This window comes from Pseudorca crassidens, chromosome 3, assembly GCF_039906515.1.
Source record: "Pseudorca crassidens isolate mPseCra1 chromosome 3, mPseCra1.hap1, whole genome shotgun sequence".
NCBI classification, from domain to species: domain Eukaryota; kingdom Metazoa; phylum Chordata; class Mammalia; order Artiodactyla; family Delphinidae; genus Pseudorca; species Pseudorca crassidens.
Window position 1 is genome coordinate 107074322 of NC_090298.1, and position 576716 is coordinate 107651037.

The 576716-nt window shown below is 36.7% G+C and overlaps 2 protein-coding genes across 2 annotated transcripts; both read left to right on the forward strand.

Moving 5' to 3' along the window:
* Nucleotides 1–137842: 137842 nt before the first annotated feature.
* ADAMTS19 (ADAM metallopeptidase with thrombospondin type 1 motif 19) lies at nt 137843–415899 on the forward strand. Its single transcript, XM_067730099.1, has 23 exons — nt 137843–137927; nt 138556–139199; nt 197504–197669; nt 204470–204642; nt 206254–206337; nt 207012–207169; nt 234451–234494; nt 263511–263616; nt 288130–288270; nt 289689–289839; nt 303038–303139; nt 308865–308995; nt 309932–310104; nt 321020–321147; nt 325227–325347; nt 332052–332132; nt 360905–361062; nt 364786–364939; nt 375421–375556; nt 382808–383012; nt 385920–386072; nt 412067–412244; nt 414647–415899. The coding sequence occupies exons 1-23, from the start codon at nt 137843–137845 to the stop codon at nt 414796–414798; spliced, it is 3624 nt and encodes a 1207-aa protein (XP_067586200.1). The 3' UTR covers nt 414799–415899.
* A 6781-nt stretch (nt 415900–422680) lies between these two features.
* On the forward strand, nt 422681–439122 carry MINAR2 (membrane integral NOTCH2 associated receptor 2). The gene is made up of 3 exons (XM_067730100.1): nt 422681–422845; nt 435262–435489; nt 438890–439122. Exons 1-3 carry the CDS (start codon nt 422681–422683, stop codon nt 439067–439069), a joined length of 573 nt encoding a protein of 190 aa, XP_067586201.1. The 3' UTR covers nt 439070–439122.
* Nucleotides 439123–576716: the final 137594 nt, after the last annotated feature.

A 576716-nucleotide genomic window follows, 5' to 3' on the forward strand; every position in this document is an offset into this window, starting at 1 on the left:
AAAAACTCTTGAAGTTCCTTTTCACGTTGAGTGTCTTTTGAATTGTGTCTCTCCATACTTGCCTGTGAGGTCATGTTGTCTTGGAGTCTCTCCTTAAATTTACATATGTAAGATCACACCTATAGAGATCCATTTGTAATCTACAAGTAAAATTTGCAACTTAATCTATTTGCATGATTGACATTATTTTTTCATGTACATTTTATGTACAGTGTTTTTCCTGTTCAGTTGGAGAATGTATTTTGTATATAGTACATACATATATGTAAGATAAATGTTTTAATTCGGATAGTGAACAGCACAGTGCAACTGTGGAACATATAATTAAAGACTTTTTAAAAGGATTTTCAGCCATCCATCCATTCATTCAAAACAGTGAGAACTTGCACTTCTTGAGATGATGGAGTAGTTTACTGGAGACCAACACACATACATCCATATGTGTATATGTAGTCTGTTTGCATTTTAAACAGTCAGAACTGCCTGGTGACTAGAACTTGAGGGGCCTATCTCCCCCAAAGTTGCTAACCACAGAGAGTTACTTTACCGCCAGATACTTTTGTGCATTATATTTACTCAAAGCAAGAGGCTGAGAATAAAACCCTGGCTGAGAGGCAGAGGAGACAGAAAAGCTTCAGGCAGTTCCTGGTGTTGAAAAGCTGAGACACAACGTTTGGATCTGTCAAACAAATTCCCCAAGGCCAGAGGGCCAAATATCATGGAAAGAAGTGTAGAACAGAAAATTGTACACTTCAATCTTGACTGTCCCCTTAGGGAATTGGCCAAATTCTTAAACCATACAGGATAAGAGGCTTAGATATTAAACAGAAAACCTCTGAAAAGCAGAGTGGGCGTGTTCAATATTCTTATATAGTACTGAGGAGAGAAAATTGAAGTTTAGGATTAGCCAAGGGAGAGAGGTACTATTAAATACTGTGTTCTCTTAGTCTGGAGCCCTGAAGAACAACATTCCTAGAAGCAAGTAGACAGAAATTTACAGTAGTAAGATCTAGCCCAAATCAGCCTGGTCTCTGATTGGATTAAGGTGATCTGCCCTCACAGGATAAAATTGCCCATAATACTTCAAACGAAAGCAGACCAAGAGGGGGAAAAAGGTAGGAGAAAACAGTCAGTTGAGCTAATTTAAGATTACATCTGTCATAGGCTGAGGAGGTTCCTATCACACCAACCACCCACGCATCAGGTCTGTCCATTGGAAACACAACACCATCCATGTGCACATACACATTCTCTTTGAGTGCCACCAGTGAGTGGGACTGTATTGTAGCTCTAACGCGTGTTTGAACAGCACCAACATATAGAGTTGACCCACCTTTCATTCAACTCTGTGTTTTCTCCTCCTGTGTTTAACTAGTCATTAGGGACCTCCTAATGCCAGCCCTCTTGAAATCATTGGTAGAAGACAGTAGAGAGTCATTCGTAAAACAGAGGTAGATGACATGGTAAAAGGAGGTCTGTGATAACTCTTCCTGTAATTTACTTGTGTCTTCAGGACAATCTAAGGCCTAATCCCAAATGTACTATTCCTATCATCCAATGGATAGCTGCTTTGCCTGCCTAAGATTATAAACTTTGTAGATTTGACAGCTCACAGCTCACAATTGGTGCTATGTGCATAGGCATTTGGTGTCTCAGGAACAAACGCTCAGTCTCTATGGGGGCCAGGTAGCATGCCAGGAACTGTTTTCTGAAGGCATAACCTTGCTTATAAATCCTAGAGGTCTGTGTAAAAGTCCCATGGTAGCATGTCAGAGACTCCATATTGCACTTTTTTCATCTGTCCCACATATGTCCAGCATCATGGGAACTGCTAGCTTATATGACCCTAAGAAGACTCATACTTGTGCGGCATAGCCTTCCATTGCTCTGTGCCCTTCTCAAAACTTATAGTAAAAATAGATAGGAGTAGTATTTTCAGAAAGTACATACTACCTTCAAACCTGAACCAGACTGCCAAACTCTGTGCCTCTCTCTTAGCAATAGGCAGTATGAGGTGCTCTTGACCTTGAAGGGGACATCACAGTATAACCAAGACCTTGAAGTCATGGAGTGTGCAACTATCTCTGTTTTACCCAGACTACTGTGTTGTTACGATTAACTGTCTATATCAGTGGTGATTTTTTTGAGGCTTCCACTTGGAACATCCTACCACGACAGCTCTTACTCTGCAGGACAAGGAGCCAATGTAGGGGTTTGGCCAGCTCCTAAGTACATCCATTCTGATTATGCATTCAAATGATGACAAACAGGTGGATTTTTGGATCCAGTGGCCTCACTATGAGATGTATATGAGCCAGAACTTTATTACCTGACCTCCATATGTCCTTAAACAACAGAAGGCTCTAACAGTGTTTGGGGCCCTTTAGTATCAATGATAGCTCAGATCCTGCATACACAAGTGTTGGAAAGATCTAGACGTTTTTCCAGTGTTCAGTTACTTGGTAAATGGCCATAGATGCCCTTTTACAACTGTGTACACTTTCTTTGGTATTACAGAGTCTGTCCTTAAGCTTGAATCCTCTCCTTCAATCAGTGGGCACTGACTCTGAGAACTCACTCAAGAATGGAAACTGAGCAAATAAAGAATTGTAATTATTTCTATTGGGAGAATATCAGTGTATATAAAGCAAGGACCTGCTTAGTTTCCCATCGTGCTTGCCTCTGTGTTTATTAGCCATTAAGGTCCCTTGGTTAACAATCTAGCCTTGTTGACAGCTATACCAATTTCATCAAACTTGAATCCTGTGATTAAGCACTACTACATCACCTCTCCAGTTCCAGAATCCTATTGTGTCAATTGTCAGTAGAGATCCCAGTTCTGTAACGTCATCCCTACCATCAGTCCTATCCAGCAAAGGGCAGCCATCATGGAGCTTCTCAATGTTGCTGTGACCTCTTCAGTAGCACATTTGTTTATGTATTAATGAAGGGCATGTTCTACTTGTCCTCCTGGTGATCACAGGCATGTGATATGTTCTTGTGTCTATGTAATAGATCCGTTCCAGCACGTTGCATCTGTGAGCCTTTCATTCCCTTTGCCAACACCACCAAGGTAGTTCTAGCACCTTCATCTCATTAGGACTCCTCCCTTTAGGAGTTATTGTAAGTGCATTGTTTGTAAGTCAGGGGAGAATATCCCCAATCAGAAAACCCTCCATTTTTCAGCTATATATTCTACTCTGGTTTAGTCCCCTCAGGTCCCATTACCAGGCACATTCTCTCAGTTCCCACTGGAACTGATTTGCCAGGTCCTACAGATCCTTATGTGAATAATACTTTTGTTTTTTGGTAGAGTCAGTGCTTTTCCAGTTGGGCTATGCTGAGTTTTTGATCCTAGTTACTGGTATATTAGTCAGGACGAGAGGTGGGGTGGATTTTGGAGAGGGTAAGTGTTTTCTTGAAAGGCATGTGCTTGAACTGAGGCTTATGTATGCACTCTAGGTTTTGTGTGTGTGTGTGTGTGTGTGTGTGTGTGTGTGTATGTATGTGTAGGAGGAGAGCTGCTCTCCTCCAGCTTGTTAATTTCATTTGTCAGTCCACATTTTCTCCTTAGTTAAAATTCTTGAAAAATAATATCTGCTTGGACCAACCTAACTCATAGAACACTCTAAGTGAGGTGTGATCAGGAAGGCACTAACCTGACACATGGGCTTATCAGGTCACCAGAGAATGTATGAAAGCTCAATTCTACAGAATTGGGTTCGGGCTTGCCTAATGCCCTGAAACACGTCTATGGCAACAATAAAGACTGAGACCATTTCCCAGTGCAGAGACATGTAGAAGCTCCTTTATTTTAACTGTAAATTTAAATTTATTTAAGGTAAAAGGTACAAAGTAGGTGATGTTTGACATTTGTTCTCTTCCCAAGATACAAGCACTTGGGAACTGTGTAGGTTCTGAGGTTTGTTTCGAATTCTAAATCTTGCCTGCTATTTCTATTCTGTATTAACACTAACAAAATGAAAAGCCAGTGAAAAAGGCTTTGAAGTAACTTCCAACTAGGTTTTATAATGCTTGAATGATCATAAAACAAAGCTGATTTTAAAAATATATATTTTAAATAGAAATTAGGGGTCAAATATTTTTTCTTAATTCCTAAGTCTTTTTATATTGACCCATTATTTTTAGTTGTGACCCACTTTTAGCAGCTTCTCAGTACATCTGGTACCAGGAAGTAACTTTTAAAGTGGTAAAGAGTCTAAATAAGAAGCTGGGTTTTATAAGTTCTTGATCTGTGCTTAGCCTCTGAGGATCTAGGATAAAATAATGGGTAGGTCTTATAGTCAAGGAGAGTAAGTAAATAACAGAAAACCTTTCAGTACACATAGAAGCCTATGGAATAGAAATACCAGAAATCAGCTTTACAGATGAATTTTAGTTTATTAATACACAGCTACAGCACTTTTTCCTTCCTGCTGTTTTTAAGGTGGCTAGAATATAGGGAATCCAAAAGAAATTTAAAACTAAAACGCTAATTTTTTTCACTGACTATTAAACTATAATTGGACAGTCAGTACTGACTGGTTGTTTGCTCTCAAACTTCATAGCAAGTGACAGCCTCATAGTTTCTCGGTAGTTGCCTATTTTAGCTCATTCTGGATAGAAAACAAATATCTTCAAAAATTAGACTTTTTTGGTTTATGTTTTCATTTTCTTCTCTCTTAAATTGGTCCTTAGGCCAACTATCATTTGTAAAGTATGTTTATTATAGAGATCATGTAATATATATCCATAGAAATTCCTCAAATCTTATATAGTGTACTATAAGAATGGTTAGTTTAAAAATAAAGCTATGTACAATATATAGATACATAGATATCTCCTAGGGAAAGAAAATCTCAACTTTGGAGACAGGTGAGAATAAAAATCCAAACTCTAGGCTAAAGGGAAACTACACTGCTAATCTTCTCCTTAGAAAGATTTGTGTGGTTTTGCTATCAGGGTGATGGAGGCCTCACAGAATGAGTTCAGAAGTGTTCCTTCCTCTGCAGTTTTTTGAACACCTATCTTTTTCACCCTTTTTTAGAAGGGTAGGTTTAACATTCTCTAAATATTTGGTAGAGTTCACCTCTGAAACCATCTGGTCCTCAACTTTTGTTTGTTGGGAAGTTTCAAATCACAGCTTCAGTTTCAGTACTTGTAATTGATTTGTTCATATTTTCTATTTCTTCCTGGTTCAGTCTTGTGAGATTGTACCTCTCTAAGAATTTGTCCATTTCCTCTAGGTTGCTGATTTTATTGTCATAGAGCTGCTTATAGTAGTCTCTTATGGTCCTTTGTATTTCTGTGGTGTCCATTGTAACTTTTCCTTTTCCATTTCTAATTTAATTTATTTGAGCCCTCTCCCTTTTTTTCTTGATGAGTCTGGCTAAGAGTTTATCAGTTTTGTTTATCTTTTTGAAGAACCAGCTTTTAGTTTCATTGATCTTTTCTACTGTTTTCTCAGTCTCTATTACATTTATTTCTGCTCTGATCCTTATGATTTCTTTCTGTCTACTAACTTTCGGTTTTGTTTGTTCTTCTTTCTCTGGTTGCTTTAGGTGTTCAAGTGGCTGTCCATTGTTTTGGTCTCAGGACCTCTTTACACTCTTAAAAATTAATAAAGACAGCAAAGAGCTTTATAAAGTTTTAGAAGACACAAGGATCCATAAGCACGTACTCCATTAGCTGTGAGAAGGATGATTGCAATAGATGTTACATAGCCTCTGAAAATTTTCACTATACACTTAGAATGAAAGTAGAAAAGGCAAATAACATCTCAGTTGTTATTTTAAAATACTTTTGACCTTCTGGATCTCTAGGGGTTCCCAAACTACTCTCTGGGAACCACTGCTTTGAAAAACACTGCTTAGTTCCTTGTCTGGAAAATGAAGTTTGAACAAAATGAAATTGACTTTGCTGAATTTAACAATATGGTTTATCATCTTCATTGTGAAAATACTATGTTTCATTTATGGAAAAACATGTTACATTCACATGAGAAGTTTGTGTGTGTGTATAGCAAAACAACAACAACAACACAGCAAACCTCTTTGGAGAAGACGAAGAAAGCATACCTTTACTTCACAGAAGTGGGTACTCTTGAGCAGACCAGACTTTGGGTCCCCTGAGGATAGGGTGCTCTGCCCTAACTGTAGTCTCCTGCTGATACACCCTGAGGTATTATTATTTTATACTCAGGAATTCAGTTTGGGGGAATGGATAAAGTACAGGGCTTGAGGAAAGGACCAGGTTCCCAGGCCAGAAGTTCCTCTGAAGGTAAAAAAAACTAGAACCTCTTGAAGAGAGGTAGAGATTTTCACAGGGAAGAAAGCAGAATTTACTTATGTCAGAGTGGAGGGTAGACCCTCAGACAAAAAGGTAAAAGCTAGAAGAGGGGAGTTCGCCATAAGGAGTTCCTCTGTGAAAAGCTAACTCTCTTTTCTTGGACTCCCCAAAGAATCATATTTAGCATACACTTGTGAAGGTATCTCATCCCTCCTACATGCGTCTTTGTTATAATATTTTCTAGATATTCCCAGTCTTTCATTAGAGTGGAGGTTTCGATATGTGGAGAATGAAGTTCAGAGGTTGTGAGAGAAATGGCGCCAGGTTCCCATCCCCTTACACTGAGGTCGGCGTAGCAGAAGCAGCGTGGTGTCAAGGAGAGCCACATGGGAGTTGACCGTGAAGTCTGTCATCAAAGTGTGCAGTGATCATGGGCCACAGAGATGGGAGCAGTGGGGGTCAGTGGAGAGCTCTAATGGGAATAACTGAAGAGTGTCTGTGAGACAAACCCTTCTCTACAAATACTGCACCAAACAGGATGACCCCTGACAGCAGGAAAGGGGAGCAGCAAAGAAAATATTCTGGCTGGTGCTTAAAAGTTTTTTTAGTCATTCCCATTAAAAAATGACTTCCTTAGTTGCATCTTGGTACTTGCAAATCATTGTCATCTTTTGACCTTTAATTTATGCAGATATACAACCTACAGTCTTTTAATTAACAATATGAAAATCTAGCATGCTAGTTTTGAATGGATTTCTTCTGTATCTAACTTCGAATTGATTGTCCTTTTTCACCTGTCTGTAGAAACACTCTCATCTCTCTGTTGTAGACTTATGTAAATGGCAGATTAATTGGTTTAATATCTGTGCTGATAAAAGAAATAGCAGGGCTACAGATCAAAGAACATTAAAAATTCTCTAATCTGTGAGCTGTTTCTCTTTATCCTTTCCTAGGAATTGTCCTCTATCTCTGGCTAGTGGCAGTGTGATAGAAATCAAATATTACAGTAAAAAATCATATATATATATATATATATATATATATACCTATCTCCTTTTTATATAAGGACAGATATCCTAACATTTAATTATATTTATTTTATCTTAATATAGAGCTCTACCTTTAATTTATAAAACAGATAATAAAATGCATTATATATTGAATATATTTATATATTATTTTTAATTAAAAGAGAGATAAGTAGCATTGACTGTCAGGAAATAATACATACCACATTCAGTGCAGCCATTCAGGTCTGCAGTCTCTCCAAAAATGTAATTACAAATCCAGCTGGCATTTGGAGCAGGTATTGTAGCCGCATCTGTCTAATGCATTTTGTTGCATCGATTAATCTTTTATGCAGGTTGCTTAAACATTTGCTAAAAATAAAGCATTCTTTACATGTAACTAGAGTATAATTCATTTATTTTGATACTTCTGGGGGCATAAAATTTAAATTCTCCTGTATAGAGAGTTCCAGTGTTAATTAAAAAATACTTTTTCAGGTTACTCTTAGAACTATTTTCTTTTCACAGCCTCACTTTAATGGTGCAGTCCTATATTTCTGCTACAATATGGCATATGAATAAGTGGGAATAAGTCTCTTTTTTTCTTCTTTCTAGTGTTGCATATCAGGAGTTAATCATAAAACAATGGACTCAATACTGCAAAATACTTTAATGAGTCCAGACCATTCAAAATCTCAAATCCTTTTTGAATTGAAGTATAGTTAAAACTGCTCAGAATATATTAGGTGGTAGTATCATGAAACATAATGAAACCATTATTATATGATAGTATCATATTCATCACCCATTATTAAAATTCTTCATCAATTCGCAATGCTTAGTGATGACATTCAGTACTTCCCTGTTTTCACCATATTATGTACAAAGCTTTCCCTGTGAGGTTTTAATTAAGTGATTAGGAGACTAAGCTAAAAGCTGTTTACTTTCCCCTAGAAGGGGAAATATTGTTATTAATAAAGTCTTAAATTGTCAAAGATGAAAAACTTAACTCTTCACGGAATCCTCTGAAGTGGTTTAAATAAATTTTCCTCCTATAGAGACTAAAATATCACAGAATATTTAAAGTTCTTTCACTGTTCTTTGAGAGAGAAGTGGAAAGCAGAAAGGAAAAGAAAAATATTAGCAGAGCAACTAGAAATTGTATTAATACCAATGTGTTAATGCTTTATTAAGATATTATTGTAATTGGAAACAAATCCTGCATTTGTTGTTCTTCTTTTACTTTTTAAAAATATGGGTATTATTTGCTGATAAGAGAAAATGTCTTTCCATAATCTTCCAGCCTATTATATTATGTCATGTTCACCTTGGAGAGGGTACAAGTAGGTAATGTTTCTCCTTTCTCGTTATTTTGACAAGCATTGCACGCACACTTACTGGCTGCTAAGCACTCTGTAGGTCCTCTTTCTAGGCTCTCATATGGTAGATTGATTGCATTACTGCCCTCAATTCTTCACATTTCCCTGAAGCCACTCTCTTTGGCATATGCATTCCTAGCTCCTCTACATAAAGAGGTGCAATCTAATTCCCTATCCCTTGAATCTGGGTTTTCCTTTGGCTGGCTTTGGCCTATAGTATGAGCTGGAAATGACAGTGTGTCAGTTCCAAGCCTAGCTCAAGAGGCATTGCATGTTTTCCTCTGACTCACATACTCTGCCATTACCATGAGAACATGCCTGGGTTAGCTGCCTGGATAACGAAATAGCAAAACCAAGTCAGCTCAGTTATCCCAAAGGGGGCCAACCTAGACTAGCCAACAAGACACCGATCCCTATACATGTGAGTAAGCTTATCTTCTTGTGGACTGATGTTATTCCATTTTGTTACATAAATGCCTCCTATATGTATCAACTTTTTAGGATTTTATATTTACTTTGTTGTAGCTTATTACTGGGTAAATTTTTTATCAATATCCAATACGTGTTTTAAATGAGAGTGTATTCCCTATTGCATGCAGAACTATCTTTATATCAGATAAATCTTAAGTATATTATTTTAATTTTCTTTATACTTGCTTAATTTGGATCTATCTGATTTATAATTTCTTGATATGATTTATATAACATTTTCTCAATATAATTTCTTAATTTCTTCCAGTAGACCCTCAGTTTTAGCTTTATGTATTTCAAATCTTTGATGTTAAGTGCATAAAGTTGTATGACTGATAATTTTCCCAATTAAATAATAGTTTTCTGATGATCATTTTCATGGTTTTCATTTTGTAGTCTTTTTATGTTATTAATATTGTTTTACTGTTTTAGTTAAGCATATGCTGGAGATTTACCTATCTTAATCATTTCAACCAACGTTTTGTTTTATAAAAATACTGGAGGATTTACAATAAAAGATTTGAAAAACATTAATTTTGTCTCCTTTACGAAGGAAACTGTTGGTAATTTTTAAAAGATTAATACAAATAGACAAACTTTCTCTATTGAGAAAAGGTTGAGGTTGAGAAAGAAATAAGATAAAATTCAAAATGAAAAGGAATAGCTACAAAGATAGCAGAAATTACAAATTATAAAAGAATAGTATAAGCAACCATACAATAATAATTAAAATCCTGGGTGAAACATTTTAAGGGAGGAAAATATGAAATGCCGGACTGGCACAAGAAGAAAACACAAATAGAGCAAGAGTTCTTGAAAATCTTGGATTAGTAATAGAAAGACTTTCCAAGACAGAACCAGGCAGACAGATTACAGCTGAGTTTTAGCAGATGTTAAATTTACAGGTAACACTTATAAAAGTTTTTCTGGATACAGGATATCTAATATTTCTATGATACTAGTGAATATTTGAAAACTAAACTGAATTACAAGAACTAAAATCATAATCTATTTCATAAATAACCATAGTAAAAAATTCTACACAAATTACAGTGTATTTTCAAAAACTAGTATACCAAGGGTTTAATCCCGGTAATGTCAGGATATTACAAAATCATAAAATTGTATCAGTATAACTCACCATACCAACAGAGTAGTTAGCACTTTTGAGTGTTCTCTTTTTATGTATAATCTGTCATTTATATGAGTTTGGAATCCGTTAACCTTATTAAAGCATCTTCTTACTATATCACTTAAAAAGAAGTATTAATCAATTTTCTAATGTTGAATAATCCCTGCCTTCCTGGGAAAAAATTTGGCCATTATCATTTTTTAAATATATTGTAGGATTTAGTGTGATGTTTTATATAGAATTTTTCTATTTCTGTTCTTTAAAAAGATTTACTTATAATTTTGTACTTCCTTATTACCTTGTCCAGTTTGGATATCAAAGGAAATTATATCTCTAAAAGCTGTTAGACTTCAAATTTAATGGTATTTCCACTTAGATTCTATGGAAGATGAAAAAAAAGATATATTAGCCTCATTAATTCTGTGTTCCTTAATTTTATGTTCTGTAGAAGAGCTTATATTTTAGGATTATTTATTCCTTGAATAAATGTAGAAACTCACCTCTAAAATTATTTGGGCTCACATTTTCTTTTGGGAAGGAGGAGAAATAGTGCACGTTTTGGACTATTTTCCTTAATATTTATGGGATACTCTTTTTTGCTATATCGTTTTGAGCCAGTTTTAATAGATTGTATCATTCTAAGATAATTTTAGATTTCAAATTTATTTGTACTCATTTTAATGTTTATTACCTATGTTTATTATTCCATTAATTTAAAAAATATCCATGTATCTTTAGTAAAGTATTTTTTATTCGTAATATTATTTGCCTTCTCTTCTTTGTTTATTTCTTACTGAATCATGCCAAAGATTCGTCTCTTATATCAGTTTTTCCTAGGATGATATTAAAAAAATATTTAAAATTCACATATCATAGACACCAATTAATTTTTAAAAAATGCACTTCTTTGACTGACATGTTATTTAGAACTGTATTTTAAAATTTCCTCAAAATGGAATATTTTGAGTTTGCTTTTATATTGATATCTAATGTAATTTTGCTGTGGGTAGAGTTTAACAATTGTTGAGACTTGCTTGAGTTATAGTACGTGGGAAATATTTACCAGTGTTCCATTTGTGCTTGGAAAAAATATACTCTCCCCAGTTATTAGGTTTGGTGTTGTATTTACGGCCTTTAAGATCAAACTTATTGACTGGTGTATATGTCCACGTTCTAGTAATTACTGGGTATTATATTAAAATATGTGTTTGTCAGTGTTTCCCTGTATTTCTGTCAACTTTTATATATTTGAGGCCGTGTTATTAAGTATATACAATTTTAGGAGTTTTTTAATCTTCCAAATGATTTGAATTGCTTTTATTATGTATTAACCCTCTTTATCTGCCAGAATGCTTTTGCTTTAAAGTTGGATTTTACATTAATAATCATATCAGTCTTCATTTTGTTAATATTTGCTTATTTTTTTTTCTATTATTTGATATTCACCCTTCCTGTTGCCTTTATGATTTATCTTTGTCTACTGTGAGCAGCATATAGCTAGATACAAAGGTTATCAGATATGGGGGAAATGTTTAGTAGATGGTCATGCTAACCCATATTGACTGAATGTCAACCTTAATATTCCAAATAACATTTCTTATATAGGGTTCAATATATAAGAGTTTTATGTCTCTTGCATTATATTTCATTTTCTGAATGAAAATACAGACTTTTCCATGATATATCACTTTTTAAATAGAAAAGAATTAATAGAATTTAATAGAACTAAAGCTAGTTAAGCTTTGAGGTACTAGAAAAAATTAGCAAAAATTAATGTTAATTTCCCCTTCTCCTCTGGATATTTTAGATTAGTATTCAAACATGCTGTTAAATGTATCGCCTTATTAAAAACTCTTTGCCATCTCCTACACCACACTCCCCAGTATCTGCTCTATTTCTCTGCCTTGCTTTACAGTAAAACCCCTTGAAAAAGTTTCCATAATAGTTATTTCCAGTTCCCTCTTTCATTTTCTCTTGAACCTTTTCACATCCACTATCCCACCAAAATTATTCTTTCCAAGATCATCATGGTTCATTTTCCATCTTCGTCTTACTGACTTAACAGACTTTTACATAATCGATCATTTTGTTTTCCTTGAAGCACTTTTTCACTAAGCTTCTGGGATACCCCACTGATTTTCTTTCTACTGCCTGCTACTTCTTAGTCTCATTTGTTGATTTTTCTTTTTCATCCTAAATTGTAAGCATCAGAATACCATAAGACCTAATTTCTAAAATTCTTTACTCTTGTATATATACTCCCTCTGTGAGCTTATCCATTTTACAAGCTTGAATTCCCAAATTTACATCTCTATTCCAAAACTCTTCTGACCTAGTGAACATCTTTACTTGACTGTCAAATAAACATCTTAAACTTAATATGCTCACAAGTGAACTCCTCATATCCCTCCTCCTCCCCCCCTCCACTTTTGACAAACAAGGTCCACCAGTAATATTTCCCAGTAAGGTTAATGGAACATGATCCTTCTAGTTAATCTGACCAAGAAGCTTTGGAGACACTGTTTGCAGAGACAGCTAACTATCCTCCATTTTCAATTCTTTCATTTACTTGTAGACTCGTCTCTACCCAAATTTTGTTGAGTTGTATATATTCCCAGCTAGAGACTACATTTCAGACTTTTTTGTAGCTGTGTGTAGCCATATGGTTAGGTTTCCACCAATGAGATATGAATGAAAGTGAAGCATGCAATTTCTACTTCATGTTATTAAAATTATTGTTGTTTGATCTCCATATTTTTCCCTCTTTCTACAGGTTGAAAATTGCTTTAGTTCTTATGAGCTACCTAGTAGATTAGAGATATTTAGGATGGCAGAGCCCCCCTCCAAGCTGGTCTCTTGGTGACCCTGTTGAACAATGCTCACCAACACACTCTGGATTATTTGTTTTATTTGTGCAACTCTATTTTTTATCTCATGGTAACAAAAGTTAACTATCCTTCAGTTAACACATCATACTTGACTCAACTCTTTCCTGTCTTTTTGGCTTTGCTTATGAAATACATCTAGAATATATGTTCTAAACCAGGATCAACTTCCCACCCCTGGAAATGTTGGGAGACATTTTTGGTTGTCACAAATCAGGTGACAGTTTGTTACTGGCATCTCATTTGTAGAGATCAGAGATGTCGCTAACCACCCTACAATGCACAGGGCAATCCTCACAAAATAAAATTATCTGGCCCCAAATACCAGTAGTACCAAGGTTGAGAAACCTTGCTGTAGAATGGGATCACTTCTCATCACCTCTTTTACTACTTCCTGCTGCCATCTTTTCTCACCCCAATTGTTGCTGTGTTGCTACTGAGAGTCCCTATTTCCACTCTCACTCCTTATAATCTGTTCATCACACAGTAGCCAGAGTGGTCTTCTAAAAATTATCATGTCACTTACATATTTATAATCTTCCAATGGTCATCCATCTTATTCAGAGTAAAAGACAGAGTCTTTTTTTCTTTTTGGCCACACCATGTGGCTTGAGGGATGTTAGTTCCCCAACCAGGGATTGAACCCATGCCCTCGGCAGTGAAAGCGCGAGTCCTAACCACTGGACCGCCAGGGAATTCCCAAAAGACAAAGTAGCCTACAAGGCTCTGTATCACTTGAACCCCACTCTCTCACCTACTTTTTACTCCATTCCAGCCACATTGGTTTCCTTGTTCTTCCTCAAACAAGCTACACAATTCTTGGATCAGGATTTCACCCCTGCTATTCTCTCTGTCTGGACCACTCTTCCCACAGAAGTCTACATTGGCTACTTACCCCCATTAGGTCAATGAAAACTTTCTTGATCCTACCCCCTTTTCATAACACTTCTTATCAGCCTTAACTTGCTTTGTTTCTTCCATTGCACTTACCATCATCTAACACACTGTATAATTTACTTTTTGTTGTCTATTTTCTATCCCCCACCACTAAAATATAATTGCATGAAGACAATGATCTTTGTTATTTTTCATCACTGATATATCCTCAGGGTCTAGAATAGTACCAGGCACATAGTAGGCACTCATCAAGTAAATATTTGCTGAGAGAATGAATGGGCAAAATTATCTTAGCTCTTAGTACCATACATGAAATAGTGTGATATTTGTTCAAGAATGTTTACGTAATATAGCCTTATATATATAAGGGTATATAATATACCTACAGTCTCTAGCTGTAGGTGATTTGCATTTTGTTGCTTAGACTTTATTTCTAGCTTGCAAGGTTTGGGTTTTGTTTCAATAACAGCTTTTTCAAAGATAATTCAGAAGTTAAGTGTTTTAGAATAGACTTTCCTTCTAACTTTATTATGGGCTCAAATTGGTTTTATGATGTGGCTCTTCAGCTCCCAGAGGCAGTTTGAGTTAAGGCTTTCCTTGCATATCTTGCCATCATGTCCCTTTCTCTCTAGGACCACCCAGGTCTTGCTGTTGTGTTTTTGTGCTTGCATGCCACGGCCACATGAGCATCGTCAGTTTTATGCATTTATTGCTTAAGCACTTCAATAGGCGAGTGAAGTTACTTAAGAAGTTCTCCTAAACATTGAACCATTTATACTTTTTGCTTTCATTTGTCTTCCCAATTAGGACCCCCTGGTCTGCCCCAGTTTTATGTGAAAAGAAAAAAGGAGGACATGACAGGATGTATTATCTCACAGTGTTTGAACAAGGTTGCTTTGGTGTTGTACACAGCTATTTCATCTACAGATGGTCTTAAAGGCACAGCCAGAACAATTGGACACAATTGATGTTAATTTCTATTTTTTCCCTAAATTGTCTACACTAGCCCATGAAAATCAGTTTACCTAAATGCCCCCATGAAAATCTAATGTTGCCTGTTATAAATTGTCTTAAAAATGCTAAATGTAGGAAGATTCTGTTTGACTGCCCTGAACCCCATCCAGGAATAATTGCTTTGTAATGAAGTCCTCTGTGCCCCTAGTATACCAGTGCCCTTATCTTATTTCCATTTAAGGTAACGCAAGTATATCTTTTATAGATATGCCTTCAAAAGTTATCAGGAGAAGATAATAAAAATAGGAACCTTAGTTGCTTTTTCAGGCTTGGGACATAATATCAATGAAATCCAATTAAATTTCTTCAAATTTCAGACTGTACTGAAACAAAATTTTATGTTTGATGCACGTAGTTCATGCAAGATTTGATTTAGAAAGATAAAATAGAATCTATATGTATAATTTGAGAAACATCTGGCTTAAATTACAGAGGGGTAACATAAAGTAGTAGCTTTTATTCTGGAATATAGGCATTTGGATTTTATAAAGTAATTTTATAGTTTTGATGTAACAAGAAAGTAAAGGCCTTTTTTTTAGATGACATGATTAAAAGGACTCTGTGATCTGTTATTCATCAGTGCATGACTGCTGGCTTTTTATTTGTTTTCAACATTATGAGAAACATGATACTCTTCTATTGTTTAATGAAAAGAACCATTCATCTTGAGTTACTGTGCTTTGAGGTGAAATTCAAAATCCATGAGGGCTTAAATGAATATGAGATAGAAATTCATATCAAACTGTATGTCTTCATATAATGAATATAAAAAAGCATTCTTTGGTCTCTCTATTTCTTGTCTGTTTGAGGAGCAGGGTTAACTAGGAATAGGAAGGCTAAAAACCTAGTTTGGCAAGGGAAATGAATTATTTCCTAGAGGGATGGTACAATTTTGTTTCATGTGATCACACTGCATAAGTTCGTAAGAAATGTATTTACTGAGTAACCCTGTAAGTTATTTTAGGTTTTCATATGGCCCTCATATTTAATATCTTGCCCTTTTAAAAATTTTTAGTGAATAGTCGTTGCAATTTGTTCTAAATTTTCTTAACAGTTGGATGTGTTATTAACAATAAAGTAAATCTCTCAATTTTGCAATTTCACCTTTCCAAATCACATCACTGACCAAAACTAATAGTCCCTCTTGTAACCAACCACTACTTACTAAAGATTAGGACAAAATCATAGTTGCTATTTTTTCTTATAAAATTTCTGTAGTAGATTCTCTTTGGTAGGTGGGTTGCTTTTAGTAATTAATGGAAAAGACAAACCCTGCTCTTCTACTGAAGTGCTTGATAACCTAAAGGAAGGCCCACCATTGCATTTGTAACTTTTGAAAGTAGGGTTTGATCAGTTATTATCAACTGACAAGGAAAAGAACAGTTGGAACAACTGAAAGATTTTCAGAAACACTACTTCATCCCGCAGTTACCAACCTTCAAAATCCAGTAGGGCTATGAAAGTGTCAATCTTTTTGCCATATTTTGTCAAAATAATATAGGCAATATTTTGTTTTTGTTGTAATAAAGCAAAAATAGACTATGCTCAAGTTTTGATTTCCTGAATGACCTTTGACTCATTTACATTTTAAACAATAACCCTTGAGTGATATAAGTACAGTGTTTAACACTAACTCAAAGTGTAGTATAAACAAAGGATATTTCAAAGGAATTTCTCCTTAGAGAAGAACAGTACAAGAGAGATGTTAGGAAAAATTAGATGGGCAGATGGTAAATAGCAAGAGAGAAATCCTGGAGGAGTTGAGGAAAACTCTAAGAACATTTAATTGATGCTACACTTCACTGTCTTGTCTAACACAACATGGGAGTGGAAGAGACAGGGCAGATGGCAGTGTCTAATAAATATGGGCTTGAGATACAGCCCTAATGTCCACAGCCTACCAATAGTGTGCCAGGTCCAGGAATTCCCATGTGTCTATTGTGGAGACATGGCAGTGCTAAGAAAATCAGTGGAACAATTGAAGTTTGTATCCAGTATAAGAAAACCATCAGAGATAAAAATTTTGTGTGCTACAAACTTCGTCATGAGTGCTGGTATGACAATCCAAAAGACCAGATGGATGAGCCACATACTGGTAGATCTCACTCATGATACCCAGGAATTGTACGTGTCTTAGAGCACTGGAGATCACCAAGAAAGTGCAACACGTATACCAGGGTTCCTTCCCCAACCACACACAAGCTTCCCAACATTCAATCTTGGGTGGAAGGAGGGGGAAAGTGGGCCCTTTGAGAGGACAGAGGATCAAAAGGCAAAGTAGTGCATCGTTAATAGTAGATATTTAATTAGAAATAAAATAGGCAGTAAAATGCCATCTTTGTGGAACGGGAACTCTCCTAATGGCCCCAAAGATTACCTCTTGCTAACCCTAAATTAAAAGATAACCTATTAATTTTCTTTGTATCACTAACTGATTTACAAGTGACCGCACTCAGGTTCTTCAGTGCCAACAAACTTGTGAAGGTGAGTGTTGGAAGCACGGAGTTTCCTTGTTGCAGCGAAGGCTGACCTAGAAACATTTTTGGAGACCAGCCTGGCCTCCTAAGGGAGGGTGTGAGTAACAGCCACAAACACTCACACGGACAGCATTTTGGGCCCTTCTATTCAAGTAGTTCCTCTGCAGTTGCTGCCTCTGAACTTAGTTGAATCAACTGTTTTCCATTACTTACAGAGACAAAATTCAGTAATACAAGCCACCAAAGTATTTGGCCACCTGGTACTCCACAGTTCAATATTACATCTAATTTGTTTATTCGATAAAGTACATTCTTAATAAAAGTGTGTTTAGTGTGGTTTTCAAACTCTTTTCTCAACATGAAATAATCAAAATAATGTTCTTCTAAAAAACTCTCCATGTACCCAGTCACATAGTTAACATAATCACACAGGTAACTCATGAAAACATGTTTATACACATGTATGCTCATCAATAATTAGATAAAAGTCCCAGTTACTATTAACATACGAAATATGCTTCTTTACTAAATAAACATATTTTTTTAACTCATAAGTAATTATTTGAAATAGTCAAAATTTAAATCCCACAAGCCTGTATTAGTGCACACACACACAAATAACTCCAGATTTCATGGACATTACTACTGAATAATTCCAGGATTGTCAATTCTTTTTTTTGGTCTCAAAACAGGCATAATGAGTAAAATGTTTCCTAGTTATGCTTTGTATATATGTGATTTAGTTAAATAAATGATTCTGTTTTTGTGATGAAATGCCCTGTGTCTTAAGTTAGAGTCTCTGCAGGACTGACACTCCACAAAAGCTGACCCGAGGCAGGGATGACGGCACATGAAGTTTATGTGGGAGGTGTACCCGTAGGAGATTGGAGACATAAAACAAAAGAAAAAATCTTTTAAAGATTTGTTATTAAACAGGTTAGCACTTGGGCAACTAGGGCTGAATCTTTCTAGGAATGCTGAGAGATGGTGTGCAATACTCCTTATTCCAACTGAGGGTGGAGGATGTTGGGGTGAGTTGTCCAACTCCCATCAGCCGCTGGTTGAAGGCTGTTCCTGGAATGAAGAGAGAAAGCATTCGTTTCTCAGGACGAAATGCCCAAGACTTGTGACCTGTCTCTTGCATGGGCTTTGATGGCCAGAGAATATCTTCAAGCAAGAATTACTAGTCAAAAAATAGTAAAAAGTCTCAGGACATATGGCAGGATGTGGTATTTTAAGTCAGTCTGATAAAGATGTTGAAAAAGAGTGTGCCACGCAGAAGGAAACGTATGAAATAAGGACAATAGGGGGAAAGTGTTGGGTACTTAAGAACTGAAAGAAGATCAGCTTGGTGGATTCTGGCAGGCTACTGGGAGCATATTATAAAATGAGGATGAAAAGATTATTAAGGACAGATTCTGTAAGACTTTGTTGACCATGTGGAGGATCTGGATCATAACCTAAGTGCAACAGGAGAATATAAAAGAATTTCCAGCAGGGAAGATAATTAAGTTTTGAGAAGGTCACCCTTGCTATTATGTGGAAATGGGCTGGAGGGGGGCAAGAGTACTTAGAAGAGGAAAGATGGCAAAGGAGACTATTGCACAGTCCATGATGTAGGTGACAGAGATTTGAAGTAGAGTGGAGATTGGGAAAAGTGAATGATTTTGAAGTACATCTTGGAAGTAAAATTGAAAATTTTTATGATTGTGATGGTAAGGAGAGAGTACAATTTTCTAACTGTGCTAGTGGATCAATGGAGATGCCATTTAATTAGATGGAGAAGTCTAAAAAGAGAAAAGGTTTGGGGGTAAAAGTCTAGAGATCAGATTTGGAAAACTTAAATCTGAAATGTCCCAGAGACATATAAGAGAGAATGTGAAATAAGTAGTGAGGTGCATGAATGCTCTGGGTTGAGAATGTAATTCTAGAAACTAGGGAGTACTTTTCAGTAAATCATGAGGGGTGTCAGAAATTACTATTCTAAATTACTGTTCATTCTCTGGTGTAGAAAATTCAACAAAAGAAAGGGAGTCAAATATTTTAAACAGGAAACCAAAAGAAAAAAGAAAAGTTTACATTTATGTATGTTATTTATACATATTTATCTATGTGAATATAATGTGTGTGTGTGTGTGTGTGTGTTATTAGTAGGTAGAAAGCTCACTGTGTTGAAATATATTCCCCAAACTCGATGCCTTAAAATTTGTCTTGGCTTTGTAGTGACAATAACTACCAAATTCTCTCCACAAGCTTTGATTTAACATGTATTGCTTTATAGCACATGGTATAGCAGTAAAAGATGGTGGGTTGAATTTTTCTGTAATTGAGTAGAATCTTGTTCTTCAGGAATTATCTTGTTGTAATGTACAAGAGTAACTCCTCAACTATACACACATCCCCCTAACCCCTGGCCCTTCGCCTAGCAGGCTGATTTAGAGAATCCCTGGGGCTATCAGAGTGGGTGGGAGAAATTATAATCTAAGACAATAATCCCTTGGATCTGGCACTGAACAAATAGTGGACGGTTAATACCTAAACCCACAAACCAGAAAAATAGCCTCAGGTCAGAAACCTAGAGAGTCAGGAACAAGTATGGATGTAAGGCAAGCAGTTGAGAAATAAAACACAAACAGAGCTGGCTTGTCAGAAACTGGCTTGTGCTTGTTGGTCTTGTGTGAGACGGAGGAAGGCCTGATGACTCCCAGGGGCAGTAGCTGACCTGCTGGACACACCGGAGTGGAGTTTCTGGGCTTAATGCATTGTGACCTTTTGGTAATAGTATGTTTCACAATCTTCTCATCTTTTAAATACCTCATGGTAGCCCTTAGCTCCATGAGGTTCAATCTTTGAAGTGGTGTAAGAAATGTATCCAGATCCAGGAGTTTTGAAAACACAGACCTGTATTTTGGGGTCCTTTCCGAGGGGTAGCTAGAGTAGTTTATGTGCGTGTCACATGGAAAGCTCCTTTAAGAACCTTATTTGGATACCTCTTCCTTTCCAACACAGTAGCTGCTCAAACCTTTACTCCATTTCTCCCCTCATTCTGATCTCTGCTCACTTTCTTGTGTGGTTAGGCCCTATACCTGCATACTTTACAACAAAGGGATTCCAGAAATAAAACCAATACACAAAAACACATATTCACTGTGGAGAGAAAAGACAGGGAAAACTCATACAATGGGGGTAATTTTTTTTTTTTTTTTTTGCGGTATGCAGGCCTCTCACTGTTGTGGCCTCTCCCGTTGCGGAGCACAGGCTCCGGACGCGCAGGCTCAGCGGCCATGGATCACGGGCCCAGCGGCTCTGCAGCATGTGGGATCTTCCCGGACGGGGTCATGAACCCGTGTCCCCTGCATCGGCAGGTGGACTCTCAACCACTGCGCCACCAGGGAAGCCCATGGGGGTAATTTTTGATCCCATTATTTTTCATTAATTTTACACATTACAAATATTTACCTTACTTTAACCCACATTTCTGATGGCTCTCCCACCCAAATGTAATACACACTGTTATGAACATCAGAAATTCTGTGTTCCCATCTTATTTCTTAACATTCAGCAAGTCACTCTATATTTTTGAGGCTTTGTTTCCTAATTCAGCATTTTAGGAATACTTCCCCATCCTGAATAAAAACTTTTTTAAAACAGTTTTCAAAAGTGTTATATCTTACTGTTTTTTAAAAAAATAATAGTGTATGGAATTATATGAATCCATACTAGGAGAGTATATTTAGTTTATGTATAGCATTCAGTATAAAATCTGGTACAGAACTGGCCTGTACTAAATGTTTATGAATGACTAGAAATCCTAAAATAAAAAGCAAGAAGTTAATAATTTTATGCCCTTATAAAAATACCATTAACTCATTTCCAGTTAATACTAATGGAATGTTTTGTTTTATTTTTAAGATAAGGCATCACACTTGAAGCTCAAGATATCAAGCTGAATAATATATACATACACATACACATATATGTGTATGTACATATATGTACACAGATGTGTATATACACACACACACATGCTGTCTTTGGAGAAGCCCCAGTAGGCAAATGGAGGAACAATAATACCACAAATAAGTGATTTAATTGCTTTTAAAAGTTTCATTGTCATTAGAGACTTTTAAGAGAAGTCTCTGTTTCTCCTCTTACCTCTATTTCTTAGCAGCTGACAGTCAATTACAAAGATCCTGTTCACTCTCAGAATATCTATCTTCCAGGAGCCTCTCTGTAAATTTAGACTGTAAATGAAATTATGTCTGCCTTTGTTATGTTTCTTTTTCTGTCGGTATGATTGCGCAGTACCCCCAAGTGGCTTGTTTAACTTAGAATTCAAACGTAAGAGTTTACTTACAATGCTTCAGTAAAGACGAAGTTGAACTCAAATTAAAAAGAAAAAGACCCTAGACCAGGAAAAACTTCAAAGCACACTCTATAAACAAGATTCCAGCACAGTAACTGTCTCAGAGATGGGGAATGACTCTTTTGGTTAAACAGGAAAGTAGAAGGCACCACAAGTCAGTTTTTTTTTTTTTTTTTTAATCTCTTCTCAATGGTCTGTGGGTTTTGGCTCCTGTGTATCTGTTAAGTGGTAATTCTAATCTTTGAAAGTCCATTTTCTTCCCCCTCTAAGAACGCTTGCTGTGATCTGAAGCCAAGAAGGGCTGGACAGAACTCAAGGTTGTTATCACATTTATTGTATAGCACATAGAGCTGCAGGACAGATTATAGACTGATTTAAATGTTATGGGGATGGAAAGGGGTTGGACGGGATGGGGCTGAGAGAGGAACTGAGAAAGAAAAAAGAGATACTGCAGTGAGGCTGTTTTCTGCCCAGGAAACAAAAAAGCCTTTTACCTCATATTAAATGTAATCACAGAATACCACTGCTCAAGTAAATGAAGTAACATCCAGTTCAACCCTCTTTGGATTTAGCAATATCACACAACCAGTACTACTATCCTAATGAATTCTCAGCCAAGTCTCAGAAAACTGTTATCTGTGTCAGCCTGTGAGCAAATTTAAAGGAGGTAGTTACAGGAGACCTGGGCAGAAACAGAACTGAGGAACTAAAAAACTTAGGCAGCCAGTCACTTAAAGATGTTACATATGTACTTATATACATAGTCAGCTAAGTGTACAGCTAGAATTTTGTATCAAAGGCCTTTGATGTCTTCTGATTCAATTACTGAATTATAATGCCAACTAAAATAGTGATTAGGCACTTGCTAAAACAAAACACTGATTCACATAATTCTAATCGGAGGTTTATGCAAAAGCTCATCTCTTGTGTTAATACTGGTTTGAAAGATGCACAATCAAAGGGGAATGGGTACCAGCAGCAACGCAGATGGTGGCATGCCATTGGAATAATATTTATTGTCTAATCATAAACTTGCATGTTTGTAAATTTTTGAAGTATAGATTTAAAATAAACTGTTTTCTTCAGAGTGATTTGTTTACTCCAGAACACTTGAAATTTTAAAGAGTTTTCAAATAAGGGTCAGGTTCACTAACACTCTAATAGCCACAGTTGCATGAAATTGCACGTGAGGCCAAAGCTTGTGTGGCTTTCTGAAGCTCCCACAGTATAGAAGATATCTAATATCATGTGTTAGTAAGAATGCTCTAAGTTTCAAATAACAGAAATCAGATTACACAAGTAGAAACAAAGAAGAACTTTTTAATTTTGCCTTTTGTAAATAAAATACCCACAGATAGAGCTGGTTGCAGATGAAGCTAATTAAGCGGTACCAGGTACTCAGGTACTTGCTATCTAAGACCTGGTTTATTTCCATCTCTGTGCTCCAACTTCCATGAGTTAGCGATATACTTTGGCTGACTACTTCCGGGGATCCGAGATGGCTTTCAGCAGCTCTGTGTGCTGTTTGACTGTGCACATTAACTAAAGAGTCAATAATAGCTTTCCCAGCATTCACAGCAAATCATTGGTGTTCTTTCAATTTGGACTGCCTTAAGTCACGTGCTCAACTTTCATTCAGTTACTGTGATATGAGATTTGCTGATTGGTTTAAATTAGGTAATGAACTACATGGAGTCAACCTTACCAGAAATTACCTGAAGAGTCTCCAAAGAGGAATTAAACATTGTTGCAAAGGAAGAAGAGGTGAAGGAGAAAATGAATGCTGAGAAAGTAACAAAAAGGCCTGTTACAAGAGTCTTAACTTTGGCAACAATTATTGATATTTAGGGTTCTTATTGTCAAACAATGCTGTGATTACATTTTAAAACAAGGAAGACTCCTTTATCAATCAGAAGATGGAGGAACTTTGTATTAGGCCTGTACAATTTGTATAAACTATTGTTTTAGGAAACTGAATGCTATAGATGATAAAATGATACTATGTTGAAAGTGACATTTTTAGTGATGACTTTTAGTTGTGCATATTTATATAAATGTCACTAAATAAATGAATGCAAAAAAAAAAGTTGAAGGTTATTGATAAAGAACCATCAATTACATTTCCTGTGAGATTATCTGGATTTAGTTTGCTTGAATTGTGGTAAAGTTCAAACAGAAACCATGTACTTATTTTTGTAGAATGAGCTAAACTAATTTTTTCTTCTGAGTTTGTTTGATGTTATTGTTAAGCTCTATCAGTTATAATTCTGAATCCTTACTCAGAGACCATTAGCCAGTGTTCATACTATCATTTGAAGAGATTTCATACTCAGCTTAATCACCAACTCCTTTATCTTCAAAACTATGTATAAATTACCTGTCTGGTTCAGAATTTTCTTTCTCATTAGGGGTAAAGAGCTTTATTTATCCAAGTTTTATATCTAAGTGATAGATTATTATTTTAAAAAACTGTAGGAAAAATTACCAAATCTTACAACCAGCAGAATGTAAGAAGCACCAACTTTCATAATTCTTACAAAATTAAAAAAAAATAACATCCTCATAGCCATTCATAGCTACATATCTTCTTACTATTTTAACTTTGGCATTTAAAGGTCTCTAGATTAGTTTCCAAAAGGACTCCAGATAATACAAACAGAAATATATGGGCTCTACTGACAATCACATACTGAGAATAATTTGGGAATGCTGAATAATAACAAGATATATTTGTAGCCACTAAGCGCTGGACTCTTCATAAAGTAGTTACTAGTATAATTACCATTTTACATATGAGGAAATGAAGCCCATAAATGTAAGATAACATTTCTCAAGAAAGTACATGGTAGAGAAGGATTCAAGCTCGGAGAGTGTGACTTTAGGGATAGAATCCTTTTTTTTTTTGCTCATTTTTTGTGAAAAATTTCATGCATAAAACTGAAAACATTGTATAATAAATGACTGTTTACTCACCACCTGTTATATTTTACAATATTTGCTTTATTTATATGTCCATATATCTATGCATTTAAAACTAAGCATTTGAAATTATGGACAACATGACATTTCATTCCTACATACTTCAGCATGCATTTCCTAAGAATGGCATTCTTTTACACATCCAAAATAAAATTACCCACCTAAGAAAATTAATAGTTCCTTATTATTATGTCCAGCCCATGCTCAAATTTCCACCCTTTTCCTCTAAGTGTATTTCACATCTGGTTTGTTGGAATCAGGATTTCATTACAGTTAATACCCTGTGTGTGGCTATGATGGGAAACTGTACTCTACACCACTACATAAAACAGTCTTGTGGGTTTCTCACATTGTTAGTAGGAGAATTCACAGAGCTGCATGTCTAGCATATCTCTACAACTACAGAACTCTGCTTGAATAAAACAGATTTGGTTATTAATCACAATTAACCAGTTACTACTAGATTCATGACCTTGGGCTAGTTGTTTGATCTCTCAAAGCCATATATATATAATTTTTCATTTCATCTGGTAGTTGTGAGGATTAAAGAAGATATTGTAGGCTCTGTGCTTAGTATGTAATGGTTCAGTATGTGTAGATTCAGATTGGGGGGCATAACCTTGATTAAAAATACAAGTACGTGGGAGGAAATTTTTAGTCAGCATTTGGTAACCTTAATCATCATAGATTAGCCATGAAGATGGTACTAGTAGACAATCAGTTCAAGTACAGGAAGGAATTAGGAGGAAAACAGTCCTTTAAATTCACAACTGTGACACAGATAGAGTCACGATGGGTGGAAAATTGTTTCCAGTGCTGCCAGGCTGGGCTTATGTTTTTAATATACATGAATTCTAATTACAAAAGATTTCATCATTAGAGTAGTTTCACCACCTGGTGAGTCAAGGAAGTAGGCAGCTCCTTGAATTAGAGTGAGGAAAGGATCTTGTTTGGCATTTCATTAAGCAATAACATTTTTTCCTCTGTCGAAGTAGCAATCAAAAGACAAATTTCTTTAATCTTTAGAAAAATATAGTAAATAGATCACAATAGCATGAGAAAGAGAAGCCTATCAAAGTAATGAATTAGGTAGTCACATAGAAAATAGGTTTAATTTTTTTCTTTTGTATTGTTGAGTATTTCAACAGTGTTGTTCATCTTTCTAGCCTGTGTGTGGTACCGTGTTGCACAATAGCTGTGGGCAGTAAACATATGAGAATCACACGGATATTCTGCATCCACTTAAAACATGTATACTGATGGCTTAATATGCCAATGAAAATACAGTTTTTATTTGGCTGGCAGGCAGGGAATAAATTGTTTATTAAAAACTCATGGTAGAAGCAGAATTTTAGGCTACCATAAAATAAGGTCAACTTATTCTATAAGCCAGTTGTACCTGATATTTCAGCATGGCCCCACATTCAAAAGTTAGTTCCTATAGAGATTAAAGATGAAATATGTTAATTTCAAAGCCAGGCAAATATAATCTGCATAATTGTACTGCCTCCATTAGATGAAATGAATCACCCTGTGATATAAGCTTCTAAAATTCTTCCACCTAAAACAATGTAAAACATAAGACACCAACTATTTAAAATGTGTAGTTTGTGCAAATAAAGCATTAAAATAAAAACTCATCTGGTTTCACTGGAACACTATTCAAGGACTGTAGTTGCTCATTTTTCGGAGACCCCCACTATGTCATCAAACTGTTAAATCTGGCCTTGTCATAGACACTATCAAGCTGTTTCCCCAGACTGTTGGACACAATTCCAAAATTCTTATTCTCCTACTAGCTGTTCCTGCCAAGTCAGGGGAATATTTCACAATCAAGGCAGTGCAAAACACCTTTTTCTACTTTGGGGGAAAAAAGTCAATATAGCTCTTACGGTGATGGAGGAGAGATGCTGCAAATTCCAGAGGGGGCTGAATGGATATGGTTATTCCACTGGCTCACTTACACCTTTGTCTTGAAATGTTGTCTTTTAGAACTTTGTTATGCAGACACTGTTGTTTTTTTATGTATTTCTTCTTGAAAAGGCTGTACAAGCCCAAAGAGTGGTGTAGTCGGGTTTTTTGAGTGTTTGTTTTGCTTTTTATTAATTAGGTGAATGCTGGTCAAAATGTTTAGTTAGGCTCCATTAGTTTTATCACTGTTATTTTTTCTATGTTTAACTTAAATTAGCCACTTAATTCTGGTGTAACTCTGAAAAGGAAAATCAATTATACAATTGGGAATGAATTCCTGACAAATAAAACATAGAGTAGCACAAAAATCTGAAGATGTCTTAAAATCTTTCAGGTTTTAATGAATAATTTAAAGAGAGGAGTAATAATAATAAAAACAATAAAAATTATAAACAGAGAAAATATGAAACAATAACAGACAAATCATTAGAAATCATCAGAATGAATATATCCACATGGACACATATTTATGGTTTTTGAAAATAAAAATCAGTACATGGAAGGAACCCTATACTGGTCACAAAGATTTATGATTTTGAAGATAGTACTGAAGAATTCACAAGAAACACAGTAGAAAGATTCATAGGAAATACAGTAGAAGGACCTTAAGAGATGAAACGTATAAAAGAACAAGTTAACAAACAGGAAAGCTAGATTGAAAGATCCCAAATGTTCATATATGAGGTAGAGTATATGCAGAAAGGCAGAGAATATATTTTTAGAGATTGAAATTATTAGAAGAAAATACAAGATCTTCTCTGTATGACCTTGATATAGGGAAGAATTTCTAATAGGATCAAAATCTAGAAACCAGTAATAAGACAACCCCCCAAAATGGATTTTTAAATGTTTTTGCTGCTTATGATATTTTCATTGGCACTGTTCACTTTTAGTTAATATAGGTCATTGAAATTTTATTAAACTTGTTTTGTTTTTCTCTTCAAGACTTACCAGCATTGTATTTTTATATGGAATTTTGATGAGCCTTAATGGAACTTTTGACACTGTGGTTTTTATTCATAGGTTATGATACATTGATATATGCTTTCATTTTCTTTTAGTTAAACATATTTTATCGTTTCCTTAGTGATATTTTGACCCATGGATTATTTAGAAACACATTCTTTAGTTTCCAGTCTAATCCCATTTGTGCCAGTATACATACTTTGTATGATTTAAGTCCTCTTAAAGTCACTGAAAGTTGTTTTATGGACCATAAAGTTGTTTGCTTCTGAACTTATTGTGTGTACTTCAAATGATTATGTGTTCCATTATTGGGTGTAGGATTTTATGTGTCAATTAGGAAAAGTTGGTAGATTGTATTATTCAGATCTTCTATAGCCTTACTAATCTTCAGTCTTCTTATACTGTCTGTTACTGAGAGTTGTGTACAGGAAGCCAAGGTATAATTGTAGATTCATCACTTTTTAAATTCTGTCAGTATTTTGAGTTCCTGTTAGTAAGTGCATACCCTTTCAGGATCTTTATTTCTTCTTACCCATATATCATTATGAAATGTTCCTTTCTATTCCTGGCTATATTCTTGTCCTAAAGTCTACTTTGCCTAATTAATAAAGTCATTTCACCTTTGATTTTACAGTATGTATGTTATTTTAATACACAGATGAGATTCTGAGGTGGCTTATTAGAGGGTATGTATGTTTGTAAAACCAAATTGTGTGAGGCCAATAATAAAGTATCAGTAACAAGTTTACAAAATACAATGGTGAGTTCCTATAAGAAAATGAAAAAGTAGAAAGATACACAGAGTAAGTAAGATTAGCAATATATTAACAGTTGTTGAAACTGGGTGACAGGTATATAGGAGTTTATTATGCTATTCTTTCTACAAGGTTACTTTTTCCATTAAAAACTTAAGAAGTTAAGGAACATATGTAAGGAAAGGGTATATAACAGAAGATGAAAGATGCAAATTGTACTGTAGTGAGAAGAAAAATGCTAAGTAATATAATTCAGAAAGGGGAAAATGGCTTTTGCATTGAAGAAGGCAGATGTAACAAAATTAGTCACAAAAGAAAGAGAATATAAAGTAAGAAAAAGAAAAGGAGTAGGACTGTAAGAATAAATCCAAACTAGTTCTTTTTAATGAGGAGTTAAAAATCAATTAAAATACAGAGAAACATGAGGAAACACTGGTCAGTAAAATAATGGGGGGTCAAACCGATCGGAATGTGTGAGAGGAAAAAGTACAGGCTCTTAGTAAGAACAGAACTTAAAGCACAAGAAAAGTAAAAATTTGTAAACAAACATCCTGATTCCTAGAAAATATATCTTCAAATATAATGAAATTGATATCATAAATTGTTAATGATCATTAACTACAACAACTTTTCTATATACCTAAAACTTTGCACATTATGTCTGTAATCCTCACAAACTCCCTGCAAAGGCTGGTGGTAGATAGCTTACTACGAACAGAAAGATCCCTTCTCCATTTCAGGCCAGAGGACTTCTCCAAAGCTCATCCAGTTAAATATAAAGTCAGGTCAGAAATATGTATTTTTTTCCCTTTTTTTGCAAAACATGTACTTGCAGAAATTCAGCTGCTGAGTTAGTCAGACAGAAAAGTTCCCTTGTATTAATATAAACACAGAAATATTCTATTTCAAAAATAGTTGAAGCATTCCATTAATCTAAAGGTTTTTTTACATTTTCATTGTTTTTTGGGGGGGGCTTTGTCTAATAGTGTATCAAAATCAGAGGCGTGATTGCAGGATTGGCACAACTGCCTCTCCTTAGTTATATCACAGTCGTAAAGAATTTGCTTACAAACAAATCAGCATCGTAGACAGGATGTGCATGCCCTCCACCAACCTCTTCAAGGACACCATTAATAAGTACTTCTACTTATTATTACTTCTCCATAGCTCAAGCCTATTAGCTGCAAAGGATTTATTTGTTTGCCTTTTTTCAATTTTTTATATCTTTATTGGAGTATAATTGCTTTACAATGGTGTATTAGGTTCTGCTGTACAACAAAGTGAATCAGCCATATGCATACATATGTCCCCATATCCCCTCCCTCTTGAGCCACCCTCCCATAGGATTTATTTTTGACATCTTCTTGTTTTAAGTGTTTGGCTTGCCCTTCTGTATTATATTTTCATAGAGTCTAGAATGGAGCATGTACTAATTACTCAGAGTTATTCTAATCCTACTTTTCTGATTACTTGAAATTAATGGTAAAATGATCCTCTTCTTGTAAAGAGACATTAAATCATACAACTGCTAAGAATATACTTTTCCAAATTAAGCAGCTATGAGTTTGGAAAGTGGACTCTTCTGATATGAAGCTATAACTTACCAGAAGAAAACTGCTGAATTAAAGTATCGTAACTATACCTGGAAATTTAGTACTAACTACAACCTAATTGTAGTTTAATTTTGTTGGTTCATTTTTACCAAGCAAATTTCTTCTCTCAACGTAAAACAAAGTACCTGTGTGGAACAACTATTTTCCACTAGAACTTCTCTAGATCTTAATTTTTTTCTTTTAACCACACTCTCGCTCTCTTGCATGCCCATATCCCCCATGTGTATATTTTCAAAAGATTTGAAAAAGGATCCACCATGGCCTTTACATTTAATGCTATCTATCTTTCTATCTAAACTTTATTTATTCATTAAATGTGCTGTTTGTATAAAAGGCTAAGGTGGATTTTTTTCAGAGCTTTTATTTTAAAACCTATTACTACACTACAGCATTAGAATACCATACTGTTAATTTCCTAAGCGTGTTATGGGTTAGGTTTCATCCTTTACAAATATTATATTTGTAAGACATTTTAATTCCTGTTGTATCTGCAAGTAGTGATCTGAGTCATTCTGAGACTTTGCTAAAACTAGATGAATTTGTTGTTTGTTCCAAAACTAGTATTAAGATACCTGGTTTAGATGAATCCTGCTTAATGCCATAATGGCTCTGATATTACATATATATCCTTTTTATTTTGCTAGTTGTTAGATACGGTGTATATTAAATGGCTATTCAGAAGTAGAAAAAAGACATAGAATGATTTTGTTAATTGTATTATATCAACTAAAATTTATACCGACAAGAAACTTATGCTACAAAAAAGAGAATAGTTCAAAGCATCATATGATAAGAGAAAGAGTCAGTAAGGGGGTTGGGGTGGGGGGAGAGAGAAGAGGAAGAAACTGAAAACAGGGGTGAATTCCAGCCTGAAATATTGCAGAAAATTTAGAGAAACATGCTCTAGTAAATCAGAAAAATAAAAGTTTTTCAAGGGGAGGAAGATAAACAGAACATTTTCAAAATACAAAAATAGGCATAAAGTTTTGACTAGCTGATTTACAATCTTAAAATGGATTCACGTAAAATCTTCCAAAATTGTGTGTTGATTATATCCCCTGGATCCTGCAGATCTATGTCAAAGTCACCCTGACCTGGGAGAGTTGCATTATTTTTTTGTGTATATCAGCTATATTTTGACAGTATTATGCTTATTTTTTGCCACTTCTTCTTCCTCATTATCTCCTTTTCCTGCTGTTATTGCCACTCCATTTACATCCTTGCAGTTCCTTCTTCAAAAGAAACACACAAATGCAAACATTTTAGTTCAAAATGTACAAAAAAGTGTATGTACATTCCACCCATTCAAGTTTTTATACTTTTACTAAAAAGGTGCATGTCCATAAACACCACCTAATATTTTTTTGGTATATTTGAATGTTTATTTGTTTTCTAAAAGAAAAAAAATCACACTTTGTATTTCCTTTGCAACAACTTTTCCACTCTGCTTTTTAGATTTATCTATGTCTATGTGTACATTCATTTCATTTATTTTAACTGTACAGCCATAAATATGAGTCAAATGTTGGCAAATTTATATCGTTCAATCTAACATGTTGTCTGACCATGTCACCATGTATGTGTGAGTAGGAGTTTTCTAGGTTATATACCTAGATGGAGAACTGCCAGATCAGAGGTTACATCCATTCTCAACATACTTAAATCAGCCACATTGTTCCTGAATTTGATATTGACAAGGGTTGGGAAGAAACCAAACTTACAGGCATTCGGGACTCAGAATGCATATATCATAGTTCCTGTTGGTCCAGTGGTTCACATAGACCTCCAGAAACATAATGATTTTCAGTCTATACATTGCAGTGTCTTCTTGCTTGAATCTTCTTTTAGCAATAGTGGTCTTGCATTTGGATTGACAGTCACACTCATAAAACACATATTCATGCAGCACAGGGTTCTCTCAGCTCTAAGAAAGACTATAGAACAAAATACAGCAACAACACAGCTGAGGTCTCATGACTCCTGGGCATAGTGTCTCATGCCCTTTCATACTTGGGGTACCTGCGGTTAAAATATGAGGCTGAGTGGAGATGGACAGTCTCTGTGGAGGAAAGCCATCAGCTCTAGGGCTGCTTCAGCTTTTGTATAATGCTAGTCATATGCCATCCTCGAGTGAACATGACTCCTGCCTGCCCAGTCTCTAATTGTAGCTGAATCTTATCAATACTGATTATTCATTACTTGAAAAACAATGTCAGTTATGAGGCACTGATGCTTAGTTTGGTACATTATCCTCAATCAGATTCTGATTTATCTGGGATTAAATATAGGTATACGCCTATTAATTCTATAAGCTAGTGTTACAAGGAAGATTCAGCCAATGGTTAAGTACTCAGGTTTCCCTGAAGCTAGAAGAAAGGCCACAGAATCACCTGTTAACCCTTACTTCCAGTTTTTTCCCAACCCTTCTCAATATTTTTGTTACATTTCCTCCATCTTTATCTTATAATTCTTTTTTTTTTTTTTTTTGTGGTACGCCGGCCTCTCACTGTTGTGGCCTCTCCCCTTGTGGAGCACAGGCTCCGGACGCGCAGGCTCAGCGGCCATGGCTCACGGGCCCAGCCGCTGCGCGGCATGTGGGATCTTCCCAGACGGGGTCACGAACCCATGTTTGTGTGCCACCAGGGAAGCTCCTATCTTATAATTCTTAATACAGCACTTCTACAGTATTTGTTGCATAAAAATAAACATACTTACATATCAAAACAGCAACAACTACTGGGACCTCTATTATCTAACGAACAGTTGGGGAAAAAAAGCACATTGACTGATTATACAAATTTCTGATATTTCTCTACCAACTGGACTATACTTTTCCTCCATTTAGCCATAATTATTTGTAGCTTTTTAAAGGTTTGGACAGAGGTGTTCACCTGCATGTGTAACTTTTTCAAAGCTAGATTTCTGTCTTCATTCAGTCCCATGATTTAATACACTGGTTCCCCAAACCCCAACTTCCTCTTGGTATGTTGGGACCAGTGTTGAGGGAAATGCCAAAAAGTGTTTGCTTCTGAGGACTTATGGCCCGGGTGCAACTCAAGTGTATTGTGGAGGACTTCTAGTTTCTGATCCAGCATGTAAGGAGTTTATAAGCTCCAACCTAACAATAGTAAAATGGCAAGCAAGCTGGAAAATCAACAATTCTTCTCATATATGTTAGAGAGGTGAGGTCACTGTTGTGACAGTTGCAGAGACAGACAGGCAGATATGGAGAATCACAACTTCCCAGGGTAGAAATCCATAAGTAGAAACCTCTGTGGAAACCAGTAGTACCAGAGTAGGAAAGCCTGAAATGTAATTGATGAATTGCTGGAGGCTCAATGTAGACATCTCAGACTTTCAAACTCCAAGGGAACTCCCATACTTGTGAGTTTTACCTTGTAGAGCTCTACCAGGTTCTCACAGTGAATATCAGAGAAAAATCTCCTGTGTTTTCAGCCAGGAAAGGGCAAAAATATTCACTTTGGACTATGTCAGGATAGTCTGTTCTTAACAAGGCCTGCCCTCAGGAGAAACTGTCTTGCTTGAGCCTAACCAATTAGAGTTTTATCACAGTGTAACCAACCTGGGGGAAGGGAAATATCCAACTCTAGCTCCTGGACAGAGAAGCACTTGAGAAATTCACAGCTTGGGGGCATAGGCCCACTAAAAAACTGAGACATAATCATAGGACTACAGAACACTCCCCTAACCCCACAGCCCACCATTACATCACTGAATGTCTACTTACCAGAGTTTCTTTCACCCAATATATTACGCCCAGCTTTCAATGAAAAATTACAAGGCATCGTAATAGGCAATAAACACAGTCTGAAGAGGGCAAACATCAGAACAAGAGTCAGACATGGCAGAGATGTTGGAATTATCAGACCATGAATTTAGAGGAAGTATGCTTAATGGCTCTAATGGAAAAGTAGAAAACATGCAAGAACAGATGGGAATGTAAGCAAATAAAGGGAAATTCTAAGAAAGTACCAAGTGTATTGTGTGTCCCTCAAAATATTAAGCACCCCATGAGATTATCAGTAAAGCTTATTCTACTTCTAGTTACTGTAAAGTTTGAGAGTGTCATAAGGCTTCCAAAATTGCCTATTACATGAACTAGGGCAAATCACCAGTGATGCATGACTGCTATATCATGGCGATAGTCACCATTTTGCATATCTACTTCTTTAAACTCCCTTTTGGGTAGCATCCCATATACATTCACACATAGTAAAACTTTTTTCAAAAAGTGTACAGAGCAGGTGCTGACACATGCTGCCCTTCAGATTCTAGGTAGTTACCTTAACAAGCAACATCCTGATTCACAACAACACAGGACATCAGCTACCAGCTGCCAGGAGCAATATGCCTATTTTAGTGCAAAGATAGGAAAACCAAACACAGCACAACACAAACACAAAACAACAATCCAAATGGTAATTCAAAACTACTATTACTCAGGTTGGTCTTCAGCTAGCATCATCAGGGGATGCTGATTGGTATCTTTCCTCTAAACCACCCAAAGAGACTTCTTGGGTAAATCTTATAGTCATCTTCATTCAAATACCCTTCCCAGCAGAAAACAAACCCAGTGATTTCTTCCAGCAGTGGGCGTGAAATGGCACTACATCTGAAAGAAACAACTAAGAAAATTATTCTTCTGACCTGAGATGTTCTCTTTAAGACATCATCACCAATTTAAATGGTGACTCTCTTCTGCCAGGATTAACTTTTGTTTTGTTTTGCCTTTTAAAATTTCATTTGTTACCTATCTTAATCCAGGCTCAGCCACCTTGGGTAAGATCTCTGAATCAGTCACCCACTGACCAACAGGACAGATAAAGCTTCCTTAGAGGTTCCTTTTTGTCCAGACACAGGTTAAAGGAATGGAATGGGGCAGTTTTAATAACTAGACAATGGGGATGCACTTATAGTCAATCCCCATTCAAACACACAAAATGAGGACACTATCCAGCCATTGTTCCGTTAAGAATTTACACAATTTCAGAGGAATTAAATTACTTTAGCAAATGCAGTCACAGGCACAGTATACCTGACCCTGACAAGACAAGGAAAAGAATATGCAAGGTGAGAAAGATAGTTTGTGGTTGCATTAACCCCCTGTCATTCCCACTTCCACACCACAGAAAGCTTGACAAAGCTGCTGCCTTTGCTACTACTGTCTTCAGCTGTCCTGTACCTTTATCCAATCAAGTCACCCAGCCCTTCACATCTCTACTACCCCCATTTTTTATTAATCTTATTTTTAATTACCCATTCTAGTTCTCAATCAAACCTTTATTTTCAGTATGAGAAGGGGCATAAGTCTATGTGATGTTATGCTTTTTAGTGAAACGTATACCTCGGTTGAATGAAATGTAGCCTGGGACAAAACTGATAAATATTCTTTTTGAAAAATTTTAGGGGCATCTCAGCTACTGCTTCCTTTACAGGATAAGTGAAGCCCCCAAAAGGATTCATGTCTATTCCAGTCAGATCCATTTGAAGCCACTACATCTAAGATTCAAATAAAGGCATCAGCTTTTGCACTCCAGTCTTTTCTGAACTAGTAGTTGAATTTTTCTGTTGGGTAACTACATGGTCTCAATGTAATTCTTTCTTGGAATTCCTTTATTTATTCCTATATTTCCATAAGTGCATTCCCCATACAGATATATTCTTAATTATACAATCACCTAGGATGTACTTGCCTGACCACACAGCAAGGCAATTGAACATTACTCACAAGTCCATACAAATAAAAATTTTTCGTAGGTAAGAGCTCAATTATTTTTGAACTGCCAGACACACTGCCCTCAATTCTGCCCAATGTATAGTATTACACTTGCCCCCATCAACTAAGGTTTTTATCAATGCAAGGAAAATATTGGCAGATTTCCAAACTGTATTCCTAAATTCATGAATGTCCATCACACACCAGAAAGTTTGGTATACTTTCACAGGAGAAAAATCTTAGGGTTTACGAGCTGACAATTCTGGGGATTCTGTCATTAGTCCCCAAAGAAAGGCTGCAACCTGGTAATGGATACTATGATCTCCCTAACCAACCCTCCTCCCGTCCCACACACACACACCAGAGCCCCAGTCAGGAGCATGTTCCTATATATACCACTTCCATTTTATCTATAAACTCTGCTGAATGGCCCCAGTCTTATGGGAATATCTTTCCGACATTATCTATAACATAATAGTTATTTCAGTTCTCAGAATAATTTGTTGTCCCTCCGTGGTGGGGATGTATCACCACCAAAGCCCAGAAATGGGCCATCAGTTATCCTCAAAGGGACATACCTAGCTGTAGTGTCAGGTACTTTCTGGATCTTTTATTCCAGTGGTCACTGCTGGGGGACAGTTGTGAGACTTTTCTAGAGACATCAGTCTCCATGCGTTCACAAAGCAGAGACTGACTCACCTTCACAAATTACCATGATAGAAACTTAAGACTGTTAACACCAGTGATGGAAGGACCATATTGAATATAGGTAGTTGGGGAAAGCCATATTTTTAGATTATACTTGAAAAGGGTGAGAAATATTGGGGAAATTTATGGTGATGTAGTATGAAAATAATGACATTGTAGACTGGCAAAACATTTTAATGCAAGTTAGTCATTCCTATACAGCTTTCTATATGTATCTAACCTATAAAACAACAAATTTATGCTTCCATTCAATATGAAGCAACTAAAAACCACCCCTCTTACAAAGATCTACTCAAAAAGGAGAGAGACAAAAATCTCAATAGTTCTTGTATCCATCTTCTAATAGCTGTCCTGACACCTATCCCCAGCATTAATTCCTCCTCAGTTTAGTCAAAATCTTACCTCAGTGCTCTCTAATGCAAACACCAAATTATGATGTTAATTACCACCACTTTGTTACATAAAATAATAAGAGGAAAGGGAGAATTAATTAGTTACAATATTTTATATATGAGTACGTATAATATTCAGGTTGCGTGTTAGGCAGTTTTCCCCAGAGACTTTTAATTAGGGAAAATCCATAGCTTCTTTTTCCTTTCCACTTTTCTTTTTATTTCACAAAAAAGATTTCACAAGTCCTGGCCATCTTTATGCTTATGTCACATCCACCAGAAGTTTAATGACCTACAGGTTCTGTTCTTTCCTCTCCTATTAGGGAAAAGATATTGGCTTTATTTCCTATACATGATGTAGTTTATCATTTCTAAAATAGTTTTTCCATTCCTACATATTTGAGTGATAATAACTTTATCATTAAATGATAATAATGATTGTCACCAGCAACAAAACTAGACTTCTAAAGACAAGGCATGGGAAAAAATACTTGCAAGCATGTGAATTGTGTGCAGTTGGCTGTCCTGTGAAAGAGAATGATGGGTTATTAAACTGTTTTTTAAATTTCTCTTAATGATCTATCAAAGATTTTCTTTCAAAATGAACTCTTGGTGATGTTGTTGATAGCTGCCGCAGGCTGGGAAGGAGACTATTTCAAAAATATTTGTGTTCTGACCACAGATTTTGGAGGAACTCCACAATTTCCTTTTAAAACTTTAAGAATGCCTGCATGTGAATAAAAGAGAATATGGTCATCTGGGAAAAATCAGAGCTGGCCAAACCCAGGAGAGGGATGCCTGAAAGTAGGTCACTTGACTAATAGCTTGAGGGGCAACCTGTATTATTTTCTCTTCTTTTAAAGTGAGAAGGAATGAGGAATCACAATCAAAAATGTCTCTCTAGCTCTTAAATTCATCTGACGTTTATCATGTGGGAAAATACACTTACTGATACTGTTGCCATCCTTTTCCCATCTTGATCTAAGTGCACAGTGTATAATTGAAGGAGATAGAAGCAGGATTCGTTTGTTAAATCAGTTGGGCTACCACAATATCCTAGGTACTATATATAAGAAATTATTTAGGGGTTTCTTTAGGTGGATTATACAGAACCATTAACAGATCAAGAGACTAACTGTAATTTTCTAAGTTCCAAAACCCAATATGAAAACATACAAATCTCAAGAATAATTTTTATGCTAATATTATTTAAATATTTTATTTTCTTCGTACTTTTGTGTGGTAAGATCATATCATCTGTATAGGGGCTGATTGGTTCTTTAAAAGGAAAACATTTGCTTGATTAAAACCATCATTCTACTCAGTGCGTCCTTAGGGAAATCGTTTGCCAACAGAATTCTAGAAAACGCACTAGGAAATCAGTTCAAAGTTTACATTCAAGTTAATTTACCTAAAAAAAAAAAATGCATATGATTACCAGCTTGTGAGTTCTTTTCAAAGAACAGAATGAGATTTAGGACTTATTATTTCTCAACTCCAAAAGACTGCTTCATATTTAAGATCAAAATAGTCTCTTAAGTTAGATCATTGATTTATTAAAAGCAATCTCTTTTCCCTCTTTCCTTTTTTTTCTTAAGACTCAAACTTAGCCCACCTTGGAGAGAATAAAAGTCACATGTTAGCAAAAAAAGAAACTCTGGCAAGATGATTCCTGGGTACTTAAACTGGTCAACTTACTTCAAAACATCCACAGCTGCTGTTTCAGTTATAATTGAGGGCTTTGATTTCTGAAATCTGGACAGAGAATCAAATATTGTCTTTGATTGTAATTTTATTTCACTACAGCTCAGCCATGCCTTACTATAATGATTAATATTGCTTTTAATTTAATGAAAATCAAGTAGTGAGTAGATAAAAAAAAGACAATAATGCATGACATATTTAATACTCTTATTTATTGTTATTTCTTATACTGTACCATTAATGGATAAAAAGGCTGATTTTAAATCATTTATTATTTTAATATTGTTTTACATGGCAAATATAAGCTCCATATATGAGCAAGAGCTATATTTTTTAGTACTTTTGTAAAGAGTTGATTGTGGAGAGAACTTTAGATGTATTTAAATTTTTTTTAATATCAGACAGGATTTCAGATTTAGTAGTAACTGATTCACAGTAATGTTTTTAATAATTAATTTTGAAACACTTCTTGAGCATGAAGTGTCTATTACATGATGTGCTGGGATTGGAGATACAAAGGTGAATAAGACATTGTCCGAACACCCAAGGAGTCAAATTCACTACTTTCTATAATAAAAATATGAAGGGAAGTACACTGTAAATAAAGGCACTCATCTTGTACCAAATGCCCCAAACCTGCCACCCACCACCTATTCCCTACCTATTATATATTCCACTCACACCTTGTAATGTTTTTTTCCCATCTAATCTCCTGTTACTTAATCTTTAAGACTTACAACTTATAGATGTGTTTGTATACTGTATGTTTCTGTGCATTTTTATCCATGTGTTTAAATATGTGTACATAAGAGCAGGGGATTATAGATATGCATGTAGTTTAAGATTTTTAAAATACCAATATGTTTTAGGATAATTAAAATTACAAAAATTATGATATTCATCAGTGTTATAATCAAAACTGATAGAAATTGGATAGAGTTAGATAAAGGAAAGGCAGGATAGCATCTCTGTCCTACGTCTTACATGTACTCTTCATCTTACATACGTATAGCAATGCACAAGAGCACACACACAATAACCTTTTAAATGTCTTTACATATACTACAGCTTTCTTCATCAACCCCTGGAATTAACTGAATGAATTAACTGAAAATTAACTGAATTTTATAATTCTATTATAAAATATCAAAATTAAAGTTTTCTTTTTGTAAAGTTTTTACACCGTTTTAGATTGTAAAGTCATTACGTAAGACAGAAAGTTACCTTAGAGTCAAAAGTAGTTTCATAAATAATACTAAACTTGGTTGGATATACATAACTTTGAGTATAAATGTGTATTGCATACTTATATAGCAGAGAGTAAAGGTTATATTTGTACAATATTATAGTGTTTTTAATTACACAAAATGAAGCTTATACTTTAATTCATGTTAAGACATACATTGTGACTATACTGAACAATTTTCATAAAAACTATGTTTATGTTGTCTCTCTTTGTTCTAAATGTCAATTCTTTATCCTTCTGTTCAAAGGCTCTCTACCATTCTTATTCACAACAACTTAAATGCGTGCCTTATAAGCAAGATAACTTATATGTGCCATTTCTATAAAGAGACCTGTATTTAAATGTTGGAAGTATAACCTTTTGAAAGGATGTATGTACATTCTGTGCTCCAAGTGGGGGTAGTAGCCATTTTCAGAAACACTCACTGAAACCATGGTCAATATGTCTGTCTGTAAGGGCTGAAGCCAGAGAATGGATATTCTTCCAGTTATAGAAGTCTCAAGTCAATGTTACCCACTTACTGAGTTTTGATGGTACATTTAAAACGTGATTTCTAGCTTAATCAAAGAAATTCCAATTTGTTACCTTATTTATAAACAAAAATAATTGTATGTTTTTTGTACCTGGGTTAGAATTTGATAAAGTTTCACATTTGATGAGAGTTGAGTTTTAAAATATGTTATTAGGCGTGTTACATTGATACTTTTATATATTGTAATATGATTCCCATGTAGCAATATTTATCACATTACATAGTTAAAATACAGTATTATTGTCTATATTCATTATATTGTGCATTCAATCTCTATGGCTTAATTTACTACTCATTTTTAACTCACTTCTCACAGACTCCTTCTCCCTCTTAGAGGTGAACCTGCTCATAGGGAACAAGGGTTCTCCATTGCCTGTTCATGTATAAGTTGTTCAGGGATCTACTCCATTAATAGAAGCTGACCCTGATCTAATAATAAATGTGAACAGGTGAATCCATTTGCCTAATGCTAAGAACCAACATGAGGAAGACCACTTGACTAATAGATCTTGGACTTTGTCAGTAATAAGTATGGTATTTTAGTTGCTAAACAATGTAACACTGTTTTTATAACCCAGCTTGTGAAGAGGAATGTTATTTGTTAGGACTCCTCAGAGATTCTCAACAGTTTATTTTGGTACGGCACAAACAGTGTGGGAGATTTTAGTGGAAAAGGTGTTGGGGTGATTCTACAGATAGGTAAAAAGGATTTCAATAGGAGATGGCAGTGAATGATATACCAGAAGAGAGCTTCTTAGAATTTTGGGAAGTTTGCCAAAAGCTGAAGTGCTTATGGATCACTTAAATTTTATCAGTGGATCTTCCTGAAGAAAGATATAGGTATAGGAATGAAGAGAAGGAAAACACAAACCATGTTTGGATGACAATGAGTAAATAAATGAGTGAGAAAGAGAGTTAGTTATGAGTAGGGAATAAGGGGGAGAGTAGGATATAGATTGAAAATGAGGGGACTTGATGCCAAATGAATGTTTTGGGGTTTATTCTTTACAACATAAGAAATCATTCAAAGTTTTCAAACAAGTACAAAACATGGTCAAAGTAGATGATTTCATGCAACTGAAAAAAATATTAAAATCCACGTATACTTGAGAAGTATAAACTTCCCTAGAGCAAGAAATGGTTCTTTTAAGTAATGTAATCTTGAAAACTTTCTTCTGCATGGAGACAATAATTAAGCAGCACAGTGGAGAGAGAAGAACAGTGAAGCAGATATATAGAAGCCTAAACATTTGCTCCATTTTTGAAAGTAACTAATGAGGTCATCTTGGATAAGTCACTCCAATCCTGGAAGCTTTTCTTCAGCTTTAATAATTCTATGATTCTGTTTTTCACCATTGAGTTTGTAATATTAATTGAGAATTTGTCATATAAGGTCTTTAATATGTTGAGGTGTTTTCCTTCTCTACCCAATTTGTTGAGAGTTGTTATCATGAGAGAATGTTGTATTTTGTCAAATGCTTTTTCTGCATCTGTTGAGATCATCATGTACTTTGAATATTTCATTCTATTATTGTGGTGTATCATATTTATTGATTTGCGTATGTTAAACCATCTTTGCAATCTAGGGATAAATTCCACTTGGTCCTGGTGTACAGTCCCTCTAATGTGTTCTTGAATTTAGTTTGCTAATATTTTGTTGAGAATTTTCTCATCTATTTTCATCAGAGATATTGGTTTATAGCTCTCTTTTTTCATAGTTTCCTTATCTGGCTTTGGTATCAGGATAATGCTGGCCTCATAGAATGAGTTTGAAACTGTTGTCTACTCTGCAGTCTTCTGGGGGAGTTTGAGAGGGTTGGTATCAATTCTTTAAATGTTTGGTAGAATTTGCCATTGAAGCCATCTACTGCTAGGGGTTTCTGTGTCAGGAGGTTTTTGATTATACATTAAATCTCTATTCATTATTGGTCTGTTCAGATTTTCTATTTTTTTTTATCTGATTCAGCCTTAGTAGGTTGTGTTTCTAGGAATTTATTCATTTCTTCTAGGTTATCTAATTTCTTGGTAGGTATTGGTTCATAGTAGTCTCTTATAATCTTATGTATTTCTGTAGTATAATTTGTAATGTCTCTTTAATTTCTAACTTTATTTGATTTTTCTCTTTTTTCTTAGTCTAGCTTAAGTTTTGTCAATTTTATCTTTTCAAAAAATCAGTTCTTGGGCTTCCCTGGTGGCACAGTGGTTGAGAGTCCACCTGCCGATGCAGGGGACACAGGTTCGTGCCCCGGTCCGGGAAGATCCCACACGCCACGGAGTGGCTGGGCCTGTGAGCCATGGCCGCTGAGCCTGCGCGTCCAGAGCCTGTGCTCCGCAACGGGAGAGGCCACAACTGTGAGAGGCCCGTATACCGCAAAAAAAAAATCAGTTCTTAGTTTCATTGATTCTTTCTATTATTCCCTAGTCTCTATTGCATTTATTTTTGCTCTGATCTTTATTATTTCCTACTTTCTGCTAACTTTGGGCTTAATTTGTCCTTTGTTTTCTAGTTCATTGAGATATATGATCAGGTTGTTTGGGATCTTTCTAATTTCTTAATATTTGCATCTGTTGCTATAAACTTTCCTCTCAGAACTACTTTACAGTGTCCCATGGGTTTTTGGTATACTGTATTTCCATTTTCATTTATTTTGAATTTTTTAACTTCCCTTTTGATTTCTTCTTTCACTCATTGGTTGTCCAAAAGTATGTTGTTCAGTTTCCACATATTCATAGATTGTCCATCTTTCCTTTTTTTGTTGATTTCTGTTTTCATACCACTGTGGTCAGAAAAGACATTTGGTATGATTTCAATCATCTTAAATTGTCTAAGACTTGTTTTTTGTCCTGTCATATGATCTATCCTGGAAAATGCTCTGTGTACACTTGAGCAGAATGTGTATTCTGCTGGTGTTAGATGGAATGTTGTATATATGTCTGTTAAGTCCGTTTGGTCTAAAGTATGGTTCAATTCCAATATTTCCTTGTTGACTTTTCTGCCTCTAAGATCAGGAACAAGACAAGGATGCTCACTCTCACCACTCTTACTCAATATAGTGCTGGAAGTCCTAGCTAGAGGAATTAGGCAAGGCATTCAAATCAGAAAGGAAGAAGTAAAATTGTCATTATTTGCAGATGTTATGATTTTGATTTGTTTGTGCAATTAGGTAAATAAGGACCCAATTTTTTTATAGCTTTCTGGTCTGCCTATCTTTGTGTATTAGCGATGATCACATTCTTGCATGTTAGCATCTCAATCAGGAAGGAGAGAACTTAGATGTTCTCTTGACTTCACTCTGACCTTTTATCTTTCCCAGAAATCCTTCTCCAGAAGACTTCCCCTTATATTTCACTAGCAAGGAATGGGTTTAAGTTCTATCCTACTGCTAGTGATGCCACCAAAATTGTCCTGGACACTGGGGCTAGGCACATTGTTGTTCTGTTGTCTGGAAAGAAAAGAGAATGGCTGCAGAGAAGACAAAAAGAATATTTGGCAATTTTGACAATCAATAAATCTAATTTTATTCAGATCAACAATAATATATTAAATCTCCTTTGTTCCAGAGGCTTGGATATTAAAATGAGACAAACCACTGTCCCTGTTCTTAAGAAGCTCACAATATTTTACTAAACTTCTCCTCTTTGCCAGCTTTATGAATATATATTGAATAAATTAGTTGAGTGGAAAATAATTATCATATAGATATGCCATCTGGAGAGCTGATATAATTAATAAATCTTGGTTTAGAACTCATGACTCTAGACCCAGAGCCAGTATACCTTTCATCAGGTATTAATTTATATGCTTGAAAAATCACATTGTAAAATTTTGTTTAATCGCCTAACCATAAACCCATCCTCCTTTTTAAAAAGTGTGGACATTCTGCTTTACATATAAACATTTTTGACAGAATTAATCTTTTGGGTCAGATCAGATTGGAGCTCATCTAATTGGCTTTTGGTCACATCCAGTAAATCCACCAACCAAATATAACACTACTGCTCTTAATTTCCCATTGGGATAATTAAAGGATGCTGGGCTTTTACAGGGATGGGACTTCATTCAATTCATATAAAGGAAGAAAGACACATAGTCATAAAATAAAATGATCTTGAAGTTTTCTGCAGTTTATTTCAAAAATATCCTGTTGAAGGGCTACTTTAAAAATGAAGAAAATGTTATGTTAATTGGAAGAGCTATTTTGAAATGCCAGTTACATCAACACAGTGTGTTTATTCTTAGTGTATAATATTCACCAGACCTTCTAAATCCCACAGAAAAGTTCTGAAACAGGAGAAAAGGTCCAATCCTAATTAGAAGCGGGTTGATCAGAGGAATTTATTTAAGGGGGATTAACTCTCCATTCAGAAACAAAGGGCCAAATTCTTATTCCTTCTTAGCTTTAAAAGGAGCTCCAAGCAAGTAAGACAAGTGGCGTGAAGAGAAGGGAAATGGAACTTGGCTCCATTTCTCATCTTTCTGAAGGTGAAGAGGGATAAGTGATGGCCTCAGGCTAGATAATTAGAAGCCTGAGTTGCAAACATGAAGCAGTAACATTGGATATTACACTTTTAGCTTATCTTAAAAGTTTAAATTAAAATGTTGCTTGGGGGCAAAACCTTCAAAACAGCAAACACCTTTAACACTTTTTCCAAGTCATTGACTTAACATATGTATTCTTTGTCCTGTTCTGGAATTCCCAGAATATATTTGATATTACAGTATAATATTATATTTTGCTGCTGTGTACTAACTTGGAAGATGGTGCCTACTAATCATTATACGTTTGACATTCTAGTGTAGGTGTTTCAAACTACTAAAAAACGTATCGCTGTTGTTAAATTAACATATTTGAAATGTGTTTTCACTTGTAAAATTAAACTTTTTCTGCAGTAGGAAAGCTACGAAGTTACTAAGCAAAAATAGTAAAAAGGTTTTAGAAGTATTGATTTCAAGTGTTAGGTTGAATTAATTAATGTTCTTTTCACAGAAGAAATAATAACTATGGCTATTTTTGATCAAAATATAGATAATTATTTTTAAAGCTGCTATGATTATTTGTGTCTATTACACAAAGAAAAATCAATAAAGTTCTGAATAAATTGTCAACTCAAGACCAGGTGAAAACATTCTATTAAGCTCTTTCCTGTGCTTTCAGAAGATCTCAGATCTTCCTTTGAAGAGAGGGAATACTAAATTTCAGATTTCTGACCGGTGAAAGAGAATGTATTTCAAATTAGTTTTTCACTTAAGAAGAATTATTCCCGTTGAAGAAATTCTTACATAGAATGTCATAAATAATTGTTACTGTAAACCCCTTCACTACTTTCTCGCTACTGTGTGAATACAGAATAGTAAATTTACTTTCAAAATTGCATTGTCTTGAGATTAAACCCGTTAAACTTGCTGTGGCTGAAAAGAGGTAAAGAAGTTTTACTTCAAAATTACAAAAGAAAATTACATTCTTTAAAAAATAAGGTACCATTTTCCCATTTAATATGAAAGATGGTTTTCATTCTTTTAAAAAATACTTAGAAGTAATAACTGTCTTTTGTGAAAAAAAACGTTAACACTACAAGTACGTATTACATAAGTATTACAAATCCTCTCTCCCAATCTCAAACTGCTCACCCAGGAGTATGTTTTCTTCTGCATCCCTCCAGAACTGTCAATAGAACCACACTATAAATAATGTTTAGGAAGTCTCTCTTTTTACCTGACATAACTTATAAATCTTTTCATAGCTAAGACATTTATTTTAATGAGTATACTAAGTATAAAATGGTGTAGAGATAATATGATTTATCTAACTAATCCTGTTTCCAGGCTACGTCCTTTCCAGAGGTGCTGCAAATAACTTCTATGAATTGTTAGGCTATTTGTGTGGAAAATTCGTAGAAACGAAATTCCTTGGGAGCTGAAACAACAATAATAAAAGCTCCTTTGCTTATATTATAGAAAAAAATTTTCCCAGTTGGTCCTCTGTCTTTTTCAATTTATTTCTGATAGATTTTTCTAAATGAGTTAGTATTAAAATTTTAATTTTTATGTAATGAAATGCACTTTGTGTATAACTTCTAAGTTTCTATCACGCTTGTTAAGGATATACTTTGCTTTTAGATTAAAATGACATTCCCTCTTCTTTTATTTTTTTAAAAGAACCTATACAGTTCATTGTTTTTATAAATTAATATTAAGAAAGGCAATAGTTTAGAACCTCAGAAAATTAGTATTGAGAAATCTCAGGGTTCACTGAGCTTGGAGTACAGACATCCTTGAATTCAGCTTTCTTTAATTAGCCCAGTAATATTCTTCGGAAAGGAGTGTCATAGATTAAAATTGCTTTAAGATTTCTTTTGAGGCTCTTCTTGTTTAATTTGCCTTCAACACTGACTTAATAATGCCCTATAAAAGAAATCAGTAACTACATTCCTAAATATATGAAATCTATCAAAAATTTTATTCACACATGTAGTTTCTGTCTTTTTGCCTTTTCATGAAATAAAATAGTCAGTCTAATAACAAATATTTATTGAGTGCTTACAAAGGGCCAGTTACTGTGGGAAGCAATGAGAAGAGGTATACTTAGCAAAACAAGCACAAGAACTGCGTTTCTAGGGCTTGCAGCTCTTGGTTCTTATCCATGGAACTATGTCTTTCAATTCATTTAAAAATATTATCTTTCCCTTGACATTCCCCCTTGGAAAAACTGTCTATGCTTTCAAATGGAAAACTAAATTATCACTTCAAAAGTGATAAAATATTAACAACCCTTTAACTATTTACTGATATGTGCAAGTGCCTGTACTTTGCATATCACTTTTGATACTGTACACAACCTGATATGGTCAGAACTGGGTTCCTATTTTAGAGATGTTACACTTAGACTAAATATTTTACCCAAAGATACAAAACTAAACGAAGATGAGATGTTAAGTCCAAGCCAGTACAATTAATTCCTGCATGTTGTCAACAACAGACAGACCACAATTCTTCTTTTTTTTTTTTTTTTGGAGTTGTGCAATTTTAATGCTGACTTTTAAAAATTGGTTTAGGATCTATTTCCATCTCAGTTTTGTTTAACTGGGCATCCTTGGACAAAATAATCTCTTTTGGTTGACCTTCTATAAAATAAGAACAACAGTTCCTCTTTCACAGGCTTGTTAGCAACATTATGCCGTTTCATGACTTTAACTGACCTGACATATGATGTCAACCTAAAAACTAGACAAAAGTTTTGTATATTTTAAATCTTTATGATAGTTGAGAAAATATAAGACATCAAGGATGTTTATAAATATATCTATATTTCTGGGAATGGGTGTATATTTCACTTATTATTTCTGTAATGCATATATTTGTTATGTTGTAGTAAACTTTACATAAAAGCTTGAAACGTGGTTTCATAACCCACTAATTTTCAGTAGATTGCTGATATTGGAAATTTTTTACCAGTTTTGGTGATGCTTTCTGAGTTGGATGGCTGTAATAGTGGTTTACTTTCTTTGGGGAAAATATGAGGAAAAATACTCTTTTCATTTGAAATAAACATTTTTATTCAGGTAATATATAATTCTAAAGCTTTAATATTTCCAAATGTATACTGTTAAATGCTTCACTTATTTTTTGGTCAGTTTTTTTAGTTCCCTGAAACTCAATTTCTTTTCTGTAAAAAGAATAGCACCTATCACATAGCTGCCATAAAACTGAAATAAAATATCTACTTAAATATATGCAATGCCTTATATTTACATACTCAATGAATGGAAGTGGCCATTCTCCTTCACAAGGACAAGTCATATATACTAAATGTAAAATAGAAAAACGATGGAGAAAAAAAATGTCATTAACTGTTTATTCTGGACAGAGAGTCAATGGACTAGGTTTCAATATTACAATTCCTTAGATTCGTAAAGTAAAATTACAAATTTTTTTTTTACCAAATTTTTCCTCTGAAGTACTGTTGACGATAGAGAAAAATTGATAAAAATTCCTGACATTTGGATGAATACATTAAAATTATCAAGTGTTGATTTTAAAATTGATGCTAATTTTATATTTAATGCCATAATAAGAAAGGGATGCGATAAAAGGTGATAATTAAACCATAGGCTTTGGAGCAGAGCAGATAAGAATTTAAATCTAGGATATGACCCATCTAGTAAAACTGACAGATATATCACATTTATCTTGGCAAGCTGCGAATGGACAATGACAGTATTTTCATAAAAATTTTAATATCTTGATGTTATGATTTTAGATTTTCTCCGTATGCACTGGAAATGAGAAGATTTGGTATGGAGCTGGATGATTCCACAAATGTTACCAATACACGTAAAAATATTTGTTTTTGTAGATTATTTTAGTCTGCGACCCACAGAACTGATTTTACTGCTGTAACAGATTGAGTAAACAAGAACTTAAGAAGTAGACATTTCTTTCTCTCTTGTATAAAATTACAGGAGTTGGTCCAGGACTGTAGGGAGGTATCACAGTTATTAGAAACCCAGAATGTTTCCACTGTGTAGCTCTGCCATGTATAATAAGAGTCTTCCATCTAACAGTCAGTAAAAGTTGCCCAAGTTCTTGCTATTACGTTTCATTCTAGGTAGTGAAATGCGGCAAATAGAGGGGAGGGCTTGATCCTTTTAGGACATACTGTCAAAGTTGCACACCTCCCTTTGGGTCACTTTTCCCTGGCCCCTCCTTTCTACTATGGCAGGTGGAAATTATAGTCTTTAATTTAGTAGCTATACACACAGATAGCAAGTGAGAGTCCTATAATTAATGGAAGAAGGGGAGCATAGATAATACAGGAACTCTCCAGTGTCAGTTACAGTCCCATTTATGTTCCTGCCAGGCAAGACGAATCCAGAAGCAAGGGGTCAACATTAGTCTGGATTACACTCTGCTTTCATTTCTACTGCCTGTTCCCACCAGTTTCCTGGATCTCTCAGGGACAAACAAACAGATGGGCACTGCTGCTTTGACACGTGGCTCTTCTCCATAACCGACATTTTCAAAACAGCATGGACCTAAGTCTTAACCTTAACAAATTGGAATATACTCTAAAGAGCTAATTGAAGAAGGAATTTCAGTAAAACCAAGCAAAACAATGAAAGCATTTAGAGGGTTGAAAATGAAGTGTATCAAGTAACAACAAGCAAAGGAAAGGTTGATTGGATAAATATTCCTTAATTGGCCTTGATGTTTAGATAAAGACATAAACCCGAGTTCAGAGTACACAGTGTTCAAGTCTACTAAAACATCATTCCATTTGAGAAACTGAATTTTCTTAGTTAAATCTTGTACAAATCCACCATCTTTCTGTCCTTACATTTCTGGGACCTCTGGCCACATCTTCACTCTTTTGCTGATCTTTTAATCTTATGAAGCCTGTCCTTGTCTCTGGGTCCCCTGAAAATATTTTTCTATACATTAGTTTAACCTGTACCTTTGTTAACCTGAATTCCTTCTTTTTTGGTTCTTGGAGATCTTCTGGTCTTTGTCTTCTGAAAACTTACCCTGAACCCTTACCTATGACACTTGGTTATATTATGGCCTCTGAAATCGCCGATTATCCAGTTTTGAGGGCTGGTTCTCCTGTCGGTGAAATGATGGTCTTTAACTCTCCTTCACAGCAGCAGGACTACTTAGTTCTCCTTGATAGACATCATCATTTTCTAGAGCTGACCAATGTGGTCTGAATGTTTGTGGCCCCTCCAAATTCATATCTTAAAATCCTAACCCCCATAGATGTCAGTATCAGGAAATGGGGCCGTTGGGCGGTGCCTAGATCATGCAGGCAGAGCCCTTATGAATGGGATTAGTGACTTAGAAAGAGGTTCCAGAGGGATCCTGGTCCCTCCCACCATGGGAAGACACAGGAAGAAGGTACCATCTGTGAACTAGGAAGAGGGGGCCTCACCAGAACACAATCATGGTGGCACTTTGATCTTTAAATTCCCAGCCTCCAGGACTATGATCAGTAAATTTCTGTTTTTTATAAAGCTACCTAGTCAGTGGTATTTTGTTATAGCAGCCAGAACGGACTAAGATGCTGACCATTCTGAATTAGGTCTACCAGGAAACCAGAGACTGACTCTCATCTCTTCCAATTTCAAAGCCTATGGTATCTTTTTAGAATGTCAATTATCTTTATCTCTGAGATGCTTCAAACTCTAAAATAATTTGGAAGGATTTAACTTCAGATTACCAGACTTGCTCAATCACCCATCATTTGAATATTCTCTTAAGAAAAGGAGAAAGTTTTCTAAGATTGCACAATTGTCAATAATTCATTTATTTCCTGCTACTAGATTATGAATAAAATGTTTTATTAATTTCTGTAATTGATCTTCATCTTGTGCTGTCCTCTGGATCATTATTGGTCTCTGTGGCAGTTTCCTCTCTGCTACATCACTGGATACCCTAATGACACTTCCTGTTGATGTGTACTGCTGATAAACTCAAGACCAGTTCACTTGCTTTGGTTGGGTTTCACTGGTCCTTCATGAACACCTTGCCCCAGCTTTGTTCTTTCTCTTAAAACAGACCACCCCTAAGGATTACCCATAATTTTCAGGGGCAACTGAAATAGAATGCCCTTATCCCTCATCCTGGCAGGCTTATGACAGAACTGCTGGCCCAGTCCTCAGCTGTCTTTTACCTTCCTACTGAAAACACATGAAAACTTCTGAGAAATTGGTAGGCAACCCCTCTCTCAGCCACTTGTAGCTCACTATCTGGTAGCACATGTTGTATACAGACTTCATTAAAAAGATTTAAAATTTTTCCATTCTGTACTTAAGCAAGCCAAAAATAAGACTCACTGCTTGGGACTGTCTTAAGTTTATTTGTTTTTTCCCAACCATTACCCACTCTGAAACCAGATTTTCAGTCTGGAGTAATAAAAGTCCAGTTGACCATTCGCTCCTCACATTTCTCTCTCTGGACAGCTCTCTTTTATTGCCCTTGGAAATATCTCCATCTACTCCCTTCTTAGGTGGGAACTTCCTGCTTGATATAGTGAGTTTTCTTTGCCCGTGACTGGAGTTAAACACAATATTTTCAAATTATATTTATTACCTCTGTATTTTCTGCTAATATAGATATTTCATAATTCACAGAAAATTTTAAAAATATTAAATATAATAGATGTAATTCTCTCTTCTTTATACAAAACATAATTCTCTGTTCCTAGACAGTTGCAATAGCCATTTAATAATTCTCCTTTCCTGCTTTTTCCTCTCTTCAAGTTGTTTTACAGCCAACAGCATAAGTGATCATTTCAAAACATGAAACAGACTGTGTCATTTACCTAAGGTTAAGTTTTCTACTTGGCCCTCCAATGGTCCAAAGATGATATTTGTCTCTTTAACCGGAATTTATAGATCTATGAATCAATGTCTTGAAGATTTACCTCTGCATTTGTTGTTCAGAGTACCTAATAAATTTCTTTCAAAAGTGTTCAAAGGCTGTTTTCATCTTGATGTCTATTCCAAAACACCAAGTCTCCAGGTTTTGGATCATGCAAGAGTTGATTAGTTGGACATTGAGGAAAAGTCGCCCATATCTTTTGATAAGACCGTGTGTACTGTATGAGTTCCCTGCACTATATGACCATGTCATCTTGCAACAAAGTAGAGCCAGAGATCATAAGTGATATCATTGGATTTATGAGTTAGCCTTTTCTAACTTCTAGAGAGCCAACTAACTGCCAAGTAAGTTGATGTCTTTGGAACTATAGCTATGGACATTACATTGGGCCGAGGAAGTTCAACTGTTTTGGAAAGTTTGGCTCAGTTTAACATAAGAATTCCTTCCATTTGCCTGCAGATGGAGAATGGTACAGATTTGGGATCAACAAACATTTTTCATAAAGTGTCAGATAATAAATAATTTAGGTTTGTGGCCCCTTTGGTAACTAGGGTAACTACTCAACTCTGCTGCTTATCATATAAGTGGTAATAGACAATATGAAATGAATTTGTATTCTAATAAAACTTTATTTTTAAAAACAGAAGACTGGATTTTTCCCATGAGCCATTGTTTGCCAACACGTGGCAAAGACAATGGTGTATTTGATTAAGTGGTAGTGCTTTGTAGAATTTATTAATGACAGTAATTCTAAAGGTAGTTTAGGGTTTCCCAAGCAAGAAACATGAAACTGAGTTGTGTTTTTGGTGTTCTCAGAATTGTAGCTCTTCAAGACAGAAAGGACTCATCCCATCCTGAAAATAAGCAGACAACAGTGAGAGCAGATTCATATTCCATTGCAGTGGGTACTAGTATGGAGTCCATTTTAAGGTATTTACATGGGTCCTGAAGTTTGACTTCTGTCCATGTCCCACCTTGACAATTTTGCTAGAATTGTACTGTTGGCAGGTAAGGCATGGACAAAAGACATACTCCATGATTTTTTTAAAAAATTTGCCTACGCTGTTGCTTTAGAACAGTGGCCAATTTATTCCTGCTGTGGTGGAAAGAGCTCATGGTAAGATCTGAGCAAGGTTTCACATGACCTCCTCTGCCTCAACCAGGTTACCATCCTAAGAATGTCAGGTAGTCTTTTAATGTAGTTTATATCCCAGTCATTTACAGTATTTTTTATCTGATGTTGAGGCTGAATTGTGGCATTCTATAATGGTATGTTTGAACTCAACTGAAGACTTGGTTTGGAGATATGTCACAAGTCTCTTTGCAAGGATGGCCTGGACAGTATAACAGTGAGCCAGGGCAGTCCCTTAACGCTTAAATCAGCCAGTTTTTAATGAGTCTTTTAAGTGCCTTTATAATGGAAACTTCCTTTGCACCTTTAGGGTGTCTATAAAAGTTCCTTGGCTTGTCCACTGTTTTAGGGTTCTTTCTGAGATTAGGAAGACTCACTATTTTCAAGACATTTCAATGTCATGGACACCCAGAGATATATCTACAGTGTGTTTATAAATCAACTTTTTTTTCTCTAGCTAGTTGGAAACTTCTAGTGAAGGCAGTCAGTTTTGTCATTTGAACTGATTTACCTCTCATTGTGGGATTATATTCTGAGGATGAAGTCAAATCTATAACAGAATAGCCAGACTAATAATTTCTCATTTCTGTACGTGATCCATCAGTAAAGAGTCAAGTCTAGATTTTCCTAAGGAGTTTCTTATAAGTGTACTTGGGGCATGGACAATTCTGAGACAGATACTAAACACTTGTTTCTCTTTCTTTTGATAAAAGAAGCAGAGAGTTTGACGTTTACGTGTTACTATGATGAGTAGTAATATATAAAGGAGAATATAATAATATTCATGAAATGTAAGCCAACTTGTGATGAAATAAGTATTTTTCAGTAAGTTTCAAAGTTTATTCAGTCAGAGGAACATTAGACTCATGAAAGATCTCAAAAATTATGTCAACAGAAGCCTTCCTGTGTTGTACAGCAGCTTCTACAGCTTGAGGAAAGATGGGATAGCCTTTGTTAATGGATCAAGAGAAATACTGTAATTGGCTATAAACCTGACCAGATGGTGTATGAATGCATAGAGAGAACTGTTTGTGAAGTTAGGCAAACCTGAAGTAGGGAGTTGTTAGAGCTAACTTCAGTTTGCAAAATGCAGTCTCTTGTTGGGAACCTAACGGGAGAAAATGATTTCAGAGAAAGTGGGAACCCAGTGTCTGAAAAAGCTCGTGAGAACTAAAATTCTCCTGAGTGGTGTCTTCATTACCTGCCTAGGGGTGCTTTCAATGACTTAAGGTCAATTAGAGTAAGAGGATTACCTCCTGAGGCATATTATGCCTCAGGTGGCAAATTATAGTTTTTTTTTTCTTGATACTTCGTGTTCTTTTTGTGGAAGATGAGTTTTGGATTTTTTTTTTTTTTTTTTTTTTTTGCGGTACGCGGGCCTCTCACTGTTGTGGCCTCTCCCGTTGCGGAGCACAGGCTCTGGACGCGCAGGCTCAGCGGCCATAGCTCACAGGCCCAGCCGCCCCGCGGCACACGGGATCCTCCCGGACCGGGGCACAAACCCGTGTCCCCTGCATCGGCAGGCAGACTCCCAACCACTGCGCCACCAGGGAAGCCCTGGAATTTTTTTTATCTTAAGTTTTGCCAAAGATAATCCACATTTTTGGATGAGGGTGGAATTATTGGTGAATTCGAGATCTTGCAGAGCCTGTGAAAAGACAAAGCTCATTAAATCTTGGTGGCATGACAGTACATGTATACTAGTTGATTCTCCCAAGTAAAAGTGAACAAGTGTTAACTACCTAAATGTAAATGGATTTGAAAGGAAGCAGAACTTCAATCCATAACTAAAATATGTTTCAGGTGGAGTTGAAGGAAAAATAATACTTACAAGGGCTACTGCAGGGATGAGTCCTTTGTCTGTTAGTCCTTCAAGAAAGGTCTTATTCCTTCTTTTTCTTCTGGTTTCAAATGGTGTTGTACAAGTTTGGGGAAATGTTTGGATGTGTCAATATGTACTTGGTGGGTTTAGCTTCAATAATCTTATCAATACAGGTAGAATTCTTGGCCCATAAGGAGTCTGGTATCTTGTAGAGATCTTAAGGCTATGTCTAAGTGCAAAGTAAGTCTGTGTCCAAATTAACTGTGACTGTACTGGCAGTAGGGAAGACCTCCTAAATTTAAAACATACTTTCTGAGGATCTCACAATTCGGCATTTCTACTTACATAATAAATCTCTTCAGATTAAATTGTTTGATATGGTATTATAGAGGAGAAAAACATTTTTTAAGGCAAAGGACAGCAGATATTCAACCAAAAATTAATAAATGTTTCAGTATTTTAAACCACTAGATTCCAGCTGAATAGTCCTGTATATACTTTGTGTATCCCTAAAAATCATAGACTCAGAGAATTTAAAGCTATAAGAGATCTTTAAAGTACATCTATTTTAACACTTTTTACTTACAATGAGGACCCTAAGAATGTTGAAGCAAGAATAACAGTTTACTTCTCTTTATATCTCTTTCCAACATTTTTTTTTTTAATTTTTGGCTGTGCTGTGTCTTTGCTGCTGCGCACGGGCTTCCTCTAGTTGCGGCGAGTGGGGGCTACCCTTTGTTGCAGTGCGCGGGCTTCTCATTGCGGTGGCTTCTCTTGTTTTGGAGCACGGGCTCTAGGCACGTGGGCTTCAGTAGTTGTGGCTCGCAGGCTCCATAGTTGTGGCTCGCGGGCTTTAGAGTTCAGTATCAGTAGTTGTGGCGCACGGGCTTAGTTGCTCCATGGCACGTGGGATCTTCCTGGACCAGGGCTCGAACCCATGTCCCCTGCATTGGCAGGTGGATTCTTAACTACTGTGCCACCAGGGAAGCCCATCTTTCCAACATTTTTATAGACAGTTTTTGACTCTGGTAAAGTGTCTTATATAGAGTTTAAACACTCAGCAATTATTATAAATATAATGAAACCTAGATCTTACAGGATGATCAAGTTTCTGCTGAAGTTACTCTCCTAGAATAAAGCTAATTGTGTCATTCTCTAGTTTAAAATTATCTTCTACTTTTTGCTTTGCTTCCAGAATAATTTTCAAACCACATAGTCTGGGTTACATGTCGTTTACAGTATGGCACCCAACTACTTCTTGAGTCACTACACTCCAAGTGTCCTACACTACTACTATTATCACAGTGCAAATCTCATCATTCATCCAACAAGCCCTACTATGTTGAATATATATTCATAAGGTAAGTTAAGGAAGGAAATTTTCTAAATTCTCTTAACAGTTGTTCTTGTTAACAGCATCTATACTTAAGAATTTTCTACATATTTATATTTTAAAGGTATCTCGTTATATTATACCTATTTTGTTCTCTTCACTGAATATTAACATATATGGTCCAAACCTACAATTTTATAATGTACTTGACAGTATGCAATTAGGTAGTCTTGGAACTTTTCTTCTTAAAAATAAATATTTCAATCTTCTATCATCTATCTACCTTTTTTAGCCCTTTGAGTTACTATTGTAGTTTCCTCTATACTCTTTCCAAGTTCCTTTCGCATAGAAAATGTGATGTATCACATAAAATAGTTTATAGTATTTGTCAAGCATTCATTATAAGACTTAGTCTAACAAAGTGATGATGCAATCTACCCTCCTGCTTATGCATGAATATGTATTATGTTTGCATATTAACAGTGGCAGTTCATGACTGAGTCATAGCCACCGATGAGTCATTTTCTTGATTAATTATGTTAGGCCTGTTTTGAGCTGTACAGCAAAACTATGGAATATGCATAACTGGATTCTGTAGTTTAAGACAGGAGCAGATATTCAGAGCTTGTATTCAACCTATTAAAAGAGGGAACCAAATAATAAGTCATCTATGATGTCTTTTTAGAGTAGTTTAGCAACAAGTATTGCCTTATAAAAGTTGAACTTCAGCTTCACTGAAGAATGTTGCTGTTTCACCTACATTCACATTGGAAAATGAATGACAACAGCTGTCTTTTATAATCAGTTTAGTTAAATTCCAATCATGTTTTCCAACAAATGAAATTTTGACTCTAAAAAGCTCTCTTTCCAGAGACTTCCATTTTACATAATGAAAGTGTGATCCAGGTCATAATATTGTCCTGGTTACTTCCTGCTTGAGTAGCTGTTACCCCCTCTGCCAATGATACCCCATATCTATACTCCCCACATATGTATTCCAAATGATCATTGACAGTAAAAGAGTCATATGACTCAAATAGGTGTAACCTGCCTCTTCCACAGCTCCAGGCCTGTCAGCACAGTGGGCTCAATGATCCCTTAATTAAAGAGCCTTAGCTTTTATTATGTTGTTGTGGTTCCTTAGTGCCCATGAATTCAGATACTTGACTGCCTTGAGTTTCCTTTTCTGAGAGAGAATGACCTAGGTTTTTTTCTGCCTCTTGTAAGAATTGTGGAGTTGGAAGATGATCTATATTGGAGAGACATCTAGACTATGAATGTTTTTGATGGTGTTATGCAAGTTGTATGATCATTCTAGGGTGAATTGTTTTCCTTATCAGTGGCAGTGATAAGAATACCTATCCATCTCACAGAATTGTTGTAATATGTTCTTTTAAAATAATATGCATGAGAAGTTTTTCTTTGTTTTTAGTTTAAAATCTTATGTAAATGTAAAATGGCATTGTGATTTCACTTCCTCTTCAATCAGTACCCTCTACTGGTTGTTCTTTTCCAGAAACCACGTGCAGAGATCTACATCAAGGTCTGGAAGAATGGTAGGCTGAAAAGCAGTTGAGCTGTTAGCAATTACATAGCCTCACTCATGTTGAGCTGCTAGGGCTTCTTCACGTATTAAGAACCTACATACATCAGATTAAAATAAAACAATCCTGAGACCTCACTCTTATGTATAACAGATTAAATGTTTGCCATTATAATATTTATACAATTTACAATTAGCCTCAATGCTTGAGTAGACAGAGTTTTATGTGAGTTCATGACCATCAAGAATCTATTATTGATGATGACACTTAAAGAATATTAGCACTCACCATTTCTAACCCTTGACTAGTTGGTATAAAGTCAAATTTTCCCTCATATAGCCTATATGTTGACTGAATATCTACTCTTCTTGATTATTTTCAGAATCTCTCTATTGTTGGGAGCAGCTATGTGCCTATTCAAAAAATTTATTTTCTGGCCTCCCTTGTTTATGGGGGTGGCTACTAACATGTGAGCAGAACCTACTGAGTGAGCTTGGGGAAAATTCTTTAAGAGCTCTGGAACTAGCAGGGGATCTTTTGCTTTTCTCTTTTCCTTTATCTTCCTATCTGCAATGCAGTCATGATTATGGGTGCACAGTAAACCATCTTGTGTGCATATAATGAATTTGAGGATAGAAGATACACATTAAGGATCGTGGAGCAAAAGCATATGAAGAACCTGGGCCCTGACAAGTTTATGAAGTCAGGGACTTTTCTGGCGGTCCAGTGGTCAAGACTCGGCACTTCCACTGCAGGGGGTGCTGGTTCGATCACTGGTTGGGGAAATAAGATCCCGCATGCCTCATGGGGGTGCAAAAAGTTTATGAAGTCAGCATCCTAGCTCACGTTACGTGAGAGCAAAAGACATTCTGAAATTAAGTATAAGCCACTGTTACATTTCAAGTCTCTGCTATAGGCAGCTCAGTATAATTCCTAGCGTTTATTGCCCTTCATAAAATAGGCATATTTATTTTTCTTTCTTTTCACATAATCACAAAACAAAACAAACAACAGTAACAAAAAAGACATACCACTATATGTATGTAAGCAAATGGATCCATGATAGAATATGAAGAAGTTGGACAATCTGTATATTCATATTTTCACTATGACTCATATTCAGGCATTCACAGGTGTTGATTACAACAGTTGCTATAAAATGTTTGTTTCAAATTTGAAATGGATTCACTTTAAATGCAAAGAAAAAAATGAATCTTTAAACAAAACTTTCTCCTCTGGAGACTGATGCTGGGAAATGTCAAAACAATGGGCAAAGTATGACTGAAGGGCCTCCAGTGACTGCCAGGTCCTAAGTGTTCCAGAAGATTAGCACTGTCATAAGCTTAATTATGGTGGATGGTGATTAGGCATTATCTTTGGCTGTTTTCTCTGGCTTTCTTTTTCTGACAGGTCTCTCATAATTAAACCCAAATTGGAATGAAAAAATAAGAAAATGTGCCATTTTAACCTACTTCTTAAAAAAGAAGTCAGCCAAAATCACACATCAGTTCATATTTATTCAGCTTGAACAAGGAAAGCAATGCCATTGGAAATTGATCAAGTTTCAAAAAACAGAAACAAAAAGAAACTGTGTACCTTTCAGATTTATGTTTAAGCAGAAGCCATTGTTCTCTTTCAGGGACTAAGAAAGATTTAGACGTGAAAATATGCAAAACCATAAGCCTTTGGGAAGAAACAGAGGTATGGGGTAGGCGAGGGAGGCTTGTCAGCATACATATATGCATATAAAATATGTAATATAAAAACATTTGGAAGAAAAGGTAGCATAATGGAAAAATACAGAGCGGTTATTTGCTGTTATCAAAATAAGAGCATATATCACTTTCCTATTCATATTTTCCTATACTTTCTAATATAATGAACATGAATCTTTTATATTAATAAAACTATTGAAGAAATATATTGACTAGAAATGGTGTTATCTGCCACTTTTTGATATATAATTCTTACTCTGTAATAACCATATCCTCATTTTTACTCTCAGCAAAAAGCAGTATCAAGTCCTCATTCTTTATCATAGTCCTTCATATACATTGTGGTGCTTTTAAAACTCTACCCATAAATGCTTTAATGCTCCTTTATTCAAGACGTAATGTTTCATTCTTCTACCTGTGAGCATGTGCTAGACTTAGCAACTTGCCTCTAACAAAAAGAATATGCCAGAAATATGTTGCTTCTGTGTTCAGATTAAAAAGATAGTGCCTCTTTTTTTCTCTGTTCACTCCCCATGGGGGAAACCATCTGTCATATTGTTAGCAGCCCTAGGAAGAGACCCATATGACAAGGAATTAAGGCCCTCAGTGCAACAACCCATGAGCCACTGAGGCCTGGCAACAAGCAGGGGATAAGCTTGGAAGTAGATCCTTTAACCCCATACAAGTCTTGAGATGATACTGCCCTGGCCAACATCGTGACAACAACCTGATGAGACACTCTGAACCAGAACCACTCAGCTAAGCTGTAGCCTGATCCCTGACCTCAGATATTGTGAGATTAATGTTTGCTGTCTTGAGCTTCTAAATCTTGGGATTATTTGTTACACAGCAATAGATAACTAATACACACATACATGAGGGTTATCCAAAAACATTCTTGGAATTCTTGGATAAAATGAAATTCCCCAATCTTTAGCATCTCCAAAAACTAAAAATACGTATTATCCAAAATATGGGTAAATACCAGAAAACTAAGCCAAACAAAGCAGCTATAAAATGGAGGAAGGGGTTCAACAACAATCCATATTGGCCATCAGAAATAGATAGAATTCAGAAATCGCACACAATATTTACTCCTGGTTTTCTGTTCTTCTCAAATCAACAGGTGGAAGTATAGGGAGAAAGTGACTGGACATGATTCTGAGAAAAATTCTCTAACACCCGCCCTTTGAATATGAACCATAGGTTTCATCCCAGACTAGGAGGAACGAGAAACAGTGAGTGGCTTTCAAGAGAATTTTTTGAAGGCCTATGGCCTATACTCTTATATTTGAATTTATATTGTCTATCATGTTTTCTGCTTTCTAGTTGTTTTGCCTCATCTACATTTTTCTCTCACTTCTTACATTTTTAAAAATTATTTTCTCTTCATTTTCTTCCCTCTTCTAGTTTGGAAATTGCAAAATATATTCCTATTCTTCAATTGGCTTGGTTACATTAATAATTTCTGCAAGTATGCTTTACTTGAAATCTACAGTTATCTCTACGGTTAAATCTACAATATCTCTACTCTCTTGCAGACTTCAGTGACTCTTGAATTTAAGGTCCATATGAGATACTCCAGGACCTTGTTAAAATGCAGCTTCTAATTGAGTAGGTCTAGGGTGGGCCTGAGAGCCCACACTCTCATCAGCTCCTGGGTGAGTGAGATGCTCCTGCTCCATGAGACACACTGTAAGAAGCTAGGCCTTAGGCCCACATAACTCCTGCATTCCTCTTTAGAATATATAGTCGCAACTTATTATTATTATTATATTTAAGCCTATGTGATTTTTCCTTTTTTTAAAGTATTATAGATATTACTCATTATTTTATGTGAAGGCTTATTTATAGTTTTCCATTTTCTCTGGTCTTCACTCCTTGTGTCTTATACCTGTCCTTTGGAGTCATATTTTTCATGTTTGATATAATTACCTACTAATAACAACTTTTCAATTTAAATGTGTCAGAAAACATCTTTATTTTGCCTTTATTTTTATTTATTTATTTTATAATTTTATTTATTTTATTTATTCATTTTTGGCCGCGTTGGGTCTTCATTGCAGCGTGTGGGCTTTATCTAGTAGCTGAGAGCAGGGACTACTCTTCGTTGCGGTGCGCAGGCTTCGCATTGTGGTGGCTTCTCTTGTTGCAGAGCACGGGCTCTAGATGTGCGGGCTTCAGTAGTTGTGACACGCGGGCTCAGTAGTTGTGGTGCACGGGCTTAGTTGCTCTGCGGCATGTGGGATCTTGCCAGACCAGGGCTCGAACCCGTGTCCCATGCATTGGCAGGCGGATTCTTAACCACTGTGCCACCAGGGAAGCCCTTGCCTTTATTTTTAAACTTTGGTATGCATCTTAAAAAATAACAGTATTTTCCTTCATAGCCAGAATATTATCTCATTGAAAGTAATACTTCCTTATTTATAAGAAATCTTATTTATAAGATAATATAGAGGCTATATTGTTATTTCTTATTCAAACTTTCCCAATTGTCCCAAAATGTCTGAAACAAGAGAAACCCAATACCATGGATTTAATTTGCTTCTGTGTCTTTTCAGTAAGGACCATTGTACAGTTGGATTTTTCCCCATGCAAGCAAGAAGTAATCTCTAGTTTATGACTTTTGTGCCATACAGATAGATGTCCAGTTTCCCTTCATCCATTCATCTTATGGTTTCAACGCCAATTGATAATTGTTGCTGGATTTTTATTGCCATCAAGATCTGCAATAATCAAACATTCCTCCTAATTCTTTCACAGAATTTTCTAGCTTTCCCTTATTAAATGGGGCTATTTAGTACCCTAAACTCCAGTTGCTATCTAAATGAGGAATAAATTTTTAATTATTTCTCTTTAGTAGCCAGATTTCAAAGAAAAGAGTCTATTAGTAGTTTCTTTGAATAGATACTTGAGTTTTTTTTAATTAAGTATCATCATAGGCCCAAGCATTTTCATAGATTGTGTTGTAATCATTTACAATAATTATTCTTTATTGAAGCCCAACCCAAACCGTCACAAATTTGACTAGCGGGAGGCCCTTTAACTTTGCAGCTCTCCCAGCCCAAAGTGAATTTAATTCCATGTCTATCCTCAAGGAATAGATGAAGCACAAACCAAATTATACCTGGCACTCAAAGTGAATCTCTTAGAGGAAGATAACAGGTCTGAAATAAGCTGCAAGAGAATTTAAAGATACATCTAAAATGTGTAATAAAGAGAAAAGTATGAGGTTCTGAATACTATTATTCAGGTCCTCTGACTTTTGTTGAGAGGATTTTTATTTATTTTTCATTCCTTCATTTAATGAGAATTTATTAAGTTCTCGCTGTATTCCAGCGATTCTGCAACTTGTTGAGGTTAAACTGAAGTCACAACATGTATACTCTCTGTCCTTTTTGAGATTTGCTGCAGTGGTGAAGGGTCATTAATCAAAATACTTTATTAATAAATTTTAAATGATCACTCTGACGAGTGCTGTGAAGGAAAGAGTAACAGTTTGGGGAACCAACTGACTTGGTCTGAGACTGCAGCAAAAGTTTCCTTGAGAATGTGATACTCCATCTTAGAATAGATAAGTAGGACTTGCATAGGTGGAGTTAAAAAGACTAACTCTAGGTAATGGAAGATGTGAATATTCAAATAAATAAATTTCAACAATCAACGTCATTGAGAAATCAAGTGAACTGATACTGAAACCTTGTGAAAGCTATTTGGATGCAGGGTAAATGCACTTATTTGTATACAAATTAAAATATCTGAAAGCATATCTCATAATTATTAATAGAAGTTTACAGTGGAAAGTTATGCTGGGAATTGATAAAGAGCAAAAGGGAATTGTTTGTTTTTAATCTTAAAATTTTCCTGTGTTGGAATTATTTTCATGCACCAGTATTATTTTTCAAATTCAGAAAAAGGAATTTGCATACAACTCATAGGATTAAATTCTCAAATCCATTTTTGTTAGTTAAAAAAAACTGTAAGAGAAAGTAAATGTATAGTCTGACATTTTCATAATGCCATGATGGTATCCATGTATACAGAAAGATATAGATGATCACTGTGCAGGCAAACTAAGATAACTCAATATAAATAATTTTTTTAAATGAAGACTCCTCTATACACCTAGAATAGGTACTCTGTACTGCTGGGTCTTGGAATTTTGTTTTTGTCACTGGAATTTTCCTTCTTAAAAGGCATTATGGGGCTTCCCTGGTGGCGCAGTGGTTGAGAGTCCGCCTGCCGATGCAGGGGACACGGGTTCGTGCCCCGGTCCGGGAAGATCCCACATGCCGTGGAGCGGCTGGGCCCGTGAGCCACGGCCGCTGAGCCTGCGTGTCTGGAGCCTGTGCTCCGCAACGAGAGAGGCCACAACAGTGAGAGGCCCGCGTACCGCAAAAAAAAAAAAAAAAAGGGCATTATGGCAGGTATTAGACTATTACACTTTTATTGCACCCAGTCTTTATTTTGTTGTGTCGAAGTGGCCTGTAATTCAACTGAGAAGCTCTGATTCTCTATCTGCAATTTTTTAGAAAGAGAACTAAACACTGGATTCTCAAATGAAAGTTTTAAGCATAAAGAATTTAGTCTTTTCTCCTAAATGTGTTCACTTTATTAGTTTTTGGAAGAAAGTACCCTTAATAGAGAAAGAGGAGAGAGACTTGAAAACCTCAGAGTTCTTCAGAAAGACTTCCTTTGCATAGAATCGTTCATTAATTTCAACCGTAACAGAAAGTAATGGAAACGTGATCTGAATGGGTACCTGAAAATTGAGTAATAACTTAAAACTCCGTTGAAGTTGTCCATCAGATATAGATAGGGTCCAGCTTGTTCCTTGTATTGTAAATGTTTAAATGTTGTGGATATTTCTGCCAAAATTAAAACTTTTTTCCCAAAGGAATAGTGGTGATATAATGTGAGTATGTTAAAAGCACTTCACCTTCTAATGGGTGGCATAAGTTTTTATAAATCATTTAAAATAAGACCAAGTGTATTCACAAATATGCATCTTTATTTAGAATATATGGAAACCTATTCCATCTGAAAGTTTATTCTTATTAAAAGTATTTTTTCAGGGAATAAAATAACATTAAAGCTGGAAGTCTCTGGCACAGACGGCAGATTTTCTTTTAGGTGTTCCCAATTGTGTACTGTCTGTCCACCCTCAATCTCAGTAAATTTTGTTTTCAGATTTTCTTACTTTTGTACATATACCATTTACTCCTAGTTTATATGCTTGTATTTATAGCATTTTATAACTACTGAAATAAGTTCTGTGCCTGTCCAACTTCTTTTTTAAAAAGCTTAAAAATTAAGTCTAGAAATATGTTTTAATTGAAAAGCAACAGACTAAGAATTAACTTACGATCCTAAGAAAAAGAAAGAAGTAAAATCCTATAAAATTCTCAAGGTATTTCCCCTGTAAATATTTGAAAATTAATCTCTTGGCCTTTTTAGTGATTGGTGTATTGATATTTAGTAAGGAATTATTATTCCAAAAATATATTTTGTGATTTTGTAAGAAAAAAACCTCTCTCTCAATGGCTTCGGAAGAGCTTTGTTACTCGAAAGAAAAGAGAGAGGGAGAGAGAAGGAAATAAAAGAACTGATGTTACGTAATGTCTTCGAGACAAGATGAGGTTACTGTCATGTTTTCAGATAAATAAATTATGTACAGTTTAATCCATGAAATAAGTTGAAGACCAAAAAGGTCACAAAGATCCTGAGTTCTGCACTCTGAAACAGCTGTTCCCAAACTGATTTTTAACATGGAAACAATTTAAAATCCATTGTTTTTAGCACTTTCCTGGTCTTCTTTGAGAATACTTACATGGCTATATTTTTCTAATGTGACATATTTTAAATATATATCATTAAAATTCTAATTCATCTTAAGCATGAGAATAAAGTTTAAAAGCTATAATTAATCATTTTTATCTAAAATATTTAGAAGAAAAATATATCAACGTTTCAGTCAATATCATTTAAAGTATATAGGTATGATATTACATATATATGCATATTTGTGTGTGAGATATAGATACATATGTGTGTATATATAAGCACGTATACTGTTCTAAATTTATAGTACATGGAAGAAAAATAAGATTTATGTTCATGCCTTTTTATGAGCTTACTGTAGTGAATTCTTCTTCAATTGTCTAGAATTCTGCCTTCTTCCTGAAGGCCAAAGAATCATCACCTTCCTTTGTCCACATTTTTTAAAAAGTAAAGTGATAAAAATCAACTTAAGTTTCTATCCCTAAACAAATATTAAATTGATGCCTTATTAGAGTTGAATCTATTACAGATAAATTAATCCTAGAGGGCTGAAAGAAGTAAATACAAGAGCAAAGATGTGTGTGTATGTTAAGAAACCGCTTCCCTAATTAATTTTTCTGTATTTTGAATTGACTCCTTAAAGTGCTTAGCAGAGTATGTGCCCCATATATAAACCCACTGTAGTCACCATCAGTAGCTCCAACCCAATGCCATGACCCAGGATCAAACAAGTGTCTCAGTGTCCAATATGATCATCTTACATATCCAGGGCACTCCAGAGTGTTCTTTGAGTCAGCTCACTTTTTAATCAGCATTTTAAGATTTCCCAAGCATTGTCCTGGCTCAAGATTTTACTGTAGGTCTTTCTATCTTAATTTTTAAATATATCCTCACCACCCCTATCACTCCTAAGGTCTAACGTTTCCCCTCCCTTGGTGTGAAGGTGGTTGTTATCCCTCTACCACCACAAAATTAGAGTGTCCCATTTTAATTGCTATAACTTTAATTTTTACCCAAATATCCCTATCCATGCCCAGAACTTTTATCAAGAAGGGACAGGTACAAGACGGGAAAGGGTATTTTTCTGAAACATACAGAGACCCATTATAACCCACATTGGCACATGTAGCCCCTTGGTGAGCAGTGTACTTATCCAAGTGGCCATTACACTTATGGTCTAAGATCATGTCAGTCCAACAAAAAATCCAGATAGCCGAATCAGAATCAAGTTTGAATTCCTTGGAGCCCCCTTTGGCCAGGCTGTCATTTGGAGAATGTACCAGCCAGGCTGGCCTGAAGTTGCCATTACTAGAAAGAAAGGAACGTCATGTCCAGAAACGGTCCTGGCAGAATCCTGAATTTTCCAAATTAATGTATACATAACCCTCTACTCTTTTTGGTCTGATCATTACCCAGGAAGTGGCCAGAAGGAGATGATCCCTTGCTGGGGTCACCCACACAGTAAGTGACCAAACTGCTTTATGACATTTGAGGGCCAGTAAGCAATCAGGGAGGTAGAGTCAGAAAACTTTGGGGGTTGATTTTGAAAGACGCTGTTCCAACACTCAAAAATACCAGATGCCTGTGGGTGGTAGTGAGAATGGGAAATCCACTGAATAACTTGACTGTCAGTACATTGTTGAACAGCTTTTGCAATAAACTGTGAATCATTTTCAGACTGCAAATGATCAAGAAAGCCAAAAATATGACAGACTAGTTTCAAGTTCCACAGTGATATGTCCAGAGTTAGCTGATTAGACTAGAACAGCAACATTAACCTAAAATGGTGTCATCACTGGTTAAGACACCACGGAAAATCTCAACCCAACCAGGATTCTAAAGATTTATCTGGTTTCAGACCGTGGTGGTTGTGAATTTACTTCCTTTCTCACTCAGCATAGCCATGCATTTTTGTAACTGTTGTCTCCTGATTCTTATCCATGTCAGTAACAAGGGAAGACAATATTTATTTATTTATTCTTTCTTCATGTTGTTATGACACTTTGACATAATTTGATGTTTTAAACAAAAGAATATTTATTAGAATTTTAAGTAGGGCAGAAATTCTCTATATTTGAGCTCCTATGGTACTGTCAAATCACAAATTTGCAACCATTACTACGTGAGGCTAATCACAATGGAGGATGTTGCTGTCTTTGCTGCTTTATCGGATGAGTACAAGCAATTATATAAGAGTTAGTCATAATAATAATAGATTTGCTGAGCTTTTGTACAATACTTCACATTTTATGAAACAACTTCCACATTATGATTTCATCTACTCAAACACCCTTAAGGAAGGTAAGAATCTCTTTTTAAAAATAATAAATATGTGACTTACCCATTATCATGCAATCTTGAAGCAATAAAACTAACACAGAAACTGGGGTCTTTGATATTGAAAATCTGGTGCTTGTCCAGAGCTGTCATTAAAGCTTTCCTCTGAGAAGGAAAGTATGACTGAGATCTTTTGTTTTGCATGTGTAGAGATCTTGCTATGTAACTTGTAAATGTTCGGAAAAGCTTGGGGATTTTTGATACTTAATTACGAGATTGGGTCAACTAATATAATGCCGTGGATTCTCAAGTTCTCATTAGATACTTTTGATGTTGGAGGTTATTGTGTGCACCAGTGGATGCAGAAGGTCGATTTGGCCCAGGCTGTCATTCTCCCTGCCCCCTCCCCCCAATTACCTGCATGATGTATTGGTAGGGTGGGCAGTGCTACTGAAGAGTTCTTTCATCTGAGAGTGAAGATGAAAACAAACCAGTGAGTTCTCCCTGCATTGTTCACTAGGTCTTTGTTTTATCTTCCAAAGGTTTGATGTTTGATAATGAATAAATTAGGATAAAATATGAATGCACCCTCTGTAAGGACCCAGCTGGAAACATTGGCTGTTGAGCCAGATCTCAATCAGTGAAAGAAAAGGGTTCATTTTGGCATCAAGACCAGGCCTGTGAAGTCTGCTTATTCAGAAGAAAACTCAAGATGAAAAAGGAAGTATGTGTGCATGGTGTCTATGTGTGTGCAAGACAGAAAATAAGTAGGCTTAGAAAAGTTTCCGTTTTATGGAAACACCACAAATTTTATATATAATTTAATTTCTTTTTCATATAATTTAGTCTTTAAAATATTTATTCAGTTACTAATTATTTCCCTATTATTTAAATTGGCATAAAAATTTTTACTAACGCCTCTTGGAAGCTGAACATCTTTTGAAGCTCATGCACATTTATAAAATATCTGTGTTACTCACACAAACTGTTGCTCACCCTCACAGAGACAGCTGGAGCCATTTGTAAAAAACCAGAAAAAAAATTGTATGGAAACTGGCTTTATGTGGAATTTTGTGAACAGTGTCATAGACTTGGTGTTAATACATCTCTTCCCTTATTGTCAAATTTAGATCTGGTCTAAATTTAGATCTGGTTTTCCTGGTCTCCTACACATACAATACTTCTTTTAAAGGTTGCTACATATTGTTATTCTGGGGACAGTGACATAAGTCAGGGGTCGCCAACCCCTGGGCCATGGACCAGTACTGGTCCGCAGCCTGTTACGAACCCGGCCACACAGCAGGAGGTGAGTGGCGGGCAAGCGAGCGAAGCTTCATCTGACACTCCCCATCGCTCCCCATCACTCACATTACCGCCTGAACCATCGCTTGCTTTACCGCCTGAACCATCCCTCAACACCCACCCCCCCACAACCCCGGCCCGTGGAAAAATTGTCTTGCATGAAACTGGTCCCTGGTGCCAAAAAGGTTGGGGACTGCTGCCATAAGTGACTCAATCTATTAATTTAAAGCCAGGATCTGGGGCTAAGAGCACACCTATCTAAGATGCCATGTGGTCCCATGCTGTTACTATTCTCCTCACATCTGCCCTACCACGAAAAGCTGTCCCAGGAAATTAGCAACTCCCAACTCTTTCTGTCACTCAGCTTATAGATAGAGGTTGGCTGTAGCCCTCCCTTCATCTAGGATCTGCCTGAAAGTAAGAGATGGAAGCTCTGGCGTGGGCTTCAGTTCTAAATTATGCAAGAGGGATGAAGTTCGCTCGAAAATGTCAAGTGGGCAAAATGTTTTTCTGGCATCTGCTTTTGTGCATTTTCCCCCTCTTTACTATATCCTTCTTTCAACCCAATTTCAGACTCCAGGAGGGCTATGAAATGAGACTTGAGGAGAGATTGTGGTGCAAGTGGAGAAGTATTCATTCCATTTCGTACATGAAAAAAATGAACCTACTTCTTCCAGACTCATTTACATTAGCCTCTCTTTTTTAACTGTATAGCTCAAAACTTAATTTTTTATTTGAAATACAGTTGACATACAATATTATGTTAGTTTCAGGTATACTATATAATGATTTGACATTTGCACATATTATGAAATGATCACCATGGAAAGTCTAATAATTATCCCAATACAAAGTTATTACAGTATTATTGAGCATATTTTTAATGCTGGATATTATATCCCTATGACTTATTTATTATATAACTGGAGATTTATACCTCTAAATTCCTTATATTTCACTCACTAATGAGCCCCCTCCCTTCTGGCAACTATGCCTTCATATCTGAGTCTCTGTGTTGTGGTTTGTTTGTTTGTTTTGCTTTTTAGATTCCATATATAAGTGAGATAATGTGTTACTTAACTTTCTCTGTCTGACTTATTTCACTTAGCATAGTACACTCTAGGTCCATACATGTTGTCCAAATGGAAAGTTTTTTATGGCTGAGTAATATTTCATTGTGTGTATGTATCTATATGTATGTATATATGTGTATGTGTGTGTATATGTACATGTATGTATATATATGTGTGTATATATATGTATATATATACTTATGATATTTTAAGTATTTAAAAAACTTTTAATACTGAAAATATTTTAAGTTTCCCTTATCCATTCTCCTATTGATGGACACTTAGGTTGCTTCCATATCTTGACTATTGTAAGTAATGCTGCAATGAACTTTGGGATGCCTATATCTTTTTGAATTAGATTTTTGTTTTCTTCAGGTAAATACCCTGAAGTGAAATTGCTGGATCATATGGCAGTTCTATTTTAGATATTTTGATGATCCTCCATATTGTTTTCCATGGTGGCTTCACCAATTTACATTTCCACCAACAGTGCATGAGTGTTTTGTTTTCTTCACATCCTCTCCAACACTTGTTATTTGTTGTCTTCTTGATGATAGTCATTTTGAAAGGTGTGAGGTGTCATCTTATTGTTGTTTTGGCTTGAATTTCCCTGATGATTAGTGATGCTGAGCATATTTTCATGTGTCTGTTGGCTATCTGTATGTCTTCTTTGGAAAAGTGTCTTTTCAGGTCCTCTGTCCTTGGTTTAATTGGGTTGTTTGAGTTTTCAATGTCGAGTTGTATGAGTTCTTTGCATGTTTTGTATGTTACCCCTTATCAGATATATCATTTACAAATATCTTCCCTGATTCAGGAGTCTGCCTTTTTGTTTTCCTGATCGTTTCTTTCACTGTGCAAAAGCTTTTTAGTTTTATTGGGTCCCATTTATTTTTGCTTTTGTTTCCCTTGCCTGAGGAGATATATCCCGAAAAAATACTGCTAAGACCAATGTCAAAGAACGTACATTTTCCTCTAGAAGTTTTATGGTTTCAGGTCTTACATTTAACTCTTTAATCCATTTTGGATTTATTTTTGTATGTGATGTGAGAAAGTAGTTCAGTTTGATTCTTTTGTAAGTAAATGTCCAGTTTTTCCAACACCATTTATTGAAGAGGCTGCCTTTTCCCCATTATATATCCTTGCCTCTTTTGTCATAGATTAAGCCCATATAGGTGTGGGTTTGATTCTGGTCCATTGATTTATATGTCTGTTTTTGTGCCAGTACCATACTGTTTTGATTACAATAGCTTTGTATTAGAGTTTGGAATCAGGAAGCATGATACCTCCAGCTTTGTTCTTTTTTCAAGATTGTTTTGGCTATTCAGGGTCTTGTGTGTTTCCATACAAATTTTATAATTATTTGCTCTAGTTATGTAAAAAATGCTATTGATATTTTGATAGGGATTGCATTGAACCTTTGGATTGGCTTGGGTAGTATAGTCATTTTAACAATATTCATTCTTGCAATCCATGGACACAATATGTCTTTCTATCTGTTTGGGTCATCTTCTGTTTCTTTCATCAGTGTCTTATAGTTTTCCAAGTACAAGTCTTTTACCTCCTTGGTTAGATTTATTCCTAGGTATTTTATTCTTTTTGATGCAACTGTAAATGGGATTGTTTCCTTAATTTCTCTTCCTGATAGTTCATTGTTAGTGTCCAAAATGCAACAGAGTTCCATAGATTAATTTTGTATCCTGCAACTTTACTGAATCTATTTCTTAGTTCTAATAGTTTTTTGGTAGCATCTTTAGGATTTTCTATATGTAGTATCATGTCATCTGCAAAGAGTGACAGTTTTACTTCTTCCTTTCCATTTTGGATTCCTTTTATTTCATGATTGATTGCTGTGGCTAAGACTTCCATACTATGTTGAATAAAAGTGGTGAGAGTGAGCATCCTTGTCTTGTTCCTAATTTTAGGGGAAAAGCTTTTAGTTTTTCACCATTAAATATAATGTTGACTGTAGTTTTCATATACAGCCTTTATTATGTTAAGATATGTTCCTGCTATACCTACTTTGTTGATAGTTTTCATAAATGAGTGTTTGAATTTTGTCACAAGCTTTTTCTGCCTCCGTTGAGATAATCATACGATTTTTTTTCAATTTATTAACATGTATCACATTGATTGATTTGTTGATATTGAACCATCTTTGCATCTCTGAGATAAATTCCACTCGATCAGTGTGAACAATCCTTTTAGTGTATTGTTGAAATTGGTTTGCTAATATTTTATTGAGGATTTTTATAACTATGTTCATCAGTAATTTTAGCCTGTAATTTCTTTTTTTGTGTGGTGTCTTTGTCTAGTTTTGATATCAAGGTGATGCTGGCCTCATAGAATGAGTTGGGAAGCATTATTTTCTCTTCAATATTTTGGAATACTTTGAGAAGGATAGGTGTTACCTCTTATTTTAATGTTTGGTAGAACTCATCTATGAAGATGTTTGGTCTTGGAATCAGATTTCTTGGGAGTTTTTAAAATTACTGGTTCAATTTCATTACTGGTAATAATCTATATATACTTTCTATATCTTCCTGTTTCAAACTTGGGAGATTGTACTTTTCTAGGAAGATGTCTATTTCTTCTGCTTTTATAGGAATTCATCTTTTTTATTTCATATACTTGTTCATAGTAATATCTTATGATATTTTGTGTTTTTGTGGTGTCAGTTGTAACTTCTCTTTCATTTCCAATTTTACCCATTCTTTGCCTTGAAGAGTGTGGCTAAAGGTTTATCAATTTTGTTTATCTTTTCAAAGAACCTGCTCTTAGTTTAATTAATTTTTTAAAGTCTCTATCATTTACTTCTGCTCTGTCCTTTATGTTTTCTTTCCTTATACTAACTTTGGGTTTTTTTCATTATTCATTTTTCTAGTTCTTTTAGATGTAAATTTGGGTTGTTTATTTGAGATTTTTCTTGTTTCCTGAGGAGGCTTGCATTGCTATAAAGTTCCCTCTTAGAACTACTTTTGCTGTATCCCATAGATTTTGAATCATTGTTTTTTCATTTTCATTTGTCTCCAGATATTTTTAAATTTCTTCTTTGATTTCTTCAGTGACCCATTGGTTGTTTAGTAGTATATTGTTTAGCTTCTATATGTTTGGTTTTCTTGCAGTTTTTTTTTCTTGCAGTTGGTATCTAGTTTCACAGCATTATAATTGGAAAAGATGTTGGAAATGCTTTCAATTTTTCATAAAGTCACTGAGACTTGTTTTGTGTCCTAGCATGTCATCTATCATGGAGAATGTTCGATGAGCACTTTAAAAGAATGTGTATTCTACTGCTTTTGGATAAAATATTAACTCCATCTGGTCTAATGTGTCATAAGGCCAGTGTTTCAATATTGATTTTCTGTCTGGATAATCTGTCCATTGATTTCAGTGGGGTGTTAATGTTGCCTACTATTACTGTGTTACTGTCAATTTTTCCCTTTGTGATAGTTAATATTTATGTATTTAGATGCTCCTGTGTTGCGTGCATATATTTGTATTGTTCTCTTTTCTTGCTGGATCAATCCATTTATCATTATGTACTATTTTTCCTTGTCTCTTGTTACAGTCTTTGTTTTCAAGTCAATTTTATAAGTATTGCTACCCTGGCTTTGTTTTCATTTCTACATGAATAGAATGCCTTTTTTCATCCCCTCACTTTCAATCTTTGTCTCCATACATCTGGAGTGTCTTGTAGGCAGCATATATATGATTTTTAAAATGCATTTAGCTACTCTATGTCTTTTGATTGGAGCATTTAGAGTGATTATCGATAGGCATGTACTTACTGCCATAAGTATATACCTATCTATTAACTGCTTTCTGGTTACTTTTCTAGTTCTTTTTTGTTCTCTCTCTCTCTCTCTTTTTTTTTTTCTCTCTTCCTATGTGATTTGATGGTTATCCTTAGTGTTATTTGCATTTCTTTCTCTTTTCTTTTTTTTCTGGAACTATAATAGTGTATTCAGAAAAGTATAGCATCTGTCCTTTTTCCCTCCAGTACCCTACAGATAACAATATTCTTTTTTTTTTAACATCTTTATTGGAATATAATTGCTTTACAATGGTGTGTTACTTTCTGCTTTATAACAAAGTGAATCAGCTATACATATACATATATCCCCATATCTCTTCTCTCTTGGTTCTGCCTCCCTCCCACCCTCCCTATACCACCTCTCTACGTGGTCACAAAGCACTGAGCTGATCTCCCTGTGCTTTGCAGCTGCTTCCCACTAGCTATCGGTTTTATATTTGTTAGTGTATATATGTCCATGCCACTCTATCACTTTCTCCCAGCTTACCCTTCCCCCTCCCCGTGTCCTCAAGTCCATTCTCTAGTAGGTCTGTGTCTTTGTACCCATCTTGCCCCTAGGTTCTTCATGAACTTTTTTTCCTCTTTCTGACTTACTTCACTCTGTGTGACAGACTCTACGTCCATCCACCTCACTGCAAATTACTCAGTTTTGTTTCTTTTTATGGCTGAGTAATTTTCCATTATATATATGTGCCACATCTTCTTTATCCATTCATCTGTTGATGGACACTTAGGTTGCTTCCATGTTCTGGTTATTGTAAATAGAGCTGCAATGAATATTGTGGTACATGACTCTTTTTGAATTATGGTTTTCTCAGGGTATATGCCCAGTAGTGGGATTGCTGGGTCATATGGTAGTTCTATTTGTAGTTTTTTAAGGAACCTCCATACTGTTCCCCATAGTGGCTGTACCAATTCACATTCCCACCAACAGTGTAAGAGTGTACCTTTTCTCCATACCCTCTCCAGCATTTATTGTTTCTAGATTTTTTGATGATGGCCATTCTGACCGGTGTGAGATGATATCTTATTGTAGTTTTGATTTGCATTTCTCTAATGATTAATGATGTTGAGCATTCTTTCATGTGTTTGTTGGCAATCTGTATATCTTTTTTGGAGAAATGTCTATTTAGGTCTTCTGCCCATTTTTGGATTGGGTTGTTTGTTTTTTTGTTATTGAGCTGCATGAGCTGCTTGTAAATTTTAGAGATTAATCCTTTGTCAGTTGCTTCATTTGCAAATATTTTCTATTTAAATTCATTTATTGTGCTGTTCTTCATTGTTTGCTCTTTAGTTCTTCTAGGTCCTCATTAAATGTTTCTTGTATTTTCTCTATTCTATTTCTAAGATTTTGGATCATCTTTACTATCATTTTTTTGAATTCTTTTACAGGTAGACTGCCTATTTCCTCTTCATTTGTTTGGTCTGGTGGGTTTTTACCCTGTTCCTTCATCTGCTGTTCATTTCTCTGTCTTCTCATTTTGCTTAACTTACTGTGTTTGAGGTCTCCTTTTCGCAGGTTGCAGGTTCGTAGTTCCTGTTGTTTTTGGTGTCTGCCCCCAGTGGGTAAGGTTGTTTCAGTGGGTTGCGTAGGCTTCCTGGTGGAAGGGACTAGTTCCTGTGTTCTGGTAGATGAGGCTGGATCTTGTCTTTGTGGTGGGTAGGTCTGCCTCTGGTGGTGTGTTTTGGGGGTGTCTGTGACCTTATTATGATTTTAGGCAGCCTCTCTGCTAATGGGTGGGGTTGTGTTCCTCTCTTGCTAGTTATTTTGCATAGGGTGTCAAGCACTGCAGATTTCTGGTTGTTGAGTGGAGCTGGGTTTTGGCGTTGAGACGGAGATCTCTGGGAGATTTTCGCCATTTGATGTTATGTGGAGCCGGGAGGTCTCTGGTGGACCAATGTTCTGAACTCGGCTCTCCCACCTCGGAGGCACAGGCCTGATGCCTGGCCAGAACACCAAGACCCTGTCTGTCAGCTACATGGCTCAGAAGAAAAGGGAGAATAAAAGAAATAAAAATAAATAATAAAATAAAATAACGTTATTAAAATAAAAAATTATTAAAAATTTAAGTAATAAAAAAGGAAAGAAAGAAGAGAGCAACCGAACCAAAAAACAATCCCCCAATGATAACAAGCGCTAAAAACTATACTAAAAAAAAAAAAAACAGGTCTTCCCTGGTGGCACAGTGGTTGAGAGTCTGCCTGCTGATGCAGGGGACATGGGTTCGTGCCCCAGTCCGGGAAGATCCCACATGCCGCGGAGAGGCTGGGCCCGTGAGCCATGGCCACTGAGCCTGCACGTCTAGAGCCTATGCTCCACAACGGGAGAGGCCACAACAGTGAGAGGCCCGCGTACAGCAAAAAACAATCAAACAAACAAAAACAAAAGCAAAAAACAAAAACGGACAGAACCCTAGGACAAATGGTAAAAGCAAAGCTATACAGACAAAATCACGCACAAAAGCATACACATACACACTTACAAAAGGAGAAAAAGGAAAAAAATATATATATATATCGCTGCTCCCAAAGCCCACCTCCTCAATTTGGGACGATTCATTGTCTATTCAGGTATTCCACAGATGCAGGGTACATCAAGTTGATTGTGGAGACTTAATCTGCTTCTCCTGAGGCTGTTGGGAGAGATTTCCCTTTCTCTTCTTTGTTCACACAGCTCCCGGGGTCCAGCTCTGGATTTGGACCTGCTTCTGCATGTAGGTCACCTGATTGCGTTTGTTTTTAGCTCACAGAGGACGGGGTTAAAGGAGCAGCTGATTAGGGGGCTCTGGCTCACTCAGGCCAAGGGGAGGGATGGGTATGGAATGCGGGGCAAGCCTGTGGTGGCAGAGGCCAGCGTAACATTGCACCAGCCTGAGGTGCGCCGTGCGTTCTTCCAGGGATGTTGTCACTGGATCCCAGGACCCTGGCAGTGGCGGGTTGCACAGGCTCCTGGGAGGGGAGGTGTGGATAGTGACCTGTGCTCGCACACAGGCTTCTTGGTGGCTGCAGCAGCAGACTTAGTGTCTCATGCCCGTCTCTGGGGTCCGCACTGATAGCTGGGCTTGTGCCCGTCTTTGGAGCTCATTTAGGCGATGCTCTTAATCCCCTCTCCTCTGCACCATGAAACAAGGAGGCAAGAAAAAGTCCCTTGTCTCTTAGGCAGTTCCAGACTTTTTCCTGGACTCCCTCCCAGCTAGCTGTGGTGCACTAGGCCCCTTCAGGCTGTGTTCACGCAGCCAACCCCAGTCCTCTCCTTGGGATCCAACCTCCGAAGCCCGAGCCTCAACTCCCAGTCCCTGCCCACCCCAGCAGGTGAGCAGACAATCTTCTTGGGCTGGTGAGTGCTGGTCGGCACCGATCCTCTGTGCGGGAATCTCTCTGCTTTGCCCTCCGCACCCCTGTTGCCGCGCTCTCCTCCATGGCTCTGAAGCTTCTTCCCCGCTCTGCCACCCACAGCCTCCGCCCGTGAAGGGGCTTCCTAGTGTGTGGCAACCTTTCCTCCTTCACAGCTCCCTCCCTGAGGTGCAGGTCCCATCCCTATTCTTTTGTCTCTGTTTTTTCTTTTGCACTACCCAGGTACTTGGGGATTTTCTTGCCTTTTGGGAGGTCTGAGGTCTTCTGCCAGCATTCAGTAGCTGTTCTGTCAGAACTGTTCCACATGTAGATATATTTCTGATATATTTGTGGGGAGGAAGGTGATCTCCACTTCTTACTCTTCCGCCATCTTGAAGGTCTCTCTCTTTCTCTTTTTTGTGTGTGTACTTATTATAGGTTTTTGGTTTGTGGTTACCATGAGGTTCATATATAATAACCTGTATATTTAGTCATTATTTTTAAGTTGATGATCTCTTAAGTTTGGACACATTTTAGCAAAACTGCATTTTAATGTTTTTGACATCATATTGCTTTGCATATCCCTTTACTACTTATTGTGAATATAGATGATTTTACTACTTTTGTCTTGTAACTTTCCTACAAGTTTTACAAATGCTTGATATATTACCTTTACCAATGAGATTTTTCCTCTCCTAATTTTCATTTTTCTCATTGTGGTCTTTTCCTTTCTGCTTACAGAAGTCACTTCAACAATTCTTGTAAAGTATATTTAGTGGTGCTGTACTCTTAGCCTTTGCTTGTCTAGAAAACTCTTTATCTCTCGCTCAAATATGAATGATTGTTTTACCAAGTGGAGTATTCATGGTTGTAGGGTTCTTTTCCTTTCATTACCTTAAATATATCATACCATTCTCTTCTGGCCTGGAAATTCCTGCTGGAAAGTCAGCTGAGAGTCCTATGGGAATACATAGCTAATTTCTCTTGCTACTTTTAAGATTCTCTCTTTAGGTTTAATTTTTCCCATTTTAATTATACTGTCTTAGTGTGAGCCTCTTTTGGTATCTCTGTTCGTCCTGGACTTATTCATCTCTTTCCTTTCCTTTGTTAGGGCAGTTTTCAGCTACTATTACTTCAAATAATTTCTCTGCCCCTATTTTTCTCTCTTCTCCTTTTGGGACCTCTATAATGTAAATGTTAGTGTGTATGATGTTTTTCCAGAGGTTTCTTAAACTTTCCTAATTTTGTGGAATCCTTTTTTCTTTTTTCTGTTCAGCTTGGGTGATTTTCCACTACTCTGTCTTCCAGATCACTGATCCATTCCTCTGTATCATCTACCAAATGTTGATGTCTTCTAGTGTATTTTTTATTTCATTTATTGTATTCTTTAGCTCTGTTTGGTTCTTCTTTATATTTTCTAACTCTTTGTTAAAGCTCTCACTGTATTCATCCATTCTTCTCCTGAGTTCATTGAGCATCTTTATGATCACTACCTTGAACTCTTTATTGGGTCGATTGCTTATCTCTACTTCATTAGTTCTACTTCTGAGGTCTTGTCTTGTTCCTTCATTTGGAACATATTCCTCTGTCTCCTCATTTTGCCTAACTTTCTGTGTTTATTTCTATGTACTACGTAGGTTGGTTATGTTTCCCAATCTTGAAGAAGTGGCCTTATGTAGGAGATGTCCTATGGGGCCAAGTAGCACACTCCTCTCTAGTCACCAGAGCTATGTGCTCTAGTGGTGCCCCTATGTGGACTATGTGGGTCCTACTCTTGTGGCATGGCCAACCCCTATGTGTGTGCTGGTAGCGGGGGCTTGCCCTTGGCCTGGTTGGTTGCCAAGCCCTGCCTTGTGTGGTGGCTGGGAGGCCCAGGGCCAGTGCCAGCCCACTAGTGGGTTGGGCTGAATCCTGGGGCAGCTGGCTGTGGGGCTGGTTGGGCCCAGAGCTGGCACCAGCCTGCTGATGGGTGGGGCTGAGTCCCTACATGGCTGGCTGTGTAACCTGGAGGTTCCCAGGACTAGTGTCAACCATCTGGTCGGCAGGTAAGCCCTAGTCCTAATAGGCTAGAGGAAGGACCCCAAAATGTGTCTGGCACTTGCCAGCACTACTGTCCTCATCATAGAATGTGCTCCCCAAATGGCTGTCATGAGTGTCTGTGTCCCTATGGGGAGCCCCAATTGCCTCCTGCCTGTCTGAGAGGCTCTCCAAGACAGTAAGTGAATCTGGCCAGGAAATTTTCAAGTTATTGCCTCTGCTCTGGAACTTGCAGCAGGTGAGATTTTGCACATGCCCTTAACAGTGGAGTCTCTGCATCCTATTGCCCTCTGGCTCTCTCATGTGCAAGCCTGACTGATCTTCAAAGCCAGATGTTCTGGGGCCTTATCTCCCCAGTGCAGGACCGCTGGGCTGGGGAGTTTGATGTAAAGTGCAGAGCCCTCACTCCTTGGGGAGAACCTCTGCAACTGTGATTACCCTCCCATTTGTGGGTCACCTACCCAGGGGTATGGGTCTTAACTATACCTCATCTGAACCCCTCCTACTTACCTCACTGTGGTTCCTTCTTTATGGCTTTAGCTGTGGAAAATCTTATCTGCTAGTCTGCAGGTCATTCTCATTGATAGTTGCTCTGTAAATAGTTGTCATTTTGGTGTGCCTGTGGGAAGAGGTGAGGTCAGGATCTTCCTGCTCTGCCATCTGGGCTGCACTTCTCCCAAAATTTAATTTCTAAATTAAAAAATCTGGAAGTCTAGCTAGCATGTTGTAGAGATATTTTGGGTACTTCCCCAAATAACCTGTCACTGGTAGCTTCTAATGTTACATTTATGTGTAACATGCCATGAAGACAGTGCTCTTTTAGAAAGCACTTCAGTAACGATGCAGACAAGAGAACGGACTTGAGGACACAGGGAGGGGGAAGGGTAAGCTGGGACGAAGTGAGAGAGTGGCATGGACATATATACACTACCAAATGTAAAATCGATAGCTAGTGGGAAGCAGCCGCCCAGCACAGGGAGATCAGCTCGGTGCTCTCTGACCACCTAGAGGGGTGGGATAGGGAGGGTGGGCAGGAGACACAAGAGGGAGAAGATATATGTATATGCATAGCTGATCCACTTTGTTATACAGCAGAAACTAACACATCATTGTAAAGCAATTATATTCCAATAAAGATGTAAAAAATGATAATAAAAAATAAAGTAATCAAATTCATAGAAACAGAAAGTAGAATGGTGGTTACCAGGGTCTGGAAGGCTGAGGAAAGGGAAGCTATTGTTCAATGGATATAGTGTTTTGGATTTGCAAGATGAAGAAATTCCGGAGCTCTGTTTCATAGCATATTAAGTTATGTTAATTTTGTTAACATAATAAAACATATTTATTAAATTGAAAAAAAAGAAAGCACGTCAAGATTCTGTGCCCTGTGGTTACTAGCATAGTCAGTTCAATCACTGAGCACACAACAGTAATTCTTGTCCTTACTTATTTTGTATAATATGATAATGACATGGCTCAGTGTAAAATAAACTTATTTTTGAGTAGAGTCAACATGGAATATGTGAAAAAATATGTAGCAGGTCCATTACTTTATTTCATGGACATTGCAATTACAGCATTTTTTTCCTCTCAATCTGTAATCAGATATACTGTTTTTTTTGAAATTAAGAGATAGGAAAATATAGATAAGACAGCTAATTTCTGAAACTGTGGCTGAATTACATTAAAAAAAATAAATTAAGGCCTTTCTATTCCTTGGAGAGAAATTTTAGACTTAAGAATGTTTTCATAATTAGCATTTCTTGAAGGTACAGGAAGATAACACAAGATGTATAACTATATGTTGTTATACATACAGTAAGATTAAAATACGTTAATTTAAAAGTGATTTCCTTTTGTATTTTATCTAACTAATTGGTGTTCAATATATTTACTTAAATATTTCCCTTGATCTTTTTTTCTTCTCACTTCCTTTTTTCTTTGTATAACTATGAAAGCAGAGATTTTTATCTATTAATTAGTAGCACAAACTATGTTGGAGTTGCCTGAAGCAAACATGCATCAGTGGTTATGTACTGCATTGCTACCTTATAATTAACTGCCTTTCAAAGTGTAAGAAAGAGGGGAAGGAAAGGAAGAGGGAGATGAGGGGGGACAGGGGGAGAGAGAGAGAGAGAGAGATGAAAAAGAAAAGCAGAAAGTTGTTGAAGGAAAAAGGTCCACTGTAAGAAAATGTATTATATTAATAAATAATAACTTGCAGTTCTTTATGATATCACTAGGTGGCATGTGACCGACTTGAATGAAAATGAGATTAGAGAGGAGCCAGGAAAGTTATGATTTTAAACAGCTATGTCTGGAAATTTTCTGTATTTATTGTCTTACCTATTTCCACAGTTCACAATTAAGATAGCTCAAATTTATATTGGGGATCAAATGATAGTAACACATGTAAAAGTGCTGTTGGTCCCTGGTGTACAATTAGCCCTCAATATATGTAAAGTTATTTTCATGAGATTAGTCAAAGAAGACAGTATTTTTTTTGCTGCTTATGTTGCTACAAATATACATCCTTATTAATGAGGGAGATCAGGAATTTCTACAACTAGTAATATGTTCCCAAATTGTTCATTGAATTGTTGAAAATACAAAAATATAAATTGACAGAAAGTAAATATATACATTTTGTTGAAATTCTTCTAATTACTTCTAAACTTTAGGTAAATATTTTTTTTGCAAAGACTTACTACCATCCGACCTCCACAAAGGATTCTTAAATGTGATGAACATGATTCCCCACCATGTTCTGAGTTCAAATTCCTAAAATGTACAAACATATGTATCACTCACATGCTTTTGTGACCTGTAGTTTATTTCCCCATATTTGTTTAAAAAATGATGAATTACCAAACTCTATTCTCCCCTTTCTTCTATGAAAAATACACTTCAGTACAATAATAGAGACCCTACAAAGTTGGCTTTCATATATAGTTTATATGTAGTAGATCAGAAGAGAGAACAGTGGGAAATAGTAACAGCACTTTATGGTGTTGCTGATATTGGTAAACCCTGAGAAGAGGAAACACAGCTAGTGAATAAATGTCCACATCATTTGTTTTCACTTTTCAAAGTCTAAAAATAATGAGAGCATTAGCTTGACACCAGGTCCCAAAATGTCCCTGTAAATTTTCTCCTGTAATGGGTTATTTAGATAGATGACAAGTTGAATATTTGAGATGACTCCTCAAATAAAAGTTTGAGTCACTTCCTTTGATAATGAAAAATATGGACAAGTACTTAAAAAGTGAAAAAATAGCCATTTTCCCTTCTTAGATAAAGAAGAGAGAAACATTAATTTACTGAGTATTTACTTTGTGACAAACACTGTAAGTATATCATTTAAATCTTAACAATAACCCATTAAAAGAAGTTACATTATCACATGTTATATATGAGGAAAATGAAATATATATAAGTAAAATCTTGCCTGAAGTCACTCATCTTGTGAGTGGGAAAACTTGGATAAAAGTTAATGGACATTCACATCAGGTTGCTTCTGATGAACTCTTCTAATTAACAAATTTTCTGGGTAGTCAATTAGAAATCCAACCAATTTTCATAAAAATGCACTCACTATTTATTGATCACAGCTTTACAAATGAAGACATTTTATGGGTTGTATGTGATAATGCCTCTCACTGGCATTGAAATTTTTGTTTTATAATACAAATTTAAAGTGGATCAAAGTTCAGATGTTCGAAGTAGGGAGATTACAAACGATATTTAAGTAATAGAAGAATAATTTAAAATATTATTGGAAGTGCGTCTTAGTCTAGGAGATTAGATAATTTGGACCAAAATCATCATGAGAATAACTAGAAAACCTGTGGGACAAATCACATGATAAGAAAATACTGGAGAGTGGAAAAGAGAGTTAAAATTGATCCCACCAAAATTTGGGAAAGATTAGAGCCCCACTGAGGTAAGTCTAGGATTTGGGGGGGTCTTTCCTCTCCAATTATTTACCACTCAGGTCAAGAGATCCAAAATACGCAGAGGTGAAGTAGCCACTTTGACACTCTGGAGTAGAGAAGGAGATGGGAATTAGAGTCCAGGAACCTCCAAAAGAGGAGAAGTTGGAGGACCTCTCTCACATTACGTTGGGACTGCAAAGGGCCCCACCCTAAGGTGAGAGTGACCTCTATGTGGAAAAGCCCCTCCAGAGACTACAGTGCAGGTTCAACTACCCTCAGTACCTCATACTGGACTGAGGTAATCCCAAATTTCTCGTGACCCCATGCAGCAAGCAGAGGCAAAATGAAAAGACTGTGGAACAAGGTAACAGGTTAGGTCTCAAATTATTTCTCCAATTGACTTTTCAAACAGATATCCAAATTATCCAAACAAACATGACCAGGCAAATGAAGAGGTAAGACAGCATGACTAAAAGCCACCAGCAAAAACAAAACACAGTGCTGTTGTCTAAGTGTTCGTGTCCTCCTGAAAATCATATGTTGAAACAGAATCCCCAATGGTGATGGTATCAGTAGGTGGGGATTTTGGGAGGTGATTAGGCCATGAGGGTGGAGCCCTCATGAATGGAATTAGTGACCTTATATAAGGGACTCCACAGAGCTCCCTTACCTCTTCCACCATGTGAAGGTACAAGGAGAAATCTGCAGCCTGGAAGATGGCCCTTGCCCAACCATGCGGGCACTCTGGTTTTGGACTTCCAGTCTCCTAAACTGTGAGAAATAAATTTCTGTTGTTTCTAAGCCACCCAGTCTGTGGTATTTTATTACAGCAGGCTGAACAGAATAAGATATATAGAAGCAGAACTATAGCAGCTGCAAATACCAAAAAAATTTTGAAATAATTATGCTATTTTACGGTGATAATAGCCAGAATTGAAACTTTCAGGAGAAAATTGCAAATAATATATTTTTAAAAATAGAAATTCTAGAAGTGAAAAATAAAATAGCTAATGAGAAACTCAATGAATGGTTTAAGAACAATTTAAAAGCAGCTGAGAAATAATTTTTTTAGTGGAAGAGCTAAGAGAAGATATCTTGAATAATGCACAAAGAGACAAAAATAAGGGGAAAATAAAACATAAGAGACATGGAAGGTAGCATAAGAATGCTTAATATAATTGTAGTTGGAATCCTAAAGGACAGAAGAAAAATGGAGCAGAAACAATTTGAAGAGATAATGGATACAATCTTGTAAAACTGACAAAAGACAGAAAACCGTTTTTCAAAAAGACTATGAACAACAAGCAAGGTAAATACAAAAGAAAATCCACACCTAATCATGTCAATAACTACTGAAGACTAAAAACAAAGAGAAAATTTTCAAGCAATCGGACGAAGAAAACTTGAAGGATTATATTCTAATGTGTGACAGTTAAAACCTAACTTCTTCTCTACAACTCCAACGGAAAATAGGAGATAGCTGAATAATATTTTCAAAATGCCAAAGAAAATAACTGCCAACCAGAATTCCATACACAGCAAAAATGCCTTTAGAAAATTAAAGTGAAAACATTATATTTTCAGGCAAACCGATGCTGAAATAATTATTACAAGTAGAGCTTAATATTGGGAAGAAAAACATCTCTTTAAAAGGAATATACAGGGGCTTCCCTGGTGGCGCAGTGGTTGAGAGTCCGCCTGCCGGTGCAGGGGACACAGGTTCGTGCTATGGTCTGGGAAGATCCCACATGCCGTGGAGCGACTGGGCCCGTGAGTCATGGCCGCTGAGCCTGCGCGTCCGGAACCTGTGCTCCACAACGGAAGAGGCCACAGCAGTGAGAAGCCCGCGTACCGACAAAAAAAAAAAAAAAAAAAAGGGATATGCAGGATTTCAAATGGAAGATCTGCAATGCCAGATGGCAGGAAGAGAAACAAAAGTGATTAAAATGAGAGTAAACCTAAGTAAATTTGGATAGTATAAAATGATAATAATGTATTAATGGTTTATGTTTCATATATTTACTTATGTATGATTTAATATATGATTATAATGTATTTTTTATATATTTATTTACAATGGTTAAGAAAAAGAAATCACATAAATTGGAAGGTGGGTGTATTGTGTTATAAGGAACTATCTGATGGGGGGGAGAGAGAGAGAAAGAAAGAAAGAGAATCTATGTACAGAAACTGTTAAAATTAGTAAGACATTTTCTCCCTTCCCCTGCCCTCCTCTTTATTTCCCATTACTGTTTTAAACAATTTAGTTTAAAGCCATCCAATGGAGATAAGCAAATCTCTGGCATGGCCCAGAGTACGTATCAGAGTTATAAGAAAAGGCGATCATACTGTAAGAAAAAGGGACTTACTAAAATATGTATTTCTGTTTGGAATTCTGTGGGGAATTATTCCAAAAGTATACAGAAGCTGATGAGCAGTAAAAATACCCAGCTCCTCACAATATAAACCCAATGTCTCCTAGTTACCAGAATTACAATTATAGGAAACTTAGAGACCATTATGGCAAAGCCTCTATGGGATTTGGCATGGATATGATTAATACACTGACTGAAATGTGCACACATTTTATTAACATGGTCTGTAAGTCTTAAGGTAACAAAAGTCTTAAGTTTAGTATATTTACACATAAGGAAGAAGGCAGCGTCCTTCAGGTATGAAAATCATGCCATCTTTCATGACCCAGGATATAAATGGGCACAGTAATCAATTTTTTAAGTGCACACTCAGGAATACCTTTCTACTAGGAAGTAACTTCAAAAGAACTCTTATTTTAGAAACACATGCCACAGAATAGAATATGCTTTTAATGACAGCTTACAGGAATCTTTTGTCAAAGCAGCCAACCACATGTGGCTTAATGAGGGATGTCTGTTTTGTGGCACTAGTCAGAAAACCTTCACAGATCTTTATGACACTATGATTCATCTTCATGAATGGCATGGAGATGAAGATGAATTCTCAATGTTTTCTTCTCTGAGGATGGGTATATTTAATAGATATTTAAAATCAAGTTATGTATGGTTATGCTTTTTGTTTTTTAAATATTATTCTAAATTATTAAACATGTTCTAGGAATAAAATTCATTATAGTTTTCTCAGTATGCTGACAGACACGCATTTCAAAGCAGGAAATTCAAAAGAAAAATCATATAATCACATAATACTGCTCAGCAAAGGGGACAGATTTGGGCTGCGGTATAGCAGGAACTCTGCTTCCAGGTTGTGTCCTGCTGTGGATTTTTTCTAATCCACACAACGTCGCTATACAGATGAGTCTTGGCTCTGAATTGTCCCCCAAGTATGTGTTTGTACCTGACCTACCTTGCATTACTGTGGGTGGTCCACTGACATCTGAGCATTTCTTATTCTAATCACTCCTAGGAACTGTCCAGTCCATCTCCTTCTGGTGTGCATCTCCATGGAAGGGAGATACTATGCAGATCCACTCGTTCAAACTTTCTGCCCATTTGGGACACAGAGCACTTTTTAAATGCCCTCAAATTCCACTGTAGGTATATGAGAAACTTAGGGTGTTTTCTCCAGAACTGTTTTGCCTGGGCTCACCTTGCCTCTCTAAATAACTTTCTCTCTCCATTTTAGCGGAATCCCCCAAAGGTCAAAAACAAAACAAAATTTAGCAACTATCTGCACACTTCAAAACCAAGTACCACACTCCTTATTTCAGGCTCATAGAAGAAGTAAACAAATTGCCACTTTTGTAATGATATCCAGAATGAACGTATGAAAGAACTGAGATTGAAGAAGCTTAGAGAGAGAGATAATGTCTTAGCAGGGGTGTGTTGGAGTGCTACGGGATTTCTACTCCCGGCTCCATCAGAGAAGGATGTACACACTTCCCTCTTACCTCAAACCCCATGATAGAGGCTTCAAGGAGACCATTCAGAGAATACTTCCTTGAAATCTGGGGGTTTGGCATCTTTTCAGATCCCATGTGACTGACCATCCCTCATCACCACATGGATGATACACCCAGGTATCATCATTGAAATAAAGGTGACCCCTAGAAGAGAAAAAAGTAGCATGATAGTTGACCTTGGCAATAAGAGCACCCGTTGTGATAAATATACTAATAAAGGCTCAAATTTTAAGGGAGTTAAAGAGAAAGAAATGATGAGTCCTGCCTAGAGGAATCTATGAAAACTGTTGAGAAGCATGAAGGTTGGGAAGGGATGACAGAAGGTGAATTGAAATTATCCAGCAAACTGGAGAAAATCGCACAGAAACAAGAGGGGGTGCACCTTCTGATGAAAAGGAGAGTAGGCTTGCTTGGTTGGTGGCAGGAAGGTGAATGTTGCTGAGGTATGGGGAGCAAGGATGCCGAAGAACACAATCCAGGTCGGGCTGGAGAAGCAGATAGGGGAGAATTTGATGGCTCCTTAAGTTGTCCAAATATCCCAGAAAATTCTGAACTGAGACTGTGTGAGTGGAGTTGTTTTTTCTGTGTGATTCAGAGGTGAGATGGTTACTAAATCTGATGATGACAATGTTTGACAATTAACAGTAAAATGTATGTTGTAATTTAAACACTCTGTGACTTAGCAACAAGCTCTTGTTAGAAAAGTCAGTAGGAATACTGCTCTGCATCTGAAATAACCCCTGGGCGAACCACTAAGTTTTGTTTTTTTCTCAATACCAGAAATTTCCACTGAAGGACCAGTGGGTCTGCTCTAGGTGTGAGATTGAGCCATATCTTTTTTTTTTTTTTTTTTTTTTTTTTTTTTTTTTTTGCGGTACGCAGGCCTCTCACTGTTGTGGCCTCTCCCGTTGCGGAGCACAGGCTCCAGATGTGCAGGCTCAGTGGCCATAGCTCACGGGCCCAGCAGCTCTGCGGCATGTGGGATCTTCCCGGACCGGGGCACGAACCGGTGTCCCCTGCATCGACAGGCGGACTCCCAACCACTGCACCACCAGGGAAGCCCTGAGCCATATCTTTTATACTTTTATTGAAAGGCATTTTTACCTAATATCTCTGGGGAAATGTATTGGAGAAATACAGAAATGTTTGATTTCCTCTTGAGCTGATTGTCTTTATAGTATTAAAATGCCATAAAATGAAGAGTTTTCCCCCCTAATACTTTAATTCACTAGACACTAGGTCAGAGCTTTCAGGTATGAGATTTTTTAAATTTGCGCTACACTTAGAGATTGTACCGCTTCATACGAGAGGAAATTGAAGATGGAATATATGATGTTTCCCACTGTATTTCCTTACAATTATAAAAAAATAATCAAACTTCCCTAAAGTTACAGGAAAATGCTTTAAATTCTTTCTAGAGATCCAAATTCATGGTCACTTAACTTCGTTTAAATAATCTTTCCCTCTAATTTTAAGTGTTAGAGTTGGCTTTGTTGGAATTTGCCCTTGAGGCTACTCTCTAAAATAACCACTTCCACAAACATTCTTTTCAAATTGTCACATCTAAAGACCCTTCAGCCCTTTCATTTATAATCAGGTGCCTCCCTTCTCAGTGTGAGCTTAAGTGAGAGCATAGGGCACACCAGGAAAGCTTCTAGCTGAGCTGAATACTGATGGAGTGATAACTTCAAAGACAATGTCGTTGGTTCACCACAGCAGGTTGGCAGCTGCAAGACAGGAAACTCAAGTGGTATGTCCTCAGTGATTCATATCCTTTGTGATTGTGGAATAGACTTACACGGTGATTTCTCAGTTATGCCATCTGTCTCCAGGTACCGCTACTAATCTGAGAGTTAGTAGAGATGTGTAAGGAATGGTGGCATCTTATATCAGGACACAACTGACTTATATAACTCTGTCGACATTTTACAACTTTTGTGATGTTAAGACTTGTCACTTTGTTTTTCAGGCGTCCTTTTATTAAGCTACACATAATGTCTTTCACTAATGCAGAGTCTGAGTGATGGATATGTTGTCACTTGCCTTTGGTAAAACTCCTGAGTCAGAAAAAAATGGGAGGGCTGGTTTCCCAAGATCTTTCCCACTCACCTTTCTTGGCCCTACTGTTTCTCCCAATAAATATAATTCCCAGTCTTCTCACTGTGCATCCAAGTTAGCAGGTAAATTCATGGCTCATGACACATGAGCGTATCTGTCACTCCTCTAAAACATGAATATACATCAAAACAATTAATTATAGTCATATTTTAGTAATTAAAGATTCATGTAATTCACAGTCAGTGACATAAACATATCACAGCAATGAAAGTGCATTATTTGGAACAAAATAATCTGACACAAAAGCAGTAACTCAAAGCATACATTCTGCAGAAAGTACATCAGAAGATAAGCTACAAGCAGAAGAGAGATATATTTCAGTAAAACCCTAAAATCTTTCAATATATTCTTGCTGTGATTTTGTATAAGAGTTGGTAATGCGTATTTAATATAAACATATATAATACATAGTTTGAATCTGCATTATATTCATTCATTCATAAAATTTTAGTGACAGCCAAGGCTGCTTTCTAACACTGCTTATTAACATTACATTTTCAGATTTCTAAGAAAGCCATCTCATTCACTTTCATGAAAGCAAATTTGGTTGAACAATTTTTCAAAGTGATATTGGTAGTTAATGGGGATTAGTGCTTCTCTTTTCAACTCATATTCCTATAAGCTAAGTCAAAATACACAGACTAAGGTGTTATTCCTAGAAAGCCAAGTCTATAAATCCAGCACAATGAATACTACTTAACATTTAGCCTCAACGAGAACATTATCACATGCTAAGTGTAATAAGCTGAAAAATTAGTTCACATACAAATCTATGAAAAGTCTTATCTTATCTACGCTTCCCTCCCCAGTATTATGACTCTACGAAATATTTACTTAGTATTTGGTCTCCTTAATAGATAAACTCAAACAAATGAAATATTTTCTCTAGAGTCCTAACCAGAAAGTTCTCTAAAAGACTCAAGTGTCATACTCCCTTATTTCCTCAGCTTACTTCCGTTGGGGTAAAGGGTCAAATTTAATTAGCATGTTATTAAATGCCTACTATGTACCAGGCACTTGTTTACACACTTTCACGCATGTAATCTCATTCAATTTTTAACTGACTTAAAACAAAAAAACAACATTCAGTGGCATCAATAAAAGGGGAATTTGTTGGGATTTTGAAACCACTAAAGCCCTGGTTTGGGTTACACAAAATGTAAGTAAATATACTTTCATAGACTGTGTTCTTGGAAAGATTTTGGCTTGATTATTTGAGTAGGTATAGTTGTCATGCTTCCTGAAACAAAGTGAATTTGTGTCACATGTGCTCTCTGTCCACAGTACTTTACATTATCTTGATATAATGGGCAGTTGTTTTGCTCACGCTCTGCCTGTAGCCTTTAAGTCTGCTTAGTATTGCTTCACATTTATTCTAGATGCTTCTGTGATTCTCCATGAACATTAAAAAAAAAAAAAAAAGGTATGCACATTATTAGCAGTACTGTTTCTACTTTGATCTTTATCACTACACTTCTGCTGAGCCTTAGACACGTTCACATTCTCACGACTGGAAGTTGTAGACATCGCCTCAACTATGAGCATTGAGGAAGCTTCCCTAATTCTTACATGAAGGACTTTAGGGAGAAGCTATGGAGGAATTAGCAAATTTCCAGAGTTGAAAATCCTGTCCTACTCCTATTTCTACACAGCAGAGCTTTTTGGAGTATGTCCTAACAACAGTTGAACTCCTTCTGCTTTAGAACTTTGCTCATTGCTGTCACCTGTAATTCATAATTCATTGCTCCCTCCTGCACTAAACACTGCTGGAGAAAAATTACCTCTTTCAACACATATCTTACAAAAACAAAAGTCCCCTTCACCTACTTCCCCTTCCATTAGAGTTTCATTTTTTCCTTTCCTTTTCGTAAATAAATTGAATGGAAACTGCATGACTGTGTCCTGCCTCTATTTCCTCACTACCTATCCAAGCCTCAGTTCTTTCCAGTGTGGCTTCTGCCTGTAGCTCAACTGCAAAACGGTTCTAATCAGTGACCTGCACTTTTCCAAATCCCATTACATTGTTTTTGAAGTATGGTAGATTTAAAATGTGTTAGTGTCTGGTGCACAGCAGAGTGATATATGTATATATACACACATATATATATGTGCTTTTTCATATTCTTTTCCATTATAGGTTATTACAAGATATTAAATATACTTCCCTGTGCTATACAGTAGATCCTTGTTGGTTATCTATTTTATATATAGTATTGTGTATCTCTTAATCCCGAACTCCTAATTTATCTCTCCCTACTTTTCCCCTTTGGTAACCATCAGTTTGTTTTCAAAGTCTGTGAGTCTGTTTCTGTTTTGTAAATAAGTTCATTGTATCATATTTTAGATTCCACATATAAGTGATATCGTGCGGTATTTGTCTTTCTCTATCTGACTTACATCACTTAGTATGATAATCTCTAGGTCCATCCACGTTGCTGCAAATGGCAGTATTTCATTCCTTTTTAAGGATGGGTAGTATTCCATTGTTTATATACATCACATCTTCTTTATCCATTCATCTGTTGATGTTTCTCAGCAGCATTTGATATAGTTACACTATCAGTTTTCCTCAAAATATCCTTCTCTACTAGCTTCCATGAGTCTTTCTTCCTTGGCACCTCTTCCTTTGATGCATTTCTTGCTTTTCCTTATTTATCTGCCCTGTAAAATTTGGAAGTTCCAAGGCCCAGATCCTAGACTTTCTCTTACATCTGTACATTCTCACTGTGGTTATTTTTCCTGTTCTGCTGGCTTTAAATATCTGTATAGTTAAGGCCACTCTCACATCCAAAAGAGAAGTATTACTTCTTGCTTAGTAGAAAGCTAGAATTGGAAAGTATCATTCAGGAACTTTTCCCTCCATCTCATTTTGCACTGCCCAAAAATTCAACAGAGAAATTTTATTCTATTTTGTTTTACTGTTAAGTGGTTGAAATTTCCTATTATTAATTCCCTCTTCTCTTCCTGTGTTGTTGTTCTCTAACTTCTATCAGTGTTCAGTAAGTTACTCTAATACTACAGCATGCAGTATGAACACTACACACAGCACAGCTCTGTGTTTGGTGATGCATAATTACTTACCTACCAGAGATATAAGAAACACACATAGAATACTTACATGTCAGGACAGACGAAATACTCTATATGTTTATAAATATACATGTAACAATTGATATGACATTCAGTGGGGAAAAAACAGAAATATCAGCTGGAGTAATCTAAGAAACTAGACCTAGAAGGTACCTTCCATCCCAAAATTGTTATTTTAATAATTCAAAGGAACTTCTGAATTATCCTGTCCTAGATTAACAATAGCCTTAAATATGATCAACTCTTTGTCCCAACAATTCCAATTAGGAGAAATTTCCTAAAGAAGTAATCAAAGTTAGGCCTATAATTTAATCTATAAAAATGCTTTTCAGAATGTTGTTCATAATAAGATATTAGCTGTATACATCCACTATTGAATAATCAGGTATATTAGGTTTGCTAAACTGTTAGGATACTAAGCACATTGAAGAACAGTATATATACCAATTCTGTAAAATAAGACTATTTGTAAAAATAAGAGCTGGAAATATATACTATGTGGAATAAAATATTAAGAGCATTAATCTCTGGATAGTTGACTTTTTTTGGTAATGATTGTATGTGATCTATACTAAATATTTAAAAATAATTATGTATTATATTAGTGATTAGAAAATTTAAGTACATAGTGAAAGTCTTGTCTAATCCCTCCAAGAAGATTTCCTTTGCTAAAGAAAATGGTAGTGGTGATTCCTCCCATGAAGATGCTTCTATTAACAGTACCTTCACTCACACTAGTCCTTCTTGCTTGCCTATAGAATAGAACCTTGACTTATTGGTGTAGCATATGTGCCAAATATTTGTAATTATTTATCTATTATTTCCTAGAAAGTAGAATTTAAGCCTGATATCTTTGCATAATTTCACATCCACAGGCAAACATGTCATTAGTAATGATTTTTATTTTAATTTTGTTTTTTTCTTGAATATTTTTATGATATGTAGTCAAGATAAAATTGAGTAAAATGAATCATCTCATTTAAAAAATAATAAAATTAAACTATATGTATTAATTGCTTACACTACAAAATATTTCTTTTGAATTCAAGTGGGTAGCTTTCCTGAGAACCCTAATGAATAACCATCAATGTGCATGCATGTTCATCTTTATTGGAATTGCCAAGAAAAAAAAAAAGAAACCATGTGACGGTATCAGTTACATTCCCACTAGTGGTAGAATGAAACTTCTAGTTATTTCATACCCTTATACATTTAGTATTGGTAGATTTTAATTTAATTTTAGTTATTAAATTGCTGAATATAAAATTTTATATTATTATGGATTTAAAGTTATTTTCTCTGATATTCATGCATTGAGCTTCTTTACATAGGTTTAGACTTATTTGCATTTATTCTTCTGTAATGACATTTTTCAAACACTTATCTGTTTGGTAACTGTTTTTATTGATCAATAGAAGTTGTTTATATATTCTGAATAAAAATCCTGTGTTGGTTATAGGCATTATTCTGGCAGTTTTGTGGCCTATATTTTTGCTCTATGATCTAGCAAACCCACTTCTGGGTGTTTATCCAAAAGAATTCAAATGAGGATGCAAAAGAAATACCAGCACTCCCATACACATTGCAGCACTATTCCAAATAGCCAGGATGTGGAACCAACCTAAATGTCCATTGCCACATGAATGGATAAAGAATGTGTGGTATATATATAAAATGGAATACTACTCAGCTTAAAAAAGAAGGAAATCTTGCCATATGTAAAAACATGGATGAAACTTGAGGACATTATGCCAAGTGAAATAAGCCAGACAGAGAAAGACAGATACTGCATGATTCACTTACATGAGGTATCTAAAATTTGACTATGTTAAATAAAAATGCATAGAATTAAAGAGTAGAACTGTGGTTACCAGGGTTTGGGGGGAAAGGGCAATGGGGAGTTATCGATTAAAGGACACAAAGTGTCAGCCAAGCAAGATAAATAAGCTCTAGTGATTTGTTGTACACCATTGTACCCATAATTAACAATAATGTATTGTATATTTAAAAATTTGTTAAGAGGGTATATCCCATGTTAAGTGCTCCTGCCACAAAAAAATAAAGTAATACAAAGTAAAAGTAATGATTTTTATGATAAGTGTACAAATATATTATTAGCTTACATGATATTTTATATTTGGCTTTTTAATGAAAGATCCATTGGATCCTGACTTTGATGATGATGGTAATAATAAATATTTGAGCATGTCCTATGCATCAAGCTCAGTGCTAGGCTCCTGCAATGTACTTTCCCACTAATATGATACTGTGATATGGCTGCTAATATTATTCCAAGAAGAAATTGAGGTTTAGAATTATAAGGTAATTCTCCCAACGGCATGAAGGTAGTAAAGTGGTTTAGCTGGAATTCAAACCCAGATCTGTGTGATTCCAAAGTCCATCAATGCTATTAGTCTCCAGACTACCTTAAACAGATTGGTTCAGATTTGGAGGCTCTCCAACAGAAGGCCTCCTCCTTTCCATGGCCAGTTCTTTGCTTTCTTTTGTCAGTCTCTGAACACACCTTTTTGTTCTACAGACTCATTCAAAAAATTATGTTGATAGTGGTCACAAAATGGTGAAAGCCATCAGCATCAATGAGAATAAAAATAAATCTTTGCAAAAAATGAAAACGAAGCTAAGCTTAGAGAGCAACACTGCACTTTTAAATTTACAACAATTTGGCTTTGTAAGAAGCTGAAGTGTGACTGTGATGGAAACATTGCCTCTGGAAACTCCTTATTTCTCATCCTTTCCACTTAAAAGGTTGGATAGTTAGTTTACCATTTAATATTCCTAGGTGAAAAACTGAGATGTCTCATAGTAACAAGGGAAGATTCATTAGGACTTAGTTCCAATCTTCTTTTTTTTTTTTTTGGAGGATAATTGCTTTACAATGTTGTGTTAGTTTCTGCTGTATAACAAAGTGAATCAGCTATACATATACATATATTCCCATATCCCCTTCCTCTTGTGTCTCTCTCCCACCCTCTCTATCCCACCCCTCTAGGTGGTCACAAAGCACCGAGCTGTTCTCCCTGTTCTATGAAGCTGCTTCCCACTAGCTATCTATTTTATATCTGGTAGCGTATATATTGTCAATGCTACTCTCTCACTTCATCCCAGCTTACCCTGCTCCCTCCCTGTGTCCTCAAGTCCATTCTCTACATCTGCATCTTTATTCCTGTCCTGCCCCTAGGTTCATCAGAACCATTTTTTTTTTAGATTCCATATACATGTGTTAGCATACGGTATTTATTTTTCTCTTTCTGACTTACTTCACTCTGTATGACAGATTCTAGGTCCATCACATCCCTACAAACAGTTTAATTTCATTTCTTTTTATGGCTGAGTAATATTTCATTGTATATATGTGCTACATCTTCTTTATCCATTCATCTGTTGATGGACACTTAGGTAGCTTCCATGTCCTGGCTGATGCAATGAACATTGAAGTACATGTTTCTTTTTGAATTATGATTTTCTCAGGGTATGTGCCCAGTAGTGGGATTGCTGGGTCAATGGTAGTTCTATCTTTAGTTTTTTAAGGAACCTCCATACTGTTCTCCATAGTGGCTGTTCAATTTACATTCCCACCAACAGTGCAAGAGGGTTCCCTTTTCTCCACACCCTCTCCAGCATTTACTGTTTGTAGATTTTTTTTTTAACATCTTTATTGGAGTATAATTGCTTTACAGTGGTGTGTTAGTTTCTGCTTTATAACAAGGTGAATCAGCTATACACATACATATATCCCCACATTTCCAGCATTTATTATTTGTAGATTTTTGATGATGGCCATTCTGACCAATGTGAGGTGATACCTCATTGTAGTTTTGATTTGCATTTCTCTAATGGTTACTGATGCTGAGCATCCTTTCATGTATTTGTTGGCAGTCTGTATATCTTCTTTGGAGAAATGTCTATTTAGGTCTTCTGCCCATTTTTGGATTGGGTTGTTTGTTTTTTTTGATATTGACCTACATGAGCTTCTTGTATATTTTGGAGATTAATCCTTTGTCAGTTGCTTCATTTGCAAATATTTTCTCCCATTCTGAGGGTTGTTTTTTTGTCTTGTTTATGGTTTCTTTGCTGTGCAAAAGCATTTAAGTTTCATTAGGTCCCATTTTTTATTTTTGTTTTTATTTCCATTTCTCTAGGAGGTGGGTCAAAAAGGATCTTGTTGTGATTTATGTAATGGAGTGTTCTGCCTATGTTTTCCTCTAAAAGTTTTATAGTGTCTGGCCTTACATTTAGGTCTTTAATCCATTATGAGTTTATTTTTGTGTATGGTGTTAGGGAGTGTTTTAATTTCATTCTTTTAAATGTAGCTGTTCACTTTTCCCAGCACCACTTATTGAAGAGGCTGTCTTTTCTCCATTGTGTATTTTTGCCTCCTTTATCAAAAATAAGGTGACCATATGTGCATGGGTTTATCTCCAGGCTTTCTACCCTGTTCCATTGATCTATATTTCTGTTTTTGTGCCAATACCATACTATCTTGATTACTGTAGCTTTGTAGTATAGTCTGAAGTTAGGGAGCCTGATTCTTCCAGCTCCATTTTTCTTTCTGAAGATTGCTTTCCCTATTCAGGGTCTCTTGTGTTTCCATACAAATTGTGAAATTTTTTGTTCTAGCTCTGTGAAAAATGCCATTGGCAGTTTGATAGGGATTGCATTGAATCTGTAGATTGCTTTGGGTAGTATAGTCATTTTCACAATGTTGATTCTTCCAATCCAAGAGCATGGTATATCTCTCCATCTGTTTGTATCATCTTTAATTTCTTTCATTAGGGTCTTATAGTTTTCTAGCTTGCAGAGTTTCTGCTGATCAGCTGTTAACCTTTTGGGGATTCCCTTATATGTTTGTTGCCTTTCCCTTGCTGCTTTTAATATTTTTTCTTTGTATTTAATTTTTGATAGTTTAATTAATATGTGTCTTTGTCTTGGCGTGTTTCTCCTTGGATTTTCCTGTATGGGAGTCTCTGTGCTTCCTGGGCTTTATTGACTATTTCCTTTCCCATGTTAGTGAAGTTTTCAACTATAATCTCTTCAAATATTTTCTCAGTCCATTTCTTTTTCTCTTCTTCTTCTGAGACCTTTATAATTTGAATATTGGTACATTTACTGTTGTCCCAGAAGTCTCTGAGACCGTCCTCAATTCTTCTCATTCTTTTATCTTTATCTGCTCTGCGGTAGTTATTTCCACTATTTTATCTGCCAGGTCACTTATCCGTTCTTCTGCCTCAGTTATTGTGCTATTGATTCCTTCTAGAGTATTTTTAATTTCATTTATTGTGTTGTTCATCATTGTTTGTTTGCTCTTTAGTTCTTCTAGGTCCTTGTTAAATGTTTCTTGTATTTTCTCCATTCTAGTTCCAAAATTTGGAATCATCTTTACTATCATTACTCTGAATTCTTTTTCAGGTAGACTGCCTATTTCCTCTTCATTTGTTTGGTCTGGTGGGTTTTTACCTTGCTCCTTCATCTGCTGCATATTTCTCTGTCTTCTCATTTTGCTTAACTTACTGTGTTTGGGGTCTCCTTTTTGCAGACTGCAGGTTCGTAGCCCCGGTTGTTTTTGGTGTTTGCCCCCAGTGGGTGAGGTGGTTTCAGTGACTTGTGGAGGGGACTGGTGCCTGTGTTCTGGTGGGTGGGGCTGGATCTTGTCTTTTTGGTAGGCAGGGCCACATCCAGTGGTGTGTTTTGGGGCATCTGTGAACTTACTGTGATTTTAGGCAGCCTCTCTGATAATGGGTGGGGTTGTGTTCCTGTCTTGCTAGTTGTTTGGTGTGGGGCATCCAGCACTGGAGCTTGCTGGCTGTTGGGTGGAGCTGGGTCTTAGCATTGAGACAGAGATCTCTGGGAAAGCTCGTACCAATTGGTATTACATGGGACTGGGAGGTCTCTGGTGGTCCAGTGTCCTGAACTTGGCTCTCCCACCTTGGGGGCTCAGGCCTGACACCAGGCCCGAGCACCAAGACCCTGTCGGCTACACAGCCAGGTATGTGGGGATTTTCTTGCCTTTTGGGATGTCTGAGGTCTTCTGCCAGCGTTCAGTAGGTATTCTGTAGGAGTTGTTCCACATGTAGATGTATTTTTGATGTGTTTGTGGGGAGGAAGGTGATCTCTACATCTTACTCCTCCGCCGTCTTGAAGGTCCCCCTGCAGTAGGAGACTCCACTGAAGACCCAACCTCTGCAAGAACTAGAGGTACAGAGGCATTTTTCTCAGAGGGTTTGCAGCTTGCTTTTTCTTTTTCTTTTCCTTTGCGCTTCATCTAGTTTCAGTTGTTCACAGGGTGACTCATGCAGAGGCCTCGCACCCGACAGTTCAGATCTGAGTGCCTAGTGAGAAATGGCTGCGCTGACACCTCAGCTCAGTGGGTCAGGCCGTGTGTGGAAGTGCTACCCCTGACACTGCAACTCAAGATCTAGATTCCAATCTTCTAATGCTGATATTTTGACTCTCTGAGGCCTATGAAATGATTTAGCTGCATAAATTGTAGAATTGTACTAGTTTTTGTTGGTAACTTCTAACTCATTTTCAGAATGAAAGGGTGAAAGAGTTTTTAAGCTCCAGATGGACCATTGGAATAATCTAGTTCTATTCCCTTGTTTCAACAATGGAAAATTATAATAATGAATTCCAAAGCAGTAAAATTACATGTTCAGGCTTTCACTTCTAACTAGACTAGATTAGACCAGAAGCCAGTGTAGTTCTCTTTTCAGTAAAATTGAGTTACGAATAGAAACATTGATATTGATTTGTTAGTATAATGTATAAATAGTGCTTTTGTGAAAACTTTTATTAGTCCTAGAAAATAATCCTAAAATTACTGGCTCAAAATTTCACAGCTAACTAGACTGTATTAAACATTTTATCATGAATTTCAATCTGTTTGCATTCATACATTATGTAGTACTTACACAAAAAAATCGTTTGTATTGTGGGCTTGTTTTATTGTTATGGAAATTAGTAGTCCTCGGACATAATTCTAAAATAATAAAATCAGCTTATGTATGTATATTTGAAAGAAAAAAAATTGAAAATAAGACGGTGCTTCAATTATCTAACTAGAGAATCAGAGCTTACTTTACTTTAGAAATGCATGAAGAATAATACAAAAGTCTGGCCATCTGTGTATGTGATGTCAGCAAGAAGACTCAGCTACTCAAACTAGGCTATGTGATGTGCCATAGAGATGTGTCAGGAGGCCAGCATATTTCCTGAAAACGTATCTTGCAAAATGTTGCCCTGTTTACAGTATTTCTCTGCATTCTAAGATATTGCTCTGGCACAGTCAATGTGAACAAAGAGTCTGTTGTTAATACATAAAGTCCCCCCTCCCCTTTTCATGATATTTGATACTTCATGGCCACAAGAGATCTAAAGACGTCTGGGTGCTGAAGGAAAGAAGTGGAATGAAGCTGTTAGGACTTTTGTACTCAGATTCTTGGGTGGGAAAGTTAGTAAGCTCTGTTTGGTTTTTTGCAGCTTTATATAGATAACAATCTGTGGTGTGTTCATTTTACCTTGGCCCCATTCCCACATCCTAATCCAAATCTTGCCATTAGGTATAGGTATGCTTTTCCTTCTCTCCTGATATTTGCACTTGGGTGGGAGCTCATTTGTGGATCTTAAATACAGAGTCTTTGTTTTTGTTTTATGTCAGTGGGAGCTGTGGAGCATCATGTTAATCCTGGAGCTTCTTGGACTAAATTAAGAAAGGGATACTTAAAGATACTCACGTGGCACAAAGGAAGAACACATGGAGTAATTTTCTACAGAGAGTCCCGAAAAATTTTTCTTATCCCTGTTCACACATGCTGCTCCTTCCATCAAGCAGTGAGGTGTATGTCTCACCCTTTAAACCTAGACTAGCCTAGTGATTTGCTTTGATCAGTAGTATGAGGATGAAGGGAGATTCTGGGATTTCTGAGCCCAGACTTTGAGAGACCTTGTAGGCTTCCCTTTTGCTATCTCAAAAACTGGCTGCCATTTAGAGAAGTATGACTGTTCCTGGAAGATGAGAGATTCCAAAGGGAGAGAAAGAGGTCCAGATGGCCCCCAGCCATTTCAGCCAGCTCCGTTGAGGCAATAGACATGTGAGTGAGGTCATCTTGGGCTTTCCAGCAGATTCCATGTAGAGCAAAAGAACTGCCCGATTGAACTCAGTCACTCCTCAGAATCATGAAAAATCGTGAATTGTGGTTGTTTTAAGCTCCTAATTGGAGGTTAATTTGTTATGCAGCAATTAATAACCAAAACAGGATCCTTCTACAGTTGGCACAGCAGATACTCTCACTTCAGCCCATTACCCTCAATAAATCTGTTTTGATTTTCTTGTGTGTGTGTGTGTGTGTGACTCTCCAGTGCATTTGATTCTTCTGATAGTGCCTTTTCCAAACTTTGGTTTCTGAGTCACCACTCTCTCCTGATTCTCTTCTAATCTTAATTCTTTTTCATCTCCATTATCAAGGGCCTTCCTTATCTCACCATTAAATATGGTTGGTTCCAAAGTTTGAATCTTGTCTCCCTTCCCACTTTGTGTTTGTGGTATATATTCTCTTTTATGCCTCCCTCTATAACTCATGACTTCCTTAACCATCTATTTTCTAAGTCTCCAAAATTTCTAACTCAAACCAGATTCCTTTTCTGTCGTTTAGATTCTCACCTTCAACTATGTGCTAGAAAACTCTGCCTAAATATCTAAGAATTTCAAACTTGGTCCTAAACTAAGCTCCTAAATCCTTACCCTAACATTATGTGGATGTGGTTTTTTCAATTATTACTTAATCTACTTATTTGCTTTAGTCTCTAGCTATTCTTCTGAGTCATACATCTGAGCTGATCTTCCTATTGCCCCTCTCTCATAGCTAATCAGCCGCTATGTTTTTTTTACAACTGTAACTGGAATGTGTCTCTCAGATCTATCCCTTCCTTTTTTCTGGTTTAAACTAGGCTGTCAATATTTATTACCTGAACTAAATCAATTATCTCCTAAATTGTTTCCTTGTCTTTATTCCTTTAGTTAAGTGGATTTTTCCAAAATGCAGATGTAATCATGTAACTTCCTGCCTTAAGTCATTAAAAGGCTCCCTTCGGTGTAGCAGAACTTTCTGTCTGGTGTCTGGGCACAATTATATGTGTGCACAGTAGTGAGTCTGTAAATGTTTGACAGCCTGCTCTCCATGAGGAAAAAAAGTATGCATGTGAATAATGTACACACAGACGTATACATACGTGTGTGCATGTATACATATATACATAAATTTATTATATTTTACTGAGGCACAGCATACAGTCTACAAATAATTTTTTAAATGCAATACTGTACCTTGTAAATTCAGTATAGCCGACTGATTCTCATAGCCTGCTTCTGTTGATTTTTGCTGAACTGCTGTGTCTGGATCCATGCTATGGTGGCAGTTGATAAACAACTATAGCTCTGATGTGAATGTTAATGATATTTTCATTTACCTTAATGATTAAGATGAACACAAACAGTAATGTCATGTTGGAACTTCACTTGTTAGTCAACAACAGCAACTTCTTTGCTGAATCATGTAAGTTTTCCAATACTGGAAGTATATGACCTCAATTTTGGGGTGCTAGTCACAGTGAAACAGCTAGAACTATGACATACTTTAAGTATAATCTGCACTATTAACATTTTATCCATCTCCAACTTTCTTAAGCTCAATCAACAAAACAGTAAATAAAAACGTGATCTGTAGCATTTGCTGATTTTTCCTGGCATCACTTCTCCCACCATGGCCAATTTCAAGCTACCAACATGATGTCACTACATGAGGATTTGGAAAGAAATGCACAGGAGCACATAATTATTTAGTATTTCTACTTTTCAGGTACAGTAGACATTACCTCAAAAGCACACCTAAGAGTAAGGTGTAGTAAAATAATTGGGAAGTAATAAGGTTTGAATATTATGTTTGTTTTTAGTATAATTTCTTTGATTGTAAGTTTATATAATGTGCTATTTAGTAATGGCTATGTTTATCAATCAGCTTGCAAAATTCTTCAGATTTGAACAGTTGGCTCTCTTTAACCTGTAATGTTAGGTGTATCCAGCACACAACTTGGTGTACCCAAGGTCTTCATCTTCTCCTAGAGGAAGCTTTTGGGGTGTGGACCTGAGTGATGCCTGAGTTCTTGGCCCTCATCCAAGAGCTCCTGCTAATTTTTCACATCCTGTATGAAGCTTTGGTGAAACTACCCCTTGCCCAGGCAAATGGAGATGACTTCTTCCGTTATGCCCCGTGCTTACCGCTTACCTCCCTCTACCTCCTGTGACATTTATCACCTCTATTGTGATTCCTTCTCATTTTCCTACTATGCTAATAGTCTTAAGAATCTATAACAAAGAACTGTGATGCTATTATTGGGTACTTAATTTATTGTCTAGGAATAAATGTATGAAAGGTGAATGGGCTGTTAGGACTGACAGGGAATAGGAAATTGAAAATTGTCCCAGAATGCAGGGTTCTCTCTACCATCCTGGCCAACCGACTTTCAGTGACATCATCTAGCAGATAAAAACCAAAGGTGACTCACTTTGATCGGGGTTAGTGAGATAGCACTGAAGAATAACGGAGGGGTGTCTGTCTCCACTCTCCTTAGTAAAGGATCAGCAAGCTCCTTAGAAGAGCAAAAAGACTTCAAAAGATTATATTTCAGAGAATCTGGCAAGATACTACGTTATAAACTTTGTCAGAAAATTTTAAGTAATAAGAGCTGTCAGAAATAACAAAATTCTTAGCCTTACAGGAGCCTTACCTTGTATGCTTCTGATTAGTATTTTCTTACCATATGCAGCATCTGAAGATCAACTAGCAATATCACCGCTTCCAAAAAAGAAAGTAAAACACCTATAGGAAACAACTGCAGAGCATTTGTGACACCCCAGTCACTACTCATAATGTACTTTGAGTTTAAAAGCAAAGCAATAAGGCTGAATCCTGTCTGTATTGCACTTTTCCAATTTACTGTGCGGCTTGTGTTTGAACATGTTCTGGGGCACACACTACCTCTCTCACTTCTTATGCTGTATTTGGCAAAACATGAAAACCAGTGAGGCTGATAATAGAGGTCTGAAACCAAGCCAGTCTCTTATCATCATGGCTGCATTACCTTCAAACCCACTCTGCTGGGCTCGACGAAGGTTGGCAAAAGATAATAGCACCGCCAAGGTCCTCCATGTCCACGGGGAGTCCTTGCCAACAGAGCAGAAGAAACTCCATAAAGACTAATTTAAATACCTGAATGCAGGGCTCTCTGAAGCCATATGATCACAGAATGACCAGCTTGGCATGATCACTTTTCATTCATAGAATGTGAATCTTTTAGGTTGCCACAGATCAGTAATAAGAAAAATAAAGACTTTTGTCAAATACCAACTGTATTCAATGCTGAGTATCACTAACTTTGTAACACTGTTAAAGCTAACTGCCGGCAGTAAATGAAGAGATTAACCAACAGACTGTATAGTTTCATATTGTATCAGGAACTTAGAGAAAATCTTATACCTTATATCTATATTTGATATAAGGTATAAAATCCAGATATAAAGTTGGTAAAATACAGACTACTGGAGGTGCATTTACTCACCCAAGATCACAAAGTTTGAAAGTGGCAAAGGCAAATTTGAACACAGGCCTGTGTAACTCCAAAGTTATATTCTTTGCACTATACAAGTAAATAAAGATACGTTTCATACATTAGACATTAAAGTTCTACTAGTTATCACTGTCAGTAACCTTAGTCATAATGTGACAGCACCATATTTAAGTACAGAGGTTAGTGTTATGAATGTACCTCATTTCACTGTGGGCTAAAATATAAACATCTGAAACATTTGGATGTGTATTCATGTCTACAAATATTCAGACTGTAGCTGAAATGCAGAAATTTATGGACTTCCTCTCTTCTTGCCATGCACACTCTTTACTGATATAATGTCATTTTCTTCATTCAGCAAACACCATTGACCAAGGATCAGGAAATGTGTTAAGCATTGCTGGTACCCAATGAATAAGACAAGCAGGATTCCTGCCACCCAAAGAACTAACAGTTTAGTTGAAGAAGGCAGATTGTAAGCACACAAAAAAGTAAACACATAAATAACTATGACACAGACTGTGAAACTTGTTATGAAGGAAATATGCAATATGACATGGCAGAGAATAATTAGAAGGCAACTACTAAAAGTCAAATCATGTGTTATTGCTACTGAAGAAAATAGCAGTAGCATCAATAGGGAGCATATCCGAGGCTTTCTAGGAAGCAAAAAAAAACGCATTCGTAGATGTTGACATCAACCTCTCTGCACAATATGCATGGTTTGAAAAGGAATCAGTTCTTCCATTCAAAATTATGCATTGTCTGATATTGCAGGCGCTATGAAAAAAGGAAGAATTTAACTAGTGATAACCTTTACTTTAAACCTTAGTGTCTGTCAGTAATTTTTTGTTCTTTATAGGGAGTTAATGAATGATTTTTTGTTTCTGTTTTGGAAAAGTAAACCCTCTTTTCTGCCACAGAGACAGGATTGCAGCTACAGACAGTTTGCATCAGTGAGTTCCCAGGAATCATTAGGAAAAATGGCATGACAGAGTTGAAAGAGCCAAGCGCCCTGGCCAGTCTTGAATCCCCAGTCACTATGACGTGTTCTTCCACAGGTCATAACCGTTTCTTTACAATGTCTAAAATGAGAGTATTGCATCATTCATCAAATGATGACTGAGATTCATTCCAACTCTAACAATCTCTGATTTTGTGTTCGAATTCAAATAAACTATATATAAATATGTAAATTATCTTTCTATTGAGGCAGAGAGGAAATTTATTAGAGTGGCATAAAGAACTCTCTGTTTTGGGACTTCCATGGTGGCGCAATGGTTAAGAATCTGCCTGCCAATGCAGGGGACACAGGTTCGATCCCTGGTCCACAAAGATACCACATGCCGCAGAGGAACTAAGCCCATGCACCACAACTACTGAGCTTGTGTGCCACAACTACTGAAGCCCCAGCACCTTGCTCCGCAATGAGAAGCCACCGCCCCGCAACAAAGAGTAGCCCCTCCCCACGCCCCACTCACCGCAACTAGAGAAAGCCTGCACGCAGCAACGAAGACCCAATGCAGGCAAAAATAAACGTAAATCTTTTTTTTAAAAAAAGAACTCTCTGTTTAGATCTGTTAATATTCTGGATATTGGTTCAGAAAAACCTTACTCTAAAGTTTTTGATATGAACAGCACATGACTAGTTAACAATTTTCTAGTCCAGTGCCCTCATTTTGAAGAGGTAACTGCAGCCCAGAAGCATGAAGGACTTAGCCATTGTGCTAGTGGCAATGGCCAAACCGACACCAGGGCTCCAGACCTAATCCAGTCCTTGGTCTCTCAGATTAACTATGGCTTATATCCTGTCACATATTAATTTTTAAATCTGAATCTGCCATGTTCTGTTTCTGAACTTATTTCTGTTTTTCTTTATTGTTCATTATAAAGTTATTTATATTTTGGAGACAGAATTCAACCAATATCATGATAACCTTGTTTCTTACTCCAGGCCCTATTTCCAAGTCAGTGCCCATGAAAAAAGGGTAGGAGAATATATAATTTAATTTACCTGCTTTGTTCTTTCTTGTTCTTTTTGAACTCTGCTCTTTTAATGATAAAAACAAATCCCTGCACTATCATTGAGACACTGATGGTTTTTCGTCTACATAGATTCTCAGATTTTATATATGACATCTAAGTCTAGCCATGTACAAAAAGGAGTCACGTTTCACAGTGCTATTTTATGAAATTGTTATTTATACCATTGGCAACAAATAGAGAAGCAAAATAGGAGTTATAATCATGAACAGTCTCTTAAAATTCTCTGAAAAATCTAGCTACCCAAAAGACATAAAAACATATATCCGAACAAAAACTTGTACACTAATATTCATAGCAGCATTATTTATAATAGAGTGGACACAACAGATTGTCCATTAAAGGATGAATGGATAAACACATGAGGTATATCCAGACATGACATATTATTTGGCAATGAAATGGAATGAAGTATCGATATATGATGCAATATAGATGAATTTCGACAAATTACGCTAAGTGAACAAATGAGAATATAATTGTATGATTTCTTTATAAGAGAAGTCCAGAATGTGCAAATCTATAGAGACAGAAAGTAGATTAGCAGTTACCTGGGGCTGGGAGTGAAATGGAAGTGACTGCTATAGCGTATAGGGTTTCTTTCAGAGCTGATGAAAATGTTCTAATTTTAGATAGTGGTAATATTTGCATTATTCTGTGAATATACTAAAACCCCTAAGTTTTATACTTTACATGGGTGAATTTTATGGTATATAAATTATATCTCAGTAAAGTTGCTTTAAAAATCATCTGTCAAGGGCTTCCCTGGTGACACAGTGGTTGAGAGTCCGCCTGCCGATGCAGGGGACACGGGTTCCTGCCCCAGTCCGGGAAGATCCCACATGCCGCGGAGCGCCTGCGCCCGTGAGCCATGGCCGCTGAGCTTGCGCGTCCGGAGCCTGTGCTCCGCAACGGGAGAGGCCACAACAGTGAGAGGCCCGCGTACCGCAAAAAAAAAAAAAAAAAAAAAATCATCTGTCTACCAAGAAGTTGGGCTTACGTTTCTCATGCACCAACTTAATCTTTAGCAACTGTGAGAAACTGAAAGTATTTTCATAGATATGAATTAAAGTTTCATAGAGCTGGAAGGAATATTTGAATTCATAGTATAATAGTCAAAATTTTATGCTCTGATGCCAGACTGCTTAGGTGTGTGAATCTGGCTCTGTTAGTTACAAGTTGTGTTATCTTGGACAAAATGTATTTATTTTCTTTAATCCTCAGATTTCTAATTTATAGAAAAGGATAATAATAGTACCCAGCTCATAGATAAATTAATTGCCATTTTGTGCAGTTTTGGCTAACGATATAGTTCAAATAATTGAATCATTGTTAGTCATATGATGCAGTTCAATTCCCTCATTTTACAAATGTGGTACTACTGTTGGTATTAGGTTTTAAAGAAGTTATGTCAAGTTGCACAAAATCACATAGTAAAATAAAACAACTATAAGTTATCAAATGCCTTTGCATTGTTTTTAAGAAGTAAAATTTGGATTTTAATTTTTTTCCCCTTAAAGAACTACTTTGTTTCATTGTTGGGCTAAAATGTGTCTCATTTTGAAATAACTTAATGAATTTAGTCTTTATAGGTTTATTTGTTTCTTGTAAAAAGGGCAATTGGATGAAAGCTAAAGACTCTACACTGGGTTCATATAATGATTATCTGGACTGATGGAAACTAAAAATAAATTCTGTATTTAATTCAGTTTAAATTCTCTAGATCATCCTCAAAGGAATGTTCACAAACTTTGAAGACACATGACAGGTGACTTGCAGTTTTAAGGAAATTTATTAAATTAACCATTTTTATCCAGTTATCTTTAATGGGAATGATATTAAAGAATTGTAACATAGAGCTGAAATACTACATTTCCAAGTATAATATGATTTAGAAATATACCACCATAAATATAAAATAGTTCAGTAGTTAAATGAAATACTTTCTGCTAGGTTTTTTGTTTCATGCTTTTGATTCCTAGGTAAGGTTTAAATTGATTCAGGAAAGTAGTCACAAAATTGTGTTTACTTGCTGAACTGGGAGACAGAGAGCAAGAAGGTAAGAAACAAAGAATCAGGAGACAGAAAGAAAATGACAGAAACATAGCAATTACACTCATTAGCAGTTTTGAAAAGAGTAACATTATTTGATCTTGTTGTAACTCTATGCTTGTGTCATAAAGCAGATATATAAAAATGGTCTCTGGACTGGAATGCAAAGTTCTATAGCTTTAAAGCAATTTATTTAACTAGTCTTTAAAATTCTAAAGTCATTTAGAAATGTAAACTGAAAAGCTTTTTAAACAGCATTTTTCCTCTATGGAAATAAAAGGGATGAGAGCAAAATACAAACTTTGAGATTTGACTGCATTTATAATCCTGACACATTTGGTAAACATTTTGATAATGTTGAGTTCAAGTTTAAACAAATGACAGAGATATGTATAAAACTTAAGTTTCTTAACTTAAACTTTATCTGTATATCTGATTAGTTACATCCCTAACTTTTACATCACGTCCCAAAAAGAAAATATTTGATGAATGCTAGAGTCAATAGTTGCAATTACCAGAGTTCTAAAATTTGTAGCTTAAATAAAGAACAAGTAAGGGAGAATTAAACTAAGTAAATAATTGAAGTGTTTATTTATTCATCTTCGTCTTTTGTGTGTGCTTAATGTATTTTGAGGAACATTCTACCAGCTCTTCTTTTTGTTTTCCTAATGAAACCTTTACTAAAGCAAACAATTCTGGAGATGGAAGGGTAAGAGGATGTGGAGCTCACCTCCCCCCACGAACACATCACAAAGATATCTACAATGTGGAACAATTCTCACTGAAAACAAACTGGAATCTGACAGAAGGATTCCTGTACAACTAAGGGTATAAGAAAGATACACATGTAATCAGGTAGGAAGGGAAGAAAAGCAGTCAGGTTGAGACCTGTGCCCCCAGCAGGGAGAATATACAGACAGATACCAACCCTGGGCAGTGAAAGCTGAGAGCCACAGTTTGAGAGCCACAGTCCTGGGTCCTACACGTGGGAGACAAACCTCCTTGGCTGGTTGGAGGACCTCTGGCAATAACAAGAGGGCTGTGGTAAGACTGGACTCTGCTGGTGAGGAGTACACATGTGCTGACTTCCCCCAAGGCAGGCAGGAAAGAGCAGCTGCCAGGTTTCCTGTGACCCACCTGGCACATGCTCCTGCTCAAGCCTAGTGGATGTTTGGCCTTGCTCGCTCCACATCACAGCAAGGCATATGGAACATTCTCCAGAAGAGATCACATGCTAGGCCACAAAGCAAGTCTCACCAAATTTAAGAGGATAGAAATTATATCAAGCTTTTTTTTTCTGACCACAAGGGTATGAAATACGAAATCAATCATAGAAAGAAAAATGGGAAAAGAACAAACACATGGAGACTAAGCAACATGCTACTAAAATACCAATCAGCCAATAAAGAAATCAAAGAGGGAATCAGAAAATATCTTAAGACAAATGAAAATGAGAACACAATTTTCCAAAATCTATGAGAGGCAGCAAAATCAGTTCTAAGAGGGGAGTATATAGCAATACAGACCCTCAAGAAACAAGAAGAATCTCAAACAACCTAACCTACCACCTAAAGGAATTAGAAAAAGGAGAATAAACAAAGCCCAATGTCAGCAGAAGGAAGGAAACAATACAGATCAGATAGGAAATAAAATAGATATAAAAATAGATAAGATCAATGAAACTAAGAGCTGTCTTTTTGAAAAGATAAATGAAATTGATAAACCTTTAGCCAGGCTCACTAAGAAGAAAAGAGAGAAGACCTAAATAAAATAAGGAATGAAAGAGGAGAAAAAACAGCCAATAACCACAGAGATATAAAAAATCATGAGAATACTATGAACAGTTATACACAAACAAATTGGGCAATCTAGAAGAAACGGACAAATTTCTAGAAACATACAGCCTGCCGAGACTGAGTCAAGAAGAAACAGAAAATCTTAACAGATGATCACTAGTAGTGAAATTGAATTTGTAATTTAAAAATTACAGAAATCAAGAAATCTAGGACCAGATGACTTCACAAGGGACTTCTACCAAACATATAAAGAAGAGCTAATACCTATCCTTCTCAAACTATTCCAAAAAATTGAAGAGGACAGACACTCCCAAATTCACTCTGTGAGGCCATATTTACCCAGATACTAAAACTAGATAGGCACTACAAAAAATGAAAATGACAGGCTCAGGTCTTTTATGAATATAGGTGCAAATATCTTCAACAAAATGTTAGCAGTTAGAATCCTACAATATATAAAAGGATCATGTACCATGATCAAGTGAGATTTATTCCAGTGAACCAAGGATGGTTCAATATTGCCAAATTAATCAATGTAGTATACCACATTAACAAAGGAAGTATAAAAAATCACATGATCTTCTCAATAGATGCAGAAAAAGCATTTGACAAAATTCAACATCCATTCATGAAAAATTCTCATCAAATTTAGTATATAGGGAACATATCTCAACATAATAAAGGCCATTTATGACAGACCCACAGTTTAACATACTCAACGGTGAAAAGCCGAAAGACTTTTCTGTAAAGTCAGGAATAGAAAGGAATGCCCACTTTCACCAGTTCTATTTAACTCAGTAATAGAAATCCTAGCCACAGCGATCAGAAAAGAAATAAAAGGCATCCAGATTGGAAAGGAAGAAGTAGAACTGTCACTATTTGCAGATGACATGATACTTTATATAGAAACTCTAAAGTCTCCACCAAAAAACATTAGAATAAATGAATTCAACAGTCACAGGATACAAGATTTATATACAGAAATCTGTATATTAATCTGTTGCTTTTCTATACACACTAATAATGAACTATCAGAAAGAGTAAAAAAAAAATCACATCAAAAAGAATAAAATACCTAGAAATAAATTTAACCAAGGAGATGAAAGACCTATGCACTGAAAACTATAAAACACTGATGAAGGAAATTGAAGCTGATACAAAGAAATGGAAAGATATCCCATGCTCTTGGATTAGTAGAATCAGTATTGTCAGAATAGCCATACTAACCAAAACAATCTGCAGATTTAATGCAATCTCTATCAAAATACCTACAATATTTTTCACAGAAGTAGAACAAATAATATTAAAGTTCATATGAAACTACAAAAGACCCCAAATTGCCAAGGCATTCTGGAGAAAAAAGAGCGAAGCTGGACTTTCCCAGACTTCACACTATACTACAAAGCAACAAAGCTACAGTAATCAAAACAGCATGGTATGGGGGACAAAAAAAGACACATAGATTGATGGAACAGGATAGAGAGCCCAGAAATAAACCCACACATCTATGGTCAGTTAATATATGGCAAAGAAGGCAAGAATATACAACAGAGGAAAGATGGTCTCTTCAATAAATGGTGCTGAGAAACCTGGACAGCTACATGTAAAAGAATGAGATTAGAAAATTTCCTCACACTATATGCAAAAATAAACTTAAAAGGGATTAAAAACCTAAAAGTCAGACTGGAAACCATAAAACTCTCAGAAGAGAATATAGGCACTCTTTGACAAAAATTGTAGCAATATTTTTGAGGTTTCTGTTCCCTAAGGCAAAAGAATTAAAGGAAAAATAAACAAATGAGACCTAAATAAACTTAAATGCTTTTGCACAGCAAAGGAAACCATCAACAACACTAAAAGACAACCTATGGAATGAGAGAAAATATTTGCAAATGATATGACCAATAAGGAGTTAATATCCAAAATATACAAACAGTTCATACAGCTCAATATCCAAAAAAAAATCTAATAAAAAATGGGCAGAAGACCTGAATAGACATTTTTTCCAAAGAAACCATACAGATGGCAAACAGGGACATGAAATGATTATCAACATTGCTAATTATTAGAGAAAATGCAAATCAAAACCACGATGAGATATCACCTCACACCTGTCAGAATGGCTATCATCAATGAGTTTACAAACAACTAATGTTGGTGAGGATGTGGAGAAAAAGGGAACCTTTGTACACAGTTGGTGGGAATGTAGATTGGTGCAGCCACTATGGAAAGCAGTGTGGAGGTTACTCAAAAACTAAAAATAGAACTACCATTTGATCCAGCAACTCCACTCCTAGGTATACATAGGAAAAAACCAGAAACACTAATTCGAAAAGATGTGTGCACCCCACTGTTCATAGCAGCACTATTTACAATAGTCAAGGTATGGAAGCAACCCAAGTATCTATCAACAGATGAATGGATAAAAAAATATAGTACATATATGCGATGGAATATTGCTCAGCCAATAAAAAAGAATGAAATTCTGCCCTTTGCTGCAACACAGATGGACCTAGAGAATATTACGCTTAGTGAAATAAGTTAGAGAAAGACAAATACTTTATGATAGCACTTATATGTGGAATCTAAAAAATAAACAAACAAATGTAAATAGCAAACAGAAACAGACTCACAGATACAGAAAACAAGCTAGTGGTTACCAGAGGGAAGAGCGAAGAGTGGAGGGGCAAGATAGGGGCATGGGCTTAAGAGATACAAACTATTGTGTATAAAAAGATAAGCAACAAGGATGCATTGTACAGCACAGGGAATTACAGCCAGTATCTTGTAATAACTTTTAATGGAGTATAATCTCTAAAAGTACTGAATCACTATGCTGTACACCTGAAACTAATATATCGTAAATCAACTATACTTCCATAAAAAATAAAACAATTGTAACCTATTATTTCAGTTCCACCTGCATTACTATTTTTTTAATATATATATTTATTTATTTATTTATGGCTGCATTGGGTCTTCGTTGCTGCATGCAGGCTTTCTCTAGTTGTGGCGACCGGGGGTTACTCTTTGTTGCGGTGTGCGGGCTTCTCATTGCGGTGGCTTCTCTTGTTGTGCAGCATGGGCGCTTCAGTAGTTGTGGCACGTGGGCTCTAGAGCACAGGTTCAGTAGTTGTGGCACATGAGTTTCGTTGCTCCGCAGCATGTGGGATCTTCCCGGACCAGGACTTGAACCCATGTCCCCTGCATTGGCAGGTGGATTCTTAACCATTGCGCCAGCAGGGAAGCCCCCACCTGCATTATTAAAATGTATGGTAGATAAAAGAATTTTTAAAAATATGGTCACTACTGTGTAGTAGCCCAACTCAGGGGAATTTACGCACACTTAACGAGTAATGGATTTAAGCTCTCTATGACAAATGCCAAAACAAAGTTATCTGAAGAACACTATGAAAATATCTGGGAAGGAGAAGTAATTATTCCTCAGGGAATTGTGTCAGACTCCTTCTAGGCGTTAACAGCTAGTCTGGCTTTTAACAGAAGTGTAGGTAGGTTTAGACAAGTAACTGTGTGGCATTAAGAAAGACTGCAACAGGAAGTAATAACTTAAAGCAGGGCATATCCTGAGAACAAAAAGTAAATTGTTATGGGACTCTTTATTCTACAGTTCATTTTATCGTCCCCTTTTGGATATCATAATTCAGCAAACTGTGAAGCGGCCATACAACATTTTGACACAACACTTTCTGTGCTCATGGCTCACAGAAAGAGGTTATCTAGGGTTTGTATGAATCTGAAGCCCCTGGCATTTTGCCCATTTTTTCAGCAGGACTGTAAGGACCTGTGCTTTCATGGTCCATTGACATGTCACTCCTAGATGTTTTCAAATTTCTCTGGTACCGCAGTTTGGGTGCTGGATTGTTGGCCTCTAAAGAACAGCTTGAAGACATGGCTCATGTGTGTGACACAGCACATGTTCTCACAACTTATGTGGTCTTATAGAACCTGTTCTGCAAGCTTCCACATCTCCGTTTTATGAATAAATGCATTTGAAAAACATAAATCAATTTTATAACATTTGTTATTTTAAATCTGCCAAGAATAATGGAAACTTTCTCAGTTCTAGAGGAGAAACAGAGCAAAGAAGATATTCATCACACAATTTGAATGAAAGATGACTGGTAGGTTAATTTCCTTTCTCTGAGAAATTTGGTCTTTGTTGCTAGAATGTTCTATTTGGAGCACGAATCACACAAATCACTGAACCATTGATTTGACTATTAAAGCTGTTTTAAAATAAATTTTCATTTTTCATATTGTTGATTCAATATTTGTTAGGAACAGTAGTAAACTATATAATTCATCACTTGCACTGTGGAGATTGTGTAAAAAGAAAGAAGTACACATCAAAGGTACACATGTAATGTTTAAAAAAAACTCTACAAATTCTCTTCTATTCTGTGAAAAAAAATCAAATTAAAGGATTCCTTTCAGTCAAATCCACCTACAAGCATAAATTTTAAGTATTAATAGATATAAGGATCATGTTAAATTTGAGATAAATGCATATATTTATTGCGTGTCCACCTACATCTCTGGATCATGCTCAGTTTTTCCGTAAGCAACTTTAATAAATTAACAGAATGCATTAGTGAATAGAGTAGTTCATAGACAATAATTTTAGTTCTTCTGTCCCTGAAGAAATGCTAAAGTACCAGCTTCATTAACTTAATGAGTTTACATTAAACACTTGGAGAAAACAGCCAGCACTAAAGGCAACAGTCCAACGGAGGAAATAACACGCTGATGTCAAATAGGTTTAATTGTGAGCGCTGGCTTAGTTCTGTTGGTGGTGAGACCTAAAATACAATGCCATGAATATTTTAAAACATGAAGTTAGCTGGATTTAGGGAGAAACAAAACTCTGATTAAGCAATTGTATCAACAATACGATTGGGAGAAGGGACTGATGGTACAGTTGCCATTTGTTTGCTGATCCTTTCCAAAACTAATCCTTCACTAAGCTCTAATTTTATCATTTAAATCAGCTTCCTAAAATCACCACCATATGCTAGATGTATTGAAGAATGCAAGAAAGTATGGTGGTAGCTTTATTCACCTTGATGTATAAATTAACCTTGAAAAAAATAGAAAGTCTGTATGCTAAATATTATTGCTTGATTCCTTTTAAAACTTTATGCAGGAATTATTTTCCATATTGCAGTAATACTCTAAGCCAACCTAAAGTTGAGAGAATTCTTTGAGAAAATATTCAGCTCATTATATGGGTATCTGTTGAAAAAATTAAGTCCATTTTTATAGTGAATGAACAAAACTAGTCAACAGGAATGTTAATCACTGGGCTGTATCTCATGTGAATGTCAAAAAAGATTCCAAACAAGATATAATGAAAATGACCAGAGTCACATCGACTGAAAAAAAAAAAAAAAGCACAACCTAAAGTTGAGAGTTATGTTTTATTCAGTGGACAAAACTGAGGACTTAAGCCTGGGACACAGCATCTGAGATAACTCTGAGAGACTGCTCCGAAGAGGCAAGGGAGAGGAGCCAGGATATATAGGCGTTTTGGCAACAAGGACAAGGTATGAAGTACATGGTTGGGTGGTGGCAGGGGGTGGGGGGGGTTGGGGGGGGCGGCTACAGTGTCTGATGGTTTGAGGACAGGCATTGTTTCCATTCTGAGTTCCCTCAGGGCACACCATCAGGGCAGCTGTAGTGGCTGATGGCTGCAACATCCTTTGTTTACTGATACAGCAAGAGACATTCTTAGTTCACAGTCATAATAATCATACCTCAGAAAGTTTGGGGACTGCCCAGTTTTTTAAGATTCAGAGTCACCCTACCAGCTGTCTTCTCAGAATTAGAAGCCTACCAATCTCTATTCTGTTAATATTTATTAGCTACTTTCCTGTCTCTTCACCCTGTATGTCTTCATCTTAGGTTTATGTTCCCCCTACCAAACTAATAACTCACTCTTTCCTATGAAGGTCTTTTTGGCTTGTGATTACATATGGATTCTGTTTACTCCTGTCCACTACTACTTTTTGCTCTCTTTTTCCTCTCTTTCACTTTCTGTTCCACCAGGCAAATGACCTCTGACTATTTATTTCCAGTTCAGATTATCAACAGAAAGGAAGCCTCTAATTTCTGAGCAGCTTTTTCCAAGCTATTGATTGACACTCTTGAGTTGTAGGCCAATTATTATAATATAATCATGTTTAACCGGAAGGATGGCACCCTTGCAACACTGTCGTGTCAACTTACGCAAAAAGAAATTCTGGCTTTCAGTGTAAAGTACATTTATTTCTCAGAATATTGAATTCTATTCTGAAATGTGCATACATCTGCAGTTTATAAAACACAGATGAAAAAATGTTCACACGTTTAGAGTATAAATAAGTAACTAGTAAGCACAAACGTTGTTAGAGGTAAGCTGATTCATAGGATGTATTCAATAAAGATAAACACTTAGCATATTACTCTTAAACACAGTAAGGAGTGGACAGTATTCCGTTGTATGAATACATCACATTTTCTTTATCCATTCGTCTGTTGATGGACAGTTGGGTTGTTTCAATATCTTGGCTATTGTGAATAAAGTGACAGTGAATAATGGCAGTGTTAATCTTTCCTGGGGATCCTGATTTTAATTCCTTTGGATAAATACCCAGAAGTGGGATTACTTCTGGGTATTTTAACTTTTGAGGAAATTTTATACTATTTTTCACAGTGGCTACTCCATTTTACATTCCTACTAACAGTGGGCAAGGGGTCCAATTTCTCCATATCCTCACAAACACTTATTTATCCATTTGCAACAATATGGATGAACCTGAAGGAAATTATACTAAGTGAAATAAGTGAGACTCAGAAGGACAAATACTCCATGACTCTACCATGATGAGGTATCTAAAACAGTCAAACTCATATAAGAAGTCAAACTTGTAGAAACAGAGAACAGGATGGTAGTTGCCAGGGGCTGAGGGGAGCGGGAAATGGGGAGCTGTTGTTCAATGGGCATAAAATTTCAGTTATGCAGGATGAATAAGTTCTAGAGACCTGCTGTACCACATCGTGTCTATAGTTAAAAATACTGTATTGTACATTTACATAGTTAAGAAGGTGCATCTCATTTTGTGTTCTTATAACAGAAAAAGAAGTACAAGGAAACTTTTAGAGGTGATGGGTATGTCTATTACCTCAATTGTGGTGATCGTTTCACAGGTGTATGCATATGTAAAAATTCATCAAATTTCAAGCCCAACCCAACACTTGACTAGATTAACACAAATCCTTTCTGTACACTAAAGGTGCAGAAGAAGGAAAGGTATGCTCATCTCCAAGGCTAAGATAAACTTGCCTCAGAATCTGCTGTGCTTTAACATGTCTAGCTTCCAAAGAAAATTACAAGACATTGGAAAAGTCAAGAATAAATGAAGTCTGAAGATACAAAATAATTATCAGAACCAGCCTTGGAGATGACCGAGGTGCTAGAACTCACAAGGAATTTAAAATAACTATGAATAATATGCTAAAAAAAAGCTCTAATGAAAAAGTTAGACAGCATACAAGAATAGATTGGTAATTTAAGCATAGAGTTGGAAACCAGGAAAGAGTCAAATGGAAATACTAGAAATCAAAAACACAGCAACAGAGATGATGAAGTTTTCTATTTACTTCATTTTTCAGATTTCTGAAAATAAAACTTACTTGTTATTTAGCTCCTTACTTTACACTCCTACCAATACAAGTATTCAGATGGAATTGACCTATCAAGTGTTTTAAACTTACCTTTACTTCTGTTGGATTGCTTGAGTAAAAAAAAATGAATAAAAACAAGCAAATCCAATAGAAAGTTATTTTACTGGCTCAACTATGTTTAAGGGTGTGTGTGTAAATGTATCTTTAAACTGATTTTATCAAATTTAATCAAAACAGCTGAATTAATTTATGCATAAAGCCACTAATTTTAAATAGATGGATTTGAGGGTAAAGATGGGAAAGGGGCTTGTGTCTGAAATTAAGAACGCTAGTTATTCTAGAAATTTCTGCACATCAGACAAGCATGCAAACTTTCAGGCAGTAACAATTTTCTGTTTCAGGTTAGACTAAATTTCCCAGGGAATTCCATTAAATTGGATTGTTCTGTGGGAACACAACACTGTGTGATATAAAACAGCCCCCACCAATTTACTAAATTGCTTTTTCATCAAGCTGTATTTTTTTAAAGTATAAATGATCAGTTTAAGCATTTCTCCTCGGCATAATACACATAAGGCAAGATGAAGAAAATCTTGAGTGGCAATCCAATCAGTGTTCTGTTGAATAGTGCTATTTCAAAAATAATAATCATACAAATTCTACCCACAGGTACTACTGTGAATAATGATATTTATTATTTGTTCAGTGCTGACAGTGGGCAGACACAGCCCCTGACCTGGGGGTTTATAATATTGAAAAGAACCTAGACAGCCAAGGAAATCTGAATAAACTATGCCAGTGAGTGCGAGGCTTTGCGGCTTACACACATCTATAAATTTCTCTTCCTTTTCTCTTAATTTCTCCCCCTTTATTCTTGTAACACACTGTATATCAAGTAAATACATTACAGAAATTTTTTGCAGATTTCTTACTGATAGTTTACATTAAGCAAATCACATCTTAATTTGTAATATATAAAGTTCTTTAACATAATTTAAGCAGAGATCACTGACAGGTCTTCACAGGGAGTTTGAGATTAAATCTGTAAATATTTGTATTTTAATAAAAATATATTAAGTCCTACAATTTTTTCCCTCATTTTTGGAGAAAGGAGGCTATTTTGGTTGGATAACAAAAAGAATAAGGAAGCAAGATCCATTAATTACACACTACTTATTCATAGATACTTGGTGCATTGTTTTAGCTAACAGTTTTTCAGTACCATATTTGAGCCTTTACAAGTGGATTTTGTTCTAAAGCAAGGTTTACTTGAGAACTTTTTAAAAAAAGCTTTTGAAGTAATATATTATATTTGAAGTAATATACACACATAGATTTAAATAAATCTTTTATTTAAGTACATGTAGTATAGAATTACACATTGAACATTTGGAAATCATGAGTTTAATGTGATATAAATTAACTGTTTAGATCAACAGAAATATATTGTTGCCTTCATAAAGAGAACAGCACCATTTCTCACAAAGCACTTTAAAACAAAAATCAAGATCTAGCACATATATGTATGCTTCTGAGATGGAAAACCAGTTTATAATCTATCTTGAATTTTTATAAGAGTTTATTTATCCTGTGATAATATTTGAAAGGCTTTCCAGAAACAGGAAGACATAAGTTTCTGGTTCTAATTTAAATAGTCATATGATATGTGACCTTAATGTAGTAAGAGGTATTCTGGCCAGGGTAGTTTCTTCTATGGATCAAGTGTATTTTTGTTAAATTATAAAAATTTAAAACAAATGTCTCCCAAGCTGGAAAAAAAAACCTCAAGGGCATCATCAGTCATAGGTTTAAAACACATGCCCAAATAATTAACAGCTAAATCATAGAAGAAAAAAAAAATAAGAGCTTTTCCTGAACAATTTGTGGTATTATTTAAAGTCTTCTCTTAGAAGGCAATTGTTCTAGAATGACTGATTTTCTCTTTGCACTTTCACTCAATAAACATTAATGAGTCAATTATGTAAAAATAGAAATAAAGCAAGACAGAGAAGCATTGAGCACTTTGAATTGTGTTTTTTTCTTTTAAACAGTCTTTAGTGGAATTTTTAAAAGTTGCAGAGAATTAAATGACACAATAGAAAACATGAAGAGTTTCTCTCTCTGTAGCTCTCCCTATTACACCTAACATAAATTCTCACTCCTTTGAGGTATTTCAATATTTTGTTGTATACTCTGCCATTCCTTTCTGCATATTCATGCAACTATATACACCCAATATATATCAGAGGAAATGCATTACATTATGACTTTTAAAAAACGTTATAATATAGTGTATACCTTTTTCCATATCAGTAGAAAAGGTCAATGCTTTTTGAAAGATGAGCTGTAAATTGTTCCATCATTTGCCTAATGATGGACATGGAGACTATCTTCCAGTTTAGTGCCACTGTAAACGGTGGTGCCATAAACATCCTTATCCAATATCCTTAGGTTTTGGGGCTTCTCTCCCTCCAACATAGATTTCCTCAAGCGGGATTGCACGATCAATGGGATATGTCATTCTAAACTTTGCTGAAGATGGCCAGTTCCATTTCCAAAGAGGACTTAGCACCCACTCTCAGAAGCAAGGTAAGACTGTTCCCACCTCGCACACTTCACCTTCACTTTTATCACTCTCTTTTTTTAGGGCATTAAAAAAAAAAATCAAAACAGGATCTTTTATAATAATCTGCATTACTCTCCCTAGTGGTGAAATTAAGCAACTTTTCATACAATTGTTTTCCGTTTGTATTTCCTCTTTTCTCAATGATTTATTCTATCCTTTACCCATTTTTCTTTCTGACTGCTCGTCTTCTTCTCAGTTAATTTATAGGAATTCTTTTTGCATTAGGGATATTGACCTTTTGTCTATCCTGTGTGTTTTTTTATTTTTTCTAAATTATGTTTTTAATACATTTTTTAAAAAATGAAGTCAAATGTTTTTTTCTTTATGACTTTTTAGCCTTTCTATACTGTTTCAAAAGCCTCCCCCCAACCAAAGATTATTCAAATATTCCCCTACAATGTAATGATATTTTTCTGCTGGCATATTAGGGAATCAGCAGTAGTAGAGGCCAGATAAATTTTAGTGAGGGAAGTAGATGCTGTAAGTTAAGGATTGGCTTCCATACATGCCCGCAGTGCTTTTCAGATATTCTCTCCCTCATCAATGTTGGATATGCAGAAAGAGGCTGGCTGATGTCATCAGTGAGGGCTTTTTTGTATAATCCTGGAATAAGCCTCTCTTTCACAGAGCGGGGCTTTTGAGGAGCATTCACATGGGACAAAAATGTGTTCCACTCTGGGAAGTTCTTAAACTTCCACTTCAAGAAATTCATACACATAATTCTTATACAGGCTTTTTTCTCACTGATCCTTTAATCAGATTCCTTCCTAGTTTCTTGCAACCTTGGAAAACCATTAACCACCATTCATTAATCAGTATAAAAACTTACTTCATGCCATGCCTCTTTCCAGCTGGGTGGACAAAAAAGATGTGCTGCTTGAAATTCAGCCCACTGTCCTTCAGGACAACTCCAGAGTTGGGGTGCAACATTGCAATTGTCTACTTGCGGTTGATGCCAGCAAATTGCACAGAGAAACCTATGAACCAGGGCTGAATTTATTCCTCTTTAATTTTCAGCTGATCTTAGAGACCTTCCCATGGAACAATAGATAAGGTTTGTGGGAGAGACTTCAGTAAGATAAGCATGCTCATATGTTGAGAGAACAGTATGAGAAATGTGGCCGTCAGGACCTGCCCAGACTTAATCCTGTATATGCAAGTTCTGTTTGGTGAGAGAGTGTTTCTGGACAAGTTCAGCTAGATTCCTCCCTCCGGCCCTTCCTTCCTTCCTTCCTTCCTTCCTTCCTTCCTTCCGTCCTTCCTTTTTCCTTTCCACCATCTAACAGAAAATATTTACTAAGCAATTATCATATACCAGGTATCATTCCAGAATCTGGGAAATAATGGTGAGCAAGACAGGTCCGTCCCTTCCTTCATTAACCTTCATGTGTTAATACCCTAGTAGAACACAGTAGTACCTGATTCATGATGAGTGGCTCAGTTTACTTGGTCATCTGCTATTCCACAGTCAGGTATTATGTCTCAATCATGGCCTAGTAGAAAGCCAAAAGCTTTTTTAAAGAACGGAACAGTTATTTACAGAAGAGGACGTGGCGAGGTTTCAGCATTTTTAGGGCCTCTGTTTTGATTTTCTAATCGTGTCTCGCTGCTGCTCCAAACAGGGATGAGATTATACACACACATTCCTAATGCCCCTCTTAATTTCCTGGGTCTATAGGGTACATAGGCAGAGCTATTTGCACCCCCAACAAGACCAATAGGAGAAAATTTGGTTGCTCTGAACCATGCTCATAATGTACCATTCTTTGGATCAACTAGAAAATAGGTTGGAAAGGCTAACTCAAATAAGTATATATTTTCTCCAAAATCCAAAGAACCCACAAAATGTTTTTCTTACTGGTGGAGGTACAAGGTACGGCAAAATATTTCTTTACTTTGAAAGGGAGATCCTGACTTGGCCCAAATCACTAGACTCCCAGAAACTTCTCTGAAGTGGTAGGCCCTTAATCTCTCAATGTTCAATATATGGGCTTTCCATCAAGAATGGCTACATCATGCTCTCTGTCTCCTATCAGCATTATTATTAATCTAATGAAGAAGCATTATGTCCCTTGGGGGAATATAAACTTTAATGTCCCTGTGGACTAAGTTACAGAAAGCATTAGAGAGTAGTCATATTCTAGGAGAAATTTGTACTCTGATCTCTTTCAGGTAAAACAAATATCTTCCATTGCTTTATATTATAGAGATAAAGGCAATGATATTACCAAATCACTAACTGCCTGTTAACTGTTGGAGGCTATATGTAGTTGTCCAAATAAAAAGGCCATATCTAGAAAAGCAGCTAAAATTGATTAAATATACAGCAATCATTTATTATTCACCAGGACCTGTCATCTGCACAGGTGAGTTAAATAGGAATAGGGGAAAAAAAAAATCAGCACCTTTGCATTTTCTAAGTCTTTGATAGAGGCACCAATTTCCACAGTTTCACAGTAATTCAGGGTTACTTTGATTTATAATTTTGGTTTGGAGGGGGAGTTCTAGTGGTTTCCATTTGGTGTATTTTCCCTTTAGTCCCTTACCCTATGTGTTGGAAAACCCATGTGAGAGGTCTGCCAGTTCATAGTATTTTTATTCTTAGGACAGATTCAGCAAGTGGAGAAAAAGCACAGCATTGTGACAGAGATTGCTAGATTCTCCCTAAAATCTACTTCCTCTTTTCCCTCTGTAAAATGGTAGGCTATATTTCCTACCCTCCCTGTATATAGGGATGATCCCATAGTCAGAGTTTGCCAAAAGACTGTGAACAGGTGAGATGTATACCATTCTAAGGTTTTTTAGAAACACGTCTGCCTCTTCATGTGCCTTCCCCTTCCATAGACTGGGTGCAGCTAACAAGGTTATGGGACATGGAAGAGCCCTGAGAAGGAGGGAACCTGGGCCCTAAAGCATAAGGAGCACCTGCCTGGACTGTCACCTAAGTGAGAAATATATTTCTATTGTGGTTCAGCCATTATATATTTGGGAATATATATTTGTTACCATAGTCTTATGAATCGTGTGGATTCAGGATTTCATTGGGCCTATCATAAGCTGACTCAGATCAAAATTCATTTATGAAGTTTACATAATTCAGTTATGTAAACTGCAATGCATGTTGGGTCCTCAGGGATTCGTGTTTTCTCAGAGCTTATGTCCAACCATAAAACTCAAAAGATCTGGGCATATTCTATTTCCCCAAGCAAAATAATCTTAGTAAAGTGTTACAGGTTCTTTTCTGGCAGGCAAGAAGGAAGATTGGCTTAAACATGATGTTATCATCAGGTCTTCTCAGGGGTGTCCAGGCTTTCCTTCATTCAAGGGACTGAAGGCAATGTACTGAGTCAGGTCCAGGAATGTTCTATTTTTTTATATACTTTTAAATATAGGTCAAATAGGATTTGGTAAGCACCTATCCATTTCACTCCTAATAATCCTATGATATATTAGCAACCAGTAAAATCTCTGTGGGTCAGGCTATTTAGATTACATTGCCAGTAACCAGAGTGTTGCCCCTGAGGTTAAGTACCACTATGTCACCCAGGGTCCTAATCCCCCATTAGAGACAGGGAGACCATTTCAACTGCATCCCATAACAGCATTCACAGCTTCAAAGTACAGCCACTAATGTATTTTTAAAGATGACCCTAGGCCTCTCATTAATTTATTTTTCAAGGCCTTTGAGAAAGGAACTGTTTCTAGGCCTTCTAGGAGTCATACATGTCACTTGATCAATTCCCTCCAGGATTCCATTCTCCTGACTTTGGATATCTTCTTCCCAATAAACCAAGGAAGTTCTGGAAGTAACAGAAGGTAGGGATTGTTTTAGTCCACTCATAAAAATCCCAGGAATCTCAGTACATGGCTTAAACTGAGAATTTTGGAATTTGGGCCTCTCATTGGCCTTATGTAGGACCATTAGAAGCAGGTACCCCACCCTGTATGGAAAATTCTGCTCTCAGTACACATTTCATTTCACTAGACCAGAGAAAATATTTTAAAGAGAAATTTTGTCACTGTATGTCAGGGACTGACAGATTCCTTCTGATGAATACCAACAGAATGTTCATTGCCTTCAACGCCAAGTACGCAAAACTCCCTAGGTTTTTCTGAGTTCCTTTTAACTGCAACCTGCTTCCTGACAACAGTTTGTTTAAGCCATAAGTCTTGCTTATAGCAACGGAATTGGATTCTGGTTAGTTTTAATAGAAAATAATTTAATAAAATTATGTCATTGTGTGGCTTAAAGAATTGATGGGAAAGCTGGAAAACCAAGCTCTGAAAGCAGGCTGAAACCCCAGGAAGCCGGGCAGCTGTCGTTACAGCCAAGCCCCAACAACTGGAATAACTGGTTAGGATGCTTGTGCAGCTGGCTTAGGACACTGAACGAACTACTGGCATTATTGGCATCGCAGCTACTGGCCACTACTGTTGAAAGGAATTCTAAATTGCTCTTCTTTCCTTTGTGCTACTGGTTCCAGATCTGCAAGCTATGAACATTCAATTAGCTAAGCCTAGGTCGTGAGTCTGCACCCTGGTGGATAAGGGGAATGATAATCTGGACTTTTGGGCTACGTTGGTGGGAGTCAATGCCCCTCTGCCCCAGCATGTTTCTCAACTGGGAGATTCTCATAACATACAAAGGGAGGTCAAATGATGAGCAGTTAAAACCTCAACAGAGCAAAGGTCTGTAACACCCCACTAATATGAAATTCTACTTCCATTCCATGCTAGTGGTTAATTTACCATCAGTAGTCAACGTATAAAGGGAGTATTTTTCAAACTTTTTTTTTTTTGCCAGTGGTGTACTTTTTGTCTCAAAATTATTCTGAAAACATTTTTTAGTACTTCTGTCTTTGTCTCTCTCTGTCTCGCTGTCTCTCTCTCTCACACACACACACACACACATACACATATTTTGAGTACTTATAATAATCACAGAACTATAGACATAAAAGGCATCTCTTTATCTCATCTGAGTCCTTCTCCCACCTCTGGCAGGATCACATGTAGATGACACTATCTTATTTCATTCATTCAGTTATTCAATAAACATTTATTGAGTCTTTAGTAGGTTAGGGTATTTCTTCGAAGATGCATCACTTCAAATTCTGTTGGAATTAAGCATACTGCTAACTGGAAAAAAGATACTAAATTATATAACACAAGATGCTTAAGGCTTTGTGTTCGGTACAGTGGTTCTAGTCTTCAGATAATGATCATTACAATGATGATCATTGCTACTTAGTAGGATACCGCTCAAAGGGACACAATGGAAAAGTCCAAGAAGGGAGCTCTTGGCTCTAGATCAGTATTTCTTAATCTTGGAATTGGAGTCCCAACAGGTATATGTAAATAATGAGTAAACGTTCAGTGGCAAAGAAACATCATATATATAAGATAGAAGTGGTAAATAAAAAAGCCTGAATTATGGTCTTTTCTTGTTCATGAAGCTGAAGAACTTTATTATGACATACTTTACTGACTTGAGGATTGAAGACCCTCATTTTTAGATTTTAATCCTGGCTTCTTTTACTATTGAAAGACCTTAAAACACCTCTTTAGGTAGAACACAATTCCTTTACAGTAGTGATTATTATAGGTAATCCAAACAAAACTGAGACACTTCAGGCCCTGTGTTGCACACAAAAATAAAATGCAGGTTCCATGTTCACCACCCCTTCTTTTATTGATAAAAGAATAGCAATAAAATGTCTATACACTTTCAAATGCTGAATAGTTTATGTAACACATAACAAAACTTTGTAATCATCTTTTTTCTTTTATAAATCTTTTCAAAGTCCATTCATCACAGCATAGAAATTGCCACTGCAACATTTTGTCTCACTTTTTTCAAAAGTTTGATGAAACTCAGTTTTCACAGGGTCTTTTCTTTCTCATTACTTCTTCCTTCCTTCTCAGATATGCTTTTCCTTCTAACGGTTCTTTGCATGACTTGGATTTGAAAAAAAATAATAAGCTTCCATCTTATTAACCAACTGCTTGGCCCATGTGCTGAGCAGTGGGAATTTAGAACGTCTTAGATGGCAAGAGAGAAGGAAGGCTATGTATATTTATATATTTTAATTTTGTCTGTCATATAGTATTATGCTGACATTTGTCAACATGCTTTTGTTTTATGATAGTCTGGAAGGAAAAATCTAACAGTGATTATCCCGAGGGAGCAGAATTGTGGGATAGTTGGAAGGATTTGGGCAAAGACAGATATTGAACAGACAATTACAAATAACAGCTAGATCACAGAACACTCTGAGTAGAAAACCAGGTACAATTTTGGCATAGAGCAATGAGACCTAACCTGCTACTTAGTATGCCTGAGGAAGGGGAGAAGAGAGGCATGTATCAAGAATAAGTAGAAGTTACCTAAGCTAATGTGCAGAATGGGAGAGGACATGTTTCAGGCAGAGGGAACAGCATGTGTAGTCCTGAGGCTAAATAAATCACAATATGTTTTAAGAATTGAGAGAGATCCGAAAGGGAAGAGCAGAATGTGATGGGACTGAAGACATGAAACAACTCAGATTACACAGGGCCTTTAGGTTATGTTAAGGAGATCGAATTTTGTTCTTTGAACACTAGGAAGCCACTGAAGGATTTTAATCAGAAGATATTATTTTCATTTGAAATGACCACTCTGTCTACAGAGTGAAAATTGGATTGTAGTGGAGACAAAGTGAACATAAGAGACAGGTGACTTGGCGTTACAGTGTTTCCAATGAGAGACGATTGCAATACGTTATGGCTAGAAGTGTTGGGTAGAGTAAATGAATCTAGGAGCTATTTAGAAGGGGAAAAATGCTATGTCTTAAAGTCTGATTACATGTTGGTGATAAAAAAGATGAATGAGTCAAGGATGACTTCCTGGGCTCATGGTTTGAGCACCTGGGCAGACATAGCTCTTATTTACCTGGGGAATCCTGAAGGAGGATCCCTATTCCCTGTACATATACTCATTGATGCCTAAGATGGAAGCACTGGGGATGTCACATATTCATCTTAAGTCTTTCTTTAAATAGGTTTATTATTATATAATCTACATACAATAAATTTCACCAATGTTAAGTGTATAATTTGAATGAGTTTTGAAAAACACAGTCACATCACTGGTACCATAATCATGATACGGAACATTTCCATCACTCAGGAAAGTTCTCTCATGCCCCTTTGCCCTCTGTGCCTTCAGGCCAGCCCTGGCATCTGGCACTGATCTGCTTTCTATCACTTTACCTTTTCTAAGCTTTCATACACATGGAAGCTTCTCTCACCTAGAATAATGCTTTTGAGATTCATACTCATTGTTGCATGTATCAGCAACATATTTGTTGCTGCAAATGTTTGTTTCATTTTATTGCTGTCTGGAGTTCCACCATAAGGATAGAGTAAAATTTGTTTATCCATTGATCAGTTGATGGGCATATGGTTGTTTTTTTTTCCAGTTTGGGGCTATTATGGATAAAAAGCTGGTATTAAAATTCCAGTAGTCTTTTGTATATACATGTATCCATTTCTCTTGGTAAATATCTAGGAATTGGGTTACTGGGTTGTATGATAAATGTATATTTAAGAAACATCAGAAGCTGTCAACGTTTTTTCCAAAGTGGCTGTACCATTTAGCATTCACATCAGTAATGCATGAGAGTTCCAGCTGTTCCACACCCTAGCAAACATTATAGATATTTAAAATTTTTTCCATTCTAATGGGTATGTAGCATCAACTGTTTTAATTTGCATTAAATGTTTATTTCTCTAGTTGCTAATGATGTTGGATATCCATATATATAAATGTGAAACTTTACCTTACCTCTTCTCATCTACTGAAATTAGATCAAAATGGATCACAGACGTAAATGTAAGAGGAAAACCTTTAAAACTTCTAGAAGAAAATGTAAGAGAAAGGCATTTGATCTTGGGTTATGCAAAAATGTCTTAGGAAACCACAAGGACAAACTATAAAGGACAAATTAATAAATTAGACGTTATTAAAATTAAACATATTTGCTCCTCAAAAGACATTATTTAGTAAATGAAAAGGCAAGCCACCGACAAGGAGAAAGTGTTTACAAAATACATATCTGCTAAAGGAGACTCTCTCCCCCTTTCCCTCTTTTCCTCTTTCCCTCTTCTGGTTTACATGGATTGTGGATGAGAAATCTTCTGTCATTCTTATCTTTGTTTCTCTACATAATGTCTTTTTTCCTCTGACTGCTTTTGAAATTTTCTATTTCTGATTTGTCTATAGCAGTTTGATTAAGATATGTGTTGGCACAGTTTTCATTAGGTATGCTCTGCTTGCACATATATGTTTATAGTTTTCATCAAGTTTGGACAATTTTCAGCCTTCTTTCTTCAAATAATTTCTCCTCCCACTTCTACTTCTTCTCTCCTTCTATGACTCTAATTACTCATATGTTGGATCATTTGTTATTTCAATAGCTCACCAACGTTCAAGTCATTTCTTCTTTCTTTCTGTGCTTCACTTGGGACAGTTTCTATTGCTATGTCTTCAAATTCACTAATCTTTTTTTCTGAAGTGTCTAATCTCCTTTTAATGCCATCCAGTGTGTCTTTTCATTTGAAATATTGTAATTTTTATCTCTAGAATTTACAACTGGGTCTTTTTAATTTTCCTCCTCATCAGGTTTATGTTTTCCTCTGTCTTCTTGTAAAGTTATAGCATATCTATGATAGCTGTGTTAATGATTGTGTTGGCTCATTCTATTACTTCTGTCACATCTGAATCTGTTTTTACCAATTGATTTTCTTCCTTGTTATGGGAAACATTTTTCTGCTTTTTGCATGCCTGGAATTTTTTTATTGGCTGCAAGAGAATGAGAATTTTACATCCTTGCCGCTTACTACTATTATTCCTTTAAATACAATGAACTTGACTTGGAATCAGATGGGTCATTTTGAGGCTGACTTTTAAGCTATGTAGGAATGGGGTCAAATCAGTTTTAATTATAGAGCTAATTTAGCCCCACTGCTAAGCAGATAATATTCTGAGAGCACTATCAAATGTCCCTCGTATAATGAGGTTCTTCCACTCTAGCTGGTGGGAATACACAGAACTTGAAGTATTGTTTGGCCTGATGCTTTTTGCCTTCCCCCCGACCCCATACTGTGGGGTAGTTTCTTTACACACATGCACAAATCAGAACACAATAAATTATTTTAAAGTTCACTCAGCAAATACCCAGTGTCCTCTTCCTCTGTAGTAGTTGTAAGGATATGTCAACAAATTCTTTGATATTCCTCCCATCAATTGGTGGAATTTAGTTCTCTTCCCTTAGAGTATGAGTTGGACTTAGTGACCCATGTTGGACAATTAGATTATAGCAGAAGTGATGGGATATCACTTCTGTGGTTAGACTATCACAATATTGTGGCTTCCTTCTTGAGTGCACTCTCTTGCTCCCTCTTGGATAACTGCTTTAAGGGAAGCCAGAACCTTCAGGCCCAGTCAAATCATCAGTGACTGTAGCCTGTAGCTCTGGCCAATAGTTTAGTTGCAATTTTATGAGAAATCTTGAGCCAGAACTACGCAGTTAAGCCCTTCCTAGATTCTTAACACTAAGAGACTGTGTGAGATGATAAATGTTTATTTCTTTAAATGCTAAGTTTTGGGGCAATGTTATGTAGCAATAGATAGCTAATACATATTTTGGTACTTTGAAGTAGGTGTTGCTGTACCAACAGCTTAAATTTTAAGAATGGCCCTGGAGCTGGGCAGTGGACATTGAGGAAAGTATCAGTGAAAGCCTAAAATACTTTGAAGAAGCTTTACTTGAGGTTTTATTTTGAAGTAATTTTGTACTCAGAAAATTTGTAAATCTAATACAGATATCTTCTATGCATCCTTCTTCCATTTTCATCAATGATACTGTCTTATGTAACCATAGTATATTATCAAAACCAGAAAATTGACATAGGTACAATATTATTAAGTAAACTACGGACCTTACTTGGATCTCACCAGGTGCGTTGTGTGTGTGTGTGTGTGTGTGTGTGTGTGTGTGTGTGTGTGTGTGTGTAATTCTATGAAATACTATCATGTATAGATTTATGTAACCACAACCATGATTAAAATACAGAACTGTTCCACATGATAATAAAACACCCTTTTGCCATTTATTTATAGACACAAACTCCTCCAAAACATAATCCTTGGCAGCCACTGATATGTTCCCCTTAAGTATAATTTTGTCATTTCAAGAATAATATATAAAAAGAATCATATAGCATGCAACATTTTGAGATTGATTTTTCATTCACCATAATACCTTTGAGATCCATTCTGTAGTTCATTTAATGTATGAGAGTTCCAGTTGATTCCACATCCTTGTCAGTGCTTGGAATTTTCAGTATTTTATATTTTAGCCATTCTAATAGGCATATAATTATATTTAATTATGGTTTTAATATCTATTTCTCTACTGATTAATGATGTTTAATATCTTTTCATGTGCTTATTTGTCCTGTATATACTTGCTTTTCAAGTCTTTTGCCCATTTTCTAGTTGGATTGTTTGTTTTCTTAGTAATTATTTCAAAGATTTTTTTTTTTTTTTTTTTTAGTATTCTGAATATAAATCATTTGTCAGATACGTGGTTTTCAAATATCTTCTCCTCCCAGTCTATGGCCCATCTCTTATTAGGGTCTTTTTCAGAGAAAAAGTTTTTAATTTTGATGAATTCCAATCTGTCATTTTAAAATGATTTTATTTTAATTTTAAAAATTATTATTCTACAGATTCTGCTTTTGGTGTCATGTCTAAGAACTCCTTGTTTAAGTCATGAAGACTAAAGAGTTCGTTCCATGTTTCCTTCTAGAAGTTTTGTGTTTATGAGTTTTACATTTTATATTTAGATCTATGATCCTTTTTTTTTTTTTTTTTTTTTTTTTTTTACGGTATGTGGGCCTCTCACTGTTGTGGCCTCTCCCGTTGCGGAGCACAGGCTCAGCGGCCATGGCTTACGGGCCCAGCTGCTCCACGGCATGTGGGATCTTCCCGGACCGGGGCACGAACCCATGTCCCCTGCATCGGCAGGCGGACTCTCAACCATTGCACCACCAGGGAAGCCCTATGATCCATTTTGAGTTAATTTTTCTATAAGATATGAAATTCAGTTAAGAATTTTTAAACTATTTTTTTGTCTTCAGTGTCCAGTTGTTCCAAATCCATTTGTTAAAAAGATACCCTTTCTCCATTGAATTGCTTTTGTACCTTTTCCAAAAATTAGTTGCATACTTCTGTGAAAATATTTCTGGATTCTCTCTTCTGATCCATGGATCTATGGAATACAACAATCTATTGGTTACTGTACCTATAGAGTAAACCTTAATACTAGATGGTGTTGGGCCCTCAGACTTTATTCTCTTTTGCCAACTTTTTCACTATTTTAGTTTCTTTCTGTTTCCATATATATTTAAAAATCAATTTTATATCTTCAAAATAATCCAGCTGGGATGTTGATAGGAATTTCTATCAAAAATATATTTTGGACTGAATTGTCACCTTTAATATTACTGTTTATTCTTCCACACTGTGAACCCAGTATGCCTCTCCATTTATTTAGGTCTTTAATTTTTTAATGTTTTGTGGTCTTCAGCATACAGATCCTATACGTGTTTGATTCGACTTACACCTAAATATTTCATTATTTTGAAGCTAATGTAAATGTTAATACATTTTAGTTTCCAATTTTTCACTAGTATACAGAAATTTGGTTGACTTCTGGTGTTGACCTTGTATCCTGCGATCTTGCTTATTACTCTGGGAATTTTTTAATGTTTATTTTGAGGATTTTCTATGTAGACAAACATGTCATTGGTAAACAGGGACAGCTTTATTTATTTTTCCAATTACTTTTATTTCTTTTTCTTGCTTTATTGTACTAGTTAGAATTTCCAGTACTGTGCTGAATAGGAGTGGTGAGAGTGGACATCCATGCCTTGGTCTCAGGCATGGATAGCATTCAGTCCTTCACTCTTAGCTGCAGTTTTTAAAAATAAATAATCTGTATCCAGTTGAAGAATTTCCCTTCTACTCCTATTCCAGTTTGCTGAGGGTTTTAATCATGAATGGATATTGAATTTTGTAAAATGCCTCTTCTTCATCAATTGGTATAGTCATTTGGTTTTCTTCTGTAGCCTGTTGTTATGGTAGATTACATTGATTGATTTTGGACTATTGAACTAGCCTTGCATTTCTTAAATAAACCTCACTGGTCATGTTACATTATTCTTTTTATATACTGCTGGATTCAATTTGCTAATATTTTGTAGATTTTGCATCTATATTCATGAGATATATCGGTCTGTATTTTCCCTTTTTGTACTGACTTTGTCTGGTTTCGGTATGAGGGTAATGCCAGGCTCACAAAATTAGTTGCAAAGTGTGGTCTTCTATTTTCTGGAATAGATTATGTAGAATTGGTGTTACTTTAAAAACAAATGTTCAGTAGAATTAACCATTGAAACCATCTGGAACTAGAGATTTCTTTTCTGAAAGTTTTTTAACTACAAATTTAATTTGTTTAATACCTTAAAAAAGCTTTTAGTTGAAGCCATATGATGTTTGGTAAGGCTATAGGTAGGGGCTTGTAGCAAAGTGAGGTAAATATTATAGGAAACTAAAGAAAAAGGAATCCTTTTCATATAGTGGCATTAAATTTAGCAACACTGTTGTCTGCAGTGGAAAAATGGGCCTAATGAACTGGTTCATCAACCTAAGAAGATTTCCAAAAAAATTTTGAAGGTGCCACCTGGTTTATTCCTTCTTATAGAAAATGTGAAAGGAGAGAGAGAAATAAACTGAAGAAAAACTATTAATAAAAACCAGCCAGAACTTGATGACTCTGAAAAAATTTTTTTTCTGGAAAATAATGCTAAATAATTAAGAGCAAATACTTATTTTAATAATCAAAATAATTAAGGTCAAATTGCATCAGATCAAAGATGAGACGCAGGGCACTTTCAGGAAAGCATGGTCTAATGATAAAGCCAAAGGTGTGGCTGTAAAATCCTTTGTTATGAACTCATAAAGATCATAAAGATCACATGTGGCCACTCAGAGTGAAGGCCCTCTAAAGTGTTTAAATGTGTTTCTCCCAGATCCTTCCCGTCGAACAATAGGGCTCCTAAGAAGCCTAAGAACACTGTCTCTAACAGTTTCATCAGAAACTCAAAGTAGGGAAGGGTTTATCTTAAGAAGCTTTGAGGGTGTGGCTATGTCTAATGAAGTGGTGAACCCCATAAAGATTCACAGGTGACTCACAAAGTTTGAGAAATAGAATTACATATGTAGAGACATTTCTGGTCAGAAGGGGGCAGAGGTTATATAAAATGATAAGAAGTTATTGGAGCCATAAATTCTACTGTCAGGAAGTCCACTGAGAAAACTACTCAGTTGCAAATTCATACTACCTTTCATGAAAATGGAAGGATGACTCAGAGGGTAGATACAAGTTCCCAGAGGGCAGAGACCAGAGCTATGAAGAATTATTCTCAGACCTTGAGACCTCATCAAGGAACTTTACATTTTCCCAATGGGATTTCAGAATTGCTGTGGACCAGTGACTCCTTTGTGCCTTCTCCTTTCCTCCCTTTTGAGCAGAAATGTCTATAGCAATTATCCTCTGTTTGTTCTACCACAATATGTTGGGTGTATGAGAGGCAGATAAATTGTTCCTTTAGTTTCACAGGTGTATATAGAGAGAAAGACTAAATCTGAGGAGCTCTACTTAATGAACTACACTGAGGACATTCACATTCACATGGACATGATTTAGATGGTAAGATTCTGGACTTTGAGCTAATGCTTTAATAAGATGAGCCTTTTGATAGCCTTGGGAAAGAATTAGTGTATTTTACATATGAAGGAAGTGCAAATAACTTTTTTGCCAGAGGGTATAAGCACCCTCTGATGGATTTAAAAGCATGTCCATAAATTCTTTGCTACTTCTCCCTTTAAGTGTGAGCTGGACTTAATGATTTGCTTCTAACGAAGAGAATACGGTGGAAGTAACGGTAGGTCATCTTCCATATTAGGTTATAAAAGACCATAGCTTCCAGTTTGGGTGCAATCTCTCTCTTGCATCACTTGTTCTGAGGCAACACGTGAAATGAGAGGCCCTATGGAGAGGTCGATGTGACAAAGTTTCCTGTCAACAGTTATGTGACTTTGAAAATAGAACCTCTACCTTCATTAAGTCTTCAGAAACTTTAGTCTTGGTCAAGAGTTTGACTGAAATCTTGTGAGAAACCTTGAGCAGAAATATCCAGATTCCTGATCCTCAGAAACCATGTGAGATAGGAAATGTTTGTTGTTTTAAACTGCTAAGTTGGTTATGCAGCAATAGATAACCTCTACACTCTCTACGCAGCTCCCTCCTCTCTGGTACTGTATCCTGTAAATTCCAGTCATCTTGCTCTGTCTTCTCTTCTTAACTCAGCTAGTCTTCAGGGCTCTGTTTGGATTTCTCCTCCCTGAAGCTGAAGCTTGTAGACTGCCTCCAGATAGTAAGCTGGGGAAATTGTAATGATCACCTATTTGCTTCCTTTCTCTCATAGTCACAGTCCTAGGCTCCCGTTGTCCAATATCTGAAAACCATTGTTTTTTACATTTTGTCTCTTTTCCTAATTGCTTAAGATGAGAGTTAAATCTGGTTCCTGTTACTCTATCATGGCCAGAACTAGCTTAAGTCTTGATTTCGATTTAGATGTGAGTGCTACTGGGAGTTGATATCCTCATGCAACTCAGTGAAAGGGTTCTTTGTCTTTTCTTAAGATTTTAATGTTTTTTGGAGAGGAAAGGACTTGAGATTAGCTTTACGTTGTGAGAGGCTTAGGGCCAATGAGTGAAGAGAATGAGGAAGGGCTGAAGGCCTCAAAGCAAACTTTCTACACAGAGAAGCATGGGTTATAAAATGCAACATGTGAGCACCTGGGTATAAGAACAGTTGGTTCCACTTACTCTGATGCTTTGTCACTTACCTCCACCCCATAAAAGCAGTGCTTGGTTGATGCTAGCTACCATCTGGTGACATATGTAGTGACCTGTCTTAACCAACATGTTTTTCCCAGCTGCTCTTTTCCTCCTCTAAGGTTGGTAATGCACACACATGTCACAGTCTTGCCTTTCCTCCTCTATTTCACCACTTACATTTTACTTAATTCCAAATCAGGCTAGTTCTTTTTTTTACATATGTACATACTCAAACCCAATTTAACTGATGCTCTTATTTGCACCTCTAAGTCTCTTTTACATAAGCACAAAATCTTCACACAGTCATTTCTCTCAGGCTTATTCTCTGTGTAAGCCAGATAAATCATGCTGATAGTAACTGATCACCAACAGATCTAGACTTGTAATTCTGGGTCAAGGAATTGGAATAAAATACCATACAGAAATCAATATCTATCATCTTCTAAAGCATCTTAGAGAATTTCCACATGCATTTGGTATATAAATCATTGTATTAGGGTGATGTAAAAAAGGTATATAAAAGAAATCATTCCTACCTTTTCAAAAAATTGATAGTCTAGTAGAAGAAATATGTACATGAGTCATTACAACACAAATGATTTATAAAAGCCTTTGAAAATATACAAATAAATTATAACAGTATTTCAAATAGGAGAAAGAGTAGAGACAGTTGGGAATTAGGCAAACTTTTCTGTAACAATCAATAGTAACCTCTACTGTAAGGGATTGGAATGGGTTAATGGCTATATATAGCAGGGGAAAAAAGGGAACTTACATAGGCAACCTGTGCTTTTAAATATATTTAATTTAATCGTATGGCTCATCTAGTTTTAAGGAATCACAAATGTATTCCAATAAATACACACAATGTAATATGCATTCCTTCTACAGTTTTATATTTTTGTTGATATTCTTGTTAAAATTACATGAGAAACATTTTATTTAACACTCAAATCCTTGTGGAGGTGTTTCACTGAAACTAACCTTCTGTGTTAAAAATGTGCTTTATTTCTTAAAAATAAACTGCCTCTGATTTCTTGTCTAGTTTTAACTCTGTAGAGTCCCATCAAAAGGAGGGTGTAGGCTCCTAAGTAACCTAGATACTTCGTGAGTGTCTGGAAACCCACACCCACCCTAGTTACTCCAGCTTTAGAGATTTACAAGACAAGGTTTGAAGACAGACACACCTAGAGTGTCTTTATGTTTGTTTTTAATCTCTGGACAACTCAAAGGAAGTATTCTAGTACCCATCTTATTCAAACAATGGCTTTCCTTTGAAATAAGATCATCTGCCTCCCTCAAAGGCATACTAGTCACCTTTGACACTAGCAACAGAAGGGAAAACAACAAAGGATGTGGGGAACCAACCTCAGTGCTGGAATTTTTAAAAACTGATTTGCATTAACTCTTATTTCTAGGTGTCTGGCCTAGTTCAGAGGATGCAAATGGCAGGTTAGATCAATCACCCTTGAGTCTGATGTGAAAGGTTTGATGTGGCCGAGAAAGAGGTGCAGAGAGGGGAGTAGGTACTAGGAAGAGCTGTAAGAGAAAAAGAATATTTAAGGTTGAATTGCGCCCCAAAGAGGAAACATAGCATAAACACATTTTTTAACGGAAAAAAAAAAGGCGAAATAATCTCACTTGGCCTGAGATCTTTAGAATACAGTATTTAATGCCGGTCTCTTTAATCTCACCCTCATTAGGAGTGTGTGTGTGCATGAGTTAGAGAGAGAGAGAGAGAGAAACTGAGAGCACTGATGAATGGGAAGCCGGAAAGATAAGGTGGGATAAGGGGCTCTGAAATGTCAGGGTGTCTACTGTCCTGGGAACTTTTGAAGCACACTCCATGACGAATTACATTATCTCCAGGCTTAGAAAATTCCCAGAGACAAAGATGGGAAGAAAAATCAAAGGTCTTTGGTAAATGGGGCCGCTGCTTTGTGCTCAAGTCTGCACTAAGTTTGGCTTTTGTGTGATGTGTGGATGGGGGGAGAACTCCACTGAAGGAGGAACCCGAGTAAGGGGGTGAGCTGGGGAGGGGACGGCCCTTCTACCTGCACACACCTCAGCAGGGAGGAGGGGGTGCCGCGTAAGGATGCAAATCCGGCCTCCCAGAGTGGCCAATCAGGAGTCGGGTGAGGGAATTTGGTTCCCCACCCAACTCCAACCGGGCTTGTGAGCACGTGTGCGGTGTTCTGGGACCTTTGTCCCGCAAAGTCTCGCTTGGCGGGCGCCCCTTGGTCCCTTTTTCTTGTCGGATCCTCTTGAATCTTCTCCACACCTCACCTCACGAATCGTGTCTTCCCCTCATCCCCTTACAAATTCCCTCCCGCGCCGCTGCGGGTAGGAGCCTGGAGCCCTCCGGTCCCGAGGACGGTGCGAAGCGTGGCACGCCCGGCTGCTGGGACCGTGGCACCAGCCCCTGGCAGTTTCGCGTGGGTGCAGGCGGCTAGCCTCTGCTCGGACACCGCGGCGCTCCTGCCCGCGCGGGGCAGTCCTCCGCCTGTCCCGAAGCAGCGCTGCCTGTCTTGCGCCGGCCGGCTCTCGGCTGACTGTGGGGCTGTCCTGAGGGGCTCCGGAAACTCCTGCGACGTCCAGAACACAGAAAATAGACTCATCACCTAATTCGACAGGGAGCCGGAGCGCTGCGGGGCCGCGCACTGCCTGCCCCCGCTCCTCCCCACCCCCACCCCCACCCGTGCTCCAGCAGCCTCTCGGAGTCACACAGCAACCCCCCCCCCCCCCCCCCCCCGCGGCAGACAAAGGGCCTGGGCAAACTCGCCGCCCGGCCTCCTTGCGCTCCGGGAGGCGGCGGCGGCGACTGCGGCGCTGGCGGCGGCTGCTGCGACCGCGGTGGATCGCGCAAGGAGGCGCGCGCGGGGCCGGGAGCGCGGTATGGGGAAGAGCCGCGAGATGCGCCTGACTCACGTCTGCTGCCTTCTCTACCAGCTGGGGGTCCTGTCGAATGGGATAGTTTCAGGTAAGTTCTTCCGTGACTTTGGACTTGCTTTCCACCTTCCCCCAGCGGAGACCGGGCACGCACGGGTCGGCAGGGCTGGCGCAGCTGTGCGCCGTGAGCAGGGCTCCACGGGAAGCAATAAAAACCGGCGTGCGGTTGCGGGTGAGAGGGTCACGCTCCTGACCGAAGCGCACTTCTCGCGGCCTCATTTCAACAACGTGGAATGCTTAGTTTTTCTCTCACGAGAGTAATAAGATTTGCAAAGGTACGTTTACAGCACCTGGAGGAAAATTGGGACGTAAAGAAATTGATAGCTCTGCCTTGCTCTGGCAGATACTTAAGGAAATCATTTAATTGTGCTGGAGTCTTTGCACCGGTTTTCTTTTCTACAGCTAAGTGCTGTCACCAAACTTTGCAGCCCCACTCTTCCCCTCCCCCTGCCCCGATAATCATACTTTTATTTTGAAAGTGCTGGGGTCTGTAATCTGATCGCTAGGCTTCAGGGGTTGCGAGAGTTTCAGGGGCTAGACGGGTGGTCTCCAGCGCGTTACCCGTGAGCCCTGTGTGCGGAGTGTGTGCCCGGGGACGCTTGTGCTACTGGAATCGCGGCACCTTAAGCCTCGCACTTCTCTGTCTGCCCCGCCCGCAGGGCTGCAGTTCGCCCCCGACCGCGAGGAGTGGGAAGTCGTGTTTCCTGCGCTCTGGCGCCGGGAGCCGGTGGACGCGGCCGGCGGCAGCGGGGGCAGCGCGGACCCAGGCTGGGTGCGCGGCGCCACGGGCGGCGGAGGCGCCCGGGTTCAGGCGGCCGGCAGCTCCCGCGAGGTGCGCTCCGTGGCCCCGGTGCCGCCCCAGGAGCCCGCGGAAGGCCGGTCAGAGCCCCGGCCCCGACCCCCGCCGCCGGGGGGCGAAGAAGACGAGGAGCTCGAATCGCAGGAGGTGCCGCGGGGATCCAGCGGGGCTGCCGCCCTGTCCCCGGGTGCCCCGGCCTCGTGGCAGCCGCCGCCCCCATCTCCCCCCCCGGCGCAGCAAGCAGAGCCGGACGGCGACGATGTACTGCTGCGGATCCCGGCCTTCTCTCGGGACCTATACCTGCTGCTCCGGAGAGACGGCCGCTTCCTGGCGCCGCGCTTCGCGGTGGAACAGCGGCCGAGTCCGGGCCCGGGCCCGGGCCCCACGCGGGCAACAGCCGCCCCGCGCCCTCCGGCGCCACCCGACGCCTCCTGCTTCTACACCGGGGCTGTGCTGCGGCACCCTGGCTCGCTGGCCTCTTTCAGCACCTGCGGAGGTGGCCTGGTAAGCGCCTTTCCTTCCCCAGCTCTCCTCTTCCCCCTGCCACTCCTCCCTCTCCCCCTCGTAGACCAGGCTGATTTGCCTGCACCTCATCCCCTTACGAAGTGCGCCCTGACCTTGGCCCTAGTCTGCACGCCCTGCACGGAGTCTCTACCGTGTACTTCCCATACAACATTTCCAGGGCAGTGAATCTGAAGGCTAATTGTTTGGATTAATAGCCTTCTGCTAGATGGTCATAAGTTTCTTCATAACACTGGGTAAAACTGTCTCCTTGCAACTCTTCCCACTGGTTTTATTTCTGCTTTTCAAAATAAGCCCACCACGTGGTGTCTTTTAGGAGACTGGAAGACAACCAGTCTGCTCACTGCTGAATCTCCTCCTTGTTTGCCCCTCACCCCCAGTTTCTCATCTATTATCTCATAGTTTTTTTCATGTCCCACTTCAAAGCTGTCAGAACAGTCCTCTAGGGAGTTACGTTCTGACAGCTGTCTGGAATTTAAACACATTCACGCTCACACGGGACACCTGTTCACTGTTCCTGTGAGAAACGAGGGGAGAAGGAGTTAACTCAAAGGCTGCGAGCAGTTGACTAATGGATGACATGAGAATCCAGTCAGTACTTGAAGGGTTATGGTTCTATGATTTAACATTTCTTTTCTAAGGTTTACATTTTACTTGGCAAAAGTTTCTTTTCTTTTCTCCACTCCATGGAGGAAAATAGCAGGGATGAGAGCCTGGCTAAGAGGCCTGTTGGCGCTAGAAAGTAAAAGCCATTTGCCCTGTCTGAATAATACAGATCATCATTCCATTTCCCCCCCTGTCTTTTGACCCAGGGTTTGAGATAATTGTTGCCTCCTGTAAGTTGACCTTTGCTTTGTCGTAAAGTATACATAACATAAAACTTACAATTTTGACCATTTTTATATGTCCAGTCAGTGGTGTTAAGTACATTCACATTGTTGTGTAGCCATCATCACTGTGGACTTTACTGTTGGTTTAAGGCAAAACCCACAAAATATTGTAAACATGCACGTGATTTGTGGCTTCATTTTGATATTCCAAGTGAGCCATTGATGAAATCCACAAGGACTTCTCTGAAAGCAACCTGCTCATTTGGAGAAAAATCCAATAGTAATGGACAGCAGAAAATATCAGCACAATCAAAGGCACCCAAAGCCATGAAATGGAAAAAGATGGTTAAAAATCCAAACAAAATGAAACTGGAAATTTTTACCTATACCCTTCTGAGATACCACAGTCAAATGATGTAAAGTGCCACACAGAGCTGCATTTTACCAGATGCCCATAATGATGAATATTCAAATATGGTCATTTTTAACCATGAGTGAAAAAAAATGGCATGGAAAAATTACATGAAAAGCTTTTAAAAATGTTTTTTGTGGAGCTGATGTTTGAGCACTTCACTGGGGGAAACATTTTGTGGGGATTTCATTGTCCACCGGTTTTTGGCCGGGGATTAAATAATTACATATAGAAAGTTCCTGGTGCGGTAGAAGCAATAGGGGATAAAGCATTTCACTGTGTTGAAATGTGGGCTTTTGGTCAGATTTTCCAAATGAGCTCTGCCTTCTCTCCATACTTAAAGGAGCAAAGTTAGAATTATGAGTAGGTTTTTCATAGACTGAATAGGAGTTTGACATACCTCCCTGTTTATCATGTTGGACTTTTACTCACTTTTCCTATTAGCCACATATGTATGTGTTCTGAACTGGGAAGTCTTTGTTGTTGAAGAAAACTGACATTGCTAGCAATACAGTGTAGCAGTCAGACTTTGAGTAAAAAGTTAGGCAAATAGCCAAGAAGGTTGGGTTTGTTACTCCAGACTCTGTCATGCCAGCCCTTTCCCTTATGAGGGTGGATTAGGAAAGGGAAAGCATAATTTGTTATCTGAGCTCTGACATTGGCCTGTTCCCTACTGATTGACAAGTCCCTTTCCTCTCTGGGATCTAGTTTTCATAAGTAAAATGAGAGAATCTGATGACTTAATTAAAATTGGATGATAGAATGAAAATTTTGTTGCATGCTAAATATATTCTAGAGCCTGCACTAGGGGCTCACAGATTAGAAGCACATCATATACAAGTAGATACGACACAGGTGGTCATGAAACAGTGACTTAGCAGCATGTTAAATCAGATGTTATGCCCAAGGTTAAACCACGCTTGGGGAGTTGGGGAAGGCTTCCCAAGGCAGAGTTTCAGTGGATTTTGAAGCATGGGGAGCCTTTCTCCAGGCAGGAAAGGGCTGGGAGTGTTACAGATAGAAGGAAGAGACTGAGTGGAGATGAGAAAATGCAGAGCCTAACAAGCGAATGAAAAAAAAAGTTTCTTCCGACGAGGCCAGAAGGTGCAATAAGGGGAAGTGATCCTAAACTGTCTGGTGAGATCAGACCTCAAAAGCCTTGTCTGCCTGAGTACAGGCTTTTTCTGTTTAACTGTTGATTATCGAAGGATTGCATTCTTGTTTTTCTCTATTTAAATTCTGTGATCCAGTAATTCTAAGGTGAGGCATCATGATGTCTTTATATGAAGGTGCATTCTTTATAAATGCAACTCCTTTAGTTTGCAACAGTTTTTTCTTCTCAGTAAAAGCTTTCTGACTGTCAGTTGCACAGGAAAGAGTAGATTACAAAGTACACCTTCCCTTCCCCTCTCTCAGTAGCAAGTTTTACCCACTTGTGCCTGAACTCCTCAACACCTTTTGAATTATTACATATTTGAAAGGTTCTAAATGTCTCTACCAAAGGAAATAGATAACAGTTATCAAGTATTGCAAAGCGGTGAACATTTGTTAAGACTGGCCAATTCATTCTCCAGATATCAATCTAACTTGTGCTATAAAGGGAAAAGTGATTGAATGGAGATTTTGGTTACAGGTTCCAGTGTTGCCTCTTCAAAGTACTTAATCTTTCTGGATCTTATTTCCCTTATTTGTAAAATACACAAATTGTATTTGTATATCTAGCAATTAATGTATGAAGTGTTCTTACTATTTTCCCTTATTAGTCTCTAATACTGAAAAATAATTGAGATCTAATGGGCACATAAGTAATATTAAGTAATTAAGCATTTATTGAACGACTCCTTTGAGCAAGGCATTTTGTAGGTACAGAGAACACAGAAAGGAGATGAGAAAGCCTTGGTATGTTTCAAGGAGTTCCCAACCTGGCTTGCCAGTCACAGATATAAATAGGGAAATAAAGTAGGTTGTGTTGCGTACAGATGTAGGAATGTCCCAGGTGCTATGATGATACTCTCTTGTTCATCTCTTCATTTCCAGAACATGGTAAGATACCTAGTTTTTAGTAGGCACCCAGTAAAAATCACTGAATAGAATATTACACATATAGTACGTTATTCTGTTTTAAATAGTAATCTCTAAAAAATTAAAGTACAAAAAGCAACAAATTAAATTTCACGAAAGAGTGAAACAATCATGTTTGCTCAAAATTAACACTTTTTTAACAAAAGCACACCTAAGCACTGGGCCAAGATAAACTACATCAGTACATTCCTTGCCTGTGATTCTCTTTAGATTGATGATTACTGGCTATCAGTAATATTTAGATTACTTTTCCAGGATGATAAAGAGTAACTACTAAGACTTACTTAAACTTAGAGTTTTATAAATTTAGAGTTTTATATAGTAGTTATGCTGATTAGCTCTTCATGCAAAATCTGCAGCCTTGTGTAAATTCCGTTTTTTGTTTTTTTCAATTTACTCCCTTATGCGAATCAAAGTATTTGGTACCATGGGAAGTTTTGAATACTTAAGTATTTGGAGGCATCCCTTTTGGACAAGGAACTTTATCAAGTACCAGTATGGAAATAGGAGAGGAGGGTATGAAGACAGGGAAAAGGTAGTACATACCTAGGAGAACTGGAGTAGAAGTGGAGTCAACATCCAAATGAAAAAAAATTGCAGAATAACGTCACACATCCAGCTGCTTTGTTCAAGCCAAATCTTAGGAATGACAGAAAAGATATTCTAAATAAATCTAAAGCAGTATTCTAAAAGAATGCCATCAGTACATCCGACATTTTGAGTATCTTCTGAAAGACTGCAAACAGATTGGATTGGATTAATGGAAAACATATAGATATTAGAGAATATGTGTGAATGCAGGCAGCTATGGCAGAGGTGCTACTTGCACTTGCAAAGAAAGAGAGGGCCATGAGCACAAGGGGCCCTTGAATAACAGCACTATTGGTTTTGTCTGCTGTCCAGTTGTGCCAGGTAGCAGAGGCCAAATGTGTGTCCCTAGGCAAGAGCGGAGAGAATAGTAGTAGAGCTTTCCCGGACGTGTGGGTGACACCAGAGGATAGAGAGTCTCCACTCTCAAAAGTTGAGCCATTGGCTTCCTGCATGCAGTAGATGGCCCCACTTGTCCCTCCAAATAACTAGAGGAGAGCTGGTCACAACAGATAGGTGAGTAGGAAACCAACAAAAAGAGATGAGCTGACACCTAAGAATATCACACTGTTAAGAAAACAAACCATATAAAAGAGAGTCATCAAATTGGTTGATTAAAACCATGAAGCAAAAATCTTACTAGATTAAATAGAATACTTTAACTGAAAAATAAGAGTAGATATATATTCGTGGAAAAAACCAGGACAGCTGCTGTCTGTAAAGAAATGATTAGATACGGGCTTCCCTGGTGGCGCAGTGGTTGAGAGTCCACCTGCCGAAGCAGGGGACACGGGTTCGTGCCCCGGTCCGGGAAGATCCCACATGCCGCGGAGCGGCTGGTCCCGTGAGCCATGGCTGCTGAGCCTGCGCGTCTGGAGCCTGTGCTCCGCAATGGGAGAGGCCACAACAGTGAGAGGCCCGCATACGGCAAAAAAAAAACACAAAAACATTAGATACAATGGAACTCACATTATATGATTATTAGAATTAAAAACTCCATAGATGAACTGGTAAGTAAATTTGTGACCTAGAAGGCAAACCCAGAAATTGTCCCAGAATAGAACATAAAGGACAAATGGATGCAAAATACGAAAGAAAATTTGTGAGCCATGAATCATAGATTTAGATAGTCCAAATTTCTTTTTTTTTTTTTGCATCTTTATTGGAGTATAATTGCTTTACAATGGTGTGTTAGTTTCTGCTTTATAACAAAGTGAAACAGTTATACATATACATATGTTCCCATATCTCTTCCCTCTTGCATCTCCCTCCCTCCCACCCTCCCTATCCCACCCCTCTAGGCCAAATTTCTTTAATGGGAGTTAATTTAAAAAAATAAGTTAAAGGAGAGAGTTTTAAAAATGCATGCAAATGAACGCTAAACATTTGATTCTAATATACGTCACCAAAATATACATTCATTAGCCAAGCTTTGGATGTGAGGCCAGATACTACGCCTTTGAGTGTAGGTCAGATAACTGGTGCTCCAGGTGAGCCTTACTCACGATGCACCAAGACCAATTTCCAATATAGGTTTCTGTATTTGGAATAAAATTTAAAAGACAAATGCAAGGCAATTTATGTGTAGAATCCTGGACTTTTAAAACTTTCAAATCTTGTACAGTTTCATCCCAAATAAAATTGCAGCACTTTTTGTTTTTAGCAACTTAATCTTTCTCAGGGTTTTCCAAAGTTTTCATAGAAACAAAGACATCTTTTGCACTCATATTTCACTTGCATTAATATTTAGGTTTGATTAAATTATGTAATTACAAAATGTTGTGAACATATGTTCAAGCAAATACAGCTGATTCTTGGTGAACATACAGGCTGACTGGTGGAAGTAATTGTTTGCAACAAGACAAGAGAGGAATCTAAGCTCAGTGAGCGTTGGGCATACTGCATGCCTCAGTGATCATGTTTTCTGGACGGTGTGGAGAGTGTTATTTAATTCAGTAATTTGAGATGAATTGGTTGATGGAACTGGTGTTGGTTAGGTAGAGGTTAAAGAGAATTTTTTTGTATCAGAATCAAATTTGCCCCATAAATAAAGGAAGACACACGTCTTCAGACTGAAAGACCAACCACTAAACAGAGAGTAGCATAAGGAAAGAGAGACCCAAACCTAGACTCATTGTGGCAGAATCTTAGAAAATCAAAGATAAAGAGAAAATCCTACATGTTTAATAAAGGGAAGATGATCTACAATAAGATGAGTGTCAGATTGATGTTAGAGATTGAATCAGTAATACCAGATGCTAGGGGGTCATGAGTTGATAGCCTCAGATTTCTGATGAAATGTGATTTTGAATCCTAGATTCAGCCAAATTACCATTCAGACCTAAAGGCAGAATGAAATCATTTTCAAAATTACAAGGACTCAGACTTTACCACACAGAACCTCCAAAAAGTTATGCAATGAAAATCTTCCTTCAGCAGCCTTTCCCCAGTTATTGCTCAGTATCCCTTCCTAGAGGTGGCCAGGGTTATTAGTTTCTAGCGGGTGAGCTAGAGGTAATTGACACATAAACAAATAAAATACATTAAGAGCTTTTAAAAGCCACATTATTTACACACACACAAACACACACACAACACGCACACACTGATGTGTGAGATTATCACATAATGAGTGTCTAAAGAGAATCCCCTTTCTGTTTTGGTACTTCCATTTTATCTGATTGCAAAAATGTGGCATAATTTCCTTAATCAGTTTGGTGTGGATGTGCGTTTAATGGATTCCAGTATTTTCCTTTTATGAACAGTGCTAAATGAATAAGACTCTGTAGATATGTCGTTCTGCCTATGTCATGCCCTTGTCAAAGGGCAAATGTATTGGTAATTTGGGGGCAATATTGCCTGATTGTACCCCATGGAGGTATGCCACTTTACACTCTCAGGTCAGCAGAGAAACAGAGTACGTCTTTCAGCTATGCTGTCACCAATATAGGTATTAGTAAAAATTTTGATCTTTGTAAAATCTAATGGGCAAGAAATGTTATCTCAAAGTAGTTTTAATTTACATTTTTTTCATATTAATGGTGAGACTGACCATCTTTTCATATTTTTATTCTCATTTCCTTTCCTGTAAACTTTCTGTTCATTTCTTTTACTCATTTTTCTATTAGGTGTTTGGTCTTTTTCATTTCTAATTCCAGTGCTCTTTTTCTATGAGTATATTATTTATTTATTTTTAATTTAAATAAGTAAATTAATTTATTTTTTGGCTGCGTTGGGTCTTTGTTGCTGCGCGCAGGCTTTCTCTAGTTGCGGTGAACGGGGGCTACTCTTCGTTGCCGTGCGCAGGCTTCTCATTGTGGTGACTTTTCTTCTTGCGGAGCACAGGCTCTAGGTGCATGGGCTTCAGTAGTTGTGGCTCAAGAGCTCAAGAGTGCAGGCTCAGTAGTTGTGGTGCACGGGCTTAGTTGCTCCACGGCATGTGGGATCTTCTCGGACCAGGGCTTGAACCCGTGTCCCCTGCATTGGCAGACAGATTCTTAACCACCGCGCCACCAGGGAAGTCCCTTTCTATGAGTATTTTAAAAAGATAAATGTTAATAACAAAATAATACAAGCTGAGTATAGAGAGTTTAGAAAATACATAAAATAAGTCATCTGTAATCTTAACATCCATAGATAAGCACTGTTAACTTTCTTGTGGATATGCTGTAAAGGAAATATAAATACCGAATAAACATTCACAGTTTTTTCAAATGTATTAGGAAACTAGGGAAAAATTTTTCTCAATCATCACTTTTGGTTCATAGATTGGCACAGATTGCAGATTAATAGTATCTGGTGGGCACGCTTGGGGAACACTTAACCTTATACATTGTAGGGGAGTAAATTGGGTAGAGCCTCTTGTGTGGTATGTATTTAAATTTTAAACATGCTTAGTTTTCAGCAATTCTGCTTGTAGGTATCAGTATTAGAGGAATATTCACATAAGAGCAAAAGATTTATGTATAAGCCTATTCATCGCAGCATTGTTTTCAAGAGCAGAGCACTCTAAAAGTTCATCAGTAGTGAGCTAGTTACATCTATATACTGTGCCGAATACCCAGAGAACAAAACGGTAAATAGTTCTTGCTTCAAGGTCCTTACAGTTTTTAAGGAAACTTCTCTTTGCCTCAACTTGTCCTACCTGTCTTTTTCACAGTACTATTAAGTGTTCAGTGTTTCCTTATCAACTTTAAGTGCACATCTCCTTAAACCATCCATGGTTTTCCTGTTTAAAAGTTAGAACGGCATGAATGATTTTGTTCCCGCTGACAGTGACACATGGAAGATGTTTCTGTACTTAGAGTGGCCAATATGCAGACACTCCAGTCTTTTTCTAAGGGAGTGATATAGTGAATTCTAGTAAAAAGAATCATTGTGCTGATGGAAAAAGCGATATTATACATTAAAAGTTAATAACCCCTTTAATCATGTGTTAATCTGTGTCTTAGTGTCCTGAGAGGCTTCAGGCATGGACCAATTTTGTGAGAAGAAATTTTGTTTATTTAATAATATTTATTAGATAATATTTAATATTAATATATACTTATTTGAAGTTTATTAGGTGAATCATAAAAATAGTATACCTTTTTGAATTCAGGAAATTCTGTATAGCAGTCTTAAAACATTTTTTATGCAGTACTAAAACAGAGCACATTTTTATTGAGTTCATGTACAATTGAATGTTTCTGCTTAATTACAATTACATTTTTACCCAGATGGTTTTATGGCTTTGTGTTTGCAAAATAAAGAATAATCAGAGGAGTTCCAGGTTCCTGATAGATGGGAATTGTATTGAGTTAGGGAAGTAATTGACGTATTTTAAAGCACCGAGAGAACCAGTAGTCCCCCTTGGATTATGATTTGTTGGTGGGGGGTGAGGTGGGTGGATGGGGGGTGTTCCTGAAGGGAAATTTTAAGGTTCCCACAACCAAGTGAGGACCATAATTTGATGCAGAGTGCACTTAGGGTGCAGCCATAGTGAGCACATCATCTTGTCTCCATCTCATCTTTATTCTAATGCCAAGCCCTAGACTGAGAGAAGTGAGAAAATGGGAACTCAGCCATTTCAATGCTAACCAGATATTCGTACAGGATTTTTGCATGGTGGTGTTAAGAAGGCCCTTGGGGATTAGAAAGTTTAGTACTTGCCTTTTCCAGCTGATTTCATTTCATAATGAACATCCATATATTTTCAATACATTATTAACTGTTTAGGCTTTAACGCAGATGATCAGGGAATGGAGCTGATGAGCCAGTTTCAGCATTATTTAAACAGCTCCTGCCTTCGTATTGCTTTCCAATTAAACTTATCAGACCTAAACCTTTTTTTTTCCTTCACAAGCATATGAAGCTGTTTGGCCCCAGATTTTTCCTCTTCCCTCTGCCTGGCTTCACCTAAAATATATGACCACTTTCTGCAGTGAACCCACACCATCGGCTTTTAGATCATGCTTCTTGATGCCCTGTTTCTTAAAGTCTGGTGTGCAAGCACCTGTATCAAAATCACGGCAGTGGGGGTGAGGTAGTGGGAGCTGGGAATTCTCCATTTAAAATGAGAATCCCAGATTGAGCCTCAAAACTAAGAAGTGTATTTCAAAAGAATCCAAGGTAATTCCTGTGCAGGCTCAGATTTGAGGGCAGCCACTCTAGTGGCTCGGAAAACTCCAGAGCTCAGGATCTTTAAGGACTGGATTTGCATCCATCAAACTTCATATCCTATGTGTCTTGAATGAATTTTAATACTGTCTTTCAGCTCCAACTATACTAAACTTGGATACCTCCTGTCCTTACCTTTAACATCTTTCCAGGAACCCACTCAGATGCCATTGAGCTAGCAAGGATTTTATGAATTTCAATTATTCAACAGGCTATAAATGTGAACTAGTTGGGAGATGATATAATGGGACCTTAATGCCAGTATGAATGTTTTCCTACTCTTTAGGTGAAAAAGTATACAAAAGTCGAAACTTGCTTCCCATTCTAGAATTTGGAAGTAAATAGAGATGAATTATTTCAAATTGTCATCAACAGTTTTATGGGTAATATAGCAGGAGACTTACTCCAGCTGTTTCATGATAGTTACTGTAGTAAAATAAAATTTATCAGAAATAAAGGAAGAAACATACCTTCAGATTGTAAAGGGCCTACCATACCACCAAGTTTAGATGTGGCTAAGTGAAGACTGAGGCACATTGTAGAGGCATATTAGAAAATAAGTGAGAAAATTAGAAACTCTTTGTGAGAGATTATCTACACTGGAATGGCAGAGCAGTGTGGTCAGGTTAAGAGGACTTTGGAGATGCATGAGAATTAAATGGTGAGCTATCTCAAATGGCAGAAATAACCTAACAAGGCTTATCTGCTCATTCATACTGCAAGAATTTGGATGTTAAGAGTCCTGTAAAACTCATTAGGATTAACAGTCAAAAAACATTAACATGCTAAGAGGAGTGGCCAGGCAGATAATTATATCAGCTAATCTGATTAGTGCAAATTGTCTATCTCCATTATAATTTGGATTTGAATGCACGTAGTGGCAACTAAAATGTGATAGGTACATTTCCATTATAAAAGTATTATATTACCAGCAAATATTTTAGTGTGCCCAGTTCATAGATAAGCAGTTCATTTATTGACAGAGGAACTTATGTATAGATAGCATAGGGTCTTCACAGTGTTGACTGGTTGTGTGCTTACGGATAAATAGAACTTCAGCAGTTTATTACAACAAAATAGAAAGTCTGAGTAATTTATTGTGGAAATAACAATTATGTGTACACATACTTAGCAAAGTATGAGTAATTCATTGTGGAAATATCTGTCTTTTAAAATTTAATTATTTGGTGCTCCATTTTGTTTACTAACGTGGATAATTCCTGTGTCTCTGTAGATCTCCAGTTAGAATTTTGCCACTTCAAAATAGATGGTTCTAATTAGTAATGTTTTAAAAGGCATTGAACTGGTATTTTACGGTGAAAGTTCCTACGTAGAAATTTTTCTAAGTAGAACCTAATTATTTCTCATTAGTAAGATAGATTCAAGAATATGTCAAGCTGATTTTTCTAGGGTAAATCATTTAAATCATTTAAAATGTGACAAATTGAAAAGGATACTGTGAATGTTTTTCCCCCTAATGTCTTTTTTTCTGGTATGATTTACATACCATAAATTCACCCCTGTGTGCAATTCAATGATTTTTAGTACATTTACAGAACAGTGCAACCATCACCACAATTCAGTTTTAGAACATTTCCATCACCCCAAAGGGGTCCCTCACATCCATTTGCAATCATTCTGTTCCTATCCCCAGTCCCAGGCAACCATTCATCAACTTTCTCTTTTTATAGATTTACCTTTACATTTCATGTAAATGAAATCATATAAAATTTGGTCTTTTGTGTCTGGCGTCTTAAACTTAGCATAATGTTTTTGAGGTTTGTCCATGTGGTAGCATGTACCAATAGTGCATTCTTTTTCTTGCTGAATAATAAGTCATTGTTTATTCATCCATCAGTTGATGGGCATTTGGATTGTTTCCACTTTTTTGCTGTTATGAATAATGCTAATATAAACATTTGTGTATAAGTCGTTGTGTAGATATATATTTTTATTCCTCTTGGGTAGATACCTAGGAGTGGAATTGCTAGGTGATATGGTAAATTTATGTTTAATATTTTAAGAAACTGCCAAATTCTTTTACAAAGTACTGCCAATTTACGTTCCCACCAGCAATTTATTAGGGTTCCAGTTTCTCTACATCCTCATCAACGCTTGTTATTGTCTCTTTTTGATTTAAACTATTTTTGTGGCTGTGCAGCAGTATTTCATTGTGGTTTGAATTTGCATTTCTTAATGACTATGTTGAGCATCTTTTCATGTCCCTTTTTATAGCCATTCATATATCATCTTTGGTGACATGTCTATTCATATCTTTTGCCTATTTTGAATTAGGCTTTTTGTCTTTCTGCTATTTAGTTTTAAGAGTTCTTTGTATACTCTGGATGTAAATCCTTTGTCAGACATAGGATTTGCTAATGTTTTCTTCTAGTCCAGAGGTTTCTGTTCCTTTTCCTGATGGTATCTTTCAAAGACAGTTTTTATAGATTTTGAAAAAATCCAATTTATTTTTTCCTTTTACGGAATGTGCTTTTGATGTAACTAAGAAGAACTCTGTCTAACTCAAAGTCACATAGACTTCCTCTTATGTTTTCTTCCATAATTTTGGTTATTACATTTAGGTCTGTGATGTATTTTGAGTTAGGTTTTTGTGTATGGTGTGAGATAAGGATTTGAATTAATCTCTTTGCATATGTATATCCAATTTTCTCTCAGCCCCTTTGCTAAAAAGACCATCCTTTCCTAATGAAATGCCATGGAACTTTTGTCAAAAGTCAACCATAAATATGAGTTTACTTTTTTACTATTAATGCTGTTTTTTAAATTTATATGTTTATCCTTATGTCAGTACCATACTGTCTTGACTTAGGAGGCTTTATAATATATTTTTTAATTGGGGAAATTCAACTTTGATTTCCTTTTTCAAAGCTTTGTTGACTATTCTGGATCCTTTGCATTTCTGTATAAGTTTTAGGACCAGATTGTCAGTATCTGTGAAGAATCAGCTGGGACTTTGATAGGAATTGTGATTAAAGATAAATTTTGGGAGAGTTTCTATCTTATAAACAATACAGAAGATTTTTGTGCTATCTGGAAATTATTATTACTAAAGCATTCATTAGGGGATATTTTTGAATACACTGTTGACTAATTGACAAAATTAGCTACTGATACCCCATATTATAGTGGACACGATTTAAAATTCATAATCTATGAGAACAAGTATTCAAAGCCACTCATTTGGAGTTATACAAATAAAGTATACAAAATAGGAAGTTACAAAGATGTAGTGTCTTTGTAGGATTAGGGCATGAATCCACATATCAGACTCTAATTTTTTTAAATGTTGTATTTATGAGCTTCTTTTATTTAAAAAATATTTTTCTTTTCCATTATGGTTTATCACAGGATATTGAATATAGTTCCCTGTACTGTTACAGTAGGACTTGTTGTTTATCCATTCTATATGTAATACTTTACATCTATTAATCTCAAACTCCCAATTTACCCCCACCCCCGCTATTACCCTAGGCAACCACAACTCTGTTCTCTATGCCTGTGAGTCTGTTTCTGTTTCATTAATAAGTCCATTTGTGTCATATTATAGGTTCCACATATAAGTTATATCATACGATATTTGTCTTTCTCTGACTGACTTCACTTAGTGTGATAATTTCTAAGTCCATCTATGTTGCTGCAAATGGCATTATTCCATTCTTTTTTATGACTGAGTAGTATTCCATTGTAAATATACACCGCATCTTCTTTTTTAAAAATTTAATTTATTACTTTTTTATACAGCAGATTCTTATATCTATTTTATACATATTAGTGTATACATGTCAATCCCAATCTCCCAGTTCATCCCACCCCCCCCCCACCTCTTTCCCCCCTTGGTGTCCATACATTTGTTCACTACATCTGTGTCTCTATTTCTGCCTTGCAAAACGGTTCATCTGTACCATTTTTCTAGATTCCACATATATGCGTTAATATGTGATATTTGTTTTTCTCTTTCTGACTAACTTCACTCTGTATGACTGTCTCTAGGTCCATCCACATCTCTACAAGTGACCTGATTTCTTTCCTTTTTATGGCTGAGTAATATTCCACTGTGTATATGTGCCACATCTTCTTTATCCATTTATCTGTCGATGGGCATTTAGGTTGCTTCCATGACCTGGCTATTGTAAATAGTGCTGCAGTGAACATTGGGGTGCATGTGTCTTTTTGAATTATGTTTTTCTCTGGGTATATGCCCAGTAGTGATATTGCTGGGTCGCATGGTAATTCTATTTTTAGTTTTCTAAGGAACCTCCATACTGTTCTCCATAGTGGCTGTATCAATTTACATTCCCACCAACAGTGCAACAGGGTTCTCTTTTCTCCACACTCTCCAGCATTTGTTGTTTGTAGACTTTCTGATGATGCCCATTCTAACTGGTGTGAGGTGATACCTCATTGTAGTTTTGATTTGCATTTCTCTAATAATTAGTGATGTTGGGCAGCTTTTCATGTGCCTCTTGGCCATCTGTATGTCTTCTTTGGAGAAATGTCTATTTAGGTCTTCTGCCCATTTTGTGATTGGGTTGTATGGTTTTTTAATATTGAGCTTCATGAGCTCTTTATATATTTTAGAGATTAATCCTTTGTTGATTCGTCTGCAAATATTTTCTCCCATTTGGAGGGTTGTCTTTTCATCTTGTTTATAGCTTCCTTTGCTGTGCAAAGGCTTTTAAGTTTCATTAGGTCTCATTTGTTTATTTTTGTTTCTATTTCCATTACTCTAGGAGTTGGGTCAAAAAAGATCTTGCTGTGATTTATGTCAAATAATATTCTTCCTATGTTTTCCTGTAAGAGTTTTATAGTGTCCAGTCTTAGATTTAAGTCTTTAATCCATATTGAGGTTTTTTTTTGTGTATGGTGTTAGGAAGTGTTCTAATTTCATTCTTTTACATGTAGCTGTCCAGTTTTCTCAGCACCACTTATTAAAGAGGATATCTTTTCTCCATTGTATATCCTTGCCTCCTGTGTCATAGATTAGTTGATGCATGGGTTTATCTCTGGGCCTTCTGTCCTGTTCCATTGATCTATATTTCTGTTTTTGTGGCAGTACCATATTGTCTTGATTACTGTGGCTTTGTTGTGTAGTCTGAAGTCAGAGAGTCTGATTCCTCCAGCTCCATTTTTTTCCCCTCAAGACTGCTTTGGCTGCTCGAGGTCTTTTGTGTCTCCATGCAAATTTTAAGATTTTTTTGTTCTAGTTCTGTAAAAAATGCCATTGGTAGTTTGATAGGGATTGCATTAAATCTGTAGATTGTTTTGGGTAGTCTAGTCATTTTCACAATATTGATTCTTCCAATCCAAGAACATGGTATATCTCTCCATCTGTTTGTGTCATCTTTGATTTCTTTCATCAATGTCTTATAGTTTTCTGAGCACAGGTCTTTTACCTCCTTAGGTAGGTTTATTCCTAGGTATTTTATTCTTTTTGTTGCAGTGGTAAATGGGAGTGTTTCCTTAATTTCTCTTTCAGATTTTTCATCATTAGTGTTTAGGAATGCAAGAGATTTCTGTGCATTAATTTTGTATCCTGCAACTTTACCAAATTCATTGATTAGCTCTAGTAGTTTTCTGGTGGCATCTTTAGGATGCTCTATGTATAGCTGGTTTCATGTGATCTGCAAACAGTGACAGTTTTACTTCTTCTTTTCCAATTTGTATTCTTTTTATTTATTTTTCTTCTCTGATATCCGTGGCTAGGACTTCCAAAACTATGTTGAATAATAGTGGTGAGACTGGACATCCTTGTCTTGTTCCTGATCTCACAGGAAATGCTTTCAGTCTTTCACCATTGAGAATGATGTATGCTGTGGGTTTGTCCTATATGGCCTTTATTATATTGAGGTAGGTTCCCTCTATACCCACTTTCTGGAAAGTTTTTATCATAAATGGGTGTTGAATTTTGTCACAATCTTTATCTGCATCTGTTGAGGTGATCATATAGTTGTTTTTCTTCAATTTATTAATATGATGTATCACATTGATTGAATTGCATATATTGAAGAATCCTTGCATCCCTGCGATAAATCCCACTTAATCATGGTGTGTGATCCTTTTAATGTGTTGTTGGATTCTGTTTGCTAGTATTTTGTTGAGGATTTTTGCATCTATATTCATCTGTGATATTGGTTAGTAATTTTCCTTTTTTGTAGTATCTTTGATTTTGGTATCAGGATGATGGTGGCCTCATAAAATGAGTTTGGGAGTGTTCATTCCTCTGCAAATTTTTGGAAGAGTTTGAGAAGTATGGGTGTTAGCTCTTCTCTAAATGTTTGATAGAATTTGCCTGTGAAGCCGTCTGGTCCTGGACTTTTTTGTTTATTGGAAGATTTTTAATCACAGTTTCAGTATCAGTGCTTGTGATTGGTCTGTTCATATTTTCTGTTTCTTCCTGGTTCAGTCTTGGAAGGTTGTACTTTTCTAAGAATTTGTCCATTTCTTCCAGGTTGACCATATTATTGGCGTAGAGTTGCTTGTAGTAGTCTCTTAGGATGCTTTGTATTTCTGTGGTGTCTGTTGTAACTTCTCCTTTTTCATGTCTAATTTTATTGATTTGAGTCCTCACCCTTTTTCTTGATGAGTCTGGCTAATGGTTTATCAATTTTGTTTATCTTCTCAAAGAACCAGCTTTTAGTTCTGTTGATCTTTGCTACTGTTTTCTTCATTTCTATTTCATTTATTTATTCTCTGATCTTTATGATTTCTTTCCTTCTGCTAACTTTTGCTTTTGTTTGTTCTTCTTTCTCTAGTTCCTTTAGGTGTAAGGTTAGATTGTTTATTTGAGATTTTTCTTGTTTCTTGAGCTATTGCTATAAACTTCCCTCTAAGAGCTGCTTTTGCTGCATCCCATACGTTTTGGAACGTCGTGTTTTGTCATTTGTCTCTAAGTATTTTTTGATTTCCTCTTTGATTTCTTCAGTGATCTCTTGGTTATTTAGTATCATATTGTTTAGCCTCCATGTGTTTGTGTTTTTTACGTTTTTCCCCCTGTAATTTATTTCTAATCTCATAGTGTTGTGGTCAGAAAAGATGCTTGATATGATTTCAATTTTCTTAAATTTACCGAGGCTTGAGATGTGACCCAAGATGTAATCTATCCTGGAAAATGTTCTGTGTGCCTTTGAGAAGAAAGTGTAATCTGTTTTCGGATGGAATGTCCAATAAATATCGATTAAATCTATCTTGTCTGTTGTGTCATTTAAAACTTGTGTTTCCTTATTAATATTCTGTCTGGATGATCTGTCCATTGGTGTAAGTGAGGTGTTAAAGTCCCCCACTATTATTGTGTTACTGTCGATTTCTTCTTTTATAGCTGTTAGCATTTGCCTTATGTATTTAGGTGGTCCTATGTTGGGTCCATAAATATTTACAGTTGTTATATCTTCTTCTTGGATTGATCCCTTGACCATTATGTAGGGTCCTTCTTTGTCTCTTGTAATAGTATTTATTTTAAAGTCTATTTTGTCTGATATGAGAATTGCTACTCCAGCTTTCTTCTGATTTCCATTTGCATGGCATACCTTTTTCCATCCCCTCACTTTCAGTTTGTATGTGTCCCTACGTCTGAAATGAGTCTCTTGTATACAGCATATACATGGTTCTTATTTTTGTATCCATTAAGTGAACCTGTGTCATTTGGTAGGAGTATTTAATCCATTCACATTTAAGGTAATTATCAATATGTCTGTTCCTATTACCATTTTCTTAATTGTTTTGTTTTTGTTTTTGTAGGTCCTTTTTTTGTGTTTCCCACTTAGAGAAGTCCCTTTAGCATTTGTTGTAGAGCAGGTTTGGTGGTGCTGAATTCTCTTAGCTTTTGCTTGTTTGTAAAGCTTTTGATTTCTTCATCGAATCTGAGTGATATACTTGCCAGTTAGAGTAATCTTGGTTGTAGGTTTTTCCCTTTCATTACTTTGAATATATCGTGCCACTCCCACCTGGCTTTTAGAGTTTCTGCTGAGAAATCAGCTGTTAACCTTATGGGAATTCTCTTATATGTTATTTGTCATTTTTCCCTTGTTGCTTTTAATAATTTTTCTTTGTCTTTAATTTTTGTCAATTTGATTACTATGTGTCTTGGGTGTTTCTCCTTGGGTTTATCCTGCCTGGGACTTTCTGTGCTTCCTGGCCTTGATTGTCTATTTCCTTCCCATGTTAGGGATGTTTTCACTATAATCAAAATATTTTCTTGGGTCCTTTCTCTCTCTCTTCTCCTTCTGGGATCCCTATAATGCTAATGTTAGTACATTTAACGTTGTCTCAGAGGTCTCTTAGGCTGTCTTCATTTCTTTTCATTCTTTTTTCTTTATTCTGTTCTGCAGCACTGATTTCCACCATTCTGTCTTCCAGGTCACTTATCCGTTCTTTTGCCTCAGTTATTCTGCTATTGATTCCTTCTATTGTATTTTTCATTTCAGTTATTGTATTATTCATTTCTGTTTGTTTGTTCTTTAATTCTTCTAGGTCTTTGTTAAACATTTCTTGCATCTTCTCGATGTTTGCCTCCATTCTTTTGCCGAGGTCCTGAATCATCTTCTCTATCCTTATTCTGAATTCTTTTTCTGGAAGATTGCCTGTCTCCACTTCATTTAGTTGTTTTTCTGAGGTTTTATCTTGTTCCATCATCTGGTACGTAGTCCTCTGCCTTTCATTTTACCTGTCTTTCTGTGAGTGTGGTTTTCGTTCCACAGGTTGCAGGATTGTAGTTCTTGCTTCTGCTCTCTGCCTTCTGGTGGATGAGGTTATCTCTACACCACATCTTCTTTATCTATTCCTCTGTCAATAGACATTTAAGTTGCTGCCATGTCTTGGCTCTTGTAAATAGTGCTGCTGTGAACACTGGGGTGCGTGTATCTTTTTGAATTAATTTTTTGTCCAGATGTATGCCCAGGAGTGGGATTGCTGGATCATATGGTAACTCTATTTTTAGTTTTTTGAGGAGTGTCTATACCATTTTCCATGGTGGCTGCACCAATTTACATTCCTGCAAACAATGTAGGAGGATTCCCTTTCTCTCCACACCCTCTTCAGCATTTATTTGTAGACTTTTTAATGATGGCCAATCTGACCAGTGTGAGGTGCTACCTCATTGTAGTTTTGACTTGCATCTCTAATAATTAGCGATGTTGAGCATCTTTTCATTGTGTTTTGGCCATGTGTACATCTTTTTTGGAAGAATGTCTATTTAGGTCTTCTGCCCATTTTTCCATTGGGTTGCTTGTTTTTTTGGTATTGAGTTATATGAGCTGTTTGTATATTTTGGAAATTAAGCCCTTGTTAGTTATATTGTTTGCAAATATTTTCTCCCAGTCCATAAGTTGACTTTTCAGTTTGTTGATGTTTTCCTTTGCTGTGCCAAAGCTTAGAAGTTTGATTAGGTCCCATTTGTTTATTTTTGCTTTTATTTCTATTGCCTTTGGAGGCTAACCTAAGAAAACATTGGTACTATTTATGTCAGAGAATGTTTTGCCTGTGTTCTCTTCTAGGAGTTGTTGTTGTTGTTGTTGTTGTTGTTGCTGTATGTGGGCCTCTCACTGCTGTGGCCTCTCCCATTGCGGAGCACAGGCCCGGGACGCGCAGGCCCAGTGGCCATGGCTCACGGGCCCAGCTGCCCTGCGGCACGTGGGATCTTCCCAGACCGGAGTGTGAACTCGAGTCCCCCGCACCAGCAGGCGGACTCCCAACCACTGCGCCACCAGGGAAGCCCTGTTCTAGGAGTTTTATGGTGTCATGTCTTATATTTACATCTTTAAGTCATTTTGAGTTTATTTTTGTGTATGGTGTGAGGGTGTCAGACTCTAGTATTGTTTCATATATCCCGCTGCTGTGAAAAAGACCAAAGTTGTTAGGTTCAGGGTTCAAATCAAGTAAACAAATAAATACAAACAAAGAAAATCCAAATCAACCTTTTTAGGAAGTAGATTTTAGTCATGGACTTTCGGAGTTATTCTGTAAATGTAAACCTGTATACAAATTATTGTGAGTGTTTATTTAAACAGAGCCAAGAATTGTAAAATTGTACCTTTTATGCTTAATATCTCTATTTTTATTTTTATATTTTTTATTGAAGTATAGTTGATTTACAGTGCATTAGTTTCAGGTATACAGCAAAGTGATTCAGTGATTCTTTTCCATTATAGGTTATTACAAGATATCGAATATAGTTCCTTGTGCTATACAGTAGGTCTTACTGTATATAAAATAGATGAACAACAAAGATCATCTATTTTATATATCGTGGTTGTATCTTATTTTTTCTAAAATTGTACCTTTTATTAAAAACCAAAGCAATAAGTTTTCTCTGGTATTGTGAGTTTGGAGAGATGCCTGCTAGCTGTAGGAATCATGATTGGGAAAATGTTAGGGAAATAAAGGCCCTTAGACAGTTAATCTATTAGGTATTAATTTAATAGTAATATAAAGCAGCCTAGTAAAGGATAGAAATACTGTATTTATTTAATTCCAGTAGATACTTTTCCACATTTTTGCAACTCTTACATTAAAGGGTTTGTTATAACATTGACAGCATCTTAAGACTCTTGAAATTTGATATGAAAGCATATGTGAAATTGGTGTCACTTTAGGAAGTGAACGTTTATGAAGGCCTAGTTGCACTGTTGTCCCAGAACAACTTGGCTCAGAAAGTAAAAGGGAATGGTGTCCAAATAGTTATATTTAAATCTTTGGTTTTGAATAATAATGTATGGACATATTTACAGGAAAGCTTTATATATTTTTTAATGTGCTTAAATTTCTTCTGCTTAAATTGACTGTAGGTCAGGATTAAACCAAATTTTCATCCCTGTAAATGTTATATTAATTCTGAACTTTAGGGAATAAAATGATGGCCCAAAAATTCTATCAGGAGAGATGGTTTGGAGTGATCAAAGGAGAATGAACAAGACATACATAAAAATACCGCTTGAAAGTTATGTCCAAATCTTAACTGGTAAAATGGTAAATTAAAGAAATATAGTTTTTGATTACTAATTTAATTCCCATGATTGTTTATTTTGCATTTTCAGTTTCTATAGCTCATACGCCTTGTCAGGCCTCAAGAGTTTACATATCTCTGTGAGTTGACAGGACCTTCTTGTGAGGGGGGTAGAGTCATGAAGGGGGTCAATGGGTGGAAAGGTAAGAGAGGAGAAGTAAATTCATTGATTCATATTTAGAGTGTGGTTTAAGATTAAGAATAGGGAAGTGCCTTATTTCTATTTGAAATGCTTTTGGAACAACATACTAAAGCACCCTTGGGGATAGCCTAGCACTGTACATTAATATGGTCTCCAAACCTTTGCCTATAGTTAGCTCAGTTGTAGTATTTTTGTAAGTGTTCTAATAACTTGGCTGCTCTTGCCTTTGGCTGTGGAGTCTCCACAAGTGCATAGTGTCCAATTTTGGGGTGCTTGGTCACATGGTCTTACATGTTCTGAACCTATTAATAACTTACCGTAGGCTTGTAAGAGAAAGAATACATCAGACTCTAAATTGGAACTTCATAATCAACTGTCTACTTCATACTTCTGTCATTTCTTTCCATTACCTATTCCTCTAGAAGATACACATTCAGTCCTGTGTTCAGCACTTATATCTCCTCCTATTCCTGTAATTCTGAAATGGATTTCAATAAATAGTTTTGGAGAATTAAAAAATAATACAATATAAACAAAACATAATATAGATGGTTATAACTGTGATAATAACGTAGGTTTTAAAAGTACTTTAAAGCTTATAAATTACATTTACAAAATCTTTTGGTTGTAGTATTTCTAGACATTCTTAGAAAATAAGTGACCTGCTCAAATAAATACTTACATGTAAATCTAGTTTTTATAAACTGAATTATATTTTAAGGGCCCTATAGGATATAGCTATGTAAGGAAAACATATTGTGATTTTTTTTGTAAATAAAATAATAACCCCTAATTTAGTATCACTTTCTTAGAGCAAGTCTGGTTTGGAAATGCCTGATATTTTACCTTTAAATAATTATGAATACTCTTTATACATTTTGAAAGTGCTCATAAATTTTACGTATGAAAAATCAGAAGCGCTATCTATGCCATGGCAGTGGTAGATAGTAAATGACAAGAAACATACCTGCAAGAAATAGAAAAGGTACTAGAATCTTCCACTAACCATACCTACAAGGTCAGGAAGCAAGTGATACCTCCACCTTTTTTTCTATCAAATTAATAAAGAAAGATCAGTGAATAGAGATGCTTCTATTTCTGTTTGAATCAATTCAAAAAAAGATTTCATGCCCAAAATGTAATAGCTACTATTTTTTAAGCCCTATTATATGCCAGACTTGTACTGCCATAAGGTATGACTGATTTTCATAGAAACCCACTAAAATACATGCTTTCACTCAGTTTTATAGACTAGGATGCTGAAGCTCGTGGAGATTGAATGTCACCCACACCAGGCTGCTGGTAAGGCCTGAAGGTGAAATTCAAAGTCGTGTGTGTGTGTGTGTGTGTGTGTGTGTGTGTGTGTGTGTGTGTGATGAAAATATTTTTGTAGCTTTACTTTTATTTATCACTGGTGTATAACATTCACATAATTTTAATCCTTTGATCCAAGGTATGGGGTAGAAATTGACATGAATGAGATAGAGGAATAGAATTTGACATAGTAGAAATGACTGATTTTTAGTGTCATCTATCTTCCTTCTCCATCTAGTTTCTGTTTTGTGTTAGCATTCTTAAAGTTTTAAAGCAAGAGGTTAGCATACAATAGATGTTTTCTTTAAAATATGCCTGACAGTCCAATACCATTAACACTTCTAGAAGCAAATAATTTATTAATTTCACCTGCCATTTCACTGTTGGAAAATTTTGTTGTTGGAAAACCCTGGCATCTTGGAATTAATCTTGGTTTTGGTCATTTGGAGTACAAAGAATGCTGTATCACTTTTGTGATATACAGCAGTGACAGTGGCAATAAGTACAAACAACCATGATAGTTTATGAATCAGTTAAGTTTGGGGCACTATACCTGTGGTTCTTAATAGTTACATGATTAGTTTTTACAGTAACTGTGCTAGGAAGGTGTATTACCCCCATTTTGTTGATTAGGAAGTTGAGTAGTTTTCTTAAGTCACCAAGGAAGCAAGTTGGAAATCCAATCCAGCCTTCCTGATTTCAAAGCTAATACTCTTCATAGAAATGGTTTGAAGACTGAGTTCTGCAAAACTGCACAGTTCTGAAGTATTGTCTCGGGAATTGCCATGTTTCATGTTTTGGAGAAAAGTAAAGGGGAGTGTTAGGAGTAGAAGGTGAACTCCAGTCTCGTCACCCTAATTTTGGTGTGATCAGCTCTATTGTTTTCTGTTTAATATATTATCATTTTCATAAAACATTTGGTTTGAAAAAGTGTCCAAGTGCAATAAGTTTAAAACTACTGTAACTTCTACTTCCAGCCATGATGAAATAGGAACTAGAAAATGAGACAAAATATATGAATGAGTGGTTTTTCACGCATTGGAAAAAAGGTAGCACATGGCAGGAATCCCTGAGAGAAAAGAAACAAATGAATAATCTGTGTATATGTCCCAGTTTATAGTCTGAGAGAGGCTATAGGCTGCAGCACTGACAGGGAACAAAAGTAGAGCCCACCATTCTTGATGAAGAGAAAGGGTTTGGGTTTGAAAGAGGCCAAGGAAGCTAGAATTTGCAGAAAAAATACTAAAGCAGAAGGAGCAGTGCATAGAGAGCCCTCATAATCTACAGAGGGTTATTCTGTAGTATTTAGGTGAATACTGGTCTAATTGACATTTATAGAGCATTTCACCCTACCACCCCAGGATACACTTTATTTTTCCGGTGCATGAAGGATATAGTCCAATATAATACTTCATTCTGGGTCATAAAGGAAATCTCAATAAATTTAAGAGGAATGAAATGATACAAAGTAGGTTTTCTTTCTTTTATATTTTATTGAAGTATAGTTGATTTACAATGTTGTGTTAATTTCTGCTGTACAGCAAAGTGATTCAGTTATACATAGACATATGTGCTTTTTATTTTTTTTTGCGGTATGCGGGCCTCTCACTGTTGTGGCCTCTCCTGTTGCGGAGCACAGGCTCTGGACGCGCAGGCTCAGTGGCCATGGCTCATGGGCCTAGCCGCTCCGTGGCATGTGGGATCTTCCCGGACCGGGGCACAAACCCGTGTCCCCTGCATCGGCAGGCGAACTCTCAACCACTGCGCCACCAGGGAAGCCCAGACATATGTGCTTTTTCATATTCTTTTCCATTATGGTTTATCACAGGATATTGAATATAGTTCCCTGTGGTATACAGTAGGACCTTGTTGTTTATTCATCCTATTTATACTTACATATAACTTGCATCTGCTAATCCCAAACTCCCAATCCTTCCCTCCCCCACCCCCCTCCCCCTTGGCAACCACAAGTCTGTTCTTTATGTCTGTGAGTCTGTTTCTGTTTTGTAGATATGTTCATTTGTGTTATATTTTAGATTCCACATATAAGTGATACATGGTATTTGTCTTTCTCTTTCTGACTTACTTCGCTTAGCATGATAATCTCTAGGTCGATCCGTGTTGCTGCAAATGGCATTATTTCATTCTTTTTTATGCTGAATACTATTCTATTGTATATATGTACCAAATCTTCTTTATCCATTCATCTGTCAGTGGACATTTAGGTTGTTTCCATGTCTTGGCTATTGTAAATAGTGCTGCTCTGGACATAGGGGTGCATGTTATCTTTTTGAATTATAGTTTTGTCTGGGTATATCCCCAGGAGTGAGATTGCTGGATCATATGGTAACTCTATTTTTATTTTTTTTGAGGTACCTCCACACTATTTTCCATAGTGGCTGCACCAATTTAAATTCCCATCAACAGTGAAAGACGGTTCCCTTTTCTCCACACCCTCTCCAACATTTATTATTTGTAGACTTTTTTAATGATGACCATTCTGACCAGTGTGAGGTACTACCTCATTGTAGTTTTGATTTGCATTTCTTTAATAATTATCAATGATGAACATCTTTTCTTGTGCCTATTTCCCAACTGTATGTCTTCTTTGGAGAAATGTCTATTTAGGTCTTCTGCCCATTTTTCTATTGGGTTATTTGATTTTTTTGGTTGTTATTGAGTTATATGAGCTGTTTGTATATTTTGGAAATTAAGCTGTTGTTAGTTATATTGTTTGCAAATATATTCTCCCAGTCTGTAGGTTTGCTTTTCATTTTGTTGATGGTTTCCTTTGCTGTGCAAAAACTTATCAGTTTGGTTAGGCCGCATTTGTTTATTTTTGCTTTTATTTTTGATGCCTTGGGAGACTGACCTAAGAAAACATTGGTACTATTTATGTCAGAGAATGTTTTGCCTATGTTCTCTTCTAGGAGTTTTATGGTGTCACGCCTTATGTTTAAGTCTTTAAGCCATTTTGAGTTTACTTTTGTGTGTGTGGATATGTTCTAAACTTCATTGATTTTCATGAGGCTGTCCAGCTTTTCCAACACCACTTGCTGAAGTGCTATCTTTTCCCCATTTTATAGTCTTGCCTCCTTTGTCGAAGATTAATTTTCCATAGGTTTTGTGGGTTTATTTCTGGGCTTTCTATTCTGTTGCACTGATGCATATGTCTGTTTTTTGTGCCAGTACCATGCTGTTTTCATTACTGTAGCTTTGTAGTATTGTCTGAAGTCTGTGAGTGTTATACCGCCTGCTTTGTTCTTTTTCCTAAGTATTGCTTTGGCAATTCTGGGTCTTTTATGGTGCCATGTAAATTTTAGGATTATTTGTTCTAGTGCCGTGAAGAATATCTTGGGTAATTTGATAGGGATCACATTAAATCTGTAGATTGCTTTGGTTAGTATGGCCATTTTAACAACATTAATTTTTCCAATCCAGTAGCATGGGCTATCTTTTCATTTCTTTGAATCATCTTCAGTTTCCTTTATTAATGTTTTGTAGTTCTCAGCATATAAATCTTTCACGTCCTTGGTCAGGTTTATTCCTAAGTATTTTTTTCAATGCAATTTTAAAAGGGATGGTTTGTTTACATTCCCTTTCTACTGTTTCATTGTTAGTGTAAAGAAATGCAACCAATTTCTGTATGTTAGTATTGTATCCTGCTACATTGCTGAATTTGTTTATCTAGTTCTAGTTTTTGTGTGAAGTCTTTAGGGTTTTCTATATATAGTATCATGTCAACTGTGTATACTGACAATTTACCTCTTCTCTACCAATTTGAATATGTTTTATTTCTTTTTCTTGTCTAGTTGCTGTGGCTAGGACTTTTAATACTATGTTGAAGAGAAGTGGTGAGCATGGGCATCCTTGTCTTGTTCCAGATTTTAGTGGGAAGACTTTCAGCTTTTCACTGTTGAGTATTATATTGGCTGTGGGTTTGTCATAAATAGCTTTTATTATGTTGAGATATGTTCTTTCCATACCCACTTTGGTAAGAGTTTTTATCATGAATGGACGTTGAGTTTTATCAAATGCTTTTTCTGTATCTATTGAAATGATCATGTGGTTTTTGCCTTTTCTTTTGTTTATGTGGTGTATCACATTGATTGATTTGCATATATTGAACCATCCTTGTGACCCTAGGATAAATCCAACTTGATCATGGTGTATGGTCTTTTTTATGTGTTGTTGGATTGGGTTTGGTAATATTTTGTTGAGAATTTTTGCATCTATATTCATCAAAGATATTGCCCTGTAATTTTCTTTTTTGGTGGTGTCTTTGTCTGGTGTTGTTGGCTTCATAGAATATCTTTGGGAGTATTCCTTCATCTTCAGTCTTTTGGAAGAGTTTGAGAAGGATTGCTATAAGTTCTTCTTTGTATGTTTGGTATAATTTGCCTGTGAAGCCATCTGGCCCTGGACTTTTGTTTGTAGGGATTTTTTTTTTATTATTACAGATTCTATTTCATTTCTAGTGATCTGTGTGTTCAAGTTATCTATTTCTTCTTGACTCACTTTTGTTGGGCTGTATGTTTCTAGAAAGTTGTCCATTTCTTCTAGGTTGTTGAATTTGTTGGCATATCATTGTTCATAGTATTCTCTTATGGTTTTTTTTCTTGTATTTCTGTGGTATCAGTTGTGATTTCTCCTCTTTCATTTCTTATTTTGAGTCTTCTCTCGTTTCTTCTTGGTGAGCCTGGGCAGAAGTTTGTCAGTTTTGTTTACCCGTTCAAAAAGCCAGCTCTTGGTTTTATTTATAGTTTTTTATTGTTTTTTAAATCTCTATTTTATTTCCTCTCTGATCTTTATTATTTCCTTCCTTCTGCTGACTTTAGGTTTTGTTTGTTCTTTTTCTAAGTTTTTTATGTGGTGGGTTAGGTTGTTTATTTGAGATTTTTCTTGTTTCTTAAAGAAGGCCTGTATCACTGTGAACTTCCCTCCAAGAACTGCTTTTACTGCATCCCACAGATTTTGTATGGTTGTGTTTTCATTGTCATTTGCCTCAAGGTATTTTTTAAGTTCTTCTTTGATTTCGTCGTTGACCCACTGGTTTTTTCGTAGCATGTTGTGTCGTCTCCATATAATTGTTTTTTTTCTCTCATTTCTTTTTCTGTGGTTGATTTCTAGTTTCATGCCATTGAGGTCAGAAAAGATGCTTGAAGATTTGTGCCCTAGTATATGGTCACTCATAGGGAATGTTCCATGTGCACTTGAGAAGAATGTGTATTCAGCTTTTTTTGGATGTAATGTCCTGAAAATATCCATTAAGTCTAACTGTTTTATTGTATCATTTAGGATCTCTGTTGCCTTATTGATTTTCTGTCTTGAAGATCTGTCCATTGATGTGAGTGAGGTGTTAAAAGTCTCCTGCTATTACTGTATTCCCATCAGTTTCTCCCTTTATATCTGTTAATATTTGTTTTATATATTTGAGTGCTCCTATATTGGGCGTATATATGTTGACGAGTATACTATCCTCCCTTGTGTCGATCCTTTTATCATTATACAGTATCCTTCTTTATGTTTCTTTATAGCCTTTGTTTTAAAGTCTATTTTGTCTGATATGAGTATTGCGAATCCTGCTTTCTTGTCATTTCCATTTGCATGAAGTATCTTTTTCCATCCCCTTACTTTCAATCTATGTGTGTCCTTTTCCCTAAAGTGGGTCTCTTTTAGGCAGCTTATTGTAGGCTCTTGTTTTTTTTGATCCAGGGTGCCACTCTGTGTCTTTTGATTTGAGCATTTAGTCCATTGACATCTAAGGTAATTATTAATAGGTATGTATTTATTGCCATTTTAAACCTTGTTTTCTTGTTGATTTTATATTTCCATTGTGTCCCTTTCTTTTTCTTTTTCCTTTTGTGGTTTGATGATTTTCTCTTGCTTTATGCTTATGGTCTCTTCTTTTTGGATTTTGTGAGTCTATTTATGTTTTTGATTTGTGGTTGCCCTGTTTTCCAAGTATACTAACTCCTTCCTATATCTACTTGCTTTAGACTGGTAGTCATAAAGGCTCAAACACATTCTAGAAAAAAAATAATCTACATTTTCTTACTCTCCTCCCACACATTTTATGATTTTGATGTCATCTTTTGCATCTTTATGTTCATCCTTTTGCTGTTCATTGTGGTAATAATGGCTTTCACAGGGCTTTTTTGATTTCTTTTAAAATCTGTGTACTGGCTTATTTAAGTGATTTACTTTCCATTTATGATTTTTCTCTTTCCTTTAGATTCTTCTTTTCTATTTAAAGAAGACCTCTCAATATTTCCTTTAGGTTAGGTTTAGTATTGCTGTATTCTTTTAGTTTTTGCTTGTCTGGGAAATTCTTTCTCTCTCCTTCTATTCTGAATGAATGATAATCTTGCTGGATAGAGTATCCTAGGTTGCAAATTTTTCCCTTTCAGGACTTTGAACATATCTTGCCACTCCATTCTGGCCTGCAACATTTCTGTAGAGAAACCAGCTGATAGCCTTATGGGGGTTCCCTTGTAATTAACTGGTTTTCTCTTGCTGCCTTTAGAATCCTCTCTTTATCTTTAAGTTTTGCCATTTTTATTGTAATATGTCTTGGTGTAGGTCTGTTTGGGTTTATCTTGTTTGGGACCCTCTGTGCTTCCTGTACCTGGACATCTGTTTCCTTTTTTAGGTTTGAGAGGCTTTCAGCCATAATTTCTTCAAATACATGTTCAGTATCCCCTTTTTCTCATTCTTCTCCTTCTGAGTTCCCTATTATGCATAAATTGGCACACTTTATATTATTCCATAGTTCTCTTATATTGCCTTCATTTTTTTCTCATTTGGCTTTCTGTCTGCTGTTCTCATTGGGTGATTTCCATTATTCTGTCTTCCAGATCACTTACTTATTCTTCTGTGTTATTCATCCTGCTATTCATTGGCTTTAGCTCAGCTTTCATCTTGGTGAATGAGTTTTCTAATTTTTCTTGGTTCCTTTTTATAGTTTCTAGTTCCTTTTAATAGTAATCTATATTTCTATCAATAGTCCTTCTTAATTCCTTCAGTATTTTCATTATCTCCTTTTGAACTTGACATCTATTAGATTGAAGAGGCCTGTTTCATTGTTTGTTCTTTAGGGGAATTGTCTTGATCTTTTAATTGGGAGTGGTCCCTGTGCTTCTTCATTTTACTTCTCTTGCTCTCTGAGTTTAGGAGAAACAATTATCTACTGTGGTGTTGGAGGGCTATTTTTATGTGGGAGCATCCTTGTGTGGGTTTCATATTTTTTGGTGCAGGGGCTGTTTTTAGTGTGGATGCTTGCCACCTCTTTCCTCAGTGTATGGTGGCCCTTATCCCCTTGGTAGAATGTGTGACTTGTGGTGACCAGAGCCTGCCCTGCATATTGAGTGTGGCCTCCTCTTTTGCTCTGTGGTTGTCACTGCTCTTTCAGGGGCCAGGACTGTTCCTTAGTTATTGGAGTAGGAGCTCCCAGATCTGTTTCTTAGCTGCATTTCTGAGCTGCATTTCTGAGCTGTGTTTTGATGGTAGGTGGAGTTGGGATTGGAGTGCGCCCACTGGGAGAACAGCCACAGAGTATTCCTCTGCCAGAGTTGTTCACTCCTGAGTGTGCTCTGTTGTGTCACCTATCACCCGTTGTGCAGACTCACAAAGTAACTGCTGTTGGCACTGCCCTTGGCCCTGTCTCAACCTTGGAAATGCCGGCAGTCAGCCCTAGTGTCCCTTAGGCGTTGTTTTCACAAGGCCACCAATGCAGATCCACTGAAGCCAAGTCCCAGAACTGCAGTAGTTGTGCACCTGGACCCACTGTGGGAGCTATGGAGGCAGCTCAGACCCTGGCCTGACCCAGCCCCTATGTGTATGTGCCCACAAAGCCCACAGCTGCTCAAGCCAGACATATCCCAGCTACGGGAGCACCTGTTGTTCACTCAGATGTCTTGCCGGTGCTGCATGTACAAAGCTGGTGGCAGAGGTGTAAATCTGCAACTTGTGCAGCCGTGGGGAGAGATTTCAGCTTTGCTTTGTATGTCACGCGGCCCCTGGGGCTCAGCTCTTGTTTCAGCCCCACCTCTGCACGTGGGCAACCTGCTGACGTCTGCTCCCGGAGCCTGCTGGGGCAGCAGCTGGGGCACAGGAGCCTGCTGAGATGGCGGCTGGGGCGTGAGAGCCTTCTGAGGCAGGAGCCCCAAGGTGGCAGCTGGGGGCACTATCCCTGAGCCCTCAGAGGCTGGGCTAGCACATGGAGAATGAGGCTGCCATGGCAGCCCCACCCCTCCCTTTGCATGCCACTTAACAATAGTGCTTCACTTCTGTGGTGGGCCCAGGCTTCCTTGAACATCCCCGGTTAAAGGGGATGTACCATACTCCAGCCCCTTCAGGCTGTCTGTGCACAGCTTCTCCCTGGGTCTGTCCTTTAAACCCTGAATTTCAACACCCAGCTCCCGCCTGTACCAGCAGATGTACATCTTAAGGTGGGCCACACAGGGTGGTGGCATGACAGTCTGTGCAGGTCTCTCTCTGTTTTGCCTACCACAGACTGGTTTTTGTACCCTCCTCTGAGCCTCTGAAGCTCCCTTTCTGTCCTGGCTGATCTCCCTGCTGACGAGGGGGCTTCCCAGGGTGCAGGAACCTTTTCTCTTTTTTAGCTCCCTACCAGGGTTGCAGTCCTGTCCCTCTTCCTCTTTTTTTTTTTTTTTTTCCTTTCCTCCTACCTGGTTATGAGGAGATCTTTCTTGTCCTTTGAAGTGTTTGAGGTCTTCTGCTAGTGTTTAGTAGGTATTCTGTGAGAATTGTTGCATTTGTAGATGTATTTTTGATGTATTTTGGGGAGGAGGTGTGTTCCACATCCTTCTACTCTGCCATCTTGACTGGAGATTCACAAAGTAAGTTTTCTAATGCCAACAAAATTAACTTAGAACTAAGTAAGGGTTTCAAAACAATGTTGAAAAGAACAAAGTTAGAAGACAGACCATCTTACTGATGCAGTACTGTAAAGCTTCATTAATGAAGTTAATCTGGTATTAATACAAAGTCAGATTTTGGGAACATAATAGAGAGTCCAGAAATAGATTTGCCCATATATGGCTAATTGATTTTTAATAAAGTTACCAACATATTCAATGGAGAACTTTTAATCTTTGACAAATGGTGCTAGAAAAATTAAACATCCATATGAAAATCTTGACACCTACCTCACCTTAGCCACAAACATTAACTTGAATGGATCATAAACCATTAGGAAAAAAATTAGGAAAAAAATATTTAATACTTTGATATAGGTAACTGTAACTTGAAAGAAAGCTGTAACTTGAAAGAAAAAATTTTGATAATTTAGACATCTGCAATATCAAAACCTTCTTTTCAAGTGACATGAAAGTCCCAGAGTTAAAGGAAATGTTTGCAAAAGATATATCTGATAAAGCACTTTTTTCTAGACTATATAAAGAACTCTCTTCATTATAAGAAGCCAGACAACACAATTAAAAATGGCTGAAGTATCTGAGCAGATGGTTCACTAAAGAAGGTACTCAAATGGAGAATAAACTCATGAAAAGTATGCTTAATATTATTAGTTTTTAAGGAAATGCACATTAATCCACAGTGAAGTACCACCGTACACCCAATAGAATGACTAAAATTCAAATAATTGACAATATTAAAAGTTGGCAAACATGTGGAACTATGAAAACTCTCATAAGCCACTGAAGTGAATGCAAAATGGTAGAATCACTTTGGAAATCATTTTATCATTTTCATATGAAGTTTAATGTACTTACCATTTCAACTAGCAATTCTACATCCAAGAAATAAAAACAAATGTCTGCATACAGGCACTCAAATTGTTCATAGTGGCTTTATTCACAAGAGCCCCTACCTGGAAAACAAAGTGTGCTATACTCATGCAGAAGAATACTACTCAGCAAAAAAAAACTACTAGTACATTCCAGAAAATAGATAAATGATGGAAACGAAACACAAAAAAACCTACTTTTGTTTAATTCTAATTCCATTTATATGAAAGTCTAGGTAAGACAAACAGAAACAAAACCCAGAAAAACCCAAAACCAAAAGCAACAGACTCTACTTTCTCATCATGCAGTCGTTCATCTATGACAACCTAACCACCTTCTGATTACTACTCATGCTTCAGAGGTAAACATCACAGTTGTCTTTAACGATTCCCTACCTTTCTGAGGGTGGTGGTCCAGGTGTAGTCTGGTGGAAGTTAGAGTGAAACTGTTACCTTTCTGAACCTAGACAATGCGTTTCAGGTGTTACAGCCTCAGATTGTCTTAGCTTGTTTAGCTTACATTTCATATTGTCTTCTTTCACAGTTCTTTTAAGATTCAAAAATTAATGATTATTTATTGTAAAATATTAAAAATGCAGAATTAAGTGTATAAAGAGAGAAGCCTCAATCCCCAAGCCCCCCCAGTTCTCTAGAGGTTACTTCAGATACTGTTTGATGTTTTCATCAAGATCTTTCCTAAGGACTTATAAACACTATATATATAAATATGATGCTGGTGCTATTGAGGGCTTTCTGTCCCTTAGATGCTCAGGAAATTCCTTGAAGCCTCAGCCGGGGAGAGTCTAAGGCCCTGACTCAAGATTTCTGTTAGAGCTTGGGGTGAAGAGGAAAAAGAGTGGGCATTCTTTCTGAGCTCCCTCCCTGGATGCTTTGTCTGCTTGAGCTGCCTTTGTTTCTTCCACGTCAGCCTGCATAGAACACTCAACTGCTTCACTGTTTTCTCCAAAAATATATTCACACCAGTCATTTCAGGTTCTAGGGAATTCGGATAAGGGCTTAGGGCATTGTGGAGTAGAGATACCTTTGAGGACCGCAAGCCTTCTAGTCCCTTTTCTCCCCAATCCATCTCTGCTCTCCCTCCCTCTTTTCTTTCAGGATTGTTTCCAGATGTTCTGAACCCTTTACCCTTTGTTATATAGGACTGTTTAACTGTCCCTTTCACTCAAGAAACTTTCTGTATCAAATCTATCAAGGTACACAGAAAGAAACAAAGGGCCTTCAATCAACCAGACTCCTTTTTTAGGAGCCAACTTGAATTATCCCCTTGCCTTTTTTCTTTTGTTTCGTATTTCATATGCATAGAATAGAAGATATTTCATGTGGAATATTTTGGACGTATTTTTTTCAAAATTAAGGGAACTACCAGAAAATAGATTTCTCAGTTCCCAGTGAGCATGATGATCTAAAAAGACGTTCCATCATATCACAGATGTATTTGAAAACTTTCAGCTAAGTGCTTTAAACACTTATTTACATTGCAACAGCACTTATAACAACCAAGAACTGTTATAATTCTTGTGTTATCAGTGATGCTTCATGACATCCCTGTAACTGTCCGTTACTATCTACTCTGTCCCTTCTCAGTTACTGCCAACCTTTTATTCACATTTATGAAGGTCACACCATCACCATATGCTGTGTACCGTGGCACATTTTTCATCAATTATTTTTGTGTTGAGTTTTTCTAAATGAATGCTTATAAAAACATTATCCTTTTAGGAAAATTCCATTTTTATAATTTTTTTAGGTCTATAGATGAGGTCATAGATAAATAATATTTCTACTATTTTCATGTACTTAATTTTGCTTATATAATATAAATGGAATTACATATTACATGTCTTCTGTAACTATTTTTACTTGTTAATTGACTGGTAGGAGATATTTATTCATTTTGGGTACTAATATTTTATTAGCTATATTCATTACAAATATCTTCTCCAAATCTGTAACCTGGAGGTGATTGTATGTCATTTGTATAAATCTACCCTTTTAAACAGCTATATAATATTCGAGCATAATTTATTTAGACTGCTGATAAACTTCTTGGTTAAGGGCAAACAGCTCTGCCATCTGTTATCTTTGTTACTTAGGGTATGATATTTAATCTCTCTGACACTCTTTCTTCACATTTAAAACAAGGAAAATATTTCCTACTTTATGTTGTAGTTGAGATCAGAGAAGTAATGCGATAAGTTCCTCCAGAGCAGGATTTCTCAACCTCATAACTAACATCATTTGGGTAAGATATTTGTTTATTGTGGAGGGCTGTTTTGTGTAATGTAGTATGTTTAACAGCGTCTTTGGCCTCTACATACCAGATACCCAGTCGTGACAGCCAAAAACATATCCATACATTGCCAAATTCTGCACCCCCACTCTCTGGAGTGGGAGGCACAGTCACACCCAACTGAGAACCGCTGCTCTAGAGAAGAGCCTGGCACATAGTATCAAGTCAGCTACATGAAGCTGGACATGTGCACAGCAAAGTTCTCTGGGATTCTCTTTACATGGATTACATTATGAGTGGCTCTTGCTGCAGTTGTGCCTGGTGGTGGCCATTAAGAAACATTCCCATATCGCTAAGCTTTGGGGTTGGTTCCATTTTTACACTAACACAAGTAACAATAATTTCACAGTATACAATCAGTTCTGTAGATCTTTGCATGCTCATGTGAGTATATCTGCCAGAGATATTCCTGGTAATATCTTTGAGGTGAGAGGAAACACAGGAATTTCAGTATTGAAATTTTAATACATTCTGCAGATCACCTTCCAAAAATGCTACACGAGTTTTACACTCTCACCAACTGTAACTAAGACTACCCTTTTCCTCATATCCTTATCTATAGTGAATATTAATATTCTTTTTATATTCAAGCATATTTTATGAATTTTTGTTTCCATAATTTGCCTTTCTTTTATAAATTACACACTCATTATCTTTGCCTATTTTTCCATTAATCTTTTAGTCATTAAAAGCTACACCTAGATCCCCAATTACAAACTATTCAAGTATATAGAGAAGCACAGAGATTAATACGGCTAACACCCACATTTCACAAATGTTGATATTGTTACCATTTTTGCTAAGGATCTTTATTTTTAGATTTTGCTCATAATGTTGAAGCCCTCATGGTATTCTCCCATCAACCAATTTCTTTTCTGAGTCTCCAGATGTAACCACTATTCTCAAATTTGTATACATATTTTTCATCCATATTTTAATAATTTTATTAAGCAGGTATGCATCCATAAAAACATAGAATTGTTTTGTATTTTAAAAATTTGCATAACTGGAATCATACTGCACAAATCCTTCTAGGACTTGCTTTTCAAAAATTCCTATTGTATGAGATTTATCCAAGTTGACCCTTGCACTTCGAGTTCACCCTTTAAACTTCAGTATTTGTTTGAGTATAATAGTTTATTCCTGTTGATGGATGTTAATTTTTCTCCCTTTTAAAAAACTTTTGGAATTACAAGCAATATAATAATGATCATCCTTTTGTAACTCTCAGGTGTACTTGTGCAAGAGTTTCTCTTTGATAGTTACCTATCAGTAATATTCTGGCTTGTGGATATACACATCTTCATATTTATTATGTATTATCAAACTGTTCTTCATGGTGATTTTAATACTTCATCCTCTTGCCAGCTGTGTATTTTCCTATATCCATACCGACACTTTCTGGTATTGTCAGGCTATTATGTTTTCATCTAATCTTTACTTACCTCTCAGTAATTGGTAGAAAAAATAAACAGAGAAAAAATTTTTGTAATGAAAGACTGAACAATATCATCAACCTGCTAATTGACACTTCAGAAATTCTTGTATTTAATACACATAGAATAGTCATCAAGATAGGTCATAAGCAAAGGAAGATAGAGGGCATTTGTCAGTTTTTTTCTCCTTTTCCTGTAGCACCCTCCTCCTCATTCATCCCTGTCAGCAAATATGATTTAACTTACTACATGTGAAACTTGAATGAGATATGCTTTTTATATTATAATTACTAATAAAACAGAGTAAAGTATGAGGTAACCAAAACAGAATAACTTCTTTCTTAGATAACTATATATATTATCTAGTCATTTATTTTAATTCCTAAAGATTTTCAAGACTATTTTCTTCTCTTCAAAGGAATAGTTAGGCAGTGTTAAGGTGCAGAGAAAATTTTGAGTCAGGGCTTAAAAAGCAAGATGATAATTTTTCAGTGTATGATGCTATTTACTAAATAAATAGCAGTGCATTTCAACATTAAAATTCAACTCTTACCATTTCAAATTTCTATAAATTAATAAAGTTGTATAAAAACTTGCCCTGTTATAAATCAATAAAATAATTTCTATTTTATGGCCTTTAAGATCTGTTTTTAAATTTAATAAAAGTGTGTTTTATAATATGTAATGTATATTTATATGTTTTTAGAATAACATAGGGCAGATCCAGCTTACCATTTTGCAGTCTTTTCTTTTAGACTTTTTTTCTTGAAGTATAGTTGATGTACAATATCATGTAAGTTACAGGTGTACAATGTAGTGACTCAAAATTTTTAAAGGTTATACTCCATTTATAATTATAATAAAATATTGGCTATATTCCCCGTATTGTACAATGTATCCTTGTAGCTTATCTTATACATGGCAGTTTGTGTTTCTTAATCTCTTACCTCTACTTTTGCCCTCCTCCCACCTCTTTTCATTGGTAACCACTGGTTTGTTCTTCATATCTTTGAGTCTGCTTCTTTTTTATTATAGTCACTAGTTTGTTGTATTTTTAGGTTCCACATATAAGTGATATCATACGGTATTTGTCTTTCTCTGTCTGACTTATTTCACTGAACATAATGCCTTCCAAGTGCATCCATGTCACTACAAATTGCAAAATTTCATTCTTTTTTTTTTTTTTTTACTGCTGAGTAGTATTCCACTGTATATATATACACCTCATCTTCTTTATCCATTCATCTGTTGTTGGACGTTTAGGTTGCTTCCATATCTTGGCAATTGTAAATAATGCTGCTATGAACATTGGGTTGCATGTATCTTTTCAAATTAGTGTTTTCATCTTTCCAGATATATACCCAGGAGTGGAATTGCTGGGTCATATGGTAGTTCTATTTTTAGTTTTTTGAAAAGCCTCCATAATGTTTTGCACAGTGGCTGAACCAATTTACATTTCCACTAACAGTGTGCAAGAGTTCCCTTTTCTCCACATCCTCACCAACATTTGTTATTTTGAATGATGTCTTGATCCACTTGTAAATGGTCAGATTTCTATTCATGGATCATAATATATATATACTAGGTAATATAATTATATATAATGCTAACTAATATAATTGGATTTTAAAGTTTTATGCTTTTCTTTTTATATAAAATAATAAATACTTTTATACTTTTTCTTGGTAGTCTTAGTGAATTAGCATACCATTTTCTGGATGAAATTTTCTCAGTTTGAAATAATTAATCTCAGTTTGTTGAAATAATCAATTTCAGTTTATCTGTAGGAATGGTCTGTGTCCTTACTAATTAAGAGTCTAATTCAGTAAAACATGTGTCTTCAACTCTTTAAAGCAGTTTTTCCTGGCACATACTGAATTAGTGAAAACCATCATTGGTATGTATTCTTGTGGGTAGTGTTGAATTAAACCTGAAGGGATTCATACCGGTATATGGATTTGAAGTCTACATATTGGACAAGTTGAAATAATAATGTCACAGGCAAATTGTAAGACCAAAAGGAAGCATAAGGCAATGTTGTGTGGGTGGTAGGATTTTTAGCCTTTAGTTTTTGTAAGAGACCCTATTAACAGTCATAACAAAGGAAATATACCAGGCTTTTATGTTGAAATGAAAATCTTAATTATCTAGAGGTAAAGTACTTAGGACTTTGTAAGGTAGAGCATAGGAATAGTTTACTTTCTGTAGGGATTTACAGTTGTGTAAAGTGCTTTCACATATATCATTTCATTTAATGGATAGGAAATGTTATTTGTAAGATAAGAAAGGGTTGCTTTAATTTCATTCTTAATGTTGCCTTTGTCCAGACGAAGCTTTATGCAGCCACTTACATACATTTTGTCTGCCAACCATCAGCCCAGATCCTAAGGCTGAAAAGTGAACCAAATTTGGCACGAGTTTCTTTAAACTGATGAATGATGTTTAAGGAAATTAGTACAAAGTATAGAATATATTTTAAAATGTTAAAAAGCCTCAGTAGTCTGTGAAGGTCAGGCTTTAATGTTACAGCTGAGCCTGTTTAGCTTTATTGCGTGGTTTTGGTTTACTATCCAAGTCAGTAGATAACAATTTTGATGTCATTATCATTTAAGGCCAACACTTATTGACTGCCCATATGAAAAGTAAAGTGTGATTTATATACTTAATTAAACAATTTGTGGCTCTTCTCATTTTGAAGCTTATTATCATATGGAAAAAGAAACATGATATGGTAGAAATGAGAGAAAACAGTGCCTGTTGAAGGAAAGAGTTGCTCTGAAATGCTGTTTTTTTGTTTTTTCGTGGTATGCGGGCCTCTCACTGTCGTGGCCTCTCCCGCTGCGGAGCACAGGCTCTGGACACGCAGGCACAGCGGCCATGGCTCACGGGCCCAGCCGCTCCGCGGCATGTGGGATCTTCCCGGACTGGGGCACGAACCCATGTCCCCTGCATCGGCAGGCGAACTCTCAACCACTGCGCCACCAGGGAAGCCCTGAAATGGTGTTTTGTGTGCTGTTCCTTGTATTCCTATCCCTGATTTGGAACATGTTAGTCTATAAGATCCTTTGGGTAACTAAGGTGATCTCATCTCACAGCATGTGGTGGGATGCTCCATGAAGTGGTGATGAAGAAACCCATTTTGTTCAATATCCAATGGCCCGTGGCAGCTTCAGTTTTCAGACAAAACTACAGAGCACCTAACGTTTCATTTTTTAATTCAGTGATATCAGATCTTCCATTTTATCTTTTATGAGAACCTGATCAGGGCCATTGGCTCTTAGTTTTCTGGGTGGATGAATAATTCAGTTATAATTTCCTAAGATGGCTTATTTTTAGATTTTGTAGGAAGCATGTTTTGAGTTAGGCAAATGCTTTGGAAGTGTCCACCTTTTGTAATTAGGGCTTTGGCACTGTTCTTTAGAATAGTACATACTGTTTGTTTTGTACGTTATAGTTGATGAGAACATTTTACAGATTAAACTGTCAATTTGCAGTAGCCATGATTAACAGATCTTAGTATTCCCACACTACCAATGGGGAAAACAACGACCACTGAGGTTATATTACTTGCTTAAGCTCACACAGGTCCCACGTGATGGAGCAGATGTTGAGTTTGGTCTTCCAGTGCCATGTCCTTTGCCTTTTCCTTTATGCTTGAGGTTTCTTGTGGATAGGTTGAATTGTATGAAATTGTTAATATGAATATTTGACCTGCAATAAAAAGCAATTTCATATGCAACAACCTAACAACCCCCGCCCCCTCAAAAAAACCTCCATTTAGGAAAAGCTCATTTTACATGCAGCTAAAACTAAATAGTTTTTTTTTTTTTTTAAGAGTTCAGTAGTCAGTTTGAGGGGAAAACAAAAAAACTTAGTCATTAATGTTTGAAAATGCAATGCCAGAGGAAACAAGCTTACTTTTGGAGTACTCTTGGCTCCTTTAAATTAGGAGTGTGGACTCAGGAGCCAAAGTGTGTGGTTTTGAATCCACGCTCCCCTGTACTCCCTGCTAGCTGTGTTACCTTAGACAGTTTACTTAACCTCAGAGTGCTTCGATATCTTCCTTTTAAGTTACTTAGGATGTATCTGTGTCTGTCATCATTGTAAGGACTATAAATGTGTTTGTTAAATAAAATGGAGATGGTAAATAGAGATAGAAAATGTTTTGGTCAATTCAGTAAATAATTTTCTAGATCTTTCAAAATGCTACCTATTTTGAAATTAATTAAGTGAAGGCAGAATGTTAACTTAGGTTAAAATAAGTAATAGTGTACCCATGTGCAATTTCTACATTAATTTGTTTAAGTAAGTTTGAGAGAAAATGTATAAAACTAATTACCACTTGCATTCCAGGAAATGTCTGTTGGTTGATTGAGCAGTTAAATAAAATTTTCTCACCAACATTCTTTCCCCAAAATTTCTTTCAAATTTTTAGTACAAAAATGCCATCCAGGAACTGATCTCCAAGAGGACTCTAGCACTTCCCCATTCAAGTACATAGATAAGTGACAAGATAAGTGACATAGTGACTTCCCATGGCCAAGTGATCAAAGTAACTATAAAATGCACACCCACAGAGATGATGATTTGCTTGTTTTCCTATAGGCTTCAATTTCCTCCACGGCCTTCAAAAATTTCAGAAGACTGTAGGAAATAGGAGTGAGAAGAGAACATGCATGTTCACAGTCTAGGGAGTGGGCTAAGTACTTTTACAAGGGGAGAATAAATTCATAATATTTTATGAAAGGCAAATGAAGCACTCAAATTAATATGTTGACTCTACCAAATCAACCAAAACCTTAATTAACATAATTAATTTCAAGCATATGAATGATAAATGCTGGCCAAATGGAAATGAAGTCTCAGTAGGTAGTGAGATAAGAGAACCTCTAATTTTTCAAATAAATCCATGTATTCTAGTGCTGATGTGTCATTTCAGGTTAGAAATAGAGAATTTGCGGAGTAAATACTAAATAGCTATTACTTAGCTTTTAAAAATGTATATTTTATAACCATTTTATTCTTATAGATTAATCCATACTGAGGTCATTTAGGTTGTTTTCTTATTTTTTTTTTTAATGGTGAGAAACAATTTGCACTCCCAGTCTTGTACTTGCCCTTTCACTTATGCATGTGTGCAAGTATTTTCTTTTTTGTGAAACTGCTGAGGCATTAAATATGCACATTTTCATTTAAGAGATAGTACACAATTGCTCTCAAAAGGATTTATACCAATTTATACTGTCAAATAGCATTCTGTTATTGTTTCCATTTTAATTTCCTTGGTATTGGACAGGTTGATCATCTTTTTTTGTCATTGGCCACTAGGGTTTCTTCTACTAAGGATTTCCTGTCATGTAATTTGGGAATTCTTCTACTGGATTACCTTTCTATCTCAGAATTATGTGTTACTAAAGAAAATTCCTTTGTTATATATGTTACAAGTATTTTCTTCCAGTCTGCCAGGTTTGTTTATGTTTTGTCATACAATGTTTCTACTTTTTAATGTGGTCAAATTTGATAATATTGTCCAATATGATTGCTGCATTTTGGTGCTTCTTTAAGAAGGCCTCTTCTTCTCCGAAGACTTCTCCAAAGTCTCCGACTACAGAGCTGAATTTGAATAAAAAGCAAGTTGTAGAACGACGCATAAATTATGTTGCTATTTATGTTAAAAAGAACTCACTGTACTATGCATTTTCTGGTGGGTGTCTACATGTGTATGTATAAAGATATAAAAAAATCTAGAAGGAATTAGATCAAATTGATAATAGTGAATATTTTTGGAGATAAGTGAAGGGGTCTGTGATTGAGGATGATGATCAAAGAGATCTTTAAACTTATTTATAATTTTGAAAACCATTTTGGTGGAGACCTTGTGTATTGCTTGTGTAATTAAAGGTCAGTGTATGTGTGTACATATATATTTAATATACTTAAATACATATATATTTATGAGAATAGTGTAATCATAAAAATTTTAAAAAAGAGAGACATGTTCATATTTCCACTACTTCTAAACAGTTATAATTTTAGTATACTGTTTTTATTACCAGTTTGTTACCCTATGATTTTTTGAGTTGTTTTAAAAGTTCAAATTAAAGTGTACATACATCTTTAAAGAAACAACATATTACATGCATTTTACAGTATTGCCACATAGACTTCAGTGAAGTCAAATTTAAAGAGGCTATAACATGTGTTTTCCCTGAATATACCATAATTTTGCTTATTATTTCCTTAATGGTAGACTCAAAATAACTTCCATTTATTTTACAAATTTGAATCGTGAATATTATCCTATGTGGTTGCTACTTTGTGATCCTTCTTTCAGATTTTACCTACTCCAAAGTTATAATCATATCTCTTCCATATATTTTTCTTTAATATTTTTATATGGTTGATTTTAATAAAACCAAGCAAGAAGTTCTTATTTTGAGTATATCCAAAGAATAAATTACCAGAACTGCAATTGCTGAGTCCAAAGCTGTAAGTAACACAGTTCTACAAGGATTTCCCAGAGGGAACTAAGCTATGAGGCCACTAGCCAATTCTGAGCACACCAGGCTGACTATTTTAGCCAATATGAAGTATAATTTTATATGCTTATTTGTAAAACTATTATTTGAAACAGTGAAATTGTCCCTGATTGTGGCAATTTACGTTCCTTTAATTACTAGCCAGGAATGACCACCGTTCTATGCCTGTTTCTCTATTTGTTTTCTTTTTTTAAAAAATAAAATTATTTATTTGTTTATTTTTATTTTTGGTTGTGTTGGGTCTTCGTTGCTGTGCATGGGCTTTCTCTAGTTGCAGCAAGCCGGGGCTATTCTTCATTGCGGTGTGAGGGCTTCTCATTGTGGTGGTTTCGCTTGTTGCGGAGCACAGGCTCTAGGTGCGTGGGCTTCAGTAGTTGTGGCACACAGGCTCAGTAGTTGTGGTGTGTGGGCTCTAGAGCGCAGGCTCAGTAGTGGTGCACGGACTTAGTTGCTCCTTGGCATGTGGGATCTTCCCGGACCAGGGTTTGAACCTGTGTCCCCTGCATTGGCACACGGATTCTTAACCACTGCACCACCAGGGAAGCCCTGTTTTCTTCCTTTGTGAATTGTACAGATCATTTGCTCATTTGGCTGTTAGGGTCTTAGACATTGTCATTTACAGAATTGACGTGATCATATTTATTATATTTATTATAAATGTTTTCTCAATTCATTTTGCATTTTTAGTTTAAGTTCAGCTAAAGATCTCCTTTCAGAGTCTTGAATAACTTTTTTTTTCTTTTAAGTAAGATGCTTTGTAGTTATCTTTTAAAAGTAACTCTTTAATCATTTGGGATGAGAGTATTTAGGTAGATTTCTAACTATTTAAATGAAGTTATCTTAAGAGTACTAATATCAACCGGGAAAGAGGTTTCTAGGAAGCATCATGCTTCTGTATTTGACTCTGCCTATACAATAATTTTAATCAGTCTCTTAGATAACGGCATTAATATGCTTCTCATTCAATTTGGAAATTATAAGAATCTATAAGCATTTGCTAATTTGTTGGATCATGGAGTTAAAATCCCAGAGTATTTTTAATAGCTTGGCTGCATATGACAATATAAAACTTAAAAGAATAAACAAGTTCTGCCATTAGTTTAAATAAAAGTTTAGATGGAATAAAATGGCATAACTCTTACACTTTATTAGAACCGAGATAGATGACAGAAGTGAAAATTACCATGTATTATCTATTTCACAAGAATTACACCCCAGTTACTTCTCTTTTCATGGTGGAGTACTCTCAAATATTTTACTTTTTCTCATTTCAGTTTCCTTTCATGCCACAGAGATTCCATTCATCAGTGTTAAAGTTGCAAAATCCATAAGTATGTGTGATGAATTTTGAGATTGGACAGTTTTCCCATTAATGCTAAATTTATATTGCATTTAGCATTAATGAAATAAGGAATTGAATGGTAGTTGTATCTAAATTTTTATTCAAATTATAAACAAGTAAGTGTCTATATTTCAGAATAGTTAACTGTAAAGGACAACATATACGGAGCTGATAGAAATATTTACTTAGGGCTACTGATTTTCAGGCTTCATCTTCTCTATCAGCAGCAATGGAGAGAGCTAACTGTGCCCTTCCTCCTTCTTGATATGTATTTTTATCACTTGCCGTCCAGAATCCACATGCTTCCTCTCAGGCTGCTTCATTGAGTATTCCTATTCTCTGCACCTTCTTTACACTGGTATGCCCTAGGGCTCAGTCATGGGCCTTTTTTTGTCTTCTCTCTCTATACTTATTTGTCGATCTTATCCATTCTCAGGGTTTAAATGCCAACTATATGTCAGTGACTCCAAAATAAGTAACTCTAGTTCAGACCTCTCTGCTGAGCTCCCAGTTTGTATGTCTAGCTACCTATTTGACATTTCAACATGAGGTCTAATAGATAATATCAAACTTGGCATGTTCCAAACTGTTGATTCTCCCCCGACCCAAGCCTCCATCCTGCTCTCCCCACATTATTCTTTGTCTTATTGATGGTCAACTGTGTACTTCCATTTGGCAAAGGTCAAAATAATATTGTGGTCCTGAATTCCTCTCTTTCTTTCAAAATGCACATTCCAACACCGTATTATCTCTTTGCTCTGTCTTCAAAATTTATCCTGAATCTGATGAACTCCATTGCCATTAATACTACCCTAGCTCAAGCCACCAATCACTTCTTTTTTTTTAATGCATTTTTTTAAATTGAAGTATAGTTGATTTACAATGTTGTGTTAGTTTCAGGTGTACAGCAAAGTTAATCAGTTATACATATATCCACTCTTTTTTTTTTTAAAGGAATTTTGTTTTAGTTTTTGTTTTAAAATTTATTTTTTTGGGGGCTGCACTGGGTCTTTGTTGCTGAGCACAGGCTTTCTCTAGTTGCGGCGAGCAGGGGCTACTCTTCGTTGCAGTGCGCAGGCTTCTCATTGCAGCAGCTTCCCTTGTTGCGGAGCACGGGCTCTAGGCACGCGGGCTTCAGCAGTTGTGGCACATGGGATCAGTAGTTCTGGCTCGTGGGCTCTAGAGCACAGGTTCAGTAGTTGTGGTTCACGGGCTCAGTAGTTGTGGTGCCTGGGCTTAGTTGCTCTGCGGCATCTTCCCAGACCAGGTCTCGAACCTGTGTCCCCTGCACTGGCAGGTGGATTCTTAACAACTGCACCACCAGGGAAGCCCCTCCACTCTTTTTTATTTAGATTCTTTTCCCATATAGGCCATTACAGAGTATTGAGTAGAGTTTTTTGTGCTATACAGCAGGTTCTTATTAGTTATCATTTTATATACAGTAGTGTGTAAATGTCAGTCCCAATCTCCTAATTTATCCCCCCCTCACCCCCTTATCCCCTGGTAACCATGAGTTTGTCTTCTATATCTGTGACTCCACTTCCGTTTTGTAAATGAGTTCATTTGTCCCCTTTATTTTTTTTTAGATTTCACATATAAGTGATATCATATGATATTTATCTTTCTGTCTGACTTACTTCACTCAGTATGACAGTCTCCACCTCTGTAGTCTATCCTCAATTCAGCCACTGGAGTGAACCCTTTTAAATAGGTACAAGTATGTTCACTGCTATACTTGTAATAGTGAGTCAATATGTAGTATAAGTTTAAAACATGAGTGCAAAAGATAGGCACGTCTTCAGTGTAGCAGTTACCTCCGAGCAGTAAGAGAAGGGGATTTGTTTCGGGAAGGTATGCAGGTCTACTTCAACTGAATCAATGAATTGTTAGGTTTTTAAAAAAATAATCTACAGCAAATAAATGTTAACATATCTTAAATATTAGGAGTGGGTTACTGGGCACTCTATATCCCATATATGTCTGCAAATTTAAAATGTTTCCTAATAAAGAACGATAAAAAGTAATAAATGGAAACACTTTCCAGTTATTATCCTATACCAGTCTGTTCCAAGCTTTTAACATTACTTTTCTTGCAGTCTCTTTTTTCAACTCATCCTCTGTTCTAAGGACATTTTTCATTTAATATTCACTTCCGTATTTTAAAATCAAAGAAAATCAAACCTAAGAGTGACATGTATAAACTAGAGAATATCCAAATAAAATGAAAAGGATGAAGAAGGGTAGGGAACCTATTTCATATCAGGAATGGTTAGAGAAACTGGACACATACAGAGAGGCCATGAGAGTATTTGTTATATGAATGTGAAAAGGGACTTAGGATGCAGAATCAAGACTCCTGGTTTAAAGTAGTTTTGAAGAAAGCCTTTTGGACCTTTTATAATAATCTTTCTGAGAGTTACCTCTGTCCAGTAGAGGCCTACATTGCTTCAGAGTGGTGATTGTTCTATTCATGATTGAAATACATAAACAGAATATTAAATATTTATCAGGGTTGTTGACAAATGAATTTCTTCTCTGGGTGGAATTTGGAACAAACTGACCCCTAATTTCTTGTTTGGATATGCTTTTATTTATAATATGGTGCTCAGACATAATATTCCTGATGTGGTCAGGTATGTGCAGAAGGCAGTGGCTTCCTGGTTTATACCAGATTATTTTGGCTCTTCAGGTGTATGACCTCCAAAAGTAATCTCTAATAAATCAGCCTGATAGTACATGAGCTTCCTGAGCCTCTGTACTCACTGATGGGACATGTATGAAAGAGACAGTAAAGAAAAAAAGCAAAAGTGTGTTCTTTCTGCTCTCACTAGTCAGACGTTTGCATTTGAGCATCTTGTACTTAAGAAACAGGCCATGTGAGAAAGAACTTTGTTGGTCCAAGATTTATTGCTCCCTTTAAGGGAAAAAACCACCAAGGTAATTTCTTGAATATTACTTAATGCCATCAAAATAGGGCTAGGGGAAACTATTTGAATTATCCAAGGGTCCTATGTGGGGGAAAACCCCCCATGTTTTGCTGATGGGGTTGCAAATGGGAAAGAGGACTTAACATCTACTGTAAGTAAACTCCTTAATTATTAAAAAAGATACTTAAGCTTGTCTGTTTCAAAATGACCATTTTGTGCCCTGCTGTGTTTCCAGCATCTAGCACAAGAGCTGACACATAGTGTGTAAATACTGTTGAACTTATGAATTATTGTATTTATTTGACCTTTCTTGAATCTGGAAAATAAGTTGCAGCACATTTTCCATGTCTTTGAGTACCAGTGCTATGGCCCTTGAGTAGTTTGCTCCGCTAATCTTGTTTCCATGGTGAAATGAATTCGTATCTACTCTCTAGGGGTATGTAGGAGGTTGGCAACATCTCTGTTAATTGTGAGGTCACCAGTAAGACCTGGCAGTGATGAGTACTTCCCCAAATCACAGCTGTGCAGCTTTCTCAGTGGTCTCATTCAGTTCCACTTAAAGCACATAACTGGGCTGGAATTGCATGAGATAAGTGCTGTGAGTGCTCATCACCATGGTGAGGGGCTCTGAACAGTCGCCCAGAGACTAACCCTTTAAGAGCTAGGTGCACAGCCAAATGTGCACCAACTCATTAAGTGCTAGGGTGGGTGGCAAGTTGGAAGCCACCTTTTCCAAAAAATTACAGGTCAAGCAAAGTTAGTTAATACATTTAAATTCTCTGAATGACTCAACAAAATGGAACACATAGAATTCTCTCATTTGCAACAAAAGAAACTCACACTGTTACGACTTTTGAGAACCCTGATTGATACAGGCAAGAGAGTGTTCTTGGCTCAGTTTTTGTTGCTGAATTTAACAGCAGCATGAACACATGTGTTTGATTATCATGTGTAGGACTACTCATTTTTAACTTGGGCACTATGGGTTAGACAGGGTAAGAGCTTCTTCAGAGTGAACCGAATAAGAACTTATTCCTGTCTTTTCTTTAAAGCCATTTCTAGAAAGAGTTAATTCTGATTTTGAAAAGTCAGCTGTACAAGCTCCTACTTTTCCTTTAACCTCGCTAGCCCTTCCTCCTCAGTCTCCTTTGCTAATTGCTACTCTCCTCAGTGTTAGGGTCATCAGGTTTGGTCTTAAGCTCTCTTCTTTTCTCTCTCTATATTCTCTTTCTGGATAACGTCACTCATCACTGTGAACTGAAAAATTATCTTTATGTTGGCAGCTCCCAGATACATGTCTCTAGGTTAAGACTCTCCACAAAGCTCCACACCCCAACTGTCTACTTGATTTCTCTAATTAGAGGTTTCACAGATATATCAAACCTAAGCCAGCCCCATCCGATATTTTGATTATCTGCCCCGAAAATCTAAATTTCATCCTAAGTATTTGAAATTTTTATCTCAATTACAAACATTTATCTCCCTTTTTTGAGAACCTAAGCCAGAACTCTGGAGTCATCTTTCATTCTCTGTGTTATTGTCCCTCTGTGTACAAACATCTAAAACATTAACAAACTTGGGTGGTTGCTCTCTGGTTTGTATGAGAAGCCAAAATTAATCTCAAATGTGTTTACTTTTGTCCACATCCTTAGTTCAGCCACCATGTGTTGCTTTCTTGGTCTACCCATCATGATCTTGCACTTGAACTATTACTGACTTCAAACTGGTCTCCCTGATTCTACTCTTGTCACCCTATAGTCTGCTTTCCAAAAAAGAACAAGAATGACTTTCTTAAAAATTTATCAGATTACGCCATACACTGTCAGTTGCTTCCAGTTATACTTCAAATACAATCTAAATGTCTTATCATGGTCTTCAGAGCTCTACAAGAATCATGCCCTGCCAACCCCTCTGTTCTGTTTTTGCTGCAATAATTATTTCTCTGTGACTCCTGCTACCACTTCCGTCTCCACATCACTTCTTTAACTGTATTCTGGTTTATCTGTAGGTATTTCTCACTGATAGACTTTAAACTGATGTCACCATTATTTATTGCTTTGATCACTGCAGTAGCCTCCCAACAAGTCTTGTGTCCCTCTATTTCAACCTCTCTATTAAATTAAAATGTAATCTAAGTCATTCATATATATTGTTAGAAAAGTCAATACTTATTGCAAAAATTATAGTGTAAAAAATAAACTTTCTTGCCCCCTCCTTTCCATCTTTGATTTCTGTCCTTTAGGAGCAGCTGCATTTCTTTTAGTACTTACTTTGCCTCTGTATTGCTAAGTAATACGGTTCTGTTGTTTATTCTTTGTTTCTCCTTTAAAAAATAAGTTTTATTGTGACATAAACATATGAAACACAAACATATATTGTTATAAGTAATAGTTTTAAATTTTGCACTTTTATAAACTCAAAGTTGATACATGGAGTTCCTCCCATCTATCTTCCAGGGTCATAGCCTTGGTATATGGCCTCCTGCACCTAAAATACCACTCTTCTCTCACTTATATTCTGTTTCCTATGGCTGGCTCCTTCTTTAGGTCTTGCCTCTAAGGTTATCTCCTTAGATAGGTCTTATTGGGCCACCCTCTCTGGTATCCTAATGTGTGCTCTGTTTCTCTCAGATCCTTGTTTGTTTCTTTAATGATACTTTTCACACTTTATATCATCCTAGGTATATTTGTCTGAATACTTTATTTTTTTCCTGCCTTTCTCCCTAATATATAAGGTCCATGAAAATGCAGGTTAAATCTGCCTTCATCTTTGAATCCTCAGTGCCTTGCCTACTGCCACGTTGTGGGTATTCAGTAGGTACATTTGTAATGAACATTAATAAGCACCAGGAAGATACAGTGGAACGTAATAGCTTTTGGCTAGACTGATTGATAAACTTAGAAGTAGATTTAAAACTGAATTTACTACTTCTCAGCTTGTTTTTTTGCTTATTTAAAGAATGCATAGATATCAGGGGATTAATAAAAAAGTCATTATAACCAATAACAGATTATATTAAAGTGAATGGATATAAGAAAGTATATGAAAATCAATAGCTTTTCTTGATATGAGTAGAAATTGTACTATAAAATGAGAAAATAGATAACCGTTATATGAACGAAAAAATCAATTATTTTTGATAACTCAATATTAGGGTGGAGCATTCATTTTCCAGTTTACCAGTTTTTACCCCTTCCTTTTCACTTCTTTAACATACAACAGCTTCTATTTATTATCATACTTGGATGTTTATAATGGAGTTGAAAAGGAACATTTTTGAAATTTTTAAAAATCCTTATCTCTGTCAAATGTTGGGGAAAAGTTAGAAGAAGGCAATGGTTCTCAAGAAAACAGGAGAGAAAGCATATTTTTTTCAATTGTAGAAGTGAAATCTATCCCTGTGTAATTATTATGTAGATAAAATAAGACTCTGTTGAAAGAACATAACACAGAAGGCCATCATGAGGCATCCCAGGGTAAGATCTGTAACCAGTGTCTAAGAAAAGGTAGATGGGATAAAAATCAAAGTAGGATTTCATCAGGGTTTATTTCTAAATAACTAATCCCATAAGTTGACACTGCTATGAGTTAAGGCCCTGGGTTCCTTTCTAATTATCATTTCCCATATATCACACTGCTCCAGCTGCCCTAGCTTTGCTTTTCCTTAAATGTCCTAAGCTTGTTCCCATCTCAGGGTCTTGGTTTCTCTCTTTTCCTAGAATGTCCTCCCCGCTACATCTTGGCCTGGCCATCTCCCATACCGTACGTCCCTGCTCAGATGTCACCTCACCCAAAAGGCCATCCCCACATCACTCTCTCACCCCTTCATAGTATTTGGCAGCTGAGTTCATATTATATGTTTATAACTTTTCATTGAGTAAACAGGACTCAAAGATTATCATGATAAAACAAGTAGTTTGCATTTTGTTTGTTCATATTTGTTTCTCTGGTCTTCCTTCTGGTGTTGTTTACTTTCAGGTTTTGAGAAGTCCCCTGGTGAATTTAGTCACAAAAGTCTCTGTTTGGTCATCAGAATATTTATCCTATGATCATCAAAACATCCAAGTTCACGTAAATTTAACATTTCTCTCTGACGCACGCCCTCCACATTCAGGCTTTCTGAGAACTCATCACCTGCAGTGAGGAATGGGGACACGGAGTAAGGTCCTCGTTATTCCCCATCTAGAGCTGTCACCCTCCTGCTCAGCACCCTGGGGTTCCTCTGCATCCCCTAGGGTTAAAGCTCTAAGGGAAGCGAGAAGGAGAAGGGTGCTTAGGTGACTTGTGGGGTCACGAGTGGTGTGGCTGAGCTTTATGACAGGTGCCTACAGTGGACTCTCTCACTCTCATGGGCCACATTTATGGGTTCTTAGGAGGCTTTCGTCTTCAGAGCTGCTCCTGAGCCCCTGAGGTCTTTCACTTGCTTGTTCTTGGAGGAGAATTAGTTCATCTTCTCTGAATGTTCACATTCAGCTCCTGCCTTTTGCCTTAGATAGCTGCTGGGATACTTCCAAGCTATATTGTAACCTTGGTTTTTATTGTGACATAGAACACAGACATAAATAAGTGTACAAACCATCAATGTAAAGCTTATTAACAAATGTTGATGGAGAAATTTTATGTGTAACTTTGACCCAGTTGAACAGATAGCACATTGTCTTCCCTCCTGAGGTGTAAGTTGGTGACGGGGCTTTTCAGCCTTGTTCACTGCTACACCCTGAGCTCTGGATGTACAAAGTTCATACTCATAAGCATTTTGTTGAGTAGAGGGTTGCATGAATGAATAGCTAATAAGATTATGATATATTTAGAAGATAAGTTATTATCCAGCAATTAAAAACCAACTTATAAAGATTATTTGATACTATTAAGAAACAAAATCATTATTAAGCTTTTCTTAAGTGGGGAAATAAAGTAGAATATGAAACTTTAACGTGTATACATGTGTTATAGGTACACGCATGCACACATACAGATACATAGACACTTATGTGTATATGTTAGTAGACTAGAAAGAAATATGTATATACATACATATATAATTCTATATGATGGGATTTGGGATGACTATTTTCTTTTTTTTAACTATATTTTTAAAATATTCTGCTATTTAAAAGTTCTGATTTTATGATCAGAAAGCAGTTTTAAGAAAAAAAAAACAGAAGAGAGAATTGAAAGAAAGAAAGAAGGAAAGAAAAACGCAAACCTTGAACTGTTCTCCCAAATCTGCCATGGGAGAGTGATTGGGTTTCCACCATTGAAGGAGGCCTGGAGATGAAACCCTCGGCACACTCAGAAGGCCAGTGTGCCTTTGGCAGCTCACAGGTTGATCACATAAAACAGTCAGCTCAAGATAAAGTTCAGAGCCTAATGCGGTACTTTTGTCTTCTGCTTTGTGAGGGACGGGGCCTGGCCTTGCTCTTGATATCAAATTTTGGACATCTACCATCTGTGAGGTGTTGTGGTTGACGTCAGATCCTCAGTGCAGAAGTTTTTGAAGATGAGAGTTATTTGGAGCAGCAGCCCTGTGGCAGGCCTAGCCTTTTCAGATAGCCTCACAGAGGCAGCATGTGCTCCAAGCCAGACGGCCTTTGGTTTGAATCCTGTCCTCATCACACACTGATTTCTGACCTTAGGACACAATCAATCTTTTTGAAACTTGCTTTTTTTGCAACTATAAAACGTGTGACGTGAACATAGATATCCCAAGCTGGCTGTTTGATTAAATGAAATAAGGTATATACAGTGTCTGGCATACAGGCATGTTATTTTCTTCTATTCTTGTTTTCTTATAAATATTTTAAAATAAGTTTGAAAAGGGAAGAGGAAAGGACTATATAGCTTTTTAGCCTGGGTAACTAGAAAAGGGTCATGCATAGAGATACAGACTTAGAGAGGAGGTGCTAGTGTGGCGGGATGTCTATGCAATGGAAGCAGTGGCCTGGGTGTGGGGGGTTTGGGAATCATTTCCGTTGGGGGTTATAAATCCCTTGGGAGGGATAAATGCAGAGAAACTATTGTTGACTGGAGACCTGCTTTGGAGTGAGGAACAGGATCTGTTTAAGGAAATAGAAACAGTTGCTAGAGAACAAGAGACATAGAGTCATGGAATATTCGTGGAGGAGAAAAGTTGTCAAGGGTCAAATGCCCAAGGGAGAAGAATAAAGGAAAGGGCATGATGGGTGGCCTCAGAACAATTTCCCAGTTCAGTAGGGGAAACAAGAATGTGGGTGGAAATGTAAGGAGAAGGTAGGTAGCGAGCAGATTTATTAGAGTGATGTATTAAAACCAGATATCAATTTGGAAATTGGGAGGCTTAGCTTCTAGCCCTGACATTCCCATGAACTCTCTGTGTGATTTTAGGCAAGTCATGCAAGATTTCTAAGCCTTGGTTTTCTTGATTTTAAAACTCCAGATGGCCGGGTGATTCTAAGTTTCCTTCTACCATTGTCATTTCATGATTCTTTTTGAAGCCCCTTTGGCAGGGAAAGTAAATGGAATGATGTTAACAGTGTGGTCACTTGAAAACTTTTCCTAAAGATAAAACTTGGACACACCGGGAAAGCAACATTGGAAATGCCAGAGGAAGAAATCAAATTGTAATTTTCCCCCAGATGGAGTCACAGGTAGAATGTTGTTCAGAGCAGCAAATGGATACATTTTCTTTTATCTCAAAAGGGAAGAATACATTGAGTTAAAACAGCATTGCCTGAGCACCTGCTATGTACCAGTCCTTGCTCATTGAGGCCTGATGACGAGCACTACACCCCAAGCATTCCCTGAAATAGCTCATGGTCTAATCAGAGGGTCCTGCAAGCAACATTTACAGGGGGCCTAATAGTGAAAGAACAGAAAAGGTACAGAAGTGGATAGAGCAGGCGGTGGTTACTTTGGAGAGAGGATAGGGTTGGCTTGATTTTGAAGAAATAACTCGCCATACCAACAGTGACTTTCTGGAAAGAGAAAACAGCATGTGCAGCGTACCAAGATGTGACCGTGCAACTAAAAGTTATTCTGAAATTGTTAAAATATAAAGTTCACACAATAAAATTTGTCTGTGGTGGTTATATGTGAAGTTTAAGTGGAGAAGTAGGCAAGAGTTTATCATGATCTTATAACTTACATATCTTCATTTGGAGTTGATCCTCACGGTGTAAAGCAGAAACCTTGAAAGTATGATATGGTAATAGGATAGATACGGCGTCAGAAGTGTGTTTTCCTGCAGATTTATGTGTATGTATAGAATATGCAAAGGCATGAAAAATCACTCCCATTTACAGGAATACTGAAAATGATGTTTTATTTGAATAAAGCATAAAATAGATTTATACCATTATAATTTATGTCAATCCCTATATTATGCTTACGTTTTAAACTATATACTTTACTTAATGAGATGTATACTATAGCATTACCATGCAAGAGAATTTTTTCAAAAATAGTCAAACGTAACATGTGTGGGCTTCCCTGGTGGCGCACTGGTTGAGAGTCCGCCTGCCGATGCTGGGGACACGGGTTCGTGCCCTGGTCCGGGAGGATCCCACATGCCGTGGAGCAGCTGGGCCCGTGAGCCATGGCCGCTGAGCCTGCGCATCCGGAGCCTGTGCTCCTCAACGGGAGAGGCCACAACAGTGAGAGGCCCGCGTACCGCAAAAAAAAAAAAACAAACTTAACATGTGTGAAGTACACATCATGTAGAGTATGAGACATTTGTATAAAATATTTTTACAAGCAGTATACTGATGCCAGATCCTTTCAGCAACTTCTGTTACTGCTTTTTGGAAGTCAAACACTTATGCTTCTATCTCAGAGATTCTCAGACCCTCAGGACATTGATTTTCCTTTTCCTGTCAAGAACTTTGTCATTTAATGCTTTCAATTATATTGGTTCATCTTATTTTTTGGCTACATTTTCCTGTTTCTCTACTCAAGCCAGGCATCTTCTTAAACTGTTTCCTAGATTCCACGTCTTCTTTGCCCTTTACCCTCTCATAAGGAGCAACTTTCCCCTAGTTTTATCCAAATTCTGTTATCCCTCCAGTCTTCTTACAGCCTGAAATTATAATGATCTACCACACACTAATGGTATTTACTTCTTGTGATATGCTATATATTTTTAAAAATAGGATATTATTAAAAACCCTCACCATATGCAGTTTGAGCCTCAGATATATACCTTCAGCTAGTCCACACAAAGTTTACCTAGAAAACTGAGGTTCTGGAAAATAAAGAAAATTTCCAGAAAGGAACATAGAAGAATGAAAAGAAAACGAGGTAGTAGTTATAGTAGTGCTTCAGTTCCTTAAGTGAATAGGAAGTCAGGCAGGGGAACTGAAGTAGTTAACCTGGTAGGAATGGAAGCAAGACTGGAGAGTGCCAGGTTGCTTTCTAATTTTTTTAGTCATTTTTAATTTATGCTTGTGACATATGCATTAGGACTTTAGACTCTGTCCATCTCTTTAGTAGACATAGTTAATTTGAATTTGAACAAATGAAACGTTTGTATTTGGTGAATTGAAGCAACAGTATATAAAAATCTATGCACATTGGCCAAATCAAATTTCATATTTTAATTAGCAGTTGGTGGCAGTGTCAGTACACCTTCATGGAGATCAGTGTTAATGGCTGTTTTAAAAAGCACAGGGACGTCTAAATAGAGAAAGTAAAATATCAGAACCAGTAAGACAAGAAATGGCTGGTAGCGTATTTTCACATAAACAGTGGTAGATTTGCAAATACTGAAATGTTTGCTAAATTGTCAAATCAGAGAATAAGATTCAGTGACAATAGAACAGATGCCATTGTATGAGAAAATGTACATGATGACTGGAACAAGGCAGGGAACAACTTTTAATTTCATTTCCAAATGTTTGCATGAAAGATCTCAAAATTGTTAAAATCATTCTGAAAATCTAAAAAGGCAATCTGGGAGAAAATTCTTATATAGTTTGCATTTATTTTAGAGACTGTATTGTGCCATGTCAATACACAATTGATTTTCTTCCCTTCTAAAATTGAAAGGACAATATTTGCACTAAAGTGCATGCTGCCTAATTGTGGATTGTCAAACACAGGAGGACTTTTAAAGAGAGATTGATGTGAATTTGTGTTCTTCCGTGGCTTGTAAATTCATAGCGCAGATAAAACAATCCATTTTGTTAGTGGAATAGGTGAGCCCTTTGTGGGGACACAGAAATCTTCATAATTTCCTGCAATTCTGCTTGAAAGATACCAACCCAAGCTAGAGCACTTCCTCTGCTGTTAGATAGTATTCTGGTCTCAGAAAACCCTTCCCTGTAGAGAACCTGAACACTTGATGCTAAATATGCCCTAGAGTGAAATGAGTCTGGCACACTCTGGTCAGACAGTAAATATGTGTTGAATGAATGAGTCATCATTTATAATTATTCAAACATTTTTTTCTTTTTAAAAGTGACCTTATTTTAAAAAATGTGTATAGATAAAATCCTAACACAACAGAGAATGCTGTGTTATGAAGAGGTTTCCAAATTGTAACAAAAAAAAAAAGACCACATTTCTTTGAGACAGTATTTAATATGCTAGTGTGGGGATACAAAGACAAATAAATTTTAATTCTTTGGACTCTCTGAGCTCTTCAGTCCAATCTCAAATGTTTGGCTTCTTATATTTATTATGATTATCCTTATTAATAAAATAAAAATTATAATGAACATTTATTGAGCGGGTTACTCAGTATCAGATTCTATGACAGGAGCATGACATGTGCTTAAAAAATGCTTTTAAAAAATAATCCAAACAACGCTATGAAGCTGTTGTATAAAGATGCTGTAACTTTCTCATAGTTACATGCTAGTATTAGGTTATGAACCGAAATAATCTTAAATGCAGAATCTGTTCTTGAGGTCATTAAATTTTATATGATAGTATGCAGTTAAATTTTATAGGGTTTATGGTTATAAATCTTACCATGCTTATAACCTGTTGAAAGAATATATCAGATTGCAAATTCATGATTTAGGGAAACTGAGCATCCTAACAATTATTATCTTAGTCATCAGTCACACTGCCAGTTTTATTAGTGGCCTTGAATACTGACTGAACCTCAGAATCACATTTACGTATAAGACAAGAGAAACACTGTTCTGTATTTTCACAATCTGGATCAATGATAATATGGCACTGCTTATCAATCCATGTGTAGATGTACTACATCTTTAATAATTATTACTTAAATTTTAAAATATTTGATACTCTCTCTTATTCCCATCAAATTAGGCTCTAGGGAAAAATTTTGTGTTTCATATAATTACTTTAAAATTCAAGCTGATTTCATATTTGAGAGAATGAAAACTTGTATGGAAAATAAAAGAATTCATTGAAAGTCATATTAAAATTACACAAAAATGGTCCAAATATATACTTGCCTGATATTTTGAAAGAATCAATAGAGTAAATCTTTTTTTTGCATTATCCCCACCCACAAATGATATATGTGTGCACGTGTGTGTGTGAACAAGAGAGGGAGAGGGAGAAACTGGGAAAGAGACAGGAAAAGGCAGGAAGAGAGAGAGGGGAAGGGGACAAGTCTAGTGGTGGAGCTGTCATCCTAGTACTTGAGAATTTTATTAGTGATATAAAAACTTCAATAAAATGAAGTTGATGAGTATTTTTAGATTTATTCTTTAGTTATCTTATAATGAAGATATAAGATGCCTATTCTTCAGGTATCTTCTATCTTTATTCTGATATAAAGAGTAAAATGTACAGAATAAAATCAGCTTATTGGCAATCACCTGGTCTTTCCATATAGAAGATGCAATACACTTTAGTAATTAAAACAAAACAAAAAGACCTCTTCTAAGGAAAAGTTTTTTTTAGCCTAGTTTTAAAAATATATTCAGTTTGGAACAATTACTGTATCTGAAGACAGAATTATATTACTATGCTAATTATATGTGAATCAAATTAAAATGAACTGTATATGATTTTTATAAAGTTAATGCAAAACAGTATTTGATAACTTTCATATTAGCATATTGGGTGTGAATAATGCAGGTTCTAGGGAATTGTTTCTTAAAAAATGTTTGCTAAAGAGTTAACATTATAAATCAAATATACATTATATATATATTGCAGTTGAGTAAAACAATGAAAATTGGAAAGATCAAGTTATATATTCTTCCATGTAAAATATTTTCCTAATTATAATTCAGATTTATATTCTGAGAAAGGAAGGGAAGAAATGACTAGGCTTAGCTTCAATATAATAAAAGCATACCTACTTGTTATAAGTTCTTTTTGCTGATCATAATCACATTTTACAGTTTTTGGCCCTCTGTCCACAACTGGCTAACTTTAAAATATGGCATGGTATGAAATGAAACTTGTTTATGTAAGTGATGCTTCATTTTTTTCTGTAATTTATTGTTCAGGGGTTTTCAAAAATGTTTAGTAGAAGGCTTAAGAGTATTTTATATAATAACTTTAATGTTATGTGTCCTACATTTACCGTGGTATGTTACATGAATTATTTTATTAAATAATGATTGTCAAAATGTTGTACTATCCTGTGTATGCAATTAAAAACTATATTGCTCTTCTGTACATGCTGTACATATAAGTGACCCCATGGGTCTCCCAAAGTGAGCCTTTAACATTCCAGAATTTTTACTGTGCATCTGTTGCTGGCATCTAGCCTCCCACCCACACAGGCTAAGGCTAACTAAATGAAGTTTATGCTAGTGCAATAAAGTACCTAAAGATGAAGTAGTAAAATGGGAAGACAGTTACCTTATTAGTGGGGTTGCTAACATAGCTTCACTAGAAAAACGTATGCACATACGTGGAAGAAAACAGAGTGGATGTGAGTGGGAGAACCCAGAAAGTAACTTATTCGAATGATATTTCATACGTATCTTTCTATGTTATATATTCCAGATGGGAGTCATACAGCTCAATGAGGACTTCATATTTATTGAACCACTCAATGATACAATGGCCATAACGGGTCACCCACACCGTGTATATAGGCAGAAAAGGTCCATGGAGGAAAAAGCCACAGAGAAGTCAGCTCCTCACGGTCATTACTGTGGTGTCATTCCAGGTAATGCCTTCTCCTAAAAGGGTTTAACTAAATATGCAATGTGAGATGAATCCTTTAATAAATCCCCCCTCCCTCCCTCTCTTCCTTCCTCCCTTTCCCACCCCTCCCTCCCTCCCTCTCTGTCTTTCTGTCTATCCATCCATCCACCAGCTTTATCTTTTTTAATGTGGAATCTCTCTTGGTTAATGACAATTACTTGTCTTTTTTAGACTTATCTTTTAGTTTTTTATGAAATAGTACATTTTAATATCAAAAAATAGAAACTCAAAAGGACTTCAGATATTAATATATTACATGCTCTATATCCCTCAAGAGGGATACTCATGGGTTACTGTTTCCCTCACTGGAATAGAAATGACACCGAGAGAATTGCAGATTCCCTGAAACTGAATACTGTGAACTCATGGTCTTATTTCAGTCCACCTCCCTGAGAACATCATAGATATCTCTTTACTTTGACCAGAAGCAGCTTCTACTTTTTCTTTTTCTATTTGACTCGAGTAAAAATCATCTTGAAGGTTAAAATTAGAAGAGGAATAGGAAGAAGAGTCAGGATTTACTTCTTTGAATTTTATTCTCAGTATCAGAATACTTTAAATCTGGAAGTTTCAGTGGCTCATAAACATTCCCAACCATCAAATCCTGGTCTCTGTCTGCCAATTTTTCACAGAAGTAAAATGGGGTGACTGTTTTGTACACTTCCTTATTACTTCCTTTGGCAGAGATCTGTGGCATTAGCAAGAAGGATAAGGAAAATGAATGATTTCTATTACATAAGTAGGACCTGAAAGTCATAGTCAGCATTCAGTGGTTTCCCTAGGAAAAATATTTGGACATCTATTCCAGACATCTCAGTGAATATTCACTGATATGAGAAATATTTCCCTATAGTATCTGAGGAAATGTGAATTTATTGAAGAATTTTTGGTGTAAACACTTTAAAATTTGAATTGGAGATTTAAAATTAGGTGTTCGTGTAGTTAGTGCCAAGATAGCAATTCTAACATTGGTTATGGTATCTGAGGCTGATTTAGGTATATAAATTGTGATAATAAGTAACATTTGCAGAGGCCGTAGCATGTTCATATCATCAATTGTCTAGTATGTTCAAATTCAGAAAGAATTTCAATATGTTTCTCTTTAGATATATTATCTCAAATTAATTTATGATCTCTATTTTCTTTCACAAAAGCTCATGATATCAGTCTGTATTGGAATTATCTTCAGAAGTGGTTAAGTAAATCTATCTCTGTGTCACATTATTCAACGTACATGATCAAGTCAATTTAAATAAGACACATCCCTCTTCTCTATTCTAAGAACTGTAGACACAATGGAGATAAAAAACAGCTGAACAAAAGTCACAGTATGAACAAGCAAAAGAAAGGTTTTTATATCGTGAAATAACAGAAACAGCTTGGATTTAGTCCATTTAAGGAGATTGCCTTGTGTGAGTTATACTGAAAATCTGCACTATGCAACTTTTGAATCATAGTGAGTTCCAGCTATTCTAATTACTCATGTATACGGATGACATAAAACAGGCTTTGTGTGCCATTATGCACAGAGGAAACGTTTCTAGAAAATTCTTATTTTTGATAGGTTTATAAAGCATAAATACACAGTTCATATTTCACAGACATTGTTCATAAACTTTCTAATTTTTTTTAAGGCATGACTGTTGTATCTTAATTGACCTGTTTGGATCAAGCACTTGCATAGAAGGAGTGCTAAGCTATCATCAGTTGGATGCTTTACTGAACTTAACTATTTTCGATGCTTTATAAGGGTCTAGAAATTTTAAACTCATTTTAAAATTAGCAATCCATGAAATAAAATATTCATTTACTTATCAGCATAAGTCTAATTGCAGTTCTTCCCTTCTTACTTCAAGCTGATATATCAACATATTAAAAACATGATTCAGATGTGGATAATGTTGCAGTAATTGCCTTTTCACAATGGAATCATAAAGCGTATTTGTATTCAACTTGGTCTTTGCCCTATTCCCCTTCATCATGTTAATGTCTTAAGTGTATTGTGTTTGTAGGTATTGATTACGTAAATATTTTTTCTAAACAGGCACTTAATAGTTTAGTATGACTTTGTTGTGTTCTTTTATTAACAGATAACATAGAGGAAAGAAAGGCACATGAGGTTGAGAGTCAGAGGCCCTGGTTTCAAGGCCTAGCTTCAGTCTCACTCCAGCTAGGTACTCTTCTTCACTTCCCTTGAACTTTTGAACCTTAAATTCTTTTTTTTTTTTTTTTTCGCGTTACACGGGCCTCTCACTGTTGTGGCCTCTCCCGTTGTGGAGCACAGGCTCCGGACGCGCAGGCTCAGCGGCCATGGCTCACGGGCCCAGCCGCTCTGCAGCATGTGGGATCTTCCCGGACTGGGGCATGAACCCGTGTCCCCTGCATCGGCAGGCGGACTCTCAACCACTGCGCCACCAGGGAAGCCCAATCTTAAATTCTTTATTTGCAACATAAGTAGGACCAGTCACCTCACAGGGGTACAGAGCTAAATGACACAGCTCTTATTCTCAAGAGGTAACCAATGTATTATTTTAGACAAACTAATAAATGAGTAATTATACTATCTATAATAAGAACTATGACAGACTCAGTACCCAAGATTCTAAGCTTCTGTTATTTGGTTGGGGGGGGGGTGGTTGAGCCTCAAAGATCAAGTAAAACTTATCCAGACTATAGGGAGGAAAGGGAACAGAGTGTGCAGGTTAAGAAAATGGACTTTGGGGTCAGACTGCATGTGGTCACATCCTTATGCTGCTGCTCCCTACCTGTGTGACTTTGGAAAACTTCGTTGATCTCTCCAAAGCTCCATTTACAATATACAAAATGGGTGTAGTGGTACCCAAATTTCAGGGCAGTTGTCCAAATTAAATGAGATTATTTGTGAAAATGGAAAACATATGTGAAAATTTAGTGGACGTTGTTAGACAGGGAAAGAGCATTTCAGGCAGAAGGAACAATAAATACAAAAGTATAAAGGCAGGGGAAAGCATCCAATGTCTACAGTGTGGACATGAGGCACAAGCCTGGAAAAGTAGTCATGGATGAGATAATGAGGGGACTTGGGGGCTGTTGTAATAAGGAATTTATCTGGAAGGCAAAGTGTGGTCTTTGAAGACTGTAAGCAGGCAAGTGACATTATCAATCAATATATATTCCTTAACATTTAGTATAAGCTTGTGAGTATGTCTGCTACTCTATGTGAACAAGAACGAGATTTATAGAATTGAAGAAGACCGATCTATTTGAGCAGGATATAGAGATCATCTCTATTCTAAGAGCTAACTTAACCCAACCACTACTGAAATAGTTTCCATATGCCAACCATAATGGTTGTGGAGATGATTGTCAGTATGTGGAGGGTATTATGGGGAGCACATAGTGAGCACTGGTGAATACACATTTAAAGATCTTTTAACTGAAAGCGTGTGGTATCGACTCTATTGTTTTTATACATGCATCTGGGTAGAAAATGGTCTCAGGATTGAGATGAAGAATGAGCTCAACGTGGTAGATGTAGACAATGAAGACATCAAAGGAAGCAACTTAATAAAAAGATAACTCCAATATGCATGATATTCACACACAATGGCTACCTTATATAATGGAGTCATAGAATCATGGTATTGGGATTCTTAAGAAACCTAGAATGTTCCAAATAGCCTGTTTAAATATAACGTGCAAATAAGGATGTAGCACAGACAGTTTGGGGCCATCACAGCTATCATTAGCTGGGGCAATAAAGGTAACAAACTTTTCTGTCTCTCCCTTACATGGTCTCTTTATCACTCTTGATATGGTCGAAAAGCCCCGCATTTTATAATTATCCCCCCAGTTTCATATTATCTCTCCTTTTATTTTTCTTATGTTTCTGTCTCCTCCATGGGCATGTCTTCTTCCATATGTGTACCCCCTAAATGCAGGCATTTCCCAGGACTCCCTCCTTTTCCTTCTACTTCTCATGCCACATGCTTCCCTGTGTTGATAGAACCCAAATCCATGGGTTCAACTTCACTTACACATTGTTTAGTTCCAAACTCTATCTCCATTTTAACCTCTCTCCTGACTGTCAGGTGTTTAGTAACTTCTACTCAGATGTCTCTCAGGCATCTCAGACTTAATAAATCTATAGCTGAACCCATTATCTTTCCTCCCAAACTGCTCTGCTGATATTTCCCACTATCTACCTAGTCACTTGAAAATAAGCACTAAACACCCCCCCACACACGTAAACAACAGCAACAAGAAACAGTAACTCTAACCACCTCCGTTTTCCTCTTTTTAGTCTGATTAATTTTGCTGAGGGTGATGTCTGCTTTCTAATATGTTGCCTATCATCTCATCCTTTCTATTCTAACCACTGTGTGATTTTTACACAGAAGATCAGTGACGTAGCCATCTAGGAGAGCTGCGAAATCTGTGTGTCTGAGTGTCTCTGTATCTATCTATCTATCTATCTTTCCCCATAATCAGTTTATTAGGTGTTGACCCTGCCAAGATGAGCCTTTTCGTATACCTGTAGGAATGTCTCCTACTAAATATTATAAGTTTATATGACAGTATACAAATATATAACCATAAGTAGGATTGTGATTACAATTAGAAAAACTACAAAATTTATTCCTAACTGTTGTAGATCTTAAGATACTAATAAAACCAATTTCTTATTCTGTCCTTCATGAAGGTCTTTGGTATTAACTGCTGGTACTAAATATGGATTCATAAAATTTACTTTTAACTATAGTGATTCTGTTGCAGATGGCTACTGTTGCTTTTGTCCTTTTGCATTTTCTTGTTTCATAATATCAATATAATGCTTATTGTTGTTAAATAAGGAGTCTTTGCATTTATTTTCGTAACACTTTTGTTAACTTAGTTAACTGACTCTACTTGACATTTGGATAAAACTTTGTTTGTTAAATAGATTTTTAGTCTGTGTCCCTGTGACAAAAAATGAGAAACCGTAATTTATAGAGATATCTGAGAACAGTGAAGTTTCCAGCAATGTGCCAGGATCTACTTCATGTTAGAGCTCAGAGCTAACTCAGTTGGACCTAGAAGTTAGTAACAGAAGGGACCCAGTATTTCAAGAATAGAAGAGATAAACTAATGCTGGCATCATGAAAGGGTGTTAGAAGGCAAGTAAGGTGGAATAGGTAGTAGGATAGGATAGGATAGAATAGAATAGAATTGACATCAAAGTTAAAGTACCTGGAACAAGACTCAAAAAAGGGAATTTATCGGAAACCAAGATGATGGACTGGAACTATGAGCATACATACAAATTCAGAACAGAGACATGTTCATGGAAACGGGACTAACTGGACACACATTTTTATATCCATGGAATTCCACTAAACACACATGTTTACTTCTGGGGACTCCACTAAAATTAGAATACAAAAATATAAAAGATGTCGGCCAACAAATACAAGTTTGGGAAAGAAGATGACAGCTATTTAGTGACATCAACAGAATTTTGGTAAATGGTAAGGAGAGGAACAGGTGATAGCTAATATAACAATGGATTGTGGAGATCATTGCACAATTGTAAAAACTTGTCAAGGATAATTGAATTGTACATTTAAATGGCTCCATGTTATGGCATGTAAATTGCCCCTCAATAAAGCTGTTAAAATCATAAATTCGTTATTAAGGTACCACATGCATACAGGAAGTTGCACAAATGATGTGTCCAACTGCTGAATTTTCTCAAAATGAACATAACCATGTAGGTATGACTCAGATCAGAATATAGAAAATATCAGCACCATAGATGTCCCCCTTGTGCCCACTCCTAGGTACTAATCATCTCTAGCTTAGCCATTCTGGGGATTTTAATTTATTTAATTTACTGCAGTTAATTTGCATTTCTCTGAAGACTAATGCGATTGAGCACCTTCTTATATGCTAATTAGCCATTTGGATCTCCTGAAATGGCTCTTCAGATTTGTGGCCAATTTTTCAATTGGGTTATCTGTCATTGATTTAGAGTGGCTTTTTATTACTTTATTATGGAAAAGTACTGTAAATATCTTCTCCCACTTGGTTGCATGCTTTTCATTCTGATAGTGGCATATTTTCATAAACAGAAATTTTACATTTTTATGTAGTTAAATTTATAAGTATGTTTATTTGTGGTTACTGCTTTTATTTGGCCCTGTTTGAGGAATCTGGTACCCTGAGGTCATAACTTCTATATGATCCTGCTGGAAGGCAGAACCAATTCCTGTGTAACCCATGTATAGTTTGAGTAAATAGGGGCACCTGCCTGACATTAGGATGTATGGGTCAGTCACTTCAGGCACTTCTGGCAAGTAGACCTTTATTTTGTCACTGATTTCAAAATGAAAATCATGGTGTCTTTTATATATGGAATTATTTTATTTATATGAATCTCTGTGCTAAAAATTTTACAAATGTGATCTTATTATAAGCCACCCACAACTCTAGAAAGCAGGTGATATTGTTATTCATTTTACAGATGAGAAAACTAAGGCTGACTGAGTGATGTTAGTTTCCCAAGTGGCAGAGTTAATAAATGGTAGAAGTCCAGTCTGTCTGATTCCAAAGTCATGTTCCAAAACCAAATGCTCAGTTAGATTCCCTATATGCGGGGAACTTATTTGGTCTTGCTCACCATTATATCATCAGCACATGTTGGTATTCGATAAGCTTTCTTTTTAATTATTGAAGAAATGGAAGTTTTTTTATTCACTTTGCTAAGATAGAGGCACATTTGAAAAATTCATTTCTGTGTTGCAGATAAAGGAAGAACTAGATCTAAAAAAATAACAGAAAGTGGAAGAGGGAAACGATATTCATACAAATTACCTCAAGAATACAACATAGAGACTGTAGTGGTTGCAGACCCAGCAATGGTTTCCTATCATGGAGCAGATGCAGCCAGGAGATTCATTCTAACCATCTTAAATATGGTAGGCAAACTTTAAAGTGCGCTTGGAATTTTTTCAAGAAAACTCTAAGGAAGAAATGTGTGAGTATAATGAAGTTCTTTAAAAATTAACTCATTACTATTCCTTTCTTTTATTGACATCAGTAAAAAAATACTTTAGGTGTACCAAATTGATCCATCTCAAAAGAGATATCAAAATAATAATTCACGTCCTCTAGTAAAAAATCCTTATTGTTAATTTGATGTGGCAAAACTTTTTTTCTATTATTCTTTTATCTTTTTGTGCCCTTCTTTCTTTTTTATAAAAGGCCATTTGTTGAAATAGCAGAAATGTTATATTTGTTTATATGCATGGCCCCACCCAAAGTACTATAGATTATCAGGTGGAACAAAAATGGAGGTTGGTAATCCACTGAGCGCTTATATAGGTATGTAAAATTGCATGTCAGATACAAAACTAGTTGATGAGTAAGACCTAATAGCTAATAGTTACTAGCTGAATCACATGTAGCTAACTTTGGTTGATAGCTTCTGGACTGTAGAAATCTAACTTGTACCCAGGACCTTATGGATGCTTACTACCACATGAATCCTTTGACTTAATTGCATACCCTGTTGGATAAACTTCCTTCAAGGCAGAATTAGAAGGTTGTCGTGAAGAGTGGTTCTTAGGGGAGAATGAACATAAATGAAAGCCAAAGGCAAATGTCCATTTATAACTTCAGTTGCCATATTAAGCAAGGTGAGAACCACTAATTCAAGGATAAATTTGTTATATAAAAGTACTATTTTTTACTATTTTTTGCTATCATCTGGCATGGTTTTTTTTCAGTGAACATATTTTCCCACACTTCAGTCATTTCTGTCTGTGTTCAGCTAACTGCTGACCACTCAACCAGCATTCTGTAAAGGGCAGACAGGCATAGCCTACCAACCTCAGTCTCTTTTAAATAGTACTATCTCTGAAAGCGTGGGTTTGGTGTGCCAATTTTAATTTTCTATTATAAATTAAACACTCAATTTTGCCAAAAAAAAAAAATCAAGGTACCACATAAAAAATTTGCCTTCCTTTCCAGCATTGTTACATATACCATGTTTTGGGAAAATCAGTTATAATGATGACCTGAAACCGTTAAGCAACGATGGCCTTGTCTTCATGGACAGCCTTGAAGGGAAGAGCTTTGAAAATACTCTGTTCCTATTTGGCAGTTAGCCTTGGGGAGAAAAAAACTCTAAGGAATAAATTGGGAGGTGGCATAAAGCAGGCTGAATTTTCAGGACATTTTCTCAGAAGAAAGGACACTGGCATTTTGTGGTCTTAAGAAAATTTCTAGGGTTTAGTTACTAAAATTTTTCTCTTCAGTATCGTGAAAAGCCCAACGTTCCCTCTGCACCCCATTGAAATGCCTAGATTATCAAGGCAGCAGTGAGTATAGCAGAATGCTAGGTCTAAATTTCTTGGTATCTAAAATGAATTAATTATTGCTTATTAAGCTAATTTTAAAATAATTAAAAAAATTTTAATATGTAAAATTGCTCAACTGAATTGAGATTTCTCCCATGTCTGGGCTTTAAGAAAAATTAAGATGTTTTTCAGTTTTATTTTAGGATTTTTATTTTTATTTGTTTTTAGGTTTTTAACCTTTTCCAACACAAGAGTCTTGGTGTGCAGGTCAATCTTCGTGTGATAAAGCTTATTCTGCTCCATGAAACTCCAGTAAGAAAGTCTTGAGTTTTTCGTTCAATTAAGTGGGTGAGAAGTTGTGTTCAGGTACTTTTAAGTAAAGGGAATGTTAGGGATTTACTTTTTATTGACTTGAAATCCAGACATATCCAGTGAGTCACTTAAAGTATACATAAAACTGGCCGTTAGTCTTAGTTAATACCTCAGTTATATTCCAAAATTGGAATGTTCTTAGTTTCCAAGGATCCTGACAACAAACCTTAACTTTGCAAAATGCAATTTTAAAAAATCATTTTTAATGACAGTTTTATTTTCTTATTTAAACATGGGCTTTATCTGTAATTCAATTTAAACAGAGACTATTCTGTGGCATCTTTTTAGCATGCTGCTTATCTGGTACTTTGGAAAACCTTTGTTCTTAAATTGTAAAAATAATGAGTGATTTAAGTCTAAAAGTTCCACATTCTTAATATTTCATTGCACCTCTCTTCTTCTTCAGAATAACATTAAACAGATTTTGTAATTACTGTACCTTCACAAAGTTTTAAGATTTTTAGCTCAGGCAAAATTAATCCTGAATGTCTTCCAGGTTCTAATTAATGTTATGGTCAGCAGTCTGCTTTAGTAATTCAAGAAGTCCCCTCAGTTTTTAGTTTTCTGTATATCTGAGAATAATTTGCCTTGAAGTGAAATCTCTTCTTTTGCAGGCAGATCTATATATTGGGCATCATGGAGAGAAAATGCTAGAGAGCTTTTGTAAGTGGCAACATGAAGAATTTGGCAAAAAGAATGATATACATTTAGAGATGTCAACAAGCTGGGGAGAGGACATGACTTCAGTGGATGCAGCTATACTTATAACAAGGTAAATTTTCCAAAGCCCATTAAATGACATTCTTAATTTGATGGCCATGCTGTTAATCCTATTAATCCCTTCATAGAATGCTTTTATTCCAGATTTTCTGTTCCAGAAAACTTTTGGCATAATGCTGTTAGTCATTTCCCTCAATTCATAATAACTGATTTCTTAACAGCCACATATTGGATGGTATATTGACTAAACATTTAGTTAATTAATTTCAAAAAAAAATTAACCTCAATTTTTGATGTGAAGTTGTAGCCAATGATGATGATAAGTGAAAACGCTGGTGAATTTTGGTGGAACTTTGAACTTATGAACCTACGTGGTATGTTTTTCAGTCATCACCATATAAAGTATCCCGTATATTAAATTGAGCAATTGATAGACTTTCTGGTTCCATCTGAGAAAAAAGTTTCAATTAAGTCTCTAGCCAATTAGTTTTGAGCTGTATTGTGAGTGTCCGTACTACTCAAACATTTGTATTGCAGCACTGAGTGTAAATATAAGAAGGTGAAATGATGAGCAACAATTAACTCTCTATGAGTACTCTGTATGAGTAATTATTTACAAGTTTGTCTTGCTTAGAGCTAGTAAAAATGAATGGTAGTTCACTGTTAACTAGCAATTTAATTTTAGTATCAATAATGTTGACATTTCACATCTCAGAATACACAGTGACATTTAAACATGATTTTCTGTAATGAATCTATTGAATTTGTGATAGCTTCTTGTTGCTGAATTGTATAAAAACTATTCTACTTATAAATAATTCATAAAGATGAAATTATCTCTATGCAAGAACACAACTGGACTTCCATTTCCAGCTTTGTAGGTGTACCTGATACTGGACCTCTGCAATAAACAACCATAAAACTGGAAAACATTTATGAAGCAACTACTGGCAGTTACTGGAGAATGAGCAGTGCAATCTCTGAAAGAAGGAAAATTTCCTAAGTAAGCCCCACAGCCAAGCCAACTTTTTGCCTGGGGACAATTTTTTGACTGGTACAGCAAGCTGGAATCTAGGTAGAGCACAGTGGTCCTGCTGAAAGCACCAGAGAAGAGGATCCTTTGTGGGCAGAGGTGCCAAGAAGTCCTTGTGCAGATCATCTATGAGGACTTTGCAAGACTGGTCTAAATACACAGAGATAGAAACTACCCAAAATTTATCAGGGTGCTATGGAGTTCGGATGTTAAAAAGGTACTAGAAATTGAGCAGATTTGGACCACAAGAGTGGAGCAGCCTTGTTAATACCTTGTCATCACTCCTGGCATTTATCTGAGAAAACAGAAATGCTGTGCCTACACAGTAGGCACCATGATCCAGAGAAATGCCCTCTCTTGAACTGTCCTAACAAAGCCTAAAACCAAGTCCCAGTAAGGTATTCATTCAGAGGAGATGGAGTTTGGAGGTTGAGTCCCACCAGTTTACAAAAGTTTGGGAATCATCTTGAGCTTTCGGTAGATCCTCCCTACCAAGGAATAAACTCAAACCTACCTACATTCAGAGTGAGGAATAAGTAAAACAAGAGACAGCACTCTTCAGAGGAAGATAAGAGAATCCTGAATCTCTATATCATATTCAATGTCTGGAACATAATGAAAATTAGCCAAGCAAAAAAACATGAAAATGTGACCCATGGTCAAAGAAAAGTAGTCAGTAGAAACTGACCCCAAGGTAGCTTAGAAGTTGGATTTACCAAGTAATGTAAATACTGGACCTCTATCATTGGAATCTCAAAAGAGAGTGAGAATGGGTAAGAAAAGTATTTGAAGATGTAATGGCAAAAATTTTTCACAAATTTCATGAAAAACAACAACTTAGAAACCTAGGCATATCATAGAAAAATTGGTCAAAACCAAAGATATAGAAAAAAAGTGAATTGGCTAGAGTGAAGGGATACGTTACAGAGAAAACAATCTTAAGATGGATAACTGACTTCCTGTCAGAAAAAAAAGCCCAGAAGACAGTAAAGTGATATCTCTAATGTACTGGGGGGAAAAACCCTATCAACAAAAATTCTTAATGAATTCTTAAGGGTATTTTCTTAATGTATGAAAGTGCATCTACATACACATACATACACAAAAAGTCTATAGCTAACATTACAATTAATGGTGAAAATCAAAATTTTTTAAGACTGGGAGCAAGGCAAGGATGTCCACATTTACCACTTCTGTTCAGTATTGTGCTGACAATCATAACCATAATCAGTATATTAAGCTGGCATGGGGGAGTATAAATACTGGGAAGAAAAAATTAAAAGTGTCTCTTCACAGATGGCATGACTTGGTACAAAGAAAATTTAAAGCAATCTAGGAGAAAAAAATGCTAGAATTTATAACTGAATTTTACAAGGCCACAGAATATAAAGTCAATTTAGAAGAAAAATTGTATTTATATATGGTAGAAATAAACACTTGGGAAAATTTTACAGTAACTTCCAAAACCATGAAATATTAATAATTTAACAAAATAAAATATCTACACAGCTATACTTAGAGAAACTAAAGATCTAAATAAAGGTTTATTCAATGGAAGACTAAATATAGCAAGTCCCCTAGATACGAACAAGTTCCGTTCCAGGAGTGCATTTGTAAGTTCAATTTGTTCGTTGAGTCTGACAGAGTTAGCCTAGGCACCCAACTAACACAATCGGCCATATAGAACTGTACTGTAATAGGTTTATTATACTTTTCACATAAATAATACTTAAAAAACAAACATACAAAAAAGAAAACATTTTTAATCTTGCAGTGTAGTACCTTGAAAAATACAGTGGTACAGTACAACAGCTGGCATACAGGGGCTGACATCGAGTGAACAGGCAAGAAGAGTTACTGACTGGAGGAGGGAGAGGAGGTGGGAGATGGTAGAGCTGAAGGATCGTCAGCAATAGGAGACGGAGGGCAAGCTGTAATTTCATTCACGCCTGACACTGATGGCAAAGGTTCTGGTTCCTCGCTGGATTCAATTCTATCTACCCTCTAGAAAAACCAATCCACTGATGTCTGGGTAGTAGCTCTTTTTTTCTCATCATAGATGATACGATAGCACTGGATTGCATTCTGAACGGCTGCTGCAACCTTCGCGCACTGTTCTACGTTCAGGTCCTGTGCCTCAAAAACTAAGAGTGCCTCCTCAAATAAAGAAAATCCCCTTGCCATTTCCTGCATCGTGAATCTCTTTGGTTCTTTAGTTACTTCTTCTTCCTCTTGTCTCTCTTTATCCTTTCTCTGGGCCTCCAATTCCACCAGGTCTTCTTTAGTAAGCTCCTCTTATTGCACAGCAGGGAGTTCAATGAAGTCGTCCTCTTGCAGATCTAGCTCCATCTTCTCCCTGAGGGTCACTAAGTTGCTGAAGACCTCTTTGGACTCCTCATCCACCTTCTCAAATCCACGAAAATCGTGAACAAACTTCAGGCAAAGGTTCTTCCAAACCCCATTCATGGTGATGGCTGTAACCTCACACCAAGTAAAGTCAGTGTTTTTTATGGCCTTGTAGATGTTATGCAGTAGTCCTTCCAATATTGTCGCAAGGTTGTTCCTGATTCGTCAGTCGCCTTTACTGCCTGATGAAAAGTGTGACATAAATAATATTTCTTGAAAGTTGCTATAACTCCCTGGTCCATAGGTTGGATAAGCAACATAGTATTCAGTGGCAGATGCACTACTTTGACGTTGGGATAAAAGTTATCCACGAATGGGTGGTGGATATCCACGAATGGCCTGGAGCATTGTTGAGCAGCAAGAGAATGTTGAACGGGACATCCTTCTCCAAGGAGTATTTCTCTACCTCCGGAATAAAGTGGTGGAAAAACCAGTCCTGGAAAATGGCCTGTGTAACCCAGCTTTGGAGTTACTCTTCCACACAACAGGAAGAGAGCACTTGGCAATGTTTTTAAGGGCTCTTGGGTTCTCTGAATGATAAACTAAGAGAGGCTTCAACTTCCTATAGCCAGAAGCATTTGCCACCAAACAACAGTTAGCCTATCCTTTGCTGCTTTATAGCCTCGTATCAACTTTTCCTCCTTACTGATGTAACTTTGGTCTGGCATCCTTTTCCAGTACAGCCCTGTCTCACCCACATTAAAAACCTGCTCAATTAAATATGTGCCTTCATCAATAATTTCTCAAAACATTTCAGGAAATTCCTGAGTACCTGCACTTGCTGCCTCACCACTTACTTTTATGTTGTGAAGGTTGGCTCTAGCCTTGAACCAATGAAAACCAGCTGTGGCTGGCATTAAAAGATGCGCCCTCTGATTCTTCACCATGTTTCTTCTTCAAGTCTTCATAAAGGCTTTTAGCTTTCTCTTGAATCAGCATTAAGCTGAGTGGGTCTCCATGCTGATGCTGGTCCAGCCTCCACACACTGAGAAGTTTCTCCATCTCCTCCATCACTTTTCCACACTTCTTCGATATTATTGTTGACATCATCGGCACAGCAGACTTCACATGTTCCATGATCTTGTCCTTGTTCTTTAGAATTGTGCCAGTGGTTGAACGATTCCTGTTATAAGAGTGAGTGAAGTCTACCATCTTTTTGCTTTGCTCCACTCTCTCAATTATTTTCACTTTTATTTCCATCGGTATCACTTGGTGCTTCTTAGTAGTACCAGCTACATCACCGCTGCTTTTATGCTTGCTTCTGGACATCGTGGGCTTGAAATAAAGATACTGTACTACTGTACTCTATACAGTACTGTAGAGTAAAGTATACAAAAGCACAGCCAGTTGTAGAGGATGCACGCACATGACAGCATATGCCAGACATGTGAAGTAACTTATGTGATTGGACATGCGAACACACGTTCACATCTTTGAAAGTTCTCAATTAGAAGGTTTGTATGTAGGGAACTTATTGTGTTGTCAAGATGTCCATTTTCCCCAAATTGACTTATAGAGTCACTATAATCCCAATGAAAATCTCTGCAGGCTTTTTGTGTGTGTGTGTGTGTGTAGAAATTACAGTCTGATTCCAATATTTATTTGGGACAGGAAAGGACCTAGAAGAGTCAAAACAATTTTGTAAAAGAAGAACAAATTGGATGGACTTACACTATCTGATTGCAAAACTTACTATAAAGATTTGGTAATCAAAACATGATGGCTTTGACAGAAAGTTAGCTATAGAAATCAGTAAAACAGAATAGAGTCTGTAAATATACTCACATATATATGGTCAGTTGACTTTCAGTAATACCACCAGCATAATTCAAGATGAAAAGATAGTCTATTCATCAAATAATTCTAGAACATCTGGATAACCATTTGAAAACAATGAATCTTGGGGAATTCCCTGGCAGTCCAGTGGTTACGACTGCACTTTCACTGCCATCCCTGTTCAAGGAACTAAGATCCCACAAGCCAAGGGTTGTGGCAAAAAACAAACAAACAAAAAAAACACCCAACCCTGCTTGAGTGATGTTAATTCATAATGGATCATAGAACGCTACAACTATAAAACTTTTATTAAAAACGAAATCTTGGCTTCCCTGGTGGCGCAGTGGTTGAGAGTCCGCCTGCTGATGCAGGGGACACGGGTTCGTGCCCCAGTCCGGGAGGATCCCACGTGCCGCAGGAGTGGCTGGGCCCGTGAGCCATGGCCGCTGAGCCTGCTCATCCGGAGCCTGTGCTCCGCAATGGGAGAGGCCACAACAGTGAGAGGCCTGCGTACAGCAAAAAAAAAAAAACAAAAACAAAAAACGAAATCTTCATGACTGTGGGAAGGGCAGTGATTTTTTTAGATTGGATACAAAAAATCATTAAACAAAAATTATTAAAAATAATCGTTTGGGCGTCTTGAAAATTAAAACCACATGATGTCCAAAAACATTGTTATGTAAATGAAAAGACAAGCTCCAGAATTGGATAAAATAGATGCAATACATATATCTATTGAAGAATTTGTATGTATATGCTTATTTACATATATATATATACAATAGATGAATATTTAAAACTTTAAAACTCAATAAGAAGGGTGATCAACTATATATGACCCGTTTTTATCCAAACAGTAGCTGGTAATCTTGAGTTGACTATTTGACCTCTATGAGTCACATTATTATGAGGATACTAGTACAGAGTGAAGAATATAAGAACTTGTATAACATCTAACATATACTGAACATTCAATAATTTTTTCCAAACATAAATAATTGAATAAGATACTGTTCAAGCTTTTATTAATGTGGACAACATACTATCAAAAATATCTTTTGTTATATTATTATATAATAAATGTTTTTAATTGTTAGTTGGTCAGCCCATGGTTATTATTGCATTCCATATTATCTTAGACACAGTTAAGAATCATCTGCTGTGGCTGAAAGTATTCTCTAGTGATTGAGAACATTTGATGGGGTTAGTTTAATATATTAAATATTACTAGTATTAGTTTTATGAACAAATTAAGGTTTAAATTTAAGTGAGAAAATAATATATAAAATTCCTGACATCTAGGAATTGTGAAACAAGTATGAGTTACTTTTTCTTCTTTTAGCTCTTTATATTCAGTGAAAATTTATTTTATAATTTACACTTTCCATTTCTGTAGAATGAGCCTGCCTTGCCTTGGGATTTTTACTGTAAGTTCACTGAAGAGTTCAATAAAATACTGACACTTTCAATGTTTTATATATTTGAAAGAATGTAAGTCTACCTTGTATACCAACACTATTGGATTTTTACTAAATTATTTATTTTAAATTTAATTTTTATTTTATATTGGAGTATAGTTGATTTACAATGTTGTGTTAGTTTCAGGTGTACAGCAAAGTGATTCAGTTATACATAGACATATATCTATTCTTTTTCAGATTCTTTTCCCATATAGGTTATTACTGAGTAGAGTTCCCTGTGCTATACAGTAGGTCCTTGTTGATTATCAGTTTTATATATAGTAGTGTATATATGTTAATCCTGACCTCCTAATTTACCCCCACCCCACATTTCCTCTTTGGTAACCATAAGTTTGTTTTCTAAGCCTGTGAGTCTGTTTCTGTTTTGTAAATAAGTTCATTTGTATCATTTTTTTAGATTCCACATATAAGTGATATCATATGGTATTTGTCTTTCTCTGTCTAACTTACTACACTTAGTATTATGATAATCTCTAGGTCCATCCATGTTGCTACAAATGACATTATTTCATTCCTTTTATGGCTGAGTAATATTCCATTGTATATATGCACCACTTCTTCTTTATCAATTCCTCTGTCAATGGATATTTAGGTTGCTTCCATGTCTTGGTTATTGTAAATAGTGCTGCTGTGAACAATGGGGTGCATGTATCTTTTCGAGTTACTGTTTTCTCCAGATATATGCCCAGGAGTGGGATTGCTGGATCATATGGTAGCTCTATTTTTGTTTTTTTAAGCAACCTCCATACTGTTTTCCATAGTGACTATACCAATTTACATTTCCACCAACAGCACAGGAGGATTCCCTTTTCTCCACACCCTCTTCAGCATTTATTGTTTGTAGACTTTTTTTTTTTTTTTTTTTTTGCGGTACACGGGCCTCTCACTGTTGTGGCCTCTCCCGTTGCGGAGCACAGGCTCCGGACGTGCAGGCTCAGTGGCCATGGCTTACAGGCCTAGCCGCTCCATGGCATGTGGGATCTTCCCAGACCGGGGCATGAACCCGTGTCCCCTGCATTGGCAGGTGGACTCTCTACCACTGCGCCACCAGGGAAGCCCCTGTTTGTAAACTTTTTGATGCTGGCCGTTCTGACCACTGTGAGGTGATATCTCATTGTAGTTTTGATTTGTATTTCTCTAATAATTAGTGATGTTGAGCATCTTTTCATGTGCCTTTTGGCCATCTGTATATCTTCTTTTGAGAAATGGCTATTTAGGTCTTCTGCCCATTTATTGACTGGGTTTTTATTTTTTTGCTATTGAGCTGCATGAGCTGTTTGTATATTTTGGACATTAATCCCTTGTTGGACCATCGTTTGCAAATATTTTCAATACTTTCTCCCATTCTTTGGGTTTTCTTTTCATTTTGTTGATGATTTCCTTTGCTGTGCAAAAGCTTTTGAGTTTAATTAGGTCCCATTTGTTTATGTTTTTCATTACTCTAGTAGGCAGATCCAAAAAGATATTGCTGCGATTTGTGTCAGAGTGTTCTGCCTAAGTTTTTTTCTACGACTTTTATAATATCCAGTCTTACATTTAGGACTTTCATCCATTTTGAGTTTATTTTTGTATGTAGCATTAGAGAGTGTTCTAATTTCATTCTTTTACATGTAGCTCTCCAGTTTTCCCAGCACCGCTTATTGAAGAGACTGTCTTTTCTCCATTGTATCAATATATTCTTCCCTCCTTTGTCATAGATTAATTGAACATAGGTGCATGAGATAATTTCTGGACTTTCTATCCTTTTCCACTGATCTGTAAGTCTGTCTTTGTGCCAGTACCATACTGTTTTGATGACTGTAGCTTTGCAGTATAGCCTGAAGTCAGGGAGCCTGATTCCTCCAGCTCCGGTAGTTTTTTTTCCTCAAGATTGCTTTAGCTATTTGGGGTCTTCTGTGTTTTCATAGAAATTTTAAGATTTTTTGTTCTAGATCTGCAAAAAATACCATTGGTTATTTGATAAGGGTTTCATTGAATCTGTAGATTGCCTTGGGTGGTATAGTCATTTTGACAATATTGATTCTTCCAATCCAAGAACATGGTATATCTTTCATTCTGTTTGTGTCATGTTCGATTTCTTTCATCAGTGTCATATAGTTTTCGGAGTACAGGCCTTTTGTCTCCTTGAGTAGGTTTATTCCTAGGTATTTTATTCTTTTTGATGTAATGGTAAATGGGATTTAAAAAAAATTCTCTTTCTGATATTTTGTTGTTAGTGTAAAGAAATGCAACAGATTTCTGTGTATTAATTTTGTATCCTGCAACTTTACCAAATTCGTTGATGAACTCTGCTAGTTTTCTGGTAGCAACTTTAGGACTTTCCATGTATACTATCATGTCATCTACAAACAGTGACAGTTTTACTTCTTCTTTTCCAATTTGTATTCCTTTTATTTCTTTTTCTTCTCTGATTGCTGTGTCTAGGACTTCCAAAACTATGTTAAATAAAAGTGACAAGACTGGACATCTTTGTCTTGTTCCTGATCTTAGAGGAAATGCTTTCAGCTTTTCACCATTGAGTATGATGTTAGCTGTGGGTTTATCATAGATGGGCTTTATTATGTTGAGGTGGGTTCCTTCTATGCCCACCTTCTGGAGAGTTTTTACCATAAATGGGTGTTGATTTTTGTCAGAAGCTTTTTCTGCATCTATAGAGATGATCATGTGGTTTTTATTCTTCAATTTGTTAATATGGTGTATCATACTGGCTGATTTGCAGAGATTGAAAAATCCTTGCATCCCTAGGGTAAATCCCATTTGATCTTGATGTATGATCCTTTTTATGTATTGTTGGATTTGGTTTGCTAGTATTTTCTTGAGGATTTTTGCATTTGTTCATCAGTGGTATTGGTCTGTAATTTTCTTATTTTGTGGTATCTTTGTCTGGTTTTGTTATCAGGGTGGTGGTGACCTCATAGAATGAGTTTGGGAGTGTTTTCCTCTGCAATAGTTTGGAATAGTCTCAGAAGGATAGGTGTTAACTCTTCTCTAAATGTCTGACAGAATTCACATGTGAAGCCAGCAAAAGTCCTGGACTTTTGTTTGTTGTGAGTTTTTCATCACAGTTTCAATTTTATTACTTGTGGTTGGTATGTTCATATTTTCTGTTTCTTCCTGGTTCAGTCTTGGGAGATTGTACATTTCTAAGAATTTGTCCTTTTTTTCTAGGTTGTCCAGTTTATTGGCATATAGTTTCTTGTAGTAGTCTCTTATGATCCTTTGTATTTCTGTGGTGTCCATTGTAACTTCTCCTTTTTCATTTCTAATTTTATTGATTTGAACCCTTTTCCTTTTTATTTGATGAGTCTGACTGAAAGTTTATCAATTTTGTTTATCTTTTCAATGAGCCAGCTTTTAGTTTCATTGATCTTGTCTATTGTTTTGTTCATCTCTATTTCATTTGTTTCTGTTCTGATCTTTATGATTTCTTTCCTTCTACTAACTTTGGGTTTATTTGTTCTTCTTGCTCTAGTTGCTTTATCTGTAAGTTTAGGCTGTTTGAGATTTTTCTTGTTTCCTGAGGTAAGCTTGTATCACTATAAACTTCCCTCTTAGAACTGCTTTTGCTGCATCCCATAGGTTTTGTTTCGTTGTGTTTTCTTTTTCATTTGTCTCTAGGTATTTTTTGATTTCCTCAGTGAGCCATTGGTTGTTTAGTAACATATTGTTTAGCCTCCATGTGTTTGTGTTTTTTACAGTTTTTTTTTCTTGTAGTTGATTTCCAATCTCATAGCATTGTGGTTGGAAAAGATGCTTGATGTGATTTTAATTTTCTTAAATTTATCAAGCTTGCTTTATGGCCCAGAGTGTGATCTATCCTGGAGAATGTTCCATGTGCACTTGAAAAGATTGTGTGTTCTGCTACTTTCAGAAAGAATGCTCTATCAATATCAATCTAGTCCATCTGGTCTAATGTGTCCTTAAAGGCCTGTGTTTCCTTGTTGATTTTCTGTCTGGATGATCTGCCCATTGATGAAAGTGGGGTATTAAAAGTCCCCCACTATTATTGTGTTACTATTGATTTCTCCTTTTATGGCTGTTAGCATTTGCCTTGTATATTGAGGTGCTCCTATGTTGGGTGCGTATATACTTACAATTGTTATATCTTCTTGGATTGATCCCTTGATTATTATGTAGTGTCCTTCTTTGTCTCTTGTAATAGTCTTTATTTTAATGTCCCTTATGTCTGACATGAGTATTGCTACTCCAGCTTTGATTTCCATTTGCGTGGAATACCTTTTTCCATCTCCTCACTTTCAGTGTGTTTTTGTTGCTATATTTGTAGTGGGTTTCTTGTAGACAGCATGAATATGGGTCTTATTTTTGTATCCATTCAGCCAGTCTATGTCTTTTGGTTGGAGCACTTAATCTATTTACATTTAATGTAATTACCGATGTTTATGTTCTTATTGCCATTTTGTTTAATTGTTTTGGATTTTTTGTAGGTCTTTTTTCTTCCCTTCCTCTTTAGTTCTTGTCTCTTGTGATTTGATGACTATCTTTAGTGTTGTGTTTGGATTCCTTTTTCTTTTTTTGTGTGTATCTATTGTAGAGTTTTGGTTTGTGGTTACCATGAGCTTTTGATATAGTAGTCTATATATGTACAAGATTGTTTTATGTTGCTCATCTCTTAATTTCCAATGCATTTCCAATATTCTGCATTTATACTCTCCTCACTGTTGCTGGTTTTGATATATTTGTGTGCAGATGGTTTCCTACCTTTACTGTATGTTTACCTTTACTGGTCAGCTTTCCCATTCATAATTTTCTTGTTCTAGTTGTGGCCTCTTGTTCTCTGCCTAGAGAAGTTCTTTTAGCTTTTGTTTGAAAGCTGGTTTGGTGGTGCTGAATTCTCTTAGCTTTTGCTTCTCTGTAAAGCTTTTGATTTCTCTGTTGAATCTGAGGAAGAGCTTTGCTGGGTAGAGTATCTGTGGTTGTAGGTTTTACCTTTCCAGCACTTTCTGTTATTGTATGTTCTTTATATCTCTAGCTCTTCATTACACATTTCTCGTATCTTCTCAGTCTGTGTCTCCATTCTTTTCCCAAGATCTTGGGTCACCTTTACTATCATTACTCTGAATTCTTTTTTGGTTAGATTGCCTATCTTCACTTAACTTAGTTGTTCTTCTGGGGTTTTATCTTGTTCCTTCATGTGAAACATATTCCTCAGCCATCTCATTTTGTCTAACTTTCTGTGTTTGCAATTTCCATTCTGCAGGCTTCATAATTGTAGTTCCCCTTGCTTTTGGTGTCTGCCCCCTGGTGGGTGAGGCTGGTCTGAGAGGCTTGTGCAGGCTTCCTGGTGGGAGTGACTGGTGCCTTTGCACTGGTGGGTGGAGCTGGGTTTTGTCCCTCTGGTGGGTAGGTCCATGTTAAGGGATGTGTTTAGTGGCAGTGTGGGCTCAGGAAGACTTAAACAGCTTATCTACTGAGAGTGGGGCTGTGTTTCCACCCTGTTAGTTGTTTGGCCTGAGGTGTCTCAGCATTGGAGCCTACAGGTTGTTGTGTGGAGAGCCACGTCTTCATGGCAAAATGGCAGCTTCCAGGAGACCTCATGCTAATAAGTACTCCCTAGTACCTTTGTCGCCAGTGTCTGTGTCCCCAAGGTGAGCCACAGAACCCTCTGTTTCCCCAGGAGACCCTCCAAGACCAGCAGGTAGGTCTGACCCAGGCTTCTATGAAGTCTCTGCTTTTTCCCCTGAGTCCCAGTGTACACGAGACCTTGTGTATGCGCTCCAAAATGGAGTTTCTGTTTTTCCCAGTCCTGTGGAGTTCCTGTGTTCAAGCCCAGCTAGCCTTCGAAGCCAAATGCTCTGGGGGCTCCTCCCAATGCCAAACCCCCAGACTGGGGAGCTGGACGTGGGGCTAGGAACTCTAATTTGTGTGGGACAACCTCTGCTGTATAACTATTTTCCACTTTGTTGGTCACCCACCTGCAGGGTATGGGAATTGATTGTATCATGAAAGCACCCTTCCTACCATCTTGTTGTGGCTTCTTCTTTGTCTTTGGGTGTAGAATATCTCTTTTGCTTGGTTCCAGTCCTTTTGTCGATGGTTGTTTAGCAGTTAGTTGTGATTTTGGTTTTTTCGTGAGAGGAGGTGAGTTCAAGGCCTTCTCCTCCACCATCTTATCTCTAACCCCACTCAAAACACTTTGCATTTGTTGTCAGGCCACTAGCATTCAGCTTTGGAGCCCACTCCTCGTCAATAGAAACTCTTTCTGGGCTTCTATTTCAACATGACAGTGGGACTCCAGAGGGCTTTGGTCACCTCTTCTGAAAGTTAGCCAAAGAGAAGCTTGAGGGTGCCTGGCATCTTCTGAAGATGCAAAACCAGTGTGGAGGCTGTTCCCTCCACTGGGACATACCCCAAGATGAGTGGGGTAAAGCTCTGGATGCTGTGGAAGTCATGGTGGCCCTGGAGAACAACCTGAACCAGGCCTTTTGGGGTCTCTAAATAATTTATATTGGACTAACTTGCATCCCAAACTCTGTTATTGTATAAGGTCTGATATTTGTTACATAATGAAAATGGAATGGTATTTAACTTTTTCAAATGGTCAAATATATGAATGTTTAAAAAAGAAATATAAGCCAGAAGATAATTACCTTTTATTTCAGGTTAATATAGATATCATCTCATTTCATTTCCTCAGAGTTAAGCAGGTTGATGGGTAGAAAAATGGTGAGAAAATTAAGTGGGTCGTAGTTATTAAGACCTAGAAAAAGGAACAGCAAAATTAAATGCAGAAAACTGTTATAAAGTATTTCAAACAAAAAGGAAGTTTGAAGCATGAATGGAAATTAGCAAAGCATGTAAGGATCAAACATTCTGATATAATAAAAAGTATGTTGGACAATGGGGACAAACATACATTTAATCCCAGCTAGCCTAGTTATGAACTGTGTGACTTAGCAAATTGTTTAGCTTCATTGATCATTAATTTTTCATCTGTAAAATGGGTATGATAATACCATTTCACAGGATATCTGATTCAATAGAGATGATATACCTAAATAACCTAATACAATGCCTGACCCATAGTAAATACTCAATTAAAATAGTTACTATTTTGCCACTTTTGATTCTAATATTAAAGAATAGGGAATGGGACGTACAAAGGAAGGAGGCATAAGCAAATATGTTTCTGTTCTTCTGAACTACACATGAAGACTTTCTGACTCTAGCTTGTATTTCTGCAAGTAATTTCTTTTAGTCTTATGCCCATTTATGGACTAAAGAACAACATTGAGAAATTATTGGACTCACTATTGGTGTTCACAGCCAATTCCAGTGAATGGTGACCCCCAAGAATTTTTTTAAGAATGTAATGATCTGATACTTTGATTAGTTGGAGGAATCCTCCATATTATCAGTTTCTCTACAGAGAGTTTATATATAGTATGTTTATGAGAAGAGAAAAGAGCCACAGGAAATAACTTTAAGTATAAAGAATAAGAGTGGCATTTGCTCCTGTATAGCTTTCAGCACATTTTCTGTACTGCATAATTGTCTTTTTTCCTGTGAATTTTTGAGCTTTCTTTATGTACAGAACACTAAAAATTGTTCAATGACTTAAACTATACCTAAGTTTAGACTGACAAAAATCTGGCAATTTTCATGTCTAATTATGTATAAGATAATCCTTGACTAAATAATTTTAGAAGGAAAAAACAAATTAATAGCACTTAAATATATATAAAGATGTTAGTCTTTTCTAAAGGATTATAAGCAAAATACAGGTCTAAATCTATTTAAAGTTACTTAACAAATAATTAAAATTTAATCCTTTTAGTGCATATTTTTTCAGCTCTCTGCTAAATTATATTGTTAAAATTGTTGCAATATATTTTAAAAACATGCATCTTTTTTATGGTAGAGTTTCTCTTAATGGCATTTCAGAATGACAGGGTAGCTTTGGAAAGAGACTATTTAAAATCATTTTATTGTGGGGGGGTCCTCTAAGAAATCAGCTTATACTAAATTTTATCTTGTTTATGGCTTTAAGTGTGTTTTATTTGAATAAGTTTAACAAATATTAAAGTTTACTTAACTCTACCAAAAAATTTTTTATGAATTGCTTTTGAAAAAATAATAGAGCAGCAAATAATGCTGTTAATGAGTGATTAGGATTTTCAGTGAACATGTAGACCTCATTTTTAATTTTTAACCTGAATGTCATGTCATATTTTATAATAATTTTATATGACAGTCTTCTTAAATGTACTTTATTTTATTATAGTACTAAATATTTCTGAAAAAAGAATTTTTAGTGCTGTATACAATCTCTAGTATTATTTGTGATCACACAAGCTATTGTATAGGCTTATTTCAAACTTCTAACTTGTATTGCCCACCACTCCAATATAGAGAAGTTAGATTCTCAGAATGCATTAACCACAAAGGGTTTTTATATATTTCTCAGCTGATAAAATCTTCCTTCCTTATCCTCATAGTAGTTGGTTTTAGAAATACTGCTTATGAGACTAAAGTGGATGATAATCATAATTTGATTACTGATTCATATTTTTCTCTTATTAAAAATGCAACACATTATAGAAATTTTAGAAGTCCAAGAATAAAGATAAAACATGAGCCTATAATCCCACTACGTAGGAATAATTATAGCTAACACGTTTAAGTATATTTCTCCAGTTTTATTTCTCCATATTTCTTTAGCCAAAAACATATATTTATAATATTTGGAGCATATTCTACATGCAAGTTTTGTCTCGCCCTACCAATACCATGACATTAATTTCATTCCTTACTTCCAATGCCACTTTTTCTCTTCAGAACTCTGAAAATAAAGAATCCCCTGCATCCATTATATACTTTTTTTATGTTTCAAAGCTTTAAAAGCCTAACTCCTCTTCATCATTACCTTCCTTGTTGCTAGCCTGCCCTAGCAGTGTAACACAAGTATTTTCTTTTTAAAACAACGTTGTATGATGTATTTCATATATTAAAAAATAATAATAATACAATTAACACCTGCATGTTCACCCCTCCATGTACAGAGCAGAACACTAACATGGAGTTGAAGTCCTCATTTTATATACTATTTTATAATACATATTTTCCCTTAAAATTCTATTCCAAACATTCCCTTGTCCTTAAGTACTTCTTTAGGAAATATTGTAGAATATTTCTCTCCCCCACCACCAAAATAATGCATGAACATCTGTGGTAGAAATTGTCTAAAGGTAACCAATGTTTAGTTGGTGTGTGTATAGCATGAACTTTGTTTCATGCTGTACACAGTTTTCTCTATATTTTTTAAATTAATTATTTGTTTTTGGCTGCGTTGGGTCTTTGTTGCTGCACATGCACTTTCCCTGGTTGCAGTGAGTGGTGGCTACTCTTCGTTTTGGTGCGCGGGTTTCTCATTGCGGTGGCTTCTCTTGTTGCAGAGCACGGGCTCTAGGCACGCGGGCTTCAGTAGTTGCGGCACATGAGCTCAGTAGTTGTGGTGCATGGGCTTAGTTCCTCCGTGGCATGTGGGATCTTCCTGGACCAGGGCTCGAACCCTTGTCCCCTGCATTGTCAGGCAGATTCTTAACCACTGCGCCACCAGGGAAGTCCCAGTTTTCTCTGTTTGGCTGTTTGTTTGTTTTCTTTAACTTTACATTATGTCTTGCAAATCTTCATGTCATTTGTTGTGGAAGGGAGACTAATATACCCCAAAGAGGTCCTCTCTTAATCCCCAGAACCTGTGAGTATGTTCTCTTACATGGTAAAAGGGGCTTTGCAGATGTGATAAAATGTTGAGATGGGAGTATCCTGAATCATCTGCATGGGCCCATGTAATCACAAGAAAATGCAAGCAAACAGATTTTACCTTAGAGCCTCTAGAAGGAATGCAGCCTTGATGACACGTTGATTTTAGCCCAGTAAGACCTATATGTGGCTTCAGACCTCTAGAACTATAAGATAATACATGTCTGTTGTTTTTTGTTTTTTATTTTTTGTTTTTGCGGCATGTGGGTCTCTTACTGCTGTGGCCTCTCCCGCTGCGGAGCACAGGCTCCGGACGCGCAGGCTCAGCGGCCATGACCCACGGGCCCAGCCGCTCTGCGGCATGTGGGATCCTCCTGGACCGGGGCACAAACCCGTGTCCCTGCATCGGCAGGCGGACTCTCAACCACTGCGCCACCAGGGAAGCCCATGTCTGTTGTTTTAAGCCACTAAATTTGACGTAATTTGTGACAGCAGCAATAGAAAGCCAACAAACTCATATTTGGTCTATATCATTTGGAGGGAGGAACAGACATACTGTTTTACTGCATAGAAGTATCCTAATTTATGAGACTACTGTGTATTTATGTAAGTTTCTGAATTTTCACGTTTAGAGAAAAATGTATAAACATCTTTATCTGTATATGGTTGTAAACAGGTACTAGTATTTATTTAGGATAATTACAGGGTACTTGATCTTGTGTTTAGAAAGATAATCTTCTTCATTATTGTCAATGCTCATAAAATGCAGTTGGACTGCATGTTTGCCCATGGAGTAGGGTAGCATATTAAAAGAATGAACTGAAGGTAGTCATACCTAGGATTTGTGAGAATATTCTAGATAATATTCTCCAGCAAAACACATAATAACCTGTGTCTTGTAATTTCAGTTTGCTGGATCAAGTCAGTTTATAAAATAATTATTCGTCCTCAGATTTTCAAAACTTGAACTACTACAGAAGGACTAAATATGTCCTTTGTATGCGTAAATAGGTACTCTGTATGATTTTCAAAGATAAGACAAATTAAAGCATTGTTATTTCTAATGTATCACTTATTTATGGATAGAAAACTAAAGCTTCACTGTCTAGAAAGGATTTCTGCTCAAAACCTAATGAAAAAACCTTTTGGGAGGCAAAATTTGCTATAGTTTTGCTAAGCCACTTCATGTTTCATGGAAAAAAAGATTTTTGTACACTTCCTAAACCCTTTAGCACAAATGTTAACTTCAGTTTTTTGCCCCCTGATAAGTAGGACTTAAAATAGGGCTTAATAGCTTGCTTCTGGTTTTTGTTTTTTGTTTTTTGGAAAGCAGTAGGAATAAAATCTGTGGTTGAAAATAGACAAAAAAAAAAAAACCAACCTGTCAAAGGAGTTACACATATATAACATATTGATAGATACTGACATAAACCTATCTTTACTCACCTGTGGGGCTGTTTATGTGTAGGATCACTTTTCTCCATATCACTGCTTCCAGTGCTCTAATAGTGAAAATTAGCCCAAAAAAGGGAATGTTTTATCTCTAAGTGACCTACCACCATTGATCAGGAAAGTCTAAATGAACGGTTTGAGTAGTTGAGGAAAAATTCCTTTTAGTTAGTGTAGACATAGATTATCAGATCTTTAGCTTTGCAAGAAAGTTCTCAAAAATAAGATAAAAATTTTAATCTCCATGGATTCCATGGTCTTATCCATATTTGACAAACTGAACTCATAAACAGCCTAGTTTCTAGTGAATGCTCATCTTAGGTCCTTATTAAATGTTGTATGTTACGTGAGCACATCAGTAGGAAAAGATTTTCGCTCAGCTATTAATTTTGATTTCAACTAAAATGAATAATGTTCGTATAAATCCAAACCTATCTGCAGTAATATATTTGTTAAATTGTTCTGTGTGATGCAATGAAGTAAATAGTTTAAAGCTGTCCTAGTGCTGTGGGCTAATAGTAACAAAAACACAAAACACGTTATCCCAACAGTCAATTCCATGATTTCTTAGTGTAATTTTCACATTTCTATGTGAAGTTATAGAGAAAGTACGAGTCTGTGTCATGTAAATACTCTTTAATTTAGAATTTAATTTTATTAATGATAGTTTTGCCTTTCAGTATGTACTGAAATGCTTTCAGTACAATACTTCTGAAAGTTAGTTTCAAAATAATGCCATTGGCAAGTAAGATAGAAAATTTAATAAAATATAGACATGGCAGAAATACATTAATTTAATACAAATAATAGAATAATTGTTGAATGAATCATTTATAGGTACATCCCAAGGCACTATAAAGTTCTACAATGAGACTTATTCTCAGATGCATCTTCATTCTTGGAAATTAAAGGCTACATTTCATTTTTTTCAGTATAAATCAGAAGTTAAGCAGAATTTATTGGCCTTCCCAGTTGCCAAAGTCTAACAGTATCATTTCCATAAACTCACATAATGAAACTCTGTGATGCAGACTTCAGGCACACTGAGCCAAAAATGAGCCAAAAATGAGAGAATTTGAATCAACATGATCACAGGTCTAGGCAGCAAGCAAATCTCTATCACCCTTACCCCTCAAAATCTTTGAATGTATGAAATTAAGATTACATTATTTTGGTCCTCTGTAAAGAAGCGTACAGTTGAAGAACTGAAGATTAAGAATTACAGTCTGATCTGCAGTTTTTAAATGCTGGTGACAGTTTGTTCTACAGTTGTACTGAAAGGTATTTCCAATGCTTTTGGGTAAAAGACCTTGAATTTTTGAAAAAATGTGCTTTATTCATTTGTTTGCTAAGTGAACAGAAATTGGCTGTGTGATGGACTCTAAGTGCCCTTGACAATAAGCAGTGCATTTCTCATAGTTTTATCATGTTGTTTAGTTACAGATGAAGTCCCTTGTTTCACATTACGTAAATCAAAGTCATCTTGCAGCCTCATGCATTGATATGATGTATCGTACATTTATAAAAAGCACAAAAAATCCCTTTCCCTCTACATCTGAATATACTTTACACTAAGTGATTCTTGGCCCTAAGGTGAAGATTTGATTTTATGTGGTTCTTTAATTTTCTGCATTACCACATTATTCAATACCATCTGTTTTGGGTGTTTCTCTCTCCATTTGTTTGCTGGCAAAGGCAATTGCAAAATAGAACTATCCATTATTTAATACAATTCCCCAGGCTTCTTCCTCACTGATCCTGGGCCCCTTACATATTACAGAGGTGATTGTGTGTCATTCTCTTCTTTGCCTTCAGAGTAGAAGCCTTTTTTATTTTTCTTTATATTCCTCTTATCCAGTGCTTGGCATGCAAGAAGCCCATAATGAATCCTATCGTATAGTTTGCGCACTACACAACAGTAGAGGGAGCCATTTACGTTGTTGTGTATGTAAATGTACCATTAGAATTAAGCAGTGTACAACCTATACAACTAGGCTTGGTGTCCTTGTAACAAATTTGATTTCTAGATCATCTGATGCAGAGAAAGACTAAATATAGCTGGTCTTTTACTTGTTTCAAAAATGTCAGCAGACCTTTTCCATTCCTCTTCATCTGTAATTATATTCAGACTCTGAATATGTTGCACGACCAGGAGGTATATTTTCCGTTATCATTTGGTATTGGTTTTGAGCCACAGAGACCAACACTGAGCACAAGAAGAGGTTCTTTCTGGATTTTTTTGATAAGTGGAGAAGATTCTGTGTAGTACTCAGAATCAAAGGAAGAACTAAAGAACCAAGCATCAAGAAAAACAGTGAAGAAGAAAACAATAGAAATCTCTACCCCTGCGTTTGTATGATCCAGGGCCATTCACATTTTCTTACTATACTGTCTACTTTAGATCCTCTGAAAATGTGTGTTTGCATTGAAGGGGGTGTTATATGTGTAATTTCTGTGATTAGAAGTCAGTGACCAGAAAATATGACATATTTGAAGGAGGTTTCCCCAGTGGAATGATGCTGGGGGTTGGCAATAGTTAGGGTAATCTACTGCAGTGGCTGTCAAAGAATCACTCAGCTTTTTTAAAAAAAACTTTTGATTATAATCCTGGGAACAATATTAATTAAGAGCAGTCTATTTTACCCAGATTCTTAAGGTTTTCAGTTTTGTATCTTAAATATTGAAGGCAATGTCATCCACTAGTTTCAGTTGGAAGTTTAGGATAGGGTAGGTTGAGTGGTTACATTTATGGGATAAAATTTGAGTGCATCTTCCCTCATTTTTCTTGAGATGTTCTTCTAATTTTTGTATGTATTTTCAGAAAAATACTTTTTACCAAAAAGGCATAAATTTTAAGACCCTTCAGTGCTGATGGGCAATCTGATTATTTGTTTCTATTAAACTTTTTTTCTTTGCTATTTCCTTTCATTCAGTTGGGACAGTAGATTTTTTAAGGCATATGCAAGTGACGTTGATAGGATTATATACCTTCTGTATATAAAAGGTTTTGTATAGAGTGAAGATTAATGTATCAGGTGATAATAGCCCCAATTTTCAAGTATCCAAGATGGATTAACTAGTTTATAGATTTACCAGAATAAAAAATAACAGCATATTTGAGAAAAACATTAAAATTTTTACAAATTACTGGAAACATGTACTGTTTATCTTGTTTACAGATACACAGTAATCTGTAGACAGCAGAATGTAACACTACATTGTATATATTGCATTTTGGGTGATGACTCTCTTCCTTGCAGTCAGATGAGAGGTCTCTGCAGTAGGCTTTCTCTAGAACAAAGATATTTCTGACATGTATTATAAAAGGAGAGGCAGGAGAAAACATGGCCACTACAACAAACCAAATCCAAATATTTACAGGTGGAGTTAAGTGAGGAAAGGAGGGGAGAAGGGATAATGTACAAAGGAGCCTGAGTCTATGTCTTTCTTGAGTCCTAGTGAAATACTGGAGAAGCATTCTTAGCTAAGAGAATTAAAGGAATAATAAATCTTCAAGTAATTATTTATGAAGCAATTCATGTGATAAACTCTCATACTTGTATTGTTTTGTTATTTTTAACTGCAGAATGGTAAATGCATTCCTAACTGTTGGTGTGATTTAAATGAATTAAGTTTATCATAAATCCATTTCGTCCCTTATGTTAAAAACATATTATTTAAGGTTATTTTTATCGTCTTTATCTGGACTTTACCATTCTTCCCTTTACTCTAGTAATCAAGAGTTGATTTCTATATCTGTTTCATAGAAATCATCTTTGTCAGAAATTTGCCTGAAGAAATAGTAAAAAATTATAGTAATTAATTATTGATGTTAAATTACTTCACTCCATAGTTAATTCATATCCTTGGCTAACCACACATTTTTTTCCATTTCCAACCTTATGGAAGAAAGATGACAATATTGTACCAATCACTAATTTTTACAATAATTTATAACTAATGTAATCCCTATTTGTAGAAAGATATCTTTTTTTTTTTTTTTTTTTGTGGTACGCGGGCCTCTCACTGTTGTGGCCTCTCCCGTTGCGGAGCACAGGCTCTGGACGCGCAGGCTCATGAGCCTAGCCGAGCCTAGCCACTCTGCGGCATGTGGGATCTTCCCGGACCGGGGCACGAACCTGTGTCCCCTGCATCGGCAGGCAGACTGTCAACCACTGCACCACCAGGGCAGCCCTGTAGAAAAATATCTTTGAAAAAGTACTTTATCAGTTGAGGTCAATGTGAACATCTTACTGAGGGAGTTCAGTCTTTTAAAGAGTTTGGTAAAAGTAGCTGCATTATATAAAATGTAAGAATAGAACAAGGCCTATGTATATTAAGATCTAATATTAACAATAAATATGTTTCAGTATGCTTAATTACTATATGGTAGGTCACAGATTGTGTTCTCTTCTTTTAATTATGTGATAATCTAGCTGACTAGATAATCAGAAAATGTTCCCATCATTGACATCTAGGAATTGTAGAAAAATATAATAAAAGTCCTTTTACATGCATAGATGAGCCAAAAACAAGAGGGCTCTGGCCAAAAAAAAAATGCAGTAAGCTTCTGAAGTAATGTGATAGTTGTCCTGGTAGGAGTTTGTTGGACTTAAAAATCTGGGTTCTTGGGTTTATCTCCCACATAAAGAAAAAACATTGTGGCTTTGCAAAGTGGGAACTGAAATGATTGTATACAGCCAGAACCCTTGGGTACCTACACCCTTAATAAAAGTTGGATCTGGTATAAAAGCTTTGCAAACAAGCACAGGTTGTCAACAGGAAGCATTCTTTCTATCTCATCCATGAACCCACGTTAGGAGAAAATGGCTCTTTTCGGTATTCATTACCATGAATATGATCCAACATTGAAGCACTTGGTGAAAGCATATGCAAAACTGCTGTGAAAGGGCCCTCTTTCAACTTTGACCTCACAAGGCAACCACAAATAAAGTACAACTAAATGAGTTCACAATAGGATTCCAAAACACAAAGTGACAACATATCCCACCGTAAGAGCCAAGAAGCATGAAAAAGAATATTTTAAAAGACTGACAGAGATGATAAAAAAAACATGTTCACATGATTAAAAACACACAAATTTCAAAATGTGAGAGAAAGGTGTTTTGGAAAAAAGAGATGATTTGAAAATTGAGGAAAATAAAACATATAAAAAATGTACTTAAATATCTCAATTTCAGAGTTGAAGAGCAGAGTAGATGCAGCTGAAGAGAGCACTAATGGATTGGATGATAGAGCTGAAGGATTCTCCCAGAAGGCTGCCTAAAGTGGTTAAGAGATGGAAATACAAGAGTGCTTGAGAGTTATTGACATCAGAATGAGAAGAGCAAACATGTACCTAAAGGAGTTCTAGGAGAAGAGAGTAGAGAGAATGTGAGAGGAATTAGATAAATAGATAATGGTTAGAATGTTTGTATGTTTGTGGATCTTCAAATTGAAAGACATACCAAGTACCAAAGAAGATAAATAAAAAACTCAGGACCTAGACACATCTTAGTGGGACTGCAGAACTACAAAGACAAAAAGAAATCTTAACATTAATCAGAAACAATGTTACATGTCAATTATATCCAATAAAAAATTAATTAGAAACCAAATCAATGAAAGAAGAGCAAGGTGATTGCAGACTTCTATTTTTATAAATACTAGAATAAAATGAAATAATATCTTCAATGTGCTGAGGGCTGATAAAGTCAACCTACAATTCTACAGTCAGCTACTGTTCCATTATGAATGAATGCAAACTAATGAGAATTAAGGAAACAGTAACTGGGCCAGTTTAGTATTCATAGGTCCTCACTGAAGGAGATACTGAAGGATGTACTTAAAGAATAACAGACTCTCTAGAAAGTAATGATACAGAGATTACTGAGAAAAGAAATTGCCAAATATATAGGCAAATCTAAATGAGCACTAATGGTTTAGAAAAAACTGTCTAACTTGAGATTTTAAAAACTGAGATGGAATTACAGGAATGCCTTGGAGATATTGTAGGTTTGGTTCCAGACCACTGCAATAAAGCAAGTCAAATGAATTTTTTGGCTTCCCAGTGCACATAAAAGTTATGTTTACAATATACTATAGTCTATTAAATGTGCAAGAGCATTATGTCTAAAAAATTTTACATACCTTAATTTAAAAATACTTTATTGCTAAAAATGCTAACCATCCTCTGGGCCTTCACTGAGTCATAGTAGTAACATCAAAGATCACTTATCACAGATGACCATAACAAATATAATGATAATAAAAAAGCTTGAAGTATTGTGAGAATTACTAGAATGTGACACAGAGACATGAACTGCGTAAATGCTGTTGGAAGAAATGGTGCCAACAGACTTGCACAATGCAGAGTTGCCACAAACCTTCAATTTGCAAAAAATGCAGTATCTGCTAAGCACAATAATACAAAGCACAGTAAAATGAGGTATGCCTCTATAGTGTCAGATAAAAATAACATGAAAGATTGAAGGAAGAGATTGGATTAAAAGTGTTTGATATCATTACCTTTTTCAAGAAGAGACCAGAGATACTTTTTAACTTGAAGCGTCTCAAGTGAATATGGTACACAGAATAATGTCCATGTTCTAATCTACAAAACCTGTGACTGTTATACAGCAAAAGGGACCTTGCAGGTGTGATTTTGTTAAGGATTATTGAGATTGGGAGATTATCTGGAATTATCTAGGGGATCCTAATGTAATCACAGGGTGTGGGGAAAGAAGGAGGCAAGAGAGTGGGAGAAAGAGATGTGGTGATGAAAGTAAAGGTCAAAGTGATGCAGTTGTCAGCTTTGAAGATGGAAGGGGACTATAAGTCAAGAAATCCAGGCGGCCTCTAGAAGCTGGAAAAGGCAAGGAAACAGATTCTGACCTAGAACTTCCAGAAGGAACAGAATCATGCTTACACCTTGGTTTTAGCCCAGCAAGTTCCATTTCAGACTTCTGATTTGGAGACTGTAAGATGCGTTAAACTGCTAAATTTGTCGAAGTTGTTATAACAGCAATAGAAAACTAGTAGAGTGTACTTTAAAATGTAGAAGTAACTGTAGATCAAACACAATCTAATGTTATTTTTCAAAACAGTAGCAGAAAAATGTGGAAAATAAAACTGCATATGAACACAGACAAAAACAGAAGAAAAGGACAAAGGTATAACTTGGTAAATAGCAATCACAAAAAATAGAGAAATCCAAATATGTTAATTAGAAATATTAAATTCACTTATAGAGATAGTATATAATGAGGTTTTACAATTTTAGTCATGTGCTATTTATAAGAGATTAGAGGAAATGAAGGTGAAAGTAAAACAAAGGAAAATATATGCCAAGCAAATATTAATGTTTTACTAATATATTAATATTTGTTAATGTCAGATACAATAGACTTTAACACAGAAAACATTAAAAGGGATGAGTAGGGTTTTACACAGTAATAAAAACAATAATTCAAAATAAATAATAAAATTTAGAGAGAGCTTCGACATAAACAGCACAAATTAGTAGAATCACAGGGAAACATCATCAAATTATAACAATGGAATTTTAAGAGCTCTTCCTTAGTAGCAGATGCAAAAATAAATTCAAAATTTCTCATTCTGTTGAGCAACTGTGTATCCAAGCTTGTTATAGCTAGATCTAATGAACACGTATAGCTTTGCTCCAAACTATTAGAGAGTATACATTTTAAACATGCACAGAATATTTATAAAACTATGCACAGAGTTGTGGATTCTGCTGGATGAGCCAAGCAAGATATGAATTGAAAACTAACCATTGTAATTACCAATGTAGATGTCACTGGGGACATTGAAAGGAGTGTTACACTTAATTTTTAAAGTTTTTGGGGGGACTTCCCTGGTGGCACAGTGGTTAAGAATCTGCCTGCCAATGCAGGGGACATGGGTTTGAGCGCTTATCTGGGAAGATTCCACATGCCGCGGAGCAACTAAGCCCGTGTGCCACAATTACTGAGCCTGCGCTGTAGAGCCCACGAGCCACAACTACTGAGCCTGAGAGCCACAACTACTAAAGCCCACGTGCCTAGAGCCCGTGCTCCACAACAAGAGAAGCCACCGCAATGAGAAGACCACACGCCGCAACTAGAGAAAGCCCGTGCGCAGCAACGAAGACCCAACGTAGCCATAAATAAATAAAATAAAATTTAAAAAATTAAAGTTATTTTTCAGTTTAGAATGGCATTCAGATGGCTATAATAGAGGAATAAAAATAGTGTTTTCCTTTCTCCTTCACACACAAATTGTCGTATTGTTTGTAATAGTAAAAATTCTATAGAACCTAAATGCTCATTACTAGGAAATTGCTTAAATTATGGCACAGGAATAGAAGCACCAGCAACAACAAAAAACAGCAAAAACATCAACAACTGACTTGAGAGCTTTCTATGTGCCTGGCACTGTTTTAAATGCCTTGTATGTGTTAACTCATTCAAACCACACAGAAAACCTATGTTTTCAGTGTTTTATACATGTTAAATCATCTAAGCTGTACAGTAAATCTATGTGGTAAATAGATATCATTATTACCTCTATTTTTTAGGTGAAGTGACTGAGACACAAGAAGGTTAAGTAAATTCCCTAAGGTCACAAAGCTAGTAAAAGGTAGATAAAAAGTTCTGCTTTCATATAGTTTCCCTTTAAAGCTCATAACTAGTTAGGGAATGCTCTCCAAGATATGGTAGTTAAATAAAGAGAAAAGTATAGAATTTTATTCACGGTGATATCCAGCCTATGTAAAAATACGAATTTCCTCATGCCTCTATTAAAATTATCAGTCTGTTGCCAATCTTAAGATATAAAATGTTATGTTGTTTTAAATTGTATTTCTTACATTTAAATCTTCAATTTGGAAATTATTTTTATGTCATGTGAAGTAGAGATCTTAACAATATTTTTCAAACAGAAAACCATGTCCCTACACCAGATATTTTTCTTGTAATAAAACAATGAAATACTATAAAATTCAAAACAAGATGGAATGTTTATGAAATATTGTATAGGAAATAGGACATAATGTTTTAGGATTGTATCAGGTAAAAATTATAACAATTTAATTCTCACATTTTCTTAGAATTAAAAATTAGTTAATCTTATTTTCAGTTTTATTAAATTCTTAGAGATAAAGAGTATGGTTCAGGGCTTCCCTGGTGGCGCAGTGGTTGAGAGTCCGCCTGCCGATGCAGGGGACACGGTTTTGTGCCCCGGTCCAGGAAGATCCCACATGCCGCGGAGCAGTTAGGCCCGTGAGCCATGGCCGCTGAGCCTGCGCGTCCGGAGCCTGTGCTCCGCAACGGGAGAGGCCACAACAGTGAGAGGCCTGCGTACCGCAAAAAAAAAAAAATATATGGTTCAATTATTCATTATAACTATTAAAAATGAGTCAGTCACATACTCTGTGGAAGAAACAATATTTTCTATTTTTCTTTCTAGGAAAGATTTCTGTGTACACAAAGATGAACCATGTGATACTGTTGGTAAGTGTACATAAAAATTTTTACAGTTTGGAGGAGACCTGGGGAACTTGAACACATCATTTGTTTAAATATAGAAAATTATTTGAAAGTGCTAGTTTGAATGAAACACTTTTAGAATGTCAGTGATATATATTTCAACCTATATGTTTGTCACCACTTCAGTTATTAATGAAACAACCTGAGGACATGTATGTACTATATATTGGAGAAAAGTTTAAACGATGCCTTAAGAATATCACGAGGTCTTTTTTGTGTTTTTCCCCCAGAAATATACCCATGGTTTCAATAAAATTACATAATTATTCATAAACTGAGGCACAATATGTTAACGTCAGTAGGATTGACCTTTTTCAGGCTAATGGATTTGTTTTTGAGTTATACGTTTGAAGTTCTTTGCAGACTGTGAAAGAAAGTCCATCTAATTTGCCCAACAAATGAGGATTTTCTGTACATAAAGTAGCAAATTTTCTATATTTTGTCCTGGATATGTAAAATCCCTAAAATGTAACCATATAGCCAGTAGGATCCATAAACCACAGTTCTTAATTTTCAGAAAATGCCACATTAATGCTAATATAAATGCATGTATATAAATTTACCTATCTAAACAGATAGCTAAAACTGTAGATAAAATTATATAACTATTTATATATATGTTTAGTCTTAAGACACTATATATATGTATAGTGTCTTTTGGTTTTTTATTTTTGGGCCACGCTGCGCGGCATGTGGGATCTTAGTTTCCCGACCAGGGATCGAACCCGCGCCCCCTCCATTGGAAGCGTGGACTCTTAACCACTGGACCACCAGGGAAGTCCTTGTATGGTTTTAATAAGGTATTAGTATTGGGTTATTGGTAAGGTACATTTAAGAGTCATGATCTGGTTATGATGTGTCATGTGGGGTTCGTTACTGTAGTGTAGTGTGTATTTTAACTTAACCATCGTTGAGGTGTCATTTATTCCTTGAGAGGCGAACAACAAAAAAGTGGCAAAAACAGAATAAATTAAGTACCACTGGTGCTTAAAAAAGTAATTCTAACTAGTTCTGTTAACTTAAGTTCTCACCAGCCTCCTCAGGTGATTAAATCTGAGATAATAAGTGGAAAATAGTTATAATAGTATGAAGCAGATGATGATGGAATCAAAGGAACGTTTGATTTAGAAGGGACTGTAAAAATAAAATGATCTGGACACCTAAGGAAAAGCTGAATTGATTTAGGGATGATCTTCCTAATGTTAACTAACTTGCTTCCTGCAGTTTTGTTGTCTTCTTGCCTGAATCTTCAGAAATTAAATCTTGATATATAGCTTTAATCGACCTAACCATGGAAGCATTTGATTGCCAATAATGCTTGTCTCAAAATAATTACCTTTCCTCTACTTAAACAACTATGTTGCCCCTAAAGCCTTCTCTTAATATAGACAGATCAACTTCTTGCCTTAGTAAAGCATCTGAGAGAAATCAGCAACTCGGGCAGTATCTTCCATAATTATGGACTCTCACCACCTCTTTACAGCATGGACGCCTGGACTAAGAAAGCAGTTACTAATGTGAGGCGAACCAATTTCTTTTTGACTATGACTATGTTTTATATCTTGCTAAATCTTCTAACTGAAAATAGCATGCATATTCATGCTGTGAAACATTTTCTGGGTTGAAGCACATTTGAATAATGAGGTAGCTTGGTATATTTGGAATTATTAGTATAATTAGAATATATATGGTTCGGTAGCACAATGGTGTAATCAGTCCCCAGCTCTGTTCATCTTGTCCATTAAGAGCTTGATAAAAACTAGCTTTAAATATTATAGCATAGGATGTGGAAAGTCCGATGCCGTTTCTGAGATCTCTCTGTGTTTCTGAGTGCTTAGATTCTCAAGGTCTTCTCTGGCATCACTAAATCCTAGTTTTCCCCTCTGTATCTTGTGGCATTTCTTTTTCTCATCCCAAATATGAAACAGGCGTCTTTTTTCATATTTAGTCTTGAGCAGAGTAAAAATCTCAGATATTTCTTTAGGGGACATTAAATGAAAACCTCTAACAACCAAATCAGAAGAGTAGTCTCTTTATCCCAATCCCTGTCCCCACACAAAAAATATTTTCACACGAACCATGCTTATGCCTAGAGACATAATACATTGGTAAGATTTATAAAAACATTTGTGTGAAGTAGACATGGCGGTTGCCACCCTATCACTCGTGCATCCACCACTGTGCAGCCGTGATGCCAGGTAGAAAAGGATACTCCTCTACAGTTGGGTCATGATTCATCCAGGCCTATCAAAGGGATCGTTTCAGGACCTCAGGCCTAAACCAGTCAGCATATGGCATTGCTATGGTTGGGACATGCGACCTGTAACCTATGTCTGCTTCATGAAGCTGAAGAAAGAAACATTTTTTATGGTTGAAGCTTGGTCATGTCTGTCGCCACTGCGTGTAAACAAGGAAGGATGCAACCATGATTACTATAATAACAAAGGAAACTAGCCTTCAGATGAATCTGAATTCATACACTGCAGAATGGAGTGATGCAGGGTGCCTTTATCCTCAATGACATTGTTGAATTATGGCATCCTCCACACCTTGGACCCAGTCTCACCTTTAGGCTTCTGAATGTGTAAGCCAATAAATATCCTTATTATTTAAGCCAATTTAAAGTTTTCATTTCTGTAGCTTGCAGCCTAAGGCATAGATCTTCCCTGATACTCATATACTCTTTTATAAGAGAAGAAGAATATGGGGCAATATTAATAATATCCACTCTTATTAAGAGAGAGCTGATAAACTGCTCTGTGATTTGTCCCCCAAATTAAATAAGCATGTGTAGCCTACTGGTCATCTTAACAGCTCTCAGTCTCTAGCATAACAAAACAGAAGAGATTTAGAGCTTAAATTAATTGAATATCTATTGACACACATTTTAAAATCTCCTCATGTAATACTATGGGTTTTTTTGTCAGATGCTTAAGTTCATATATCCCTTCTTTCTTCTTTTATCTATTTCTGATGTGAAGTCAGTCCATTTCACTTTGGATACTATAGTGAAAATACTGAAATAGAGGAAGGAGAAAGGAAAGAAGTGGATTTAGTATTTATTAGTTTGGATAATATGGGCCTGAATGGTTACTTTACCATGAAAATTTCCCCTACTCTCCTACGTGTAGTGAGATGGGAAGGACAGCAGTTAAAAGCTTTGAATTCTGGTTGTTAATTTGAACTGTAAATGGAGAGAAATCCCTATATTTTAAAAGCAATGTAATACTTATACTGTGCATTGTAACTTGAGCAACACTTTCATGGACATTTTCTCATTTATTTTCTGAAACTCTCTAGTTTTGTTATCATTACTGCTTTACAGATAAAGGAAACTCTGAAACAGAACAGAGCATCAATTTTGAAGTCAGACATCTAGATTTAAATCAGTGCTCTGCTATTTATTACCTACATGAATGTGGGCACATTATTTAACAAGTTGCAAGTTTGAATTGCTCACCTTTAAAATAGAGCCTATGTTATTGACCTCACAAAGGCAGAGAGTTTTTAATTGGCACTCAGTAGGCACTAGTTTCTATCACATCCTTTTACTCCCTGCAGAGAAGTTGCACATTTGTCCAGCATCACTGTTAGTAAATGCCACATGGTACTAACCTCTGTCTCAGATCTTACTATAATGAGAGGCAGCTTTCCTTTATAACATGATGCGTTTGTTAATCGAGGACAATAAAACTAGAAATCTGAAGGTGAGAAAAATATCTTTGAATGAAGTTTTAGAATAAAATTGTGTATATTAAAGTATATAAAGAAATAGCAAATATAAGCTTGGAAGTAACTTTTACTTACCAGCATTTAAAATTTGAAACAATAGGATATTTTGCTTGTTTACTGATGCAGAAGATATGTGCATTTTAAATGAGCCAGGCTGTATCAGTGCTATGGAATATTATAAATAAATGTTTCAGTTGATAAGTTATACTTGTTTATTAAGCTTATGTTTGAAAAGCTGTTTAGAGGGTAAAAAGTAAAAGTTGCTTTACCACCTCCTCAAGCACATTCTTTCCTGTTGTTTCAGTTAGTCAGATTAGTAGGTAGGTATATAGATACTGGGAGGAAAAAAATGCTATTAAGTGTTTTAATCAGCAAAATATCAATTCTCAAACATATGTGTGTTCATCTTTTCACATCCCTAAAATTGAGATTAATTTTGTAATCAGTGGCCTATTAGAATTATGTCTTAGTTTCAGTCAAAGTATTTTAATCTTAGGTTTGGATGAACTATGGTGCTATCCTTAAATTGAAAGAGGTAAAGTATAATTCCAGATGCAAGTCCCAACTATTACTACTGGTATTGCTAGTGAAGTTGCCTTACTTTCTGTGGCTGGCAGAATAATGGTCCCTGAAGATGTTCATGTCCTAATGGACCTGGAACCTGGCAATATGTTAGGTTACATAGCAAAGAGAAATGAAGTTTTCAGGTGGAACTAAGGCTCCTAGTCAACTGACTTTAAAATAGGGAGATTATCCTAGGAAGTCTGGTATGCCCAATGTAATCACAAGCATCCTCAAAAGGGGGAGAGGGAGGCAGAAAAGCTCAGAGTTGGAGAGAGAGATGATTACTGAAGACAAGCACAGAGAGATGTGATGTGAGAAGGATTCAACTTGTCATTACTGGTTTTGAGGATGGAGTCAGGGAGCCCCAGGTGAAGAAATATCTAGAACATGGAAAAAGCAAGGAAACAGATTCTCCACTAGAGCCTTCAGAGGGAGCACAGACAGCCTCATGATATATTGATTTTAGCCAGCGGGATCTGGGTCAAACTTCTAATGTAGAGAATTGTAAGATAACAAGTTTGGGTGTTTTAAGCCACTAAATTTGTGATATTTTTGATAACAGCAACCATAGAAAAGCAATATACTTTCCAATAATTAATTACTCCCTCCCATAACTTATGGAGAAGGAGTAAGGAAACATGGTATTCTTAAATCTTTAGACTGTGGGTTCAAAAATTCTGTCTCAATAGTTTTAAGAACTGGTGAAGGGTTTGGGATTAGATAAAACACTAAAATTTGGATCATGTTATATAAATATATATAAGGAGCAACGAACTGGGGCTATGCTAACAAACATGATTAATTATAGTTGGCCATTTCTAGCGGAGAGACTAGACAGAAAAATAGCCTATATCATCCACTAACAATCTACGAAATCTAATCAGTCCGTTAAAATCTTTCCAAGAAAATGCCAAACCCTAATGATTTCACAGATGATTTGTACTAAAATTCCAGAAAACAGATCATTCCAATATTATACAAGCTATTTTAGAGAATAGAAAAAGGTGAATTCAAACCATATAAATTTCTTACCATATTCTAAAGCGGACAGTGTAAGAAGGAAAAATAATAAGCCATTCTCACTCAGGAAATAAAAGAAAGAATTCTATATCAAATATTAGCAGATATTATCTCACAATGTATTTTTTAAATAACCGAGTAGGGTTATTTTATTTGAGATTTATTCTGGAAATACAGGGGTAGTTTAACATTAGAAAATCTTAAAATGTAACTCTGTAATCCAATTAAAGATAAAAACCATATGATCCGGCTTCCCTGGTGGCGCAGTGGTTGAGAGTCCGCCTGCCGATGCAGGGGACACGGGTTTGTGCCCTGGTCAGGGAAGATCCCACATGCTGTGGAGCGGCTGAGCCTGTGAGCCACGGCTGCTGAGCCTGCGCGTCCAGAGCCTGTGCAACGGGAGAGGCCACAACAGTGAGAGGCCCGCGTACCACAAAAAAAACAACAACAAAAAAACCATATGATCATCACAATGGATAAAGAAAATATCTTTCAGGCAATTCAAAACTCTTGGCAAAATACGACAAAGTAGGAACTTTATTAACCAGGTTAAAGATATTTACAAAAAATATATGAATATATTTTTTTAAATAGTGGAGCATTAAAAGCATCCCTTTTGAAATCAGAAACAAGGACAGGACTCTATTTTCACTATTTCTGTTCAACGCTGCATTGGAACTTTTAGGCCTTAAAATGATGTGGACGTTATGATTGTCTACATTTAAAAAAATAGAGAATATGGAGTTAATTGTTAAAATTAATGGAAGAGTTAGGTGGTTAGATAGCAAATCAATATTGAATAACCAATTGCATTTTATATGCCAGCAATTGGCAGTGACACATTTTATTTAAAAATTCTATGAAATATATTTAAAAATACACAAAAAATAAAATTATTTGGAATATATAATATAATAACAAATATCTAAGACATATGGAGAAAATTATTGAGCCATCTTGAAATTCAGTGAAGAAGACCTGACTCAATGAAAAGATAAAGTGTATTTATGGTCTGAAAGACTAAAGATGATACAAATATCCATTTCCCTCAAATTGATCTGTTGATACAACATATTTCTTTAAAAATTCTAACAGATTTTGGAGGAAAATTGAAAGGCTGATTCTAAATATTATATGGAGGAGCATAGGCCTAAGAATTGCCAAGAGACTAGTGAAGAAAGTATATGGAGAGGAAATCTTCTCTGTTAGGTATCAAGATATGGTCTATAATAAATAGGACAATGCAGTTGCACATATTTGGGAAATGAACACTGGAAAAGGAGGAACATGATATTAAGATAGTCATTCAGATGGAAAAATGTTGAAACGAATTCCATATGGTTTAGATTTTTTTAATTTAGAACAGAAAATATAAAAATATAATTTTATATTTTTGAGGTAGAGACAAATTTCTGAAAAAGGACACAAAAATGCTAATCATGAAGGAAATGCTTAATGAATTCAACTATATTTATATTGAAAAGTTCTATCATAAGACATCATATTGACAGTAGAGGAAGAAACCAAGCTTCTCTCACGGAGAAGACACCATATTTCATGGATTTTTTAAGGTGCCTTCATTGTCATTAATTTCAAGATATGCCTTTATTTTATGTTTCTTTTTTCTAAAGAAAAAAATATGATGAATTCTAATTGTAAGACATTATTTTAAGATGTATCACAATGTGAAATAATGTGAATCTTGGAATTAGTGTTCTATAATAATTGCAACACATGTAACCAACAAAGTATTGGAACCCAGAGTATAAAAACAACTTCTCTGGGACTTCCCTGGTGACACAGTTGTAAGAATCTGCCTGCCAACGCAGGGGACATGGATTCGAGCCCTGGTCTGGGAAGATCCTACATGCCGTGGAGCAACTAAGCCCGTGCACCACAACTACTGAACCGCGCTCTAGAGCCCATGAACTACAACTACTGAGCCCACGAGCCACAACTACTGAGCCCGTGTGCCACAACTACTGAAGCCCACACACTATAGAGCCTGTGCTCTGCAACGAGAGAAGCCACCGCAGTGAGAAGCCCAGGCACCACAACAAAGAGTAGCCCCTGCTCGCCGCAACTAGAGAAAGCCCGTATGCAGCTACAAAGACCCAACACAGCCAAAAATAAAAAAAGTAATAATAATAAAAAAACAACTTCCCTAAATCAGTAAGAAATAAACAAGCAGATAGACATGCTAAATACAGTGTCCCCCTTATCCAAGGTTTCACTTTCGGCGGTTTCAGTTACTTCAGTCATCCAAGGTCCAAACTAATGAATGGAAAATATCAGAAATAAACAATTTGGAAGTTTCAAACTGCACACCATTCTGAGTAGCGTGATGTAATCTCCCACCACCTTGTTCTGTCCCACCTGGGACCTCAATCATTCCTTCCTCCAGTGTTAGCCACTTATTAGCCAGCTTGGTTATCAGGTCGACTGCTGAAGTATTGTGGTGCCTATGTTCAAGTAACCTTCATTTCACTTAATAACCGACCCCAAAGCACAAGAGTTGTGATGCTGCCAATATGGATATGCCAAAGAGAAGCCATTAAGTGCTTCCTTTAAGTGAAAAGGTGAAAGTTCTGGACTTGATAAGAACAGAAAGAAATCATATGCTGAGGTTGCTAAGATCTCCAGTAAGAACAAGTCTTGTATCCATGAAATTGTGAAGAAGGAAAAAGAAATTCATACTTGTTTTGCTGTCGCACCTCAAACTGCTAAAGTTATGGCCACAGAGCATAATAAAGCTTAGTTAAGATGGAAAAGGCATTAAATTTGAGCAATAAGACATTTGAGAGAGAGATCACATGTTCATAAGTTTTATTACAGGGTATTGTTATAATTGTTCTTATTATTGTTAATGTCTTACAGTGCCTAATTTATAAATTAAACCTTATCATAGGTACATATGTATAGGGGAAAAACATAGTATATATAAGGTTTGTTACTATTTGTGATTTCAGGCATCCACCGGGTGTCTAGAACATATCCCTGATGGATAAGGGGGGGTACTAATGTAGGGCAAAAATGATAACCACCTAGGATAAAAAAGTTAACCACCATTTTTAAAAGAGAATACATCAAGGGTGAATTTTTTAAAAAAGAAAAGATATCAAACTCATTAGTAATAAGGAAAATACACATTCAGATTAAAAGATTTCTACCAATGAGATTGATAAAATTAAAAGTCTGACATTATCAAGTGGCGGAAAGAATGTGAATCTATGAAACACTTTTACGCTTCTGGAAGGAACATAAATTGGTATAACCACTCTAGAAAACTTTTGGCAGTATCTACTAAAACTGGCATATATATAACCTGTGACCATTAATTCCATTCTTCGACATATACCTAAGATAATCCTATGTGCACTAAAGACATGTAACAGAACATTAGTAGTCATCAATCAAGAGTACATTAATTGATCAGTGTTTGATGAATGAAGAAACCACAGTGTATGTGTCGTGTTTAACTGGAAAATATCACCTGGCAGGAGAGCATAGAGGTGATAAGGTATAAAGCCTCAAACTTCGAAGAATTTCAACATTTTCATTTTCAGTTAGAGGATGAGAATTCAGCAGGTGAGCCTGAGAAGATACATTTACCCTAGAAATGTAAACATGCAAACATAAGTTATCAAAGTCTAAAGTTAAGCTTGCTTCTTTCTCAGGAATACATGGTGGTTAGAACACTTCACACACCCTGCCTTGATTGTAGGGTATTATCATTTTTAAGAATTTCATTTAATTTTTAAAACTCACAAGATGTTGTTATGGTTTTCTGTAGACAGTGCTTAATTAGACTTGCTCACATATTTATAGTTTTATTAGTTATTTATTCTTTCTTACAACTCAGATCTTTCTTCTGACCATATTCTGTTGCTGACTGAAACAATATTAGAATTAGAATTTCCTTTAGGAAAGATGTGCTGGTCGCAAGCCTTTAAAGTTTTGTTAGTCTTAAAATGTTTTAATTTCATTCTCATTCTCGTGAGGTATTTTAACTGACTGTAGAATCCTAATATTCTGGGTGCATTTTTTTGTTTTGTTTTGTTTTGTTTCAGCACATCGTAGATCTAGTTCACCTGCCTTCTGGCATCCATTGTTGCTGTTGAGAAATCAACTATCAGTCTGAACTCCTTTTAATGTGATCTACCTGGGCTCTCTATTCTGTTTCATTGATCTATGTATCTGTTTTTATGCCAGTACCATACTGTTTTGATTACTATAGCTTTATAATATCGTTTGAAATCAGGACGTGTGATACGTCCAGCTTTGTTCTTCTTTCTTAAGATTGCTGTGGCTATTCAGGGTCTTTTGTGGTTTCATATAAATTTTCAGACCGTTTGTTCTAGTTCTGTGAAAAGTGCTATGGGCATTTTGATAGGGATTCCATTAACTCTGTAGATTGCTTTGGGTAGTGTGGACTTTTTAATAATGTTCTTCCAATCCATGAGCACAGTATATCTTTCCATTTGTTTGTGTCATCTTCAATATCATTCCTCAATGTCCTGTAGTTTTCAGAGTACAGGTCTTTCACCTCTTTGGTTAAAGTTACTTCTAGTTATTTTATTCTTTCTGATGAGATTGTAAATAAGATTGTTTTCTTCATTTCTCTTTCTGATAGTTCATTATTAGTGTATATAAATACAACAGATTTCTGTATGTTAATTTTGTATCCTGCAACTTTACTGAATTCATTTACTAGTTCTAATAGTTTTTTTATGAGGTCTTTAGGATTTTCTATATCTAATAGCATGTCATCTGCAAATAAGGATAGTTTTACATCTTCCTTTCCAATTTGGATGACAGGTGCTGTCTTTGTCTCAGTGTGGTGGCTAAAGCTGAATACCTTTGGATTTTAGTTTGGCAAATGCCCACAGGCAGCCAAGCACATTAGTGCCAGTTCCAAACTCTGCATTTCTCCTTTCTTTTTCTTTAGGCCCTCACTGGTATACAGAGCCTTGCATTTAAGAAGATTTTTTGCTATTTTTATTCCAGCATTTGTATGCCAGAAGTGGAAGTCCAAGAAAAAACTTTTAAAGCATTATTGTATATATTTTTATACATGCCACAGTTACACTTGGTCACATAAATCCACTTCTCGCACATGACACTGATTTGGAGAATTGGTGTTAAAAACAAAAAACAGTGAGAAGTCATGAATTTGTTTTATATTTTTGCAAATCACTTTATATCTGGTTCGTAGAAGACAGCAGGGATCTTATATCTGCTTCTGCATGTAAGGTGTTGGTATTTGTTATTTTGCTTTAAGTGTATGAGGAAAATCTGACCTCATAAAGATGTGTAGTTGGAAAATGGATGAGTATTTTCAGATTATTGTGAGTATTCTTATTGAAAGTATACTAAAACTCAGTGGTATTGTCTTAGTGGTTAGTGGATTGTAGCAATGTAGAATCTGAATGCATATCAGTAATCATTTATAGTCCGTTACATTAATATCTGTTGGTGTATCTCACACTTTAAGTAGATGTTTTAACTATGGATAGCATTTTAGAGAATCATTGATTGGTCAGTGGGAAAATATGGGTTCACTGTATTAGGCAGATCTTCTATATGTTGACACATTTCACTATACAATATATATATATATATATCATATTCGTCAGTATCACCATCTGTCTCATCAGAAAAATTCCTGAAGTTTTGGGAAGCTTCCAAGTGTACAGTAGCAGATAAAATTTTCCCAATATTCTAATTTTAGTTGAAAGCTTGAATTTTATTATTGGCAAAAAATAAACAAAACCTACCATCAGTTGGTTTCCTTGTAGTGACCGATTCACTTTGTTCATTTTTGGGTGTCAGCCACATTCGCAAATCTGAATAACCTTTGTTTGTCTGTCAGACATTCTTTCAAGTAAAAATGATGTTCAACAAAAAGCACAAGGAGTTCAGCTCAGAACTCAAACAATCTCACAGTACTTTTCTTAGGGACAACATGTTATTTTAGTCTGTGGCAGAAATGCTTTATCCATGCTTCCTTTCTGTTACATAAAATATTAAAAAATACATATACTCAGGAGTTCAGATTTAATAAAATTAATACATATTACTGCTTCATCTAGGATATATAAAAGTGAAATTGCCATTTTCCCCCTGGGAGTGAATATCAGTGAAAAATAAAATGACTGACAGTGAAGGCAGTTTTACCTCCCATTGCTTTTGCACCATCAGTGTGAATGTTGACAGTTTTGACTCTGTGAGTCTCTTGAAAAGATCTTAGGAGACCCACTGAAGAGGTGTTATGGAAGCCCAGGATTCTGCAGAACACTCTGTGAAATTCTGCCGTAACCTGGCAGTGATTGATAATCAGTGGTGATAGTCGTTGTTCACGTGTGTGTGTGTTTCATGAAACCTTTTAAGGACTTTATAGTATAGAAAATTGGTAGATACTTAGAGCTGGCAAAGGTACGTGTTGGATCAGTATGAGTTTCCAGCTATGAATATTTTTTAATACATGTTGATAGGAGAAGCTGTGCATTCTTTACCACCAGATTTCCAATTCAGGGATGCTTTAACTCTCCCTACGTTCTATTGCTTCATTATTATTAATAAGCCTTCTGTCTTTCATCAGGTTGGGATGATGGTTTATTCTTCTGTGCACTTCTGAATAATTCTGATTTTCTGTACATGCAAGTTGTCAAACAGGCATACAGGCCACCTATGAAGCAACTGCCAAATAAGAAATATGTTCAGAGACTAAAACATACTTAAATAACCCTTTTATGTTAACACTGTACATGTGAGAATCTCCAGACACTTCCCTTTCCAAACATCAGTATGTTCTCCAAACCACATTTTAGCAGAAGTAACCATTTTTATTGGATAGGGAGAAGAGGTCAAGCCAATTTCTGTCAAGTAGCTTAATTTTCATTAAACAGCAGTCATGGCATTTTCTCTTGCATTGTGGTACCTAAAGAACAGAGAATTTCAGAGACTGAATATACTTAAAGAAATTACTGAGATCATCTCTCTACTTTAATACCCTTTTGGTTAGAACTATATTTTTTCTACCAAAAAAATCGAATTAGTTTAATGTTCAATATTTTGAAACTTGTAATTCTTTGGGCTAAGCAAACAATGAAGTTAACCTTTATTATAAATATCTTTCTAAATGAATTGGTACTGTAATTAAGTCTTCAAGGGGAGTTCAGATACATTTATTAGGGATGATATTGGGGGTTCTTACCCATTCAGTCTAGTGGGACATATAATTTAGAGATTATCAAATATCTTAAAGAATGCATCAGCATTAAATGTAAATAATTTTATATAAACGAGTGCCAGGTTTGGGTACCCACAAGTCATCATATTTGTGTGAGATAGGTTTTCATGAAGTGCTGCTCAGTTTTTAATGTAGATGTTCTCAGAAATGCGAATGGAATATATTCAGTGTGGTAGACAGAATACTAAAGATGACACTCCTAAGATTCCTGTACCCTGGTTATTCAGTCAATCACTAATCTAGGTACTGCTCTGCTGGAAGGGATTTTGCAGATGTAATTACAGTCCCTCAGTTAAACTTGAGATATGGAGATCTAACCTTAACTGTCTCCCTTCAAAAAACAGAGGCAAGGAACTGAATTGTGCCAGCAACCTCAATGTGTTTGGAAGCCAGTACTTCCCCAGAGCCTTTAGGTAAGAGTCCAGCCTGGATGACATCTTGATTTTGGCCTTGTGAGACCCTCAACAGAGTTAAGCCATCCCAGACTTCTGACCTGTAGAACTGTGCAGTAATAAATGGGGGTTACTTTCAGTCACTGCATTACTTAAGTAATTTGTTATGCAGCAATAGGAAACTACTACATTCAGACTAAAGGATGCATATTATTATACATCAGTTGGGGATTTATAAACTGAAAGAAAATGAGGCCATCTTAGATGAAAGTACAGTTTATGGCCCTCTGGGAAATCAGAATAAGAAAAAAGAAAATGTTTGTTAAAGGATAGAAGTTAAGGGAGAGATTCAAAGAGATTTTCACTTATCATACCCGATGGGATAGTAGAAAAGTGATAGGATTTCAAGAGGATTTTGTAAGGATTTACTACATTCCTATAATCTTTGCAAGTTCTCCACATGTAATATTTCTTTTCCCTTGTCTCATTAGTGATGAACAAAAGCACACTAATATGATATAGATCTGAACACTTGCCCTGTGGAGCAGGAAAAAAGGGGTGGGGAAAACTGGCATCAAAGGAGGTAAATTGGGTGGTACCAGCTTGGAATATAAGAAAATGCACCAATCTTCGGGCCTCCAGTGAAGAAAATAAGAAAACCCAAGGCAGTCAGACTGGGCTGGGGCATGACTCTAGCTTTGCAATATAAAGGCCTGTAATTTCATCTATCGGTAATGTGTAATTTCATCTATTGGTAATAATTCACACTAAGACACTTTGAAAAGTTAAAGGGGGCATCATTAGTAATTATGCTTGGACAAAAGCATAAAATGGATGCCCCAGGCATAAGAGTATTGAAGAAAATTGATACCTTATACATCATTTTTTTCTTTTTGTTTAGTTATTAGTATGTAATAATATTAAGGTAACCTGTGTTATTTTAATGCAAATGGTTAGTAGGTCACTTCTGTTACGGTATATAAAGTATTATCAATTATTACATGGCAAAAATGCAGAAACTGTATAAACTCATACAGAAGAAAGTGCTTTTCCAGATATTACAAAGCTTTACGTCTTTAATACTTAAATAATCTAGTGATGCAGCAAAGTTGTCACTTTGCATTTGCCATAGTCTCCGCAGTTCTGGTGTTTAAGTGGTTGGAATGGTAATGACCCTAGAAAATATTGTGATTATTGAGATGCTTCATTTGCATTGTAAAAATTCCATTGGTAATTATCTTTAAATTACACAATGCTGGTTTTTACTGGGTTTTTTGTTTGTTTGTTTTTTGCAGAGAAGAAACTCTCTGTTTAAGGTACTATCTAGTACTTTAAGGTACTATCTAGTTTAAGGTATACTGGAGTAAACACACTCCACCCTTCTCTTTCATTTAATGCAGCTATTAAACATGGGAGAATGGAACAGCTATTTGAGGATTTTAAAAAGTAAATAGTAGCATGCAGATTGGGAAGAAGACAAGAATTTGAAGTACCACCAAACCAGCAGTGAGTTTATTATTTTTCTCTCTCTTTTCTGGACTCAGCATAGCCCAAACTTGAAAGTGCTTATTAGGGCATGTATAGAGAAGCTCTAGGGAATACCTCTAGTTTAAATCAAGGAAGAGAAATGTCCCTTAATGCTTAGAGAAAGCAGGGGAAATCTCCCCTTTAAGAAAAGTTTCTACATTCTCTCCTGGCCTGTCTACCAAGCAATCCTGTGATAGTGGCAGTGGGGACAACAGTGGAAGCAGTAGGAGTCATAAAAATCTGAGGTGAACCTTCCTCTCTGATCTGCAGAGCTTTTATTCCAAAAGGGCAAGGTAAACCCCATTGCTTTTTGTCTCTGTCCTCCTATTACTCAGACCTAGAAGCAGATACAGTCATAAAAAGTACACGGCTTAGTGAGATAACTAGAGCCCAAACTTCCTGGAAGCAGGACTGAAATGAGAACCCCAGGGACATGGAAGGTACCAGAGAGATAATGGAGAGGGAGGAGCTAGGGAAAGTAACCCCATAAAATTGTTTATCAACTCCTTTGCTCAACTCCAAGTTGTGTATGTTTGAATATGACCCTAACATTTCTTTGAGAAATGAGCTACTAAGCCATTGAGCTACCTCGGTCCCAGACTGGTCCCTTGGTGACAAACACATAGGATCGATTTGAATATCAATTTGAAAATTGACAGTGAAAATTTGACAATGAAACTGAAAGCTCATAGAAGCTTTGAAAGTTTGGAACGTACATCCTGAACCCAACTAGGTTGATTTTATGCTAAAAAAAAAAAAAAAAGAAAGAATCAGCATTCTTTGTAGGATTTAAGTAAGACTGAGAGTGTTCTAATATATTCTTCAAAATGTCTAGGATACAATCCAAAATTACACCCTCTGTAAAGACATAAGAACATCTCAATTTGCATGGGAAAATACACTCAACAGATTCCCACTCTGAAATGGCAAAGATTTTGGAATTATCTGACAAAGACCAAAATATCAATTATAAAGATATTCCAACTAGTAAGTGCAGGCATTCCTGAAATGAATGGAAGGATAGAAAGTTTCAGGAAATAAATAGAATATATAGAGAAAACCTAAATGTAAATATTAGAATTAAGGAAAGAATAACCAAAATAAAAATTTCTCTGGATATACTGAATAGAATAGAGATGACAGAGGAAAAAGTCAGTGAACTTAACGATAGATCAGAAGAAAGTATGTAATAGGAACACCACAGAGAAAAGAAGATTGGGAAAAATATGAACAGAGTCTCAGGGATCTGTGGGAAAAATCAAAGCAGTTGTCATGGGTTCCAGAAGTCAACAAAAGGAGAGAAGAAATATGACTGAAGACTTCTCAAATTTGGCAAAAGATTTAAATCTGCAGATTCAAGAAGGCAAGTAAACTCCAAACAAGAAATACTTGAAGCCAGAGATATCATAATCAAAACCGAGAGCTAAAGACAAAGAAAAAAATGACATGGAAAAACAACCTGTTATTTTTAGGGGAACAGTGATTCTAACAACAGCAGATTTCTCATGGCAAACCATAAAAGCCAGAAGGATAGCACACCTTTTTGAAATACTGAAAGAAAGGATTGTCAGTGAAGTTGGAGGTGAAATAAGGGCATTCTCAGATGAGGAAAAACTAATTTATAACCAAAAGAGCTTCTTTAAAGGCTGGTAATTTTTACAGATCTTAATGTGTTCAAATGTATTGTATTAGGATTTAAATAGAAGGCTATTTCTTTGTTGTTCTTCCTCCCTTTATCGCTGTTCAGACTCTACCCATTCATCAGAACCCTGATTAATTTACACTTTTGACTTCCCGGATCATCTCTCACTTTACCATGCATGAACCTGGCGGACTTCAGTATACTTTTCTTATAACTTGCATTCCATTCACTCCCTCCCCTTCTAATCTCTTTGTGGTCAAAGATCTTCCTCAATACTTGTCTGTGTCCTCAGCATCTAGTATAGTGACTGAGCATCCCAGGTGCTCAGTCTATGTACTTCTGAATAGAAATGAATTCTTGATAGGAAAATCATACCTTTCCTTGGTTTATAATAAAAGCAAGGCTGAGCTTATCTTGTTTTGGCTCTTGGCTACTAGTGTATATCTTATTAGACACTGGCCAGAACATAAATCAGACACTTAATATTTCTGTTTTGGCAAGACATGTTGTAGGGATAAGACTGGGATACATAATTCTTAAGGAATTATTATGAAAAGTGGTTATTCTTAAGATATTTTTCTTAAGATCCTTTACTGTTAAAGCTTCAATTTAATTAGAATATTGTTTATATTAGAAAGTATTTTAATGGTGCTATTAAACACTGTATGAATGTTAAAATATTCTGAGTGTAACTTTGGGAAACAAAAACCATCTTAATTTAGAAAACTCCCTGAGGTCCTCCTTGTAGTTTTTAAGAGTTGTTCTCACTATAAGCATCTGGAAATACAGCTTGTGCTCACTGTACACTTATACAGTATTGTCAGTGAACCCTTAATACTTGTTAAGCATCTATTCTGTGCCGTAGATTTTTTTATTATGTCACCTCCTTTAACCTTTCAAGAGTTCTCTATCATAAGGGATTGTTACCTCATTTTACAAATAAGAAAGCTAAGTTTAACGGTTAACATGTTTCAGATAGGCCATCATATGCTTAAAATATGTTATCTAAATTAATAAGCATTCCTAAGAAAAATGACTGATTTCTCAATTTTACTGTTGGGAAAACTGAGGCTTAGAAAACAGAACTAACTTTCCCATGATCACAAAGCTAAAATTCGAGACTTGGACTCAAACCCTAGAGTATTTGACATAGAGCCTCAATTTTTAAGATTTTATCCTTTGCATTTTGCCTTTTTTATGTATACTTAATACAGAAAACAGGTCATGAAAAATTTATTATTGAATTTCAATCAAGATTTTAGAAAACACAAAATCGTTTTTGAGAAAAATTTTCACCATCTTATTTACTGTCAACTGCCTCAGTGTATAGACCTAAAAAAAAGTGATCTTAAAAATGGCATCTAGAGTTGGAACCACTTGTCCCTAAGTACACATATGTTTTATTTGAAGGATTATGTCAAAGCACTATATTAAGCTTAATATTTTAAATATTGGTAGTTGAGATTTAAGAATATCAGGTATTTGTAATTGTGTTGTAATTATAATTATATTCTTTAGATTTCTCCAGTTTATAGAATTATTTATTTCCTTCACTTGAATGAAAAACACTGATTATACTGAGTAGAAAGGAGGTTATGAACAGTAACAAAATGATTAAAATTTGGCAAGGTGAAAAAAATGTGTCAAACTGTTTCGAAGTTTGAGTTGGTTTGTAGTCATACATAAAGGCATGCTGTCAATGATTTTACTAGTATACTAAAAAAGCAATTTATACAGCTTTTTAGTAGCATGATATTTTTAGTTTTAATTGTCCCTGATTAATGCCTTCAGGATATGATTACGTTATAACATTATAAAAATGCGTTAGCCAAAATTCATGATTTATATGCAATCAGAACACTTTAAATTTTTCCAGCTGTATCCGTAAACTTACTTCACAAAAATCTTTAACTGTGTTTCATCTTACCTATTTTTTAAAGTCATGACAGTTTTTTAATCTCCAAGGCAGATGAAATCATTAAACCTAGTTTTTTTTGCTCATGAGCAAAGTTATATATAAAGCCTAAGAACTCTGATTTATCGTTTTTAAAATTAACATAGCAATGAGAAGACCAGTTTCCAGCCTTGTTTGTGGTCGACTGCACAGTAAAGTTCTCATTACTGATTTACAAGGGTTAGATGTGTAATCTACCACATATGGCTTTTTGAATGCACCACTAGATTTACATTTTCAGAGTTTCACTGAAATCTAAATTAAGAATTTCGGATGGTATATATTATTAATGATATATTAATGATGTATCAAAACCACAATAATGTACATTGGAGTCTGGCTTCATTTAAACTCTCTGAGGGTTTAAGAATTTAACTTCTAAAGCCATCCAATAACCCGCCCTTAAATTTTCTGAAGAGAGATGAAAAGTGGATGTGAAGTAGAATAAATCTAGAATACAATAGCAGGAGCACAAAACTAGCCTGCAGGCATAAATTTTCTCAGTTGTTCTGCCTTGCATACAAAAGTAGTCCTTCTCATTACCCTAATGTGGGGATAAGGTGGGTTAGCTTAGTGGTGTGGTTTATTATAAACCTTAAGGAAGGGTAAAAACAACAAAAGCACCAACAAAATCTCTTTTGGATGTGTCCTTAACCATGAAGTCCTCTTTATCTCTCAAAAGGGCAGAAGTTAGGAATTGACCACTGCTGCTCACCCTACATGCCACTCTCCCTCTGGACTCCCTTTCTTTCACTACTTTTCCTAAACATTTACCTGAATCATCTTTCATCTTCTTCCTGCGCCGTATTAATTTTTCATATAAAAGCTTGCCAAAGATTTCAAGTGGTGTATATACACTATCTGGTGCACTAAGTGCAGTTTTCTTAGATACCTCCTTTGCACCTTTGGGTAATAAAATGAGTGATTATTTACTGTTTTATTTTCCTTCAGAAACCCATTAAAAATATAATACAAATTTTTTTAACATGTGTATTCCCATCTGTAGTTAATTTGGTCTCAATACACATAACAAGGTCAAAAGTTATACTAAATTAAGCAAAGAAAATGTTGCATCTAGCTTCTTGCAATGTATTAAATCTTTCACGTGAAGTTCCTACTTCATTTGATTCCAAGACAGTGAAAATGTAAACTTGTCAATATTTTTTTCTATTTAAATTACTTTATTCATCTACCTTATTTTTGTTTTTGTTGTTTTCACATAATCCCCCAGCCTCTCATTTGATTCTCTCCAAGTAGCCTGGGTGTTGGGCTATAGATCAGAAACCACCATTCTTTCTCTGCCCTCTGAGACCTTAGGTCTCTGCGTCTTTGCAGTGAATTCCTTAGCCTACATGGCAGCAGAGCACACTGCTGGACTTTGCTCCCAGGAATGTAGCTGGTGCGTTCAACAAAAGAATATTCATCTCAGGGCTCTGTAGCCTTTCTTTCCAGCTCTCTTCACCCACTCTTTATCTTCCCACCCACCCCAGCCCTACCCTTCCATCTCGTACTGCTGCTGAAGATATTGCTGAACTTCTGCTATGTCATCTATAGGTCCCCTATGTTAAACCATCCACCCCTCTGGCCTCCTTGGCAGCGAGAGTCAAAGTAGGCTCAGGAATGATAGCTCAGCCCTTATCTCCACCTAGTCACACAGTATTTTCCTTTATTCTCTATTTGAGCCACCCTGTATTGGCCTGTTGTTTCCCAATCCGCATCTGCCAGAGTTCCAAAAGAATACCACTAATCCTTATCCCCTCCCACCTGCCATCAAAGCAAAGCCTTTAGATGACTAGGAAGACATCACCTATGTGGAAATACAAAAGAGAAATGCATGTTGGTACACCTCAAAATTTATTATCACTGTACTATACAAAACATGGTCTACACATTGGGAGTGAACAAGTACTTGATTTCTCAGTACTTTCCTGCCCTTGTGGTGCTTACATTCTAAAGGAGAGATGGTCAATAGCCATAGTAAATAATTAGATTAATTGATATATTAAAAAAATAAACATGAAATGAGGCATAAAAAAATGAAATGAAAATGAAACAGAAAAAAATAGTACATCTAAGTAAGAGAGAATCTGGGAATGCCAGGGTGGGGATAAGGATCTTTATAATTATAATTTGGTGATCAAGAAATGCCTTACTGAAAAAAATGATATTGTTATGGAACCAAGCTTGGGTCCATTCGCCTGTGTGCAGTAAAGCCAATATACTGACGCCAGGTTGTGGTGAAGAAAGTGCAGAGTTAATTGTATTTAGCTGCCAGACAAGATGTTCAGAGCAGCGAAGGCTCAAAAAACTCAAACTCTCTGATGGGTTGCAGGGAAGCATTTTTAAAGGCAAGGTGAGGGAGAAGAGTTGCGGGGGATGTGATCAGCTTGTGTACAGTTCTCTGATTGGTTGATGGTGAGGTAATAGAGTGGTGTCACAGGGGTTAACATTATGAATCCTCAGGCTCCAGCTGGACTGGGGGCTACGTGCTCATGGTTATCATGTAGTTAACTTCTTCCATTTGGTGGGGGCTTTAGTATATGTAAAACAACTCAGGAATGTGTATCAGATACTGTCATCTGTATACTTCAGGGAGGAACTAAAAATTCTGTGACTGCTGTATGGCTGACTTACTGTTTAAGTTGTTACAGCTCTCCTGATCCAACTGCTACTTTGCTTACTACATGTTCACATCCTTCCAATCATTAATTTTTTTTTCTTTGGTATAAGTTAATCCCAAACTCCTAATTTATCCATTATCAATTCTTAAACCAGGCTTTTGTAACTCAGGGGAGGTCTGGGAGACTATAGGTTTTCTACAGACAAGAGGCAGGCAAAGGACATGGGGGTAGGGGTCTCTCCCAGAAAGGCTCCATAGGGTCCTCCTTGGTTACAATATTTTAAAAAATTTGAGGAAGTTCTGAAGAGAGATCTAGCTAGAGAATGTTCCAGACAAGTGAAAAGCCAGTGAAGAGGTCTTGAGGTGGAAACATGCTTGACTCATTTGATGACCTCCCTCCACTGCAAAAAAAGCCAGTGTAGCTGGAGTGCAGTCAATAAAGGAGATTATTATAGGAAATTTTAGATTTTGTGTTTCTTCTTGTGACAACTTTGATAAATTGTAAAATTTATTAGCATACCATTTTATATATTACCTTGATGTCTTTAGGAATTGTAGAGACATTTCCTTATTCACTTTTGGTGCTGGTGGTTTGTACTTGTCTCTCTTTTATTCTTAATCAGTTTATTAGGTATGTATCAATTTTTGCCAATTTTCTCTTACATTTGTTTTATTGTTCGTTGATTTTCCTCTTTATTATTTCCTTCTATTTTTTTTAAGCTTTAATGCCCTCTTCTTTTCCCATCTTCTGGGAAGAATTTTAACCATTGATTTTCAGTCTCTTTTTTCTGATATACACTATGAATTTTCCTAAGCACTGTCATTTCAGCTCACACATTTTTGAGTTTAAAGTATTTTAAACTCAGTTTAAAGTATTTTCTAATTTCCATTATAATGGAAATTGTATTTTCTAATTTCCATTATAATTTCTTTCTCTTGTGGACTACTTAGAAGTGTATCGTTTCATGTCTAGACAGTTTGGGCTTTTCTGGTTATCTTTTTAGTCCTTTATTATTTACATTGTAGCCAGTGAACATACTTTGGAATATTTCCACTTTTGAAATTCATTGAGTTTTTTTTCTCCAATACTCAGTAAATGGTCAATTTTTATAAAAGTACCATATACACTTAAAAAGAATGTGAATTTTGTTGTCAGGTGCAATGTTCTATTAGGTCAGTTAAGACAGACTTGCTAATTTATTGTTCTGATCTGTTACTCCTTAGTGAATTTTTTTTATGGTTGTTCTATCAGCGATTAAGAGACATGTTAGAGTTTCCCTGGTGGTGCAGTGGTTGAGAGTCTGCCTGCCGATGCAGGGGACACGGGTTCGTGCCCCAGTCCGGGAAGATCCCACATGCCATGGAGCAGCTGGGCCTGTGAGCCATGGAAATACAAAGGAGAAATGCATGTTGGTACACCTCAAAATTTATTATCACTGTACTATGCAAAACATGGTCTACACACTGGGAGTGAACAAGTACTTGTATTCTCAGTACTTTCTTTACTTGGTTTGTAATTTTTATTTGTGAGCTCATCTTAAGTCAGCTTTCCTGTGGGAATTTTATGTTTTCTGAGATGATATCATAGTGATATTTCATTTATTTTTACTTAACTGACAAGGAAATCCCTAATCCTTGTATGATCCCCAAATTGTAGGATCAATTGGTACATTACATTCATGGTTTAGTATTCTTGTGGCTTCACACCTATGCATGATGGTGGCTTGGAGTTTTGATTTGTTTATCAAGTCTTTTCTAGCATACCCAGAATTTATTTTGAGCCAGAGTTCCTTGCTGCTTTCCTGCATATGGATTTTTAAAGTTATTTTCAAGTATGTTTGAAAGTCATTAACAGCAGCTATTCCAGGCTTTCTGATTTGTGTATGAATCTCAGTTCCTTACTCACTAATACCTGTCACTGCAGATATTTTGAAACCACGCCCATTATTTAATGAGACTTGTATCTTATATGATACCCAGGCTCTGACAGCATTAACTCATGATCTTATCACTCCAGACTTGAATTTTTTTAAGCTTTATTCCTGTACCTGAGAATTGTTTTTACTACAAACTTAGCTATACATTCAAAAATTTGTATATTACATATTATTTGGCATCTCTATGTGTTTTTCAGAAAAGGAGTCTCATTCTACATGACATGAGAACATAAAAACAATATTTTAATGTCTAAACAATATTCTGCCTTATTTCACCACAGAGTTTCACCATACTTTTCATTAAACTAATACCGTTTTTGTCGTCATTAGAAGTCACTTTTTTTGGCTTCCCTGGTGGTGCAGTGGTTGAGAGTCTGCCTGCCGATGCAGGGGACACGGGTTCGTGCCCTGGTCTGGGAAGATCCCACATGCCGCGGAGTGGCTAGGCCCATGAGCTATGGCTGCTGAGCCTGCGCGTCTGGAGCCTGTGCTCTGCAATGGGAGAGCCCACAACAGTGAGAGGCCCACGTACCACAAAAAAAAAAAAAAAAAAAATCACTTTGTTTCTTAGTATTCATAGAAACTGTACTGTTAAGAATGTTATAGGTTACTTAAACATTTAAAAGGGTCTGGAAGTCTATTTTTAATTACTGTTATAACTATACTGATATTAAATGTATAACTTATATAATTGTACTTTTATAGTCTTAGATCATCATCTTGTCTTTTAATGGAACAGAGGCAGATAATTAGCAAACTAGTAAGGCAAGTTATCGTTTTAAAATATGTTCAAGGCCCAATTTGAATGTAATTGTGTAAGTGGGTTTTACGTTATCTGGGCATCATTATTAAAATATTATAAAATGTTATTTCAAATTTGTGGATGAAATACATTTGATTCTTCTAAATTATATTTTTCATTTAAGGCCCTGCATTCAATCACATTTTATATTAGTCTTTCTATGCATTTCCTTTAAAGTATCCCTTACTGAGAATGTGCCAAATACAGTGTTGATGCAGAGATGTACTACAGGGCCTGCACGTTTAAGGAACATAAGCATCCCTCTGTCAGTAACATCAGCTCATAAGCATTTTTTTTACGCTTTTCCCTGATCAGTCCTTTGTTCAGGAATTCTACCCCCCAACTTCCACTTCCTTTCCCTGGCTCACCTCTGCCCACTCAGTGATACCGCCAAGCTATTTCCCTCTCTAAAAGCCTTTCCTGCTTTGATTTCCCCTATTCAGTGTCTTTTGTAAGTTATTCTCCCATAATATCCTATGTACATCTTTATGTCTCAGAACATTTTTTAAATGCGTGTTTGTGTGGCTCAGGCTCCTGAAAGCAGTGCTCAGCATGTATTCATTTTTGTACCTTGGGGACCTGTCACACACTACGTTACATTGGGCCTCAAGAAACAGTAGGACTCATAGGTAAAAACTTACCTCATAGGGTGCAATCATAAGATAAATAACTTACCTAGGATTATGCAGTATTTTATGCCAGGAAAGCCAGGATTTTGAACTGAGGTGGTCTAGCTAGTGTTTAAAGGCAGCAGTTTGGGAGCTGGATGACTTCCTTTTGGTAGGATACACCCATTTGATCACATTAAAAACTCTGATGTGGGCTTCCCTGGTGGCGCAGTGGTTGAGAGTCCGCCTGCCGATGCAGGGGACGTGGGTTTGTGCCCCGGTCCGGGAAGATCCCACATGCAGCGGATTGGCTGGACCCGTGAGCCATGGCCACTGAGCCTGCGCGTCCGGAGCCTGTGCTCTGCAATGGGAAAGGCCACAACAGTGAGAGGCCCGCATACCACAAAAAAAAAACTCTGATGTCCTGATTAGGCCGTTATTGTAACATGTATCCTGTAGGGTTTTAGAGGTTTCTGATCATCTTGATGAGGTGTATCATAGCAGGTCCAGGATAGTGTGTTTTGTTTTCAGATGAGAGATTCTCTTGACTCCTGGTGCATGACTTGATTCATTTTTAGATGACAAATTAGAAGTTGTTTTGGTTTTGTTTGTGTTTTCAGAATTTCTACATTAAAAGAGGGCTTTAAAAAGCATCTGTATTATAGCTATCTTTAAATAACAGCTGTGTTAAATCCTTTCCCCTCCTAACCTCTACCCCTTGTTATAATAGGAAACATGTGGGTTCTAGAAAGGACCTGAAAAGCATGGGCTTTTAAACAGAATAATGCAAGTCATTTAAATTAGTCATGGCTACAATTATTCTCCATAACTTTTAAGTCAAAGAAAATCTCCTCGGTGTGCCAAATGTAAGAACAATGAAATTCAAACTTATCAGAAACTTAGTTGAAGGTTTTGACTTTACATTTCGGTAAAAGAAGAGTAGCAGTAGAGGGTCGTTTTTGGTTGTTAAATTACACCCTGATCTATAAGACATTGTATTAATTACTATTAAAATTTCATAAACATGATTATCATATTTATGTCTTTAATTTTCTTACTATAAAACTATTATAAACACTTACATGAATTTGGAAAATGGGAAAAAAGGAAGAAAAGTTACCCACAATCTCTTCACACAATACTGTTGCTGTTAACAATTTAGCATATTTATGTGGTCTTTTTATTTTCCTATGAAAATGTGGTGATTTGGAGTTATTTATTTATTTATTGCGGTACGCGGGCCTCTCACTGCCATGGCCTCTCCCGTTGCGGAGCACAGGCTCCGGATGCGCAGGCTCAGCGGCCATGACTCACGCGCCTAGCCACTCAGCGGCATGTGGGATCTTCCTGGACCGGGACACGAACCCATGTCCCCTGCATCGGCAGGCAGACTCTCAACCACTGCACCACCAGGGAAGCCCATGATTTGGATTTTTTAACACTTAGTTGTGATCGTTCCTCTATGTCAATATGTACTCATCATTTTTGAATTTTATTTTATATAAATTTATATTTTACAGTATAAATATGTCTTGTATATTATAAATTATCATTTTTACCACCATATGTTTTTATATGACCACACAGGAGTCATTGATTTCCCATAACCTGGTGAAGAATTTAGGGCCCCCAGAGAGGTCACTGTTCATTCTTTGTCTTCCCCTGTACAACAGGGCTGGTGCTGGGAAGATACTGAAGTTGTACACCTTCTGCATTCCTCTTGCTTCCCACTGTTGCTTCTAAATCAAAATCTCTCTTGCCCTCATATAAAAACTCAGCATTTGAAGCTGAAGCTTGAGCTTTACCATCATGTCCCTCACTGTCACTGTGACTGATCCATCTCCTTGATTCTCGCTCACATTTCCTGTGGATGTTGGCCACCTTTCCCACCTAAGTTCTTTGTGATCATGTGCAATTTCATGTTCATGGTATCAGTCCACCCAACACTACTTAATTATTCTTTGACCTCAGCCTCTACCTCTGCCCTTCTTTACTCTCATGGCAATACCTAATCATGTCATGGAATTTCAGCTCTGAAATCTAAAAATCCTAAATCTATCTCCAATACTTTTTTTGGAAAGTGTCTGTTCTTTTACCTCATTGATGACTCCATTCTCCTGACCACTGTATTCATTTCTCCCAAGTATCAAGCTCTGACCTTGCTTTACTTATCAAGCATAGAGCCTTTACAAGGTCTATCTCTTCTCTCACTCTCAGTTTTACTGCCACCTCTTACACCCTAGGGTTCTTCCTTTATACCCCATCTACAAAAGCTCAGCTCTCTTACCTATTTCTCTCGGTTGCTATTTCCAATAGCCATCCACCTTTGACCCATGCATCATATAACATTGCCTCCTTTTTCCACTTAGACACACAAGAATATTAGAAACTAAGTTCCTTAACTTAACAAGCTGTATCTTTCAAAGTCCTTATGGCAGTCATCTCCATTGTGAACCTGTAAACATTCCTATTAAAGTCAGCAGGGAAAACACGGAGCTCAATACCACATATTTCAACAGTATGTTGAAAATCCTAGCCAATGTAGTAACATTACAGAAAAATATGGAAAAAATATGTAAGTATACAACAAAAAGAATAATATAGAAAATATAAGAATTTAAAACAAGTGACAATACTATTTTTATTTGGGAACAGTATATTTGAATGGGTATGGGAGAAGAAATGTAACACTTATTAAAGTGACTAAATTTGATATGTACTGGTTCATGTAGCAAAGGGATATATGACTTGATGACAACCCACATTGGCTAAATTTTAATCTGCATATGGTAATGGAATTATTTTAGTTGTGGTGAAAAACGTGGTGAAATATATGGGCATTCTAAAGGAAATTTTGTACCAAACAGTGGTCATCAGCATGCTAATTATAGTTGAGCTTGATTTAGAAGTTTTGCAGAACATTTAATCTCAAATTATATATTTTTTAAAAATCTTAAAATGCTCAAGAGAATTTTAATATCCTTTTAAGAGGAGATACTTTTCTTTCACCCTCCATCTCTCCCTTCCTTCTTTCTTCCTTCCTTCTTCGGTTCAATTATGACACAAGTTCAGTTACTCCTAAATCTTAGTTTTCCATTTTTTGTTGTTTTAATAAGTACCAGATTTAGCACTCCTAAAATTCACACTACGTTTAAGAATTTTTTAAAGTTTTTATTTCACTTATCATTTAATGAAACTAGATAAGAACATGTTTTTCTCCTCTTTCTCTTCTTCTCCCTTCTGTTTATTACTACCTTCATCTTTCCTTCCCACTTTATCTTGATTTAACCCTGGAATAATTTCAGTCGCCTTAATAAGCCAAATGAAGTAGGGCTTATCATCTCTCTATTCATCCATTCATCCATCCATCTACCCATCCATTAATATAGAAGTTATTCATCTATTTGTGAATTTGAAATGTCTATAAGATCTATTTTAATTTCTAACTACTTAGAGAAAGTAACATATGTATTTTAATCTCTTGGCTGTTTCTTCCTATAGTTATATGTTTTAAATAACCTGTTTATACTACATTTTGCTTAACAAATATATCTTCATTTGTCTGATAGGCCAGTGGATACCAGGCCTTGACATTCAACATGAAGGTTTGAAAGAGTAGTTAAGGATAAACTTTGAACTAATCTCCATTTTCAACCCTCCAGCAATGACTCTCCTCAAACCTTGTGTGCCTCAGTCTTGAGCCTCTCTGGGTTTCTGCCAGGCTCATAAAATCCTTCTCTCCTGTCATGTGTGCTGTGGCTCCGCTAAATCAGTCCGTGTTCCTTCATGAATCTTCTCTTTCCAAAACCCTGGCACGGTGGTTTATTGTTTTATTTAAATTTAATTATTCCTTGCCATTATTCTTTAAGTTTCTGGAGAAAAAAAGTCACAAGCATTCAGCTAACCACCTTTAATTAGGGGCAACTCTGCTGTAAATTGTAATCAGAAGCAAAATAAAATTAGCTGGTAAATGGCTTTATCTTTGGTAGTCATGTGATCTTTTGCAAATCATTTTACCTGTCCTGACTTTAATTTTTTCATAAAATGAGCTTACATGTATTTTATAAGGATATGAGAATTAGAGAACATACAACTAATTCAAAAAATAACAATTTTATTTTATAACATAACTTTTGTTACTTGAAGATACATTAAAACATACTCTTGGAAGATTATAGTTCCTTGTGTTAAATGATATTTATTCAGGAGTATATCTGAATTAGTAAAATAGTACATAAATCTTTGACTAAAGAGTATTAGTGATTTCAGATATTATCTTTACTAATAATTTAAACCAAAAGATCAAATGTGTTGCTGAAATTTTTGTCTTAAATAATATTTCAGTATCATGTACTCCATGGTCAGATCATCTTATTAGCTAAGAAATTTTCAAAGGAAATATTTTCAGTTTTCCAAGTACCATAGATAGTTTTTATGTTACATTAGTTAAAATGGTATTTCATAAAATAAAATTTCAAAATTTTATTACTAAAAATATAAATGTGAGTTCAAGAATCTTATAAATATAGTTTATTTTAGGGTATTTCTTTGAAACTAGGTTTCAAGAATTGAAAAATATTTAAATAATCATTGCTTTTTCATTTACATTTTCTAAGTTGTAACTTTATCTTACATGACAATGAAAAGTGGTATTTATAAAATGTATGTTTATGGTATGCCTTTTGAGAACTGTATAATTGATAAAATAATTTCATCTAAAATATAAAATTGAAAAGAATATTAACAGTTTATTGACTGACATATACATATGCATTTTCTCCTGAAATGGTTTTTAGGGGCTGGATATCACAGTTTAATATTGACATATTTGAGGGGGAAAACTATCATTTTTCTTTTCTTCTATTAATACCAAGCATAAATATTTGCATTTTAATTCTGACATTTGATAATTAACGTTTGTGTTTTCTAGGTATAGCTTACTTGAGTGGAATGTGTAGTGAAAAGAGAAAATGTATTATTGCTGAAGACAATGGCCTGAACCTTGCATTTACAATTGCTCATGAAATGGGCCACAAGTAAGTAAAAATCCTGGCTATGCTAATATATTAGCACGTACCTTTGTAATTTGAATTATTGAATTACATGCATATCTTTTCATTATTTGCTTTGAGCATAAGTTTTTTAAATTAGGTAAACGAGGAGGCAGAGAAGATCATTTAAATTTGAAGAGTGTCTTCTGGATGTTGTAACCATTCCTGATACTCTGAATGAAATCTTACTACATCATTAAAATCCTCATCAGGACAATCATTACATGGCACATGATTCATTTCACTCATATTTCCAAATGATATAAACCTTGCAATAATCATGACACTACACAACTGTGCATTATTCAAGCATCCAAGCAAAACACTATGTACAAGTAGAAATAGTTCCAGCTTCTAATAGTACCTGTTTGTTATTATCCACTACAGAGCAAAGGAATTAATCTGTACGGTTTAGGAGCAATGCATCTGGAAGAGAATTAAACTGGACTCACAATTCATGTGCAATGAACATTAAGTACGTCTCAGGCATAATTCTAAGTAAGCACTTTACATAAATGATTTCACTTAAAACTCACAAAAAGCAGGGATTTCATTTTACAGATAATAAAAATAGCAATAATAATTAGTGGTAGCAACACTTATATAGCACTTACTATGTGCCAGGCATATTTCTACATGCTTTATATATCCCCACAGCGTTCTTGTCAGGTAGACTGTAAGGGTACCCATCTTATAGGGGAGAAAACTGAAGTATAGAGAGGTTAATTTACCCTCCCAAAGTTATAAAAATACTATGATGGAGGAAGGATTTGAGCTCAAGTTGTATAACTCAGGTCATACTGTTCTGAATTTCTTCATTAAGTTGTCTGCTATCTTTGGACCTTGGATTCCTCATCAATAAAATGAGGATAATATCTGTGTTATGAGGTTGGTTTGGGATTCAAATGACATAAGAAATAGACACATATTTACAGGAAATACACTATAGTAGAATGGTGTGGGTTAGGGAATCAGACTTAATTTTGACTGTAGGCTTCTCTACATGCTAGCAGTGTCAGCAGTACAGATGAAAAGTGTTTTAATTGAACTCACATTTACTGAAGTCTGACTCAGGGAGGTGATCTTTATGGAGACCTCTTTGGTCAAAGACATATTTAGTTTGGCCAGCAGTGTTTCAAAAATTGAATCAGTTGCCAACATTAAAAAGTATAAATTTGACTTAAAAATTCAAATTTCCAGATCTGGCAACATTAGACTCACAGTCCCATACGGCAGCCATTCCTTGGAGTTGAGTAGCGTCTGTACCCTTGAGTCTGGGCCCATCTTTCCCAGCTCATCACAGGCGGCAGCACTCTGCTATCGTGCACCCAGCTGACTTCATTTTCATTATATACCTGGACTCTGTAGACAATTGCATAAACTTGTGTTGGCAGTGGAATTTGACTGGTAAAGGAAAACTTAGACAAAAACTTATATACGACATAACAGTGTTTGTTTTAAAAAACCCTTTTTATTAGAGTAAACTGAAGTATAGGAAGATGATCAAGTCATAATTATACAGCCCTATGATTAAAAATTGAATGTACCCATGTACCCATAACCTAGTCCGAGAAATAGGATATTATCAGCAGGAATTGATTTTTGATGTCACTGTTTTCAAATGTGTAGGTACACTTTCATTTTCTCCCATGCAGGATTTCAGTAGTCATTCAAGTGCTCTAGAATATATGAGTTTGTTATTTGAAAAAGAAACAAGAAAAGATAAATACACTTTAAAATCATTATCCTTTAGGGAAAGTATACAATGCAATGACCTCATTCAGTATTTCACACCAGGAATCATAGGATTTAGATTCTTAATTCCAATACAGTTTTCATAATTTAAAGATGTTTCAGTTTAATCATAATAGGAAAAACCACATGTATCATTTGAATGAAAAATGCTGACAATAATGTTTAGAGGCAAGAAAGTTACTGTTAAAAATATTTTAAGACAGTGCATATTAATCATAAATACAATTTTTATAAATTAAATGTAAGTTTCTGAATAATTAAAATTTTTACTTCAGCCATGCATTAACAGTTTGGTAGACAAGCTGAGTATCTTTTAATGAAACAGACATTAAATAATTTTGTCAAGTACCCTGAATACTAGAGGGTTCACTTTAACAAGAAATTTTAGAGTTTAAAAGCAATTTCTTTTAAATTAATTTATTCAGTCTGTGTTATATTCTAAAACATAGGAAAAACAGTAATTAAAGGAACCAACCACAGTACAAGTTGCTTCATTAATATGCAAAGGCTCAGTCAAGAACCTACGACTACTTAAACAAAAAACTAAATGATATAATTTAAGGAAAGCCCACTTCAGCTTTATGTAGTAGAAACATTGGTTTATGACCAGGAACTCAGGTTGGAACGGCTAAAATTGTAGTAAAATATTATTTTATTTGACTTTCATAGAGCTGTACCCAAAATCAATAGAGATGTGCCAAAGGTATGTGTAATGCTTGATGGGTTAATACCAGGACATGTGATATATGTTGAACTACTTAGCTGCTAAAAATTCTCCTTACCAGTAAGCAATATTTGTCTCAAAAGTAGAGGCTAAAATTTTTCTTGCAGCTAGATAGTGGGAGACAGTAGCAGTGAGAGTAATGGTGTCTTCATAAAGAACAAACAACAGGAAGTTCATCCATATAAATTACATCATCATCATCCAGTGTAAGATAAAAAGCACAATGAAACAAAAATGTAGGAAGAGGAAATAAAAAACAATGTTCATATACACATAGCTTCTCACATAGGGAAAGTTTTCATAGATGTTAGATGAGTATATTTATGGATTCTATGTGCATGTGTGCACACACACACACACACACACACACACACACACACACACACCAGCAGAGCTCTTTTACTTAGAGGTATAATTAAGATTCAGCTACTTAAGTGAAGCTACTTAATTCTTATTTTTTTTTTCTTTTTGGATTTCTTTCTTTTTTTGGTTACAATTTCTTCCAATATATTCAATATATTTCCTGTAGGCAGAACTGGATCATTTAATTTTTCAACCCACAGTTTAAGAAAGGCAGAATGACTTCATCTGAACTTGTCAATTCAAGAATACATTTATAATTACATATGAAATGATTCTAAATTGATTTGAGTGTATTTATGATTGTTGCCTTGAATTTGATCTCTAGAAATTCCCAGAGCAACTCCATGTATAGCTGGGAAAGTCAATATGGGCCACCAAGTAATAAAACTGACTCTTGTGGGGTGAGAATTTAAGTAATTGAAGTGAACAAAAATATCCTTCTTTTACTATTGCAAAAGAATCTTAAGTAATGTCTGCAAAAATATATTAAAATTTTCTTTAGAGAAATTACCAATTAAAAATCTTATATGTAATTATATACAAAAGTATAAGTTAGAATCCATAGCAAGAAAGAGGAAATAAATGATTTATACCAATATTTTATGATTCCTTTCCAAAATTATTTTTCTTTCTAAATGATAAGTCAGGGGAGTGATTATTTTTCTTATAACCAAAAATTTCAACAATAGAATGTTTTTATTGGTATTTAATGTTTTTATACTCATGAAATACAGATAGGACTTTTATTAATTTACTGTGATGAAGGCTAAAACTTTATTTTTATAAATAAAATACCTTATTAAATTGTTCATAACTTTGATAGGGTTTGGGAATACATATGTATAGACATATTCACTATATTTTATATGTCTTATATCATCTTTATGAACAAAATTTCTTAAAGTAAGAGATTATACTTTGATTTCAAGCTGTAATTTATTATTAATATATTAATTGTGGTTACATTACTGTGTGTGGGGAGAGAGTCCCCAAGACCACCCTCAGGTTCAACGATTTGCTAGAAGGACTCATAAAATTCAGCCAAGTTGTTTTACTCATAATGATAGTTTATTACAGTAAAAGGATATAGATTAAAATCAGCAAATGAAAAAAGCACATAGGGCAGGGTCCAGGGGACACCTGGTGCAAGCTGCCACTTGTCCTCTTCTAGTGGAATTGTACAGACAATGCTTAATTCTCTCAATAATAATGTCTGAGAACACGCACATTATACTGCCAACTGGAGAAGCTAACCTGGACCTTGGTACTCAGGGTTTTTAGTGGAATTTAGTCACGTAGGCATGGCTGACCACCTATTCCCTACAGGGGTCAAGCTGTTCTAAGTCCCCCACCATAAATCACATTGTTAGTATTAACTATTGGACATGTCCCAGGGCCCCCAAGTAAACAAAGATACTTTTTTATTAGGCAGGATATTTCAAGGGCTTAGAGTTAGCTCTGAAGAGCAAGGCAAGTCCCAGACCTTTGTTTAGAATGTGCAGGTTTGGGACCACACAAACTTGCGGAGTTAACTCTCAACTGCACAATTACACAGTATTTTTAAAGTTTTAGAATATCATATTTATATTAGGTTGCTAAAGACTATCTAATAATTTAAAAGACTTCTTTTATTATCAGACATTGTACTAAACAGTTTATTCATATCTAATCCAATCTCACAGAAGTCTTGAACTAAGTATTATCATCTTTTTACAGATGAGGAAACTGAAGCTAAGAGAGGTTAATTTTTCAGGAGTTCTTCTGATGTTAAGGACATTCTTTTTTGATCAAATATATTGTTAAGATCTTCCTAGATCTCTTAGTTTAATCTTGTCTTTTAAAGTTTTTGACCTGAGACTGTTTTTTAGTAGTCAAATCTCACATTATTTTTTCTATAGTTTTTTGCAATTGGAAGTGCTTCCTTATTCTACAATTAGGAAAATATTTTTGTCTAGTAGTTTTCTATTTTCTTCTCCTCCCTCTCTCTCTCTCTCTCTCTCTCGTCTCTCTTTATTGCCATATAACACTTGAAGGTCATCTAGAATCTACTTTAGTGTATGTAGTACAATTCTCTCCATTAAATTTGATTTTCTCATTAGCTGCTCAATAACTGATCTTATATTGGAAATGTGGTCTCTGATGAGGTAAGGAGCTATGCCAGAATATAGCACATTGCTCGCTTTGTTGAAAAAGTCTTGAAATTAAAAAAAAAATCAGTTGAACTAAACTTTGTGCTTAATGATGTAGCTGATTTACATTCTAGTGCCAGCCGCTTATCTAGTTACAAATCTGTAAAAAAAAAAACAGTTCACCTTCTGGCAGCCATTGCCCAGACCACACTTTGAAGAGCCCTGTTACATAACGGTTATTCACTCTAAGACAGTATTACATAGGAGTCACATTTGGTTGCCAGAGAGGACTGTTTTTATTTTTAGCCTGAAAGGCGGTTTTTATTTGAATTGTTTATCTCTGTCCTCATATATTCTGTGCAGTCCTTTTAGACATAAATTCTGTGATACAATCCGTTGCAAATAATAAAAGTTGTTCTTTTTTACACATTTTTAGTGGTATTTTAGACTTGTTTGTTTTATAAATGTGTGTGTGTGTATATATATATACACAATATGAATATATACCATATATGTACCATATATACATATCACGTACTTTTTCCTTTAGGGCCACAAATAATTCAGCCCTCTCTCTGAATTCCAACTAAAAGTAAAATAAACCCTTTAATATCGGGTAAGCTTTTACTAAAACTTAGCCCCAGGTCTTAGATATTATAAAATATATAAATCATTATGGAAATAATATTTTGAAAGATAATTGTTAGTAACATAATCCTGTGAGTATTTTTCTGACCTTGCTATATCTGGAGATTTATTGGGCAGCAAAACTTTACACTGACTTAGCACATTGAGACCAAAGACTTCTGCTCCCACCTGAGGAAGGAAGGCATTACTATTAGCTTTACTTTAGGAATGATGGTTGCCGAAGTTCACACAGCTAATAAGTGACTGAGTGGATGTTCAAAGTCAAGTCTGTCCAAATCCAAAGCCCATGTTGTCAATTACTTACTGTGCTATGTCAGAAATGCGTAAGGGTACTTCTAACTCACTTAACTTACTTCTGGGCTGGCTCTTTATTATCTATCCCCAACCTAATGTCTTCAGCCATACTTCACACTATGCTCCCTCTCATTCTCAGCACTGCAGCCACGTTAGAGTTCTTACAGTGTTTCTAACGTACCATGGTTCTTCACACTGCAGGACATTGGCACATGCTACACCCTCTACCTTACAAGGATGGGAATATCTTTGAGTAATTATGTCCTGCTGATCATAATTCACACATCTTATCAATAACCATTTCCTATAGTACGTGTTCTGTGTAGGTCAGTCTGTTAAACACTCAATGCCACCATCTCTTTATAAATGTGTATTCATTCATCTATTCATAGGCTTGAAGCTCCAAGGGGTAATGAACCATGCCTATTTTTTATTATCATGAGATTCCTAATCCATTTGTTAGTGCTCGGTACATACTAGGCAAACAATAAATATGTGTTAAATAAGTGAATGTTTTAATATAGTAATTATCTTAGTAAAATATTCTTATGTGTAGAATGTCAATGAAATTTTATTATAGAAAAGGTGCTGTATGCACACTCAAATTGTTTAGAGCATTTTTAGCTATTGTATGAAACTTTTAATAAGATATTAGGTAAAGTTTTATTAAAATAATATGGGTTTTTTTAATTAATTAATTTATTTGTTTTTGGCTGTTTTGGGTCTTCGTTGCTGTGCACGGGCTTTCTCTGGTTGCGGCAAGTGGGGGCTCTAGGGCGTGTGGGCTTCAGCAGTTGTGGCACACAGGCTCAGTAGTTATGGCTCGCAGGCTGTAGAGCGCAGGCTCAATAGTCGTGGCGCACAGGTTTAGTTGTTCCACAGCATGTGGCATCTTCCTGGACCAAGGCTTGAACCCATGTCCCCTGCATTGGCAGGCGGATTATTAACCACTGTGCCACCAGGGAAATCCCCATGTGTTTTTAAATATACCCAAGGCTACATGGAGTGAGACTTCATTCCAGCATGCACATGCAGAAATGATTCCCCACACCCTGGAAGTGCTCCCCCCTGAGGTCTTCCTATCACAATAAGTGGAAGCTCCATCCTTCCAGTTACTCAGCCAAACACCATGAAACTGCCCTTGAGCCCTCTCTGTTTCTCGCTCTCAACATTCGGTTCATCAGCTGTTGACTCCACCTTCATACTACATCCAGAATCTGATTACTTCTCACTAATTCTCCTGCTACCACTCTGGGCCAAGCCAATATCACTTCTCATCTGGATTATTACAGTTGCCTCGTAAATGATCTTTACTTTTCATCCCTTTCCTCCTACAGCCTCTTTTCAATTCAGAGCCAGGGTCAGTCTTCTAAAACAAAGCAAATTGCCTGACTTCTTTGCTCAGAATCTTCCAGTAGCTTCCTATCGTACTGGTAAAACTCTCAACCTTTAAAATGCCCCACAAGACCTTACATAGTCTAGCCTCCTTCACTTCCAGCCTACCATTTCCCTCCTTACTAAGAGGGCTCTAGATGCATCAGCCTCTTTTCTGTAACTCAAACACATGAAGCAAACATCTACCTCAAACCCTGTACCTTTTGCTTTTCCTTCTGCCTGCAATATTCTTCTCCAGAACAGCCACATGGCTGTCTCTGTTTTTCTTCTTTAGTTCTCTGCTCAAGTGTCACCTTAGTGAGGCATTTCTGATAACATGTCTTACAAATGTAAATATAATCACAGCCCCAGCTTATCCTCCTCTGCCTACTTTACTTTTCTTCATAAAATGTTTCCAATTCAGCTGTGTATCTATCTGTCTATCTGTCCACCTATGTATCTATCAATCTATCTGTATGCATATGATGAATTCTTGTCTCCTCAGTTCGCTGTTGTATTCCCAACCTCTAGAACATGAGTACTTGGCACATAGTATGTACTTTTATTCAATAAATTGATTACTAAAAATGTAGAATATATAACCTCCTAAGCCGTGTAGAACAGCTGAATATATGAAAGTACTAATTGTCTAGTAGAAATGAATAAAACATTCTGCTTGAGGAAATCAGTTGTTTTATCTAAGTAATATCAGATTTACATTAGAATTAACATTATGATCTGGACTGATAGACATTGAAATTTCCCCTCCCCATTTTAAATACCTGAAAATTCCAAAGAGAGATTTTTTTTTTTTTTTTTGCTGTACGCGGGCCTCTCGCTGTTGTGGCCTCTCCCGTTGAGAAGCACAGGCTCCGGACGCGCAGGCCCCGCGGCCATACACGCAGGCCCCGCGCCCATGGCTCACGGGCCCAGCCGCTCCGCGGCATGTGTGATCTTCCCGGACTGGGGCACAAACCCGTGTCCCCTGCATCGGCAGGTGGACTCTCAACCACTGCGCCACCAGGGAAGCCCCATAGTGGGAGTTTTTAACACAGCTCTCTGAAACTGATAGATCAAGTGAACAGAAAGATCTATATGGAAGAGAAGAGATTTGAACAACTAAAAATATTGATCTATTGGGCAGATATAAAACCTACAGCCAATTATAAAAGAACACTTGCTCTTTTAAAACATACTGGATAGTTACAAAGAATGACCATATATTGTTTTATTCTACAATTTCAATTTCAAAAAATGAATATACAGATGATTTTTTCTGATCATAATACAATTAAGTTAAACATCCATAACAAAAAAACTAAGAAATTTAGAAATTTACAAGCATACTTTTGAAAAACCCATAGATCAAAGGAGAAATCATTAGGGAAACCAGAATATTCTCAGGTTTAAACAATAACAAATATACTATTTAGAAAGTGTAGATTGCAGATAAAATAGCGCATAGAGGAAAATGAATAGCTTTAAACATACATAAAAATTTTATGATGAAATTAATGCCCTAAGTTTTCAAATTAAGATGTTAGAAAGATAACAACAAAGTAAAAAAATTAGAAGAAATAATGAAGAGTAGAAATTAATGAAAAAGAAAAATGTGATAAATGTGAACAACAAAGCCAAAATTAAATATATGAAAATGCAAGTAAAATTGAGAAAGATAGGATTGATCGAGAAAAACAGGCATAATTCAACAGTATTAGAAATGAGAAAAGGAGATGTAACACAGATACCAAAGACATTAAAAAGATACTAAGAAAATACACTAAATACTTTCATGGCAAAAAGCTACAAAGAGATGAAATGGGAAAATTCTAAGAAAATGTAATGGAAGGACATAAAGCTCTATAACTATTTAAATAAATTGAATCAGCACTTTAGAATCTTTTCAAAGAAAACACAAGTTCACACAGCAATAGCTTCAAGGAAATTTAGAAAATCTAAATTTTCTAGAATGAAGGAACATCCTCAAATTCATTATTTGAGGCTAGCATTAATATAATATGAAAATCAATAAAGGACTATTATAAAGAAGCAAGTATCAATTATTTCTTATCTGAGAATGATGCAAAAATGGCAAAGAAACATTTTCAAAATAAAGCAGCACTGTATAAATAAATGAACTTAATACAAGAGAATAAAGGTGACTTTATGTCTGTATAGCAAAGGTCATTTATCATTTAAAAATCTTAATCCCCACATTAACAGATTAATTAACAGATTCTGATTTCTTTTTAAATTTTTATTGGAGTATAGTTGCTTTACAATATTGTGTTAATTTCTTTTGTACAGCAAAGTGAATCAGCTATACGTATACATATATCCCCTCTTTCTTGGATTTCCTTCCCATTTAGGTCACTACAGAGCATTAAGTAGAGTTCCCTGTTCTATACAGTAGGTTCTCGTTAGTTATCTATTTTATACATAGTATCAATAGTGTATATATGTCGATCCCAATCTCCCAATTCATCCCACCCTCCACCCTCCCGCCTCCCCCTTGGTATCCATACGTTTGTTCTCTACGTCTGTGTCTATTTCTGCTTTGTAAATAAGATCGTCTATACCATTTTTTTCAGATTCCACGTATATGTGTTAATATACAATATTTGTTTGTAATTAACAGAAAAATTACACTATCTCAGTAGATGCAGAAAAAAATACAATAAAATAAAATTTACTCATGTAAATTTATCAAGATCAATGGGAATCATGATTCTTAATTGTTAAATATTAGAAACATCCTCTATAAAATTAATAAAATCACAAAGATCTCACTGTATCTACTTCTATATATGTACTGGGGGTACAAACCAGTACAGCATGAGAGTAAAATAAATGAAAGATGTAGGGTTGAGAATGGAAGAAACAAAGCTATTTTACTTTGCAAATGATATGATTGCCTACATAAAAACACAATATAATGCAAAGGTAAAGTATGGAATTAGTTGATGAGTACAGTAAGTCTATTGGATATAAGATAAATATAAAAAACACAAAAATACAAAATATCATTAAAAAAGAGGATGCTGTTTACTGTAGCAATAGAAAACACAAAATACTTAAGAATAAATCCAACAAAAGACAGAAAAGCAAATACCCCTATTAAAATTCATTAAATCAAACCTGTATCAGTGGAAATATATGTTTGTGGGTAAATGAAATATCTTACAGATGTCAGTTCTGCTGTACATATTTTAGAGGTTCATGGAAATTCCAATGATAAACTTTTATATAAGTTGGTAAATATTTCTAACATTTATATATAAGTACAAATAGCCAAAAATAGTCAAAACATTCTTGGAGAAGCTATGAAGCTGGAGGCAAAGGTAGAAGAGGCTGAGGAGGAGAATAACATGGGAATCTTTCTCTAACGGAAATGAAGACCTATCATGAGACTATAGTAACTAAGATCTTGACATTTACGCATATATTCACAGGAAATACAGTGAAATACAGAGTCATAAACAGGCCCATGCCTACTTGAAAACCTGACATCTGACCACACTGTCATTGCAGACCAGTAAAGGAAGTTGACTGTTTATAAAAATGTGGTGGTACAATTGGTTTTCCACATGTATAAAAATAAAATTGAACACTTTCCTCAGCTCATTTCTAGAAATCAATTCCAGATAAAATAAAGACTGATACATCACAGATGAGACTTCTAAGAGAAAGTATACAAGACTGTCTTTAGGACTTCAGGACTAAAATGATTTCTACAACAGCACACACTTTGCGTGCCTTCTTCTCGAAGGCGGAAATATAAGATCTGATAGAGAAGTTGGTCATGGACCTTAGAATTTGTCTTGTCCAAATTTCCTATTTGTGTGATGGTTTCCCTTAATACTTTTTTGTTGTTGTTGAAGTATAGTTGATTTACAATGTTATGCTAATTACAGCTGTACAGCAAAGTGATTCAGTTACACATATATATATTCTTTTTTTTTAATATATTCCTTTCCATTATGGTTTATCAGAGGATATTTTTTATTGGAGTATAATTGCTTTACAATGTTGTGTTAGTTTCTGCTGTACAATGAGTGAATCAGCTATATGTATACCTATATCCCCTCCCTCCTGGACCTCCCTCCCACTTGACCCCCCATCCCACAGAGCACCAAGCTGAGTTTCCTGTGCTTTACAGCATGTTCCCACTAGCTATCTATTTTACACATGGTAGTGTACATGTGTCAGTCCTGATCTCCCAATTCATCCCACTCTTCCCTTCCCCCCGCTTTGTCCACATGTCCGTTCTCTACGTCCAGGTCTCTATTCCTGCCCTGCAAATAGGTTCATCTGTACCATTTTTCTAGATTCCACATATATGCATTAATATACGATATTTGTTTTTCTCTTTCTGGCTTACTTCACTCTGGATGACAGACTCTAGGTCCATCCATATCTCTGCAAATGATCCAGTTTCATTCCTTTTTATGGCTGAGTAATATTCCATTCTATATATGTTCCACATCTTCTTTATCCATTCATCTGTTGTTGGACATTTAGGTTGTTTCCATGTCCTGGCTATTGTAAATAGAGCTGCAATGAACATTGGGGTACATGTGTCTCTTTGAATTATGGTTTTCTCAGGGTATATGCACAGTAGTGGGATTGCTGGGTCATATGGTAGTTCTATTTTTAGTTTTCTAAGGAACCTCCATACTTTTCTCCATAGTGGCTGTATCAATTTATATTCCCACCAACAGTGCAAAAGGGTTCCCTTTTCTCCACACCCTCTCCAGCATTTATTGTTTGTAGCTTTTTTTTTTTTTTTTTTTTGCAGTACATGGGTCTTTCACTGTTGTGGCCTCTCCCGTTGCGGAGCGCAGGCTCCAGACGCGCAGGCTCAGCGGCCATGGCTCACAGGCCCAGCCGCTCCGCGGCATGTGGGATCCTTCCCGACCGGGGCACGAACGCGTGTCCCCTGCATCAGCAGGTGGACTCTCAACCACTGCGCCACCAGGGAAGCCCTGTTTGTAGATTTTTTTGATGATGGCTGTTCTGACTGGTGTGAGGTGATACCTCATTGTAGTTTTGATTTGCCTTTCTCTAATAATTAGTGATGTTGATCATCTTTTCATGTGCCTGTTGGCCATCTGTATGTCTTCTTTGGTGACTTGTCTATTTAAGTCTTTCACCCATTTTTTAATTGGGTGTTTTTTTTTTTAATCATAGGACATTGAATATAGTTCTCTGTGCTATACAGTAGGACCTTACTGTTTATCTCCTTAATACTTAAGTTATTTATATTACATAGCACATTCAGATACACACATATACAATGTAGTATGTGTACACATATATATTACATATATTTGTTTTCATGAAAGTATTTAATAAATTTAAAATTAGAAAGGAGAGGCAAAATGAGTATCATTTGTATAAATGGAAAACTTCAGACAATCTACTAAAAAACCTATTAGAGCAGTGAGAGAATTTTATTGGCCTGTTAAAAAACTGTGTAAAAATTGTTTTCTTTCCAATACATGAACAAGAGCCACTTGCAAACTGTAAGGAAAGAAAAAAATTTCATTTATATTGAAGATAGCAAAAAATAAAATAAAAATTAAAAAGATAAAACACCTAGGAATATACTTACAAAGGAATGTACAAGACTTATAAAAGGAAGAATTATTAACCCCACAGAGTCATAAAAGTGGTGTAAATAAATGGAAAGAGATTTCCTGGTTTAGGGTAGGAACAGTCAATATTATAAAATGACAATTATCTATATATAAATTAATATAATCTGCCCAAAATATCAATAGAATTTTTTTACTAGACAGCCTGATTTTAGAGTCCATGTGGAAAACTCAACATAAGAAATTTCTTGTTTAAAAAAAAAAAACACTCTGGGGAGGAGGAGGGTGAGCACTATCAAATAGTAATACATTTCAGAATAGGTAAAGCAGTTTGTACTGGTGCTGGAAAAAGCAGACAATCAGATTACATAAATCTACACAGATGAATCCATATTTACTCCCACTGTAAGGACCACGTGCCTCCTTTGACAAGAAAACTCTCCCTGTCCTCTTCCCTCATTTTCTCTTACTCTTCTTTCATGTCATTTCTTCAGAGAAGTATTCCATGGGTAGGTTAAATCCCTTCATATCTGCTCTTACTAATTCTGTGTAGTTTTCATTCCTAGTTTTTTCACAATTGTAGGTTTACACTTGCATGATTATTTAATGTCTGTATCTCTAATTAGATTGTGTTTATTTTATTTATTTATTTATTTTTGGCTGCATTGGGTCTTTATTGCTGCGCAAGGGCTTTCTCTAGTTGCAGCGAGCGGGCGCTACTCTTCATTGCGATGCTCGGGCTTCTCATTGCGGTGGCTTCTCTTGTTGTGGAACATGGGCTCTAGGTGTGCATGCTTCAGTAGTTGTGGCACGTGGGCTCAGTAGTTGTGGCTCACGGTCTCTAGAGTGCAGGCTCAGTAGTTGTGGCACACAGACTCAGTTGCTCCGCGGCATGTGGGATCTTCCCGGACCAGGGCTCAAACCTGTGTCCCCTATATTAGCAGGTGGATTCTTAACCACTGTGCCACCAGGCAAGCCCTAGATTGTGTTTCTTGAGGACAGGGGCTGTGCCTTGTTTTGTTTTATGTTTGTTTCTGCTGTCATTGCTGTTTAACATTGTATCTCTCACACCTTTCATTTGTGCTCTATAAATAGCTGTTAAATGATTTTTCGATGAACAGTGTAAGTGAATGAAAAGCGTTCATCTATGAGGAAATAGATATTCTTATACATTTTTGAGAGGTGTGTAAGTGGGGCACTATTTTTGGAGGCCATATGCAATATTTATCCAAATTTAAATAGAAGACTGCTGGTAAATACAGTTTCAGTTTATTTTCCCAGCTTTGAGTTTAGCACATGTGAAATTACAATTTAATTTGTTTTGTGTTTCTTTGCTTGCTAGAATGGTTAAGCATCTCATCTTTTTCTCACTTGTTAAATTTATCCCATTACTTTAAAAATAAGTAGCCAATAAAAGTAATCATAAGGACTTGAAAATGATCATTGTCTTATATTAATGAAATAGTATTTATTTTTTGACCGTGTAGTATCTGATGCCTCAGCACTTTGTTTTGCTAATTATAAAAACTGTCCTTTTAAGGTAGGTTTATATTATTGAAATAATAGTATGGATATAAGGTTGTAGACAAAGTTGTTTGTCTTGAAAACCGTTTACGATACAATTTTGTAATTTGACTTTAGCACATTTATGGTAATTTATACTTGTAATAGATAGTGTCAAGAAAATAAAAAAGCTCTAGCAGAGTTCTGCATTTTTAAAAGTTAAAAGAAACTGCATTAAACATATACAATTTATTTACTGATTAAGAATCTCATCTGGTAATTAGATTGCCTACTTCATAGAGATGATGAATGGATAAAATTACATACATTAGGGAAAATTACTTATAAATTATGTGACTATAAAAACACAGAACGTGTTTTCACATGGCCAAAATACTTGTATGTTTTTGGTTTTTGTTTTGCTTTTTTGAACCAAGGGGAAAAGACTAATATATATTTATTAAACTTTGGCTTAGAGACATGGCTTTTCCACTAAGTTGACAATTCAGGAGTTTCTTTGGAACTGAGAAGTTAATGAGGCAATAAATATGCAAAGTTAGCTCCTTGAAGGCAACAAATATTTGGGGCACCTGCTAAAGTTTTAAGTAATCCCAGAGTACGAACAATGTAGATGCCTTGTAATTAATAAGGCTTTGAAATCAATGACATTTGCTTATATGCTTTGATGGAAATTTTGCCTGGGTAGAACCAAGGTAGGGCCAGGTTATAACCCACTTCTTCAGACATCTGCATTTCTGTTATTGGCATCAATATTGTTATCAGTTCTTAAGTTGAGACATCTAAAACATCTTTAACTCTTTCTAGTCTTAGCTCCTTCCATAATCAGTTGTAAAATTCTGTTCATTGGTCATCTGAAATAGTTAACCCATCTTTCCATTCCCTCTCTGTTATTTATCCAGGCTTGGACTATTGCAATACCCACCTCAGCGGTCTCCTTGCCTCAGCACCTAATCTTTCTAATCTATCTTACTTTCATCAGATTCAGCTTCCTGAATTATGGTTCTGATCTTCAGTTCAGAAATCTTTATTGCTCCTTACCACCTAATGAATGAACTCCAAATTCCATAGCCTTAGCTTCATGACTTTTACAGATTGGTCCCAATCTATCTTTCTAACTTTATAAGCTACTTCTCTATTTCATGAATGTAAACAATCCATAATTTTCAAGCTTCATGTCTTTATTAATGCTTTTTTCTTATTCCAACTCCCAGCCCTACTGATTTATACCTTTTTCAGTTTTACTTATCCATTAAGTAAAGACAAATGTAATCCCTTTAATGGTCAAACCAAATGTAATCCTTTTTGTGAAATTAGACCTGAAAGTCCAGCTGGAAATGTATCTCCTTTTTTAACTCCCTTACACTGTTAGTTGTAAATATCACTTGTAGCTTAATTTCTAATATATACTGATTTATACTGATATTTATACACACATACACTCCCTACTAGACAGGAATCTCTATAAAAATAGGATTAGTGTCTAATACATTTTTTCTCATATTGTACCAGGTTGAGTGCATTGTATATTATAGGAACTCAAATATTTATTGTATGAATGAATAAGCATTTGTTTTAGGAATACTCACCTTTTGGACAACCATTTTGAGATTCAGGGTAGAGAGCAGTTGAGTTCCAGAAGCAGGGAAAGAGGAATTAGTTTGGGTCAAGGAATGCAATTGCCTTGACTGGAAAATATGGTTTTATGACTATAAAAATACAAATATGACAACATATTTTTCCTTTCTGGCACATGCTATTTTGATTCTTATATAAAATTAACTGTGTAGAAATACAGTAGTTAAATTATACATCAGTTATGATGAGTCTTCTTTGAAGTTTGGTTACAGGCCTGTTCAGCTGTTTCATGCACATCCTGAAGTCGTGGACTTGGAAGGGACAATTCCAGAAGTTTCAGCAATAGTACTATTTAATCTAAAATTCTGCTAATTAAATAAGAAGGTAGCATATGCTCCAGGAGGTATCCTGTAAGCTTAAATTTGGCTAATCTCTCTCAGCATCCAGAGGAGTCCCTTTTAGAAGGAAATAAAATTTTTGGCTTTCATTCTGCATTGATGCCCATCAGTATATCTACTATATCTTATAGTAAGTATATCTTGTAGTACAATATACTGATTAGATCAGTGTACAGTATCAGTATATTGATTACATCAGCATATCTTACTATAAGAAAGAGAGGATATATTCTAAAGGGAGAGTAGACAAACAGTAAGAAGTAAATAAGAAATGAAGATAAAGACAGTACATCATCTAGGACTCTTAGGATGGGAAACAGATAAAATAACAGATTACTGTAATAGACAAAAACAAATATACTCTTGTTTCTAGAAATCTGTTGCTTCTTAAAATATTCAAAATTAATTTTTCTGTAATTAATGTTCCTTGACCCACTAAAATTGGTAATAGCAACATGTAAGTTCACTGTTTCCATATTGTACGGTTTAGAATTCCATACAGCAAAAGTCACAAGTATCTTCCTCTAGTACTCACGCCTTGGTTAAGGATAGAAATTATTCAGTGGGCAGATGAGAGAAAGCATATTAAAGCAACGCAGACTTGGACTTGAATTCTTGTCATGCCAGCTACTCTCTGAATGAACTCTGGGCAAGTCAATCTGTCTTTACTAATTTTCTTCATTCCTAAATGTGGATAAGTTTTCCTTTCAAGGTTCATTGTTAGGTTGGTGATGCTCTAATTGCATGGCACATTGTTGACTCATAACACAGAATGAATAATACAGAGTGAATGAATAATAATAATAATTCATTATTAGTAGTATTATAATTATTTTTATGAATGCTTCAATGTAACAAGGAGATTTTCAGCCTCCAATGGCCATACATCTCTCTGTTCACTCAAGGAGTGCTTTTATATCCTTCAGAATTTTTACTGGATTGGCAGGAAGTATACTTATTATGGCGATTCTTTTTTTTTTTTTTCTTTTTAGATGCACTGGGTCTTTGTTGCTGCGTGCGGGTTTTCTCTAGTTGCAGTGAACGGGGACTGCTCTTCGTTGCAGTGTGGCAGTGTGAGGGCTTGTTATTGCAGAGGCTTCTCTTGTTGCGGAGCATGGGCTCTAGGCACACGGGCTCGGTAGTTGTGGCTCATGGGGCTCTAGAGCGCAGGCTCAGTACTTGTGGCGCGGGGGCTTAGTTGCTCCGCGGCATGTGGGATCTTCCCAGACCAGGGCTCGAACCCATGTTCCCTGCATTGGCAGGCAGATTCTCAACCACTGTGCCACCAGAGAAGTCGAGATTCTTGTAAGACCACTTGCACAGTTTTTGTATTTGCTATTTTATTTAGACAGTGATACCAGTTAGAGTAATAAGTAGTTTGTCCAAGTTAATAATCAGAATGGGACGTAAGGCAGCAGAGATGCAGCAGCACCCCCATACCAGATTCTCTTCAAATGTAGGTTTGGACGTCATAGTGAGTAGGTGGAAGAGGAGAAAAATCACCCAACTAGTGAACAGCCATACAAGAATTGGCTTTCTGTTTGCATTTCTCTAATGCATTTCTCTTGGCAAATGTATGGTCTAGAGTAAGGCAAGCAACCTTCCTTGAGCAGATCATCCATAGACTTTTCAGGCTTACGGTTTCCCTAAGTCAGTAAGATGCCACATTAGTTTCAACTTTCCATCAAATGTACAGAATATTTAGTTGCTCCTGTGATTCTATATTAGTTGATAAAATCTATGTATATTTATTTATTACTATTTAAGGAATTAAAAAGAAAATATGATAATTCTTATTCTCTGAACACTTAAATTCTAGGTAGTAATACTTTGTATATATTACTTAAAATTTACCAGAAACAGAAGATAGTTCTGATATTTTTTGTGCCATATATTTGAAGGGTACAAAAGTTAAGAATCATGAGAAATATGTGCTAGAATTTATTGAAGAGTCCTTTATATGGGAAGAAGGGCTTAAAATTTAAGTTACATTTGTAAATACAAATAAGCTGTGGAAAGCATTCTGAAAGGAAGGGACTCTACAAAACAGTAGGCTGGAATTAACTGATCCAGTGGAAATTAGATTGAAATCAGTTTACAGATTATTTGAAAACAAGATAAAAAGTGTGGATTTTATCTTGTAGCTCATTGGTTCTCAGAATTTTAAGTAAGAATCATTGATAAAATGTGTTAAAATAAAGTTTCTTAGGTCTTAGGCCTCTTTTTTTTTTTTTTTTTTTTTTTTTTTTGCGGTACGCGGGCCTCTCACTGCTGTGGCCTCTCCCATTGCGGAGCACAGGCTCCGGATGCGCAGGCTCAGTGGCCATGGCTCACGGGCCCAGCCGCTCCGCGGCATGTGGGATCTTCCCGGACCGGGGCACGAACCCGTGTCCCCTGCGTCGGCAGGTGGACTCTCAACCACTGCGCCACCAGGGAAGCCCTTAGGCCTCTTTTAATCGGTTGGGGTAGAGCTCAGGAATCTGCATTTTAACCAGCCCTTTGGTTCATTATTCACTTTTTCAGTATCGTTGCTTGCCAAGGAAAATTGAAAGATTTTACCTAGGGAACTCATTTTTGTTAATGTTTTCATAAGGAATTAAAATAATTAAATAATTGTTTAATAAGGCAAAGAGTTAAGGCCAGGTGTGAAGGGGTTATCCAGAAGTGAAGAACAACAATCCAGAAGTGAAGAAAGTCACCTCTTGTCTTGGTTGATGGAAGTAGTGTTGGAAAAGGAGGAATGGGTGGGAGAGCTTTATGGAACGTAGAAGGACAGGATCCAGGCATCTTTTAGCTGCATGAGGGCAAGGGATGGAGTGTTCCAGCCCCAGTATATGATAAACTCCTTGAGGGTAAAAACTGGATCTTACTCATTTTTACGACCCCAGCTCAGTACAGTGCCTAGCACTTAGTGTGTTCTTAACAAGTATTTGTTGAATTGCTAGATAAAACTGTCGTGTAACACACAGCAAAGTCAAAAGGAATCTCCTTTTGTACCCCTACTTTATTTTTTGACCTCTGATTTTTTATCTTGATGCTGACTTACTTTCCATTGCCTCTTGACTTACCAGTGGAAGTACATATTTGTTTTGTGCAAAGTGAAATGATTTAAAATATAAAAAGTAATGAAAATGTCTCATATTTCTTAATGTTGGGCTTTTTTCCATGAGTACACAGGAGTGAAGTTACATCAAATCAGATATAGCCACTGAATGGTATGAAATTACGTGTCATTTGTGATAGTTTGTTTCCTTTTATAAATTAATTTTTTCTATATAATATGTGGCTTTTAGTGGAAAATAAGATATTGTGACAAAATGTTTAATGTATTCAGCACAAAAAAGTTTACTCTCTTAAAATATGACTGTTTACAAATTGGATCCTTTCCAAATTATCCAAAAAATGTGAGTGAATTCATAAATGTTCTCTTCTCTGACTCTTTAAACATCAAAAGGGACCATCTTCAAAATCCAAATGCTTCTCCAGCTTTCCGCAGGATATCACAAAACTTCCTGGCAGAGACTTTTAAACAAGTTGAGAAGTTTTATAAGATAAAAATATTTTCTCAGTTGACTTGACAACCATGTACAATGTTAGTGGAGAGTTTATTTGCCCAAGGCTCTTTGTCAAAGTGAATTTAAACTGAGATTATTAAAATGTAGCTCAGTTGCACAGTGTGAGGAGAGGTGTTGCTAATGTCTTACTTCGAGAATGTTTTCCACACAGTGCATGCGACTTGGTTATGGGACTGTGTGTGTGAAGGTGCGTTTCTGCTAACAGAGAGGAGACACTTAAAATTATTCAGAAAATAAACCTTATATGTCAATGGATACTTTTGATCTATAGTTTGGTGATTTAACGTTCACTTCTTTTGACCCATCAGACTGCCTGGGTCTGAGTCACAGCTCTGCTATTAACCTCAGCACCTTCCTAATCTGTAAGATAGAAGTCATGATAACAGAAACATTCTGGGGGTATTGTGAGGATTAAATGATATCATCATTGTAAATGATTAACATAGTGACTGGCGCAAATAAAGGTTCACAGTTGTTTTATTTCAAATCTGTAGGATCAGTACTAAGCAGTGTCTCCTGATAGTTCCAGATGTGTGGTTATAAAAAAAAAAGCCCTGTCCCAATTTAATGATAACTTCTGTTACAAGTTAAATAGCTTTAGGAAAATTTAACTAATGGTAAACAATGCTTGTATCACCAGATCTCTCCATGGCTGTAGCTAATTTCTTACATGAGAATCAGGATCCCAAAAGGAAAATGATCATCTGCTTGAGAAGTTGTAATCTTCCCAATTTGGAAAATAACATTACACTGCTTTGGGAAAATGTCCAAATTGCTAAATCTTGGAAGGAGTCCCTCTCCTTCTCTCAAATGGACACATTATTTAAGAAGTTTTATTATTTCTGAAAAAGACCAGTTGCCTTTCAAAAATAATAGCATTTGTATATGGTTTGAAAGACTGCACCACCACAGATGGGAGAGTTGAGTATGTTCCACATGGCAAGTGGCTGTTGTTATAACAGGGTCACCCGGCAATGTGTGCTGCAGCCAGAATCCCTGGGGGAGGTGAGACAGTGATGCAGGCAGGGGCGGCATTGGAACCGTACAGTCAGTGCATTAGGCGTCTTTATCAATCTGGGAGATTGTGGCATATTTACAATTTCTTATTTTAATTTAACATCCAGACAAAGTAACTTCTTGCCATTATTATTTACTTGGCTTTTCTTAAATCCCCACTTTCATGAAAGTCAGCCAATACAGCAGATTGCCTTTAATGATGGTTATCTCTGTGTTTTTTTGACAAATTAGAGAGATAGGATAAAACTTCTCTGATTTACTGCCCCAGTTTAAAAAAAAAAAAAAAAAAAAAAAGGTTATGGGTTCCTGCTATATTGCAGGCACTGTGCCAGGCATTTTATATCATCCTCATGTAACCTTCACAACCAGTCAGAAAAGTATATTTAACAGATGAGGAAACTGAGGCACATTTATTCCTTTATTATTATTTAAATTGCCTCTGGTCACATGAATAAGGGGGAGGCACATGATTCAAATCTAACTCCTACGTCTTTCACTCTAGCCCTCAGTAAGTGAATTGGCCCCTACCTACTCCATATCATGTCTTACTTTTTCTCTTTATCTTCAAAGTATGAAAACATTTTTCTTCCTGTTCTCTCTGTCAGTCATTCTATTAATATGTATTGATACAAACCCTTTTTAAGGACATTAGTTAGACAAGGAAAGAGAAATATGGTGTATCATATAGGTGAATTTTTGTAACACTAAAAGTGAAGGATGATATTCAACAGTATATTTTAAATTTTATTTATATAATTTCCATAATCTTCAAGTTAGCAAACATAATGAACTTTTAATTCATTACTCTTCTTCATAAATTAATTAATTCCATCTATATCATTTTCTTCTTTCAAAAACATTAAATCTAACCATTTTGATTTAAATCTTTAGTTTATTTAACCAAAAAATGTAGTTCAATAGTCTTGAAAATTTTCATTTTCATGTGAGAAAATATAGGTAGTATAGTTGTAATTTCCTTTAGCAACTTCTATGACAATATTCTTTTATTAGTATTTTAAAATATCATATATATATTCCTGTTCACAAAATTTTTATGAAAGACTATTTATTATCTAGATCATTACACAATGAGAAAAGGGAGCATTGGACTATCTTGCCATCATCTCAAACTTAACATGTGCAAAACCAAGCTTTCCTCTTTCTACTTCTTCAGTATTAACTCTCTCACAAACAGTTATTTTAATGTCCTCATTATGAGAATTCATAGGAGATTATATGCAACTTTTACTGAAATAGAAGTGATTCTGTTGGGTTGCCCAAAAAGTTCATTCATATTTTCCCATAACCTCTTGCAGAAAACCCGAACGAACTTTTTGGCCAACCCAAATACATGCTGACTTGGTTCAACATTTAAATACCATTTATAGAGTATGGTTCCCATATGCCAGGATCTTAGAGCAATGAGTAAGTTCCTATCCTCAAGAAACTGGAGAGATAACCAAGAGTAAAAACAGAGTACAATGTAGAAAATACTGTAGTAATGTTGTTCACAGAATCCTGTGTTGGGAAAACAGAGACAGTACCCGTAGGTGAGGTGGGAGTTTAGTAAAAGAAAACCTCGTGAAAGTAATCTACGTGAATCTTGAAGATCAAGTAGAATTTATCCAGGGAAAGGTGTTGAAGGCAAGGCACTTTGGATAGGGTCAGGGAGGGAATGGACTTCAGTGGTTAGTCACATGATTCTAGAGCCAGACTCCTCAATTCAAACATCACTACTTTACACTTTCTTGTTGTATGACCTTGGGAAAGTTACTTCTCATCAGAAGAAAGGGTATTATATTATTATAATAATAGTTCCTACCTCATAGAATTGTTTAATTCAAGCTTATAAGCCCCTTTTTTATGGTATATGACACAGAGAAAATGCAAGAGAATAAGGAACAACATAATGTTTGGGAAACTACAGATCATTTGCTCTTGCTGAAAAGAAATGCAATAAATGGCTTGGAAGAAGATTAAGAAACTGTGTACCATGTTAAGGAGCTGGAAATTCCTATATAGGTAATGGAAAAGCAGATGAAAGGCAGCCCGATTGTGTTTTTAAATAGATCTTACTGGAGCAGGGCAGGAGGAAAAGGGAGAATGTTGCCAAAGATTAGAAGCACAGAACCCACTCAGAATGCCATAGTAATTTTCAGGATTAAATATTTTTATAATCCTCTTTAATAGTAACAGAAGGAATTGAAAGGAAATAACAGTTGAAGGAAATATTTAGAAAGTAGATTAGCAGGGCTTGCCCCTAACAATTAGTAAACAATTGGGTGATAATTTGGGAGAGGAAGGAATAAATGATGACCTGAAGATTCTTGGGCTAGCAAAGGCACACAAAAGAGAACAAGTGAGAAAAAGAATCCAGGAGTACAGAGAGGTTTGAAAGAGAAAATATTAAGGGCAGCTTTTAGACATACTGAATTTAACAGTCTTCTAATACGTCCATCAGAAGATAAGTCAGAGTTTTAGAACAGAGTTACAACTTGGAGCAACAGATTCAGGATTCAGTAGAAAAGATGAAGATGGCCGAGAGTGTTCAGGTTTCCCAGGGACAGTTTGTGTTTTATGATGAGTGGAGGAAGACTATCTCGTGAAGCACTTGAGGAAAAATAATACTTTAATGTGTTTTCGGATTTGATAAAAGGAATGAATAAAGGATCTTTAGGCAAGAGCAAGAATCTAGTGTGATTGAATAGAAACCACTTCTATGTGCTTCATACCTGCTACTATGTCAAAAATATATCTATAGATTATTTTGATACAGGTGAACTAAGCGTGTTATTTACTAGATTGATTGGGAGAATGTTTTTTACTAAGTGAAAACATTGACCTTTAATATAGACCATAAAATTTTAAAAATAAATCAGTCTGAAATCTAATGTTATGTTGACCTTTAAAACTAATTTCTCGGGACTTCCCTGGCAGTCCAGTGGTTAAGACTTTACCTTCCAATGCAGGGAGTGTGGGTTCGATCCCTGGTTAGGGAGCTAAGATCCCACATGCCTCGTGGCCAAAATCCAAAACATAAAATAGAAGCAATATTATAACAAATTCAATAAAGACTTTAAAAATGGTCCACATCAAAAAAAATTTTTTTAAAAAAACAAACTAATTTCTCTCTGAATAGACCAGTGGTTGCCAAGGGGAAGGGAGGGTGTGGGAGGGGTAGAGTGGGAGTTTGGGGTTAGCAGATGCAAACTGTTAGATATAGAATGGGTAAACAACAAGGTCCTACTGTATAGCAGAGGGAACTGTATTCCATATCCTGTGATAAACCATAATGGAAAAGAATATGAAAATGAATGTGTATATATATAACTGAGTCACTTTGCTGTACAGCAGTAATTAACACAACATTGTGATTCAACTCTACTTCAATAAAAAAGAAAATAAAAATAAAAACGAATTTCTCTCCCATTATTTTAATTATTTAGCTGTTGTTTAATTGCAAGTATAATAACAGGTTAAAAATATCTATCTAATGTAATTTTTAAATTTTATATTCCAAATCAGCATGGGGATTAATCATGACAATGACCACCCATCATGTGCTGATGGTCTTCATATCATGTCTGGTGAATGGATTAAAGGACAAAATCTCGGTGATGTCTCGTGGTCCCGATGTAGCAAGGAAGATTTGGAAAGATTTCTAAGGTATTGAGGTCACTAGCTGTTGCTGTGTCATGAATGTGTATGTGTGCCTGCTTCCTCTACCAACCTGGGAGGGTGGTGTGGCAGAGGGGAACAGCCACCAGATTAGGAATCAAGGTGCTGGGATCCACTCCTGGTTCTCCACTGACTCATGGTGCGGACTGGGACATATTATTTAACCCACTTGTTTCTTAGTTTCCACACTTTCAAACAAGAGGATGGGCAAGGTGATTTGTAAGGTTGAAAGTTATTATAATGATAAAAAATCTTTCATAATATTTAATTGCCTCTTCAAAATTTCTCAGTGGAAACATTTTCATTGTTCATCCCTCTATATCTGTTGCTATAAAGAACCTCTTTAACAAAAGCTCCACCTTTCCACTGTGGTAGTTCTGCACTCTGAATCTTTTTTCATTAATGTCGATGCATAGTTTTCACCATTATAATAGTCCTTGATTCTCCTCTTTTCAACCTTCAGCTTTGGTAATACGTAGCTTCTGCCTGGTTGGAAAAGGAAATGAAAAAAAGTATTACTGTTCTAATTTTCATGTTAAAGCCCTGTTCTTTACTTTTTCCTTCAGTAATAGAAGGGGAAGATGAAACAGTACCAATAGATGTTATGTAAAGTCCCAATTAGTGAGTGAGAGATGCTTAAAGTATCCAAAAGTCTAAGTAAGAAATATAGGAACATCTAACTAGCTAAATTCACTACACAAATTTATTTTTCCATGCCATTTAAATTGTCAAGCTAATTTTTTGTCAAATGAATATTAAAATCTACTAAAATATATTTATTACATTACTATAACTCTTTCCAGAAATATGTGCAGTAGAGTCTGGGCATTCTCTTTGTCACTGCAATGGTAAGCCCCTCAGTAGGCCCTAATGAGTGCAGGATTTTGTGTAGTTGTCTTCTCATGAATCAGAACTATGATAAAATTAAATTTTACCCCATAAATGGAAGTTGTAGTACAATGTCAAGTAGAAAAATATTCACACTATTAATAGTCACTTGAGAATGTTTCCATAGATTCCTTAAATCCCAGAATATAGTTGATTTCTTACCTTCATACATTACTTTTGGACAAGTTACTCTCTGAGCTTCTTCATCTTACAAATATGTAAAATAATAACCACCTCACAGTGTTATGTAGATTAGCTGAGTTAATCCATATGAAAGATCTTTAAAAACAAAAAGTCCTGTTAATTTGAACTTTTTTATTATTAGGTTTATCATAATAATTATAAACAAATGATTCTCATACATGGGATAATTTCTATGAGCATTCAATAGAAGAGCCTATAAATAAAAGTAAGAACATATTTTAGTAGTATCGAAATGTTTCCTGTTGCTATGTTAACTAATTATAACAACTTTTTGCATTTAACTCAAAATGTTACACATATCTGCATATCACCAGGTCAAAGACCAGTAACTGCTTGCTACAGACAAATCCCCAGAGTGTCAATTCCGTGATGGTTCCCTCCAAGTTGCCAGAGATGACATACACTGCTGACGAGCAGTGTCAGATTCTCTTTGGGCCATTGGCTTCCTTTTGTCAAGAGATGCAGGTAAGAGTTGTATCCAGGTAGGATTTTTTTTAAGTGTATGTTCACATCCATTATTTAGAAGTATTGATTGGAGGAGGGGAAGATGACTTTATTTTAGAGTTTGTGGCTTCAAAGCATCCCAGTATTGGAAAGAAGGATTTTCTAAGAAAAGGTTTCTGCATTTTCCCCCTAACATTTTGAAAGTGATAGAAATAGGTGTCGGTATTTAATTAAAGCCAGGAAGGAATGACCCAAGAATTTCTACTTCAAAAATGGCACTGAAGTCAGAAAAGTCTTTGCATTATGCCAGTTCGTTGCTTTTGTTTTAAATCTCTTACTTGCTTACATGGTAGGTAACCGGGTGAAAATGTCGTAAAAATGATATATGAACATGTAATTTTGGAGGAAGGATTATATCTTGTAACTCTGAAAATAAATTGTTAAAAATATGTTCTATAGGAATAAAAATTAGAGAGTACATTTCTAAATAGTTAAACTAAAGGAAAAGGGTAAACGTCTGATGGTGAACTAAGCAGTGTCTTTATATTAGTATTCAGTCACTAGTTACTCTGAGAGGCCAATTGTCCCATTTTAGAAAAATCTAAAATCTGAAAGATTGAGCAAAATGACCTTCATAATTGATGTAAGAATTTAGCTCTATTTACCCTTCCTTTTTTCTTTTCTTCTGTCTTCCTGAAGCTCATCCCCTAGCTGCCCATTTCTTCCTACCTCTTTCCAATACACATACTCGCGCACACTTTGTATTTCAGGCTTCAACTGATATTCATGCTTAGAGTGAATTGAGAGCTGTATTTCACTGTACCTAAGTTTCTGTGATTGCCTCAAAGGAGTTTGGCTTTGTTGAAGATAATGCTGTCTTGGATTACTGGCAGAATAATTAAAATTCATTATAAGGAAAAGGTTATACAGCATTATGACATATGCTCTCTCTGCTTCGTTGTTCTTATCAAAGGAGTTATTCACTTGTTTGTTACTTTCCTCTTATTAATTTCCCACCCTAGTGTGTAAGCTCCAGGAGGGCAGAGTGTTTCTCCAGCACCTAGTCCAATGGCTAGCACATGGTAGGCACTCAGTGAATATTTGACTTAAGATTAAAATAAGTGAATGTATGAAGAAGTTGGAGCTCCATTAAATGTGAAAGAATATATAGACTGTAATACTCATCTGGCAATATTAGACCTCAAGAGGAACTGATACAGGTGTGTGATTGTGACTGGACACCCAAGGGTTCACATGTGGCAGACCAATGGATCCTTGGAGCTTAGCATTGGGTGTGATAATTACAGCAGTAGCCAGGTTGACTTTGTATTATCTGTCCTAATACCTCTCTGATCTCATCTACCAATCTTGTTCAATCTACTCTCATCTCCAAGGACTTTTAGACAATCAAAAATTGGGTCACAATCTTCTTTCTTAAATCGTCATGGTAAAATGAATGTTTTGAGGTCCACAAGTTTGGTTTTGTAGGTAAACACATCTACATGCTGAAATTATCATGTTTTGGAAAACAGAGTAGGCTGCCTATGATTACTATCATACTATTGCATAGGAGATGGTTTCAGTTCATGTAGTACAGAAAATTGATAGACTTGATCAATGAAAATTGTTCATATTTTATGAAGTACCCCAAGTGTTAGAAAAACTCAGCAAATGATCAACTACAAAAGTGATTTTGGTAAATTTCAGATCATTTTTCATAAATACTATTTTTAAAAATTTTAGAAATTATTTTAAATTATATATTGCAGTTAAATTTTACTAGTACCATTCCACAATATTTTGAACTCTAAAATGGATGCCACAGTGTGTAAATCATTTAGATTTATGACCTATTTTGATTCTTATAACAATTATATGCCATAGTTGATATTTAATCCTGTTTTACAGATCAACAGTTTGAGGCCTGTAGAAGTTAAATAACACAATTAAGTTATTACATCTATGCAGAGGGAGTGTTAGATGCAAATCCAAAGAATAGAGTATATGTAACCACTATGCTCTACTGCTTCTTATGGAATCCAAACTTCTTTACTTTGTGTCTTTGTGTGGGAAAAACCTTAGAGCAGATCCTGTGTTTAGACTGAATTTGCTTTATCCCTTACAGCACCTACACCATCAGGGTCAAGAAATATTTTAATTGATTTTTAAAACTTTTTTAGGCTATTTGCTCTATTTATATGGTTGTTTCTCACTAACCTACCTGCATGGATTTTTTCTCCACCTCTGAAAGTATAACTATTTGTTAGGGGATATTAAATCCGTTTCTTAATATCCTAGATTGTTGCCTTGTTTTAAACTAGGCATTTTGCACAAACAGAATTAAGTTTTAGGTCTTAAGTATCCAGAAATGTTCTCCTTTTTTCCCCTGAAATTATCTATATGTGACATTTTTATTCATAAAACCAGATTTTTCTCTAGTTCTATCTGTGTGTAATCTTCATTAAGGACAATTTTAAAATAATGCCAGAAAGGATTGGGCTGCTGTGGGCAGCCAAGGAGAAGCAATGCCTCCTAATAGGGGTTTGGTTGGAGAGCACGGGCTGGAAAGGCGTGAAGCCTGGGCTCTAACAGTGGTTCTGCCTCTCATTAGTTGTGTAACCTTAGTCAAAACTCTTTTTCTTTGTAAGCCACACTCTATAGAACAAGAAATGGAGCTATGTTATCTTTCGAAGTCTCTTAGGGCTCAGAGGCTGGACTTCTTTCATTCTAAAATCCAAAACAGCATTCTGATGCCACCTTGAAAAATCATCATTTCCATCCCAAATCAGTGCAGCTTGCAAAGCATAGAAATTAGGTAGGTAGGTAGGTAGGTAAATAGGTAGATAGAGCCACAGAAGAGATTATTTAAAAATTCAGTCACTGATTTGATAAATATTTATTGAGTTCCAGCTACTTTCCAGGTGCTGTTCTGTGTACTAATAACACAGTAGGAAGTAACCCCCAGCTTCATGGAGCTTAATTTTAGCTGGGGAAACAGACAATAAGTACATACATATATAATATGTCAGTTAGTAATAAGTGTTTTGGAGAAGTATAAGTTCAGGTAACAAAGACAGGGAATACAACCAGGGATGGGAGGGTAGGAATGGTGCTATTTTATACAGGATGATCTGGGAAGGCTTCCTAAATCAAGTGACATTTGTTTAGAAATCTGAAGGAAATTCGGTAGCCAGCCATGCATTTATCTTGGGAAAAATGTAGCAAGAAGAAACAGAAAGCAAATGCACTGGCATGGAGTTAGGTTCATATTTTAAGTTTAAGATGTCAGTTGGACATCCAACTAGAGATGTTTGTAGGTCCAGAATAGATATCTATCTTGAAGTCCTCAACAAGTAGGAGATACTGAAGACATGATATTAAATGATGACACTAGGAAATGAGTTAGAAGAGGAAAAATTCGAAGAGTGAGAACTTAATCACTACAATATTTAGAGGTTAGGAAAATAAGGAGGAAGCAACAATTAAAACTCTGAAGAAGTCTATTGGTAGGAATCGAACCAAGAGAAAGTAAGATCTTGGAGGCTAAGTGAAGACATTTTTCAAAGTGGAAATGATTAGAAATTCCAAAAGCTGAAGACAAGGGGAGTAAAATGAAGTCTGAGAATATGCAATTGCTATGTTTTTCCCACTGGGTTTGGGACACTATTACTTGATGCTTTCTTGACATCCCTGAACACCTGAGGGTAAGGAAGTAGAAATTAAAACTATAAGGGGAAGTAGTTATAAGTGTAGAAGATAGAATAGTTCAGCGCGTTAAGCCACTCACGTACACTTTGAAGGGGATACACGTGAAGTCGCCATATCTACCAGTCTGTCATCTAGACTTTATACAAAACGAACCTCCTAGAAGGCAAGCTCCATAACATCAAAAGAGTTGTCAGTCCTTTTTATCACTGTACCTCTGGCACCTAAAAGAGTGCTCAATAAGTATTTGTTAACTTAATAAGTGAATCAACTGAATGATGGAATAATAACTCTAAAATTTTACTCATAGAAATAGTTGATTCTTAGATATATAATATGTCCAGAAAATATGAAGATAACCATCTAAAATATTAATTCAATGGCTCCATAAATAACAACCTATAAGGGTATGTAGCTTATGTTTCACAGCTTGCACATGAGTTAATCAGGCATCCGTATGTCCATCTTATATCTCCATTCAGTTATAAATAAGTGTTGAGCTGCATGGAGTAAGGATTTGCAGCAACTTTTCAACGTGTGTGTTTCTGGTACAATATGAGACAATGGTAGTTGGCCCATAGTATTTGAATTAGATATTGCTCTTCCATTCTTACTGACAAATAGTTATATACAAGCACTAGGGACTCCAACATTATGTACATGCTGATCTAATTAATGATATAAATTTACCCTTAGGATAGCAGCTTACATCTGCAAAATGTTTAAAGGCATAGCTGTAGAGATGTTTGTGAAACATCTTGACCCTCAGCAATAATTGCTCACTCTTCTGTATGAATATGCTAACTTCTCGGATGACCTTATTCCTAAGTCCTAAGCATTTGGTGCCTCTAGGCCATCTGGCATCTTGTGGCTGAGCCAGCTACAACTGCATCAAGTTATCTTACTAGCTGCCTGAAATTACTTAGCCTGGCTAAGAATACAGAGGTATGGATGTTTCCTTAGAATCAATAAGAAGTGGCTGCTTGAGAGTTACATTATTTGAATGAGAAGGAAGTTTGCTTAAAAAAAAAAAAAAAAAAAAAATGAAGACCTCCAGGAAACTTAAGGTTCTGCCTTTGGTTTTGGACTAGGCACAATGTGAGTTGCATACATATATTGTATCGAAAACTTTCTAGTGTAATTGAATCATATGATGACTTAAAGTGAAAGTACCACGTAAAGTTCCAGTTTTACATTTCTCTTATATCGACTTAATATATCAGAGTATGTAGGACTTCTAAAATCTCTCATTTGATCTAATGAACACGCTGGCATTGAAATGAGTACCTTATGAAGAATTCTAGAATATTGCGTCTCTGTGATTTGGCATTGTGAAATTCCAGAGGCAATAGGAGTTAGGACTAAAAAAGCATGAAATATCCCTTGATGGAAAGTAGTTGTTTGGGCAACTAATACAGTATCATTGATAAATCATGTTGTTAAGATTGGTGAAGTTGAAGATTTTTATTGTCCTTTCTTCCTATAAGATCAATAAAGTTATGGTGGATTAAAGCTACCAGGAATTGAGCCTGCCTGTTTTGCCATCTAATCAAAGCTTCATCCTATTCTTTGAGCTTTAGTCCTACACGGTATGTGAGCACATGAGTTTGATGGCATATTATTTGTCTAGATAATCTAGCTCCTTAATTTTTTTCCTTAGGACTAATTTTTTTTCACGCCTTCTTATTGACGTGGGCTTTTATTTTTTTTATCTTTTTATCTTTTATTTATTTATTTTATCTCTATCTTTGTAAATTGCCTATTTACATTTTGCCCATTTTTTAAACTTTCTGTTTTTCTTGCTGATTTGCAGGAGTTCTTTCTATATTCTGTATTGTAGGTGACACTTCCTTAAAGTATGTCATTGTGTGTTAACTTTTTATACAATGTCATTTTAAAATTTTGAAGTGGTTGAATCCATCAAGTTCTCCAATTAAGTTGTGCTGTTTTTGTTTTGTTTTTTTGTGTGTGTGTATGTATATATATATATATATTCTTTTTCAGATTCCTTTCCATTATAGTTATTACAAGATATTGAATATAGTTCCCTGTGCTATACAGTAGGTCCTTGTTGTTTCTCTATTTCATATGGAGTAGTGTGTATCCACTAAACCCAAACTCCCGATTTATCCCTTCCCCTCTTTCCCCTTTGGTAAACATAAGTTTGTTTTCTTTCTATTTTGTAAATAAGTTCATTTGTGTCATTTTTTTAGATTCCACATATGAGTGATGTCATATGATATTTATCTTTCTCTGTCTGACTTACTTCACTTAATATGATAGTCTGTAGGTCCATCCATGTTGCCACAAATGGCATTATTTCATTCTTTTTTATGGCTGAATAATATTCCATCATATATATATATATATATTTATATATGTATATATACACAAACGTGCGCACACACATACACACACCACATCTTCTACATCCAGTCATCTGTCAATTGATATTCAGGTTGCTTCCATGTCCTGGCTATTGTAAATAGTACTGCTATGAACATTGGGGTGCATGTAACTTTTCAAATTAGAGTTTTTTCCGGATATGTGCCCAGGAATGGGATTTCTGGATCATATGATAACTCTATTTTTAGTTTTTTAAGGAACCTCCATACTGTTTTCCATAGTGGCTACACCAAGTTACATTCTCACCAACAGTGTAAAAGGGTTCCTTTTTCTCCACACCCTCTCCACCAGTTATTATTTGTAGACTTTTTGATGATGGCCATTCTGACCGGTGTGAGGTGATACCTCATTGTAGTTTTGATTTGCATTTCTCTACTAATTAGCTATTAAGCATCTTTTCATGTGCCTGTTGGCCATCTGTATATCTTCTTTGGAGAAATGTGTATTTAGGTCTTCAGCTGAAGAATGTGTGGTTTTTGAAGTTCATTATCTGTCACTATAGATGAAGTATATTATTATTCAAAATATCTGTTTGCTTATTTGGTTTGATTGATCCATTAGTAACTGACAGACGTGTTAAAATATCCCACTCAAATTACTGATTTATTTATTTTTCCCTGTATTTCTGTCAGCTATTACCTTATATAATGTTGAATTATATTATAGGTGCATACATATTTATGGTTTTTCATCTGTTGATCTGTTTTTCTCTTCTGCATTTTTTATGACTTGTGTCTTAAAATCTGTTTTCTCTGGCATTAAAACCATTATCCTGGCTAATATTTGTCACATCTTTATCTTCAACCTTTCCAATAAAACATAAATACAAATATGGGTATGGATAGATGGGTATGTTTACTAGAGAAGAGCAATTGCTAGATTTTATATTTTTCTGTTTAAACCAATGTAACCATTTTTTGGTTTTTTCATCAGCTAGTTTAACATTTTTTACATTGATTTAAATTAATGTTTTTTAGGATTTTTATTGTCAGCTTATTTTGTGTTTGTTTTTCTTATTTATGCTCTACTTTATTTTTTTTTTTTTGCGGTACGTGGGCCTCTCACTGTTGTGGCCCCTCCCATTGCGGAGCACAGGCTCCGGATGCACAGGCTCAGCAGCCATGGCTCACGGGCCTAGCCACTCCGCAGCATGTGGGATCCTCCCGGACTGGGGCATGAACCCGTGTCCCCTTCATCAGCAGGCGGACTCTCAACCACTGCGCCACCAGGGAAGCCCTATGCTCTACTTTTTACTCTTGTTCTCCTCTCCTACTTTACATTGGAGAAACCAAATTTTCCTCTGCATTCAAAAGTCAGACATTCTTTGTATCTTTTTATGTGTATGAGTAATTAGTTCTTTTTTCTTGATGCATAGTATTCCACTGGTATATACTGTTTTGTTTATCAATTCACCTCTTAGTAGACACCTGGGATGTTAGCTATTATGAGTAAGCCTACTCAGAAGATTTGTGAATGATTATTTGTGTACACATATGTTTTTATTCTACAGTATTAATACATTAACATATTATATATTAATACATTAATTTTTTGCAAACAATGGAGTAGGGACTGGCTGCCTATTTTTGTAAATAAAGTTTTACTAGCACACAGTCATCCCCATTTGTTCACATGTTCTCTTTGGCTGCCTTCAAACTACAATGACAGTGATGAATAGTTGCAACAGAGATCGTGTGGCCCACAAGCCTAAACTGTATACTATTTGGCACTTTACAGAAAGAGTTAGCTGACTCCTGTTGCAGCAGATACTCTGGATTCTGTTATATTCCTCCAAATAGTGTTTTGGTTTTTGTTTTCACAGGGAATTAAGTTTGTTAGACTCAAACTGGAAACTATCTTGCCTACTGTGGATAACACTTCATATGTTGGATCAGCTCACTCTTTCCTTATCTGGGCTATTTGGGGTGTGTCCCTTGCATGTATGGTACAGGTGCCACCTAAAGACCTAAACTTCTCTGACTCTCTTCCTTTTGGGATTGTCCCTTCAGGTTTTGGCAGCTTTGACTACATCAGTTTCTGTCTTCATGAGTCTAAAAAATGGCATATGTTGCTTTAGCCATTGTGTCATACCATGACCACAAACCACTATCAGGTCAAAGCCACAAAGATGGTGAACTCAACTTACACCAGTCAGCTCCCCTAAACAATTTACCTGCCTTTGTTCACGTTCCAGAACCACCAGGAAGTTGTTTTTTGCATTTGTTCCACAGTTTATGGTTGTTAGCTGCCAGAGGGTTGGTCTTCTGGGAACTTATTCCACCATTCCAGAAGAGGAATATATTTCTCTTTCACACAAGGAAATTCTGGATCATTTTTCTTTCAAATATTTCAAATAGTTCCTTCCCACTTTTTTTTCTTTTCTTTGGGGCTTCATTAACTAGGTATTGACAGTTCTCCTTTCTCTAAATTTCTTCATACTCCTTGATTTTCTTTAACACTCTAAGATGTGTTCTATTGAGGGATACTTTGCATCATGCTGCTTCATTTGTTGGCTATGCATAGACTACATTTTTCTTCCCATGTCTGTTACTCAACACCTACCTCTAGCAGTCATAAAGTATATGGAGTGAAGGAGGTAAAAGAGAAGACATCAAATTTAAATATTTAACTGTCAGTGGTCAAATCGTTTCTGCTAAGGGATAAAGTTTTTGAGATGTAAATGTGCTAGATTTTTAGTATTTCTTCCCATTAAAAAGGTTAATAATAATGGCTAAAGTCCAATTATTATTGCTTTATGTAATCAATGTTTATTTAGATTTATCCTCACTTTTGTCAGGTTCTTTGATCACAAGTGCTTTTCAGCCCTTTCCTATGAGGTCATATTCTTCTTGAAATACACAATTTAGAAGTTCCTTTTGGGAAGATCTGTTGGTGGTAAACACTCAGTTTTTGTTTCCTTGAAAGAGTCTTTATTTAACCTTCAGTCTTGAATAAAATTTTAGCTGAGTTCAGGACTCTAGATTGACAGTTATTTTTTTCCTCTTACCACTATTAATACATCACGTATTCACATTTTTTATGTTTGTGCCAAGATGCCATCTTTGCTATTTTCCTAATCTTAAAAGGAAACTTTCAGCATTTCATGGCATTTTAACGATGTTTGCTGTAGATTTTTATAGATGTCCAGAGGTCCATTAATTTTGAAGATGTGTTCTCAGTGGTTAGTTTGCTGACTTTTTTTAAATGAATGGATGTTGAATTGTGTCACAAGCTTTGTATCTAGAGATACAAAAATCATAGAGTTTGAAGTTTTTGATGTGCTTGATTATGTTAATCAAATCTCTAATATTATAGTAGCCTTGCATTCCAAGAAAAACTCAACATGATCATGATGGTACACTACCTTTTTTCATGGATTGCTGGATTCCGTCTGTTAAAAATTGTGTAGAATATTTAAATCTAAGTTTGTAAATGAGGTTGATCACTATTTTCATTTTCTTTTAAAACTCCTCTCTGGTTTGAGTATCATAAAGTGTGTTTAGGAATATTGCTTCTTTTTCTGTTCTCTAGACAGTTTATGTAAATTGACAATTTAAGTTTTTGGGTCAGATGTATTCATTGTGGGAAGATTTTTAACAGTTACTTTTAATTATTCTATGGTTAGGCAATAGTTTCAGCTTTTCTATTTCTTCTTAGGTCCATTTTAGCAAGTTTTTTGGGGGTTTTTTTGTTTGTTTGTTTGTTTTTTTGCGGTAAGCGTGCGTCTCACTGTTGTGGCCTCTCCCGTTGCGGAGGCTCCGGACGTGCAGGTTCAGCGGCCATGGCTCACGGGCCTAGCCGCTCCGTGGCATGTGGGATCTTCCCGGACCGGGGCACGAACCCGTGTCCCCTGCATCTGCAGGCAGACTCTTAACCACTGCGCCACCAGGGAAGCCCTTAGCAAGTTTTTTGTAAATTTTTTAAAAATATTTTTCCATTTCATATTCATTCTAAAGTTTTTTGGCATAAAGTTGTTCATAATGTCTTCCTACTTCTGTTTAAACTTTATGTCATCTGTAGTTATGCCTTCATTTTTTATTCCTAATAGTGTTTATTTTTGCCTTCTCTTTTTTTCTTGATTTTCAATTTTATTAGTTATTCATAAAAAACTAGATTTCAGTTTTTTAAATTTCTTTTGAGTCTTTGTATTCTATTTTTTTAATACCTCTCTTTCTCTCTCCCTTACTTTTTTCCTCTTCCATCCTTAATAATACCAAGCTGTTCTGTGATAGAAAAGATTGTTTTTGAAAATATTATTCCATACTGAATTACACTTGCAATCAAATGTTACATTATTGAGATTGTAGTTTGAAAGATAATTTATGGATGAACAAGGAGTTACATGTCTGAGATTTAATTGCTACTTCCATGCATATGCACTTAAGATTTTTTTATTTTAACATAAAATTCAAAACATCTTAATGGAACTATTTGCTATAAAGAAAGACATGGACACAGGTTGTCTTTGAAGATAAATTTTATGATATCTATACATGGACAGTTAATCCATGTCCATTTAAATTTTTCCATTGAAAATATTTTTTTTCATATAAACTTTTTAAAAGGCTTCTTGAGATAAACATCCAAATTTATATATGCTTTTAAGGGTCATTTCTTATTATAGAGGAATAAAAAAGGAATGTTGTATTATTTTTATTAGTTTACAAGGAATGCTGAGTTGTACATTTCTGTCCTGGATTCCTGTACACAGCATTTTAAGTTTTGAAGTTCTTTTCTTAATTGACATAGTAAGTGATTTCAGTAATTAAGTTGAAAAGAAGGTTTGACTCTGGCCTGTGTAACATACAGAGTGTTTGGTTCTAACAAAATACCCAGTCCTGCTCCTCTTAAGAAAGGGCTTGGTATTACATAGCTCTAACATCACACATCTGAGATGTTGCACTTCTCAAGGAGAAAACAGCCCATTCCATTTCTTCACTATTTTATTGCTTTACTTTTTACAGTTTGGTTTGAATCCTGAATCTGAGCTATCTTTCAGAATGAGGCTCTAATTTACTTACCAAGAGACTCCCAGAACTGTAGAACATAAAGGGTAAAGAGATCTCCTCTATGAGAGATATATTCTGTATGACTGTGCTTATCTTGAAAAGCTGCCAGGTTTGCTTTTATGCTCTCAGTGCCTCAAGTGAGAATCAGTTAGAGTACCTGCTGTTTTGAATAGCAGATAATGGTGGAAGGTCAGAATTTAGACCACCACAGTGTTCAACAAGAAAATATGATTTTAAAACTACAACATAGACAAGATTTGCTTGTTAGTTCGATATGCATTGGTTAACTAATGAACTTGACTAAAATAATTCATGTTATAGCACAACTAAGCCTTACTGAATATTAGTAAAGCAAAATTCTTCTTTGGTGGAAAATTCAGCATTTGACCCCATAATTATAAAATATCATTAACAAGAATGTCTTGGAGAAAAAAATAAAAACTTTTAGGAACTAAAATTCTCAGGTTAGATATCTATTAATTCAAATATAAATGTGTCCACAAAAGTACACAATAAACAATTAACCTCTCTGCTTATTTTCAAGAGTCTAAAATATTGCAGAGAAGCTATTTCATTTAGGCATTCTTTAAAATTAGTTCCTGGATGAATTTTTGGTAAATGATATGTGAAATGAAAGCAAAGAAATTAAGCTAAATCATATCCTAAATACAATAAGATATATTTGTATGAAATATTTTGAAGCAGAAAAACTATCTGTCACAGCACATAAAATAGTGTAAATAGAATATATCACACTCCTGCCATAGACTATTGAATTTTCAAGAACTTACAAACATTTCAGAAATCTAAATTTTTAAAGAAAGAAAGAATAGGAAAATAATATTTGGGGAGTTGTAACAAATTCGAAGAGTTGTAATAGACCTGCTTGAAATCTTAGTTTAAATTTATGATTCCCAAAGTATTTAGTAGATTTGAGTCGTAAGTTAATTTTAACTTTACAGTGATTTTCAGTTTGTTTTGAACACCAAGGCCAGAGTAAACCCCCTAAAATAACCTTTTTATCTTATCAACCTGCTGGTCAACTGCTGAATGATTTCTTTTTCCCTCCAAATATGGAGTCCTGGCATTCAGGATCTGGTTTTTCTGTCTTTAAAATCTTGTTCCCTACTCCCTACCCTTATATGCCTCCTCCCATCTGACTGGTCTTCTCACCCTTTCAAGACTGTCTTTCACATCAACACTTACTTGTTCTGTCCTTATCAACCTGCTTTCTTCCAGCCTTTACTCCAAATATCTGGATAGGTAGTCACACTATCATCTTCAAGATAGATTACTCCAGTCGCTTTAAGTATGCCGCATGGATTTGATATTTCTGTGTAATTTGTTAATAACATGCTTGTATCTAAAAACTTCAGCCATCCTATAGAAATAGAAAGTCCTTAAGAATGTGGTAGTTTTGCCTCTTTATCTGTCTCTGGGTGGCCACAAGTATAGAGTTCTCTTCTTTCAGTGTTGTGTTTATGCTGTTTTATCTCACTATTTTTTGTTTGTTCCCTCAACTTTTCCCTAGAAAAAGTTAAATGTATTCTGGATACCTAGAACTTATTCATACTGAGGTAAAAATGACTGATAACAAGGGAAATATGCCCACTGAGAGTCTCTGTATTGCATCAGGGGCCAAGGCTATGTGATAAAATAATGAAGTACTAACATGGCTTGTCGGCATACAGCAAAGCATAAGTGAGGACAGGCTTTAAGATAGGAGGCACTAAATTCATACCATAAGCTCATTACTTTAATTTTTCTAGCCTGGTTCATATAATGGTATAAATAATGATTTTTAGCTTACAGTTTTCTGCTGTAGCTACCTAATCTTGTGTAATCACATGTGTTTTATTTAAAGTAATTTTAAAATAGTTAAATTTATGAAACAGATTTTCTATTTTTATCAGTCTTCTCATCACTATAAATAAGCCATACACTATTTCAATTATAAGTTTAATATTAGAAGTACCTAAAGTATATTTTTCTTCAAATCATTTCTGATGTTCTGTTAAAAGAGCTCTCTCAAACCTTATTGACTTAACCTCAAAAATGTGATGCCTTCCCCTTATTAGTTATTATACCCTTGTTTTCAGCATGTTATTTGCACAGGGTTGTGGTGCAAGGTAGAAGGGGAAAAAGAATGCAGAACCAAACTAGATCCACCAATGGATGGAACTGATTGTGACACTGGTAAGGTAAGTCATTGGTGCTGCCTGAAATTAATAAGAATATTAAGTGAAACTTAAGAAACTTGCATTTTCTCCTTACTAGTTATGAGTGTAACTGGTAAGACATTTTCTTCTGCCAGTTACATATGTATCTTTCTTAACACCAGTGTAATACTTTCAGTATATATAAAGTTTCAGCATTTCCTCTATTTTCAATTTTAACACTTATATTTTTGCAAATCCATGGGTTTTTAAAATACCAATGCAGTAATTTTTTATTGTTGATTATGACAATGTGGAGAGTTGGATGTATGTATTACTTTAACAAAAATGGAATATTTTACTATTAAATTACACATAAGTAAAAGATTCACAAATAAATCATAAATAGTAAAACTCAGCTAATGAATCCTTTAAAGTATAAAATATTTTCTTAGGAGAGCCACCAGGTATAGTTTTCCCTTGTCATTTCAAGCATCATAAATAAAATATTCTGGGGGATTAGTAAACATTTGGCTGTCTAAGTTGTTTAATCTAATGTGTTTCATAAGGCTATGCAAATGTACTAGTACACATTTCCAGATCATTTCAATTGCTGTTGAAAATTAATTTTCTTTTGAAGAATATTAAGGCATTAGATCCCATATAAACTTGTAATTACAGTTAATTTAATCAAAAGATAACCATTCAATAGTTTACATAATTTTCTAATTTTTATTCTATGAAGGGAAAGTAGAACAGTTATTACTTTACTCATTAGATGTAAGATCAGAAAACTTGCCTCTGAGGAACATGAATTTTTATTACATTTGAAAACAATCAACAACATAAAGATTACTTGGGGTGAATTACTTAGTGAAAAAAATTAAGTTATGTAGAGGGCTAGTTTAAAAGCACATCAATTTGAAAAATGGACAGAAATGGAAATCCAGCAATTCCACTTCTAGAATTTTGTCCTAAGTAAATACTTACACTTGTGCAAAAAGATAGGCACGTGTGCATGTACACACACAAACACACACACACACATGCTTATGTCAGGATGCAACTTGCTGTGGTGAGAAATGAGGTACAACAAAAATATTCATCAGGAGAGGAATGGTTCCAGTGTAGCTCTTAACAGAATGAGGTAAATATATATGTATTAAACTGAAAACATCTACAAGACATGATAGTTAGTATAGAGACATGTCAGAAAAAACTGATACTTTATATGATACCATTTGAGAGTTAGGGAAAAAAACAATTTGCATACAGATGTGAGTATACACACAGAGTATATATTTTTAAACTCATAGAAAATGGTTTGAAAATATAAACGCCAAACTATAATTAGCAGTTGATTCTTGGGAGGGATGTGGAATTGATGGATGGAATAAAGCAATGGGAACTGAGGGTGAATATAACTTTTCTCCTGACATTTCTGGATTGTTTGACATAAGCATATAGTCATATTACTTCTGTGATTTCTTTAATGAGAAAAAGAAAAATGTACAGCATGTAGTCATATTACTTTTGTGATTTCTTTAATGAGAAAAAGAAAAATGTACAAATTAAGTCCCAAATAATAAAAAAGGACTAGAAATATTTTATCACTAGATATAATCTGTAAGAAAATGGTTCCTTGAAAGAGAACTTCTGTGAATATCAGTCAGTTGTTTACAGACTGCCAAACGTGTTTTCTGTGAGCTTATATGGAGCGTCAGAATTTGGATTTGTATTATTTTTAAATTATACACAAAAGTACAATAATGTATGTATATTGGGCAAGCCTCATGGTATTATGCTGAGTAATTTATTGCTTGAGTCATAAAACTCTGCACCAGCAATAATTTCCATCATCCCTGAAACACAAAAGCAGTAATAAATAGAGATAACCAAATATTCAGCCACATGTCTTCACACATCACACAACCCATTTGTCTTACTTAGTTCTTCATTAGCAATATAAAATCTGTTCATTTTTATAATCTGGTGTCCTAAATATTTTTCTACTATTTTTTTCTTCTGATATTTATGAGAATAAATTGCATTCTTTAGTTCTCTAAAATAAACTTATTTTTTCAGCAATCAAAATTTTAATTACTCATTAAATGTAAATGTTTTATTTCCCTATAATTGTGCTAATGATATTCTCTTAGTGGTTCTGTAATCTTTGTGTATTGAAATAACTAATGAACTTCTCAGTTCCTCAGGCCATATGGGCTTCTTCAACTATCCATCTGTTCCAGCTGTTGTAGGAGCCATCATGACAATAGCTTCCAACACTCTGCAGTTGAGGGCTGTAGGGATAAAATATTTGGATGCTTGCAACCTCGCGCTAAACACTGCTAGCTCAGTACATGGCAAACCAAGAAACAAAGCTGAGAATTTTGTAATGTGTTACACTCTAGTGATGTTAATTTAGGTGTATAACTAGTTCATCTAAGAGTATATAATTAAGTCCGAGAAGGTGCTGACCAGAATTCTATGACTCAAAATGATTTTTTTAAGAGATTTTATTTATTTATTTAATTTATTTTTGGCCGCGTCGGGTCTTTAGTTGCGGCGCATGGGCTCTTCGCTGCGGCTCATGGGCTTCTGTCTAGTTGTGGCGTGCGGGTTTTCTCTATCTAGTTGTGGCACGTAGGCTCCAAGGCGCATGGGCTTTGTAGTTTGTGGCACGCAGGCTCTCTCATTGAGGCGCGTGAGCTCAGTAGTTGTGGCCCGTGGACTTAGTTGCCTCATGGCATGTGGGATCTTAGTTCCCTGACCAGGGATCGAACCTGTGTCCCCTGCATTGTAAGGTGGATTCTTTACCACTGGACCACCAGGGAAGTCCCAATTCAAAATGATTTTGAGGATAGGGATTTATCTACTATTTATAGACAGCATTTTCCAAATTAAAAGCAGCGTGTTTTCTTTCTTCTCCTTTTCTCTACTATCATCTGTATTTACATTTATATTAACAAAGATCCAAGAGTTGATAAATGATTTGGTTTAAACCAAGAAATGTATGTTTTTTACTTAAAATATTTTCTAGGAATTGGAGGATGGGGAAGGAAAGCTAAATACAACTTACTAGAATTTTAGACTGTTTTGAAGGATGCTACATAATATATTTCAATTATTTACTTTCCTAAGTTCCTAAAGGATGAAATTACCACCATTGTTCTTTATTGAAAAAATGAAGGATGTAATATCCTTACAGTCACAAATTTGCATATGGAAACAGTTTATTGCCTTCTTTCTTCCTCTTCTTTCATCTAACAATGTATGTACAAGAAGATTTGTTTGGAGAATAATGTTTCCTTTGTCATCTTCATGAACCCCTTCCAATTGGATGTTTTCATCAACTTCCTAGGCATATTCCCATAGAAATTTGAGAGAATAGAAATATAGTCAAACTTTTTTAGGTCATGTACTGTCCCAGAAATAAACTATATTGTATATTTCCTTAGCATTTTCATAAATCAGACTGAATTATTTGATATGAGAAATTTTGAGTTTTTTAAATCATGCATAATATAATTTTTTGAAGCTAAAAAATACAAATGAAACAAAAAATCCTGCTAGAAAATTCATGAAAAGCAGCATTAGGATCATTTTATGTAAAACCCAATAGACTATTTTGTATAATAGTTTAAACAAAACATTTAACACTTTGCCCAGTGTTGAAACACAGCACCACCTAGAAGACAGAAAAGCAGGTTCTCCTTAGTTTTGTCCAGAGATCTGGTTATCTGCAAGGGGATGAACTTTAACTATTATACTATGCTTTCTTTAAATTTCACTTATTTGTGTATGCAAATTTGGCTTGCATATCTGTTTCCATTTCTCTTCATCTGCCAGACGTGTCTAGTTTAAATGACGTGCAACTCTAGATCTGGGTCTTTCCCAGAATATTTTTAGTCAGCTGTGAACTCTAGCCCAGCCTTTCAATGCCAACTTACTGCTAAATGGGCGAGGAGCTGTGATATGCACTCAGGGAAACACCCTTCACCTAGGCCAAAACAACTTGACCAATTGAAGTTTGACAGCTTTCACACTGGATTTTTTTTTTTTTTCCATGAATGACATAATATCATTAAATCCTTAAAACCAGTAAGTTGTTTAAAAGTGTTCACAAGGTCTGTTTGTTTTCCTCCTTTTGCAATTTTGAGACTGAATCTTCATATAAAATCTCAATTTATTTAATGACAATCTTAGCATGTCAATACACTCTGAGTTGTTGAGATTTTGTTTTGTTTTTTCCCAAGCCTGGATATAAAACTCCTTGAATCCAAAAAAGGTTGAATTTAAAATCTGACATTATTAGAGAAAATCTGCAGGAACTGATTATTGCATAGAAAAACATTAACTGGGCTCACACAAAACTACGTAGCATAGTTTTTTAAATTCTCTCTTCTAAAAACAGCATTTAAAAACATATTATCAAAATAAGTTTTAAAGAAACAGATCAGTTAAGGTCAGAATGAATAGAATTTTGGTGAGATTTCTGGAAACTTCTTAATAAAATTAATATAATGATATATAATTTGTTATTAGTATTTTTATTATAGTTAATCTTTATTAAATCTTTGCTAAGAACTATGCATTGTGCTTAGTTTCATTCAACTTCTGAAAATTCTATTAGGTAAATATCAGTATGATTATCGTTCACATTTTGAAATGGGAAAACTAAGAATCAGAGAGCTGCTATAATTTCTTCAAAATCCCTTAGAAATCATGTTGCCATTAGTGCAAAATATCGTTTAGGACTGGAAGGATCAGATTGCTCAACCCTTGTGACTGTACAATCATTTATCTAAAATTTTTTAATCTTTACTTATTTCCAACATGGTTTTGTTTAATTAATTTTTACCTTTAATATGTTTGCTATGATCATGATAGATCTGATTTTCCAGGAATAAAGAGAAATTATAATAATCTGTCTACAAAGTCCTGGCAACCATTCCTCGGTGGCCACAGAAACAGCCTCTTTGGCTGTTTTTGTTTAAAGTTAATAATAAAATAAATATAAAAAAGAGAATGAACATACTCCTTTCTCTTCTTTCTTTGCTGTCTTTCTCAGTTAATAGATACCAAATAACCTATAGAATAATTGAAATGAAATGATAGAATTTCAAAAAGTAAAATTGTTCAAGTCTTTCAAATGAACAGCTTTTGAAAGAAAATTTGCTGTAATGTTAATGCTTGAATTTGACAGAAGCTTTCAGGAAAAAAAAAACAATATAAAGGAAAGTGCTAAAATTGAGTCATACTCTTTCTTTTTAAGTTACAAGGAGAGTACCCTGAATCACTGACAGTTTAAATCAAAATTGCTAAATTTGCTAAAATGTCTGCTTCAGTCTAGTTAAAGACATTTATATCTTACGTACCATTCTTATATTTATACTTGACCCTATGCTTTTTTGGTCCTCTCTTTTAAATTGTTATGTTTCTTAAAATGTGTTAGTTTTTCTTCCTGGCTGTACAACCCCAGATTCCTTCTTTGCCCTATCTCCGTCACAAGTACTGAATTCTCAGGGCTATAGTACAAATATCTGTGTGCTGTTCTTATGACAAGACTGTATGATCTGACATGAGAACTGGACCAGTGTATTACTATGACAATAAGCACGTGTCAACTTATTTTTGGTCTTTTTCAATTCCACACGTTTGGGGCTCTTAGCAGACCTGATTTAATCTCAATTCCAGTGACTCTATAGGCCAGTGAATGATTTTCCGTTGTGCCCTGATTTGTTCACCTAAGACATAACTTTTGGAATAGTGGTGTAAGGCTGGAGAGTGTACCAGCAGGACCTCAGCACCTGGACTCGTGGCTGGAGAGTGGAGCATGTGGAGTCCCTGTAGCCGAACCTGCAGTTCTGGGATCAGCAGTCGAGAGCGCAAATGTCCTGGGTAAACGCAAAGTTCCTGGATTGGGGGAGGGCATTGTTTTCTTCAAGTTTGAAATTAAAAGGTTTTACTGATAAACCATGTTGGGGGCCAAAGAAACTTCTCAAACCTCACTCCACTTTGGAAAACAGAAAAGTCCCTCAAATTATTTTATGTAAAATCTCCCTTCAAAGAAGAAAATAAGACCAAACTTTCTAAGAACAGATAATTAAACACTACACAGAGTGGTGTTTTGAGTACAAATCAAATTTTAAAATGTGTTGAAATAAGCAGGGAGAGATGTGTTAGAAAAAGTAAGTCACCATTAAAAGGAACTGTGAGAGAAGCCGGAAGCTGATAGGACTTCAGAAAGAGAGGGAATGAGGGCAACATGAGTGTCAGTAGAAGCTAAGAATGATGAGAAATGAAATCCTGCTGAGCACGTGTATGGATAGGGAGCGTCCAAGATCAGCTTGCTCGTCTCCATCATTCCTAGAGTGATCCTAGGAAAATGTGGGAGAAAGTCATTTCAGCTTTATGCTTTAACTTTGGTGTGGATTCAGTGGCCCAGTTCCTCAACAAGAGATTTTAAAGAATGTATGTGAAAACCTTAGAAGCAACTCCTTAATAATTCTTAGCCCCACTCTTTCATGGGAAGTACAGGCTTTCTATTTTGCCCCCAACTTCTGCCCTTTACCCTTCTATATCATTTTCATGGCAAATGGGCTTTGTTTCTCATGTATTTTGGAAATTAAATGGCTCAAAGGTTGGAAAAAATATATATTTTTAAATAAACATATGGATTTCCTACCAATTACCAATCATTTAATCTGTCCACTTTTTCAAAAGTAGATTTAATATAAAGGATTATACCTTATTAATATATTGCCTTTTGATTTTTTTAAATGAGTAGTTAACATAAAAAAAGATAAAATTGATTATTTGTACTATCTTTTCTAGGCTAGGTTCTGAAGCAAGGGATTGTAATGGTCCCAGAAAACAATACAGAATATGTGAGAATCCACCTTGTCCTGCAGGTTTGCCTGGATTCAGAGACTGGCAATGTCAGGCCTATAGTGTTAGAACTTCGTACCCAAAGCATGTACTTCAGTGGCACGCTGTCACGGATGAAGGTATGACCAACCAGATCGCCACCATCTTAGTTATGTAGACTTCTAGGTTTGCAAGGTGCTTTACAATAGTGGTAAATATTGTTTTACAGTTTATATTCTAGGTATTTCAGAGCTCTGTTTTTTCTACCTTTACTGACATATAATAACCACAAGCACTGACTAAAAATATATTTTAAAAATATAGAGATATTATACACCAATGAGATAAATTTAAAAAGGGTGACAATACAAAATGCTGGTGAGGATGAAGAGAAACTAGATCTCTCATACGTTGCTGGTAGGAAGGTAAAATGGAAGAGCCACTCTGAAAATTAGCTTGGCAGTTTCTTTAAGTAACTAAGCATACACTTTAGAAAACACAGTCTTGGTTATTTATCTCAGAGAAATGAAAATTTGCAACCACAAAAAAATGCTGAAAACAAATGGGCACAGCAGCTTTATTTTTGATAGCCAAACACTGGAAACAATCAAAAAGGTTCTAAGTAGCTGCAGAGTTAGCAAACTGAGGTATATCTGTGCCATGGGGTATTATGCAACAGTACACAGAACACTCTGTTAACATATGCAATGACCTGGTGGATGTCACAGCATTATGCTGAGTAGGAAAACCCAATCTCAAAATGTCTCACACAGTATGATTCCTCTTATATAACATTCTTGAAGCCACAAAAGTATCGAGATGGAAAACAGATAGATGAGTGGTTACCAGGAGTTAGGGGTGGTGGTGGGAGAGGGATGGGTGTCCCTGTAAAGGGGTAGCACGAGGTAGAACTAGAGATCTTTATATAAAGTGCAAATTGGCTCATTCTAATCTCCCAGTTAAAGCATTTCAGAGACTTGCCATAACTCTTCAGGTAGAGGCCAAATTTCACAACGTGACATGCTCAGCAAGACCTTCTTTAGCCTGATTCCTTCTCTTGTCTCCTGCCTCATATAAAACCTCACTGTCTTTTCCTCTGTGCTCCAGATATTGCCCTTGTTTCACTGCTTCCTACATGTCATGCTTTCTTCCCCCACACATGGCCTCCAAACATACTGTTTCTTTATAGAAAGAAGAATAGAATAGAATAGTCTTCTATTCACACCATCCTTTTAATAAAGGTTAATTCTTTATTTCCAGATGCTTCAACCAACAAACTTTGGAGTCTTCATTTTCCATTTAGTTCTCTTTTACTGTACATTCAAAATAGCAGTAAAGTCACATGAGCCCTATCTTTAAAATACATCCAGAATCTGATTATTGCCCAATATCTCCAGAGCTGCCACCCTGATATAAGCAACAGTGTCTTACCTGGATGATTGTAGTAGCTATCTAACTGTTCTTTTTTTTTTTTAATTTTTGCATTTTATTTTCTTTCTTTTTTTATACAGCAGGTTCTTATTAGTCATCCATTTTATATGCATCAGTGTATACATGTCAATCCCAATATCCCAATTCATCACACCACCACCCCCAGCTCCCGCTGCTTTCCCCCTTTGGTGTCCATACGTTTGTTCTCTACATCTGTGTCTCAATTTCTTCCCTGCAAACCGGTTCATCTGTAGCATTTTTCTACATTCCACATATATGCATTAATATATGATATTTGTTTTTCTCTTTCTAACTTACTTCACTCTGTATGACAATCTCTAGATCCATCCACATCTCTGCAAATAAACCAATTTCGTTCCTTTTTATGGCTGAGTAATATTCCATTGTAAATATGTACCACTTCTTCTTTATCCATTTGTCTGTTGATGGGCATTTAGGTTGCTTCCATGACCTACCTATTGTAAATAGTGCTGCAGTGAACATTGGGGTTCATGTGTCTTTTTGAATTATGGTTTTCTCTGGGTATATGCCCAGTAGTGGGATTGCTGGATCATATGGTAATTCTATTTTTAGTTTTTTAAGGCTGTACTGTTCTCCATAGAGGTTGTATCAGTTTACATTCCCACCAGCAGTGCAAGATGGTTCCCTTTTCTCCACACCCTCTCAAGCATTTGTTCTTTGTAGCTTTTCTGATGCTGCTCGTTCTAACTAGTGTGAGGTGATACCTCATTGTAGTTTTGATTTGCATTTCTCTAATAATTAGTGATGTTGAGCAGCTTTTCATGTGCTTCCTGGCCATCTGTATATCTTCTTTGGAGAAATGTCTGTTTAGGTCTTCTGCCCATTTTTGGATTGGGTTGTTTCTTTTTTTAATATTGAGCTGCATGAGTTGTTTATATATTTTGGAGATTAATCCTTTGTCTGTTGATTCATTTGCAAATATTTTCTCCCATTTGAGGGTTGTCTTTTCTTCTTCTTTATGGTTTCCTTTGCTGTGCGAAAGCTTTGAAGTTTCATTAGGTCCCATTTGTTTATTTTTGTCTATTTCCATTACTCTAAGAGGTGGATCAAAAAAGATCTTGCTGTGATTTATGTCAGAGTGTTCTTCCTATGTTTTCCTCTAAGAGTTTTATAGTGTCCAGTCTTACATTTAGGTCTTGAATCCATTTTGAGTTTGTTTTTATATATGGTGTTAGGGAGTGTTCTAATTTCATTCTTTTACATGTAGCTGTCCAGTTTTCCCAGCACCACTTATTGAAGAGACTGTCTTTTCTCCATTGTATATCCTTGCCTCCTTTGTCATAGATTGGTTAACCATAGGTGCGTGGGTTTATCTCTGGGCTTTCTCTCTTGTTCCATTGATCTGTATTTCTGTTTTTGTGCCAGTACCATATTGTCTTGATTACTATAGCTTTGTAGTATAGTCTGAAGTCAGGGAGTCTGATTCCTCCAGCTCCGTTTCCCTCAAGACTGCTTTGACTATTCGGCGTCTTTTGTGTCTCCATACAAATTTTAAGATTCTTTGTTCTAGTTCCGTAAAAATTGCCATTGGTAATTTGATAGGGATTGCATTGAATCTGTAGATTGCTTTGGGTAGTAGAGTCATTTTCACAATATTGCTTCTTCCAGTCCAAGAACATGGTATATCTCTCCATCTGTTGGTATCATCTTTAATTTCTTTCATCAGTGTCTTATAGTTTTCTGCATACAGGTCTTTTGTCTCCCTAGGTAGGTTTATTCCTAGGTATTTTATTCTTTTTGTTGCAGTGGTAAATGGGAGTGTTTCCTTAATTTCTCTTTCAGATTTTTCATCATTACTGTTTAGGAATGCAAGAGATTTCTGTGCATTAATTTTGTATCCTGCAACTTTACCAAATTCATTGATTAGCTCTAGTAGTTTTCTGGTGGCATCTTTAGGATTCTCTATATATAGTATCATGTCACCTGCAAACAGTGACAGTTTTACTTTTTCTTTTCCAGTTTGTATTCCTTTTATTTCCTTTTCTTCTCTGATTGCCATGGCTAGGACTTCCAAAACTTGTTGAATAATAGTGGTGAGAGTGGACATCCTTGTATTATTCCTGATCTTAGAGGAAATCCTTTCAGTTTTTCACCATTGAGAATGATGTTTGCTGGGGGTTTGTCGTATATGGTCTTTATTATGTTGAGGTAGGTCCCCTCTATGTCCACTTTCTGGTGAGTTTTTTTAATCATAAATGGGTGTTGAATTTTGTCAAAAGCTTTTTCTGCATTTATTGAGATGATCATATGGTTTTTATCCTTCAGTTTGTTAATATGGTGTATCACATTGATTGATTTGAGTATACTGAAGAATCCTTGCATCCCTGGGATAAATCCCACTTGATCATGGTGTATGATCCTTTTAATGTGTTGTTGGATTCTGTTTTCTAGTATTTTATTGAGGATTTCTGCATATATATTCATCAGTGATATCGGTCTGTAATTTTCTTTTTTTGTAGTATCTTTGTCTGGTTTTGGTATCAGGGTGATGGTGCCCTCGTAGAGTGAGTTTGGGAGTGTTCCTTCCTCTGCAATTTTTGGAAGAGTTTGAGAAGGATGGGTGTTAGCGCTTCTCTAAATGTTTGATAGAAATCACCTGTGAAGCCATCTGCTCCCAGACTTTTGTTTGTTGGAAGATTTTTAATCACAGTTTCAATTTTATTACTTGTGATTGGTCTGTTCATATTTTCTATTTCTTCCTGTTTTAGCCTTGGAAGGTTATACCTTTCTAAGAATTTGTCTATTTCTTCCAGGTTGTCCATTTTATTGGTATAGAGTTGTTTGTAGTAGTCTCTTAGGATGCTTTGTATTTCTGCGGTGTCTGTTGTAACTTCTCCTTTTTCATTTCTAATTTTATTGATTTGAGTCCTCTCCCTTTTTCTTGATGAGTCTGGCTAATGGTTTATCAATTTTGTTTATCTTCTCAAAGTACCAGATTTTATTTTTATTGATCTTTGCTATTGTTTTCTTTGTTTCTCTTTCATTTATTTCTGCTCTGATCTTTATGATTTCTTTCCTTCTGCTAACGTTGGGTTTTGTTTGTTCTTCTTTCTTTCGTTCCTTTAGGTGTAACGTTAGATTGTTTATTTGAGATTTTTCTTGTTTCTTGAGGTAGGCTTGTATAGCTATAAACTTCCCTCTTAGAACTGCTTTTGCTGCATCCCATAGGTTTTGGATTGTCGTGTTTTCTTTGTCATTTGTCTCTAGGTATTTTTTGATTTCCTCTTTGATTTCCTCAGTGATCTTTTGGTTATTTAATAACGTATTGTTTAGCCTCCATGTGGTTGTGTTTTTTACGATTTTTTCCCTGTAATTGATTTCTAATCTCATAGCGTTGTGGTCAGAAAAGATGCTTGATATGATTTCAGTTTTCTAAAATTTACTGAGGCTTGATTTGTGACCCAAGATGTGATCTATCCTGGAGAATGTTCTGTGCACCCTTGAGAAGAAAGTGTAATCTGCTGTTTTTGGATGGAATGTCCTATAAATGTCAATTAAATCTATCTGGTCTATTGTGTCATTTAAAGTTTGTGTTTTCTTATTACTTTTCTGTTTCGATGATCTGTCCATTGGTGTAAGTGAGGTGTTAAAGTCCCCCAATATTATTGTGTTACTGTCCATTTCCTCTTTTATAGCTGTTAGCATTTGTCTTATGTATTGGGTGCTCCTATGTTGGGTACATATATATTTATAATTGTTATATCTTCTTCTTAGATTGATCCCTTGATCATTATGTAGTGTTCTTCCTTGTCTCTTGTAACATTCTTTATTTTAAAGTTTATCTGATATGAGTATTGCTACTCCAGCTTTCTTTTGATTTCCATTTGCATGGAATATCTTTTTCCATCCCCTCACTTTCAGTCTGTATGTGTCCCTAGGTCTGAAGTGGGTCTCTTGTAGACAGCATATATATGGGTCTTGTTTTTGTATCCATTCAGGAAACCTGTGTCTTTTGTTGGAGCATTTAATCCATTCACATTTAAGGTAATTATCAATATGTATCTTCCTATTATCATTTTCTTAATTGTTTTGGGTTTGGTTTTGTAGGTCCTTTTCTTCTCTTTGTTTTCCACTTAGAGAAGTTCCTCTGGCATTTGTTGTAGAGTTGGTTTGTTGGTGGTGAATTCTCTTAGCTTTTGCTTGTCTGTAAACCTTTTGATTTCTCCATCCAATCTGAATGAGATCCTTGCTGGGTAAATTAATCTTGGTTATAGGTTCTTTCCTTTCATCACTTTAAGTATATCATGCCACTCCCTTCTGGCTTGTAGAGTTTCTGCTGAGAGATCAGCTGTTAACCTTATGGGAGTTCCCTTGTTTGTTATTTGTCGTTTTTCCCTTGCTGCTTCAATATTTTTTCTTTGTCTTTAATTTTTGCCAATTTTTTTTCTTTTTTTTTTTTTTTTTGCTGTACGCGGGCCTCTCACTGTTGTGGCCTCTCCCATTGCGGAGCACAGGCTCCGGATACGCAGGCTCAGCAGCCATGGCCCACAGTCCCAGCCGCTCCATGGCATGTAGGGTCTTCCCAGACCGGGGCACGAACCCATGTCCCCTGCATCTGGAGGTGGACTCAACCACTGCACCACCAGGGAAGCCGGCCAATTTGATTACTATGTGTCTCGGCATGTTTCTCCTTGGGTTTATCCTGTTTGGGACTCTCTGCGCTTCCTGGACTTGGGTGGCTATTTCCTTTCCCATGTTAGGGAAGTTTTTGACTATAATCTCTTCATATATTTTCTAGGGTCGTTTCTCTGTCTTTTCTCCTTCTGGGATGCCTATAATGCGAATGTTGTTGCGTTTAATGTTGTCCCAGAGGTCTCTTAGGCTGTCTTCATTTCTTTTCATTCTTTTTTCTTTATTTTGTTCCACAGCAATGAATTCCACCATTCTGTCTTCCAGGTCACTTTTCCATTCTTCTGCCTCAGTTATTCTGCTATTGATTCCTTCTAGTGTATTTTTCATGTCAGTTATTGTATTGTTCATCTCTGTTTGTTTGTTCTTTTGTTCTTTTTTTTTTTTTTTTTTGCGGTACGCAGGCCTCTCACCGCTGCAGCCCCTCCCACTACAGAGCACAGGCTCCAGACGCACAGGCTCAGTGGCCATGGCTCACGGGCCCAGCCACTCCGTGGCATGCGGGACCCTCCCAAACTGGGGCATGAACCCGCGTCCCCTGCATCGGCAGGCGGACTCCCAACCACTGCGCCACCAGGGAAGCCCTGTTTGTTTGTTCTTTAATTGTTATAGATCTTTGTTGAACATTTCTTGCATCTTCTCAATCTTTGCCTCCATTCTTTTTCCAAGGTCCTGGATCATCTTCACTATCATTATTCTGAATTCTTTTTTCTGGAAGGTTGCCTATCTCCACTTCATTTAGTTGTTTTTCTGGGGTTTTATCTTGTTCCTTCATCTGGTACATAACCCTCTGCCTTTTCATCTTGTCTATCTTTCTGTGAGTGTGGTTTTTGTTCCACAGGCTCAAGGATTGTAGTTCTTCTTCTGCTATCTCTAACTGTTCTTTATGCCTGTGTCCTCATACCTCCTTCAGTCTCAACATAGCCAGAGTGATGCATTTAAAATGTCAGTCATGTCATGTTATTCTTCCATTCAGAAGCCTTCAGTGTCTTCCCAGCTCACTAAAAGTCCAAAATTCTTCTAATGGTCTCGAAGGTCCTCAGCTCCCTGGCTTCCTGTTACCCTCTAAGTTCAGCTGTACTGTGCCTGCATCACACCTTGCCACCACACTGGCTCCCTTCTGTCTTAGTGTCTTGGAAGTTGTTGTTTTCTCTGGTGAATTACTTTTCCCAGATAGCAGTATGATTCATTCTCTCACCTCCTTCTGATCTTTTCATAAATATTGACTCAGTGCTTTTCCTTCCCCTGCTTTATTCTTTTTTCACAGACCTTATCATCATCTATCATAATATTTTTATTTTACTTGTTTATGTCCCCCCTCAAATAATAATTGTTAGAGCAAGAGTTGTATTTTATGCATTGCTATGTGTTTAGCACTGTAAGCAGTATCTGAACAGAGTAGACACTTAATAAATATTTAGTGAAAGAATGATATGTCTTATGGGAATTTTCTGTAGTGACCTATCCTGGCCCCTCTTCTCACTAAACGTCCTTCTTGGCATAATCTTACTTATTCACTAGGTTTTATTTATCATCCGAATGCTAAAGGCACACAAACATTTATCTCCAACCTAGATCTCTCTGTCCTGAGCTCCTTACCTGTTTACCCCTATGTTGCATGAACTTGTCCACTCAGCATCCCATTCATCTCTAACTCAGCATGGTTCAAGTTCAACATACCCCTTCCCCTTTTCCTTTCTCTCACTCCCACCATCTCTCCTCTCACTGTGCTCTCTCATGGAGCATAGCATCATGATCAGCCTCATTACCAAGCTAAGCCAGAATCCTTCTGCCTCAATCTCCATCCCCCTGTAATCAATCAGCACACCCTATTTGTCCAAACCTTTCTTTGTTTGCCAGCATCTTTGTTCATGATTGCACCATCTCTGACCTGGATTCTTCAAACGGCTTCCTCACTGTCTCTCAGACCCTCCTTCAACCCCTACTCCTCATTTCAGACAGGCTGGCCTTTTTGAAGGCCAAAACCATCAGACACTGTGCCAAGGAATACCCTTCCACAAATCCCGTTACTGTCAGGACCAATCTCAAACTTTATTACCTGGTTTATAAGACCATTACTGTGACCTGCCCCCTTTAACGTCTCTGGCCTCATCTCCATCATTCCCTTCTGTAATGTCCAGCACTGCCAGGCCGAATTTCATTTCATCCCTCAGATACATCATGTTTTCTTAATTCTGGGCCTATAAATATGCACGTTTCTTGGCACAATATCCTCTCTTTCTCAAGCTTTAATCTCTTTCCCCGTTTATTTACCTTGAAAACTTCTACTGATTTTCTGGACTCAGTTTATGACAAGTTCTCTAGGAAAAAAGAATCCCGCTGATCTTCCATATAGGATACGCACCCCTGCCAAGTGCTCCACAAGACCCTGCTGAAGCAGATTTTAATGCATCTCTATTCCCTCTATTGTCTGTGCCTAGTGTACTGTCTGGCAGTTATTAAGCTTCTGATCGATATTTGTTGCATTAATTTAAGTATATAAGTAATATTTTTTCATGGTAAAAATAAAGTCAATATGACAGTTCAAATCCTGAAAATCATCATCTGATCCTGGGTTAATTCTACATCTGCCTCCAACTGGCTGTGTGATTTGATAATATTTACTTCATTTGAGACCTGTTTACTCACATGTGAAATAAGAGATAGGAAACAGGTTCCCTCCAGATTTTAAAAGAAAATCAGAGTTGTATGGGAGCCAATTTAAAATATTAAAACTGTTTGAAATCACAATTAAGGGAGCTCCTGACTCTTATAAAGTGTTGTTTATCATCAGAATGATCCTTAATAGATATTTATATAATTAGCAGGGTACCATTTTTGATAATTCTGTGACATGTATCAATCAAACATGTCAGTCTGTATGATGAATAAAAGACACAACAATAGTTTTTATGTATTAGAGCCATACGGAAGAAATTGAAATATACAAGTCTTTTAAAAACCCCAAGTTTTCGATACTTTAAAATGCAAGTGGCTATTTCTGTTTTTTTAGGTAACACATGAATCTCTGGCTAAGAGAATTAAATATAAGGTATCAATACAGTAGTGAACATTTATTTTTAGAGAAAAAAAGGTGCATGGCTTTAACATTCAGGTATTTTGCATACTCTGTGCTGAAATTTGGCGGAAATCCATGTTTAATGCATACCTTGGAAAGGGGTGGTCTCTTAAATCAAGACAGAGCCTGCCTGCCAAGTACTGGCATGTTACATGGATCACTATAATGTCACAATCTCAAGGGTGTACTCCAGGAAGGAAGATTGGTATCAAATTTTGATGTCATCTATAAGGCTAAAGTAAGTACAGTAAATTGACAATATGTAAAAGGAGGAATACAATGTTTTTATCTGAGTTCTTGCTTGGAATGTAAATGGAATATTCTAGACTAACTTCTTTCAACATCATTCTTATATCTGGTTTGCTCCTCTCTTCAGTGAAAACTCCAGAAAGAGAATAGTGAGGGGTGTGTGTGTGTGTGTGTGTGTGTGTGTGTGTGTGTGTGTGTGTTTGTATATATATGTCACTATTAAAGTGTTGCAATGACAGCAGCTGTTTTTAATTCCAAAGATATGACATAGTAAGTAGTCACTGAATAAACATAACCTACTTTGAGGTGTGAGAGCACACTGAACTGCTTTATTGCAGCGTATAATAGCATCTTAAAGGGAAATTTCAAAACCATTCACATTAAAGGCCATGGTACAACTCCCCAAAATTGTTCAGACCAGTATCCAGAAGCCACATGTGAAAACTGTTTGAAATGTTCAATTCTGAAGGCTCATTTAACTGTCTGTCTTCTCTTTGCCAAGTGATACCCTGTTCCATGCCTCTGGCTGTTATTTGGTATTTATAGAATGCCATCAGCATACGTGGAACTTTACTGAAGACATAAGCGAAGATCAGTGTCAGAGACTGTAAACTATCTTCCATTCTATTTGTATGAGCTTAATAAACAGTAAAGGGCCTGACTGGTGTCAAGCCAATAGAGTAGTAATGTAGCCTGGAAATTGCTCTGAAGTTTCTGATTTGGATAATCCTACTACTGGTGTTACCAAATACTACAGCTCCTCTGCAGGATGCTTAGAAATAGAAACGGCACTTTGAAACTGTTTTGCCACTTTCTGACTGAGCCTAATAGGCAAGTGTCTTAACTCTAACGCTCCTACCTTATTGTTTAAGGAAGCACTGAAGGTGACTGCCACCCATTCAAGAATTCTTTACCTAGAACTGTAGTTCTCACCCTAAACATCATACATCCTGACATGCTTTCTGAGTAAGCAATGAAGAGGGTGAGTCCCAGCTAGCACTTCAGCAACTGTGCATTCCAATGGATGTTCTCATGGGATTGTATTGCATTGCTAAACATCCTCGCAATGGAAAATCTTACAAGAATTGTTCATCTTAGAAGTTCTTCTTTCTCCCTTTACTAATTTTTCAATTAGAAAATGCCAAATGCATAGGATTTTAAATTAGTGTATTGGAATTTAGAAGTGAGACATCAAGAAAGGCTTCATGAATAAAGTAAATCTTAAATAGGCAGAAATCTGATATGTTCTTAAAATTAAAATGACTTCATGCCAAAAGATACGAGCAAAAAATGGGAGTATGCAAAATATTTTTCACGAAGAATGCTTGGTTTGTGTGTGGTAGAGGTTTAGTGCCAGAAAATAATAAATGGTACATTTAAAAAATAATTTGAAGGCATAATTCTTAAGAAGGAGATTAATATTCATTGGATACCTATTTTTGCTCAGGCATCGTCTCATTTACTACTTATAATAACCCTCTAGTGTTATATATTCTAATAGTGCATTACTCAGTTAATATCAGATTATATTATTTTACTCCTAACTGTTCTGAAAAATAAAGCTTGAGGTAAAAATATTTATGGAACAAATTTTGTTCATTTATTTTTATCCACTCTGTATGTAGAAAAACCATGTGCCTTGTTTTGCTCTCCTGTTGGAAAAGAACAGCCTATTCTTCTATCAGAACAAGTGTTGGATGGAACTTCTTGTGGATATCAGGGATTAGATATCTGTGCAAATGGCAGGTGTCAGGTAAGACATTCCAAAAGGGAAAGTATATATGCTGAGGGAGGATTGGGGGACCTTCGAGCAGCTGCACAGTACAGTGGAAAGCTCTGCCTCAACTGTGATCTTCAGGAAGTCTGATCTGCTTTGAAAGTCCATTTCTTCGTCTGTATAATGAAGAGTTCAGACTAGAAAATATATAATACTCATTACTAGCTGAAAGAATCTGAAAATTTTATTCTGTAACGTACATATTACAGGTGTAAAATTGTGACACTTTGGGCATTCCAGACCAGAAACTCAAGCACTCCAGTTCTCCATGACTTGTGTCCAAGACTGAGCCATGTGGCAAAAACCTATAAAATCAGTCTTATTACTCAAAGTATCATCAACATTCTTGAATCAGCTGATTTCTAAATGTACATTCAATTTTTTATTATACTTAAGCATTTCATTTGCCTTTCTATTTCTTTTTAAAAATAATCTCCATCTACTATGTGCATTTATGTGCTTTTCTTTATTTATCATTAGAAAGGAGACATTCTGGGCTTCCCTGGTGGCGCAGTGGTTGAGAGTCCGCCTGCCGATGCAGGGGACACGGGTTCGTGCGCCGGTCCGGGAAGATCCCACATGCCGCGGAGCGGCTGGGCCCGTGAGCCATGACCGCTGAGCCTGCGCGTCCAGAGCCTGTGCTCCTCAACGGGAGAGGCCACAACAGTGAGAGGCCTGCGTACCGCAAAAAAAAAAAAAAAAAAAAAGGAGACATTCTGTTAAAATGAATATGAATAGTGTAGTGGAAAGATCAAACGCTAAAGCTTTGAAGTTGCTAGTTACAGGTCTGCCACTGTCTCAGGTTGGCTTCCCCTGGAAGATTATTATGCAGGAAGTATAATACCAGGTGTTTTCATGATCAACATGTATGCAGAGCGGGAAGGAGGCAGGACTGAGCACAGGGAGCATTTGGGCTTGGTACAGTCGCAAGATGTCAGCTGACCGTGTGAGGAGCATTGTGGCTGGGATGGCTCTTCAAAGTTGTCCCCATTTGGGGTGAGAAAACCAGACCTTTTTAACCCCCATTATCTACTAGTGTTTGGATACAAGCTGTCCCAGGGGATGAGGGGGATGTGATCTTGGGAAACGCAGATTTCTTTAGGCTAGCCATTTTCTGAACAGGGCTGAAGGCTAAGAGCCATCAGCTGATAAATTTCCCAGGCGTGGAAGGAAAATATGTACGTCCTTTAGTAATAAAAGAGGTATCTGAGTGGAGGAGGACTGAATCCACGACAACCACTAGGAAACTGTGTTCTCGGGAAAATCACTTAAAATATGTATGTGTCCATTAATCTGTAAAATGAAATAGGCAGGCCAGTGGTCATTGACTTTTTTGTGCAATACACTCCTTTGAGAATTTGATAAAAGTTTTGGTTTCTTCCTATAAAAAACGCATACCTGACCACACATGCACACACACGCATGTGCACACATGCTCCAAAATTTGAAAACAATTACAAGCTATGGATGGATCAATCTGTGGTCCAATAGAAGTCTATAGACTTCTGGATAAAAACTTGGAAACATCGTGAAACTTAAATGCTTTAGCAGCTCTCAGATTCTTTATTTTGCCATCATGCTCTAACATTTAAAGCGTAGAATCATGCAATATAATTGGTATAAGAGACAGTCTTATAATTACATATGAATTTCCTTTATTCTTTAACAGAATATGGCAGTAGCCTGAAATATAATTTTTCATTTGTCTATTTAAAAATCATTGCAATTATTTATCTATACATATTTTGTTTTCAAAACTGTATGTTGTGCAATTAAAACTTTTATCTTTATCATTTTATGTAAATGTCAGATTAGTATATGACTTAAACGAATTTAGCTTTCAAAAGAAATTATTTTCCTAACTCTATATGTCAAATATAATAGCTTACATTGCTGTGCTTTTCACTTAACAGTATTGTGTAAGCCAGATCTTTTATAGAGTCCCTAGGTAAACATAAAAGTAACAGCAACAACAACAAAAAATTCTGCATAAGTGTTATGTGAACCTGATGATTATAATTAAAGTTCTGTGAAATGAGTTGTAACTTCGGACAGCATTGGAATACTTCAGGATTCTGGCTTTTTAACTAACATGCTTCATTCTGTCTTTCAGTATAATTAAAAGCACGCTTCCTTTTTTGTTTCTGACAACCCTCTGTATACTGGGTTTGGCTAGAGTGTTTTATTTTTATCATAAAACATACACCATTGAAGTTGAATGTAGAATTCTAAACTTGGTGAGTGGACTAAGGAGGGCAATTGAAAATAGACAGCTTTCTCCTGGTGACCCAGTTTGGCTCCCTGGCATTTCTATCCTGGAAGAGGATAGAGAAAACTCTCCTCTGTATTATCATGGTACCTGCCAGTCTCCAGCCTGCCATTGGTACTTCAGGTACCTGCCACCAGTTAAACAGTATTGTCTTTTCCAAGTCATTCATCCTCAACTTTTAGAGTTATGTGAGCATATCTCGATAAGTGTGGATACTTGAGGCTACCAGTTACAAAATACTAACTCTTTTATTCTTATTTTAAGCTTATGTGATTATTGAGCCATGGCATTATGTCTATCCCTGCCTTTTATTTTAGATTTTACAAACTTATACTATCCCAGTTACAAGGGTTACAAAAAACTAAGAGACAACTAGGTACTAATTTATTCAATCATTTAACTACTATTTATCAAGTTTATTATGTTTGCTGAGAAACAAGTCGGATGCTAGGGATAGAGCAATAAAGGCACTTTTTATCATTTCAAAATCACTCTAAACTCTACTCTAAATTTTCTCCTCATTTGTACATGAAGGAGAGACTTTTTCTTTAACCCCAGGACTCTCAGGTCTTTTCATGGCTCCTGATCAGTGAACTCTGACCATATCTTTGTTGTATTTTGAGAATTTCCTGCGGTGACCGCCTCTTTCATCCAGAAACATTCTCTTCATTTCTCCCTGAATAAGCTTTGATTCGCTGGTCAGAGTTCTCCACTATTACATTGTTTTGTCTACTTCTTGACACTGATACACACCCTCATGGCAAAGGGAAAGGATGCTGTATTATGCAGGTTTAATGCGATTTTTGCTTTCTTGGGATATTCATCCTGCAGCTGCATTTTATAACCTGCTCCTTCCCACACCCAACACCACCGACACCAACCACAGAAAAAGACCCTGGTTGTTTTTCTGTTTTATGTGATATTTAAAAAATTTATTTAAATAATTGTAACTTGTTATAAATGGATGTAACATCAGTCAGTCTTGCAGCTTCTTCTTGATTAGGGGTGATGGTATAATTCTACCATTTATTTCTGACAGTACAGACATTAACTTATGCACTTTGAGTATGCACAACTTTGCAAAATATCATATTTTCTGAACATCAAAGGGAGACCAACATTATTCACTAGAAAAGAGTCAATGATTTAATCTAAGAAGATTCATATTAACATCATTCTTCTGGGAACATATAAAAATTAATTATCCCACTGTTACTGTTTTCTTATAGCAACCATAGGTTGTGAGCAATTCTTACTCACTCATGCGTTAGATGCCAAAGAAGTTGGGGATAGAAGTTTATTGGTGAACTGTAATGAATGTAAACATTTATATTTGGTTTCCACAGAGTTAATATTTAATACTCAGCATCTCCTCTTCAACCACTTTAGGAGTGAAGCCACCCATCCATACGGTGAAGCTTATCTGTTCTATGTTGAGTAGAATGAATTAGATTTATCATGTTATATTTAATAGAAATGTGACTTCCTTTGGGATTTATGTAAATTGCATTTGTCTCAATAATAGTTTTCCAAATTGCTTTAGGATACCATTTAATTCTTAATATAAGAAAAATACTTTTATCACTACCCTACTTTGGACAATTTACAGGTGGTATTATTTGACATGAGCTTGCTGTATTAGTTTGCACCAGAGAATATGGCATTTTATTAGTTTGTAAAATAAATATGTCTAGTTTGTAGAGACTAGGTTTGTCCTAAAGTAGTGGTTAAAAGAGAAAAGAAGAAAAAGCTCATTTTATGATGTACTGTCATTCTCTTGTTGCAGAAAGTTGGCTGTGATGGTTTATTAGGGTCTCTTGCAAGGGAAGATCATTGTGGTGTATGCAATGGCAATGGAAAATCATGCAAAATCATTAAAGGAGATTTTAATCACACCAGAGGAGCAGGTGATTATTGTTTTATTTTTTCAAGGTTAACAATCCAAATAATCTCTGGGGGCAGATTACATTGAACTTAACTTAGAAATGACAGTTCTGATTCTGTTGAAGACTTTTGTAATGGGTATTGAATGATTTTTTGCAATGACATACAGTACATGTGATATGAGCCAGAAATTCTAACAAGCCCATTTCCCAATACTGAAAACATGAAATCATTTGTTGTGCATTTAATAAATTGGAGCAGCAAGGGAATAATCTAATTTGCGTTGGCTAATGTTATCAGGTTTCTACAGACCTTATCCTCCAATGCAAATTATTGATGTCTAACAGAGAATGATGATTTGTAACAGCCTGAAGCAACTATTGAGAGTATTAGTCTTCAGGTTTTCAGCTTTCCATTTTCTTTATTTTTTTCCTAATGTTTTTACTAAATTCAAAAGGAATTAATTTTTTAAAAGAGAGAGTCTATAGCAATGTAACATGTTGGAAACTATAACAGGAAGTCAGAAGATGTGGGCTGATGTTCCAGATATATTAAGAGAGGGAACATGTCCTCTCTTGTTGTCTTTCCTCATCTATAAATACTAACACTCAGGGGATATGAGGATGAACTGATGATGATTGATCTATGTAGTGTGAATTTTAAGGTGATCCACAACAAAAAGTGATATCTGTACTGAAATATAATAACCCACCAATATGCTTTATATACAGAAAATGCTTTATACTGAAGCCCTCAAGCTTACGGAGAGGAAGCAGACATTTCTATGTTCACGTTAGTGTCTTACCTAGACATCTATCTATTGAACTATCTTAGTATTTATGATTAAATTTTCATTATCATTCATATTCTTACATTACATACATCAACTTTTTCCTTTTTTACATTTCTTGTTCAAATACCAAGACCTGACCTAAAAATATGTATTTGTTTTGATACAAAGAATAAGCCATTTATATTTGAATAATCAAGAAGACTGAGTTCATTCTAGATTTTTAAAAATCCTTCACAAAAGAAAATTAGACACAGCCCTCGAAAGCTGAATATAACCTTTCTCTAGGCCCCAGCAGAATAAAAGATAAGTGAGCTTGAAGAACTTGAAGCCTAAAAATAACTAAGGCCCAGGGTAAATTGCAGATCAAAATCTCAATCTCCAAAGCTGTGAAAAAAGGTGACAGGTCCTACACGTCAAAATCTGTCAGAACTCATTTAGAATAGTCAGATGGAGCTGTAACAGGCTCTTATACTTTCACCTAAGTGCAATTATAATAAGCTTTTCAGCCTGATTGTGATGGGAGACGTTTTTATAGTGCAGAAGTTCAAATCAAGTCTGAAAGACTGAAGAGATTTAAAGACACTAGAATTTTTGAAGACTATTCCTGCATAGTTACTTAATTTGCATGGAAACAGTTCACTGAAGAATACCGATGCACATTCAGCACTGGACCTTTTTCTTAGTTGTAATAACACTTAATTTTTAAACTAAGCATTGACAACAGAAATAACAGTTAAAAATCAGTAATGCGGTTCATTCTGACTGCAGTTAGGTGGATACATTTTTCCCCCAGATTCCTAATTCAAATCTCCTTTGTTTTTATTGCACTTTAATTTCTACTGTTGTTTATTAGTTTGTTTGTAAGTTATATTAATGACATATGTTATTTGGAAAATGTCTAAAATGCCTACGATATTGGGAATATCAGAGACGAATAATGTTACTTCCTTACAACAATCTGTCTTCCTTGCAACTCTCTGCTAGTTTAACATTGCTTACAGGGAAGAGACTAGAATTCTTAACTTGGACCATAGGGCCCTGTATGGTGTTGTTCCTACTTGTCTCTCTGGCATCATCTCACACCAAGGTCACTTTCCTTCTCTAAGCTGCAGCCACCAGATCTGTTACAGACGCTCAAACTGACCATGCTCCCTCTAGCACCTTGCATTTAAAAATATTGTTCTGTTAGCTTCCCCTTAGCTTTGCCTGGTTAATTCCTAGATGTCACTTAGATCTCAGTTCAAATGTCACTTCTTCAATGAAGTGTTCCCTGAACAACCTCTACCTCCTATCACCAACTAGTTTAGTGATTCTTACCGTATTTGTATCTGTACGGTTCAGTTGTATGGTAATTTTCTAATTTTACACCCTTTGGTCTTTCCTGCTAGATTTTAAAGATCAGTGAGGAAAAGTATCATGGCTACTGTTGTTGAATACCCTATTCCCAATGACCAGTATAGTGTGTGATCCATTAACATTTGTTAATTTAATTAATAATGGAACATTATATTGTTACGACTTTAAAAAATACAAATCTGTATGAGTCCTTAATTATATCGTGGGCTTCATTTACTTGTGACTTTAGGAATGTGGTATTCATTTCTCTTGAGACAATTTTATCCTTGTAGTTTATGGACTTCCTAAAATTTCTTGAAGGAATTGTAGCCTTATTTGGTCCAGTTGGCCATGCACACTGTATATATTGTATGAGTAACACATGTGCAGACACGTGTGGGTGTTTTCTGTCCCTGTGCTCTATTTAGAGTTTGCTAAATCATTTTTGTTGGAGCTAGAAAATCAACTTAAGAAGAGAATTCTTTTTCCTTTGTACATTTATCATGTCTTTCATTGGAACTTGCCTGGCCAGGGGATAATTTTTTAAGGGATTTTTAAAGGTAAGTTGTATATTTGGCCACTTGTGCAACTATATAGTTATCAATCTACATTTAGAAGAAGGTGGGCATAAAACCTGTTATTCCTAGTACAAGAGATGATGATACTAATCCTGTACAAGAAACACATGCTCTTAGGCTTTTTATTTGTATGTTTGCCACAGCAGTAAGAGAGTCATAGTGTCATGTATTCTACCCTGTGAAATAGTAGCAGCAGGCCATAGCTGGAATCAGACAGATCTGAGTTCAAACCTTGCGTCAGCTAATTACTAACAAGGAAGTCTTGAAAAAGGCAGTTTTTTTCTCTACCTTTATTTTCCAATCTATTAAATATCTACCTTAGATGGTATCATTATGGCTAAATGAAATAAATTATCTATAATTGTGACTAGCACATAGCGGTTGATCAAAATGTGGCATTTATCATTAATACTACCGAGAAGATAATGATTACTTTGGGCATTTTAAGATGGCTGATTAAGAATGGGATCTCTGGTTATGAAATAGGATCTTCCTATGTACAAAGCAAACTGTCCAACGTGAGGATCAAATTTATGGCCTTGACATCACAGGTTTTATTTCAACTTCTGAGCTCAGCAGTAACCACTCGTATATTCACTTCTTTTAAAAATGTGCATTCTCAATTGTGCTAAATGGCTTATTTACTGAAAAATATCTAGAGCCTCAGTCTTCGGCTATCCCTCTTCAGATGTCTTTGCTTAATATTTTTCTTGCTCTCTTTCTTCTTTAAACTTAATCTAACTCACCTGTCCTCCAAGCCTTTTCAATTGAATAATTGCTCTATATTATATATTGCTCTATATTGCTCTATACTATCTGTAGTATATAGATATTACTATAAACTTATACGTAACTGTTGTCCTAAAATACAACATACCTCTGGGTTTCCTGCTAAACTCAAACAGGAATTTACAGTTACTACCTCTCCTCTACTTTTCTCTATCTACTCTTCTTTTTCAACATCCTGAAACGTATCATCTTCTCCAAACACATTACTAAATTTATTTGCTCAGAGATGAACAGTTACCTCTTGATTGTGACATCCAATGGGCTCTCCTTGGTCACCTTTCTCTTTGATGTCTGTACAGCTTTTTGCACCAACAATTCTTTTTAAAATATTCTAATTCATAAGATCCTACTACATCAAAATAGCCAGATCTCTACCTCTCATGATTATTCCTTCTCTGTATTCTTTCCTAATTTTTTTTTTTTCAGTCTCTCTGTTAAAAACCATAGGGCTTCCCTGGTGGCACAGTGGTTAAGAATCTGCCTGCCAATGCAGGAGATATGGGTTTGAGCCCTGGTCCAGGAAAATCCCACATCCTGTGGAGCAGCTAAGCCCATGCACCACAACTACTGAGCCTGTGCTCTAGAGCCCGCAAGCCACAACTACTGAGCCTGCGTGCCTAGAGTCCATGCTCTGCAACAAGAGAAGCCACCACAGTGAGAAGCCCACACACCGCAACAAAGAGTGGCCCCTACTCGCTGCAGCTAGAGAAAGCCCGCACACAGCAATGAAGACCCAATGCAGCCAAAAATAAATAAATTAAATAAACAAATTAAAAAAAAAAAAACATAACTGTCACCGAGGTTGCATCCTTGACTTCTCCTGTCTCTCAGTTTTCTCCGTTAACTCTCATGGCTTAAATTACTGCCTCACAAAGGTACTTCAACAGGCTGCCCTTTTCCTGGAGTTGCAGAAGTTCCAGAGTTCTTACTGGATATTTTTACTAGTGTGTTATACTGTTTTGTTAAAAACAAATTGCAAAGCCAAACATCAGATTATTGCCCAAACTTGACTTCCATGTTCCTATAAACGATGGCTGCATTTGCACATAATAATGAAGAATTGTGTTCAATGTTTATTTCCCCACTTTCTATTGGTTCTCAAATTCAGAATTTGTTTTCTTTACTATGCCTTCTGGTTTTTCTACCTTAGCCTCTAGCACTCCTGGATTTTTACATTAGCCTCCTGACACTGTTATCTACAACTATATCCCTGGGCATCTTGCATACTGCTGTCAGATAAAGCCTCTCCAAGCTGGTATCTAACTACCACATTCCTTGCTGTAGAATGTTCAGTAGCTTCAAATGGATAAATTCAGTGTCCTGGGCATGCATTTAAACTCTCCTAATATAGCCAAGTTCTTACACCTTCTCATTCTGTCAGAATTATTATATTTCTGTGGTCCTAAAAATACCACTTACTATGTTACTTTTCTTTACATTCAGTGAACTCATTCTTTTTCTGTATGTAGTTGACTCTTAAATAACAAAGGTTTGAACTGCATTGGTCCACTTATATGTGGATTTTTAAAAATAGTAAATACTATAGTACCACACGACCTGCAGTTGTTTGAATCCACGGATGTAGAACCACAGATACAGAGGGTGCACCATTTATTATACTCAGATTTTTTACTGCATGGAAGATCAGTGCCCTTAACCCCTGCATTGTTCAAGGGTCACCTGTATATCCAAATTCTATACGTTCTTCAAAGACAGTTAATCTATCTGCTTCTTTATGAAGCTTTCCTTGACTATATGAAATGTTCTCTCCTCTGAATCATTGTGACTCCTGCTGATGCCAGTGTTTCTCAAACATAAGTAATGTATATAACCACTTAAAAGAAAAAAAGGAAAAAAATCCCACTTCTGTGAGTTAAAATAGCAGCGAAACTTTTGAGTGTTGACGTGATCAGAGAAGGGGGACAGTTTAAACAACATTGATTTACATTCTTCAGCAGGGAATTAAACTATTTTGAATATGATCTTTTTAACATAAATTTGGAAGTTTTATTTAAGTCGTTTTTATGTAAGATATTTGTGCCTTGTCTTGATTCAATTATAAGCTCATTGAGTACACAGACCTTCTTACCTTACTTCAATATACCAATAGACAGTAAACATTTGTTTCCATTTTCATTGCTGCATATTGTGTTCATATAACAAAGTGGAAGTGCTTGTATGATTTGGTGTTACTAAAAATGGTTAAATTGAGTAAGTATTATTTGCTAATGGAAATGTTGATTTGAAAAGCACAGACCTCTAATCCCGGACACTACCACCAGGTGGGGTGTCTGTTACCTTTTGGTAAACACCAAATAACTGTCAACAGTTTCAGGAATTTGAATTATTGATCAACAGGAGACAACTCTGGGATTAGCTGTTATACCTTTTTAACGTAGCTTTGAAATTAGACTTTTATCAGGGCTGTATGTAGCTACACAGAAGTACTAAGAAGACTATTAAATGTTATTTTACTATAATTTTAAAGCATAACTATTAAGCCAAAAGTTGGCATCTGCTGTCTTTTCTGTACCAAATGAAGTCTTGATTTTGACTTTTTATGCACACTTTCTCTTCTATCCAGCTTTATCTTACCGTCTTATTTCACTTCAGGCATTACATTCCTAACCACTGCTGAAGAATATTTCCTAAGAAACACCTAATTGTATCTTGCTCCTAGCCGTCTGACACCTTCCAGGGTGACACCAGATTGCTTGGTGTGGCCTTATTACACTTCTCTCCAGCCCCAGATTCAAAACCCTTGGCTAATCTTCCAGAGAGGGCTTGGTCTCTCTTGTCCTATACTCAACAACTTCAGGGACCAGACATCCGCCATCTGTATGCTCTCCAGCTGTGTTTGCTCCTTCCACCCACTTTCTAACTTAAAGGAGTTCCATGAGCAGAACTTAAGGCTGTTTGCTCTGTTCCAAGATTCTCTGTGTTTCTAACCAGGCTGTCCTGTTGTGCTTTTTTCTCACCTCATAATTCATAAGCTGTCAGGGAGCTTTACAGTCACCTACTTGCTCTTGATAGCGTTGTATTCTCAACATTTTTCCAAGAAACTTCTCCACTTGAACTTATGACAGCTTTTATACATAATTTTTTTTCTTTACATAGGTATTGAAGTATCACAGCAAAAGCCAAAACCAAAAGAGAGATAGGGCAAGTCAATGAAGAAAAGAAGAATTAGAAAAAACTCAAGATGTATTTCATGTTTTATTGATTCTTACAGGTTATGTAGAAGTGTTGGTGATACCTGCTGGAGCAAGAAGAATCAAAATTGTGGAGGAAAAGCCGGCACACAGCTACTTAGGTAACCTGTGTTACAGACGCAGAGCCCATGCAAGTCCAAGCTTAGCTGCCCTGCCCTGAGAGTGCTCTTATGCCCAAGACTTTAGTGTGTTTCTAGTTACATGTTTGAATTTCCCAGGAAGCACCTCTTGTCATATCAAGTAGGAATTTTTTCCTTCCCTCCCAGGGGCTTCCCAGGAGCAAAAGCAATCTGGTTGTCTCTGTGTTTGGTGGCGGTGGGTGTTATAAATTACTTCCTCATGTTATTCCGTGTTGGGAAACAAACACTCATTGGGGGATTTGGGTATGTTTTATTTCATATATATATATATATATATGTATATATATATACATATTTAATAAATATATTTATTTCATATATTCATGAACATAAATGTATACATATTCATGTTTACTGCATGTGCAAATGCATACATCAATGTGTGTGTATATATATATATAATGATTGCTCTATAATTTGGAAATCTTGTGGGATTCTTAAAAAAATTTCTATGTACTAAAAGGACTTCCCCTTTTAATGGAAGACAATGCTCTCTTTTGCCTCACTTCAGGTGTACTCATTTATGAAGAAAGTATTTTTTAAAAAATTTTTAATAGAAAAAGTTGACTTGCATTATTATGTAGTTTCAGGTATACTGCATAGTGCTTTGACATATGCATACATTATGAAATGGTCACCACCATAAGTCTAGTAACCATCTGTTCCCAAATGAAGTTATTACAATGTTATTGACCATATTCCTTTTGCTGTGTATGACAGGACCTTGACTTGCTAATTTCATTACTGGAGGTTTTTACCTCCTACTACCCTTCACCTATTTCATGTACCCCCCCGCCCTCTCTCTCTGGCAGTCACCCCTTTGTATCTAAGAGTTTCTGTTTGTTTTGTTTGTTTTTCTTGTCTGACTGCTATGGCTAGGACTTCCAATACTATATGGAATGAAAGTGGTGAGAGTGGGCATCTTTATCTTATTCCTGATTCTAGAGGAAATGCTTTCACCTATTTACGATTGAGTATGATGTTGGCTGTGGTTTTGTCATATCTGGCCTTTATTATGTTGAGGTATATTCCCTTTATACCCACTTCATTGAAAGTTTTTTTTATCATAAATAAATGTTGAATTTTGTAAAAAGCTTTTTCTGCACCTATTGAGATGATTATATGATTTTTATTCCTCAGTTTGTTTACATGATGTGTCACATTGATTTGTGGATAATGAACCATCCTTGCAACTCTGGGATAAACCTCACTTAATCATGGTGTAATATCCTTTTAATGTATTGTTGAATTTGATTTTCTAATATTTTGTTGAGGAGTTTTAGATCTATATTCATCAGGGATATTGGCCTGTAATTTTCTTTTCTTCTGGTGTCTCTGTCTAGTTTTGGTATCAAGGCAATTCTGGCCTCACAGAATGAATTTGAAAGTGTTCCTTTCTCTTCAGTTTTGGGGAATAGTTTGAGAAGGATAGACATTAACTCTTCTTTAAATGTTTGGTAGATTCACCTGTGGAGCTGTCTGGTCCTTGACTTTTGTTTATTGGGAGTTTTTTGATTACTGAATCAATTTCATTACTGGTAATTGGTCTTTCATACTTTCTACTTCTTCCTGATTCAGTCTTGGGAGATTGCACATTTCCAGGAATTTATTCATTGCTTATAGGTTGTCCAATTTATTGATGTATAATTATTCATAGTAATCTCTTATGATCCTCTGTATTTCTCTGGTGTTAATTGTAACTTTCTTTTCATTTATGATTTTATTTAATTGGGCCCTTGAGAAAGTGTTTTTAAATCTTTAAGTACTACTTCTGGAAAAAAATTCTATCAGCTATTTTAATTAGGCCAGTTAATGATTTTTAAATATATGAAAGAAAATATTATGTTGTCAAAATACATATTGCTTATAAATTAATATTTCAAACTAAGTCATGTAAAATGATCTTTTATAGTCATGGCATCCACAGATAGAGGTATGTAATGTGATATGCTGGAAAAAGACTAAATATTCTCCCAGAATTTAAACATTGTATTTATATTATTTTTTTATTTTTATATTTTTATTTTATATTGGAGCATATTTGATTTACAATGTTGTATTAGATTTAGGTGTACAGCAAAGTGATTCAGTTATACATATACATATATCTGTTCTTTTTCAGATTCTTTTCCTATTTAGGTTATTACAGAATATTGAGTAGAGTTCCCTATACTATACAGTAGGTCCTTGTTGATTCCTATTTTATATATAGTAGTGTGTATATGTTAATCCCAACCTCCTAATTTACACCCTCGCCCTTTTTTCCCTTTGGTAACCATAAGTTTGTTTTCTAAGTCTGTGAGTCTGTTTCTGTTTTGTAAGTAAATTCATTTGTATCATTTGTTTAGATTCCTCATGTAAGTGATATGATATTTGTCTTTCTCTGACATCACTTAGTATGATAATCTCTAGGTCCATCTATGTTGCTGCACATAGAATTATTTTATTCGTTTTTATGGCTGAGTAATATTCCATTGTATATATGTACCGGCATCTTCCTTATCCATTCATCTGTTCATGGACATGTACACTGCTCCCATAGCTTCACTATTGTGAATAGTACTGCAATAAATATTTAGGGTGCATGTATCTTTTCGAATTAAGGTTTTCTCCAGATATATGCCCAGGAGTGGGATTGCTGGATCATATGGTAGCTCTATTTTTAGTTTTTTGAGGAATCTCCATAATGTTCTCCATAGTAGCTGTACAAATTTACATTCCCACCAACAGTGTAGAAAAAGGTTCCCTTTTCTTCACACCCTCTCCAGCATTTACTGTTTGTAAGCTTTTTGATGATGGACCATTCTGACCGGTGTGAGGTGATACCTCATTGTAGTTTTGATTTGCATTTCTCTAATAATTAGCGATGTTAAGCATCTTTTCATGTGCTTTTGACCATCTGTATGTCTTCTTTGGAGAAATGTCTATTTAGATCTTTGGCCCATTTTTGGATTGGGTTGTTTGTTTTTTACATATTGAGTTGCGTGAACTGTTTGTATATTTTGGAGATTAATCTCTTGTCAGTTGCATCAATTGCAAACATTTTCTCCCATCCTGTGGGTTGTTTTTTTGTCTTGTTTATGGTTTCCTTTGCTGTGCAAAAGGTTTTAAGTTTAATTAGGTCCTGTTTGCTTATTTTTGTTTTTATTTTCATTACTCTAGGAGGTGGATCCAAAAAGATATTGCTGCAAATTATGACAAAGTGTATTCTGCCTATGTTTTCCTCTAAGAATTTTATAATATGCAGTCTTACATATAGGTCTTTAATCCATTTTGAGTTTATTTTTGTATTATGGTGTTAGAGAATGTTCTAATTTCATTCTTTTACATGTAACTGTCTAGTTTTCCCAGCACCACTTATTGAAGAGACTGTCTTTTCTCCATTGTATATTCTTGCCCCCTTTGTCATAGATTAATTGACCATAGGTGTGTGGGTTTATTTCTGGGTTTTCTATCCTGTTCCATTTGTCTATATTTCTGTGTTTGTGCCAGTACAAAACTGTTACTGTAGCTTTGTAGTATAGTCAGAAGTCAGGTAGCCTGGTTCCTCCAGCTCCATTTTCCTTTCTCAAGATTGCTTTGGCTATTTGGGGTATCTTGTGTTTCCACACAAATTTTTAAATTTTTTGTTCTACTTCTGTGAAAAATGTAATTGGGAATTTGATAGGGATTACATTGAATCTATAGATTGCCTTGGGTAATATAGTCATTTTGACAATATTGATTCTTCCAATCAAGGAACAGGGTATATCTTTCTATCTGTTTGCCTCATCTTCTGTTTCTTTCATCAAAGTCTTTTAGTTTTCAGAGTAGGGGTCTTTTGCCTCCTTAGGTAGGTTTATTCCTATGTATTTTTTTCTTTTTGATGTGATGGTAAATGGCATTGTTTCCTTAATTTCTCTTTCTGATATTTCATTGTTTTTGTATAGAAATGCAACAGAAATCTGTGTATTAATTTTGCGTCCTGCAACTTTACCACATTCATTGATGAGCTCTAGAAGGTTTCTGGTAGCATCTTTAGGATTTTCTATATATGGTACCATATCATCTGCAGACAGTGACAATTTTACTTCTTTTCCAATTTGGATTTCTTTTACTCTTTTTTTCCTCTGATTGCCGTGGGTAGGACTTCCAAAACTATGTTGAATAAAAGTGGCAGGAGTGCACATCCTTGTCTTGTTCCTGTTCTTAGAGGAAATACTTTCAGCTTTTCACCATAGAGTATGATGTTAGCTGTGGGTTTGTCATATATGGCTTTTATTATGTTGAGGAATGTTCCCTCTATGCCCACTTGCTGGAGAGTTTTTATCATAAATGGGTGTTGAACTTTGTCAGAAGATTTTTCTGCACCTATTGAGATGATCATATGGTTTATATTCTTCAACTTGTTAATGTCGTGTATCGTACTGATTGATTTGTGGAGACTGAAAAATCCTTGCATACCTGGAATAATCCCACTTAATCATGGTGTATGATCCTTTTAATGTATTGTTGGATTCGGTTTGCTAGTATTTTTGGGTCTATGTTCATCAATGATATTGATCTGTAATTTTCTTTTTTTGTGGTATCTTTGTTTGGTTTTGGTATCAGTGTGATGGCAGCCTCATAGAATGAGTTTGTGAGTATTCCTTTCTCTGCAATTTTTTGGAATAGTTTTAGAACAATGGTTGTTAACTCTTCTCTAAATGTTTGATAGAATTTACCTGTAAAGCCAGTAAAAGTCCTGGACTTTTGTTTGTTGGGAATTTTTTAATCACAGTTTCAGTTTCAGTACTTGTGATTGGTCTGTTCTTATTTTCTATTTCTTCCTGGTTCCATCTTGTGAGATTGTACCTTTCTAAGAATTTGTCCATTTCTTCTAGGTTGTCCATTTTATTGGCAAATACTTGCTTATAGTAGTCTCTTATGATCCTTTTTTATTTCTGTGGTGTCGTAACTTTTCCTTTTCATTTCTAGTTTTATTGATTTGGGCTTTCTTCCTTTTTTCTTGATGAGTCTGCCTAAAGGTTTATCAATTTTGTTTATCTTTTCAATGAACCAACTTTTAGTTTCTTTGATCTTTTCTACTGTTTTCTTCATCTCTATTCCATTTATTTCCACTCTGATCTTTATGATTTCTTTCCTTCTACTAACTTTGGGTTTTGTTTGTTCTTCTTTCTCCAGTTGCTTTAAGTGTAAGGTTAGGTTGTTTATTTGTCATTTTTCTTGTTACCTGAGGTAAGATTGTATTGTTATAAACTTCCCTCTTAGAACTGCTTTTGCCACATCCCATAGGTTTTGTTTTGTCATGTTTTCATTTTCATTTGTCTCTAGATATTTCTTGATTTCCTCTTTGATTTCTTCAGCGATTGATTAATTATTTAGTAACATATTGTTTAGCCTCCATGTGTTTGTGTTTTTGTGCAGTTTTTTTCTTGTAGTTGATTTCTAATCTCATAGTGTTGTTTTTAGAAAAGATGCTTAATATGATATCAGTTTTTTTTAATTTATTGAGACTTGCTTTATGGTCCAGCATGTGATCTATCCTGGGGAATGTTCCATGTGCATGTGAAAAGAATGTGTATTCTGCTGCTTTTGGATAAAATGTTCTATCAATATTAATTAAGTCCATCAGGTCTAATGTGTCATTTAAGGCCCATGTGTCCTTATTCATTTTCTGTCTGGAAGATCTGTGCACTGATGTAAGTGGGGTGTTATAGTCCCCCACTATGATTGTGTTACTGTTGATTTCTCCTTTTATGGCTATTAGCATTTACCTTATATATTGAGGTGCTTCTGTGTTGGGTGTATATATATTTACAATTGTTATATCTTCTTCTTGGATTGATCCCTTGATCATTATGTAGTGTCCTTCTTTGTCTCATCTAACAGCCTTTATTTTAAAGTCTCTTTTGTCTGACATGAGTATTACCACTCCAGCTTTCTTTTGATTTCCATTTGCATGGAATACCTTTTTCCATCTTCTCACTTTCAATCTGTATGTGTCCCTAGATCTGAGGTGGGTCTCTTGTAGACAACATATATACGAATCTTCTTTTCATATCCATTCATCTACTCTATGTCTTTTGGTTGGAGCATTTAATCCATTTACATTTAAGGTAATTATCAATATGTATGTTCTTATTGCCATTTTGTTAATCGTTTCGGATTTGTTTTCGTAGGTCTTTTTTCTTCCATCCCTCTTTTATTATCTTCTCTTGTTATTTGATGACTATCTTTAGTGTTGTGTTTGGATTCCTTTTTCTTTTTTATGTGTATAGCTATTGTAGATATTTGGTTTATGGTTACCATGAGCTTTTGATATAGCAGTCTGTATATAGACAAGATTGTCTTAAGTTGCTGGTCTCACTTTCAAATGCATTACTAATATCCTGCATTGGTACTTTCCTCACAGTTGCTGGTTTTGATATCATATTTGTGTGTGGATGATTTCCTACCTTTACTCTGTTTGTCTTTACCTGTGAGCTTTCCCGTTCGTGTTTTTCTTCTTTCTAGTTGTGGCCTTTTCTTTTCTGCCTAGAGAAGTTCCTTTAGTATTTGCTGTAAAGCTGATTTGGTGGTGCTAAATTCTCTTAGCTTTTACTTGTTTGGAAATCTTTTGATTTCTCCATTGAATCTGAATGAGAGCCTTGCTGGGTAGAGTATTCTTGGTTGCAGGTTTTTCCTTTTCATCACTTTAAATATATCATGCCACTCCCTTCTGTCCTGCAGAGTTTTTGCTGAAAAATCAGCTGATAACCTTATGGGGATTCCCTTGTATTTTATTTGTTGCTTTTCAAGTGTTGCTTTTAATATTTTCTCTTTGTCTTTAATGTTTATCAATTTAATATGTATCTCAGTGTGTTCCTCCTTGGGTTTATCCTATATGGAACTCTGCACTTCTTGGACTTGGGTGACTGTTCCCTTTCCTATGTTAAGGAAGTTTCAGCTATTGTCTCTTCAGATATTTTCTCAGATATTTTCTCCTTTCTCTCTCTTGTGTCCTTCTGGGACCCACATAATGTAAATGTTGGTGTGTTTCATGTTGTCCCAGAGGTCTCTTAGGCTGTCTTCATTTCTTTTCATTCTTTTTTCTTTATTCTGTTCCACGGCAGTGATTTCCACCATTCTGTCTTCCAGCTCACTTATTCGTTCTTCTGCCTTATTTATTCTGCTATTGATTCCTTCTAGTGTGTTTTTCATGTCAGTTATTATATTGTTCATTTCTGTTTGTTTATTCTTTATGTCTTCTAGCTCTTTGTTAAACATTTGTTGTATCTTCTTAGTCTGTGCCTCCATTCTTTTCCCGAGATCTTGGATCATCTTTACTATCATTACTCTGTATTATTTTTTGGGTAGATTGCCTATCTCCAGTTCACTTCATTGTTCTTCTGGGGTTTTATCTTGTTCTTTTGTCTGGAACATATTCCTTTGTTGTCTCATTTGTCTAACTTTCTGTGATTGTCATTTCTGTTCCGTAGGCTGCAGAGTTGTAGTTCCTCTTGCTTCTCATGTCCTCCCCCATCTCACTGGGATTTCTTCTTTGTCTTTAGATGTAGAATATCTTTTTTGGTAGATTCCCGTCATTCTTGTCAATGGTTATTCAACAGTTTATTGTGACTTTTGTGTTTTCTTGAGAGGAGTTGCACTCTAGTTCTACTCAGCCGTCTTGTCTCCAACCTAAAAATCTGTTTATCAAAAAATTAGCCTCATTAACAGGTCTTCCACAAGGTCACTCTTAATGATGTCCTTTATTCATTTAACTGCCTTAATCAGCACTCACTACTTCAGCAAAATTCAGCTATACACATAGGCTATAATTCCCAGGCTCCTATGAAAGAAATTCAGCTTCAGTTTCTGTCCACTGCAGATGTGTAGCTGTTTAAGCCAGTGTTAAATTTACACTGTTCTGTCTCCTCCCCAGGTGATAAGGAAGGGGGATGTGAAGACCAGCATCCTTAAAATTCTGTGGCTGTCTCTCTGCATTCAACAGATCAAAAGCCATAAACACTGTATTTATATTATCTTTAAAGAAAACCTTTATATCTTTTTTTCCTTCTTAACAAAATTATTTCCTCCTTATTCTTTCTCAACTCAGAAATAATGTCCCAATAGGGAAACACTTTGTACATGAAAAAATAACCCAGTGTTGTTACATGATTGTTTCTGCTCTGTAAAATTAAAAATGGTCTATACTTGGATCAAATCATTTTTCACATTAGGGTTTGTTTTCTAGGAGTAGGAAAATTTGAGGAAAGGAACAATACAAGAAATTTATTTATTTATTTGTTTGTTTGTTTTTTGGCTGTGTTGGGTCTTCGTTGCTGTGCACGAGCTTTCACTAGTTGCGGCGAGTGGGGGCTACTCTTCGTTGCAGTGCACAGGCTTCTCATTGTTGTGGCTTCTCTTGTTGCAGAGCACGGGCTTTAGGTGCACAGGCTTCACTAGTTGTGGCACGTGGGTTTAGTAGTTGTGTCTCGTGGGCTCTAGAGCGCAGGCTTAGTAGTTGTGGTGCACGGGCTTAGTTGCTCTGCGGCATGCGGGATCTTCCCAGGCCAGGGATTGAACCCATGTCCCCTGCATTGGCAGGCGGATTCTTAACCACTGCACCACCAGGGAAACCCAAGAAATTTTTTATCATGTGACACACCCATTAGTCGGTCATTATTAATATATAAAGTTTATCTATTTTTACCTGCTGTGGTTTTTAAATGCATTTTAAATGCAAGTAAATCATCCCATATATCCAAATTCAGATTAATACCCATTTTTGGAGGTGCTGTGTAAAATTGAGACAGTTTTAATACATTCGTTTAATAGTAGACAGTTGGCAATTACATTTGGGAATATGTTTTCTTTTTTCCAAGCTGGAAAGGAATATAGGTGTCTCAAATGGAGTTTTCTCAAATTCTACAAAACTCCACATTGTGCTCTGATTTTTAATACCCTAGCAAATGTGCCTAAATACACCTACCATTTTTACAAGTTTGACAGCTCCATGCTCCCTCTAATTCCTTACTAACCAGGGTCTTCAGCCAATCCTGTCTTGTTTTTGTCTCTCCTTGACAATAACTATGTTTATCAAGGACAGCAAATGCCCTCTTGTGTTGGACTCTCAATCTCTACATGGTTTCCCAGTGTTCCCATACTGTGGAGCACAAGCCTGGACCCTGTGCTCTGCTCTGCTCTGCTCTCTCCCTAGGGAATCACATTTGGCTCCTTTGCTTTACATTTTTGTTTGATGTAAATTATCAGATTCTCATATGTGCCTCAGAAATAATGCCTAAATCAAAAACTTTGTTTTTATCTGTGCTGAAACCTCTTCCTAGTTTTCCCCACTATAGTAAATGTCACTGTATTAGTGTCCTATGACTGTAGTGACGATTACCACAAAGCTGGTGGTATAAAACAACAGGAATGTATTATCCCACAGTTCTGGAGGCCATGATCAGTTTTACTGGACCAGAAATTAAGGTGTCTGCAAAGCTGTGCTCTCTCTGGAGTCCCTAGGGTGTCATCCATTCCTGGCCTCTTCCAGATTCTGGTGGCTACCAACATTCTTCTGCTTGTTACCACAACACTCCAACATCTGCCTCCCTAGTGTCACTGCCTTCTCTTCTTTTCTGTGTTCAGACCACTCTCTTCCTACCTCTTATAGGCTACATATGATTGCATTTTAGGCCCACTTGGGTAATCCAGGATAATCTCCCCTTCTCAAGATCCTTAATTTAATCATATTTGCAAAGGTATTTATTTGCCATATAAGATAGCATTCATATGTTCCAGGGATTCAGATGTGGGTATCTTTATTCCCTTTCAAAACTTTTTTTTACACTGTGGTAGAATACACGTAACATGATATTTACCATCTTAACTATATTAAATGTACAGTTTGATAGCATTGAGTACATTCACTTTGGTGCTCAACCACCACCATCCTTCTTCAGAACTCTTTTCATCTTGTAAAACTGAAACTCTGTACCCATTAATAGCAATTCACCATTCCCCCCTCCTCCCATCCTCTGGTAACCTCCATTAGTCTTTCTATCTCCATGAATTTGACCACTCTGCATACCTCATGTATATGGAATCATACAGTAACTGTCTTTTTATTATTGACATATCTCTTATAATTATGTCCTCAAGATGTATCCATACTGTAGCATATGTCAACATTCCCTTCCTTTTAAAGGCTGAATAGTATTCCAGTGTATGTGTATAACACCTTTTGCTTATCTATTCATTCATCCATGGATCCTTAGGTTGCTTCCACATTGTAGCTATTGTGAATAATGCTGCTATGAATATGGGTGTACAAATATCTCTTCAAGACCTGGATTTTCATTCTCTTGAGTATATACCTAGAAGTAGAATTACTGGATGATAGACTAATTCTATTTTTAATTTTTTGAGGAACTGCGTAACATTTTCCACAGTTGCTGTACCATTTTCCATTCCTACCAACAGGGTGAAAGGATTCCAGTTTCTCTATATCCTCACCAACACTTGTTTTCTGTTTATTTTGAATGTAGCCATCCTAATGGCTATGAGGTGATATCTCATTATGGGTTTGATTTGTATTTCTCTAATGATTAGTGATACTGAGCATCTTTTCATGTGCTTGTTGGTTTTGTATAACTTCTTTGGAGAAATATCTCTTCAGGTCCTTTGCCCATTTTTAAATTAGGTCCTTTTACAATTAGGTTCTTTGATTTTTTTGTTCATGAGTTTTTAGAAATTCTTGATATATTCTGGATTATAATCCCTTATCAGATTGATTTTCAAATATTTTGTCCCATTCTGTAGGTTTTTACTCTGTTAGTAATGTCTTTTAATGTACAAAAGTTTTAAGTTTTCATGAAATTTCATGAAATTTGTCTATTTCTGTGTAACAGAGTCTGTTACACAGAAATTAATAAAGGATTTTTCAGTGAATTTTAATTAAGAAAAGATGATTCACACTTGTATAGTGATTAGCATGGGTTAGTGCATTAAATATCTTTGTTAAATAAGTCCTCACATCAACTTTATGAAGTAGGAACTTCTAATTTCTCAGGTTTTAAAATCAGAAAATAGAGGAACAGAGAATAAATTTGTTTCCCATGGTCACAAATCTTAAAAAGTTATGATCCTGGATTTAAACCCAAGAAGTGTGGCCACAGTATCTGATCATACTGTCTTTTCTTTTCTTTTTTCTTTTTTATCATTGGCTTCTATGCAACACTTGTGATTTTAAAGTACATGTCACATATGAAGAAATTTTCCTTGAACTTCTCCCAAATTCCCCCTTTTTCCCCATTTCTTAATTAATGTGATCGATTGTATGGAATTAATGGAAGGAAATACAAATCTTGAAACGACTATTTTTTTTCTTCAGTTAGTACCTCCAAATTTGCCAGACCCCATTTTCTTTCCTTGGTGCAAATCTTTAAACATAGATCTTCAATCACTTTTTCTTGTTAAAAGAGCATTCAATTTGAAAAGGAAATTATATATCTGTGTTAAGTGCCTGGCCTTATTATTGTCAGTTTTCCTTGTGCTTAACATCAGGCCTAAGTTACTAGGGTCTTTTACTTGTGTAAAGAAATGGCATTAGTGCTTCTAAACATCCTGAATACTACTTGAGATTAAATCATTATTGGAAAAATTAGTATGTTACCATGTTTATTCAAGAACCTACTAAGTTTCCTTACTTGCTTGACTGAGGAAAAAACAATTCTCCTGATGGAAAGGTTCAAGGACAAAGACAAGGAGATCAGTTGCATGATTCTATCAAGAGAACAGGAATAAGAAAAACCCAAGTGCTTCTACAGACATTGAAGAAGTTAGCTGATGAAACTTGTTAGAAAATCTCTGTGAGTACTGATAGAAGAGAAAAATTCAAGGATTCTGGCTTAACTTGGCAAATAATAATGGAATTTACTGAGATAAGGCACGTGGATGAGGGGCAAGTTTGAAAAAAAACAATTAAAAAGAAATGATAAAGTATTAAAATCCTAGATTTCAAACCTAAAATCCTAGATTTCAAGCTTGTGATATGTGTTCTCTGCCTAAAGAATAGAGAGAATAGATCAGAGAATAAATACCATAAATCACATTTCCTAAAAGCTCTTTCAGGCATTGGAAGGAAGTCAAAGTCATTGAAAACCTTCATCTGAAATAGCTTTAGCAGAAAGAAAGAAAAATAAGTCATTTCTTGGCAAACTGGTTATTCTTTAATGAAGTAACTTATCTACATCAAACTAGATGTTATCTCACAGAAGACATTTAATACCCTCCCAGTACAGTTATTCTTTTTCATTACTCTCTTTGAGTTGTATCCCCATTTGCAATTATTATATGCTTTTCTGAAGATCATGGTTTTATTAATTTGTTAATAATTTATTCAAAAGTATAAAATGGAAAGTAGTTCAGGTAGGTCATCTATTTACAAAACCATTATAAGCTTATGATTTATAAAAATGTAAATGAGGTTGTATGGGTCAACTTAACCTTGCCTGCAGCTTTGCATGTAACCCACTGTGGGAAGAATTCCCAATGAAAACAGTTTAAAATGTTGAGCAAAATTCAAAAGGAGAAAAAAAGAACACTTTTTATATTTACCTCTGAACAGGAAAGAAGTTAAGGATTCCTCACATGTCAAAAACAAAGTGAGAACAGGAAGCCAGAGTATTAGGCTAACCGAAGCCCCACTTATGCTTAATCCTGATGACCAGTTTAGACCTTGAGAGCCAAGGGGAACTGGGCAGAAAATAAAGCCTAAGACCTTTACGAAGTGGAGACTCAAGACCCCTACGTAAAGCGGGACCCCCAAAGAACCTACGAGCTCAGTGCCAGAAGACATAGTAGTACATGTGTTGCATTTGCACCATAAAAGGAGAAAGACAGAAAATGTGTCTGTATTAACTTTGGTACTAGGTGGAGGTAGAAAATCCATTTCCCTGAGGATCTGCAACCAAGCAAATGCTTCTATGGATTTGCAGCACCAGTCTACTCTATAAAGTCCAGAACCCTCAAGATATTTATTTTAATGAGGCTACCAAAGTGGCTAGTATATGCAAATGCAAATCCTTCTTGAAGGTAAGTCACCTTTAAACCAGGCCTCAAAAGAATTCTATAAAGTTCAACAAATATAATTTTATAGTAAAAAAAAGTTCAGAAAATACAGATGGAAATAGACACTATAAGCAAAACAGTAAAACTAAGGGAGAGCAGAACCAGACATATATATTTGTATCATATGCAGAATATATAAAAATATTATGTTAATATGTTTAAATGTATAAAAAAGGGATTTAAAAATAAACAAAAATTGACTGAAAACATAGAGAACCAAATATAATTTTTTAAATAAAATTTTAAAAAATCAATCAGTAGAAAACAAGATAAGAGAAAAGCAACAAAAACATACAACAAGCAGGAAATCAAAAGATACCAACAATCTTAAACATTTAAAACTAAAGTCTGTAGTTAAAAGATGAAAATTATCAGACTGGATTTTACGAATAATTCACATATATTGTATTCATAAGAAATATATGTAAAACATGAGTCACAAAAATTAAAAATCAAAGAATGGAAACTGTACCAGAAAAATGCAAATCAGAAGAATACTGATATAGCCATAGTAATATGAGTCAAAACTCATTTTAAAGAAAAATGCATTACTTGAGGTAAAAAAGTTCACAAAATAATTATGAAAGAATCCAGTTTATCACAAACATATTATAATTTTAAATTATATGAACCCAGGAATATAGCTTTAAAGCAAAAATTGACCAAGAAAAATTGACAAATTCGTCATCATCATGAAATGAAACACACAAATATGGAGTAAACTGACTTCCAACCAAAATGTTGAGGTAACGCACAGAGAAAAAGTACTCTTTAAACAAATAATGCTGGAATAGCTTGATATTTATATGAGGAAGAAAATTGAACCTTGGCCCCAACCTTACAACATACACAAAAATTAACTCAAAACAGATTAGAAATCTAAACAAAGAAGCTAAAACTCTAAAACTTATAACAAAAAACATAATAGAAACATATTCATGACATTATGGTAAGCAAGGCTTTCTTTACAATGGATGTGCAAAAATACCAACTCTTCCACCAAAAAGGCATATACTGGATTTCATCAAAAATAAAAATACTAGAGGACTGGGGTTGGCTGCGTGAACACAGCCTGAAGGGGTTAGTACACCACGGCTAGTCGGGAGGGAGTCCGGGAAAAGGTCTGGAACTGCTGAAGAGGCAAGAGACTTTTTCATGCCTCTTTGTTTCCCTGTGCATGAGGAGAAGGGAGTAAGAGTGCTGCTTAAAGGAGCTCCAGAGACGGGCCTGAGCCACAGCTACCATCGTGGACCCAGAGACGGAACTGAGACGCTAAGGCTGCTGCTGCAGCCAACAACAAGCCTGTGTGCAAGCACAGGTCACTATACACACCTCCACTCCTGGGAGCCTGTGCAGCTCACCACTGCCAGGGTCCCATGATCCAGGGACAACTTCCCCAGGAGAACACATGGTACACCTCAGGCTGGCGCAACGTCACACCAGCCTCTGCCACTGCAGGCTCACCCTGCACTTCATACCCCTCCCTCCCCCTGGCCTGAGAGAGCGAGATCCCCCTACAGCTGCTCCTTTAATCCCGTCCTGTCTGAGCAAAGAACAGACGCCCTCAGGTGACCTACACACAGAGGCTGGGCCAAATTCAAAGCTGAACCCAAGGAGCTGTGCGAACAAAGAGAGAAAGGGAAGTTTCTCCCAGCAGCCTCAGGAGCAGCAGATTAAATCTCCACAATCAACTTGATGTACCCTGCATCTGTGGAATACCTGAATAGACAACGAATCATCCCAAATGAGGAGGTGGACTTCGAGAGCAACAACATATTTTTTTCCCCTTTTTCTCCTTCTCTGACTGTGTATGTGTATGCTTCTGTGTGTGATTTTCTCTGTATAGCTTTGCTTTGACCATTTGTCCTAGAGTTCTTTCTCTCCGTTTTTGTTGTTCTTGTTTTTAATATAGTTTTCAGCACTTGTTATCATTGGTGGATTTGTTTTTTGGTTTGGTTGTTCCTTCTTTCTTTCTTTTTAATTACTTAAAAAAATTTTTTAATAATTATTTTTTGCTTTTTATTTTAATAACTTATTTTATCTCTTTCTTTTCTTTCTTTCTTTTCTTTCTTTCTTTCTTTCTTTCTTGTTTTCTTTCTTTCTTTCTTTTTTTCCTTCCTTCCTTCCTTCCTTTCTTCTCCCTTTTATTCTGAGTCATGTGGATGAGAGGCTCCTGGTGCTCCAGCCAGGTGTCAGGGCTGTGCCTCTGAAGTGGGAGAGCCAAGTTCAGGACATTGGTCTACCAGAGACCTCCCAGCTCCACGTAATATATGGCAAAAACCTCTAAGAGATCTCCATCTCAACACCAAGACCCAGCCCACTCAATGACCAGCAAGCGACATTGCCAGACTCCCTATGCCAAACAACTAGCAACACAGGAACACAACCCCAGACATTAGCAGAGAGACTGCCTAAAATCATACTAAGGCCACAGACACCCCAAAACATACCACAAGACGTGGACCTGCCCACCAGAAAGACAAGATCCAGCCTCATCCACCAGAACAAAGGTACTACTCCCCTCCACCAGGAAAACTACACAACCCATTGAACCAACCTTAGCCACTGGTGGCAGACACCAAAAACAACGGGAACTACAAACCTGCAGCCTGCAAAAAGGAGACCCCAAACACAGTAAGTTAAGCAAAATGAGAAGACAGAGAAACACACAGCACATGAAGGAGCAAGGTAAAAACCCACCAGACCAAACAAATGAAGAGGAAATAGGCAGCTACCTGAAAAAGAATTCAGAGTAATGATAGTAAACATTATCCAAAATCTTGGAAATAGAATGGGGAAAATACAAGAAACGTTTAACAAGGACCTAGAAGAACTACAGAGCAAACAAGCAGTGACGAACAACTCAAAAAATGAAATTAAAATTCTCTAGAAGGAATCAACAGCAGAATGACTGAGGCAGAAGAACGGATAAGTGACCTGGAAGATACAGTAGTGGAAATTAACTACTGCAGAGCAGAATAAAGAAAAAAGAATGAAAAGAATTAAGGACAGTCTTAGAGACCTCTGGGACAATATTAAAAGCACCAACATTAGAATTACAGGGGTCCCAGAAGAAGAAGGGAAAAAGAAAGGGACTGAGAAAATATTTAAAGAGATTATAGATGAAAACTTCCCTAATATGGGAAAGGAAATAGTCAATAAAGTCGAGCAAGCACACAGAGTCCCATACAGGATAAATTCAAGGAGAAATATGCCAAGACACATATTAATCAAACTGTCAAAAATTAAATACAAAGAAAACATATTAAAAGCAGCAAGGGAAGAGCAACAAATAACACAAAAGGGAATCCCCATAAGGCTAACAGCTGACCTTTCAGCAGAAACTCTTCAAGCCAGAAGGGAGTGGCAGGACATATTTAAAGTGATGAAAGGGAGAAACCTACGAACAAGGTTACCCCACAAGGATCTCATTCAGATTCAACGGAGAATTTAAAAACTTTACCGACAAGCAAAAGCTAACAGAATTCAGTACAAACAAACCAGCTTTACAATAAATGCTAAAAGAACTTCTCTAGGTGGGAAACACAAGAGAAGGAAAAGACCTACAATAACAAACCCAAAACAATTAAGAAAATAGTAATAAGAACATACATATCAATAATTACCTTAAATGTAGATGGATTAAATGCTCCAACAAAAAGACATAGACTGGCTGAATGGATAGAAAAACAAGACCCATATATATGCTGTCTACAAGAGACCCACTTCAGACCTAGGTACACATACAAACAGAAAGTGAGGGGATGGAAAAAGATATTCCATGCAAATGGAAATCAAAGAAAGCTGGAGTAGCAATTTTCATATTAGACAAAGTAGACTTTAAAACAAAGACTATTACAAGAGACAAAGAAGGACACTACATAATGATCAAGGGATCAATCCAAGAAAAAGATATGACAATTGTAAATATTTATGCACCCAACATAGGAGCACCTCAATACATAAGGCAAATGCTAACAGCCATAAAAGGGGAAATCGACAGTAACACAATTATAGTAGGGGACTTTAACACCCCACTTTCACCAATGGACAGATCATCCAAAATGAAAATAAATAAGGAAACACAAGCTTCAAATGATACATTAAACAACATGGACTTAACTGATATTAAAGAAAATTGAAATCATATCAAGTATCTTTTCTGACCACAATGCTATGAGACTACATATCAGTAACAGGAAAAAATCTGTAAAAAATACAAACAAATGGAGGCTAAGAAATACACTACTTAAAAACCAAGAGATCACTGAACAACTCAAAGAGGAAATCAAAAAATACCGAGGAACAAATGACAACGAAAACATGATGACCGAAAGCCTATGGGATACAGCAAAAGCAGTTCTAAGAGGGAATTTTATACCAATACAATCCTACCTTAAGAAACAGGAAACATCTTGAATAAACAACCTAACCTTACACCTAATGCAATTCGAGAAAGAAGGAAAAAAAAAACCCAAATTTAGCAGAAGGGAAGAAATCAAAAAGATCAGATCAGACATAAATGAAAGGGAAATGAAGGAAATGATAGCAAAGATCAATAAAACTAAAAGCTGGTTCTTTGAGAAGATAAACAAAATTGATTAACCATTAGCCAGAGTCATCAAGAACAAAAGGGAGAAGACTAAAATCAGTAGAATTAAAATAAAAAAGGAGAAGTAACAACTGACACTGCAGAAATACAAAGGATCATATGAGATTACTACAAGCAACTATATGCCAATAAAATGAACAACCTGGAAGAAATAGACAAATTCTTGGAAATGCACAACCTGCCAAGACTGAACCAGGAAGAAATAGAAAATATGACCAGACCAATCACAAGCACTGAAATTGAAACTGTGATTAAAAATCTTCCAACAAACAAAAGCCCAGGACCAGATGGCTTCACAGCCGAATTCTATCAAACATTTAGAGAAAGGCTAACACCTATCCTTCTCAAACTCTTCCAAACTATAGCAGAGGGAGGAACACTCCCAAACTCATTCTACAAGCCCACCATTACGCTGATACCAAAACCAGACAAAGATGTCACAAAAAAAGAAAACTACAGGCCAACATTACTGATGAACATAGATGCAAAACTCCTCAACAAAATACTAGCAAACAGAATCCAAGAGCACATTAAAAGGATCATACATTATGATCAAGTGGGGTTTATCCAGAGAAGGCAAGGATTCTTCAATATATGCAAATCAATGAACATGATACAACATATTAACAAATTGAAGGAGTAAAACCATATGATCATCTCAATAGATGCAGAGAAAGCTTTTGACAAAATTCAACACCCATTTATGGTAAAAACCCTCCAGAAAGTAGGCATAGAGGGAACTTTCCTCAACATAATAAAGGCCATATATGACAAACCCACAGCCACCATCATCCTCAAAAGTGAAAATCTGAAACCATTTCCACTAAGATGAGGAAGAAGATAAGGTTGCCCACTCTCACCACCCTTATTCAACATAGTTTTGGAAGTTTTAGCCACAGCAATCAGAGAAGAAAAACAAATAAAAGGAACCCAAATCAGAAAAGAAATAAAGCTGTAACTGTTTGCAGATGACATGATATTATACATAGAGAATCCTAAAGATGCTACCAGAAGACTACTAGAGCTAATCAATGAATTTGGTAAAGTAGCAGGATACAAAATTAATGCACAGAAATCTCTTTGCATTCCTATACCCTAATGATGAAAAATCTGAAAGTGAAATTAAGAAAATGCTCCTCTTTACCTTTGCAACAAAAAGAATAAAATACCCAGGTATAAAGCTACCTAAGGAGACAAAAGACCTGTATGCAGAAAATTATAAGACACTGATGAAAGAAATTAAAGGTGATACAAATAGATGGAGAGATATACCATGTTCTTGTATTTGAAGAATCAACATTGTGAAAATTACTATACTACACAAAGCAATCTACAGATTCGGTGCAATCCCTATCAAAATACCACTGGCATTTTTCACAGAACTAGAACAAAAAATTTCACAGTCTGTATGGAAACACAAAAGACCCCGAATAGCCAAAGCAATATTGAGAACGAGAAACGGAGCTGGAGAAATCAGACTCCCTGACTTCAGACTATACTACAAAGCTACAGTAATCAAGACAGTATGGTACTGGCACAAAAACAGAAATATAGACCAATGGAACAGGATAGAAAGCCCAGAGATAAACCCACGCACATATAGTCACCTTATCTTTGATAAAGGAGACAAGTGTATACAATAGAGAAAAGACAGCCTCTTCAATAAGTGGTGCTGGGAAAACTGGACAGCTACATGTAAAAGAATGAAGTGAGAACACTCCCTAACACCATACACAAAAATAAACTCAAAATGGATTAAAGACCTAAATGTTAGGCCAGATACTATCAAACTCTTACAAGAAAACATAGGCAGAACACTCTGACATAAATCACAGCAAGATCCTTTTTGACCCACCTCCTAGAGAAATGGAAATAAAGACAAAGGTAAACAAATGGGCCCTAATGAAGCTCAAAACCTTTTGCACAGCAAAGGAAACCATAAACAAGACAAAAAGACAACCCTCAGAATGGGAGAAAATATTTGCAAATTGAAACAACTGACAAAGGATTAATCTCCAAACTTTACAAGCAGCTCATGCAGCTCAATATCAAAAAAACAAACAACCCAATCCAAAAATGTGCAGAAGACTTGAAGAGACATTTCTCCAAAGAAGATATACAGATTGCCAACAAACACATGAAAGGATGCTGAACATCATTAATCATTAAAGAAATGCAAATCAAAACTGCAATGCGGTATCATCTCACACTGGTCAGAATGACCATCATCAAAAAACCTACAAGCAATAAATGCTGGAGAGGGTGTGGAGAAAAGGGAACCCTCTTGCACTGTTGGTGGGAATGTAAATTGATGCAGCCACTATGGAGAACAGTATGGAGGTTCCCTAAAAAACTAGAAGTAGAACTACCATATGCCCCAGCAATCCCACTACTGGGCATATACACAGAGAAAACCATAATTCAAAAAGAGTCATGTGCCACAGTGTTCATTGAGCACTATTTACAATAGCCAGGACATGGAAGCAACCTAAGTGTCCATTGACAGATGAATGGATAAAGAAGATGTGGCACATATATACAATGGAATATTACTCAGCCAAAAAAAGAAACGAAATTGAGTTATTTGTAGTGAGGTGGATGGACCTAGAGTCTGTCATACAAAGTGAAGTAAGTCAGAAAGAGAAAAACAAATACTGTACGCCAACACATATATATGGAATCTAAAAAAAAGAAAAATGGTCATGAAGAACCTAGGGGCAAGATGGGAATAAAGACGCAGACCTACTAGAGAATGGACTTGAGGACAGGGGGAGGGGGAAGGGTAAGCTGGGACAAGGTGAGAGAGTGGCAGTGTATATATATGGACATATATACACTACCAAATGTAAAATAGATAGCTAGTGAGAAGCAGTCTCATAGCACAGGGAGATCAGCTCGGTGCTTTTTGACCAGCTAGAAGGGTGGGATAGGCAGGTGGGAGGGAGGGAGACACAAGAAGGAAGAGAGATGGGGATATATGTATATTTATAACTGATTCACTTTGTTATAAAGCAGAAACTAACACACCATTGTAAAGCAATTACAGTCCCATAAAAATGTTAAAAAGAAAAAAAGAGAAGGTGGGATTTGAAAAATAATTGAATACAAATTAAATAAATAAATAAGTAAACTACTGTTCTTTTAAAGACATCATTAAGAAAATAAAAAGGCAAGCCATAGTCTCAGAGATAAATATTTGCAATAAATTTATCATGAAAAGAATTTGTATCTAGAATATATAAAAATGTAATTTTCATGAATTTCTAATAGATAGAAACAAATATTCTTAACCAACAGTTAGTTATAAAGGAAACAGTGAAGTACAAATGTTTATATTTATTACCTGCCTTAAGAAAAATAAGATTTTTAGTACATTGGGAGAGCCTTTGTGCCCCTCCTCCTATTTTATAGTAAATTTTGTATAAAACTGGTACTGTTTTTCCTTAAGTGTTTGAACGTTGGTATTTTCTTTCTGGGAAGGTTTTTGAATCCCAGCCTAATTTCTTTAGTGTGTGTGTGTGTGTGTGTATGTGTGTGTGTGTGTGTGTATGTTTATGTGTGTGTGTGTGTGTGTGTTTATAACTAGTCAGATGTTCTTTTAATTCTTGTGACAGATTTGGTAATTGGTGTCTTCAAAGAACTTATCTATTTCACTTATCAAGTTTATTGTCTTGAAGTTGTTTATAATGTGTTCTTACAACACTACAGTGTCTATATGCACTATAGCAATATTTCTCCTCTCATTTCTGATGTTGTTAATTTTTGTCTTCTTTTCCTAATCAGTCAAACTAGAGTTTTATCCGTTTTTGATCTTTTGAAATAACCACCTTTTAGTGTCATTAATTGCATCTATTGTTAATCTGCTTTCTATTCAATTGACTTTTGGTCTTTATTATTTTCTTCCTACTTACTTTAGGTTTAAATCGATTTTTTTAATACCATTTTAAGTTAGAAACTTAGGTAATTGATTTTAGTCCTTCTTTGTTAATATGACAGTTTTTCTAAGCACTGCTTTAGCTGCATTCCACAATTTTTGTAGGTCATACTGTTTGTTTAAAATATTTTCAAATTTTCATTGTGGTTTCTACTTTGACTCATGGGTTATTTGTAACTGTATTGTTTAATTTCCAAATATTTGTAGATTTTCTAGTAGATATTTTATTGATTCCAGTTTAAATCTGCATGGAAAGAGAATATGCAGTTGATCCTTGAACGACATGGGGGTTAGGGACGCCTACCCTCCATACAGCCGAAAATCCTAGTATAATTTATAGTCAGACCTCCACATAGGCTCTTCCTCCATATATACCGTTTCTCGCTATCTGCGATTCAGTTCAGCATTTGTGAATTCAAACATCAGGGGAGGTGGGGATGGGAGATCATGTAGTAAGTAATGAAGTATTTACCATTTAAAAACTTCCATGTACAAGTGGCCCACGCAGTTCACATATACATTCAAGGGTCATCTGTACTGCCTGATTTCAGCTGAGACTTGTTTCATGGCCTATGGCTTGTATTGGTTAATGTTTCATTTATACCTGAAAAAAAATTATCTTCTGCAATTGCTGACTCTTCTCTAAATATCGGTTGGCTCCATTTGGTTCAGGTGTTCTATATTCTTATTGATTTTCTTCTTTTATCATCTAAGGAAAGAGAAATATTGAAATCTCTGATTAAAACTGAATTTTTCTATATCTCCTTTCAATTATGTTAGTTTTTGCTTTGTGCATTTTGATGCTTTGTTATACACTTAAGATTTTATTATCTCCTTAATAAATTTTAAATGTCATTTGAGATTTTACATTTAAAGTAATTTAAATTTAAATGACATTTTTTAAAATTATCTTTTGATCTTAGAATATTCCTTGACCTGATGTCCATGCTATCTGATATTAATGTAGCCAATACATCTTTTTTGATTGGTGTTACATGCTTAATTCTTTCTGCCTTTTAGGTTTGCTCTCCCTGTCTTTCATTTTTAAAGTACATTCTTGTAAATTGAATATAGTTGGCCCTCTGGCCTGATGATCTATCCTAACTAATATCATAGTACATTTAAACATAATATAATTATGTGAATATTGAATTTTTCTATGTATTTCATTCCTTTCTATTCCTTTTTTTCCTCTTAATCTGGCTTCTGTTGGATTTTTTTTTTTAGTAGTCTGTTAATCTCCTTTATTTGCTTATCAGCCATGTATAGCTCATGTTTTATATTTTCATTGATTGCTTTACTGTATAAGTTTTTAACTTATTATAGTCTCCCTTCAGATTATATTGTGCCACTTTACATGTAATATACGTTCCTTAAAACAGTTGAGTTCCCTTTTCCTCCTTCCCCTCCTTTGCTATTATACATTTTATTTCTACATTTTATATAATCAACTTATTTTTACATATACTTTAAGCGCCAAAATACATTGTAACTATTTATGCTTTAAATAGTTAATTATACTATAAAGAAATTTTTTTTTTTTTTTTTTTTTTTTTTTTGCGGTACGCGGGCCTCTCACCACCGTGGCCTCTCCCATTACGGAGCACAAGCTCCGGATGCGCAGGCTCAGGGGCCATGGCTCACGGGCCCAGCCGCTCTGCGGCACGTGGGATCCTCCCGGACTGGGGCATGAACCCGTGTCTCCTGCATCAGCAGGCGGACTCTCAACCACTGTGCCACCAGGGAAGCCCCTATAAAGAACTTATTAATGAAAAAATTATATATTTATTTTATTTTATTTTTTAATTTTTTTAAATTTTTACTTAAGGATAGTTGATTTAAAATGTTGTGTTAGTTTCTACTGTACAGCAAAGTGAATTAGTTAAACATATACCCATTCTTTTTTAGATTATTTTCCCATGTAGGTCATTACAGAGTATTGAGAAGAGTTCCCTGTGCTATACAGTAGGTCCTTATAAAATAGACAACTAATAAGGACCTGCTTAGTTATTTTTGTACATTTACCAGTACCAGCATTCTTCATGCCTTCACATAGACACCTGTTTCCATCTAGAACCATGTTCTTTTAGCCTGAAGAACATCCTTTAATACTTCTTGTAGAGCAAGTCTGCTGGCAGCCAAATTTCTTAGATTTTGTTTGTCTGACAGTATATTTATTTCACCTTCATATGTGAAGGATATTTTCACTGAATATAGAATTCTATATTTTGTTTTGTTTTTTTCACTTTAAGGTAACGTTTCATTGTCTTCTGGCTTGCATTCGTTGTAATGGTATATCCAGGGAATTCTTAAATCTTTTTTGCGCTATATCTAATATGCCTGTTTCTTTTTGGCCACTATTTTTTTTATGATTCCATGCTTTTTATCTTTTATATTTTTAACTTTTTATTTTATACTGGAGTATAGTTGATTAACAATGTTGTGTTAGTTTCAGGTGTACAGCACAGTGATTCAGTTATACATATACATGTATTTATTCTTTTTCAAATTTCTTTCCCATTGAGGTTGTAGATAATATTGAGTAGATTTCCCTGTGCTATACAGTAAGTCCTTGTTGGTTATCTATTTTAAATATGGCCACTATTAAGATTGTTCTCGCTATCATTGTTTGCCAGCAGTTTGATTGTATTGTGCTTTGGTATGGCTTTCTTTATGCTTATCCTGTTTGGGTTCCAATGTACTTCTCAGATCTGTAGGTTTATGGTGTATATTAGATTTGGAAAAATTTTGAACACTGTGTCTTCAAATAATTTTTGTGCCTACACTCCCTTTTCAGGGAGCCTTTATTCTAGGACTAGACCAGCTTTATTTCTAATATGCAGCCTTTCTAGGTTCTCCTCTGAAGAGTCTGTATGTTCAGTAAGATACCTTCACTCTGATAGCATAGAATGCATCTGTCTTCTAACCCTACGCAAGCTCCAGTAGTTATGCAGTTTACAGGTCCTAGGTAATTACTCTTTTCCCAGCCTTGCGGAATTTCACCCCACTTATTTGCAACTTAGTAAAATATTTAGTTTCAGGCTCAAAGGAACACCTTTGCAGATTTTTTTCTTTTGCTTTTATCATATTCGTATTTTGGTTGGTTTTCCTAATTACTGTATCATAGAAAAAAATGCATTGTTTGTTAATGGTTCACTTCGTTTCCTTGAAAAATACCAGAACTTTTAGGAAAAAAGACTTCATTTGTTTCTTAAGAATTTAGTAATTATCAGTTAACTATAGGATTTACAGAAACTCAAGACTTTAAAAGAATAGTGCAAGTAAACAGATCATTCTCCTTTAAACTACCATGATAGTTTCTGCCACAAAAATTTTTGACAGATGAAGGATGAAACAAATGAAACAGTTATTTTTGAGTGGCTCTAAGAAATTCTGTTGTAGAAGTTTTAAGTTGCCAATATTTGGTGTAATACCATGCTGCTTGATGTTAATGGATAGTGTTGTAGGAATTAGAAGGTAGTTAACTTCTGTAATAGAAAACAAAAAAATAATTGTGAAATAGCATACACTTGACACTACCCCCCACCCCGCTGCCCAGATTCCCTGTGTCCTATCAAAACTCTATTGTGTCCTACCTGCCAGGTACCTGGTTATTCCCATTTCTTTCCCTTGGGTCATTACATAAACTAGTAAGGTTTAAGGTAACGTCCAAAAGAGACGTAAAAGTGGAAACGAAAGACTTTAAGGGCTCAAAGACAGACAATAAGATGAACTGATAAATGATAGGGCTGATAGTTATGTGTAAACAGTGAGAGTATATAAGGAGGCTGTTGCAGCTTAAATAGGATGGCGGTCTCTACACAGCAAGCATAAATAAGTGAAATCCTCTAGGTTATGTCCCTCACACTATGTCAGCTTATGAAATACTTTGAAGCTCGTTGCTGTGTTGCTCCGTCTTCTCCAGTACTCAATAAAACAGATTCCAGCTGCCTTAGCCAGTTTGAACTCCATTCTCTGTGTCCTCATCTCGCTGAAGCCCTCGTTATCTGTGCTCTGCTTGAGTTCCCCCTCTCTGTGGTGGGGCCTGCTAAATATCTTCAGGCAGAAAGTCAAGTAATTTTAGAGAGCATTGGGTCTCCTCCTCTTAGGGATCACAGTTCTCTGTTGTCCATTGTCCAGTGTCTGGGAACAGTTGTTTCATATACTGTCTAGTTTTCTAGTTGTTTACAGGGGGAGAGATAGTGCAGTTCCAGTTATTCAGCTATGGCCAGAAACTGATTTTCTAAAAACGTTTTTAAAGCTAATGAATTAAAAACCAAAACCAGGAAACACCACACACCCAGAGTATTGAGTCTGCATATAAGGTTGCTCTTAAGCTTATAAATTGTGTGGGTTTTCAGATACATGCATGTGGCATTTGGGCGGGGAACGCTGAATTCCAGAATACCAGTTGAGTCTCAACATTATACTATAGTCACCACAAAAGGTTTTTAAGGCATTTTTCTTAGAGATTTTCAGGAAATATTCCTTTGTAATAGTGCTATGAATATATGTTGAGATACAGGAAAAAAGAATGGAATTATACTGGCCGCAGTACAAATCTAGGCCAAAAAGACTCTCAGAATATTTAATAGACCTTAGAGAAATACAAGGGCGTACTTTACCTTTTAGGCAAAATCATTATTTTTTTAATCAATCTAGCATTATCAGAAGTATATCCATTTGTAGATGGTAAGAGCTATTTGCAAAGTGTTGAGAGTTTTCTGGCAACGTATTTCCCTTTCAAGTTTAAAATTCAAGGTAAACATTAGTACTTGTATATTTTTCATACATCTGAAAATATTTATGCTTAATATTTTATCTAAAACATTCTACTTTATATGCAGTATGTGATAAAGATATTACTTGGTAGAAATTAAGAGGTAAAATTTCAATATTTCTATTAACATGTTGCTTATAATAATTAGAATATAAACTCCAGAAAAATCTCTTAGTGGACCAAAAAACCTTCACAGATAATTTATAATTTGCTTAATTAATTTAAATTTAAAAGGCAAATAACTAATAAGCAAATGAAAAATATCTTTAACATCAATAGCAAAAAGAGACTTTTCTAAAAAACTGGATTGTTCAAAATTCAAATCCTGATATTTCTCCTCAATCATTTTTTTTTGCTAGCCTTTCCAATCTCACTGTTTGCTTTTATAACCCACTGTTTCTCATACTAGAAACCTGGCATCATCTCTGACACTTCCTTTCACACAGGACAACCAAGTCATCATCATATTTTATCAATTTCATTCCTAAATTCCTCTTTGCACCCTTCTCTACTACCTTGAGCCAAGCCACCATTACTTTCCATTGGGCTACTATTCTGTCTTCTCTATACAAATTTGTCCTATGCAAGTCCCTTTTCTGTACAATATTGTTCAAAATCTTGTATAGTTTTATATTTTTTCTTAGGAAAAAGCCTCTAAAAGTTAACAAGGCTTATAAGGTCTGGCTATTCCTTACTCTCCAGCCTCATGAGTTCATGATCCACTTGAGTACATGTGGCATCTGCACATTTGCTACCTGATTCTCACCAAGCTGCAGTGGTGACCTTGGCATCTGTAGTTCCCTCAGTCTTGAACACTCTTGCTTCTCTTTTCCCCTGGCTAGCATCCTCCATAAATGACATCCTTCAGGCAAGCCTTTCCTGATTCCTCCCTCACAAGTTTCAGCGTAATTATAATTAGTTGGTTACTTATGACTTGATTAATATCTGGTTTGCTAGTTAGATGATAAGTTCTATGAAGCCGGAGAACATATTTCTGTTGTTCATTTGGGAAGTCCCAGAACTTTGAGTATTTCCTGATTTATAGAGGATGCTTGATAAGCAATGATTTAGGCATGATTAAATATTATACAAGAGAAAGGTGCTTTCAAGGAGTTGTTCAGAAATGGACACTCTTAGTCACTGTTATGAAAGCATAAATTCTTGCAAACTTTATGAAAATCAATTTGAAATTGTTTTTCCAAATCTTTAAATGTTTGATTTCTTTGACTCTGTAATTCCAAATCTGGGAATCTATCCAAGGGAAGTATTCAGGTATACAAATATTTAGTGTACAGTGTATTTATCTGAGCGTTATTTACAATATTAAAAAGTTGGAACTCCTCAAACATTCAATAAATAGAGATTAGCTTAAATAATATTTTGGAAGATTTATTGGCTTATTATCAAAACATTTTCATAGCATTATGACATAAAAACCTTCAATGAATCTTCATGTAAATGTTTTTGAAAGAGAAATTCAAATATAGGGGAGAGTTTAAAGTTTAAATAAAAAATAAAATCATTTGGAAAAAACATAAGGTATCCTTAATTTTATATGATAATCATGGCATGTCACTTCCATGTTATGAATCTCATTTAAATAGTAGCACAGATCAGGTCAAAAAAGAAAAAGAGAAAAAAAAGTATAGGTAAACAAAGTTACTCCACAAAATTTCATACAAATGATGGCTGTTTGTGGGTGAGAATTAGCATTTATCCTCCATTCTTGTACACAATAAATCACAAACTAGGGATGTTTAAAGGTTCTGAGTTCTGTTTTTAGAACTAACACATTATCTTTGAATTGTTTTGTATTGAACATAACCCTGTCATTCTGATCTGTTAACATTCCGTGTCATGATCTTTCTGTCATCACACTCTTTCCTGGGTGGCATAGGAGATACAGAGCATGTATAAGATGTAGTACCAGCCTTCACATTGTTCATAGGATCATTGCATAGACAACATAGACACACATAGCCTTTAAAATAATAATATGTTGTTAAAGAATAAATGATTAAGGTACACAAAATAAGGTTATAGACATTGAGTGTTCAAAGGAGGTTGGAGGAGGCAAGGATAAACGTGACTGTATGGTTTGTGGACAGCTTCAGGAGAGAAGGAGAACTTCCTATGGCATTTGCTGTGATTGCAGACTTTCCCAAAGAGGAGATGCCTCATGTTTTGCATCAGGGAGCGTTGACCATTTAGTTTAGAAATGAATGAAATGCTTTTAACAAAATCATGCAAAGTGCATAGTGATTAATGATGCTGACTTGTTAATCTCATAATATTTTATAACTTTTTTATAGCTCTCCGAGACACTGGAAAACAGTCTATTAATAGTGACTGGAAGATTGAACACTCTGGAGCATTCAACTTAGCGGGAACTACTGTCCATTATGTAAGACGAGGTCTCTGGGAGAAGATCTCCGCCAAAGGTCCTACTACATCACCATTACACCTCCTGGTATGAGGGAACGAATCGATAACATTGCATAATCAGCTTCCTATGACAAAGGACATTCCCACCGTGCCTTCTCTTATCTTTTTTCCAAATTTGAATTGTCAAGTAAACATTTAAAATTATTTAAGAGGTGGGTTTTTAGGGTTTTTTAATGTGTTTGAAATCAAGATGTCTAAAAATGGAAATTATTATGAAAGGAGCACGATATTTTAGGGAATTCACAGACTCACAGTAGAAGTGAATTAGCAGGCAATAAGGTTCCTCTTTCCCTAAAAGCATATGTTTACTAACCAGAGTGGATGTCTATAAAGAGAGTGCTATAATATGGCAAACCGTAACATTTCATACATCTGTGAAATGGGCATTGCCTGAATCTGTATAAAATACCTTTGATAAAATGGTATTGGTCCCAGGGGAAAACGTTTGGTAAATATCTAACAAGGCTTCCAATTACCCCATTGTGTTCTTACTAGGTTAAGTTATTCCTGTAAAGAATTATGATAATTTGAATGCTTGGGATAATAAGTTTCTTTACCATGTAGCAGAAGACTAGGTCTGAGTTTGGAGTGAAAGAATCAGGACATTGGGGCTCTGCGCCCTTGCTCATGGCAGGTTCACATACCTCTTTTGACCTTGATCATTGCAGTCAATGCTAATGGCTCAGGAGTTTTTTCTTCTGGTGGCAAAGTCTGAGATTCACACACTTCAACACCTCTTTGAGTCCACACATAAAAACAACTCTAAAATACAGCCAACTGACTGTTTATTTGGAGTGTAGTGTGCCACATTATTTAATATCTCCACACAATTAAAGTTGAATTCTTCCTCAACTGGAGACATCTGTGTTGCCAGTATAGCAGCCAGAGGTTCAAATCTCATACTGGCCCATTTGCTTTTCCTACTTTAACATGCCTGCAAATCACCTGGGGTTCTTGTTAAAATGCATATTCTGGGGAGGAACCTGAGACCTGCATTTCTAACCATCTCCCAGGTGATGCCACTACTGCTGCTCCACTGACCACATTTCAAATAAGAATGTTTTAGAGAACTGCAGTCAATAGACTTTACCAACAGGAATATGCATAAAGGGAGCAGGGTGAGTTGCATGGGGGCCTTCTGTTCCGAATCTTAATACTAGTAATAATATACACCATCAAGCACTGAGAGTCAGACCCTATCCAAAAGTGCTTTATGTTCATCATAGCACTTAATCCTCAAAATAACCCTGTGTAGTATGTATTATTATTACTCCGTTTTACAGATTAGAAAACACTAAGTATGTAAAAGGTTAAATACTGTGCTCAGTGCCTCCCAGTAAGTTACTTAGCTTTGAATAAACTAGGTGTTAATCCATCTTCTATGCTGCCTCTCCTGATGCAAAGCTTAAATCTAAGTTCTTTACACCAGACAGCCTTGGATCATGAGTATGCATATACTTTAAATAATTATTTTGTTCATTCCCCCACAGTTCCTCTGGATCCTTTTATTTAATTTAAATTGGAAACTCCAGTCTGTGCCCTCTGCCATCTGGAGAGAGGAAAAAAAAAAAATGACTAAACAAACATTGTATGACCAATATCTGGCTCTTTCCATGACTGGGTCGCTTAGAATAACAACATTATCAACAACAAACATTTGTTTAATGATTGGGCTGCAGAAAACGCCATCAGGTTGCCTCCCTTATTACATTAATGTAAACTACGTTTTTTTTAATGGAAGAAGACTGAGGCTCTTTTAGTGAGCCTCTAATTCAGAATCTTAAAACAATATATGTGAGACCTCAGTGTTGGGCAGAGGGAGTTTCCTTGCTGCAGAATCCTTAATCTGACTGGTAATTACCAAGGTTTTTCCTGGAAGCATGAAACATAATTAAAGTCAGTGAACTATGTCTAAAAGAAGGCATCTATGTGACCTGGATTTATTCAGTAATCCAAGGAAAACTGCACTTCTAAGATATTTTTCTTTAATGACTATTACAGATTGAAAGCTGGTACTGAATTTTGAAAGGCAATACCTTCTGCTGCCATGCTTCAGTATGTGCCCCTCAACTGTAACGCGGTCACACTTTCCTTCTTGCAAAGAATACTGCCAAGTTCAAATGGTTTAAGAAAGAGCTAATGATTTTTTAGCCAATGTCTTTATTTTAAATGGCATTAGGTATTCAAGGACAATCTAAAGTTCTATCGATGAAAAGGTAGTTTTTTAAGAAAAAAAGACATGATTTCACTTAATTAAATAAGTTGGCAAATAATTTATTTATATGTTCATTTCATCAATTTGAAAATCATGTAATAGTCTGGTTATTTCCATAAACAAGGTGAGTCCATCTCTCTCTTTTTTAACTCATTTAGCTGAAAAGTCACTGGCAACATGAAATGAGATATTTAAAGCCAAAATAAGCACTGTGATATACTTAGAAGTAGGATCCAGCATGTTAGTATATATGAATTTTTAAAGTATTATTTTTATTGTTGATATAGTTGATTTATAATGTCATCATACTAGTTCCCCAATCCACATATTAAAATGTATCTTAGTATTTCTGATAATATATTGAGGCAGAATCTTAAGAAAAAGAAGTAAAGAAAATTAACCCTGGGCTCATTTAAATTTTTTCCTATTAAGTGTTAACTCTGTAACCTGTCATTACAACCACCTTAATACAGATTAAATATTTAAGTTTTCTAATACTTCAACATAATTTAAAATTTAGATATATATGTTTTTATACATCACAGCGTGTCATATAGACTGCTTCCATAAATCCTCAGATCCATAGAAGTGATATATTCCATGAGCTTGTTTGACATATTTGGTGAAAATGTATTTATAAAGAAACATATATTCTCATTCATTCTTTTATTTAAAATGAGTATATTTCAGGTATTTTTCTTTCATTTAAAACATGTATGCTTGCCCATGATGATGCAGTTCTTAGCTTGATACTGGGTACCATGGGAGAACAAAGCAGACATGGTCCCTGCTTATGGTTTAGTCCATGTAGCCCAAAGTTCAATCATTCTCATACATCCTTTATGGTTTCTTACACTGTTTACATATGTGTACATAACTGTACCATTATTAAGTTAATTTGCAGTTAGAAGTTCTTTTTAATGTAAATTTCTTTTCAAAGGAAATGATCTTTATTATAAATGGAAAATTAGTAACCTTGCCAAAGTTAAACTGTAAGCATACATGGAATAAAATTCTTGTCCTCTAATTGGCTTAGAAGTTCTCTGCCCTTATGGAGTGAAATGATTTCCAAAATCTTCTCTTCCTCTGTTGACACAGCGACTTATTATTCATCTTTCTCTTTTATATGAGTGGAACGGCTTCATTTGATATTAGATCGTGGGTTATATCTTGATGTTATGTAGGACACATGTCCCTGTCCCCCCTACTAAAGTCATCTCATACTTGTACCATGCTTTGAGAGACTGTCTAGTCCATCAACTTGGGAGAAAGTGATGTGGTATCTCTGACCTTATTCAGGTGGCCTATGTTTTCCATGCTGTCTTTAGCTCAAAGGTAAGTGTGTAACTCCAGTGATTTCAGAAGCAGGACAATTTTAACATTTAAGCATAATATCTCAAGTCTACTATGTATTAAAGGAGCATGCACACCATGCAAAAAGCATTTTAAGGTATTCGTATCCTTAGTTTTATGCTTTACATTGAATATGCTCTACTTTGATCCATCTGCCTTGATCACTTTTATATATTATAGGTGCTGCTGTTTCAAGACCAGAATTATGGTCTTCATTATGAATACACTATCCCGTCAGACCCTGTACCAGAGAATCAGAGCTCCAAAGCACCTGAACCCCTTTTCATGTGGACACACACAGGCTGGGAAGATTGCGATGCCACGTGTGGAGGAGGTGAAGTATTTTTCAGTATTTACCTTTCCAAAACAGCTTCTTTTCTGATTAACCATTGATAATTAAGACAGGTCCATAACCCCTTATCTAAAATTTCAAACTCCATAAAGGATTGGAAACTGAAAGTTTTTTGCGACACGTTTAGTGCCTAAATCCCTGAACTATTTTGCAGCAAAAACTGGCATGAATTGAAGAAAGGCTACGTACAGTTGTTACATATGTCACTCAATATGGTCACTCATTGCATTGCTTTGCATAAATATTAACACTTATGGGGGCTGCCCTAGACACCATACAGGTTGTTATGTCATATACTTACACTTTTATATTTACTTGGGACACTATACCATTTAGAGTTCAGAGAGATGGGAAGAAACCAACAAAGCATATTAAAATAAGTAGCCAACAACATTGGAGAAAAAACATGCAAATGAGAATGCTTTTCTGTAAGGCAAGTGAGAAAGTATTTATTACAAGAAAGAGAGAATGATCAACTGTATCAAAAGCTGCTAATAAGTCAAAAATAATGTGCACTGAAATTGACTATTACATTCAAATATATTTATTGTATTTCAAAAGATATTATATTTTTATATTTGAAACATAGAGGTCAATGATGACTCTGTCAAAATTACTTTTAATGATTTGGCTCAAAAGACTAAGTGGAGTGAATTCAAGAGAAAATAGCATGTGATGAATTGAAGAAAGGACTAAAGGTAACAGGAAATTTTGCTGAAACAAGAAAGCAGAGAAATGTGGCATTAGCTGGAAGGGAATATGAATCAAAGAGTTTGTTGTTGTTTTTGATAGGGGAAATTATACATGATGATTTCCCAATGTGAGTTTTCTAGAATAGAACAGAAAACTAGTGGTGCAAAGGAGAGAGCAAAAAATTTCTGGAGTGATATCCTTAAGTTGGCAGGATGGATGGAATGGAATAGTTGGCTTTGGATAGAAATATGGAGAGCCCATCACTAGTAACAGGAGAAAATACAGTATTTTGAACAGAAGCAGATGTTGGAAACTTGTGGTGGTACTCTTTTGGTTGCATCTATTTTATCAGTAAAGGCAATTTTGCTGCTATTAAAGGTGAGAATGGAGATATGAGAATTTTGAAAAGAGAGGAGATGTGAAGTGGTCACTTAAGAGAGTGAGAGAATGAATGAAATGGTACATGTATTTTGACATTATGGTAGCATTGATGGTCCACTTGAAGTTGACAGTCATGAATTTAGCTTGACATACATATCATAATGATACTTACCCTCCAGCTATGTACAGCATACAGATGCACTTGTGGTACAAGTTTTGGAATTGCCATGTGAGTGTAATAAAACAAAAGGAGAATCCGCTTGACCTGAGGTTGTATGTAAGGAGTTGAAAATGATTGGCCATGGAATTTAGTTGTATAAGGAGGAAACTAAAAATACAAAGGACTTTGAAAGACAGTGAAAAGGTGGTAGCACTAATGGATTTTAGGGCCTGGTGGAGTTAAAGAACTTTTAGATTCAGGGTACTTAAGGGAGAGGGCTGGAAATACAGGAGATGGTGACAGAAAATAGAGCTAAGAGTATGGAGGGGATATAGTTATTAGTAATAACAAGACCAGGAGAGTTAGTGGCTTCAGTGAAGTGAAAGTACAGATCTTTGGGAAGAGAAGTGTGCCCGGAACTGAGAGGCCTCAGTGTTGGAAGAATCGTTCAAATGGCTATAATAATTATCAAAAAAATGTGTTAGGAGCAGTATTAGAAAATAGAACAATAATCCAGGAGGTAAAATCTTAGAGTAAAAAGAGAGATTGAATCAGGGGTTGGTGTTCGGTTACAGCAAGAAGGGGACTGCACTGCATAGTCTGCTCCAAAGCTGTAGGTTTAGGAAGAAGGAAGGGAGAATGGTCTGGTGGTGACAGCGAGGGGCATGGACACCCATGCTCTCTAGATGTAAAGGTATGGGGTGTAAGCAAGAAAATGGCCACCCCACTGGTGGCGGTAAAGGAAGCAAGAAACAGTGTCCTCAGGAGAGAGGAAAAGGGTACCGGGAACATCCAGAGGTTTGGAGGCTGGGGAGGAACAACTTCTGCTGCAGCACTTGGAGCTCTGGGGTCACCAGAGCAAAGGCAACATGGTAGGCAGGGGAAGGGAGACATTATAAAGAGCATACTTTGCTCCCAGGGGTACAGAGTAATTATAACAAAAGGATTTCTAGTCACTCACAATTTAAAAGCTTGTAGCCATCGCCCTTGGCACAATGAAATTTTCATTGGCCGTGTTTCCCTGGGGTCCCATTATCACCATGTGACTTGGGATCCTGTGTCCTCAGTCCTCTCCTGCTGATGACCCCATGTACACCCAAATTCCTATTCCTCTGCTTCTCCCATTTCTTACTGATGTCAGGGCCCATTTCATTTAAGGCGTTCTGATTCACATCCCCTATCCATAAAAAAACAAAAACACAAATAGAAACAAACACATTTAAAGTGAAGATCCACAGAGTTAGAACTTTCTTCTTTAATATAACTCAGCTGCCATTCCGTGATGGGTTATCTGGAAATGGAGCAACGAAAAGGTTGCTGGTTCCTGTTATTGCACTGAAAGGCAGTCATTAAAATCTGTTTACATCTGAGACTCTAGACAGGAAAGTGTTTGCCCAGTGAATTTTATTATACTCATTTTTTTTTCATTCTGCCATAATTGTGGTCTAGTAAAAGCTTCAGAAGTAAACATACAGAACTTGTCAGTCTTCAGTTTGAACAAGCGAATTTTTAGGGTTAAAAATTTTTTCCAAAATCACATTAATTGCAACCTAGAATATGTTTTGTCAATTGTCAGGCCTTAAGAAATAGAGGTTCAATGTAAATTATTTTAGTTTCAAGGTCAGAAGGGCTTTTAGATATTCTTGAGCATAACTTCATAATTATTAACATGAGAAAAGTGAAGTGCATTAGAGATTGAGACTTCCCAAGGTCACAGGCCCAATGTGGGAGGAGCCAAGATTAGAATCCAGGACTCCAGAGTTCAAGTCTTCTTTCCTCCATGTTATATACTTCCTTCAAGAGCAGTTCAGGGGTTTGGTGTCATTTCTTTCCACAAAGTATGTATAGCATGTCCCTTAGAGATTACATAGGTTTTATTTGTTTTTTTTTTAATTAATTTTTATTGGAATATAGTTGCTTTACAATGTTGTTAGTTTCTACTGTACAGCAAACTGACTCAGCTGTACGTATACCTATATCCCCTCTTTTTGGGATTTCCTTCCCATTTAGGTCCCCACCGTACATTAAGTAGGGTTCCCTGTGCTATACAGTATGTTCTCATTAGTTATCTATTTTATACATAGTATCAATAGTGTATATGTGTCAGTCCCAATCTCCCAGTTCCTCCCACCCCCCCTTTCCCCTCTGTATCCATACGTTCTCTACGTCTGTGTCTCATTTATACTTTGCAAATAAGATCATCTATACCATTTTTCTGGATTCCACACATATGCGTTAATAGACGATATTTGTTTTTCTGACTTCACTCTGTATGACAGTCTCTAGATCCATCCACGTCTCTACAAATGACCCAGTTTTGTTTCTTTTTATGGCTAATATTCCACTGCATATTTGTACCACATCTTCTTTATCTATTCCTCTGTTGATGGACATTTAAGTTGCTTCCATGTCCTGACTATTGTAAATAGAGCTGCAGTGAACATTGGGGTGCATGTGTCTTTTTGAATTATGGTTTTCCCTGGGTATATGCCCAGTAGAGGGATTGCTGGGTCATATGGTAGTTCTATTTTTAGTTTTTTATGGAACTTCCATACTGTTTTCTATAGGGGCTGTCCCCGTTTACACTCCCATCTACAAACAATAAATGCTGGAGAGGCCATGGATAAAAAGGAACCCTACATAGGTTTTCTTTGGATTCAAAGAGATGTTTTATTTAATATGTTAAATAAGAATTTAGATATGTCCTTACTTTTATTTCAAATGACTTATTTTATAAAATAGTCCTAATTATAAGCAATCTCTATATGATTTGCACTTGAATAAACCTTCTCTCTCAAATCTGTTCCATTGTGTTTAGTCAACAGTTTTCAATTATCTCTGACTATGTTAATAGGACGTATATTCATTTCAATGCCAAAGTATTTCTGGGCATTTGGATATTATTTTCCTTTGCAGTTCATAAATAAAGTGGATGGACAAGGTTTCAAGAATCGCATTATTTCTGACTCCGTTTCGTCGATTTTATAGCCAGAAAGAGCTTTGTAATCTTTCAGCATATTCATGAATTAGATGAGAGTAAGTTCAAAGCACAGAACATTGGAAACAGACTCATGTAAAATTTATCTTCAGCAGCAAAGAGGAATAATAGAACTATTCTACTTCACAGAAATATTAAGCAAGAAAGAGCAAATAAAGTATCACAGGGCAGTATAAAATTTGTGTTCGACATGTTATTTTTTTGAATACAATTTTAAGGCATCACATTCCGGAAATAAGTGGGAAAAAGAAATTTTAAAAAAATACCTAATGTCCAGTAGCTAAATTTTTATCAATATCTTTTACATCAGTATCTCAAACTAAGTTTTAAAATTACCCAAATAAGAGTTAACTGATTATGCATTTCTATTAATTTATTAATACCAGTTGTTACAAGATAACAAAAGCCTAAGATATAAAAACTTCTTCTTTTAGAAGAAATATTAATTTAAAATACCTAGTAATGCTGGTGATCTCAAGTAAATTTTTCCAGCAGTTTAACTTGTACACTTTTCATCACGATCTTGTCAAATTCAAATCATAGTTCCAGAAAAATTTGAATGGATATATCATTTTGTACTTTAGCATTGGCCATTGATATTAGTCCTTTTATTTTCAAACATCGTAAAACATATTTATGAAATAAATGTTTACTTTGCATTGGTGTTCTAAAATATCTAAAAATCTTTGAAGGGATGTTTTAAATTTATTTTGGCACCTTAGAAGTAGGGGTCAGTGGATAAAGGATTTTTTTGACATAAAAGACTGTTTGAAATGATCTTGGTCTTCAGAGACATCAGGGATCTATCATTCCATAATATCTGATGGTTTTTTGTGGAGTTAGCATTCCACATACTATATACAGTAACTGCATTACTCTAGGACTTTTATCTAGTAGATGAATTAATGAAATAAAACCTTGAATGAAGGCCCCCAAATTTAATAACGTGTTTTGAAATAAATGAAGAGTTAAACATGCTTTTAAGAAATCTGAATAGATACAATTTGAAGGGGAAAAAAAATAAGTCAGCATTCCACATTCTTCACATTAGTCCAAATCCTGCTAGCTTATGACTCTCATGCTGTAAACCTTGTATTGTGATATCTTCTAGACATGGCTTTCCTTGTCCATGACCAGGTTCTCAGGAGGCATCCAAGTTTGGGGGTCCAAATTGAGGAAGTATTTCAGTATACCAATACCTGTATCTTATGAAGGGTGCTGGGTTTTTTCCTGTTTTTCCCTTTCACAGGCACTTTGCATGTACCAAAGTAAATGTTATTAGCCAAAGAAAACGCACCAAAATATATTTTTGCTCTTCTCTGCATTATTTTGTTTTAGTAATATTTAGTGCCATTTTGTATCCTATTGATGCTTTCTTTACTTAAATTAATAGGAATGTTTATATTAATGTAAACTCTTTATAAACTTGAATTTAACACCTAAATAATAATCCATGTATTAGATTTGCCATATATAATTATTTCCCATAATTATTCATTTAGTTTGCACATGATTTTTTACCATCTTAGGAAACATAGTGTTGAGATGTACCTCTTAGTACAGGAAGTACTTTGAGCTTGAATTACATGTTTATATTTCATTTGTTGATTCCTTTACCAATACTGACTGTACTTGCACTTTTGCTGGATGATTCAAAGATGAGTACTTTCTGTTTTTAGAAAATTTACTATCCACCTAGTAGGGGTTAGATAATAAGAAAACACCATACAGAGTGATATGGGGAATTGTAAAAAGCCTTCCAGGGATATGCATAGTTGCAAAGGCCCTGGGGTTAGTGAGAATGTTTATTACTAGAGTGAAAAATATGAGGATCAAGCTGTGGGAAATTATTTGACCAAAAAAGTAGAAAGAAGGTAATTCGTGAAGGTACTTAAGTGTTATGCTAGCACTCAAGTTAAATTTAACTTGAAGGTTAGGGGATTACATTAAAATATTTGTGTGTATGGAAATGACAAGATCACATTGGATTGTTTATTGAGTGTTATGAACAATACAAAATACAATTTTTTATTAAAATAAAAAATGAAATTGTCATTTTAATATTAAGCCCAAACCTTGAAGGAAAAAATGTTTTATAGAAATGTAAAAAGAATGGCTAAAAATTAAAGGACATGACATGACATTAAAGGACATGACATTATGTAACTCTAAGAAGTGCTCAGAAAAAAGACCTTCTTCATCATTAAAGTATTTTTACTTTTGGTTCAATTGCTTGCTAGTCATTGTTAGTTCAATAGAAAATAATTAAGTAAAAATTTTTAAAGAAGAATGTAAAGACAGATGACTATATATAGTCTCTTCCTTATAGACTTCCCCAGTTTTAGTAAAACATTTGGATGAATTGTTGTACAAATTGTGGTCCATCCACAGCAGGATTTACTAGTTGGCAGTAGAAAGAAACAAATGATTGATACAACAATGAAGATGTACCTCCAAGGGGATCATGCAGAGTAAAAAAGTCAGTCCCCAAAAGTTATACACTGTATATACACTGTATATAACAGTTTTCAAAACATTCTTGAAAATATTATAGGAATGGAGAACAGGTTAGTAGCTGCCGGGACTCATTGAGTGGTGGATGGTAGGGGAAGTGGGTGTGGCTCTAAAAGGGTAACTGGAGGGATTTTTGTGGTGATGGAAATATTGTACATCTTGACAATATCTATGTCAGTGTGCTGGCTGTGATACTGTACTCTAGTTTTGCAAGTCATTACCACTGTGGGGAACTGGAAAAGGGTATTCAGATTCTCTTTATTATTTCTCACAAGTAGATGTGAGTATACAATTATTTCAAAACTAAAAAGTAAAAATTTTTTTAAAAGTTTGAAACGTCCCATAACATACAGAGAATTTCAGTTATGCATATTAAAACACTGTACCCACTCCCCAGATTGTTTCTACATGTATGATGCAGGTTTTAGAAATGTGATCTACCTGAGTAGACTATAGTTTTATTAAAAATTTCCATTTCATGAGTTAAATACAGAGCATAGAAAAAAAATCAATTTATCACTGAGATTGGAAAAGAAGGAACACAACATAATGTGTACTCTGTTCAGTGTCTTCAGAGAACAAAGAAAGAATCAGTAAATAAAAATTACCCCTCCTTTTCAGATTTTGCCCAAATTTGGTAATAAGATGAATATATAATGGTTATTGTATTTTATTTGTAATTATGTTCAAAACAGATTTCCCCAATACTGATTTAGTGGGAATGACCCAGAGATGAAATTAATTCCCATAAAGCAAATAATACACTGTCAACAGCTTGCAGCTACTCAAGGTTCAGGCAGAAGGCCAGTTACTTCATCACTTTCTGTTCATCCCTCGGTTCTACAGTACTGGATGCGTTGTAAATACTGCTGTTAGATGCTATAATGGAAATTTCCTCTGTTGGCTGGGACATAAAACTATATAAAAGAAAAAAATCAAACAATAACATTTCTGTATGGCTTTAAGATCCTAGTTGTATTTTCATAGGCATAATGTGCCTGTAACTGAGCATTAGATTTCTTTTCTTGATTCTCTTGTCTTTGTTCAATGAAATTTTTAAAAAGTAGGGCTAATCCCTCTTCTAGCTGCCAAAAAACTTATGATGTGAGGGTCTTTGCTACAATGTAGATGGAAATGTTCCAATTCGTGCTCACATGGCTTCATACTTTTTTAGAGCACCAGTAAGGTGCTCCCTGTAATGGCACCAGTACCTGTATCTCTTTTGATATATCAATACTTAAAAGATTTTTTTCAAAAGCTCAATATGTTACCTCTGGGCCAACATAACTAAGGTTAGGTATTTTCTGAGTAAAGGAAAAAATGCAGTGTAATTAGCTCTGAGTTACTCATTCTGTGGCTACACTGAAGTTCAGCAAAGGCTCTCTGGGTATTGTCTGTTTGTCATCTTTTTGTGCTGTAGTTGGCAAAAAGCATTAAATTTAAATTAGTTTAGACAACTACATCTATTCTGTAAAAGAGTGTCTTATAACTATGAGGTTTTAAATTAGATTTTAAAACTAATATTTATATTTCATAAAAGCAACATTTATTTTAATCCTACTTTTAGGTAGGCATCATTGTCATGTAGAAATAATACTTACATATGCTAGCATTATACAAAATTTGTGTTACACCTATTTCATAAAGGTCATATAGGAGCACCTGAGGCATAGGAAACTAGGTGGAAGTTGACCAAACACTTGCCAAATTTTCACATTTAGGTAACTCCTACCTAGTAAAGCCAGTTTCTTCTGTGAAGAAAAATTAACATCATAAGTCATTTCTGCTTATCTAGCAGCTTATTTGAAAATTATTTGAAGTTGGTGGGTATTGAACACTATTATGATTAAGTCTAATGCCTCACCCCACCCTTCTTGACCTACCAAGGAATAGCCTGGACAGCCCTTAAACATTTGCCTGGGGCTTATAAGGTTGCCTTTCCTCTACACATTAGCATAAGCTTACCTGACTGCATGAGCTGCACAGGTCAGGCTAGTGGACCTCTGAGACGTGGCTGTTGCATTAGTTAGGCAGCTGGCACTCCACATAAAGTCCTTGCCCCAGAGACCGCAATCCAGCCCATGCTCCATTTGCCAAGTCATGCAGCCTTGTTCCAAGGCAACTTCTCGGTGGAGAAAGGAGCACCTGGGGGGTACCTTTTACTTATCTATGGTTGGATGTCCATCTCAAGGCCCTCCCCATTGTTGGCCCATTGGTGCACCCTTCACTGAGTGCCACAGAGTCCTGGTTGAAGGCATGCCTTTTCCATCTCGAAGGAAAAGACCTTTTACCTGCTTGGCACTCTTGTCTGTCTTGAGCTCCCATAGAAAAAATTGCATTGCTCCAGAACTCTGGGATTCTCCAGATAGAAAATAATTTAGCCAACATTGTGCTGCCTATGCTAGAAGATGGAACTAAAGATCTAAATGTTTTCAATAACATGACATGCAGTGACCACAGATATAATTATTAGTTAATCCACATATGTATGTAGACATAGTCATGTTTTTATACTACAAGTTGTCATGGGACTATGCTCAGTGTTGTTGAGAGGGTAATCAAGGAAAGATCCTGAACCTGTTTCTATTCTTTTGCCTTCCACTTGGTTACCCCTGTCTCTCCCAATCCCCCTCAAGTCAAAGTAAAAGATACTCAAAAGTTATTCAAAGTAGCTCTCTCTCTCTCTCTCTACATCCTTTCTTGATGCCAGCCTCCTTCTCTGTTAATTAAAGAACGGAGTGACCTCTCTGCCACAAGCCCAGGCTGTCCTGTTTGGCATGACCAGTATGAATGCTCTGAGCTTCCTAATTATCATTGCATGGTAGTCATAAGCTCCTAACTAATGGGCCCTTCAATAGTGACCCAAAAGACTTGTGATTTTTTTTTCTTAATCCTTCATGACCTGTCTGGCTTTAAAATTATTGGCTGATTTAATTATTTTATAATGTCAAACAAGTTAAATTAAATTATTAAATCCTATATAGATATTTAAACTTTTTTAGAGAAACAGAATCAGCACATATGTAGTAGGCTTTTTCAGTGTAAGATGAAATAATAAGTGTTGTCAAGCAAGTGTGCTTATAGGGCTCTAAGCAAAATGAATACAGCATACAGAGAAAGGGGAAAAGCCAGTTTTCTGAAAGCTGGTGGAAAATGGGAAAACTCCCATGGCTTTTCTTAGAGAACAGGATAATCATTAGGGAATGAGGATTTCTTGAATTCTTGGGGTCTTTACCAGAAGTGACAACAATGTAAGTCTGAGTTATATTCAAGAGAAGCTTGCTTCCCATAACTTACCCCCTGATGGTATACAGCCAGATGGTAAAATGTGCACACGTTTATATGCATATTTATGTGCACAAAGGTTTCATACAAATACTGCTTTCCACCACTGAATGCTAAAAGATGGCACAGTCCTTTATAAAAATCTTTAAATAACGTCTTATCAACTTATGCACCATAATCCCTTTGTATTATAAAACTTGCCATTTAATTGCTAACAAGAAAAAAAATTATCTTCCTTAAGCCTAGAGTTACATTTTGTTATATAAATTATAAAAATATCATCCTCATTGATCTAACCTAAAATTTGTTTAAAATATGAAAATTACAAGTCTAGGAATACCTCGAATAAACATGCATATAAGACTATGCAATAAGTCCATTGCATAGAGGCCTAAAATAACATTTCTTTTTATGTTTCTTTGCTCTTTTCAGGAGAAAGGAAGACAACAGTGTCTTGCACGAAAATCATGAACAAAAATATCGGCATTGTGGACAATAAGAAATGCAAATACTTAACCAAGCCAGAGCCACAGATTCGCAAGTGCAATGAGCAACCGTGCCAAACAAGGTAACCCTGTCCCACCACTCATTAACAAAATCTCATTTTCTTAAAAACAATGCAGTGGATATGTACCAAAATGTAAGGCTTTAAATAAGCAAGGTCTAAGAAAGAAAGATAATCAGCTTGATGGAATGAGTGTTAGAAAACCAAGGTTAGGATTGACCTCAACTTCAGCTGCTGTCCACAGTGTGAAGACAACTCCTAACTGGATGGCAGAGGAGTATTTAAAAGTATTTGGTAACCTCTTCAAAAATCTGGTTATTTGGTTGAATTCAGCTACTCATTCCTAAATTCTCCAAAATGGTGTTTTAAGCACTTGCCAATGATGATATAAACTAAAGTGGGACTGGCCAGGACCCAGTCCCCTACACAACAGTGGGAGCATTTGGTCCTTCTGGTCCCCAAGGCTAGATCCTCACTTCCTCACCCCAGAGTCCGCAGGGCAAACTGTTTGGTTCCTGATCTCTGATCACCAGATTCCCGACCTGGGTCCTAGTTATTCGAAAGTTGGTTGCTTCGGTCCCATGTGACTTCCCCAGTGAGTAATAAGCAACAAAGCAGGCAAGAAACTCATGAGTGGGGGATAGAACCGCAATGCTGAGCACCGTAAAGTGGTGTAAAAGAAAGGCTACGCCTCAGTAACCAGCAGAGATGGGTGAATGGAACCTTAGTATGATTTTGGGGTGGGCTTGCAGCAAGGCTGTGCAGAATGGTTTCAGGCACAGGGCTCCCAAAAATCTCTGTGCTTTCATATAAAAATTAATGTTGGGCTTGAGTGGAACTCAGCCCCAGTGTCAAAAGTCCTCAAAACTTTGTGGGACAGAATGACAAAAAGAGTCTGAAGCTGGATTGATTCCTCTAGAATATAGAGACACAGACTTTTTTTCTATCCTGACACTCAGAGATTTATTGAAGCTCAGTGAGTTAGGGTGTATTTGTGAGTTCTTAGGGAGTCAAACAATTGATCTCCTCTCCCAAGTTTCTGCAGTGGAGTCACAGCGAATGTGTATATACTGCAACTTGGATATGCAGAGAATTTGTAGCTTTGGAGTGCTCTCTAACTAATATAATCTTCCTCGTGACCTTCCACCACAATGTATGGGGAAGGAAAAGGAGAGTGAGAAACAGAGTTGCCGATTAACTATATTTAGGCTTTTCTGTCTTCAGTAATCTCTAATGCTCAGTTCTTCTGGTTTCCCTCTTCGCCCACCCTCCTCTTCAGAGGTAGCACTGCATCCCAAGCTCCTTCTATTTCTGGCTTATTGCAAAACTCAGTTGTTAAGCCCTCCAGATCTGGCTCATGCTATGTCAACCAGCTTAAAAGAATTTGGAAAATCTTGTCTTTCTCTACAAAGCTGAAATTTCAAGACTTGCTTTTCTGTAGACTCAATGTATTTAAGGTATCAAAAGCTGATTATCTACTTTTTCCTCTTTGCATCCGTGCTCTAACAATTCTTCCCTCCCCCTCAAAGGGAAAAATATGCTTCCAGAGAATAGAAGAATGGTATGTAAAAGAATATGCAAAAGAAAAACGTACATTACTTTCAATAATGTTCAATAATGCCCTTTGCACAAGCCGAACTATATGCTTTTCATCTAACTCTGTAATTACGTGTTTTTGTTTTGTTTTGTTTAACATCTTTATTGGAGTATAATTCCTTTACAATGGTGTGTTAGTTTCTGCTTTATAACAAAGTGAATCAGTTATACATATACATATGTCCCCATATCTCTTCCCTCTTGTGTCTCCCTCCCTCCCACCCTCCCTATCCCACCTCTCTAGGTGGTCACAAAGCACCGAGCTGATCTCCCTGTGCTATGCGGCTGCTTTAATTACGTGTTTTTACAAGGCAGGGTAGTAATCAACAGAAAGGGTGACCTAGGGAAATATTGTTGCCTACGGTCAGGTCCTTGGGTCTTTTCCATTCATTGCTAGGCAGATAACAGATGCTGAGTTTTTAGCTTTTGCCCTGTCAGCTAAAGAACCTGGATTTTTTTGTTGTTGTTATTACTATTCCTAAGAATTATCTTTCTCTTTTTTTTTTTTTTTTTTTTTTTTTTTGCGGTACGCTGGCCTCTCACTGTTGTGGCCTCTCCTGTTGCGGAGCACAGGCTCACGGGCCCAGCCGCTCCGCGGCATATGGGATCTTCCCGGCCCGGGGCACGAACCCGTGTCCCCTGCATCGGCAGGCGGACTGGCAACCACTGCGCCACCAGGGAAGCCCTCTTTCTCTTTTTTTAATCTCTTTTAATAGACATTAAAATGCTAATTTACCTTTTGTTAAATAATTTATTAAAATGTTTCAAAACACCATTTCTTTTATATACCATATAGCTTTCCCATTTGGATAAAAGAGCAGGAGCTTTTTCTGATATATCAGGAATCTTGAATGACCTGGATTTGAGGACTAGAGCATATTTGTCACTTCCTAACCTGGTCTGTGAAGAATCAGAATGTACAGTACACACCATTTATTGTTCATTCACTGACCTCAGCTATCTTGGGGGAAAATGCCTTGATAATGACTTGGTAAAATGAATAGTTTTAAAAGGTTGATACATTTCTGAGTGAGAAATTTTTGCAGCTGGAGACTGGAAGTCTTTTTGTTAGCAATTATTATCTTCTTTCCCTTGGAAAAGGAGGCAGTGCATTTTGAACCACCAAGAAGCAATGTCAGTGAGGTTAACCAAAATACTGGAAAGTAAGAAATTGACATGGGCAATCCTGAGGGGTCATCACAGGAAATCTTTCCAAGATTTACTGGCATAGCACAACTTTTGTTCCTCTTGCTGCTTCTTTTTTCCCCACCATGGTAAAAAACATTCTAATTACCATTCACATTTTTTGAAAAAGTCACCAAATGGCCTGATGTAACCCTATGTACCAAATATAAAATATATTAATGCACTAGTAAATAGCTTTGTAAAAAGGAGGCTTGAAGATGAGGAAATGAGATAATTCCCAATTAGATGAATTCTAAAATATAAAATGTTTTCTCTCACTACAATATGTTTCATATTTTTGTTCTTATTTTTCAGCAGCTTTCCAAGGAGTGAAAAAAGTAATGTCTTATCATTATACTAAGGATTTCTAAAATATATTTTATTTAAAAAATTAGGATTTCATGAAATTGCAAATACTTCTCTTTTCAGTAGTGTCTTCCATAGTTCCATGGTTGGTTCCCTAGTTGAGGGGAAAGGCATATAGATGGGTTTAAATGATGCTTATAGCCTAGGTATCCTTGTGCAGAAAGAAGAAGCAGAAACTAAAATAAATTTGGGAGATAAATATTCACTTTAGGAAAAATCTACTAGGGGACTCCAAAGCAAAATGGTAGGTCTGCATCATACTTGAAAGATGAGCAGACAGGAACTTCATTAGAGGCAGTACTGCAGTGCAAATGTTATCGTGTTTAACAGCAATCGGTTGCAGGTGATGGGCATAATACATTAGTGATTACTTCCTCGAGATAAGTAGGGAGTTCTCTGTGGCAGGCTTCTTTTTTTTTTTTTAACATCTTTATTGGAGTATAATTGCTTTACAATGGTGTGTTAGTTTCTGCTTTATAACAAAGTGAATCAGCTATACATATGTTCCCATATCTCTTCACTCTTGCGTCTCCCTCCCTCCCACCCCTCTAGGTGGTCACAAAACACCGAGCTGATCTCCCTGTGCTATGCGGCTGCTTCCCACTAGCTATCTATTTTACATTTGGTAGTGTATATATGTCCCTGCCACTCTCTCACTTTGTCACAGCTTACCCTTCCCCCTCCCCATATCCTCAAGTCCATGCTCTAGTAGGTCTGTGTCTTTATTCCCATCTTACCCCTAGGTTCTTCATGACATTTTTTTTCTTACATTCCACATATATGTGTTAGCACACGATATTTGTCTTTCTCTTTCTGACTTACTTCACTCTGTATGACAGACTCTAGGTCCATCCACCTCACTACAAATAACTCAATTTCGTTTCTTTTTATGGCTGAGTAATATTCCATTGTATATATATGCCACATCTTCTTTATCCATTCATCCGATGATGGACACTTAGGTTGCTTCCATCTCCTGGCTATTGTAATTAGTGTTGCAGTGAACATTGGGGTACATGTGTCTCTTTGAATTATGGTTTTCTCAGGGTATATGCCCAGTAGTGGGATTGCTGAGTCATATGGTACTTCTATTTGTAGTTTTTTAAGGAACCTCCATACTGTTCTCCATAGTGGCTGAACCAATTCACATTCCCACCAACAGTGCAAGAGTATTCCCTTTTCTCCACACCCTCTCCAACATTTATTGTTTCTATATTTTTTGATGATGGCCATTCTGACTGGTGTGAGATGATATCTTGTTTTAGTTTTGATTTGCATTTCTCTAATGATTAATGATGTTGAGCATTCTTTTATGTGTTTGTTGGTAATCTGTATATCTTCTTTGGAGAAATGTCTATTTAGGTCTTCTGCCCATTTTTGGATTGGGTTGTTTGTTTTTTTGTTATTGAGCTGCATGAGCTGCTTCTAAATTTTGGAGTTTAATCCTTTGTCAGTTGCTTCATTTGCAAATATTTTCTCCCATTCTGAGGGTTGTCTTTTCGTCTTGTTTATGATTTCCTTTGCTGTGCAAAAGCTTTGAAGTTTCATTAGGTCCCATTTGTTTATTTTTGTTTTTATTTCCATTGCTCTAATAGGTGGGTCAAAAAGGATCTTGCTGTGATTTATGTCATAGAATGTTCTGCCTATGTTTTCCTCTAAGAGTTTGATAGTTTCTGGCCTTCCATTTAGGTCTTTAATCCATTTTGAGCTTATTTTTGTGTATGGTGTTAGGGAGTGTTCTAATCTCATACTTTTACATGTACCTGTCCAGTTTTCCCAGCACCACCTATTGAAGAGGGTGTCCTTTCTCCACTGTACATTCCTGCCTCCTTTATCAAAGATAAGGTGCCATATATGCGTGGGTTTTTCTCTGGGCTTTCTGTCCTGTACCATTGATCTATATTTCTGTTTTTGTGCCAGTACCACACTGTCTTGATTACTGTAACTTTGTAGTATAGTCTGAAATCAGGGAGCCTGATTCCTCCTGCTTCATTTTTCGTTCTCAAGATTGCTTTGGCTATTCAGGGTCTTTTGTGTTTCCATTCAACAGTGAAATTTTTGGTTCTAGTTCTGTAAAAAATGCCAGTGGTAGTTTGATAGGGATTGCATTGAATCTGTAGATTGCTTTGGGTAGTAGAGCCATTTTCACAATGTTGATTCTTCCAATCCAAGAACATTGTGTATCTCTCCATATATTTGTATCATCTTTAATTTCTTTCATCAGTGTCTTATAATTTTTTGCATGCAGCTCTTGTGTTTCCTTAGGTAGGTTTATTCCTAGATATTTTATTCTTTTTGTTGCAGTGGTAAATGGGAGTGTTTTCTTAATTTCACTTTCAGATTTTTCATCATTAGTGTATAGGAATGCAAAGAGATTTCTGCGCATTAATTTTGTATCCTGGTACTTTACCAAATTCATTGATTAGCTCTAGTAGTTTTCTGGTAGCATCTTTAGGATTCTCTATGTATAGTGTCATGTCATCTGCAAACAGTGACAGTTTTACTTCTTATTTTCCAATTTGGATTCCTTTTATTTCCTTTCCTTCTCTGATTGCTGTGGCTAAAACTTCCAAAACTATGTTGAATAAGAGTGGTGAGAGTGGGCAACCTTGTCTTCTTCCTGATCTTAGTGGAAATGGTTTCAGTTTTTCACTGTTGAGGACAGTGTTGGCTGTGGGTTTGTCATATATGGCCTTTATTATGTTGAGGAAAGTTCCCTCTCTGCCTACTTTCTGCAGGGTTTTTATCATAAATGGGTGTTGAATTTTGTCAAAAGCTTTCTCTGCATCTATTGAGATGATCATATGGTTTTTCTCCTTCAATTTGTTAATATGGTGTATCACGTTGATTGATTTGCATATATTGAAGAATCCTTGCATTCCTGGGATAAACCCCACTTGATCATGGTGTATGGTCCTTTTAATGTGCTGTAGGATTCTGTTTGCTAGTATTTTTTTTGAGGATTTTTGCGTCTATGTTCATCAGTGATATTGGCCTGTTGTTTTCTATCTTTGTGACATCTTTGTCTGGTTTTGGTATCAGGGTGATGGTGGCCTCATAGAATGAGTTTGGGAGTGTTCCTCCCTCTGCTATATTTTGGAAGAGTTTGAGAAGGATAGGCATTAGCTCTTCTCTAAATGTTTGATAGAATTCGCCTGTGAAGCCATCTGGTCCTGGGCTTTTGTTTGTTGGAAGATTTTTAATCACAGTTTCAATTTCAGTGCTTGTGATTGGTCTGTTCATATTTTCTATTTCTTCCCGATTCAGTCTTGGGAGGTTGCGCATTTCTAAGAATTTGTCCATTTCTTCCAGGTTGTCCATTTTATTGGCATAGAATTGCTTGTATTAATCTCTCATGCTCCTTTGTATTTCTGCAGTGTCAGTTGTTACTTCTCCTTTTTCATTTCTAATTCTATTGTTTTGAGTCTTCTCCCATTTTTTCTTGATGAGTCTGGCTAATGGTTTATCAATTTTCTTTATCTTCTCAAAGAACCAGCTTTTAGTTTTATTGATCTTTGGTATCATTTCCTTCATTTGTTTTTCATTTATTTCTGGTCTGGTCTTTATGATTTCTTTCCTTCTGCTAACTTTGGGGGTTTTTTGTTCTTCTTTCTCTAATTGCTTTTGATGCAAGGTTAGGTTGCAAATACCTGCACATGTATTTTTGTGAGGTAGTCTTCAACCTGATTTCAGTTTCTGACTCCACAACCTGTGGCCTTTGGTAAGTTACTACACCTCTCCTTGCCTTGGTTTCCCTTTCTGTAAAAGGCCACGATAGTTGTAGTACCTAATATGTAGGGTTATTGTGAAGATTGAAAATGCAAAGAATAGGACAAACTCATGTATATTAGCAACTTTATACTTGTTAGGTACCTCAGTATGGCAATATGACATGACGGGCAGCAGCAGGCAAAGCGTGCAGCATGACAGGGACGGAGTCTAATACATCCTTTGAGATTCTAATAAGAGCAAGGCCCTGAGATGAGAAGTGTGGAGAAGCAATAGAAAGCCTGGGTGTCTTAGGGAAACCTCAAATATTAGTAAAAAAAAAAAAAAGAAAAAGGTATAAATCTATTGTGTAAACATTCTGCTAATTCTATCCATGTCAAAATATGTAGTAAGTAGATATCTTTTAACGTGTCTCAGTGACTCTTGCTTTACTTTTAGATGGATGATGACAGAATGGACCCCATGTTCACGAACTTGTGGAAAAGGGATGCAGAGCAGACAAGTGGCCTGTACCAAGCAGCTGAGCAATGGAACCCTGATGAGAGCCCAGGAGAGGGACTGCGCTGGGCCCAAGCCGGCCTCCACCCAGCGCTGCGAGGGCCAGGACTGCATGACCGTGTGGGAGGCGGGCATGTGGTCCGAGGTGCGGTACCCACCCTGATGCTTCTCCATTTCCCTCTGATTTTCTTACTCATAGCCTATATAAGGTCATGTTTTATCAATTTCAGAGTCTCTCTGCATGGCAGTTTTAGCACCATTTATTGGTTTTTCTGGTAATAAAAGGAATACATTCATTATAAGTAATTTTGACAGTAGGAAAAAACAGATTTATTCTTTGTTCTGTGGCTATTGTAACGTAATCAAGAGCATATATTATATACATTTTAGAATCCAGCTTTTTTATTTCTTTACCATGAGTATACTCTTTAGTGGACACATATGAAAATACACATTTGGAGAGAGTGGCATGGACTTATATACACTACCAAATGTAAAACAGATAGCTGGTGGGAAGCAGCCACATAGCACAGGGAGATCAGCTCGGTGCTTTGTGACCACCTAGAGGGGTGGGATAGGGAGAGTGGGAGGGAGACGCAAGAGGGAGGAGATATGGGGATATATATATATGTATAGCTGATTCACTTTGTTATACAGCAGAAACTAACACACCATTGTAAAGCAATTATACTCCAGTAAAGATGTTAAAAAAAAATACACATTTGACTCATATTCCTGAGCATTAGAAGAGAAAGGAGAAGAAAGGACATTAACATTTAACAGTCATTTCCTGTGAGCAGGGATTCTGTTCTTACTTCATATTTAGTATCTTGTTGATATTTAATCAGCAATGCAAAAAAGTTAAGTTTCACCCTTGTGAAATACTACAGCTCAGAGAAATTAAATAGTTTACCCGAAGTCCTGCTTAGTGTTGGAGCTAGGATTTGAACCCAATGCTGCCAGGCTCACTGCACCATACACCCACTAGCATGTAGTATGTAGCATGCAGCTTTGTTCCATGCCAAACTGTATGCTTATTTTCTGTTATCATGATACATATCTTCTCATGATAACACCAGTCATTACTTATATTTACTAGCTGCTCTGGAGCATTTTAGGTGAGCGTGTGCATGCATGCACACACACACACATAAACACCCTCACACTTGTATACACAAAGACATGTGTGCACACACACCCAGAGCAAAATATGCTTAATTTCAGAATATTAGCTAAGATATAAAAATGACAAATAGAAAATGCTAGGCTGCAATAAATAGCCATTCTTTTGAAAATTGAGGATAAAGTAGCTTAGATAATGAGGTTTGGGAATATTCTTCAATTAACCCAACCCCCCCAAAAAAGACACACTAGCAAATAGTGTGACTTTCTCTTGTCTTACTTTTCTAAGCTATATCTCACTCTGGCATAGATTCTTCCTCATTTGTAATGAGTACTTTTGAGAATGAATGGATTGTCCAATTTTACATGAAAATGGATGAGTACAATCTGGAGAAAAGACTCATGTGAACATCAGAGAAACAGAAATACACTTCCTTCAGCCTAACTAGCATTTCTACAAACTCTTCAGGAGGAAATAGGTCAGAAATATCCTACCATACAGATTTTTGGCACCAGGTAGAAGAAGTAATAGGTCAATGCAATGTACCAATTTTAAAAATGTCTCTTTTGTCTTGATTTAATATAAAAATTGAGTTTATGGATCAAGGTTAGTTTTGATCGCAAAAAATAAAAACATAAATCTTAAAATACCAAATCACACCTGTAGTCCACCTTAAGGCTCAGAATATTCAAATGCAAACCATAAATTATGAGACAATGACGCATTTGTGCAAATATTATTGTATTTAAAACTTCAGGAGTTCTATGCTTAAGTTTTCAGGAAGACAACTACTGGAATCTGCATGATTATTCCTCTACTACATTCTTGCTGAGTGCATACCTTCAGCTCTTTCTTTGGACCTTTTTTAGACACAGATATAAATTAGCTTGTCAAGTTTTGCTATATCTCTCATCCCCCCCTCCCTCTCCCGTCTCCCACCCAATGCCATTTTGGTTCCTGTGTCCAGATAATCAGTGATGCATAACTTTGTAAAACTGGGAAGCTTTATACATATTCCATAATGGGGAGCATAAATGTAAACGGTATGGTCAGTTACATCTTACATGCTTCATACCTGTTATGTCACACTGTCAGTCAAGCATCAATTATTCATGAAATGAACTAAACTTATTTTGAACTGAATTATATTTTCAATCCATATAGCCATTGAGAATGATTATTTCTAGGGGTGTATAATTATGTAAAGCAACTGTTTTGTTTTTGCTATGTTTTCTCTGTTGTAGCTTTAAGAAAAGTTTCGAGAAATGATATTCTCTTAGAAATTGTCATTTTTCACAAACATTTAAGGCTAAAACAAACTAAATCTTAGCAAAAATAAAATGAATTTCCTTATATAATTATATGCAAAAAATTGATGTCAGTCAGGTTTAGCGTTTTACATTTTGATCATTGTTTATTATTTGTCTTTCATAAACAATCCCTCTGTTACAGGACTGTCTGTAGTAATGGTCCTGTGTTCCTGAAACCCATTCACCCCTAGCACTATACCGAAGCTCCACCTGGCCTCTGATGCTGGGCTGTAGCCTGGTCTTCTCCTTCTCCTTCTCCTTCTCCTTCATTCTGGCCTTTATGTGGGTGATAGGCTTGTGAGAGATGATGAGAACCAATTCCTAACGTAATTTGATCATCAGTCTGTATCTCTTTTTTTTTTTTTTTTTTGCGGTACGCGGGCCTCTTACTGTTGTGGCCTCTCCTGTTGCGGAGCACAGGCTCCGGACGCGCAGGCCCAGTGGCCATGGCTCTCGGGCCTAGCCACTCCGCGGCATGTGGGATCTTCCCGGACCGGGGCACGAACCCGTGTCCCCTGCATCGGCAGGCGGACTCTCAACCACTGCGCCACCAGGGAAGCCCCAGTCTGTATCTCTTAATCACCAGCTTTATCCACACTTCTCCGCTGTTATCTTCCAGTGTTCAGTGAAGTGTGGCAAAGGTGTACGTCATCGGACCGTGAGGTGTACTAACCCCAGAAAGAAATGTGTCCTCTCCACCAGACCCAGGGAGGCTGAGGACTGCGAGGATTACTCCAAATGCTATGTGTGGCGAATGGGTGACTGGTCTAAGGTAAGAATCATTCTGTACATTCTCAGTATTGAGTTTCACTAATGTCAGCATTGTCCTGGGTACTATAGCCACACAGTCTGAAGTTTAGGAGAAATAGAGAATAGAGATCATGGAGGTAGAGTATTAAATACCCAGGTTCAAAGCCTGCCTGTCTGTCTATGGTCATAATCGCAATAAAACTGTTTTAAGGAATAAGTAAGATAAAATGTGTAAAATACTGGAAAAAAAATGGTGCCTGCCAGAGCATGGAGGGGCGAGTGGTAGCTATTCATAAATAACCCTAAAGGACATTCTGGAAGAAATGTTTTCATTGTACAGTACACTGTGGTTAGCCGGCCTCCTCGTTATTGCCCAACAAGAAATTCATGACATTTAAAATCTATTTTCTTATGATTATTCATGCCTTTCCTCTCCAACAAAGTTTGCGTATTAACATCATATCTGAGTTCTCAGTGCACTATACTCTTTCCACAACTTCGAACATTTAAAGTTTACGTTGGGATTCTAAAGGATGCATTTGTCAACAATGTAAATCAATCCCTGATTACAGAATTAGGAAATACTCAGCCCAATCCATACAGCTTTTAGCTGGTGAACCATATAGGGAAATCTCACACTTCAGAGTAAACAACTTTTAGACAGAAGAGAATTCCAAACTAATCATGAATAATTTCTTTCATGTTCAGGGTTTATGTTTCCCAATTCTACAAGAGGAAAATAGAGTACTGTAGTGTGATAGAGAAGGGCACGGCTTGGAAGTTAAGAAACTTGGGGGATGGTTAGGACTCCCTCATTAGATACCTCTGTGTCTTTGTTTCCATAAGAGTGAAATAAGGAGAATAGACAGCACCATTGTTTTCAAGCTATTTTTGTGTTGACACTTCATTCAGCACTGAAGGTTTAAACTAGGTTGAGGAATTGAAAGTACTCCTTGGAGGGGTGTGGGGAGGATCACCTATTCCTCCCTATCAGTTGTAGAAACTCTGCATTTGTTCATCTTGGCTAATGAAATTCTAGATGTTTTCCTTAAATGAAATAATTCTGCTCTAAGAAAAAAAAACTACTAGAATAGATATGCAATATTTTTCTAACATTATTAATTAATAGAAATATTCTAAGTGATAAATGTTGTTAACTCCTAGTTAACTATAAGAAACAAAATTTGGGGCTTCCCTGGTGGCGCAGTGGTTGAGAGTCTGCCTGCCAATGCAGGGGACATGGGTTCGTGCCCCAGTCCGGGAAGATCCCACATGCCACGGAGCGGCTGGGCCCGTGAGCCATGGCCGCTGAGCCTGCGTGTCCGGAGCCTGTGCTCCGCAACGGGAGAGGCCACAACAGCGAGAGGCCCGCGTACCGCAAAAAAAAAAGAAAAAATTTGTCATTGCAAAAAACAGAAGATCCAGGCTTTATTGTAATTTATGACCCAGAACTCTAAGCTGTCCAACATTGCTGCATATGGAAATAAGGCTAGCAAATCCTATTTGCATGACAAATACTATTATAATTGATTAATAAATGTGCCTATTTTGTGGCCTCTCATCAAATCTTAAGGAAAATCAAAATTAACTGGGGAGATCATAGAAAACATTGATTTTGGTTTTCTGTGCTTAGCCTAAAAAATTTTTTTCAATTTTACCACAATTTACATGTATGTAATTTTTAAATAAGTTGTACTGAATTACTTTGAATTGGTTTTGTTATGTTACTATCAATACATTGCTACCTAGCTAGAAGAGCCTTTGTGAGTAAGGAAAGTAATGGATAGTTCTAATAAATGTTCTTTTTTACTTCATAACTTCTTATTAAATTTTTTTAATTTATTTTTTTGTACAGCAGGTTCTTATTAGTTATCTATTTTATACACATTAGTGTATATATGTCAATCCCAATCTCCCAATTCATCCCAACACCACCAACCCTCCCACCCCACTTTACCCTTTGGTGTCCATACGTTTGTTCTCTACATCTGTGTCTCTATTTCTGCCTTGCAAACTGGTTCATCTGTACCATTTTTCTAGATTCCACATATGCGTTAATATATGATATTTGTTTTTCTCTTTCTGACTTATTTCAGTGTGTATGACAGTCTCTAGGTCCATCCACGTCTCTACAAAAGATCCGATATCGTTCCTTTTTATGGCTGAGTAATATTGCATTGTATATATGTACTACATCTTCTTTATCCATTCGTCTGTCGATGGGCATTAGGTTGCTTCCATGACCTGGCTATTGTAAATAGTGCTGCAGTGAACATTGGGGTGCATGTGTCTTTTTGAATTATGGTTTTCTCTGGGTATATGCCCAGTAGTGGGATTGCTGGTTCATATAGTAATTACATTTGTAGTCTTTTAAGGAACCACCATACTGTTCGACATACTGGCTATATTAGTGTACATTCCCACCAACAGTGTAAGAGGGTTCCATTTTCTCCACACTCTCTCCAGCATTTGTTGTTTGTAGATTTTCTGATGATGCCCATTCTAACTGGTGTAAGGTGATACCTCATTGTCATTTTGGTTTGCATTTCTCTAACAATTAGTGATGTTGAGCATCTTTTCATGTGCCTCTTGGCCATCTGTATGTCTTCTTTGGAGAAATGTCTATTTGGGTCTTCTGCCCATTTTGTGATTGGGTTGTATGGTGTTTTAATATTGAGCTTCATGAGCTGTTTATATATTTTGGAGATTAATCCTTTGTCCGTTAATTCTTTTGCAAATATTTTCTCCCATTCGGAGGGTTGTCTGTTCGTCTTGTTTATAGCTTCCTTTGCTATGCAAAAGCTTTTAAGTTTCATTAGGTCCCATTTTTTTTTTTTATTTCTATTACTCTAGGAGATGGGTCAAAAAGGATCTTGCTGTGATTTATGTCAAAGATTGTTCTTCCTAAGTTTTCCTCCAAGAGTTTTATAGTGTCTAGTCTTACATTTAAGTCTCTAATCCATTTTGAGTTTATTTTTGTGTATGGTGTTAGGGAGTGTTCTAATTTCATTCTTTTACATGTAGCTGTCTAGTTTTCCCATCACCACTTATTGAAGACACTGTCTTTTCTCTATTGTATATCCTCCTTTGTCATAGATTAGTTGACCATAGGTGTGTCAGTTTATCTCTGGGCTTTCTATCCTGTTCCATGATCTATCTTTCTGTTTTTGTGCCAGTACCATACCGTCTTGATTACTGTAGCTTTGTATTATAGTCTGAAGTCAGGGAGTCTGATTCTTCCAGCTTCGTTTTTTTCCCTCAAGATTGCTTTGGCTTATTGGGGTCTTTTATGTCACCATACAAATTTTAAGATTTTTTGTTCTAGTTCCGTAAAAAATGCCATTGGTAATTTGATAGGAATTGCATTGAATCTGTCGATTGCTTTGTTTGGTAGTATAGTCATTTTCACAATATTGATTCTTCCAATCCAAGAACATGGTATTCTCTCCATCTGTTTGTGTCATCTTTGATTTCCTTCATCAGTGTCTTATAGTTTTCTGCATACAGGTCTTTTGTCTCCCTAGGTAGGTTTATTCCTAGGTATTTTATTCTTTTTGTTGCAGTGGTGAATGGGATTGTTTCCTTAATTTCTCTTTCTGATCTTTCGTTGTTAGTGTATAGGAATGCAAGAGATTTCTGTACATTAACTTTGTATCCTGCAACTTTTCCAGTTTCATTGATTAGCTCTAGTAGTTTTCTGGTGGCTTCTTTAGGATTGTCTGTGTATAGTATCATGTCATCGGCAAACACTGACAGTTTTCCTTCTTCTTTTCCAATTTGTATTCCTTTTATTTCTTTTTCTTCTCTGATTGCCGTAGCTAGGACTTTCAAAACCTTGATGAATAATAGTGGCCAAAGTGGACATCTTTGTCTTGTTCCTGATCTTAGAGGAAATTATTTCAGTTTTTCACCATTGAGAATGATATTTGCTGTGGGTTTGTAATATATGGCCTTTATTATGTTGAGGTAGGTTCCCTCTATGCCCATTTTCTGGAGAGTTTTTATATAAATGGGTATTGAAATTTGTCAAAAGCTTTTTCTGCATCTATTGAGATGATCATATGGATTTTATCCTTCAATTTGTTAATATGGTGTGTCACATTGATTGATTTGCATATATTGAAGAATGCTTGCATCCCTGGGGTAAATCCCACTTGATCATGGTGTATGATCCTTTATTTGTCTTGTTGGATTCTGTCTGCTAGTGTTTGTTGAGAATTTTTGCATCTATACTCATCAGTGATATTGGTCTGTAGTTTTCTTTTTTTGTGGTATCTTTGTTTGGTGTTGGTATCAGTGTGATGGTGGCCTTGTAGAATGAGTTTGGGAGTGTTTATTACTCTGCAATTTTTTGGAAGAGTTTGAGAAGGATGGATGTTAGCTCTTCTCTGAATGTTTGATAGAATTCACCTGTGAAGCCATCTGGTCCTGGACTTTTGTTTGTTGGAAGATTTTTAATTACAGTCAATTTCATTGCTTGTGATTGGTCTGTTCATATTTTGTGTTTCTCCCTGGTTCAGTCTTGGAAGTTTATACCTTTCAAAGAATTTGTCCATTTCTTCCAGGTTGTCCATTTTATTGGCACAGAGTTGCTTGTAGTAGTCTCTTAGGATGCTTTGTTTTTCTGCAGTGTCTGTTGTAATGTCTCCTTTTTCATTTCTAATTTTACTGATTTGAGTCCTCTCCCTCTTTTTCTTGATGAGTCTGGCTAAAAGTTTATCGATTTTGTTTATCTTCTCAAAGAACCAGCTTTTAGTTTTATTGATCTTTGCTATTGTTTTCTTTGTTTCTATTTCATTTATTTCTGCTCTGATCTTTATGATTTCTTTCCTTTTACTGACTTTGGGTTTTGTTTGTTCTTCTTTCCCTAGTTCCTTTAGGTGCAAGATTAGATTGTTTATTTGAGATTTTTCTTGTTTCCTGAGGTAAGATTGTATTGTTATAAACTTCGCTCTTAGAACTGCTTTTGCTGCATCCCATAGGTTTTGGATCATCATGTTTTTGTTGTCATTTGTCTCTAGGTATTTTTTGATCTCCTCTTTGATTTCTTCAGTGATCTCTTGGTTGTTTAGTAACGTATTGTTTAACCTCCATGTGTATTTGTTTTTTACATTTTTTCCCTGTAATTGATTTCTAATCTCATAGCGTTGTGGTCAAAAACGATGCTTGCTATGATTTCAATTTTCTTAAGTTTACCAAGGCTTAATTTGTGACCCAAGATATGATCTATCCTGGAGCATGTTCCGTCTGCACTTGAGAAGAAAGTGTAATCTTCTCTTTTCAGATGGAATGTCCTATAAATATCAATTAAATGTATCTGGTCTATAGTGTCATTTAAAACTTGTGTTTCCTTACTAATTTTGTCTGGATCATCTGTCCATTGGTGTAAGTGAAGTGTTAAAGTCCCCCACTATTATAGTGTTACTGTCGTTTTCCTCTTTTATAGCTGTTAGCATTTGCCTTATGTATTGAGGTGCTCCTATGTTGGGTTCATATATATTTATAATTGTTATATCTTCTTCTTGGATTGATCCCTTGATCATTATGTAGTGTCCTTCCTTGTCTCTTGTAACATTCTTTATTTTAAAATCTATTTTATCTGATATGAGTATTGCTACTCCAGCTTTCTTTTTTTGTTGTTGTTTTTTTGTTTTTTGTGGTGTGTGGGCCTCTCACTGTTGTGGCCTCTCCCATCGCGGAGCACAAGTTCCGGACGTGCAGGCTCAACGGCCATGGCTCACGGGACTAGCCGCTCCGTGGCATGTGGGATCTTCCCAGACCGGGACACGAGCCCGTGTCCCCTGCATCGGCAGGCAGACTCATAACCACTGCGCCACCAGGGAAGCCCCCCAGCTTTCTTTTGATCTCTATTTGCGTGGAATATCTTTTTCCGTCCCCTCACTTTCAGTCTGTATGTGTCCCTAGGTCTGAAGTGGTTCTCTTGTACACAGCATATATACAGGTCTTGTTTTTGTATCTGTTCAGTGAGCCTGTGTCTTTTGGTTGGAGCATTTAAGGTAATTATCAATATATGTATTCCTAATACCATTTTTGTAATTGTTTTGGGTTTGTTTTTGTAGGTCCTTTTCTTCTCTTGTGTTTTCCACTTAGACAAGTTCCTTTAGCATTTGTTGTAGAGCTGGTTTGGTGCTGCTGTAATCTCTTAGCTTTTGCTTGTCTGTAAAGCTTTTGATTTCTCCATCGAATCTGAGTGAGATCCTTGCCAGTTAGAATAATCTTGTTTGTACGTTCTTCATTTTCATCACTTTAAATATACATGCCACTCCCTTCTGGCTTGTAGAGTTTCTGCTGAGAAGTCAGCTGTTAACCTTATGCGAGTTCCCTTGTATGTTAATTGTCATTTTTCCCTTGTTGCTTTTAATAATTTTTCTTTGTGTTTAATTTTTGTCAGTTTGATTAATGTGTGTCTCGGCATGTTTCTCCTTGGGTTTATCCTGTATGGGACTCTTTGCACTTCCTGGAATTGGGTGGCTATTTCCTTTCCCATGTTAGGGAAATTTTCAATGATAATCTCTTCAAATATTTTCTCGGGTCCTTTCTCTCTCTCTTCTCCTTCTGGGACCCCTATAATGTGAATGTTGGTGCATTTAATGTTGTCCCAGAGGTCTCTTAGGCTGTCTTCATTTCTTTTCATTCTTTTTTCTTTATTCTGTTCTGCAGCAGTGAATTCCACCATTCTGTCTTCCAGGTCACTTATCCATTCTTCTGCCTCAGTTATTCTGCTATTGATTCCTTCTGGTGTATTTTTCATTTCAGTTATTGTGTTGTTCATCTCTGTTTGTTTGTTCTTTAATTCTTTTAAGTGTTTTTTCTTTAATTCTTCTAGGTCTTTGTTAAACGTTTCTTGCATCTTTTCGATCTTTGCCTCCATTCTTTTTCCGAGGTCCTGGATCATCTTCACTATCATTATTCTGAATTCTTTTTCTGGAAGGTTGCCTATCTCCACTTCATTTCATTGTTTTTCTGGGGTTCTGTCTTCTTCCTTCATCTGGTACAGAGTCCTCTGCCTTTTCATTTTGTCTATCTTTCTGTGAATGTGGTTTTTGTTCCACAGGCTGCAGGATTGTAGTTCTTCTTGCTTCTGCTGTCTGCCCTCTGGTGGATGAGGGTATCTAAGAGGCTTGTGCAAGCTTCCTGATGGGAGGGACTGGTGGTTTGTAGAGCTGGGTGTTGCTCTGGTGGGCAGAGCTCAGTAAAACTTTAATCCGCTTGTCTGCTAATGGGTGGGGCTGGGTTCCCTCCCTGTTGGTTGTTTGGCCTGAGGTGACCCAGCACTGGAGGCTACAGGCTCTTTGGTGGGGCTAATGGCAGACTCTGGGAGGGCTCATGCCAAGGAGTACTTCCCAGAACTTCTGCTGCCAGTGTCCTTGTCCCCTGCCAGTGCCACCCCCTGCCTCTGCAGGAGACCCTCCAACACTAGCAGGTAGATAGATCTGGTTCAGTCCCCTGTGGGTCACTGCTCCTTCTCCCTAGGTACTGATGTGAACACTACTTTGTGTGTGCCCTCCAAGAGTGTAGTCTCTGTTTCCCCCAGTCCTGTCAAAGTCCTGCAGTCAAATTCCGCTAGCTTTCAAAGTCTGATTCTCTGGGAATTCCTTCTCCCGTTGCCAGACACCCAGGTTGGAAAGCCTGATGTGGGGCTCAGAACCTTCACTCCAGTGGTGGACTTCTGTGGTATAATTGTTCTCCAGTTTGTGAGTCACCCACCCAACGGTTATGGGATTTGATTTTATAGTGATTGCGCCCCTCCTACCATCTCATTGTGGCTTCTCCTGTGTCTTTGGATGTGGGTTATCTTTTTGGTGAAGTCCAGTGTCTTCCTGTTGATGATTGTTCAGCAGTTAGTTGTGATTCCAGTGCTCTTGCAAGAGGGAGTGAGCACATGTCCTTCTACTCCGCCATCTTGAACCAGTCTTACTCCATGACTTTTAACTTCTGTTTGTTGGTGTGTTTGTTTGTTTGTGAGCTTATGTAGAAGATACAGTTATGTTGCATTTTCTATTCTCTTTATATGAATATGTCTGTTCTTTTCCTTAAAGCTGTTTTCTCCTTCTTCGTTTATGACTGAGTTCTCAGCATAACAGATTCTAATGGCATGCACAAATTAAAGCCAGTGGCTCCATGTGAACTTTATTGATTTCTCCCCTCCTGTCTTACTCCTAAGATACCACTTTCATGTTAAAATGAAGACCAGTCCAAAATAATTACAGAGAAAAGGAATAGTGCTGTGATTATTAATAAGTTTCAGTGATTAAAGTATTCATGGGCAGAGGAAATACATCAATCTCTTACTCTTATCAGCTGTGTTCCTGGAATAAGAATAGCAACAAGATGGGTGCAATTGTGGGTCGATTTCTATGCTCCTCTGAAGTCAACTAATCTGTCAGTTCCATTCAAATTCTACTGATATTTTTAAACACTTGGTAAACCTAAATGGACTTAATATTAAGCCCTGGGTTGGCTTTCATCAGAATTATTCAATGGGCTATCCATAAGGTCTAGCTCTGAAATTCTGCTCCTCCCTCAATAATATGGATGAATCACTAGAGAATCAGTTAAAATATGTATATTCTCAGATTTTCGCACTGTCTAAAAGCCATTGACCACTTGAGCCGAGGTAATACTAGCTAAATGGAGGCTTACTAAGAATATGGCTTATGCCTCAAACTGTTTACTGCATTTGTATCAGCCTATGTGATTTCTAGCATTTATGTTTTGGTGGTTTTGTGTAAACAGTGGGAAAATTGCTCTCAGCTTGACAGGGAAAATTATAGATATACTCAAAGAGAAAATCTCCCGTCATATAATTGTTAACTCTGATTTCTAAGTAGATATAATACAGCCTTTATTAAACAATGCTAGTGTTTATTTCATTGAGACTAGAAAGTTGGCAAAAACAGGACAAAAACAATGTGGTTGCTTTGCTCTGGCTTGAGTTAACCATTGAAATAATCATATGCCACATTTTGATATAGATATGGCCTTAGGGTCTTTCCTGGGAGAGCAAAACATGACCCATCTGTTTCCTGGCATTATAAGTCTGTATTTACTCATTTAAGCTGTCCTAAGCAGAGAACACTGATTTGAAAAATAACATAGCCTCTTATGTTTAATGATATGCCATATATTTTCTGGCTGAACTTGACCTTTCTGCCTTTATGTGAACTTCTACAACCTCTTGTTTTTGTTATTGGAGGCCAATAGAGGAGCAAATAAAGGAGTGTTGTTTTATCTATTACACAGAATTTGGTTCTTCATGAAGCTTTTATAGAGTTAACTTTTCTGTGCAGTATTAACAAGTGGTTTATACTTATTCAAGTGAATTTTAAAGACAAACAAAACACCTTGGAACCACACAAAATCCTTGGTTAATTCTTAGATTCCATTCATACACTATAATTTGAACTTAATTTAATCCTTTAAAATTCTAGGAAATGAATAGCTTTGGCCACGTACCAAATTATGACATGATTAATAGATTTTTGGATAAGAGATTATGAGTCTTTTGTAATTACATAATTCAAAATAATGCTGGAAGCAGAAATAATTCTGGATGATTTAATTATACAGATAGTATGGTATAACTTTGTTTAGAAGCAGTAAATATAAAGCTTACAGTATTGTGAGTCATTTTTAACTTATCCTGCAAACGGAAACTACAGCATATTCATTTGAATAGAAGAGGAATCTAAAAACTAAGGTATTTTTTTCTAATAGGGGAATTGTATCAAACTAATATATGTTTTCTAACTATAAAACTTGCATTTAAGTTAATAGGAATTCTACTTATTTTGAGATCATGCTTGTAGTGAAGATTTTCTAGTTCCAGGTAGTTACAGATCTCAAAATGGCATTTTACAATAATTTTTTGCATTTTCTCTGAAAATAATGTTTTGGCTAAAACTCAAAATAAACCATATTGCTTGCTTAATAATTTATTTTTGTAACTGTGAAAGACTTGCATGTATCTGGATTGTTTCTAGTAAAAATAATTTTCTTAATACACATACTTCAGATGGTATTGAAATCTACCTGATGTATTATATTGTCCTAGGACTCTGTAATAACTATGGGAAAATAAGTGTGCCTTTTCCTGAGTAGTTAGCACTCTCATATTTTAACAGAAGCTCAAAAAAATTTTTAAATTATCATGTAAATTTTACCAGTTCTGTAAGTGTGCTTTGTGTAACCAAGATTTATAACCTTAAAGTGGTCTCATATTGCATAATTCTTAAGTTAAAACAATTCGTAACAGGCAAGTGCATGATCAGAGAAACAACAATGTCATGAAAGGTTCTTTACTGACATACTGAAGTGTAGAAAGACAAATAGAAGATTTATTACCCTGTCATTTCGAGCTTTTCTTTTATCCAGATTGGTCAGCAGTCAATACAAGTGGTTTGGTTTGTACCATTTTACATGACCCTGAAAAAAACATTCTTTTATTTCTTACTCTTTGTTACGGTGGATTCTTAGAGAGACAGACCATGTGAATGTAAAATTCTGGGTAAGTTTATAGGCTGTTCCCAAATCTCATAGGGTCCTTGGCCTGATGATCTGCCTTCAGTTTTCTACACAGAAGTTTGTCCCTCCAATTAACATGGACAGTGGTAATTGTGACTTATTACCATTGGTAGGAAATTACAAATAATCACAGAAGACGTTTCTTTTCACTGAAGGAAAACGCAGGAATCGTTGAGGAAATTTAAAGAAACAAAACTTGATCAAAACAATCAGGAATATCCTTAAAACAATGACTATATAATACCACATTTTTAATCATGTGTCTCTGCAGCCTAGTGTTTCTGCATTAAATGAAAAGGGACAAAAAAACCCAGATCCAAAAATTGCAAAGGAGGGATTTCTTGTTACCCAATGGCTAGGCTAGGACCTTAGGACTATGGATTCCTTCGTATGTGGACTGACCCAGTGCTGCATATACCCCAACCCCATTAAAATAAACTTCAGGATGTTCCAGAATCCAAATGAGGATATGTATAGATCACTGGTTTTAATACAACTAAACTAAGTGGGTTGTTGCAGGATATTCCAGAATCCAAATGAGGATATGTATAGATCACTGGTTTTAATACAACTAAACTAAGTGGGTTGTTACAGGTTAGTAGAGGGAAGCTCAATCACTTGTTAGAAGGATTTACCAGTCAAATTTAAATAAATAATTAGCAGTAATAATAAATAACCAACTTAAATATCCTACTAGAATGTAAAAATAGAAAATGTTGCTGTGTACACTGCAAATCTCAAAGAGAGGCTATGGTATTTCACTTTTCTTTTTTACTTTTACCAAGGATCACTTTTACAGAGCATGTAGCTAGTTTGTTATTTAGTGTAACATACTTTAGGAAAGCTTACATTAGATTATTTAAATTTCAAAGACTAGCTTTGTAAATATTTTTTTCTAACTAGAGAAAATTTGTAGATGGAAACCAAACAGAGATAATCTGTAATTCAGAAAACTGTTCTTGGGATGGATTAGCATTTCTATTCAGAATTATTTTCTAATTACATCTACAAGTCTGTTGATATTTGGAAAAGATAACTGCTCATCACTTTTATAGTTATAAATAATCTCATAAGACAGGAAAATTTGAGCAGCTATCCCATAATCAAATATGAATCTATCATACTGAGTTCTATCATTGTTGGCTCAGTCAGTAAATCAAAGAAATCAAAGATTGTGGCCTTGGTTTTAAACATACAGACATTGAGGAAACCTATCCAAAGATATCCTAAAGAAGAGATATTTTGCATTACAGGAAAATCTACTTTAAAAATTCACTTATCTCTGAGTAAGCTGTTCATACTAAAGAAATTACTCAATGATAAGTAAGATGTTTTTTCTCAAGAAAAACTTTCTATTATGTCATTTAGATACATCCACCAAACATTTACCCAACTTGCTACTCACCATTCTGTCTAAAAAATATAGCTGTCTTCTAAAGCATGCATAATAATCCCTAAACTGTTGGCTATCAAATTGTTTTGTCTCTGTCTCTTTGCACTGCCAGAGAATGGGACAATTTTGCATTGCTATCATTTTTATTTTTAAGATCTCTCGAGAGTTGTATCTGTTGCCCCAGATATATAAAAATAGTGAATTTCCAAAGCATTCGGATTACTCAAAGTAGTCAGACGCATTGGCTGATACGATTGAACATAGCAGAAATATATTAGCTTGAAAAGAATGAGGCACACATACTTTGTGTATATGCCTTCTATCTAAAGAAAATGTGTAATTTAGAGACTAGTGTCTATGTATACGTATGTAAGTGGGTGTGTGTATATATATATATATATAATGTATATATATGTGCGTGTATATGTATAATTAAATCATAAATTTTAACATCCTTTGGATTGGAAAATGTGAGAGAAGTAATTTTTTTTAATCCACAGGGGTTAAAAATACTGTCTTCTTAATAGATCTTTGAAAAATCACTAGATTCTTAAAATAATGATATCAGTGCTTTCATGCTGCATACCAGGACATCTATAATTTCACCTTCTAAACCATACCTAGAAGTAATTCAGTAAATAAATGTCATTGAGTTAAAAATTACTCTTGATGTCCTTTATAGGGGATGGAGCATGGAGCATGCCAAAACTCATTTTGGGGATATTGAACTTCAATAGGTGGGAACAAGGGAAGGGTTTCACATAAAAATATAATGAAATTTGATGACTGTTATAAATCTAAAATCAGTAGTCTTAGCATTGAGTGTTTTTTACTTAGATGTAGTAAAGTATATGTTCATCAAATACCAGAGGATATCCAGAGATAGACATAACCAGATCACCAGGACACCCAGAGAAGGACGTGTATACAATGCAAGAACAAATATGCAAATGATCAGCTAGTTAGAAAGGCATCATATGGATGCAAAACGTAAATGAAAGGGAAAATCTTTTCACAAACAGGTCCCTGGTTTTGCTGCAGGTTGACGGGGTGGCACCCCAGCATCTGCACAGCCAGAGTGCAGACCTGCATCGGTCTTGAATGCAGAAGAGCAGTTCCTTAGGCCCCCCAACCTCAATCCCCACATCTGTAAAATGTGCCAAAGCAACTGTAAGTCTCTCTAAATTTCAAAATACTCTAACTGTGCAGGTAAAAGTAATCCAGTTTCAGTGATGTGTATAGACCAAGGAAAAATATTTTGAGCTACTTAAAAAGGAAAGATCTACCTGAGGAGACAAAACACAAAGAGCAGAATAGATTAGAAAAAAAAAATATATATATATATATAACCTTATTTTCAATATACAAAATATGTACGAGTCCATATAGGGTAAGAATTAAAACTAACAAACTTGTTTAGAAATAAATACACACACACTTACACAAATTCAGGGCTCAGAGAGGCAACATGAGAGAAGTGGGTTGAGGGATACCCAGGGGCTGACATACGGAGGAAGTTTGTTTTACTCAATTCTGCCCCGTTGCTTCCACATATGTTTTCCCATACTACTTCTAAGACTGGATGTTTTCAAACTTTTCAAAAAACATTTTGATAGGTGAAAAATATATCTCATTTTGAAATGCACACGTTCTTGGACTCAACAGCTCTGTTGCCATGGCTTTTGCTTACAGACATTCTCAAGTAATTTGCTAACTGCATTTATGAAGATGCTCATTGCAGCCTTGTTTGGAACAACAAAAATTTAGAAACAATCCATATATCCGTTAACTAGTTACATAAATCAAAATACTATATTTAAACAGTAGAATACTGTACTTTATAAAAATATATTTGTATATACATACTGATAAGAAAATTTCTCTAAGAACTACTACTAAGTATGTAAATATTATGCAGAAGAGTTATATAGTGTGAACTATATTTACATATATTCTTTTTATACATATTAAAATTTTTCTGCACAGATATACAAAGAACAGTTTATCTGAATTACATTGAAGGAAAGGAACTTCTATGCTTATAATTCTACCATATCCATATATAACTTTTAATTTTATAAACTGGTTAATAGTTTTTGCCTGAAATTAAAAGAAATCTCTTACTTTCTTCATACTTACATTTTTCAGGCTGCAGTATCAACAGTGACTGATGTGATGGATATAGAGAGATGCTACGAGAATATTATAGAATTTCTAGGAAGGGGAGAGGATTTGATAAGTTAGGTAATTGGTGAGATAATTCAGTGTATGGAGTCAGACAGCCCTGAGTTTGAATTCTGAATTTTCTGTTCAGTTAAGTTACTGATTCCAAATGAAATAATTTATGAAAAATGATTAGCAAAGGGTCAGATACATAGTAACTAAATAAATGCTGACTGTTCGTATTGTAGTATCAGTAGAGATGGGGAAAATGGTTGGCTTTGAGAAATTTGTTATGAGGTTAAAATGAACAGGAGTGGGGTTGATTTTCTGTGGAGAGGTGAGAAGGAGGGAGGTGTTCGTGTGTTTAAGAGGAATCCCATGTTAGCTTTCTGGTCTGAAGAACTTGTATGGGTAATGGTTCTGTGATATGAGATAGGGAAGCCTAGAGATGAATCAAGTTGGAGGGGAAGGTTTATGAATTCTATTTTGGACTGTTTCACGTGCCCATAAAAGAATTAAAATACTGGTGTCTAGTAGATAGGTCAGAGGAGAGGAATGGGATGGAAATATACATTTTATAATCATCAACATTTAGGCAGTGTTTAAATTTTAAAGTATAAGCGTGCCCGAGAAGGGAGTATAGATGGAGAAGAAAAGATGCAGCCCTGAGAAACTCCCAGCTCTAAAGGCTTGAGAGAAGAGAAGCAACTGCTAGCAAAGGACCAAAATAAGGGGTATTCAGAGAAAGAGGAGGAAAAGTCGTGAGAAACAAGAGAAGAAAGTATGCTTAAGAATGTTCAATGAAATGGAAATTCAGAAGGAGTTGAGGGGAGCCTATTTCTTTATTCTCAAATGTCAGCTGCTATAGGACTGTGTCGGTGGCATTCCTCATTTTATTTCCTCAAACCATATCTCACTCCCAATTTCCTTTTTCTTGAAAAATGTTAATACCATCTTCCCAGATACCCAAGTAGAAGCTATCCTTGGCACTTTTTCTTCTATACACAGGTAGTGTTTTGCCTGGGTTGCTCTTCACTCCCAATATAATACTACAGTCCTTCTTATATTTTCACCAGGACTAGAGTAACAATATCTAATGAACTTTCTTACCCCCATATAGGGGGATGGCTTCACCACTCTATCCTATAGTTCACACAATTTCAGAGAATTGTCATTGGCTATACTGTCAACTACCAGATACTCACTCTGGCATTCAAAGCTTTCTATATTCTGGTCTTAACCTACCTTTTGAGAATTGTCTCATTATTCTCATTAATTCAGTATCTCCACTAAGCTCAGGCCTGAGCAGTTTTTACTTCTACAATCTCCATGTCTTTGTTTATACACTTCTCTTTGCCTAGAATGTGTTTTTTACAACCATCCAAGTCCTTTGAGGGCCAGCTCAAGTACCTAATTTCCCCAATAAATGACAGAATCTGTCTGCACTTATTGACTACATTAATTTCTCTCAATTACTTATTGCCTTATATTTTTGCTGTTTCATTAAGATTGTCTTAATCTTTTTACCCTTCTCACTCCTCTGAGTGACCAGACCATTGCATGACATGCGGTGATATTTATTGAATAAATGACTGCTTAAACTTTTTCAACAAGTAAGCAAAAATGTATGATACATGTAAGCATTGTACTTATTTTCTTGTGGCCCATTTTATTTTTCTGACTCTGGTTCTATAACAACTACAATGTTTCATATAATTTACCACAAAAAATTAGTAACTACCTTATCTTTCACCAGGAAAATTAAGGTAATTGATAAAATTTTATGTAAACATATGACTCCCTTGACCTTTTCCTATATGGTATATCAAACTACTTAAAAATGTGATTTTGTTTTAAAAAGTAAATCCACCCTTATTTGAGTAACATGCTATTTAAGCCTAAAGGATGCTTAAGATTGAGGTTCAAGGAAGCTGGCAGACTTCTTTTGCATTTTCTGGAATTCATTTGGCTGGAATACCTGACAGGTTAGAGAGCAGTTATCTAACCTAGAAGAAAAGCAGCAGATGGAAGCAAAGCACACTTAAGAATTTTCTCTGTGAACTAGCAAATACTTGGTTTATTTCAGGTTGGAATAAGTTAAAAGTAGCTATATAATGCTCTCTGTGCTGTTTTAAATCAAGAGTTTATTTATTAAAAGCAAAACAAAAACACACACTTCTCTAACATGGCCACAGAAGGACCTGATCCATTTCTGACATAGAATTGTTGGACTAGACCTGGAAAGTATCTTATTTGAAAAGGAAATTCAATCACTGTCTTTCCAAACAGTGTCCCTGGTGGGAAGATGTTTCACTGGGATGATAGTGATAAAATAGAAATGTCTTGATAGTCTTTTTTCACCTCTGTAACATCCTATGATTCATAGGCTCAGCACTGACAGAATTGCAGATGTGCCCAAAACTTTGTGTTTAATTGCTTCTTAATGCAAAGCATTTTTTTTTATTCCATCTTTGTGGTGATCAGTGTGTACTTTGATATAAAAAATGATTGGGGGGATTATTATGACCTTTCATAACATATTCAGTTCTCTGCTAATCATTCATAAGCACTCTGCTTGATTTTTGCCACACACATTTCCTTGATTTGCAGTAACTATATGCAAACATTTTCATTAAAGGGACAAAAATAGTTTGAACTGTAGAACCAAACAAATATTTAACTAAAGACATATGCAAAAAATCCTCAATGTCTGACCTCTAGGAATAGATTCAATTCCAAATACCCATGTATTAAATTAAGCAGATGAACTACTTTAAAAAGATGCTGCAACCCTGACCAAAACAAACAGCAAATCTTACAAAACAAAGCTAACTTTTGTTCCGTAGTATGCTTGTTTCACACTCACTTTATTAAAAAGTTTAAAGATGGAACTGCCAAACATATACATAAATGAATAGGAATGCTGTGCTAATAATTTCCAGTAGAAATCATCATTTAGTTTCCTTATGAGGTCCACTCTCCACTGTGAATGCTACTTCACTCTTGTTAAACTACTTCGGAATAATCCATTTATTCCCAAAGACAAATTATCCAAGTCAATGCTGTTAACCTTGTTATAGATTGGCACTTATCATTACGAATTATATCAGGTTCTAGAAGACTGTCTATTATATTGGTTAAAAAAAATTGAACTCTGTCTGCCAGTGACAATTTTCTCTTAATTTAGGAATTCCTATTTCTTACAGAGGCCAGCTGGAAATGAGTAAAGCATTACAGAGCCTTCCTTAGCTGTTGGCCTGGAGAATACACATTCTCTCCAAAATATATATCTTTGGCACAGTCTAGAAGGAAGGAATCTCGGGTAATCTCTGTCCTGGCCAAGTGTGGGAATTATTATTTTTAACCCCTAAATACACTGAAATTTGGGGGTTTTTTTTCAAGGAATTTAAAAACAAACTAGTGTAGTTATGTTTGTTATCCAATAAAACTCCAAATAAATACTGTACAGTAGTATTTTTACTTTCGGGCTTTCTGCCTCTTTGGTATAATGTTTAAGAGGACATTTTACAGGATTTAAGCTTGAAGAGTTTTACAATTTAACTTTAGAGTTTAACATGCACAGATAGATAATTCTATAAACTCACTGCCAAACTAGTTGATTATTTAACCTAAGTGTACACATTTACTTATACCATAGTGTCCCAATTGGTTCCCAAACCTGGGTTATCTAAATATTCCGAGTAACTAACTAGCACCAAACAGTGTCTATCTGACTGTTCTGAAGTCCTGAAAGGAAAGGTAGAAACTAATATTTAACCAGTGATTTTAAGATTTGGCATTTTACCATAGGATCCCAATACCTAAGACTAGATGTGGAAGTCTTTTGTAGCTCCATGCTGAAAATCACATATGCAGAAAAGATCTACTTGATCTCAGAACCCATGGAGCACAGAAGCAGTGCAAGAATCAGAGATCAGTGGAAATAATTCGTGTCTCTTCTCTAAATAGGAGAGTAGTTAAGAGATATTTATGGATATCCCATTTTTAAAGGGTTCTTAAGTGAAATTAAGTTGTCCAGAAGTACATAGGTTACTTCTTGGACAAAAAGGCAACAGTGTTCTTTGGTGAATTTGACAGAGACATGATACCACGTAGATTATATCATGAGCCCTTGTGGATATTCCTACATGATTCATGAATTTTCAGTGGCAGGAAGACAATTTTGCACTTTACGAAAGTGGATTCAAGTGGTACTGTGGATGAGCTTTGAGAACCTCCTAAAATCGTGTTCACTATTTTTGTCCCTCCTTTTGGCACTTTATAAACTTGTAGATAGCTATTTATTGGTGCCTGTGCAGCCTTTTTTCTTTGAATTAAACATGTTTTACCCATGTCAATGTATTACAGAGCATGTTTGCTATTATTCACTAGGATTTAGTGGATTTATGCCTCTAAGCATTGTGGTATTCATAGAAACTTTGGGGAACAATACATGTAGGTTATTTTTAAAAGATACATATTCTTGATAAACATATTCAAATCTATCACGAAATGAATATTTCTATATAATATAATGAAAATTTAGTAACAGTTTATATACTCGTCCCTTATATGTTTATATGATCCATCAAAAATGTATTTATACCATTGTTCTATTTAAGACCTAATTATCCTCAATGCATCACATTAGACTTGAAAACTTAAAGAGTTTCATCAGGCCACAGTTATTTTATAGCACACACTCACTGCCTTTGAACATAATGGAATTATAACATCAATAAAATGTCTCAAGATAAATGGCCTTTCCTTGAACACCTAGTATAAGGTGTTTACATATTTTTCCAAGTATTAAACCAAGATCTTAGCAACACTGTCTATTAATGCCATAAATAATACTGTCAGGTGTGAAATTTCCATGGTCAGTTTCTTACTGCAGTTTGCTTTTTGGGCAGTGCCTCACCACTCATTGATCCTTTGTGGTGGAAGAAAGGATTCCACACCTTGGCTTGTCCATGAGATGGACTTTACAGCCATTCAGAGTTCATTTCATTCCTTTGTTTCTATGACAATGCCTCAGTTGTGAATTTGTTAAGAATTTTGTGAGTGTAGTTTTTTGTCCTACATTTTTTTCTATGTCCCTCATTTGTTCACATTTAGGCCAGTCCACAAATTTGCCAAATCATTCTAGCATCTTAACCTGCCTTTACCAGTACTGGCAAACCCTGCCCACTCAGAGCTATCACTACCTTAGTAAATATAACTTTCCAAGAGTTCACATCTATATATATCACCAGATCCTCCTTGGCCATTTTTAGAATATTATAAACATCTGAGTTAGGTAAACGTCTACTGTACCCTTCCACCAGCTTGGACATTGCTTATTTTTCCCCAGAGATTTCCCTTTCAGTTAGTTTATTTAGATGAAATTTTCTTAGGTAAAATAAAGCAAGTCAGGTCTTATTGTGTGGTGTAAGAATGACAAAAAGGAAGTTTTAGATAATGGAAATAGTTATAAGGTTATATAATATATATATATCTCATTTTAAAAGAGGATAAAGCCGCCTTCTTGCTAATTTGCTACCATTTGTATTCATGGTTCTCGTTTACTAAACTATTTCTCTAATCATTTTAATAGTCCAAACTGTTTGAATTATTGAGGAAGTTTCCTTTATCATGTTTAGTGTTTGACATGCAAACTGTAAGGTTGACATAATTTAATACAGTCTTAGAAATTGTCACTAATGTCCCAGGTCAAGAAAGGGTTTATTCCATTATAAGATAAATATATTACGATATTATCTAAAGATATTATAATACTCATGTACTCAAGTGCAAGGGAGGTCATAATTTTCTCAGGTAGATTGAAATGATGAATGTCACTAAGTCAAACAGATTTTATTTTCAGAGCCTTTGGGGCTCATTTTTTGGTGGGAAAGAGGGATTACCAACATCAGTTTTTCTTGTGCCTTGCTGCTTAAGTTTGTTCTAAAGATTACTATTTCCCTTTTTACTGTAGTAAACCTGGTACATCAAGATTGCGTTTCCTGTTCAGAATTAAAGGCTTCTGGTTCATGGAATTGGTTTGTGAGGTGCTTAGTTTCAAAGGTCCTTCAGGGCAATATTAAAACTGTTTGGGGAACAGACTATTTGTCAGACAGTACAGGTCTCTCTTATTAAAATACTTTAGTCAGGAAATTTTCCTTGTAAAAAGATCAATGGCAAGTTATCTGGGGCACCCTATGTTTTTTTTTTACCAGTTGCTGGCAAATTGATGTTGACATTTTAGCATTTGGTCCTTTAGTGGAGGTCTATAGTGCTGCTGTGTTTCAAGTATTTTTTAACTTAGTACATATGTGAAGAGCAAGGTTTAAAATGTATTAGAAAAAAGACAAAAGGGAAGAAGGAAGGGAGGGCGGGAGAACTGGAGGAAGGAAGGAAGGAAGAGAGGGAGGGAGGAAGGGGAGAGAAAGCCATTGAACTTGATCCAAGATCTGTAGAGACACAGTGGAAAGAACATTGTATTGGAATCCAAAGATGTGCATTTGTTTCTCCTTCATATGGAGCAAGTCTTTATCACCTTCTCCATGAGTCCTTCCCTGATCATCCCATATGAATTGCTAAACCCCATACCCCCAATTTTCCCAGTCCTCCTTCCCAGCTTTAATTTTTTCCATAGCACTTGTCAATATCTAATATACAATGTTTTTTTAATTCTTGACCTTCTTGCTCTCCAGTATTACAGTGTAAACTCCTTGAAGGCACATATTTTTGTCTGTTTTGTTTACTATCACTTCCCTGTATCCAGAACAGTATTTGGTACATTGTAGAGTTTCGGTAAATATTCGTTGAATAAATGAATGAAATAATCTCTGTGAGCCTTACTCTTGCCATCTGTAAAGTTATTAGGGTTATGAGGAAGATTAACCAAGACATTATGTGTAAAAGCATATTAGATAGTGCCTGGAATATAATAGGTATATCGTGTGTCCATTCATTTGTGTTTATCAGGTAATATATAGATCTATCAGTAAGTTGTCTAGATAGTGTGACAGCGTGTCCCAGATTAGCCAGGACAGTCCCCTTTTATGCCCATAGTCTAGGAATAATTATCAGCAACTTCTTTCACAAGTGCCCTGATTTGGATGATAAATTCTTCGATCACTCTATCTAAAGATAAAGCAGGCTTGTGAATTGTCCTTAGGGCGAAAGAGTTTATCTCATACCACATAGCCTGAGTTATAGTAAAACAAAACCAAAAAGGCCTTCTAATTCATTAGTTTTAGGTTAAGAATGAGATATGGGGATAAGAGGTTATTTGGCAGGATAGGGAAAAAGAGAAGATCTTTAACTGTTAACATAAAGAGAAATATTAGCAATCTTCTAGTATCAAGTAATGTGTAAGTGTCCAGTCTTTGAATTTAGTACATGTGGGTTCAAACTCCAATACCACCACTTCTTAGCTATAAAACTGTGGGCACTTTGTTTCACTTATTTGAGCCTCTATTTTCTCATCTGTGTAAAAGGAATAATAATAGTACTCATTGGCTTCATATGAGATATTAAAATAAATGTAACCTCTAACACAGTACCTGGCATATAATAAATACTAAGTAAGTGCTAACTACTATTAGTATTGTATGGAGTGAAAGCTTTCAGAAGTAATATTATTGGTTCCCTTTGATCCTAAAGCAACAAACTGGTTCCATAGTACAACTGATTATTTAAAATATTAAACACTTGGCTAAGAATGGGTGAAATTGCCCAGCTTCCACAATGTTTCGTAATCTAACTCCATCTATTTTAGATCATTGCGTTTTGTTGTAAAGTTTATTGAATAAAGTACCAGCCCCATAGTATTAATAATTTCTGCTGCTTTTAGCTTCTGCACAGGATCCTGAACATGATGGGTGATCAGTAAATACTTGAAAAGCCAATAAATGATTGAATATTCTGAAACATTCAAAAGACTATAATTTTGAGACTTCATTTAATAGACGCCTATCATACCATTGTTGGGTAGCATAGTGAATAATTAGATAATGAAATTAGCATCTTTACTTTTATGCAGTGTCACCACTTAAAAATTGCCTGACTACGGGCTTCCCTGGTGGCGCAGTGGTTGAGAGTCCGCCTGCCAATGCAGAGGACACGAGTTCGTGCCCCGGTCCGGGAAGATCCCACATGCCGCGGAACGGCTGGGCCCGTGAGCCGTGGCCGCTGAGCCTGTGCGTCCAGAGCCTGTGCTCTGCAGTGGAAGAGGCCACAACAGTGAGAGGGCCACGTACTGCAAAAAAAAAAAAAAAAGCCTGACTACAGTAACTTTTAATAATAAGTTATTTGGAATTTTTCCTTTTGTAGTAATTTAGACCTGAAAGTGTAGCTATGATCTACTACAATGCGTTGCTTTACAAAAAGGAAAACTAAGTCCCAGGTATGTTAGGTTCTAGAGATGGTATTAGAGCCCAGGTCTCCTCATTTCAAGCCAGAATTATTTTGACTTTTTCCTTTAATGTCCGTCTGTCTTTAATCATAGTGATGTGATTTGAGAAATATCCAATTGTTTAGAGGTATCTTCCATAATAAAGTAAGGAATAGTTTAGAAGACGCTTTGGGATTTCAATTGTTCCATTTAAAATATCTGTTTATTTTTCACACATTTGTAATAAAATTTTTACCACTGTGTATTTTATAAAGAACATAATTACTAGTAAAAGATTGATATTTTTATTGTTAAAGTATTCTAATGAAAATTAGATTCTAAGCCTATTAGACTAATTTCATAATAAAGCTTATTCCATTAGTTTCAAAGGCAGGAATGATACCATTTTAATTAAATAATTTTTTTCTCTTAATTTAAAATATTTTTTTATGGAAGGCACTCTTCAGCCATTATCTGCTAAAATTATGTACTCTGAGTTATCGTGTAGCTATAGTTAGTTTGTAATCCTGAAAAATGATGTTACTTTGGTTAACACATGTCCTTTGGAGTTGATATAAGATTAGCTGAAAGTATTGAGAATAGTCTGTGATTGATTACTAGGCTTCTTTGACATATGATTGAGAACCTTCTCTGTTGCATCAGAATGAGTTCATCTATTATAAAACTCCCATTGTTCTTTTTGTTTCTCAAATATTGTGATTACTTCCAAGGTCTCCCAAAATTTTAGGAGTAGATACTAGAATATTTTTCCACATAAACTTAACCCCTGAAAAGTTTTTAGTTTAACTGTTTTGAATTTTCCTGAAAATATTTCTAAGAAGCATGGTGTCTATACTTAAATACTTATATCCATTCTATTGAGTGATACTAAGATACATACTTTCAAGGGGGAAAGACCATGTCAAACAGTTACTCCTCTTACAATAGTTTTTAAGTTATAATAAAGCTTAAACTGAACTGGAAACATTTAGATCCTATAGAAGTTAACAAGAAAAAAAAATCAGCTTTAAAGGCATGTAATATCCCAGTTGTTGTTCTTTAATCTGCTGTTTGCATAAAGCTAAGAATTCATCAGGTACAAGGAGGGTTATATGCAGAAGTATTTACAGAATAAAATTTAGAAAGATCGGTCATCTATAAAGTAGATGCATGTTAATAGCATGCACATAAAATTGTATTATTCTTAGTAATCTATTTTCATACCTGATATGTAGGTTTTAGTACTGAAAGTGATATGACAGTGAGCCTAATTTCAAGAGATTTACCAAGAGACAAACTAGATACATGAAAAGATACTAATCAAAGATAAAAAGTAATACACACTGGCCTACATTAAATGCAGAACACATGCTATTGACCAGTAGCTTCCAAACTCAGGCTGTGCAGCAGAACCACCTAGATACTTTTTTTTAATGTATATTCCCATCAGACTCAATCTGTTTCCTGACTTAGAAATTCTAGGCCTTAAAATCTATAGTGAAAAATTTTTTTTTCTCCAAGTGATTCTAAGGGGTAGCTTCAGATGGATGGATATATGGTTTTAAAGCATAAATATGCATAAGTAGTTGGGATAATTGTGGACCACTTCATGGAAGTAGTGGATTTGAGATTGTGTTTTGAAAAGAGGCTAGGCACAGTTGTAATTGTGAGAGTAGGAAGTGCCTGGGCATGATTAGTGTTTTATAGAGCAAATGATCCCTGAAGCAGAGAGGTGGAAAATTGTTTGAGGAGCTAGATAAATGCCAGCCTGGAGATTTGGGGAACTCAATAACTGAAGTTTTTTCCAAGGAGATTTTATATATATATAAAGCAATTTTAAAAGAATACATATTCTGTGTTAATATTTGGGATTGATTGGAAGGCTGGGAACTAAAGACAAAGTGAACAGGAGCAGACAGATTTGAGGTATCAAGGGTTTGTGTAGAATGCTTCTTGTGCTAATGAAAAGCAGAGCAGGGGACCCAAGATGACAGTAAAGAAAGAACTGAAAATTCTTACAAAGAAAATGCAATCCTAACAATGACTTGGTCAGATACAAAGGGGAACAAACATTACAAACCTTGTGCCTGCATATCTAAAAGGTGACAATCAGAAAGTATTTACCAGTTTTCAAATAGAATACACCGAGATCATCTCTGTAAAGAGTTCTAAGTTTTTTAGAACTGTTTAGCCAGATATGGCTAAATCTTTACCACATAGAAAATAGTATAACTAGTAAATAAATTACTATTTTCAGAAACACAAGAACATTCCCTCTCCCACATGTAATTTTGATACCATAAAATAATTGTATTTTCTCATTCAACTCAACATCAGTTTATTTGTGTAACAAATTAAATCTAGTGATATATATGGACCCAAGAGACTTCTTTAATAAACAAACATTGTAAGTTAAATATGTTCTCTGAAATATCTTACAAATGAAGACAAACTACATTTAGCTGAAATACAAGGAATCCATTAAAAGGGTACTTATTAGAAAAATACATATTATCAAATTATTATTTGCACAATTTTGGATGTCATGTAATCTGCGAAGTCATAGCAGTTATTTCAATAACACATCAGGTTGATAAGCCATGTTGATATTCTTTTTTTTAATAAATTCATTTATTTTATGTATTTATTTTTTGGCTGAGTTGGGTCTTTGTTACTGCGCACAGGCTTTCTCTAGTTGCAGCGAGCGGGGGCTACTGTTCATTGCGGTGTGCAGGCTTCTCATTGTGGTGGCTTATCTTGTTGCAGAGCATGGGCTCTAGGCGCACGGGCCTCAGCAGTTGTGGCACATGGGCTCTAGAGCGCAGGCTCAGTAGTTGTGGCAGACGGGCTTAGTTGCTCTACGGCCCACGGCGTGTGGGATCTTCCCGGACCAGGACTTGAACCCGTGTCCCCTGAATTGGCAGGCAGATTCTTAACCACTGCGCCACCAGAGAAGCCCCCAGCCATGTTGATATTCTTTTTTTTTTTTCATGTTGATATTCTTAATAAACATTTTAAGGCCAGAGCAAATGGAGTGGATGAGTACATTGAAAGGCTATAACGAGGATCTGGCTCCACAGTTGGACATATCTAACTCTCAAGCATCAATGACTAAATTAAAGAGCAGTGAATCAATTACTTGTTGCAAACTAGATATTAAAACTTTAAAAACTGTCCGCCCAAGTTCATTACTTACTGGTATCACCCAATCTCTTTCCCAAGTCATACTCTCCAACTTTTTTTTTTTAATCTTATTGAAGTATAGTTGATTTACAATGTTGTGTTAGTTTCTGCTGTAAATTTTTTTAATCGCCTATGTCCTTCATTGTCCAAAGCTCTGCCTTAGGTCAGCTAGATATTCTGAACAGCACTGTGCCCAAGTTATGAGCAACAACATTTCTGACCCATGTTTTACATTAACCCTGGATGTTGTGGCTCATGTCCAATTTTAGCAAATATAAGGAGAAGGTGGCTTACAGCCTAGAGAAAGGAAACAACAAAAAGAACATTTAACAAAACCTTGTATCTCTCCTAGTGCTCAATTACCTGTGGCAAAGGAATGCAGTCCCGTGTTATTCAGTGCATGCATAAGATCACAGGAAGACATGGAAATGAATGTTTTTCTTCCGAAAAACCTGCAGCATACAGGCCATGCCACCTTCAGCCCTGCAATGAGAAGATTAATGTAAATACTATAACATCACCCAGGCTGGGTAAGCAGACCAAAAAGGGGATGATTTTGAGAAACATGGAAATGAGCATGGCTTCTTCTATTTTGCATATCACTTTAAAGCTTAGTTATCAATCTATACTAATTAGTTTGGTTCTGACTAAATTGGATCTATTCAACTATAGTTTAGTCCAGATGATCATGTGGGTAAAAAATCCTAAAGACTAAACTATTTTCATTCCTGAGCTGTCTACTCAGGTCCAGGCCCTGGAAATATGAATGCCATACCACCCAAGGTCATCCTATAAAGGGTTGAAGGATGTAACCATATTTTTGGTTCTGACCCGTCCCATGGCAGAACCCTCAATTAAGGTAATGTCTATGGAAAGGTGAGGTTGTAGTGTACACCTTGGACCTCTTCATTGTTAATAGCCTTCCTTGTGATCCTGGGTACAAATTATCCTTTGGAGAGACAAAGAGCAAAAAAATCACTTTCAAGGAGAACAGATGCATGTATCTACACCCCTGAACAAGAAGTACCATTTTTTTCATCTTTAAGGACATAATGTTAAATAAAACTAAATAGTAGTAACATTGATTTACATAGTTTTTAGTTATAAAATGCTTTCACATATATTCTCAATTCCTGCTATTTAATCTAATACATCTTCAAGAAGTAGAGTATGTATTTTAAGTATATATACCCTGCATTTGAATAACAAATATTCATGAATGAATTAGCCTTTAATTTTGTGGCAGTTAGTGGTTTTTAATAGCACTGCTGCCTGGATGTCACTGGGTTAATATACGTTTAACACCTGCAGTTGTTTTTTTTTTAATTAATTTTTATTAGAGTATAGTTGATTTACAATGTTGTGTTGGTTTCTGCTGTACAGCAAAGTGAGTCAGTTATATATATACATATATCCACTCTTTTTTAGATTCTTATCCCAGATCGGTCATTACAGAGTATTGAGCAGAGGTCCCCGTGCTATACAGTAGGTCCTTATTAGTTACCTATTTTACATAGAGTAGTGTGTATATGTCAATCCCAGTATTCCAGTTTATCCCTCCCCCCTTTTCCTCCTTGGCATACTGAGTGAAGTAAGTCAGACAGAGAAAGACAAATATCGTATGATATCACTTATATGTGGAATCTAAAAAAGTGGTACAGATGAACTTATTTACAAAACAGAAATAGAGTCACAGATCTAGAAAACAAACTTATGGTTACCAGGGGGGGAAACCTTCAGTTTCAATTTGTATGTATAATCTCCAGGGGATCAGTTTAATCATACAGAATAATATTGCCAAAATGCAAGGAGCTAAATTGTCATAGATACTTTTCCAGGCAAACGATTCAATCAAATGGAAAAGTTTGTGTTCTTCATGGAAATATAAAAATTCTCTTTTTTAAGCCAAATAATTAACATTTCTAAGAAATAATCAGTTCAAGTAGAATTAAAACTAGTTAAGACAAAAAGTTAAGCAATCCTAGAGCAGATGCTCTAAATCCTTGTATTCAAAAACAGCATAATCCCTTTCTCCAACAATTATTTGGAATCCTTCTTGAAGTATCATGTGTCAGAAAATAATGAATTAAAAGGAGAATTTAATTAAAACTCCATTTTCTCTGTTCATTTTTTCTTGAAGGCACATCCCCAAACACAGAAGCACAGTGGTTGGAAAATCTTAAGGTTTTTAAACATAAATTAATGAATCATACTGGAATAGTGGCAAAAGGAACAATTGTAGCAGAACTGCCTTTTATTATACATGCCAGAACACGCTATTTCTTCAGAAAAACTGGGGCCAAATCTACATGACTGAATTTTTTATACCAAGAGCTCATTTCAAGCACTTTATTGCTGTAAATTTTAGTCACTTTTGATAATCAGCTTTGATTTTAAGGATGCCTGAAATTGCAATTCTTAAATATCCCAGTTAGACATGTCTGCTATCTAGGAAACGAGGAATGTGAAATAAGTGTGAGCAGATTTTTGTTTTGCTATGTCTTCGCAATGTCATCCATAACAATACTTATTAATTTGTATTCTCGTAATGGTGGACATATTGAACACATTTCTTTTTCTTTTTAATCTCTCAACTAAAAATCCAAAAGAAGCTTAAATGAAAGCCATGAAATGGAAACTTAAAAGCCATTTGCAGTACACTTATTGGATTTGGGAAATCTATCTTTAATAAGTCTATAAAAGTTCATGAGTAAGACCATTATTCATTCACTTTACTCCTTTATTATAGGGTGTGTGTGTGTGTGTGTGTGTGTGTGTGTGTGTGTTTCTTTATCTTTTATGCTCCGTGAGGTAATATACATGAGTCAACGTGTGTGTACAAAATCCCCCAACTTAAGTGATTGCTCTTTGTTTCTACTCATGACACCTAGTTTATCTCATGACACCTAGTTCCCTGTGTTCTGCTTCACAGCTGCTCTGACTTTCAAGTGCCTGGGAAATCAGTGGCCTGTGTACTGCCGGGTGATACGTGAGAAGAACCTCTGTCAGGACATGCGGTGGTATCAGCGCTGCTGTGAGACGTGCAGGGACTTCTATGCCCAAAAGCTGCAGCAGAAGAGTTGACCTCTAGCAGGCTGGCTGGCTAACAGCTCTTTGCAATTACATTATTTATAAACACACACACTAGCATGTTTTTCAGACCAAATATTATCAGATTACATATAATTTAATCAAATTAATTTATTTTTTTGCCTGCCACACATCCAGTATGGTGTTTGTTTTGGTTCTACAAACATTTTGATTTATACTATATGGCTTCATAAATAATTTTATACAGATAAGTTGGATCCAGTTTCCGGAATAAAAATAAAAAGGGAAAAAGAAAAAACCAAGATCTTTAGGCTTTAAAAAAACCAAAAAAAAAACAAACAAAACATTTTTTTAAATTAGGGCCGTCTCTAAGATGCTACTCTCTCCCCGACAATACCATTGAGTTATCCAGAATGTATACTAATTTAGCATAATAGTTTAGTTATATATGGAGAGAAATCATTTTTGTTTTTTGGTATCCTGATGCAAAACTAGCCCATTTTCTGTAATCTGCAGTAGATGTGTCAACATAACAAACCTCATAGTGTTGAACAGGTTTTTAGAGAATGTATTATGCATTGCATTCAGATTTAGAGATATCCATAGGAAAAATTCTACTGTAATTATAGCCTTATTTTAATAATGAAAAAGAAAAGTCAAAATAGAGACTTTGATCATGTTCATGAACATGTACTTGAACACAAGTATTGTAACAATGAAACACTGTAATGATTTACACTGAATCACCATTGCACTGTTGATATAGTGTAGAGAAACCGTTATAGAAATGGTAACATCCTACAAAAATGTGTATTATTTTAACATGTTGTCATTAGATTTTAGCTTTTTAAAATATTTTGAACAAAGAAAGCGTTGATCCCCTCATTTCCTTGTATCTTTTTAGCAGATCTATAAAAGAGTATAGTACTTAGCCTCACAAATCATAATGAGAAAATTTACTAGTTTTCAGTCTTTTCCCTAGAAACAAGGAAAAACAAAAAGCTTATAACACTGTGGTAGTTTCATTGTGTTTTTTCTTTCTAAAAATTAAAAAAGTTTTACAATTCTGTGAAACGTTTAAAAACCAGCTTAAAGGTTTTCTTGTGAGAAAATATTGTACATGATTCACATGATTTCTTAGATTTTTCAATAAAATATGTGAAACTTCCTGCTGAGAGGCAATTCTTCATGAGTCTCTCACATTTCCACATGTCTTGGCACTGTCTGCTTTTGTTCTGGAGTGTCTTCTAAAGGATGTTTATGTAATGAATAGCCTTGGAAGGTAAAGATAGCGTCTTTTTTTGGAGCAAAGGGCAGACATTCTTATTTCTCATTATGAAAGTTTCAGGTTCCTTAAAATTGGGGTCCCTCTCCTGTAATACAGTTCACTGCATGTACAGGTACCGCCTGGCTCTCTTCATGTCACCCTGTGGGAATTGGGACTCAGGGAACCAGTGCAGGAAAATGCTGATTCTCTGGCTACTGCTGTTGCCACAAGTAATAAAGTCCTTTGTCTCTAACCCAGGAATTTTATGTCTTCTGCCCTGAAAGTGTGGCAGGCCAACTTGCTAGATTGAAAGTAGAGTAAAGCCTCAAAGTCTTCACAGTTCTTGACACCTTCCCTCATTAGTATTTTCACCTTCATGTTCATACAGGGCACAGTTTGTTTCTAGACTGTCCCTTACTTTGGATATCCTTTAATTTAATTGTTGAAATATAAAATCAACCAGTATCAACACATCTTAGGTAAGATAGTAGGGGAATGAGAAAGGGAAAAATTACATAGGAAGAGGAGACATTCTTAATCCATCCCTTGATTCCTGAATCCATGAATTGGTGTAGAACTACCACCATTTATTGGTCGATGAATTAGGCCCTATACAACATCTTAGAGGACCTCCAAAATGTTTTCACCCAGCTGATGCGAGAATTGATTATTTGGGGGGAGAAAAGATGTTGCATCATTCTGTCAGGCCATCTGTTCAGGGTGAGGGGGAACATGGTAATACCAGCGATTCACATGAGCATGAGCTCACTGCCACATTTTTTTTAACTGTAATAGGAATTCTCTGAACAGAAACAATATCGTATGGAATACCCTATCGGTGAACAAAGCATTTGGTAAGTTCACGGATGCTGTTTTGGCAGAAACTTTGCAGGCTGGGGGGGCAAATCCATAATCAGGGTACGTGGCTATTTCTGTGAGAACAATCCATTGCCTGTTTGGTGATTAAAGTGATCTAATGTAATCTTACTGCAATCAAGGTGTTTTGGCTGCCTTGACAAGGACTTGGGAGGAGCGTGGTTTGAAAATTGGTGACAAAGAAGTTCTGAGGAAAAGATATGTGAATAACATATATTCCATTTGACTGCTCACCAAAGAGCACCTCAGGAGAGAGGACTCAGTCGTCAGTTGGATAAGATGATGGTTTCTGTGTATGTTGGCCAATCTCTTTCATCAGCCACCCTTGTCCTTGCCCAGTGAGCCCAGGAACAGAGACAGTGGTGGCAGGACTGGAGATTATGTGTGGGTTCAGCCATGTGAGCTACCACTCACCAAGGCCAGTCTAGCTACAGTCACTGCTGAGGGCTCAACCTAACAATAGCATAGAAAATATTATTTCCCAATATTGACACCATGCTATGGAAGGACCAGCCCACCGCCTTGATTGCAGTAAGATTACATTAGATCACTTTTATCACCAAACAGGCAGTAGTTTGTTCTCACAGAAATAACCACTTACCCTGAATATGTATTTGCCTCCCCAGCCTGCAAAGTTTCTGCCAAAACAGCATCCGTGAACTTACCAAATGCTTTGTTCACCGATAGGGTATTCCATACGATATTGTTTCTGTTCAGAGAATTCCTATTACAGTTTTAAAAAAAGGTGGCAGTGAGCTCACGCTCACGTGAATCGCTGGTATTACCATGTTCCCCCTCACCCTGAACAGATGGCCTGACAGAATGATGCAACATCTTTTCTCCCCCCAAATAATCAATTCTCGCATCAGCTGGGTGAAAACATTTTGGAGGTCCTCTAAGATGTTGTATAGGGCCTAATTCATCGACCAATAAATTGTGATATTTCTACAAGGAAGTTTTGACATCTCAGTTTCATTCAGTGCAGACCACCATTGGGTCCAGTTTTCAGTCATATTGTTAGAGTTACTCCCAGACGTGTGAACTAACACTTTGAATCAAGAATCTCTGCTTAGTGAACCCATATCAAAAACATTTAGGTTAATAGAATATTGTATTCCTTTTGTCCTAATATAACACCATTAAGAAACATCCTCATACATATTTCTTGGGTTTCAGTTAATGTGAATTGGTGAAATCCTGCAGTTCCTTCGGCATGTATGGTAACACCTTAAAGTCATACTTTTTCCCTGGTTCTGGATCTTCCAGGACTTGAATCTGGATGTGGATTTAGAAGACATCACAGATGGTAAGACATCAGCAGTACAGTTTCAAAGGTTTTATTTCAAGGCAGTCATAAAAGCTTTCTGGTTCCCAACTTAGACCTTGAGCTGTGAATGTAAAACCCCAGGCTTATCATTCTCTTTCTGTAAGTTCTCCAGCTGATTTAGAAGCAATGAATCAACCCCACGGTCCTTATTCTCTTTGCTTCTATGGAAAATTTATATTGCAGCAGGTACTTTGTAACCTAGGGCCTTGCTTTCTCTAGGCACTTCACTCCAGGTAACTACAGGTGAGAGTTTTTATAACCTTTCTGCCCCTGTATGTCATGGGTGACCAGGGTCCCACTTACTACTGGTCATTAATGCCTTTAAGTCTAGTCATATCGGAGAACTAATTCCAGATTCCATTTTTAAAATTCTGTTCCTTGGAAGCACTTCTGACACCAGTAGTTGCCAGATCCAATCAGCAAAGCAGTGATAGAGGATAATAGGTTTGAACTCAAACAACAGCAGGAGGACCCTGGACGTGAAGGTCCGTAAGAGGAGTTGGAGGATCAGAGCAGTCACCAATCTGAGCAGCCAGGCACAGCCAGGTAAGTTTAACGACAAAGGGGTAATTTGTGAAGATGTCTATGAGATACTGTTGCCTCTGTGTAGCTTCCTCCTTTACAGAACCAGTGCCAACACTGGGCAGTGGATCTAAGTTTCCTGGCAGTCAACAGGACCAACAGTTGGAAATAAGAAATGGGCATAGAGCTCAGGAGAGCAAGGCAATCTAGAACCTGCCAAGTGCCTATGCCTCTGTCACGATATCTGATTGCAAAAAGAATTGCAGATTAATGGACGCTGCTTCCATGGTGCCTTCCAAATTTCATGCCAGTTTCTCTTTCAGCTTCTTCTAACCCAGACTCACACAAAGAACGGTATTCTGGGAAACGGAGTCTGCTTTTTAACTGTGGATCATAAAACTTTAAATTTTTTTCTCCAGTTTGCTTTATATCGGAGGTGGCTGAAATGAAAACCCATTACTTATGCACTCTTAAAATAATAGTGAACCATTTTTAAGCACTTAATATATGCTAAGCATTCTTTTAACCAGTATACCTATTAAACCTCACAGCACCCTCGTAAGGGACCATTCATATCTTCACGTTGTAGCTGAGGAAACTGAGGACCAGAGAGATTCAGCCACTTGCTCAAGAGCACAGTTTAGTTGGATGTATCACTCTGACCTCAAATTCTGTGCACTTAGTTAACATGATTGCCTCCCTCGTTCATCAGTTTTGATAATGTTATGTAATAGATGCCCAATGACTTATAACCTAATCACAGGCTTTCTTTGTAATCAAACTATCCAAAACTGTCCAAATTTTCAAAGTCAGATAATTTGATGAACCCCAACTGCTCATGTGGACATCATCCAGGCTTTTCAGATGGAAATACTTTCAGATATTTCAGTCGGTTATTTGCATAAGAAAAAGAAAGGAAAGAAGGAAGAAAGGAAAGGAGGGAGGGAGGAAGGGAGAGAGGATGAGAAGAAAAGAAAATATGGTTAATTAATATGTAGACAGTTTTGCCTAGTGAACTGTATTTCTATTTTTATAATTCTCATGGTTCAAAAGATAATAATTCTGGGTCCAAATCCAAGGGATAATGATGCTTTTATTAAAATTTGCTATAAAGAGAGAGAACAAATGACTACATGCATGGTAAGAGTTGAGAAGCCCCAGATATCCAGATTTCCACCAGATTGTTCCTGTAATATAACTCTTTATTTATATTTATTTATACTCTTTGTCACTCTAGAATGAAGGTGTTAGTGACAGCAAAGAAATAGAACTCCTAAGACAGTATTTGTCCAATCACTGTCAGGTAAGTTTTTTGTAGAGTTAAAAGGACAACAGTGAAATGGGTGTTATGTGATCAAATAAATTTGGCAAATGCTAGCGTTAATGAAGCAGAACTTCTCAGAGTCTTCCATGTGAGTTTGTGCATTATAAACTACCAGAAGAGAATACAGAGTATGTCATAAATATTTTTGGCGATGGAATTCTTTTTTCACTGGGCATGGTTGATTGAAAAACAGAGCACTAAGCCATTTTTTTAATCAAATTTAATTGGATTATCAATTTCCAACCAGAGGGCTCTGGAAGAGACAATGGCCACTGCTATTGATTAAGCGAAGGGCTTTATGAGGTTCTTAGGACAGGACTCATGTGAGGAAGGAAGCATCCAATAGGGCTGCTCGTTTGTAATGTATCCAGTATAGGGGCTCATAAAAGAAAAGGGAAAAATGTATTATCAAACAAAAGATAGTAAAAGTATAAACAAATCACTCTGAAATTTCAAACGAGGGAAAAATCATTTCCCCTACTAGAGAAAATATGTAAAGTTTTTGTGAAAGGCTAGGTATCAGCCATGGCCCGTGAAGTATGAATAGGAGGTGGTCAAAATCCAGGGTTGGGAAGAAATGTTACCAGGCAGAAGGACTGGCGTCAGCAGAGGTGTGATTTGGGGGTGAGGAGGGGGTGGGGTTTGGCCAGTAGCAGGAGAGGGAGTAGTAAGCTTGATTTCCTGATTATCGGTCATGTAGACTACCCAGAGGGACAGTAGTAAGAAGTAAGAACTGATGGTTTTGGGGGTGACAGTAGACAAAGGATGGTGGGAGAATGTGGAGAGTCAGAAACCGAACTTGTAGACAGAAGGAGATAGTATACAAACCTCTGGGCATCTAAAGCACAGTGGAGGAATCTAAAAGGAAGGACGCCTAAGGAAAACTGAAGGCTCATTTCACCTACCTCATACTTTGGCTAAGGAAAACTTCTAATCAAATATATTTGGATCTGGGTTTTGTGTCTCCACTTGGCCAATATAGAGAGCCAAAGAGAAGTAAGGTTCTTCTTGAAGATGTGTGTTATTCCCCAAAGAATCTTTTAGGAAAAGCAAACAGCCCGAGAAATATTTGTTCATTAGATGTGTTCTGGCAGCCGCCAGAAAAATCCAGAAAGTCGTAAGTACATGCACATACACATAACACACTTGATTCTTCAAACACTTGTGATTTAACTCTTTTGTTATCAACAGTCATTATGAAGTACCTCTTTCTCCAGTAAGTGTATTGATAAAGACCACTCAAACTTATTTCACATATTGTAAGACAGTGATAGAGTTTGGGTCTAAAAGTTCTTACAGAAAACATTGGTTGTTTAATCCAGTTTGCAACTATCAGTAGGGAAGATGATTTTTTAACAGCCTCATGCTTTTTATTATAAAGAAGGTAAGTACTCTCTAGTGTCTTGCTTGATTCAAGAACATCCTAGCTGCTGAGTCTAATAAGCTATAGGGCACTCTTCTGAAATCTGGTGCTGATACATTCCACACGTGACCTCATTTCCTCTGGAAGAAAATCCTTCCTGCTGAATCAGATGGGTTTACAGAGGCACAAACATAATAACCTATGTCTTTTAAAAACTGCTGATGTGTCTGTCCTATGCCTTCTCAAGAGTGGCAATGTTCCCTCTTTCTCTAGATGAAAATCCATACTTTCCCGGTGAGAAGTATGGTTTGCCCAAGGCAGAGTGGCTTGTAATGAGAGAGCTTATCTCCCTTAAAGTCATCATCACTTCCTGGCTTAAGATGCCGTCCACAGCCTCACTCCCACCTCGGCTCCCTGAGTAGCAGGTGGGTTCACTTAGGACAGCACGTCATCCAAACCCAGCAGCCATGTTCTCCTTTGGTTCCAAATGTACTTTGTAAACACCAAGACCCGTCACAGGAGTTTATACAGCTAAGAACAGAGTCAAAGAGACCTCAGATAGAGAATGGGTCAAAGCAGTAGTTTGGGACACTAAATTACTGTAGCAAACTATCAGATTCTTGCCATTTCCCTACTCGAGCTGAAGCTGACAACCTAAACATGGTTAGATTTCACATGAGCCTGAGACTCTGGGAGTCAAAACATGAGAAGAAACAAGATCCCACGTATCACATGTGAGGCTGTGCAGGCAGAGCCAAGTCAGCTGGGTCAGCTCGGCAATGTTCAGAGAGAAATATTAAGTAATGTCTCCCTACAGGTGATTGTTTCATGTGCTCCCAACTGTGGACTGTAACCCTGAAATTCTGGCAGCCTTATCCAAAGAGTAGTTCCTCTTAAACTGTTACTCCTAACTCTGTATGGAGAGACATTACGTGCTACACATACCTAATTTTGGTATCCCATCCAATTTAATGCGTGTGGGCCCAACTGTTCCATTCAAGCACTCTAAATGCACGCGCACACGCGTGCATGCGTGCGTGTGTGTGTGGTGAAAGGTAAGGCAGCGTGCTACCTTGTTCCTGTGTGTGGATGTGTCATTTCGAGAGTAGTTTCTGAGCACAGCCCAGAGACCTGTTTTCAGATGCCTGTCAGGCATTCTCAGGCTCATTAATAATGGACAGCTCTGACAGCAGCAGCCTTGCTTGCCTTTGTTTTCCACCGTAGATGAAAGGAGACATGGATCTCTCTGTTTTGCCAAATAACAACCATCCTGACAAATTCCTGCAGCTTGACGTGAGGTCTTTAATGAGGAACTCAGCCCTTCTTCAGGCCAGTCTGGTGAAGTTTCCGGGAGGGAATTACCCTGCTGCACAGCACTGGCAAAACCTCATCTACTCACAGGTAAGATGTGGGAGCACATAAATACGCGGGCAGGGTCTTGCTTCTTTCTCATTATTGGCCATTTCGTCATTTGTGCAAAAAGAAAGCTATAGGGAACAGAGTGCAAAGTAGCTGCTCACACTTGCCATAGAAAAGGTCTTTCTCTCTTCCTTAACATAAGGAGACTTTCTCTGATCGCTTTATAAATTCTGTGAATTTTCCCAACCATTCGTTTTCCTCCAAGCACTAGCTTCTCAGCCTGTCATTTTAGATTTTGCCTAGCCCTCATTTTATACCTTCCCTTCAATTTTTTTCAAATCAGTTACTACATTTGCAAATAAGGCTCTGGGGGGAGCCCTACCTCTGTCTTTTGGGTAGTCTAAGCATAAAGCATCAGAAGCTTACATTGTGTGGGCTCATGCATGGCCTCTGAGAGAACTGAATCTTGCTTCTGCCTCATTTAGACAGACTCCCTTTGATCACATGCAAAAGAGATTCAAACAGTGGAACAATGGCAACCTAATGATGGAAAGAAAGAAAACAGAGAGAACTCTCCACCTGGGAAAGGTGCTGGTTATTATTTTAGAGGTTCTTTTTTTTCCACAGGTGTCCATGTCTTCATTTCTTGCTTTCTTCTTTTGCATCTTCCTTCTTTTTGCTAACCAAAGGGGAAGAATAAAACTGTGATGAGTTCCATGTGCTGAAATAAACATAAATAAACTTGACTGTTGCACAGCTCATGAAACAGGAATAATCTTTGTTTAAGATGTGAGGGCTAATGGGGTTAAGGGTTAGTCAATTTAGAAACAGGAAGAAGCATGTCATTTCAGAACAGATGTGACTGACCTGCAAACCCCTGCAAATCATTAAATCCTTTGGAGTGGCTCAAATTCCCTAAACAGAAATTTGTTTTCTTTTAAGAAACAGTTGCTACTCATGAGTCCTGGTGTAAAGTGACTCCTTTGTGGTGTGTTTGTGGGCTCCTCGGGACCTTTATCATGAGATCATTCAAAATCAAGTACACTTGGATGATTATGTAAGTGTTTCCTCCATCTATGAGGATTTTAATTTATTTCCATTGTAAGGCAGCCTATTATGAAAACTAACTTTTCAAAAATTTTACATCCTTCCCTTTTGTAATCCTCAAAACCCATCCATACACACCTTTTTGGTGGTTGCTTTTTTTGTGTTTTGTTTAAGTTAAATGTGATGAAATTTCTCCTTTGTCTTATTGTTTATATCATGGAATAAAATGATTCAAAACTCAATTCAGAGAACCTTGGCCCTCCTGTGCTATGAAGTTTAGTCTAAGAAAACATATCCAATAAATTCCTTTGAGGTTGGAACACATCGATCTAACATCTTTTGTTTAGGACTGGAGCTGACCTATTTCCTTCATGTGGAACTTCACAGTTTAAAGCTCTGTTGAATGTTGTTCCTAAACCTGAATGAAATGCAAATTTTTAAAGGGCATCTCTTTCAACAGGCCCTGATGTGTTGATATAGTTATTCAGGGCAAACCAAGAAGGTAAAAGTCTGCTTCATATGTCTTTGAATATGTTATCGGTAATTATAAACTATAGATAAACTTTATTAAGTTATACTTTTACCCTAAAATAAAATGTTAAATGACTGAATAAATATTTCAGTTCAATATACTACTGAAATAACGCTTGGAGAGAAGGAGTAAATCAATTACGAATTTAGTTGAGTAGGTGTGTCACAGATTATGAGTAAAAACAATTACATTCACTACATTAGATTGCAATATGTCAATAAGTAATTCTTCTCTCCTTGACTGGATCTTAAAATCCAGGAGTGATATATTCATTGGCAAAAAAATAAATCTAAAAGAAGTGAACATATAAAAGTTTTAAGGGGGCTTCCCTGGTGGCGCAGTGGTTGAGAGTCTGCCTGCCAATGCAGGGGACACGGGTTCGAGCCCTGGTCTGGGAAGATCCCACATGCCGCGGAGCAACTGGGCTCATGAGCCACAACTACTGAGCCTGCGCTTCTGGAGCCTGTGCTCTGCGACAAGAGAGGCCACGATAGTGAGAGGCCCACGCACCACGATGAAGAGTGGCCCCGGCTCGCCGCAACTAGAGAAAGCCCTCACACAGAAACGAAGACCCAACACAGCCAAAAAAAATAAAAATAAATAAATTAATTAATTAATTAAAAAAATATTTTAAGTAGCTGTGGTGATACCTGGAATAAGGCACTGAATATACCAGGTGAATTTAGGTGTTAGGGATGCAGAAGGTGGTAGGCAGCTGTTAAATAGTTCTTAATTTAAAACCCTTGCTCTGTTGGCTTAATGTCTCACTCTGCTAGGGAGACATTATGCCAATTGGGAGAACGTTGAATAAAGAGATTTGAAACTTGGTTTCTTGTCTCAAATCCACAATAAACCAATTTGAGAGACATAAATTATGGCCCTTATTAAGTCCATGCCTTAGTATTTCCATTTGCAAAATTAGGGTAATGCTCATTTTACATATTTCCTGAAAACTGAGAGCAAATAAAATAAGGTAAAAACAATTGACAGGATTTCTTATAAGAGTATAAGAAATTTGTATCATCATCATCATCGTCGTCACTTACCAGTATTCCAAAATGTGTTAAAATTACCCTATCATTAGAATTTGGAAAATAGCCGATAATACCACTTGCATTTTTTGATGTATACGGTGGATGCAGGGGGGTATGTGTGCGTGTAGGTGTTAGAGGATGTAGTCAATACATTTGTCAAGCTATGTGGCTAACTCAAGCAGTTAGATTTTATACTCCCATGAAATCCACACAAGCTTCAGGTTTGTGTCAGCTTACCCTTTGGTCTCATACCCTCCATGTGCATGGTGTTTAGAATTCAGACTACCTCATGGAATGTCAAAGGACTTAGTCTACAAACATTGCCTTCAACGTTGGTAGTAACTCAACAGTTAAAACAAAGATCTCCTAGGGACTTGCCTTGCAGTCCTGTAGTTAAGACTCCGCACTTCACAGCAGGAGCCACAGGTTTGATCCCTGGTCAGGGAACTAAGATCCTGCATGCTGTGTTGCATGGCCAAAAAAACCAAAAAACAAAACAGAGTACTGTATTTATATCCATAATTTATCTTTTAAGCTTTTTTAAAATTCACATTCCACCTTCAGAGGCAATTCTCTAAGCCATTTTACACAAACGGAAGCAATACCGTATGTATAGAAAAGTAAGCACAGATGTCCTCAGGCATGCCAGTATCTCCAAACACTGTTCATTCCCTCTATGTGGATACACTGGTCACCTGTATTTGCAGGGAGAGAGTACAAGCAAATATTTCTTGATTCCACTAGATTTATACTTCTTAAATTCTTTCAACTAGAGAAATAAAGAAGCTTCCTAATAAATTTCTTTTCAGTGCAATGAACAAACTTTTGCCAAAACCTAATGTTTCTGGTTGTTAAAATAATTTGGGGCATGTATCTGATGAAGGCATTTGGAATTGTATCCCAAATTTTTCTGCCAATCCCTTTATAAAACGAGGTAATAAAAGGAAAAAGCTGATTCCTTTTTTTTGGTATAAATGATAAAACATGTTTTTTCAGATATTGTGGTGGGATTTTTTTTTTTTCTGATTAGCAGTTAGACTTCAGAATCTTTTCAGGTTAATCTATTTCTTATTTCTTTTCCTGGCTTCCATCACATCTGTTTGAGAACCCAGGGGATTTCTGTACTAAACCTGTGAACTGGAACAAAAGACCAAGGGTAAGGAGGTTACTCTTCCCTTGGTTTCTAGACAATGTCATTTACTGGGTGTATTTCCTAATCACCTTTCCTCACTTTTTTTTTCAGTCTTATAACTCTTTTCCCCTTAAATTCTAATATCTGTTCTTTCTATCTCAGGTTTTTTTTTTTTTTTTTTTGGTATATCATAACTGTATTTCACAATCTGTCTCTGAACACGTGTCATGCGTTCTCCTGGACTGTCTCTATTCCCAATACTCCATTTCCTATTTCAAAAAAAACAGCCTCCTATGTGCAATAGGCTCCCGTTTTTAAGCTTATATTTGGGCAAATGTTATAGGACTTTTGAGGTACTTAATTTATTCTCTAGGAAGTAGATTGAGGAGCATCACTGAGCTGCTCAGGCAATTATCAGGACATGATTTATCAAGTTATGCTAAATTTACACAGTTCACAAAATCTCCATTGGGGTCAGAAATTCACCCTTGGATGGTATGCTGCCAGAAGCATTACCCACTTTGTCCCACCACACTGCTCCCAGATGAGGCCCAAACGTCCCTGGCACTGAAACTGTATTAAAAGCACTGTGTGTGTCACAGGAACACATGTGGGACTCCAGAGCCCTGGTTACTTGGAGAGGAAGGCAGGAGAGGGGGTTAAAGAGAGGTCTGGGTCAGACCAGGAAGGCTTCAGAGGGTGTTGTCTAGATTTTTTAATTTTTTCCTGAAAATTTGGAGGGGTTGATGAAAAATTTTAAGCAAGAGGATCACATGATCAAATTTGTGTTTCATAAAAGTAACCATTCTAGCAATTTGGAAAACAGAATTATTGTGGTCAGTGGGGAGCTGCTTTCTAAGAAAAGTTGTCTGTGGGCTCACATGTGCAATATAACAAAATGCCTTGTTTGCATTATGATTATGATAGGAATTACATTGTATGTGTAGACCAAACTGGGGAAATGGAAGTCTTTATGATCTTGATTCTCCCAGTTCATGAACATGGTATATATTTCCATTTATCATGCTCTTCGTATAGCCTTCAATTATGTCTTATAATTCTCCACATAGAAGTTTTGCATAAAGTTGTAATGTTTATATCTGAATACTGATAGTAATTACTGCTCTTAAGAATAGGACCTTTTAAATCATGTTTTATAATAAAGTATTACATATGCTATTGATTATTGTATATTGATTTTGAATCCAGAAATTGTATTAAAATCTATTTTACTTTGATGGTAAGTATCCCTGTAGATAATCATGTCATCTACTGTTTTGTTTCATTATTTACAACCCTTATTCCTTTGATTTATTTATTTAATTTTTAGTGTATTGCTCAGAACTTTGCAATAACGTATGAATGTTTGTGATTACTGGCATCCTTGTGTTAATTCTGAAACCAAGATAAATGCTTCTAATATTTGAACCATTAAGTAAACAGTGCCCTGGAAGTTTTGGGCAGATTCTGTTAGTTTAAGAAAGTTCCCTACTCTTTCCATCTTGCTAGGAAATTTACTCTAAATATGTTTAAATATTTTCCAAATATTTTTCACAAGGTACTGCAAACTTCTGTGTTGTTTCTTTCCTGATAATTGGTGAGTCACATTAATCTTTGAATATTAAACCATCCTCCTGGTAAAACATCCTTTTCTGGTATAAATCTTTCCTATCCTAGTATATAAAATATACATATTGTAGGATTCTGTTTAGCAATATTTTATTAATGATTTTTTCATTTATGTTTATAATAGAAATTGGCCTATAAAAAATTACCTTTTCTTTTACCTACTTCCCTTGTCTGGAGTTTATACCAACTTCATAACATGAGTTGGGGAGTATTCCTTGTTTTTCTATACTCTAGAAGAGTTCAACAAGATAGAAATGATCTGTTTCAAGAATGTCTGAGTGCTGATTACAATACTCATTCAGCCTGGTATTCCTAAACCTGTGTATGTTTGGGGTCGATTTTAAACTATTGATTCAGTTAGTCAAATGATCACTGGTTTATTAACATTTCCTATTTTTTCCTTAATTAAATTTTGTAAGTTATATTATGTGGGAAATCGCCCAATTGCATGTAAATTCTTAAAGTTACTCAGATTATACTCCTATTACAGTTCTTAATCTGTGCTATGTAACTTCTCATGTTCCTTTTACATTTCTAACATTGTGAGTTTGTATCTTTTTTTTTTTTTTCCCGGAGAAGTATTACCAGAGATATTTTTAATCGGTTTAGCCTTTTCAAAGAAATAGCTTTCAATATGGTTGATTCTCTCCATTGTATATTTGGGTTATTTTTCTTCATAATATTTATTGATTTCTCCTTCTGTCCTTATTATTTCATGTTGACTATTTTCTTAGATTTACTCTGCTGTTTCCTTTTAAGGCTTTGAATTAGATGTTTATTACTTCATTAATTTTCTCATTCTGCTTTTATAATGTGAGCATATATGCTTATAATACTCCCTCAAAAGCTGTTTCAGCTCCAGTTTTCATTTTCATTCTGCCTAAGTTTTTAAATTCCCATCATTTATTTGAAATGTGTTTTAATTTCTACAAAATGTGGTAATTTACATTATCTTTTTGATATTAATGTCTAAATTTCTAATAAGTTGTCTGTGATCAAAGAGCATGATCTATATAATATTGAATGTTTGAAATTTCTTTTAGAGTCCAGGACATTACCAATTTTTGTAAATATTCAATGTATTTTTAAAATGAATATTTTTAGTTGTTGAATAATGACATCAATGTCTTTGATCAAATGTGTTGGTTCCATTGTTCAAACCCTCTTTATATTTAATAATTGTTTTATCTGCTTGGTAAAAAATTATATGTATAAATTTCTCCTAGTTATCTCAAGTTTTGCTTTATATATTTGAGATTATTTTACTAGAGGCATACAAGTTTAGAAATATTATATTTTACTGATTATGCCTACATTTATTCATTTTCCACCAACACTTTCTTCACCTAACAAAGTCTTTTACCTGAAAGTTTATTTTGTCTGATATATATACTTTCTTAGTAGTTAGTCAGGCTAAATTATGTTATGGAAACAAAAATGCCCAAATTCTTAGTGACTTGACTCAATAAAATGTATCTGCCATTCATACAAGATCTGTCGTGGGTGGGAAAATTATCCTAGTGGCTTGCTTCCAAGTGGAACCCAGACTGTTCCTTTTTGAGGCTCTATTATATCAGAATTTTTATGATGCTTGTAGCTAGAAAAGAGAGAGAGAGACTAAGCCAAGGATCAGGGATTTTAGGGGTCAAGCCTATGTCCCAAACTAGCTGTTGTATGCCCATGAAGAAGAAATGGGTTTGCTGAGCACCTAGCCAGACTCTGCCACAGTCTATCATTTTGTTAAACATATATATACTTATATATTTCATCTTCCTACACACAGCATTCATCCTTCCCCAGAGATACTAACACCAAAGTGAGCCAGTCACTACATTTAGCAGATGTCCCAACCATATCGTCCTATAATCTTTGTTGGAATAGGAACGGGATCGCTACAGTAATTCTTCTTTTCTGAATGGGAAAAATGAAAGACGACAGACACTACCCAAAGTAATTCTGGGATTCCACTGAAAATAATGTGTGTGGGTCTCCTTCCTTGAAGGTGGGGAAGGTGGATTAGGCCATGATTCTGCTTTTCAGAAGACTTTCTGCTGCATTGTTCTCTAGGGTCCCCAGTCCTACCCACTAGGAAGCTGCCCCTTGTTCATCATTCTCTTTTGCCATATCAGAGTGGGCCCTCCCTTGAGGCTGTAGAAGCTTCAAAATTTACTCCTATTTATGGATATTTGGAGGCATAGGGTTATTGTTTTGTTTTATAATTTTGAACAATCAAAAGCTTTTAGTTCTAGGCTTGTGGTTTCTTTGGTGATACATAGCTTATAAAACTTAGTGTGAGCTATTTATTAATGTAATCATATCTATTTTGTTGCGGTCAGGTCTATAGGTCAATAAACACACCTTAAGTTCTCTTAAGGCATAGCTCTCAAATAGGCTTTTTTTCTTTTATTTGCTTGCGTCGCGAGGGCTTCGCTCTGCTGTGTCGGGTCTTCGTTGCAGCTCTCGGGCCTCTCTCCCGTCACAGGCTTCTCTCTACTTGTGGGGTGTGGGCTCCAGGGCACGTGGGCTCTGTAGTTTGCGGAACACAGGCTCTCTAGTTGAGATGTGCAAACTCAGTAGTTGTGGCGCATGGGCTTAGTTGCCTTGCAGAATGTGGGATCTTAGTTCCCAGACCAGGGGTCGAACCTGCGTCGCCTGCATTGGAAGGCGGGTTCTTCACCACTAGACCACCAGGGGAGTCCCTCAAGTAGGCTTTAATGGTTTGCTTTTCTACCTCCATTTCTCCATCCTTTAACTCAATGACAAACACCTGGAGGCAGTCAGGAATAATAGTTTTGAAACCACACCCTAACAGGACCTTTACCCTGAGTCACTTCGTTCAGCTAAGTTGTTTTTATTTTTTAATGTTTCATTTGATTTTTCTATTTATTTATTTATTTATTTATTTATTTATTTATTTATTTATTTATTTATTTATTTATTTATTTATTTATTTTTATGCCTGCATTGGGTCTCTGTTGCTGTGAGCGGGGGCTACTCTTTGTTGCGGTGCACGGGCTTCTCATTGCAGTGGCTTCTCTTGTTGTGGAGCACAGGCTCTAGGGAGTGCAGGCTTCAGTAGTTGTGGCTCACAGGCTCTAGAGCGCAGACTCAGTAGTTGTGGCACACAGGCCTAGCTGCTCCGCGACATGTGGGATCTTCCTGTACCAGGGATCGAACCCCTGTCCCCTGCATTGATGGGCGGACTCTTAACCACTGCGCCACCAGGGAACTCCCAGCTAAGAAATTTTAATCCGCTTTTTTTTTTTTCCTCAATCCATTTTTTTAAATGATTCTATATCTTAGTGTTTGAGGTCTATAAACAGCCAGATTTTTAACAATAGAAGGCATCAAATTTCCAGAGTTTCTCTACTCTTTCTTCTTGCAAACTATTCAGTTCTTTCTCTAATGTCATCTTTTTCTTGTATTACACCAGCACTGTGTTCCTTGTACATAAATGCTCTGATTATTTATAATACCTCTCCTACAGCTACAGGGGATTAGATTCCAAATGACCACAGATGACACTTATACCAAACACTTTTCACTGTATTATGTGAGTAACCATCAATCCGGCTTCCAACATCCCTTTCATCCCTTTCCACTTCTTGACTGCTAAGCCAATGCCCACATTTGTAGAATTTCAAGATATCACTTTCTGTATTAAGGAATGTAGGCTAGGCTACACTGTAATGACAAAGTACCTCTAACTAAAAAGAAGAAAAGCATTCTTGTGCATGTCTGAGGAAGGGCAGATGGGTTTGGGGGGCAACTCTTTTCCAAGCAGTATCCTAGGGCTTGAAGTTCTTTCATCTTAAAACTCTGCCATCTCAGAATCCTTGCTTACAGTGACACAAAAATGGAAAGTGAGGAAGAGTGAGCCAAAAATCATGTTGGAGAATTCAGGGGCTCAGCTTGGAAGTGGTCTCTGTTACTTTTGTCCACACATCATCAGAAGAGCTGGCCCCAGTTTAACTTCAAATTAACTCCTAATAAAGGCAGTCATCCCTTGTACTCAGGAAGGGAAAACAAAATTGCTGAGTATTTAACCAGTCAAATACCAGCTCTTGTTTCTTTATATTTGCCTGCTATATCTTTTTCTAAACTTTCACTCTCATTTTTTCTGAGTCCTTATATTTTAGGTATTTCTCTTGTAAATATTATATAATTAAATTTAATTTTAAAAACCTGATATGACAGTCTGTCATTTAAATAGAGGGTTTAGTCTATTTACATTTAACATGATTATTTCAATTTTTTTTCTATTTTCCTAAGACTTTCTCCTCTATATTCTTGGTTTCAGGTTTCTTACCTTTTAGATTAATTTTCCTTTATCCTTTTTCTTCTGATCTACCAATTTAGAAGCTATATATTCTTTCTCTATTTTTTAGTAATATCTCAATACTCTCACTGAAATGACTTCTTAAAATTTCCTAATTAAATATATCTGTTAAACTTTTAACTGTACAGTTTCAGTTTTCTTTTATCTTAAAACTCACAAATTAGTGGTTATTCTTATTTCTATTTTACCATAATATCAGTGCTTCCTTAGATTTCTGTATATATTTGTCAGTTTTTTCTTTCTTTTTTTTTTTTTCTTTGTTTTGCCTAGCATTCCTTCCTGCCTCTTAATCTTTCATTCTATTATCAGGTTTCTTCTTACTGAAGTACATTTTTTAGAGATTCCTTCTGTTTTGGCCTATTAATTGTATATTCTCAGTGTTTGTCTGAAAGTCTTCTATATCACTCTTTCCATTAAATGATAGCTTATACATAAATGACATAAATAATGATTACAGTGTATAAAGGGTAAATGGACAAAGTAATGGTTAATACAGAAGAGCCTAGGTAAGCTTTGAAGTGTTACTTTAAGTATTTTTAAAAAGAAGTTACTTTAGAGCTTATATGAGTAAAATAATGGAATTACTGTTGAGTTTCCTTTTGTTAAGTGTAGTCCATCTAGAATGTGGAGTGAAAAGTTAAACTCAAATACATGCTTTGTTTCCTTTCTTAAGAGATTTTGAAAAAATATATCAAAATACAAAAGAACCTCAACCATGATTAGTATTTTCTATTTCTTCCATAAAATTCTTAATAAAGTTATTCTATTAATTTTCCCTTCACATGTCCTTCAGACATGAAGTTGTCAAATGGCACCAAGTTCTAGGATGAACATCAAACATTCAAGAATATAGTTTAGAATTAATGGCTTGAATGTTCTTTTAAAAATAGCTCTGATTATTTTTCTGTCTTTTGTATATTAGTTTTTCAAGATCTTTATACATTGTAATAGAAAGTATTATTTTTTCTTAACCCCCGAAACTGTATTTTTCTGATTTATAGAGCTTTCTTATTTAAGAAGCTCAAGGAATAGTCCAGCAGGCAAGAAAACTGACAAAGTCAATTTTTCAATGTTAGAAGAATTATTTCTCTTCAAAGATAATCAAAGATATCTAGCCTTGAAGAAAAAAACTTGAGTCAGAATTATGCTAAACTGAAACTATCTAAATTTTGTATCAAATTGTTTTTTCTCAATTCAGAAACATTTTTCATGAGGTCATCCATCTTAAAGATAAACACTAAGTCAAGATGATTTATTATTTCATTACAAACTTCAATATTATGGAATATAAATTGATTTTGAGCAGACCAACAACCTCATAAAGTCAGAGATGATCTCCAAGTTGAAAGTCAGAGATGATCTCCAAGTTGATCACTAAGTATGTAAAAAATGTCTGGACTAAGAAAATTAGATAAACCTAAGGCCAAAGAGAATGTGAATGGTTTTATCTAGGTGATTTTTTGCCAGCCATTTCAGAAGGAAACTATATATAATATTAGTTCACAACTTAGCTTATATAAACACATATTTAATGTGACCTATATACCCCAATAGATACTGAGGGAATCAGTGTATTAATGATTATAAATATAACTCAGAAAAATATTCATTGCTATTGAAACTTCTCTGTTTAAGAAGACTGAAATATATGAAACACATTTATTGAAAAATTTCCTGTAAATTAATGAAATGTGTCACTAGTTTTTAAGGGTTAAACCTAAGTGTTCCAAAAATTAACTTATGTAGAGTTCCTCTCCCATGATGCCCCATCATAAATGAGACGTTACTATAAACTTTTTTTTCTTCTCAATTTTATTTGTCCAATGAACAAATTTTAATCTAAAATTTTTCTACCTTTGTGATAGTTTTGTAGTCATAAGAAAAAAAAGCAAAGTAAAAATATGAAGGTCATACCAGACACAGAAAAACCACTTTGTATGATTCCATTTATATAAATGAATACAAACTGACCTATGCTGTTATCCTACTGGTTATCCTTAGGGAGGGAGAGGGATAGTAACTGGAAGGCAGCATGAGGTGTGCCGGTAATGGTTTGTTTCTTGGTAGTATCTTGGGTTTATTTGGTATGTGAAAATTTATAATATATGCACTTTTATAATATATGCACTTTTCTACATATATATCATGCTTTAATAAAAAAAAGTTTTTAAACATCTAGAAGTCAGAATTAGAGCCTTCCAAAAGCCAGCTGGTCTGTAGCTACATATAGGAGTGCAATGCTAAGTTAGTCCAATTCTCCAAGCTGCCTGAAATAAGAGTCCTAAGGGAGTTTCCATGAAAGCCAAGGCATATCTATAAAATGCCTTTTAATCTTGATTTTGCTGGATTAATACAGCAATGTTAAATTTTTTTAATCAGTCATGGAATGCACAAGTAGAAAGAAATAAAGTGTCAAATCTCAGTGCAAATAAGCTGGGGAAAAATGGCTTTGTTTAGAATTCTACTATTTGAATTAAAGAACATTGTCCTTTTTCTGTTGTTATAAAATAGCATTTTAATGAATGATTACTGAAGCTCAACAAGATCACATGCAAATAAATAACTCAATTAATGGTAGGATCCTAGGTCAAACTGGATCCTAGAATTCTTCCTTCATTCATTGTCCTAATCTGTTGGGCTTCCAGGCAGAATCAGCAAGCTTTCAGGTACAGTTATTTCACGTTGCCTTCCTTGTCATCAGTGACCTATTGGTAAGACAAACTTTGTCACTGTGCCTCCTGACAGAGAGAGAAGAAGAATATTACTGCTCAACGAATGAGGAGATCCAGTTTGGAGAGTGCTGTGAGCACAGAGAGCCCCCCACCATCCCTGTCATCAGTTCTGAAGAATAACCCACTATACGGTGATGAGAGTTTGGAGGATGGTATGGAAGAAAGAAAAAAGAATCCTTCATGGACCGTTGAGGAGTATGACAAGCATTCCCTGCACACAAACCTCTCTGGGCATCTGAAGGTACTCAAGGCAAAGAATCAACTCCTTTAATTGTTGAGGGAGATCAGTTAAATAATCCTAAAAGAAATGGGTACTGAGGTGAAAGGCACTCTTCACTAGGCACAAAATTTCCAGATTTCAGGTCATTTTGGCCTCTGGCTTCACTTTCTCTCTCCTAGTCAGTAGTTATGTTTATTTATGTGTTTTGTGTTTTACAATTTCAGCAATTACCAGCATCTCTACAGTGTAGAGAGAAAGAAATGGTGTGACACAGAAGAAGGGTTTACCTGGAAGGTATCAGGTTTTGAAAGTTAATTTGCCAGATTAAGTATGTTTCCTCTAGTTTTGTGATCATCTATGTTCATGAATACTTAAGAATTCCTTATTCTACATTTATTCAAAAATATTGACTAAATGCTCTGTCTTAGGCACTGTGCAAGGCGGTTCTCATCAAAGATCATTTTATTTCAAGCCTACTCAGTGATTTAGGATTGCAAATTTACATTTTGGACATTTTCCTGTGTCTCAGTAACAAAACAAAACAAAAACATTTCAACACAGGAAAAGTATGCAATGAACTCATTCACCCAGCTTAAACCCAATTCAGGTTTTTCTTTTTTTTCCCCCTGGTGTCACCTATCAAATAGAGGGTCTAGGAATACCTGAAAAGCAGGGAGAGAGGCCCTCTGTTTTCTGAGTGGACTGGATTCCTACCCAGCCTTGGCTTACCTCTGCCCACCCTAGGGCCAGAAAGGTCTGACATTTTCCAAGTACTTCCTTTAACAATGTATGTCTGTTCTAAACCCCATACTTTAATCACCTACAGATTTTTCCTGCTAAAGGGGACAGCATTATGTCCCTCTAAAGTCCTACACTTTTTAAAATCTCAAGTGTGCACTCCTTGAAATAGTGTCCAAAGTCTTTGGAGTTTCTTAGTCTCCTAGTGGATTTAGTGTATCTCCTCCTTAATGTAGCCTCTTTTCCAGAGACGTTTCCATAACAGATGCTCCCCTCTAGCAACAATAATCTTGTGTTTTTTTATCAGGAATCTAAAGATCAATACCTGTAGGAAACAACCTTCTGCAACTAGGAAAAAGTGTATTGATTTATTTCACAAACATTTCTTGACTGTATGCTAGAGCCTCTATTCTTTTCTTTGTTGTTTACATGAATGATAAAGGGACTATGAAGATGAATATGACTCTCCTTGCCCTCAAAATTTCATCTAACTGAGCAAAGACAGAGGAAGAGGATAGTGGATAGAGGATAGGAAGAACAGTGGAAAGTGCTGTGCAGATTCAGAAGAGGACAGAGTCCCACTGGATTAAAAGAAGCCTTTATGAAAAAGTTAATTTATGCTGGACTTGAAGAATGTGTACAATTCCAGAAGACATAGGTTGTTTGTATGAGTGGAGAGGCCCTCTTCTGTCAGAAGTGGCAAGAAAAAAGGCACATATACAAGAGGGTGAGAGAGTTTGTCAGAACAATAGGTAGTCCAGTTTTGCTGGAGCTACAGTTTAAGTAATAGAATAATGGTGGGGGGTGGGGGGAAGGCTAACAAACAGACTCAAAAAAAACCAAAATTTCAAATGTAAGGCTAAAGAAACTGAACATTATCGGCACTGAGGGGTAATATTTTGTTGGACAATACCATGACATGCTTAGGAAGACTGAACGTGAATTGCTGGATGCATTGCTTTACGAAAGCCAGGGCCGGCCCCCTCCCCACCCATCCTCTATCTGTACACTCACCTCAGAGCAGAGGCCCGTCAGGTCAGAGGCTTGTATGCAGACCTCATGATGCTATTTTGAGAGATGCTTCTGGAAGTCATGGCTTTTGTTTTTATTAGGATCTCTTCTTGACCTCATCATTTCAACTTCTTTCATCACCGTCCCTACCGGTATCTCCTAATTAGCAGACAGAGCCCCCAACCTAATTTCTGAAACCTTTTCAACTACTTTACAGGCCATGAAAGTTCCATGTGCTTTTGGCCACTCCCATTTTTCTAAATTACTAACTTTATGAATAAGAAAGGAGAAAAGAAGCCCATATTTAGTTACAAAGTCAAGCTATAGGCAGAATGTAAGAAAGGATAGTCTCCATTATGGAAGTTCTTACTGAAGAATGAGGCATTAAACTTGCAGGCAAAGTGCAGGCCTCTGATTAGGACACAGACACAAATGAAGGATAAGAGTGAAGTAGGCAAGGATTTTTAAATCAGCTATCCTTTTGCACACGTCATCCAAATTTTATTTTAATGTTTTCGCTTTTCTAAGACTGGGAAGTTGAACCTAGTAGCAATGTGATGGAAGAGTTATATTGCCTTCACCAGAATCCACCCAGCTCCCCTTCCTCTTTTAGCAGTCTGAAGCTAGTTCATTACCCTTGTGTCCAGCCATGGAAACTGGCTGACTTTAAGTCCACTGAGCCTAGAGAGGCAGAGAGAGGGTGGGCAGCCCAGCTACAAGCCACTGCAATATTCCAAATGAGAAATAATAAGGCCTGAAGTGGGTTTATGAAAATAGAGATTCAGCATTCACCATAAATTTGTTGTATGTCTACCAGATGCCAGTTATAGACACTGAATCATTAGCACTGAAAAACAGCAGGAGAAAATAGGAGGGAAAAAATATATATGTGTGTGTGTGTATATATGTTTTACGTGTATAGACAGTAGATTTTGCAGATGATTCATTGGACATAGGAGATGACATTGAGTAGAAGACAATTTCTCAGGGTTGAGTGGGAGACAAGGCCAGTGAAAGAATCAGAGACATGGGACCTAGGAGGTGATGTGGGAAAGGATATACTGGGTCCTTTCTCCAGAAGGTCAAACAGTGCCAGAGTTTCTGCATGCCAACATGCTGTATTCCGCTACAAGGAAGACCAGAAGATTGAGAAGCATGGAAAAGACTCTTTACTCTTGGTCTTACTCCTCCTTCCATGGAAGTCAGCTTCTGGATTTACTGAAAAACTCAGCAAACATCTTTATCCCTATTATGCCAACAAAATCAAACCCCCAAGGCTCCGCTAAGGCAAGGAATTTTAATTTTATTTCAACTCACTAACCTGATTGACACACAGTATTTATGAGTTGTAAGAGACACGAAATTAGCGAAAAGATGACAGAAACGCTCTTGTGTTTCTGACCCTGCAATGTGAGCAATTTATTCAGTAAGCCGTGCAGACTTCCTAATGAATTCTCATGCAGACCTACAGGTGGAAGCTGAGGATTCCTGGTCAGCCAGGAGGCTGTAGCTACATGTTCCTACTATTCAAGGAAGCCTAGCCTCTCTTATTTGAGCAGTGACACTTAGGACAGTGTGAATATGGACGTAAAGTACCTATACGGTCTTGTTCTGCAATCTCATTGAGTCTGTAACACTGACTGATCCTATTCTTCGTGTAATTTTCTTTTAGGAAAGTCCTAATGACCTACGGTTTTGGTTGGGAGACATGTACACACCCGGTTTTGATACCTTACTGAAAAAGGAAGAAGAACAAGAGAAGCATTCAAAATATTGTCGTATAGGTCTGATTTTGCTCCTCATTGCCTGCGTCTTGGTTTCCATAGTAACTGTTAGCACTTTTTTCACCTAAAGAAACTGCCACAGACACAGTGACATTTCTTTAAAATCTTTCTAAATAAACATTTGCAGAAAAACTTGTTTACGGAGTGTGAATGTATTGTCGATGGTTCAGTCAAATATAATTGTCTCGTAGAATGCAAACGTTGTTTGAGATATGCTAACTTTCTCTACTTTGTCCTATGAAACCTTTGTAAGAATCCCAGCCTGAGCTTTGTCCTTTGAGAAGCAAGAATTCTGGGGATCGTAACCAATAAAAAGTTAATACAGACAACCAAACTTAAACACTTTGATAGCGAACAAAACAGCACCAACAACTGTCAGCAGCTTTGTCCTAATGCCTACACTATATTCACCTTTTTATTTCTTTTTTGATTATCATTTTTATTGGAGTATAATTGCTTTACAATGTTGTGTTAGTTTCTGCTGTACAATGAAGTGAATCAGCTGTATGGATACCTATGTCCCCTCCCTCTTAGACCTCCCTCCCCACCCCAATCCCACCCATCTAGGTCATCACAGAGCACCGAGCTGAGCTCCCTGTGTTATACAGCAGGTTTTTAAACACTGTTATCACCCTCCTGTCATCACTAGGAAAGTTGAGCAGATCATTTTTTGGCCAACTGCCAGGTATACAGGATACAAGCTTCTGGTCATGCTGCCTGTTGGGTTGGATTCATGCTGTTTTATCTTCCTTTATTCCTGTTTAAGCCAGAAAAAAAAGGGGTAGGGATATTCAAACATTTTTATTTTCCCGGTAATCCTTTATGCCTCAGTTTCATGTTGCAATTTTCATAGACCTAAACTTGGACAGGCCATAGTTATATAATTAATCACATTTAGATCCAGTTGTGCTTACTGATTGATCCAAATTGGCTAGTGTGACCCCTGGTGGCGGTCAGGGTATATCAACAGCCCTGGCCCTAAAAAATCAGAGGGAACGCTAAGAGAACAGAACTTGAATACTAACTGTGCCTTTTGCTAGAACTCTTGGACCCTGAGCAAGTCATTCTCTCTGAAAAAGGATAATATCACCTCCCCAGTAGGGCTTGCCTAAGGACTAAATAAGAGGCATAGATAAGAGTAATGCCTGGCTCCTAGTAAGTAGTTGCCTAGTTAACTGCAGTCTTTACCACTAACATGGTTTATCAGCACCTGAAGTCACCTTACTTTGCACGCAGATACCTGGGAACGTGGTTCTGGGCACAGAAGGAGAAAAGTCACCACCCTTCCCTTTCTCCTTGGACACCCTTCCCTAAGTCCCTCGTCCCCACTCCTTTCTCCGCATTCAAGACTCCTTGCTGCCCCCAGACTATCTCAGGCAGAAAAAAAAAAGGGACATTCTCCTCTTCCCATTAGTCAGGTTTTGCCCTTTTGGGGTTGCCATATCATTTTGTTGTTATTTCTCTTAAAAATACTTGAAATAAAGTACATTAAAATACAGCGTGACTGTACAGTAAAATCGTTGTGCACAAAAATTCTCTTAAGCATATTTCTTATTCCTCCTCTTCTTTATGATAGGTTCTAGTCACAGTTAGAACTGAATTAAGAAGCAGTGAAGGTCCTGGGGGCTTCCTGAGGGCAGGCACCCCCTCACTGCTTATGCCTCGTAGACAACAACTTGCTATTACTCTGTTTTCAAAGCTTGAGTGTCCAATGTTTGCCTCTAAGGGATTCAAACGTGTTCAGATCTCTGCTCCACACGGAAATCATTTGTGCTACACCAGGTTACATCGGGCTGTCCAAGGCCACGTACAGGTAAGGCTCTCTAAAAGCACGAAGCAGAGGTAAGCATAGAAGTATGCAGCTGCCCACTTCATCTCATTACCCTTTTTTTCTGCCCAGTCAAGCGTTCCTCTGCTCCCTCTGGCCCTCCTGTACTCTCATCTACCATACTATCCAGTCATTTGTCTTTCAGCTTGGATGAGTTTACTACTTTGCTACTGCTCCCAAACCAGTCTTCATTTTCAGCCTTCAGTATAACTGAAGAATCAAAATATGTTATTGTCGCTCATCAGGTAAATGTTGTGCATCTACATGAGAGGGGAAGTCATAAGTAGAGAGAGTACATCCATGTGTGCACTAAAAATCATAACATGAGGGAAGTTCCAATTTCTCCTTCAGTATGGGTTTTGAAAATGGCTCAAGCAGAAAAGGCATAATAAGATCATGGAAAATACAGAGATGATGGCCCTAAATAGGCTTAAGTTCAAATATGGGCTTTCTGAAAAAGCTCCAATTCAAATTCAATGAACTAATGCTTTAAAAGCATTTAAATACAACCCCTGGCACATAGTAGGTGGTCATTAAATAATCACTATAATTATCTTCAAAGAAGTGACCATTTTAATCACTTCTTTTAAATTTTTTAAAATTAAGACTGGGAGCTATAAATTCTTAAATAATAATGGTTTCAAATAGTAATCTTTCCCAGGTTCTTTAGAACGTGCACTGCACCCCCAAAAAATCTGGGAGGCTTTTTGTTTTGTTTTGCTTTTGTGTATTAGGTTATTGTGTGGGAGGTCTAAAAGCAACTAGAATTGTAATTTTCTAGAGAAAAAAAAATTCCAGCTGTGGATACTTTTTAAAGTGCTGCTCTCAGATTTAAAAGAATTAATTTTTTTTTAATATATATAACCCATTAATGGCTATTCCAATTATATTCATGTTGCTGTCACCTAGTGGAGAGTTTGTGGTTGGAAGACAGAAGGGTGTGTGGCTGCTCTATTTATGCGGAGAGCACTCCTGCCATCTGGTGGTTTTGTTTACTGTGCCAGCCCTTAACCCATGAAAAAGCCTTTTACCAAAGGGACACTTTACAGGTGGAGGCCTAATTCTGCCTCTGTGGTTAGAATCAGTGTGATCAGATGGCCAAAAGCTCCTGTCTTCCCTCTTGCAACCACCAATTTTGATACCATCTCATCTTGCAAGAAAAGAGATATGACTGACCTGGAGTCATCCTGACATTTGAAGGCAGAAGGGTGATCTCAGAGATCACCCCGTTCCCAACCTCCTCAGATTGCTTAAGATGTTAGGAATATTAAATAATTTACGGCTTATTTCAGAGATAGTATGGCCTGAATTTCTGAATTTTTAGCTTTCCATATTGAGAGTGTCTTTATTTTTTAATTCCTCTTTTTCCTATACCTATTGTTTATTACCAGTTTTTAAATTCTCCTCTCATATAATTGAAAAGGTAATTTTATCATCTATGAGAAATAATTTTTAAAACTGTAATTAGATAGGTCTGTTAAATCTCAACCCCTCTGGATTTCTACTTACACAGTCACAGAGTCTGATGGACTGTGCTTTTTAGAGGAAAGATAACTTTTTTGGTTCCTTTCAAATAATCACTTAGTCCAGGCTCTTGCCCAACTTGAGATGAGAATATTCAACCAAAGTGAGCAACTTCAGAGACTGAACACAGCTTTCTGCCAGAGCAGTTGTTCTGCTCTCATTTTATGGACCCAGTGACTCATGTACCTGATCAAATTTCGCTCTGTGCAGACTGCTGGAAAAATTCAGGACCAAATTGGGGCCCTCTCTTCTTAAAAAGTATGAGGATTTCCTCGTGTGTTTTTCCTGTCCTGTCCTCATTCATGGCTCCATTTCATCGTCCATCCGTTGCCTCATCTTTCTCACTGCCTCAAATATATGGTATATCACAGTGCTCTATTTTGTAAATGCCTTAAACCTATTGAAAAGATGCAAAGCATATAGAGATGAGTACATAGAGAATTGTGTGTGTGTATTCTATATGTGTCCTATGTAAATCAAAACTAAATACAAAAGACTATCTCAAAAGAAGATTTTGAAATTAAAAATATCATCTTTTAAAGAAGGAAACTAGTTTTTTTAGTATAAAGTGTTTCCTGACTAGGTTTCTTTGGCCAGAAGAAATGAGATTCAAGACTCACAGTTTTACTTATTCTGTACTGCTATTTTCAAGTGCCTGACAAAAAGAAGAAAGTAAGAATTCTTCTTATGCCCATTAAGCCTGTTAGTTTTTCCCAATTAAGAAATGTGTTAAAATCTCTCACATTTGAATTAGCTTCAAGGTTGGTGAAACACTGTGTAGATAATTACCTGAATAATAAAACAATGGCTAGGCTATATTCAAAACTTTATCAGTCAGTATAAATGAAATAGCAGTTAACTAAAAGCTTCTTTCTAAAATTATATTATTTTAAAGGCCAGGAGGAGACCTTCAAGATGGCAGAGAAGTAAGATGTGGAGATCACCTTCCTCCCCACAAATACATCAGAAATACATCTACATGGGGAACAACCCCTACAGAACACCTACTGAACGCTGGCAGAAGAACTCACACTTCCCAAAAGGCAAGAAAGTCCCCACGTACCTGGGTAGGGCAAAAGAAAAAAGAATAAACAGACAAAAGGATAGGGACAGGACCTGCACCAGTGGGAGGGAGCTGTGAAGGAGGAAAGGTTTCCACACACTAGGAAGCCCCTTCACTGGCGGAGACGGGGTAGAGTAGGTGGAGGGTAAGCTTCAGAGCCACAGAGGAGAGCGCAGCAACAGGGGTGCAGAGGGCAAAACGGAGAGATCCCCGCACAGAGGATCAGTGCCGACCAGCACTCACCAGCCCAAGAGGCTTGTCTGCTCACCCACCGGGGTGGGCGGGGGCTGGGAGCCGAGGCTTGGGCTTCGGAGGTCGGATCCCAGGGAGAGGCGTGAACGCAGCCTGAAGAGGGCTAGTGCGCCACAGCTAGCCGGGAAGGAGTCCGAGAAAAAGTCTGGACCTGCCTAAGAGGCAAGAGACCATTATTTCAGGGTGCATGAGGAGAGGGGATTCAGAGCACCGCCTAAACAAGCTCCAGAGATGGGCGCGAGCCGCGGGTATCAGCGCTGACACCGGAAACAGGTAGGAGACGCTAAGGCTGCTACAGCCACCAAGAAGCCTGTGTGCAAGCACAGGTCACTATCCACACCTCCCCTCACAGGAGCCTGTGCACCCTGCCACTGCCAAGGTCCTGAAATCCAGGGACAACTTCCCGGGGAGAACACACGACACCTCAGATTGTTGCAACATCACACTGGCCTCTGCCGCCACAGGCTCGCCCCGCGTTCTGTACCCCTCCCTCTCCTCCGGCCTGAGTGAGCCAGAGCCCCCACATTAGCTGCTCCTTTAACCCCGTCCTGTCTGAGCGAAGAACAGACGCCCTCAGGCGACCTACACGCAGAGGCGTGTCCAAATCCAAAGCTGAACCCTGGGAGCTGTGCAAACAAAGAAGAGAAAGGGAAATCTCTCCCAGCAGCCTCAGGAGCAGAGGATTAAATCTCTACAATCAACCTGATGTACCCTGCATCTGTGGAATAACTGAATAGACAATGAATCATCCCAAAATTGAGGCTGTGGACTTTGGGAGCAACTGTAGACTTGGGGTTTGCTTTCTGCATCTAATTTGTTCCCGGTTTTTTGTTCATCATAGTTTAGTATTTAGAGTTTATTATCATTGGCAGATTTGTTTATTGATTTGGTTGCTCTCTTCCTTTTTATATATATATTTTTTTCCTTTTTCTCTTTTTGTGAGTGTGTATGTGTATGCTTCTTTGTGTGATTTTGTCTGTATAGCTTTCATTTTACCATTTGTCCTAGGGATCTGTCTGACCGATTTCTTTTACTATAGTTTTTAACACTTGTTATCATTGGTGGATTTGTTTTTTGGTTTGGTTGCTCTGTCCTTTCCTATTTTTTTCTTTTTTTATTACTTTTAATTTTTTTTTAATTTTTAATATTTTTTTATTTTAATAAATTTATTGTATTATTTTATTTTTTTCTTTCTTTCTCTCTTTTTCTCTCCCTTTTCTTCTGAGCCATGTGACTGACAGGGTGTTGGTACTCCGGCCAGGTGTTAGGGCTGTACCTCAGGTGGCAGAGCCAAGTTCAGGACATTGGTCCACAAGAGACCTCCGAGCTCCACATAATATCAAACAGCGAAAGCTCTCCCAGGGATCTCAGTCTCAACACTAAGACCCAGATCCACTCAATGACCAGCAAGCTACAATGCTTGACACCCTATGCCAAACAGCTAGCAAGACAGGAACACAACCCCACCCATTAGTAGAGAGGCTGCCTAAAATCTTAATAAGGTCACAGAAACCCCAAAGCACACCACCGGATGCAGTCCTGCCCACAAGAAAGACAGGATCCAGCCTCATCCACCAGAACACAGGCACCAGTCCCCTCCACAAGGAAGCCTACACAACCCACTGAACCAAACTTAGCCACTGGGGGCAGACACCAAAAACAACGGGAACTACGAACCTGCAGCCTGTGAAAAGGAGACGCCAAACACAGTAAGTTAAGCAAAATGAGAAGACAGAGAAACACACAGCAGAAGACAGAGACAGACAGAGACCCCAAACACAGTAAGTTAAGCAAAATGAGAAGATAGAGAAACACACAGCAGAAGGAGCAAGGTAAAAACCCACCAGACCAAACATATGAAGAGGAAATAGGCAGTCTACCTGAAAAAGAATTCAGAATAATGATAGTACAGATGATCCAAAATCTTGGAAAGAGAATGGAGAAAATATAAGAGACGTTTAACAAGGACCTAGAAGAACTAAAGAGCAAACACACAATAATGAACAACACAATAAATGAAATTAAAAATTCTCTAGAAGGAATCAATAGCAGAATAACTGAGGCAGAAAAATGAATGTGACCTGGAATATAAAATAGTGGAAATAACTACCACAGAGCAGAATAAAGAAAAAAGAATGAAAAGAATTGAGGACAAGCTCAGAGACTCCTGGGACAACATTAAACATACCAACATTCAAATTATAGGGGTCCCAGAAGAAGAAGAGAGAAAGGGACTGAGAAAATATTTGAAGAGATTATAGTTGAAAACTTCCCTAATATGGGAAAGGAAATAGTCAATCAAGTCGAGGAGGTGCAGAGAGTCCCATAGAGGATAAATCCAAGGAGAAACATGCCAAGACACATATTAATCAATCAATCAAAAATTACATACAAAGAAAAAATATTAAAAGCAGCAAAGGAAAAACAACAAATAACACACAAGGGAATCCCCATAAGGTTAACAGCTGCTCTTTCAGCAGAAACTCTGCAAGCCAAGAGGGAGTGGCAGGACATATTTAAAGTGATGAAAGGGAAAAACCTACAACCAAGATTACTCTACCCTGCAAGGATCTCATTCAGATTCGACGGAGAAATTAAAACCTTTACAGACAAGCGAAAGCTAAGAGAATTCAAAACCACCAAACCAGTTTTACACAAATGCTAAAGGAACTTCTCTAGGCAGGAAACACAAGGAATAGACCTACAATAATAAACCCAAAATAATTAAGAAAATGGTAATAGGAACATACATATTGATAATTACTTTAAATGTAAATGCATTAAATACTCCACCAGAAGACATAGCCTGGCTGAATGGATACAAAAACAAAGCCCATATATACGCTGTCTACAAGAGACCCACTTCAGACTGAGGGACACATACAGAGAGAAAGTGAGGGGATGGAAAAAGTTATTCCATGCAAAGGGAAATCAAAAGAAAGCTGGAATAGCAATACTCTGACAAAATAGACTTTAAAATAAAGACTATTGCAACAGACAAAGGAGGACACTACATAATGATCAAGAGATCAATTCAAGAAGAAGATATGAAAATTGTAAATATTTATGCTGCCAACATAGGAGCACCTCAATACATAAGGCAAATGCTAACAGCCATAAAAGCGGAAATCAACAGTAGCACAATAATAGCAGGGAACTTTAACACCCCACTTTTACCAATGGACAGATCATCCAAAATGAAAATAAATAAGGTAACACGAGCTTTAAATGATACATTAAACAAGATGGACTTAATTGATATTTGTAGGACATTCCATCCAAAAACAACAGAATACACTTTCTTCTCAAGTGCTCATGGAACATTCTTCAGGACAGATCATATCTTGGGTCACAAATCAAGTCTTGGTAAATTCAAGAAAATTGAAATCATATCAAGTATCTTTTCCAACCACAACGCTATGAGACTACATATCAATTACAGGAAAAAATCTGTAAAAAAATACAAACACATGGAGGCTAAACAATATACTACTTAATAACCAACAGATCACTGAAGAAATCAAAGAAGAAATCAAAAAATACCTAGAAACAAATGACAATGAAAACACAGTGACCCAAAACCTGTGGGATGCAGCAAAAGCAGTACTAAGAGGGACGTTTACAGCAATACCTCAAGAAACAAGAAAAATCTCAAATAAACAATCTAACCTTACACCTAAAGGAACTAGAGAAACAAGAACAAACAATATCCAAGGTTACTAGAAGGAAAGAAATCATAAAGCTCAGATCAGAAATAAATGAAATAGAAACAAAGAAAACAATAACAAAGATCAATAAAACTAAAAGCTGGTTCTTTGAGAAGACACACAAAATTGATAAACCATTAGCCAGACTCATCGAGAAAAAAAGGGAGAAGACTCAAATCAATAGAAGTAGAAATGAAAAAGGAGAGGTAACAACTGACACTGCAGAAATACAAAGGATCATGAGGGAGTACTGCAAGCAACTATATGCCAATAAAATGGACAATCATGAAGAAATGAACAAATTCTTAGAAAAGCACAACCTTCACAGACTGAAACAGGAAGAAATAGAAAATATAAACAGACCAATCACAAGCACTGAAATTGAGACTGTGATTTAAAATCTTCCAACAAACAAAAGCCCAGAACCAGATGGCTTCACAGGAAAATTCGATAAAACATTTAGAGAAGAGCTAGCACCTATCCTTCTCAAACTCTTCCGAAATATAGCAGAGGTAGGAACACTCCCAAACTTATTCTATGACACCACCATCACCCTAATACCAAAAGCAGACAAAGATGTCACAAAGATAGAAAATGACAGGCCAATATCACTGATGAACATAGATGCAAAAATCCTCAACAAAATACTAGCAAACAGAATCCAACAGCACATTAAAAGGATCATACACCATGATCAAGTGGGGTTTATTCCAGAATGCAAGGATTCTTCAATATATGCAAATCAATGTGATACACCACAGTAAAAAGTTGAAGGAGAAAAACCATATGATCATCTCAATAGATGCAGAAAAAGCCTTTGACAAAATTCAACACCCATTTATGATAAAAACCCTCCAGAAAGTAGGCATAGAGGGAACTTACCTCAACATAATAAAGGCCATATATGACAAACCCACAGCCAACATTGTTCTCAATGGTGAAAAACTGAAAGCATTTCCTCTAAGATCAGGAACAAGATAAGGTTGCCCAATCTCACCACTCTTATTCAACATAGTTTTGGAAGTTTTAGCCACAGCAATCGGAGAAGAAAAAGAAATGAAAGGAATCCAAATCGGAAAATGAGAAGTAAAACTGTCACTGTTTGCAGATGACATGATACTATACATAGAGAATCCTAAAAATGCTACCAGAAAACTACTAGAGCTAATCAATGAATTTGGTAAAGTAGCAGGATACAAAATTAATGCACAGAAATCTCTTGCATTCCTATACTCTAATGATGAAAAATCTGAAAGAGAAATTAAGGAAACACTCCCATTTACCATTGCAACAAAAAGAATCAAATACCTAGGAATAAACCTAACTAAGGAGACAAAAGACCTGTATGCAGAAAATTATAAGACACATTGAAAGAAATTAATGATGATACAAACAGATGGAGAGCTATAACATGTTCTTGGATTGAAAGAAACAATACTGTGAAAATGACTCTACTACCCAAAGCAATCTACAGATTCAATGCAATCCCTATCAAACTACCACTGGCATTTTTCACAGAACTAGAACAAAAAATTTCACAATTTGTATGGAAACACAAAAGACCCCGAATAGCCAAGGCAATCTTCAGAAAGAAAAATGGAGCTGGAAGAATCAGGCTCCCAGATCAGACTGTACTACAAAGCTACAGTAATGAAGACAGTAAGGTACTGGCACAAAAACAGCAATATAGATCAATGGAACAGGATCAAAAGCCCATAGATAAACCCACGCACATATGGTCACCTTATCTTTGATAAAGGAGGCAAGAATATACAGTGGAGAAAAGACAGCCTTTTCAATAAGTGGTGCTGGGAAAACTGGACAGCCACATGTAGAAAATGAAATCAGAACACTCCCTAACACCATACACAAAAATAAGCTCAAAATGGATTCAAGACCTAAATGTAAAGCCAGACACTATAAATCTCTTTGAGGAAAACATAGGCAGAACACTCCATGACATAATTCACAGCAAATCCTTTTTGACCCACCTCCTAGAAAAATGGAAATAAAAACAAAAATAAACAAATGGGACCTAATGAAACTTCAAAGCTTTTGCACAGCAAAGGACACCATAAACAAGACGAAAAGACAACCCTCAAAATGGGAGATAGTATTTGCAGCAAACGAAGAAACTGACAAAGGATTGATCTCCAAAATATTCAAGCAGTTCATGCAGCTCAATTTCAAAAAAACGAAAAACCCAATCCAAAAATGGGCAGAAGACCTAAATAGACATTTCTCCAAAGAACATATACAGATTGCCAGCAAACACAGGAAAGGATGCTCAACATCACAGTAATCATTAGAGAAATGCAAATCAAAACCACAATGAGGTATCACCTCACACCAGTCAGAATGGCCATCATCAAAAAATCTACAAACAAATACTGGAGAGGCGGTGGAGAAAAGAGAACCCGCTTGCACTCTTGGTGGGAATGTAAATTGATACAGCTGCTATGGAGAACAGTATGGAGGTTCCTTAAAAAACTAAAAATAGAACTACTATACGACCCATCAATCCTACTACTGGGCATATACCCTGAGAAAGCTATAATTCAAAAAGAGTCATGTACCACAGTGTTCATTGCAGCTCTATTTACAATAGGCAGAACATGGGAGCAACCTAAGTGTCCATTGACAGATAAATGGATAAAGAAGATGTGGCACATATATACAATGGAATATTACTCAGCCATAAAAAAAAACAAAATTGAGTTATTGTAGTGAGGTGGATGGACCTAGAGACTGTCATACAGAGTGAAGTAAGTCAGAAAGAGAAAAACAAATACTGTATGCTAACACATATGTATGGAATCCAAAGGGGGGAAAAATGGTTCTGAAGAACCTAGGGGCAGGACAGGAATAAAGATGCAGATGTAGAGAATGGACGTGAGGACATGGAGGGGGGAAGGGTAAGCTGGGACAAAGTTAGACAGTGTTATGGACATATATTCACTACCAAATGTAAAATAGCTAGCTAGTGGGAAGCAGCCGCAAAGCAAAGGGAGATCAGCTCGGTGCTTTGTGACCACCTAGAGGGGTAGGATAGGGAGGGTGGGAAGGAGACGCAAGAGGGAGGAGATATGGGGATATATGTATATGTATAGCTGATTCACTTTGTTATAAAGCAGAAACTAACACACCATTGTAAAGCAATTATACTTCAATAAAGATGTTAGAAAAAAAAAGGCCAAAACATTTAGAATCAACACTTTAGAGTTAAAAGAATAATTTTACTGTTCTTGCTGCCATTGTTTTGCCATTTTTTAATAAAATAGTCACAAATGTTTTTCATGAATTCTGAACATAGTAAAAACTTTTTTAATTTTACTTATTGTCATCAACACATAGATGTAGAAATTTTAGAGCCATATTTTTTAGTTATTCAGAAAGATTCTCAATGGATGTCCACGGATAGCAGTCTCTGCTCCTACCCTGAACCTTTCCTCCTAGCCTTCACTTGCGCTTATATAAATCAACAGATATAGGCTTCCGGGAAGATGGAGCAAGAGTAAGACGTGGAGATCACCTTCCTCCCCACAGATACACCAGAAATACATCTACACATGAAACAACTCCTACAGAACACCTACTGAACGCTGGCAGAAGACCTCAGACCTCCCAAAAGGCAAGAAACCCCCCACGTACCTGGGTAGGGCAAAAGAAAAAAGAATAAACAGACACAAAAGGATAGGGACGGGACCTGCACCAGTGGGAGGGAGCTGTGAAGGAGGAAAGGTTTCCACACTCTAGGAAACCCCTTCGCGGGCGGAGACTGTGGGTGGTGGAGGGGGAAAGCTTCGGGGCCGCGGAGGACAGCACAGCGCAGTAACGGGTGCGGAGGGCAAAGCGGGGAGATTCCCGCACAGAGTGTCAGGGCCGACCGGCACTCACCAGCCCTAGACGCTTGTCTGCTCACCCGCCGGGGCGAGCGGGCGGGGTTGAGAGTTGAGGCTCGGGCTTCGGTTGGAGCGCCAGGAGAGGACTGGGGTTGGCGGCGTGAACACAGCCTGCAGGGGGTTAGTGCACCACGGCTAGCTGGGAGGGAGTCCGGGGAAAAGTCTGGACCTGCAAGAGACTTTTTCTTCCCTCTTTATTTCCTGGTGCGTGAGGAGAGGGGATTAAGAGTGCTGATTAAAGGAGCTCCAGAGACGGGCGCGAGCCGCGACTAAAAGCGCGGACCCCAGAGACAGGCATGAGACGCTAAGGCTGCTGCTGCCGCCACCAAGAAGCCTGTGTGCGAGCACAGGTCACTATCCACACCCCCCTTCCGGGGAGCCTGTGCAGCCCGCCACTGCCAGGGTCCCGGGATCCAGGAACACCTTCCCCGGGAGAATGCACGGTGCACCTCAGGCTGGTGCAACGTCATGTAGGCCTCTGCCGCCGCAGGCTCGCCCCGCACACCGTGCCCCTCCCTCCTCCCACACCCCCCCCCCCGCCCCCGGGCCTCAGTGAGCCAGAGGCCCCGAAGCAGCTGCTCCTTTAACCCCGCCCTGTCTAAGTGAAGAACAGATGCCCTCCGGCAACCTACACGTAGAGGCGAGGCCAAATCCAAAGCTGAGACCCTAGGAGCTATGAGAACAAAGAAGAGAAAGGGAAATCTCTCCCAGCAGCCACAGAAGCAGCGGATTAAAGCTCCATAATCAACTTGATGTACCCTGCAGCTGTGGAATACATGAATAGACAACGAATCATCCCAAATTAAGGAGGTGGACTTTGAGAGCAAGATTTATGATTTTTTCCCCTTTTCCTCCTTTTGTGAGTGTGTATGTGTATGCTTCTGTGTGAGATTTTGTCTGTATAGCTTTGCTTCCACCATTTGTCCTAGGGTTCTATCCTTCCTTTTTTTTCTAATTTTTTAAATAATTATTTTTTATTTTAATACTTTATTTTATTTTACTTTATCTTCTTTCTTTCTTTCCTTCCTTCCCTCCTGCCTTCCTTCCTTCCTCCCTCCCTCCCTCCATCCCTCCCTCCCTTCTTTCTTTCTTTTTTTCTACTTCTACTAATTCTTTCTTTCTACTTTTTCTCCCTTTTATTCTGAGCCATGTGGATGAAAGGCTCTTGATGCTGTAGCCAGGAGTCAGTGCTGTGCCTCTGAGGTGGGAGAGCCAACTTCAGGACACTGGTCCACAAGAGACCTCCGAGCTCCACATAATATCAAATGGCAGAAATCTCCCAGAGATCTCCATCTCAACACCAGCACCCAGCTTCACTCAACAACCAGCAAGCTACAGTGCTGGACACCCTATGCCAAACAACTAGCAAGACAGGAACACAAACCCCCCCCCCATTAGCAGAGAGGCTGCCTAAAATCATAATAAGTCCACAGACACCCCAAAACACACCACCAGACGTGGACCTGCCCACCAGAGAGACAAGATCCAGCTTCATCCACCAGAACACAGGCACTAGTCCCCTTCACCAGGAAGCCTACACAACCCACTGAACCAACCTTAGCCACTGGGGACAGACACCAAAAACAGCAGGAACTACGAACCTGCAGCCTGCAAAAAGAAGACCCCAAACACAGTAAGATAAGCAAAATGAGAAGACAGAAAAACACACAGCAGATGAAGGAGCAAAATAAAAACCCACCAGACCTAACAAATGAAGAGAAAATAGGCAGTCTACCTGAAAAAGAATTCAGAATAATGATAGTAAAGATGATTCAAAATCTTGGAAATAGAATGGACAAAATGCAAGAAACATTTAACAAGGACCTAGAAGAACTAAAGATGAAACAAACAATGATGAACAACAAAATAAATGAAATTAAAAGTACTCTAGATGGGATCAATAGCGGAATAACTGAGGCAGAAGAACGGATAAGTGACCTGGAAGATAAAAGAGTGGAAATAACTACTGCAGAGCAGAATAAAGAAAAAAGAATGAAAAGAACTGAGGACAGTCTCAGAGATCTCTGGGGCAACATTAAACGCACCAACATTAGAATTATAGGGATCCCAGAAGAAGAAGAGAAAAAGAAAGGGACTGAGACAATATTTGAAGAGATTATAGTTGAAAACTTCCCTAATATGGAAAAGGAAATAGTTAATCAAGTCCAGTAAGCACAGAGAGTCCCATACAGGATAAATCCAAGGAGAAATAAGCCAAGACACATATGAATCAAACTGTCAAAAATTAAATACAAAGAAAACATATTAAAAGCAGCAAGGGAAAAACAACAAATAACACACAAGGAAATCCCCATAAGGTTAACAGCTGATCTTTCAGCAGAAACTCTGCAAGACAGAAGGGATTTGGCAGGACATATTTAAAGTGATGAAGGAGAAAAACCTGCAACCAAGATTACTCTACCCAGCAAGGATCTCATTCAGATTTGATGGAGAAATTAAAACCTTTACAGACAAGCAAAAGCTGAGAGAGTTCAGCACCACAAAACCAGCTTTACAACAACTGCTAAAGGAACTTCTCTAGGCAAGAAACACAAGAGAAGGAAAAGACCTACAATAACGAACCCAAAACAGTTAAGAAAATGGGAATAGGAACATGCATATCGATAATTACCTTAAATGTAAATGGACTAAATGCTCCCACCAAAAGACACAGATTGGCTGAATGGATACCAAAACAAGACGCATATATTTGCTGTCTACAAGAGACCCACTTCAGACCTAGAGACACATACAGACTGACAGTGAGGGGATGGAAAAAGATACTCCATGCAAATGGAAAACAAAAGAAATCTGGAGTAGCAATTCCCATATCAGACAAAATAGACTTTAAAATAAAGACTATTAGAAGAGACAAAGAAGGACACTACATAGTGATCAAGCGATCGATCCAAGAAGAAGATATAACAATTGTAAATATTTATGCACCCAACATAGGAGCACCTCAATATATAAGGCAAATACTAACAGCATGAAAGGGGAAATCGACAGTAACACATTCATAGTAGGGAACTTTAACACCCCACTATCACCAATGGACAGATCATCCAAAATGAAAATAAATAAGGAAACAGAAGCTTTAAATGATACATTAAACAAGATGTACTTAATTGATATTTATAGGAAATTCCATCCAAAAACAACAGAATACACATTTTTCTCAAGTGCTCATGCAACATTCTCCGGGATAGATCATATCTTGGGTCACAAGTCAAGCCTTGGTAAATTTAAGAAAATTGAAATTGTTTCAAGTATCTTTTCTGACCACAACGCTATGAGACTAGATATCAATTACAGGAAAAGATCTGTAAAAAATACAAACACATGGAGGCTAAACAATACACTACTTAATAACGAAGTGATCAACGAAAAACGGAGCTGGAGGAATCAGGCTCCCTGACTTCAGACTATACTACAAATCTACAGTAATCAAGACAGTATGGTACTGGCACAAAAACAGAAAGATAGATCAATGGAACAGGATAGAAAGCTCAGAGATAAACCCACACACGTATGGTCACCTTATCTTTGATAAAGGAGGCAGGAATGTACAGTGGAGAAAGGACAGCCTCTTCAGTAAGTGGTGCTGGGAAAACTGGACAGGTACATATAAAAGTATGAGATTAGATCACTCCCTAACACCATACACAAAAATAAGCTCAAAATGGATTAAAGACCTAAATGGAAGGCCAGAAACTATCAAACTCTTAGAGGAAAACATAGGCAGAACACTCTATGACATAAACCACAGCAAGGTCCTTTTTGACCCACCTCCTAGAGAAATGGAAATAAAAACAAAAATAAACAAATGGGACCTAATGAAACTTAACACCTTTTGCACAGCAAAGGAAACCATAAACAAGACCAAAAGACAACCCTCAGAATGGGAGAAAATATTTGCAAATGAAGCAACTGGCAAAGGATTAATCTCCAAAATTTATAAGCAGCTCATGCAGCTCAATAACAAAAAACAAAAAACCCAATCCAAAAATGGGCAGAAGACCTAAATAGACATTTCTCCAAAGAAGATATACAGACTGCCAACAAACACATGAAAGAATGTTCAACATCATTAATCATTAGAGAAATGCAAATCAAAACTACAATGAGATATCATCTCACACCAGTCAGAATGGCCATCATCAAAATATCTAGAAACAATAAATGCTGGAGAGGGTGTGGAGAAAAGGGAACCCTCCTGCACTGTTGGTGGGAATGTAAATTGATACAGCCACTGTGGAGCACAGTATGGAGGTTCCTTAAAAAACTACAAATAGAACTACCATATGACCCAGCAATCCCACTACTGGGCATATACCCTGAGAAAACCATAATTCAAGAAGACTCATGTACCAAAATGTTCATTGCAGCTCTATTTACAGTAACCCGGAGTTGGAAACAACCTAAGTGTCCATCATCGGATGAATGGATAAAGAAGATTTGGCACATATATACAATGGAATATTACTCAGCCATAAAAAGAAACGAAATTGAGTTATTTGTAGTGAGGTGGATGGACCTAGAGTCTGTCATACGGAGTGGAAGTAAGTCAGAAAGAGAAAGACAAATACTGTATGCTAACACATATATATGGAATTTAAGAAGAAAAAAATGTCATGAAGAACCTAGGGGTAAGACAGGAATAAAGACACAGACCTACTAGAGAATGGGCTTGGGGATATGGGGAGCAGGGAGGGTAAGCTGTCACAAAGCGAGAGAGTGGCATGGACATATATACACTACCAAACGTAAGGTAGATAGCTAGTGGGAAGCATAGCACATAGGGAGATCCCGCATAGCACAGGGAGATCAGCTCGGTGCTTTGTGACCGCCTGGAGTGGTGGGATAGGGAGGGTGGGAGGGAGGGAGATGCAAGAGGGAAGAGATATAGGAATATATGTATATGTATAACTGATTCACTTTGTTATAAAGCAGAAACTAACACACCATTGTAAAGCAATTATACTCCAATAAATATGTAAAAAAAAACAACAGTTATAATCATACAGTCTATATTTCAAAACCCTTCTGCTTCCACAATCTCATTTATCTCAATGATAATTTTGTAAGATTAGTATAAAACCTGTATTTTATAAGAGTAGAGGTTGAGACTCAGGGCCATCAAGAGACTTGTCAGAATAAAAAGTGAAGTGAGAGCTCAGATCTTTTTGCCGCTCCGCGGCATGTGGGATCCTCCCGAACAGGGGCACGAACCCGTGTCTGCTGCATCGGCAGGCGGACTCTCAACCACTGCACCACCAGGGAAACCCTGAGAGCTCAGATCTTTTAAACCTAGTTTGTTTGTTCTTTCCGCTCTAGTTTTTATTTTTTCTAGTTTTTATAGTTTTCATTTTTCACTCTAATCGGAGCTTGGTATATTCCAGCTGTTGTCAAAAACAGAAGTTTACTCTTCTCTCCTCCACCCCACAGCCATATGTATAGTCACGTTCTTTTCCAGCCCCCGTCTCCAAAAGTGAATACAGAAAATGCACAATTTAAGTAAGTGCAAACACAGTTGTGCCCAGAAGCCCTGTAAACCTGAATGCCATAAGGTTGCATGATTTTGTCAACTTAGATTCACAAGGCTTCTTTGTAAGATAAAAAGTAAACCCTGCATCTCATGATTAAGAATTCTCATGGATTAATGACTCTTTATTAGCAAGTTATGCTGATAGAATGTCTTTTCCCTATCACAGTGTTCCAGAGTACAGCATCTAACTTCTCCAGCCTTGCCTTGGATCATCCCTAAATTAGATGCCAGCCTCAGGATGCCCCAACTCCTCTAGAGGAGCTGACATCAAACCCACTCTGAGGAGAACATAACCCCCTGCAACCCTTTGGGTCCACATCAGCATCAGAGACATTACTGGGATGAATCCCTCAAACACCTGCTCTCCAGGTAAGGCGCCTTCCAGGTAAGACAACAAGGCACAATTTGGCAATAGCATTTGCTCACGCACTTTCCCCATCTTTATGCCTTTTGAAGCTCACCTTTTACATTTTATGCTGACCAAACACTCTCTGAGTTGTTAACCATGGAGAAATAGCAGAAAGGATTTGAATTTCCCTGTATCTTGGCATTAACCTCTCACCACCAGATGGCAGGTGAGCACCGGGATGTGAAACTACTGCTGGCACAATTTGAGGCCAATTGTTCTTTGGTGTCAAAACAGAAATCCAGACAAGCGAGTAGAGAACTTCCAAAGAATAGGAGTGCTTAACTGTGCTGATTCAGCCCTCGAGTGGAAAGTGTGAGGCTTGCCAAGTCTGCTGAGTGTGCATCAGCTCAGGGAAGTGACAGTTATTGGTGTCCCATACTGCGAAGGCTTCAGACCCAGCGGTTCAAGCAGCGCACACGGAACTCATTAACCAAGTCCTCCGCGGTGTCTTTACTCAAGCTGTGGTTCATGCTTGTTAAGAAATGCAGAATCCCAGGACAGCTATACCAGAATCTTCGTGTTTAACAGGCTCTCTGGGTGATTGTTTTCCATCTTAAGTTTGAGAAAAGAACTTGAAGGGTGCAGGCTCCTCAGCAAATGCTTTCAAAGCTAGGGCTCGGGGTGGGGAGGCTCATGAGGATCCTGGGTGGCACTGGGAATTGCAGAACACTCACTCCAGACCCCCTCGAAGGTAAGATCTACTCGATAGCATTTCCCTCTGGAACAAGAAGGCAGATGGAGAGCCATGAGTCATCTCTGCCCTGGCACCTTCCCCCGCCTTTTCACTTTCCTCAGGAATACAAACTTCATGAGCTATTTAACCCTTAAGATATTTTAAAACTGATCATGATTCAATAGGTACTTTATGATTAAAACATTGAGCTGAAATTAGTACTGCATTTTAACTGGGACCTTAGGAACATGTTTTGTGATTGAAGATATCCTGAGAAAGCCTCGGCCATCAGGGATAATGCAGTACCGATGTCCTGTGCATCAGCAGGATTTTTGTGTGAGTCAGAGGTTAGCACTCCAGCCACATACTAGCTCTGAAGCTGGTTTCTGGGCTACAAAGTCAATCTGTCTGACCCCAGATATGAGTAAAAGGTTTAACTTCTACAGTCACCAACTTGAGTGAGAAGAAAAGTAATTCCTGATCTGTCTCCAGAAAAATACTGTTGGGGTAAATTCACTTTAAAATTAGTCATTTATCAGGATTACTAATTCAATCAAGTCCAAATTTTAACTCTAATTCTAATTTTATTTTACTATCTAAATTATCTAATTTAAATCTAATTGTAATTATGGAAAGGGGTGCAAGTCTAAGGAGGACAAGTCCATTCAGGTAATCGAGCACATACCCATGGCAGGGAGGGAGAGACACCTTCCCCTTTTGTTGTTCTGTAGCACCTGTGCTATGGCATGCTGGCTCCTGCAGGTAACACTGTAGTCACCTGTACAGTGGGTGGGAGTCAGCTCCCTCCTAAAGGTCCACACACCTCCCTCTAATGTGTATCTCCTCAATCTACACCTTTTGCTTGGCCAGATGGCCTCTGGAGAGGGTCAGCAACTCACCCTCCAAGCTTAGTCCTCCTAGAGCTTGAATTTTTAGTATTATTCCAAGGCAGGAAGACAATCAGTTTGATCTCTTATACCCATTTTGAGTCTGTCCTGTTTTGTGATAAGAGCAGCATCTTAAAATGATATAATGTAGACTATGGCTCCTCAATCTCTGTGGAAGTCTTCTTCACATCTGTCAATGCAGTTTGAGATACACATGAAGACAGGAGATGGCAAGGGATAACCTAGGGAAGGAGATAAGAATGAGTATTAATATTTGATTATTCCTTCCCATTTCATCTTGCCACATATGCTTGTGCCCACGGAGGGTGAATCATGAGATCACCTTAAGTTCATTTATTTCAACACAGTTCCTCTCAGAACCTGTCCACAAGGAAGTGGTTAATGTTACCACCTTCCCCCAGACAGTAAGTAAGAGATTTCTGGAATTCCCCTGTAGTGGTAGAAACCTTGTGGGAAACACTGAGTAAAATGTATTTGACAAGCAGCAAAAGCATAGCCATAGAGCAAAGATCAGCTGTAGCCAAGTGTTGGGTGATTTGAATGCATGACTAAAAAGGGGCAGGCTGAAGGAGTTTTTCAGGGTGATGGAATATTAATTCTGGTGATGAATACACAGCTCTATAAATGTGCTGAAACTTATAAAACCATGCACCAAAAATTTATCTCTTGCAATTTACCCTGACCCCTCTCTTTCTTGCACTGGCAAAGCCTCTCTTTCTACTGGATGATACCTATCAACAGATAAAAATGTTAAAGTATCCCCCATCTTTTAAAACCAGTCAAAAACAACAACAAAAAGTAACTTTATCACCCTATATTTCCTTTCATCTATTGCCTCATTTTTCTCTACAATAAATTTGGAAAGAACTTCAAAAGAATTACATTTGAAAGAATTGTCAAAATCATAGTTTCAACCTTCTCTCCTCTTATTCTCTCTTGAACCCACTCTGCTCATACTTTCGTTTCCATGAATCTGCTAAACATTAGAAATTTCCCTTGCCAAGGTGTTGCCAAACCCAAAGGCCAGTTTCAATCCTCAGCTACTCAGTTTGTTAAGAGCATTTGCCTGGCGGATCCTCCTAGAAATATTTCCAAAATTTGGCTTCCAGATTATTTACTCTCATGATGCTGACGTCTCCTTTTCGTTTGTGTTTGCTGGATCCTCTTCAGTTTCTCATCCTCTAAATGTAGAGTGCCCCTGGGCTCTGTTCTCACATCTTCTCATCTCCCCTCATTTCTGTGGTAATCTCATTCAACACCATGATTTTAAATCCCATCACTTACAATTCCACATACTCCAATGCCTGAGCTACCCTCTCAACTCCAAACTTGTGTATACAACTATTTACTCAATCTCACCAGTCAGATGTCTAATTGCCAATTCAACTTTACCATAAACTCTTGGATTCTTAACAATAACCTCTTAAATGTTCTCTCTGCTTTCCTGCTTGCCCGATCGCAGTCTCATTTCAGCATAATATCTAGAGAGGTCTTTGTAAAACATAACTCAATCATGTCACTCTTCTGCTTAAAACTTTTCAATGGTTTTCTGTTGTTATGAACTCAATGTCTGTGTCCCCCTGAAAAATCCATATGTTGAAATCCTGACCCCCAATGTAACAGTATTAGGAGGTGAGGCCTCTGGGAGGTGATTAGGTGATGAGGGAGGAACCCTCATGAATGGAATTAGTGCTCTTAAAAAAGAGACCTCAGAGAGCTCTCTTACCCTCTCTGCCATGTGAAAATACAATGAAAATGGCATCTGCCACCTAAAAGGGGGCTGTCATCAGAACCCAACAATGCTGGCACCCTGATCTCAAATTTCCAGCCTCCAGAACTCTAAAAACTAAATCTTTGTAGTTTATAAGCCATCCAGTCTATGATATTCTGTCAGAGCAGCCTGAACTGCCTAAGCCACTTGTTCAGAGTAAAAGCTAAAGTCCATGCTATGACCTAAAAGTTCCACAGGCTCTGGCTCCAACAATCTCTCTGACCTCATCTCCCTTTTTCTCATTAGACTCAGGTCACACTGTATTCATAGGTATTCCTCGAAAACACCAAGTATGTTCCCAGCCCAGGGCTGCCACATTTACTTTCTTTCATTTACTTTCTTTCACCAGAAAAGCTCTTCTCTTAGATGACCTCATGGCTGGCCCAGAGAATTTCAATTCTCTGCTCCAGGTCCTTTTCTGTAGAAAAGGACCATTTATGTAACCATTTATCTAAGGTAGCCTACCTTCCCCCATCCTACTCCATGTGTCCCTCTCCCCTTCCCCAAATGAATTTTCTCCATAGAACCTATCACTCCCAAACATATTATTTGTTTGTTTATTGGCTGTCATTCTACCCATTTCTCCCTCATTCCCACATGCCACCACCACTAGAATGAATGAACCATAGGAGCAAAGAATTTTATTCACTGCAGTAGCCCCAGTGCTCAGTTAACTGACTAATTACATAACATTGACACTAAAGTAGAAGGTTCACGAAGATTGAAAACTGATGGCCGTATATGTGTTGTTAATATTTTAAAAATACACAGCTATAATTATAATGTTGACAAAGTTATCAACATATAAACATTAGGATTTCACATCAATATTTGGTTTTATAGCATCTATTGAAAAATTAGAAATTGCCAATCTTAGGTGATACTTGGTACATTCTAGGCATTGTTGTTATTGCTTTACAGCTGTTCCAAAGAATGACTGCATTTAATCATAAACCATCTCACTGATGAGTTACTGTAGCTGAAACACAGAAGGATAAGAACTTTTCTAGTCTTCTATCTAGTTACCTGGGAGCTAGGATTCAAACTATTCCAACTCAGATAAGTGCACCTTCACAGATCCTGCCTATATCCTCTCTGAAGGCAGCATTCCTGAAAGGCTATACACACAGTTGGAGCAAGCATTCCATTACTTTGCCGTCTCCAACCAATTCTCTCCTTTACATCACCTGCTTTAGCCCTGTATCCATTCACCAGAGTTTATAATCCTTATCAGATGAAATAATCAAATGTGAATCAACAATCATTTGAATGTCCATTTACATACAGTCACTAAGGCAGGTCCTAAATGTGATAAAATGTGAGTAAAATACAATTCTTGTTTTTACACGGCTTATAATTTTTTTTTTACTGAGCACACATACATAGAATATAACTTATATATGGTTAAAAGCACTCATGAAAGAAGGAATAAAATGATATGCTGCAATAAAGTTCAATGTAATGAAAATTTTATTATCACTAGTCATGAGGCAGGAATTTCATTTTTCACAGCTATATTCAAAGCATCTACATGATACCTGGTACATTATAGGTGCTCAATACATACTTTTGAAATATGTGAATATTATACAAGAAGTCATATCTCCTTCCTAATTCAGTTTAACTACCAATTTCTCTTTTTAGCATTAACTACCCCCCATTTCATATGTTTAATGGGAAGGCACTATTAAAGATAAACTGAGGGAAATTTTTAAATTTAAGGGTATATTTGAGCAAAAATTTATTTTTTTAATTTATTTTTTGAAGTATAGTTGATTTATAATGTGCTAATTTCTACTGTACAGCAAAGTGATCCACTTATACATATATATGCATTCTTTTTCACGTTCTTTTCCATTGTGGTTTATCACAGAATATTGAATATAGTTCCTTGTGCTATACAGTAGGAACTTGTTGTTTATCCATTCTCTGTATAAATAGTATACAAGCAAAAATTTATTTGAATCGGGTAGTGCCAAAGCAGAAGTGATTCGCACCTCTCTGCCATTGGAAGCCCCAGGAAGGACTTTCAGAGAAAGTCTAGAAGCAAATAAAGGAAATGATTACATTGAACACAGTTTAAAGACTTGTTGGCTGTCTGTGATTTGTTGTCCTTAGCATTCTGATTTTGTAGCCTTGAGGCATTTGCAGGCTGAGATTTTGGTTTGCTGTCATAGGGCCACCATGACATAGAACCACCTCCATCTAATGGCCTCCTTGTTTAATTAATTTGCCGGCACAGAGACTTAAGTATGAGAAACAATACATGAACACAAGTAAACTACAGTAGCAGTTCAAAAGAAAAAGGGTTCATACCTGCTTGTGGGGGATCTGAGATTTCGTGGAAGAAATGATCTTTGAAATAGGTCCAAAAGAACTGGTAAAATGTTAGCAGGCAGAGGTAAATAGAAGGAACTTCCAGGCCCATAAAAGTGAGTCAGGACAAGCTATTTGTACTATATGCCATGGAGTTTGGCAGCAGCTCAGGGAGTTGAGCGGGTGGATGTTGATTATCTTTTGACATTTACTTGGCTTAAGAAAACAACTGAAAATAGATCTGTGCTATAAAAATTTAATAACTAAAGCAAAAGTAAACTTCTGGCTTTGATTTATTTACAGGGTGATCTTTGGCAGTTTCCTGAGCTCTCAGTCTCATGTGACCAGATAGTTTGGTCAAATTTATCTCTTTCCACCCAAAATCAATCCGCAAAGATACTGGGTTAAGGATCAGGAGCCTAAGCATTCACCCTCAGTCAGTTACCACTGGTGTGTGACCTTGGGCAAGTCACTCACTTAGCCTGAACTTCTTCATCCATTAAAAAATCACGAGTCATTTTATGCCTTCCTCACAACAGCGGGATGATCAAATGAGTGAACATACAACAAGAATTCCTTGAAGCAATCAAGTGCTCTGCCAAAGAAAGACGGCTCTATTCCATCTTTCTCTGTTGTCCCCAGCCCGCCTCAGCAGCATAATAGTGGCATGTATGAAAACACATAAGGATATGATGGTATAGAATTGTATTTTATTACTCACCATTTTCCGTTGTTAACACGTTCAGTGATTGCTGGTCAAGGCATATATATGTTCCTGGTCTAGCTGGAATCCAAGTGACATTGTGCCTTTGTATTCATCTGCTCTTGCAAGGGGGTATCATTTTCTATTCGGTGAGAAGGCCTTTAACTAGGGTAAAATGATCAAAGCCAAATATGACATTGACATTTATGGAACCACTCTATGCCTAAGAGTAAATGTAGCTTAAGTGTTATGACATAAGCAAGGCTTCGAATATTTAGCAAACTATGATAGAAAAAGACATTTTGTGCCCCCAAGGAAAAGAGAATTATTATGAAAGGAATATGATAACAGCAACAAAATCACAGCAGGTTCCATCCACAGAAGGAAAAAACTGAACGACAAATGCAGTGTAGCCCATAGTTGGTCTAAGCAGTGGGATAACACTTACGATAGTGAGCAATCTGAAGATGATCTGGAAATTTAACAGGTCAAAATTCCAAGTTATAGAAGAACTGTCTGAGCACTGAATTAACTCATGGCATCGTAAACCTCTTTTCTCTTTCTGATGGCCTCTCTGAGTTTCCATACCCTAATTAGACCAGATGAAATGAGATTAACTGAGGGTTGTATCTAGTTCTGGCCCTTAGAAAAACCCATAAAATAAGGTAAAGCTTTTTTTTTCCCCCATTTTTTTGGATAATTACTTCCCTCACTCAAAACCCATTGTGAAATACCTTTCCTTGCCCTTGCTGCTTTTTAGACATTTACTTCCTTTCTTTTCTCTTTTCTCCCCTCCCCACTTCTCCATCCATCTTATATCATGTGTAGTCACTTACACACAAGGTAACCCCTCTGCCATACCACATATTCCACTGCCATCTCAAATCCACTCTAGGTATCAAAGTTTACCTGCAGAGGGCTCTAATTCCTCTGGAATTTTCCTTCTACTCATGCAATAACATCATAAATTTATTGATGTGCCGTTCATCCCAAGAAATATATTTATATTTTAGCTGAGCCTTCTGAAAACATAAATTTTATACAGTGGCACTCCAAGTAGTGAGAATTGAATTATAGAAAACAAACAAAAAGAGAATTTTGCAACAAGCCTTGCAAAAGTGTTCCTGAGAGCCACAGCTACTTAAGGCTAAACTGAATATCTGATGAAACCCATTTTAAGTATTATATAAAGATATGGATAGGTTAAAAGAATGGAAAAAGCTGCACCATGCAAACACTAATCACAAGATAGCTGGTGTAGGAATATAATACAAAGCAAAATAGACTTCAGAAAAAGGATTGGGGGATAAAGAGGGACATTATATAATGATGGAGGGTTCGCTTAAAAAAATAACATTCTGAAATATGTATGTACCTAATAACAAGTCTTCAAAGCACATGAAGCAAAAATAATAGAACCTAAAGGAGAAACCAGTTTATCCACAACTGTTGTGGAAGACTTCCAGACTCCTCTCTCAGGAATTGACAGAACAATAAGATAATAAATCAGTAAAGACTTGGTGGTGCTTTGAAGTGTGTCAGTTTGGCTAGACTGAAATACATTTCCTATAATTTCCTTTTTCTGTATATTTCTAGTCTGGCTAACTCAAAAGAAACGCTCTCATGCAGGATTAGAAAGGTGGAAGTAAAAAATCATCCATTTTGCAGCTCACATATTATGGCTTATCTGCTGGCTTATCTTATTGGAAAGGACAGTAATCAAGATCCACCTTTCCCTGATCCCCCTTCAATTTCTCTAATTCCTGAGCATGTCACATTCTATGATGAAGGCCAATAGCAATAGCTTCTTTTGCAAGACATCCATGGCATCATGGTAGACATAGCAAGAACTGACGTGTGTTTCTTGTTTGTGGGTCATAGCTTGTCATTGCTCTTCTCTACATTATATCCATCTTTCTCTCCTGACTGCCTGACCTTCAGACTTCAGCTCCAGCATCAGAGGCAAAGACAGTAGTCTTACAGACACTAACAAGATCCCATAATTGTATAGGTCAAATTCTTGTAGCAAATCTTTTAATCTATCTATATCTGTATCCACATATCTCTATTTCTACATATCTGCATCTACATCTATATTTATATCTACATCTCCTAATGGTTCTTCTTCTCTGATTGAAGGCTTACTAGTACAGAATTTGATACCAAGAGAGACTCCAGAGGAGCAGAATCTTTAGGATTAGCTCTCTGAAATGATTTTGAGTTTCCTGGACTGGATCCTCTGATCTGATTAGACTCATAAGCATTAATGACCTCATTTCTAGGGGTAAAAAGGACATGTCATCCATGACATGTAGTTGTACAACAGTTAGTCAAATCGTCACCTATAAATAACTGTAATCAAGTGCCTATAGAATCCAAGGCTCTGGGTGACCTAGTAATTGCTGCCATAGAATGTTTTAGTGAAAGTAAGGAGTATAGTGGAGTTGGTTGGTGGTTTTGCTGCAGAAATGGGGGAAAGCAAGTCATGAGCTCAGGGCTTTAAATTTCAAGCTAAAGGTCTGCATAAGGGAACTAAAAGCTTTAATAACAGTCCTGGAGGAAATTCTTATCTCTTACAGCCACAGGGAAGATATTTCTGAAAATCAAATCCAATTTCTGATCTGGGGGTGGTCGAATTGCAAAGGCAAATCGAATTCCCAGTTCTATAGAATCTCTATTGTTAAAATTAGAGCACTCGTATAGCTGCAGTAGAATCTGAAAAATTGGAAAGGGGTCATATAGGCAGATTCTAATGAAGCTCAACCCTCTAAACCCCCCAATTCTGCCAAGCCTCTTTTGCTTGTAGGAGCAGCCTGTTAACCTCTGCCTCAGCAGGTTAGTCTCCCCTTGTCTGAAGAACCTGCTTTCCCTGAGGTAGCTATCTTGCAAGGTACTACTGATGCTGCCCAGGACCTGCTCCCACCACTGCTCTTGCTTCTAGACCTGTAACTAAACTCGAGATCCAGTAGGGTCCAGGGGGTAAAATACCAGGTATGACCTGTGAGGACATTTGATATGCACAGAATAATGACTTCCCAGAAAGCTGGTAAGTATGTGTAGGAATGGAGTTTATGAGTGTAGGGCCAAGGTGGAAGCAATATAAAATTGGATCAGCATGAGTTTATTGAAAGAGCTTACTAATCAGATTTTCTGTAGTCAAAACTGAAGGGCTGAAAATGGTTCTAACAGTTTTCTTGGTTAGTTGTCCAAAATGTGAACCCACAGGTGGCCTATGCTAACTTAAGTGGAAATACCAGATTTTTGGTGTACTATAGAGTAAGTTATCCAAAGGTTTAGGGACGTGGAACTATTTCAAGTGAATTTAGTGATTGTTTAACATACACATTCCTTGCTTGTTATATGCCAAGTTTTATTTATAGCTATTAGTTTGATCTTATTATTGTATTACTCAACTTTGATATTGGTGATAATAATTTGTCTCTTTCACCTGTTTCTGAGAAGCATATGCTAGAATTCTCTGACCACAATCGTTAATTAGTCTCTTTCTGATTCTGTCAGTTTGCTTTTTTAAGAGAATAATTCTCTAATGATAAAAAAAATTATACACTTCTTTCTTTAAGTTTGTAACTTGGTCTTTTCCTTTAAACTCTCCCCAAATAAAATTCTCTTCACAAAGGAACATTAATAAGTAATGGTGAGTTTATTAAAGTTAACACAGGTCACATGGAAAGGGATTGTATTTCACAGTGTATAGCATTCATTTCAAAAATTTCCACTGTATTTGCCCCCTTCCAAGTTTCCCTTCTTGGTCTCACATCCATCAAGTGTTTTCCTTCCCCTTTCCTCCTTCTGGCTCTATAATGCTTGCCTCAATCCTGTGTTACCCCAGTCAACTCCACTCACCACCACTAAAACCACGACCAATCTCTCTCTTGGTTTATTATGGACAGCAGTTTAACCTTATCCCATATTCCTGCTCCAAACCATATGACTTAACCCACTATTTTATATAAATTAAACATATCCAAGACCATTTTGATGAGGAGAGACGTGTTGATTATGCTCAGAAAATGAAAGATTTTCCAGCACCTAGACCCCATCTTCCTTAGGAGGCAATTGAGCTTACACATTTAATAGTGTAATATATTTCAATTCAAAATAAGTAGAGACACAAAGAGGAGAGAGACAAAATTGCCCTTTTTCTGATTAGCTAAAGACTCATGAGTAACAACCTGAAATAACAGACTTGATCTATGCCTTTATTCCAGGTTTTAATCAATTTCAATGTTTCAGCATCTCTTTTGGGTAGCCACACCGACAACTGCCAGCCTGATCCATCATTTATTCCAATTCTGATCCAAAATCATGACAAGAGAAAATGCTAAACTTTCTTGGAAAATCAATGAATTTTAATGTTTCTTTTATCACATTGAGTGATTTGTCTGTTGATAATGCTTCATCTCCACACACATCTCCTCACAGAAAAATATCCCATTTTAATGTAAATTACATAATTTTTTTAGATGGTAAGACATCAGTCTGAGGTCAAGATTAGTGGTTACAATTGCCTAAGACCATAAAACTCATGAGGGCACAAATATGTGACTTTAATATATCATTCATCTTTACTTATATTTCAAGTTTTTACATCTCTTTTGATATCATAAAATAGAAACTTAGTCAATCCTACGTCACTTCAGGCATAAAGTCAGTTCTGGAATTTCTCCCATTTTTTTTCTCTCTCTGGCAATCATCTAAATTCTGGAGAGCTCATAGCAGGTGAATTACCTGGTCTGTGGTAATTGGCTCTGTCCACTGTGGTATCTGCTGAGATTCCCTCACCGAGGCTGGTCTGCATGACTGGTATCTTCCTTCTGTTGGTTTTCCTATATAAGATGTCAGTTCAGTCATTGGTACTTGCACTCCCCAGCCTCTACATCATGGTTGAGTGATGTCTTCAGGTCTGCCATCCCTCTCTCACATAATCCTGTACCTTCTTGTGACAAAAGAAAGTTAGAATTATTCTAAGTCATTCTGGATCTTTAAAAACTTCTGTAGCCATCTGAGGCCTATTCTGACTCTAAAAATCCATGCAGCCAATTCTATTCTACTTCTCCAATATCTGGAGAAGTAGAATAGAATTGGCTGCATGGTTGTCCCATGGCTGCAATTGCTTTTCAAATGGGAAGCAAGACACTGTGCCCTCTACACTTGAATCTGTAAACTTAGCTGTTTACATAAGCACACACACCCCTACCCCTTGAAGAACTGGTCCTGAGTGAGTCAGGTGCAAGCCCACAAGAGCATCTAAATCTCTAGAAAGCCCTTTCTCTTAATCTATTGTTTGTTAGAGTATTTTAAAAGTCTAGTGTGCAGCAATTACTGATCGTACTCTCTTGTTCTGTTGCACTTCCCACCACAATCCCCCGCAGTTTAGCTCCTGTCTAAAATTAAAGGACAGGGACAAAAAAATATGTTCAGAACCAAAAAGCACATCAATTTATATCACTGCAAATAAAAACTCTGTTTGTAGTCATGGCTTTTCTACTAATCCACCGTAGGGCACTATGTGAATTATTTAACCTGAGTATTAGTTTCCTCCTTTGTAGATTAAAGGGGTTGAACTAGGTGATTTTTAGAGTCCTTCCCAGCACTAACATTGAATGAGCACATGTTTACAGACTACAAACACATTCGAAGTCCAGAGTTGACAAATTGCATCTGCAATCAATCCCACACAACTTGAAAAGGATGACATGATATAATCCATATTAAAGTGTTTTGAAAAGTTAAATGTACCGTATATGTAGACCTTGGTGTACAGCAATTTAATGTCCAGCAATTTTCTACTACAGCCTTCAGCCAGTTAAATCTGTGTTATCAATATACCACCCTCATTGCCAGCAGAGAGCACTAAGTGAACATTAATCTGCCATTCTCCTTCTTAATGTACTCCAGAGACTAGATCCAGCATCATCTAACCTCTCAGTGTCCTATACCCCTCTACCATGACTTCTCCACAGAGCCAGGCAAGTGAAGCAGAGAAAACAGAAGAGGCTTTGGACCAATGATGATTATCCCTAAGTGTAAGGATAATGGTTTTTATTCATTTTATTATTGTTGTGATTTTCATGGTTTGCACACTCTTTTAAGCCATTTCAAATGAGATGATACTAAAAGATATTTGGGGTAATAGCAGCAGTGCCTCCCAAACATCTGCTTTGAAGACTTCTACTCTGTCATTGCTCATGATTATGACTTAGTAAGAGAGAGCTTGGACTTTGGAGTTGAACAAACTAGAACTAAATCTATGCTTGACTCATGGCTTTTGTAGACTCGGCTGTGTTGCTTAGCATCTTTGAGCCTAAATCGTTTCTTCTTTTAAACTGTTAACAAGTTTTTAAAAAAAATTACCCAATAGAGAAGTTGTGAAGATTAGTGTTAAAAAATGTACCAAATGTAGAGAGCTTGACACATTTTGGATTCTTGGTACTTGATCAGCGATAACTTGGTGCTGGGGCTGCCACTGAATGTGGGAGGCCCTGCGCAAATATTGTGTATGAGGCCTTTGCCTATATAAAAATTTTGATTTAAAACAATTATTACAAAATTTATTGAAACATGCGATGTTTATTGTTTTGTTGGTGAATATTTAGAGTAATGAGAAGGGAAAAGGAAGTTACATATATGTCTGTTGTCCAGTCAGTGCACCTGAAGTTTCTTCATGGTGCCTAGACACCAAATCTTCCTGTTCAGGTCCAAGAACCACTTCTTCTGACCTTTATAGTTACATGCACCATCCTGTCTAATTTCATATCTCCCACTGAGAGAAAAGAGGTAGCAACACTGATAAGAAACTAGGAATCTGGAAAGCTCTAGCTTTCTCATTAGCTCTCTGAAATTATGTTTTGCATCAGTTGTTCCTGAGCACTTTTAAATGATCTTATTACACTATTTGTTTTCTCTCTCTCTCTCTCTCTCTCTCTCTCTCTCTCACTGGGTATGTATTGGTAGAAATTGTTGGTTTTTCAAAACAATTGTCTAAGCATTTCCAAATCTTTAGTGTCCAAGAAAGGTGTTTTTTTAATTTAAAAAAACAGTGTTTCCTAAAGAATATGTTAAAAATAACTTAACATTGAGCTCTGTGAACCTTCAGTGTGGTTTTAGAAATTATCTTATGAGGTCATTCTCCTGAGATGGAAAATTAACACTGCTTGATAATAAACCATTGACCATGACCATTTTTATTCCCCGCCTCCAAAATCAGTCATCTACTAGGAAGAAGGAAAGAATATGAGAAAAATTTGTTAGGAATAGAAAAAAGAAAGTTCTTTATATGAGTAAACAGACTAAATTAAAAATGTAGAATCTCAGTCTATTTTGAAATACTGTATACGCTTCATGCACACTCAGGTGTATGAAACAATTAATATTTCAGTTTACCTAGGTCAAAATTTCTATCATCAATACTCTGTTAACAATAAGAAATCCCATGTTAAGAAAAAAAAGAAACATACTAAGCATTTTATCTTAAGTTTTTGGCACAAACTTACTGCCTGGCTGACACCTTCTCTGTCCTTTGTCTTTACCTGAGTAGGATGTTAACTTCTAGTAACTGCCCATCCCCACGTTACCATGGAAAAGCAGTGTACAGCACAAATCTCTCTCACTGCTTGCAACCTTAGCAATAGATATAATTGGCCCAGAATTTACCTTATAGGGAATTTGATGGCAGGTTTTACTTTTTTTAATTAAATTATACAGGATGAACATGACAGGATGGATAACTGAAATATTTTCTTTTAGATGGATGAAATAAATTTTTTCATTAGCCTCAAGTATGCCAGGCAGTTAGCTTGGTGCTCAGGTGAGCCCAGAACAGAACACTAGCCTCTGTCCTCTTAGAACTTATAGCCTAAATTAAAAAATGAAAGTAAAACACACACACACACACACACACACACACACACACACACTACGTAAAAATTCATGACTCCAGTAGTGTCCTAAGTATTGTGGGAGTTCAGAGAGATGAAGGAAAGAGAGAACTAGCTCATTTTACATTCAGAAAAAGACAACAGCAAAAGAAGACATGAGTTTTCTTTTTCATTTTTTAGATTATCAGCCAAAGAGTAAACATGCTTCTTTTTCCATCATTTCAGTATACTTCGTGTAATTTCCCACTTTTTTGTAAAGAATTAAGATTCACAGAATACCTGAAATCTGCATTTTCAAAAAGTTTAATAACTTAAATATTCTGATGAGAATAAAATATAAAACAGTGAAATATATTTTCCATTAATCTTCTTTTGTTATTGATAAATAAAACTTTTTAAATTATTGAGATAAATATGCCTTTCAGGCAGAAACACATCCTTTTCTCATGTATTTCTTTTTATTAGTTAATATATGTTACGTCCAGTCTAGGGCTTCCAAAATATATTTGGTAATATAAATGTGTAATGAACCAAATAATACTTTATTAGGCACAATACACAAGGCTGTAATAAAGAAAACATTTTGCTCTAATTGTCTTTATCATCTCTGGCCAGGAGGACAATATTTTTGAGCTCTTCATATTGCTAAATTTTCTTTTTTAATGTGATGCTATTGGTACATAGAAAAAGATAGAACTTAAAGAAAAACAAATCCCAGAGAGGGAATGGAAATTAATGAGTTAGAGAATAGAAAAACCAGAATGCCTAATTAAGAAATCAAAATGCTGTTTTTGGGAAAACATTAGCAAAATAGCTAAAAATAACAAACAAAATATATAACTTGATCAAGGAAAAAAGGAAAAAGCACAAATATACAAAATAAAAAGTGACAACAAGGAAATAGCCTTTGAAAAAAGAAATTAAAAAAAAATCTTAAGATACTATTTTGCAGATGTCTATGCAAATATATTTGAAAATCCAGACCAAATGGATTATTTCCCAAGGAAATACAGGTTGTAAAAATTAATCTTATTAGAGTTAAGAAGCTTATATAGACCATTTTCCATAGAAGAATTGGAGAAAGTTATTAAGGAGCTACCCCACATAAAGCACCAGGCCCAGATGGTTTCACAGGTGAATTCTACCAAATCTTCACCATCACATAGAAGGAAGGTTCACTGTACAGGTCCCTCCTGTCCTTTATTAGTGCTATTAATATAAACTGACATGTATTTGGGACATGTATTTCTTAGAGAAACTCAGGAAATATCGCACATTCAATCTGCTACAACATGGGAAATTAATTTTTCTGAAATGCTACAGTTTACTTGTTTAAAGTTCACTATTTGCTAATGTTATTCTTTCTTTTTCCTAAGAAAAAGAGAGAGAGAAAAATTATTAATTTTATAAGTGTGAAGTGATTTGGGGTCTAAATAGGAGAATCTGACTAAGGATTTCAGCTTCAGAAATAACACCAAGACATCCAGGGTTCATATTACTTCCTATTCTTCAAAGCCTATAGGCATAATGTTATCAAAGTGTAAACTTCACACTGCAAAGGTCTGTGATATAAGGTCATGATGAATTTCAGTCCAAACTAGATTGTAGTATTTGTCAGAAGAGGAAATGAATCAGTGTCTGGATGGTGAGGGTACACTGCAATACTGCTAGGTTAAAGCAAAATGCTCATGCTATTCATAAAAATTAAAAAACATATTCAGCCGACATAATTCCTTACCATGTGCTAGGCATTGCATTAATTTGCCTCAGTAAGAAAACCACAACTGAAATACAAACATCAATTCAAGTCATCACCTGATTAGGTTTATAATAACCCTTTGTCATTCTCCAAGACTTTTCAGTGTTTTTAACTCCCCATCTGTGGAATTTAATGATATTGTGATCAGAATATAGATACTAATCTTGCAGTTCCTGCAGTGAAATGATTTTACTTTGAATTTGCTAATTTGGAAGGAAAGAAGAGACTGAAGGATTTACTTCATGGGTATGGGATCCTTTCCATTGTTCAAGATATGTATTCAGCTATATAATAAGAGACTTGGAAAATAACCATAAATAATATTGAAGATCCCTTTGAGGCTACCAGGAAGCAAACCTAGCACAGACATACTTTTACACCAATTAATACCCATTATAACTATTGGGCTGAACTGGAATCCTGGACCTCCAGAAATTAATGTCAGTTCTCAGCCAGTATCTTACAGCCCTTCCTTATTCAAGAGTTCCTTTAGGAAACAGTTGAATGAAGGTAGACACATGTATTATCACAGTGTCTCTCTGTCAAGAGTTTAGGTAATACTCCATGGTATTGCTTTCTCAGCCTCCATTTTGTTTGGCCAAATGGCCTGCAGTGACCTTAAACTGACACTAGCCCCTTCAAGCAGGCACAAGCCCTAGATAGTAGCCCACAGAGTCACAGGCTACTGTAAGTTCCTGATATGATTCCTCCTACAGCCCTTGTGATCAATATTCTCTCTTGCTTCTCAGTGCCTTCCTCTTGTGTGCCCCTTAGGTAAGACCCCACAGTGGAGCTTACCAAATCCCTCCTCTTACAGATTGAATTGACAAATCTGCCCTGAGCTGGAGAACACCAAACCACTCCACCCACAGACCCTAATAAAGACATGTGCCCCAGGTCCTGCCTCTCTCTGTCTGCACTCTGCCTTGACCTCCCCATTTGCCCCCCCAGGTGTGTCGTGTACTTCCTTCAGGACCTGTGACTAATAATCTTCTCTACTTCAATGTCCCTTGTGGTCCATTGTTGAAGTTCAGGCTCTCACCATTTGTCACCCTGTGCTCCACTTAAGTATAAATTTGACAAATTCATAACACTCTCCCTAATGGTACCTGACCCCTTCTTTATCCAAAGTGCTCTGAGTCGTGATCTGACTCAGGCATGAGACCTAGTTAGAGGTTGGGACTTTCTACTGTTGTGACTCAGATCAGGCATCTGTTCATCAGATTTGGAATTTGGAGTTTTTACAATTTAAGTAAGACCTAGTTGACTTTCTAATCAATTTTGGTAGACCTCTATAATTATTTAACCATCCTAGAGAATTCTGAGTGTCCAATCAGCCCCTGAGACGTTAACTCTTCCTACACTTCTGCTCCATTTTCTGCTATGTAGGTTCTGCTCACCAGGTTCCTCCCATTTTTACTAAAATCATAGAGTCCAGTTTTGTCCCATTCAATGGCCGTTTCCACTAGAATTCCTGGCCTAGAATGAACAGCCAGTAAAGTTGTTTTAAAGATTCTAGTGCTCTCCCATCAATCTATTCTTCATCACAAGTGTGAAGGAAAAGTTTGGGAGCCTTAGAGTGAGGTAGGGTTTTTTGAAAGCATGGGATATACAATCTAGCATTTTTGTCTCCCAAATTCTTTCAAGTCTATCTTCCAAATTACACCAAGATTTTTCTACTCCTATTATGCCATTTAAGGTCTTTGTTCATTCAGTCTAAGTTGTACTAAAGAACCTAGAAAATGTTTAGATCTAAATGGAGCTATCATGTTGGGTACAGAAAAGATTTAGCCCAATTGAAAATTGTGTTTAACCATCCTGGGTTAAGCACTCAAAATATCCATTTCCCCAGACACTTTAAATTCACGAATTCTTGCAAACATTTTTACTCTGATTTTTCATTGTATCACCTAAGCAATATTGAGATTGTTAAAATCCTGCTTACTGAGAACCAATAAGGCACTAGTGGAAGTTCCAGCTTTCTCTTTCAAAGGAGACACATCATACTCATCCAAGAGAGGAGCAATGAAAATTACTTCAGATGGATTCATTAGTTCAGAGTTCTCAAAGCTTTCAAAATCCTCTCAGATTTTATTGATTTCAGTTATAAAAATCTCACTCTTATTTGATCAAGGCTCTAACTTTCACTTAAAAGACTTGGCAAGGTTATTCATCCAAAGGCTGCTGTAACTCAGCAACTCAAAAAAATCAATCTCCCAGTTTAATTTTCAGTGATCTCTGACCAACTGCTACAATCAATAAGGTATGTTTTTTAGCACTATCACAGGAAGGCTAATAGTTTTATCTTATATCTTAAGTGATCATTTCACAATGTGAGCTAGTTTTTCTGGCTTTAACTTACCCAATACCATCAGGATCAAATATTTCACCCCACTGTCTGGCATCCCTTAGCCCCTTTAAATTAGCCTTTTGGACTAACTTCCAATGCCAGAGAGTTTCATCATCAGTGGGCACATGACTCCCGGTGAGTAGACTTGATTAGTACTCTTGTAAAGATAGACCATGAGCAGTTAACTTCTCATCCAGGAGTCTTCCTATATTACTCCATCTCCTCAAAAAGTTAAATCCAGGTAACTCAAATTTTTTTGACGGTCTATTGCCTAGAACACAATTTTTGTATCTAATTTTGTCAGATTTCTTTGGTTGCAGTCGACAGATACTAATTATGCTTAACTTAAGGGGGGAAAAAGAATATATCAGAAGAAAACTGTGTAGCTCACAAAATCAAAGGAAAAGTTGAAAACCTAAATCTTAGAAAAGACCAAAATCAGAAGTTTCAGGTGTTTTATTTTATTTTTTTAAGTGTTTTTTTTTAAATTTTTTACACTGTGATTTTGTTTGATTGATTGATTGATTTATTAACATCTTTTTTGGAGTATAATTGCTTTACAATGTGTGTTAGTTTCTGCTGTATAACAAAGTGAATCAGCTATATGTATACATATATCACCATATCTCCTCCCTCTTGTATCTCCCTCCCACCTTCCCTATCCCACCCCTCTAGGTGGTCACAAAGCACGGAGTTGATCTCCTTGTGCTATGTGGCTGCTTTCACTAGCTATCTATTTTACATTTTGGAGTGTATATATGTAAACTCCACTCTCTCACTTCATCCCAGCTTACCCTCCCTGTTCCCAGTGTCCTCAGGTCCATTCTCTATGTCTATCTTTATTCCTGTCCTGCCCCTAGGCTCATCAGAACGATTTTTTTTTTTTTTTAGATTTCATATACATGTGTTAGCATATGGCATTTCTTTTTCTCTTTCTGACTTACTTCACTCTGTATGACAGACACTAGATCCATCCACCTCACTACAATAACTCAATTTCATTTCCTTTTATGGCTGAGTAATATTCCATTGTATATATGTGCCACATCTTTATCCATTCATCTGTCAATGGACACTTAGGTTGCTTCCATGTCCTGGTTATTGTAAATAGTGCTTCAAAGAATATTGTGGTACATGACTCTTTTTGAATTATGGTTTTCTCAGGGTATATGCCCAATAGTGGGATTACTGGGTTGCATGGTAGTTCTATTTTTAGTTTTTTAATGAACCTCCATACAGTTCTCCATAGTGGCTGTATCATTTTACGTTCCCACCAACAGAGCAAGAAGTTTCCCTTTTCACCACACCCTCTCCAGCACTGATTGTTTGCAGATTTTTTGATGATGGCCATTCTGACCAATGTGAGGTGGACCTCACTGTAGTTTTGATTTGCATTTCTCTAGTGATTAGTGATATTGAGCATCTTTTCATGTGTTTGTTGGCAATCTGTATATCTTCTTTGGAGAAATGTCTATTTAGGTCTTCTGCCCATTTTTGGATTGGGTTGTTTGTTTCCTTGATATTGAGCTGCATGAGCTGCCTGTATATTTTAGAGATTAATCCTTTGTCAGTTGCTTCATTTGCAAATATTTTCTCCCACTCTAAGGGATGTCTTTTCGTCTTGCTTATAGTTTCCTTTACTGTGCAAAAGCTTTTAAGTTTCATTAGGTCCCATTTTTTATTTTTGTTTTTATTTCCACTTCTCTAGGAGGGGGGTCAAAAAGTATCTTGCTGTAATTTATGTCATACAGTGTTCTGCCTATGTTTTCCTCTAAGAGTTTTATAGTGTCTGGCCTTACATTTAGGTCTGTGATCCATTTTGAGTTTATTTTTGAGTATAGTGTTAAGGAGTGTTCTAATTTCATTCTTTTACGTGTAGCTGTCCAGTTTTCCCAGCACCACTTATTGAAGAGGCTGTTTTTCCTCCATTGTATATTCTTGCCTCCTTTATCAAAGATATGGTGACTGGGCTTCCCTGGTGGCGCCGTGGTTGAGAGTCCCCCTGCCAATGCAGGGGACATGGGTTCGTGCCCCGGTCCGGGAGGATCCCATGTGCCGCGGAGCGGCTAGGCCCGTGAGCCATGGCCACTGGGCCTGCGTGTTGGAGCCTGTGCTCTGCAGCAGGAGAGGCCACAACAGTGAGAGGCCCACGTACCACAAAAAAAAAAAAAAGATACGGTGAACGTATGTGTGTGGGTTTATCTCTGGGTTTTCTATTCTGTTCCATTGAACTATATTGCTGTTTTTGTGCCAGTACCATACTGTCTTGATTACTGTAGCTTTGCAGTATAGTCTGAAGTCAGGAAGCCTGATTCCTCTAGCTCTGTTTTTCATTCAAATGATTGGTTTGGCTATTTGAGGTCTTTGTCTTTCCAAACAAATTGTGAAATTTTTTGTTCCAGTTCTGTGAAAAAATGCCATTGGTAGTTTCATAGAGATTGCATTGAATCTGTAGATTGCTTTGGGTAGTACAGTCATTTTCACAATGTTGATTCTTCCAATCCAAGAACATGGTATATCTCTCCATCTCTTTGTATCATCTTTGATTCTTTCATCAGCATCTTATAGTTTTCTGCATACAGGTCTTCTGTCTCCTTAGGTAGGTTTATTCCTAGGTATTTTATAATTTTTGTTGCAGTGGTAAATGAGAGTGTTTCCTTAATTTTTCTTTCAGATTTTTCATCATTAGTGTATAGGAATGCAAGAGATTTCTGTGCATTAATTTTGTATCCTGCTACTTTACCTAATTCATTGATTAGCTCTAGTAGATTTCTGGTAGCATTTTTAGGATTCTCTATGTATAGTCCCATGTCATCTGCAAACATGACAGCTTTACTTCTTCTTTTCTTGTTTGGATTACTTTTATTTCTTTTCTTCTGTGATTACTGTGGCTAAAACTCCAAAACTATGCTGAATAATAGTGGTGAGAGTAGGCAAGCTTCTCTTTTTCCTGATCTTAGTGAAAATGGTTTCAGTTTTCCACCACTGAGAATGATGTTGGCTGTGGGTTTGTCATACATGGCCTTTATTATTTTGAGGCAAGTTCCCTCTATGCCTGCTTTCTGGAGGGTTTTTATCATAAATGGGTGTTGAATTTTGTCCAAAGCTTTTTCTGCATCTATTGAGATGATCATATGGTTTTTCCCCTTCAATTTGTTAATATGGTTTATCACATTGATTTATTTGGGTATACTGAAGAATCCTTGCATTCCTGGGATAAACCCCATTTGATCATGTTGTATGATCCTTTTAATGTGCTGTTGGATTCTGTTTGCTAGTATTTTGTTGAGGATTTTTGCGTCTATGTTTATCAGTGATATTGGCCTGTAGTTTTCTTCCTTTGTGACATCTTTGTCTGCATTTGGTATCAGGGTGATGGTGGCCTCATAGAATGAGTTTGGGAGAGTTCCTCTCTCTGCTATATTTTGGAAGAGTTTGAGAAGGATAGGTGTTAGCTCTTCTCTAAATGTTTGATAGAATTAGCCTGTGAATCTATGTGGTCCTGGTTTTGTTTGTTGGAAGATTTTTAATCACAGTCTCAATTTCAGTGTGATTGGCCTGTTTATATTTTCTATTTCTTCCTGGTTCAGTCTCAGAAGGTTGTGCTTTTCTAAGAATTTGTCCATTTCTTCGTGGTTGTCCCCTTTATTGGCATATAGTTGCTTGCAGTAATCTCTCCTGATCCTTTGTATTTCTGCAGTGTCAGTTGTTACCTCTCCTTTTTCATTTCTACTTCTATTGATTTGAGTCTTCTCCCTTTTTTCCTTGATGAGTCTGGCTAATGGTTTATCAATTTTGTTTATCTTCTCAAAGAACCAGCTTTTAGTTTTATTGAGCTTCGGTATTTTTTCCTCCATTTCCTTTACATTTATTTCTGATCTGAGCTTTATGATTTCTTTCCTTCTGCTAACTTTGGGGTTTTTTTGTTCTTCTTTCTCTAGTTCCTTTAGGTGTAAGGTTAGATTGTTTATTTGAGATGTTTCTTGTTTCTTGAGGTAGGATTTTATTGCTCTAAACTTTCTTGTTAGAACTGCTTTTGCTGCATCCCATAGGTGTTGGGTCGTCTGGTTTTCATTGTCATTTGTTTCTAGGTATATTTTGATTTCCTTTTTGTTTTCCCTCTTTTTCTTCTTCAGTGATCTCTTGGTAATTTAGTAGTGTATTGTTTAGCCTCCATCTGTTTGCATTTTTTACAGTTTCTTTTTCCTGTAATTGATATTGAGTCTCATAGCGTTGTGGTCAGAAAAGTTACTTGATACAATTTCAATTTTCTTAAATTTAGCAAGGTTTGATTTGTGACCCAAGATATGATCTATCCTGGAGAATGTTCCATGAGCACTTGAGAAGAAAGCGTATTCTGTTGTTTTTGGATGGAATGTCCTATAAATATCAATGAAGTCCATCTTGTTTATTGTGTCATTTAAAACTTGTGTTTCCTTATTTATTTTCATTTTGGATAATCTGTCCATTGGTAAAAGTGGGGTGTTAACGTCCCCTACTATGATTTTGTTACTGTCGATTTCCCCTTTTATGGCTGTTAGCATTTGACTTATGTATTGAGGTGCTCCTATTTTAGGTGCATAACTATTTACAATTGTTACATCTTCTTCTTGAATTGATCCCTTGGTCATTATTTAGTGTCCTACTTTGTCTCTTGTAATAGTCTTTACTTTGAAGTCTATTTTATCTGATATGAGAATTGCTACTCCAGGTTTCTTTTGATTTTCATTTGCATGGAATATATTTTTCCATCCCCACACTTTCAGTATATATGTCCCTAGATATGAAGTGGGTCTCTTGTAGACAGCATATATATAGGTCTTGTTTTTGTATCAGTTCAGCCAGTCTATGTCTTCTGGTGGGATAATTTAATCCATTTACATTTAAAGTAAGAAGCGATATGTATATTCCTATTACCATTTTCTTAATTGTTTTGGGTTTGTTATTGTAGGTCTTTTCCTTCCCTTGTGTTTCCTGCCTAGAGAAGTTCCTTTAGCATTTGTGGTAAAGCTGGTTTGGTGGTGCTGAATTCTCTTAGCTTTTGCTTATCTGAAAAGCTTTTGACTTCTCCATCAAATCTGAATGAGATCCTTGCTGGGTAGAGTAATCTTGGTTGCAGGTTTTTCTCCTTCATCACTTTAAATATGTCCTGCCACTCCCTTCCGGCTTGTAGAGTTCCTGTGGAAAGGTCATCTGTTAACCTTATGGGGATTCCCTTGTGTGTTATTTGTTGCTTTTCCCTTGCTGCTTTTAATATTTTTTCTTTGTATTTAATTTTCGAAAATTTGATTAATCTTTGTCTTGGCATGTTTCTCCTTGGATTTATCCTGTATGGGACCCTCTGTGCTGCCTGGACTTGATTGACTATTTCCTTTCCCATATTAGGGAAGTTTTCAACTATAATCTCTTCAAATATTTTCTCAGTCACTTTCCTTTTCTCTTCTTCTTCTTGGGACCCCTATAATTCGAATGTTGTTGCATTTAATGTTGTCCCAGAGGTCTGTGAGACTGTCCTCAATTATTTTCTTTTTTTCTTTTTTTTTTTTTTTTTTGCCATATGCGGGCCTCTCACTGTTGTGGCCCCTCCCGCCGCGGGGCACAGGCTCCGGACGCGCAGGCTCAGCGGCCATGGCTCACGGGCCCAGCCGCTCTGCGGCATGTGGGATCTTCCCAGACTGGACACGATCCCATGTCCCCTGCATCGGCAGGTGGACTCTCAACCACTGCATCACCAGGGAAGCCCTCTTTTTTTGTTTGTTTGTTTATTCTCCTCTGCAGTAGTTATTTCCACTATTTTATCTTCCAGGTCACTTATCCTTTCTTCTTCCTCAGTTATTCTGCTATTGATTCCTTCTAGAGAATTTTTAATTTCATTTACTGTGTTGTTCATCATTGTTTGTTTGCTCTTTACTTCTTCTAGGTCCTTGTTAAACGTTTCTTGTATTTTCTCCATTCTATTTCCAAGATTTTGGATCATCTTTACTATCATTACTCTGAAATCTTTTTCAGGTAGACTGCCTATTTCCTCTTCATTTGTTTGGTCTGGTGGTTTTACTTTGCTTCTTCATCTGTTGCGTATTTCTCTGTCTTCTCCTTTGGTTAACTTACTGTGTTTGCGGTCTCCTTTTTTCAGGCTGTGGGTTTGTAGTTCCCGTTGTTTTTGGTGTCTGCCCCTAGTGGCTAAGGTTGGTTCAGTGGGTTTTGTCACCTTCCTGGCAGAGGGGACTAGTGCCTGTGTTCTGGTGTATAAGGCTGGATCTTGTCTTTCTGGTGGGTAGGACCGTGTCCCGTGGTGTGTTTTGGGATGTCTGTGAACTTATTATGATCTTAGGCAGCCTCTCTGCTAATGCATTGGGTGGTGCTCCTATCTTGCTAGTTGTTTGACATGGGGTGTCCAGCACTGTAGCTTGCTGGTCATTGAGTCGAGCTGTGTCTTAGCATTGAGACAGAGATCTCTGGGAGAGCTCTCACTGATTGATATCACATGGGGTCAGGAAGTCTCTGGTGGTCCAATGTCCTGATCTCGACTCTCTCACCTCCAAGGCTCAGGCCTGACACCTGGTCAGAGCACCACAACCCTGTCAGCCACATGGCTCAGAAGAAAAGGAGAAAAAGAAAAGAAAAAAAGAAAATAAAGTTATTAAAATCAAAAAGAAATTATTAAAATAAATTAATAAAAAAAGAAGAGAGCAAGCAAACCAATAAACAAATCCAACAATGATAACAAGCACTAAAAACTATATTGAGATAAACATAAAAATCAGAAACTAGTCAGTCGCATACAGCAAACCCCAGGTCTACAGTTGCTCCCAAAGTCCACTGCCTCAATTTTGGGATGATTCATTGCCTATTCAGGTATTCCACAGATTCACGGTACATCAAGTTGATTGTGGAGATTTAATCTACTGCTCCCGAGGCTGCATGGAGAATTTTCCCTTTCTCTTCTTTGTTCGCACAGCTCCTGGGCTTTGTCTTTGGATGTGGCCCCACCTCTACATGTAGGTTGCCCTATGGCATCTGTTCTTCACCCAGACAGGAGAGAATTAAAGGAGTAGCTGGTTAGGGGGCTCTGGCTCACTTAGGCTGTGGGGAGGGAGGGGTATGGAATGCGGGGCGAGCCTGTGGTGGCAGAGGTCAGTGTGACATTGCAACAGCCTGAGGAGCACTGTGTGTTTTCCCGGAGAAGTTGTTCCTGGATCACGGGACTCTAGCAGTGATGGGCTGCATAGGCTCCGGGAGGGTAAGTGTGGATAGTGACCTGTGCTTGCACACAGACTTCTTGGTGGCTGCAGCAGCAGCCTTAGCATCTCATGCCCGTCTCTGGTGTCCACTCTGATAGCTGCGGCTCACGCCCATCTCTGGAGCTCGTTTAGGCGGTACTCTGAATCCCCTCTTCTCGCGCACCCCAGAACAATGGTCTCTTGACTCTTAGGCAGTTCCAGACATTTTCCTGGACTCCCTCCTGCCTAGCTGTGGTGTACTAGCCCCCTTCCGGCTGTGTTCACACAGCCAACCCCCATCCTCTCCCTGGGATCTGACCTCCGAAGCCCGTGCCTCAGCTCCCAGCCCCCACCCACCCCAGCAGGTGAGTAGAGAAGCCTCTCAGGCTGGTGAGTGCTGGTTGGCACTGATCCTCTGTGCGGGAATCTCTCCACTTTGCCCTCTGCACCCCTGTTGCTGCGCTCTCCTCCGTAGCTCTGAAGCTTCCCCGCTCCACCACCCCCTGTCTCCACCAGTGAAGGGACTTCCTGGTGCGTGGAAATTTTTTCTCCTTCACAGCTCCCTCCCAGAGGTGTAGGTCCCATCCCTATTCTTTTGCCTCTGATTTTTCTTTTTTCTTTTGCCCTACCCAAGTACATGGGGAGTTTCTTGCCTTTGGGGAAGTCTGAGTTCTTCTGCCAGTGTTCAGTAGGTGTTCTGTAGTTGTTGTTCCACATGTATGTATTTTTGATGTATTTGTGGGGAGGAAGGTGATCTCCACATCTTACTCCTCTGCCATCTTGAAGGTCCTCTCCCAGTTTCAGGTATGTTAACAGCAGGGTTTTTCAGATTTATTATAGGGCATCGTAATCAGACAACTGCCGTCCAATTTCCTTCCACATCTGAGTGTTTCTATGTAACAACTGAATTCCAAGGATAGAGAGTCTGATTGATAGCATGGATGGATCTACCTCTGTGTTGGTGGGGAGTGGACTGGGTCTCATAATTTCTCCAAAGTTAAACAGATTAGGAAAAGAGTAATCTTCAGTCTACTTCCCAAAGAAGGAATGGACTACAGACATAAATACATACATAAATAAAGACATAAAAGACTGTCCACTACACATGAAAAATGAGCAAGAATTCTTATTGATTTGCATGATAATTCTGGGGAAAAAATTAGATTACTCAATTGATGGTAAGCACTCCTTGTTCATCTTCATACCTCAGCTGCCACAGTAACAGCTTTGTGTAAATTATTTTCTATGCATAGATTCTACACACTCTTGTATCTGAAACTGGCCTCTCACTTACCCTAGCTGAGCTCAAGGGATTTGCAGATAGAAACATTGGGCAGATGATGCAGCAGGCTGGTCATCAAGATTTCATAGTTGTCTTACCACTTACCACATCACTTCAAACTCCACTAAAGGTATCAGACCTTCTGAATTTCTACTTAGATGATCTCTTAACTGTGCATATCCAGGTATAAATTACAAATTATGAGACAACAATTAGATTCTAGCTAATGGTTTACTTCTATCACCAACTCCTCATGCTTTTTTTTAAACACAAGAATTTGATTTTTCTGCCATGGTAACTTTGTTTGGGGGCGTTTTTCCTACAGGGAAAAAAGATGGCATTGACCACTGAAACTCCATCATGGTTTTCAACTTTGAAAACATTTCTCTCATGCAGGACCACAGCTTGCCCATGTGACACATTGTTGCAAATTAGAAAGATGATGCCCTTCAGCTATGGAATTAGAAAAGCCACTCTGAGCAACAACAACCACTCCGGTATATAACTTGGCAAACGGAGCAAGAACAGAACTTCAGCTGCCCCTTGCCTCATGGCCTGGATCTTTGTACAATGCATAACTGGATTTGCCATTTGTGGTGGCTCTGCTCCCGGGGTAATTTAGACAAACTGGAACAAATGCAAACCTTTCCTTTGGAGTCATCTTGTTGGAAGCGTCAGGAAAAAGGACCACAGAAAATCCTGAATTGGAGTTGTCCAGTGTTTCTACATTCGTGAGATTACTGAAGAAAACTGCACCATCTTACTGGTTGAACGATTTTTGTCATTGTGGTACCCAACTCCTGAGATGCTGCTATTTCCTTAGCATTTAATGTGATACATCATGTGTAAGATGCTGGGTCCTTGTTGAATACAGTGAAAATTGATGCTTACCCCTTTTTCAGAAAGGTAACTTCCTGGAAGGCCCCCATTCTTCCTGTACTTTATCCTCATTTCTTGTTCTTGACTCCTCTTGCTACTGTCCACAATGTGTCTTGACCCCTTACCTCAAATTAGTGCAGGCTCTTGTGTCTTGATAGCTATCCTGGCTGTGGCATTGTCCCTCCATCTCAGCAATGCCTTCATAGACATCATTAAGTAATGATCCTTCCATTTCAGCATGGTCCTCAAGACCCTCTCATATGTATATGTTACCCCCAATCTGGCTTGGCCAGACTGACAGTTTTCTTTTTGGCTTATTTTCCTTCCTTACCCAATTTGGGCCCAGGCTCACTCATTTCACTGTACTTTTATCAACACTAGGTATTCATTTTGATACTCTGTCACAGCTACCAAGCTGAAATGATTAATGTGGGTCAACCCAGCTATTTAGAACTTTTTACCAGTGGTTCTGAAATGTGATCTGAGGACCCCTGGAGGTCCCTGAAACCATTTCAGGGGTTCAGCGAGGTAAAAAACACCCATATGTCAGGATCTCCTAGCAAGTTGGGTGAAAGTAGGACTAGTATTAGTGAGGCTAGGATTAGTAGTAGAGTGTCTAGGATGTCTTTGATTGTGTCATAGGGGTGGAATGGGATTTTGTCTGTGTCAGATGGGATTCCTGTGGGGTTGTTGGATCCTGCTTCATGAAGGAATAGTAGGTGGACAGCTACTAGTGCTGTAATGATGAAGGGAAGAATGAAATGAAAAGCGAAGAATCATGTGAGTGTTGCTTTGTCTACAGAAAAGCTGCCTCAGATCCATTTGACAAGAGTGGTGCCGATGTATGGGATTGCTGAGAGTAGGTTTGTAATAATTGTTGCTCCTCAGAATGATATTTATCCTCATGGTAGTGCATAGCCTATGAATGCAGTGGCTATGACTGTAAGCAGTAGAATAATTCCAACATTTCATGTTTCTTGAAAGGCATAGGATCTATAATATAGGCCACCTCCTACGTGAATGTAAAGACAGATAAAGAACGTGGAAGCTCCGTTTGCATGCATGTATCAAATGATTCACCCGTAGTTAATGTCTCGACAGATGTGTGCTACTGATGAGAAGGCAGTTGTTGTGTCTGGTGTGTAGTGTATTGCTAGGAATAGGCCTGTTAGGATTTGTAGGATCAGACAGATGCCTAGTAAAGAGCCAAGTTCCATCATGATGAGATGTTTGATGGGGTTGGGAGGTCAATAAATGTATTGTTGATGATTTTTACTAGAGGGTGAGTTTTTCGGATGTTGGTCATTGATGTTCCTATAGTTGAATGACAGTGATGATTTTTCATGTCACTGGTCATGGTTGGAACCCATGTGAGAATAATGAAGACATGTATTTATTTTAAGTGTTATTTTTGTGATCAGCTTTGTGGGGGTTTCTTCAAAACCTTCGCCTATTTATGGGGGCTTTGGGTTGATTGTGAGTGGTGGTATTGGGTGCGGGATCGTGCTGAACTTTGGTGGTTCTATTTTAGGTTTGATAGTGTTTTTGATTTACTTAGGGGGAATGTTAGTTGCGCTTGTTTATACAACTGCTATGGCTACTGAGCAGTATCCTGAGGTTTGGGTTTCTAGTAAGGTTGTTTTGGGGGCATTTCTTTCAGGGTTGATAATAGAGTTTTTAATGTTATTTTAAAGGATGAGGAGGTGGAAGTTGTGTTTGAGTTCAGTGGGTTGGGAGACTGAGTTATTTAGGATACTGGTGATTCTAGTTTTTGTAGTGAGGAGGCTATAGGGGTTGCGGCATTATATAGTTATGGTACTTGGTTGGTGATTGTTACTGGCTGGTTGCTGTTTATTGGTGGTGTGGTTACTGTGGAGATTACTCGTGGTAATTAAATAAAAGCATGCTAAGGGTGAGAGGAATGAGGAATGATAGGAAGTATAGCTTCATAAGCCCTCTTGGGCTTGAGATTAGTGTGGAGAGTTTTAGCTGATAAGGGATGTGGTTTTTGGTAGAATGTTTTCTAGTCAAATTAGGTCTAAAAGAGAGGATGCTGATTTTTGGCTTATTAATAGGTTTAGGTAAGGAGCTAGATGGTGCTTGATGGGGAAATATCCTAGGAGACTAGAGAATTTAACGGAATTTGAGGGGTAGACTTATTTTAGGTTTTGTGTGTTGAGGTTAATTTCGAGTCCTAATACAAAGCCTAGGGTAGTTCCTGTAAGGGCAGTTAGTTTTAGGTATAAAGGTGTAGTTATTAGGGGAACTGTTCCTGGGGGGATATTGTTGGAAATAATGAACTTGGCAAAGACACTTCCAATCAGTAGGCGTTTGATGGAGTTAATTAAAAGGGCATTGTTTTCATTGATGGGGGTTGGGGGGAGAAGCGGGGTTTTCCTAGTAGTGCAAAGAGGATGATGCGGGTGCTATAGACAGCTATGAGGGAAGTGGCAATTAGGGTTATTAACAGGACTTAGGCGTTGGTATAAGATGTGCTGGAGGCTTCAATGATTAAGTCTTTAGAATAGAAACAGGTGAGGAAGTGCATTCCTGTCAATGCTAGACGCCAGATAACAAGGGCTGTTGTGGTGAAGGGTAAAGCCTTGAATAGGCCTCCTATGTTTTGAATATCTTATTCGTTGTTCAAGCTGTGGATAATGGATCTGGAGCATATGAATAGTATGGCCTTAAAAAAAGCATGTGTGCAGATGTATAAGAATGCTAGATAGCATTGGCTGATGCCTATCGTTACCATTATTAGGCCTCATTGGCTTGAGGTGGAGAAAGCGATGATTGTTTTAATATCATTTTGGGTGAGAGCCCATATAGCTGTGAATAGGGTGGTGAGGGCTCCTAAGCATAATGCTATTGTTTGAATAAGTTTTTTGTTTTCTGTTAGGGGATAAAATCAGATAAGTAGGAAGACCCCTGCTACAACTATTGTGCTTGAGTGGAGTAGGGCTGACTCAGGGGTGGGGCCCTTCATTGCTGACGGGGGTCAGAGGTGAAGTCCAAATTGAGCTGATTTTCCGGCTGTGGCTAGTACAAGTCCTGTAAGGGGGAGGTTTGAGGAATTTAGGTCGAGTATAAAAATTGGTTGCAGGTCTCATGTGTTTGTGTTGAACAGAAACCATGCTATGGATATGACGAACCTGATAACTCCAATGCGGTTGGTTATATAAGATTGCTTGGAGGGCAGCTGTGTTTGCCTCTGCTTGTCCATATCACCGTGAAAATGAGCAAAAAGGATATAATTCCAGCCCCTTCTTACCCAATGAAAAGTTGGAAGAGGTTGTTGGTAGTAACAAGAATTAACATGGTGATGAGGAAGAGCAGTAGGTACTTGAAGAATTGGTTAATGTAAGGATCTAACTGTAGGTACCATATTGAGAACTCCATAATGGATCATGTAACAAATAATGCTACTGGTACGAATATTATTCAGAAATAATCTATTTTGAAGCTAAGTGTTAATTTAAGGGTTTGAATAGTGATTCCATGTCAGTCTGAGATGATCATTTCTTGGCCTGTGTGGAGGAATGTTATTGTTGGAACTAGGCTGGTAATAAAAGCACATGAGACAGTATTTTTTACATATGATGGCTATGTATCACTTTTGTAGAAATTTGTGTTCATTATTATAATTGGGATGATTCGTATCAGTAGTGTGAGCAGGGCAAAAGAGGAAAATAAGCTTATTACTTTCATTTGGAGTTGCACCAATTTTTTGGCTCCTAAGACCAATGGATAACTACTATCCTTTAAAAGTCTGCAAAAGCCATACTGTTAAGCATGAGGGCATGAATTAGCAGTTCTTGCAATACTTTCTTGGTAACTAAGAAGTCTTAGGTCTTCTGTTACTAGATTCACAATCTAGTGGGTTTTTGTAAACTATATTTACAATACAAGAGGCCCAGGATGATTCTGCCGTTTAGTGACAGTAGTAGGAGGGGTAGAATGTGGAGGACCATAAGGGTAGTTTCTCACATGAAGGAGGGTGTAATATTACTGATATGGTGTATGTATTTACCGCGTTGTGTTGAGATTAATAAGTATGTAGAGTATAGGGCTGTAATTACAATGTTAGTTCCTATTAAGATAATGGTGAGATTTAATCATGAGAAGGTTGATATAACTACGAACAGTTCTCCAATTAGACTGATAGTTGGGGGCAGGGCTGAATGTGTCAGGTTTGCCAGTAGTCATCAAGTGGCTATTACGGGAAGGGGGGTTTGTAGGCCTCGGGCTAGAATTATAGTTCGGCTATGGACTCGCTCGTAGTTTGAGTTTGCCAGGCAGAATAATATAGATGATGTGAGGCAATGGGCGACTATTAAAGAGGTAGCTCCTATGTAACTTCAAGGAGTTTGGATGAGGGTAGCTGCAATACCAAGTGTTATGTGGTTGACGGAAGAGTATGCAATAAGTGATTTTAGGTCTGTTTGGCGTAGACAGATTGAACTGGTTATGATTATCCCTCATAAAGAGAGCGTAAGAAAAGGGTAGGCTATGAATTCTGTCAGGGGCTGGAGTATCGCTGTAATTCATAGTATGCCGTAGCCCCTGAGTTTTAGTAATATGGCTGCAAGGACTATAGAGCCTGTGATGGGAGTTTCTATGTGTGCTTTGGGTAGTCAAAGGCGGAGGTCATAGAGGGGTATTTTTACTATAAAGGCTATTATGCAGGCTAGTCATATAAAGACATTGGATCAGGAGTTGGGTAATACTTGGGCTCAATATTGAAGTACTAGGAAATTCAGAGAGCCCGTGGTGTTTTGGATCTACACTAATGCCACTAGCAGTGGGAGTGATCCAACTAGTGTGTAGAATAAAAAATAGAGTCCTGCATTGAGGCGTTCTGTTTGGTTGCCGCATCAAGTTATAATAGGTGTAGGAACTAGTGTGGCCTCGAATGTAATGTAAAACAGAATTAGTTCTGTGGCGGTAAAAGTTACGATTAAAAATGTTTGGAGTATGATTAGTATAGGGATGTATAGGTTTTTCAGGTCAGTGATTCTTTGAGTAGGTGAGATTCACTGGCTAATAATATCAGAGGTTGGAGTCATGTTGTCAGTAGTGGTGCAGATAGAGAGTTGGAAAAGAATGTTAATGAGAAATTAAGGCTATTATCGAACTGATTAAGAAGAAGCAGGCTTGTGAGACTAATTAGCAAGCTATGGGTTGTGGTGTTAATTCAAATTATGTTGTTTTCTGATAATCAAGTCAGGGTTATTAGTATAATCGTGGGGATAATAAATTTTAGCATTGGAGGAGGTTAAGGTTTTGTACGTAGTCGGTGTCATATGTATTATTTATATGTCATTTGCCTTTTTAATTCTCACTTACTCTTAGTTATACAAAGAAGTTTCCAGCTCGAATACAGAAGCAGATATGAGACTCCACCTGTCTTGTGTTTGGTCATACATTATAGACAGTTGCAAAAATTTAAAACAACGCTACTCTTCTCACTAAGCCTTTTGCTTTCCACACATGGTTATTTTTCATTAAAATGTTATATAGGTTAATGTGTAATAAGTTTATTATGTTTTGATAAGTGAATAATTTTTAAAGTTTTCAAAGGCTATGTGACAAAAATGTATAGCAATAAGGCACAGTAATGAAATCTCTGTGGAGGCTTAATAGTTGTTCATACTGAGACCAAAAGTTTGGAAATCACTGTTCTAAAACATGAGATCACTTATGAACATTGTGGGAGGGTGATGTGCCAGGGTGCTTCTAAATCCAGATATCATGCCCACAGCAGCTGGAGAGTGAGTGTGGCTTTCAGGACATAGATATGAAGATACATTGGAGCTTTGAGAATCTTTGGTGTGTAAATCATCATTTAAGCAGTAGGTATGGTTGAAATGTCCCAGGATATGTACAGAGTGAGAGGAGAATGAGGACGAACTCCCAAGAAGTGGCAACCTGGAAAGACAGACATAAAAAGAAGAGTTTGCAAAGAAGGACCAAATGAAATGTCTAAAGATAAAGAAAGGAAGTGAGGAGAGTGGTGTCACAGAAATCAAGTGGCAAGCGTTTCAGCAAGAACAGAGTGGTCAGCGGTGTTAAATTCTGCTCAGGGGTGGAGAAAGAGAGGGCCCTGGTGACCCTGGTGAGAGATGTTTCAGTGACCAAGAGGGTAAGAGGTTGACAGAATTCACATGTAAACAGTTTTAGATAAAGTAGAAGATGAAAAATTTGAGACAGCAGCTCTCACAAGAATTCGGTTAAAAGGGAAAAAGAGAGGTGATGTAACTGGAGTTGGGCAGGGGGGACAGAGGATGGGTGAGGCTTTTGTAACAGGGAATGTTAATATCTAGCTCACAAAGTAGCTTTGTAATAGTGGCGGGGCGGGTACACAGCCTCTAACGGGAGACCCTTAGCGCGGAGGTTAGAGACCCCACTCCGCCCACAGCCAGGCTGTGGTCCCCGGGGCAGAGAGCACTGTGAGAGGCAGATCTCCGCCTTCTGCCTGGGGTCCTCCAGGCCCTTCCGCCTTGGGCTGGTGCGTGAGCTTGGGGGCCGGGCGCAGGCTGAGGGCTGTGTCCCACAGGGCTCCAGAGCCCTCGCCGCGGCTGCCCACTGACCCGGCGCAGGCCTTGAAGCGGCAGTGAGCCTCTCCCCCATCGCCGCCTCCGAGACCTAATGGCCGCGGCAGTCTCCATGGGTCGCAGTCCTCGGGACCCGGCCCCGTTTGGGCGGCCTGAGGAGCCTGAGGGCCGGCTGGGTCCCGGGCACCTGGGTCCCGGGCACCTGGCTCCCTCAGTGATGACGGCTGGGTGGGGTCTGGGGACCTGGTCCTGGGGGTGGGAGGACCCAGGCTGGGTGCTGGACGAACACTCCCGGGCAGGGTAATGGACCAGCCCAGGGACCCCCTCCTCTTAGCCAGAGTCTGGACCTGGAGCCTTGGGACCTTGCCCCTTCGTGTCAGAACAGAGAATAACATTTGTTTGGTGGAGATTTACAGGAACATTGTGACCTGAACTCAAGAAAAACAAAATGGATCGGACACCCAGAAGTTTGCAACAACTAACCACGCCCCTCCCTTACCTTTCCTATAAAAGGGCTTTGCTGAAAGCTTTGGGGGAGTTTGGGTTTTTAAGGCCTGAGCCACCTTGCATGGCCCTGTCATAAACCTTTCTCTGCTCCAAACTCTGACGTTTTGGTGTTGTTTGGCCTCACTGTGCCTCGGGCACACGGACTTGAGTTAGGTAACAGCTTAATATTCCATTTATGTGGTTATCTTCATGTGTCTGTCTTTCTTGTCTAATTACAGGTACCTTGAGTTAAATGGTCTCTTTAACAGCCCTCTCTATATTCTCAATATCTGCTACTTATCTGACAAAGATCTTCACAGGAAGACCTATATATATTTGTTTAAATTAATTACTTACCTTTCTTACTCTTTCTTAGCATAAAGCAGGCTTATAGTTCTTAATAAACAATGGAAATAGAGAACTATCATCGCATTTGAAGGAAGCCTTAAAATGCTTATGTTAATAAGGCCATACAGCTAATTGATATCATCTAGACAAGAGATTAACATATAAAAATTCTAAGAAATACAGAAAAATACAAATCATTTTTAACTCTCAGAAAAATGTGCATTCCTTGTTCCTCCCTGAAGAGGGGATGTGTATTAACTATATCTATTTCAAGCCAGTGGCAGCAGGGAAGGCAGAGGAGAGTCACCAACTGTGGAAGCTCTGAGAAAGGAATTGAGTTTTGACTGATGGAAAGATATACTCAATTCATCTCTGTACATCTAGTAAGTGGAACTTTGAAATCCTAAATACACACTAAGGTTATTAACAGTGACCTTTTAAAGATCTATGAAGTATTAGTGAAGTGAAATCATTACAGAAAATCAAGTGTTCAGAAGAAAATGAGCCTAATTAAAAGGGATGGTGATTAAAATTTATATGTCCGATTCATAATTCTTCTATTATTTTTGTGAGATTACTCTAACATCTGTGTATTAAAAATTCCATTACGAACACAAAAAACACACAGGAGCCTCTGTAGGCTCAAAAATAAAATTACGGGGGACATGTGTGTGCAGATTCACTTAGTTGTGCAACAGAAACTAACACGGTATTGTGAAGCAATTATACTCCAATAAAGATCTATTAAAAAAATAATAAAATAAAATAAAATAAAAATGCACAGCCGAGAAATCAGCAGCATGCTAATGACCTTTGTTTTATTCATTAGTGAGATGGATAATTGGTGAAGTGAATATTCTCTGCCGTAATCTTTCATTAAAGAAAGATTTTTCTTCTGAACTAGCAGTTTGTTTTAGAGCAGAGCCAACGACAGCCTCTCAAAATACATGAGGCTATGGTATCTAGCTCTAACTAATGATGGAAAACACTCAGGACTAGTAAAACCTTAACTCTTTCAGTATGTGGGTAGAAAATAGAGTAGGGGCTAAACTTCAACCCAGTTTGTGGGACATCTATTACATTCTTCATCCCCCATCAGTTTTCTATGCCCTTCCTCTTCAGGGGGAAATGTCTGCAGTATGATCATCACCTCTCCAGTGTGGAAATCAGAAGTAAATTGTCAGCCTCCATTGCAGATAGGATGAAGGTACATGATCAGAACACCGCAGTCAGACACACCTGCTGGGCCTTCCAGTCAGACATGAGTAACGGGAGCAACTAGATGCAGGAGGTGGGAGCAGGGAGAGCATTAGCTTCCCAGTTGTTGCAAGACTGGGTTCCTGCCGCAGAAGTACAGTCAGCACTGGCCGCAGTGCCAGTCACGTTGAACTTGTGGTATTTGGCACCCAACAGAGGCAGTGAGTACAGTTTCCTCAATAGTCTGGTTCTGTGTCACGATTTGGAGTATTACTGCTAGAAGCTCACTTTTGAGTCTATTCTTTTTTTTTTCTCAAAGTATCCCAGTGAATCTATTAACCACCTGATATTCTCAAATACATCACTTTTCTGATTAAACTAGCCAGAACAGATTGCACTGTTTACAACCAAGTGTTCTGACAGATACATCACGTAGCTCATAAATTGAAGGGGTGAGGGCAAATCAAGCTCTAAATGCTTCTTTGAGCTCTTTAAACCTTTACTGGAAGAATTTATGTGAAGTCAATATATTGGATGTTTCTACTCTAAAAGGTAGTGAAACTGAACAGCCAAGTACAAGGAGGGGTGCATGGTCGCCAGGGCTTTGGGTTTCCGTCTTGATACCACCATCACCAGCTCCGGATAAGTAACCTAACCACGTTGATTCTCAGTTGTACCACTTATGATAGATGACAGTAATACCTAACGATTGTTAGGATTAAATGGGATAATCTTTATAAAGTATTAGGGCAATGCTGCATACCAACTGACAAAGAGCTTTTATTAGCTATTGCTAATGCCTTATAATATTGGTGAATTTTCAGTTACAGAGAATCTAATCCACTCAAGCTACTTTAAGCAGAAAAGGATTCATTTTAGAGGATTAAATCACTTCCAGAATGTTTGGGAAGGCTGAAGAAATGGAGACTAGGGTAAGCTTCTAGAAAAGCCCCCCAAACTACCCACAGAATAGGCTAACAAGGAAGCTGCTATCTGAGTCCTGACCTGTCAAGTGTAGGAGCAGGAAGCCTTCTCATAACTAGGCAGCCTTTGCTAACACTGCTAGCTCCACCACCTGTGCTATGCTTGGGACTCTACCTGCTGAATCAGGAAATCACTATTCAATTTCCATCAAACTAAAACTAGGATTAGCTTGGCCCATTTTTTAACCTTATATAAACAAAACTGTAAATTATATACTCATCTGTGTCAGCTATTCACCATCATGTATGTGAGATCCATGCATGCCATTCTGTGTAGCAACAGTACAAAATTTCATTGCTGTGTAGCAGGAGGAGGTAGGCAGAATAATGGCCCCCAAAGATGTCAACAATCCTAATACCTAGAACCTGTAAATGTTGCAATACTCGGCAAAGGAGAATTGATTTGCATATGGAATTGAGGTTGCTAATCAGCTGACCTTAATATAGGGAGAGTATTCTGGACTATCCAGGTGAACTCAAGGTAGTCGAGAGAGTTCTTAAAAGTAGAAGAGGCAGAGAGAGTGATCTGAGAAGGACTGGGCTGGCTTTTCTCCTTTTAAGATGAAGGAGGTGGTCCAGGATAAAGTATGAAATGTAACAATTAAAAGTGGATGTCGTCTAGAAGCTGGAAAAGACAAGTAAACGGATTTTCCCTTAGAGCTTCCAGAAAGGAATACAGCCCTGCCAACACCTCGATTTCAGCTCATGGATCCCATGCCGGACTTCTGATCTGCGAAACTGTATGGTAATAACTTTGTGTTGCTTTCAACCACTAAGTTTGTGTTAGTTTGTAACAGTTTGTAGTGATCTGTAGTTTTATAGAAAACTAATACACAGGGTTCCTCAACCTCAGCACTACAAACATTTTGGACTAGATAATTCTTTGCGGTGGGAGCTTCCCTGTATAAAGCAGGATGTTTAGCAGTGTTCTGGATTCTACCCACTAAATGCCATTAGCACTCCTGCCAGATGTGACAACTAAAATGTCTTCCAGATAGTGCCAAATGTCCCTGGGGACCAAAATCACTGCCAGTTGAGAATTTACACTGTATAGTATTTTATTTCAGAAATACACCACAATTTATTTAGACAATCTATTATTTGAAGATGCTTGGATTGTTTCCAAAATTATTGTTGCTAATAATGCTTCTATGACTATCCGTGCATGTGTTTTGGTTAATATATGTGCAGCTTACTGTTAGATATGTACGGAAAAATAGAATCACTTGGTCAAACAGTATGACTTCTGTAACTAATTTGCAATTCTACAGGCAAAGGAAAACTTATAGGAAAGTTTCTGTAGCATCCCATTCTTGCTAATATTTAGTATAGCCTGCACTTTTCATTTTCTAGCCATTCGAGTGAGTGTGTACAGCATCTTCTTGTAATTTAAATTTGCATTTCCATGATAGCTAATAAATAACACATTTTTACAATATGTGTATTCCCACTCTGATAGTCTTGTCTATGTCTGATCAAGTCTCCAATCCTACTGTTTTTGCATTGTCTCTCTCTTCTTAGTTTGCAGGGGTTATTTTTAAATTCAGATACATGATCTTTGTTGGATATGTACGTATGTGGACTGGGTGATTGATCCTAATTATCTCAGTGCAGTACAGCTGTTATTTAGTGGGGTTGCAATTAAGTCTGGAATCCAGGTGAAACTCTGTAGTGCCTCTTAGGTGGGCATTTACCCTAATTTTTTGTATCCTCCACACTGTGAGAGTCCTTAAAAGTCTATTCTCCTTTGCAGTGGCTTTCCAATGTGGTTTGTTAGTCTCTATCTCTGTGCAAATGACTTGAGGAGACACCTCTTCAAGGGCAGAGCTCTCATCTCCCTGCCTCTCTTTTCTTCAGGATCTTTGTTGTCCCAAATCTAGTTTTTTGTCTCTCTGGAACTATGCAGTTGCCAAAAGCCCTGCTGGTGTCTCTACTTCTTTTTTTTAATTATTTTTTTATTTTATTTATTTTTTTATACAGCAGGTTCTTATTAGCTATTCATTTTATACATATTAGTGTATATATGTCAATCCCAATCTCCCAATTCATCACACCACCACCACCTCCCCGCCCCTCTGCCACCTTCCCCCCTTGGTGTCCATACGTTTGTTTTGTACATCTGTGTCTCAAATTCTGCCCTGCAAACTGGTTCATCTGTACCATTTTTCTAGGTTCCACATATATGCATTAATATATGATATTTGTTTTTTTCTTTCTGACTGACTTCACTCTGTATGACAGTCTCTAGATCCATCCACGTCTCTACAAGTGACTCAATATCATTCCTTTATATGGCTGAGTAATATTCCATTGTATATATGTACCACATCTTCTTTATCCATTCATCTGTCGATGGGCATTCAGGTTGCTTCCATGACCTGGCTATTGTAAATAGTGCTGCAGTGAACACTGGGGTGCATGTGTCTTTTGGAATTATGATTTTCTCTGGGTATATGCCTAATAGTGGGATTGCTGGGTCATATGGTAATTCTATTTTTAGCTATTTAAGGAACCTCCATACTGTTCTCCATAGTGGCTGTATCAATTTACATTCCCACCAACAGTGCAAAAGAGTTCCCTTTTCTGCACACCCTCTCCAACATTTGTTATTTGTAGATTTTCTGATGATGCCCATTCTAACTGGTGTGAGGTGATACCTCATTGTAGTTTTGATTTGCCTTTCTCTAATAATTAGTGATGTTGAGCAGCTTTTCATGTGCTTCTTGGCCATCTGTATGTCTTCTTTTGAGAAATATCTATTTAGGTCTTCTGCCCATTTTTGGATTGAGTTGTTTGTCTTTTTCATATTGAGCTGCATGAGCTGTTTATATATTTTGGAGATTAATCCTTTGTCCATTGATTCCTTTGAAAATATTTTTTCCCATTCTGAGGGTTGTCTTTTCATCTTGTTTGCAGTTTCCTTTGCTTTGCAAAAGCTTTTAAATTTCATTAGGTCCCATGTGTTTATTTTTGTTTTTATTTCCATTACTCTAGGAGGTGGATCTAAAAAGATCTTGTTATGATTTATGTCAAAGAGTGTTCTTCCTATGTTTTCCTCTAAGAGTTTTATAGTGTCTAGTCTTACATTTAGGTCTTCAATCCATTTTGAGTTTATTTTTGTGTATGGTGTTAGGGAGTGTGCTAATTTCATTCTTTTACATGTAGCTGTCCAGTTTTCCCATCACCACTTATTGAAAAGACTGTCTTTTCTCCATTGTATATCCTTGCCTCCTTTGTCATAGATTAGTTGACCACAGGTGTGTGGGTTTATCTCTGGGCTTTCTATCCTTTTCCATTGATCTGTATTTCTGTTTTTGTGCCGGTACCATATTGTCTTGATTACTGTAGTTTTGTAGTATAGTCTGAAGTCAGGGAGTCTGATTCCTCCAGCTCCATTTTGTTCCCTCAAGACTGCTTTGGCTATTTGGGGTCTTTTGTGTCTCCATACAAATTTTAAGATTTTTTTGTTCTAGTTCCGTAAAAAATGCCATTGGTAATTTGATAGGGATTGCATTGAATCTGTAGATTGCTTTGGGTAGTATAGTCATTTTCACAATATTGATTCTTCCTGTCCAAGAACATGGTATATCTCTCCATCTGTTAGTATCATCTTTAATTTCTTTCATCAGTGTCTTATAGTTTTCTGCATACAGGTCTTTTGTCTCCCTAGGTAGGTTTATTCCTAGGTATTTTATTCTTTTTGTTGCAGTGATAAATGGGAGTGTTTCCTTAATTTCTCTTTCAGATTTTTCATCATTAGTGTATAGGAATGCAAGAGATTTCTGTGCATTAATTTTGTATCCTGCAACTTTATCACATTCATTGATTAGCTCTAGTAGTTTTCTGGTGGCATCTTTAGGATTCTCTATGTATAGTATCATGTCATCTGCAAACAGTGACAGTTTTACTTCTTCTTTTGCAATTTGTATTCCTGTTATTTCTTTTTCTTCTCTGATTGCTGTGGCTAGGACTTCCAAAACTATGTTGAATAATAGTGGTGAGAGTGGACATCCTTGCCCTTCTGGCTTGTAGAGTTTCTGCTGAGACATCAGCTGTTAACCTTATGGGAGTTCCCTTGTATGTTATTTGTCATTTTTCCCTTGCTGTTTTCAATAATTTTTATTTTTCTTTAATTTTTGCCAATTTGATTACTATGTGTCTTGGTTTGTTTCTCCTTGGGTATCCTGTGTGGGACTCTGCACTTCCTGGACTTAGGTGGCTATTTCCTTTCCCGTGTTAGGGAAGTTTTCGACTATAATCTCTTCATATATTTTCTTGGGTCTTTTCTCTCTTTTCCTCCTGGAACCCCTATAATGTGAATGTTGTTGCATTTAATGTTGTCCCAGAGGTCTCTCAGGCTGTCTTCATTTCTCTTCATTCCTTTTTCTTTATTCTGTTCCACAGCAATGAATTCCACCATTCTGTCTTCCAGGTCACTTATCCATTCTTCTGTCTCAGTTATTCTGCTATTGATTCCTTCTAGTGTATTTTTCAGTTCAGTTATTGAATTGTTCATCTCTGTTCTTTAATTCTTCTTGTTCTTTTTTAAACATTTCTTGCATCTTCTCGATCTTTGCCTCCATTCTTTTTCCAAGGTCCTGGATCATCTTCACTATCATTATTCTGAATTCTTTTTCTGGAAGACTAAACTAAACAACTAAACAACTAAACAACTAAACAACTAAACCAAACTTTTTCTGGAAGACTAAACTTCATTTAGTTGTTTTTCTGGGGTTTTGTCTTGTTCCTTCATCTGGTACGTAGCCCTCAGCCTTTTCATCTTGTCTGTCTTTCTGTGAATGTTGTTTTTGTTCCACAGGCTGCAGGACTGTAGTTCTTCTTGCTTCTGCTGTCTGCCCTCTGGTGGATGAGGCTATCTAAGAGGCTTGTGCAAGTTTCCTGATGGGAGGGACTGGTGGTGGGTAGAGTTTGCTGTTGCTATGGTGGGTAGAGCTCAGCAAAACTTTAATCCGCTTGTCTGCTGATGGGGGAGGGGGCTGTGTTCCCTCCCTGTTGGTTGTTTGGCCTGAGGCCACCCAACACTGGGGCTTACCCAGGGTCTTTGGCTGGGCTAATGGTGGACTCTGGGAGGGTTCACACCAAGGAGTACTTCCCAGAACTTCTGCTGCCAGTGTCCTTGTCCTCACAGTAAGATATAGCCACCCCCCACCTCTTCAGGAGACCCTCCAACACTAGCAGGTAGGTCTGGGTCAGTCTCCTGTGGGGTCACTGCTCCTTCCCCTGGGTCCCGATGCACACACTACTTTGTGTGTGCCCTCCAAGAGTGGAGTCTCTGTTTCCCTCAGTCCTGTCGAATTCCTGCAATCAAATCCCACTAGACTTCAAAGTATGATTCTCTAGGAATTCCTCCTCCTGTTGCCGGACCCCCAGGTTGGGAAGCCTGATGAGGGGCTTAGAACCTTCACTCCAGTGGGTGGACTTCTGTAGTATAAGTGTTCTCCAGTCTGTGAGTCACCCACCCAGCAGTTATGGGATTTGATTTTATTGTGATTGCGCCCCTCCTACTGTCTCATTGTGGCTTCTTCTTTGTCTTTGGATGTAAGCTATCTTTTCTGGTGAGTTCCAGTGTCTTCCTGTTGATGATTGTTCAGCAGTTAGTTGTGATTCTGGTGCTCTCGCAAGAGGGAGTGAAAGCACGTCCTTCTACTCCGCCATCTTGAACCAGTCCTCAGTGTCTCTACTTCTTGTCTGTAGGTCTCCACCTAGTTTCCCTCCCTTCCCCACCCCCAATATGTCACAGCAAAGAATTGTCAAATACCTTGAGTGGAAAGCAGAGTTCAGCCCACCTATCCACACTTCTCTTCACTTTATGATCTTGTTTCCCATCGTCTGGTTGCCTGGGAGCACTCCTATACCTTCAAACAGATGATTTTGTATTTTAGAGCAATTTAGTAATTGGCTTTCTAAGTATTCTCCACAGGATAAATGGTCTGTTAAATTCCATCATAGCTGGAAGCAGAAGTGCCCCAGTGAAGTTGTAAGGCCTGAGATCTCACATTCATTTATATCCATCCTCAATTCCCTCCCCCTCATTCAATATCATTGTTCTACACTGTAATTTAACATCCCACAATATTCAACTCTGTTGCTGATTTTCGGCTGCACCAGCCCTTGTAGCCAGCAATAAGAGATTGTTTCAGGAAAATCATAGAAGCTCTCTCACTATGACTTGTGCTGAGAATTTATAATTATAATGCTGTTATTTTTGTTCTTCTCCAGTACAGTTAGAAGCAGGGAGCCTTCCACCACACCCAGGGTTTGTATTTTTAGCTCTCACTCAAATGGTTCAGTGCAATAGTTACTAGGTCTAAGAAAGGTTCAGCTTCATTTCTCATCAAATGACCACAGATAAAAATTGTTTTGCCATGGTCAATCATGGACCACTTTCTTCCCATTTCGTGTTCATACAAATTCTTTCCAGGTAAGATAACCCAGATTTCCCATTTCCCATGACCTATAGACATCCCTGTTACTGAGAAGTACATTGTTTCAGAAACACATTATTTGGTTTAATCTAAAAGAGGAATGTTTATTACTCTTCTAGAATGGTTAGAAGAACTGAAGAAATAGACTGTAAGCTAAACTTCTAGGTAAAAAATAGCAAAACGATCTATAACTTGGGCCATTAAAAGTCCTGCCACAACTGTTGTAATCCACAAGCTGTAGATTCAGGAGTTGCTTCTGGTCTCCAGAACGATGCCACTTCTGCCATGTCCTGCATCATCAAAATGAGCTCAAGCCTCACCTTTCCCTCTCTTACTTGGTTTTGAATCCAACTTTCATATGAGTATATTTGATGAGCAAAATTAAGTTCATTTCTGATACCCTCTGATTTCCTGCAAGAGATGAGGAAAATGCAGCATGGAGTTTCCAGCCTCTGCAGTACAGGAAAGCATTTGAGAGGGAAACTGGAACTTTTGACAAGCCAATCTACAGTGTCCACCACTGTCCACCACCCTCCTCATGACCTATTTCCCAATGTATCCATTATTCTTATTTTTTGACATTATCTGACCAGAATGTCTTGCTTATAGCCCCCTTACACTGTATGATCAACACTGAAGTATTTTATTCTGCAAACCTGCTTCTCTCCCTGTTCTCTCTCTCAGTGAAGAACAATAGAGTTCCAAACTAGAGGCCTGTGAGGTGGCCTAGAAGCTTTCCAGTTTCTTTCCATCGCGCCATTCCAGTCCTAGCTACACAAGCACCCAATACTGGGGATTCTGTCTCTTTCATAATATGCGTTTTATCTTCTCCATTCTCTCTGCTACTTAGTTCATTTAAACTTTTTCATTTCTTTCTTAGATTATTGTAATAACCTTTTAATTGTTCTTATTCCACGTACTCTTTCTTTCCATGTACTAATCTCCAAACAGAACATGTCCTTCCCGCTACTGATGAAGGTCTTTTTCACTTTGCCCCACCTATATGCACTCTTCCCCCAGCCATACACAGCTACTAGTAATTGACCAAGCTCATTTTGTATTTTTACACTTCTTTCACTCTCATTCATATTATTCCCTTTGCCTGTTTGAATGCCTTTCCTAAGTCTTACCCATCCTTTAAAACTCTGTTCAAGTATCACTTATTCCAGGAAGTTCCCCAAACTTCCTTCTGCTTTAGATGAGCATAACACTAGTATAACATCAGACATACTCTTCCATTATCAAGGCTTCACCTCTTTGTTTTTCCCCTAGGCTATCAGATCCTTGAGGGCAGGTGTCACATTTATTAAACTTGGACTGCCTAAAATATAAAGTTAGAGCTGAAGTTGAGTAGTCAGTCATATTTGTGGGAAAAAAAATAGTGATTAGAGTAGAAATCTTAGCAGTATTTTGTAAAGCTTATAGATTTGATTATAATTTTTAGTTCATTGTAAGCTGGAACTTGGCAGTTTGTTTTCCATACTTGCTATGTTTTCAATAAATGACAGTGATGAACAAACTTTACTAACTTTGGCCAGGAAGACTTGTCCTAAAAAATTTTCTGTTTGAATTAGGGTCCATAAACTTAACAAGCTATACAGGCATATCTCTTTTATTGTGCTTCAATTTATTGAGTTTTGCAGATGTGCTTTTTACTAATTGAAGGTTTGTGGCAACCATGAGTCAAGGCCATTAGCGTCATTTTTCCAACAATATTGACTCACTTTGGGTGTCTGTCACATTGTGTTAATCCTTGTGCTATTTCAAGCTTTTTCATTATTAATATTTTGTTATGGTGATCTGCGATCAGAGATCTTTGTTACAAGTTTCAGATGATGCTTAGCATTTATTAGCAATTGTCTTTTTAAATTAAGGTATAGACATCATTTTTTAGACATAATGCTATTTCACACTTAACAGATTACAATATAGTATAAACATAGCTTTTATATGCATTGGGAAATCAAAAAATTTGTATGACTTGCTTTATTGTGATACTTTATTGCAGTGGTCTGGAGCCTAACCCAAAATATTTAATATAGGTATACCTGTATTAAAGTCTCATGTAGACCACTTTTTCTAAAGTATTGAGGTTTTTTTTGAATAGTTCTTTTTTTATTGAAGTATAATTGATTTATAATATTATATTAGTTTCAGGCATACAACAAAATTATTCAATTTTTATAGATTATACTACACTTAAAGTTATTATAAAATATTGGCTATATTCCCTGTGCTGTACAATATATCCTTGCATCTTATTTATTTTATACATAGTAGTTTGTACCTCTTAATCCCCTACCCCATCTTGCCACTCTCCCATCCCTCTTCCCCCTGGTAGCCACTAGTTTGTTCTCTGTATCTGTGAGTCTGTTTTGTTTTTTAACTATTTATTTATTCATTTATTTATTTTATTTTTTAGATTCCACATATAAGTGATAACATATAGTATTTGTCTTTCTCTGACTTTCTCTGACTTATTCCACTTAGCATCATACCCTCCAGGTCTATCCATGTTTTTGCAAATGGCAGAATTTCATTCTTTTTTTGTGGCTGAGTAGTATCCCATGGTATAAATATACCACAACTTCTTTATGCATTCATCTGTTGATGGATGCTTAGCTTGCTTTCATATCTTGGCTATTGTGAATAATGCTGCTATGAACATTGGGGTGCATATATCTTATTAATTTAGTGTTTTCATTTTCTTCAGATATATACCCAGGATTGGAATTTCTGAATCACATGGTAGTTCTACTTTTAGTTTTTTGAAAAACTTCCATACTGTTTTCCATAATGGCAATGCCAGTTTACATTCCCACCAACAATGTACTAGGGTTCCCTTTTCTCCACCTCCTCGCCAACATTCGTTATTTGAGGTCATTTTGACGATAGCCATTCTGACAGGTGTAAGATGATATCTCATTGTGGATTTGATTTGCGTTTCCCTGATTATTAGCGATTTTGAGCATTTTTCAATATGCTTGTGAAGCGTTAAGCATTTTTCAAATCAATTCTAACATTGTAGGGTGAATTCTAAAATTTTACCTTAATTGAATATATTCTTTAATGCAGCCACATTCCTTTAAAATGTTTCCAGAAATAACACACCTCTCTGATATGGCACACATGCTTTGAAAGTAATACTGTCCTTTTTATATAAAGACCACACTACAGATAAGGGATTGGTAGACCATGTATTTTAGCTAATAAACACCCAATTGTGAACACGTTTTACCAAACATAGTCCTGAAGTTTGCAAAAGCAGCATGCATTTTGTTTGTCCAAACAAAATGTCAAAAATGTCCAACCAAAACTAGAGGTTTACCTCTGACTTAAAAATAGAGCAAAGCTAGGCTCTAACCAGGTTCTTAATCAAACTATATTCAAAGAACAGTAATAAGATTTTAATTGAATTCCTTGAAAAATGGTGAGATGGCAAATAAACTTGGGAAATGATGAGTTAAACAAATTTGAACAGGTTTGTTTTTGTCTTGTGTTATGTTTGGTTCTTACAGTAAGACTGTTAAATCTTAATATGGTAATAAGAATTTTGTTGATTCTCTAAGAAAATGTTAGACTACACAGTGTCCCCAAATTTACCTGACCACAGAATTTCCCCCCACTCCAAATAGGCATACTTTTTGCTGGTTTTCAGATTACCTGTTTACATTTTTCAGAGAAAATGATTCTGAGAGCTCGGTTTGGGAGATGCTATCCTAACAAAAAGAACTGAGTTGCTAGGAAATCTTGACAACAACTTCATAAAAAAATATTCAAAACAATAAATTAAACCTTGGAAATCAGAAAAAGTTATATAGATATTTATATATTTTTTAAAAATTCAGTAATAAAAATCATCTATTTTTAAATTTTTATTGGAGTATAGTTGATTTACAATGTTGTGTTAGTTTCAGGTATACAGCAAAGTGAATCAGTTATACATATACATATATCCACTCTTTTTTTAGATTCTTTTCCCATATAGGCCATTACAGAGTACTGAGTAAAGTCCCCTGTGCTGTACAGTAGGTCCTTATTAGTTATCTATTTTATATATAGTAGTGTGTATATGTCAATCCCAATCTTCCAAGTTATCCCTCCCCCCCCTTACCCCCTGGTAACCATACGTTTGTTTGCTACATCTATAACTCTATTTCTATTTTGTAGATAAGTTCATTTGTACCTTTTTTAGATTCCCCATATAAGTGATATCATATGATATTTGTCTTTCTCTGACTTACTTCACTCAGTATGACAATCTCTAGGTCCATCCATGTTGCTGCAAATGGCATTATTTCATTCTTTTTTGTGGCTAAGTAATATTCCATTGTATATATGTGCCACATCTTCTTTATCCATTCCTCTCTTGATGGTCATTTAGGTTGCTTCCGTGTCCTGGCTATTGTAAATAGTGCTGCAATGAACATTGGGGTGCATGTATCTTTTCAAATTACGGTTTTCTCTGGATAAATGTCCAGAAATGGGATTCCTGGATCATATGGTAGCTCTATTTTTAGTTTTTTGAGGAACCTCCATACTGTTCTCCATAGTGACTATACCAGTTTACATTCTCACCAACAGTGTAGGAAGGTTCCCTTTTGTCTACACCCTCTCCAGCATTTATTGTTTGTAGATTTTTTTGTTTGTTTGTTTGTTTGTTTTTGTGGTACGCAGGCCTCTCACTGTTGTGGCCTCTCCCGTTGCGGAGCACAGGCTCTGGGCGCGCAGGCTCAGTGGCCATGGCTCATGGGCCCAGCCACTCCGTGGCATGTGGTATCTTCCCGGACCGGGGCACGAACCTGTGTCCCCTGCATCGGCAGGCGGACTCTCAACCACTATGCCACCAGGGAAGCCTGTTTGTAGATTTTTTTGATGATGGTCATTCTGACTTGTGTGAGGTGATGCCTAATTGCAGTTTTGATTTGCATTTCTCTAATAATTAGTGATGTTGAGCAGCTTTTCATGTGCTTTTTGGCCATCTGTATGTCTTCTTTGGAGAACTGTCTATTTAGATATCCCGCCCATTTTTTGATTGGGTATCTCCTTCTATTGAGTGCATTCTCAGCAAGGGAAACAATGGCTGGTTTGCAGGAGTGTTGTTTGTTTTTTCGTTGGCAGTATTATACCTAGATTCCTGATTAATATTGTCAGAAATGAAGTCCTTTCTTTAGAACTCATTTCTACATTCAATAGCTGGCTGTGACAGGAATATCTCTGTTGAAACGTCAGAAGCTGTGCTTCTGGTATATCAATCTCTGAGAGATGTGCTAAGTTCACTTTCAAGTCTCAAATTGTGTTGTTGAACCTATAAATGGATCAATATACAATTAGATGCCAATTAGGTACAAATCTATGCTTATTATAACTGTAGTTCATTTCTTATTGAGATACAATTCATGTAACATAAAAGGCATTTTATGTTATACATTTAAAAATGTATAATTCAGTAGGTTTGATATATTTATAACATTGTACAATCATCCCCACTATCTAATTTCAGAACATTTTCATCACTACCCCCCAAAATATCTTGTACCTCTTAGCAGTCACTCCTAATTTTCCCCATTTTCTCACCACCCTTAATCTACTTTCTTTGTGTATTTTCCTATTTTGATTATTTTGTATGAATGAAAGTATATAATATGTGACCTGTTATGTCTGGCTTCTTTCACTTAGCATAATGTTTTCAAGGTTCATCCATGTAGTAACATGAATCAGTACTTTATTCTTTTTTATCGTTGAATAATATTCCATTGTATAAACATAGCAAATTTGTTTATCCATTAATCCATTAAGAGACGTAGAGTTGTTTTCACTTTTTTGGCTATTGTGAATAATGTTGCTATGAATGTTAGTGTACAAGTTTTTGTGTGAATTTGTCTTTGATCTTCTTGGATATGTACCTAAGAGTAGAATTGCTGGGTTATATAACTTTATGCTTAACTTTTTGAGAAACTGTCAAAATATTTTCCACAGAGGCAGTACCATTTTTCATGCCCATCAGCAATATATGAAGATTCCAATTTTTCCATTTTCTCATGAACATATTTTCCCCCAAAATATGAACAAATTTATAACTCAACAATAAAAAGGCAACTCCTCCCCCAAAAATGGGCAAATTATTTAAAGAAGCAATAAGATATACAAATAGCTAATGAGCACTTGAGAAGATGCTCAACATCATTAGTCATTAGGGAAATGCAAATCAAGACAAGATACCACATCTAGTTCTTTTTAAATTGAGTAGAACAACACCCTGTCATTTTTTTTCTTAATTTTTCTTGAGAATATCCATAGTTAGCTCCAGGGCAGGGCAACTAAATTCATCAAATATTAAAACCCTGGTGATCTTTCTCCTTCTGTAAGAATTTGACTAAGGGTTATTTTTAGCAATAGGCATTGAAACTCAGCTTGTCCATTTCATTATTAACCCTGTTGCTTTCTCTCTTTATTCAAGTTTCTACTTCATGCACATTATCAGAGTTAGAGTCTATATTTTTCCTTATATGTTCCCTAAATCTGTGATAACCTGTGGCCACCCAGAAGGGATTAATTTCCAATTTCAAGAAAAGACTTTACCTCTCAAACAGTATTTGACTACATGTTCCTTGTGGACTATTGCCAGCCCCTCCTTACTACCATTTTCTGGCTCCTATCTTTGTATAGTTTAATCTTTGATCCAAAAAGCCTTCATTCTTAAGTGGATCATACTTCTTTTTAAAGACTATTCAAGAGCTCAAATTTAAAACACAGTTAAATATAACTTCATATAGCATTGAATAGAAATATCAAGGTGAAATTTCAGAGTGTATCAGACAAGATAGTAACATTTTTACAGCTAAAATTTATGAAAATTATAAGATCATCTTCTCTGCAGTTAGGTATGTTTTTGAGAAATGCTTCTAATATATGTACAACACTCAGACAGACATACACATGTTTCTAATAAAATACTGGAAGAAAAACCTTTAGAATAGAAGGTAGTGACCTACTCAGTTTTTTCTGTATGTTCTATCTTTGAGACTGCAAAATTTCACAGGTAAAATTTTGGTTTAAAAGATAATGGAAAGTAAAAAGAAATGAAATTGAGTTGTTTATAGTGAGGTGGATGAACCTAGAGTCTGTCATACAGAGTGAAGTAAGTCAGAAAGAAAAACAAATACCATATGCTAACACATATATATGGCATCTAAAAAAAAAAAAAGTGGTTCTGAAGAACCTAGGGACAGGACAGGAATAAAGACGTAGATGTAGAGAATGGACTTGAGGACACGGGGAGGGGGATGAAGTGAGAGAGTGGTATTGACATATATATATTAACAAATGTAAAACAGATAGCTAGTGGGAAGCAGCCACATAGTACAAGGAGATCAGCTCGCTGCTCTGTGACCACCTAGAGGGGTGGGATAGGGAGGGTGGGAGGGAGACGCAAGAGGGAGGGGGAGGGGATATGGGGATATATGTATAAGGATAGCTGATTCACTTTGTTATACAGCAGCAACTAACACAACAATGTAAAGCAATTATACTCCAATAAAGATGATTAAAAAGAAAAGATAATGGGAAGTACTTACAAGAATCATTCCATGTGCATGTTAAACCCTTTTCTTCATGACAAGGCATAATAAGGTCATTTTTAAATATAAGCCTTGCTCACTTCTGCATGCCAGTAAGAAAAATACTGTATCGTATAATTGCTTTAAAAGAGGTCATTAAAAGTGAGAAATATATCTTTGCATGACATTTGCAGCTTTATAAAACTTCTTTATTTCCCAGTTTAGAAGAATATGCAGAAGCATATACGTCAATGCTTGAGTAAATTATGAGAGACCATATTGGCAATACTTATTTTAGAAGCATTTGTCTCTCAGTGGAATTTTGATGAATGTCTTCAATGTATATTTATGCATATTAACAACATTTGAACTCCTCCTTGACTATAGTACTGCCTTTCAAATATTGAGCTTTAAATCAGGCCTAAAAGGTTTCATTAAAGGTGATGTTTTTCATTTTATCTCCGAGCATACACTTGCTTATTCCTCATCCAAGGTGCAGTCATCTGCATTACATAACCTATTTTGTTTCAGGATCAGGAATCTTTTCATTTGCCCCAGAGAATCATTTCAGGTTATAAACCTAAGCTCAAGCCTTAGAAACCAATGTGTCCCATGTGAGGTAGCCTTTGGTTTGTAATCCATTCTCAACCCACTGGACAGTCAATACTAGAGAGAAATATTCAAGAACAAGATCCATGACTTGAATATTCAAAGGACTTTTAAAGCAAAATTGATTTATTTTATTAGTAAGAGGCTACAGTTTCCTCTTATATATTCTTTATCCACGTGTGGTCCTCTGTTAGGTATGCTGCCTTTTGATGATTTACATTTAAAGGGGCATGCTAAGTATTTTTATAGGTATTTTCATCTCCCTTCATTGCTAACAGACTTGAAAAATGAAATGTGTTTCCTCTATTACTGATTTTTATCACTTTCCCTGTGGGTTCTTATCTCTCGACTCTTAATGAAACAGGAACAAGCTGACGTGTGCATTTGCTCTGTCATTCAGCCAACAGCTGATTGTAAAATGTGCAGCGGGATCTCAGGACTGTCCATAAAGCGCCAATTCCTTCTGGGCATAATTCACAAATATTATATCACTTCTCCATGTTAACATCAAGCCTGACCATTTCCCAAATCTCTAGAGCTGCAACGCAGCTCTCATCCTTCGATATTTCTGAAGGGCCTCTGCAATTCAGGAAAAGAAGAAATTATAATGGCCACGGACCATTATGGGAGCTGTCTTAAAAACTCCCAGTCTCCTCCATTTTATTTAATCTCTTTAATTGGATTCTCCCAACTTTCTGAAAGTAGGAGCTGCATCACTAACTCTTTAACACTGTATCAATGGACACATCTGCTGGATCCAGATATCATGACTTCTCGGAACTAGTGTTTTTCCATACCTTTTCAACTCAGATTTTAACAGCAGGCATTTTTTCAAGGGAATTTTAAAGCAATTTAGGTTAAAAAAAATTTTTTTTTTATTTTTTGATATCAACATCAGAAAAAGTCAAAAGTATAAAAGTGAGCAGATGAAAAAACACAGATTTTATGTCTTGAGTCAAATATAATTGATATTTATTGAACTCTCATTATGTGTAAAGCAATGTCTTAGGTACTCAACCTGAATAACCTCATTCAGTCCTTATAACAAGCTGAGGTGGATAGTATTATCATCCCCATTTCACAGATTAGACAAAAACTGATAATGAGTAACATGCCCAGAATCATATACTAAAAAAAGGGGTCCTGTGATTAAGATTAAAACCTCTCTAAATTGGCACAGCTTCAAAACAGAAGACACTGGGCTCCTTAGCTTAGCCCTAAGAAACTAGACTCTGGGCCACTGTTTTCTTTTGTTGAATAATTACTCTTCTCTGAAGGGAATAATCTAAACTACGAACTTTAGTTCATACATCATTACTCAATTTTTGGATAATATCTACCCTCTTTATCACAAAACCTTTGTCATAACAACTGAATAAAATAATGTAAAATATAAACATAAAATTTTAAGTATTCTTACACCGATGGACATGTATATATATATATATATGAGGATAGTATGTATATATGAGCATGAAATACATATATTTGTATTTCATCTTCGTAAGAACCCTTTTTGGTAGATGATATAAAATGTAGGCACGTTTGGATTGGCAAAAGCATAGGCACGTGAATGGACAGTAAATGAAAGAGAGAGAAAGACATTTCTTCCCACTAGAAATGGGCAATATTTGTGGAGAAAATCAATCTCTGTAAAAACACAACCAATAAAGATCTTGTATATATAATCCTGGATAAATTTCAGCTGTAGAAGTTGAGGATTATCTGAAAATCATAACACAAGCCATAGCCATTCTTGGACAGAACATCATGGGACAAGAGCAGGTGGTAGAAATCTAAGAGGCCCAGGCCAACCAGAGTGATTAAAGAAGAGGAACCCCTCCCAGAAATGAACAAAGAGCATTCTTGAGTTACTAGCTAAGTGTTTTCGCTAAATTCTGGGAAGAAGAACAAGAAGTTTATACTAGAAATCTGGTGTATATTATTAATATGATTTAGGCATTTGTTCTAAGTTAATTGTATTAAAAGATTGGGTGTAATTATCTTCCCTGAAGTCATGAGTTTAAGGACCCATCCAGGTATTCTGTTCTAGATAAGTATTTGAATTTTATCGCAATGGCAATGAAAATAAGTGAGATAACCCCCTGGGGCTAGTTCTAGACTTTTTGAGTCTGTATGGCTTGAAAAATGACACCACTGAGGTGGTTTGTGCCAGAAGCATTCCCTTTCTGATGGGTAGACATGGGCAGGAAAGATTGTGTTTCTGTGAGAGGCATTTCTATGCCCTGCAAGATGATGTCTTCATGATGCCTGGGGCTTGGAGTGGGCTGCGGAGAGCATCTGGCCCACTTGCAATAGCTGCAGAGGAACTGGAACACTTGTTTGCTCAACTCCTTTTCCATTTTTCAGCAGAAAACATTCTGAGAGCAGCTTGTTCTGAAATGTATCCTGTGTGTCAGGTTAACACAGAAGAAACAGGCAAACAGGTTGTGTTTAATGTCCTTTGATACACAGAAGACAAAACAATTAGAAAAGGACAAAGACAGTATGGTTTGCTGTACTGGAAGTGAGGATCAGGAAGTCTGAGTCCCAGTGGCAGATGGATCACTAATTATATGACCTTGGTACCACACTGCTTTGAGGCTCTTCCAATTCTGGATGCATTCTGTGCCAGGCCTGTCACCTCAAGGAAAAACTTCATCTGCGCTATTGCCATCACCAAGAAGAAAAATTGCAACGGATTGTTCAAAATCAAGGATGCCGGCAGACAGCCTGGCAGGAAAAGAGCATGAGAAAGCCATCTATGGCTCCTAATCACGTTTACCCGAGGAAGAAAAAAAAATGTTGAGACATTTCAGGTTTGATAAAATCACAGAGCAGTTGAAAAATACTGAAAATGCCAGAAGTCCCCCAAATCTCTGCACAAGCTCAAATTGGAAGTGACATACCAGAACCCATAGACGAAATCCAGGAGGCCAGCAACTGATAGTGACTGATGGACAACAGTCCATCAGCTCCCCTTCTGACGCTTTCCTCCAAGTTGGAGTACCAGGTGCCGAAATACCCTGTAGGTCCAGTGTCGAGTTAAACTTTAGGCCAAGGAGAGAGAAATTATTAACAATGTTAAAATGTTCAGAGAAAATAAATGTAAAGAGGGTGTAATAGAGATTAATAGACTGATTACTTCCTTCCATTTTTATAGTTTTTAACACAATATCAGAAGCTTATTTTTTTAATGATGTGTGTGTGCTACCAAAAACCAAAAAGTAAATTCATAAATATTAAAAAATAGGAGATAACTGAATCAGGTAAGCTGTCTCTTACAGAATACTGCCGTAAGACTCATTCTTACCTGGGTATGCTAAACCAGGGAATGGTACAAAATTCTTTCTTTGCTAAATAAAGAAAGCAGGCTACAGTCAGGGTCACCACTAGCCCATAAGCCTCTTTGGTGCTAACAAGAAAAAAATGTCCCCTCTGGGCAGATAAAGCCTTGTGGATACTCGGCTTGGAGAGTGGATGATGTCTTTGAGCAAATTAGAAAACTGCAGCCCTTGCTCTATGCAGATGCAGTTCCATAATGGGTCCCAATTGACTAGGGGGCTGCAGACTGGATTTTAGCCCCCATTTACCTGCTTGGTGAGGCACTACTGTGCAGTACACTTTCTGCACAACAGAATATGACATCAGTGCTTGTACTTTAATCTCATTTTTATACACAAAAAGTTAATGTATGATATTTGGAAAGATATACTAACCTGTCAACAGTCTCTTGGTATCTCTGAATTGTGAAATTGTGATATTTTTATGAGTTTTATGATCTGTAATTTATATATAAAATTATACTCAACCAATCAGTATCATTACTGAAGTAAAAAAAATAAATAGTAAAAACGATTAACATTTAAATCCCCTTTTCACTGAGGTTTTCTCTCATATCAACAATTTTGCCACTTGTTTTCACTTTCTATTACGATCTACTCTTCCAGTTGTTATGTATTAAATGAATTCTAGTCATTGGCATTTGTCTGGCATTGTCTGATCACTGGCATTAGATATTCCTTCAGATACTGGGGTGTGGAAGAAAGCTAACTCTGAATCTTGCATCTAACACTTTCTACTTTGGTAATCTTGGTCACTTATTCCAAAACTGTTTCCTCATCTGTAAGATGTAATATTTAGATTGCAAAATTACTAAAAAGAATACAATTACTGTATATAATGTGGCTACGCATCAGGGGTTTTAAATAATGGTAATTATTTTTTTCCAGTTTCTTCAAAACTTACTTTTATTATACCCTGCACAAAAATATTAAAATCTCCTATGACTCCCGGTGGCATTATCTAGTCACTCATCTCAGGCAAAACTACACTTTAAGTAATTCCTAAAATATGTTTGCTCAAAGAAATTTTATTTCATTTCTCCTAAGTATATGTGTCTGAATTTGTGAAGGGTTGGAATGAGAATTAGCTGAACTATTCAGAACAGGAAAGAAGTGTTTACCTAAAATATTCATAGGCACGAGTTGGCATTAAGAGTAGGAATAATTTTCATGATGGGTGATGTCACATAGAGGTGGCAGAGGCAGGAAGTGGAGAAAGGAGGTGGATGGGAGGTAGAGGGGAGATGGTGAGGCAGCCTGCACTGCCTGTCCACAGTGTCCCTGAAAATAAGCCATTGACCACTAATCTCTGGATTGTTAGCTGACTTAGAAAACAGCATAGAAAATAGCTTGGAGATAATCTTGTAGGAAGAGTCAAAGTTTTGATTTCTAGTGCCAATTCCACAATTTCTGACTTCACAATCTTTAGCAAACTCAAATTTTCAGACTGACAGTGTTGTTATCTCTAAAATTTGGGGAAAAAATATTATTCTAATTTTCTGAGGATAAAAAGAGATAAATATAAAAAATTGTATTTTATATACAATATTTTTATTGTAGTTGATTTACAATGTTGTGTTTTAGGTGTCTAGCAAAGTGATTCAGTTATACATACATATATATCTTTTTTTTCCAGATTCTTTTCCCTTATAGATTATTACAAAATATTGAGTATAGTTCCCTGTGCTATACAGTAGGTCCTTGTTGGTTACCTATTTATATATAATAGTGTGTATATGTTAATCCCAAACTCCTAACTTATCCCTCTCCCGTACTTTTCCCCTTTGGTAACCATAAGTTTGTTTTCTATATCTGTGAGTCTGTTTCTGGTTTGTGGGTGAGTTCATTTGTGTCATATTTTAGATCCCACATATAAGTGATATAATATGGTATCTGTCTTTCTCTTTCTGACTTTTCTTAGTATGAGAATCTCTAGGTCCATCCGTGTTGCTGCAAATGGCATTATTTCATTCTTTTTTATGGCTGAGTAATATTCCATTGTATATATGTACCGCATCTTCTTTATCCATTCATCTGTCAATGGATATTTAGGTTGCTTCCATGTCCTGGCCATTGTAAATAGTGCTGCAGTGAACATTGGGGTGCATGTATCTGTTCGAATTACAGTTTTCTCTGGATATATGCCCAGGAGTGAGATTGCAGGATCATATGGTAATTCTATTTTTAGTTTTTTAAGGAACCTCCATACTGTTCTCCACAGTGGCCGTACCAATTTACATTCCCACCAACAATGTAGGAGGGTTCCTTTTTCTCCACACCCTCTCCAACATCTATTATTTTTAGACTTCTGTGAGTTATTATTACTTAGAGTTAGGTTGACAGTCTTCCTCTCCTGTTGACTGAAGCTTCCCAGGTGCTGAGCGAAGAAGACCTAGAGGAGTACAACCAAGACTGACGTTGCAGTATAGGTGCCAGGGATGTTTACTCGGTCATTCGTTAAATACTTATTAAGTACCTTCTGTATGCCAGAAATTCTCCTAAGCACCTGGGATTCAGTGGTAAATAAAGCAAAGATAATACTATACCTCATGGATACAAACTATACTATGGTAAGCTCTAAAAAGGAAATTGTAGGCTGCTGCAAGATGGGACACAGGATCTGGTCAGGCAATTCTTAAGGAAAGGACATTTAACACAAGAGCTAAATAACAAAGAGGGGTTAACCACACAAAGAGAGAGACAAAAAGACTTTTAACAGGGACGAATGTACAAATGCTCCTAAAATCAAAGGGAACTTTTATATTGGAGGAACTGAAAGAAGCTCAGTGAGGCCAAAACAAGGAGGCAAACAGAATGAGCCAAGACTGAGATGCAGTCAAGGTCCCATCCACGCAGCCGTTGCAGCTGCACTAAGGATTTTGGTCTTGTGGCAGAATGCAGTAACCACATGGTCAGTTTGACAAGAGCAGTGGCAGTGGAGTACAAGAGAAGTGGACATATAGAAAAGATATTTATGAGGTCAAGTCAATAGGATTTCCTAAGAGTTAGGTGTAAATAGGTGACAGAGGGAGGGGGTATAATAGGTGTTTGCTAAGTTTCTGGCTTGTGAATTTTGCTGAGTAATTGTCCCTTTCATTGGGTGCCAGATTTAGGGGAAAGGTCATGAGTTCCATTTGGGCATATGACAAATTTAAAATGATTCAAGATATCTAAGTGGATGTGCCAAGCAGCTAATGAAAATTTAGTTCTGGCATTCAGAAGAAGAGGTCTGGGCTGAAGTATGATTTGGTCCTCATCAATGTGAAGCCAGAGGGCATGAGGATGGTATTACGTAGGATAAAGAATACAATTAGAACGGAATAACGTTGCACGAAGCCTAAGACAAAACTGCTACGGTGAGTTATATGGACCTTCCTTAATCTGCTACAAAGTTAAAACTATCTCTAAAGAATAAACATCCATAGATTGCATAGTTGCATGCCCAACCAGTCCCCAACTCAATTTGCAGAAGCAAATTGGGTCAATCATACTTTTTTATATGTTGGAGAAACTCATGCTATAATCATCACATAGTTTTTGTTCCTTCTATTTTGTTATTATTTGCTACCACTTTAGATTCTTAAAAAGAAATACAGCCTGTTTTAGAGAGCAAATCACTTACTAAAATCGCGCCTTGGTGCCAGAAGTTTCATTTAGCAAAATAAATGAGAAAGAATGCAAGATTCTTTTACATAAAAACTTATAAAATAGTATACCAATTAGGTAACCCTCTAAAATGCTTTTCCAAGGTTAAAAATGGAATCTCAGAATAGATGACAAACTTTCTAACCATTTAACACTGGAAACCATTCCAATAAGTTGGTTCTAAAGATGACTAACTCTCTATTCAAGTTTTCCTCTATTCATCTCACTGCTGTCCTTTCAACTGCGTAAAACAAAATCATTAATGGGGTGACCATGAAGCCTGATAGAGAAATGACAATCTCTACCTGCTCTGATCCGTGAACACCCTTTCATTGGCCCAGCCAGGGCTGTTAAGGTGGCAAGAAATAAATGTCTATTGAACGGATCCATTTTGATTTTGGGCTAACTTGTTACTGAAACCTAATCCCACTTTAATTAATCATCAGTGAGCATTCATTTGCTTCCTTTTTAGTGTAAATTATATAATCATGGTGAACCATCAAGAGAGATGTCTAGTCAAGACTAATTCAGCTTTGTTCCAAAGGAAAGATTATTAAACCAAAGAGCTGAGCAGGTATTTACATCATCCAACGAGAGTTGCAGTGAATTAATAGGCTGGGGAAAGGTGTATTTGTTTTGACATTAAAGATGTAGTTTGGGAACATTTTGCCAAGAAGGATTTTGTTGAGATTCTATTAACTCAGATATGTGTGTGTGTGTGTGTGTGTGTGTGTGTGTGTGTGTGTGTGTGTGTGTGTATGTGTGTGTGTGTGTGTTTTGGCAGGCAGAGTATGAACTAGGTTACTTGGAGACCATCATTAAAAGAATAAAAGAATACTTCAGTGGTAGAGCAACAGATAAGTTATTTGTGAATGATATCAGTCAAAAAAAAAGGATAGTTAGATCTTTTAAACATTTTATTTTGACAACAATATAATAAGTACTTTTAAAACTGAATTAATAGTGAAAATGGGGAAAGGCATGCTAACAGAAGCTTAGAATCATAGTTGGGGAAAAAGGGAAAGAAGGAAACTCATGATTTATATTAGCCAATAAAATTTTCTAACTTATACATCCTTTAAAATTCCACTTTTAGGAAAGGATGATTTTAAATGGATGTTCATTTTCTTTTTGATAAGCAAACCAAACAAGCAAGCACGGAGCCAAAAAAATCTTTAGTTGTCAATATATATTCTTTCACCAGATATTTGTTTAAAGGTATCTTTGGATTTAGAAAAGTAAATGTATGTTACAAAATTAATTTAGACTTTGCCTTAATGGGAAACACAGAATTGAATGTTCCAAAGTCAGGAATTATTATAATAGGAGCTAACATTTATAAAGGGATTTGTGTCATGTACTGTGCTAAGGAATTTACTACATGTTTTAGCAGATATTATAATTAACCCAATTTTTACAGGTGAAAAATCTGAACTCAGACATTTAAACCCAATAACCCAAGTTTGCTCAGAAATAGAGACTGCTTTCAAACTGAGAAGTCCAGTACCAGAGACATATGCTTCCCCTCTGGGCTGAATTTTGTGATCCTGGGAAGAGAGACCAAAGACAGATTAGAGCTCTCAGGTTACAACACTGAAATGCTTATACCAGAAAGGTGTGGTTTCCATTTTATTATATATATATATTTTTGAGCTTGAAATTCCTATAGCAAGACATTGCAATGCTAATACAGTAGTGTCCATATACTGGACACATAGGTTTTACCAAATATGTAAGTTAGCTGTGGTTTGCCTCTAAAACATATGGAGCTGCCATAAAAATAAGGGAGAAAGGCTCATAGCTGAGCTTCCCTTGGACAGGCCTGACTCACCTGGCACCCAGCAGGAATCCAGTCTCACATATCATTATATCTAACATTAATAAAAATAACAGCAACATGACAAAAATAGCAAACCTAAGATAGACTTTTATTGCAATTTGTTTAAGGAGACAGAGGAGGGAGCTAGCATCTCATAGTTCAGAGTGAAGTTCTCAAAAATCACTTAACCATCTCTACTATTTCTTTTTCTCTCTAAGCCTACTGACAGTGTTCTTACCAGCTTCCAATGTCCCTCTTCTTTGCTTCCTCTTTCAGGCCCTGTCACCTCTATTTCCTCTTCTCTGCACTCTCAATCATCCCCTTAGTGTTTCTCTTTCCCTTTCTTATGTAGCACAGGGCACCCCTCTCTGAGATCTGGGATTTTGAATGTTTCTCTGGCATCTTGCTCAACAAAATGAATCTAAGGATTTACTCATTTAAGAAGGTTCGGAGTGGTGGGGAGGAAATGTCCCTACTAATAATTTAGCAAGCTTTTCCTGGTCACCCTTGTAACAGCATTAAGATAAGCAGAGAAGAAATTTACATCCAGAGCCTTAATCTCTAACCTGCCCTGGAGTCTTTACTGATAAGTTCGCATGGAGGACTTAGATCTCCACATATTTGGAAACATTACAATACAAAGGCACCACCATTTATACATGGAGAAACAGAATGCTTCCAGGTTCAGCTGCTAACATTTGCTCTGGATCAATTCTTATTGATCCAAGCTGAGAAGGAGCAAGAGTTTCTACGTACAGAGAACGGAACATGGAGGGTATGTTGGCCACATTCATCTGGGTTCCCAGGAGAGACTTTTCGTCATTATTTTCTATATCTTGTGAGAGTCACCAAAATTAAGGACTACCCTCCAGGAGGGTAGAGGATATTGTCACTTTTACTGTTGTAGTTTAATTTCTTGAAACATCTCCAGAGATCGACTATTTTATCACATACATTCACACATGCCTCATAAGTGAGAGCATTTGTACCATTAAATGTCTCCTGTTCACCACTGTCAACAGGAATTAAGGGGCCTTGAGTGTAAGTTTCAGTCACCCCTCAGAGTAGGCAGAGTGCTTTTGAGGTCAGAGAAAGGATTTGGATTTTACAAATCTCTGTAGGATTTTACATGTCCAACATCAGGAGTCTGCTGAGGTCTCTAAACCTGCATGTGTTTACTGAGAGCCCCAACATCCCTCCCACACTCACAGTCCCTTTCCATGATCTGCCTGAAGACCACATCACTTTCTCTTTTTGTGGGTATAAATCCCCTCATTCTAAGTCATCCTTATCTCCCACACTCTAATCTCCGGGTGGCTCTGTATACTGCCATTTCTGACCCCATCTCTTATGCCTGCACAATTTGGGGAAGCCCTTTTGCGTGTTTGCTACAACTCAAAAATCTCCTGTGTCCTCATCCATTTCTCTGAGAATTTCCTTCAGAGGAAATTCTAAACATCTTTTGCTCTAAAAATATCTAGACCTTGGTTGAGAGCACTGCTGCCTACATGTAATGGCTGTTTGCTTTCCCACTCCTCTCATTCCACTGGCCTGTGGGAGGGAACCCGTGTCCTCCTTAGTCCTCATTACTGGTTCAGATCATTCTTCCTCTAACCCTAAAAGTGTCCAGTTTTGCATCTCATAATATCAGGATATGGTACTCCTGGACCCTTTTTACTGCCATCATCTATTACTGCTGGGATATTGCCTCTTATTCACTAATGATTTTATTTCCTTGCCAGTGTAAATCTCTGCTACATCTTGGTAATGTCCATATCCATGTAAATGACCCATCCAATACTCTAGCCCCTTAATCCTTGATAAATTCCCTACTATCTTACCTCAACAACTTATATCCTTAGTCATACCCTTTGTCACTATAAATAACTGTAATCCCTCAATAATTTCGGTTCCAAAGATGGTACTCTCTAACCTCATCTCTCTCCTGCTCTTAGTAACCCTACTTCATCAACCCACAGTATACCAGGACTTTCAGATCATTGATCCTGTCACCTACTCATCTCTCCTTTCTTAGCTTAAATTCCATTGTCAATCATACCCCCTTCCAAGAAAATATCCTCGACTTTCTCCTCTGTCTTCCTTCAACTCTCTCACTTGGTTTTACCACCAATCAGGTTAATTTCAACTCTCTGCAGTCAAAAGTTGCTAAAGAAAAATATACAACCATGATAACTTGTCTCACGTTAAAAACATGATTACCAACCTCAAATAAGCTCTTATTGTTGCCTAGCAATCACACTATATTCCTTATCTCCATTTACTTAACCACTCTACCAAGATATTAATTCATACTCTCTCCTCAATCAGAAGAAAACTTCAACAAGTTCCCACTTTATCTGCCTATTGACCTCCATCTTTACCCAGATGCTCCACTTATTCTTCTATTACTGTAAATGGAAAATCCTTGTTTTTCCTTCTCTTTGGCATCATTCACAACTGTTATGCCAGCTTAACAACAAATATTTCTTTTTGTTATTATTTCTTCTGGCTTAATTACAAATCCAATTAGTAGTATGCTTTTCTCTTTCTCTTTATAGCAAAACTTCCTTGAAGTGTTATCTTACACACTGTTTCCAATTTTATTCCTCTTTAGCCAAACCTATTCTAAACAGACTTTGGCTTGCACTGCTCCATTAGAAATATTCTTAGAAAAGTCACCAAAAAACTCCACATTGCTAAATTCAAGTTCAGTCATCTTATTTGATCTGTCCACAGGTGTTGGGTTAGAGTTACAGGTATTGGTATGAATTCATAATTTTTCAACTGTATATAAAGAGAGATACATGAATAGCTATATATGTGTGTGTGTGTGTGTGTTTGTGTGTGTGTGCGTGTGTGCATGTGCTTGTGTACATATATACATCCTAGCCCTATCTGTTGAAAGAATCCAGAAGCCATAGCACTTGTAGCAATTAGTATACTAAGGATCCAGATTTTGGTTTCTAAATACCATCCATCATTGAAAGAAACCAAGTCTCCTTAGAGAAATGGCCGAGTCCAGGACTAGGACAGGGAAACTATAAGATGAGACTAGAGCATCTTTTTGGGCCAGAAAGAAAAGAAAAACTTAAAAAATGATGGTGACATGTGAAAGGGCAAAAGAGCCAACTTGAAGAGATTCTCCATGGCCAAATTGGTGACAATTAGAGCATCAAAATAAATAAAAATTCTGCTTACAAAACACTGAATAAAATAGGAACTCATTTTGTATAGAGAAACATAAATATACATATGGTGTATATGTGATAATTTTACTGATATAAATATATGAATAAATAAATGAAGGTGAGGGCAAACCTTTATCTTAAATTGATATAAAACATCAATTTATATATATAGAATGACTGATGATGAAAATAGCCACTATTTGGCAACCAACTAACATAGTGGCTATTAATTCCAGAAGGAATTGTCAGTGGATACTAAGGCTAATTGGTAGAGGTTCGATGAATAATATGATGTTTGCATAATATGTGAATATCTCCCTGTGAATTTAAATACAAAGGGGAATAAGAGGTACAAACTACTAGGTATAAAATAAGCTACATGGGTATATTGTACAACACAGGGAATATAGCCAATATTTTAAAGTAACCATAAATGGAATATAACCTTTAAAAATTGTGAATCACTATATTGTACCCCTGTAGCTTACATAATACTGTGCAGCAACTATACTTCAATAAAAAAATTTAAATACAAATAATCAAATAAAAATGGGAAAATGTTGACTCTATTTTGGGTGAAGATGGTAAAGAAATCTGACAGAAACTGTACTGACACGTGAGCAAGGTTAAAATCCCCAGTAGCAGGAACAGGTTGGCCTGTGTGTCCCAGAAGATAGGGTTCTATGGAGTGCACAGCATTACTGCTGTGGCCTTCCTGCCAAAAATGCACAGCCTGAGATGCGCGTGAGGAAATGTCCAGGTTGAGAGTATCCTACAGAAGGAAAGGTCTGTACTCTTTTAAACTGTCAAGGAATGAAAGACAAGGAAGGGCTGAGGAACTGTTCCAGATGGAAGGAGACTGACAGGACATGACAACTAAATGCAACCTGGGTTCCTGGGTGGGATCCCTGTTGGAGTAGTTGACAAGATTGAATTGGGTCTGTGAATGAAACAGTAGTGTTTTATCACTATTCACTTCCGAATGCAAGGGGTTCTCTGGCGATTCTTTAGGACAGCGTTCTTGTTTTCGAGACATATGGGCTGGGTTTTTGGATTATTTAGGGGGGATAGGACAGCAAGTCAAGAAATGTTTGTATATATATATTTTTATATAATATATGTAAAAGCACACAGAGAGGGAGAGAAAGAGAAGGTGATGGAGCAAATGTGGAAAACATTCCCATGGAAGGGATGTAGGTGCTTTTATACTGTTTTGTAACTTTTCCATAGGACTGACACCATTAAAAAAACAGTCCTTACTTCCTTACTATGATTTATGAGGCTCTTATGATCTAGTTCCTCATCACCTCTCTGACCTCATGTGCTATATATTCTTTACTCTTTTTTTTTTTTGCGGTATGCAGGCCTCTCACTGTTGTGGCCTCTCCCGTTGTGGAGCACAGGCTCCGGACGCGCAGGCTCAGCAGCCACGGCTCACGGGCTCAGCCGCTCCGCAGCATGTGGGACCTTCCCGGACCGTGACACAAACCCATGTCCCCTGCATCGGCAGGCGGACTCTCAACCACTGCGCCACCAGGGAAGCCCTATTCTTTACTCTTTTGATCCACTCTCCACACTTGTGCCCTGACCTGGGCCCTAGGATGCTGATCTGTGACCACATCAACAGGTCCCCTTCCCCAGCTTCTAGTTTGCTTTGGAAAATGGGGAGCACTATCGAAACAGAAGGGTAAGATAAAAGAGGTGGGGTAGTTTATTTCCCTAGCTCTCTCCTTGCCAGGTCCATATTGGCAGGAGTTGTGTTTCTGTGCCCAGGCCCTCAGCCCCTACTGGGGACCCTCTCCTCCATCCTCTCCTCCATCTCCAGTGACAGCTCCCTCTGTGTTTGGTAATCCTCCCTCCCATTCCATTTTAAGTCTAGACCTCCTTAGGGCTTTCACCATCTCCTGTTTGCCAATCTTAACTCTGCTCAACTTTATAAATACCCCCTCATCAAATTCTCAGTTATCTTGTGGGATTGTCCACGTGTCCTTGCATGATCAGAATATACACCTTTCCTCTTGTTACTCTGCCCCCATGCATACTGTTCCATCTACATCCTCCTCGCTGCTGGTACTTGGATCTGCGAGGCACAGCTTCTGTTTCTTCTCCCTGAAATATTCTTTCCCCAGATATACACATGTCTTGCTTCCTCTTTTTCTTCCTGTCTTTAATCAACGGTGATCTTCGCAGCGAGACTTAACATTTCAACCCCTGACATTTCCTCCTGGCTTTCTCCACAGCATTTATTACTCTCTAACGTAGTGTATATTTACTTATTTGCCTATTTTATGTCCATTTCCTCTTTAGAATACAAAGCACAGAAAGGTAGGAACTTAGGTCTTTTTTCATACTAGTATATCCTCAGAGCTAAGAACAGGGCCTGGCACACAGTCAGAGCTCATTAAATATCTCTTGTTGAATAAATTGTACGTATGTGCCCAAAACATTGGTAATGAATGAATTTTTTCAACTAATGACCGATTGACTTACTGACTGAACATATGAGTAAACTTTAACACGTGGAATCAGAGAATCGAAGGGATGAGTGGAATTTGAGAGTCATTGGCTTCAACCTTCTAATTTTGCAGAGAAGCAGAATGAGGCTCAGGTTTTATGACTTATAGTGAAACCCAGCAACTGTCTCGCCACAAGTGAGAAGCAAGGTTGAGATGATTATCCAGCCCTCTGACCCCTGAGTCCAGTGCCCTGCCACATCCATAGATTCATTTTAGAAAAAGAAATAATAAAATATATTTCATATCATTCTAACTTTTATTTTATATACAGATATTGATCAGAATATTCAAGTAAACCACCCTGAATCTTAGATTAGTGTCACAGTCATTTTCAGGGCTTAAGCTTAGGTAGCTTCTGGCTTTAGGCTGGTTTATTGTCAAAGCTCCTATAACTTGTTTCTCGGCTGTTCTATATTGCTTCTCAGTGTATGAGCCAAGGGTGATCTTTTTAATTCCACTAAGCTGCTGAAGCTAAGTAAAAGTAAAGGTCTTTTTGCCTCTCTAACATTCCTGTTGCTGCAGAAACGTTTTTCTATGTTCTCTTGCACTAAATCCTCTTGTTTCCTAATTTCCAGAGGATGGAAAGCCAAAAGAAAAAGAGCATTTGTGCCCAGCCCCTACTGGAACAGGGGAAAATAGTTTCCAAACTATTTCTGTTTTTAAAATAGATTTAGAAAGTAGAAAATCTCTTTAACTTCAATCTTCCTACATTATTTGCCATTTTAAAATGACTCAGAAACAATCTTCACTTTTGGAATAGGCAAAAGAGGAATTCTGGGCCTTTGTTGTTGATTCTGGTTGTGGTGATGGACCATCTGTTGGTTTATAATCATTGTATACCTTATCGAAGAATGGACTATCTTTTTTTTTTTTTTTTGGACTATCTTTTTAAAACCAAGCATTACTAATGGTTTTGGCCTGAGAGAAACATAGTGATAATTCAGTAATTTGGTCTTATTTTCCATTTAGAAGTCAAGAAACTGAAAAAAAAAAATAGCTTGTTTAGGGTCACATAGCTAGAAAGTGATAGAATTTGGGTTTTAATTCAGGTCAATCTGATTCTAATATTTAAGCACTTTTGACTATGTTAATGGCCATATAGGAGAATTATCATTGCCCTGAAGAGTAATACAAATTGTTTCTAAACTAGTATTCTTAAAGAACTTTTATACTGTTTTAAACATTTAAATTGGATTCCAGAAGCACAGATTCTCAAGACTGAAAGTCTCTGAGGTCATCTAATTGAACCTTCTTCTGGTAGCTTCAGTCTCTTACACACTATCCGGGCAACTGAGCATCTGGTCTCTTATTGAACAACTCAAGTGATGGGGAACTTAATCATTATATCCAAAGTAGGTTTCAGTGTAACTCTAATTATTAGAATAATCATTTGTTTTGATATAAATTCTGTAGCTCTGAGACTTTTGAGTCATGGTCTTTAGACCCAAGACAAGCTCATAAAATGTATGTTGTAATTCTCTGATTATCAACCTGGTAGACAGTAGAATCAGAACAGAACACAATACCATAAAACCTCACTCTCATATATATGGGGAGGGGGTGGTCTAAAACTCCAAATGCAGGTTGGTGATATTACCAATTTAATGAAATAACCATGATGAACCTGGAGTCCAAAGTTCTGTCTTGTGATGCCTATCCACCTAGGTCCCTGCTGTGCTTTGGTGCCACCTAGTGGTGGATACTATGTGACAGATATTGTGATGCGTGCCCTGAGTATTCAGTTGGTTAGTCTAGTAAGACTTAAACAATGACACAAATAAGTATGTTTTAACAAATTGCAATAATTCCACAGAAAAATAGGAACAGTGATACAGAGAATAAAACAAAATATTTAATTGAGAGTAGAAGTTAGGGAAAGCCTCTGAGGAAGTAACATTTAAAACATGATTATAGGAGTCAGTCTTAGATGTCGTTAAAGGAAAGGGAAAGAGCAGGTGCAAAGTTTCTCAGGAATATAGAAACAAGATATTTTTTAAAATTGCAAGAAACTCAGTGAGGCTGACAATTTGTTAACAGGAGGAAAATGAGACTGGAGAGGTAACCTGAACTTGAAGCATTCTGAAGAGATTTGGGGTTCTCAGACTGCAATGGGAAGCCATGAAGGTCAAGACTCATTAGATCAAGAGCTGGGATAAAAGCTAGAACACCAGTTAGGAGATTATTGCAGTGGTTCAGGTAAGTAGTGCTCGTGGCTTGAACTAGAGTGGTGGCAATGGAGAGAGAGAGACATGATGGCTAAGTCGAGGAGAATTTGCTTTCTGTTGATTTTATTGTATGTATTTTCCCTTTTTACACTTATGTGGTTTATGAACATGCCCTGCATTTTTTAATGAATAAAATGAGGTGTTTAGAAGTATTATTGGTTGAACGAAACCAGTTTTTTTGCTCTGTTTTGTTGGTTTTGTTCCCCAGACAGTTTGTCAGAGATAGCTCTCTAAGTTGCAGTTATATCTATTAAAATTCTAGCATTATTTGTGTCATCTTAAAAAATACGAGGAAACACTGCAAGGTTTCTGACAACAAACTTACCATCAGACCTTCAGGCAGACGCTATAGAACAGAATGGAAATGTGGGCTAGAAAAGAAACTCTCCTTCCTTCCCTATTCCCCAAATTTTGGTTGTTTATCTAGCTTCCTCTCAGATGTGAGTGAGAAAAGTGCACACAGAGGCAATATAAATTAATGGGTAAGAACACAGGCTCTGATGCAAGAATGCCCGATCTCCATCTCAGCTCTACCCCTTACTTGGGCAAGTTATGTAATCTCTTTGTACCTAAGTCCTACATCTGTAAAATAAAGATAAAATGGAGCCCATTTCATAGAGTTGTTGAGATGGTGAAATGAGTAATATAAGTAAGGTGTTTAGAAAAGTGGCCTATAGGTAGTGCTAAAAATACTAGCTTTTAAGTTTGTGAAAGATCAGTGTGTAGTTGTTTATTAAATACTTTGAAAATAAAATTGTCACCAATAAGAGGGTTGTATATTTAGAGTGAGAATAGAAGTACAGTGTTTCAACTTTTTCTACCTTCTACCTGGAGTTGAGTCACATACTGGAAATACTTTCTTGCCAACTTGAACACCCAAAAAATCCAAGATCAGCAAAAGGATAAAATGAAGAACAGGGACAATGGAAGAAATGTCTAGGGTTTCCACGTATATCCCTTTTTCTATTAAGAATCTGAAGAGGCTCTTGGTGGACGTTTTCAGTTTCTCCAAGGATGAAAAGCTGTTGGAAGGACCTTTACATTTAAGAGTATTTTGACAACCTTAATCAGTGGTTATAAGTAAGAAAGAAAATAAATAAGACAACACTCTCAATAAAAGTCATGGACTTTGCAGTGACTAAACTTAAATAGAAATAAAGACAAACTCTTCACTGCATTTTCTCTTAAAGACTTTTAAGAGATGCTAAAAAATAGTTTTTGTCTTCATAACTGAGTTGGATTGTAAACAACAGTGTGCAAGAATAATATTTCCCATGATGGCACTCTGATTTTTTTTTTTTTAAACCAGTAGACCACTTTGGCAATAGCCAAAACATTCAGGAATAACTGTTAACGACATAGCCAGATGTGTCTTAGAGAATCAACTGTCTGGCCAAACCACCAAACGCTGCAGAAAGGGAGAATGAGCTCAGCAGGTACAAAAAATTCCATCATGCATGATGTATGCTAGGAATATTATTGTGACTCAATAGTGTAGTCTTTATTTCCTATTGGGTTTAAAACTATTTCTGAAAGAAGCCTGTTTTTCCCAGTGCTTCTACAAGATAACAAATATACCTTTCTAGGTCCCATCCTAGTATCCTGAAAATATCCATGTGTGTTCACAGCGCTTGATTCATTCCCAGGGTGCGCTGTACTCACTGTGGGATTCTAGCTTATTATTACAGAAAAGTGAACACACGTTAGTCATTCAAATGTATCGTTATCTAGTGAGCCGTTCTACAACAGTTCGCTTATTAAGAATTGATTTTTAAAACAAATTAGTCTTTGAAGATATTTCTTTAAAGAAAAACTAGTTTATCCTTACACACTTCTCCCACTCTTCTCCCCACCTCCTCATGCTTACATTGGGGGTTCTTCACCAGAGGAGTCTTCTCTCTGCCCCTTTCTCACTCCTCAGAGGAGGAAGAGGGTTTATCTGACTGGAAAGTTTGGAAGCTCATTCAGGTCAATTTCTCTGTCTCTCTCAGTGTTCTTTCTTTCTTTCTCTCTCTCTCTCATTCTCACTCTCACTTTCACTCTCTCTCTCTCTCCCCCTCTCTCTCTTCCTCTACCCCCGCCCCCCACCCCGCCCAGCTAGATACTGACAGGACGATGCATTCTCGGCTGTATCTTGTTCTGCAAGAGCTTTTCTTGCCTGTAGTTATTTTGCAATCTCATCTTCTTTCTGCCACACAGTAACCTTATCATATTAGGTTCTCTCAGGGGGTTGGGGAAAAGGAATGAGAGGGATCTAGCATTTTATTTTGAAGAAGAGAGTAAATTCAGCTCAGAAGCACATAAAGAAGCCTACTCGAGTTGTTAATGCTGCTAAGTACCTAACTGCTAGTGGAGGCAATGCACTGGCTTATAAAGTATCTTGAGCATTTGCGCGAGATGGGACAATTGTAATTATAAGGGCTGTGAAGCCGGTCAGTGACTGCTCCATGCCATTTATGCACCAAGGGAAGAAAATGATAGTGTCAGATGAGTTAACTCTCAACTCAGGTCCACATATGAAAGCCAAAAGGCCACAGTAGCATCTAAAGACCTCTTCATTTCCTGAAGTCGGAGGGAGACTGTTTCAAAGTTCAGTGCCAGGACCTGGTTTTCAGACTAGCAGATTTACAAAGAGTGTTGAATTGACAGCCCTCAAAAGTCTTCTATGTTAATGTCAGAACCCTGATAAAGAAGGAGGGAGATCCTGACATACCAGATGACAGTATGTAGGTGGCTGTCCTTGGGACCTAGACTCCCAGATTTACTCTGAACCTTCTAAGCCAGAAGGAGTGTTTTCCTCCTGTAGCTATAAAATAGCCCCCTTTTCTTGCTTGGAGACCATTTAAGAGCCTCATGTGAGGTATATGCCTTGCAAGATGATTCTGGCCCTCCTCAAAATCTTCCCTGGCTTCCTTCATTGCTTCTAAACCACTAACTAGATTCAGTCTTAACATGGCCTGACCAGGGACCTATTAGCCCTACTTTGGGAGGAAATGGATTATTCATCAAAAAGACCTCAAGACCTAGCTAACATGTATTAACAGGGACCAAAAGAGCATGCTGGGTACTAAATGAGGATATCCTATGTTTTAAGGTTTAATGTCCCAGCAATAACACCCACAGTTATTGCTACAGTTATTGCTAAGAGGCTGCTAATATAGCTCCTTGAAGTTGGAAAAAAAGTGATAGCTAGAAAAGCTAGAATGGCATGGATGAATATTGAGGAAAGGTTCAGAAAATTAGTCATGTCCAAATGGATTTATTTTGCATAGTACCAGAGAATTATTGACTATGATCCTCTGAAGGTCCCAGAAGAAGGTTCCATTCACTCTACTCATAGGAATCTGCTAGTAACACAGAACCAGCATTGTTGAGGAGCTCAGTGGCGGCTGCCCTCTTTATGCAGGGCCAAGAGTATGCTCTACTTTTACGGATCTGGGTTCCCTGGTAATGATGGGAGTCTAGACTAGCAAAGTCCAGGTGGCAGCACTTAATTATCAGAGTCAAGATTGATGTAATTACTGTGATAGGAGCCAATAGCAGAGGCAGCCGGAGAGCCCTGACCCATAGGGATCAGTCAATGATAACGGTTAATAGAACATGGTGATCCTAGGGTCAAGATAGATGGACAGCCAACAAGAGTATTGCCTAATATCTATAATAAAAATGATCATGAGAGCAGAGACAGAAGGCTTATGGCAGCCATAGTAAAGTTGTGATCTTTTGCCCATTTCCAGACCTGAGCCTATTCTCAGACCTGGAACCCAGAGATTTAAGAAAACACTGGGTCCCCTTGAGGAATGATTCTGAAATGCCTGTGCAATGTTTACAGTGTGATTCTTCCAGTCTTCCTTCTTAGGGACATATGACCATTTCTCCAGGTAACATGCATTCACTGGAGAAAAGACAATATTCAAAACTTTCAGCGGTAGTTTGATACAGGGTCTAATGACTCTAATACAGGGAACAAAAACATCATCATGGCTCCCCTGTGAAAGTGCAGATGCTGGTGATAAATAGTATCTTGGCTCAAAGTTTTTCTCACAGTGAGACCAATATGTCATTTTCCTGGTCTCTGAGTGCATAATTGATATGGATACACTTGGTAGCTGGCAGTACACTCAGGTAGGTTTCCTGGCCTGTGGAGTAGGAGCCAGAAGGAGACGAAAAGCCAAGTGGAAGCACTTGAACTTGCTGACTCTGGCCAAGATAAGAAATCAGAAGCAATATGTTATCCTATGTGGAATGGCAGGGATTAGTGCTACTCTCAAAAACATAAAAGAATACAAGTTCCCATTATATCCCCAATTAACCTGCCAGCAAAAGGTAGATAAATTATGGCCAATGATGTGAACCCATTTACTGGGTAACATGGACAGCTCTCAGATTTGAATGGGGCTTTTCTGTAGGATCAGGCTGCATTACAAGACTGCTGCTTCTTGGGCCATATATCATGGGAACTTCTATGGTGTTAGAGATTTCTAGATAAGGGTACCATGTACGTTTTCTGAGAGCCCCAAGAGAAGAGTCACAGCACAGACACCCTACACTTCTGCAGCGAGATGATGCCATCTGCAACAGAGAACTATTCATCATTTGAAAAGTGGCTCCTAGCATGCTACTGAACCCTAATAGAAGCTTGGCTTCTGTCTTTGGAGCATCAAGTGATTATATGATCCATATCTGAATTTTGTCAGAGACACTCAGTAATAAGATTGAAGGGTAAAGCATAGGATGGAAGTGATACATTCAAGTTTGTGCTTAAGGGGGCCTGGGGAAGATAAGAAAGCTACAGATGATCCAGATTTTCCCTTCAAGACACCTTTGCCTATTGCATTGATGTCAGTCCCACAGCATACTTATGGCTTTTGGGGGGGGAGTCCCTATGATTGGCTGACAGAATGTGATGGGTTCAGGTTGTCATGTTGGTAAAATTTAAGTGTATTGCTGCTATACTGCAATTCCACTCAAGACAGCAGTGAGATGAAACCCTCCTGTAGGCAGAGCTTTGTATAGTATACCTGGCCATCAAGTAGGTATAGAAGGGAAGTAGTCTGAGTACATGTGCATAACCTGTATTCCTGACATAGCTACATCCATGGCAACACAGTACTTGAAAAATCAGCCTCTAAATGGAGTAGTCATAGTGTCAGGGATAAAGGTTTGCACAAGATGCCAATGCTGCCAAGATAGAACATGGTTACTACCCGTGTTGAATTTCAACCAGTCAGAAAAGAATTGATGTTAAATCCCAATATGGCACCATTCCTCAAGAAACAAAACAGCCACTTGGTGGCAAGTTGAGTAAATCTTTCAGCCTGGAGGGGACAACAATTTGGGTTTACAGAGATCAATCCATGATTGAATATGTTTCCTTCCATCCCTTCCCATACTACCTTGGCCATCACCACTATTTGACGGCTCAGAGTTTCTGACTTATAATCATGGAATCTCACATAACATCACCTCAGAGGAAGAGGCCCATTTTGTGACAAAGCAGGTGTGATATTGGGCATATACCCACTGGTCCTAACACATACATCATTATTCATATGCTGCCAACTCAATGGAACATCAGAATGGCTTCTTCAGTGCATAGCTAAAGTTTCAACTTAAGAATGATACCGTCAAGGGACTGGGGCATTGTTCTTCAAGATGCAGCATATATTTTGAACCAATAGCCATTACGTGGTTCAGCATTCCCAATATATGAGATACATGCAACCAGAAATCAAGGTGAAGAAGCAAGAGTAGCCTTCCTCACCATCAGTCCAAATGACCCACTGGGGACCATTGTGCTTCCTGTTCCTAAAACTTTAAGGTTTTCTGGACTAGAGCCCTGGTTCCTGAGGGAAATGGGATTACTTTCATCATGTGACAGAAGTATGAGTTCCATTATACCTAAAGATACAACTTCAGCTTTGTTGTTTTAGATTTATCATACCAATAGACCAGCAGGCAGAAAATAGCTTGTTATACTAGCAAGGATAATTAACCCTGCTTATCATGAGGAGACAAGAGTTGCTGATACATAAGTGGGATAGAGTAGAATATTTTTGGAATTTGTGGGTTCACTAGGGAACCACTTCTTTCTTCCATGTCTGGTGATGATCATGCAGGACATTTATAGCAACCTGACAAAAGAGCACAAAGCCAGTTCAGAGCACAAAGACATCTTCATCCAAAGATGAAGATACAGCTTACCCAAGAAGCATGCAACCTAAGACTAGCAGAGGTGTTAGCTAAGGTGAAAGAGATGTACAATGGGTGGTTAAAGAGATAAATGATATTATTTGTTGCCTTGTAACTAACTGCTATAGAAAAATAATATAGCTGGTCCTTCGAATCCACATCTTGTAAACATTTTCTTTAAAAATGATGACTGGCTACCACCTTGAAGAATGAGACTCAGAATGGAATAAACTTGATGAGAGTCTTGAGTAGGTCTGAGGGATGCAAGAGGTGAACTGTAGTAGATGACGGCTAAGATTTTTATTAATATCTTCATTCTGTTGATGGGCAAACTGAGACAAGATGGCAGAAACTCATCTAAGGTAACCTAGTTAGTGATTTCTGGGAAGAAGATTTTAACCTAGATCTTCCCCACAGGGAGCTTCCAATTAGAGCTAAAACATTTGGCTACAATTTTTGATCATATATAAAATCAATTGATTTTTGACAAAGAAGCCAAGGCAGTTCAATGGAAAAAGGATAATCTTGTCAACAAATGGAGCAAAAACAATTGTATATCCATATACAAAAAATAAAATAAAGAGAGAAAGAAGGAGAAAAATGAAAAATAAAAATGATAAAAAAGAGAATCCACCTTCACCTTATCCCACATACAAAAATTAACTTAACATGGATCCAAGACCTAAATGTAAATTAAAACCATAAAACTTTCTGGAAGAAAATCTTAATGACCATGGACTTGGCAAATATTTCTAAAATAGGATACAAAAATAAATTATAAAGGAAGAAATCAATAATTGGACTTCATCAAAATTTTAATTTTGCTCCTCAGAAGGCATGACATAAAAATGATAAGACAAACCAAAGATTAGGAGAAAATTACATATATATATATATATATATATATATTTAGATTATATATAGACTCTTATTCTAGAGTGTATAAAGACTCTTACCACTCTGTAATGAGAAAGCAACTGGTAGAACATGGATGAAAGATTTGAACATAAACCTCACCACAAAAGATAAAATAGTAAAGATATAGTAAAGATGCACACAAAAAGATGCTCCACATCACTAGTGATTTGAGAAATGCTATTAAAATCATATTTAGATACCATTACATAGCAAAAATTTAAAAGACTGACTACATCTACTGTAAATAAGGATATAACAGAACAAAAACTGTCATATACTGCTGGTAGGAATGTAAAATGGCACAACATTTTTGGAAAACAGGTTGACAACTTCTTGAAAGTTAAATATGTACCTACAATATGACCCAGCCATTCCACCCCCAAACATTTACTCGAGAGAAATGAAAGTACACTCCCATACAAAGACTTGTACACAAATGTCCAAAACAGTTTTATTTTTAATACCAATACCTGGAAAAAACATAAATGTCTATCAACAGATGAATGGAAAAAAATAAATAGTTGTAAATTCATATGATAGAATACTACTCAGCAATAAAAAGGAATAAACGATATATGCAACAATATAGCTAAATCTCGAAATAATCATGATGAGTGAAAGAAATTAGACAAAAAAGAATACATACTAAATGATTCCATTTATAGGAAATTATGGAAAAATACAAGCAATCTATTGTAAGAGAAAGTAGATCAGTGATTGAAAATGAGATGTGGGAAGAAAGGATATTTTACAAGGGGGCACAAAAAGCTATTGGGGGTGATGGGCATGTTCATTATCATGATTGAGGTGATAGTTTCATGAATTTATACTTATGCCAAAATGTACCAAATTATTTACAAAGTATATGCAGTTTATTTTATGATAGTTGTACCTCAATAACTCTCTTAAAAAAATCAAATTATACCTCAGTAAAGCTGTTCAGGTTGTCCTAAATGACAGGAACTCTACCCTATATTAAGGATATTATAAGGAGAAACAAACACATGTAAATGAAGTATTTAGTAACGTGAAGTTGGGTCAAGACTTGGTGTACCTCCCTGTCCACCTAGTTTGCCTTTGTGGATGTTCTAGGGAGGAATTTGGATTTGTGATGCAGACTAAGAATCAGGACAGAGGAAAAGAATGTGAATTGTCAACTGGTCAACACAAGCCTGTATTCTGCACACCTAGAAAGCTGATCACTGCTACCTATTGCTTCTCCCACTAACTCTAGTCAAACTGGAGTAAGTAGAAATTTTATGGTTAACATATCCATATTGTTTTCCTGTTCTGCTCAATGACAAAACAGTGAGAAAGGAACCATGGCCTAGCAGAAGAGAATCTTATTGCTCCCCTACGCCCTGTATCAATTAGTTAAGGTTTGGAGACCAAAGGCTATCTAGAGTATTCTCGTAGGTTTACAGGTTCCAGTCCACCACGAGAGTGGAGCGAAAGGCTGATCAATTCTGTTCAGTGCTCATCTCAGCAGAACTTTTCTATTCCTTCTCTAGCAAGATGCACACACTAAGAAAGATCTTTGTGAGACTTACCATGCCTTTACAGATTCGTGTTGTCCAAGATTGACTTTAACTCAGCTGCCCTTTCCTGCTAGAGTAAATAAGGTAAAACTTGATGATGTGGAAAGCTTGGTGAAATTTTGCTCCAGCATCCCCAAACTGAGATGGTAAGGAAGTCGTTTCCTGATAATAAGCACAGTAAAATATAAAAGTAAAGCCAATCAGCCTGAGAAACATTTCTAAAAAGGAAGGGCATCAAAGAGAAGATAAATCACCCTTGGGTGCCATAGGGAGGAATAAAGCAAGTAAGACTTGGGAGTTTGTGTTTGGTGATATTACTATAACTGCCCACTCTGGTGAGTAGTAAATTTAATTTTTATTACCAAATTCAGCCTTCTATTCTTGCTCTGATAAGCACTATCTTAAGAACTAGCTTGTGGGAGTCAAGTGGATTGACTTTTGGACTTGGTGTCCTGAGGCATCTTAAGAACTTTGTCCCTTCATACTGGGAATGCAGAGGAATATGTGATGGATGAAGTACTGATAGCAGTGCAATGGCAGATTTGGGAGGAATAACATTTTGCTTTATTCTTTCTATTTTTAAAATAAATCATATTTATCATAATATGTTTCCCTTTCTCTTTTCTTCACTTTGGTGGGATTGATCCATTATATTTTTCCTTTTATTTTCTTCTTCTGGTAACTTAAAAGTACTATTACAAAGTTCTGTTTTTCTAGTGATTAACTTCCTATTTCTAAACACTAATATTCCATTCTGTATTTCTCAACTGATACAACAAATTTAAATAATATCACCCCAAATACTTAATTCACCAAGCAGCAAAGAAAGTTGTTGGAACCAAACATCCATTGATTGTCACAGGTAGGGAGGTGGGCAATGGGGATATGTGACAGGTGACAGTCTGAGTGAAAAGCACCCATTCATAGGTGGCTGTGATGGTGGGGGGGGGTGCGGGTTAGACCATGGTCCAAAGGTAAATACAAGAGTCAGTGGCTCCTTTGTTCTTCTGCTACCTTTGATTACCTGAGTTTTCATTCAGTCCCTGCTACACTGCTACTACAATTTTGTGATTTTATTAGGTCCTGCTAAATAAAAAGTTGATCTTTTGGATTTGGGAGATCTTTCATTTTTGAGGTCATCTTTATCACCTTTTGGAATTTCAGAGTTTTCAGATCTTTTGGGTTTGGAGATCAATTTGTTCCTGTCTGCTTTACATCTTTCAGGGATTCCCCATTTTCCTGATCTTGCTGTGTCAACCCTTCCTATTTTCCAGGGTCACCTACGAATTAGACTTGATATTTAATCTGTCATTTCAGCTGCATTTAATGAGGAAGGCAAAGTCATCACACACATGGCTATTGGGATCTCTGTAATAAAATCCAGAGGAAAAAATTGATTAAATGAGAAAGCAATAGATAATTGGTGTTTATTTATATTTTCTTTGAGAAATGCAATAGGTATGTAAAGTTACCCAAAGTTTCTGGAGGTAGTGTCATAGATTTGAAAATCATATAACTCATAGTCATGACTCTGTTTAATGCAAATACAGCACAGACATTTAGGAGATATTATTTTAAAATAATTGTTGCTGTAAGAGCCATTCAAGGGAGAGATATTAGTCCTTCTGACTTCTTGCATTTATTATTTTTATTCTCTTAGGTGCTTGCTTTTCCTTTTCATTTTTTTAAATTTTATTTTATTATTATTTTTGAAGCCATCTTTATTTTATTTATTTTTTTAACATCTTTATTGGAGTATAATTGCTTTACAATGGTGTTAGTTTCTGCTTTATAACAAAGTGAATCACTTATACATATACATATGTCCCCATATCTCCTCCCTCTTGCATCTCCCTCCCTCCCACCCTCCCAATCTCACCCCTCTAGGTGGTCACAAAGCACCGAGCTGATCTCCCTGTGCTATGCGGCTGCTTCCCACTAGCTATCTATTTTACATTTGGTAGTGTATATATGTCCATGCCATTCTCTTACTTTGTCCCAGCTTACACTTCCCCCTCCCCGTATCCTGAAGTCCATTCTCTAGTAGGTCTGCATCTTTATTCCCGTCTTGCCCCTAGGTTCTTCTGACCATTTCTTTTTTCTTTTTTTTTAGATTCCATATATTTGTGTTAGCATACAGTATTTGTATGCTCTTTCTGACTTACTTCACTCCGTATGACAGTCTCTAGGTCCATCCACCTCATTATAAATAACTCAGTTTCGTTCCTTTTTATGGCTGAGTAATATTCCATTGTATATAAGTGCCACATCTTCTTTATCCATTCATCTGTTGGAGGACACTTACGTTGCTTCCATGTCCTAGCTATTGTAAATAGAGCTGCAATGAACATTTTGGTACATGACTCTTTTTGAATTATGGTTTTCTCAGTGTATATGCCCAGTAGTGGGATTGCTGGTTCATATGGTAGTTCTATTTTTAGTTTTTTAAGGAACCACCATACTGTTCTCCATAGTGGCTGTATCAATTTAAATTCCCACCAACAGAGCAAGAGGGTTCCCTTTTCTCCACACCCTCTCCAGCATTTATTGTTTCTAGATTTTTTGATGATGGCCATTCTGACTGGTGTGAGGTGATACCTCATTGTAGCTTTTATTTGCATTTCTCTAATGATTAGTGATGTTGAGCATTCTTTCATGTGTTTGTTGGCAATCTGTATATCTTCTTTGGAGAAATGTCTATTTAGGTCTTCTGCCCATTATTGGATTGGGTTGTTTGTCTTTTTTGATATTCAGCTGCATGAGTTGCTTGTATGTTTTGGAGATTAATCCTTTGTCAGTTGCTTCATTTGCAAATATTTACTCCCATTCTGAGGGTTGTATTTTCATCTTTTTTATGGTTTCCTTTGCTGTGCAAAAGCTTTGAAGTTTCATTAGGTCCCATTTGTTTACTTTTGTTTTTATTTCCATTTCTTTAGGAGGTGGGTCAAAAAGAATCTTGCTGTAATTTATGTCATAGAGTGTTCTGCCTATGTTTTCCTGTACAAGTTTGATGGTGTCTGGCCTTACATTTAGGTCTTTAATCCATTTTGAGTTTATTTTTGTGTATGGTGTTAGGGAGTGTTCTAATTTCATTCTTTTACATGTAGCTGTCCAGTTTTCCCAGCACCACTTATTGAAGAGGCTGTCTTTTCTCCACTGTATATTCTTGCCTCCTTTATCAAAGATAAGGTGACCATATGTGAATGGGTTTATCTCTGGGCTTTCTATCCTGTTCCATTGATCTGTCTTTCTGTTTTTTGTGCCAGTACCATACTGTCTTGATTACTGTAGCTTTGTAGTATAGTCTGAAGTCAGGGAGCCTGATTCCTCCAGCTCTGTTTTTCTTTCTCAAGATTGCTTTGGCTATTCAGGGTCTTTTGTGTTTCCATACAAATTGTGAAATTTTTTATTCTAGTTCTGTGAAAAATGCCATTGGTAGTTTGATAGGGATTGCATTGATTCTGTAGATTGCTTTGGGTAGTATAGTCATTTTCACAATGTTGATTCTTCCAATCCAAGAACATGGTCTATCTCTCCATCTATTTGTATCATCTTTAATTTCTTTCATCAGTGTCTTATAATTTTCTGCATACAGGTGTTTTGTCTCCTTAGGTAGGTTTATTCCTAGATGCTTTTCTTTTTCTTTAGTGCACAAACATGTACCTTCTGTCAGCCACGAATCTGCATTCGTTCAGTACCTGTTTTGTTTTCTATCAACACATTGGCTCGATTCACTTAGTTCTCACTTTCCACTGTGTGTTGCTGTGTTAGAGGAGTGTGGTGCATACACTGTGTGTGTTTTCCCAGCGTTTCACCCCCCACTGCTCCTTGTCATTAATTGAAAGGAAAAAATGGAAGTTAAAAGGAACCAGAGTTGATGTGGCACACCAAGTTAATGAAGTGGAGGGAATATGAAGATTCAGGAGATGAAGGAAGATGCACCCCATGGATTGCAGAAATAATTACTCTGAATTGGATAATTTCCCAATACTCTTTTGATGCAAATTCTTAAAATATCTAGGGCTGTGTATAAAACCACAAAGTAATTAGAAATCCAGAAAAATTAATGGAAATAGATTCATTTTGCTACCAAATGAAGAGAATCAGGGGTTTAGAAAGAGTTAGGGAAAAAGAGATTGTTGTAAATATGAAAGAGAATTAAGAAATATTAATTTTTCTCTTTATTATCTCAAAAGGCAATTATGGTACGATGTAGAAGGTCAATGTTTCAGTGCCGTAAAATTTTAACCAGGAGACATCAGCTAGTATATAGCTATAACCACCTATGCATATAAACCTAGACAAAGCCATCTCTGCTGATGCAACAGTTTTAATATGTTTCTATTTTTTTAGTAACTAGGGAAACAATTCAAGTGTAGGGAAAACAGCATCACTGAGTAAGATATTTTAATAAGCTTTTTAAGGGGAACAGTAGCATCTCAGGTTAGTTCCCAGGTTCATAGGTGAAAGAGGAAGCAGCTCTGCAAAATAAAATGCAGTGGAAGGGAAGTACAGGGATGCTCAGTGTTGCACCAAGGGTCATGAAGATGATTAGTGTGGCTAAAGAAAGACTCTCCCAAGACCAGACATATCTAATAAGAATTTACCATATTATTCATTACTGATTTTAATTTAAATCCTTTCCTCCATCTCACCTATACAATTGTCAGCAAATTCTCAATTGCTCACTATCGCTTTTTTCAAATGGGTTTTTTCCATTTTTAAACTTACATATTAAAAAACATATTTAAAGCTTCATGTAAAGCAAGGTAATCTATAAAGAAAATCAAAATGTCGTGGAAAGCCAAAAGCTTGTAACTTCAATCAATCCAACTTATGAAATTTAGAAAAACCTAAAGATATCTCTTTCTTTAGGAAATGACAGAAACTACTTACCTCTATCTATTATGTTAATATTATTTATTCAACCCTGAGTTATGCACTTCTTACCCTTCATGAAGCACTGGTAGGCACAATTGAATAATTAAGTCTACTTAAAATGGGATACTGAGTAGCAATATGTTCTTATAAGATCAAACACTACAATAACTTAATGCACATTCAGTATAATGTGTACTCAGACGTATAGATCACTCTAAAGAGAAAAATGAAGAAAACTCAAAAAGAAAATCTTGGACCTGAAAAGATAGGTAAAACTTTGTTAAGCTGAGAATAGAGTCTACATGATGGATGGGAGGGAACTAGTGGTACAGGGAAGGCACAGCAGGCTTGAGGGAGGGTGGAGATACAGGTCCAGTGACAAGTGAGAATGTGGCTGGATGGTAGCAAAATAAACCCCAAATCAGACAGAATCTGATCCTGCAGTCATTTGTCTGATCCTGCCATCATAGAAGTACCCAGGCTCTTTAGGACTCTTACGTAAAAGTGTGGTGGTTGATTGAGAAGCAGTGGTCCCCTGAGAACTGGAATGTAGGGTGAGGCTGGAGTGGAATGAATTGGTGAGTTCTGAACCCACAAATATTACACAGCTCCTTTTGCCAGCGGAGGCCGCCTCTCCTCTTCCTTCTGATGAGCTGGCTCTGCCTTGCTTAAAGACCTGGCACTGACCTCCTCTGAAGCCAGTGTGGGGGGATGGATTTTAAAAGTGCTAGATCAGAGAAGAAGGAACATGTCATTAGTTTGGCCATTCCACACACATTCCCTAGATGTCTCTATATAAGTTAGCAAAATCTTGCGTTTCCTTTAGAGTGTAAGCTGTCTCCTCTTGGGTGAGACTTTGAGCTTGTTTCCTGGTATATTCGTTTCCTAGGGCTCCTGTTAAAAAATTGCCAAAGATTGAGTGCTTTAAATCACACAAATTTATTCTGTTAGAGTACTGGATGTCAGAAGTGCTAAAATGGTCAGCAAGACTGTATTCCTTCAGGAGGCTCTGGGGGAGAGTTTGTTCCCTTGCCTTTTCTAGTTTCTAGAAATCTCCTGCGTGCCTTGGCTCTTATCCTCATCTTCCATCTTGAAAGCCAGCAGTGTGGCATCTTTCAGTCTCTCTGAACCTGACCCTCCTGCTTCCCTCTTATGAGGATCTTTGTGATTTCACTGAGCTTGCTCAGCTAACTCAGGATAATTTCTCCATCTCTAGATCCTTAATTTAATCATATCTGCAAAGTCCCTTTGCCATGTAAGGTAACATAGTCACACAACCCAGGGATTAGAATTATTAAAGTAATTCAACAAGGAGACTGTAGGGGAGGAAAAATAACTTTCCTTCCACCCTTCTAGGTTCTTTGCTGAGACCTCCCCCCCTTGTAACAGAAGGCAGATTGATAGGAGAAAAACAAACAGAAGTTCAATAACATGTATAGCTCCTGTATACACAGGACAGACCCAGGAAAACTAAGTAAAGTAACACCCCAAAATGGCCCAAGCCACCACCTGAAATACCATCTCCAACTGAAGACTAAAGAAGATATTGTATAGGGGAGGTCAGATAAGAGGTTACCAAGAAAAGCAGAGTAAACAAGGGTAAAGTTATGCAGATTAACATCCTTGCCTTCTCCACTGATAAGAGTTGCTAGAGATTTAGTCATCCTTATTTTCCTGGTAGAGAAAGGGAGATACCCTTACAAATGGAAATTTCCCTTATAAATTTAAATGTCTCTTACAAAAGGGTAATTTCTACTCAGTTTTCAGAATTTTCCTACATCTGCTATTTCCTAAAAATAATCAGCCTAAAATAATCCTTATGCTAAAGACACAGATTTTGGGGTGGCAATTTCTGCTTGCCTTCAAGCCCATTAGACTGAGGTGCCTCTAATGTCTTGGTAGCTTACATAAGCACACTGAAACCTAAGCCAGGGTCAATTCCTGTAAGTGCTCTCATATCCCAGAAAACAAAATTTAAGAACTCCCGATCACAAAGAGCCAACTAGCCTTTCCCAAATAAGGCAACCACTTAAACTATAGCCAATCAAATAATTTCCTTGCTTTGCTTCTGAGGCTGCTCTATAAAAGCCTTTCCCCAGCTCCAGTCCTGAGAGCGTTCCTAACCACTTTGGGTTTGGCACTGCCCAATTCGAATTGATGTTGTTCAAATAAACTTGAAAATTTTAATGTGCTTCAGTTTATCTTTTGACAGGATGTGGGCATCTTTGGGACCATTATTAAGCCTACAATACCTGGAGCGTGTGGGGATTTGATGTTAGTTGTGGGTCTGAAAAACAATGCAAATTGCAAAGGGTGAGGCATGAAAAGAATTGGTGTCCCATTGTAAAGTACCTGTTTCAGAGTAGCTGCGTTTCAACAATAATGATGGAGTTATATAAAATAGATAACTAATAAGGACCTACTGTATAGCACAGGGAACTCTACTCAATACTCTGAAATAACCTATATGGGAAAGGAATCCTTAAAAAGTGTGGCTATATGTATAACTGATTCACTTTGCTGTACACCCAAAACTAACACAACATTGTAAATCAACTATATTCCAATAAAAATCTTTTAAAAAATCATAATGGAGTGACAGCAGCAGTTTCCAGAATTATGAATGGCAGTAGTAGTTTCCTGGAATCTGGATTATTGTATCAGGGCATGACTTTTAATTAAAAAGTTCGGTAACAGCCTCTGGCCCTCTAGTTCATCCACTGGGTCTGTAAAAACCTAATCCCCCAGAGCAAATCCTTTGCTGCTTGAAATATCTAGATGGCTCTCTATTTCCCACACTGAACTCTAATTGTTATGACCTTGAATCTAATACACATATAACACCTGTGACAGCTAAGAGCAGTATTCTGACAGGTCTCAAGTTTGAAATCTCAGCTCTAACACTTAATGGCTATGTGATCTTGAGTGAGTTACTTTTTTTTTTTAATGTCTCAGTTTTCTGGCCTGTAAATGGGAATTATATTATCAATATTATCTCTTACCTACCCAGGGTTTTCTTTCTAACTTTTTTTTTTAATTGGAGTATAGTTGCTTTACAATGTTGTGTTAGTTTCTGCTGTACAGCAAAGCGAATCAGCTAGATGTATACATATGCTCCCTCATTTTTGGATTTCCTTCCCATTTAGGTCACCACAGAGGATTGAGTAGAGTTCCCTGTGCTGTACCATAGATTCTCATTAGTTATCTATTTTATACATATTAGTGTATATATGTCAATCCCAATCTCCCAATTCATCAGACGACCATAACCCCCCACCACCACTTTCCCCCCTTGGTGTCCATATGTTTGTTCTCTACATCTGTGTCTCTATTTCTTCTTTGCAAATGGGTTCATCTGTACCATTTTTCTAGATTCCACATATATGCGTTAATATACGATACTTGTTTTTCTTTTTCTGACTTACCTCACTCTGTATGACAGTCTCTAGGTCCATCCACGTCTCTGCAAATGGCACAATTATGTTCCTTCTTATGGCTGAGTAATATCCTATTGTGTATATGTACCACATCTTCTTTATCCATTCCTCTGTTGATGGACATTTAGGTTGCTTCCATGTCCTGGCTATTGCAAATAGTGCTGCAATGAAAGTTGGGGTGCATGTATCTTTTGGAATTATGGTTTTCTCCAGGTATATGCCTAGGAGTGCTTACTTTCTTTCTTTTTTTTTTTATTAGTTAAATGAATTAATACATGTCAAGGTTTTAGGAAACAACCGGAATATATTATTATAAAGAATATCACACCCCCAAAATATAGCAAATATTTGTCAACACAGAACAGTCACAAAAATTTACCACTTATATCAGTCTGGCATTTTAAAAGAGAGGATTTATATTTTAAAAGAAAGATAATTTAATGCAAGTAATTTTTTCTAGTTAATTCAGAAGGCAAAAAAGAATACTATGTTATCACAAGGTTAGAAACGGCAAGAAACAGCTATCACCTCTGGAAAACAAAGTGAAGAGATGGAAACTAATAAAAATAAGAAGCTTGAAGGAGTGGCCCCATGGAGCTGAAACCCAGATCTCTGAAGAAAGCACTATTTTTGACCGTTTGGCTAGTCTGAGGGTCTCCGAAGGCAGTATAATGAGGCTGATTCTGAAAGTGTTGGGAAAAAATATTAAATGGATTCAACTGCTACAGAAAGGTAGCCCAGCTTCCTTTGTTGGAAATATTTTTTAAAGCCATTGATATGAAGATACACAGAGGAGCAGGAAGCAAACAGGAAGTAAACACAAGGCAAACAGAATGGAACAAGTTTCTCTTCCCTCTTATAGACTTGAGTCTTTCTCTCTAGTGCCAGATATTAGCTGTGACAACAGGGAGCTAGCCCAAAGCTGCAATATGATTTGTAGAGTTTCAGCCCTAATATCTCAAAATGAATATGGAAGAATGTGTTTGGAGCTGAGATAGAATAGCTTAATAATTATCAAATCTACCTTTGGCTACTCAACATTCACATAAAATAGATAAAAACTGAAATTCCATATTTCTACACAATACAATGCAACTACTCTTCATACAAATGGAAATGTTTTTCTTTTTCCCCCAGATAAGAAGTTCCAATAGCCATTGTATCCACCTCTGGAAAACAGTCACACACACTGTTTCTTCACTATGTTAATTAATCTTCAAATTCAGTCATGGTTCCAAATTCCTATTGTATTACTTAAAAACAACTCTCACACAAAATTTTATAAAATTCTAAAGAGAAGGAGGGGGAGATAGTGCATGCGGAGAATTCACTCAAAGGGGAAAGGCAAGTTGCTCCATTTTATACCACTTATTTCAAATGTTTCGTATACTTTTTCAATTTTGCAAGTGACGTATGCCACATTTGAGTGTTTTCCTTGGGTTTGCTTACCAAGCAAAATACCATTTTTGGATTTGATTGTTACATATGTTTAATTTAATATTTTTAAATGGATTATAATTATATTTTGTCTAACATTTTCTATGGTGTAAAGAGAGAGTTACACTTCCAAGATATTCAGATTGCTATAACATCTCTCATACATTCTCCAAATATATTTGCTTTCCTATCTTTCTATTCTCACACAGTTAAATCTGTATTACAATCGACATTATCTTCCATACCCATCTGTAAACATTTCCTATATCTAAACATATTTCACTTGATGTTGTCATTGATCATAACAATGCCTGTGTGACCTTTTACTACTTCTGAGTAAAGGAAGTGTTTGGCTTGTCTTAACTGAAATACAAATAATAGATTTTGAAATATACATTAGTGTGTTTTTATCCTTTTAAAAATTCCTTTCATGTGACTCCTCTCCTGACATTCTTCCACAGGCATTATTTTTCTTTAGGACAGATTTTGACAGTTACAGGAAGGGTGCCAAAAGGAACCTGGAGTCAACATTTAGCACTTGTTGTCCAGAATTGGATTTTCGAGTCAATAATATAAAAATAGGCTTGAAAGCAGGTTGTTGAGAAGAAGATTTCAATAACATTTCTAGGGCCAAGCTTTGTTGATTGTATCATGGAATTTTATCATAAGCCAAGAATAGAAGAGAATCAGAATAAAGTAAGGGCAGTCCTTGTCACACACAGAGAGAGGGAGGGGGAGAGAGCATGCCCTGATTGACTTTGGATTGGTAGAAGGAGAAAACCACAGACATCATGGAAGAAGAGGCCTGTGTCCTGTGTCCTGACTTCCACTTTTCTACGCTAGTGCCCCAGGAATTATGGGGAAATTACATTAAACATGTTCTGGAGAAAGTAGAAAACAGAATAGCTTTCACCTTGTACTCTGTCTGGAGCCCTGGTAGACAACACATAGGCTGACTCCTCTCCACCAAGAAAGGGAAGAGCAAGATTGGTGGACAGTTGAGTAGAAAGATCAAAGGCACCTTTAGGTTCCCCATGGCAAAGGTTGATACAAGGACCACACAAGATTGGGGAAAACTTTGCCACATGCCTTAAGCACTGCAAAGTATCCCCTATACCCTAATTTCAGTTTTAAGAGGAAAGTGAAAAGGAGAAACTTCCTGTAGGAAGTTTAACTTTGGACTGAGAGAATATAATGCAGTAGACATTTTTTAAATTGAAAGACACTGTTTAAAACAAAAGATATCTATTCTGCTGATGGACACTTAGGTTGCTTCCATGTCTTGGCTATTGTAAATAGTGCTGCTATGAACATTTGGAGTGCACGTATCTTTTTGAATCACAGTTTTTTTCCCGGATATATGCCCAGGAGTGGGACTGCAGAATCATATGGTAACTCTACTTTTACTTTTTCAAGGAACCTCCATACTGTTCTCCATAGTGGCTGCACCAATTTATGTTCCCACCAACAGTGTAGGAGGTACTTTTTTCTCCATGCTGTCTCCAGCATTTGTTATTTGTAGACTTTTTAATGATGGCCATTCTGACTGGTGTGAGATGGTACCTCATTTTACTTTTGATTTACATTCCTCTAATAATTAGTGATGTTGAGCATATTTTCATGTGCCTATAGGCCATCTGTATGTCTTCTTTGGAGAAATGTTGATTAAGGTCTTCTGCCCATTTGTGCATTCGGTGGTTTGCTTTTTGGTTATTCAGTTGTATGATATTCTTGTATATTTTGGAAATTAAGCCCTTGTCGGTCACATCATTTGGAAATATTTCTCCGTTTCTGTAGGCTGTCTTTTCATTTTGTTTATGATTTCCATTGCGGTGCAAAAGCTTGTAAGTTTGATTAGGTCCCATTTGTTTATTTTTGTTTTTATTTCTATTGACTTGGGAGACTGACCTAATAAAACATTGGTACAATTTATGTCAGAGAATGTTTTGCCTATGTTCTCCTCTAGGTAATTTGCAGTCTTTTAAGATATTTTGCTATCCTTCCATTCCAGAGCATTCTGACAGGATTTATTTTAGAGAAAAAAATAATAAAAAGTATCTTAATATTTATATAAAAGTCCAATATTTATGGAATACTTGATACATTTATGTTATCAGCAATTAAAAAAATCTATGTTATAGTCAGAAATCTTGATGATTTGCTCTACTATTTTACACTATATTATTTTTCATCCAGTTTGCATTCTTAAATTTTGACTTAAGCCTAGGAATTGACTAGCTATACTTAAAAAGAAACAATGAAATGTTAACACAAATTATCATTCTAATATAATACTTGCTGCCATATAATTTTCCACTTTTTTTAACATCTTTATTGGAATATAATTGCTTTACAATGGTGTGTTCGTTTCTACTTTATAACAAAGTGAATCAGCTATACATATACATATATCCCTATATCCCCTCCCTCTTGCATCTCCCTCCCACCTTCCCTATCGCACCTCTCTAGGTGGTCACATAGTACTGAGCTGCTCTCCCTGTACTATGTGGCTGCTTCCCACTAGCTATCTATTTTACATTTGTTGGCATATATAAGTCCATGCCACTCTCTCACGTCGTCCCAACTTACCTTTAGCCCTCCCCGTGTCCTCAAGTCCATTCTCTACATCTGCATCTTTATTCTTGTACTGATCCAAGGTTCTTCAGAACTTTTTTTTAGATTCCATATATATTTGTTAGCATACGGTATTTATTTTTCTCTTTCTGACTTACTTCACTCTGTATGACAGTCTCTAGGTCCATCCTCCTTACTACAAATAACTCAATTTCGTTTCTTTTTATGGCTGAGTAATATTCCATTGTATATATGTGCCACATCTTCTTTATCCATTCATCTGTCAATGGACAGGTTGCTTCCATGTCCTGGCTATTGTAAATACAGCTACAGTGAACACTGTGGTACATGGCTCTTGTTAAATTATGGTTTTCTAAGGGTATATGACAAGTAGTGGGGTTGCTGGGTCATATGGTAGTTCTATTTGTAGTTTCTTTTTCTTTTTTTCATTTTAACATCTTTATTGGAGTATAATTGCTTTACAATGGTATGTTTGTTTCAGCTTCACAACAAAATGAATCAATTATATATATACATATGTTCCCATATCTCTTCCCTCTTGCGTCTCCCTCTCTCCCACCCTCCCTATCCCATCCCTCCAGGCGGTCACAAAGCACCAAGCTGATCTCCCTGTGCTATGCGGCTGCTTCCCACTAGCTATCTACCTTACGTTTGGTAGTGTATATATGTCCATGCCTCTCTCTCGCTTTGTCACCGTTTACCCTTCCCCCTCCCCATAGCCTCAAGTCCATTCTCTAGGAAGTCTGTGTCTTTATTCCTGTTTCACCCCTAGGTTTTTCATGACATTTTTTTTCTTAAATTCCATATATATATGTGTTAGCATACGGTATTTGTCTCTCTCTTTCTGACTTACTTCACTCTGTATGACAGACTCTAGGTCTATCCACCTCATTACAAATAGCTCAATTTCGTTTCTTTTTATGGCTGAGTAATATTCCATTGTATATATATGCCACATCTTCTTTATCCATTCATCCGATGATGGACACTTAGGTTGTTTCCATCTCTGGGCTATTGTAAATAGGGCTACAATGAACATTTTGGTACATGACTCTTTTTGAATTATGATTTTCTCAGGGTATATGCCCAGTAGTGGGATTGCTGGGTCATATGGTAGTTCTATTTCTGGTTTTTTAAGGAACCTCCATACTGTGCTCCACAGTGGCTGTATCAATTTACATTCCCACCAACAGTGTAAGAGGGTTCGCATTTCTCCACACCGTCTCCAGCATTTATTGTTTCTAGATTTTTTGATGATGGCCATTCTGACTGGTGTCAGATGATATCTCATTGTAATTTTGATTTGCATTTCTCTAATGATTAGTGATGTTGAGCATTCTTTCATGTGTTTGTTGGCACTCTGTATATCTTCTTTGGAGAAATGTCTATTTAGGTCTTCTGCCCATTTTTGGATTGGGTTGTTTGTTTTTTTGTTATTAAGCTGCATGAGCTGCTTATAAATTTTGGAGATTAATCCTTTGTCAGTTGCTTCATTTGCAAATATTTTCTCCCATTCTGAGGGTTGTCTTTTGGTCTTCTTTATGGTTTCCTTTGCTGCACAAAAGCTTTTAAGTTTCATTAGGTCCCATTTGTTTACTTTTGTTTTTATTTCCATTTCTCTAGGAGGTGGGTCAAAAAGGACCTTGCTGTGATTTATGTCATAGAGTGTCCTGCCTATGTTTTCCTCTAAGAGTTTGATAGTTTCTGGCCTTACATTTAAGTCTTTAATGCATTTTGAGCTTATTTTTGTGTATGGTGTTAGGGAGTGATCTAATCTCAAACTTTTACATGTAGCTGTCCAGTTTTCCCAGCACCACTTATTGAAGAGGCTGTCCTTTCTCCACTGTACATTCCTGCCTCCTTTGTCAAAGATAAGGTGACCATATGTGCGTGGGTATAGCTCTAGGCTTTCTGTCCTGTTCCATTGATCTATATTTCTGTTTTTGTGCCAGTACCATACTGTCTTGATTACTGTAGCTTTGTAGTATTGTCTGAAGTCAGGAAGCCTGATTCCTCCAGCACCGTTTTTCGTTCTCAAGATTGCTTTGGCTATTCGGGGTCTTTTGTGTTTCCATACAAATTGTGAAATTTTTTGTTCTAATTCTGTGAAAAATGCCAGTGGTAGTTTGATAGGGATTGCATTGAATCTGTAGATTGCTTTGGGTAGTACAGTCATTTTCACAGTGTTGATTCTTCCAATCCAAGAACATGGTCTATCTCTCCATCTATTTGTATCATCTTTAATTTCTTTCATCAGTGTCTTATAATTTTCTGCATACAGGTGTTTTGTCTCCTTAGATAGGTTTATTCCTAGATATTTTATTCTTTTTGTTGCAATGGTAAATGGGAGTGTTTTCTTGATTTCACTTTCATATTTTTCATCCTTAGTGTATAGGAATGCCAGAGATTTCTGTGCATTAATTTTGTATCCTGCTACTTTACCTAATTCATTGATTAGCTCTAGTAGTTTTCTGGTAGCATCTTTAGGATTCTCTATGTATAGTATCATGTCATCTGCAAAGAGTAACAGCTTTACTTCTTCTTTTCTTATTTGGATTCCTTTTATTTCCTTTTCTTCTCTGATTGCTGTGGCTAAAACTTCCAAAACTATGTTGAATAATAGTGGTGAGAGTGGGCAACCTTGTCTTGTTCCTGATCTTAGTGGAAATGCTTTCAGTTTTTCACCGTTGAGGACGATGTTGGCTGTGGGTTTGTCATATATGGCCTTTATTCGGTTGAGGAAAGTTCCCTCTATGCCTACTTTCTGCAGGGTTTTTATCATAAATGGGTGTTGAATTTTGTCAAAAGCTTTCTCTGCATCTATTGAGATGATCATATGGTTTTTCTCCTTCAATTTGTTAATATGGTATATCATGTTGATTGATTTGCGTATATTGAAGAATCCTTGCATTCCTGGAATAAACCCCACTTGATCATGGTGTATGACCCGTTTGATGTGCTGTTGGATTCTGTTTGCTAGTATTTTGTTGAGGATTTTTGCATCTATGTTCATCAGTGATATTGGCCTGTAGTTTTCTTTCTTTGTGACATCCTTGTCTGGTTTTGGTATCAGGGTGATGGTGGCCTCGTAGAATGAGTTGGGGAGTGTTCCTCCCTCTGCTATATTTTGGAAGAGTTTGAGAAGGATAGGTGACAGCTCTTCTCTAAATGTTTGATAGAATTCGCCTGTGAAGCCATCTGGTCCTGGGCTTTTGCTTGTTGGAAGATTTTTAATCACAGTTTCAATTTCAGTGCTTGTGATTGGTCTGTTCATATTTTCTATTTCTTCCTGATTCAGTCTTGGCAGGTTGTGCCTTTCTAAGAATTTGTCCATTTCTTCCAGGTTGTCCATTTTATTGGCATAGAGTTGCTTGTAGTAATCTCTCATGATCTTTTGTATTTCTGCATTGTCAGTTGTTACTTCTCCTTTTTCATTTCTAATTCTATTGATTTGAGTCTTATCCCTTTTTTTCTTGATGAGTCTGGCTAATGGTTTATCAATTTTGTTTATATTCTCAAAGAACCAGCTTTTACTTTTATTTATGTTTGCTATCGTTTCCTTCATTTATTTTTCTTTTTTTTCTGATCTGATTTTTATGATTTCTTTCCTTCTGCTAACTTTGGGGTTTTTTTGTTCTTTTTTCGCTGATTGCTTTAGGTGCAAGGTTAGGTTGTTTATTCGAGATGTTTCCTGTTTCTTAAGGTAGGATGTATTGCTATAAACTTCCCTCTTAGAACTGCTTTTGCTGCATCCCATATATTTTGAGTCGTCGTGTCTCCATTGTCATTTGTTTCTAGGTATTTTTTGATTTCCGCTTTGATTTCTTCAGTGATCACTTCGTTATTAAGTAGTGTATTGTTTAGCCTCCATGTGTTTGTATTTTTTACAGATCTTTTCCTGTAATTGATATCTAGTCTCATAGCGTTGTGGTCGGAAAAGATACTTGATACAACTTCAATTTTCTTAAATTTACCAAGGCTTCATTTGTGACCCAAGATATGATCTAACCTGGAGAGTGTTCCATGAGCACTTGAGAAAAATATGTATTCTGTTGTTTTTGGATGGAATGTCCTATAAATATCAATTAAGTCCATCTCGTTTAATGTATCATTTAAAGCTCGTGTTTCCTTATTTATTTTCATTTTGGATGATCTGTCCATTGGTGAAAGTGGGGTGTTAAAGTCCCCTACTATGAATGTGTTACTGTCGATTTCCCCTTTTATGGCTGTCAGTATTTGCCTTATGTATTGAGGTGCTCCTATGTTGGGTGCATAAATATTTACAATTGTTATATCTTCTTCTTGGATCGATCCCTTGATCATTATGTAGTGTCCTTCTTTGTCTCTTCTAATAGTCTTTGTTTTAAAGTCTATTTTGTCTAATATGAGAATTGCTACTCCAGATTTCTTTTGGTTTCCATTTGCATGAAATAACTTTTTCCATCCCCTTACTTTCAGTCTGTATGTGTCTCTAGGTCTGAAGTGGGTCTCTTGTAGACAGCAAATATATCCGTCTTGTTTTTGTATCCATTCAGCCAATCTGTGTCTTTTGGTGGGAGCATTTAGTCCATTTACATTTAAGGTAATTATCGATATGTATGTTCCTATTCCCATTTTCTTAACTGTTTTGGGTTCATTATTGTAGGTCTTTTCCTTCTTTTGTGTTTCTTGCCTAGAGAACTTCCTTTAGCAGTTGTTGTAGAGCTGGTTTGGTGGTGCTGAACTCTATCAGCTTTTGCTTCTCTTTAAAGGTTTTAATTTCTCCATCAAATCTGAATGAGATCCTTGCTGGGTAGAGTAATCTTGGTTGCAGGTTTTTCTCCTTCAACACTTTCAATATGTCCTGCCACTCCCTTCTGGCTTGCAGAGTTTCTGCTGAAAGATCAGCTGTTAACCTTATGGGGATTCCCTTGTGTATTATTTGTTGTTTTTCCCTTGCTGCTTTTAATATGTTTTCTTTGTATTTAATTTTTGACAGTTTGATTAATATGTGTCTTGGCGTATTTCTCCTTGGATTTATCCTGTATGGGACTCTCTGTGCTTCCTGGACTTGATTAACTATTTCCTTTCCCATATTAGGGAAGTTTTCAACTATAATCTGTTCAAATATCTTCTCAGTCCCTTTCTTTTTCTCTTCTTCTTCTGGAACCCCTATAATTCGAATGTTGGTGCGTTTAATATTGTCCCAGAGGTCTCTGAAACTGTCCTCAGTTCTTTTCATTCTTTTTTCTTTATTCTGCTCTGCAGTAGTTATTTCCACTCTTTTATCTTCCAGGTCACTTATCCGTTCTTCTGCCTCAGTTATTCTGCTATTGATCCCATCTAGAGTATTTTTCATTTCATTTATTGTGTTGTTCATCATTGTTTGTTTCATCTTTAGTTCTTCTAGGTCCTTGTTAACTGATTCTTGCATTTTGTCTATTCTGTTTCCACGATTTTGGATCATCTTTACTATCATTATTCTGAATTCTTTTTCAGGTAGACTGCCTATTTCCTCTTCATATGTTAGGTCTTGTGGGTTTTTATCTTGCTCCTTCATCTGCTGTGTGTTTTTCTGTCTTTTCATTTTCCTTATCTTACTGTGTTTGGGGTCTCCTTTTTGCAGGCTGAAGGTTCGTAGTTCCTGTTATTTTTTGTGTCTGTCCCCAGTGGCTAAGGTTGGTTCAGTGGGTTGTGTAGGCTTCCTGGTGGAGGGTACTAGTGCCTGTGTTCTGGTGGATGAGGCTGGATCTTGTCTTTCTGGTGGGCAGGTCCACGTCTGGTGGTGTGTTTTGGGGTGTCTGTAGACTTATTATGATTTTGGGCAGCCTCTCTGCTAATGGGTGGGGTTGTGTTCCTGTCTTGCTAGTTGTTTGGCATAGGCTGTCCAGCACTGTAGCTTGCTGGTCGTTGAGTGAAGCTGGGTGCTGGCGTTGAGATGGAAATCTCTGGGAGATTTTCGCCGTTTGATATTATGTGCAGCTGAGAGGCCTCTTGTGGACCAGTGTCCTGAAGTTGGCTCTCCCACCTCAGAGGCACAGCACTAACTCCTGGCTGCAGCACCAAGAGCCTTTCATCCACACCGCTCCTTAATTTGGGATGATTCGTTGTCTATTCATGTATTCCACAGATGCAGAGTACCTCAAGTTGATTGTGGAGCTTTAATCCGCTGCTTCTGAGGCTGCTGGGAGAGATTTCCCTTTCTCTTCTTTGTTCTCACAGCTCCCAGGGGCTCAGCTTTGGATTTGGCTCCGCCTGTGCGTGTAGGTTGCTGGAGGGCGTCTGTTCTTTGCTCAGACAGGAGGGGGTTAAAGGAGCCGCTGATTCAGAGGCTCTGGCTCACTCAGGCCGGGGGTAGGGAGGGTCACGGAGTGCGGGGCGGGCGTGCGGCGGCAGAGGCCGACGTGACATTGCACCAGCCTGAGGTGCACCGTGCGTTCTCCCGGGGGAGTTGTCCCTGGATGCCGGGACCCTGGCAGTGGCGGGCTGCACAGGCTCCCCGGAAGGGGGTGTGGATAGTGACCTGTGTTCGTACACAGGCTTCTTGGTGGCGGTAGCAGCGGCCTTAGCATCTCATGTCTGTCTCTGGGCTCCGCACTTTTAGCTGCGGCTCGCGCCCGTCTCTGGAGCTCTCTTAAGCAGCGTTCTTAATCCCCTCTCCTCGTGCACCAGGAAACAAAGAGGGAAGAAAAAGTCTCTTGCCTCTTCGGCAGGTCCAGACTTTTCCCCGGACTCCCTCCCGGCTAGCCGCGGTGCACTAACGCCCTGCAGGCTGTGTTCAGGACGCCAACCTCAGTCCTCTCCCGGAGCTCCGACAGAAGCTGGAGCCTCAGTTCCCAGCCCCGCCCGCCCCTTCGGGCGAGCAGACAAGCCTCTCGGCTGGTGAGTGCCGGTCGGCCCCAATCCTCTGCGCTGGAATCTCCCCGCTTTGCCCTCCACACCCCTGTTGCTGTGCTCTCTTCCGCGGCTCCGAAGCTCCCCCACTCCGCCACCTACAGTCTCCGCCTCCAAAGCTCCCCCACTCCGCCACCCACAGTCTCCGCCCGCGAAGGGGCTTCCTAGTGTGTGGACACGTTTCCTCCTTCACAGTTCCCTCCCGCTGGTGCAGGACCCGTCCCTATCCTTTTGTCTCTGTTTATTTTTTTCTTTTGCCCTAACCAGGTACGTGGGGCGTTCCTTGCCTTTTGGGAGGTCTGAGGTCTTCTGCCAGCGTTCAGTAGGTGCTCCGTAGGAGTTGTTCCACGCGTAGATTATTTGTACTTTTTTAAGGAACCTCCATACTGTTCTCCATAGTAGCTGTATCAATTTACATTCCCACCAACAGTGCAAGAGGGTTTCCTTTTCTCCACACCCTCTCCGGCATTTATTGTTTCTAGATTTTTTTGATGATGGCCATTCTGACGGGTGGGAGGTGATACCTCATTGTAGTTTTGAGTTGCATTTCTCTAATGATTAGTGATGTTGAGCAATCTTTCATGTGTTTGTTGGTAGTCTGTATATCTTCTTTGGAGAAATGTCTATTTAGGTCTTCTGCCCATTTTTGGGTTGGGTTGTTTGTTTTTTTGTTATTGAGCTGCATGAGCTGCTTCTAAATTTTGGAGATTAATCCTTGGTCAGTTGCTTCATTTGCAAATATTTTCTCCCATTCTGAGGATTGTCTTTTCGTCTTGTTTATGGTTTCCTTTGCTGTGCAAACGCTTTTAGGTTTTATTAGATCCCATTTGTTTATTTTTGTTTTTATTTCCATTTCTCTAGGAAGTGGGTCATAAAGGATATGGCTGTAATCTATGTCACACAGTGTTCTGCCTATGTTTTCCTCTAAGAGTTTGATAGTGTCTGGCATTACATTTAGGTCTTTAATCCATTTTGAGTTTATTTTTGTGTATGGTGTGAGGGAGTGTTCTAATTTCATTCTTTTACATGTAGCTGTCCAGTTTCCCCAGCACCACTTATTGAAGGGCTGTCTTTTCTCCATTGTATATTCTTGCCTCCTTTATCAGAAATAAGGTGACCACATGTGCATGGGTTTATCTCTGGGCTTTCTATCCTGTTCCATTGATCTATATTTCTGTTTTTGTGCCAGTACCATAATTTCTTGACTACTGTAGTTTTGTAGTATGTTCTGAAGTCAGGGAGCCTGATTCCCCCAGCATCATTTTTCGTTCTCAAGATTAGTTTGGCTATTCGGGGTCTTTTGTGTTTCCATACAAATTGTGAAATTTTTTGTTCTAGTTCTGTGAAAAATGCCAGTTTTCATAGGGATTGCATTGATTCTGCAGATTGCTTTGGGTAGTATAGTCATTTTCACAATGTTGATTCTTGCAATCCAAGAACGTGGTATATCTCTCTATTTGTATCATCTTTAATTTCTTTCATCAGTGTCTTATAGTTTTCTGTGTACAGGTCTTTTTTCTCCTTAGGTAGATTTATTCCTAGGTATTTGCTTCTTTTTGTTGCAATGGTAAATGGGAGTGTTTCCTTAATTTCTCTTTCAGATTTTTCATCATTAGTGTATAGGAATGTAAGAGATTTCTGTGCATTAATTTTGTCTCCTGCTACTTTACCAGATTCATTGATTAGGTCTAGTAGTTTTCTGGTAGCATCTTTAGGATTCTCTATGTATAGTACCATGTCATCTGCAAACAATGACAGCTTTACTTCTTCTTTTCTTATTTGGATTCGTTTAATTTCTTTTTATTCTCTGATTGCTGTGGCTAAAACTCCGAAAACTATATTGAATAATAGTGGTGAGAATGGACAACCTTCTCTTGTTCCTGATCTTAGAGGAAATGGTTTCAGTTTTTCACCATTGAGAATGATGTTAGCTGTGGGTTTGTCATATACGTCCTTTATTATATTGAGGTAAGTTCCCTCTATCCCTATTTTCTGGAGGGTTTTCATCATACATGGTTGTTGAATTTTGTTGAAGGCTTTTTCTGCATCTATTGAGAAGATCATATGGTTTTTCTCCTTCAATTTGTTAATAGGGTGTATCACATTGATTGATTTGTGTATATTGAAGAATCCTTGAATAAACCCCATTTGATCATGGTGTATGCTCCTTTTAATGTGCTGTTGGATTCTGTTTGCTAGTATTTTGTTGAGGATTTTTGTATCTGTGTTCATCATTGATATTGGCCTGTAGTTTTCCTTCTTTGTGACATCTTTGTCTGCTTTTGGTGTCAGGGTGATGATGGCCTCATAGAATGAGTTTGGGAGTGTTCCTTCCTCTGCTATATTTTGGAAGAGTTTGAGAAAGATAGGTGTTAGCTCTTCTCTAAATGTTTGATAGAATTCGCCTGTGAAGCCATCTGGTCCTGGGCTTTTGTTTGTTGGACATTTTTAATCACAGTCTCAATTTCAGTATGTGTGATTGGTCTGTTTATATTTTCTATTTCTTCCTGGTTCAGTTCCAGAAAGTTGTGCTTTTCTAAGAATTTGTCCATTTCTTCATGGTTGTCCTTTTTATTGGCATATTGCTGCTTGTAGTAATCTCTCATGATCCTATGTATTCTGCATTGTCGGTTGTTACCTCTCCTTTTTCATTTCTAATTCTATTGATTTGAGTCTTCTCCCTTTTTTTCTTGATGAGTCTGGCTAATTTTTTTCCATTTTGTTTATCTTCTCAAAGAACCAGCTTTTAGTTTTATTGATCTTTGCTATTGTTTCCTTTATTTCTTTTTCATTTATTTCTGATCTGATCTTTATGATTTCTTTCCTTCTGTTATCTTTGGGATTTTTGTTCTTCTTTCTCTAATTGCTTTAGGTGTAAGGTTAGGTTGTTTATTTGAGACATTTCTTGTGTCTTGAGGTAGGATTGTATTGCTATAAACTTCCCTCTTAGAACTGCTTTTGCTGCATCCCTTAGGTGTTGGGTTGTCGTGTTTTCATTGTCATTTGTTTCTAGGTATTTTTTGATTCCCTCTTTGATTTTCTCATTGATCTCTTGGTTATTAAGTAGTGTATTGTTTAGCTTCCATGTGTTTGTATTTTTCACAGATTTTTTTCCTATAATTGCTACTAGTCTCATAGCATTGTGGTCATAAAAGATACTTGATATGATTTCAGTTCTCTTAAATTTACCAAGGCTTGATTTGTGACCCAAGATATACTCTATCCTGGAGAATGTTCCATGAGCACTTGAGAAGAAAGTGTATTCTGTTGTTTTTGGATGGAATGTCCTATAAATACCAATTAAATCCATCTTGTTTAATGTATCATTTAAAGCTAGTGTTTCCTTATTTATTTTCGTTTTGGATGATATGTCCATTGGTGATAGTGGAGTGTTAAAGTCTCCTACTATGATTGTGTAACTGTCAATTTCCCCTTTCATGGCTGTCAGTATTTGTCTTATGTATTGATGTGCTCCTATGTTGGGTGCATAAATATTTACAATTGTTATATATTCTTCTTGGATTGATCCCTTGAGCATTATGTAGGGTCCTTATTTGTCTCTTGTAATGGTCTTTATTTTAATGTCTATTTTGTCTGGTATGAGAATTGCTACTTCAGCTTTCTTTTGACTTCCATTTGCATGGAATATCTTTTTCCATCCCTACACTTTCAGTCTGTATGTGTCCCTAGGTCTGAAGTGGGTCTCTTGTAGACAGCATATATATGGGTCTTGTTTTTGTATCCATTTAGCCAGTCTATGTCTTTTGGTTGGAGCATTTAATCCATTTACATTTGAGGTAGTTATAGATATATATGTTCCTTTTACCATTTTCTTAATTGTTTTGGGTTTGTTATTGTAGGTCTTTTCCTTCTCTTGTGTTTCCTGCCTAGAGAAGTTCCTTTAGCGTTTGTTTTAAAGCTGGTTTGGTGGTGCTGAATTCTCTTAGCTTTTCCCTCTCTCTAAAGGTTTTAATTTTTCCATGGAACCTAAATGAGGTCCTTGCTTGGTAGAGTAATCTTGGTTGCAGTTTTTCCCTTTCATCACTTTAAACATATCCTGCCACTCCCTTCTGGCTTGCAGAGTTTCTGCTGAAAGATCAGCTGTTAACCTCATGTGGATTCCCTTGTGTGTTATTTGTTGTTTTTCCTTTGCTGCTTTTAATATTTTCTCTTTGTGTGTAATTTTTGATAGTTTGATTAATATGTGTCTCGGCATGTTTCTCCTTGGATTTATCCTCTATGGGATTCTCTGTGCTTCCTAGACTTGACTATTCCCTTTCCCATATTAGGGAAGTTTTCAACTATAATCTCTTCAAATAATTTCTCAGTCCCGTGCATTCTCTCTTCTTCTTCTGGGACCCCTATAATTCAAATGTTGGTGAGTATAATGTTGTCCCTGAGGTCTCTGAGACTGTGCTCAATTCTTTTCATTCTTTTTTCTTTATTCTGCTCTGTGGTAGTTATTTCCACCGTTTTATCTTCCAGGTCACTTATCCGTTCTTCTGCCTCAGTTATTCTGCTATTGATTCCTTCTAGAGTATTTTTAATTTCATTTATTGTGTTGTTCATCATTGTGTATTTGCTCTTTAGTTCTTCTAGGTCTTTGTTAAATGTTTCTTTTATTTTCTCCATTCTTTTTCCAAGATTTTGGATCATCTTTACTATCATTACTCTGAATTCTTTTTCAGGTAGACTGCCTATTTCCTCTTCATTTTGTTTGGTCTGGTGGGTTTCTACCCTGCTCCTTCATCTGCTGTGTGTTTCTCTGTCTTCTCATTTTGCTTAACTTACTGTGTTTGAGGTCTCCTTTTCACAGGCTGCACGTTTGTAGTTCCCATTGTTTTTGGTGTCTGCCGCCAGTGGCTAAGTTTGGTTCAGTGGTTTGTGTACGCTACCTGGGGGAGGGGACTGGTGCCTGTGTTCTGGTGGATGAGGCTGGATCTTGTCTTTCTTCTGGCAGGACCTCATCCAGTGGTGTGTTTTGGGGTGTCTTTGGACTTATTATGATTTTAGGCAGCCTCTCTGCTAATGGGTGAGGCTGTGTTCCTGTCTTGCTAGATGTTTGGCATAGGGTACCGCAGCTTGCTGTTCGTTGAGTGGAGCTGGGTCTTAGCGCTGAGATGGAGATCTCTTGGAGAACTTTGGAAATCTCTGGGAGAGCTTTTGTCATTTGATATTATGTGGAGCTGGGAGGTCTCTGGTGGACCAGTGTCCTGAACTCAGCTCTCCCACCTCTGAGGCATAGGCCTGACACCCAGCCATAGCACCAAAACCCTGTGAGCCATATAGCTCAGAAGAAAAGGGAGAAAGAAAGAAAGAAATAAAGGGGGGGGGGAGAGAGAGAGAGAGAGAAACAAAGGAAGGAAGGAAAGGAAGTTATTAAAATAAATTTTTTTTAATTATTAAAAATTAAAAAGTAATAAAAAAAGCAAAAAGAAAGCAAGAAAGAAGAGAGCAACCAAACCAAAAACCAAATCCACCAATGATAACAAGCTAACAACTATATTATAAAAACAAAACAAAACAAAAAACGGACAGATAGAACCCTGGGACAAATGGTAAAAGAAAAACTATACAGACAAAATCACACAAAGGAGCATAGACATACACACTCACAAAAAGAGAAAAAGGAAAAAGATATATATATTTATGTATATAAAAAAAGAGAGTAACCAAATCAATAAACAAATCTACCAATTATAAGAAACTCTAAATACTAAACTAAGAGAAACATAAAACCAGAAACAAATGAGGTGCAGAAAGGAAACCCCAAGTCTACAGTTGCTCCCAAAGTACACTGCCTCAATTTTGGGATGATTCGTTGTCTCTTCAGGTATTCCAGAAATGTAGCATACATCAAGTTGATTGTGGAAGTTTAATCTGTTGCTCCTGAGGCTGCTGGGAAAAATTTCCCTTTCTCTTCTTTTTTTCTCACAGCTCCTGGGGTTCAGCTTTGGATTTTGCCCCGCCTCTGAATGTAGGTCACCTGAGCGTGTCTGTTCTTGGCTCAGGCAGGACAGGGTTAAAGGAGCCGCTGGTTAGGGGGCTCTGACTCATTCAGACCTGGGGGAGGGAGGGGTATGGAATGCAGTGTGAGCCTTCGGTGGCAGAGGCCAGTGTGACATTGCAACAGCCTGAGGCATGCCATGTGTTCTCCTGGGGAAGTTGTCCCTGGATCACGGGACCCTGCCAGTGGCGGGCTGCACAGGCTCTCGGGAGGGGAGGTGTGGATAATAACCTGTGCTTGCACACAGGCTTCTTGGTGGATGCAGCAGCAGCGTTATCATTTCATGCCCATCTCTGGTGTCCCTGCTGATACCAGCGGCTCACATCCGTCTCTGGAGCTTGTTTAGCCGGTGCTCTGAATCCCCTCTCCTTGTGCACCCCGAAACAATGGTCTCTTGTCTCTTAGGCAGTTCCACACTTTTTCCTGGACTCCCTCCTGATTAGCTGTGGCACACTAGCCCCCTTCAGGCTGTGTTCACGCCGCCAACCCCAGTCCTCTCCCTGGGATCTGCCCTCCCAAGCCCGAGCCTCAGCTCCCAGCTCCCACCCGCCCCAGCGGATGAGCAGACAAGCCTCTTGGGCTGGTGAGTGCTCGTCAGTACCGATCCTCTGTGCGGGAATCTCCCGCTTTGCCTGCTGCACCCCTTTTGCTTTGCTCTCCTCTGTGGCTCCGAAGCTTCCCCCCCATGCACCCGCCATCTCCGCCAGTGAAGGGACTTCCTAGTGTGTGGAAACTTTTCCTCCTTCACAGCTCCCTCCCAGAGGTGCAGGTCCCATCCCTATTCTTTTGTCTCTGTTTTTTCTTTTATTTTCTTTTGCCCTACCCCTGTATGTGGGGAGTTTCTTGCCTTTTGGGAAGTCTGAGGTCTCCTGCCAGCATTCAGTAGGTGTTCTGTAGGAGTTGTTCCCCACGTAGATGTATTTTTGATGTATTTGTGGGGAGGAAGGTGGTCTCCACGTTTTACTCCTCTGCCTTCTTGAAGGTCTCTCCCAATTTTCCTCTTTTGATATAGAATATTTCTTAATATGTTATCATTTTACTTGCCACATCCTCTAATTAAAAGCCTCTGTCTGGAACTGCGTTCCAGTAAATATCTGTTACAGCATGTCTGTACAGATGTCTGCTATATTTGTCTCAAATTCTCAGGACACTGGAAACTTAACATTCAAGTTTTATATAATTCTGTTAACACCACTCTTAGAACAAAAAGTTAAGGAAAATTTACAACTAAGGTACTGAAATAGCTAACAAAAATTCTGCCAGTTTAGAATATCTACTGTTGATGCTGTCCATAGAGTTTTTGTTTTAGTGCCAGAATCAAAGATTCCATTTAAAAATTAAAATAAATAGAACGTCTGGGCCACTGGTTGGCAACTTTTGATTCATGGATTTTTGTGCTGCTGGTGTCATTGAACACAAGAATTTATGTCTTCACTTTTTTTTATGTTCCTATTTTTTACTAGGAATTTATTCATCTTTGAGTTCCATTTAATTTCATTGTGCTCTATTTTCTCTACCTTTGCTTTGCTTCAGTATTGTTTTTCAACTTTTTACTATCACTTGGTTTTTTAAATGCATTTCCTCTTAACCAGGTTTTTTTTTTTTCATTATGCACACTATTTAATGTGATAGTAATACCTTGCATTCATTGATTACTTGTCATGGACCAGACAATGTACCATACAGATTTAATTTCTTACTGTTCACTCCAGATGGAGGCCTGGGGATGAACTTAAGGTGACTTTAAAAAATAACATGACACGGCATGGGTATTTAGTGTATAAATTAAGATTCATACCTTACATAGCCCACCCTTCCTTAGGCAATAATGACCTTTAAAAATACTTTTAAAATGTTTCTTTCCCCAATGATACTTCTGTTTTACAAAAAATGTTAATGAAGTACTTGTTGTTTCAAGTTTTTATAACTTCTGAACTTTTTTCATTAAACATGGTTCTTAGTGATCACATTTATTCAACTAAAGAGAGTGAATAAAACTGGCATTCACTGAAGAGAAATACAGTCTCAATTAATACTCCCACTTAAGGAGGTTGGTGTTACTATTATGCCCTAATTACACAGGAGGAAGCTGAGGCACAAAGGATTAAAGTAATTTGTCCAAGGTCACAAAGCTGACAAGTGAAAGAGATGGAGTTTGATTACAAGTGGTCTGACTTCAAAGCATACTTATATTTTAGTGAAAATTTTATTAGTCATGAGTGACAGAAATTTATCATCAACTTGCTTATGAGATGTGGCATAAAATGCCTCACATAGCTGAAAAATCTGGGAGTGGGCTTCCCAGTGTTGCTGGATTCAGATACGTCAATAAGAACAAGGTCTATCTGTTGCCATCCTTGTGGCTTCATTCTCAGACCACTTCCACATGACTAGAACGACAGTCACCAGCAGCTGTAGGCTCATAAGGTCCTTGAAGCCAAAAATCATGGAAAGTGACAGCATTTTTCCTGCCACCTCTGGCAGTAATCCCAGGGAGGGCTGTGATTAGCCTTGTTTGGATGACATGCCTAAAGAGGAATTATGATCAAGGATTTTAAGGCAGCTACAGACAATAGTAGCCCTACCCAAACCGTAAAGACTGAACAAGGTTACTGCAGAAGAGAGGTTAGATGATCCCTTAAAAGAAGGATACTGAACAGGCAAAAAAAAAAAATAGTCCATTAAATGTCCATTAATGCACACTGACATTAGACCCTGTGAATACTAAACATATACAAAAACACCACATAAAACTTTACAAAAATACTGTGAGGTAGATTTTATCTTTATTTCTTCAGGTAACAGAAACAAAGACTGATACAACTTGCCCAAGTTCACACAATGTGTAAGTCATCGGATCTTTTAAAGATAAATTATGTACCCAACTGCACTGCTACTAGAGGAATAATGTACAAAATTCACATACCTAGACCTAAATGGGATGGCATCAAACCTAAGTATCAATTTTTTAAAGACTAAATGTACATAAGTGAATGAAATTAGACACTAGTCTGATTTAGTCCTTCGGTGTTTGGTGATAATCTTTAAAAACTACTCTAATGTCCTATGCATCCTAACTTTTACTTGCTATTTCCTGAGGGTATAAAATCAAAGAAAGGAAAATTTCTGTTGGGTGGATGTCAGTTTTATTCACATTCTTTAGTTGAATAAATGTGATTGCTAAGAACCATGTTTAACAAAATAAGTTCAGAAGTTACAAGAACTTGAAGCGACAGCAAGTACTTCCTTAACATTCTTTGTAAAACAGAAGTGTCATTGTGGAAAGAAACTTATTTTTAAATATTTTTAAAGGTCATTATTGCCTAGGGATGGGTAGACTATGTACAATATGAATCTTAATATATATACTCAATACGCACGCCATGTCACGTTATTTTTCTGTCATCTCAAGTCCATCTCCAGGCCTTCATTTGGAGTGAATAGAAAGAAATTAAATCTAAGACATTGCTGGGATATGCACCCCACCCACAGTTGTCTAAAATCCTAGGGTTGTGTGCAACATCAAGTATGCGGGATGCCCCTGAAATTATGGATCTGCAGCGGTATCTGGTGATACATCCATCACTCCTCTAAGGATGGTTCCTTCAGGTCTAGTGGCTCTCTGCTTCTCCTCCACTAGGTGCCCTAGGTCCTTGTAGAGGCTGAAACCACTGTGTCTAGGGTCCAGGCTCCCTGGAGGCTACTACCTAGGGGGGCCCACGAGGACCCACAAATCTTGGTCCCCGTCACAGTTTCTAGAAATGTCACATCTCTCATTATTTGGCCTCAAAGGCCTTAGTCTTTTCTGCCTTCTCTCCTCATCTGCTGGGACAGCCAAAATGAGCTAATATTTTTACAAAAGATAGGAATGGCTACTGTCCTCAAGATGATTTTACTTCCAGCTCTGCAAGAACTCCAGGAGCAAGGAAATACAAATGGCCTGGCTACCAGCTTGAAACGGGAGAAAGAGGGAGAATCAGAAGATAAACACAAATTATTTTCTTAAAAAGATTGTTCTGCAAATGACTAATTATATAAGAATAAATATCATTTAAGAGTTTAGCCATTTTCCAAATACCTGATGGTCCACAACAGGGAATATTTTGTAACTTTACTCTGTACAAATTCAAATTATATTAGCCCTTCATTGTTTGTATAAGGGAGTAAATCACTTAACTAGTGAGTGGTCTCAGTCATACATACACACAGATACTGGAATGAGACATTATTTTCAACTTGCTCCTTGCTCTTCGTAAATCTTCTTGTCGTGGTGTTCTTGAATTTGGACATTGTCAAAAATGTCAATATTAGTAACATATACTTAACACGTGCATAAGAAAGCGTAAGAAAGAGTAAGTGAAAGAGACTCTACTAAGGATTTATCAAAATTTTCAGCAAATCAGTTCAGCTCCCCAAAGAAAACCAAAACAGGATCAGGATCATTTCAACCTAAGTCACTCTACCTACATCTAAGATCCAAAAGTGCCTGCTTTGTTTTCATAGATTTTCTCACCATCTTACATACTATACAATTTGATGTTGCATTTCATTTTACTGTCTGCCACCTCCAACTAGTGTGTGAGCTCCCCAAGACAAGGGCAAGGGAACATGATCTGCTTTATTTAATGATTAAACCCCAGCACGTAGAACAGTGCCACATGGAAGGTACTTAGTAAATTATTGTTGAATAAATGAATAGGGGGCTAGATGGTCAGTGGAAAAAAAGATCAAATGCCACCTCAGACAGACGAGAGCAAGCGATCAAAATTTTCTTTATAGATTCGTGTGTGTCTGTGTATGTTTTAACACAGAAAGTGTTAGAATATAGACAGCTTTATGTTTTATTCCAAATTGTTGTTGCAGCTTCTTGTATACACACACATACATATACACACATGCAAATGTATGAAGAAATATTTTATCCTTTGCTTAAATATATATATGCATATGTATTTAAAGAATGTATAAAGAATCATAATAAAATATATAAAATCTTTATTAAGTACCTTCTGTGTTCCAGACCATATTCTTGGAGTGTTCATCTTGTTTAACTCATTTGATCCACACGACAGCATGCAAAACTCTTAAGGTATGTCAGTAGCAGTTAAACACTGAAAGCAAGGGGCATCTTAGCATTCTCCACCCACCCTTTAATCACTGCAAGTGTTCGATTGGTTTTCTTAAAGGCACAGTGTCCACACATCTGAATGTATTCTTTTTCTTAGTCTAGTTCAGCAGTTCTCAAACTTAAATGGCATAAAATATACCACACGTGGATACATATCCAAGACCAGTATAATCTACTTTCTGGGCAAGTAAGAGATTTTCAAGAGTAATTTCTACTCAACCCAATTTTCAGTTTATTTTCTAATCTTATAATATCTTATGATATCTTTCTAATATCTTAAAATGCAACTTCAATTTACATTAACTTTAACCTCCTTGTGATTTCAAAACACCTTGTTTCTTCTTGAACTTCAGAAAAAACTTCAACTGTCATATTTGTGCACATATTTGAACATTGTGTTGAGGAACCTTGGAACAAGAAGGCTGCTGGGGCTTCCCTGGTGGCGCAGTGGTTGAGAGTCTGCCTGCCGATGCAGGGGACACAGGTTCGTGCCCCGGTCCGGGTAGATCCCACATGCCGCGGAGCGGCTGGTCCCGTGAGCCATGGTCACTGAGCCTGCACGTCCGGAGCCTGTGCTCCGCAATGGGAGAGGCCACAACAGTGAGAGGCCCGCGTACCGCAAAAAAAAAAAGGCTGCTGTCCTTCACCACACTCTTTAAAATTCAAGCTTGCTTATGTCCACTCACAGCAAACTGCAGCAGCAAACTCATCTGCTCTGTGCCAGCTCCTCAGCACAGTCATCAGCGGTGCCATGACAAGAAAGCACCGAAAGTGTTAAAATACACAGACAATTTTATCTCCTTTTCCAAATTGTTGGTGATTCTTGTCTGATTGCTATATTTTGATTATGAGAGCTTTTTTTTTTGATGTTGTAACTAAAATCAAAATTTTCTACTTCTTTTGAAAATTTGGATTAGTTTAATTTCAGAGTGTCCTTAGATTGCAAGGTGAGTTGTTAAAAAATTGCTACTATTTATAACCACTTATCTTCTTGAAACAGGATTTTATTTTTGAAATCATCCAAAAACAAAAAACTACGCTGGAATAAATTGTAGGTTGAATCTCCTCTAAGACTGTAATTGTCATCTGTAGTCCTCAGTGTCAAAACAGTTGTTCCTTCTTTTAGTCTATCATCTTCATCAAAGCAGCCCCATTGTTCCTGTTTGAATTTTTTAGAGAGCAATTATTTAAAAATTTTTAAAAATTCTTAATGCAATTTAATTACACATTTGTTTGTTTTAAGCAAAGGGGTTTAGAATAAGATTTTTTTTTCTCTTTTTTAAAAGTTCTGCTCCTGAAAATAGTTTGAAAATCATTGCTGTAGCCCAGGAGTTGAACTTTTTCTGAAAGAGCCAAATACTCACTGTTTTAGGCTTTGCAAGCCAAGAGGCAAAATTGAGGATATTATGTAGGTATTTACATAATATTTAAAATAACAGTTTTTAAATGAAAACCATTTTAATATATAGAAGTCATTCTCAATTGGAGGTCACCAAAAAAAGGTAGTGGGGTGGATTTGGCCTGTGGGCCAGAGTTTGCCAACTTCTGGTCTAGCCCAATACCCTTCATTTTAGTGGAGAAGAAATGCTTAGCAGAACTGAACTTCTTTTGGAAGGTTCAGAGATGTTGTGGTAACACTGAGAGAGGAGCATGAACTGCATTGTAAATCTCTTGATATCTGACATTGCTGGATTGTTAATGAAAACTTAAGAATAAAAGAAGTCCAGATACAAACATCAAAACACCCCAAACCATGGGTGAAGCCAAAACCACATAGAAAATGACTGCATAAACACTCACTGTATACAAGAAGCACGTTTAGCATGTTTTTGTATTTCCCCTATTCAACCCCACTAAACTTTTTCTTAATTTTTATTTTATATTGGAGTATAGTTTATTAACAATGTTGTGTTAGTTTCAGGTGTACAGCAAAGTGATTTAGTTATACCTATCCGTACACATGTATCTATTCTTTTTCAAATTCTTTTCCTATTTAGGTTATTACAGAATATTGAACAGAGTTGCCTGTGCTATACAGTAGGTCCTTGTTGGTTATCTATTTTAAATATAACATTGTGTACATGTCAATCCCAAATTCGCAATCTATCCCTCCCCCCGCCTTCCCCCCAGTAACCATAAGTTCCTTCTCTAGTCTGTGATTCTGTTTCTGTTTTGTAAATAAGTTCACTTGTATCATTTTTTTTAGATTCCACATATAATTGATATGTGGTATTTGTCTTTCTCTGTCTGACTTACTTCACTTAGTATGATAATCTCCAGATCCATCCATGTTGCTGCAAATGGCATTATTTCATTCTTTTAATGGCTGAGTAGTATTCCATTGTATATATGTACCACATCTTCTTTATCCATTCATCTGTAGATGGATGTTTAGTTTGCTTCCATGTCCTGGCTATTTTAAACAGCACTGCAATGAACATTGGGGTGCATGTATCCTTTTGAACCATGTTTTTCTCCCAATATATGCCCAGGAGTGGGATTGCTGGATCATATGGTAGCTCTATTTTTAGTTTCTTAAGGGAACGCCATACTGCTCTCCTAGTGGCTGTACCAATTTACATTCCCAACAGCAGTGCAAGAGGGTTCCCTTTTCTCCACACTCTCTCCAGCATTTATTCTTTATAGACATTTTGATGGTGGCCATTCTGACTGGTGTGAGGTGATATCTCATTGCAGTTTTGATTTGCATTTCTCTACTAATTAGCAGTGTTGAGCATCTTTTCATGTGCCTCTTGGCCATCTGTATGTCTTCTTTGGAGAAATGTCTATTTAGGCCTTCTGCTCATTTTTAGATTGGGTTATTTGTCTTTTTGATATTGAGCCATATGAGCTGTTTGTAAATTTTGGAGATTAATCCCTTGTCAGTTGCATCGTTAGCAAGTATTTTCCCCCATTCTGTGGGTTGTCTTTTCATTTTGTTTATGGTTTCCTTTGCTGTGCAAAAGCTTTTAAGTTTAATTAGGTCCCATTTGTTTATTTTTATTTTTATTCCATTGCTCTAGGAGACAGATAGAAAAAGATATTGCTGTGATTTATGTCAAAGAGTGTTCTATGTTTTCCTCTAAGAGTTTTATAGTATTTTGTTTTACATTTATATCTTTAATCCATTTTAAGTTTATTTTTGTGTATGTTGTTAAATAATGTTCTAATTTCATTTTTTTACATGGAGCTGTCTAGTTTTCCCAGCACGATTTATTGAAGAGACTGTCTTTTCTCCATTGTATAGTCTTGCCTCCTTTGTTGTAGATTAATTGACCGTAGGTGCATGGGTTCATTTCTGGGCTTTCTATCCTGTCCCATTGGTCTATAGTTCTGTTTTTGCACCAGTACCATACTGTTTTGATGACTGTAGCTTTGTAATATAATCCAAAGTCAGGGAACCTGATTCCTCCAGCCTCATTTTTCTTTCTCAAGATTGCTTTGGCTATTTGGGGTCTTTTGTGTCTCCATACAAAATTTTTACATTTTTTTTTTAATTTTGAAAAATTTTTGGCCACACCATGCAGCATGCAGGATCTCAGTTCCCTGACCAGGAATCAAACCCATGCCCCCTGCAGTGGAAGCATGGAGTCTTAACCACTGGATCACCAGGGAAGTCCCTCTGCAAACAAATTTTTAGATATTTTGCTCAACTTCTATGAAAAATGCCATTGGTAAATTAATAGGGATTGCATTGAATCTGTAGCTTGCCTTGGTAGTATAGTCATTTTCACAATGTTGATTCTTCCAATCCAAGAATATTGTATATCTCTCCATCTGTTTGTGTCATCTTTGATTTCTTTCATCAGTGTCTTATAGTTTTTGGAGTACAGGTTTTTGCCTCCTTAGGCAGGTTTATTCCTAGGTATTTTATTCTTTTTGATGTGATAGTAAATGGGATTGTTTCTTTAATTTCTCTTTTGATCTTTTGTTGTTAGTGTACAGAAATGCAACAGATTTATGTGTATTAATTTTGTATCCTGCAACTTTACCAAATTCACTGATGAGTTTTAGTAGTTTTCTGGTAGCATCTTTAGGATTTTCTATTTATAATACCATGTCATCTGCAAACAGTGACAGTTTTACTTCTTCTTTTCCAATTTGAATTTCTTTTATTTCATTTTCTTCTCTGATTGCTGTGGCTAGCCTTCCAAAACAATGTTAAATAAAAGTGGTGAGAGTGGACATCCTTGTCTTGTTCCTGATTGAAAGAAAATGCTTTCAGCTTTTCACCATTGAGCATGATGTTAGCTGTAGGTTTGTCATATATGGCCTTTACTGTGTTAAGGTATGTTCCCTCTATGCCCACTTTCTGGAGAGTTTTTATCATAAATGGATGTTGAATTTTGTCAAAAGTTTTTCTGCACCTATTGAGATGATCATATGGTTTTTAGTCTTCAATTGGTTGATGTGGTGTTTCACATTGACTGACTTGTGGATATTGAAAAATATTTGCATCCCTGGGATAAATCCCACTTGATCATGGTGTATAACCCTTTTAATGTGCTGTTGGATTTGGTTTGCTAGTACTTTTGTTGAGGATTTTTGTGTCTGTGTCCATCAGTGATATTGGCCTGTAATTTTCTTTTTTTGTGGTATCTGTGTCTGGTTTTGGTATCAGGGTGATGGTGGCCTCCTTCCTCTGCAATTTTTTTGGAATAGTTTCAGAAGGATACATGTTAACTCTTCTCTAAATGTTTGATAGAATTCGCCGGTAAAGCCATGAGAGGAAATTTTCCTATAATTCATATATAATTTTATATATAATAAACCAGAAATTCCAGAGGGCTAGGAAATAAATAAATAACAACTTCCCACCTTACATTTACAGCCTGTTTCCAAATTTTAGAAGTTCTATAAATGCAACTTAATGAATAAAAAAGTAAAAATAGAAAATATAGCATCTTATTCTTCTCACAGGCACAGCTTTTAGTCCAGATTTGTAGATTAGAATATCAGTGGTGTGACTGGGGTTTAACAGCAGAAACCGAGATTATTTCCGGTAGCAACAAAGGTCCTGCTTTTGGATTATTTCAATTAATTTTACCTAAAAAGGCCTTATAAGGAACTGAGTGTAGACATCTTTACTGCTCAACCATCTTTTAAAATCTCTGGATCATCAGAAATAAAGTGTAAAAAAGAATCATTGATGTTGTCTTTACTATGCAGATTGTACCAGTAAATAAATTACTAGTAACTTTTCGTAAGAATATTCCAGTTAATAAAGGGAGAGACAATGATAAGATTAAAATTATTACCATTTGTAACTTCTAATGAATTAATGAATCTAGGAATTCATTATCAACAGTACATCAGAAACAGAGATGGACATTATGTGCCTCCTACTGAAAGAACACAGTATAATCTATTAAGTACTTTTGTTCAAAAAGAAAAATTGAACTTGTATCTGTCAATTCTCTAGATCCTCATACCAATTTACCAGTTCACAGAACATACAGAAGACAGAGAAACATGTTAAATGAACTAGTGTCCCCTGGGAATAGCCCATAATCAATGACTGACAGAAGTTAACGCGTAAATACAGCCAACTTCTTTACTTTTCCGATGGGATAAATCTGAGGCCATGGTCTATATTGACTACAAGAGTTTCCCAAGTGGGATTAAACTCCAGCTATCTTCAATGGTAACTGACTTCAGAATTCACCCTTTATTGGATTCCACCCCTTACCTTGTTTTTTTCATTTCTCCTCTCTCCTCTCTCCTCCCATTATTCCCTGGAATCCCTTTCAAATAAATTGTGTGCTCCCAAATTCTTGAGTCTACTTCTTGAGGAACCCAAACCAAGATATAGAGAAATGTAAATACACTCAATTTGCAAACAGCAAGTGAATGAGGGTTCTTGTATCATTTGGTGTTGGGGAACCTAGAATTTTAGCTAGCTATCCATGCTTTTTGAGGGTGGTAAATGTCAGTAGAAGGATATCATAGTTTTGTTTTTCGTGTTAATTTGTTTATTTAACGGATGATCTTAGGACTTTAAATTATCCCAATTATCAAGGAAGATTAGAATAGTAAGTTACAAACTTCAGTATGTTTAAGAATTGCTCAGGTGTCTTGTTATAAATGGATTCTTCCACCTTCAGGAATTCTGATTCAGAAGTACTCCAGATTTACTAGTAATAGTTATGCACATTAAAACATTAGAAAGACTTACATAGGCATTCTGAGAGTCCCACTTTGAGAAACACTGACCTAAGTGCCAAAGTTTTCATTACTTGTAAGGTTTCATGGCCAGTTGGACTCTATACGTCTATAAGAAGGTTTGATCTGATGGCTTTATCATGTCCCGGAGTTCCAATTCTGTGCTAATACTAAAGCCTAAATTTAATTTTACTCTGGTTCAGATGGCTCTGTTGCTATTCCTGCTCTGCTTTCCGTAAAGGTAGACATGGGAAGTGCAGTCTGGAAAAAAAAAAATGTGTGGCGTGGTATGGAGGGTGTGGTAAGCATAACTCTACCAAAGGTCTTAAAAATGCAGTGCTCCACCCCTCACTTATTTCTTGGGTGTGCCTCAGTCCTGCCTCCTTTTGAATCTTTTTGTGCCCAGTTGGGAGATGAAAGCAGAAAGCACTGCTGAGAAATCACTTAGCTATGAGGCTAGCATTTGCTCTTATTCCTCTCTTAAGGCTGTTCTTCTAGTCCTCTTTCTGCCCAATGAAGATGCAGAGCTAAGGCCACAGGGGCCCAAGGAGGGAAAGTATCATTGCCCCCCTCCCCCACTCTGCCCACACACTCATATTTTGCATCTTGAACAATATCCTTATAGTATTTCCAAATGATGATCACTTATTTCATTTATGAGAGCCAATTTACCTTTTTCAATTAGTTCACCAGATTTTGTTTGGATTTCACATTCTGTCTATTCCTCGAGTTCCAGTTGGCTTCAAAAGGCAAATAGTTGCCCTTTCAATTTATTGGTATGGCAGTATTATCTTCTTCCTTCTTCACTAAATTTTATGACTCTTTAGATTTAACTTATTGAGACATTCTTTCTTTGGCCCAACATTACAAAATGGCTGGAGCCTTAGAATAAAGTATCGTCCTACAGTTTGTTTTGGGGGAAATTAAAAGTATACCCCTAAACTTGTTAAAGATACCAATTTGTTACTAGATACAAATTAGAATCATAAATGTCTGAATTAAATTCTGTCTCAGAAGATTCATTCCTGCCATTCTCTTCTAATAGTAGCACATGCAAAAACAAACAAACAAAATGTTAAGCTATTGGATTCCTGGAATGCCATAGGTGTGAATCAAAAACCATGGAGGCAATAATATAGTTACAAACATGTCAAAGCTTCAAACGTGCAAATTCACAGTCACTCTCATGTCATTGCAAACTATTAGAGTCAATGTTCCATCAGGGGCAAGGCATTCTAATTCAATTATTCCTCTTTAAAAAAATTGTGCTACTTTCAGGAGTTTAAAAGAATGAATGAAGGAATTGCCTTAGACCAGTGTTCTTGGGACCTCTTTATAGTCTTAAAATTTAATGAGAATCCCAAATATTTATTGTATGAGAAATTAAAAATTAGAAGTATTAAATTTTAATTTAAACAACTCATATATAAATAACAAACCTATTATATATTAACATGAAGAAACAAAATATTTTATGAACATAAATATATTTTCCAAAGCAAATAAAAATCATAAAGACTAGCAGAAAATAAAAGTTCTGCCCTCCCCATGCTGACACTTGATTGAAATCCATCAAATCAGACTTTCAAGACTATTGAAAGACTGTGTCATTTATTAATTCACTATGTACTTGCAGCAGCCTTAAAATGAATTGTGAACTGTACCTGCCTCTCACTCAAGATCCTATGACAATGGGTTGAGAAATGTGATATCTAACTTCTCTTGAATCTTGTAAAATATCCTGAAATTTAATAAAAATAGGTATAAGAGAAAAGACCCCCAATCTCTCCTCTTATGCTTATTCTGTAATGATAGTGTGACTATAGAGAAAAACATTTTACATATATGCACTATATATATGTGTACAACATACATATATAGAGATCATATTTGTATGGTTTAGTATGCACAATATTTGTATATTGATACTTAAGAAAGCAGCATAATAAATCCCATAAATCTTCTGAAATCCATTTGTCTTTTTGTTATCCAAAAGTGGGCTTTAAGACTTACTAGTCAGAGCTACATACACTGGGGAAAATAAAATATATTCTTAAGATTAATTTCACCTGTTTTTACTTTTTAAAACGTGGCTACTAGAAAAATTTAAATTACATATGTGGATCATATTACATTTCTTTTTAACAGTAGTGATCTGTAGGACGGGGAAAGAGACCAAGTAATTAACAGGGGTTGAAAATTAAAGAAACAGGAAGAAAGGTGGCATGTGCATTTTAACTTTTCTAAGATAGAAAATATTAAATTGGAGTTTATTAATATTTTAGGTGAGTAGAGAAAGGATAAAATTAAAATTAAAATCTTTTTAGAATAAATTCAGATTGGTGATTAGGAGCTCTCTGAAGATTTTGAAGCTCACTGCCTAATCATAGACTACTATTTCTTAAAAGTAAAAAAATCCACACATCATAAATAGTGCTTCTTTATTTGTAAAAGCTTGATTGGGTGTTTTGCTTATGTCTAAGAGACTGTCATTGGAGCCCAGGAAGGATGGAAGATATAGAAGTTTTAATTCTAATGTTGTCACCTCTTGACCCTTTCATAAGTGAAAGCAGTAGTTTCATTGTCTTCTTCTCAAAGTACATTGATGGTTTTGACAAGTGGATTATCTCTTAGAAAAAGCTATAGGAAATAAAAATTGAATGTATGCTGATCTTAAACAAAATATTTTCTTTAAACTTTTTATTATAGAGAATGTCAAATCTACCCAGAGGTAATCACCCAGTCCCAACAGTCATCAATACTTGGTCAATCAATCCCCCTCCACACCCCTCACATTGCCATCCACTTAGCACCACCCTCAATCCCATATTATTTGAATTCCAGACATCATACCAGTTCACCTATAAACATTTCAGTATATATTTCTGAAAAATAAGAACTTCTCTTAAAAAAACATAGTCACAATACAATTATCATACCTAAAAAGGAATTAATAATTCCTTAGTAGCATCAAATATTGTCAGTGTAAAAAAAATTAACTATAGCATTTTCATGTTGATTAGCTAAATGCAGATTAGTATAGCTTTAAAAGTTACACAGTCTTATAATGTGCTCTAAGTAATTACCTTTTCATATTTCAGTATATGAACTTCTATCATCCCTGATTTCTGAGGGAATAAAAATATAATAAAATGGTTATCTTATTATGTCTCTTCTATAATCTTCCTTGGCAATGTCAAAAATATTTTATAACACAATTTATCCCTCAGAAACAAACTGAATTACATTATGATCATTAACCACTAGATGCCAGAGTTGCTTCACGCAAATGAAATCAACTCAGTCTTGATCTGTCAAGAAAAAATGATAATATTCTAAATATCACAGTAAAATACTAAATCAAAGTGTCTTTGCTTACACCTTGTAACAGAAGCATATGCTGAACCATATATTTAAATATCTACCTTTAACCTTCATAACTGATCAAACTATGATATTCCCCTTTTAAACTCACTTGTACCTTTTCTGTGATTTTAAAGTTCTTGCTAATTCTTTCTAATCAATTTAAACAGGGACTCCTGGGACTTCCCTGGTGGCTCAGTGTTTAAGAATCCGCCTGCCAATGCAGGGGACACGGGTTCCAGTCCTGGTCTGGGAAGATCCCACATGCCGCAGAGCATGTGGGATCATGTGCCACAGCTGTGGCCCGTGCACCACAGGCGCTGAGCTTGTGCTCTAGAGCCCGTGAGCCACAACTACTGAGCCCATGTGCCACAAGTACTGAGCCCATTTACCACAACTACTGAAGCCCATGCGCCTAGAGCCCGTGCTCCGCAACAAGAGAAGCCACCGTAATGATAAACCCGCACACCACAACGAAGGTAGCCCCCACTCGCTGCAACTAGAGAAAGCCTGCGCAGTAAAGAAGCCCCAACGCAGCCAAAAAAAAAAAAAAATTTAAACACTCAGTGTAGAACCTTCAGACCAGTCTGCTGAAGGGCTTTCTCTAAGTGTACCAGACTTGGTTTCAGGGTAGTTAACATTCATGTCATTCTAGAGCCAGGGACACAACCCCTGTGAGAGCTCTGCTTCAATGTGAATCCAGATGATCCCTTATGTTCTAATATCTTCAGCTCAGAGAAGGAGGCAATTGATTCATGTGTTACAATAGTCAAATATGGACATGCTTGAAATTGTTAAAGGATTTGGAGAAGAGAGGGAATTAGTTTTGTAATTTTTCTGGAAACTATTATAATTTATGAAGTTTTGTTATTTTTTCTCAAAATCTACTATTGAGGTGCTTCACAGAGATTTTATCAGGTGTTTCACAAGTATATATATTGAAACATTCTTGTTCATATCAGAATAGCAATCCTGTCAGACATTTTTAGCCAGCAATATTGGAAATTACCTACATTTCTGTATTCTTTCTTCCAATATAATGCATAGATCTGGCTATAGTTTAGTATGCATTTATTATGTTTATTTTTCTTCAATGATAGTGAGTTTCCATACAAATTTGTCCCTTAACACCCCACTTATCCAAATAAAATTTTTTTCTTAAATTCTTCCTAGAACACATTACTTTATTCTTTGTTTTAATAAAAAACTTAGTCCTTGGTAGAGATTTCTCAGAAAATTATCTACCCTCAAAATTATGTATCTTCAAAATTAAAGTGAGTACAAGAAAATTACTTCACTGACTTTGGGAAATAACAAATAAACATCTAGAGGAACCTCAATAAACATGAAATTAAACTTATATAACAAACTTACCCACTGCTTCTACTTATTACAAATGAGGAAGAGGCGCAAACACTGTGGAAAGACAAGTCTTTTTCTTCTGTTTCAAAGTGATGGGGTGATTTCAATGTCTTAAATGATTTCCCCGATTCTACCTTTGTTCCTCCTCTAATATTTTCCCCCATGGGAGCTAGAGTCATCTTTGTAAAACATAAATAAAAACCATATCCCCACTCAACACCTTCATTGTCACTCAGAATTTTAAAAATTCTTTCCAAATGTCTTCCAGGCTCAGAATATACATTGCCCAATATGGTAGACACTAGTTACATGTGTCTATTGAACATTTGAAGTGTAGCTAGTTTGAATTGAGATGTGCTATAAGTATAAAATACACAATGGATTTGGAAAAGTTAGTAGTGATAAAAGTAATTTTCACAGTAATAATTTTATATTGATTACCTGTTGCCATGATAATATGTTGAATATATTAAGTTGAATGAAATGTATTATTAAAATTAATTTCACTTTGAAAAATGTGGCTACAAGAAAAATTTAAATTACATGTCTTGCATTTATGGCTCACTTTATTATTCTACTCAATAATACTGGCTTAAATAATCAGGAAGTCACCTGCTCCCTTCCATTTTCAACCCATATTGGTCTCTTTGCTGTTCCTCAGTTTACCTTGGCTATGTCAAGCCGATGTGTTGACTATTCCCTCTTCCTGGAAGATCCTCTTTTGGATATCCTTATGGTTAGTTTCCTCACTTTCTTCTGTTCTCTGCTAAACTTATCAGAAAGAACTTCTCTGACCAGCGAATTTAAAATGGCCTCATCCAACACCAGTACACACCCACCATCTCTCTTTTTTCAAAATACTTATACCTGGCATATTATATGTAGGTGCGTGTGTGTGTGTGTGTGTGTGT

What these genes read in the sequence shown, in the direction of transcription:
- ADAMTS19 (XM_067730099.1), top strand. Translation starts at nt 137,843, where the DNA reads ATGGGGAAGAGCCGCGAGATGCGCCTGACTCACGTCTGCTGCCTTCTC. An exon ending in GCACCTGCGGAGGTGGCCTG is followed by an intron (nt 139,200 to 197,503) that starts GTAAGCGCCTTT and finishes TATATATTCCAG; the next exon opens with ATGGGAGTCATACAGCTCAA. An exon ending in CGAGAGCGCAAATGTCCTGG is followed by an intron (nt 308,996 to 309,931) that starts GTAAACGCAAAG and finishes TATCTTTTCTAG; the next exon opens with GCTAGGTTCTGAAGCAAGGG.
- MINAR2 (XM_067730100.1), top strand. Translation starts at nt 422,681, where the DNA reads ATGGATCTCTCTGTTTTGCCAAATAACAACCATCCTGACAAATTCCTG. An exon ending in AAAACCTCATCTACTCACAG is followed by an intron (nt 422,846 to 435,261) that starts GTAAGATGTGGG and finishes GCCTCCTGACAG; the next exon opens with AGAGAGAAGAAGAATATTAC. An exon ending in ACCTCTCTGGGCATCTGAAG is followed by an intron (nt 435,490 to 438,889) that starts GTACTCAAGGCA and finishes ATTTTCTTTTAG; the next exon opens with GAAAGTCCTAATGACCTACG.